This window comes from Mustela putorius, unplaced genomic scaffold, assembly GCF_011764305.1.
Source record: "Mustela putorius furo isolate JIRA1106 unplaced genomic scaffold, ASM1176430v1.1 tig00000992_pilon_pilon_pilon, whole genome shotgun sequence".
In the NCBI taxonomy this organism is placed as follows: Eukaryota; Metazoa; Chordata; class Mammalia; order Carnivora; family Mustelidae; genus Mustela; species Mustela putorius.
The window spans coordinates 1,340,773-1,916,875 of record NW_025421526.1 but is presented as its reverse complement, the minus strand read 5'-3'; the positions used below and the strand labels follow the sequence as shown (position 1 = coordinate 1,916,875).

General features: G+C 40.3%; 1 protein-coding gene and 1 non-coding gene across 17 annotated transcripts; one reads left to right on the top strand and one right to left on the bottom strand.

Moving 5' to 3' along the window:
* Window positions 1-29,838: 29,838 nt before the first annotated feature.
* LOC123393706 lies at window positions 29,839-29,945 on the top strand. Its single transcript, XR_006608520.1, has one exon. It is a non-coding gene; the product is annotated as a U6 spliceosomal RNA (small nuclear RNA).
* A 243,917-nt stretch (window positions 29,946-273,862) lies between these two features.
* GULP1 (GULP PTB domain containing engulfment adaptor 1) lies at window positions 273,863-518,652 on the bottom strand. 16 transcript variants are annotated; one of them, XM_045086465.1, is made up of 16 exons: window positions 518,444-518,652; window positions 445,794-445,945; window positions 436,644-436,743; window positions 365,468-365,539; window positions 359,162-359,223; window positions 321,478-321,549; window positions 314,758-314,856; window positions 310,553-310,690; window positions 298,864-298,980; window positions 298,588-298,611; window positions 298,091-298,183; window positions 286,914-287,138; window positions 285,172-285,310; window positions 281,818-281,912; window positions 280,029-280,039; window positions 273,863-275,810 (listed from the first exon to the last, which is right to left on the bottom strand). In XM_045086465.1, the coding sequence occupies exons 4-16, from the start codon at window positions 365,493-365,495 to the stop codon at window positions 275,789-275,791; spliced, it is 1,125 nt and encodes a 374-aa protein (XP_044942400.1). In that variant the 5' UTR covers window positions 365,496-365,539; window positions 436,644-436,743; window positions 445,794-445,945; window positions 518,444-518,652; the 3' UTR covers window positions 273,863-275,788. The 16 variants fall into 16 exon arrangements, with proteins under 16 accessions (XP_044942400.1, XP_044942396.1, XP_004763411.2 ...); XM_045086461.1 differs by lacking the exon at window positions 286,914-287,138 and having other exon boundaries at window positions 298,588-298,668; window positions 518,444-518,644; XM_004763354.3 differs by lacking the exons at window positions 280,029-280,039; window positions 286,914-287,138; window positions 518,444-518,652 and adding exons at window positions 453,276-453,380; window positions 455,404-455,694 and having other exon boundaries at window positions 298,588-298,668.
* Window positions 518,653-576,103: the final 57,451 nt, after the last annotated feature.

The window sequence follows — 576,103 nt, the reverse complement described above, 5'->3', positions numbered from 1 at the left end:
CGGCTCTCGGAAGTCACTGCTCTAAGACCCAGCCCCAGCTCAAAACTGTCTTCTTTCAACTTGCTTGCGCCTCTCTTTCTCTCAATTCATGTTGCTCAACTTTTACTTAGTTCCCCCATTAAGTGTGCCCTTCCAGCTCTAGGGATCTGTTCTGTTGGGGTGGAGAGTGGTGAGCTTGCCTCCCAGGCCCAGGTACAAAAAGCATCAAGATGTTCCAGTGTAGATGAGGTCATCTGATGGCGAGAAAAGAGAATCGGTTGTACCAATCTCTTGTGAGTCTTCTGATTCTTCACTGGAGAGCCACTACTTGATGGAAGAGAAGCAACCAGCTGTCTTACTGGATCCTAGTGGAGATGCAGGGGAATAGGACTATTACTTACATCTTTCTGTCTTCCAACCATCTTCAACCCATACTTCAAAAACAAAAACAAAACAAAACATCTTGCATTTAAACTAGTCCAGAAATATGATTCATTTTTCTCCCAGAGTCTCTGACACTGGCATAGAGAATTCAGATATCTCCATTTATTATCCTATTGCTTTAGATGCTCGATAGAATGAAGTTTGTTGAATTTCTTCATTTGAATCATTTTGCAGTGTAAAAAATTAGGTTATTTTTCAAATAATGCTTTCTGGGCTTTATCTTAGGCATTGCAAGTACCATTTCTGTTGTGTTCTGTTCTTCTTCTCTATACATGCCTGGCTGCCCTGACATGAACCAGCTCACACAAACGTGTCATTTTGCTGTCTGGATTGCGGTGGGAGTTTGAACGCAGATCTCAACACCTGCACCAGCAACGGCACTGATTAACGTGGCTCTGCTTTCACAAAGAGAGTCACTGGAAAGATGAGGCAAAGCGAGGGTGTGGCCAATCACCAACCAAAATCCAATCTTTTCCAGTTCCGTGGAAAGCGAGGCTTGGGAGACACAGAAGCACAGCTGTGATGAGCTCAGGAGGCCAGGGAGTGTCAGCAGGGCTCTCCACAAGAGCCACAGGGAGCTCTCGCGTCCCTCCAGCGCTCCTTCCTGCTGCTTCAGCGTGTCCCTTTGTAAGGAAGGGGACGCAGTCTCTTTTACGGATGTTTTCTGTATGCCTCCAAATCACTGTACGTCCCTTTAAAATGTATCTGTGATGAGAGTCACTTAAAAATATGCTGAATCTATAGCAGAATTGCAGCCTAAAATAGGGTAATTTACAAAATACAATTGTAAAACACAAGGCAGCGGTTCTTTGCTGTTCATCTAGGAGTCGGTCACTTAGTTCACTTACATGTATAAAAGCACACTCGAAGAGTTGTGTTCCCTTAAAAGAATTTGGAAAAATACCACTATGTGTGCAGTCGAGCTAGAAATATGGTTGAGAAAAAAGTCATGTTGTAGTTAAACAACTTGGGCATCTCTAACTGTAGACAGATCCAAGAGTGAGACAATGACATTGGTAGTGGCCATGACAGACTGATATGTGAGTGATTTACTATGACCAATTCTTCAAGACCCCTTTCATTAATTTCCTCTTCGTCCACAAGGTAGAATTCACTGTCTTCTTCTTTTTGTGTCCATAAACCTGTATTGATATCCCCTTCGCTCTAGCCTAGAAATTTCACTCTCAGAGAAGACTTCCATTTCCTTGACATTCAGTGAAATGAAGCACGCTGCAGTGCTCCCGTTTTGGAAACACTTAATGTCTTTATTCTCATCTATTCTTTTTATATCCATTGCTGGTACTACTGAGGTTCTGCATTTCTATCCTTGTATTTTGCAGCTGAAAATTACCCCAAGTTCAAAGAGGTTACGTGATTCTCCAAATTACTCATTGGGATTGGAATTAAATAGCACGCTTTCCAATTTTTTTTTCAGCTGTTTTCCACTTGGATTAGTCACTGATTGTGGTAAAGATATTTTTACGCAATTTTAGAACTGGGTGAATGCAAACTTGGCACTTAATTTCGTATGTCTTCTAATGGGGGATTGTGAAATGGTGGAGAGAAGAGAAGGAGTAAAAGTTTAGAGTTAATGGTCAATTTTTAAAAAAACACCATTCTTCTGACTTTTGGCTTACCATTAATCTTCACGTAATTTCCAGTACTGTTGTAATTAAAATTTTTTAAGAATAAATACTCATTAATTTATATTGAAAGATGGCGTCCAATCTTGGGGCATATAGGAGAATTCACATCTGTTTGAGTGTGTTTATATGTGTGTCTCTGTCTATATTTATATACATACACATGTATGTATATATATATATACACACTTTTAAATATATGTATACTTTTCAATATATATACCTTAATATAATGTATTTTTATATATATACGTGTGTGTGTGTGTGTGTGTGTGTGTATACTTTTAAAGACTGACAAAAATTTGAGCAAGTACAATTTCCTGGAAACTGCCCTAATATACACATTTGAACTGTGAAAATTTCTGAAGTATTCTCACTATGTCCTTTTGAATGACATCTTTATGTACTTATGTTTCAGTGAGATTCATTTGCCATCATAATTCTTATTGTAATTATGTTTGAAAATTCATAGAAAACTGAAATTCACTCATTACCTAACACAATGACTCATTCCAGAACAGTGCGATTACTTTATAAATTTTGCCACAGAGGTGACACAGAGGCTTGGATGCAACATCTTGTAGGAGTTTAGGAGTTCCCTGTTGGGTCTTCAGTTAACTTAATCATTCTCAGGATTGAAGCTCTTCTCTGCAAATCCCACTAGACTCTATATCAAATATAATTTGTCATCTGAGTCATCCTTAGGAATTTTCAGCAATATCCAACACAGCTGCAACAGCTTTTCAAACAGAGCCAATTCTGTCTGCAGATAAAAAGAAGGCCCAAGTTACCATCTACAGATAGAAGCATTAGATAGACCAAGGCCAAACCCACTGGATTTGCACGTTTCAAACGGAGACGGACTTTAATGTCTATCAATATTTTCATATTCAGATATTCAACGTTGGGGGGTGTCCAGATTTAGGGTCTTTTAACCCAAATAACTCCTTAGGACAAGGACATTTAAAGCCATCTCCCTCCCTCTCCCAAAATAAATGAAAATGCAGCCTTTCCATGTTTGACTTACTGTGATTATGACTTTATGCAACTAACCTGTCTTAGGTTAGTATTATTATTCATGTAAAAAAAAAATTGTCCTCTTGTCCTAATTGTCCATACATTCAAACAAGTTTAAGAAAGCTCTGAATTTTGGTATTTATTGATCTAAGAAACACCAACATTGAATTCTTGGTGGGAACCTCTGGATGGCTCAGTTGGTCAAGCAGCTGATTTCTGCTTGGGTCACGATCTTGGGGTCCTGCGACTGAGCCTGGAGTCAGACCTCCTCAGGCTCTGCACTCAGTGGGGAGTCTGCCTCTCCCTCTGCCTCTGCCCATCCCCCCACTCATGCACCCACTCTCTCTCAAATAGATTAATAAATAAAATCTTAAAAAAAATTCTTGGTGGAGGGGGCTGTGGCGAAAGGGCTCCGTTTGTTTCCAGGATCCAACTGTCAGCACCCGGCTTCTTTGCCTTCACGTGTCAATGTCCATTTTAATAACTTTGCTTTACATTCATATTTATTTATAGATTTATTTTATTCTTTCTTATAGGTCATTCTTATTTTTTACCTCACCCTCTTCTTAAAGTCATGCACAACAGTCCCCTGAATGCAATAGATATTGGGAAGTATGGGAAAAAAATTATAGGATTGGAACAGAGTATTTAAAATATTAGACATTCTCTTTCTTGCCATCTTGGGGCCAATGGAGGCCTGCTGGGATTGGGATTTCTAAAATGCAGGTGTGTCTGGAAAAGTGTGATCTGACACCATTTTCGCTGGCTTCAGTAGAGGCTCCATATCCATAGCTCCTCTTAAAATTGAAGGTGCTTAGGCTTGAGATAAACCTGAATTCTATCTGGGCAGAAATGTTCTTAGGCATACAAAGGACACACAGTGACTTCTGGTGTCCAACCAAACAAAACCAAAGTAATGTGGGGAGAGGTGCCAGTGGAAACGGGGGCACAGTTCATGCCTAATTCTGAAGCAATCTTCCTGCTGAGGCCATTGGACACAGAATCTGTACGATGGTGCATTGCTTAAGGATTTAAACTTATTGAAAATAATAAATAAAAATATTGAAAAAATAGTAGGTATTTAATAATACAGACATTTCTTCAAATTTATAGGACCCACACCGAGAATTCACTTTTACCCTTCACCATTTTACAGATGTTAGATACATTTCATGATGTGATTAAGTCAAAACATCTGACTAATGAAAATAACCACTCCAAGTAGAAAGTTTCCACATAAAAATGATGCCATCTTGATTATGCGAAGTACTGATCTTCGGATGATGATATTGAATAGATTAATCTTACTTTATTCATGTTCCTTCACGCCCGTCTGCTCTTTCATTTCCCATCCGTCCCCAGTAAGAGGCTAAACACTCTTAGATAATGTCTGATGTGCAATTCATCTTGATTTAGGCACTACCTTCTTAAACTGAATAGCTCTCTTTTCTAATATCTAACCTATATTTATGTTTCCATGCTTTTCCTTGTCGTGCCTTTCTGTCTGAAATAATCTTTTCTTTACCTATAAATGCATCTCTATATGATCTTTCTCTACCACATTTTTAAGACTCAACCCACAGATCACCTAATGTGGGACATCTCCCTGATTTCCCTGTCAAAATAGCTTCCTCTTCCTCTAACTTTCCTTACCTTTCCCATGGCTCATACTTTCTTTTGACTTATAGCTTTTGGTCTCTTGTACAAAACAGAAAGCTTCTCTAGGATAAGATTCAGGTTTATTCATCTTTTTACACCCCATAGTAGTTTTAGGGCTTTGTATACAGTAGGTGATTAATAAATATCAGTGGCATGTGACTTAAGATCTACAAAATACATATGAGTAATCTACTTCCTTTGTATTCTTTTAGAATCGTGTAATTTTTAACAAGTTAATAAATCCCAGTATTTCTATCACTCCGAAAGAAGAAGGGTCACTCTTTCCAGCAAAGGAAGTCTTTGGATTTATAATGGATTTTTAAAACTTCCAGATGTTATGAATTTATTTCCAGAATAAGAAAAAATAAACAATAGAAGTGGTTAGCAAACAAATTGAAAGCAGCCAAACTCTGTGTTTACCACAAGTATCACAAGTAAGAGACAGAGCACTTAAAAAAAAAAAAAGGTAATTTATACAGTGAAAAGAAACAGGTAATTTACCAAGGACTATAAAAGCCAAAATTTCATCTCACAATGAATTTAAATAACTGAACTATAAATGTATCACAGTTCTAATGTGTTTTATTGGGGGGGGGGTTGTTAAAAACAAACCAAAAAAAATGGCATATGAATGAGTATCATGAGAACAAAATTCTTGAAAAAGAAGTTCACACACTTTTTTTTGTTGTTGTTTAAACTCTTTTACTTCTCTTCATTCAATTTTCTTGCACTTGCAATTTTAAGAAAGGGGGTAAAAGTGTAAAATATCAAATCAAAATACTGAAATTTTCCTTCTCTTCTACAAACACAAATGCTCCACACATAATGTAAGGCAACTGTTCAATGCTTTGTTTTATATTGTTTGCTCTATTGGATCAAATGCCATGGGACAGCGTGGAAGCCTGTCCAGTTAGCTGAGCTGGCCGAAGAACCTACAGAAGTCAGGGAATGGTATTCTCAAGAGGTCCTTTGTTTGTCGAAACTGGAATCCAGTTTTTGGTTGCGAGGGGCAAAGTGGGCGGCTTCTTTGACCTAGATACAGCATCAGGGTTGTATCACTCTTGATTGGTGTGAGCTCAAGCAGTCACTCCTAAAACTTCAGTTAGGGTGTGACGGGCAATGGGAAGCCAACAGCTAAAGGTTAGGAGCTGGAGGCAGTATGTGATCAAACTGGGTAGGACTGTGTGAAAATTGCCTGATTCTCCCCATCTCCCAAGTTGAAGTAGTTTATTTTATGCTGGGGAAAGGAAGAAAAAAAAAGAAAGAAATATGTTTGGTAGTTATGATAACTAGCTAATTAAGAAGAAATCCATAGCTAAAGTAAGACTCTTAGATTATTTTTAAATGGCAAAGAGTTATTATTTCCTATTCAAAATGTAATCAAGAACGGATGGACTCTTTAAAATCATGTAGATTGGGGGGGAGGGAATGGGAGACGATGCATCTTGGGAGACTTCACTGAAATTAACATCATGTTGAAAAATGGTAATTTTGTATCTGTTCTTTTGCTATAGCAAACAACAGAGCAAAATATGGCCAGACAGTCAATTGGGACAGCATGACACACCACTGGAAAAAATGATGTCGAGTGCAAAATTACAAGAAAAGTAAAATCATTGTGGAAGCCACGTTAGCATACCCTGCTCAAAATTATATCTGATTCTCTAGACACTTCTTTTGGAAGATTCGCCAAACAAAAGCAGAGAAATTACATAAATGGTTTTCCAGGCCAACCTTTCTGAGTTTAGTGTGCTGTAAGATACTTGCAGTGTTTCTCCAAGTAGGGGATCCAGGAAAATTTCTAGGGGCTGTGGATTTTGGAACCTCACCAAATTGTTAATGATGCAGCCAATGCTAGTTAACAAAATCCTTCCTCGCTGTTCACAACTGAACTGGAAGAAACAATAGCAGCCGTGACAGGCACCTCAGGCACCTCCGTGAACCCATCATGGTGTCAGCTTTCCCGCTTGCTCTTCTTAGCACTACATTGGTGCCCTTAAATTTTCTTCCCCTTGGCTAAAAAAAGATAAAGACTACACTTTGCATTTTCTCTCTTTGACAGCTGATAATTGGGGGGAAATGGTCATCAAAGGTTTGGGGTAAAGAAATCCTAAGACACAGGGTTTTAAGGTACTGAGAAAAAATGCCCAAGTATGGGCCATCTTGAATGGCCACATTCCCAAAGGCTCAATTTCTTGTCTGGTATTTATGTGTTTATTTATTTTTTAGTATATGTGCTGCCGAAGCGAGCACTTGTTTATTTATTTATTATGGTCATTTACTTGATCACTCATAGTCCTCATTTTACCTTCCTGCAAGACTAAGCTTCATGCACAAAGGGTGGTGCCCATTCTGGTGATCGCCTTCTCTCTACTAACTAGCACCCAACCTCAAAGAGCGAGCGCTCACTGGAGGCCTGTCAGCTGATGAGACGCCGAGAATCCAGGCCACTAAGAATCCAGATACTAAGCTCTTGGGTGATTTCATGGTTTTCCAGTCTAATTCATGTCACTTAAATTTAAATCGAAGACCTCCTTGTTCTCGGTCTTGAAAAGTGGGTTTTATAAGAAAATCATCACGTTGGAATAAAAGTATCCATCAGGTGACATTTTTCTTCATTTCTTTTTTTTTTTTATCCCAAATACAATCCCTGCCAAATGAAAGAAATGCAAGGAAACTCCAATAATTTGCCTGCAGCAAGTTTATTAACATTTTCCCAAAGCCTATCTTATTTGAACTGTTTATTTTGGATCACTATCCAACAGATAACATTTTTTGAAAGTCTTGCAAGAAAAAGATTGGTCTGTTAATGCTAGTTTGTAAACATAAAGGCAAGGAATGGGGTTGAGTGAAGAGGAGGAAGAGTCTCCCTCAATTAAAATGTTCTCAGAAATTGTGATTATGCATTTAAGCACTCAGCCCTAAAAAGTGTTAGGCAGAGAGCTTCAGTCATATCATAGTAAAATCTGAAAAATATGAAATACTTTATACCTGGGGCAGCTCCTGGCAGGTACGGGGCTTAGTAAACACCCATTCAATGAGTGAATTATGAAGTGAGTTTACAGGTTTTCATTTTATTAGTAAGAAGATGGATATTGCCATGGAAAAATAATTGTGGTTGATCGTCCATAATTAAAACAATAAACAAAGCCTTTCTTAATAACAGCAACAACAATAAATAATAATTCTTATATATGTGTTTAATATAATATATTTAAAATATATAGGGGCTCCTGGGTGGCTCAGTGGGTTAAGCACCTGCCTTCAGCTCCAGTGATGATCTCAGAGTCCTGGGACCGAGCCCCACATCCAGCTCCCTGCTCAGTGGGAAGCCTGCTTCTCCCTCCTCCTCTGTCCCTCCCCCCCACCTGTTATCTCTCTCATATAAATAAATAATATCTTTTAAAATGTATAATATATAAAAAACTGTGTACATGTTTCACTTAATCCTCCCACTACCCTATGTGCATATACTTTTATAACTGTTTCACAAGCGAGGACTATGACCTGCTGGAGATCACATGGTCTATGAACGGCAGAGCCGGGAGTCAGCCCCAGGAAGGCGGTTTCTAGAATGTATTCTTTTAATCTCCATATGTTACGTTGAGTTTCACAGCATTAAATTCTTTTAAACAGATCAGAAACTTTATATTCAAATGATCATTTTCATCTTCAATGAAATATTTGGTGTAGCTCTATTTCAGGGTTTTTTCCTCAACTGCATACTTGTTCGAAATATATTGAGTGTTTCCATTGGCAGAATCATTAAGGGTAATCTTAAATATTTTAGACAACTGAAAACAATTTGCTTCAATTTCTTTTTCTTTCTTTTTAAAGATTTTATTGATTTGAGAGACAATGAGAGAGAGAGAGAGAGCACGAGAAGGGGAGGGTCAGAGGGAGAAGCAGACTCCCCGCTGAGCAGAGAGCCTGATGTGGGACTCGATCCCAGGACTCCAGGACCATGACCTGAGCTGAACCAGTCGCCCAACCAACTGAGCCACCCAGGCTCCCCAATTTGCTTCAATTTCTGATGAATAAATGGGGTAAACAAGTTAAGTGAAATTGAATAAAAAAACAAAATGTGAATGTAAGGTAATATTTCCAGTTTTCTTGCATGTCTCACAAAATGATTCCAAAGGTCATTCCATAAAATAGATCCAAAAGTGTGTTTTGGGTTTTTTTTTTTTTTTTTTTAATAATGGGAGGATATGGGTCAAAGATGTATCCTTTCTGTTGTATTAGTAAAAAGAAAAGAATAAAAAGGATTAAAAAAAATAACAGTACTCAGGGGAATTTAAAAGTCCATGTAAGAGTCCTTTAAATCTAGTGCCTCGAATTCAGATGGTGGGAATACACTTTGGAATGCGGAGGTCTGTCGGATGAGTAGTCTGTCTGTGAGCAGAACCTCAGTCCTCTACTAAATTATATATTTTTAATCCTATTTTTGTTTTTCTCAGAATCTGTTAGGACTGTCCAAGTTTTATTGTAGTCAGTATTAAGTTAGGATTAGCCAAGCAAAACCAGAAAGTGAAAAATCAGGCCTTCCCTCCCCTCAGGCCCTGTCCACGTTGTAAACTGTACAAGATGATCCCATTCTGACAGCGCAGAAAAGAACAGTTTCCAAAAAACTTACATATGTGGCAGGAGCTGTCCCGAAATGACACACTGAGACAAATATTTCCAAAGGATCATAGGTTTTTCTTTACAACAGTATTTGCTAGAGTTTTCCAACATTTCTCAACTTGACCTTCTCTTTATCATTTTCTCTCTTTGTCATTCTTTTCAAAACAGAGGTTGGTTAATTTTCAGTTTCTTCAAAGAAAATTCTTCCTTCAGAAAAATGCTCATTTTGATGTTCGTGGTTTTGTAGTGAGAAGAAGTGACTGGGAGACAGCCGTGGGTCAGCAGCTACCAAGCAGCTAACCGAAGTCCGACGCTTATTGTATCTCATTGTTAGACTTTAATCTTTTGGCAGATGTGCCATTTCCTCTCAGCCTATAGATATGGATTTTCAAGGGCATTGTTAACTTTCTACGTGTTTTCTACATTGTTAACCTTTCTACAGCTCATGCAAGTGTGTCTAGGTAGACAGTGGCTTCTAACTGGTGGCTCTGGCAGTTTCTGTTTCTTAATTAATTTTGACACTCAAATACCTATTGTGTGCAAGGAACTGTACGTTGGTAGGGTAAAAACAGAAATGTAATGCACAACCCAGTCTTAAAGAGGTGATAATCTAATATTGAAAAAAATCATTCAGCCACTCAGCCTAAATTCATCTATGAAATGATAAAGTTAAACACAATTTGACTGAAGTTTATTCTGGTTTAAACATTCAATGGTTTCCTTTAAAAAAAAAAAAAAAAAAAGAGTCATATGGTGTGCTTCCCCCCCCCAATTTAAAAGAATTTCAATTATTTATTCAAATTTGCTCCTTTCTCTTATAATATGTTTTATATTTATTGACAAGCTTTCCAAATAGCTCCCACAGAAACAGATCTGTTCTCTGGATTTAACACAACATGACCCTTTTTCCTACAGCACATTATTGTAAACTATATGTAAAGAGAACCAAACAGGTTTTGGAGCACCTGCTGGCTTGGTTGGAAGAGCACGTGAGTCCTGATCTTGAGGTTATGAGTTCAAGCCTCTCATTGGGTGTAGAGATTACTTTAAAAAACAAATAAGCTTTAAAAAGAGAGAGAGAACCAACGTGTGTGTGTGTGTGTGTGTGTGTGTGTGTGTTTTAAACAGCTCATGAAGTGTTTTCTCAGCTGTTAAGTTATTTCAACTCTCTCTGGAGCTGATATATGGATGTTTTTCACTTCAAGGTCATGCTAGAAATTTTTTTACTTTAGTGGAGAGAATCATACATAACTCTAGAATAATCCCTACTCTTATTATTTACATTTATTATCCTTCAGTTCACTTCCGTTTTGAGCAGCCTGACTGATGTTTTAGTTTCAAGTGGGCTGCTTCAGAATGAGACGGTAAAGCTTGGACTCTCCGGCTAACGGTAGGGGACATCTGCTTTTTTCCATTGTGTGCAGTTCAGTGAAATAAGCCTAGAAAAGAGAAGAAAGAAGCTTACTTTCTCATTCTATCCATACTGATTCCTATACTAAGAGATCAAAGAAATTCACATCAAAAGATGTAGGGTTTTTAAAAATAGTATCAGTGACTTAGTAAATATTGGCACTGCTACTGGGCATGATTTGGAGGTAGGCTTGCTAGTCTCTTCGTGACTGCTTGGCTGAGCTACGGCAGGCAGAGTCTTCATCTGGCTGTCACATGGGTTTATTTTTTCAATCCTAGCAATTGAGTCTGATTCATATTGTCCTATAGAAGGCTTACAGTTTTGCATGCATGCATTCTTCAAGCATTTCTAATCCAATGGTTACTCTGGCTTGAGAATGCACTGACAGCAATGTAACCCTTATTTTTGTAGACAAGAGTGAAAATGCTTAAAAATGACAGGACATAAATCTCTTAATGCCTTGGGATTAAATAGTTCTACCTGTTTAGGACTAATTTAGAGACACTGGTCCTCTTACTGACACTACCGAATTCATGTGGGTGAATTTTGGCAAAGTCTCTCACACTGTACTTTGTCATGGAAGTGAAGACATCTTCATGGGATGATACTGAAATGGGAGGTATGAACGTTTAATTAATACGCCTATAAAATCATGACTAATAGGCATAGCAGAAACTCTTATCAAATGTGTAGGCGGTACAAAGCTCCATATTGCAGGATAGATTTAGGATTAAAATAAAAATCTCAGAGGAGTGATGGGGGGCTGAAATCAACACGATCGAGTTGTGTCAGAGAGTAATGTAAGGGCATCTGTTAAAGACTGGTTGAATGAGAATATAGTGAAGATAAATATGGCTGTGGAGTAGGAGTTGATGTGGAGAAGGAAAAAGCTGGTAGGTTTTAGTTGATTCTACCACAGAGATGTGGCTGTTGAGCTGGCCCACGCCCTCTCTCGTGAGTGAGACATATATTTACTGAGTGCTGTTATGTGCTGTGCATTGTGCTGGGTGCAGGGCTTCGTGACGAATCAGACCTGATCCCTGTCCTTAGGAATAGTCCACAGTCTGGTCTAGACAGATGACAGGAAAAATTTCAACTTAGAGTGAAAAATGCTACGATAAAGGTGGTACCAAAACATCTGAAGGGCGCACGATTCCCTCTCTGGTTCTCAAGATGGGTTTCCCAGAAGGATTTAGCAAATGACACTTCATACTTTCCACCAGCCTCACACAACGGTGTTCATCCAGTTGGTCTAAATTCCAACCTGGCCTGTTCTATAATGATCTTGCTACTCTTCTCGCTCCCCTGCACTGTCGGGAGAAGATTGAACATGGCACCATTTCTAACTTCTTCAACCAGCCGTAGTTTTATAAACGTGACAATGGACCATGATAGATTCTAAGAATCAAAGAGCTTCCATAATACTTCTCTCTCCTTGATAATAAACAACGTTGCATTCAGGTTGTATACCCCAATAGCCTGTTTATGAGATACAGTAGAAAAGATAAGTAGATGGAAGAAATCTAAAAAGCAGGTCCATTTTTCTTTCTCGTTTTCCAGAGAGTAATCCGAATATCATGAAAGCATTCAGAGTTAGAGCAAACAAATCCCACGAAAGCCTCTGGCCCCTGAGCAAGGGCTATTCCATGGTACTGTCCGTATGTTCACCAGTATAAGAGGATGTTACATGTTATATTGTATTAAAGGAGTTAGGTAATTCTGCAGTACGTTTGAGAAATGATTTCTATCTAAAGTGTTCTAATTGTCTTTATTAGAGAGACCGGGATATCCTTCATCCTGAGATCTCCATTCTCCTCCACGTCCTGCTTCTTCTGTATTTGTTCTGTGGCTTTAACCGCCGGCATTCGGGGACGTACACAGGACATACTCCTATCTAAAGGTTTTTGCACGTGCTGGTCCCTCCACCTGGATCAGTCCTTCCAGCCTGGCCGTGGCTTTCTCTTTGTCTTCCTCAGACCTTCGCTCCAGTCCCCCCCCCCCCCAGTGAGCACCGCTTCGATGACATCATTTAGAATCTCACCACTTACCAGCTCTCTGCCTGCTTTTTCTGCATTGTTCTTTTCGTCACCCCTTATCATCCTCTGATCAAGTGGTGAGAAAATATATCCTCTGGTATATATTTTATTTATTTTTCTATTATCGTCTTTACAGCTAGATTTGAAGTTCTGCGAAGACAAGGACTTCTGTCTGTTTTGTTGTTTCTCGCAGTGCCAACACCTAATACTTAAATGCCAAGTCGTGGACATGATAGGTCCTCAAGAAATACTTGTAAAATCAGTGAATGAATAAATAAGCCTTACCCATTTATGTCACCTCTGACCTCTTTCCTGAGGGCCATGCATCTCTGCCCTAGAGTCAGTCCCGCAGTCCGTCTCCTGCCTGGATTTAGGTCACACCTCCTAGTTTCCAGTCCTACTTCCCTCCTTTCTTCTTTTTACATTTATTCTCACACCATCTCTTGAGAAATTATTCTAAAATCCAAGTTGAATCTCACCATTCCCTGGGGTAGAGTTTGCCGATGGCATTTCACCACTCTTAGAAGAGAAACCCACCTTTACAGAAGAATCACCGTAGCTTTCCTAGTCTCACCCCACTGTGTCTTCGCCTGCGGCACTGGCCTTTCCTGGCCACCTGCAGCCGAGTTCCTCACACGCCTTCTTCGCCTCGGACCTTCACAGCCTACCGTCGGCTTCACACACTCGCTCACAAGCCACATGATCGTACTAACCCATCCGTTCTTCTTTGTCTGAGGGTCCTACTCTGGGAAGCTTTCCCTGAAACACAGAAAGGTTCGCTTTTTCTGATAAGTGATGCTCACATTTTCTCCAAGCAGTCTTCCCTGCGTCCTCTGCTGGGATCTGAGAGTGCCAGGAAGGCAGTCCTCTCGCTTACTGGGCTCACACCCACGTCCCTGGAGCTTGGTCAGCATGGTGTCCGACTTAGAGCAGGCCTTTGATATTTGCTGAAAACAAAAGGGTTGAAGAGAGAGTAAGATTGAATGAATGGGTGGGGGAGGGGCAGTTAGACTTTATTCTGTATTTAAAAGAAGACAAGCTTAGATTACCCATGGTGATAAATTTTCTTGTCTTAAAGTTTCTTTAATTAGATAATAAAAACACATCTAAAATTCAGTGGGAAACATTTCAATAATTATCTTCAAGGTACTTGAATATAAGAGGTAACCTTTGTGAATATACACAGATGTTTGTTCCGTAAACTTACTACGCTTTAGTGAGAGCATTCGAGATGCCTCACGTTCCCGATGAGACCGAGAGTGACTCCATGGAGAGGAACGAGTGAACGAACATCAGAAATCATCTTGATATGATGAGTTTTTAATAAAGCAATTCTAAACTAGCTGTATTTGTTATTTATATTTTCTTCAAAATTGCTATTAAAACAGCTACATCTTCAGTAAGCATTAACCATCTAATAATAATTATTATTATTAGTGATTATTAGTCACTGTGTTAAATACATGTTCTCAGTCGTTGTAAAACTACCTATCCAGAGCTTTCTTGGATCCACAATACTTCTACTATTTCTGGATTTCCAAAACAACCCTAAACCACCAATGACCAGCTTCCCTCTTATTTCCCCCAACTTTGATCAACTTTTACCTGCTCTTATGTTTTAAGGATTTAGAGGCAAGTCTTTTCAAATTATCAACCTACCTAGACCTGGCAGCTGTGCTGAAGGTAAGGCTAGGTGAACCCTTACAGATTCATAGCCGGACTTGGAGGTTCCTTGTTTGTCGCTCCTCCCGGATCTGCAACAATAACCGATTCTGAAACAAAGGTGGAAATGTAAGTGAAGAAAAAGGATGGAATCAGTCTGACTTGGGACTGCTGCCAAGACCACGTGGATTGATTTTTCCTTGCCAAAATAATACTGCCATTTTTCAGAACTCTGTAAGGATTTGGAATCATCTCTTTGCTGAGTCTGCCACGTGTTACAGTTCTCCTCAGACCATGAGCTAATGTTGCAGAGCAGAGCATCTGGTGTCATCAGAGAACTCGACTTGATCCTGATGCTTACCAGGGTGCTGAAGAGGAACTTCCCTGTATTACTAAATAGAACTGTCACTTTCATACCAAAGTGGCAAAATTATATTCACATTAACAAAACAAAACATTAACTACAAAATTTTTTTTTTTTTTTACTTTTAATTAATTTTTTTATTTTTTTTATAAACATATATTTTTATCCCCAGGGGTACAGGTCTGTGAATCACCAGGTTTACACACTTCACAGCACTCACCAAAGCACATACCCTCCCCAATGTCCATAATCCCACCCCCTTCTCCCAAACCCTCTCCCCCCGGCAACCCTCAGTTTGTTTTGTGAGATTAAGAGTCACTTATGGTTTGTCTCCCTCCCAATCCCATCTTGTTTCATTTATTCTTCTTCTACCCACTTAAGCGTCCATGTTGCATCACCACTTCCTCATATCAGGGAGATCATATGATAGTTGTTTTTCTCTGCTTGACTTATTTCGCTAAGCATGATACGCTCTAGTTCCATCCATGTTGTTGCAAATGGCAAGATTTCATTTCTTTTGATGGCTGCATAGTATTCCATTGTGTATATATACCACATCTTCTTGATCCATTCATCTGTTGATGGACATCTAGGTTCTTTCCATAGTTTGGCTATTGTGGACATTGCTGCTATAAACATTCGGGTGCATGTGTCCCTTTGGATCACTACATTTGTATCTTTAGGGTAAATACCCAATAGTGCAATTGCTGGGTTATAGGGCAGTTCTATTTTCAACATTTTGAGGAACCTCCATGCTGTTTTCCAGAGTGGCTGCACCAGCTTGCATTCCCACCAACAGTGTAGGAGGGTTCCCCTTTCTCCGCATCCTCGCCAGCATCTGTCATTTCCTGACTTGTTGATTTTAGCCATTCTGACTGGTGTGAGGTGATATCTCATTGTGGTTTTGATTTGTATTTCCCTGATGCCGAGTGATATGGAGCACTTTTTCATGTGTCTGTTGGCCATCTGGATGTCTTCTTTGCAGAAATGTCTGTTCATGTCTTCTGCCCATTTCTTGATTGGATTATTTGTTCTTTGGGTGTTGAGTTTGCTAAGTTCTTTATAGATTCTGGACACTAGTCCTTTATCTGATATGTCGTTTGCAAATATCTTCTCCCATTCTGTCAGTTGTCTTTTGATTTTGTTAACTGTTTCCTTTGCTGTGCAAAAGCTTTTGATCTTGATGAAATCCCAGTAGTTCATTTTTTCCCTTGCTTCCCTTGCCTTTTGCGTTGTTCCTAGGAAGATGTTGCTGCGGCAGAGGTCGAAGAGGTTGCTGCCCGTGTTCTCCTCAAGGATTTTGATGGATTCCTTTCGTACATTGAGGTCCTTCATCCATTTTGAGTCTATTTTTGTGTGTGGTGTAAGGAAATGGTCCAATTTCATTTTTCTGCATGTGGCTGTCCAATTTTCCCAGCACCATTTATTGAAAAGGCTGTCTTTTTTCCATTGGACATTCTTTCCTGCTTTGTCGAAGATTAGTTGACCATAGATTTGAGGGTCTATTTCTGGGCTCTCTATTCTGTTCCATTGATCTATGTGTCTGTTTTTGTGCCAGTACCATGCTGTCTTGATGATGACAGCTTTGTAATAGAGCTTGAAGTCCGGAATTGTGATGCCACCAACGTTGGCTTTCTTTTTCAATATCCCTTTGGCTATTCGAGGTCTTTTCTGGTTCCATATAAATTTTAGAATTATTTGTTCCATTTCTTTGAAAAAGATGGATGGTACTTTGATAGGAATTGCATTAAATGTGTAGATTGCTTTAGGTAGCATAGACATTTTCACAATATTTATTCTTCCAATCCAGGAGCATGGAACATTTTTCCATTTCTTTGTGTCTTCCTCAATTTCTTTCATGAGTACTTTATAGTTTTCTGAGTATAGATTCTGTGTCTCTTTGGTTAGGTTTATTCCTAGGTATCTTATGGTTTTGGATGCAATTGTAAATGGGATTGACTCCTTAATATCTCTTTCTTCTGTCTTGCTGTTGGTGTAGAGAAATGCAACTGATTTCTGTGCATTGATTTTATATCCTGACACTTTACTGAATTCCTGTATAAGTTCTAGCAGTTTTGGAGTGGAGTCTTTTGGGTTTTCCACATATAGTATCATATCATCTGCGAAGAGTGATAATTTGACTTCTTCTTTGCCGATTTGGATGCCTTTAATTTCCTTTTGTTGTCTGATTGCTGAGGCTAGGACCTCTAGTACGATGTTATACAGTAACAGTCACCTTACAGGCAATACAATGGCACTAAATTCATATCTCTCAATAGTTACCCTGAATGTGAATGGGCTAAATGCCCCTGTCAAAAGACACAGGGTATCAGAATGGATAAAAAAACAAAACCCATCTATATGTTGCCTCCAAGAAACACATTTTAAGCCCGAAGACACCTCCAGATTTAAAGTGAGGGGGTGGAAAAGAATTTACCATGCTAATGGACATCAGAAGAAAGCAGGAGTGGCAATCCTTATATCAGATCAATTAGATTTTAAGCCAAAGACTATAATAAGAGATGAGGAAGGACACTATATCATACTCAAAGGGTCTGTCCAACAAGAAGATTTAACAATTTTAAATATCTATGCCCCCAATGTGGGAGCAGCCAACTATATAAACCAATTAATAACAAAATCAAAGAAACACATCAACAATAATACAATGATAGTAGGGGACTTTAACACTCCCCTCACTGAAATGGACAGGTCATCCAAGCAAAAGATCAGCAAGGAAATAAAGGCCTTAAATGACACACTGGACCAGATGGACATCACAGATATATTCAGAATATTTCATCCCAAAGCAACAGAATACACATTCTTCTCTAGTGCACATGGAACATTCTCCAGAATAGATCACATCCTCGGTCCTAAATCAGGACTCAACCGGTATCAAAAGATTGGGATCATTCCCTGCATATTTTCAGACCACAATGCTCTAAAGCTAGAACTCAACCACAAAAGGAAGTTTGGAAAGAACCCAAATACATGGAGACTAAACAGTATCCTTCTAAAGAATGAATGGGTCAACCGGGAAATTAAAGAAGAATTGAAAAAAATCATGGAAACAAATGATAATGAAAATACAACGGTTCAAAATCTGTGGGACACAACAAAGGCAGTCCTGAGAGGAAAATATATAGCGGTACAAGCCTTTCTCAAGAAACAAGAAAGGTCTCAGGTACACAACCTAACCCTACACCTAAAGGAGCTGGAGAAAGCACAAGAAAGAAACCCTAAGCCCAGCAGGAGAAGAGAAATCATAAAGATCAGAGCAGAAATCAATGAAATAGAAACCAAAAAAACAATAGAACAAATCAACGAAACTAGGAGCTGGTTCTTTGAAAGAATTAATAAAATTGATAAACCCCTGGCCCGACTTATCAAAAAGAAAAGAGAAAGGACCCAAATAAATAAAATCATGAATGAAAGAGGAAAGATCACAACTAACACCAAAGAAATACAAACTATTATAAGAACATACTATGAGCAACTCTACGGCAATAAATTTGACAATCTGGAAGAAATGGATGCATTCCTAGAAACATATAAACTACCGCAACTGAACCAGGAAGAAATAGAAAGCCTGAACAGACCCATAACCAGTAAGGAGATTGAAACAGTCATTAAAAATCTCCAAACAAACAAAAGCCCAGGGCCAGACGGCTTCCCGGGGGAATTCTACCAAACATTTAAAGAAGAACTAATTCCTATTCTCCTGAAACTGTTCCAAAAAATAGAAATGGAAGGAAAACTTCCAAACTCATTTTATGAGGCCAGCATCACCTTGATCCCAAAACCAGACAAGGATCCCACCAAAAAAGAGAGCTATAGACCGATATCCTTGATGAACACAGATGCGAAAATACTCAACAAAATACTAGCCAATAGGATTCAACAGTACATTAAAAAGATTATTCACCACGACCAAGTGGGATTTATTCCAGGGCTGCAAGGTTGGTTCAACATCCGCAAATCAGTCAATGTGATACAACACATCAATAAAAGAAAGAACAAGAACCATATGATACTCTCAATAGATGCTGAAAAAGCATTTGACAAAGTACAACATCCCTTCCTGATCAAAACTCTTCAAAGTGTAGGGATAGAGGGCACATACCTCAATATCATCAAAGCCATCTATGAAAAACCCACCGCAAATATCATTCTCAATGGAGAAAAACTGAAAGCTTTTCCGCTAAGGTCAGGAACACGGCAGGGATGTCCATTATCACCACTGCTATTCAACAAAATTTAAAAGAATTTACAAAGGTGGGACGCCTGGGTGGCTCAGTTGGTTAAGCGGCTGCTTCGGCTCAGGTCATGACCCCAGCGTCCTGGGATCGAGTCCCACATCGGGCTCCTTGCTAAGCGGGGAGCCTGCTTCTCCCTCTGCCTCTGCTGCCACTCGGCCTGCCTGTGCTCGCTCTCTCTCTCTCTCTCTCTCTGGCAAATAAATAAATAAAATCTAAAAAAAAAAACATTTAAAAAAAGAGAATTTACACAGGAATATCTTACTTATTTGTTTTATTGTGTCTTGAATTTTTTTGTCATAGACAAAATATTCCTAACTCACATTTTAGTGTAATGCTTTTTAAAGTGCTGCTTACATAAGATATCTATGACTATAGCAATTGTCTCCTATCTGAATAAAAGAGCAAAATGTGGAAGACAGGACTTATATTACGAAATGTTACTACAAGGAAATAAAATTTTATCAAATTTTATTGTTTAAAGCCAAATGTCTAATATTATATTGCTGCTGTTAGACTGTAATCCTTTAAATGATTTTCTATTGTTTTTGTAATTCTTAAGATAATCTGATGGGGTGCCTGGGTGGCTTATTCGTTAAGCCTCTGCCTTCTGCTCAGGTCATGATCTCAGAATCCTGGGATCAAGCCCCACATTGGGCTCCCTGCTCAGCAGGAAGCCTGCTTCTCTCTCTCCCACTCCCCCAGCTTGTGTTCCCTCTCTCACTGTCTCTCTCTCTGTGTCAAACAAACAAATTTAAAAAAAATGATCTGATAATATGTTAGATATTAATTCACCATATAATTACCAATTTACTGCAATGTAATTTCTAGACTTGCGTGATCAATAAGTCTTTTTTTTTTTTTAAAGATTTTATTTATTTATTTATTTGACAGAGAGAAATCACAAGTAGATGAAGAGGCAGGCAGAGAGAGAGACAGAGAGAAGCAGGCTCCCCGCTGAGCAGAGAGCCCGATGCTGGGACTCGATCCCAGGACCCTGAGATCATGACCTGAGCCGAAGGCAGCGGCTTAAACCACTGAGCCACCCAGGTGCCCCATCAATAAGTCTTGATATGTTAAAGTGAAATCTGAGAAGTGAGAGGAAAGAATGTGAAATTAATGTATGACATAACTTGGAAAAGGTACTGATTAGAGTGAGACTTTGAGATGGAAAAAGTATTTGAGCAAGTCTGTGAAGTAGGAGTCAGAGTGCTGGGTGGTTTAGGAGTGGAATTGAAGACTGGAAGAAGAGATGTAAGGAAACAGGTAGTTGGATATATTCAATTTTATCATACACCTGGAACTTGATTATGATCATTGAATCTCTATTCATTCTTTAGTTAATAAATAATCCTGTATAGTGAGTATACTTCCCACCAAAACTCAAATGAAGAACGTAAAAAAAAAAGTTGTCGGTTAAGTTCAGGTTTTTCTTTATATTTAGTCAAAGTCATACCACTGGGAAGAACATGGATGTATTGCATTTAATATAACATATACATTTACTTATTTTTTTCAAAATATAAGTTATTTATGTGCCTCATATGTTATTGTAGGGCAAAAAAAATAATGGCTTATACATAAACATTACAGGTGGCATCATTTACTTTCTTTCTTTTCTTTTTTCTTCTGAATTATGGTATGATTCCTGAGCAAGAAAATTGGAAAAGAACACATCCTGCTTGTACTTGGAATAGATGAATTTTCAGAGGCTAATGCATTACCTATGAGATTTTATATTTATTGTACTATAATTTTGTTGAGAAGGACATACTCACATGCATACATGTATACTTTGGATAACAGGAACACCAATTTTATAATCAAGTAGTGCCAAACAATAGTGCCTGTATTTATATTTATATTTACAGCTTTTTGTCGCCAAATAAAACTATTGTAATTGAGTTGAGAACACTGGAAAAGGCAGAGGTCAAATTATTAATTAATATATAAATGTTGAATTTTCTCCAAGTTCAAATGCTGTCATGGCTTGATTTGCAAATCACAGTGTCACAGTAGTTTGAAAAGAGAAACACGGTAGGAAAACTTAAGGGGAGAATTAAATAGAAGATTTAAGAAAGAGAGAGTAGCAATTTCTTGAGTATACCCTCTTACGTAACTTTGACATTTGCAAGCATGTAATATTCTATTTTTAGATATAAATTAAGATAAATGGTAACTCACAAACTGAAGGAACCTGTGCACGTAGCCAATCCCATTGGCTACCATAAAGGCACTATAGAGAAAGTAAGTGAAATAACAAACACATCAAAGTAACTTATGAACATAGCATTTACATATGCTTAATCTTGAGCAAAGCAGCACGTGAAGAGTCACAGACAAATCCCGAGGTGTTTGTAATAGGTTTGTTGATGGTACTAGTGTAGGTAAAACATTCTGGAAGTATTTTAGATGCATTAAAGAGTTGAGTGAATGGGTAAATGTTTTAATGTTGGCAACCAAAGGTTTCACTATGGAAAAACAATAGATACTGAATGGGGAAAGGCCAATATAAGCCCAATAAGGATAGCTCAGAATTCGATGTACTGGTGTGAACTTATGTTTTCTTAAATATGTTTATTAGTGTGCATGTGTATGTGTGTTTATGTATACACGTACATATGTATGTGGGTATCTATAGCTCAGATAAGCATATGCATATGTGTGTCTGTATATGCATATTTTTCTTAGCTCTGTCCAAGGAAAGATCAAGAAGAAATGAAACCCCATTAGCAATGAACCCACATAATGCTTACAATCTCTTCTCTGTTACCACTCTTCCAAAGATGAACAAAGGCATCTTAAAGAATCTGATGACAGGGCGGGCATGTTAACAGTCTGGACATAACGGCTGGTCATAATGGCCCTCATGCTTCCTGTTATGTCAGAAAATAAGGAACTACTAAAAAAAGAGTGACAGAAGCTTGTCATAAGGATACAACTGCTAGTTTGAAGGGGCATTTACTGGCCAAATCTGGGACAATTTTAGCTGCAAATTAATTATACACCTTAATGAACTATAATCCACTGAATGAATGGGAATTTGTGAGTCCTTATTGATAATAAATGGAAAAATGAATAATTAAAGAAAGGAGAGCTCTTCCTTATAGTAAATACAGATGACTAACTGATCAATGTGGAGGAAATGTTAAAGTTAGGAAATAATCACTTGATAAACAGTATGTTCTACTTAGAATTAGACAAAAGAACCTAACATATGACAAATTCAGAAAGAATTTTTTATTAGCAGTAGGATATTTTCATTGTCCTTCAGTGTCTCCCCACAGACTAATTATTAATTTCAAGGGAGGAAAAACTCACAATCATACAGTGGGGATTTCGGCACTATTCTAATGAGGTGATCAAAACTGACATCACCAGGGGCACCTGGGTGGCTCAGTGGGTTAAGCTGCTGCCTTCAGCTCAGGTCATGATCTCAGGGTCCTGGGATCAAGCCCCACATTCGGCTCTTTGCTCGGCGGGGAACCTGCTTCTCTTTCTCTCTCTGCCTACTTGTGATCTTTCTCTGTGAAATAAATAAAATCTTTAAAAAAAAATTGACATCACCACTGAAGGACAGATGAATATGATAAGTTTCCAGATGTGATAGCTTAGAAAGATACAGCACAGCTCTTCAGGATTCTAGCTGAGACTATGTAACAACTACTTACTCATGAGAAAACACTAGATAAACATGAGAGGAACATGTGACTTAAAAAGGGGGTCTTTATTCTTCAAAACATCGATGTTGTAAAAGATAAAGAAAGACTATTGAAGATGTTCAAGATCAAAGGAAACCAAGGAGAGGTGGCAGATAGCATAATAACCAGCCTTAGAGTGGATACTCTGAAAGAGGGGGAAATGGTGGAAAAGACATTATTAGAACAACTGGAGTATTGGAACAATTGGAGCAGTGATGTTAAAATAGATATAAGCACTAAATCAATGTAAACTATAAAGTTGATAATTGTACTGTGACTACATAAGAGAACATCTTTATTTCTCATATTCAGGGACAAAGGGCTAAGTAATTCATTCTTATACAGTTATATATATATATATAAATTTACCCCTAAGATCTGCAAGAAGGCAAAGATATTCACTCTCACCACTTCTATTCATCATGGTATGAGAGGTTCGAGATAGGACAGTAAGGCAAGAAAAATAAATGAAAGCCAACCAGAATGGAAAATAAAAAAGTGGACTATTAAGTGAAATTAACACATTGCAGAAAAGGTAAACATACCAAAATTAATTTTATTGTATATACTAGCAACATAAAATTGGGAATGTAAATTTAAAGAAATACCATTTATAATAGCATTAAAAGATAAGATACTTAACAAATTTGAAAAATATATTCAAGGCCTATATGCTGAAAATGTTAAAACTTTGATGAAAGATATTAAAGGAAATTTACATAAATGGAGAGATATACTTAATTTATGAAATGGAACACAAAATAAAGTTAAGATGTCAAATTGGACTATAAATTTTATGCAGTCTCAGTCAAAATCCTAGCAGGATTTTTTTTTCTTTTTTGGTAGAAATTGTCAGGCTCATTCTAAGGTTCATATAGAAATACAAATCACCCAAGGAGCACATTGGGTTGCTCAATCAGTTAAGTGACAAATTTTTGGTTTTCCCTCAGATCATGATCTCAGGGTCATGCTGTCAGGGCCATGAGATTGAGCCCCAAGTCAGGTTCTGTGCCTAACGTGGAATCTGATTGACATCCTCTCTCTTTCTCTGCTCCTCCTCCCGCTTGTACATGCATGTATGCTCTCTGTCTTTCTCTCTGAAATAAATAAATAAATCTTTTTTAAAAAGAAGAAATATAAATCCCCCAGAATAGACAAAAACAACTTGAAAAAGAAGAATAAAGTTGGATGACTAATATTATCTGACTTTAGGACTTGTAAATTACAGTAGTCTATATGGTGCTATCATAGTGTAAGGATAAAAAAACTGACAGATCATAATAGAAATTACAGAAGTGGACATATACACATATAGTCAACTGATTGAAAAAAGATGCAAAGTCAATTCCATGGAGAAAAAAATGGAATTCTTACACTGCGCTAGAATAATTGAGTATTCATTTATTTAACAAAAAATCTTGATAAAGGAAGTGTGTGCCATGGAAGCAGAGAGCAGACAGGGAAGCCAACCTGAGTCTTGAAGGAAAGGGACACAAATAAAGGAGTGATAAATTAGAAATCACGTTTTATTCATCTTTGGTTTCTGAATTCTTTTAGATAAATTTCTACCTCCTTTGAGAAGCTCTATATGTATCTACATATCACACACATAAACTCTGCCTGATCAATAGTAAAGATGTACTTTACTTTTTGAAAGCAACTGTATCGAGATGTATTGATATACAAAGCACTGTCCATATTCAAAGTACACAATTTGGGCAAAATAGTGGAGAAGGAGGGGACCCTATTTCAACTGTTCCCCTGAACTGAACTGGATATCTACCAGACCACTCTGAACACCCACAAAATCAGCCTGAGATGTGAGAATATATGTCTGGGTCACTACAAACAGAAAATCTCCGGCAGCTGGTTTTGAGGTACAAAGCAGGAAGCTGTGGATCTGTGGGCAGATATCAGAAGATAAACAGGAGGGGAATGGAGCCTCGGAGATCCTGCACTGCCAGAGTACAAAAGTCTCCCACACTGGGGACCAGGCACAGACTCGCAGACTGGTAGTGGTGGGGAAAGGACTTTAGGGCAGTCCCCAGACTGAAACCTGGAGTTGCAGGGGCAGGCATACCAACCAGGGACAGCTGGTGGTTTTAGGAGCACAAAGAGCAGAGACATGCTTGGACCTGGAAGTGAGAGCTGGGGATGCTGCTGTGGGCACACAACCTAGGATGTTGTGGTCTTTACCAGCACAGACAAAAATGGAGTCAGCAAGACCCGGCAGGCTCTCTGGAGAGCAGACTGTGATCTCTGTTCTGAGACAGAGGTTTGGATATGGTCACTTCTGCTCTGACTCTCAGAAGAGAAGCAAAAAGCTGCCTGAGAACAACCCCCCAAACCAGTTTTCACTGAGCCCATCCCCTCCCACTAAAGGGTTAGCACAACTCTGCCCAAATAGGGTTGCCTGAGTACAGTGCAGTAGACCCTGTCCCAGAAGATAGGCTGGAAGAACAAGAGGTCAACAAGTTTAAGGTCCCTATAAAACAGGTGCATCTTGCCTGGGTTGTGGTCAATAATTTGGAATCTATACATTCCCTCATCTACCCCTCAACAGAATGACTAGAAGGAGGAACCCCTGCCATAGCAAAGATTTAGAAACTGTGACCTCTGCCACAAAACTAATGGATATGGATACAAGCAAGATGTTGGAAATAGACTTCAAGGTAAGTTATGAGGGCAATAGCTAAGATGGAGAAAACCATCAATGGCAACATAGATTCTCTAAAAGCAGAAATGAGAGCTGATCTAGGAGAACTTAAAAATGCTATCCATGAGATCCAATCTAATCTAGATACTCTCACAGCCAGAGTAAACAAGGCAAAAGAAGGAATTAGTGATCTAGAAGACAAACTGATAGAAAAGAAGGAACAGGAGGAGGCCTGGAACAAACAGCTTAAAATCCAAGAAAACAGAATTAGAAAAATAAATGACAGGACACCTGGGTGGCTCAGTTTGTTAGGCTGCTGTCTTTGGCTCAGGTCGTGATCCCAGGGCCTGGAATAGAGTTCCACACCGGGCCCCTTGCTCAGCAGGGAGTTTGCTTCTCTCTCTGCCTCTGCCTGTCACTCTGTCTGCTTATGCTCTCTCTCACTGACAAATAAATAAATAAAATCTTAAAAAGAAAAAAAAAAAAGAAAGAAACAATGCCATGAAATGTTTCCATGCCAGAATTATTGGAATCTCTGAGGGAGTGGACAGAGAGAGAGAGAAAGAAAGAAAGAGAGGACTAGAAGACATATTTGAGCAAATCATAGCTGAGAACTTCCCTAATCTGGGGAAAGAAGCAAGCATTCTTGTCCTAGAGGCATAGAGCCCCTCCCAAGATCAAGGAGAACAGACCAATGCTCCAGCATGTAATAGTAAAACTCAAAACTCACAAAGCTTAGAACCAAGAAAACCATATTAAGGCAGTTAGGGAGACAAGATTCCTTAGGTACAGACGGAGGAGCATCAGAATAATATCAGACCTGTCCACGGAGACCTGGCAAGCCAGAAAGAGCTGGCAAGACATATTCAGTGTATGAAATGAGAAGTACATGAGGCCAAGGAAGAAAGATCCCAAACTGGAGAATCAACAGCAAATTAAGCCTAACCCATGCACAAGAAGGGACATAATTAAGATTAGAGCAGAGATCAATGAATTAAAAACCAGAAATACAGTAGAACGCATCAATAAAACTAGAAGCTGGTTCTCTGAGAGAATTAAAAATATCAAAAAATGAATGGCAAGACTTAACTAAAAGAAAAGAGAAAGGACCCAAATTAGTAAAATTATGAATGAAAGTGGATAAATCATGAGAAACACCAAGGAAATAGAAACAATTATCAGAAATTATTATCAACAACTGTATGCTAATAAGTTAAGCAAACTGGAAGAAATGGATGCATTTCTGGAAACCCATAAACTACCAAGCGTGAAACAGGAAGAAATTGATAATCTGAATAGACCAATAACCAGTAGTAAGATTGAAGCAGTGATCAAAAGCCCCCCAAAAAACAAGAGTCCAGGACCTGATGGATTTCCTGGGGAATTATGCCAAATATTCAAAGAAGAAATAACACTTACTTTACTGAAGCTGTTTTAAAAAATAGAATTAGAAGGAAAGCTTCCCAAATCATTCTATTAGGCCAGCATTACCTTGATCCCCAAACCAGGCAAAGAACCCATCAAAAAGGAGAATTTCAGACCAATATCCCTGATGAATGTGGATGCCAAAATTCTCAACAAGATCCTAGCTAGTAGGATCCAACAGTGAATTAAAAAGATTATACACCATGACCAAATGGGATTTATCTCTGGAATGCAAGGGTGGTTTGACATTTGTAAATCAATGTGATAAAACACATTAATAAGAGGAAAAGGTAGAGCAATTTGGTCCTCTCAAATGATGCAGAAAAGGCATTTGACAAAATACAGCATCCTTTCCTGATGCCCTGTACTCTGAAAAGTACGGGGTTAGAGGAGACATTCCTCAATTTAATAAAATCTATCTCAATGGGCAAAAGAGGAGAGCATTTCCCTTAAGGTCAGGAACATGACAAGGATGTCCACTCTCGTCGCTATTGTTTAACATAGTACTAGAATTCTTAGCCACAACAATCAGAAAACAAAAAGAAATAAAATGTATTCAAATTGACAAAGAAGAAGTTAAACTCTCTCTCTTCACAGATGACATGATACCTTATGTGGAAGACCCAAAAAGTCTCTACCTCCAAATTACTAGAACTTATACAGCAATTCAGTAATGTGGCAGGATACAAAATCAATGTAATCAGTTGCTTTCTTATATGCTAAGAATGTAACTGTAGAACAAGAAATAGAGAATCAATTCCATTTACAACAGCACCAAAAACTGTAAGATACCTTGGAATAAACCTACCCAAAGAGGTAAAAGATCAATACTCTAGAAACTACAGAACACTCATGAAAGAAATTGAAGAAGACACAAAAAGATGGAAAAACATTCCATGCTCATAGACTGGAAAAATAAACATTGTTAAAATGCCTATGCTGCCCAGAGAAGTCTATATTTTCAATGCCATTCTGATCAAAATACCAATGACATTTTTCAAATTGCTGGAACAATCAATCCTAAAATTTGTACGGAACCAGAAAAGACCCCGAAATGCAAAGAAATGTTGAAGAAGAAAAACAAAGCTGGGGCATCATGTTGCCTGATTTCAAGCTATATTACAAGGCTGTGATCACCAAGACAGCATGGTACTGGCACAAAAGTGGACACATAGACCAATGGAACAAAATAGCCCAGATATGGACCTTTAATTCTATCATCAACTAATCTTTGATAAAGCAGGAAAAAATATTCAATGAAAAAAAGACAGTCTCTTCAATAAATGATGCTGGGGAAATTGGACAGCTATGTGTAGAAGAATGAAACTCGGCCATTCTCTTACACCATAGACAAATATAAACTCAAAATGGATGAAAGACCTCAATGTGAGACAGAAATACATCAAAATCCTAGAGAAGAACATAGGCAGTAACCTCTTTAACATCAGCCACAGCAACTTCTTTCAAGAGACGCCTCCAAAGGCAAGGGAAACGAAAGTGAAAATGAACTTTTGGGACTTCATCGAGATAAAAAAGCTTCTGCACAGCAAAGGAAACAGTCAACAAAACAAAGGGGCAACCCACAGAATAGGAGAAGGTATTTGCAAATGACAATACAGACAAGGGCTGATATTCAAGATCTATAAAGAACTTCTCAAACTCAACACCCAAAAAACAATCAAGTCAAAAAACAGGCAGAACACATGAACAAACACTTCTCAAAAGAAGACATGTAAATGGCTAGCAGACAAATGAAAAAATGTTCATCATCATTAGCCATCAGGGAAATTCAAATCAAAACTATAGTGAGATACCACCTTACACCAGTTAGAATGGGAAAAAACTGACAAGGCAAGAAACAACAAATATTGGAGAGGCTGTGCAGAAAGGGGAACTCCCTTACAGTGTTGGTGGGAATGCAAGTTGGTACCACCACTTTGGAAAATAGTGTGGAGGCTTCTCAAAAAATTAAAGATAGAGCTACCCTATGACCCAGCAATTGCACTACTGTCATTTACCCCAAAGATACAGATGTAAAGAAAAGAAGGGCCATATGCACCCCAATGTTTATAGCAGCAATGGCCACAATAGTCAAAGTGTGGAAAGAACCAAGATGCCCTTCAACAGATGAATGGATAAGGAAGATGTGGTCCATATAAGCAATGGAGTATTATGCCTCCATCAGAAAGGATGAATACCCAACTTTTGCATCAACATGGACAGGACTGGAGGAGATTATGCTGAGTGAATAAGTCAAACAGAGAAAGTCAATTATATGGTTTCATTTATTTGTGGAACAAAAGGAATAGCATAGAGGGCATTAGGAGAAGGAAAGGAAAAATGAAGCTGGGGGAGTTGGAGGGGGAGTCGACTCATGAGAGACTATGAAATCTGAGAAACAAACTGAGGGTTTTAGAGGGGAGGGGGTTGGGGGGATAGTGAGCCTGATGATAGGTACTAAGGAGGGCACGTGTTGCATGGAGCACTGGGTGTTATATGCAAACATTGAATCATAGAACATTCCATTACAAATTAATCATGTACTGTACGGTGACTAACATAACATAATAAAAAAGAAATATTGATTCAGACTTTTCTTCATGTACAAAAATAAACTTGAGATAGCTCATAGACCTAAATGAAACACCAAAAACCATAAAACTACTAGAAGAAAATATGAGAAAAAATCTTTTTGATTTTGTGTACAGTTTTTGTAGATATAATGCCAAAATCACAATATATAATATATTGAAGAAATAGTGATATATATAATATCATCAAAGTTAAGCAATTTGGCTCTTTGAACAGCATTATTAAAGAAATGAGAAGAGAAACCAAGCATGGGGAGAAAATATTTGCAAACCACACATCTAGTAGAGAACTTGTATTCAGAATACAGAGAGAACTCTCAAAACTGAATAATGAAACAATGAACAACCAAATTAAAAAAAAAAGAGTCTTTGCTTTGGTGGGGCATATACTAAAATTGGAACAATACCAAGTAGATTAGCATGGTCCCTGCAGAAGGATGACACACAAATTTGTGAAGCATTCCACATTAAAAAAATATATATATCAAACAAAAGATTTGAATAGACACTTCATCAAAGAATGTGTGTGTGTGTATGTGTGTGTGTGTGTGTGGTAAGAAGTACATGAAAAATGGGATCATTAGTCGCTGGAAAAATATAAATTAGAACAAATAGGTAACACTGTACACCTTTTAGTAAGTCTAAAATTAGACTATTGATGAGGTATTAAAATGTTGATGAGGATATAGACAACTGAAACCTCTTACACTACTGGTACAAATGCAAAATGATACAACTGCTTTGAAAAACAGTTTTCGGTTCCTTAGGAAGTTCATATACGTCCACCACATGCCGCAGTGACTCCATTCCCAGTCATTCACTCATACAAAGAAAGCATAGATCTATATTTGCTCAGGAGTGTCATTTGCAATAACTGGAAACTGGAAACGATCCCCATCTCCAGCAATAGGCCAACGGATAAGTAATTACAGAATCTGGTGTACCATGGAATACTACTCAGTTATAAAAACAATGAACTCTGAAGGCAGTCACCAATATGAATACATATGAAAATATGCTGAGTGAAAGAAACCAAACTTTAAAAAAAAGTATGTAACATAACATTTTTAAAATATGGAAATTTCATGACTTTCTCTAAAAAGTTTTTAATTAATTTGTATGCCTTAGTCTATTCCTAGCAAGTAACTCATTTAAGGAAAATGAATTTTTTTGAAATGTTTTTTCTCCAAAGAAAGAAAATGTTACATATAATGAGAATATGGCCTTAGGAAAAGAGGCAGATGGTTTTAATTGCTGAAAAAGTCCATGGAAATATAATAGTAATCACATGTTTCATATTAAAAAAAAAATCATGTCCTTCAGATGCTCAATTTCTCAAACATGTAAAGAATAGCTAGGTAGCAAAATGAACTCACCAAACATGTGATAGTCCAAACCTAGGACCTGTGAATAAGTTAAATTTCAGTGCAAAAGAAATTAAAGAAGCAGAAGGAATTCAGGTGACTAATCAGTGGGCTTTAAAATAGAGTGGTTATCCCAGATTACCTGCATGGGCCCAAGGTAATCACAAGGTTTCTTAAATGTGGAAAAACAAGGCAGAAACATTAGAAAAGCCTCCAGAGTCTCCAGAAAAGAATACAGCCCAGCCAACACCCTGATTTTAGCTTGGAAAGACTCATTTTGGACTCCTGATCTCCAGAATTGCAAGATAATAAATGTGTGCTGTTTTAAGCCACCAGGTGTGTAGCATTTTGTTAAAGCAGCAATAGACAACTAATACAATCAGTATAAAAGACGGTGTCTCTGCATCCCAGGAAATTACTATCCCGGGCTTTACATCACACGGATGAAGGTATGGAAAGACAGTTTTCCTCAAGTTGCCTCATAAACTAAATATTCTCTGTGGTATCTGTTGAGATTAAACTAGTTTCCTCAAAGTAAGATTTATGAGCTAAGAAAAAGAGGGGACAACAGTGACAAGTAATCAATATTACTTCAAAAATCCTTTAATTTGTTTAACAGGAGATTTATACCTTGTGCTCTTCTTTAGTAGTTTTGATGGATTTTGTCAACAGGTGCTCTAGTGAAGGTGGAAAGAAGTCTTGGGTTTTAATGAAAATAAATCTTGCTGTCACCTCCCAAATGGACAGAGATCTGCTGCTATGGCAAGTGCAATTTGTTTAGAACTTCCATACATGATCCCTTGCCAAATATAACATCATTATTATTTTTTATTCTTATTATTACCACTACTTTACCACTAATATTTTAATGCCTCAATTACCTATAGATAGCTGTAAATTTTTTCCTTTGCAGATTTTGTATATCAAAATAAAGAGTGCCATTCAAATTTATAAAATTCTCTAATTATTTTATTAAAAACTATGTGGTTTATTTTGGCACAGTGTATGTATTTTTTAAACATTCTAAAAAACCACAGCAAGAGAAAGAAAACTATACAAGGCCCACCCCACCCACTCATCATCACCACCAAAGATGGAGTTTTTAACTGACACTCTGAATGGAAATATATTAACTTCTCATTCTTTTATCCAGAAGTCATGTCTAACACTGCCAACGTGTAATACGTGTTCTGACCACCCTATTCTTGACCTCATATGGCACCTGTCCTCAAATGAAATGGAAGCATTTATACAGGAACTAGAAATGGTGTGTGTCATTAGGATAGGACAGCCAAAGAGGTTTTTTTGAAAAATATTGTTTATTCCAAAAAAGCATGCCCTTCACTATTATAAAATTTTCTCTTGATGTTTTTCCACTAAAAATGTACCGACCACTAAAAAGAAAGGATAGTTAGTTATATACTATGATAGAGGTGCTAAATATTGCTACAGTGGCCATCATAGTATGGCAATATGTAAATGTATCAAATTAACATGTTGTACACCTCAAATTATATAATGTTACATAGAAAGCATACATATTCAATAATTCTTTTATGTAAAAGATAGGACAAGTTTATATTGTCTTAATACTCATTGAACAGTTTATGTATGGATCAATGTTTACACACGAGTCCAAAGAAATCAACCATTTACCAATTCCTCATGAGATTTGAGCCTCAAACAATGACTTTCCTAACGAAATATAGCTGAAAATTTGGAATTTACTTTGTATGTAGAAAATCAGTTGGTCTAGGCAAACTAGACCTGGTGATTAACTTTTATTACACTTTTTTGTTTTTTTAAAGATTTTATTTATTTATTCGTTTGTCAGAGAGAGCAAACAAGCAGGGGGAGCAGCAGACAGAGGGAGCAGGAGGCTCCCCACTGAGCAGGGAGCCCAATATGGGATCCAGTTCTAGGACCCTGGGACCATGACCTGAGGCTTGGGCAGAACCTTAATCAACTGAGCCACCCACACATCCCTATTTTTTTTTTCCACTTTTCAAAGGAGGTTTAGAATGCAAGAAAATTTATGTGTTTTCTCTTGATTTGGTAGTTATGGTTAATGTTTGAAGTCTCTCATTACCATTGGCTTATCCTTTATTATCATATCTAGTTGGTAGAAATATCAGTGTAACAAGATTTTAATGAGTTTGGTTAAACTTTCTCATTCTATTCTGAACAACATAACCATATTGAATTACAAACATAAAGTCACATTTAGTACCTTTTACATGTTGTAGACTCTATGAGCTATAATAAAGAATTTTAAGATAAAATTAGATTGGAGAAAAGCAGAAACTGTGTAACTATAGTAATGTATATGAGAATAAATTAAATGCAATTATCCAAAAAGTTTTTTAAAAAAAAAAGGTGTGGTATCAGAGATTGATGTCTATGTTGAAAAGAAATAATATATAATATCAAATATCAACCGCTTTCTCTACATTAATCAGTTTCTTTCCTGATATCTTCCCAAGATATTCATATATCTTGAATATATTGAAATACATTCAATTTTTTTTTCTTTTCTAACTCTCATTTCATTTTAGTGCTAGCTAGCTTCATATTTTTTAAGTTTTCTGTAAGTAAAGGGAAAGACTAAAAGAAAGAGTTAACTTTAATTGGGGGATATTTCTGAAAGATTTGCAACCAATGGAAGATAATTCAGTTCAAAGTTAGAAAGGAAAATATAACAATCAAGTAACTGGCCGTCGTCCACAGGAAAAGATTGTTCATGAGCCAGCAGAACTGGAACACTTAAGAGAGGTGGAAGCTGTGGGTGGAAAGTCACTGCCTACATTAAATAAAGTGGGTTTTGGCATTGCTTCCAACTTGAGGTCGAATCCTCTGTCTGAACACTTTTGTCTTCCCAGACAGTCAGTCTCACTGAGGGCAGCAGCGTGGAGGTGGGGGCAGGGAAACCAGTTGCAGCAATGTCCTTTGGCCTTGCCAGCTCCCTGGAGGGGATTGTTAGAGGCCAGCTGAGTCTCATCACAGTCATGGAAAGAAGCCCTCAGTCAATGGTCTGATCCTGGGAACATAGTCCTGAGAGACTCAAAATGGCTTCCACACTCACAGACTTGCTTTTTCATGTGTATTGTGTGTTAGGACACATTCTAGCTCTATAAATTCTTACTTTTTTGTCATATTTATAAAAATCAATATGTTCTCCACTTAATGTTGAAAAAAATACTGTTAACAAATAGGTATTTGTTGATTTCTTGTCACTGGAAATTATTGTATTAAACACTGAATTTCTTAAACCCAAAAGGAACTGGGAAATTTAGGCTTTATCTAGATGTTAAACAAATCCTGAGATAATAATTAGTAATTAATATTAATAATTAATAGTATCTTAATATTAATAATTAATAGGAAAACTAGGACATAGTTCATAAAACATCTGCCTTTATTTCCTTTAACATTTACTGAAAATTGTAAGTATAATGGGTATGACACCTGCTGCTTATATATATGAGATACTGCATTATTACCATTTCGTTACGTGTTTTCACTAACTAGAGCACCTGAATTTCCCTATTATCATGAATCTTCAGACCAATGAACTTCTCTGAATTTTAATTTTCAAGTTCCTAAATGCAATTTATTGTGATTCTTGTATGGTAAGTAAATAAGACATCTTAAAAAAAGGATTTGAAAGAACCTTAAATGAACACATCATCACATGTATTTTCCTGATATCATATCAAACTGTTGCATTTTACCTTAAAATTACTTTTTAAAGGCATAATAAGAGGAAAAAATAAAAAATGAATAGAAAAAAGGGAAAAGGGGAGGAGGGAGCAGAGGAAGATTATGACTGAACACTGCTTCTAGTGTAGACATGTACAAACTCGCTCATTATTTTTCACATCCCATATCATTTTCTCCAAGCATTCCAACCCAAATAATGGAGGTAATTTGCACTAACTCCAAATGGCACCACTTTTACATATTCTCCAAAACTACCATGCCCTGAGTTGTGTACAATTATGTATTTAGAGGTTGGGGTTAGTGAGTGGAGATTAAGGTTCTCTGGAGACTGAGTAGCCACAGAAAAAGGAAGTAGAAGAATTCAAAAAACAAACTTCACAAGGTTGTCTTTATCTGGTCTTTATCTGAATTCGTAATCTTATTCTTTTCATATGTTTATTATGACTACTGCATTTTAGAAGGCTATAGAAACGTGACTAAAATTATGAATATTTTTCCTAAGAATTTCTTGCAAAGCCTGAACATTTTTATTCATCTACAGAGTTGTTGAGTTTTAGTCCATCCAAGGGTCAAGAGTTGTTGAGTTTTAGTCCATCCAAGGGTCAAGGCTATTATGTAATTTACCTTGTGCAATAATCAGGATAGGTTACCTTATGCTGCAAAACAAAGAATCCTCACATCTTAGTGGCATAAAATAACAGAGATCTATTCTTCATGGTAAATGTGTAATCCAGGTTGGAAAGGGCAATGTGCTCATTAGAGTTGCTCAGGAGACCACCCTGAGCGAAACTCTGGTGCTATCTAAACATGGTTTGGTAGGATCGAAGAACATGGAGCATCGACTTTACATGCTTCAACTTGGCATGACGCTTTACATTCATTCACATTTCATTGGCCAAAGCGAGGACTATGACTATGTATAACTTGGAGAATGAATGTCCCTGGAAGGCAAGGAGAATCAGAAATCTCTGGGAGCAATATTAATATTGATCAGAGTCTGCTTTTCTGATTATCAAATACTCTATTCACTCTCCTTCCCACACGTAGAATCACCCATCACCACCTAAAAGTGACAACATAAAAGTCCATTCCAGTCATGGTGTGGAATTTAGAATCCAGTATCTCTGAGGAATGTGCATTCATCAGGTCTTAATGTGGCTTTCCTTGATCTGGAGAATAGGGAGCCAAATCCGTGAAAATGTGCTGCCTTCCCAACCAGATAGACACACAATATGCAATGGTGGGAAAGGAAAACAATAAGCACTCCCATTCAGAAAGAGGAAGAAAGGGGAACTGTCTATAAACTCTGGTTCACAGCAATTCTAAAATTCCAATGGGAAGATATTAGAAGGTTCCCTACCCTGGGGGTATGGAATGTTCCTTGGTTGTGCTCTGACTGTATCCACGGGGTGGAGCTCCTCTGTTCATTGTTTTTCAAGTCACTAGCTACAGCCTCTGGGTGGATTCCTTTTCCAATATATTTCTTGGCCACATCTTAAGTGGTCACTGGGGAATATGTACTTGCTTTCTTAAGTCATTTTCTGCCTATATAAGGTGGAGAACCCAAATATCTTTAAAGTCTGGAAGAGGAAAAGAACAGCCTCCTGAGATACTCAGTGAGATTCTGATCTATGTGCTTTTAGTTGGCTCCTTGGGCTAGTAACCAGATCAAACCTGTTTTTTTTTGTTTTTTTTTTTTTTGAGATATACTTCCCAGAACTGCTACATTTCTCTGCTTTCTCTTCCACATTCTCTCTCTCTCTCTCTCTCTCTCTCTCTCTCCCCCCTTAGTGTCAGGTACTTTGGTACCCTAGGATCTAATAATAATGAATTCTTCTCCTAGTTGAAAGGACTTAAGAGTTTTCACCCCTAATTTACTCCTTGTCCAACTGTAATTTAATCAGTTGAAAGGTTTTAGTAGATTTTGGTTCCACAAAGTATTTCTCAATCAAAGATAAGACTTTCATTGTTTGGGATGAAAAAGTAATATTTGGGTTCATTCTGTTTCCTTTCCCCTCTGCTTTGGAAACTGGCTAGTTCTTTCCAGAGTTCAATTGTTTCTTGCCAAACTATCCAGTGGTTACCAAAACACATAACCAACATTTTGCTTTCCAACGTATTCCTTTAGAGCTACAAGTGCATTGGGAACATGATCTGCCTTTCATGTTATTATAGGCTTTAGCAAATGTTTCAGCATGCTGTAACGCACAAATCTCTATCTTCTCAGTTTCCAGTATGACGCCCTACCACCAGCTATTAGATCCCAATGAAACACATGTTTTAGATTTTTATTAGGGAATCAGCATGCTTTAGGTACAGTTTCCATATTCAGTAAGACAGTTGAATGGTAACAAAAACCCCCAAATTTCAAATGTTTAAAGTAACAAAGACACAAGGCAGTTGCTTTCCTATTTACTAGCTATTAACAATTAGAATGTGAATTTTTTTTTAAAAGATAGCATTTACAGTAGCACCAAAAAGAAAGAGAAAATAATTTTAAATCTACAAAATACGTACTGAGTCTGTATGTGGAATATTATAAATTATTGATAAAAGAAATCAAATATCCTAATAAATAGGAAAGATATTTTCATGGATTAGAAAGTGGAATATAGTTAAGATGTCAGTTCTTCCTAGCCCAATCTATCGGTTAAACATAATCCCAGTCAAAATCCCCACAAGCATTTTTGGAGCTATGAAAAAATTATTCTAAAATTTATATGGAAAGGTAAAGGGCCTAGAATAGCAAACATAATTCTGAAAAACAGAATAAAGTCTGAGGATTCTCAATATAACATTTCAAGATTTATTATAAAACTACTGGAATCAAAACATTCTGGTATGAGAAAAAAATGGAACCCAGATAAATGATACAGAATAGAAAGCCAAAAAGTAGACCCACATGGATACAGTTAATTCATTTTTGACAAAAATACAAAGGTAATTCCATGAAGATAGGATAGTCTTTTCAATAAATGGTGTTGAAATGATTAGATATCCTTATGTAAAAACATGAACTCACACACAGATTTCACATCTTAACACCAAAATCAATTCAAAATGGACCAAAGATAAATGTAAAGTGCAAAGCTACAAAACTTCTAGGAGAAAATTCGGAGGAAATCTGTCTGAATGGCCTTGTGTTTGGTTATGACCTTTCAGACACAACACCAAAAGTACCATCCATCGAAGGAAAACAAATGTTCGTCACTAACACTAAGAACCTTTGCTCTGTGAGAGACACTAAGAGAATGAGCAGACAAGCCACAGACTGGAGAAAATATTTGCAATTCACATATTTGATAGAAGACTTGCGTTCATATACAAAACAACATAAGTTTACTTTGTCCTGATGCTATCCTTAGTTGTGGATCAGTAGGGGTTTTGCTCCTCATGGTTACCCTGGGACTCAAACTGATAGAAGATCTGTTGTTATTTTTTTTCTTTTTCTTTTTTAATTTTTTAAAGTTACTTTTCAGTGTATTAGAATTCATTGTTTATGCACCACACCCAGCACTCCATGCAATCCGTGCCCTCCACAATACCCACCACCAGGCTGGCCCAATTTCCCACCCACCGCTCCCCCTTCAAAACCCTCAGATTGTTTTTCAGAGTCCACAATCTCTCGTGTTTTGTCCCCCCCTCTAATTTCCCCCAACTCCCTTCTCCTCTCCATCTCCCCTTGTCCTCCATGCTATTTGTTATGCTCCACAAATAAGCAAACCCATATGATAATTGACTCTCTCTGCTTGACTGATTTCACTCAGCATAATCTCTTCTGGTCCCGTCCATGTTGCTACAAAAGTTGGGTATTCGTCCTTTCTAATGGAGGCATCATACTTCATAGTTATATGGACCACATCTTCCTTATCCATTCGTCCATTGAAGAGCATCTTGGTTCTTACCACAATTTGGCGACCATGGCCACTGCTGCTATGAACATTGGGGTCATCTTAATAGGATGCTTTAGGGTTACCTTTGTCAGCTGAAGAGATTATGGAGAATTGGGCAGCTATCACCTGTTCTCGCTAGTAATTGACATAGCACCTCTGATTACCTTTCATGAGCTAAATAAAATAGTAAGACCTAAGCTGCGCTCTCAGGAGAAAATATCTGGTATAAAAAAGTGAAAATTTTATTGAGCACTAATAAATATTCCATATCAGGTTACTCACATATATCCAGACAGATGAAAGACCGTTTAGATGATATTTATTAAACATTGCATATCTAGATCAAACTCCCCACCCTGACAAAAATGGTCATGTTGCAATAAAAATTGTGGCATATTAAAAAAATTGCATATATAAAATTAGGGATTTCATGGTATAGAAACCTAGTTATTTCCCATCCTTATGGGAGATTGAAAGTCAAAAGCAGTAAAATATTCAATTTTTATTTTAAGTGTTGGATTGTAGTTAATTATTAGGTATCCATCTTAGAAAATTGTGAGATTTTTGGGAAAACAGAGAAAAGATAAGATTTGTCTTTTAAAAGTAACTGTATACAGCCAAGATTATTAGAAACAAAATAACTTTAGAGGAATGTTTAATACATCTATGTAAATCCTGGTGACATCTTCTAAAGTTGCTGAATTCTTCCCTTCAGTTAGATCTCAAAAGTAAACTTAAAAACAGTGAAAACATGAGAAGGCTACATGAGGGGTTCTGAGTCAAAGGAAAACCGTCACATTCAGCAGGAGCTGTACAAGTGTTTATGTTGAAAGAACACCCATCTGAGAAATGCAAATGAATTATTCAAATTTTACTCACTTCCATAGATATTTTAACATTAAAAAAAAAAAAACTTACTGTCACAACCAACTATCATTCAAATAAGTCAAATCCCTAAAATTTTATGTAAGCTTTAGTGGTCTTACGTCTTTGGGATTTTTCCACCTTTCACTTAAATTCAGTATAGAAGTTTAATTAATTAATTAATTTCAGTTAATTAATTAACTAATTTTAATCAATTAAATTTTAAAACTTTTTTCTTTCAGCAAAGAGTATAAACCTATCATTGGAATAAGAAACATCAAAAAATAGAGTGATCAGGAAGTATGCTTCCCCAGCTCCATGAACTTGACTGATGAAAGAAATGTAAGCTTATGGTGCCACGGTGGCTCTGTATGTTAAGCGTCTGGAGTTTGACTTCAGCTCAGGTCTTGATCTCAGGGTCGTGAGTTCAAGCCCCATGTTGGGTTAGGCTCTACGTGGAGCCTTCTTAAAAGAAAAAAGAAAAGGGGCACCTGGGTGACTCAGTGGGTTAAAGCGTCTGCCTTCGGCTTGGGTCATGGTCCCGGGGTCCTGGGATCGAGCCCCGTGTTGGGCTCTCTGTTCCTCAGAGAGCCTGATTTCTCCTCTCTCTCTACCTGCTTCTGCCTTCTTGTGATCTCTGTCTGTCGAATAAATAAATAACACCTTTAAAAAAAAAAAAAGAGAGAGAGAGAAAGAAAGAAAGAAATGCAAGTTCAATGAATATTAGTAGCTAAGCATAAATTCAGGGGGGAAAATCACTAATTGTTAATCAATTTGACATTTCTTCTTCCACTTCAGTACATCAAGAATCATAGGCAAACACCACATTAAGTGCTGTTTTGGTTTTCTTGTTGTTACTGCCTTTTACAATAATCAGCTTTTAAATTTTGTTTTCCTAGTTAGTACTATCACAAATTGTTGGCCTAATAAGAACAAACTGACAAGAAGTTTCTATAGATCTCCATTTTAAAAAACAGATCAAAGTAACCCCAGCTAAATTCTGAAAAGAACATTCAAGTTTGTGGTCTCAGTGATGAATTGTGGGAAGTCGGAATAAATGATAACTCAGCGTCATAAACTATATGCTCTTTGAAATAAATGGCATATTGAATGTTGCCTGAAATATCTCAGGGTTTTTAAAGGCTCCCAAGCAAATTTACCCACAAAGAAATTGTTGTGAATTGAAATGAATTCTTAAAATAAATGAATATTCTTTTAGTTCACCAAGTTTGAGTTTGGCTCAATCCACATCTGATTGTTGCCATTTCCAACACTTTGCTAAAAGTGATGACACACAATGACCTAACCCACATCTCACAAACACATTTGCATATGTTTCTCTACACACTATATCCAATTTTCTAGACACTCACAAAAGAAAAGAAAGCACAGACTAGAAATTTAGGTAGGGTGATAAATAGATATTAGCATTTTTACTTTGAAATTCTTCTTTTAGCTACATGACCTTGGGCAAGTCATTTAACCACTTTTGCCTTAGATCCTTGAACTCTAAAATGAAGAAAACAATAGAATCTACCTCAAAGGATTTTAGTGAGAATTACACGAGTTAAAACATATAAAGAACAAATCCTGGCATACAGTTAAGTAGAAGCTGGGTAAGTGTTAGTCACTATTATCAAGTGCATTTGTCTGGTATCCATGAAATTGGGATGACCCGTTTCTTTTACATCTTTCTATCCAGATTCCTTCACACTGACCACTTAACCTGGGACAAGTCAACTTCTAAAACACTTCTGAATCCTTTTCTGCGGCCTGGCAATGATCTCAGCTGGTATCACTCATTTTCATCATCGTCATCCTTTTACTTAAACTATTATCCCGTCCGGCTGTGCGTTTCTCAACTCCTCTGCATATCCAGGAATTACTTGTCACCTGAAGGCAAGTTCAATTGTACAGGTTGGTGTCAGCTATTTTAGAAAGAGATAATATCCTCCTTTTTATGATATTTAATATGTTTTTAAAAATTGGAACTGTAAAGTATCTGTCATTGTTGGCTAATCAGCACCAGCATGGCCATTTTTATGTAAGCTATGTCAGAATCAAAATTCATGTCTGTGGGCAGATCGTTTTTGAAGGATTGAAGGACACGATTTAATAACTTAATTTTCCACTTAGTTCTGATTATCTGATGGTTTCAAATGAACTTTGCCTTTGTTTCTTTCTCGTTCGTTCCTATAGCTGTTCCGTTATATATAGCTATAGTGATGTTCAGCAACTTTTTTCTTTTTTTTTTTTGAGTAAACTCTTCTATGGGAAGACCAGTTGCAATGCCATTTCTCAATTGCAAAGACTGTTCTTTTGTACTTAGGCCTCCTGCGGATTGAGGACGGTTTCCTCTTGTCTCAATAGGAGGAGATGAGGGAAAATGTCACCTGTTTAGGTTGCGAGTCAGAAAGAGAGGAAGGAGGTCAGGAGGTTTCTACTAGAGGAGACGATGATTGGGCAAAGTCTGTTCTGGGGTTGCTGCGTCTCCTGCCTGCGCGGGCAGCCCCGTCAGAGGATTTGTGACCTCCTCCTTCTCCTGCTCCAGCAGCCCCGTGGCACATCCTTAGGCCGGTTTCTGGTCTTCCACATGAAAAGCTGGGATAAGTGAGCCCATCCAAGCAGACTCCTCCATGCAAAATCTGAGTCAGATGCACGAAAATAATTTGCCAACTAGGAAAAAGGTCAGAACTTGAAAAATTACAATACATAGTGAATATAGCAAATACAGAGCATTTATATACATCAAGCCAAAATTATGAGAAAGCAAAGAAGGTTTCATGTGAGAAATCCATCGAGAGAAGAGCCCTGTGGCTCACGAGAGGCAAAGAGGAGTGCCGAGACCTCCCGAGTGGGAGCCACCGCTCCGGCCCTCGCCACAGTCTTTCCCTGTCACCTCCAGCAACGTCAGGAAGGTTATTCATGTATTTTTATTTTATCTTGTTTTTTTAACTGCAACATATATGAATTTTTATATAATGACCAATGTGCTAGGTAGAAGCAATAGTATGCATGAAGGATGTTGATTTTCGTTATGTGGAGGAAATGGGGACTAAGAAATAATTTCCTAATGAAGAATCATTTGGCCCTGAAATGCCTCAGAAAAGGACTTTCTGGAATGGCTTAGAAATGGAAGAGTTTATCATTTGGTAGAATAAGTTATATTTATTCTGCCAGAAGAAACTTTGAATAAATGCTATACCAAAGCCCTCCCATGAAAAATATATTGGATTTATTTTTGAATGATTGTATTCTGTGTGTCTGCTTCTGTAACGATTCACTGTACATAAAGAAAATCGAGGCCAAGGTGGTATGTATTAGTTTTCTATTTCTTTTTTTAAAAGATTTTATCTATTTATTCACGAGGAGGGGAGGCAGAAAGAGCAGTGGGATCCTTGCAGAGCAGGGAGCCTGATGCAGGGCTCGATCCCAGGACCCTGGGATCATGACCTGAGCCGAAGGCAGATGCTTAACCAACTGAGCGACTCAGGGCCCTATTTTCTATTTCTGTGTAACAATGACCACAAACGTAATGACTTAGAACAGTGTCCAATGATTGGTTCAGTTTTATTGGAAAGATAGAAGTCTGGTGTGGTCTATCTGTATTCTCTGCTCAGGGAATCACAAGGCTGAGATCAAGACATTGTGTGGTTGAGCGCTTCTCTGCAAGCTCAAAGAAGGTATTACTTCCAAGTTTGTTCCCTGGTTCCTTGAAGATGCAGGCCTGAGGTCTTCATTTGCTAGCTATGAGTAGACAGCTGCTATCAGCTCCTGGGGATCACCAGTACATTCTGTGCCGACAGGCCTCTTCTATCTTCAAGCCGGCAGTGGTGTGTGAGTTCTTTCTTGTGTTTTGAATTTGACTTCCTCTTCTGAAATAAGACCCAGAAAACTCAGCTTTTAAAGAATTCATGATTAGAATAGTCACTGAATAATCTGTCTTTTTTAGATTTGATCATGTTGTATAACATAATTGAATCATGGGAGTAATTTCTACTTTGTTCACAGTTCCAGAGATTAGGACAACGTATTTTGGGAGCTATCTTAGAATTCTGTCTACCACAGTGATTTTTTTTATACATATGTTTAGGTACAGATAGACTTGTTAATACCTATAATATAAATTAGAATATTAAAATGTGTTTTCTACAATTTTTTTAAGTTGTTCAATATTTAATGTTACTAGATCAAGAGAAATGAAATATAATTTAGCCAATATAATACATAAAGAAATGAAATACAAGTGGAAAGAAATCAGGTCTGTGGTAGTCATTTCTAGCAACTTAATCAAAGCCTCAGAGAAAATATTTCAGTGCTTACTACTGAATTTGAAGAGCACAGGAAGACATGTAACTATTTCATCAAACACTTGCTGAGGAACGGTTGTCTGGTGGCCTATACGATAGTCAGTGAAGACAAAGACTATTAGCTGAAATCTGTACTAAACGAACAGAAAAAAAATTAAAGGTGACGGCCTGGTCAGCTTGAATACCATGGAGCGTGTGGGACTGCGGCGGTTACGCGGACACTGGAGGAGAGAGTGCGACAATCTCTCCGCATCCCTTCACTGCTGAGGACGCTGATTCAGAGAGACTGTGACTTGCTCAAGAAGATACGGATTTTGTTTTGCCTAATTTGAGACGTGATCTGGGTGGGATCTTCCCAAAACAAACATGCAAGCGAACCAACCGACCAACCCCAGATGATTCCACGGTGTGGCCAGCGTGCAGGACCTCTGCAACCCAGCAGCAGCTTGAGAACCGCCAAGTGAGCAGGGTTGGCAGCGAGAATCTAAGTGACGGATGGTGCGATTCTGGCGTCTTTCTTCTGTACTTTGCGAGCTCTTTTCTTAATTGATCAGAACATTAAATAGAGAATTGGTGCACTTTGTTCCTATGGTTACAAACATTTTCAAAGTGCCTCCTTGAAGGCCAAATACTTCCTGAAGGCTGGTAATAGAAGTGCAAGTAATCCCCAGTCCCTGTCCTTAAGCAAACTCCTGTGGTGGTTGGGTCAGAGTCAGAGGCCCTCATGTCATTGACAATTGTAAGGCACCGGAGGAGGGGTAAGACGAGGCCGATTTGCCCACTGATATCATCCACCCACAGCAGCTGTGCGTGAAACACTCCTATCTACATGCAGATACGGTTCGTCTGGATGAAGACACTTTGTGATGAAGAGATAAAGGAAACAGTCTGTGCAAGGAGACAGTTGGTTTTCCAAATCCACTGAAATAACACGGATGAGGAATAGACATCCTAATTCCTCCCAGCGCTGGAAGTGTGTGTGGTGCCGCATGAGTCAGCTGGAACTAAAGCGTCGTCCGTGCAGTCAGGAAAAGTACTTCTGCAGACCTGGGAGCACGCCCTGTCCATTCATGATCCTCCAGCAGCCTGAGTCGGTCTCTCCAGCAGCAAACCACTGCACATTCCTGCCAACCTGTGGGTGCGATCTAGAAGGTGTATAAATAGTTATGAGGAACAGATGACAACATTCACTTTTCTAAATGACTTAGAGTAGTTTAAAATAGGAAGTCTCTGCTACTGAAAGAAACTGAAAAACCAATTTCTCTCCGAAACATATCTATTTTATGTTTTATTTTCTTTTTAAAATATTTTATTTATTTATTTGACAGAGGGAGAGATCACAAGTAGGCAGAGAGAGGGGAAACAGGCTCCCCACTGAACAGAGAGCCTGATGCCAGGCTCGATCCGAGGACCCTGAGATCATGACCTGAGCCAAAGGCACAGGCTTAACCCACTGGGTCACTCAGGCACCCCTATTTTATGCTTTATTTTAGATACATATGAAATAAATTTTTAAAAATACTTGAAAAAAATGACAAAGCAACTATCAATAAATCAAATATTTATTTTGTTTATTTGGTGTGTATGCTATGAAATAACTAACATAAACCTCAAATATTATTGGCTATAACAATCATAATACAAGCTCAATGAATAAAGGTAAAAAATAAATCTCTATATGATTGGTTTTACCAAAATTAGGATTAATATTAGAGAGAGAACTAGATTAAGCTCTCTGAGGTTAGAATTTTTTTTCACTCTTAGAAACTTCTTTTTTTACAAGTGTCACTTTTTTCTTTTTATTGAGCTATAATTAAATGATATATAACATCGTATAAATTTCAGGGATGCAACACCTTGCTTTGATGCATTTATATTGCCTTATGACTGCCACTGTAGCATTCACTAACACCTCTGTGGTGCCACATAATTATTATTTCTTTTCTTAAAATGATATTATTTATTTGTTTATTTTCAAGAAACAGAGCATGAATAGGGGAACAGGCAGAGGGAGAAGGAGAGAAAATCAGATTTAAGCCTGACTCAGGGCTTGATTTCATGATCCTGAGATCATGACCTGAGCCAGATCAAGAGTCAGACACTTGACTGACTGAGCCACCAAGGTCCCCCAATTATTATTTCTTCTAGTGGCAGGAACAACTAAGGTCAGGTTTCTTAGCAAGTTTAATATGCAGCATTATTCACAAAAGCCTAGATAATGGGAACTACCTAGCGTCCGTCAATGGATGAATGTATAAAGGTATAGTATGTATGTATATGTACAATGGATTACTACTCAGCCATGAGATAAAAGGGAAATCCTACCATCTGCAACAGCGTAGTTGGACCTTGAGAACATTATGCTCAGTGAGATAAGTCAGACAGAGAAATAAAAATACTACATGATGTATCATATGTGGAAATGAACTCCAAATGAACTCCAAACTCCAAAAAACAGAGAGTAGAATGGTGGTTACTGGGAAATGAGAAGTAGGGGAATGAGAGAGATGTTTAAAATACATTCTTGGAACTAGTAGATAGATAAATCCTAGGATCTAATTCACGGGAACTATCTTAACTACCAAGGCAGTATCTGGCGGACTTATTTGTTGAATGACTGAAGAGAAGGCTTTAGTTCATAAGCTAAATGTGCATTTGTCATTTTCTCATTTGAAAGTATTCAGAGTCTGGTCTTAGTGTTTCTTCCCATGTAATTGTTTTTATAGTTTTTTTTTAAAAATAGTGCCATATACATTTTGATTTGATGACACTGGCAGTAAAGTGACACATAATTTATTGTATTATAGGACACGTCCAGCTGAGAATTTTATGATTAACAATCTTAGAGTCAACAAACACCTAAGAAACATTTCAAAATAAAAATATAAAATTAGGTGCACTGGGTGGCTCAGTGAGAAGTCTCTGCCTTCAGCTCAAGTCATGATCTCAGGGTCCTGGGATCGAGCCCCGCATCGGGCTCTCTGCTCAGTGGGGAGCCTGCTTCCTCCTCTCTCTCTGCCTGCCTCTCTGCCTACTTGTGATCTCTGCCTGTCAAATAAATAAATAAAATATTTTAAAATATATCAAATTAATTTTACTATTTTGTTTGATAATTAAAATCAAATTTGTACCTTAATAGATATACATATACATTGAATTTATACATTGATTTCCAAAGAATTGATCATGGTAGTATATTGACTACATAGCCTTGAAGATAAAGATTCTTTATCAGTGACCTGTAATTTTTTTCAGGGCTTTCAAATAGCTGAAAGGTGGCAGTAACTACCATAAATTATATAAATCACTGAAAACGATGTGTCTCTTTTTTTTCAATGTGTCCCCAGCATGGTGGCTGGTAAATAACTGACAGTGGTCAAATTTTCCAACTGAAATTAAAATCAGATACTTTCGCAAAGGCACAGTCAAGCATTGCCCAGAGAATTCCCATTCCTCCTCTCTAGTCACATTAAGTCAAATATAAAGTATTATCACTCTGGAGCTTAGTAGTATTAAGATGTACCTCTTCCTAAATTTAGAAAAAAAATACTCTCAATCTAAATTTCACAGTGGGATATGGGGAAGGCCCAGCCCCTGAAATATTTTATCATTATATATTATGATAAAAAATATATATACATATATGCATATTATATATGTGTGTATGTATATTGTATATGCATGTGTGTGTGTGTATAGATATATACCAACTATATTTTCAAGTCACAGATACATAAGAGCCAGAATTTTGTATTATGAAAATAGGGAAGTGCAATAAAAAGTTCCATATCACTCTTGCGCTGTGGCTAACCAATCATTCAGAAACATTACTAAGATGCACATGGGTAAGAAAATCAGCATTTTGTGAGTCAGTTTTACTTGATACAATGTGTCCATGGAGATCAAAGGTATAAAATTTTTTAAAAGACATTTAATTATTACTTTAAATAAAATTAATTTTCATATTTACAGAATTGGTTAATTTGGTTTTTCACACCATGAAAATGGTTTAAGCATCAGTATTATGTGACAGGTCCTGTGCTAGACACTAGGTATGTAATTGTGACAAAAATAGTCATGGTGCCTACTATCACAGAGCGGGAGTGTTACACAAATTGCTGTTTGATACAGAACAATGCTTAGTGTGACAGAGCAGTGCTGACAAATTGTGTTATCAGAGTCCGTAACAGGGTTCCCTGACTGGTCTGCAGCGTTTGGGGATTATTCCCTGAGAAAATGATTTGACCTGAATGACAGGTATTCTTCAAAGTTGGAGAAATAACAGAGTATTTTAGGCTGAGGGAAGAGCTTTAGCAAAAGCCCTGTGATAAGAGAGAGCAAGAGAGTTTGAGGGAGTGAGAAAATGTCAGCAGAGCTGGAGTGAAAAACAAGGGTAGATGGTGTGAGGCAAAGTCAGAGCCGCAGGGAGGGACGAAGCCATGGAAGGCATCGCATGGCATATGAAGGTCCTATTTTTATTCTCAGTAGGCTGCAAGGCCATTACAAATTTCTAAACAAGGAAGAAAATGGTGATGAAATTTTAGCTTCCAAACCATTATTTTTATGGCAGTAGGAAGATAGGACTGGACATAAGAGTGGACATAAAGAGACCAATCATTAGGCAATTAAACAATCAAGCCTTGGGAAAATGGAGGTCAATATTAAAGTTGTGAGAGATGGTATGCAGAAAAGTATATGCACTTGAGAAGTATGAGGGATTGAAACCTAAAGAATTAATTAATATAGGAGTAAGGAAAACACCATGTTAAGTTTCTAGTTTGTCCTAGAATTTATGCTAATTTAAACTAGAATATGGGTGATCATTGTGTTGAGATATGAAACACTGGAAGAAAACCATGTAGATATTTTTGTGAAGAGGGATTTGCTGTATTCTTTCATTTGTGTGGTTTTGTTCTGAGGGGGAAAGCGGGAATTTGATTTGGGGCATGCTAACGTGGAGGGGCCACTGAGATTCGGAGTGGAACTATATAGGTCCCTGTGCCAGTTCCACATGCAGGCTTAGAACTCAGAGAAACTGAGGCACCTGGGGGCTCGGTTGGTTAAGAGTCTGCCTTTGACTTGGTCATGATCCCGGGGTCCTGGGATCGAGCCCTGCATTGGGCTCTCTGCTCAGCGGGGACCCTGCTTCTCCTCCCCCTGCTGCTCCTCCTCTTTGTGTTCTCTCTCTCTCTGCTAAATAAATAAAACCTTAAAAAAAAAGAAGAAGAAGGACTCAGAGAAATTATCTGGAGGCTAAAAATGTAAATTTGGAAGACAGAAGCATCTGGTCCCCAGTTGGCTAGATTGGTAACTGGAGTGGTCCCGTAACCTTGAAGGACTGTGGCAGTGGGGCTGGGGGCTGGGGGCTGGGGGCTGAGCAGAGTCAGGAATAGAGCCAAGAGGTTGTTACTCCATGAAAGAAAAGGGAATGTTTGAAGAAGGAAAAGCCGACCCATCTCTTGAGAACAGCTGAGCCATCCGATTGGCAGTGAATTTCTGTTGAGGTTTAGTCTTATACAAAATCAGGTCAATAACTACTAAGTTTGGGGGAAGACTTCTGAGTGGTCCATTTAGCAATGGAGTGGTCGCAGGTGGTGAGATTTTTTTGTTTTTATTTTTGTTTTTTGTCGATGTTCCTTTGGGACTTTAAAATTTTGATTTGAGGGACCCATGTGAGAGGTGCCATAGGCTGAGTACATGGGAATACACCTATGAGTGCCCTGGAGCATTGCTATGGATTTTGTGTTCTCTGTACTTTTCCATTTCCTTTTCTGAGGAGAGAGCTGGGCCTTGGCAAACCCTTGCTTCAGGAGGTAGATTCTGCCTCCCAGAAGCCTTTTTCCTGTGGTGTGTGCTCCTTGAGAGGATTATTTTAGAAGGGTAGGAAGCACTCTCGATGCTGTCCTCCAATAGAGCGTACGATGCCTTGATTTTGCAGTTGATGAATCTATGATAAGCTTATTTAACTTGGACCTTGAACTTCACTTTGGATCAATCCAACATTCAGAACCTGATCATGATATATATATATATATATATATTTGATTATTGTCCTTGATCGTTAACAGTACAAATGTAGTTAATTTTATAGATAATACATGAAATTTTTGTTTCTATTCCCTATTATATACTTGTGTAACTAGACTTCTTCATGACGGGCAATAATCTTGGAACTGTGTCTAATAGTTATATCCTCGGTGGTCTGCAACTGCACTGTGGTCCAGCGCGTCCTAGTGGGCACAGTATTCACGACGATTTGCAGTGTCTGGAAAATAGCAAACCTCAATCAATATTTATTGAACGAATGAGTGGATAGATAGATGAGATGTATTTCCTATTTAAAACACTTTTCCCAATTCTCTAAAGTGTTAAGATATTTTCCAAATAAGTAACTTCTTTTATTTTTAATTGAATTCTTTTTTTTAAATTTTATTTATTTATTTGACACAGAAAGAGAGATCACCAGTAGGCAGAGAGAGAGCAGAGAGAGAGGAGGAAGCAGGCTCCCGGCTGAGCAGAGAGCCCGATGCGGGGCTCGATCCCAGGACCCTGAGATCATGACCTGAGCAGAAGGCAGAGGCTTTATCCCACTGAGCCATCCAGGCACCCCTATTTTTAACTGAATTCTTATTCTTTTATTTATTCATTCATTTATTTAGTGTTTATTTAAAACCTGGTTTGTGCCAGGGATAGAGCTGGTAGCCGCTTTCACAATTCACAGCGTAATATGTACCCTCATCATACTCAGAAACCTACTACATTGCCTGCCAACAGGAAGCTCTGGACACGGAGGATGTTTGGCTTTGCAAACAGAGGCTTTCTCCTTTCCATGTGTCCTAGAAAGAAATTCTGAGAAGGAAATGGCATAACGATTCAATTGCAAATATGTTTTAGAGATTATATGTAAGGGGAGCTACACTGGCCATGGCGTAGTTAAAAATAAGGAGTCTGGGAAAGGTTGGACAAGAACACATTTTGGATCAAATAGCTGCATTATGCAGAAGACGGATTGCTGGAAAGGTACTCAGACACTAGAGGCTGCTGTTATTAGAGTAGTAATAGTCAAAGAATATTTTATTCTGTGTGATATTTATATCACCCTGGCTATTCATGGACACACAGTTGGACTTTTCCTGGCCTTTTCAGGAGAAGGGCCACCCCGATGCGCTCGCACGCATGTATACATGTTTTGCTGCTCTTAGCGATTAGCTCACAGAATAGGTAAATCAGAGGCCCCTGTAGGGTTTTATATATCTTCTCACATTTTAGCCTTTAAAAATTTCTACACAGCAACTTGTAATAGTTCTGCATAAAGATGAGAAAATTGAAACTCAGAGGTTCTAATTCGCATCAGTCACACAGCCGCTAAATCAGGAGGTCGGGATTTTATTCCGGGTCACTGGTAGTCAAAATTTTACATTTATCCCATTATGCACATTGGTCAGATAGGCACATGCCGTACCTGGTCTAGTCCTTAAAGAAAACTAGTGTATAACAATGTGAATCCATCAGTGTCTAAGATTCACCGCCTGAACAGACCTATTTCAGGAATGCAAGGTGCTTTGACATCAGCAAACCCATGGCCTACACTCATTCATTCACGAAGGGACGCGTATGCCACCATGTCACCTCTCGCTCCCTGAGGAGAATGCTAAAGCCTAGAAAGAAACCAGACTTTGCTTCTTATTTTGAGGTTAACAAACCAGAACAGAAAGAAAAAACACTTGAGGTGTTGATATATGGGACAGATACATTTCAGAAAAGCTTCCCTAAGACACATGGGCACAGTGGGGAAGAGCCGGAGGGGACTGGAGCAGCAGGGGTCAGCCACGGTCATGCGGTAGTAGCGAGAGTACTAACAAAAGTCACTGCAATCTTTGTCATAGTAGTTCCCCGTTTCTACTGGGTACTGGCTTGGGCAGTTTTGAGGTTATACCAGTATTTCTCATGTTGAACTTGCGAGGTAGTTCTCAGTCATATTAATGTTCAGATGTGAGACTGTGCCTAGGAAATTTTCAGAGTTAAGGGACGTGCTCACAGTTCCGTGACGTGATCCTAAATGTTTAACCAGCAGCTCTGTTGAAAAATAAATGTATGCATATATATTCACACATATGTAGTTACATCACATATGGACATAACATTATTATAATTTTTACTTATGTAAAAGATGTGTAGCACACAGTTTGTAAATAAGAAAGTATAAAATACTCTATTGTCCATTCCACATGGCAAATTACGCCTCACAGAATACTCCTTGGATGTTTGTTGAACTCTGTATCCACAGCCAATCTATCACTGGCACTGATAGATAAATGTAATTCTGATATCAACGCTGTTTTACATTTTCATTTATATTAGTAAGACAAAATGAGATAAAAAAGACACATATCCGAAATTCACTCGTTGGTCAATGCCTCCATTGACTCCTTTGCTGAATTCATGCCGCTTTTGAATACTGAAGAGTGTTTCTTTCACTGTTTCTGTTCTAGTCAAGGTAGAAAAGCTCCATGACTGACATACTTTGAAGTTTAATCTGCATTATTAACGTTTCTCGGTCGTTTCCTTCCGTCTACCCAATAACAGCAGTAAGTCAAACCCCAGTTCATGGATGGCGTTGCCGATTTCCGTAGTCTGAGTGCTCCCAACAGCCGGCGGGACCTGGGGTGAGCCAGCGTCAGCAGTAACGAGGGAGAAAAGTTCATCCTGGCCTATTCACATATTACTCTGATTCCAAGTAACATGCAGGGGCTTTTTGAATTATAAAATTTTTGATATGCTCTCAAATTTGCAAGAATGGTACAAAGAGCTCCCACACACCCCTCAGCAATTGTTTTATGTTTCTGCCAATTTGCTTCAATATTTCTGCCTGAATCTGTCACCTTCCTCGTCCTCTCTCTTTCTCTCTTTTCTTGATCAATCTTGCAATTACTTATCAAGTTCATTAATCTTTTCAAGGAACCAAACTTTGACTTTGGTAATTTTGTCTTTTCCTCACACTGTATTTCTGATGTTTGCCATTATTTTCTTTGTTCTATTTCATTTAAGTCTAAGTGACACTTTTTTTCCAGCCTCTTAAGGGAAAAAGTTGAGAATAGATTTTAGACTATTCTTCTTTAATATAAACATCTAAGGCTACAAATGTCCCCTTATCACAACTTTAAATTTATGCAACAATTTTTCTGGTGTATTTTCATTATCATTCTCTTTGAAATATTTTCTAACTTTCTTGCAATTTGTTTTTGAGCTGTAAGTTACCTAGTAGTGTGTCAAATTTCAAAATAATTGGGCAGTTCCTAGGGATCTCATAGTTACTCACTTCTAATTCAGTCTTCTATTACTTTTTCAGCTATTAACTATTTACATTATTTTTAGTGGTTGTCCTAAGGATTGCGATATGCATTCTTTATTTTAGAATTAACATTGAGCTTCATATAAATGTAATAGCTTTGTAATAGCAAAGTTCCTTTCATCTGGTCACTGATATTGTCATATATATTCCAGCTACTTATTCATATTATAAACCTTACAACATTGCTGTTATATTCATTCAATTACATGCCTTTCAAAGAAGTTGTGATAAAATAGCCTTTTGTATTCTCTTATATTTAGCATTTCTAGTTTTCTATATTCTTTCTTATAGAACAAAGGATTCATCTGGTTTCAATTCCCCTTAGCCAAAAGAATTTGTTTAGCTTTTCTTTTACTGCAAACTACTAGAAATACATTTTCTCCATTTTAATCTGAAAACTTCTTTATTTTTCCTTTTGTATCTTAAGGATATTTTTATTGGATACGATACCAGTGGTCATTGATATTTTTGTTATTATTGTTGTTTTTTTCAGAATTTAAGGATACGATCCCATGAGGACAAAACTTAAGTTTTATTTTGTTTGTTAAAAAGAAGCCAACTATTATTCACTGATTTTTCCCTGAATTTTTTTCTAGCTACTAATTATTCCCTGAATAATTTTTGTCTAGCTACTTTGAAGTTTTTCATTTTTGGTTTATCATCAGTTTGGTTATGATGGGCCTCAGTGCGGTTTTCTTTTGTATTTATATGGCATGTGGTTCATAGAGTTTCTTGGATTGGTGCGTTTGTGGGTTTTTGTATTTTACCACATTTGGTAATGTTTTGGCCATAGTTCTTTGTTATCCATATATGTATCATCTATATCTAAAGGCTGTCATAGAAGGGTAAGCAATATTGACATCTCGAGATAAAGCATTCCAGGCAGAAGGGAGATCCATTCAAAAGGCCCTATGATGAAGCATGCCTGCCATGTTTGTGGGACATGGAGGAAGCGTGGACAACGGAGCTGTGTGTAAAGGGGGAACGCAGTAGGAGAAGTTAAAGAACCCACATCATTAGGATTTTTCAGTCTTTTTAACATGACTTTGGCTCATAAAACTTTGGCTCTCAGTGGAGAACCACTGAGAGGGCTTGAATAGAGGAGTAATACCGCTTTAGTAAAGATATTACTCTGGCTTCCATACTGAGAATGTATTACGGTAATGGGGGGAGACAGGAAACAAAAAACAGAAGCTACTTCAGTACCTCAGGTAAGATACACAGTAGAATGCGGTGTTGAAGCTGGTGAGCAGCAGGAAGACTCAAGATATTTTGAGGTGAGGCCCAGCCCGGTTTCTGGACAGTTTGAATCTAGAGAGTAAGGCAAAGAAAGAAATCATAAATAATTTTAAAGTTCTTGTTTTGAAAACTCAAAGGAGAGCTTTGTTTTAGTTTAGAAAGCGTAGACTTCAGGTGGATCAGTTTTGGGTGGGAGGAGGTCAAGAGCAGATTTTTGGACTTAACTTTGAGATAGATATCTATCCAATCGCTAAGACAACGTACCAGGTAGACGTCTATCCGGTCGCTAAGACAACGTACCAGGTCGATACTTGCACACGCCATAATGTGTTTCAGAGTCCAGAGAGAGGTCTGGGTTGGAAACATCCATATGAAAGACCTCTACATATCAATTTATAACCATGATTGGATGAAAATCGCCAAAGTAGTAAATTTAAGCAGAGAAAAAGAACAGAAACAAGAGCGGAGAACAGGGCTGAGAACTGAAGTCAGTAAGAACCCAGTAAAATAAGCTGAGGTTGGCCGTGAGGTAGGAAGTCAAGCGAAGAAAATATATTAAGGAGGAGAGTGTGATTGGCATTGCTTGAGGCTCCTGATCAGTGATTTAAAGTGAGGGATGGGAACTAACAACTGGATATAGCAAGGTAAATGTCATTACCAATCTTGACAAAGGCAGCCCTGGTGGAGAAGCAGGAGTGAAAGCTTGATTGTGGTGACATTCAGAGTACGTTGGCGGGGAGTTGCATAACGTTTTTGACAGGTTGCTGTAAAGGACAGTAGATGAATGGATCTGTTGCTGGCAGGTCATAAAAAGGTTATTTTAGAAATTTAAAGTTTATGATGGTTAATTTTGTGTCAGTTTGACGGGCCATGAAGTGCCCAGAGATCTGGCTAAATCTTATTGTGGGTGTGTCCATAAGGGGATTTCTCCAGAAGATTAACATTGCCTTTAGAAAACTGAGTAAAACAGATTGCCAGTGTAGGCAGACCTCATGCCATATATTGAAGGCTCGAATAGACCAAAAAAGCTAAGCAAGGGAGAATGTGATTTCTCTTCCTGTCTTTGAACTGGAATGTTGGTCTTATCCTGCCTTTGAATTCAGACTGGAACTTACATCATTGGTACATCATTGATCGTTAGCTTGCCAATTACCAATCTTGGGACTTCTTAGCCTCCATAACTGCATTCATCAATTCCTTATAATACATTGATAGATACAGATATATAGATGGTACAGATACAGATATCCTATCGGCTCTACTTCTCTGGAGAACCCAGACTAATATAAAGTGGGAGAAATTATAGCATGCTTGCCTGCTGATTGGAATGACAAAGGAAAGAGAGGGAGAGAATTTGTGGGATTATGAGTTGTACTAGGAGAAAAGGAGTGAGATTTATTGTACAAGTGAAGAGATTGGAATGATTCATTTATAATAACAGTGACAAGGTACAGTGTATGGAAACAGATGACGGTAAATAGATTTGGATGTGGAATTTAAGTAGATTTCATCTGCTTTCTTTTATTTTCTCCGTGTGGTAGGAAGCAATGCAACGGACTAACAGTGAATATGGTAAGCAGATGGTGTGAGGAGAATGAACGTGTAGTCATTTGGAGGAGTGGGAGAGCAAGTGTACCACACGAATATATTAGGTTTGCTGCTGAAATAAATACACACAAATACAATAGAATGGGGGGGATAACATTAGTCTAAAATTCTTTCCAATAGAGTATACCTGTCTTGTGCTTTGGCCCTTTTCTTGTCTTCTTTTCAACAGTATACTTTGATACTTCTTTCCCCAAGTTAATAACCATTATGTGCCTAATACCCCATATTCCTCACTTTGTCTCACAAGCCTTTGCTTTTTTTTAATCACTTTTTTAATAATTCTTAATTTTTTAATTAACATATAATGTACTACTAGGCCCAGGGGTACAGGTTTGTGAATCACCAGGTTTACACACTTCACAGCACTCACCATCACACATACCCTCCCCAATGTCCATAACCCCACCTCCCTTCTCCCAACCCTCCTCCCCCAGCAACCCTCAGTTTGTTTTGTGAGATTAAGAGTCTCTTATGGTTTGTCTCCCTCCCAATCCCATCTTGTTTCATTGATTCTTCTCCTACCCACTTAAGCCCCCATGTTGCATCACCACTTCCTCATATCAGGGAGATCATATGATAGTTGTCTTTCTCAGCTTGACTTATTTCGCTAAGCATGATACGCTCTAGTTCCATCCATGTTGTCGCAAATGGCAAGATTTCATTTCTTTTGATGACTGCATAGTATTCCATTGTGTATATATACCATATCTTCTTTATCCATTCATTTGTTGATGGACATCTAGGTTCTTTCCATAGTTTGGCTATTGTACACATTGCTGCTATAAACATTCGGGTTCACGTGCCCCTTCAGATCACTACATTTGTATCTTTAGGGTAAATACCCAGTAATGTGATTGCTGGGTCATAGGGCAGTTCTATTTTCAACATTTTGAGGAAACTCCATGCTGTTTTCTAGAGTGGTTGCACCAGCTTGCATTCCCACCAACAGTGTAGGAGGGTTCCCCTTTCTCTGCATCCTCGCCAGCATCTGTCATTTCCTGACTTGTTAATTTTAGCCCCAAGGGGACACTTGACAATATCTAGAACAGTTTTGATTTTCACAACTGGAAGTTTTCTACTAGTACTTAGGTTGTAGAGGCCAGGAATGCTGCTAAAAATCCTATAGTATGTCATAATAAAGAATAATCTGGTCAGAGTAACCTGCTATTTCATCAAATAATTGTTTCCATAGCAATAAGGGATATATATCTCTTTATTTTTATCCATTAGGGGAAAAAGAAAGGAAACTTTTTTCTGTCACTTGTTTTTGAGAGTGAAGAAACTTGAATAATTTCTCTCACACCCCATCAGACCAAGTTGATTAAGGGATTCTTTAAGCCAATCACTGGCAAAAGGGATGAGATAATCATGAGTATCTTACAAATATCAGGGTTCAAACTTGGTCACAAAACACAAAACAAACTTGTTGGGGCTAGGTGAACTAGATGTTGGGGAACCAATCACAGTCATTATTAACAGTTATATTTATAATTAACCTATACCATAAATACATGGATAAACATGGTCTTAAGGAGATAAAATGTGATTCTGTTTATATGAATATTACTAGATATTCAATTTTCTAATTTTTTTTTTAAAATATCTAAGAACTGCTAAGTGGGTATGACAGCCAAGAGATGACGGAGTATGCTTCTCTCTATAAACTTAGTCAACACTCTCAGGTTTGGGTAAGGGGATACATCACTTTAAGATAAAAAAGTTTAAGATGAAAAATAAAAATACTACAGAAGAACAAATTCCAGATGTCTGCTGAGATCATTTTCCAGATACATGAAGTGTTGCTTACCAATGAGACTGCAGAAAACATTAAATTAGCAGTTTCCTGGCAACTAAAAAACCAACAGCAGGACCAACTCATGAAAAGTGTAAGGAGTCAGGCCATTGTTTTTCTCTCTTTCTTTTAAAATCTTGGTGCTACAGCTGACTTAGTTTATTTAAACAGTTAAAAATAATATCCACATTAGTCAGAATTTTCCAGTTAAACAGAATCAATAGGTTATGAGAGGAGATTTACTAAGGAATTAGTTCATATGATCAGAGAGGCTGAGAAGTCCCACCCTCTGTCCCTTGCAAGGCAGGAACCTAGGGTAGTTAGTGGGATAATTGAGTCTGAGTACAAAGGTCTAAGAACCAGGGGAGCCAATAATGTATATCCCAGTCTGAGGACAGGAGAAGATGGAATGAGATGACTCACACTCAGCAGAAGGAAGGCAGAAAAATAGCCCTAAATTCCTCTTACATCTGCCTTTTGTTCTATTCAGACCCTCAATGGATTAAAGGATGCCCAACAACCTTGGAGAGGGTAATCTACTTTATTTGGCCCACTGACTGAAATACTAATCTCATCCAGAAATACTGTCATAGACACACCTGGAAATAATGCTTTATCTGCACACCTGGTAGCCCACTCAAGCTGGCACATAAAATTAACCATCACAAGTTCACCCCTCATCAACTTGGCACCCACATGGATAATGCATATCTTTAAACCATACTTATCTCAAAGAAAGACAATAACAAGATTATAATTCCACTTAACATGATAAACTAGCCACATACAACCCAGAACACACTAACTCTACCCCAAAGAGGAAATAAAGTCCCTGAGAAATGTTAACTCTTCCTGATATACTGTAACATAAATACTATGGGGTAAAATTAGCAATACTTCAATAGTATGATATAAAATCAGTATACCTTGTGTTACACGATAAGAGGATAAGAGAGGGATGAAAACGTGCAAGCACATACACAGATGTATTCATAACAACACAAGAAAATATTCATGACAAATTGTGTCCTCATTTCTGTAACTGGTCACATGATCATAGATGTCATTTAGCCAATTTATTCCATTACCCATTCCATATTGCCTTCACTTTCAGCAAGCACCAAGGCTGGTCATGGTTCTTTATCTGGTTGGGTGACCTAAATCTTCATTCCTAAGGGGTCTGGGTTATTAATATTTCTCCCTAGACTGGGTTGATGCATTTTTTTATTGACCTTAGTTGCAGGATGTGTTAATACTAAGAGACACTTGAAGGACTCCCCTATATTCCAGACATATGCTTTCGTACCTCCACTGTGGAATAGTCATCCAATCTCCCCTTGGCAGTCAAAAGCAATCACCCAGGCAATACCATAAATCTTTTCTTTGCCTATCAATTCGGAGGAGCCCAGAATGTGTGCATGTAGGTCTCAGTTTCCAGCTCACTGGGTCATTGCTGTGTTCCATGGTGGAAGCGTCCCTCTCTCTGAAACTACCATCATTAATCAGCAAGGCATAAAGTCATGAGAACAGGAAAACAAAATTTTGCTAAAGGGTCACTAAAGGTAATAGTGAAGGATGCCACTCTCATCCTGGCACAGGAGAAACAGCACCATATATTGGACACTGACTGAAAGCATGTACAGCCTTCTGGAGAACCTTTCACCAGCTCTGCAAGGTATTTCCATTTAACTGGTGCTATGACTGTCTTCAAAAACCCATTCCACAATTCTGTCAAGCCAGCTGCTTCAGGATGATTAGAAACATGGTAAAACCACTAAATTCCATGAGCATGGGGTGGTTGCAACATTTCTTCTGCTGTAAACTGACTTCCGGATTAGAAGCAATGCTGTGTGGAGTACCATGACGGTGGATACGGTGTTCTATAAATCCATGGATGGTAGTTTTGGCAGAAGCATGGAAAACAGATGTGTGTAATCATATCCTTTAAAGCTAGGACTTCAGAATGGTGGCATACTGATCAGAAGACAGTTCAGAGCAGATGGAATCTGTGCGTGTTTGTGTTCATTCCCATGTGCACGTCTCAAGTCAACCAGGCATCAAGAGACTTGGGTTTTAGTCACTTTGTCATTTACCAGATGATTAGTGAAGCAGCAACTCTGTGAACCATTCTTGGCCCCTATCGTATATGAGAGGATTAGACTGGAAAATCTCTAATGACTCTGCTTTAATATTCTCACAGCCTGTGAACAAACCACTTACCTGCTTGTATGTTGCTGAAGGCTTCTGAAAAAAGATTACTGCCAAATTTTTAAATCCAGAAGAAGTAAATTCAACTTAATTCAAAGAAGGAACCCAAATACTTTATCCCTCTTATTAGTGCTACCGATTAAAGTTCATCCAATTCAACAAACATTTTTTGTGCAAAGATACTTGGTATAATAGGCACTAGGAAAATCATAATTATGTGACATAGACAGGCATAGCTTCAATTCTAATCATGTTGTATTTTGTATACTTATCTGTCATTTCACAGTAGCTCTGGGGAAGGTATATAAATGTAACATAGGCATAGCATAATTTTACTACAGAAAGGATCAGGGCTATTTATTTTAACCTGTTTTGAAAAAATTTTCCAGCACAAAACTACACTATTATTAAAATGTTCAACACCATCATTGGTGCTTTATATTTTTATTTTCCATTAAATATTCTTTCAAGGACTATTAGCACTATTCTTCTATATCTTGAGGCATTAAGGCTTGTTGATTAAGAACATGAATTTAGGCATCACAATTCCGGACTTCAAGCTCTATTACAAAGCTGTCATCATCAAGACAGCATGGTACTGGCACAAAAACAGACACATAGATCAATGGAACAGAATAGTGAGCCCAGAAATAGATCCTCAACTCTATGGTTAACTAATCTTTGACAAAGCAGGAAAGAATGTCCAATGGAAAAAAGACAGCCTCTTCAATAAATGGTGTTGGGAAAATTGGACAGCCATATGCAGAAGAATGAAACTGGACCATTTCCTTACACCACACACAAAAATAGACTCAAAATGGATGAAGGACCCCAATGTGATAAAGGACTCCATCAAAATCCTTGAGGAGAACACAGGCAGCAACCTCTTCGACCTCAACCGCAGCAACATCTTCCTAGGAACATCGCCAAAGGCAAGGGAAGCAAGGGCAAAAATGAACTATTGGGATTTTATCAAGATCAAAAGCTTTTTCACAGCAAAGGAAACAGTTAACAAAACCAAAATACAACTGACAGAATGGGAGAAAATATTTGCAAATGACATATCAGATAAAGGGCTAGTGTCCAAAATCTATAAGGAATTTAGCAAACTCGACACCCAAAGAACAAATAATACAATCAAGAAATGGGCAGAGTACATGAACTGATATTTCTGCAAAGAAGACATCCAGATGGCCAACAGACACATGAAAAAGTGCTCCATATCACTCGGCATCAGGGAAATACAAATCAAAACCACAATGAGATATCACCACACACCAGTCAGAAGGGCTAAAATCAACAAGTCAGGAAATGACAGATGCTGGCAAGGATGAGGAGAAAGGGGAACCCTCCTACACTGTTGGTGGGAATGCAAGCTGGTGCTACCACTCTGGAAAACAGCATGGAGGTTCCTCAAAATGTTGAAAATAGAACTGCCTATGACCCAGCAATCGCACTACTGGGTATTTACCCTAAAGATACAAATGTAGTGATCTGAAGGGGCACGTGCACCTGAATGTTTATAGCAGCAATGTCCACAATAGCCAAACTATGGAAAGAACCTAGATGTCCATCAACAGATGAATGGATAAAGAAGATGTGGTATATATACACAATGGAATACTATGCAGCCATCAAAAGAAATGAAATCTTGCCATTTGCGACAACGTGGATGGAACTAGAGCGTATCATGCTTAGCGAAATAAGTCAAGCAGAGAAAGACAACTATCATATGATCTCCCTGATATGAGGAAGTGGTGATGCAACATGGGGGCTTAAGTGGGTAGGAGAAGAATAAATGAAACAAGATGAGATAGGGAGGGAGACAAACCATAAGAGACTCTTAATCTCTGGGGCGCCTGGGTGGCTCAGTGGGTTAAGCCATTGCCTTCAGCTCAGGTCATGATCTCAGGGTCCTGGGATCAAGTCCCACATCGGGCTCTCTGCTCGGCAGAGAGCCTGCTTCCTCCTCTCTCTCTCTGCCTGCCTCTCTGCCTACTTGTGATCTCTCTCTGTCAAATAAATAAATAAAATCTTTAAAAAAAAAAAGAGACTCTTAATCTCACAAAACAAACTGAGGATTGCTGGGGGGAGGGGGGTTGGGAGAAGGGGGTGGGGTTATGGACATTGGGGAGGGTATGTGCTTTGGTGAGTGCTGTGAAGTGTGTAAACCTGGCAATTCACAGACCTGTACCCCTGGGGATAAAAATATATTATATGTTTATAAAAAATTAAAAATTAAAATTTAAAAAAAAAAGAACATGAATTTAGGTTATGGGTGTGAGTCCTGACTTTGCTACTTGGTAGCAGTAATCTTGGGTGGGATATATAAAATTTCTGTATCTCATTTCCTTATGCACACAATCTGGATAGAAATACACCCACTTTTGGGGGGATGTTGTGAGATTTAAATGGATTATTCTATTTGGACTGTTGAGAACAATGTTAAGAGTTCAGGAACATTAACTATTATTATTTCCATCTTTTCTTCCTCTTATTTTGTAATGAAAGACAGTGGAGAGATAGAATTCATCAACCTACTTGACTTTCAACTAATTTTGTTGAATATACTAATTTCATCTAGAAATTTTTATAATAATGTATATTGTACTATATATCAGATATACATCAAAAATGCATTATATTGAGATTGATAAATAATTCTGCTCAATGACAGATCATTGTATGCTGATGTGAGCACCTGTTTCCCTACCAAGGTCAAAGCTTTTAATTATCTTATTTGTGTAAAAACTTGGCTCTTTGAAAGCAGAAAGGAATTTTCCAGAGATGCAGTGATTTACTTCACATCAGAACAGGAAGGAGAACATGTAAACTATGATGTAATGATTCTCTTTGCAGCTGGGCAGCCTGATGTGGAAGGGAAATGAGGGACTCGTTGATGATCTAGAAGAGCAAACAGGTGTGTGTACTTAAGCATGCCGTGGTGTAGGGAAAGAAAGGGGGAGCGGGTGTGAAAGGTGGAATTGGAACATTCTGGTAAGACCATAGCCAGAAGGGTGGGGTTTTTTTGGGGGGGTGGAGGAAGTGAGTGGTATTGAGATAAAACGTGGTGAGCAGCTATTTCCAAATTCACCCTTGCTGTTGAGACATGGCAGTACCAGAAAGTGCTGATGTGTGCATTTGGGAAATTGTTTAGAAATAATTCATTTTGTTTAGACCCAGACACAGGATCAGAGTTGGAAGGGACCTAGAAATTCTGTCTCCAAAATCATCCAAAACAGATGATGATTGTCTATGCTAATTATAAAGCCTCCAAAGGCGACTTTCCACCATCTAATGAAACTTCAAATTATAAGCAACAGCCATCATCAACATATGTACATTTCAGTAGTTATTAAGGAAAATATGAAAACAATGGTATTTAAATTAACATTTGCATCACACTAGATAGTCCTAGCATATCCTACTTTCTCCTGCTATAATTTATTTCAGCCATCAATTTAAAATGAGAAGGATTTTCATTGCTTTGTTTCAAATTAGAGAATGTAGGAGGTTTGTGCCTGCCTCATTTGCCCTACTGGCTTTGAAGTCTTGACTTTTGTTCTCAAAAAGCTCAGTTTTAGTATTAGGCTCCTGGGCCAATTGCATCTGTCATTCTCTAGCCATGATAATTGTTAAGGGATGGAAAACCATAATGAAGTTAAGATGTTGCCTTGTCTATTGCCTTGAATTATTCTCTTACAAGATTTTGCAGAGGAGGTAGAGATGGAAAGAATAAATAACAAATCAAAGGGACAAATCAAAAAAATCAACAAAGACAGAAGAATCGGAACAAGGATATGTTGAAGTGTGTTTGAGGGAAGTTTTGTCCATGGAAATTTGGAGACCATTTCTATAAAATTATTGTCACATTCAAATAACTTTTTAGAAGCTGAGCTATTCTTTTCTCTAGTGAAATTTATTGCTACTTTTGCTATGAAACTTAAGACTTAAAAAAACTTAGCCTGGCCTTCTGGCTAATTTCCGTGTTTACTCTTCCCGAAATCCCTATACATAGACTACAAAAATAGGTGGGCTATTGTATTACAGTTCGTGAGAAGCCTTGGGAAGTAAGGAGAACTAAGTCATAAGGATATAAAAACACAGTGAAGTTCCTTTTCCTAGTGGTTAAAAACTGAGTAAGAGGCCTGGTGGTTTCTCTTAGGAAAACCCCTAATTTGCATTCTTACTCCTATTACTCTAATTTTTTCATCTGAAATGGGTTTCTTGCCACTGTACAGTTAACCCTTCACTTTGTTTTTCAGTCTGGACTGGTCAACCGGGTATGTATTTGCTTCTCTACTCCACCCATAGATCCTGTTGAATGGCTCCGAAAATATAAAACATGAATCTCTGGGAAACTGTAAACAAGAGCGGATTCCTCTAGCAAACTAGAGATTTTACAAACTTTTGGAACTCTGAAATTGGAAGGAGTTATACTAATAGATAAAGCAGATGGGTGAAAAAAAGTCACAGTTTGGAACAGATGCAGGAGTAAGAAGCTGCAGATGAGGGGGAAGCTCTTCCTAGCTGAGCTCCAGAGAAATTCCAGGCTTAGAGCTGGCAGAGAAGATAAGTGCAGGATTGTGTAGACTTGCCAAAATCCATATGGTCTAAGTTGGCTCCTTATCTTCTGGGGCTGTTTTGGAGCAGCATTCTAGGACATTTGTTCACAGATGGAAATGCAAGATTTGCCTTCCAGACAGAGTGAGTGATAGATTTGGGGAGGGTTCAGTCATAGTCTGTGTAGTAAGGTGAAGGAATTAAGGAAGAACCTGAAAGGGCACCATATTACCCTGATAAGTATAAGAAGAGACAGTGTCTGTAAGAGTATATTGGGGAAGAGTCTACTTCCAGAGCAACACTTACTTTAGTTTGGCATTTGTGGAGTTCTTGAACTAAGTCTAGTTCTACTCCCAAGTACTAACCATAAAGAGAAGCTTAGTTTTTCAACAGGATCCATAACTTACTTGAGGATCCCAGCCAGCCATTACTGTTAAGGTTGACAGATACACACTACTGAAAAGGAAAAGCCTATAGCAATTTATGCTGAGTCAGATCAAATTCTGTTTCATTAAATAAGGACTCTTAGACCTCTGAGGAATACTTAGCCTGCAGAAGAAAGACCGAGATGGACGATCGGAAAACCAGATTCTAGATAGGGAAATAATGCAAGAAATAGTAGAGAATTAAAAAATTTAAGTATGTGTCCTTAGAAATATTTGAGGGACTATATCATTCATAAACCACAAACAAGATACTAGGGAATTAGGATTAGTCAGACCAAGAAAAACTCTTAAAGATTTTAAAAATATGCAGAAAACATTAAAATACCATTAATCTAATTTAAAAAATTAGGAAATTGGAAACAAAGTAAAGAAAAATGATCAGACCTCAGCAGAAAGAGAAAAAATATGGAAAGAGTTTATAGATATGGAAGGGGCAGAGAAACCATATTCTATTACATACTACAGATGGCACGGGTAGAGGAAAGGCAACGACGATAAGGATAATCAAATAAACAACTGGTCAGAACCACAAGGAGAAGGGATATTTGAGCAAGAAGATGAGAGGATCCTGCAGATAACTGTGGGATAAGCATCCCAGGCAGAGAGGGCTGTCTCAGAGAAGACCTAAGAAGAAAATGCCTGGCTTATTTGAGAACAGCAAAGCAGTTACTGCAAGTAGAGTTAAGTAACCAGCAGTGAGGGTAATTGGCCATGAGGTAAGAGAAGTAACAGGGCCAGAGTCTGTTGGTCTTTTTTACTCTCGCCAACTCCCCCTAAGGTGAATAGGGAGCAACTGGATGGTTTAAAAAAAAAATGACATAATCTGACCTACTTTTTAAAAGAATGAAATTGGCTATTCTTCTTGATTAAAGGACATTTTGAATAACTTTTTTCTTTTCCACAAAGACTATGTGGGTTACACTCTGAGTTCTTGAGGATTTGAAACTTTCTATTGCTTGTATTGTATGAGTAATAACATCTTGTGTCCTAAACTTTTTACTTGAAAACTTACGAGATAAGCTAGTGTCTTCTAGCATTTACTGTGGTAGAGGGGAAAAATGAGATGATTCTCATTGTGTGTGTGTGTGTGTGTGTGTAGATAACATTTTTTTTATCGTTCTTTTTTTCTGTCTTTTTATAGTAGCCTCTGTTATTACTAACCTTTGGACCTCCACAATTTCACCGGTGAGAGCTAAGCAGTCACCATTTACCATTAACTTCATATGTAAACCCACATCACTCATAGTAGTACTGCCACATTGTTCGGCTCTTTAAAAAAAAAAAAAAAAAAAAAAGATGTTATTTATTTGAGAGACCAAGAGAAGGAGTAGGAGCAGAAGCAGGAGTACAGGGACAAGCAGACTCCCCAGTGAGCAGGGAGCCAGACAGGACACTGTGCTGCAGCCCAGGACCCCAAGATCATGACCTGAACCAAAGTCAGACAAGTATTCCACGGAGCCAACCACCCAGGCACCCCTTGGTTTGGCTCTTATCACGTGTAACTGTCTTACTTTATCCTCCCAACAACCCAGTGAAGCAGCCGCTGTCATTATCTCCATTTTACAGGTGCGGCAAGGGAAGCACAGAGACCCGCGTTTCCTTAAGCTCTCGACACAACGCACTGTGTGCTGGACGCCATCCCCTTCTGGTGGAGTCTTCCTGAGCCTGGCACGTGTTGAATCTTGTATGTGTGAAACGTGTTACACGGGGGAGGGGGTGTTCCAGAGGGACGAAGCCAGCCTGACTGAGGGAAAGCATGATCACTGTGGGCAAAGGAATGTTAGGAATGCCAGGGGCTTTCCTAGCATCAGCCCAGCTCCCCAGAGGACACAGCAGCCCTCTGCTCTGGTGAAACATTGAGATGGGGACAAAGACAGAGTGAACCCTTTTGATCTCTACATTCCAGCCTTTCTTTAGCTCAGAACAGTTTTGTTTCTTAAAAATACCTGTGTACTTTTACATGAGACTATCTGATGTTATTTCTTGAAACGTATCTTATCCAAGACATATTTGGTTGTGAGTGGTAATGGCTTACGTACATATTGGATCGGGGGATGGCTACTGTGGTGGACAGTTCTGGCTGCCCACAGCCACTCCCAACCTTACTTTTCTGCTAACAGAAATCAAGTTTGTTTAAGCGGTGGACGGAGAGGTCTTGATCTCCAGGAAACAAGGCAGTCTCCCCAAACTAGGAAATGAATTGTGATGAGTTTGCACCAGTCACTTAACTTTATTCTCATTTGACAGAAACTCATTTCTCTAAACTTCTTGCAGATGGCAGTGACCAAATGATTAGAGAGAAATTCTCCTGAAGGAGGTTATTCTGGAAAAAAAAAATAATAATTCCCTGATAAAAGAGACAAACATAGCACTACTGTTACATGAAACTCCTCTTCCCTTTTCTTCCTGCTCTGACGATGAACATGACAATGTCTTGAGCTATGGTAAGAACCTATCAGAAGACAAACAGGAAATGTAAAAATATGGCAGAGAAGAAAGCGAGAAGGAGCCTGGAACCCTGAGCTGCTGGACCAATATTGAGAGAAACTTTGTTAAGTAAAAAACATTTTTATGGTTAAACAGTCAAGTGCTCTGTTGTCTATAGTCAAAGATTTCCTAACCAACATAACCATTTAGAGAATAGTATTTGATGAGAATATTCTCAGAGAATGTAAGATATTTTGAACAAAAAAAAAATCAATTTCCTTATTAATGGGTATATCTTAGGCACTCCGTTTTCAGCTATTAGACACAGAGACCATATAAAAGAATAAACATGGAAATCTATCTATTTATTATGTTTTGGACTACTATGCTTTTGAATTTGACATTAATGACAGAAGTCAACTTTGGACACCCACCTTGAAGTGTTGCTTCTTGTTGCTTGTGTTTGTTATAGATAATTACATAGCAGAGTCCACTGAAAAATCTAATTCCAGTTAGATTTGGACAATAGTTACAGGAGCAATAGTTATAGAGTGATTCATCTTGCATATTTGGTTCTGGAATATGCTTTCTCTACTGAATTTTTTTTCTTCTATTTAATTATTGAAGTGAATTTAGATGCTTTTAGAATCGTTGTTAAGGGTTGTGGCAATATTTTAAACCTCCTCATACGTAGAAGGCACATAGACATCAGATTGGTTATTAGTCAAAATCAAATGTAAATATTTAGCTTCTTTGTTGGGTCTGGGGCTGAACGTCACACACATGGAGAGGGAACTATGTTCCACCAACACATGCACAGAACGTTGCTAGAAATGGGTGAATAATAAACTCAGGGTGATCACATTTATCAGCTGTGTGTCATGCCTGTTATAGAAAGTAAGGTAATATGCAAAAGCTTTAAGAACCATAAAGAAATTCTTTAAACACATGTTCTTCAGGGTTGGCTAAATCCTTTCAAGACTACTCTCCCTGCTTCTAATTCTACAACTTAAGAGGGGAAAAATGAGAAAAATTTCAGGGGTCATCCACATGACTATTAATGAACTGGAAATAAAAGTGATGAGTAAAGCCTAAAGGATCTTTACTGTTTAGTCTTGATTAAACACTGAGAGATGAGCCTGACTCGAGTACATGAAGGAAGAGTACACACAGGAAAGGAGCCAGCTGTTCTCCTTCACTGGGGGCTGGGGAGCAAAAATGGGCTTCCTTTGTGTTTATCTTGGGGACCTAGGCCTAGGCAAAATGTAATGTTTGCATAACTTGGGGATAATGTGCCACTCCTTTTTTCCAAAGGCTATTCTATGATGTTTTGACCTTCGAAGAGAGCTTTCAACTCTATTTCATGATTCTAAAAGAGAACCAAGTATATGTTAAAATAAGATAAAAGAATAAGTATGAGGGGAAAAAGCTATCAGAATGTCAACAATAAAACACAGCCTCAGATTAGTCACTACTTTTTGTTCCTCTTTGAAAAGTTTTGTAAATCTAAAAGTAAAAAATAATGTTTGGCGGAGGAGATCAGTTTGAAGGTTTGCGGGGACTTACGCACTCTAAAATCCTGCCGTCTCAAATATCCTCTTACTAGTATATGAGCTTGCTATGCGAAGACTAGGTTGGAGATCGAACTACTGGCACACCTTCGTCCCCCACTGAAGGTGGATGAGAGCCCGTCACGCACATATCTCAGAAAACTCTTCGAGGCAGTTCTCTCTGGCGTGGCGTTGGTCACATTCTAGGTGGGAAGCTGCTCTCAGGTCACCTCACCTGCATGGGACAAAATCTGCACTGACCTATGTTTTGACAACTCGTTTCCTTCACTTATCTAATGCTTCTGACGTGGCAGTTCCAGCCCCCCCCCCCCCCCCCCCCCCGCTCAAGCTCCATCCCCAGGGGTTGGGTTTGATGTTTCTATCCTTGTCAAAAAGGTTTCATGGTCTAGTTATAGTTGATATTAAGGGCTGGGTCTAACATAACTTGATTTGTCAAACAGTCAAAGCTGGACAGAAAGAAAAAAAAAAAGGCATGCTCACAGGAATTCTGGCAGATTTATTTTCAGCTCTAGCCAAAAAACAGTCTTTCTCACATAATTTCAGTGTGTCCAGTTCAACCCAGGTCAGAAACCAGAAATATAAAACATTCACCAATGTTTCTGGGCTTCCAGAAATCAGCCAAGGCTTGGGTGGCTGAGAATGTATTTACTTAAGCATGATCCTACTTTGAAACCATTCACCCTGCCTGCCTGTTAGAGACCGTGGAAAGTCGAGTGCCCACAGACAATGACTCTGCAATGCAGTAATGCAAGTTCTTTTGTTTTCTATATATTTCCACGTCTCGTTTTGTTATCTGGAGAATTCCATTATATCATTAGATTGAACATTTATATCTTACCAATTATTAGTAAAAAAATTAATATTTAGTTTCTCGATTCAACAAGTATATTGGAGAGAAAGGCGCATACATGTGCTTTGAACAACAATGAAGAACTTTTTTGTGGTGCTATATATTTGACTCTCAGAAATAATGAATACACAGTAAAAGATGTTGCAAATGTTGTGTTTTTAATTGGTACTTAGTGCTTACCTGTCTTGTGAGATTTGGGCAATATTTATATAGACTAAACATTCAAAAATTCTTACAAAAAATATAGTGGTTTTTCCTCTTTCCACCAATGTATACAATGAATGACAATTAGCTCTGTTCTAAATACATAGCCAAACCCAGATTATAATATGAAGCCCAGAAAATGTGAAGCTCTCTATGGCAGAGTTTCTGAGAGTCTCTCCTGTTTCAGATATGCCTTTTCCAGTCTCCCTCATGTTTGTGTAAGTTTCCTCTTTCAAATCAAGAAAAGTAGTTTTTAGGAATTATGTACTGTATGTAGATTAGTATATTCACATTCACACAAGCTACTTGCTATAATTTTCCTCAAATGTTCAAGTAACAGAAACCCACCTCGTCTAGTTTGAGTATAAAATGGAATTTATTGGAAGTGTACTTGGACATTTTCAGAAATTGAGCAAAGGTAGTATAGAAAATACATTGAGGCATTTTACCGAGTTTGAGCAAGAGTGGAATAGCCAGGAGGAAAGCCGGGGAGTGTGAGGACATGGGTGCCATGTGCTGAGACAGCAACGGAACTTGAAGGGTCGAGGGACACAAGCAGCAGTGACATCAGCAAGGAGACATGAGCAGTGGTGTTTAAATGACATCCTTCTAATGTTCCACCATCATTGTGACTCAGAGACTGCTTTCTCTGACTCTTAGTTCAAAATCTTGAACAAAAGTTGATGCTGACTCAACAGATATGGACTTGGTACTCACTTTATAATTTACTACACGTATGAACTTTGCTCTTGTGTCATGAAGTAGATGTTTGATATTAAAGAAAGGGACAAGAACACAGCAAGATATGATATCAGCAAAAGTGGCAATGTTCAGCGGAGACCCACATACTAAGAATTACAAAATGTTTATTATTTAAATTAATATCTCGTCAATTTTGGTTCTGCACCCATGAGAAGGAAAACAAACCAGTTTATGGGGTCCCTTATTGTTAGCTGGGGGATTGGAAGTAATAATGAGAGGTGAGAATTATTAAGTTAATTCATTAGTTCAATAACATTGTGAAATCACTGGACCAAGAAAATTACTTCATTTTCTATTAAATTTCTGTATCATATATGTACTTTACAGAGATATCATTATTTAGAGGTGGAAACACATTGAGTATGTAGTGAAAGGTTACATCTCGGTTGAAAAATTACAAGGATTTGAAATTCCTTTTTTTCTTCCTATATTTCCTCTTTTAAAAATAACTCTTTATAACTTGTAAGGAAATAAAACATTTTTAGCTAGGCTTTTGAGTTAAAGGAAACTCAACGATTATATAGAATATGCTATATACAACAATCATTTAGTAAATATCCACTCATTCTCAAACATTTTTCTTGTAGGAACAAACTCTACAGCCCATGTAATATTTGGTAGAGAAACTGTGGAGAATTTCTACTAATACAGCTTTTTGTTATTGCTGTTTGTTTGTTTAGTTTTTTTTACTAGTTAAAATGACTTACTGCTTTGTAAAGAACTCATATTTTCTTTTTAATATGCAAACATTGAAAATAATTGTCTTCTTTTTCTTTTTCTTTTTATATTTTTGACATGACAAGGCACTTTATTTTTTTATTTAATTTAATTTTTCCAGTGTTCCAAGATTCATTGTTTATGCACCACACCAGTGCTCCATGCAAGACGTGCCCTCCATAATGCCCACCACCAGGCCCTCCTAAACTCCAGCCCCCTCAGTTTGTTTCTGAGAGTCCACAGTCTCTCAAGGCTCATGGTTTGTCTTCCCCTCCGATTCCCCCCAACGCATTTCTCCTCTCTTTCCTATCAAAATCTTAGAGGAGAACATGGGAGAACTGCTTCGACATAGGCCACAGCTACTTCTTTCAAGACATGTCTCCCAAAGGCAAAGGAAACAAAATCAAACATAATTGTCTTCCTACTTAAAAATTATTGGGGCACCTGGGTGGCTCAGTGGGTTAATGCCTCTGTCTTCGGCTTAGGTCATGGTGTCAGGGTCCTGGGATCAAGCCCCGAGTCGGGCTCTCTGCTCAGCAGGGAGCCTGTTTCCTCCTCTCTCTCTGCCTGCCTCTCTGCCTGCTTGTGATTTGTCTGTCAAATAAATAAATAAAATCTTAAAAAAATTATTTGTCATATGAAGATGAATTAAAGAATGGTTTCAAGTCTGTTTTAAGTATTAGTATCTCTAGTCTTCTCCTTTACAAAACATTAGGTTTTCCTTTATTGGACAGCTTAATTCTGAAATAAACCAATGTAGAAGAAAATCAGCCATGTCCGCATTAGTTTACAAATATAAAAACAAATTTCATAGATTCTCAAGTATCTCAGAAATTTTAGTATGTACTACATTTTCTTTTAAACAGTAATGTTAATGACTTAAAATTAATCGAGAAATGTTTTGTGATAATAACACTAACAAAATAATATATATATATTAGCAGAGGAATCTGATTAAATTTGATATTTTTAATTTTTTTTAAAGATTTTATTTATTTATTTGACAGACAGAGATCACAAGGCAGAGGCTTTATCCCGCTGAGCCACCCAGGTGCCCAAAATATGGGTTTTGCATTTAGATAAGCTTTCCATTTGATCAGTTTTACCAGACTGTTGATACGTTTCAGGAAGAATGAAATTTGAAATACAAGGTTGTGTGAATTTTTTACTCAATTTTTAAACAGTTGATCTAAATTAAATCTACCCAGATTAAACCACCATCAACAAACGGGTGGGTTTTAAGGGGAAGAAGAAGTTCAGTTCATTAAGTTCATTTGCTCTCATTCTAGAGCCCAGTTTGTGCTGGTCAGTGAACGCACACGCATAGATCACTTGGCTGTTATTTACCTTGATAGGATCGAAGGACCACTGGAGTAGCAGTTAGAGCAATGCATTTCTAGGGCCGTCACGAACCAGCTGGGTAACTCCAAGTAAAGAGCAAAACCTCCCTTTTCATGTCAAAGTTCTTTGAAAGCACTAAAAATATAATAGCACAATTAATAGGTCATGGAGAGGGCAGTCCAAATTTTTCCATAAATCCAAGTATTTTCCAGAGTTAATTAACAAGTATATACTGCGCTACAGACTTACAGGACATGACCTTGCCTCAGGTAGTTCTTCATCTTCCAGAGACAACACTGATAGACAAGCAGCAGTCTAGGATAGATAATGTGTCAGGTCATTTGCAGTTTATATTTTCTTTGACAGTTCAAGACCAACCTGGATGCTTCTCTGCAGACACATTAGGACTTCAGAATCAGGAACATTAGCAGAAGGGCCCAGTGCACACAGAGTTAATTGAAAGAAAATGAGCTAATAAACTCTAGGGAGGCAACCATACTGCAGTATAAAACGTTTTCTTGGCTTCCAAAGTAAGAATTGATTTACTATTGCAATAAATGAAGTAATATAAAAACAGACAGCCAGTATCAATCAAAACCTGTTAGCACACTGATGAACATGACTTGTTTTTTTAAAAAGCCATTTATGGGGGTGCCTAGGTGGCTGAGTCTTTAAAGCAGCTGACTCTTGGTTTGGTTCCTGTTGTGATCTCAGGGTTGTGCAATGGGCCCCTATATGGGGCTCTGCAGTCAGCAGGGAATCCGCTTGGAGATTCTCTTTTTCTTCCTCCGCCCCTCCCCCACTTGCATGCGCGTGCTCTCTTTCTCTTTCTCTCCCAAATAAATAAATAATTAAAAAATAAAAAATAAAAAAAAAATTTTAAACGCCAAAAGCCATTTATGTGGGCAATTAAGTACCCCCACTACAAAATAAATGCATATGGAGATATTTAAATTTAACGAGTAAATTTTAGGAACAAATTGCAATCTTTATTAAGAATGATTATGATTTTTAGATAACTTGAAAACAGTCAGAAGTCTTGGTTGGTCTGTTACATGAAAAGTCTTAGTGGTCACTTGTGACTCTTGCTGTGGGTTACACCCAGTATCATACTGCCAGTTATCAATGACGCTTCCTGATCAGGCTCAAAACCAGTTAAGTCCCTGAGAGGTGAGCTGAGGAAGCTCTGAAGCCCAAGCCCTTGGAAGAAAGGGGTAAGGCTGTGAGGAGCAGAGAAGGGAAAGGAAATAAAGTCTCTGATGATTCAACTGGAATGACTCGAATCCTTAGGGATTACCAACAAAAAGTCCTTCAGTCTTACTTAAATTAGATGCTTTTTGAATTCTGACATACGTGTATTAAATTAGAACAATGATGGAATCAGATAGTATTGATACTAAACTTGCCCACTGCCTTTCCTCACCCCCAGCTCTTCTAAGGAAAAATAAAATAATGCTCCAGAGTTGAAAAACAACTCTTTATTCAACTGTACCAGTATGGCAAATTGGCTAAGAAATTAGAAATACATATAAATACATTCTTCCTTTCTTTTACCTAAAGAAATAAGTTGAGTTTTATGATGTTAGATGTCAACAATATAATTGCTTTGCAACATTATAAATTCTTGGGGCGCCTGGGTGCCTCAATGGGTTGAGCTTCTACCTTCCATTCAGGTCATATTCCCAGGGTCCTGGGATCGAGCCCCACATGGGGCTCTCTGCTCAGCAGGGAGCCTGCTTCCCCCTCTCTCTCTGCCTGCCTCTCTGCCTGCTTGTGATCTCTGTCTGTCAAATTAATAAATAAAATCTTAAAAAAAATTTTCAGTAAAGAAAATTTTAACTATTATCTCATTAATGAATTAAGAGTTAGAAAATATAGCCTCAATTAATATGCATTTCGCCTAGGACAACACAATCTTATTACTTGCTTATGCTCTGGAAGCAATGCCTAGGGAACTCAGTTTTAGGCCTATTATCTCTTTTAGATAACATTCTGTGTTGAGCAACAAGAATGCTTTCACTGCCTTTTTCCAGGAAATCTTTCCTCATCGAATTTAAGAGCAGGGGTTTGTTTTAATGTTTTAAAAGTTCATAACTTTATTTTCTAAAACAAGGAAGAACAGATGAGAATTACTTGTAATCAGAGAATCTTTGGGATGCGACTGACACGGTTACAAAAGTTGCTTTTGCTTTTCTAGCCAACTTAGCAATTGCTTGCATTCCGGTGTTTCTCTGTCTAAAAGGGAGCCTGCGTAAGCTAGGCGGTCAGCTCTTCCAGAGCACTCACAAATATTTTCCTTTGCTGCAAACTAAACCCTTGACTCAGTGTCTCACCCAGTAGACATTATTCATTTTGAAACAACACAGCTGTAATTCATATTTTGTGTCTGATACCTTTCTCCATGAGTTAGATTGCAAAAATAAGCCAAAATATTGGGAAAAGTATGTTTAATAAATTTCACTGAAAGGGAATCTGTCAATGCAATTAACTTTCAAATACCAAGTAGGGATATTTCCATTTTAGTAGGAATTTTTTTTTTTTTTAAGATACTGGTGACTCAATTAGTTTTTTTTATCTTTTTACATCTTTGATAAGATGTATAAACAAATAATTAAATCAATGGATTGATTTTTCATCTGTTTTCTTCACTACTCAGAGGCAAATGGTGAAGTGTCATGTCTGGAGATATGGAAGTTGATGAAATAGTTCATGAAGCTGATAACATCTTCAAAGAGGGGTCAACATGCAGAATGGTATTTTGTCTGTGAGAGGGTGCAGTGAGTGAGTATACAACGTATCTGGTTGGAGATGAGGCAAAGTGGAGTCGAGGGGGAAAATTTGGCATCCAGAGAGTAGGTTGAAACAGTCCGTACCAAAGAGGTTCAGAAAATGGCATTGAGGTTTCAACCAAGCCAATAAAACACTGCAACAAGGATTTGTGTAGAAAATAACATGTAGAGATCAACATCTGCGTCAACATGTTCTTTCCTAAATAAACATGACATTAGCCACAAAGTTTGAAGTAGAGACAGAATTTCAGCCTGGAAATTTCAGATCTGGAAAAGTAAGACATTGATACTATGCTGGAAAAATTTCCAGACTTTCTAGACATGATCTCTTACACAAAAAGGGGGAAAAAATACTACCAAGTTGAAGCCCAAGCTGAGGGTTTGTTCCCAACTCCATAAAGTCAAAAAATGATAGACTAACAGCAATGCTGACTTGATGCTATTCTAGATTTTGCAAATGTACTTTTAATTTGGGACAGGATTGATTCCAGAGCAGACATGTAAGATAGTGGAAAGAACAGATGGAAGAAAAAGAAATTAAACAGAAAAACATAGCAGTAAAATGAAAAGTTCTGGAATAACTGTGAGACACTTCCTGTTTCTGATAACAATGGAATAGGTTGTTCAAATCATTCATCTTGCTGAAAGCAATCTAAAACTTATATAAAAGATTTTTTAAAAATCTCTTTAACAAATTAAGAAAATGACAAGGTGGTCAACAATTATCAAAGGCAAAATAAAAGGAATGTTAGAAATCAAGTCCACAAACAAGCACAGGTAGTACTTTAGGCATTTGTTGACCTAGAAAATTATTAATTTCCTTTGTTGAAGAAGACTGAATTTTAAGGCTGAAGGTGTACATAAGAGACTAACAGGAGACCCTCATGTTATCTCAGACTCTGGATGAATATAAACAAGAGGAAAACTAGTTCTTGGCCTGGAATTACAATCCAGGCATCTATCCCTTCAGTGCTCCAAGGAATTTGAACCTGGCATGGTTGAAAGTGGACATGGAAAGTTCCTCCATGGACATGGAGGAACCCACAGTCATCTGTCAGAAAAGAACATAAATCTTGCCACAAAAGGAGAACTTCCCATAAACTGAAATTCTAAAAACATACCTAGTCATAAAAGAGACTTGGTCACAAAGGAAATGACTGTAAACTAGAAATAACCTGTAAACTAGAAATAAGAGAAAAATAAATACTTTAGGTGATGAGATTATTAGATGCAGACTAAGAAGTCATTATCCTATCAAGAAAAAATTGGTAAGTGCAATTGATAAATACATTTTGATAAATATCAAATACAATTGATAAATGTAACTGATAAATACAAAATACAAGACTGAACATAACTACAGTATTAAAACAGAAATCCGTTAGAGTGCCATACCATGACTGAAAAAGAATCATATTGAAATTATAGGGAAAACCTCCATAGGTATTTTTAAAAGCAAGTTAAACAGTTATAGAAGGAACTAATGATCTGTAATATAGGTTAGAAAAGCTATCTGAACATCAGGGAATGATCAAAATATGGAAATTTTTATATGTGACTAAAAGGGAGGAAGCTTCAAAAGGGTTTAGCATATGTATAATTGGAAGATAGAGAGACAAAGACAAAGGCAAAAAGAAAAAAAAGGGAGAGAGAGAGCTAAAAGTTGGAATTTTTCAAAACCTGATAAACGATATTGCATTACCTAGAAATGTGCATCAATAATAGTGTAACAAGCGACCTCCACGTATCAGTGGCCTATAGTAGAACAATTTACTTTTGTTGTGCACAATTCCTCAAACTGGTTGAGCATCAAGTTTAATATTGTTCTATGTGACTCTCATTTGGGGACTAGCAGCTAATTTGAACATGCTTTCCTCAAGGAGGTTGCCAATAGCATAAGAAAGACAAATGGAGACACGAGGGATTGGTAAAGCCCTGGCTAGGTACTGAGGCACCCTCATCCCTCATACATTTTCCTGATCACAGGAAATGATATGGAAATGCTCACTCTCAGTGACATGCGGACATACATTCTGCTTTTGTAACCCAAGGTATATTCAAGCAGGGAAGGAAGAACTGTGAGTATATAATAAAATATGTAACAGACACACATCCAGTGCTTCAGGAAGTTTAATTAACCTCAGAAAAATGAATGAATGAATGAATGAATATATAAACAAATATCAAAAAAGGGGGAAATTTAAGTGTAACTAGAGAAGACATATTCTCTCCAAAATAGTAGAAATTAGACACTTGTCTTTTCAAAACTTTTAGCAATAGCAACAATAATATATATATTTTTTTAAATAAAGGTGGACTAAAAGTGTTCAAGTTAAAAGACGAAGATTGGGGGTGCCTGGGTGGCTCAGTGGGTTGGGCCTCTGCCTTCAGCTCAGCTCATGGTCCCCAGGTCGTGGGATCAAGCCCCACATCAAGCTCTCTGTTCTGTGGGGAGCCTGCTTCCCTCTCTCTCTCTGCCTGCTTGTGATCTCTGTCTGTCAAGTAAATAAATAAAATATATATTTAAAAAAAGACAAAGATCATCAGACTAGATGAAAAACAATCTAATTATAAACTAGTTAGAGGTACATCTATAACAAATCATAAAGAAAAATTGAAATGTGGAAGATAAAAAAAGTATTAAAAAAGCACTAGGCAAAAGCAATCTGTGTAACTTGACAACTCTCTTCTCAAGATAATTCGTCATAAATGGTGATGAACACATTAACTGGCCCTGTGAAGGTATCTTTCATATGCTACCTTCTTTCTTAATTCTGTGCAGCAAATACTCCATGTATTCAATAATTATCTGTGATTTTCAAAAAATGCATTTACCATTAAATGCTCATTTCATGGTTATACAAAGTCTTCTTTTCCTTGAACCATGAAGGCAAAATCATCTCATTTTGTAATTGGAAAAGTGTATCATCATTCTCAAGCATCTCTACTGTGTAATAGCTATTGCCACTAGAATATAACCATATATTGTGTATATTTACAGATTCAAACACACTTGAGCGCTTCTCACGACCCATCATCAATTGACATACTTTATTATAATTCATTTGTCTTTCTAATTCTGACAAGTCTAGAATACAAGAAACTCTCATATGCCATATCATCGCTTCACCTACATAGACAAATCATTTTTACTAAAAATATTTCAGACACTAATCCTAGATTTTAGGTACATGTTAGCAAGTCTAAATATTAATGAAAAACAGAGATGAGGAGATTCTATTGGATTGTAGGAGCTGAAATGTTTACACTCTTAGAAGTTGGAGGGACATTGTTTTTATTAGATTTTATTCATCCTTGTTCTTGATTGTTTAAAAACATAAAATTGAACATATAAAAAGTGATGAAGTTTGAAAAGTGGCTGCGTGTTAGTAATCAGAAAAGAAACGGACATGGAAGCAAGATACATGAGTTCCAACCCTGATTCGGCCATTCGGCCATTATTGTAATGTGACCTTTGACAAGTCACTTTACTACTTGGAATCCTGGGCTTTTCACTGACGAAAAAGAAAAAGAAAAAAAAAAAAAACAAGACTGAGCTGACTGAGCCACCCAGGTGCCCCACATTTGTGTACTTTAAATAAAAATAAATGTTAATCGTATTGCCCCTCAGTTCCCTTTGCCTATTTATTCATTTATCATCTATCTATCTATCTATCTATTTTAACTGGAGATTTTAAGTAATCCCTACACCCAACAATGGGTTTGAATTCACAACCCTGAGATCAAAAGTCACATGCTCTCCTGAGACAGCCAGGTGCCCCCACTTCCCTTAATTTAAATGTCTTCTCCTATGCTTTGAATCTGTTTCCCATCTGAATGGCCTAATATCCATGTGCTTCAACTGTAAGCTCATAGTTCTACGCTCCGTCTGTATTCACTTTTACTGGGGATACCCATACACCAGACTTCCTTCCTCTTTTCTCACATACTATATTTTCCAGGTTTGTCTAGAACTAATTACCGTATACCTAATAGTCATTATATACTAAATTACCAATACCTACCAACCTCATCTCTCTTGTTAAGAGTCTTGACAATGGGGTTCCCGGGTGGCTCAGTTGTTAAGCGTCTGCCTTCAGCTCAGATAATGATCCCAGGGTCCTGGGATCAAGCCCTGCATTGGGCTCCCTGCTCAGCAGGAAGCCTGCTTCTCCCTCTCCCACTCCCCCTGCTTGTATTCCCTTTCTCACGGTCTCTCTCTCTCTCTGTCAAATAAAAAAGTAAAATCTTAAAAAAACAAACAGAGAGTCTTTTGACAAAAGTCATCAACCATTAATCAAAGATTTTTAGAAGCATAGTAACCAAGAATTATATGTGTGCTTGAGGACAGAAAGTTCTGGGATAATGAAGAGATCTGAGCTCATTTTTTTTTTTTACCCAACTTGCATCTCTTCAATTTTGAAAAAAAAAAAAAAAAAAAATCTTTTGAGGGATGAGAAATGAAAACAAATGATGCATAATTTTTGGTTGAAAAAATTCTCACTTGATACTATTTGTGCGGAAAAAAAAATAAAACATACGATTTCCTTTTTTTCTAAAACTGATTTCATCTCCCTTATCACCTCATCCACTAAGTAGTTGCAGGGTGAGGGGTAGAGGAATTTAAATGCAGATAAATTTAGCTACACACTTAGAATACATGATAATTTGATAAATTGAACTGAATTCAATTGTTTAGCGTAGTAACTCAGAACTTCTGGATTCTGAGATATGAGGAAGAGACATTTACAGCCTTTGGGTGACAGGAGAAAAGAACCCTCTGGCTTTATGCAAGCGATTGGGTGTATAGTGGGGCTCTTTCTGGAAATACGAACGACCTGACTCGTCCAAGGTCATTCTGTTGGTGATTGTTGATTGGGTTATAGCCTATTCACTCTTGCTTGTTAAGACCCAGGGTTTTCTTCTTCCCTGGCTTGCCTTCTCTTGGATGCTTGCTAGTGCTGTACGCGTTCTGAGCCTGCCTCATTCTCCGGTGCTCCCTGGTTTCCGAATCTCTCACTTTGCCACAGCATGCCAGAGCTTCTGACAGATATGCTGGTTCTAAATTTGGCATCCATAATTTTTATAAAGTGAGTACTAGACTCTTTCCTGGATTGACTACCCCATGCCTCCCTCACAGATATCCTGGCAACGACTCTTTGTTGGCATGAAATCACCTTGTAGATGAATTGTTTCTCCAAAAACCTCATTTCTTTGGCATACTTCTCAATTTACCTAACACATTCATCACATCCCAGGCCAATTTCGGAGAGGGGAGGCTTGAATCTGCGTCTCCCACCCCCCAGCTTCTCTCCACCCTCATTTGTGTTGCCACAGCTCCTTGATGGGAAGCGTTTGGTTATCCCCATGGTTTCCTCTGATTCCCGAGTTGACATCTCTACCCACCTCCCTGAAACTGAAATACGAGCTGAGGTAAGGTGAGAGAAAAACTTTTAATAAAGGAATCTAAGCTTGGGATCATTTTTAAAATACAGTTCTTGTTACATAAAGAAAACAATAAAAGGCATCTTGGTGAGGTCTAGCCAATATCCTGCGTGCCCCTCTTTTCTGACATTGCTCTTTCCTATTCTCCTACGGCCACTCCTCAGACTTGTAGGGGGTAGTCTTCTCCTAGTCCATTAATGTTGGTGTTCCTTGTTTTTGTCATTAGCCACCTTTATATTTTCAATCTTTAATCTTCCCCTAGATGATCTCAACCACTTCCACGGCTTCAAATAGCACATGTTGAATTCTGGTTCCCTGAGAAGAAAGGTGTGCTTTAATTTCCTATTTTGTTAATAAAGTTACTAGCTGTTGATGGGCTGTCAGTGAATAATTGTAAGTGAAGTGACTGCATGTTCCACCATAACTAAAAAAATCCTTGAATGGAATCTAAATGCAAACAAAGTGGAACCCACACATATGTTCAGTGGTTAAAGGTAAAAATTTTTTTGACAACATAGAAAATTTCCATATGATAACAGGAGTTTTAGATGAAAAATTGAACTTCTCTTTATGGAAATTCGAACTTGACTCATTGTTCTTCAATTTGTAAAACTCTGTGATCCATAGTCATACAAAGATAGATCATATATTGTTCCAAGTCATTTGGGAAAAATGAATCCAGTCCTTCCACATTTTATCATCTTACCTGAAGAAAGAATAGCAAGCAACCCAATGCTAAAAGTTCTTATTTTTTTCATTTTCAGAGCTTCTTAAAGCTCAGAAATATTTAGATATTGAATTTAAAGGAGCAAAATAAAATAACCACCCCCAGCAATGAGATAGCACTAAAAATAAACAAATTATAGAAGATATTTTCAAAATAATTGTTAACTGGGTGTCAGAAACTCTTTTACATGAAGTGGGTATGTTGGGAATCTACTTCTTAGACTTTGCTTTGATAAGGCTGTGCTTTGATAAGAGAATGAATTGATTAGCCATTGATTTAGGAAACCTAAAGTTAAAACACCTTAATTTCAAAGAAATGTCTTTAAACGTAGGTAGATATCATGTTCTCCTTTTGCTTGGTAACCAAATAGAACATTATTACCAATTAGTTAAAAGATTGAAAGTTAATGGAATATTACCCCTATTCATAAATATTAATGTTTTTAAATAATTTAGGTTGTTAATTTTCTTAACCATGAAATAAAAGTTAAAAATTTTCAATGACATTTTCTCAGTACAGAAAAAAGTCTGTATATAGGCTAATAGTTATGATTTAAATATTGATATATTAGTTCCTATTTTAGCTTTAACCCTTATCAATGCACAATGTGATTATGGTTATATTATGTATATACAAAGAGCAAACAGCCAAGAAAAATGATTCAAATAAAATGTTTAAAATATTTGTGTATCTTCGTTTATGATTTCAACATTTTTTTTCAAAGAAAACATCTGATAATGAAAGAAGGTGTTTATTAAAGATATAGAAGCTCTCCTTATAATAAAAGTAATGCTTCCCACACTTTTAAGTGTTGGATTTGAAGCATGGTCCCAAATTGCACCGATGACTTCCACTCAACAGTTCCTTGGTATAATTTCAGAAACTATGAATAGTGAATTACCACACATCCAATCATAAGAAAAACACAGATCCTGTAAAGGAGACCATTTCCTTAGAGGTTTACTTTTTACTGATTGATTTTTCTTTGTCAGCAAAATAGCATTAAATTAGTGTTCATATTCAGAGACTCAATAAACAAATTTTACACCATTTTAAATGAAATCTATGTGGATTGCAATTCTTATATGAATCTTTTGTTGGTGTTTATTAAATATCCTATAATAATTGATTTAATGCATCAGAACATTTAGCTGATAGGAAAACCCCCACAATATATTTCCAAAATTTTTTATTATGTTTTCTTCAGACAAAGTCAACTTCATAAGGCTGTGACTCCTTTTGAAGAAAGTATATAGGTTCTAACTGGGGCTCTGCCAGTTTCTCTTACATACTGCCCTAGTAAGACTACATATATTTTAAATTTTTATTATGAAAATGGAACAAAGAAATCTTATAAAATTGAATTGTGGTTTACTTGAAGTTAACTTGCAGATTCCTAATGTTGCAAAGATTCTTTAAGAAGAGTTCTTTGTGTGTTGGTGTTTGTGTGGGAGTGGAAGAGAATAATAAAATGATTAAAGATGGACATCTCTAGCTTTCTCCATTTTAAGAAACAGTATTGTCTATGTGTTTTTAGCTGCATATAACAAAAATTTTTCTTTTTTCACTTGAATTGAGCATTTGTTTGTTTATCTTTTCTCAAGCAGCTTCTACAAACACAGAACTGCAGTGACCTAACTTATTACAGAACCAGTCTTTGTTTATTTTCCCCCTATTTGACCACCCACAAGTTGAGTCAGAGATATACTTTACATTTGCCTATAACCAAAACCACATGGAGGAAATACACTTCCAGGGGCCTCTTTAAAATCATGAAATTAAGCCCTTCTTGGATTCTATCTCCAGCAAACAGCAGATGATCTTCTGCTTGTGAATACATCTAAGTTATTAAGCACAATCCACGGAATGTTGTAGCTGATCTAGAAAATGGCAGCCCCAGAAGACCCCAGAAGTCACAGATCTTAGAGCTGAAGATAGTAACCAGAGATAAATTAAAATCAAGCACTACTTGCTGGTGAGGAACTAAGACTCAGACAGTTTGAGCCAATGGTTAACATAAGAACTGAAATGAGTCTTGGTGAGTTAGTTTTTCAGTTACAGCTCATTCCAATAAACCACCACATGCCTACTGAACATATCACTAAATATTTAACCCAGGAAGGGAAACATTTGTTGAATTATACTTCTTCCCACTCCATGTCCTTAGTTGAATGTGTCAAGTAATATTTTATAATGATCTTTTTGTCTCTGGTTACCATTTTTAGTATAAAGGCTATTCTGTTCCATACATGTATAGCTACCCTCTGTTCTTTTGGTTTATATTTGCACAGAATATCTTTTTTAATCTCTTCACGTTGAGCTCATGTGTGTCCTTTGAGTCTTTCAGAGACAGCATATATTCGATTTTTGTTTTAGTTTTTTTTTTTTTTAAGATTTTATTTATTTATTTGACAGAAAGAGATCCCAAGTAGACAGAGAGGCAGGCAGAGAGGGGGAAAACAGGCTCCCCATGGAGCAGAGAGTCCAATGCAGGACTCGATCCCAGGACCCTGAGATCATTACCTGAGCCAAAGGCAGAGGCTTTAACTCACTGAGTCACAGAGGCGTCCCCGATTTTTTTTTTTTTAATTCATTGGTCCACTCTACCTTTTAATATGTTTTTGAGGATTTAATCCATTTACATTTAGAGTAGTTATTGACAGGTAAGGACTTAATACTGCCATCTTGTTCATTGGTTTTTGGCTGTTTTGTTTCTCCCTTGTTCCTTTCTTCCTCTCTTGCTTCCTTTCCTTGTGGGTTGAGCATTTTCTGTACTGGCATTTTTTATAGAAACCTTTAAAGGTATTCTACCCTTTTATTCCTCTCTTTTTATGTTTTTGATGTCACAATTTACATCTTTTTATGTTTTGTATTCATTAACAAATTATCGTGAACTGTGGCTCTTTTAAATAGCCATAGTTTTCTTTTAACCTTTATACTAGAGGTAAGTGGCTAACATCATCATATTATAATGTTATTCCAAGTATGACTATATACTCACTTATAGCAGTGTGCTGGATATTTACACATACGTCATGTTACTAATTAAGATACTTTTGTTTTAGCTTGAAGAACCCCTTTCAGCATTTCTTGTAAGATAGATCTACTGGCGATGATATTCCTCAGCTTTTGTTTCTTAGGAAAAGTCTTTATCTTGTCTTCATTCCTGAAGGACAATTTTTTGGGTAAAATATTCTTGGTTGGCAGCATCTTTCTTTCAGCACTTTGACTATATAATCCCATTCTTTTCTAGTCTTCAAGGTCTCCCCTGAGAAATTCACTAATAGCCATAGGGGTCCCCTTGTATAAAAAAGTATTTTTTAAAATTCTCTTTGTCTTTGATTTTAGACAGTTTTATTATGTGTCTCAGGGAAGATTGTTTTAGATTGAAATTTGGGAGGGACCTATTAGCTTCATAAATTTGAATGTCCAAATCTCCCCAGATTTGGGAAGTTCTCACCCACTATTTTAAAAAATAATTTCTCTACCCTTTTCTCCTTCTCTTTTCCTTTAGGGATTCCAATAATGCATGCCTGGGTCTTTTCATGGTGTCTGTAAGTCCCATAAGATTTTTTTACACTTTTTTGTTCTTTTTCTTCTTTGTTTCTCTCCTCTGATTGGGTAATTTCAATTGACTTATTTTTTAGTTCATTGAGTCTCTTTTCCTTCACCAAGTGTTATTGATGTTTTCTATTGAATTCTTTAGTTCAATCATTGTATTCTTCAGCTCCAAAATTTGTTTGGTTCTTTCTATTGGTTGAACTTCTCATTTTTTCCTGGTATTGTTTTGTTGGTACTATTAAATTGTTTATCTGTATTCTCTTATAGGTATCTGAGCACCTATAGAACAATTATTTTGAATTCTTTGCTGGACAGTTCCTGGATTTACATTTCTTTGGGACCAGTTATGAGAGGTTTACTATATTCTTTTGGTAGAATAATATTTCTCTGATTGTTTGTGATCCCTGTAGCCTTGTGTAGCTGTCTGCATATGTGAAGTAGTCATTTATAGATTTCATGGAATGATTTTAATAAGTGAACACGTTCAGTGGGTGGTCGCATCCTGAAGTGTGCTGTGACCCTGGGTCTAGTGATGCTGAGCACCAAGAGCAAAGAAGTGTGGTGGTACTAGTTCCGAGGGAGTGTGATGTCTCTTTAGCTCAAGCCACTGTGGTCCTTGTGAGTGCTATGGGGAGTCTGCAGTGTCCATATAGGCTATTGATGCTTTAGTGGCATCTCCAGATCCAGTGGCTAGGGACCAGGGCAGGCAGTGACAGTGGCTGTAGCCAGTGGGTGTGCATATCGTTGGCTGCAGAGGCCAGCTGCAGATGCCTGTGTAGTGGGAGCCAATTGTAGACAGGAATATAATGGTGTGGCCAGGGTAGGCAGCAAGGGCTGGGGCCAACTGAGGTCTTACTAGAAGATACGGGGCTCTTGCTTCTGGTGTATAGGGCTTTGTTGGATTTCTTCAGAGCTGAGGGCATGCAGGATACAGCTGAAGATGCTAGCCCCAGCATGCACAGGTGTGTGTGTCCGTTGTAGGAGTGTAAGCAGGCAGCTTGCACTCACAGTCATAGAGGCCTTCGGGGGCAGTTCCAGGCTCCAGTGGGGGTGGGCAGAGGGAAGAAGCAGGGTGGGGACAACTGTCATCAGTGAATGCAAATATCTACGGGGCAAAAACTGGTAAAATCTGCAGAAGGCCTGTAGCGGCTCTTCTGACTATTCCTTTCTTTGGTGGAGATGCTGGGGTTGTTGCAGAGCAAGTTACCGGGGAACGGTGATCACAACTGCTACTGGCCGCTATCGGTAACCCCTGCTTTCCTTCCTCATTCCTAGCTGTCTCTATAGGTCTCAGCTTTGCTGGTCTGGGTAGGGTGAAACTGAGCAGGACCTCTGTGCAGGCCCCCAAAGACTGACACACTGATTGCTCACCCCACTCTTTTCTTCCTGGTAAAGGGAACTCTGTCTAGCTGGGAGTTCCGTCATGGCACTGACCAAGCCAGCTAGTCTAAAGGGATGATGCAGGCAAAATGAATCTGCCTTTCTTCTCTTTTTGTATGATTATTCTTGGGTTCTTTGTTTCAATGTGTTGCTTCTTAAAGGGACTCCAGAGCTCTCCCAGAGCTGCTTTTGTTGGTGGGCACTTGTCTGGTTATTGGTCTTTGTGAGGAGGCAGAGGCTAGGGTCTTCTGTGCCACCATTTTGGTGAGATCACCTCACACCCATACTGTTTGGATAGTGCTAAATCCTGTCTTAACAAAGTAAGTTTAAATCAGAGTCAAAAGATATTTATCTTGAAAGGCAAGAAGTTCCCTTGTTATCTGAGGCTCCTGCAGAAGAGACGTCTCTCCTTTCCCCAAGTCCAAAACGTGTCTCATCCCTTTACGTCTCTCTTCATCCAGCCTAATGTCCAGGAAGCACAGTTTTCTGCTGATAAACGGAAACTCCTGGGCCTGTTACCTCTTTGTCTTACCAGTCTGTTGGGCAAATCCAGTGTTGTTGTGTTCAAATAATTTTGTCCGCTGCTGCTGCTCCCAAATAGCTAAAAACTGCATAAAAGTTCACAGAACAGAGCAGCCTGAATCCATGACGAGTTCATATCCCAGCATTATAGGGCTGCCAGCACTGCCAGACAGCCCAGCTCCATCTCCTACTTCCCACGCTCAGCAGTGCCCCTTCCACTCTTTCTGTTGTCCCCAAAGCTCCCACCCTCGGCAGACTGGCTTAGGTCCAGTTTAGAGAGAGAATAATAGTAATAAACGCACGTCTAATGCTTACTCTATGCCAGGGACTAGTCTTTAAAACTTTGCATATATTGACTAATTTAGCAATTATAACAACTGGGGAAACAGGTATTTTCATCACCGTTTTATAGATGAGAAAACCGAGGCAAAGGGACTTTTAATTCATTGGCCCGTCGTCTCACAACTAGCACATGGCGGAGTCGGGTTCTCGTTGGGATGACCCGCCTTCCACCTTGAGCCTCTGTCTGCGACCAGCATCCACGTGGCCTCTCTCAGAACGAACTAACGACCACCTGCATCTCCAGGGAAGAAGCCAACCGTCTTCCTGTCTGGGGCGAGTCCCCCCATCACACACGTTGGGTCTCTGGCTCTTCCTCCAGGCTGCCGCACCGGATTTGCTAACCTCGGTGTGCGCAGGTTCACCGCCTTCTCTCCCCTGCCCACCCGCACACCCTGTTTCAGAAGAGGTGAGTGTCTTACCTCCATTCCCTCCGCTCTCACTTGCCCCTCTTCAGCACGGCCCCCGCGCCCGGCCAGCCTTCACCAGGTTTACGAAGGGCCTCTGTGGCACTGACTCTGGCGCGTGCTCTTCATCTCCCGTTCCAGGTGAGCTTTCGCCAGCATCCCGCTCGCTGACACGTCCTCCTCCCAGAAACACTCCTCCCTTGGTTTAATGTGAAACTGGTTTTTTTTTTTTTTTTCCCTGCTTTCCTCCTCTCCCCCTATTTACTGTGTAAGTTCATTCCTCTGCACCTAGCCTTCATTGTTAGCATGGACAAGATTTATTTCTAGGCTCCAGGTTTTGTTGTTGTTTGATGTTCCCCTCCCGGCCGTGTATCTCACGCTTACTTATGGCTTTAATTATCACCTTACTCAGATGATCCGTAAATGCCTGTTTCTCCCGCAGATCTCTTGAATTGTAGACCCACTGCATGGACCAGAAGCTTGGTGAAGGCGTTGACTTTTGCTTTGTCTCTGCTCTATTGTGGGTATATAGAATAGCACCCAGCATGTATTAGTTAAATAAATATTTGTTTCACCAAAAAAATAAAAAAAAAGAAGCTTCATAAACTTGGTCCTCTTTTAGGATTTCCTAATGGTGCAAAGCACCACCGTTCCTCCGGTTGAATAGCCTAGCAAAAGTTGTTGGCGATACCATTTCCTTCATCTTCCTGTGACAATTGTGTGAGTTTGCTAAGGCTGCCGTAACGAAGTTCGGACCTGGTAGCTTCAACGACATATTTTCACACAGTTCTGGAGGCTAAAAGTCCAACAAGATTGAGATGTCTGTAGGTTTATTTTGTCCTGAGACGGCGCTTCTGGCTACTTGACAAATGAACACACATTTGTCTGCGTGCTCAAATTTCCTTTTCTTCTAAGGACACCAGAGTACACTGGGGCCCACAGTAGTAGCTTCATGTTAACTTAATCACTCCCTTTAAAGGGTCTATCTCTGAATGTTATCGTGTTCTGAGGTGCTGGGGGTAAGGGCTCCAACACAGGAATTTTGGTAGGGACACAATTCAGCCCATAACAATATATCACCAAATTCATTCGATTTGTTTTCCCTAAATACACACTCCTTGAATACACACACATCTCTATCCCTTCATAATCCAAGCTACCACTGTCTCTTACTTAATATGATCACCACCACCTGAGATGGCTCCCAAGGACCTCTGCCTCTGGGTATGTACGTGCGTGTATCTTCTCCAGCCCTTGACCTGGGCTGAATCTACTGACCAATGACTAGAATATGACAGAAGTGGGATGGAATGTCTCCGCTGACATCAGGTTACAAAATAACTTGGGCTTCCATCTTGTTCCTGTTCTCTGACTCTCTCGCTTGCCTGTGCTGATGAGAGCCAGAGTCTGGATCGTGACTTGGCCTGCAGTGGTAGGGAGCTAGGGAAGACGGCTGGTCAAGAGCCAGCTGAGGCCCTTATTGAAGATCCTATGAGGAACTGAATTCCACCATCAACTACGTGAGTGGGCTTGGAAGTGGATCCCCCTTCAGTGGAGCCTTGAGATGGCTGTAGCTCTGGCACCTTGTCTGTCACATATGAGATCTGGGGCACGAAACCCAAGTGTTTGTGCCTTGGGGCATGGAATCTGTGATATCATAGGAGTTTATTATTTTAAGTCATGTTTGAGCAGCTTTGGGCACACAGCTGTAAATAATGATATATCCTCTAACCACAGTAGCTTGTCTACCCACATCTGGTGTGGCTTCCTTCAGATCACTTCTTCCCATGTGATAGGGTGATCTTTTCATAACATAAATCAGTTCGTTTATACTCCTCGAGCGCTTCCCGTTTATGTCAGCTAACTTGTTAACATGGTCAACGAAGCGATGCGCAGTCCGGCTCCTCTCCAGGTCCCCCTTCTCATTTCACACTCTGCTCTGCTCTCTGCCCGACCGTAAGGGGACTCTTTCAGTCTCTTTATATTCACCGTGTTGGGTCCCACTACAGGCCATTTCTATATGCAATCTCCTCTGCCTCACACGTTTATCCATCTTTTGGTCACATAGTTAACTCCTACTTGCCCTTCATATTTCAGTGCAAAACCTACTTTCCACAGGGAGGCTAACTCTCTCCAGATTAAATCTCTTTTTAAGTAGCATTTTCCAGAAAACATTTTTACATGTAATGACATGGTTAGTGCTTTGCCCTTCCAAGAGTTCAAGCTGCTTGAAAGCAAGAGCCATGTCTACATTTTTTAAACAATGAGTCTATCGTGCCTGGGCCAGTGTCTAGGACATAGTAGGTACAGAGTAAAACATGTTAAACAAACAGACAAATAAATAAAGTGTCAAATACCACTTTTTATCCCTTTTGCTTTTGTGTGGGTTCTTCAGCCAACAGTTTTGCTTCTTGGAACTCTGCAAGTTCAAAGTTATATAGTGCTACTACCTTCTACAACTAGACTATTCTGCCAAGTGTTTAGGAGACTAAGTTATCTTTTTATAAGGCCTGTTAAGGGAAAGGCTGCTTGTTTTATGATACTATGAACCCTCTGCATTCATGGCAAAATCATAATGGATTGAAAGGATATGGTTTGGCATCTGATATGGAATTTATTTGGCTCAAAACATTTATCCAAAAAATTAATGTTGTTACGACTTCTTTACTTGAACATAGCACCTCTTATTTTTAGCAAATCTGGGTTGCACAGCTGGGTGACAGATGTATATGTGTCACAGCCTTATAGGGGAAGAACAGCATGTTGGCTGTGTGATCAGATTGTTCTGAGTGGAAAATTTTCACATGTCAGCATCATGTGTTCCATCTGGATATTACAGCAAACCAGCACCGCCTCTGTGTCACATTTCGTGTGTGCCACTCATGCGATGTCTTTTAACTAGCAGGGCATTAATTTGGTAATCTAATGACACAGTATCTCGTGTTTTCATACAATAGCTATTCACACACTGAGGGGCTGGTGCGAGGGTACGGTGCAGATTGAGATAAACCGGATAGTACATAACTATCTTAAAGGGAGGCAGAAACTATTTTTAACTCACTAATTATTGGGTGAATGTTGTTAGTGGGGTAAATGTTCTCTTAGAGAAATCAGAAAATCTAGATCTTATGTGAAATATTCTAATTTTAAAATAATCTGTTAAAACATTACAAAATCATTCAAATAAATCTGTTGGTTTTATATGAGATAATATCCCTTTTAGCTTTTTGGAATAGTGACAATATTGTATTGGAAAATCCATGCATTTTTTACAGAAACAGAACAGAATTTGAATTCTGGTGTAGACAGTTCCTTTTTTGGTTGGGCAGTTCCTTTAGCCCTTTTGAAATTCTGTGTCCTAATTATTTAAATGTTTTTAATGTGTGCAATATAAACACATAATCAATGAGTAGCAGTTTCATTACCAAGCTCACTGTAACTATACTAAACCTTCTCCCATTTCCTGCCTCCAATGTTTAATTATTTGCATGCAAGCTTCCTCCAATAACCCTAAAACAAAGTGACTACACAACCATAATTATTCGTCTTGTCCTATGCATCCAGGCAAACATATTTCACATTTTGATAATGGCAGAATAAGTTTTAAGTTGAAAATTAACACATATTCTCCACACAATGCATCTAGAAGATGATATCCTGGAAGAGATCATCTGCAAGTACTTCGGTTATTTTTATAGGGGGATGGTGACCAAATGTGCTTTATCCTCATTAAGGAATAATCAAGAGGAATGGACAAGCTGTGGTTCTAACAAATAAGATGTATGAGGAAGATCATCTTATGAATCATTAAACTATTGGTGTAATTATTGGTAGTATTGGAATTGATGATTCCAAGCAATTCAAAACCAAAACCCAGACTTCTGTAGCAAGCCAGGTTGGCCATTTCATCATCAAGTTCAATGAGGACATTCATAGGACCACTCAGTGAAATAAATCTTTCTGTAAACTAGATTCACCAAGCTTCTGGTGTTTTATTCAAACATCAACCAGCTCTTCAGAAGTTCCAAAATAGTTAAATAGTAGACAGAACAATCTTATTTGCATATATAAATATTTTTTATAATTTTTAATTTTTTAATAAACATGTAATGTATTATTAGCCCCAGGGGTGCAGGTCTGTGAATCACCAGGTTTACACACTTCACAGCAATCACTATAGCACATGCCCTCCCCAATGTCCGTTACATATATAAATATTAATCGGGAACTAGATACAAACTATCAGTTCAGATAATATATTGATTGGCCAGGCTTATGCCACAACACTTCAAGTGTCTGGTCACATCAGTCCAAATGCAGCTCTCCCAGGTGTTTGATGTCGTGAAGACAAAGGATCGGACTGGATAAATATTTTTATTAACTTGATTTAAAGTTTGACATTGTACAGACACATCCTAAAGGAATCATGTTGTATGTAACATGTAAATCGCAAACTCAACAACCCCAGTGAAGAATTCTTGAACTAGAGTAAATTCTAGGACCTTTCTAGTAATCCTTTTATTTTACAGGTGAGGGAATTGAGACCTAGAAAGATTAATGATATTGGTAGAGGAGGAGAGAGGATTTATGACGAAAAATTGTTCTCTCCGAAAGAGCTGACTAAAGATATGGAACGAAAAAATGAGGTAAACATGAGGAAAATAGAGAAGAGCAAAATGAATGAGTTGAAGGAGGGAGGAAAACGCAGAAACAATTATCTAGAGTAAAGGAATGATAAAAAGACAGGTTACCTGAAGTCATTCATTATGGTAGAGTCTCCAGCTCTACCATAAGATGACTTGAATGCATCTTCTTTCTCAAAATACGGAACTATAAACAGGCAAACAGAGGCACTGATGTCCCAAGAGAGTATTTTTCTGAACTCACAGTTTAAGCAAGTACAATATTTCTTTACGGTCATTAGAAACAACCAAACTGCATTTGCCATGTTAAAATGTAGACATTTCAACTCAGGAAAAAATTCTTTTATTCATCCAGACATTTTTCCTACTTGGTGTCAAGCACCTATTTGACAAAGTTTCAGATCAAAGTGACCAGGGTTATAAAATCAGAATCTCATAGTTAGTGACTTAAAAAGGAAGCTTTGTAGTCAGAATGCTTCAGTTGGAATCTTGGCTCAACATCTTTGGCAAATGATTTAGACGTTCTCTGGTTTTGTTGTTGTTGTTGTTGTTTATTATTTTTTTTTTAAATGGGACTAATAAGAGGACCCTCACCAGACTCGTGTGAGGAATAAATGAGATAGCTCATGTAAAGAATGTGGGACCACACCTAGCGGCAAGCAGTGTTAGCTATTTGCTGTTTTTTTTTTTTTTTTTTAAGATTTCTATTTATTTATTTGAGAGAAGAGAGCGAGCAAGTAGGGGGGGAGCTGTAGAGGGACAAACGCACTCCGAGCTGAGCACAGACCCCGAAGCAGGGCTCGAACTCAAGACCCTCGCTCCGATCACGGCCTGGGCAAAAATCAAGAGTCAACCACTTAACCGACTGAACCACTCAGACACATCTAATTGCTGTTATTATTATTATAAATTTTATGTAAGGACAAAGAACTAACAAATAATATACCATTAGACCAGAATTTAAAGATGTATAATTCATATCACCAAATTAATATACTGAGAACATAATTAATGCACAATAATATTTAGACATACAGAAAAGGTTTTATTATCTTTATTTGACCTATAATAGCTATGGTCTTCCTTATGGTCTACGCACGCGTTGGTAGACAAGAGGCAAACAAAACTGACTTTCTAATTTTTAGTCCCATTGGCAAACTGGGTCCCAGTTATTTTAGATTGTTTCCTTCACCCTTCTATCCCCAACACAGCTCTTCTTTCAGGCAGAACTTTGTCACGGGCACAGGAGACTTGTGGATGATGGGGCAGGGTCCTCAGATCTGCAGTGTCCTCTGGTTCTTCTGGTTCTGATGGCACTGGGCGGGGTGACATTTGCATGACCAAGGGACTATCTGGAGTAAACTGTATTTTGGTCTCTTTGCCTGAGACACAAAGACCTTCCTGATGCAGACCTTCAGCTCCGCTGCAGAATTTGTCAGGCTGGGCTGTGACACTCGCCTGACCTCTTTCCCGTGATACGCCTCATGCCTTCTGTCCACTTCCTTGCTGAAGGCTTCCTCTGGCAATCTGCCCTTCCAGGGAGTCCGCCGCCGCTTGCTCCCACCAACTCCATTCCAGAAGACTAGCTATCAAGGTCTTCCCTGTCCAACCACACACACCCCACACCCATGTTGGTCTTGACTGGCTGTCCAGTTGCACAGGAAGCAATTTTACCCCAGAGTCCTTTGCATGGAACACAGCAAAAGCATTCTTTCCTCAGGTTCCTCTGATTTATCTTGATATTTCTTCACACCCTTCAATGCTGGGGTCAACTCCAGAGAAGGTGAGATGAAATGTGACCTTTGCTTCTGCTCTCTCTGTTGCTGCCCTCATTCTTACTCCCATGATTCCTTGGAGCAGGGATTTCTTTTCCTGTGTGAGCCTTCCTTGTGCACAGATCTGATTTCCTCAGCCAAACTGTACACTCGAGATTCCAGAGTGGGCGTAAGGCAGAAGGAGCATAGGTGGAGAAGGGATGCAGAAAATCCTTCCTCTGTCAATGATGTTTCGCTGCAAAATTACTACTTTGGAAATAAAAACATAGTAACACTATCTCTGCATTCTTGCTCTAAGAAATCTTAAACGTTTCAAAGGATAAAATCAGGCACACAAAAGTGAGAAGAGAAAGAAACATTAATGTCTTTAACTATATCATCCCTTGCATTGAAAAGCTCACAAGTACAAGTATGTCAGTTTACCAATGCCCAAGTGCCACACAGCAGCTCGGTCATTTCTAAGAACGTAGAATTCTGGAAAACAGCTGCCTCTATTTAGGGGTAGTTCCTTTTCCAAGATGAATCCTATTCTTTGTACCTGAGAAAAGCAAGTGTCTGTATATAACAATACTCCCCTTGAGGCCAGATGCACTGAGAGTGCCAGGAAAAAACTAATATGAATTATATATAATCATTTATTGTATAATTTTTTAATGGCATGAAAAGCAAAAGGGGAAAAAAAAGTGTCATTCAATGAAGAGTCAGTGAAAAAACTGGCTTGCAGAGTATCCCCACGGAGTTAAGCTTCATGAATTTATGCTAGTTGAAGGAATGGTTAGGCCATGGCTTTGCACTATGTGGTCTTTCTTTATATAACAGAATGCTTTATGAGAGACTGACCAAGTTTATGATCAGATATACTTTGTGTAAAATGATTTATCATGGACTCAATTTTTAAATGAAAAAAATAAAAACAATTTTTTAGATCATGAGTTTATTTAACACGAATACATATCAGTATGAGTCACGCATAAGTACTCCATTTTTATGGAGGGACTGAGAAGTACAAACTAATCCACGGAGAGATCTAATGGAGGCTGGATGGAGAATTTCTACGCCACTTCCATGTAGTAAGCAACAGGGTAAAATTGAGGAGCTCAACAACAAAAAAAGGGGGGGGGTGGCAGTAAAATATGGGAGGAGAAAGGAGTTAGTAAGAAAATACCTAAGTTGGAACGATTTTGATACGATACATAATAATTTACTATGTATTAACTTTCTTAAAAGTTTCTGGTAATCAGTGTAAAATTGATTAGAGAAGGGAGCATGAATTAGGGACTTAGAAACCACCATATAGCATTCATCTAAAGATGATAAAGGATTCTCAGTTGTTAGTTAAGTAACTTTGTTTTACTGTTATGGTACCTCAAATATAAATTAGTTCTCATTTTACCCCTCTACTCTAATTGCTGGTTAAATATCTTAATGTCAATTGAAAATTATTTTGAACTCTATAATGTAAAAATACATTTACATATATAATTATTTTAGAATTCTGTATTATTCTAATTTATACAATGACTATATATAAGAAATATAGATTTAAAATATCATGCTACTTTTAGACTTGGATTTTATTAAACAATATAGAAATGTAAGACAGTAGTGGAAATTTTGGAAAAATGAACCTCCTACAATCTCTTAGACTAATGCCTTATAATCCAATTATCCCCATAGTTCATCGTGTCATATAATCATGTGAATGTGTTGCTAAATATTTTTGATAAAGACACACTTCAGTGTTGGGGAGGAGGTGTGTTTTATTGTTGTTTGTGTTTGTGTATTTAGTTTTTGTTAGTGAATACATGTTTGACCCAGTACTTGCCTTAGAATAAATATTCTTTGCAGCATGGAATCAAATCTGTTTTCCAAATAGGTTTGATGGATATTAAAGCAATTGGCAAATGCTCTGTATTAAGAAGAAGGTACATGTTCAGACACTGAAATTATCAGTCAGAGGCTTTAAGATAACAATGAATTTAGAAGCAAAGATTAGGGAGACAAAATTTAAGGACTAAAAGAGAGATTTTGTAGTATACTAAGAGCCAGAATATGATTCACAATGTATGTTAATAAAACTTTACTGTTTTTATTCTTTGGAAAGTAACTTTAAATTTTTTCTAAATGCAATGGTTTGTACAAAGCTTGTATTAGATAGTCTGATATTATTTAAGTGGAATTTTAGATTTGTGAAACTTTCTTACATTATCTAACTCCTGCTCTTATGTGTTTAATTTTTGTCAGAATGCACTGATAAACTTTACTCACAGATGCCGTTCCTTGCTGAGTGCAAGGCTTGGAAGCATCCTTGAGGTTAAACGGAACCGAGAGGCAGTGATTCAGGACCAGACCTCTCGTCATCCTGCTATGCTGCTCTGATGCCTACATAGTCCCGTGCCAATCCCTCTCGTTGATGTGACTAATTTAACAGGTGTATAAGGGAACTCCACTGAACACAGAGTTACAAAGGATTAGCTGAAACAGGTAACTTTATTCATACACGCAAAGTCACCGTAAGTCACATGTTTAGTGGCTAATAATTTCTATTTTAGATCTCTGGTGCAAGCCTATGCTCTTCAGTACAGCTGGGGCTCCATACTGGGAGGAAGTAAGTCAGTCATTGTGAGATTAAGACGGATCAGGTGAGACAAGAACACTTAAGGCTGGAAGACCGCTGTAGAGTAGGAACAAAACACAGATGTAGAAGGACAGGCTCTCCCAGGAAAGGAGAGTAGGGGAACAAAAGTGACGTGGGCAATCGAGGGCCAGATACGCGACCACCAAATCTGCACTCAGAATCGGAATCCCGGAAAGGTACTTATTTTCCCTAGAAAAATAGCAGAAGGAGCACAAGGGAAGCGGTTTCTGACCCGGCACTGAAAGTGTGCCTCTCCGTGCCCTCCTTGCCAGGGTCAGGGACAGCAGGGGGTGGGTGGATTGGACTGAACAGTGAGGACAGTCATGGCTGGATACAATCACTCACTGCTGGTGAATTAGATAGAATCTCTTACCTCCGGATTCTGGTGGGAGACAGCGCATTTGTTTTCCATGTATTTGGAGACTCTGACATCTGCCAAGTCAGGTCACCTGCCTCTGGTCTATGTTGGGGAAGAGGTCAGCATAATACTTGCTCTCATTTCTATGCTGCCCTTTCTGGTCTGTGTCTGTGCCCCACCTCAAGTCTCTCCTTTCTTTGCTGGTACCACCGGGATGTCCCCTACACCATCAGCTCAGAGGTGTTTGCAGAACCTGGCAGTTTGGAGGTAATGAAAGCACAACACTGCAAACTAATGTAGGAGTCCCCAAACCTACCTGGTTCTGAGTCCTTGGGCAGAGCAGGCTACTTCCTGTGACCTCAGTGACTTCCTGTGAGAGGAGAGATTCAGTGGTGCCCAGTTTTCTCCATCACTGACCCTCCATCTGGTTATCTGCCACATATTTCTGTTTAAAAGGTGCTCGAGAGGAGACCACAATAGAAACACCTACGATGGCCCCGGGCTTGAGAGAGTCAACTTTAAAAAGAATTTTGCCTGTGAAAGCAAGGTTTAAAAAAAAATGCTAGCCTTATCCTGATGTTTAGGAACTAAATTTGAGAAGTCAATGAGTTGACAGGTTTAAAGAAAAATTGCAAACAATGAGGCTATTAAATGGTTCTCTGTCATCAAAAATCACAGTCCATAATCCAGAGTTCTCTGACTACTTCTCTGAGAAGAATGGTGTCACTTTAAAAATGTCAGAAATATTTCATTTAGAAGTACAGCAAAAAGCAGTGCTGAAAATTATAAAATATTCAGTGCCCGGCTGAAAGGCACATGATGATTTTTCTGGTACATCTCCGTGTGGCCTGCTGACCTAGGGAGAGAATCATGCCTCCACTTAAAAAAAATTCAGAAAACAACAGAATTTCTGTTCAATGCAAGGTCTACCAAGTCCTTTCTCTTTCTGAAAAGAGTCTTTTTCACTACTTCCAGATATGCCCTTTGCCATTTTCTATCCTGAGGTTTGCACACTCAAAGGCCCAGCGTGGTCAGAGGAGCAGCCAGCGGAGGTCAGCAGGCCGGGTGCAGATTGTGTTGGAAAGTGGACATGTGCCCTTGATAAAGGGAAAGAGACTGTTTACCTCCAACCAGCTGTCATGCAGTAGAAATGGGCTGATTGCGCATAAGCCATTTTCTTTGCCTCCTGAGCACAGAGCTAACATATTTTCCAGGCTTTATTGCCATCACAGGAGGCGTATGGCTGACTTCTGGCTCACGGATCACAAATGAGACGGACAAACACCACATCTAGACATGGACCATGAAACCCACCCACGCCTGATGCTCTACTCTCTTTCTGCTGCTGAAAAGAGAGAACCCCAAAGATCGAGAGGAGGGAGAATCCTAATGTAGAACCAGTTCATGTCTTTGACTTATCACTTGGCAGAGAGCCACCCAGAAAAAGCACCAGATCAGGAACCCCTTTGTGGAGTCATTGCTTTGGGAATGAGTAAATATTTACCGCCCTAAGTTCCGGGACACTTGCAGTCGTTTGCTGCGAAATTCAGCCGGGCCGAGTAAGTCATCCTGCCGGGCTGAGGAACTCACCCTGAGTCTCCACCACAGTGTCTCAGGACCAACCAGGACCCTGCAGTGTCGTATGAAATCTCCCCATTGTTAAATACTGACAAATAACTCAAACCTTTTAAAAACTTACTCTCTGAGTAAGCAGGCATGTTCCAAACTAGATCTGCTCTTCCAGCTGTAGGGTGAAGCCTTCTTGAGTTATCCAGGATCACTCACTGCTTCCTGAACCATCCAACGGTTTTCTGACTCACACCCGCCGCCACACTGTCCTTCAGTGACGCCCTCACTCATCTCCTTCTTCGGGGAGGACATGCTGGATCCTTCAGTCCATTTGAGCAGTTAAGGCTTTATTCGGTACAGACATTGAATTTATTTGTCATAATATTAAATTTACTTGGCCTATAAAGTGTCCTGTACATAGGAAGCAAGAAACAACAGAGGAGCAAATTCTCAGCAAAAAAAGATGTTTATACCTGAGGGCGTGTGTGAACAGTAGAAAGACTCAGAGGGAGGTTGATAAGGGAAGTTAGGATTGAGGATAATGTATCAATTCTCTTCCTATGCAAAACAGATAACCATGTCAAAAAATAGGCAGAAGATATGAACAGACACTTCTCCAATGAAGACATACAAATGGCTAACAGGCACATGAAAAAATGTTCATCATCACTAGCCATTAGGGAGATTCAAATTAAAACCACATTGAGATACCATCTTACACCAGTGAGAATGGCCAGAATTAACAAGACAGGAAACAGCATGTGTTAGAGAGGATGTGGACAAAGGGGAACCCTCTTCCACTGTTGGTGGGAATGCAAGTTGGTGCAGCCTCTTTGGAGAACAGTGTGGAGATTCCTCAAGAAATTAAAAATAGAGCTTCCCTATGACCCTGCAATTGCACTCCTGGGTATTTATCCCAAAGATACAGATGTCGTGAAAAGAAGGGCCATCTGTGCCCCAATGTTTACAGCAGCAATGGCCACGGTCACCAAACTGTGGAAAGAACCAAAGTGCCCTTCAACGGACGAATGGCTAAGGAAGATGTGGTCCATAGACACTATGGAGTATGATGCCTCCATCAGAAAGGATGAATACCCAACTTTTGTAGCAACATGGACGGGACTGGAGGAGAGAGATTATGCTGAGTGACATAAGTCAAGCAGAGAGAGTCAATTATCATATGGTTTCACTTACTTGTGGAGCATAACAAATAGCATGGAGGACATGGGGAGATGGAGAGGAGAAGGGAGTTGGGGGAAATTGGAAGGGGGGGTGAACCATGAGAGACTATGGACGCTGAAAAACAATCTGAGGGGTTTGGAAGAGAGGGGCGTGGGCGGTTGGGTGACCCTGGTGGTGGGTATTGAGGACACGTATTGCATGGAGCACTGGGTGTGGTGCATAATCCATGAATTCTGTTACACTGAAAAAAATTAAATTTAAACAAACTGCTTAAAATTTAGTCCTTACTGCACAAAATGTATCTGCTGGGGTTTTTTTGTTTGTTTGTTTGTTTGTTTGTTTAGGTTTTTTTTTTTTATTTATTTGACAGAGAGTGAGCACATGCAGGGGGCGTGGCAGGCAGAGGCAGAGGGAGAAGTAAACTCCCCGCTGAGCAGGAGCCTGATGCAGGGCTGGATCCCAGGACCCTGGAATCATGACCTGAGTCAAACGCTGTTGCTTAACCCATTGAGCCACCCAGATACCCCATATGTGCTGTTTTTTAAGGACTTTTTTTTTTACAGTAGTTTTTATGTTCCTAGTAAGATTGAGAGGAAGACACAGAGAGTTCCCGTATTCTCCTTGTCCTACGCATGCACGGCCCCCATCACCAGCATTCCCACCAGAGCCGTCCGTTTGTCTTAATCGACACGTAACAAGCACCCACAGGCCACAGTTTACCTTTGAGTTCACTCTTGGTCTTGTACGTGCTATGGGTTTGGACAAATGCATAGCGATTCCGTCATTATAACGTACAGAGTATTTTCTCTGCACAAAACAAGTCTCTGAGCTCCGGTCACATAGCTTCTGTGAGTCACAATTCCCTCACGCACCCAACAAATGACACCTTGAAACTGGGACCTCTGGTGTCTTCTGAGCTGAAAAGTTCTGATTTCGGACTGGTGCTAAAATAAATGCATTATTAGGTAGACATCAGAGGCATGCTGCTGTGGCAGCTGTTCCCACGGAATCGTCACGTATTGAGTTCCAGGGAGACGACTGTGTTCTTCATTCAGTTGCCCTCGTGAAGAGGGACTCAGAAGTCACTCCAGAGGTGTACAGTTTTGGGAAAGATGCTAGATGGGTTTAATAAGGTATGAAAATTATATCTTACCTCATTTAAAAAATACACAAAACTGTTAAAATCCTGCGTGTAATCACGATCTTTCTCACAACATTAAAATCTGTCTGTTCTACATGACAAAGATATTTCAGGCCTTAGAGAACTCAGTCGATTGGGAAATCCTCAACTGGCCATATGTGTGCTATTAAGCATTTTCATCTGGCTCTTCTCTGCTATTAGCATTCCAAAGGTTATGCTGACTGGTTGTGGATACCATATGTTTGGCATCAGTCCTTAAAGTCCTGCCACGGGTTCATCTCGACAGCACAAGCACCGCAGTGAAGGGAACCAGCACAGCACCCGAGGTTTCCGATCGAGGCCCAAGGCCCGCAGTTTTAAATCAAGTGAGTGTAGAGAGTAGGACGATTACAATTACTCGTCGGTTCTCATTTGTTGAGTGTCCGTCCTGTGCCCAACACCACCTTCCGAACCGTGTCCAAGTCAAATAACGACACTTGGAATAAGCATACTGCGCTTGTGTTGTTTAATTTGTTTAGAAAAACAGTTAAGCCTAAGTTTTAATTTTACCTCAAATTGAAAGCCGGCAAGATAATCCTTGCGACCTTTAAGCTTCTTGTGTCACATCTTTGTGGAAGCGGACGTGTCGGGATACACTGGGGGTATAGAGCCGCCAGTAAGTTCTTCACTGCGAAATCAAGAGAACTGGGCTTTACTCTGTTTCCACTAAAGCAAAGGAACATTGTCCTCAAAATGGCTTCGTGTCATAAAACAGCTCAAAGGATTTGCTGTCTTTTTTTTTTTTAATCTAATTTATGGTCCTGCCCTCACATCCGTGAGCAAGGAGGCTCGCCACCACGGAAGCCTGCCCCGGAAAGATGACACGTCCTCTCGGTGCGGGACTGGACCTCCAAGAAGCGTGGTTGTTGGTAATCTTAAACAATCTTCCATCATTTTTATTTTCAGCCACTAAATGGCAGACTCTACGAGCAGGAGGCACGGCCGCAGTTCTGCACTCGCAGACGGGAACAGGGCCCCCGACGGCCCGGGCCCGGCGGGAGGGGCGCCCGGGACCGCACCGTGTTGTAGGCCTCGAGTTCCCAGGAACCGACGTGCGGCGGCAGGTGGCCTGCCCGGCATCAGAAGAACGAGCCGCAGACTGTCGCACAGCCGCGGAGTCTGCAACGACTTGGGAAAGACAAGAGAATTAATACCTCACGAAACCGTTGTGACCTGAAGCGGAGCTGGAGAGCGGACGTCCCCATGCCCTTGCTTCTCTACTTGGTCGAGCGGCGGCCACAAAGGCTCCTGACCCAGTTCCACGTTCCATCGGGATTACTGTTTCAGGTTCACCAGGAATTAGGTGCCAGACATGTTGTTTTCTTTGATTTTTTACTCATACAAAAATATTTTTTAGCTACTTGCTAAGTCCCAGGCCCTCTATTAGACAAAGGAGACGCCAGTGTTCAAGACGGTGATGATACCTGCCTTCTTGGAGCTTCAAGTCCAGAAATAGACCATTTACATGTCAACAGACAATTATATCACTTTGTATTTATTAAGAAAAATGTAATTTGAGATGAAGTTATAGTATTGGAAGCTATACGTATTACTGGAGGACTTAACCTACACCGAAGATTTGTATGGCAAGTTTCCCTAAAAAAGGGACATTTATTTCACCTAAGGTCTGAAAGGTGAATAAAAATCAGCCAGAGGAACGTGCTTGGCTCAGCACTGACTCTGGGAGGAGGAGAAATTACTTTCTCAGACTATCATATCTAAACAAAAGACACTGGATGCCAAAGTACTATTTAGAAAAACATGCATTTTGGAAATCCTTACCACTTTTAGTAACATGGACATAAACAAAGGGAAGATATTATAATTAGAAAATATTAAACTTGGAATAAATATATATATATAATATTTTGAGGGACTATAAAATGAAATTACAAATCATACCATAAAACTTTCAGGGGCCAAATAAAACTACTAATATGAGCAACCTGACAGAGTTTTGTTTCTCCACCAGTAAATAGTGTAAACTAATGGAAATTGATGCTAATTGAGAAATGTTGCTGCTAAGAGCCATGTGGAGAATTGAGAGCATTTCTCAGAGGTCCCTGGCCGCGGTCCTGTTCGGCCGGTCCTCTGTTGGCTGCGGAGGTCATCACACCCTCTCGAGGAGGAGACAGAAATCGTGCCCAACGTGTTGCTGGTGATGTTCCAGGCAACCTTCCCACCCCTCCTTCCTCCTCATTGCCAATGTTCCAAACGCAGTTTTCAGCACTTTTCTCTGAAACACAGTTGGGAATCACCTGATGATAGCATTGAGAATATAATGTAGAAGAAGAGGAAATGTAGCATAACCCTAAGTGCGTGATGCATAAATAATTGAGAGAAGACTACAGTGTATTTTATTCCACGACATAAATCTTCGTGACCAATGCAGGAAATCCTTACGCAGAGCGACTGCACCAAAGCATCGTCCTGCCGCACAAAGCCACGTGTGGTTCAGGGTGCTCCTGCCGTCCTTCAAGTCCTAGTCCCGCCAGAACAGCGGCGACACCAGTCTCCCAGAAAGTGTGGATCCCTGCTTCTCCGCTGATTCTGCCCACCACTCGTCGGAGAGATCTGAGGGTACATCAAGAGAGTGTCGGGGACTCCAAAAGGTCAGCGTGACCTAGGGCACATGAGTCAGCCACTGTAAGGCTCCAGGAGCCCTGCCATCAGCTCGCTTTATCCCTGTGTCTCCAAGTCCAGCAAACGGAACACACGGTTTGAGCCATGAAGAGCAGCCATGTGTTTGCCTTCTGGAAACCTCCAGGCTTTGGCATTTAGAAGCCAGCAAAGAAGGGTGGGGAGCACCGGCACAGTCTGGAAGAGGGAGAGCCTGGAGAGCGGGGCTGACTAGGAAGGGGAGCCAAATTGTAAGGTCATGGGGAGAAAGAGCTGGAAGGTACTTAGAAGCAACGGAACGAGATCCAGTCCTCCTCAGCAGATGGCCTTGGGTGCCCCCGGGTGCAGACGGCAGGGGATGGCCCCTCGGGTCAGTCGGATACACTTAAACACACAGAGATCGCCAGTGATGCAGACGTCACAGGATGAGTCTCCCCCTGCCTTGTTCCTTTTTGTTCCTCTCTTTAATTCCACAACTACCCCAAACAGGAGATTGGGTCGCTTTCACAAACCACTTTCACCCAAATAGGGCAGATGCTTTCCTTAGTTTCTAAAGTTTTAAGTATTCTCTACAGATTACAATATTGGATTGATTCCAGAAGCTTCCAGGTCCAACAAAAAATAAATTCAGTCTAAGTCAAGTGACTGAGTCCAGCACAGGGACATTACCTTAGAAATCCAGTCCCCACAGGCTTGTACAAACAGTAGTAGTAATAATAACACCTTACATTTATGTAAGAGCTTTCCTCAGGGCCGTCACCTTTACCTCAGTGGCTCACAATCACCATGAGGGAAGCGGAACAGAAGTTACGATCCACATTTACAAATGAGGAAACTGAGACTCACAAGGACTGATGTGCCCGAAGAAATGCTGAGGGGTGATGCCAGGGCTGGGAGCCAAGCTTCCAAATTCTGAGTTTATTCACGTTTCCATGACTCAACTGCCTCTTTCCCAATCTTACAGGAGTCATGCAGGCTTATTTTTAATTTGAAAGGAAAAGGGGAAAATAAATATTTGAGAAATGGCTTTAGCATCCCAAGAAGAAAAAAATAAATGCAAAAGCTAGAGAGGACCATTATATAGGCAAGTCGTGCTTGGCTCACCAATATGTAAATTATCTCAGCTTCGGGCTGATTGAAATGGAGGAAACCCGGCGCAGACTGACAGAGTCAGTACTTCAGTATACAGTTTGCAACCTGAAAGAATGCATCTTCTGCTGAAAATTGCCATATTCATTCTGATGCCCCAAAACTATATTGTGTGAGGCATTTCTTATAGTCAGACTTCCACATCCCCTAATCATAAATCACAGCTCACTCTTCTCATTTTAGTTTCAAAATATAAGATATAAGACTGATGTTTTTCAGATTATTTATTTTTATTAACTTTTTTCTAGAAGAATAAAATATCTTGATAAATTAATCCATTCAATGCATATAAATAGTAATTCCTTTTAATATTTCAAAGAGAACTCAGGACGTGAACCCTCATGTTTTGTCTGATAATAGTTAATTTTTGAATTAATAGTTAATAGTTAATGAAAAATAAGACAAAATAATTTGACAAGACTAGATTACTCTGTCCCCAAAGTAATGAAAGATATTCTTGTTAAAATTCATATTTTGGGGGCACCTGAGTGGCTTGGTCCCTTAAGCAGCTGACTGCTGATTTCCACGCAGGTCCTGATCTCCGGGTCCTGGGACTGAGTCCTGCGTCTGGCACTGAGCTCGGCAGGGAGTCTGCTTCAGGATTTTCTCTCTCTCCCTCTTCCCTCCGCCCTACTCTCTTTCTCTCTAAAATAAAAAAAAAAAAAAAAAAAAAAAAAAACTTAAAAAAATGAATTCACAATTTGAATTAGAACTCAAGTGATTATGTATTAATAAAAGAATGCATTTTTTGTATGAATACCTAAAAAAAGCCTTTAATTAAAATAAATTAGTACAGTTGTCTCTGTAATAGCCCACCAAAGAACCACTACATTTATTACATTGTAATTTGATTTCTATACTTTCTTATTGCTTTGTGGACAAAAAAGAATGTCATCTCAGGGACAAAGAAGAATCAAGCTCTATTAGTGCATTAAGGTGCGGAACACTTATGAGTGGAAACCTAAATCAGTTAAGCCAGCAACGTGAGGGTTCGGGTCCTGAGTTCACGATCATACGTGGAACCCAAGAACAAAAATCCCAGCCTCCTCCTCTGACACTGAGTGGAACATCAGTAACCCTGAAAAGAAAGTGAAAACCTAAAAAGAATTTTACAGAAGGATGCTTTCCTAACACTGTAGAAGACAGAGTGGTCATTCATATTGAAACAGGAAACTTCCTCTATCACACAGGAAAGGACATCACTTCTTGGAATGTAAGTAGAACTTTCAAAATGAACAACTGATTTTTTCCTCCTACAAAGTAGGAGACGCTAAAGCAGCTCTTCAAATATTTTAAGACCACATGAATGTCTTAGATGCAGAGAATAAGAGTACTTAGGTGGGAGGGAGCCTGAAGTCCTTGAACAAAGGACTGTATTCTACACCATGAAATTTGGTACTTTATCTTCAATTCTTTTAAATAAACTTTTTATTGATATGAAGGATGACATGGAAAACATTTAAAATCAAAGTGTAGAGGTTGGTGAATGGTCACAAAAAGAACATATCCACGGGACCACCAACAAAGTTTGGGACAGAACATCGCCGGCATCTCAGAAATACCCTTCGAGCTTTGCCCCTCATTGCTTGTTACCCACGGGCGACTACTCTTCTGCCTTCTAACACCAGAAACTACATTTGCCTTGTTTTGAACTTTATAGGAAAGGAATCACACCCTTTGGATTATTTTGAGGTTGAGTCTTCTGTTCCGATTTTTGTGAGATTCATTCACTTTGTTGCATATTGTGTTTCTTCATTTTCACCGCTAGTTGCGTTACCGCACCATCACTCAGTTAAGCTTTTACTGCTGAGGAATATTTAGACCATGTCCCTGTTTGGGCTACTAAGAATAATTCTGTGAGGATTTTTGTACTTAAAACAATTTTTTGGTACGTTACTGCTCGGCATATGTCATTTTAAAAATTTTACCTTTTAATTTGCATTTCCCTGGTAACTTTGTTGAGCAATTTATCACGTATTTATCAGCTGTTTGGAAATCCTTCCTTGTGTACCAATTACCGTTTCGAGGCTTCCCCACCCCCTTTATAAAATTCAAATTGACTTGACTTTCTTTCTTTCTTTCTTTCTTTCTTTCTTTCTTTTTTTTTAAGTGAGAGAGAGAGAGAGAGAGAAAACGGGCATGCTCATGCATAGGGGTGTGGGCAGAGGGAGAGAATCTCAAACAGGAGCTGCACCCAGCACAGAGCCTGAGGTGGGGCTCACTCTCAGGAGCCTGAGATCGTGACCTGAGCTGAACTCAAGAGTAGGTCACTGAGCCGACTGAACCACCAGGCACCCTGCTTCTTATTTTCTTATGAACATTCTTTAATTTCTCTTGTGACTCTTTTGACCCATGTGTCTTTAAAAGTGTGCTGTTCAATTTTCAAATATTTAGGACTTTTTCAACTATTTTTTGTTATTGATTTTTAGTTTAATTCGGTTGTGGTCAGAGAACATTATTTGTATGAATTCTAGTCTTTTAAATGTGTTAAGGTGTGTTTTATATAAGCGGGTGTCCTACAGGAGCTTGAGAAGAGCATTACTCCGCTATTGCTGGGTGGAGTGTCATATAAATGTGTTGGAGAAGCCTATACACGGCGAGGTGTGAGTGAGCGGAACATCCTATACGCTTCCAATTAAATCCTCATTCTTTCTGTGGGTTTGTGTCTCAGCGCTGTGACTTTCCCAGTGATCTATTTCTTTTCCTTTCTATTCCTTACTCCTTTCTCTGGTTGTAGGATTCTCAATCTATTTCCTAGAATCCCTAATACCTGTGACTGTGCTCTGTTCTCTCACACCTGCTCGTGGAGGCACGAAAACTAGACAAGAGTCGTGGACTGGGAGGAATTCCCTTCCCCCAGCTAGGATGAGGCTGAGAAAGTTACTTTTCTCAAGGAGAAAGCACCTTTTGTTGTAGAGAAGGCTTTGAAAGAATTTCATCATGATTCCTTTCCCCTCTCTTCCAGAACCATGAAGGGACTTTTCTCAGATGTTCCCAGTGAGAACCTGGTAGACTTCCTAGAGGTACATCTACCCAAGGGTGGGGGCACACGGGATTCTCTTGCTCTCATGCTAGTCAACTCAGTGTCCAGCAACTCGCCACATTTATCGTTTAAGTGTTCTTTCCTTCTGGCTCCTGGGGCTTCTACTCCAGGTAATCAAATCTTGACCTAGAACTTCTGGGTTTACCTATCTCTCTGGATTGTGAGGTGATGGTTTTTCCTGAAGCCTTGGTTCTCTGATGGGTCCAGGAAAAGTTGTGGATCGCCAGATTGTCCAGCTTTTTCTTTTAAGGCTAAGAGTGATCATTCCAAGTTCTTTACATGTGCATCTGGGCATTCTTTATATATTCTAATTTTTTTGTTTATTTTATACATTAAAACATTTTTAGCTTTTCCAGATCCCCATTTGATGCCCCAAATGCTTGATACTTGATAATATTCAGAGATAAAGTCAAGTCACTCTGTGTAATTTTTAATACCATTTTGAGACTTTCATTGAAAGATTTGTACAGATGGGATTTCCATCACCACCTGACTTTATTGATTTCTCATAAAAACAAATAAGCCTCAAGGCTGATATGGTCTACTAACACTAGACTTACTGAAATATGTTCAACGGGTCAAATGCAGAAGAAATTGATTCCATGACCGCTCTACGGAGAAGGAAAATATACTTTGGCTTTCATACAAAGCATGTAGTGAACACAGCCAATCTCTTTCTTGCCACCAAATGGATCCTCTCTAGAGGTAATGACTCAGCTTGGGCAGTTGAGGAAAGCCGGAGTGCCTTACGCATAAACATTGGCTGTCATTTTTTTGCTGATACAGATGTAAGACCTAAAAGCATTTCATTCAAGCAATCACAAACATCACATTCTAACTTTCTTTGTAGCTTTAACCGTAAAACTTGTTTTGCCAACTGATCCTTAGAGATAAAATGCCAATCGCAACCAGTTTCATTTGTGTTAATGATTTATACTATGAACTCGCCCGTGTTCTTAGAAAGGCAGAACGTAAGATTTATACTGTAATTGAAAATTCATTACTGTAATGCCATTTCTCCGTGTGCTTTCTTGAGTTGAGTATGATATGATACAATATCAATCATATACACGATATCTGACAAATCATATCATATACATGGCAAGTATATGATATCAAATATGATATATGTTATTATATGATATGGTATCAAATCATATACATGGCAACAAAAAAATAAATGCAAGTAGCCATATAACAGACTAAGATAAACTTATTTTGTTCGATATTTGTTATCTAAACTAAGACTGAGGGCGCCTGGGTGGCTCAGTGGGTTAAGCCACTGCCTTCGGCTCAGGTCATGATCTCAGGGTCCTGGGATCGAGCCCCACATTGGGCTCTCTGCTCAGCAGGGAGCCTGCTTCCTCCTCTCTCTCTCTCTGCTGCCTCTCTGCCTGCTTGTGATCTCTGTCTGTCAAATAAATAAATAAAATCTTTAAAAAAAAAAAAAAAACTAAGACTGAGTTTTGTCCATTCTATTTGGTCAATTTAATATATGGCCAGTAGTCTTAATTTTGGGGTGGGGAAAATGATATATGTCTACTTCCTTATTACAAACACTTCAATAAATTATTATGTACAACCCTTTTAGAAAGGGATACTATATATAAGAACATCTTACACAGAAATTTCAGTGTATACTTTTGTACCAGTTCTGTGTTTCGATCAATATTCCTCCACTTTTGAGTGAAAGACTTTGTTTTTTAAGACTCAGAAAATCTAGAAATGCTACACCTTTTCTTTCCTTGTGTGTGCATCTTATGACCACCTGGACACTCACAACCTTCACTAATAATTTCGGCACTGAGCTCACTTTCTTCTTTTTCCTTCAAGTGCCTCCAAAGTCTTGGTGACTTGGACATCCTCACATCTACTGTTTTAGCTTTGGAACATTTCTAACTCCAATATGCCTCCCCTTCAGCGACCTGTTCTCATAACTGTGTGCTGGATTTTGTCATTCCTTAAAACCACCTGATTCTGAAATAGTAAAATCAACTGAAATCTTACATATACAGGGAAGCCTGGGTGGCTCAGTCAGTTAAGTGTCTGCCTTCAGCTCAGGTGATGATCCCAGCGTCCGAGATGGAGTCATGCGTCCAGCTCCTTGCTCAGTGGGGAGCCTGCTTCTCCTTCTGCCTGCCGCTCCCCCTGCTTGTGCTCTCTCTCTTTCTGACAAATAAATAAGATCTTTAAAAATTTAAAAACATAAGATGGATATATGCCAGAATAGGATAGAAATATGGATAGATCCGAGATTAATAACATCATATAATCATGGAATCTAGGTAGTGGGGATATGGGGGTTCATTATACAATTCTTGTAGCCTTCCTGAATAGTCGAATATATTTTTGTCACTGCAGATTGTTTACTAAAACACAAAGCAATGGACAGTGTAAAACATCCTGATTTTTTTTTCCTTTTTGGTGGGAGTATGCTGGGGCATGTGAAGGGTAGAGACAGTTGGAGACAGCCCAGAAAGAAAGACAGCTCTATCCACGCCTACTGCTTTCCCAGGACAGGGTTTACTTATTTGCCGGGTGCAAAGCCCCTCCACCACATCTCACTGTGCTGCTGAGAATGCATGTTGTGGCTCTAGACAGAGTTGGTTGGACCTCCAAGGGGAGAGGATGGGAATCCAGGAGCTACCAGGGCTACTGAGAACTTGACACTTTTCTGCAGTACTTGGTACAGAAGAGAGCAGTCAGGCCCCATCTGGAGTGAATAGTTGAATATTTTTATAATAAAACTTCGAAAAAACAAAAGATACACAGTTAAATTGCTTTTCACATTATCTTACTTTCATCCAAGTTTATTCCTTCCTTTTGTGATCTGTATCAGACACCTCCCTTCGTTTGGGCGGGCCCTAGACTAGCAATTCCTCTCGGTTCACTTGTATCTTCAACCTCTCTGTCTTTTTTATCACTATTTAAACATGTTCAAGCTTCTCCAATCTTAAAGACCATATTAAAAAGAAATTTCCCAGAGTTTGACCACTGTACATACTTAATTTTTCACTACCAAACTTTAGGAAAGACCCGCTGCCTCTCTTTTCTCCCCTTTCATGACGGATCTGCACTCTGCCCTCCACGTCCAGCAGTCCACGGAAAGCGATCTTCAAGTGAAAAGGAATCCCATCGCTAAATGCAGGTGGCCATGCTCCTTCCGTAATTCACCTTTTGGCATCCTTTTCATGGTTACTGCCTGTATCCCCTGCTGCTTTGTAAAATGTGTCAGTATCTGAATAATAAGTGCTCACCCCAGAGCCAATCACTCCATTCAGCTCACCCACCAACCCCCCTACTTATCCAAACCTACCCATCTCTCAAGATCGCTCTTAGGCTTTAGCCCACTCATAGCATTCTCCTTGAATTCGCCATGGGGACCATTATCTTCCAAATTCATTCAACAGTACTTTTAAAATAACGTTTGCTGAGCAGGTGTTTGGCTCTGACCCATGTGCATAGGACAGATCTGTGCACAAAAAAGTGAAGATCTTTATACTTAGAGCTTTCCAAGCAAGTAAAGCCAGAAAATATAGAACATTGTCTTTATCATCCATTTAAAAATTAGTCATAATACCTTTGCTTGTCTTTGTTAAAAAAGGATGGTATCATAAGCTGCCTTATATATTCTTGCAAGCCGGAGTTTTAAAATATTGAATTTTAATTCTTTCATATAATTTTCTTTTACTATTTTAAACTCATTTCTTTTTATGATGAAATACTTTGTATATTTTGTCTCTCCATTAGATTTCATAATTATTTCATGAAAGAATCCAATATCAAAAGTCATATAATTTCTCATACATACATAAAGTGCTACATAAATGACAGACACTGAAAACATAAATACAAATAATATTTAAGAGAACATACTTTGTATATTTAACTGGTTGGCAATACAGTTTGTGTGTGGCAGAATAGCAGCATTGGGGAGTAGCAAGTACTAAGAGTCTTCTGTGTATATCATGCTACTCTAATTTCATTTAATCTTTGCAATCATCCAATTTGCAAATGAGAATACTGAAGGTTAGTGGGATTAGGCTACCTGCCCAAGGTCAGGCAAACAGAAGGTATCAGAGTAAATCTTCAAAGACTGCTTATTTTTGCTCATGTTGGCTGCCTTGATGGATTCATACATGGTTATTGCAAATAAACAGGTAAGGTTCTCCCCTTCTTTCTCTAACCTCCTTTTCAACTTTAAGAAATAGGTGTACATAGCAAATAGGTACTTGTGATAATAATTTTGATAACAATGAATTACTATAATGGTCTTTAACAAATTATATAAAAAATGCCAGAATGTTGTAAGAGAAAAACACTGCCCTGAGAGTAAGAAGTAAGAAAACTTGATATAGATATAGATATCTTAGATCTTGTTAATTAGTAATTAATAACTAGTGAGTATAGTACCTACACTTTCTTTAATTTCATGTTTTGAAAGTCATTTTCAATATCATATTTGACATGATATTTTTAACTAATACTATTTATTAAGGCTAAATAACATCAAACCTCTTATGTCTGCCTTCTTTCTAATAGTAATGTTGAAAAACTTTGTGTTCATAAGTGAGCTCTGACCAAATATTCCTGTAATAGCTCCACTGACAAGCAACGTTGGAAAGCCCTAGATAGCTGCCAAGGTATTTTGTGGCAGATAAATGAAGCTTAAGTCAATATTAAATATTTTAAGTAATGTAAGAAAAAGAAACTAAAATAAATTTCCAGCATTTGTTTTTAGAGACATGAAATAAAAATTATTTGGGTTCTTGTTGAGTTAACATTGAACAGCTGTCAAATTATACATGTTTTAATTTTTCCATGTAACACAGTCTGAACGAATGTCGAGCCTTGGAGAAAGGGGCAGAGTTTCTATCTTCTTTATTTAGAAGGAAGTTAAGAAGGTGGTTGCCTGGGTGTTCACACTGGGCCACTCAGGCACTGGGAGCAGAGCGTGGGGTTCGTGGAGTCATGTAAGGGCAGCGCTGACGCAGTCCTCTGGGCTCGGCCCATCGGTGCTGTCTTCAGTATTGGCTCTCGCGTCCAATCCTTCCTTTTTCCTTGTTTTATAATTTGAATCACCCCACATGTCCCCTATAAGGATACACAGCTCACGCTCTCTACATGACTAGAAGACACCAGATTCCACAGACCTCAAATTCCGTGGAAGAGTAACATCGTCATCTTACAGAGGAAAAGTGATAGATAATGTCCAAAGCGTAAAAATGTTCTTTCAGAGTAGAAAGATAAAAGATCAATAACAAAATTCCAAAAACCTGCCACTGCCTACTGCTGCAAGTCTATAAATGCAAAACGAAGGGAAGAAAAAGAACCAAAAGGTACCAAGGGCTTAGGAGAAGAACGTACCAACATTTTCCCAGAGTAGAAAAATTCATCACTAAGTGCCAACATACTGAGTGCAGTTTGGGACTTGAGAGCTTGGGTAAAGGGGTTTAAAAATGAGCAGGACCATAGGTTTCAGGTTTGGAGAAACGTTACTTCTGGAAAATTCATGTATGAGAAGTGGTGATCCTCTTTGGTGATGTGGCAATACAGAGAAAGAAAGAGAAAACTAGTTCTCTGGGAAAAAAGAAATGAGAAACAAAACATGCAACCTCTCTGCCCCCAAAATCTTTTATGGAAATTGTATAAAAGAGGGAAAAACTGACCCAGGAAGGTCTTTTCAAGACAGGAGAATTCTCCTCCTCCCTCCCCCAAAATAAACATGAAACAGAAGAAACCCATCCCACTACGTCATCTCTATTTCACAGCCCAAAGGAGGCTTTGGGGAAAAAGAGAAAATACCTTGAATCAGAAGTCGCAGGTGCCATCGTGTGTGAGCTGTGTGTGCAGTTTTCCTTCCTTGATGGTTATAGGATGCCTTTTGGGTGGTACGTGGAATAACACAAAATTAGGCCCACAAGTCTACTTACTACTTGTGTCTCTGTTTTTAAGTTTTATGTATTATCTATAACCGTTCTACTCTGGAAGATGATTATTAAGTTTTAGACATTAGTTACTGCTTTTCCTTTGTGAGATATAACACCTTATTATAAAAGTTCTTCCTTGGGAGCCCTCAGGAAGGACGTGTGTGTACACCTGAATGCTCATGGTAGCTCCGACAAAACCTGATTCTTTGCTCCAGTTTTTAAATTCGTTGGAATGTTCTTTCTCCTCATGTTAACCTAGTCAGCCCTACTCATACTTCGAGACCGAGGTTTGATGACATTTTCTCCATAAAGAGTTCCTGAATCATCCCCTGAGCTAGAATTAAAAGGTTTAATTGGAAATTTTTAGCACATTGTGCATATATATATAACATATATAAAACTATGCATTATAATATATATTATATATATATAATTAGGCAATATATGTGTAATTATGCATTACTTACTATAATCTGCCTGTTGATTCCAAACCATCTAAGATTTAATTCGGGCGCCACTCTCTCCTTGAGAAAGGAGATACTTTTCTCAGTGTTCTTTCCTCTCTCGCTTCCACCCCAGCTTGAGCATGTCAGGGGCCCCGTCTGTGCTCCCACAGCAGCCAGAGCTTCCTGCATCATCTGATACATGGGGTCCTACGCGTTCGGCTTCCAGTCCCAGTCGTATTATGGAATACGAGAGTTATTGTTCTTAATATCTCTGTCTCTGGTGCTTAGTCCATGGCCTGGAATAAAGAAAGGGCTTAATAAATCACTAATAAAAAGAACAGATATTATTGTCATACAGTCATAACTACTGGTCTTGATTCTGCAAGTAAATGGTACTTGTCGTCAAGTGCTTAATGAGTCCTCGTTTATTTTAGTCCCAGAACCAAAGAGAAAGCCCATCGCCTACCTGACATTTGATAGTGATTTCTTTAAAAAAAAAAAACCTTACTTACCTTATTTATTTATTTATTTATTTATTTATTTGTCAGAGAGAGAGAGGGAGCACAAGCAGGGGGGCAGCAGGCAGAGGCAGAAGCAGGCTCCCCACTGAGCAAGGAGCCTGACGCAGGACTCGATTCCAGGACCCTGGGATGGCGATCCGAGCTAAGGCAGATGCTTAGTTGCGGGAGCCCCCCAGGCGCCCGACTGCGATTCTTATATGAAATGATGTGGACTTCCTCAGCACATTTGACAGTATCAAGCATCAAATGCTACCTCTCTAGACTTTAGACAGTGTTTTCCTTCCTCTATAATCTAGAATTTACTAGAATTAAAAAGTGAAGAAGGTAGGCATTCTATGGCTACAGAAATCAGAGTTAACTAGTACATTTACATCCAGCGGGACAACTTAGCTGCGCAAAGTTATACTGATGAAGTTGAAGACATACTACATGTGTCCTAACATTTTAATATTAGCATTTGGGTTAATTTTTCAGGATGCAGTTCTTCAGGATATAGTTCTTTGAGCAAATGGTTGTCTGATTGCCTATTTTTGTGGCTACCCACAAAAATATGACTTCTTCATGTAATCATCACATTTTTTCAGTGAATAATCTCTGGGAAAATAGAAATTTCGCAATTGCAAGCAGTAGATTCTTAATACACTTTCTGAATATCAGAAAAAGTATATATATAAGGTGTATATTCATTTATATATCTATACATTATATATGTATATCCTAAAATAAGAAATAAAATCCAGCAATTAAAAACTAGAATTTTTCTATACATGCAGAATTAAAACTTACAAGCAATTTCTATAACCACATAAAACAAAATAATCTAGAGTAGTATTGAGAAGATATTTGTGATTATATTTTGAATGTATGGAAGCCCGCTAATGATTGATAATTTGGCCATAATTAGAAGTTATTCTGTATGAAATATGAAAAGTAAGGGACTGTAGAGATTATTTGATATCATGGTTATTACTCAAAAAGTCAGAAAATGGGGATTTTTCAAAACACACTTGTCAAGACACTGCCTCCTCCCTTCCGATTCACAGGGTTTGGGCTAGAGGGTGTCCGTGAGCACTTCTGTTGTATACCCCTGGCTCACATTGACGGGCTATTCAACTTCCTCCCTGTATAGTGAGAGGAATTGAGTTCCAGAGAGACTAACTACCTGGCCATCTTGGAGATATTAATGTAAAAAAGTCACAACAGGCGCCTGGGTGGCTCAGTGGGTTAAGCCGCTGCCTTCGGCTCAGGTCATGATCTCAGGGTCCTGGGATCGAGCCCCGCATCAGGCTCTCTGCTCAGCAGGGAACCTGCTTCCTCCTCTCTCTCTCTGCCTGCCTCTCTGCCTACTTGTGATCTCTCTCTGTCAAATAAATAAATAAAATCTTTAAAAAAAAAAAAAAAAGTCGCAACATAGGGGAGTCATTGTATTAGGATGACATTTAATCACTTAATTGAGAATGTGAAATGTGTGCTGGTGGCTTAACGCCCCTGAATCCTATTGACAATACCTTTCTTGAAGATGTAACTTCTGGAGAGAAGAGAATTAGTAAGCTCATCAGAACATGTATTAAATGCTCTATCAATTTTCTAAATTTCATTATCATTTCTTCTTTTCTGTGAGTGGCAGTGTTTCTTTTCACTTTGAATAGTCAATTTATTTTGCATCTTACTGATTAGAAGGACTACCTTAAAAAATGCAAAAATCATTTTCATTCAGGTAAAATTCCTGTAATATAAAATCAACCATAGTGAAGTGAATAATCCAGTGATAAGTTCGTACACTGTCAAAGTGGCAAACACCACCTCTATCCATTTCCGACATATTTTAGTGACCTCAAAAGGGAAAGCCTGTGCCAAGGAAACAGTTGTTCCCTATTTCCCCCAACCTCTACCTCTGGCAATTTCCAGTCTGTATTTTGTCCCTATGGATTTACATACTTTGGTTATTTCCTATAGATGAAATCATACAATGTCACCTTTGGCATCTGGTTTCTTTCAGCATGGCGTTTTCGAAATATATATATTTGGGGGCACATATCAACAGTTCATTCCTCTTTATGGATGAATAATGTCCCATTGTACGTATACGTAGCAATTTGTTTACCCGTTTATCCCATGGTGGACACTGACTGTTTTCACCTTCTGGCTAGTGTGAACGGCGGTGCTATAAACGTGTGTATATGTGTTTGTTTGAGTACCAGTGTTCAGTGTTGGGGGGTTGATATAGAAGGACTACTTTTATGGTAAATTACATAAGAATTCCTGAATGAGTTTTCACAGATATAAAATGAAAAATGACAGAGTAAAAGAACTATTAAAGCAAAGATTTATCGTACCAGTCACGTGTAAGTGAGTAAACACAATGATGTTTCTTGCCTCCTTCCTCTGGGTTCCTGTCGCCGCGCGTGTCTTCATTCCTTTGGTCTCGCCTCCCTCACCCTCCACCCAGACCCATCACTGGGCGAGTCTGTATCTCATCTAAGGGAATGAATGGGGAGAACAGCCATGATTTATGTCATCAGTCATCGGAGTAAATTTCAAATTTCTTTCAGACATTCAAGACACAGCATCTGTGATTTTATGGGATGTGGTCTTGCTTCTTTTAGCTAGACTCCTCACAAAGCCTTAGTAGAGTACCTTGCTAAAGAAATGGAAATGCGGACAAGTGCTTTTTAAATATAGTAAGGGGTTTGTGTTCTATGGCCTCTCTGTAACAAGAATAAGTTTTATCTAAACGAGATACAAAACCATGGATCTCTTTTCCTTTAATGGGCTTATGTGATAGAAGTAATTGGAATATGACATGGCTGACTTTTTAAAATTATATCTTGGACTTGACTACTAAATTTGCAGAGTCAATTGAAAATATTGAATCTGGGTGCCTGGGTGGCCCAGTGGCTTAGGTGTCTGCCTCCCGCCAGGTAATGATCCCCGAGTCCTGGGATGGGGACCCGCATCCGCCTTCCTGCTCAGCAGGGAGTCTGCCTCTCCCTCTGCCCTTCACCCTGCTCATGTCCTCTCTCATGCTCTCTCTCAAATAAATACATAAAATCTTTTTAATAAAAAATAAAAATCTTTTAAATAAAAAAAGGAAAAGAAAATACTGAATCAACTTTGTCAGATCTAATTACAGTAATAATGATCTCTGCAAAACATTTTCAATGTTCATAGAAGTAATACTGCTTCATTGGTTTGGAAATCTGAACTTTGAAGGAAACCTGACCTGGAATGTTATTTTTTTTTCATAAACAAAGCTCTACGGAAAACAAACAAATACTTCCTATTTGAATGATTACCCCTTTTTATTAGAAGAATTCAATGGTTATGTCTGTGATCTAAGTTTTCGATTCACTTCACTCTTCTGACTTACACTCACAGACTCTCAACAGGTAAAGGATCTAATAATTATATAAAATTCATGACTAACTTTATACAGTCATGTTGCATCAAGCTTCTTATCTCATTCACAAAACATACTTTTCCTGATAAGTACATGTTCATAAGTAAAATTTTTTACTTCATTACGTCCTTAGTAAGTAATTCTCTTAGATTACAGAGACAACAAATCATCATGATTTGCATTAGGCTTTCTTTGGGAGAAAGTTGTCTGGGCTTTACCATCAAAGCACTTTTACTTTCAACTTTTATCAGTATCACTGCTTCTGTGTAATTTCTTTGATGTGGTCTCTCTTTCAATCTGCAACTCAGCAAAGTGGATAGGGTTGACTCTTTTAAAGATAGGATCCCTGATGGTAAATGGATTGTTAAAAACAGTGTTACTTAAAGTTAAAACAAACTACATTTCTCTAAACTTAATATTTTATTTATATTTTTCTTTAAATATATATGCTAAGTACTAACTTGCCATAAGTCATAAGAATATGGCAATTATGTTGTTTAAGTACCTATTTTATATGTGTCTGTTGTCAGATGTATGTACTTCCCATGTATATAATACATATGTACATAATTCAATGTAAAATAGCTCAGTTGACATATTTTCAAGTCTGAAAATATACTAGTTTCATTTTTTTCTTTCTTTTAGCATTTTCCCTTCACCATTTCAATTTGAGTCTGGATTTTATTATAGAAAAAAAGTTTCTTTTCCTGACTTTTCTAGCCTGCCCCGTGTGATTAATGGGGCTCCCTTTAGTTATGATATCATTGCAGTCTCAAATTCAGAGACATGGCACACGTTGTAGACTTCTGCTTTTCTAATTACGAAAAGCCAAAATACACTAGGTAGTATTTAAACACAACTAAGGGGAGCATTCCTATTAGGTCAGAGAGCAGGAAAGAGAGCCTTAAAGCTGAATTTACCAGTTGGAGCTATAAAGCCTCAAGTATGCTTTGTGATTTCTGCACGTCTTAGGCCCAAGTAGGTCTGACAAAACGCCATCGGAGGACACGTTTCCTGTTAAGTCAATGTTGGATCCGGCCCCAGAAGCTCACAGTGTTGCACAGACTCTTTTTCCAGACTCTGGTCAGGACTAAGCCTTCTCTCACCGACGCATTCCTAGCCCGACTCCCTCGCTTAGAAAGGCTGAAGGTGTCTGGTCTGTTCAATCCGTCTGAAATTTACTACCACGAGCGAGAACCAAGGTACCTGTCACCTCTGCCTGAATCACACAGAGACATAAGGTCTAAATGCTGGGAATACTCAGTTTCAGAAAAACTTTGTTTTATGTAGTTCTGCAGAAACATTCGTTAAATATGAAATGTTTCCCTGGGAAAAATGGCTTTTTCAAAATCTTGCTATAAACATCCAAGCCAAATTGGAACTTAGTCATTGGGAACCAGGGAGGGCATTTCAACATTTAGGAAAATCCTCCACAGAAAATTACAACTCCCCACAGAGTTTTGGAAAAACACATGTTAGCCCCTTACTTGCCATGGTAAGAGGATCTCAGAGTTAATTTAATATCTTTAAAGAAACTAGTTAGAAAGTGAATAAGGAGATGCTTAGTCAAGACAACCACAGTTAGTCATCGAAATATTTTCCTGCCTATGACAAATCAATGTGGCTTAAAATTGTCCACCAACAGTTATATTTCTTTATACATATGGTGTTCATGAAACCCAACATGAGAAGATTTTTATAACTTTCTTCATTCATCATGATATATAAGCTAGTATTAGAGATAACCAACATAGCACTCGTGAGAATCCGGTCCTCTCTTAGAATGCCTCAAAAAAAAAAAAAAAAAAAAAGATACACACCGTTCATTTCTTTGTTAAACAGCAACGTAAAGGCTCATCAATATAATTCTCTACTGTAAAGCAGAAGAGAGAAATGGTGCTGTATCTCACCTCCATTTGCTCCTGTGATCTCCCTCTGTGCTCAGCGAGGAGGAAACGTTGGGGTCACTGCATTTGGTTTATAAGAAAGGGAAGGTAGACCGCATCCTTTTCCACAGTCACAGACCCTCGACAGTCGAGCTGTTGGTCACAGAATATCTTCTGATTCAGGAGGTCTTCACTGCAGCTTGTTAGGAAAGAAACGGGGAAGCCGATAATTTCACCTTTGCTGTGGGTTAGCCCTGCTCTTCTCCTGTGGAAAGTTCTCTACAACCTCTCTGCCAAGGGGACTCTGCTTCAGTGTCGGTGGCGGAAACCAGGCCCCTGACCAAGGGGCTCTGTCAGGGTCGCAGTGAGCACACGTGTGCTTCAGAATTCGGGACGCAGGGACACAGCGACATGTCCAGTGAAGTGGGTGGAGGCAAAGCTTTTGCTTACTTGTTTTGTGTCTTTGAATGAAACCACCAGTTCATAGAACAATAGCACATTCGAGCTGCTTTGCCAGCTCAACGACACTCTGCCAACCTGCCAAGTGTAAGGCCGTACGGTGGTCGTGATGCGCTGCCCTTCGTCGGTGACCAGGCAAAGGCCAATAGCGTGGTGGGGGGGCGGTTGGAGCGGTGGTCTTCAGTGTCGATGCCCTGTCGCTTGTCCTTTCCTGTCACACTGTCTTCATTCTCAGCCTCTTTTCCCATCCACATGCTGGTTCTTTCTTAGGGTGGTCTGCGCCCTCACTCTAATGGCAGTGGATGTAAAACCAGTTATTTAGAGAAATTACAGACTGTCTCATGGATCACATTTCAATATGAATGGGAAAAATAAAAATAAGAAGAAAGAAAGGATGCATTATGTTTGATTAAAATAACATTAATGATTGGTCCAACTGGTTTTCATTATGTTTTAATACACCATAAATAAAATTTACCTTTTGATGTTCTAGAATTTATCCTTGTCTCTACTATAGTTTTTTTTCTTTTTTTGGTAGCAAGATTAATAACTCTTCCATAATTAGAATATACCTTTTTAAATTATCGAAGCTGAACTATAACCAATAGAAAGCTATCTGAAGCAAACTATAAATGTCTTTGAGATTTTTAAATACCTGGGAAGAGATGATGTAAACACATGAAAACTAGGATCGAGAAAATACATCTACCAGATTTTTTTGATAGCTTTTTACTTTCAATGTTAGATTCCCTTTTCTGGATAATTGGGAACCCATAGCGTGTATCTGTGCTGGATTAATATGTTTCGAGAGCTGACTAAATAAAAGGAACAAGACTCCCTCAGATGATAAAAAATGAAATTAAAGTGATTCAGGGACAAAACCATTGTAGACGTTCCTTCCAACCAGATCACCAATCAGAGAATGGCAGAACAAAAGAAATCAAGTATGAGGCAAGAAGAGCAAATGGGAGAAACAGAACAGGATTTGAGTGGCCTAAAAACTAACCACGACTATGATGAATACAGTATCTTACCTCAGCGGCATAAATGAGCTGTTAAGATTACAGTCAGTAAGGACATTATGCAACATAATCATGCATCAAAGTTCAGTTAATGTGCACACAAACCCATTCTGAATATATGGGACTTTGGGTGACCCTCAGACCCTCTACCACAGCTGATCAAAGGACTAATTCTGTCTGTTATTCATGGCCTCCTGTGATACGTTTCAGGCTTTGCGTAACTAGCTGAATTTGAAGTCTGAGGTGAGCCTGTCCTATTAGCTGACCTAGGTCTTGTGTTTGCCCTTACCTCTGAGCGGACTTGTAAAGCAAGCAGCATTCTCAGGTTTTACAATAGAAGAACATTCTACTTGCTAACAAGACTTGTAAGATGGGGAATTCCCACATAACTTGAAGGGGGGATTAGAATATTAAAAAAATTTTTAAAAGAAAAAGAAAAAAAGAATGGCAAATGTCTGGTTAAACTCATCTTGTTGAAGTAAACCTTCCTTGCCACCATGAGGCCATGGCTAACGCTGAAGTGAGGGAAAGGGTTAATATTCAGATAGCAGCTCTTCATTTCCGTTTGGTTGTTAAACACCTCATCCATAAAAGAAACGTTTCAAATTCTAAGCCTATTTTGAAAGTTCCATACATTTTCATTAATTGCTTCTTATTCATTCTTTAATGTTGTTCCTGACCATTGACACACAAAACATTAACAACTGTCAGTGAATTAATGCGGATCTTACCTTCAGCTCATTTCAGGCAAAATATAAAAGATATGGCACTCAAAATTTTGCCAGAAGTCATGTTTTGTGGTTCCATTATCCTTTATATCCGACCTTGGTAGAGTGTTCTACCACAAAACAGCATTTCCAAGGGCTAAACCCTGACGGCATGGGACCCTAAGGTAGACTGAAGTATTTCTCTCTTTAGTCAGTTGGGTGTGCGGGTCCCCCGGGAAGCCATTTGGGACATTGATTTAAATGGAGAGAGCGATGGACTCGAGAGAATAGGCCCCTCAGGAGTGGGAGTCAACAGCTCCTGCGAATTACGTGTGTTCGCACGACCTGCTGGACGGGTCCCGTCGGTCGGGCTTCCGTTAAGAGGCACAGCAGACATCACGGGTAGATGAATCGGGCACATACTTCATGAGCTCAAGGAGTTCAATCACCTAATAGTCTCAAAGTAAGGCATTCCGGTGTTTCTGACGTTTAGTTTTGGAAACTTTCAAGTATATATAAAAGTAAAAGATGGTATAACAAATCCCCAGAGACCTCCGTCTCAAGCTATTCAATAATTATCAACATGAAGGCATGTTCATGTATCTATGCTCACCACTCTCACCACTGACTAGAATTTTTTTTAAAAACAAGTACCAGATATGTTATCATTTTAGCCATAAATAATATCTCTAAGGGATAAGAATTACATTTAAAAAATATATAATGCTGCCATTAGTACACCTAAAAATTAACATTAATTCTTTATATCATTTAATATTCAGTTTCAAATTTCTCCTCTACTATATACATGTATTTTAAAAGCTAGTTTGTTGAAACAGAATCCAAATAAATGTACATATTTGGATATATATATATTTTTTTCTTAATCCATAATCTCTCTTTCTGTTCTGTTGTCATTTACTTGTGGAAGAAACCAGATCTTTTGTCTTATGGAATTTCTCATTTTCTGAATTGCTCCCTGCAGTGTTTTAAAACATGCTTTTCCAACTCCTGTATTTCCCATATAATGGAAGGGACTCGAATTCAGAGATAGTCTACAAAAACAATATACATCTCAACTGCGCTTTTCAAAAATGCTAATATCATAAAAGGCTGAAGAGCTGTCACGGGTTAAAGAATGCTAAAGAGGGTGCCTGGGTGGCTCAGTGGCTTAAGCCTCTGCCTTCGGCTCAGGTCATGATCTCAGCGTCCTGGGATCGAGCCCCGCATCTGGCTCTCTGCTTGGCAGGGAGCCTGCTCCCTCCCCTCTCTCTCTGCCTGCCTCTCTGCCTACTTGTGATCTCTCTGTCAAATAAATAAATAAAATCTTAAAAAAAAAAAAAAGAATGCTAAAGAACATGAAAACCAGAAGCTATGCATGCTGAGAGATTTTATTGTGCTATAAATGACATTATTTGGGATAAATGACAAAATTTGATTAGGTCCATAAAGAGTTCATACTTTAATGTTATCATTATCTCCTGATTTTCATCATTATAAGTAAAAGAATGTCCTTGTTTTTAGAGATAACTGAAGTGTTTAGGTGTAAAGTGTCATATATATAACTTATTTCTCAAATTGTTCAGAAAAATACATATACGTGTGAATAAATCCACATAAGATTCATACACACAGTCGTGTATCCAGAGAGAAGCCAGGAAGAGGAGAAGGAGGAAAAAAGAAGAAGTTAAACGAATGTGGCAAAGTGTTCGTATTTGTGGAAACCGGGTGAAAAGTTTATGGAAATTCTTTGTACTATTCTTGCAACTTTTCTGAAATTCTATCAGCTGTAACAAAATAAAAGTGAAAGCACACCTGAGAGATTGGGACTTGACTAAATTCATGTTCAGCAATTCAGCAAGAGCATCTCACAGGTAGTGCCTCGAGCTTCCGACGGCATCACACCAGCGACGACATCTGTCCGGCTGTCCGGCTGTCCAGCGGTTAAAGCGATGTTGACACTGGTGAGTGGGTTTAGATGATCAGCCTTGTTTTGTTGTTCAAAAGACGCCATTACCTTTTCACCTGTTTTTTAGCGGCGATTGATAAGGGTGGCCTACCTTCATTATTTCATTAGGGTTTACAAGATGTTTATATTTTAATTTCACCATTCTTTTTGCATTTCTAAGCTAGAATTCTCCTGAAAAGGGTTTTCACTTATCCACTATTTAGTTAGCTTGCAGTACATTTGGTAAAGAGAATATAGATGCTTTCTCTCTCTTTAATAGTTTTCAGGAAAATGCGATGTAGCCACAATAACCTGCAAAGACCAAGAAGGCCATTTTAGCTATCACGCTGAACTCCTAGAATATAATATATTCATTGTTACCATTATTTTTCTTTATATCAATTTTTTTCATATGTAGCCAGTGGGAGCTCCTTCGAATTGATTCTTATGTATTTTTTTTTTTTTTTACTGCTACTGCTACTACTGTTACTGTTATTATTATTATTATTTGTGTGGTTTTTTTTTTTAAATAATGGAGTCCATTTACTGGTTCTGCTACCATAAGTGGCCATGACCAGGGGAAAGGGGAGAGGAACCAGGTGGTGAAGGGCAGGGTCATCTCTGCAACATACTCCATTTACACACAGAACTAAACAGATGAGCACAGAGTCACTATTGTGGTTAGAAGCTGGCAGCATGGGAAAAGTGAGGGACAGGTGGGGAGTTGGGGTGTGGTTAAGCCCTCCAAACTGGGGTACCTGGAGGGAGCTTGGTCTGCTTGAAAGCCGCCATGGTCTTCGAGGACTCTCTTTTTCTTGATCTAGTGTATTTCTTGACCCAGAACCTAAACCAGTAATTCTTCAAGGATTCTTGGTTCTTCTTACTGAGAAGAGTCATTAGGGTCTGTACTAGTTTTCTATTTTTGTATAACAAATTACCGCACACTAGTGACGTAAAACACACACACACGCATATATATATATATACATATATACACACACCTTACATATATTATTTATCTATAAGCTGTATATGCACAAATAATGTATTCAAATACATAACATATAAATAAAATAACAACTTGTATTTTGTTACATACACATGTAATGCATATATACAAAATTCTACAGCAGGTCAGAACTCCGCGTGACCTGCTTGCCTCTCCTGCACCAGGCGTCACGGGTGCGCTCCGGGCTCTCGCAGAGCCGCTTGCTTACCTGGAGGCTTGAGGGAAGACTCTGCTTTCCAGCTCCCTCGGCTGCCCGCAGAGTCCGTCGTCTCATGACCACGCGACTAAGGGGCAGCTTCTTACTCCAGTGTCGGATGCCGCCTGTGCTCTCTGCCACACGGCCGGCCCCACAGGTCGTCACAGCACAGCAGCTTGCTTCTCCAAGGTCACAGGAGAATGTCTGTCACGAAGGTCTCCTGGCATGGAGTTTCATGTAATGTGGGGTGACCACGAGACTCGGATCCCGTCTGCAGTGTCTGCTCTGTCAGCGAGAAGCAAGGGCCAGCCTCTGTGTGCACTCAAGGTGATGTTACACAAGGGCGTGATTCAGGGAGGGACCTTCCAGGATTTGTCCACCGCCTGAGTGTTTGTGACATCCTTGCTCTGAGTTTGTCACTGATTTTAGGCCCTTTTAATGGACTTTGGTAGGAAATACATTTCTTTAAGAAGGAAAGACCCATCGTGAGTTTATTAATGCTGGTGTCTGTTTAGTCTGTTAGGAGTGCTACAACCAAATGACCCACAATGAGTGGCCTTAAACAACAGAAATTTGTTCTCACCGTTCTGGACACGGGAAGTCCAGATCAGGGTGCCCGCATGGTTGAGTTCTGGTGAAAATCCTCTTTTAGGCTACGAACTGCCAACTTCTCACGATGTCTTCATGTGGTGGAAGAGACAAATGAACTCTCTCAAATCTCTTTAATAAGGACATTCATCGGGCGCCTGGGTGGCTCAGTGGGTTAAGCCGCTGCCTTCGGCTCAGGTCATGATCTCAGGGTCCTGGGATCAAGCCCCACATCGGGCTCTCTGCTCAGCAGGGAGCCTGCTTCCCTTTCTCTCTCTCTGCCTGCCTCTCCGTCTACTTGTGGTCTCTCTCTGTCAAATAAATAAATAAAATCTTTAAAAAAAAAAAAAAAAGGACTTTCATCTCCTCCGTTACTCACTCTGCCCTCAGGAGCTAATCACCTCCCCAGTGGCTCCCTCCTCATACCGTCACACTGAGCTTTAAGACTTCAACGTATGAAGGCGGCGGCAGGGGGTGGCACGGCAAACATTCGGATCATTATCGTACTTAATTATGTTGATTTTAGTTACCATCTCTCTATTCTTATTATGAAAATCTCTATTCCTAAAGACTTCATCATAATCTACTTACTTGCTTTGTTATCGACATGTGTGTATGTATGTAGACACACACCTACCTGCGTGTGTATGTGGTGTAAAATAATACTCTCATTGCAAACATATTTGCAAGATAGAGTTCAGGTTTTCCCATCCTTAGACTAGGCACATTTGTTTTCTTTGATTTATGCCTTAGGTCTTTTTAATTTTGTAACAGCCTCTCTTAAATTTTTGTGTCCTCGATGTGTCAGAACTGTGGTATTGATGTCTAAAAGTGCCTCTGATTGCTAAATTGGATGATTATATCTCTATGGAGCCATTTAATAGGATCCTCTCTCCCAGAAGTTCTTGTAAACTGCTATCAGAGGCCTGATGATATTCAAGTACAAATTTTTAACAAGAATATTCACGTGGAACGCTTTTCATTTCCTGTTGTTTCACACTGGGAAGCACTAACTGTCTAGCTATTCCCTTTTAGTGATGCTAGGATTCCTCGGTGGTTTCAGGTGTAGTTAGCCTAACTCTTTATACAGTTTTCCATCAGCTCGTCCACTAATGGTTTTAGCAGCCACTGATTATTGATGTATAGATCCATCAGTTCCTTTGGTGTTTTAAAATTACTTTTTAATTCTGTGATTTTTTTTCTGCTTTCATTAATTATGACTGTTCTAGAATACTTTCTCCCATTAACTATTTGGTCCACCTAAAATAACAAACCAAGAAAAAAAGAATAGATACTTGAGTCTTTTCTTTTATAGATCATTATTCAAAACAATGAATTGGGGCCATAGCTGGGGCAAACTCTAGAAATTTCCAACATTCTTTAACATTAATAGATGTTTATGTATTTAATATGCCTCAATTATCTCAATCACTATTCTAATACTAAATTGTTCCATATTTGGACAGTAAGAGCCTCTTCAAGTTAGCATCCATTTAATCCAGATGTGACTCCACTAATATTTCACCATTTTCTTGCATTTAGTAAAGAGATATTCCAGGCTGAAATTGGCCTGAAACATTAGTCGATGTTTTCTGTCCCAGATTTGTAGTCAACATTTTCCCCAAAGAATCCTTATTTGTTTAACTAGAAAACAGTATTTAGAGAGCACAATCTGGAAGTATCCTTTAACATTTTTTTAGCATTAACCTTTAGTATATATTTTAGCAGTAAGTAGGTTAGGTATGGAGAAATAATAAAATAAGTAGAAATATACTGTGTGTATGTCAACTGTATGGTGAAATTACTGTGAATCTTATGAAAATGTACTTTAAATATACAACTTCGGAAAGGACTTTGTATTTATTTTAGATGGTTGATAACACAGATGCCCAAGGCTCCCATTTTCTAGCACATAGTTGCTCCAGCTGTTGTGTATATTGCACAGCTGCCCTCAGAATTTTCCACTTTCTATAGTATAACACAAAACCAGGTATTTCCAACAGCATCAGTGTTCATGGCTCCCCAATGAATATACAAATATCCTGCAAATGATGTGACCTAGCACAGTGCAAACACATGATGAAACAACTAACTGAGGAGCTGCTTATAACCTGACTCACTGCACATTAACAACTCATTGTCTGTGTTGAGTTTGAGGAGGTCTTTATAAATCTTGGTTATCAGCCCTTTGTCTATAGTGTCATTTGTGAGAATCTACTCCCATTCCATGGGTTGCTTCTTTGTTTTGTTGACTATTTCCTTTGCTGTGCAGAAGCTTTTGATCTTGATGAAGTCCCAAAAGTTCATTTTAGCTTTTGTTTCCTTTGCCTTTGGAGACATATCTAGAAAGAAGTTGCTGTGGCCAATGTTGAAGAGGTTACTGCCTATGTTCTCCTCTAGGATTTTGATAGATTCCTGCCTCATGTTGAGGTCTTTTATTCATTTCAAGTTTATCTTTGTATATGGTGTAAGAGAACGGTTGAGTTTCATGTTTCTACACATAGCTGTCCAATTTACCTAGCACAATTTATTGAAGAGACTGTCTTTTTTCCACTGTATATTTTTTCCTGCTTTGTTGAAGATTATTTGACCATAGTGTTGTGGGTCCATATCTGGGCTCTCTACTCAGTTTCACTGGTCTATGTGTCTGTTTTTGTGCCTGTATAAACTCAACACACAAAAGAGATAATCGTGTCAAAAAATGGTCAGAAAACACGAACAGACACTTCTCCAAAGAAGACATACAACTGGCTAACAGACACATGAAAAAATGTTCATCATCACTAGCCATCAGGAAAATTCAAATCAAAACCACATTGAGATACCACCTTACACCAGTTAGAATGGCCAAAATTAACAAGACCATAAACAACAAGTGTTGGAGAGTATGTGGAGAAAGGGGAACCCTCTTACACTGTTGGTGGGAATGCAAGTTGGTGCAGCCACTTTGGAAAACAGTGTGGAGATTTCTTAAGAAATTAAAAATAGAACTTCCCTATGACCCTGCCATTGCACTACTGGGTATTTACCCCAATGATACAGATGTAGTGAAAAGAAGGGCCACCTGTACCCCAATGACCACAGTCATCAAACTGTGGAAAGAATCAAGATACCTTTCAATGGACGAATGGATAAGGAAGATGTGGTCCATATACACTATGGAGTATTATGCCTCCATCAGAAAGGATGAATACCCAACTTTTGTAGCAACATGGATGGGACTGGAAGAGATTATGCTGAGTGAGATAAGTCAAGCAGAGAGAGTCAATTATCGTATGGTTTCACTTACTTGTGCAGCATAAGGAATACCATAGAGGACATTGGGAGATGGAGAGGAGAAGGAAGTTGGGGGAAATTGGAAGGAGAGACAAACCGTGAGAGACTGTGGACTCTGAGAAACAAAACTGGTTTTGGAGAGGAAGTTGAGGTAGGGGTTTGGGTGATCCTGGTGGTGGGTATTAAGGAGGGCACACATGCATGAAGCATTGGGTATGGTGCATAAAAATGAATTTTGGAACACTGAAAAAAATAAAATTAAATAAAATTTTTAAAAAATTCATTGTCAGTGCCTGATACGGATGAGCACATACATGAAGAGATATTTTAATTACAGAGAGAAACATCATTTAAATAAAATGTGTGGGAGAAGAAGAAATATTTCTAAGTATAATTAAAAGTGGTATGTGCTTTAGGCTGAAATAGTTGAAGAAAATTAGCAATGTTTTGGAAATTGCATATCAATATCTTCTTTCTTTATTCTTAATTATGAGTGAACATGGGAGTACTACAGGATTATACCTGCAGGTGTTAACTTTTAAAATGAAAATACCCTAAGACCAATCGCGTATTATTATTAGGTAATATGTTTGTCTTTTACCCACAGCTTGCAGGAATTACGTGTACAGTTGTCTATAGTGAGAAGCTGACGTTGGAGAGACACCTGGGAAGCTTCCTGGTTGCTGAGAAATGGGGAAATGGCATCAGGAGCTACTATGGTTGGGTTGTTAGAAAAGATAACAGTTGTATCTCATATTTATGGATTACTTCTACGTGTTGTACTAAGTGCTAAGTAATTCTTGTGTATAAACTCATTTATCACAGAAAATCCCCAAGGATAGGAGTGCCTTTACTCCAGTGTTATAGATAGGAGAACTGAGTTGCAGAGATTTGAGCATTTTGCCCAGTTACCAAAGGATAGAGCCAGGATTCAAATCCAGAAAGTGATTCCAGAACTAGTATCAGTAGTCATTATGCTACAACTATCTTGAAGGGTACGTTTGATAGGTTATTGAAATTGGAGGGTGATATTTCTTAGATTTACAGAACATAACCTGTTTTATGAGTTTGTTGGATAAACTTACTCCAAGGAAGAAATATGACCTAGCTGAAGTAGTGTTTGTCTTTTTCATCAAGGAACTGAGGCAACGTGTAGGAATCTCTTAGGGAAGCACAGGAAATGATTTAAAGAGTTAAAAATGATCTTTCTCAGGATCGATCTAGTAGGAAATGTCTTAACTCATTTATTCAACATACATTTATTTAGCATCTGCTATGTGCTGGGCATGGGGGATGGGGTGGTTAGATGTTAGGCTTGTCCTCTTGGAACTTATAACCTAGTAGACTTTTCCCAAAGAAGAAATCAACTGTAGGGATGTACCCTGGCCTTTTTGTTTGTTCAACAAATGTTAATTGGGCACCTGCTATATGCCTGACGTCCTTATAATTTTGTATTTATCATGCTTGACACCATTCTGAAGTTTCAGTATACTCATGGTTAGCTATTGTGAAAGAAGTATTTTATTGTTATTTTTGACAACCTGTAGTTTTATTACCAATTATGTGATGAGTAACAATTTTTCACTCATCTTGAAGCAGATTTTCCCATTATTTTTTCCCTCACTTTGATGTAAATATCTTTTCAAAGGCCTTTATTTTTTCATTTATTTCATGGGAATAGTATTTTATCAAGAAGTTGTAGAGTATCTAAACAGACAATATTACTTGGCTAATGTTTCTGCCATCATTAACATCCAATTACTCCAGAAATTCTTATATTTTATTTAATAACTTTTAACATCATCATACAGCATAGATGTTTCAGATCTAACACAGTATATGCAATTCTGAAAACTCTTGCATTGCATAATATGAAACATTATATATAAGTAAGCTTATGAGAAAAAGAGTTATGTACAACACTTGAAAGCTATTGAAATTTATATCTGTACTATTAACAAAACTTGGCTTTTCTATTTAAAATACTAGCAGTTTTGGGGTGCCTGGGTGGCTCAGTGGGTTACAGCCTCTGCCTTCAGCTCCAGTCGTAGTCCCAGGGTCCTGGGATCGAGCCCCGCATCACGCTTTCTTTTCTGCTCAGCGTGGAGCCTGCTTCCCCATCTCTGCCTGCCTCTCTGCCTACTTGTGATCTCTTTGTCTGTTAAATGAATAAATAAAATCTTTAAAAAAAAACCCAAAATGCTAGCAGTTTTAAAGATTTTAAGTTACTAATAAGGAAAGAAAAATTTTTGTAAACATAACGTTTTATCTTTTTAAAAAGAGGATGGGGGATGGATAAAAGATTGTATAAGAAGGGCTTAGCCTGCTGAGGTATGAAGAGAAGTGCAAAATATAAATAATCAGAAAGAGCTGCACAATACGCATGGCACAACCTGGTCACATGCCGGAACTGCACCAGGAGAAAGACTAAGGAATGCGTGGGCTTTCTGGACAGCCCTGGATCGCTCTGTGGTCTGGTGCGTTTAGCTGCACGAGTGCACGTTGTGCTCAGCTGTGACTCAGTGATGGCATAAAATTAATGCGCGAGGAAAAACTTCACAGAGACTTACATGAACTTGTGTTATACTGACATCACCCTCCACTTCCCGACAGCACATGTTCTCGTTCATCTACTGAAGCACGTGTGTGTCTGTGTGTTTTTTTATTAATGCACACTGGGTTTAAATGTCCATATGTATTAACCATATGGACAGATTAATGCTTAAGCTCACCCTTTCCTTTGGTGGAAATGCTGCAGATATTATATTCACTTGTCAAAAATAAACATACGTATAAGTTTCATCTATGAGGAAATAATTTCCAATTGAGTATGTTCTTATAACGAGGTGTGAGTATGATGTTATCCTTTGGGTAGTATATGTGGGACGACATTTTATGTGAAAGAGAGCTAGAATGTCTCTCTAGCCAGCCTAGCCAAGAAAATCCTCCAGCATTCCCCCACCATATAATGAACTGCCTATTCTGTATTGAATAAATTCTGTTGAGTGGATTAATTAAAGAGAACTCATTAATTAAAAACTCTGATATTATCAGCTCCCAGTTCATTCCTCCAGATAATTTCTTTTTAAATGATCATGTTTAAGGTGACATTTCAAGATCGTTTCTTATAAAACTGAGGGAATGACATTCTTGGTGATTTTTTATCAACAGAAATAAAAATCTTACATAAACCTTTATTAAAACATCAATATAATTATGTTACTTTCTTAATGGGAGAGTATAAACTGCTTATTATTAATTTGGTGAATTTAAAACCACAATAACTAAAAAGAAATTAAAAAATAAACCCACAGGAACTACCTGGTGAAAAACATTGCTTCAGAATGTTCAGGAACACTGCCGTAGTAAACAATGTGAATGGGTCAGACAAGAATTACATAGAAGGCAAGACAGAGATGAGAGTGTCAGAATGTAACAATGTTTCCTCCTAAGTTGTGAGTGACAGAGAGGAAATTGAAACAAAAAGTAGGCCAGTGGATGCCTTTTTAAGATCTTTATTTTTATTTTTATATTTTTCAAATTTATTTGACACACAGAGAGAGATTACAAGTAGGCAGAGGGGCAGGCAGAGGCAGAGGGGAGGCAGGCTCCGCGCTGAGCAGAGAGCAAGATGCAGGTCTTGATCCCAGGACCTTGGGATCATGACCTGAGCCAAAGGCAAAGGCTTAACCCACTGAGCCACCCAGGCGCCCCTTAATATCTTATTAACACTAAATTTTTGCCTATCTTTTGAAAGAAATTAATTGGGAATACCAGGGAGCTCTCACTTAGTACAAACAAGAGAGTTTAAAAAAAAAAAAAAAAAAAAGAATGTTGAAGCTAAGGAGAATATGGAAAGGAAATGCAAAATTTCTGTCTTAAAATATGACAGGTAGGGGCACCTGGGTGGTTCAGTGGGTTAAAGCCTCTGCCTTTGGCTCAGGTCATGATCCCAGGGTGCTGGGATTGAAGTGAGCCCCACATCCGGCTCCCTGCTCAGGGAACCTGCTTCCTCCTCTCTCTCTCTCTGCCTGCCTCTCTGTCTACTTGTGATCCCCATCTGTCAAATAAATAATAAAATCTTTAAAAAATATATGACAGGTAGATTTAAATAATGTGTTAGGTTATTTTGTTTTATTTTTGTCATTTTATATGATTAAAACTTAGTACCAACACCCCCAAAATGAAGAAGCATGACTATAAGCATTTATCAAATGACATATTTAAGATAATTACCATTAAACATGTGTATGATAACTTTACTTCCCCAGAGACACTAAAAAATTATTGAAATTATTGTAGAGAACTGTGAGGATGATGAAACAAACAAACTTTCTCCTCCCCAATTTTAGATATCCCGACTTATTTATTGGCTCCCCTCTCATTTCTCCTTAACAAGGGCTAGAAAGAAAAATTATGCAAAGATACAATATTCTTGAATTACATTAAGTCATAAATAATTAGAAGGTAGAACACATTAGATTAATTGTTAGTCTTTTTGTAAAGACGAGAATTATTCTGAACTTAGCCCCATCTCTCTATCATCCATGTATGTATGTATGTATCTATTGCTAGTCCACTGTGCTTTAGTCATTATCTAAGAACCTTTAGAGTTAGAAATACAGGGGGCTCTTGAGTGGCTCAGGGGGTTAAGCATCTGCCTTTGGCTCAAGTCATGATCTCAGGGTCCTGGGATCAAGCTCTAAGTCACTCTCTCTCTGCTTGGCGGGGAGCCTGATTCTCGCTTTCCCTCGGCTCCTCCTCCTGCTTGTGCTCTGCTGTTCACGTTCTCATTCTTTCTCTTTTAAAAAATAGGGGCACCTGGGTGGCTCAGTGCGTTAAGCTCTGACTTTGGCTCGGGTCATGATCTCAGGGTCCGAGGATTGAGCCCCACATCAGGCTCTCTGCTCAGCAGGGAGCCCGCTTCCTCCTCTCTCTCTGCCTGCCTCTCTGCCTACTTGTGATCTCTGTCTGTCAAATAAATAAAATCTTTTAAAAAATAAAATAAAATAAAAAATAGAAATATAGGGGCACCTAGGTGGCTGAGTTGGTTAAGCATCCAACTCTTGATATTGTCTGAGGTCATGATCACAGGGTTGTGAGATCGAGCCCCGTGTGAGGCTCCACACTCAGTAGGGAGTCTGCTTGAGAGTCTCTCTCTCCCTCTCCTTCTGTCCCTGTCCCTGCTTGCTCTCTCTCTCTCTCTTTCAAATAAATAAGTGAATAAAATCTTTTTGAAAAATAGAAATATGTAACATGCATAAAACAAATGATACATAAATTATACATATATTCTCATAACTAGTTTGATAAAGTCCAATCTAACTACCCTTTCAAATGAGAATATGTTTCAGGACAAATAAGTTGTGCCAAGTCATAAGTGAATGTGGTATACGTGTCCACGGTGGCTCAAAGCCTCCTGCTAGGATACAGAAAGACTATTAGTGTTCAGGTTATCCAGCTGACAGGAGATAAGGGTAGAGGTTAAGTTTCTAAAATACTGTGATAATCCACGAACAAATGCGGCATCCTCAGCAGACATCCAGTGTGCACCCTCAGGAGTACGATTCCGCCTCCCGCGATAGGAACGAACGGATTGCAGACCAACTGCATGAATCCCTTCGGTCCAGTGATGGAGTCAGGGAGACAGAAAGGACCATTTCACACTTTATCTCTGGTCATGGCCAACGTTCTCCTGCCCTCAACTTGCTCTCACTTTCCACTTCTAAATACCTTCCTCCAGCAAGCACGGTACCATAATCAATAGAAATCCTGCAGCAGTTGTTAAGATCATATGTCTTACCCCTCACTCCGCAGGCACCCTTATTTACTGAATTTCCGAGCCGAAGATGCATGTGGCTGGGCCGGCCGCTCTGGCACAGCTTCTCATTGCAGGAATGAGCAGCGCACCCAAGACCTGTCGAGACGGTGGGCTGGCTAAGGCACCTATTTGTTAATCCTAAATCAGTCCAGAGAAGCCTTTTCTGTGAGCACAGTCTGAAGAAGTGCTATTTCCTCTTACAGTGGTGATATCTATCACCAGTGGTAATAGACCCATTGTAAACTCGCTTAACAACTTTACTTTTAGTTTAACTATCCAGCCAACAATTGATTTTATTTCTTTAATCATTTTTAAATTGTTTACATCCAGCCAACAATTTAATTCAACTTTCTACGCAGCGTAGGCAGAGGACACAATGAGAGCCAATAGCATTTATACTTCCTTGCACAGGGAGGGAAGTGTTACCCGTGGACAGTTCTGGGAAAATTTGCCCTTTGACATCGTTCCGTATCAACCAACTAACCTTCTCAAAGCTAGAGTGCAGATATTTCTGAGTTCACTTATCAGACCGTGGGAGAGTTCGTGCAATGCCATTCTTTTTTTGCCTGCATAGAAACCTCCCTATTCCTATTTTTCTCTCAAAAGAACTCCAAGATTATCACGGAGTACTTTTCTTTTATTGTTCATGCCTCGTCATTGCCACCAGACCTTCACTCCCGATATGCATGCGCTGTTGCTTCTTCTCAGTGAGAGTGAGGTTTCCAGGGGGAATAGCTCCCTTGAAGGAACTTATTACATAACAAAAATTATTCAAGCAATTTTTAATTGGTACAAAACAATTTGCATTTCCTTTAAGCCGTTTTCTTGGAAAAGCTTGCATCTTGCTTCTGCAGCAGTAAGCTATATAGATGTTTTAAATGAACAAACGTTTCTCCCTTTCTTTCTTTGTCCTTGTTATGAAATGCATTCTGTGCCTGTCCAGCTGTGCTGGTGATGTGCCAGTAACGTGAGCCATGGCCTGATGTTCTGTGCATGGACAGGAACTAGCACAAAGGAAAAAAACAGATACTGTTCTTCGATTTTGTTTATAGCCAAACATTAAGGAAAAAAGGCACTGGCATGATTTTCAGTGAGGTATGATTTACTGTTTAACTATTTTTTTTTTCTATTTGTCAACGGCATTACTATTTTTGATTACTTGTAGAAGATCAAACAGATGGAATTAAGACAAGAAAAGAAATAGTCTTCAGAGATATCCCTTGAATATATCTTAGCTAGGAAATCCCTTGACAATGTTAGCAAACATTTTGTTAAAAATGTCATGAAAACAAAACATTACTGATGAGGTGTTAAGTAAATAGGAGTTTTTTCAAAGCCATAAAATCTTGCAATAACCAACTTATTGGTAACATAACAGTGTATTTCTTGCAATGTGTTGATGGAATTACAGTATTTGAGAACTGGGAGAATCTTAGAAGTTACTCAGTGAAGTGTTGGAGAAACAGAACTTACAATCCAGTTCCTGCAACCTTAAAGGATATGTTCAGATTCATACAGATAGATTTTTGTCAGGATCAAGGTTAGTCATTCGACTTCATGAACAAATCACGGTGATTTCCAGTATAATCCCCACCATTACTTCCCCATTCTCTGCTCTGGTATCAACAAAGAAAACAACTCCGTGGTGTAAACCCAGCATTGTCTAATAATTTAAAAAAAATGGTGAGCTGACCTATGTCCTCAGCCGGCACTGGGCTTGAGATGGGTTAAACCATATGACGGGACTCAGAAGGTTCTAATTAAAGTGGAATCGTACTTCTCACTGCCAATCAGAAAAAAAGCAGATTTGCAAACATATTCTCATGCCTCATAGATGAGAAACCTTTAATAAAGCCAGTTGGCTGAAACAGTCCCCCCCCACCCCTCTCTCCCTAAGGAGGGAGACAGAGTCCAAGGGCAAAAGTGAATCTGTGGATGAAGATACGCCACGTAGCTTCCAGAGGCAGGGTGGGGGGTGGGGGGGTAGTGTCCGTTCATGACGTTCAGAAAAGTAAAAAGACTTAAATCCTACATTCTAAAAGGTCAAAAATTTGAGTCATCTCTGCAGTGATCTCCAAACTATAAGTCAGGCTTCTTCGGTTCACTTTTATTACTTTATTAGCTTTTTTCTTAAAAAAAAAAAAAAAAAGGGAAAGAAAAGAGCCTGTAATTCTGCCTTTTATAATGTGAGCGTATGAAGAATCGGGACATGCGTTCACTCTGAGGACTATGGAGTCGTGAAATCAAATATTTACATGATGCATACTTTGTGTGTCAATAAGTTTGATTCAATAAAGAGTTCTCCTCTGAGAACTCTGTGTTCCTGCAAGCGGCAAGGCCCAGAAAGCCTGCTCCAAGCCCAGTTTTCCTGGCCCTATTATGAGCGGTTAAACGTCTGTCCTTTATCTTGTGGACCCAGACGGTTCAGTATTGTATAAATACTGTTGACCGAACCGAGTAACTATGGCTATTTTTGTGTCTGACTCTTTGTAGGGCCCAAAGGCTAATGCCATTTACCAGAGCCTCCTTGGTCATGCGTTCTGGAAAGTTTCAAGAACATAAAATAAAAAAAACAGTGATAAATTGCCTTAGAAATGCGATTTTACCAAGTTGTCCTGGAAACCGTAAGCCGACTAGAGCCGGGAACGTGTCGCCAAGTACAGTAACAGCCTCGGTCTAGGGAGAAGACCGTGCGCACCGCAGCCCGCCTCGTGCCCTCCTCGACGCCCTGCGTCCTGCCCCGCGGCAGGGGAGGGTCGGCAAGCCGAGGCGGGGCCGTTTTCCTGGGGGAAAGGGGACGAGGCACGAAGGAGTGCTGCCCACCCTGGGAGAAGGTGCGCGCGGGCGGCACGGACTCCGGGCCTCGCGTCCCTTCCAGCGACTCCGGCCCTCTGAGCTGGGAGGGAGGCAGCGCCTTGGGGCTGGGGAGACTCTCGGCTTGGGGAGGCCGGGAAGCCAAGTTGGCGCACGAGGCTGCGGCACGTAGGTCGTCGCCAAAGACTTGTTTTCCACTGTTGGCTCGAAGGCAGAAGACTGACGAGCCCGTAGATACATTCATGGATTTGTTAGCTTCGTTTAAAAACTACAGGGGCTCAGTTCTCCCTCCCATATGGAGCCGGGGTTTCCCGTGCCTCGTGTTTCAGGACTTCCTCCCGGACAGGCCAGGCGGCCTCTTCCCCGCGACTCACCTCTGCCCCGGGCGCCGGGCCCGCCCCTGTTCCTTCCCGGGGACTCAGGCCTGCTATGCCTCAGACGCGACATTCAGAGGCGCTCCTCCCGGGGAAGTCAGACGGCGGTTTGGCGGACGGAGAAACCCAACGTCATGTGGAAGGAGAAGGGGACAAAAGTACGGTTAAGAAGCCCCCGAGCCCGCCCGGGATTCCTGACACCTTACCCAGGGACAGAATCCACTTCTTGGAAAGCTCTTAAGTCGGCTCTTCAGTGATAGGACGCGAAGAATCTGTAGGGAAAGGTTAAGAAAATACACACATTCCCCGTGTAGGGAAGTAACCGGCGTTAATCTAAGAGAGAAAATGGATGTTTTTGCTGGGTTCGTTGCACTTACTTCATAAGCCGTGGGTGAGTGGGTGGGAAGGAGAGAGCTGAGCTGGGCCCCCCCAACTCCGCAGCCCTGGGGACAGTACAGGTCCGTGTGAAGGAAACGGGCAAGCACAAAAGAGAGTTCTTCTCTAAGAATGGCTGGAAAAGGTAAGAAACACGATATCTCCATTGTTTTAAATGATTTTATGTTTTGTGATTCTCCTCCATCATCTCCTGAGTCTAATGCACACACCATCCATGTGTTCCTGGGACCTTACACAGTGACTCATGTCCACACTCGGGACCCACTCGTGCGGGGCAAGGTCAGCAGCCATCATCAGCCGGGAGCGGGGAGGCAGTGGTGACTCAGGGAGCTCAGAGCGGGAGACAAGAGTGACCAAGAAAACCATCTGTGCTCTGGTCATCTTCCAAATTACGGCAGAGGGCTCTGAACTACATACAGTTATACTAGGTGAAAGACTGAAGATTTGGAGACCTTTGGATTACATAAAAAACAAAAACAAAAACTTTTTTTTTTAATTTAAATTTGAAATTTTAATTTTAAAATTTTAAATTAGTTTAGGATGCTGAGAAAATAAAACTGGGATTCTAAATATCTATAAATTATGTCTATAAATAACATCCTTCCAGTGGCTTTAAAAGCAAATCCTTATAATCAGAGGATCTGGAGGGACAAGAAGAGAGCACGAGCTCCGGCCCATCTGAGGTCGACACGGTACCGACGAGCCTGCTGCCGCGGAGACGAGCGAGGCTGGTTTATGTCAGCCTCTGCTCCAGGCCTGTGCTTAGTCATCGAAGGGTGAACGGTCTGGACTGTCCTCAAGGGTATAATGAAAGGACTCCACATTTTTGAAATTCACTTCCATATCTTTCAACTGCTCATGGATAAACATACTTGGAGACAAGGGAAAGATTAGAAGTATGAATGTTTGGCCTTTAAGAAAGAGCCACAATCAGCAACTAAACTCTACAAAGCTTTAGCCATTAACAGCAAAAGATGAAATACTACGTTATCTCTCTAGATCTGGTTTAAATGAGTAATTATGTTAACACAATTCCATATAACGGGTTTGAATAGGCCGTACAAACATTGAGGGTGATCAGGTATCTATTTTCCTGGCAGCCTAGAATGCCTTATGTCTAATGGAAATAATTTGAGAAAAAAAATCTTAATATTTGAGTTATACAGAACATTTAAAGTATTGTTTTTTTTTTTTAAAGATTTTATTTTATTTATCAGAGAGAGAGAGAGGGGGAGAGAGCAAGCACAGGCAGACAGAATGGCAGGCAGAGGCAGAGGGAGAAGCAGGCTCCCCGCCGAGCAAGGAGCCTGATGTGGGACTCGATCCCAGGACGCTGGGATCATGACCTGAGCCGAAGGCAGCTGCTTAACCAACTGAGCCACCCAGGCGTCCCGAACATTTAAAGTATTGTAAAATATTCAAAAAGATCTTTGGATTGCTATAAGTTGATAATCAATGCAAAAATATAGATTCCTGGGTATATATTTACATTTAATATATTGACTAATCACAGATTTCAATAATATACACTTTTAAGAAATATCTTTAGAAGATTAGAAAAGAGATTTTTTTTTTTTTGCTTCTATTATTCTGCACTAAAACCTGTCATATAAAAAAAAAAAGTTCCAAATTCTGTGGGGGACGGAATTATAGCTCTTCTGGAGCACAGGCAACATTACTATCTTTAGTAAGCTCTAGGGTTCCTTTAAGGTGTCAAAGAATATTTTTACATCTGACTTTTATTCTCTGATGATTTTAATCCCAAGGGAAGTGAAGCTCCCCAGAATTAGAGTCTGAGTCATGAGGGCTCACTTTCATGTCAGCTTTTTTGGTCAGAACTTAAAGGAGAACACATCACCTCTCCTATGCAGAAATCTGTTTTGTTTTCCATAATAGTAAACACCTGAAGCCTATACCTAGAGACTCTGTGGTAGACTAAGACTCTATGTCTTCCTTCATTGGGGGTTAATGATCAGATTGCAGGTTTGACTGAAACTGATATTACATTGTTAGGAAAAAAGAATACTTTTTGTTTTCAGGTAGAGATTCCCTGAAAAACCAGAGTTTCTCTATTTAGCTCCAGTTGCTTCTGTGGATGATGTTTGGATGTTCTGAGCTAGAACTGCAGTCTCTGAAAACTAACACCATCACGTGAGATGCTGACTTTGGGACTGAGTTCAGAACCTTATTACGTGACACAAAGATCAAAGTATCAGTGAGATCAAATGGAAATCCTTTCTGTCAGTTGCTGAGTCTCATCCGTAGCTGCTAAAGCATAACTGTAATTTATATATATTTTTAATCTTTTTCTTTCTATAATATCATATATGTTATGAAAGTATATAAAATATATATTTTTTCAAATATTATGTTAATGAATAAGAAGGTGACTTTTATCGGAAGCTTGATCTGTGGAGGTGAAGTATCGTTTTGAGATACAATGGATAGAGAAAATATTTTAAGCGTGTCTGTAGTACTATATATATATGTAACTATAACTTAATTATATATGATGTGATTGTATATTTGTAGAAGATACATATTTATAAACACACATACGACCAAAAGCACTTTTTTTGAGGGGGGGGAGCGCCCTTGCAAGTGCACAGATGCTGGGGCAGAGACAGGAGAGCTCAGTCTCACCACCCTGAGGGTCATGACCTGACAGAGATCGAGAGTTGGGCACTTAAGCAACTGAACCACCCAGGTGCCCCACTACCAAAATAATTAAATAAGTAAACAACATTTCCGACATCAGGATCTCATGATGACAAAACATAAAGCAGAATTTTGTAGTTACTCTGTTATGAATGCTTTAAGAAAGCATTTATCTGATATTTGGTGAGTCACACTTTGTTAATCAAAGCATTCTTTGACAGAAAATAAAATATTTTCCATGATAAGATTTAGAAAATACTGGAGTGTCTGGGTGGCTCAGTGGGTTAAGCCTCTGCCTCCAACTCAGGTCATGATCTCAGGGTCCTGGGATCGAGCCCCGCATCGGGCTCTCTGCTCAGCAGGGAGCCTGCTTCCTCCTCTCTCTCTCTCTGCCTACTTGTGATCTCTGTCTGTCAAATAAATGAATAAAATCTTTGAAAAAAACAAAAACAAGAACAAAATACTGAAAAGTAGAAGACACACTTTCCTTTTCTCATTCACCTCAGAATGGGTCAGAATTTAGATTGAACGAAAGTCAATATAACTTGGAGAATAAAAAATGAAGTTTTTAAACACTGAGGAATGTACTAAGAACAAATTTATAATATAACCTTGTCTGGTGGGGGTGCCCGACCTGCTCAGTCAGTAAGGTATGCAACTCTTGATCTCAAGGGTGTGAGTTTGAGCCTTGTGTTGGGAATGGAGACTACTTAAAAATAAATCTTAAAAAAAAAAAAAAAAAAAAGCCCTGCTAGTAAATTAATTATGCAAATTTATTACGAGGGTAAGCATTGGTGTAATTTAAAGGCGAGATCATGGGGGAAGGGAAGAAAAGAACCCCTAGAGGGTTATGTAATCAAATCTAGGACTGAGTATTGCTGAATTATGCAGCCTTTCTCTGCAATACACCAGCCATATTGTTCCTTGCCACTGTTGGAGTGGCAGTAATGACATCTGGAATATTCATTTTCATTATCTAATGGTCTAAGAATGAGGATTGTAAGACTCTCCTTACAGTTTCCAAAGTTTGACCCCAGTTTATGCTCCGGACTAAAACTAGAGGTAGGAAAACAAATATATTATATACATACCCAGGAAATAATGAGGTGTAGTTTAACAATCATTTTACTTTCCACGAAAAAAAAAAGATATATTTTGGAAGTCACTCCGGGACCAAGGCATAACTCTCCAACTTTTATGTTATATAAACTGAAAAGCTTTATTGCTAGTCAAACATTTTTAGACAAGAGAGTTTATGTAGAATGAGCGGAGTTGGGTGTGGCACCAAAGGGACGAAAGAATCAAGTAACGCTCTTTGTTGCTGAAACTGTAGGAAAATAACTTCAGGTTTTATTGTTATTTTCATCGTTGTTTTCAAAGGGGGTGAAGAGAGATGGACCTCAGCTCCTGCCCCCCCTTCCCCAAGAACTTTGGGTTCTAGGAATCTAGCTTCCTTTCATGGTGCCCTTTTGATTTTCCCGTTCTCTTGATGCTCGCCCAGGTCTCAGCCCTTTGGTGTCTTGTGTCGCACAATCCTCAGGCAACATACTGTGGTCTCAGGGTCCTGACTGCCCCACCAATGCAGGAAGCAGACAAGAATATGAAAAAAAGTAGGTAGGAAAGCAAAAGCTTAGAACGCAGATAAACTAAGTTTGAATTTCTTTTTACTCATTTAATCATGTTAAAACAGGGGAGAATCAATTCATACATTTGGACTCTCTTTGATATTTTGGCTGATAAATGAGAAAAGCCATGTAAAATGCTTCGCAGAGTCTGGCACATAACAAGCACTCATCCATTGTTGTGGGAGGCAATAGATCAATAAAGTCATTACCACTTTTTTGTTATTCTTTCTAATCCTTCATCCAATGAAGCGATCTCTTCCACAATTTAACTTCCAGATGGTTATCCAATCTTTTTTGATTTTTAATTTTGAAAATTTACAGCACAATTGACTATGTCCAACTTACACTCTAGTTCTGCCCACTCTTGCTCTATAGGACATGCACACACACATGCACACACACATGCACACACATGCACACACGCACATGCACACACGCATGCGCACACACACACTCACATGTATCCATATATACCCATATCCATGTATATCATATATATTTTCATCATTTATCTTAAAACAAATACACACATTTATTTAGCACCATGAGTGTGCTTGGGAATGAGCTGGATTCTAGGGTTACGAGAAATGAGAAAGACATGACATCTATGAGGGCTTGTAAAATAGTAGCCGGAAAAAGATCTGTAAATATTATAAACAGACAAGGCATAACAGAAGGACATATAGGGTATGATTCACTATATGAGGTATCTACAATAGTCAGACTCACAGAAGCAGAAATACAATAGTGGTTGCCAGGGGTTGGAGGTGTGGGAAGTGAGGAGTTGCTGTTCAGTGGGTGTAAAGCATCAGTCATTCTAGATGAACCATATCTAGAGATCTACACTACAGTAGAATGCCTATACTTAGCAATATGGTATTGTGCACTTCAAAATTTGTTGAGAGTAAATCTTATGTTAAGTGTTCTTACCACAGAAAAATAAATACAAATAAAATATCATCTTAAAAAAAAAGATAAGAATTATCATTTAACCGAAAGTAGTTCTTAAAGCAGTTCTTAAATCCTCCTCTAGAATTCTGATGGATTCCTGTCTCACATTGAGGTCTTTTATCCATTTTGAGATTATCTTTGTGTACGGTGTAAGAGAATGGTCGAGTTTCATTCTTCTACATATAGCTGTCCAGTTTTCCCAGCACCATTTATTGAAGAGACTGTCTTTTTTCCACTGTATATTTTTTCCTGTTTTGTCGAAGATTAATTGACCATAGAGTTGAGGGTCCATATCTGGGCTCTCTACTCTGTTCCACGGGTCTATGTGTCTGTTTTTATGCCAGTACCATGCTGTCTTGATGATCACAGCTTTGTAGTAAAGCTTGAAATCAGGTAACGTGATGCCCCCAGCTTTATTTTTGTTTTTCAACATTTCCTTAGCAATTTGGGGTCTCTTCTGATTCCATACAAATTTTTGGATTATTTGCTCCAGCTCTTTGAAGAATACCGGTGGAATTTTGATTGGAATGGCATTAAAAGTATAGATTGCTCTAGGCAGTATAGACATTTTAACAATGTTTATTCTTCCGATCCAAGAGCATGGAATGGTCTTCCATCTTTTTGTGTCTTCTTCAATTTCTTTCATGAGTGCTCTGTAGTTCCTCAAGTACAGATCCTTTACCTCTTTTGTAAGGTTTATTCCCAGGTATCTTATGGTTCTTGGTGCTATAGTAAATGGAATCACACACACGAAACAAGCAAACATATCAAAAAATGGGCAGAAGATATGAACAGACACTTCTCCAATGAAGACATACAAATGGCTATCAGACACATGAAAAACTGTTCATCATCACTAGCCATCAGGGAGATTCAAATTAAAACTACATTGAGATACCACCTTACACCAGTTAGAATGGCCAAAATTAACAAAACAAGAAACAACATGTGTTGGAGGGGATGTGGAGAAAGGGGAACCCTCTTCCACTGTTAGTGGGAATGCAAGTCGGTGCAGCCACTTTGGAGAACAGTGTGGAGATTCCTCAAGAAATTAAAAATAGAACTTCCCTATGACCCTGCAATTACACTCCTGGGCATTTACCCCAAAGATCCAGATGTAGTGAAAAGAAGGGCCATCTATACCCCAATGTTTATAGCAGCAATGGCCACAGTTGCCAAACTATGGAAAGAACCAAGATGCCCTTCAACAGATGAATGGATAAGGAAGATGTGGTCCATATCCACTATGGAGTATGATGCCTCCATCAGAAAGGACGAATACCCAACTTTTGTAGCAACATGGACGGGACTGGAAGAGATGATGCTGAGTGAAATAAGTCAAGCAGAGAGAGTCAATTATCATATGGTTTCACTTATTTGTGGAGCATAACAAATATCATGGAGGACAAGGGGTGTTAGAGAGGAGAAGGGAGTTGGGGGAAATTGGAAGGGGAGGTGAACCATGAGAGACTATGGACTCTGAAAAACAATCTGAGGGGTTTGAAGTGGTGGGTGGGGGGTGGGGGGCTGGGGTACCAGGTGGTGGGTATTATAAAGGGCACGGATTGCATGGAGCACTGGGTGTGGTGAAAAAATAATGAATACTGTTTTTCTGAAAATAAGTAAATTAATTTAATAAAAAAAAAAAAAACCAATAATAATAAGGACTAACAAACTGAAGGTTGTCCGGGGAAGGGGGTTAGGGAGAGGGAGGTAGGATCATGGACATTGAGAAGGGTATGGGATATGGTGTGTAAGTGAAGTGTGTAAGACTGATGATTCACAGACCTGTACCCCTGAAGCAAATAATACATTATATGTTAATAAAATTTAAAAAATAACAATAAGGATTACCCCAAGGATACCGAATCAAGAGTAAGGATTAGACCAGGGTAAGGAGGGGCGCCTGAGTGGCTCAGTGGGTTAAGCCTCTGCCTTCGGCTCAGGTCATGATCCCAGGGTCCTGGGATCGAGCCCCGCATCGGGCTCTCTGCTCAGCGGGGAGCCTGCTTCCTCCTCTCTCTCTGCCTGCCTCTCTGCCTCTTGTGATCTCTTTCTGTCAAATAAATAAATAAAATCTTAAAGGAAAAAAAAAAAAAAAAAGAACAGGGTAAAGAGAAATCCCAGCAGAAGGTGCATTATGGGTAAAGATGTGAAGAACTGAGACAGTCTGGGCGACAGGACTTTGTCAAGACAGGCGTCTGCAAGGGAGGAGCAGAGGGATGGGTACAGACCGGGCCAGGGGATTAGCGGGAGTTCTACCCTGGGGGAATGGATGTTATGCCTATGAAGTTCACCTCGTTAAGCTAGAAAGTTTAGTGTTAAAATTTCAAAATATCCTTCTGTGCTTGTGTGAAGTAAATTGGAAGGCAGACACCAACCAAGGCAAGGAAACCTTTAACCGCTTGAAAGTTTGTTGCAGTGATTCTCACGACACCCAGTTCTTGAGATAACGGCCTCTGCGGTTTTCAGTATGACCACCAGTGCAACAGGAGCGTTCCTGACTTTTTTAAGGAACTAAATCACACTGTCCACTTATAGGAAAGCAGTGGTTAACGGAAACCCTGAATATTTTTCAGATGATCAGCTAATTGAAGACTTACTCTTCTCTAGTAAAGCAGCTGAGTCCAACATACAGCAATATTTTCTCTTAATTTTAGCCCATCATTCCCATTGTCAAGATCTATTTTTCCTTAACTCTCCCCCAGACTTTGGGATGCTCAAATTTTTCAGAGTGCCCTTTTAGATCATTATCATGCTACTGTTATTTTGGGACTTATTATCTTTTACCAAGAAAGAAATTGAGCAAAGAGGCTGTTACTATGCAAATAAATCCAGCTGAACGTGCCAGAAAAAGACTGGAATCCAGCTCTTCTCACCCAGGATCTGGATGCCATCAACTACATAACAGCTATCATTCCTGTATACATTCCTGCCCAGGCAAATTATGTAACAAAGACAGCTAATTTTCCCATTGTAAGCCAAAAGGAATTGTCCTTTTTAATTTTTTATTTTTTAATTAACATATAATGTATTATTAACCCCAGGGGTACAGGTGTGTAAATCATCAGGCTTACACACTTCACAGCACTCACCATAGCACACACCCTCCCCAATATCCATAACCCCACCCCCCTCTCCTTACCCCCCTTCCCCCTCTGGCAACCCTCAGTTTGTTTTGTGAGATTAAGAGTCTCTTATGGTTTCTTTCCCTCCCAATCCCATCATGTTGGGTTTTAAAAGTACATGAATATATACTATGGGGATTTACAATCTCATTCGTTTTCCCAAGGAAAATTATTTTCATTTTAAAATAAAATGAACTGGGGCACCTGGGTGGCTCAGTGGGTGAAGCCGCTGCCTTCGGCTCAGGTCATGATCTCAGGGTCCTGGGATCGAGCCCCTGCATCGGGCTCTCTGCTCAGCAGGGAGCCTGCTTCCTCCTCTCTCTCTGCCTGCCGCTCTGCCTACTTGTGATCTCTGTCTGTCAAATAAATAAATAAAATCTTTAAAAAGTGAACTAATCTGTCCAATTAATGGGAAAATATCAGGTTCATTAGTAAAACTTGAGTAGTGTCTAATTTGTCAGAAAAGAAGAAATTTATGACCAAAAACTCATAAGAGCATGAGATGTAATGTGATGCCAACCAAATTCACTCTACGATGGCTCTTACTGCCATCTTATCTGTTCACCATAAAATGTGTTCTAGACCTGATATATGTAGAGAACAAATCAATTTGGATTTTAAAATCCAATGGCCATAGCTTTAAAGTTATATACCCATGCTCAGTAACATATTCGAAAAAAATTTTGAAAGCAAAGAACTGACATCTTTCCAGATTTCTAGCATTTCACGTTGTAGAGAACTGTGAAAGGAGGTGTGTCTGCGTGACGCGTGACTAGACTGCTGCACGGTTAGTTTTCATTTGAACTTTGAACTAGAAACATCTAGCGCTTCTCGTTAGAAGTACAATAGTCGCAAAGGGAAGGTTAGAAGTTGTTTTCTCCCTGCTGCCCCATTGACACTAATCTCCTTCCCGCAGGTGTCCGTCCTCCCAGCAGAAGGAGAAGTAGGATGCTGGGACTTTAAAGATCATCAGACCCGATGGCAGACCATGTCCTGGCACGACCATGGGTCTTACCTACAGAGAGACTGACAGCAGGCCGCAATGGGGGAGGGGGGTATCAACCATGTTTTTTAAATGACTTGATTTTTGATATCTCAAAAATTGTGAAGTGGCTTTCATGGTCGAAATCAGAACATTTTGCAATTTCTTGCAATTGCTTTATAATTTAGATTTGTTTTCTTTTTTTGTTTTTAAACCAAAGCTAGAAACCATAATCTTTTCAGTGCTTAGGGTTGCAAAAAATCTGTTTCTTTTCACTGTGATGCTATTTAAGTGATTTAAGTGATTAAAAAATGGCTATTTTTGATTGCCATTTAAAATCACAAAGGGGCATATCAATTCCAAAATTATTTTCAGATTCTGGTAAGACCGATGCCCGTAATATGAACTGAATATTTTTTCTATTTTGTGATTTTATGGCCACCTATGAAGAAAATGTGTTTTAGACTTACCACTACTTTTTTCTTTTGTCTAATCCTGGGTGACCTAATTATAACTTAAGAGAGGTATCTTTTTTCTCTGACTTAACCCTCTATTCATTCTCATAGGTGGATTGATTATAATGGGCAGATTAACTTCTCTTGGAAATAGCAACACTTACTCTTCACAGACCTCTGTAAAGCCAAATTTCCTAGATACATATTATTCTACAGAGGTGCACACCACATAAACCTCCATTTCTCTCAGTGGGTTCTGTGTTTTGGTGGTGTTGATTATTGGGCTAAAATCAGAATTTGGGATAAAAATATATTTTACTTGCAAATAGTGGCATCATAGAGGCAAAGCTGTTATCAGCCTAGGAAATTCATAAATAGGTGTTTAAATGATGGTTACATATGTAAATGTATTCCTAGATCAATGTGATTTCCTAAAGGTTGAGAGAGATGACAAGAACAGAACCCAAGTCATAACAACTCTTACCTGCAAAGATGTGCCTGCTGTTATTATAATAACTCGGTCCTCAACTTCCTGCTAAAGAGGTTTGATGCCCAAGAAATAACATCAGAAATTGTATTTCAACTTTAAAATATTATTAAATAGATCTTCTAAATCTGAAATAAGTCCAGTGAGGTTTTTTTTTTAATACATTTTTAAAATATCCTTCCACTTTGATGCTTCTGGTTTTAAAAAAAAAAAAAAAAAAGTCATACTGTACTAGAAAATTTATTTGGAAATGATAACATATGGAGAAAGCATATAAATAAAGATTCTTGGGAAGATTAACTTTTTGGAACACCAATATTATTTCAGAACCTAGCTGTAAAACTATAATTTCACTTTATAGAAGAAATATAAAACTATTCAATATTAAAGATTAGTAACAAATACATAAACTGCATAATCTCTAGCAGCTTGAGTTCTGCTGCTATTTATAACATATATATCAAGCTAAATTCTCTATATTTCTATGCAACAATCTGATTTCTATGAGTCTGGGTTAAAGAAATCGGATGTTTTCTGTGAGATGTGTTCTCTTATGGAAGGAGCTGCCAAAGGGTAGGAGCCAGAGATGGAAACCAGCCGTGGACACTTTTCCAACACTGGTGAATTTAATTTAATTTTTAAGTCCATATATAAGAGATATGTTTTCTTTTAGGAACACTTACATTATGAATCTCACTACCATAGTCGGAATTGTTTTTCCGCTTTGGTGTCAAGAGTTTTTTATCCAGAATTAAGGAAATGAACATTTATTCTCCAGTTTAAAAACCACCCACTACTATTTTTAAAAAAGACTGTATTTATTTATTTGAGAGAGAGAGAGCATGACCTGGGGGGGGAGGTGGGGGGTAGAGTGAGAAGGAGAACCAGGCTCCCCACTGGGCTGGGAGCCAACCACATGGTTCTCCTTCTCAGACCCAGGACACCAGGATCATGACTCAAGCAGAAGGTAGATGCTTCACCAACTGAGCCACCCAGGTGTCCCCACCCACTACTTTTTTAAAACTTAGAAAAAAACATTTCTGTATTCTGTATTAGGTTTCCATATTAGATTTCCCTGCGGTCTATCTACAACTTATGTTCACAGTCACGTTGATCCTATAAAGAAGAGTCAAACGGCAACGTACACCTCACATAAGTGAGGCCCACAGTGAGCTTTTCACTTCTTTGCCTAATGATGTTCACTCTGATTTTTCCCTGGATTTAAAAAGCATTACATGGACCCAACAACAGAGATACAGACTCTTGTCAACTGTGCTTAGGGCATTTTCCATGATACACCATAGGATAGACCAGCTTCAATAAATACATTTAAAAGGACTGAAATCCTACAAAGCATGTTCTCTTATCATGATGGAATAAAACTAGAAATAGATAAGAGAAAGAAATTTTGGGAATTCACAAATATGTGAAAATTTTAAAAACTCCTTAAAAAATAATAGAGCAAAGGAGAAATAAGAGAGGAAATTAGAAAATACTTCAAGATGAATGAAAATGAAGACAAGACATACTAAAATATGGAATGGAGCTATACATTACTTAGAGGGGATTTTATAACTCTAAGGCCCTATAATAAAAATATATAGTTTTCTATTGCTGCTGTTTACAGGTTGGTGCAGACCGAGTGGATTAAGTCAACACAAATATAGTTCTGTAGTTGGACGTCTCACTCAGCTGAAATCAAGGTGTTAGTGAACACCTTGAATTCTCTGGAAGGACAGAATTTCTTTTTCTTTCCTTTTCCAGCCACTGAAGAAACCACATTCCATGGCTCATGACTCTGTTTCTTCAACTTCTAAACCAGCAACGATGGACCTAGTCATTTGATTAATGTTTGCCTGATAGACCCTTTTAGATTAAAAAATGGAACTGAGTGTTTATAACCACAAACCACCACAACGAAAATGTCAGGCAAAACATGTAGGACAAAAATTTGAATCTATAGAGTGGAAAGAAGAGCACTGGAAATGGTATAAATACATGAAATTAATTTTTTTTTATATTTTTAATTGCTTTACTGACTGACTAATGCAAATTGCATTATAATCAGCTTGTGGTTGAATCCTGCCTCAACCTGAAATGCAGATAGTTTGTGTGGTGTGTTATTATCCAAAGATTAATGCTGAAAATCAAATATTTATCATTTCCTTTAACATAGACTAATGTCTGAATGAACCCAATGAACAGGTGAATTGAATGATAATTCTCACCCCCGTCCCTCATGATCAATGTTGAATAAGTTGATTCACAATCATTAAAATAAAGTTATCAACTTTCTACTCCTTATCAAAAACATTATAAGGAAAATGTTGGGGTGGGGAATGGAGATATAAGATTATGTGTGTCTCCTTGAAGCATAAAATTTACCCTTCTTCAAACACAAAGATTTGCTTATTTATTTACTGAAAAACATTTACTGAGTATAGTTGACACAGTGTTACCTTAGTTTCAAGTGTACAACAGAGTGATTCCACTTGTCTCCACTCCACACGCAGCTTACAAGTGTAGCTACCACCGGCCACCACTGACTCTATGCCCTGGGCTCTGCCTTTTACACCTGTGACTTACGGACTCTGTGAGTGGAAGACCGTGTTTCCCGCTCCCCCCACCACCCATTTTACCCATTCCCCACCCCGTCTCTGGCAACCATCATTTTGTTCTCCGTATTTATAGGTCTGATTCTGCTTTTCAACACAGATAGATTTGATTAAATGTTTTTAATGAAATCACAGTGATGATTCTCTTGCCCCCTAAAAAGTCCAGTATGAAGTAAGGTATCCTTTTGGTGACATACAAGCCATCATTTAACAACTAAAAACCTTAATACTCAAAGTCCACAATGCAGAAACAAATACTGCTTTCCAACAGCTATCTGTCATTAAATTCAGGCACAGAACAGGGTTTGGTAAGCAAGCTGAAACCCTACTCAGTCCTCTCCCCAGAATTCTGCTAATGAAGAGCGAGGGAAAGAAGGTTAAAGGCCAATAAATGTGTGTCAGCAGCATGTTCCTGGAGTTGAATGACAGGCAGAATTCTGTCCCTTCTGGGTTATGAAAGGGCTCCACGATTCTGCGTCATTCGGAGGCCAGTGCATAACTCCGACATGCAACGTTATTGTAACCCTCAGAAAGAATGTTCTCAAGTGATAAAAATTTAACTTGTTGAACATTTAGTTATTTTGTTTCTCAGGCAAGTTATACTGGCAAGTTCACCTACAGGAGATGATATGTCCTTCTTGATCATTGTTGACAGTTTTCAATGAGAAACAAAATATAAAACATATCACAAAGTAGTATACTTTGCAAAAACATGGAAGGCATTGTATGGGATCCCTTAAGCAGAGCATCAGTAAATCATGGAGGAATATTGGACATATGCTTCTTTATACAAAATAAAGAAAACTAATGAATTCTTAAGTATCATCAGGATGAGAAACTTCTTCATCCAAAAAAGAGTCAACAGACTATGTTAGGGGAAAATTGGCATAGACAATAAAGTAGCAAATATAACACTGATTAGAAAAAAAAATTTAGCCAATTATGTGCTTTCATCTCTGCTTTCCAGAGGAGTAAAGCCTAATTTTTAAAGAAATGGAAAAGTTTTGTGAATGCCAAGAGTATTTTTTCATGCATTCTAGTTCTTTGGCGTAGAATCCACATGCATTTATCCAGATGTTACGGATGGAAATGATGGGATTTAATGGTGACTGGAAGTGCATCCGAAGTACAGAACAGTAATAAAATGAAAACGGATGAGTATGTTCGAAAAAAATTCTGTTTTATTCTTAAAGGAATTTAAGAATTTATGAGTGCCAAAACACATTGGAGATAAAGACACAAACACAAAATTGCCTTTTTCCTGAAATTCATACTTGAAATAAAGTTACAGCAGAGTGAAATTCCCTAAAAACAGTTTTGATGTGAACTATTTAATGGCCTCTGAAACGTACATTTTGATAACATATATAGAAGAACAACAAAACCCCCCACTTTCTGGCTGAGCCCGGTGAGTTTTCCTTCCGCGCAGGGCGATGGTGAAGAGCAGCCGTGGTGGGTGAGAGCAGGGACTCTGGGTCCGGCACACGGGGGTGCGACCCGGCCGGGTCACCGTGGTCCAAGGTGATTCCCGTGGCCAGTGACAAAGCGGCCTCATGTCTAGGAGGGTCGAGCCCCCACCTTCAAGGATTCCCGGGAGGATCCGAGTGCGGACCGCAGGCGCCAGGGCTTGCTCTTGCCGCGGTTCCGCGCAGCGCACGGCTGGGCCTGACCGTACTGACCAGCACTGACCAGCACTGACCAGCACTGACCACGTCTCTGTTCAGACCGGGGCCCCGGAGCGGCTCCGCGCTGCCTCCTGCTCGGGTCGGATGCCGGGTCCTCTGCCGGGGCCTGCGGAGGAGCCTCTGCCTCCGCCTGCACCGCCCCGGCTTCTGCTCTTCCTCTTTCTGACGAATAAACAAAAAACAAATTAAATAATAAGTAAAATCTTTAAAAAATGAAGACTTTATTCATTGGACAGTGAGCGAGAAAGAGAGCGTGCAGGGGCAGGAGGGCCCAGACGAGAGGGAGAGGCCGGCTGCGCCCTGAGCAGAGAGCCCGACCGGGGCTGCCCCCGGGACCTGCGGACGTGACCTGGGCCTGCCCCCGGGACCTGCGGACGTGACCTGGGCCTGCCCCCGGGTCCTGCGGACGTGACCTGGGCCTGCCCCCGGGTCCTGCGGACGTGACCTGGGCCTGCCCCCGGGACCTGCGGACGTGACCTGGGCCTGCCCCCGGGACCTGCGGACGTGACCTGGCCTGCCCCCGGGTCCTGCGGACGTGACCTGGGCCACAGGCCGACACTCCCCCAACCGAGCCGCCCGGCGCGGCCACTCCTGTCGCCCACGGGCCTGTTCTTGCCGTCTCGGAACAGGTCAGCTCAGATGCTGCCTCCGGCCGCGTGAACCCTGCAGGGACCCCGTGAAGCCATTGCCCGGCTGCGGGGAAGGGCGGACGCGGCCCGAAACTCACTCAGCACCTGTGCAGTGACGTAATGATGTGTATTCGGGTCAGAAACTTAAAAAAAATGGGGGGACATTTTGATCCTCTTTAAAATGCTATAGGAATCAAAATTTTAAAATATTCTATAAAGAAACTTAAAGTACAAATTACCTGATTAATTTTTGGAGATTTAAATTTTATTCAGGAAATATATTTGAGGAAGGATTCAGTTGAATGAACTAATAAAAATGTAATATTATTCAAATAACTTCCAAGTAATTCATGATTTAGAATGAGCATTTTATTTCTTTTGCTTGTTTATCCTTTTGTTTTATATAAAATTAGTATGAGGCAAAAAAGTCATTTAAGATTATGCAAGGATCACATTAATCCTTGATATTCTTTTAACAAGTATATCATTCTGGAGCCTGTTGTTCAGACGAAATGCACCAGTTCTCAGGAAGTAATCATAAAAATAAAGTTGCCATTTTGATCCTCATAGAAGGCTAAGTAATTTACCTAGAGCAAAACTCGCGGTCTCGTGGTCTCATTAACTCATCTAAGCACAGTTTCAGTTTGCAGTGATTAACAGCTGGAATCCAGAGCTTGATAATAATCCCTGGATATGAAGAGTGAAGGGGCATTTACAGATGATCTACTCTTTTCTTCACTGAAGAAGCAGGGAAAGGAAAAATGACTCCCAGTTAAGTAAAAAGAATTAGACTGAATGTGGAGTGACTTCGCTTCTGAGGCCCAGTTCTGTCATTATCTAATTTCAGGAAGGATGTGTGAAAACTATTTAGTTGAGAAAATTTTAAAAAATACTACCATTACTAAGTAAAATAAAAATGTATTCCTTTGAAGTTATTAAAGAATAAATGAGCACATGGGATATAAATCTAACTTTTGTTAAAAGGAAGTACAGTGGTGTTGTTAGCATTTCCAAAGAATCTTATCTCTTAGTTCTCATGGATCTCCCCAGTGGGCCCATCGTGGATTCACTTGTTTTGCATAATATGACTCCCAAGTGTAACGAGCGTGTCTGGTGGCCAAGGGAGCACTTCCTGAGGCCTCAGCCACAGAAAACAAAACAAAGAGGAACAAAAGTCTCCGTTCCACCCCAGGCCAAAGACTAGAGAGAAATCTCTACTTGGCTAGGCATGTCATAGGATAGTTGCAGTTAGAACAGCACAAGCAGAAATGAGAAAGAGAAAGCAATGGGAAAGAGAAAAACAGAGACAATAAGAGAAAACACCAGTGCCAGCATAGGACAAAGATCGAGTTGCTTAGTTCAGTGGCCGCTCTACCACAGCGGAATCTCCAGCTACACGTACGCAGCGCAGCATAATGATATAAGACAATAGTGAAACAGTACTTCTTTACAGACTAGTTCCACCCAGAAAGGCTTAAACAAACAAAAATAACATTAAGCTAACATCATTTATTTTTCAGTGTTTCTATACAGCTGAGGTTTTAACTTTCTCTTTCAGGGACCTAACAAAAAGTGTTGCACTTATTACTATGATTTGATTTTTACTCATTTATGAAATTTTGGTTTCTTAGAACCATTTTTAAAAGCTAGATTGTTTCCCTATTGGGATGTTATTAATCCTCAAAAAGTAGCAGGAAGTAAAAAAAAAAAAAATAGCATGAAGTAAGTCCTCAATAATCCCTTGCTGATTTTATCTTCCCTAATTCATAATCATGAAAGTTTATTTGCTTCTACTTCTACTTAACCTTTAATCCTTCAATATCCTAATTTCTTAAAATATTGATTTTAATGGCAATTTAAAATATATATTATTAAACATAAAATATGTTGCTAATGTCTATTGAATTGTTGAAAATGATTAGATCTGCGCCATTTTTGTAACATTATGCGTGGATGTATTTCACTTCTAAATATTATCACTAACTTAAGTAATGAAATTTACTGCTATATCCGCACCTTCAGTGAACCGGTATTAGACTGTATTGCTAGTGTGAAATTTTAGAAAGTTACTGTAGTTCCCGCTTTCCTCAGTCTTGCTTCTTTCCTTCCTTCTTTTCCATTCCTGCTGCCAGCCCCGTACTTCAGTTTCTAATGATTTTAAGACTGTGCAGTGGTTGAAGATTATGAAGTGACCTTCATGCCCACATTTTACCCACGTTAGCTGTTCTTGTGTGTTTCTGAAAAGTTAATGGTTCTACAGCATTTATTTGATGTGTCAGTATCCCATTAAGAAACCCCCTGCCTTTCCTGTGTAGTAAAATCCACACTTGCTATCCCAGCCTTTAAAGTGTCCCACAGTCCGGCCATGGTCTGGGGATAGCCCTGGCTGGATTTCAGCCATGCTGAACCGTGAACTTCTCTAAAACCACCCGTGACCTGTGAGTATTTGACCCCATTTTCTCCACCTAGCGTGCCTCTCCTGGCATCTGCATTTCTTCGTGCTTGAAATATTCAGCCTCCGCCATGAGCTAATTACGTTTCTTACTGAGAACTGGCCTTTGTGTCACACATTTTGCTGTAAGCACTCGAGCATGGCTCTGCAGACCTGTCTGTGTCTACTCCGGTTTTGTAAACGACTGTGTAATACGCGTCATTTTGTTTCCTTCGACATCCCCTCTGCCCGCACCGCGCCTTCCTCCTAGCAGACTCGTTCACTGTTAAACTAAAGTCTGCGCTGAAACATCCATGGCCTTATCTTCTCTGTCATGATTTTCAGGTCTCCGTGTTCAGAAGGGAATACTAGATGCTCTGAAATTAATATGATTTAAAAAATTATCTGAATTTATTTGACTGAGGTATAATTGTCATATAATATTATTTTCTGGCGTACAGCGTGATGATTTGGTATTTGTATACCCTGCAAAATAGATCAGCACTGTAAGTCTGGTTTCCCACGGTCACCATATGAACTTACAGGGGAAGCAAAGCGCTACTGTTGGCCAGCGTCACCAGGCCGTGCCTCACATCCCCAGGACTTACTTAATGGATGGAAGCTTGTATCTCTGGACCCCCTTCTCCCATCATCCGCTCCCAATCTCCCTCCTCCTGGCGACCGCCAATCTGTTCTCTGCATCTAGGAGTTTAATTTTTTGCATGTTTGTTGTTTAGATGCAACATATAAGTGGAAGTGTAAGGTTTGTCTTTCTCCGGCTTATTTCACCCAGCACAATACCGCCGAGTGCCATCCGTGTTGTCGCCGACCACAAGATTTCATTCTTTTTTAGGTCCCAGTAGCATCCCACTGAGTACCAGCATCCCACACCTTCTTCATGCATTCATTCACTCATTGAAGGACACTTCGAATGTTTCTGTATTTAGCTATTGTGACTAATGCTGCAATAAACATAGGGCCCCGTATACCTTTTCCAGCTAGTGTTTTGTTTTCTTTAGATAAATGCCCAAAGTGGCATTGCTGAATTATATGGCAGTTCTAGTTTTAGCTTTTTTTTAAACTGACCTTTAATTTTATTTTCTTTTCAGTGCTCCAGAATTCACTGTTTATGCACCACACCCAGTTCTCCATGCAGTCCGTGCCCTCCTTAATACCCACACCAGGGTCACCCCTTCCCCACCCCCCTCCCCTCCAAAACCCTCCGTTTGTTTCTCAGAGTCCACAGTCTCTCATGGTTTGTCTCCCCCTCCAGTTTCTCCCAACTCACTTCTCTCCATTTCCCAATGTCCTCCATGCTATTTGTTATGCTCCACAAGTAAGTGAGACCCTATGATCATTGACTCTCTCTGCTTGACTTATCTCACTCAGCATCATCTCCTCCAGTGCCCTCCATGTTGATACAAAAATTGCAGCTTTTTGAGGGAATCCCATACTGTTTTCCAGAATGGCTGCACCAATCTACATTCGCAGCAGCAGTGCAGAAGGGCTCTCTTTTCTCCACAGCCTTGACAACACTCGTTATTTCCTATCTTTTTGACAATAACCATTCAGACCGGTGTGAGGTGATAGCTCATGTTTTGATTTGCATTTCCCTAGTGATTAGTGAGACTGAGCATGATCTTTTCTTTTCTTTCTTTTTGTTTAAGATTTTATTTATTTATTTGACAGAGAGAGATCACAAGTAGGCAGAGAGAGAGAGGAGGAAGCAGGCTCCCCGCTGAGCAGAGAGCCCGATGTGGGACTCGATCCCAGGACCCTGAGATCATGACCGGACCCGAGTTGAAGGCAGTGGCTTTAACCCACTGAGCCAACCAGGTGCCCCGAGCATGATCTTTTCACATGTCTTCGGCCATGAAGTCAGGATCGCAGTGGCAGAAGAGTGCAGGGCTGGGGTTAGCTGTGTTAACAGAGTACAGGGAAAGTGCAGAAATGGTGCCTGACAGTGCCTCCATCCCTGGAGAGTTCTGACAGTCCTCTCTGGCAGGTGCTCTCAGTTTAGCCAGTGAAACTTATTTACATGTGGTGTAGGTGCCTTTCAACTGCTGATTTGGGGCTGGGTTTCCAGGTAGGTAAGTCTGAAGAGTCAAGCCAGAATAAAATATAAGACCAGGTATACTGTGAAAGGTGATCTTTGAAAAATGTTTGGTTTGATTTGTGTAATTCATTAAGTCACTATACATGACCTTTTATATATCCTATGAGCTACTAAACATTTGACATTTCTTATTTGCTAAGTTTAAATAATTCAGTGAATTTTCCATCCAATGGCAATTGTTTTTATCTAAATATCATTTTATTAGAACCAGAATTTATCCTGCATGTTGCTGTTTTACCCAGCGAACATTTGCATAATGCTAAACATTTGCTGCCCATGTGTTTTGTTCACACCCTTCAAGTTCTTTTGGTCCTCTTCCCTCTGACTCATCAGTTGGCCACGCTGAAAAGATTTAGTTCTTTTCGTCTGCTCGAGCAAATCAGTACCATATTTTTAACAGAACCTTTCGGTTCTTCGTGTGTTCATCTTTGCATTCCTATCAACTTTTAGAAGACTGACATAAATATACCCAGAACGATGCTCAAGGTGGTTTTAAAAGAGAAACATAGAAACAATAATTATCACAAAATTAATTACTCAAGGATAAACAATGGCTTCTAATAAGTGTTCCATCATCAAGCTACATAATTAAGACAAGCCTGTTCTCTATTACTTCACAGGATTTGGCAGAGTAGGACTTTGAACTGTGAACTGAGGAAGAGGAGAGAGAACCATGAGCAGATCGTGTACAGATGTGTTCACAGGGTTTTTGCTGGTGTGTGCTGAAGTCTGCAGAAAGGAACTTGCAACCTTTTCTGAATTTCACGCGCTGCTTCATGACAGCATGCAAAAGGCTCCACAGACATAATTAATTTAGCATTAACTCCCGCCTTGCCAGTCTTGTTTGTCAATGGAACAAGCACAGTGTATTGATCAGTGTCTAACCTCTTTGTAAATCACTGAGAGTAAGCACTAGGGGCACAGAATTTCATGGCAGCCGGTGGGACTTACGTGTTATTGTTGATTCAAACTTGACATGAAGGTTGCCTCCCAAATAAGTTCTACGTGTTTGCAAAAGAGAAAACGCCATATGCTAAAGTTGTGGAAGCTCGCTAGTGTAAAATTTATGAAGTTTAACATATAAGACAATCTTGAGGAATATTCACCATACGTTATGTGAAGAATATCCTCAACACAGTCATGTTAAGTGTTGTTTAACAGTATTTAAAAATTATTTAGAACAACAAAATATGGATTTTATTATTTATAAAGACATTTCTAGGCTAATTAGACCTAATTAGACACAAATAAGAAACTGGTCAATTGAAAATGAATCAAAATCCACCTGCGGGAGCATCTATGTCCTCACGGCTGCCAGACTGCTGGCTTCGCCTCCTGCTTTTAGGATCATTTTGCCAATACAATCAGTCCTCATGATTCTACAACGAAGACAGATCTTTTTATTTAGAATACTCCTGTTAAATTCTTAATAATCACTTTGGGAAAGACGTCAAAGAGAGATCTGTCTTATTCCTTGTTAAACTTCATCATGCCAGTGAATTAAGAGCTTTCCACCTTTACAGCCCAGAGAACATACTACTAAAATCTGAGACACAACTTCCATTATTTGCTTTATTCAACAATCATTTATTTCAAATCTTCTTTGTACTTGGCACTAAATTAAATGCTTAGAGTACAGGGGAAAATAAAAATATAAATACTCGAGCGCACACACACACAGTTTCTGTCCTATGAGACTCTCAGTTTAGTCAGGAATATGGACGTATAAACATATTATTCTAATACATGCAGGGCCTTGCACACACACACTGAAGATCTTGGACCATATTTTTAAGAAATGCAAAGTTACAGAATGGTTGTAAGTTGGGGAGTTAAGTGATTATGTGAAACGTGGGGAAGATAGCTTTGTAGCCCTGAGGAGGGCGGATTGCAGCTGGAAAAAGAAGAGGCATTACTTTAATCTCACTGTCTTTATTTCTCTCTTTATCTTTCATCTTAGAAGAGGAAAAAGAGAAAAAGGGGTAACACAGCAAAGAGAGCTTTAGGGGTGGCAAATCACGTGAGAGGACTGCGTGGAAGCGAGACAGGAAAGAAGTCACAGATAATGGCGAGGAGGAAGAGATGGGCATCGTGTTCTTGCTGCGGTGCATGTACCCGTGGCCGGGTTAAGGAGACAGCGAGCAGGGCACCCAGGCCACCTGTCCTTTAGGGATTGCTAAAACCTGACATGAACGGGGCAAAATTGTGGTGACTGCTAGTTAGCTAAGGTGTTTCTTTATAACTCTTAAAATCTAAATTGAAATGATTTTCTCCTAAAGAAGGCAGCATTTTGACAAGAAATTAAAATGAACTAAATAAAACCCTCTTTACATTCATCAATCCTGCCTTTAATACATAATTTAATTATGCCTTTAAACAATGGCAGTTTGCTGGGACAAAACACCATTAGTTTCCCTGTTGTACCAAATGACAAACGTGGCTGGGCAACCTTATGTCCCCGTCAATTCCTGAACATGTATTTCAACATTTTGTCCTTTCTACGGGAAGAAGACGGGAAAGTGGAGGCCAGAGAGGAGGGAGCTCTTTGGAGAAAGAGAAACATTGGCTTTAGTCTAAGCATATGCAAATACAAATGCATCCAATATCACTTTTAAAAAAGCTGGCAATCTTTATATATTTTGGAAACGAACCCTTTATCAGATATGTCATTTGCAAATGTCTTCTCCCATTCCATATTTTGTCTTTCAGTTTTGTTAGTTCCTCGCTGTGCAGAAGCTCTTCATTTTGATGCAGTCCCAATAGTTTATTTTTGCTTTTGTTGCCCTCGCCTCAGGAGACATGTCTAGAAAGATGTTGTTACGGCTGATGTCAGAGAAATTACTGCTTGTGCTCTTTTCTAGGATTTTTATGCTTTCAAGTTTCATATTTAGGTCCTTAATCCATTTTGAGTTTATTTTTGTGTGTGATGTAAGAAGTGGTCTACTGTCGCTGTTTCCAGGTACCTGAGCAGTTTTCCCAGCACCATTGTTGAAGAGACCGTCTTTGTCCCAATGCATGCTCTTGCCTCCTTTCTCGAAGATTAACTGACCATGTAATCATGGGCTCATTTCTGTTTCACTTCTGTTCTGTTTCACTGACCTATGTGGAGAGTTCTCAAAGAATTAAAAATAAAACTATCACATGATCCAGTAATCACACTACTGGGTATTTCCCCGGGTTGTATGAGAATGCTAATTTGAAAGGATATGTGCACCCGTATGCTACTGCAGCATTATTTACAGGAGTCAGATTATGGGAACAGCCCGTGTCCATCAACAGATGAACGGATAAAGAAGATGCATGTGTATATATACACAATAGAATATTATTCAGCCATTAAAAAGAATGAATCTTCCCATTTGTAACAACATGGGTGAATCTAGAGTATAATACTAAGTGAAATAAGTCAGTCAGAGAAAGACAAATATCATATGATTTAACTCATATGTGGAATTTAAGACAAAACAAAGGGGAAAAAAGAGACAAACCAAAAGTCAGATTCTTAACCATAGAGGACAAACAGATGGTTACCGAAGGAGAAGTGGATTGGCTTGGGGTAGGGGGTAGGGGATGGAGGAAATAGGTAAAGCAGATTAAGAGTACACGGATGGTAATGTGCACTGAGTAATAATGGAATTGTTGAATCACTATATTGCACACATGAAACTAATATAACACTTTGTTAACTGTACTAGAATTAAAATTAAAAACTTAATAATAAAAGAAGACAGAAGAAGCAGTGTTATAGCACAATTCCCTAGGATTCTGGAGTAAAACTACGCTTTCTCTAGCAAAGAATTACTTAATTTTTTTAAAAATAAACTATGGTTAAATACAACATATTTTCCTATTTCTCTTTAGTTTTCTAAATTATATTTGACAACAGAAACCAAAATTATAACATTACCTGATGTGGGTATAAATGTATGTAGAGGAAATATTTAAGATATATAAAGAGATAAGTAAAGGGACATAAGGTTTCTACACTGTATTCTAACTGCTAAAATGACATTACAGTGGACTGATTTTATGTATACATAATGTAATATCCAAAGTAATCACTAAAAAGCTCTACAAAAGACATACTCAAAAACAATATGAATCAAAATAGAATTCTAAAAAGTTTCAAGTAGAACATAAGAAAGCAAGGGGGAAAAAAGAAATAATATCAGAATAAGCAGAAGACAAAAAATAATATGGCAGGGTGCCTGGAGGTGACTCATTAGTTACGCATCTGACCTTGATTTAGCTCAGTTCATGATCTCAGGGCTGGGACTGAGCTCCATGCAGCTCTGTGGTCAGGGTGGAGTCTGCTCCAGAGCCTCTCCCCTCCTTCGACCTCTCCCCCCACCTCTCTCTCTCTCTCTCTCTCTCTCTCTCAAAAAATTAATAAATAAAATCTTTAATAAATAAACTCTTAAATATTAATTGTTACATTAACTATAAAGTGTCTCAAAGAACCAAGACAGAGATTAGGGGTGTCTGGGTGGCTCAGTCAGTTAAGTGACTGACTCTTGATTTCAGCTCAGGTCATGATGTCAGTGTGGTGAGATCAAGCCCCGTGTTGGGTTCCACACCAGGCGTGGAGCCTGCTTGAGATGGTCTCTCTCCCTCTTCCTCTGCCCCTCCTCATCTCTCTCTGTCTCTCTCAAAAACAAACCAAAAAAAAAAAATTAAAAAATGAAAGATAAGGATTGGCCGGGAAGATGAAAAGAAAACATGATCCAAATATATGCTTCTTACAAAAAACTAATTTCAAATAAAACAGTAAAATCAGGCTGAAGGAAAACTCTGGAAAAGGGTCTATCAGGCAAAGGACTTTCACATCCCGTCACTCTAACCTCCTCTTCAGATTGTCTCATGCTCCTGAAAGCTACAGGGTTTTCTGCCCTCTCTCAGTGGTCTAAGGCTCTTGTTCAAGAGTGGAGATAGACAAAAATGATCTAGATGGGACTGTGGCCTCCCCGTCATGACCACCTTCCTTCACCATCACCTGATCAAGCAGGAGGCAATATCTAATCTCCCCACCTGATCCAAATCTTTCTCACAAGCCCTTAGAGATGGGAACGAATTAAACCCAAGATTAAGTACAATCTTCCCTTCTGTGTATAGCTCCAAGGATTCTATACGGTTAAACTAGCCAACACTCAATAGTTAGAAATGTGTTATTTAACACGGTTTTAAACAGTGCTCATGTCTTGTTTCTCTGTAGAGACACCTGTATGTCCTTAGACTTGATACTCCTTGATTTTCCTGTACCTTGGTATTTTGTTGGGCCTGAGAAAATTGATTAATTGAATTGATAAATTTTCCAACTTGTCACTGTTGGGGTGGGAGCAATTGCTCTCTCATGCTTTCTATGTTTTACGACAAAAATGAAACCCTTTTCAATTGATTGTGAAGATAGGACTTTTAGGATTAAATATATGTTACACTGATAATTTATTAAATGTAACTAGTAAATTTAAAGTTTAAAATTGTTTTGACGCATTATTAATCAACATAAACTTTCCTTATCTTTATCTCTCTGAAAGTTCTTAATTTGAAAAAGGGAAAAATTAATGATTCAGAAAATATTGGATTGTTGAATAAATAATTAGCAAATAATTTCATATGTGGGATTCACTTTTTGTATCATCAACTTGTATATGAGTGATGAGATCATTGTTTGATATTTTAATGGAAAAATTTGAATTGAGATTGATGACACACATAAATGCCTTTTCAAAGTCCTAAATTTTTGAGATTATAATCTTAAATGGTGTGTTTAATACATGTTAATGATTTGAAATAATTATCTAATGGCAATAAACCTGATTTAACTCCATTTTAGCCATTAATACAGTGGGATGTTTTAAAATTCATGAATTGCCATAATACATTGCAAGTTAGTTCTTTAGGCAGATACTAAGGAACTTTTAACTATTTTTTGGTTGAACCATAAATAATTCAAATAACTGTGTTTACAAAATGTAGACATTATTATTTAAAATATAATTTAATTTTCATCATTTAACAATGTGAAATTTGTGCAAACTGTTTCATGGTTTTATTCTAATTTCAATCTAAATTGTACTGGAAAAATAGGAAATAAGACTTTGAAGAAATGATTCTCCCTTTAAAAAGTTTATAAGCTAATAGAAACTGAATATTAATACTTAGATTTTGAATTAAGAAAAATAAACATCTTGGGACACTCGGGTGGCTCACTGTGTTAAAGTCTCTGCCTTTGGCTCAGGTCATGATCTCAAGGTCCTGGGATCGAGCCCCACATTGGACACTCTGCTCAGCGGGGAGCCTGCTTCCCCCTCTGTCTCTGCCTGACTCTCTGTCTACTTGTGATCTCTCTCTCTCTGTCAAATAAATAAATAAAATCTTTAAAAAAAAATAAAAGAAAGAAATATAAATATCTTTACACTTTAATTTGACAATTATTTTCAACAAATATTCATATAATGTCCTCTATGGACAGGCAATGTGTTGGGTACAAGTAGAGGCAAATGTCGAGAGTCTTGAATGAAATAGTCCAAGAGATCATGACGTATAAATGCAAATCACAAGAGTTATAAAACGATTGGACAAAACACCAGAAATAAAGCCAAAAGTCAAACAGGCATATATGAAAGAAAAAAAGTTTATTTTATACATATTTAAAAACTCCTAAAAATCCACAAGAAATTCCAACAACCCAATGAAAATTGGGCAAAGTGATATGAAAATCACACATAAAAAGAATCATTTTTAAACTTGTGAAAACACATATAACCTCACCTGTAGTAAGAGAAATGGAAAACTAAGGTATAAATTGTTAATTTTCACTAATCACAGTCGTAGGATTAAAAAATTTGTTACGTGCTCAGTTAATAAGGAGAAAGAGAAACGAGCTCCCTCATACATTACTGGTGGGAGAGTAAAGTGATATAAAGTCTTTGGACATCATTTTGCCAATATCGCTCAAAGAATGAAATGCATGTAACTGCTTCCAACAATTTATTTACTACTCAAGCGTCCAAAGTTGTATGAATAAGAATATATGCTGAAGCATGTTTACTGATAATAACAGATAAGTGGAAATATATCCAACATCCCATGAGAAATATGAAGCATATTATGTATGTGCAAAATACAATAAGAATTTATTGTATAATGTACCAAATAAGTCATTGTACCTTCATAGAGGGCAATACTATGTGACCATTAAAGCAAATATTTTTATAGGAACTACCATGGAATTATCTCTAAGATATATTGTTAAGTGGAATATATAATTGCAGAACATTTTAGAGAATATGCTGCAACATTTATAACAATATAAATGTTATATTTATAACAATATAAATGTGTGTCGGTGTGCTTTTACATTTTTAAGTTACTTTATATTTGCATGAAATGAAATATTTTTAAGGATACAGAAGAAAATTAAATGAAAATCAAATGATTAAATTTCAAAAATGACATTTTTGTCTCCAGAAGGAAGCTGGGGACTTAAGGAAATACTCAGAAAAAACTTATTTTACTCTTTTCTTTGTCAAATTTATGTTATACATAAAATTATAACAAGGTATTTCAGTAACATGGGCAGAAGATAATGAGCACATTAGTTTTGGTAGTCAGTTACTCAAGATGCAATTAAGAAGTAATATCAATTGTGTCATTTGGAGATGAGTAGTTAGAAAAAAAATAGATAAGATGATACGTGATACATGTTTTTGGCTTATTATCTGCCTGGCCTAGAGATCAAATTCTATTAAGTTCTCTCACATTTGCACCTTTTTTTTTTTTTTAACTTTTTATCCATTACATATTTTTAAAGTTTCACTGGCAGAAATGACTTTATTTTTATTCTTTTTATCTTTATTTTCATTTAGGGAAATTCATGTGACTTACAATAACCAAGTATAAATGACAACTATACATGCCCATCTGACAACCAGCATTATCTATTGACCAATAGGGAAGCAGCAGGAGCAGGAGGTCCTCTGCATGTGCTTTAGTGGTAGATCTCAGTCTGGGCTGTGAATGAGTGCAGTGCTCCCCAAAGCAGGTTCCTGGCCATGTATTCATTTATATCTATTATAATTTCTCTTGTTCATGAATTAATTATTTTAAAAAATATTCCTCCTTATAAAAGTACTGGAAAATTTATTTATATTGTTCACATATTACAATCAGCAAAATATTATTTTCTTTAAATGTAAAATTTTGTTAAATACATATTTTATACTTCAGCATCTGTTGTTAATTATGACCTATATCCATCCTGACATATATCCTGCATGTAAAGTGACAGAATCAGTGATAGATGTTTCTATTCCTTAGTGCTTGGGCATGTGTGAATCCACTTCTTCCAACTTGGCAAAGATTTTTTTTTTTTTTTAGTTCCAACATTAACTGTTTTTAATTCATTAGTTTGGCACACCATGATAATAAGTAATATGGAACATATTCCATACCTTAAGGACTAGCCATAAAAATACAGACAGAGTACATTTCTAAAACAGTCCCTACAAACTCTAAGCCAAATGTGACTCACCTGAACAAAGCTCACTCTCAGAAAGCTGGCCTTTCAATTTCTTTTTCCTCTCCTTTCAGTATCTTATTTTATCAGCCAGTAATATATAAATAAAAGTAGGCCTATGTATTTTTTTCATTTAGCTAACATTTTTCTGAAAAAAGGTATTTACTAATACAATTTTTAATTCAGTTTCTAAACTAAAGTTTGAAAAAAGTTCATTCTTTAAGGAAATCCAAGATAAATCTTTCAATGTTTAAAATCAAAATGCCTGATTTCTTCTTTCTAAATTTTTAAGTTGGTATCTAATAGATTCTTTTTGAATATAGTTTAACAAAGTAACATGATGTGAATTTTTCATCCTATTCATGTTGACTGATGTTGCAAATCTATAACATTTTATCATATAGGTTACAGTGAGCAAAGATTTGATAGAATTTCCTAAACATAATTTAAAGGGAACATTAAGTGAGCGTTTACCTCAAAATGCTATAGATTTATTAAACTTTCTTCTTAAGAATTTAGTTAATTATAGGACATAATCTGGTAGTTCTTCAATAATTAAACATAAAATTACGGTATGATTCAGCAATTCCACTCCTAGATGTGTACCCAAGAGAGATGAAAACACACATCCACACAAAAAAATCCTATGCACAAATGTTTATAGTAGCATCTTTTATAAAAGTTAAAAGGTAGAAACAGCACAATTACTATTAACTGAAAAGAAAAAAAATATATATATAGTATATGCACACAATGGGATATTATTTGGCCATAAAAAAGGAAGAGACTACTAATACATGATAAAACATGGAGCAACTTTGAAAACGTGTTACTAACTGAAAGAAGCCAGTAACAAAAGACAAAATATCATATGATTCCATTTCTATGAAAGTCCAGAGTAGCAAAATATGCAGTGGTTTCCTAGGGCTGGGGGATGAGAGAGTAATAGGTAAGGAGTGCAGGGTTGCTTTTGAGTTCATTAAAATGTTCTGAAATCAACCAATACTGGTGGTAATGGTTACACGTATCTAATATACTAAAAACCATTGACTTATATACTTTAAATGAGTCAATTGCACGGCAGGTAAATTATATTTCAATAAAGCTATATTTTAAATTTAAAAAAGAAGAAAAAGAGAAAGAGAAACTGACACTAGACAGGTCAAGACTGGTTGTCATTAGGATCAGAACCTTCTGACCATCCACCCCTTACATGTAGTTTTGATCATTTGAGGTCTCGATATGACCCCTTCACTCCCATCTCATGACCACATTCCAGTACAGAAAAGAAGCAGATAATGTACAGCACCTATAACAGGAAAGCAAAACCTTTCTCAGACCTTCGTTGTTTTGTCACTGGGGCAAGAAATAAAGACATTTTTCCACGTCATATAAAATCTGCAGAAATGTATGTTAGGGAGGAATTTACAGAATATCATAAATCCATATGAATAAGAGATATTTGAATTTGCAAGTCTGTTACTTTTTACCAGAGACTAAGATTCCAAGGATTTTCTTTAAAAATCAAGATTAAGGCTATAGAAGAATAGGAGTTTTTTTTTTAATAGAAGAGACTTTATTTAACAACAGAATAATAAACAATGAATACTTCCTTTGTAATCATAAATCTTACCCTATTATTTTCCATCTTCACAGAGAATTTTTTTAAATTAGCAAAAACCACATAGGAGCAAAAAGCTGACATTTGTTTTGATATTTTTTAATAAATTCACAAAATTAATGGATTTATTAGCTTATTAATCATAGACTAAAGATATCCTACTGGGGGCACCTGGGTGGCTCAGTCGGTTGAACATCTGCCTTCAACTCAGGTCCTAATCCTAAGGTCCTGATTTATAAGAATTAATTTGCTCACAACTTTGAAGAACTTCATTTTGTATAAAATAAGGTACACCTGTATTTCACTTTAAAAGATACCACAAGACCTAAAAAACAAATAGTTCAGTCAAGAAATGGGCAGAAGGGGGATGCCTGGGTGGCTCAGTGGGTTAAGCCTCTGCCTTCAGCTCAGGTCATGATCTCAGGGTCCTGGGATCGAGCCCCACGTCGGGCTTTCTGCTCAGTGGGGAGCCTGCTTCCCTCTCTCTCTCTCTCTGCCTGCCTCTCTGCCTACTTGTGATCTCTGTCTGTCAAATAAATAAATAAAATCTTAGAAAAAAAAAAAGAAAGAAAGAAATGGGCAGAAGACATTTCTCCAAAGATGACAACCAAATGGCCAACAGAGGCAGGAAAAAATGCTCCACGTCACTTCATACCGGGGAAATTTTTAAAAAGTTTAAATTGAAGTTTCTATTTATTTCCAAGTGAAAAACCATATAATTAACACCATAGGAATATTCTGAGATCAAAAACAAATTTTATTAATATACATATTTTATTATCTCATGAGAGATAGAAGTGCACGACAGAGACCGGGGTTAAGCTCTAGCCAGGGCAGCGCGCAGGGTCCCGAACAGTGAATCCTGGAGCTAGAGGGTCGCCTGGGAATCCGCGTCGGACTTCGGAGCCACAGTCACCAGGGAGGAAACCCGCAGAGACGCAGATGATTCTGCCAAAGCGTCATCCGTGTGTCTGTGCGCGTGTGTGCGCGTGCAGACTTGTGACTGCGCTGTTCGTAAGAGAGACCATGCGCACAGCGGCCGAGGGTGTCCGCGGACCCGTCACTGCGGGAGCAGAAGGTGTCCACAGGACCGGTCACTGCGGGAGCAGAAGGTGTCCACGGGACCGGTCACTTCGGAGCAGAGGGTGTCCGCGGACCGGTCACTGCGGGGCAGAGCGTGTCCGCGGGACCGGTCACTGCGGAGCAGAAGGTGTCCATGGGACCGGTCACTTCGGAGCAGAGGGTATCCGGGGAACCGGTCACTGCAGAGCAGAGGGTGTCCGCGGGACCGGTCACTACGGAGCAGAGGGTGTCCGGGGGACCGGTTACTACGGAGCAGAGGGTGTCCACGGGACCGGTTACTACGGAGCAGAGGGTGTCCACGGGACCGGTCACTTCGGAGCAGAGGGTGTCCGGAGGACCGGTCACTGCGGAGCAGAGGGTGTCCGCGGGACCGGTCACTGCGGAGCAGAGGGTGTCCGCGGACGGGTCACTACGGAGCAGAGGGTGTCCGCGGGACCGGTCACTGCGGAGCAGAGGGTGTCCGGAGGACCGGTCACTTCGGAGCAGAGGGTGTCCGCGGGACCGGTCACTGCGGAGCAGAGGGTGTCCGCGGACGGGTCACTAAGGAGCAGAGGGTGTCCGCGGGACAGGTCACTGCGGGAGCAGAGGGTGTCCGCGGGACCGGTCACTACGGAGCAGACGGTGTCCGCGGGACCGGTCACTATGGAGCAGACGGTGTCCGCGGACCAGTCACTACGGAGCAGACGGTGTCCGCGGACCGGTCACTACGGAGCAGACGGTGTCCGCGGGACCGGTCACTACGGAGCAGACGGTGTCCGCGGGACCGGTCACTACGGAGCAGAGGGTGTCCGCGGACTGGACACTACGGAGCAGACGGTGTCTGCGGGACCGGTTACTACGGAGCAGAGCGTGTCCGCGGGACCGGACACTACGGAGCAGAGAGTGTCCGCGGGACCAGTCACTACGGAGCAGACGGTGTCCGCGGACCGGTCACTGCAGAGCAGAGGGTGTCCGCGGACCGGTCACTGCGGGAGCAGACGGTGTCCGCGGACCAGTCACTGCGGGAGCAGACGGTGTCCGCGGACCGGTCACTGCAGAGCAGAGGGTGTCCGCGGGACCGGTCACTGCGGGAGCAGACGGTGTCCGCGGACCAGTCACTACGGAGCAGACGGTGTCCGCGGACCGGTCACTGCAGAGCAGAGGGTGTCCGCGGGACCGGTCACTGCGGGAGCAGAGGGTGTCCGCGGGACCGGTCACTGCGGAGCAGAGACGACAGCGCGTGGACGCAGGCGTGAGGGCGGGAAACGGCTCACGGAGCGCGAGGCCCTGCGGTGCACCCGCTGAGCTCGGTGGCGGGGATCGTCGTGGACGGAGGCGCGCGCTGCTCCACGCGGTTCCATCTCCAAACCCGCGAGCTGGAACATAACAGCTCGTGACGCAAAAAGAATAAAACATTGAACCTAGGGTTCGCTGGGCTCCACAGAGCACGTGGGCAGCTCCGACACTGGAAGCAAAGAAAGAAAAGAAAAGAGGTGACGAACGTCGGTGAAGAGAGTATGATCTCAGATGAAAGCGTCTCCGAGTTCGACATTGTTTATCTTCACTAAATCCCTTAAAATAAACATTTGAAAGGACACACCGCCCCTCGAGTTAAGGCTACATAGAACAAGCGGCCGAGTTTTATACACTGACCCTTTGTCTAAACTTAGAAGAAAGTGTCGTTTGGCAAAATAAAGATGCTACTTATTCTGTAGAAACGGCCAGCGGAAGAGCAAACCCCAAACCGCAGGAAACACCCGCGTCGAGAGGGCTTCGGGTTCCGTGTGTCGGGCCCGTGGGAGTCCCCGCTCCTTCCCGACGGCAGGTGGGAAGCTGAACCGACTGAAACCCGACGTCCTTCCCGGACTCACGGTGGAGCAGCGGACGCAGGGCCCACCCCTGCCCTCGACCCCGCGGAGACAGGCGCGGACAGGGAGTCAGAGCTCCTCAGAGCAGACCCGACCCCGACCTGCCCCAGGACGCAGGGCAGGAAAACCAGAAGCGGAGCTGCTGGACTGCAGAAGGCGCGGTGCGCAGCGTCCCAGGGGTCAACCCTGCGGGGAGCCAGTCAGGGGACCCCACAGGGTTGTGAGATCTACCTCCAAAGGCTTGAGCAGGTCCCCACAATAGGATCTGAGGGAAGTCCCTCCATATTCTAGCAAAGTGAAGACAAAAAGAACAAGTGTGAAACACACCCTCTGCTTCACAAGGGCCACCATCAGGGGAAACGAATTAGCCAGTCCCTGACCTGTGGGGGTCACCCTCAGAGCGTGACTGACCTGCAGGAGGGAGTACCCGACTCTAGCCCACTCTACCCATCCTGGCCCATCTCAGGAGGAGGAAAGAAAAAAACCAAAAACAAAAACGAGAAACTCTTGTGAAGGGCACAGCCCAGAAGCAGAGGCTCCCCAGAAGTGTCAGGAAATGAAATAATCCGAGGCTCTGGAACTTTCCCCTCCCTCCACACATCACCACCACACCACTGGGACCGCCTCACAACAGCTCTTTTTACCCAGCACACCAGGTCCAGGTAGCAAGAAGTAACTATAAAGCATACCAAAAGGCAAAAACAGAACAATACAAAACAGAACACAATTTAAAGACCCAGGAGAAAGCATCAGAACCAGCCATGGCAGGGATGTTGGAATTTTCAGTTCAGAAATTTAAAACAACTTTAATCGGACAGATGCAGTAGACAACATTTAAGAACAGATGGGTCATATAAGCAGAAAGATGGAAATTTTAAGAAAGAACCAAAAACAAATCCTGGAGATAAAAAACAAAAACACTGTAATAGAAATGAAGAATGCCTTGACGGATCTATTGACAGGTTGAGATGGCTAAGAAAAGAGCCTCTAACCTAGAGAAGACATCAATAGAATCCCTGAAAATTAAGAGGTAAAGAGAGAAAAGACTGGGGGAAAAAATAGAACAGAATATCCAAGGACTATAGAAAAATTGCAAAAAATATAACATGTATGTGACGGGAATACCAAAGGAGAAGAAAAAGAGACAGAAAGGAAGAGAAGAATTATTTGAAACAATGACTGAGAATTTCCCCAAACTCATGTCAGAAACCAAACCCACTGTTCCAGAGAGCACTGAGAACACCAGGCAGGATAAATAACGCACCCACCTCCAAAAGATCCCTACATCCAGGCATATTATTTTCAAATTACAGAAGATCAAAGATAAAGAAAAAATTCTGAAAGGTGCCAGAAGAAAAACACCTATAGAAGAGCAAAGATAGCAATTATATTCAATTTCTAAGAGATCATGCAAGCAAGAAGTGAATGAGGTCAAATAATTAAAATTTTGAGAGGAAAAAAAAAAAAAACTTCCCTAGATGTCTGTAGCCTAAAAGTTATCCTCTAAAGTGAAAGAGAAATAAAGAATTTCTCAGACAAACAAAAATTGGGGAATTTATTGCCAATAGATATGTCTTGTAGAAAATGTTAAAAGAACTATTTAGAGAAAAAGAAAATAATATAGGTCAGAAACTTGGATCTATATAAACTAAGGATGAGCATCAAAGAAAGAATAAATGAAGGTAAAATAAAAATTTTTCTTGCTTTCATCTGACAGATAATATCTTGTTCAAAATAATAATACCAACAATGTACTTGATTATTTATCCTTATATGTATGTAGTGTGTGTTTATATATATATATATATATATATCCTTATATATAAATGAAATTAATTACAGAAATTAACCAACTGATGGAACAGAGGGATTAAGATCATCTTGTTATTACAAAGTATTCACATTACCCATGAAGTGATACAGTGTCATTTGAAAGTGGACTTGGATCCCCTATCGGCGAATGTTGCAAACCCTATGGCAGCCACTGAAAAAAAACATTAAAAAGGAATAAAATCAATATGCCAAGAAAGGAGAGAAAAATAGAATTATATAGGGCGCCTGGGTGGCTCAGTGGTTAAGCCGCTGCCTTTGGCTCGGGTCATGGTCTCAGGGTCCTGGGATCGAGCCCCGCATCGGGCTCTCTGCTCAGCGGGGAGCCTGCTTCCTCCTCTCTCTCTGCCTGTCTCTCTGCCTACTTGTGGTCTCTGTCTGTCAAATAAATAAATAAAATCTTAAAAAAAATAGAATTATATAAAATGTTCAGTTATAACCACAATAGTAGAAAAAAGCTTGGAAGACAAAGCTGAGAACAGAGAACAAGAGCAACAAATAGGAAACAGTAACAAATCTGGTGGCTCTACTCCAGCGACATCAACAATCACTTTGAAGGCTGATGGTCTAAGTGCATCTGCCAGAAGAAGAAATTGCGGAGTGGATCACAGAACATGACCCAGTTCCGTCTGGTCGATAGGAAACCCACCTGAAGTAAAGACACATAGAGACGGAGGACAGTTTACCGGGCTACCACTAATGGAAAGAGAAGCCAGTCTTCACAGAGACAGGAACGGTCATACCGTAGGAGACCGTATCAGACACAGGTGGGGTTAGCGCGTGAAGTAAAGAGGGCGGTGCCAAGTAGGGTTCATCAGAGCCTCATAATCATTAGGGGAGGAGAGTTACATGAGATGTGTGCCTCGTTCTGGTAAGGTCATCAATCGCTAACTCAGCTTTTATTGTTTAGATCGTTGTTACACCTTGAGCCCTTCCCTGAGTCACAGCACGGAGAACAAGTAAGCTTCTGCCAGGATCAGGATCTTCTCCCAACAGTGTGCGAGTCACTGCAGGTTCCTTTACTTTGCCGGGATGTCTCTGGCTGGATGATTCCTTAGCTTCATTCTAGAAGTTTAGAAATTCCTCTGGCTTAACCCTCCACACTCACTCCTGAATTTTGCTGGTATTTGTCCTCTGGCCGTAGGCATACCTGATTCCACAGTCCTGGCCCGCGCGAACCTGTAGGCTATAGCCAGTTACGTTCTCTCTGCCTCTCAAACGTGTATTGACATGTCGGAATCACAGTTTCCATGTTCATTATTGGAAAGGGCCTCTGAAATATGTCAGTGTTGAGGTCATTGACGCTCTTTCATTTTGCAGGTTAGTAACCTAACCAACTTCAATAAATTCTACATTCTTTTATAGACATGACACATAACCGCAGAGAGCTTTGTAAACACCAGCCCTAGCAAGATCCAGCAGGTATATTTTAGCACACACTGAAATTCGAACGAGGGCACTGGAAATAATTAGTTTTCCTCTCCGTGATGACACAATCCTCAGTCACTACATGTGCTCTGAGTAACACGGACCAGCTACGGCAACGGGTCATACTCTTGGTACACTTCTCTCAAAGGTATAATTAAGGCCAAAATATTACTAATTCGTACCACACCCTAAAACAACCAGTGATAAATTCCTTTGTACTTTGGGGGACTAGATTTATATTTTATAATAACAACGACTGGCATCAACAAACCACACTCCACATCCACAGCACGAGGTCTGAGTCCTTGATTGTTTTCAAGCCAGCTATGCAAACTCCCCATTGCCTGGAGTAAACACCTTCAAGAGACATGGGTGGGTTTATGCAGGACCGTGAGCATCGCTTTCTGCTTCATCTTCTTAAAAGACTTCAGCGCTATAGTCTTATGGTGCCAGTAAAGAATTCTCTGGTTTCCATTTTGATATTTTTGAAATGATATGTAAATCTTTTACCAGTCACCTGGAGTAAGGTGTGAGCTGAATAAGGACCGTCAGGAAGGTGTGTAAGACTCTCCAGTGGCCGCAGTGGTTTGTGACTAATAATGAATCCGATGAGCTAAACAAAATAGATGAGTAGATTTAAAAATAAACAGCTATGCATCCACACAGTCATGTCAAATCCTCAGAAAACAATCCTCATCACATAGCAGATTTCTTAGGGAGTGCTCTAGACAAATAGCTGGGGAAAGCGTTCGCTTCTCGTTCCTCTGACACCAGACGGTGTGTAGTTACTTTATTTGCAGAACTTGCTCTGAGCAACAGATTGCAGTCATTCATCTGGTAGATCAAATCTTCTGTGATGGGGCATTTTTTTTTCAATATATTGTAAATGGATGAGAACTGAATTCACAAATGCTGCGTTAGAGGGCCAGTTCTGTGGTATGAATTCGAGCATTTTTAACATTCCTGTAACTTCAATTTTATTATTTGCTGAAGAGGATATAAGTAATACTAGTTCTGACTGTTGAGAGCTTGAATAAAATAGCGTATATTGAACCCCTTATAATTTCCTAAGGATATGAAACTGTGGTTGTATGGTGTATTTCTACAATGCTCTTGCAGTGCGGGCTGTGGGTCGAAAAGCTCTCTTCATCTTTGTACATCTGGGCGTGTCTTATCAGAATTTTTTGCTATTTCACCGTATGTTCTGATACACCCTTCAAGCTCTCGTGAAGGTAGAGTAATGAAACTATGTATTTAGAAAGAGCTTATTAGATTTTTCTGGTCTATGGGATCAATAAACTCTACAGCAATCCGTGGGGGAACAAAGAAACCGTCTTCACTTGACCTACGTTTTTTAGGTCATAGATTAGTTGAGTATCCGATTCCAGGTGGGTGGGTCTTCCGTTGATAATATGTTTTTCATTGTTGATCTTTCTTCTCTCATCATCTCTGATGTTCTGTTTCATAAAGAATTGACTTACTGATATTTGTTTATCATCTATACCTTGCTTTGCTCTTTTCTTTTCTTTAAAGATTTTATTTATTTATTTGACAAACAGATAAAGAGAGCGAGAGAGCACAAGCAGGGGGAATGGGAGAGATGGGCTCCATGAGGGGCTCCATGCGGGGCTCGAATCCAGGACTCAGATCATCACCTGAGCCAAAGGCAGATGCTTAACCGACTGAGACCCTGGGTGCCCTTTGCTTTGCTCCTTCAATGACCACTTTCAGCCTGAAATTACAGGTCTTCAGTTCTGCAAAAATGTCTCAACCATTTTCTTTTCAAATGTTTATTTTCTGCCCTTTCCCTACTCTTTCCTTCTGGAAACCTCTCAGATCTATGTTGACAGCTCGAAACTCACCCCCCTTCTCTGCGTCTGTCGTCATATATTCATCTTCTTTCCGTCGTGCATGGGGGCGGGACTCTGCAGGACTACTCTGCAGCCACTCACTAGTCCTGTGGCTACTTTCAGTGGTTGTAGACTTCATTTTCAGGACTTCCAAGGGTTCCTGCATCAGTTCTTCCTGCTTCTGTAATTTTCACTCTCTGTACATTACTGTTATCTACCTTTTTAGGAATCACAAATATGGGGCACCTGGGTGGCTCAGTGGGTTAAAGCCTCTGCCTTCAGCTCAGGTCATGATCTCAGGGTCCTGGGATCGAGCCCCGCATCGGGCTCTCTGCTCAGCGGGGAGTCTGCTTCCTCCTCTCTCTCTGCCTGCCTCTCTGCCTACTTGTGATCTCTCTCTGTCAAATAAATAAATAAAATCTTAAAAAAAAAAAGAATCACAAATATATTTCTCAACAAATTGGTTTTAGGTTCTTTTATTATTACTGTATTTGGAGTAAATTTTTAAAAGACATGATTTTGTTTTTTTATTCACATATATTGGGATTTTGATTCATATAATAATACTTCCTAGGACAGTTTATTTAATTCATTCTTTGACATTATTTCCTTGCAATCCCCAGGTCTCACAAATGAGGACCAGTTCTTGTATTGGTAGTTCAAATGCCATGTTTTCTTAACAAGTGTCAAAATTATTATTATAATTATTGATATGAAAAATTTGCTTTTAGGTAGCAGCCTTACTTTACTTAAAGAAAATACCTTTTGGTTGTGACAGATTTTAATGACATTTTTATCAGGTATTTCATCAGGATTAAGCGTATAAAATGATTTAGAAAGTATCCAAATTTTTCATTTTTTATGTGGATGTTTCTATTTTTTCCTTTTTTTCCCTCTTGTTCAGTCTAGGTAGGTGTTTAAATTTTTATTAAACTTTCCAACAATTTGACGTTCGTCTTTATTATTTCTTCTTGTTATTTACTGTATTTCTATTTCTTATCTCTATAATTAACTTTCTTATCCTTACTTTAATTTTCTGCTCTGTTTCTACTGTCTTAATGTAAAAAATTTGATCCTTAACATTAGACTTCTCTCCTCCATGTATGATTTTAACACTGATATTTTTATATTATTCAATAAATCCATGATTATAACAACATTTCTTAATAACCTGGGAAGTATCTTTTTGAAGGAATGCCTTGTATTTTATAATTTAAAATTTGAAGTATTTTGCATAATTCATAATCCAACTTTCCTTAATACATTGTAGAATAAACATTACCACCTCAATAAATGATAACGTTAATGTTATTTATATTCAGGTTATATTTTAAACATCAAATACCACGTCCAAATTCATAGTCATGCCTTCAGTTCTCATTATTCCTAGGGTTTAGTACTGCAGATCCTATTCACAAAATCCTAACTTTTATATAGAAAGATGCTTTGGATACCCAGATATTACTGCTAAGTATTCATTGAAATATAGTAAAAACAAACCCAGAAGTGTGATAAGTAATCACAGCAATTCTTGAAGGATGTGTTGCTCCATATCCCATCTCCTTCCTGGCCTCAACTTCCTCGCGAGCCGCAGTCCTTCGAATCCGCTGTCTCGGAGTCAGAGAACATGCTGCTGGCTAAGAAGGGAAGTCTTTTCTCGGAATGTAATAGAGAAGTTTAGAAACTTTGATATGTCCTAAACTATTTCAAAGGACAAGATTCAGATGAGTTTTTGGTGTTAGTTCAACACATACCAAATTAACGAGTAATAAATAATTTTAAAAGTAATACTTATAATTGTTTTTCTCCCAAGGCAGCAGCTTTATACTGCTCTGCTTAAATTATAGAATAAATGATTTATTGCTTCAGATTAGCATGTTTTTTAGTTAATTCTTGAGCAAATTCACCATTGTCAAGCTTGGATTATAGTTTTAAAATCAGATTTTGAGCAGTCGTTATCATACAAGATGATATTTAGCATTTTTCACCCACTAGGGTTTCTGATCCATTGATGTTCTTTGTGAATAATGGGCTACATGTTGTTAACATAATGACATTCTATTTTGTGTCGTTGGCAAGAAGCCCTATCTGACTTCAACCTTACACAAATAGACAGAGAGCCTTTTTATTACTTACTGTAAGAGAATTCGGAAAATATTTTATAAAAGTAACAACCACATTTAAAAAAACAATAACTGCATTGACCATATTCTTAGAAACAAAAGAATATTTTGTAATTAGGAATATTAAGAATGTACGTTCAAAAGGTTACCATTTTTTTTTAATCGTGTGCTATCAAGCTGCTTATAATTTCCATAAATTTATGTCAATCATGAAAATGAAAAATGTGTCAAGAATGTATTATGTTTTTTGGGAGGCCTCTTAAAAGATTTTTTTTTCCTATTACACTGTCTTATTTACCAGGAATTAGAGAAGTATAGAAAAGGAGAAAAATTGAGATACAAAAATAAACATTATATTTTACATTAATGATAAACATCTATGTCAACATTCCACATGCATGAGATTATAATTAATGTTTAATGAGTGCCTACCATGTGCTAGATATTGTGCTAAGACTTTTGCACGCCTAACCATGTTTATGTAGGCCACACGGTCACACTGTGTGTACTCATACTACGTGGGTGTTGAGTGTTGACGAATTTAGGTAATTTTCACAGTTTCCCCAAAGAAATGGTGAGTAAGGATTCATTGCATCCGGATAGATCAGCCTGCGGAGCTCAGATCATTAACCCTGTCACCTCCCAGTGCTAACGACCTGCATCTCCTATGTAGAGAAACAAGAATTTTAAGCTAAGTCAAGTCGGCTCTACCAACTGGAAAAGTTAGAGTCAAAACCATTCTTCCCCATGCGGCACACTTCAAGCCCTCATCTCTAACGTGACACTTGCAAGACGTCATAGATGTAAGCCCTTCGAGAAGCTACTTTCCCCTTCCTTTTATCTCCAGCACCCACCACACACAGTACCCAGCGAGAAAGACATTTTTCTGAACCAAACTCTCAGATTATAAATTTTGGAAATATACTGAGATGTTCCCACAGTTGTAAAAGTGACTGGACACTATAAGAAAATCACAACTAATTTTAAAAATTAGGAAAATTTCAGTAAATTAAAGAAAATATGAAATCACATTTATGTTAAATCAAGGAATTCCAAAGACATGCCATTTATTTTATTTATGTAATCTGCTTCAGAAGCAGGGTGTAGCACACTTATGGCCTGTGATTTAATTTCTGGTCTAAATATATGCGAGTGACATCCTCTTTCACTGAAAGGAAAATTAGTAAGTATTCACCGAATGATTAAAGAGATTCAATGTGTCTTTCCCTAATGTGAATTTAAAATTCATGAATTTCTAATTAATGATTTAAATGAATTAAGTGAATTTAAATGATTCACGTGAATTTAAAAACCTGTACTAAAATGTAATTTTCAAAGAGAGATACCTGTACCCTTCCTGTGGACTCGTGTAAAAGCAATCGTCTGATTTGGGATGTATAGACTAATTTCTGCAGTGAGTCAGAATAGAAACTGGCCAGATTTTTAGTAAGGAAACTTGACTAAAAAGTGTATGTTGAAAACATGAATACCTAGAATGTAAATTGCTTGATTTGAGAGTCTAGATCTTGAATTTCTTGGCCATTATCTGCAGCTGATATTGTTTTACACACACATTCTGGATGGAATTATTAACTCATATATTCAATTATATGCCTGCATTTCTGGATTGAGGTATTACTCAAAAAAATTACTCAAAAATAATGTTCCCTTAGTCCATTTAGATGGCCATGAAAACATTATTCTGGATAATGTGACATTTGGGTAGTTATCCTTGTGATTTTCTTCCTACTAAAGAAGATAAAAACATTTGAAATCCATCTGCTGATTGACTTAGAAATCAACTCCAAAAAACAGAGATCTAGGTTTAATCATTCCCAAAATAACTGTTAAAACAGTGGCAATTATAACGTATTCTTTGTTCCGTATCTAGACTCCTTCGATTTGTATGTCTAAATTCCAGTATGTGTTTTATCAGTCCCGCGTTTGTACCAGCAAGGATTGATTATACATTTGGTACGTGCTATAGCCTCTACTACGGATTGTAGAGAAAGAAAAAATAAACATGACGGAGTTTATCCTCAAAACACGGCTGGAGAAAGAGACACATCCACGACAAACAAGGCTACTGGGACGGAAGTGGTAGACGCCGCAAGAGGTCAAACAAAGCTCCGTGGAGGGAAGGAAGAAGAAAGCCGATCCCAGCTCTGGAGGCGGAAAACCTGCCACCGAGCAGGGGCCGTCCTCTGCACATTACAAGAGACTGGCCCTGAAATATTTATTGTCAAAATCGCATGACTTCTTTTTTGAAAAATGTTTTCCTTAAGATGTTTCGAGTAACTAGAAATGTTGTAAGTCTCCAGAGGAGCTTATGATGTGATGGGATTCCTCAGTGACCCCATGACGCGGTGAATAATTGTTCCCTGGTCCTCTTTTCTGGAAGTCCGGATTCCCAGACACTAGAGAATGAAACCAAGGCGGACACACATACCTGTATAGAACTCAGTTTGACCTTGAGTGGTATTACCGAGGCTTTGATGAGAAACTTAAACATTCTCTTTTGAAATTAAAGAAAACTTGTAAAAATTATTATGACATTTAGTGTTTTGCATAGGTATTATATTATCATAGTAACTATGAAAAATTAAAACATAAAAGATGAATTACTATTATTTTTTCTGAAGATTTATTCCTTTATTTGTGAGCGAGACAGAGGCGGGGAGGGGCAGAGGGAGACAAGAGCGAGTCCCAGGCAGACTTTGCTTTGCACGCGGAGCCTCACCTGGGGCTCGATCTCACCACCCTGAGGTCATGACCCGAACCGAACCCAAGAGGCTGACGCTTAGCTGACTGAGCCTCCCGGGGCCCTGAATCACTATTATTATGATGTATCTTATTTTGTTATTTGCATTTGTTGACAACTTTCCCTTTTCGCTCCTAAATCTTCTTCATGCCTAAGCCCCTGACACCTAAAAAAGACAAAAATTTCATTTAACTGCGCGGGTGCTCTCTGTCTTTGTCTCGTCCGGAGCCTTCGCAGTGCCCCGACCCCCTTCCTTCCCCCCATGCTGCGTTCTCGTAAGTGCTCTCCTGCTGCTTTTCGAGATGTATGCGCACACCCCGCCCGCCACAGACATCCCCGGGCTCACTTGAGGAAAGGTTGGCTTTTGTCTCCTGTTTTCTCTTTTGAGTCAGGAAAAAAAATCTGGGCCAGGAGGCTGGCAGTTGCCTGTTTGAAAAGGGACGCCACAGTCCCCTAGCGGACGGAGGGCAGGAGGGCAGGAGAAGCAGGAGAGTCGAGTGGCACAACGTGGCACCAAGGAAGGAACAAAGCACAGTGACAAAAGGCTGGGTAGTTCTCCGGCGTCGGGGGAGAGCAAGAAAGGTGAGGACTGCAGACCTCGGCCCGCAGAGCCTCCCCCCGCCCTCCTGCTCCGTGAACCCCTGACTTGTCCCTTGAATCTCAGTGCAGGGGCTACCTCCTTGGCAAAGTCCCCCTGATTGTGCCGGGAGTGAGTCAGCACTATTTGTTCTACTTAGTTTGACACAGATTTCTGTACAAGCTAACACCTTGTTGTGTTACTACCATGAAAAGTACGATTCTCTTCCCAAGTGGATTCAGCCCTGTCCCTAAAGGAGAGCTTGCTTCCGTGTAAGTTGCTGGAGGTATAGCCTGAGATGTTCCTAAGTTGAAGAAATATTTCTCAAGACAGATAGCAGCCAGGCTACCCTTTAACCTTTGTTGAATGGAGTGTGCAAGTGGACGGCCGGCGCAGAGTTGCCAGAGACCATAAAAGCTGTTAGAGGGAGGAAGGGAGAGAACGGGGTAAGCGGGCGAAGAAAAGTGGAGAGACAATGAGCCTGGAGATCCAAACCGAGCTCTCCGAGTCTAAAGAAGTGATTCCAGATAGAGAAAAAGAACATGGATTATATACCAAAGCACTTCCAAAGTTGTCGCTGCTTTGGTGGCGATGGTGAAAGGGCCGGTACCTGATGGTGCGTTGGCTTCAGCCTCCAAGTAGCAGTGGGTGAGAGACCAGCTTCCACGCGGCTCTGCAGCTGTCCTGGTTTATTGACAAACCATCCCCCACCGAACGTAAGCCAACCGAGGCAAGTCCGTGTGCTTTTTCATCCTGCTATCGCCGGGAACAGGGTGCACGTACTGTTGGTGCAGTCGTGGTCGGATGGAGGAAAAGGAATGGTCCCAATTGTGCCTCAGCACAGAATGAGAGATTGAGTCGGGCTGAGTGCTGGTTCTCACGCGGCCGTGCGACCAGCCAGTTGATGCTGCTCTGACTCTAGCGCCTCTGCCCTATTCCCCCCGCCTGGTGCAAGGGGTAGCCTACAGCAACACGGTGTCCGTTTGGGTCGCTCAGGAATGGAAGGAGGGAAGGAAGGACCGGAAGGAAAGAAGAGAGTAAGAAGAGAGAGAGAGGAGGAGGAGGGAAGGGAGGAGGAAGAAAAGAGAACAGAGCAGGTGTATCGTTACCGCTTTCAGCTGTGCAGTGGCTCCCTGTTTTCTCTATTCCTTCCGCCGAATGTTTGTCAGCCAACACCAAATAGAAACAGCAGGCATTTTCCCCGCTATGCTCTGTCCCCTGGCATGTCCATTTAGGGAAAGGAAAGGCATAAATTCCTATCATGTGTGTGCATAGGGAAGGTCCGTATTCTCTAGAACAAAAGAGAAAAATAGGAAGCCTGGCCTCTGTGTGGTGACGATCATGTCAGGATCTGTGTTGTTGTGTTTCAGACTCTGGAGCTAATATGCAGAAGGCTTTTGGTGTCCTTGTCATTAGAAAACTCAGAATAACAGTTACATATTACAGTAACATTTTAAAAGTTGGAGTTCTAAATGTAGTAAGCCTTGGAGATCTTCAGTCTAAAATCACACTGATGTGTTAAAAAATGTGCATTCCATGTCTATGTTTCAAAGGACCACTCTGTTTAGATAAAACAGACGGAAAATATTTAAATATACCAATACAGAGATATTTAAAAATGAAACAATTCTAATTAATAGGTAAGATTCATTATAATATTTACTTCAGGTGTTGGGCTCTGAGAAGCTCGGTTTCCTTTTCATTTCTCAAGAATGGACCAACCATTAGCCTGTCTACAGAAGGGAAATGGAAAGACTATTGCTTAATTTTAATAGAAGAGAAAAGGAGTCAGTTTTCTAGACATTAGAAAATAAGAATGAATTTTGATGTGTATTGGTTAGATCGGTTGTAGTTATCTGCGGCATTTTATACTAGTCAGCCGGTTATCATGCTTGCATTTTTGAAATACCAGAGGAATGCACTTAACCACGGAATGCAGATCAAAGAAAAATATTGTTTAGATGGTGGGAGGTGAGACTGTGTCTGTAAGTGGAAAGCCTTAAGATAGCTTTCCACTAGCCCAGTCGTAGCAGATTCTGCAATGTTAATGTTTCCGGGCAGTACACACAAGCTTGGTCTCAAATTATTCACATTCAGCTGTGGCAGTGCTGATCATTCCTGGAGATAAGAGTTTCCTTCAGACTTACTGCCTGCATAGTCTGTTAAAGTTCATGTTTTAACACTTAAGAAATTAAGATATTTATTAGATTTTCAGCTTTTATCAAATAATTCAAGAAGGTTCTAGTAGGCAGTTAGAATGTGATTTCTGCAAAAATGGAATTCTTAAATGATTGCCTTTTTATCCTAGCCTCTACAATGGTCACTCTTACGTAGAATTTGTTCAGTAATATAAATGTACATCTTTCAACAATTGTAAGTTTTTTAATGATTCCTCCAATCTGTCTGGTAGCCTGCTCGTGGATGGAGCCCGTGAGGATCCGAAGTCGCTGAGTCAACACCATGTCTGTAGCTAAGCCATCAGCTCGAGCTATGGCCACAGTCATCCCTAACCCTGGGAAGTCTCCAGATGAGAAGCTTCTTCCTAGTTCCCACGGCCAGGAATTCGCCCAGACGGATGGTGTAGAATCCACACACCGTGGCTCTTTATCCCAGTTGAGCTTTGGAAAGATCGACGGCTCAAACTAGGGGATCCTTGCCTCTAGTAAACCACGTTAGCTTACTCTGGACTGCTTGAAATGTTCCAGAGCAGAGAACTGTTGACCTTGAGATGAGGGCATCGGTGCTGGCGACGTGTTCTGCCTGACCGGGTGTGCGCGCTCTCCGGGATTTATTTTGTTCCAGATGGTAGTTTATTTTGTATTTCAGGTACTTTATTAAAATGTTATGTTTTCCTTATCGTTTTGACCGCTGCATTAAACACTCTGCCTGGCACACACAGTAGGAAGAGAAATCGTGGTAAATAAATCCAATCGGACGTGCTTGGCATTGTTCTTTTTTGTGAAATCCTTGGGGAAAGACATGCCTCCTGGAAGCATCAGTGCCGGGACTTTGAAAGGTTGCAGCTGAAACCAGGTTTTGAAAGAAAACATCCCACCGTGCAGCTCGGGCCCGCGTCCTCTCGGCCAGGCCGGCCTCGCGCTCAGCTCTCTGCCCGGGCTCCGGGGCGGGCGACCCGCGAAGACGCAGTGGCCTGGCCTCAACGGGAAAGACAATACTCTCCGCTGCAGGCCAAGTCCTCGCGTTGACCTCCAGGACGAGGTCACCGCCTGCGTGAGGCCGGCAGACACCGAGCGCGGCCCGGAGAGCGACGGTGCGGGCGAAGGTCAGCCTCCACCGCAGACCCTGGCGCGGGAGCCCCCGAGCTGGTGGTCCCTCGGCCTCCGGCAAGGAAGCAAGTCCCCGAAGAACTCCCCCCGCCCCGTAAAGGCAGTGACCGTGTAAGTGGGCTTAGTACCTGCTCTGCAGAATTCGTGGCAGACGGATCGCATGCATAAAGCAGGAAAAACGTGACTTCTCTAGACTCCCTCGGTTTCCTCTATGAGCCAGACGGGGTGACGGCCGAGCAGGGATGCGTCCCGGCTCCTCTCGGCTCCCACCCCCCTCTCTGGCCTCGCTTCAGCTGGTTTTGTTCCTTGTCACAGATGTTACTGATGATGCAGAATGGCTGGAACCAAGGTGGAAAATATTTCACAAAAGAAACACTACCCTTTCAGCTTTCCTGCCACGTATAATCGATCCCATACAGTGGGGCCAGCATTCTTGTTGGTTCTGTTGCTCCCAGCGCAGAACTATCTACGCTTGCATTGACATTTGATGTTTTAGTCCTTCTCGTCAGTTAATAGGAAATCAAGTCTTTGGAGGAGGGGGAGAGAGAGAGAGAAAGTTTACCTACCTCTTTGGAAACATAAACATTTTTTTAAAAAAGATAATTTAAGTGCTTTATTTATTTTGCTTTATTTTTACATTTATTTATATCTGAAGTCATTTTACATTGATCAACCATGATTTGACCTTTAAACCACAGTTTAAAGTATATCTTAATAATTAACAGGCTATTAAATGTTCAGATGGTCTCTTAAAGAGGTATGTTTATAGGACATTTACCTCAAAGTCCCCTGGTAAGCTTTCCCTAAATATTTAACCTTTGGATTACAAAGTGTTTTATAACTGACTTGATACTTGAACAAGACCTTAGCAACTACTCCCTGAATGTTCTCATGCAATAGGGCTTTTTCTAGTGAGTATACATGTGGGAACCTTACCGAAAAGGAAATTAATCAAGCTTTCCAAATGGTTAATGTGACACTTTTATAGTGATGGGTGTTTCGATCAGGTTGAAACCAAGATAGAAACAGTAAGGGATAAGTTATCTGGTACACATCTGTGTTTATTTACTCCCTGTTCGATGTGTAGAGCAAGGCCCCTGCCCTTCCTACACATACTCGCAGGGTGACTGCAGTGATCAGATGGATTTTTTTCTTCTTTATAGTATTCTATTCACAAATGTCTCAGGTCATATTTGAAGAGATATTGATTGGAATCTGGAATGTGATGATGTTCAAAGCATCCCTTACTCTCCCTAATGATTCTTCATTTTTCTTCATACAGTTCCAAAATGCTTATTAAAAAGGAACTTGAAAACACATAGAAACATACACAGAAATGTCACATACCCAAACTAATAGGATACATCTTCTTAAATCAACAATTTTTAGACTGGTATGTTAAGATCTGCTTATCTTTCACTATTTCTGAGAAGTCAACACAAATGAGCATTTAATACAAACTGCATTTCTCTGGATGTGAGCAGGATAATTTTATCTTATTTCATCCTGCTTTCTCTCCAGCAGAGGAACACTTCAAGACGGTAGATGGGAGACCTAGCCAGCACCCCAGGACATACCTGACTTTGTCTATAAGTTAAGTACAATTAATTAGGTGATACTGCAAATTGATTTTAAAATCATGTTGGAATTTAGCAGAAACAAAAGGTATAAAATGTATAGTTTTATGTTTTAGAAGCACTTAGAAGATAGATGATGTTCGGAGACACTCAGTGTTTCCTACTATTAGTTAAAAGGAGCCGGACATCTAGCATATATTGAAAGGGATCATTGTGGTAACATCTTCACTTTGAATCCATTGATGTGATGACTTTAAATGCAAAGTAATGATAAACACTAGTAACTGAATGTTAGGAAAGTGTGTTGGTGCTCTTCCTAGTCGTTCGTAAGACATAATACAGTGACATCTCTGTTTGCCATAACAAAGTTCAGAGTAAAGGCAGTTAAGGTACCACATGCTCAGGTGATGGGAAGACAATTAACCTGTAAGAGCAGAAGAAAGTCGTATCGTACAGATAATTGTGTTTTAATTGTTTTATTTCCAAGTGAATTTACTTTCTCCCAGAGAGACAGTTGCTCTCAAAAGAGAAGAGCAATACCGTTATTTTCTCTTCTTGTTTTCATCGCGGACCAGAGGAAAGGGAAGCCCGTGTCTGTCAGCACAGGTGACTCAGGCCTTGGGCTTGCACTGGGTTCCAGACAGCTTCCTCGGAAGTGGATGTCAGTGACGGCGCCGGTGGTGTCCATGGTTCCGAACTGAAGACTGAAGGCCACTGTCTGTCGGCAGCCAGCAGCTTCCTCCAGGGCCCAGCTAAAGGCTATCCTTGCCAGACATTTGCCTTTAAACATTAAACTGGGGAAAATAGAATTAATCTTATTTTTATGTCAAAATTCATGGTGGAAGAAAACAGTGAGTTCAAGGAAATGTATTATTAAGTAAGGACCTTTCTTCCCACTCATGTAATTGAATTTTCACATGGAGTAAAAGGGCAGAAATAAATGTTCAAATTAGTTTTGCTGGGTGGGGAAAAATGTATCATTTTTCTCAGTTTCAGTTACAAATAGATAGATCTTTTTCCCTTAAATCTCCTTTTATGGAGACATTCACATTGTGTGTTTATCTCCAGTCTCCCCCAGCCAGACACACTGACCGCTGCGGTGGCTGTCGGTCCACTGGCTCTTCCCACGTTGACCCCCACATCTCTGGTGTCCCAAACGCTCCCGCAAGCGCTAGAAGTACATCTGATGGCACCTCTCGGACTATGTTAGGGACCACTCCGACTCATCCCCTCCAGAGCTGAACTCTAATCCTTACTTCTAAAAAGGCAAGTAAAAACGCTCTTGTCTCTTCTGCATTTTCAGAACCTGCTCCCCTAAGCTGGAACTCAGAACCTCTTGCGCAGCCCATCCCGTTAGTCACTAAAACATGTCGCTGCTGTCACTGCCTTTGTGCGCGTGGAATGATCACCGCCACCAGCATTTCATCTCCCAACCGGACCGCTGTCCCCGTGGGGACCTCTTTGTCCCGCACTGTACCCGTCTGTCTGCTCCTGTCGGAATGTTTCTTCCCGTCAGGAAGCCCGTGTTGTCTCCTTCCGAAAACGCTGCTGTCCGCCTCCCGCGACACCGGCGTCAAAGCTCTCGGCGGCCGCTGTCCCCTGCGCCCCGTCCGCGGGTTCTCGCGTCCGTCTGTCCTGCGCAAACACCACATACACCGGCATCGCGAATCCGACCGACGCGGCACGAAAAGTCCTTTACTCCTCTGCACCCGCGGCCGCGCGAGGGTCGGTTCGTCCCCCGCAGTGTGTGTCCCGCCTGCCCCCCGGGGAGACCGAGGGTCGCCTTCCCGACGTGCTCCCGCCGGCTCCCCGGAGGACGTGGCGGCCGGCCCTTCCCACGCTCGCGGCGTCTTCTGGGCTCGGGGCCGCAGCGCTCTGCGAGTCTCCGGTTAGAGGCGCGGTTCCCCGCGGGCCGGGGAGATGCGCGCAGCCCCAGGTCCACACGAGCTTCCTCCGCTCGGCCACCTGCGCAGACACGCGCGCACGAAGGTGACCCAGACACATGCACACGAAGGTGACCCGGGACACGCGTGCACGAAGCTGACCCGGGACACGCGCGCACGAAGGTGACCCGGGGACACGCTCATGAAGGTGACCCGGGGACACGCGCACGAAGGTGACCCGGGGACACGCGCGCTGCGTCCCAGAGGCCGGGAGGGAGCGGAGAACGCGTGGCTCGCGTCGGTGTCGGCGTTTCCGTTGGGACCAGACGCGCGCGTTCGAGCCCTTCCTTCTCCGAGGGCTCGAGGACCGTCCCCCGTGGAGGAGGAGGACAGTGCGACCCCGGGACGCAGAGTTCCCGTGGGACGGTCGCTGCTCCGAGGGGGAAGCGCGGGCGCCGGAGACGGTCTCCAGCCCCGTGGCGCGCGGTCGCATCTTCCGTCCGGCCGCCGTCGCAGCGCGGAGACCGGGCAGGTGTCCCCCGGCGGGGACACGGATCGCGGCACACGCGACGCGGCCGGTCGGACGCTGAGGACACGCGCAGCCGGAGGCTCCAAGTGCGGGGCGCGCCCCTCCCCATCACCGACCGCGCGGAGGCTCCGAGGCTCGGTTTCGGCTTCGGGCACGCGGGGCCCGTGACACCGTCGGACCCGGCGCGGACGCGCGGACCCTGGCGCCGTGACCCCGAGCTCCGAGCGCCACGGGCTGCGCGGCGGGGCTCCGCCGGTGGCTCGCGCTCTGACGGACGCGCCGCCCGCTCCAAGGGCTTCGGGAGCGGCACTGGTGGGTGGGCCGCAGGTCACCGCGGACACGGCAGGCCTTTCCCTTCCCGTGCTGGCCCGGCCAGGGCGGCTCTGAAGGCCTTGGCCTTGGCTCAAGAGTGGAGACGAGCCCGCAGGCTGCAGAGCGGGACCCCGTCCGCGCTGACCTCCGCGCCGCGCCGGGAAGGTTTTCCGCAGAGGCCGCGACTCCGTGGGTCCCACCGCCGTGACCCGCTCCGCGCAGCGGCCCCGGCTCTGGGCAATGACGGACAGCAGACAGTGTGACGGGAGCACAGTCTCTCAAGAAACACTGGCCATTTCAGGGGCGCCCGGGGGCTCCGTGGGTTAAGTCTCTGCCTTCGGCTCAGGTCATGATCTCGGGGTCCTGGGTTCGAGCCCCGCATCGGGCTCTCTGCTCAGCGGGGAGCCTGCTTCCTCCTCTCTCTCTGCCTGCCTCTCTGCCTGCTTGTGATCTCTGTCTGTCAAATAAATAAAATCTTTAAGAGAAAGAAAGAAAGAAACATTGGCCATTTTACATTGTAGGAAAGAAATTGATGCTGAAGCTTTCCGTGTTTTAAAGCCTTGTTTCTAGACGTGTGCTCCATCAAACCGTGCATGTGAGCTGGACAACTTCATGAATTTGTCTTCCTGGTCTAAGAAAATAGGTCGACCCTGTTTGATGATTTGTTCGAACCATCTTCAGAATCTGAAAAAACATTTCCTTATGAGTCACAGAATTCTATTTTAATGCCTTGTAAGCAAGTCTGTACATGAAACATGACAATGGAAAACAGCTGCACTCGAAACTTTATAAATGAGAATTTTCTTTGGTAATTTAGCAATTTATAGAATGTGCAAGATCGCTTAGAATTATTGTTTTCAAATAGGGCCAGATTCCTGAAAAGCAAATCTAATTTCAACAACAAAGGAACCTAAAACATAATACTACTGTGTACCCTTCCAAAGATTTCTAAATAAAAATAATTTGGAGTGCCGTATAATTAAGTATTGGATAAATCAAATAATAGGCTCATGACTAGAAGAAATTATGTCTAAAAACCATGTTCAAGAATTAGACATATTTTGAGCTATTACTCAGTTTCCAATCTGAATATGTTAGGGGATGATTATGCAGAGTCTGCTGTAGTGAAGCTGAGCAGCGCTCCTCACATCTGTGTCTGAACCCTGCCTCTCTACCTCCGTTGGGTTCCACTTCCTCACGTTGGTGTCTGTATCGTCCAGAAGCTCCTCGAGAATGGTTCTAAAGATGTAAATGTTTCGAGTACCCTCGTGTCTCTGGTTACATGGACTTCACTTTCTCACATGATCGGTCATTCTAGTTTCTAGCTAATTTTAGTTTCTACGTTGAAAAACTTCCTCTCCCCCATGATTTAGAAGACAAAATACATTGTCTTTCAGCTCCCAATGTATCATTTAATATTCTATTCCATAATCATTCACCCCTGAGACTTTTTCCATGAGACGAAGAGAATTTGGATGTCACCATAAAAACCTCTGTCGCTCCAGAAGTATCTCGGTCCTTTGGGGGCTTCTAAAATAAAATAGCAGAGAGTGGGTAGCTTATAAATATAGTAATTTATTTCTTACCATTCTGGAGGCTGAAGGTCTAGGCACGGTTGAGTGAGGACCCTCCTCTGGGTTGCAGACTTCTTGTATCCTCACACGGCAGAAGGCATGGGGGAACATTGTGGGACCTTTTTCGTAAGGCACAAATCCCAATTATGAGAGCTCCCCCTCATGACCTAATTACCTCCCAGAGGCCTCACCTCCTAACACTGTGACCACAGGCATTAGGTTTTCAATGTAGGAATTTCGGAAGGACACAGACAGGTAGACCATAGCAACAAGTTTGCAAGATCCTCTCTTTTTCCTGCTCTTCTGAAGTTGTATAATAATGTAGCTTACCTTGGACCAATTTTTAATTCATTGTGTATGGAATTACTCTGGCCTCTTCAAATTCATGTCTCTGTGACCAGAAATACTGAATGTGTTACTACTCTTTTCTGTTAGTAACACCCATGAACTTGTTTTGTTTCTCCCATGTTTAAGAGCATTTTGTTCTTGCTTTGTAGATATATCACTTTTATCTAAAAGTACAAAGATAAAATTTATATTTTTCAAACTTTTATCTAAAAGATAAAAAGGTCTTTTTTAAAAAGCTATCTTCTCTTTCCACGGGCCACCAGAAGTTTATTAAATAGCATGATCGCAGTTCAGCCCATTTACTGCTTCAGGTAAAAAGAGAGTGAAATGCCGGGATACGTGGGAGGAATTCTCTTCCCGGAGAGAAGCAGCAACTGAGTTTTTCATCACTACAAAGCCTTGTCTTGAGTCAGTGAGGAGAAAATTACACCGGCATCTTGTCTCTCCTTCTTAAGCTGCCTCTTTCATGTCTTTTTGAGGCTTACATTTGTCATGACATAAAGCCCGATCAGATAGGAAAACCATTCTGGTCGACTTCCCCTATATTTTAAATGGTGTCTCCCCCATAATCAGCATTAGTGTGTCTGTAAGTCCTTGTTTGGAAGGCATAACCTCATGATGGCATTTCAGCACAAAGTTCAAGGGCGACCTTTCCAGGGAGCAGTTGCTAGATGCCATTCGAAATAGATGTGCAGCTTTATGACTTGTGTAAAACGTGTGAACAGATTTGTATTTGTAACAGATTATCAGAGTTATAAAACAATAAGGAAATCACTTTAATAAAGCTTATGGCCTGGACTGTGGGTAGAAACTAAGGTAGACTGTTTATCCTCAATCTGTTCAAATCAAGCTGCTGTAACCTTGCTAAGTTTTTACAGATATGATACAAATTTAAAAAATCACAAGATATGGCACTTTATGATACTGGTTTAGCTATCATTTTTCTCATCTAAAAATTGTATTATCATACATGAAGTAAAATATTTTTTCTTTTTCCCTCTCTCAATGTTGTCTTGATGTATTATATTAGATATGTTTTCAACATGGAAGTAGGAACGGTTTCATTTCTCAATTAAAACTGATGACCCCTGCTGTTTCACACCTGACATAACGAACCAAGAGGAAACAGTTGACATTTCTTCTTAACTTTTGTTCGTGTTCTGGCCGCAGGTTGTGTACTGTTTCGATTCTCTCTCATGCTGGTTCTTGCCTCACAGGTATAGAATCAGAAAGTCTCTTTCAGTAGAATCTGTTTTGTTTTTTTTTTAATAAGTGTATTCAAAGCCTGGGGTAAAGAAGGTAACAAGACTGTAAGAAACCAGAGAGAGAGAATCTTGCCCGATAACCCTCTCAACCTTCCACATTCGTTCTGCTAGTAGATTTGCTCAGCACTTAAAAAGGAAAATAAATCCATTGCTCGGCCTAAATACCCCAGGATATATTTGTTACTTGATTAAATTCTAAAATCAAAGTGTAGCAAGAATTATTTCGTCATGAATCATTTAAATCCAGAAAAATACATTTTTAAAAGATTTTATTTATTTATTTGTCAGAGAGAGCACAAACAGGCAGAGAGGCAGGCATAGGCAGAGAGAGAAGCAGGCTCCTCACTGATCAAGGAGCCTGATGCGTTACTTGATCTCAGGACCCTGGGTTCATGACCCGAGCCAAAGGCAGCCACTCAACTGACTGAGCCACCCGGGCACCCCAGAAAAATACATTTGAGATTAGGAAGCAACTACTGTGTATTTCATGAGTGACTTAAGTTCTTTTTAATTACTAATTTTGGATTATCAAGTCAATACATGTCTAACATAAAATTTGATGCATGTATAAACTTGTAAAATGTGAGAATGAGAGAAATGAGAACATGATAGGCATAATTCATTAGATCCCCATAACATTTTTAAATAGTTACCTTAGGAATATTTGCCTAATTTTAGGACTAACTGAAGGCTTCCTTTTGGTAATTTTATAATCTGCCTTAATCCCTTAATGCTATCTATAAATGCACATTTACTCATGTCGAGAAAAGTCTTATAGTGGTTTCATAATTCTGTATATGGATAATGATTCATTTCATCATTCCGTTATTTTCAGACTTTTAAGTTTGTCATAGTGTTTGCTGTTACGAATACCACTATTATGGGATATTTGCATAAAATAACAGTCTAGCATAGCCATTCTGATCACATTTTTATATGGAGTCGTTTAATCCTTATAGCTTTAATCCTTATTTTGTTGATGAGCTACTGAGGCATGGAGAGGTTAAGGTCATCCGCTAGTCATCTGGCAGTTAGCTGGTGTCCTACAATACCATCAGCAGTTTCAGTACTATTACCAGAATATCTCTCTCCTTAGGATAAATTCCTAGAAGGCAAAATTTTAGAACACTTTTTATGAAAAAATATTTTTAAAAAGAATTGATTACACTGAAAACATTTTTTCCTAACATTGTTCCAATATTCAAATTTCTAGGAAAGCAGGGAATATTGTCTTTGTAAGCTCAGTCTTAAAACTTGTGAATTCTCACATTACAAGAGCCCAAATTTGGGACACCTGGGTGGCTCAGCCAGTTGAACATCTGACTCTGTTTCCATTCAGGTCATGACCTCAGGGTCCTGGGATCAAGCTCTGCTTTGGGCTCCCACTCAGCGTGGAGTCTGAGGACTGTCTTTCCCTCTCCCTCTGTCCTTCCCCCCACCCATGTGCTCTTGCTCTCTCTCTCTCTCTCTCTCCCTCAAATAAACCAATAAATGTTTCAAGATAAGTAGCCCAAATTTGAAAGTCAAAGGCATTGTGTCGATATTTTTATCTTCAATTTATTTAAGTACTTTAGAGTTTACAAAATATTTAATGGGTATTCTCTTATTTACCTAAAAATAATTATTTATTTATTTAAGACAGAGAGTGTGAGCCATGGTGGGGGTGGGTAGAGGGAGAGAGAGTCTCAAGAGGACTTGGGGCTGAGGGCAGAGCCTCCCCTGGGGCTCAGTCGCACAGCTCTGAGGTCAGGACCTGAGCGGAAACCAAGAGTCAACTGGCCCCTCCATATGATGAAACTTTTCAACATTAAGGAAACTTACTTCTTGCCATATTTGTGATGATTTTTCCTAAATTTTTGTGGTCATATTAAGTTTGATGTTTATAATTTTAATTTTAGTTATTGACAAAGATATTTTTTGCAAGTAACTCTTTGGCTAATTGAAAGAAGGTATATTCTATAGTGGTTGAGTATGTAACAATAAAACTACTTTCCAAATCACATACATGCTGCTCAAAGACTAAGAGATATAATTTCTCCCTACTAGTATGTTCTGAAAAAAATATATAGTCTTTTATTTACTAATGATTTAATGAAAAACTGACTTCTTCAAGAATGCAAGAAGGGTAGGGTTTTTTTTTTTAATCACATTATTTCAGATAACTTCCTAGCAAAAAAAAAAAAAAAATATATATATATATATATATAGATCTAATTTAGAGATGTGTTCTAAGGTTAATAAAATTAATTTTAAAATAATAGTAAAAATTCAATAAATTATAAAATTAGTTGAATTAATTTAATTAAAATTTAATTAATTTAAATTCATTAAATTAATTAAAAATAACCATTAATAAAATTTAATTTTAATAAAATTTTTAAAATGTACTACTTCCATGTTGAAAACATATCTAAAAATTATGTTAATAACTTAATTATTTAGATGACTATAACCCTTTAATTGCCATAAAATTGGTAGTATTGTTAAAATTCAAGAAATAGCTTCTTTACCAAAAGTGATATTATTTCTTAATATAATCCTCTAAAATTAAGATTTATAAAAAGATAATGAAAGCTTGAAGTTATTGGAGTTTTACTTAAACAACAAATGATTAATCATGTGGTTTTACAACCTGCTCTTTTGAAAATTTTGAAGCTCACAGATAGTATCCAAGATAGTATCCAAGAAGAGTGAAATGAAGACTCCCATGCGTCCTTTATAAATAGATTGTAGAGTGATTGTCCAGATTGTCCAGAGTTTTTTCACGTAATCGGTACAGTTACTATTTACTCCCTATTAGTAAAGATATGATGCACATTAATATCTCTTGTTTCTCTCACTCCCTTGATTTGTGTTAACGTAGTGACGCTCACACCTCCGTGCTAAAGGAACAGCGGTTCCAGCCGGCGCCAGTCGTGTGTTTGAAAGGACTCACGACTCCCTTCTCTTTTCAGCTCTTCAAGGTCCTTGCTAGAGTCTTCGGCTCTTTGTCCTGGTTGTCATGGAATTATTTTGTTTGTTTGTTTGATTGGTGTTGAACTTGCTCAGGTATTTAGACCCTTGTATCATCCCACTGCTGATGTTACACTGAATGAAAATTTACCTAAGAAAAAAATCTAGCATCATTTCTCTTTTCTCTCAAAATTTTCAGGCATCATTTATTAGTTAGACTGTCCTGGCTTCTGGTGGAAGAGTTTGCTCCTTTCCGTCTGGATGCCAATTAGGAGTGGCGTGACACCCTCAAGGGAATGTCGGATTCACTTGTTTATTGTTTAATGTTCTCTGTCCGTTTTTCCTGGTAAATAGCATGTTTTATAAATCGACACATTCCAGTCCTTTTGGGTCATAACTCTCCTCTTATACGTTTGAATAGATTTTGTATTTGATGCATTCTTTTCTCTTGAAAACCACTAGTGATGTGTGGCCCAGATGTCCTCTGTTACCATAATTTTAATTTTTTATAAACTTTTTAATTAGTTGTCATTTTCTTTTTGTTGTGAGTTTTGACTCAAATCTATCCACATATTTCTGACATTCTATTCAGTCATTGTATTCTCTCTTTTCTTTCTATATTACCTTTAGTATTTTTAATTCAGTTCCACTTCTTTCTAATGCTTTTTTCTCAAACTTTTCATTTGCAGTGATCTATGATCTTCTGATGTCTTACAACTTGTCTCTTTACTCCTTTAAAAAAAAAATCGTTACTGTTCATTATCTTGAGATTTTAAAAAAGATTTCTAGTATCTTCCTATATTTTGATGGAATGACTCTTCTTGAGGTCCATGATATTTATCTTTTTAATCGAATGCATTCCTTGATGATGGCAGTATTTATGTATAGGAACTTCACTTGCTTATTTCCAGTTAAAACTCACCTTTGAGTAGGCATTGGCTGCCAGCATAATAGAGTGTAAGGAGATGCAGTTGCATAAGGAACAGAGTGTGCTTATTTTCCAGAACATACTCCCTTCTATTTTCTTAGTCTCTGACCACATTCTTTATTCTAGGGACACGGCTCCCCTCGAGTTTCATCCAAGAGACTCACGGGCCTCACAGCAATTGCTGGTCGGGCTCAGGTCCTGGGTCTTGTGGTCTGGCACTTCTTCTCTTACTCTATTTCGTTCTCTACAGTTTCCTGGAGCTGGAAACCAAATCCTAAATAAAATAAATCACTTATCAGCTTGATTTTTCTTAGCCTCTCTACCCAGTCATTCGAACTGGGCTTCTTTCTGGCTCCACATAAAACCTGTGGCCATCACAGAGCAGCACCAAACCCTCTACTCAAACTCTGGTCCTGTGTACCTTTGGGAAGGTGATGCTTTTGGAGAGTGTGCTCTTTGCTAAAGTTGAAAGGCAACGGATGTCAACTCTCAGCACGTTCCTCCTCTCAGTCCTGGCTTTACAGTTTTGGCAAGTATGCCCCATGGTTTGTGGTTTGAGGTTATGGCTGTCTTTTTATATCACTGATGAGGTATTCTCCCACTCTCTTTTTTATTATTATTGGTTTTTGTTGTTTTCAATAAGCTTCAAAGGAGAAGTGAAGCAAGTGAGGTTTTCTTTTTCCTCTCAATTTTAGATGCTTTGTTCTATTGTGATGTACAAATAAGCAACCATGTTTTCAATCATGAACAGATTTTTAATCAGTATTCTGTTAGTGGTGTCCTATTGAATGAGGCTTGCTTTCATTTCTCTAATGACATTTCTTTTAATTTCAAGTTTTTGTTTAAATTCTAGTTAGCTAACAAATAGGGTAACATTCGTTTCAGGAGTAGAGTTTAGTGATTCATCACTTCCATACAATACCCAGTGCTCATCAGAAGAGCCTTCCTTAATCCCCATCCCCCATCTAGCTCAAACCTTACCCACCTCCCCCTGCAGCCCTGTTTGTTCTCTCTAGTTAAGAGTCTCTCACATCAAAAAACGGGCAGAAGACATGAACAGACACTTCTCCAAAGAAGACATACAAATGGCTAACAGACACATGAAAAAATGTTCATCGTCACTAACCATCAGGGAGATTCAAATTAAAACCACACTGAGATACCACCTTACACCAGTTAGAATGGCCAAAATTAACAAGACAGTAAACAAGTGTTGGAGAGGATGTGGAGAAAGGGGAACCCTCTTACACTGTTGGTGGGAATGCAAGTTGGTGCAGCCACTCAGGAAAACAGTGTGGAGATTCCTCAAGAAATTAAAAATAGAGCTTCCCTATGACCCTGCAATTACACTACTGGGTATTTACCCCAAAGATACAGATGTAGTGAAAAGAAGGGCCATCTGTACCCCAGTGTTCATAGCAGCAATGGCCACGGTCGCCAAACTGTGGAAAGAACCAAGATGCCCTTCAGCGGACGAATGGATAAGGAAGATGTGGTCCATATACACAATGGAGTATGATGCCTCCATCAGAAAGGATGAATACCCAACTTTTGTAGCAACATGGACGGGACTGGAAGAGATGATGCTGAGTGAAATGAGTCAAGCAGAGAGAGTCGATTATCATATGGTTTCACTTACTTGTGGAGCATAAGGAATAACACGGAGGACATGGGGAGATGGAGAGGAGAAGGGAGTTGGGGGAAATTGGAGGCGGAGACAAACCATGAGAGACTGTGGACTCTGAGAAACAAACTGAGGGTTTCAGAGGAGGGTGTGAGGGGTGGGGGGAGCCTGGTGGTGGTATTGTAGAGGGCATGTAGTGCATGGAGCACTGGGTGTGGTGCATAAACAATGAATTCTAGAACACTGAAAAGAAATTAAAATATATATAAAATTTAAAAAATTAAAAATTAAGAAAAAGAGTGTCTCATGGTTTGCCTCCTTCCTTTTTTTTCCGCTTCCTCTATGGTCATCTGTTTTATTTCTAAATTCCACATGTGAGAGATCATATGGTATTTGTCTTTCTCTGACTGACTTATCTACTGACATTTTAATGTTAAATCTCCTGTTTTTATAGGTCACTCATCTTTTTCATAATACATTTCTGTTCTACTTTGTTCCCTGATTTTATTAATTTTAGATTTCCAGCATTTTGGATACCTCCTCTTTAATATGGAGAGTGGAGCCAAGGGAGACTTTCTTTCTTCCTTCCCTTCCCAATTATCAGTATAAATGCTTGTTTAGTTAATTAAGTTAATTTAGTTACTTTAATTTGGTATTTTAAATCTAGATTATCACTGGCATTTTAAAAATAATATAAAAGTATTGAAGTTTTTGATGTGTTCATGCTTAAAGTATCTGCAATTATTATTATATTATAAATATGATATAAATATAAATTATTATAAATGGCTATAAATAATTCTTTATCTTGTTTGACTAGAACTAGTATTATCCTTTAGTTTTTCAAATTTTACTATTTTTCCTTTGTTATATTATTTAATTTTACCATGATCCTTATTTTTTGAATTTTACATTCAAATGATTTTTTGTCTTTCTGTTGCTTTCACTTATGAAAGAAAATCTGTCAAGATAGTTACATCTTCAGTGACAACTTTGCCTACGCACTGTTAAATGGTTCTCCATTCTTTTTCCTAATCTGTGTGACACAGTCTAAGTCCAGTCTCTTTGCAAGTAATCAGAGAAGTGTGTGTGTGTATGTGTGTGTTGTTTTGTTTTGATACTAAAAGAACATCCTCTTTGCCCTTTGCATTTTAAAAAATGTTTATACGTGTTGCTCCGAAGCCAGTTTCCTTTGCCATCATATTTTTGTGTGTTTTCCCACTACTATCTATTGCACAGTTTTCTGATATTTGAGGTTGGGAAAGTATGAAATATGTAACTTACAAGCACGCTTTGCCATCAGATTTTGCCTTGATGCCATCTTGTCCATAGTACTTTCCTCATGCAAACTATGCATCTCAAAAAGCATCATACTGTTGCCAGGTCAATCCTATTTCTTTTCTATTCATTTCAAGATTTAGACCTATTTCCAGAAAGGATTTCTCAGAGTTTATAGACTTATAAGCAAATAATCTATATTTTTATTTTCACTAGCCTCCAACTAAACTACAGCACTAACTTCAATTATAAACATAGCTTTAGACACAGCAGTAATAGAATAACCACAGTTATTCTTGCCACCAGAAGTTAGAGAAATATTTCTATGATATATCAGGTGTTGTACATATTTCAAAAGAGAATTTATTCTGAACACTATTTAGAAGTTATAGTAGACAATAAACTTTCTGTTAATAATTTTATTTATGGCATTAATAAAAAGCATATTGCTTTTGTATCACCCAACTTTTAAAATATTTTCATAAATACATTTCAGTGTAATTGGTTTCCCTTGAAATCCGAGGTACTATATTTTATTCTATGAATTTAAAATCAGTTATTCTGAAACATAGTGTATAGTTTTCCTTAGATTGCCAAAGGCATCAGTGGTGGCCCTTGTGAGCTACGGTAAGTAAGGTAAAGAGCTCCTGGCACGGAGAACGTAGGCAGAAGTAGTCAGAGATGCAAGTAGAAGAGAGTAATGGTTGTGAAGAGCTGGGTCTCTAGGAAGTATCTCAGTGTAGTACTTTTTAGAATTTGGTATCTTCGCAAAATACAGAATTGGGTAGACTATGAGTGGTTTTTCTTAATTCCTACAGATTTAGTTATTCATCTTTCTGTAAGACTCCTTTGTTCTTGTGGGTTTTAGTATTCCCATGTCTCTAATGCAATTGGGAATACTGATGGTGGCTCCACGTCTAAAGATGTTAATAAGATACTCACCATTTGAGTTAGGAATCATGGCCATGTTTCTGAAATTTTTATAGCTTAATAATGGTAATTTTTGTGATGAATTAAATTATTTCTTATGTCTGGGAAAACACCTTTCCCACATAAAGAACAGATTCATATGTGTGACTGTTTTCTTCTGTCCCTTCAGTACTTTCAGTTTTATTTTGGAGGGATTATTTTTATTCTTATATAACACACTGGCTAAGAAATTTAGTACTTATTTTGGATGAAAAAGATGTGGTATACAGATATATACATACACATATATATGTGTATATATATGTATACATACACATATATATATGTATATATATGTGTATGTATACATATATATACACACACACAGATATATACATATATATACATGCATACATACATGCATGGACTATTAGTCATCAAAGAGAGTGAAATCTTGTTATTTGCAATGACATGGATAGAGCTAGAGTGTATTATGCTATGCAAAACAAATCAGAGAAAGACAAATACCCTATGATTTCACTCATATGTGGAATTTAAGAAAGAAAACAGATGACCATAGCAGAAAGGGCAGGACGGAAAGACAAGGGAAGGAAACCACAAGTGACTCTTAACTCTGGAGACCAAACTGAGGATTGCTGGAGGGGAGGTGGGTAGGGAGTTGGTGTTGGGCTAAATGGGTGCTGAGCGTTAAGGAGGGCACTTGCGCGGAGCACGGGGAATGATATATAAGTGACGAATCACGAGATTCTACTCTTGAAGCCAATATTACACTGTATGTTAGCTAAAAAGAATTTAAATTCAAATTTGAAAAAAATAATGGAATGTAGTACTCATTTTGGAATATAGTGTGAACGGATTATCTAACAGTACTTTTTTGTTAAATAGCGCAAATGTGGACCCCTCCCTAAATATACATTTTCTCTGTTAATTTATGGTTAATTAGATCACTCGTGTTCACTGATATATTCCAAAAGTATAAGACACTGTGGAGCATAAGAAACTCGCAAATATATTTGAATTCATTAGTAATATCTTCTCTCAAAAAATGATTTTGCTTTGGTAGTAAAGCTACTCACTAGCAAGGATTTCCCCGGCATTTTGTGAGAATACCTGCACGAAGAGGATAGAAGGTAAAATAAAAGGGGCACCTGGGTAGCTCTGTCGCTTAGGTGTCTGCCTTCAGCTCAGGTCATGATCTCAGGGTTGTGGGATGAGCCCTGCATCAGGCTCCCTGCTCAGAAGACAGTCTGCTTCTCCTTCTCTCTTGTCTCCTCCCCACTTGTTCTCTCTCTGTCTAAAAAAAAAATATATATATATATATATATATATATATATATATAAGAATTTCACATTTTCTGTGTGTCAGTTGGATTCCTCAAGAAACAGATGGCAAGACAGGTTTTAAAATGCAAGTTCTGAGCACCTGAGTGGCTCAGTCGGTTAAGTGGCTGGTCATGACCCCAGGGTCCTGGGATCAAGTCTGACATCTGGCTCCCTGCTCAGAAGGGAGTCTGCTTCTCCCTCTCCTTCTGCCTCTCCCGATGCTTGTGGTCCTGTTCACTGTCAAATGAAGAAATAAAATCTTGAAAAAATCTGCAAGAACTTTACTGAGGGCATTGCCCTGTGAAAGGATCAGGAGTAGGCAGGAAGAGCTTCAGGTCATGATATGAGTCTGAAAGCTGTGAAACGGGAGGAGTAAGGGAAGGAGGTTGGGTAGGCGGAGGCTCAGATTTCAGTGTGGCTGCGAGAAAGCGTTGGCCGTTCAAATGAGGAACTTTAGGCCAAAGACTGCGGAAATGGCCAGGCCCTAGTACTCCCATCATATCTGTCATCTCTTGCCCTGTCTGCGTGCTTTCTGGAAAATGTGTGACTTTAGCTTGACATCTCAAGATCATGAGGATATTTACTTCACAGCTAGAGACCCTCACCTAACTGTATTTTTCATGATGGTTTCCATCTTGAAGGGAGATCTGAGTAGCAATGTCATTATAAATGTCATTATAAATGTCTGCCACTGCTACTACTGACAAGCCAAGAGAAAATGAAAGGGAAAGAGACTCTGCAAAGAATCCTTCTTTCTCAGACAGGAGGAACAGTTATGAAACAAAGGGGCTCAATAATCATTAACACTGGAGACCATTTTGATATACATGAAATCCTATTATTACATTAAAAAGTCAACTAGCCTTATTTACTTAAGTTTATGTCCTGTTTACATAGCTTCGCTTCCAGATGTGGAACCAACAGAGTCCTAGAGGGGAGAATGTTGCAATTTTACATTTGGAATACACTGACACATGTCAACAAATTTTTCATTTAAAGTAATAGTCGTTTAAAATAAAAATATAGGAAATGAATAGATTAAATTGTGTTTAGGGCCCAATTTAGTATTATGAAGAGGGATACCTTTTTTCCTAGTTAATAATAGACATAGACACATCCACACATTCAGGCACACACACAATATCTACAGGAAAGAGAGCACAACTTCAAAAGTGTATTTGTGGTATGTGTGTTTGTTTGGAGAAGGTGAGGTTTCACACAAATTTTGATATATGGCTGGATTGCATTTTTAGTCATCATAGAAGTAATTTTACCTTTCAATATTCTATTTTCTTCTCAAAACGACTATTTTACATGTTTTCATCATTAAATAATAAATACACTTTTGATCAAACCAAAGCTTTCTCATAGACATGTTGTCAGTATCACTACATGGTTATTCTGTACTTTCATATACTTTGAATATCTCGATATTTATTTCATATTTATTTTAAAATATACACCAGCCTCTTAATACTGCATAAAAATGGAAGTGAAATTCTCAAAATGAAGACATCTCCATCAGAGAGAAGCTCCAGAGTATTCTCTGTGGTGAATGATCTCCCCACAGGTGATCGTCAAGCCCTGACAGCTCTGTTCTCCAGATACAAAAACATGCCCCTGCTTTCTATGGGTTCTTCCAGCTGTGCTGGTACTGGGTCGGCATGTGTTGATTTCAAGCAAACGGATTTACAGTAAGTGATAAGGTCCAAGAATTAACTCTCATTCTGTCTGCCCCGCATCTTATCTTCCTTCTAATATGATGAGTTATAGAATGAAACATGGTCAGCAAAGCGTGGTCTTTGACGTTGGATGGGAATATGGGTATGTGTCATGACATTTGCAAACTGTGTGACCTGTTAAAATTATTTGATATTTCTTTATCTTGTTTTTCTCTTTTGTAAGATGGAGGCATAATATCTAAATTATAGGTTTTCTGTGAGGAATAAGTTACATCACAAATGTAAAGTCCTTACAATACCATCTGAAAATGCTACATATGCAATAAATATTAACTATTGTTGACTTTTAAAGTGAAGGTAGTTAAGAAAATCCTGTGAGTTTTTCGGTTTTTGCCTTGAGGTTTTACTCTGGTTTATAGTTCAAGCCAATCATGGCTCTCCACTCTCCTTGTCAAAAACTGGTTAAAGCTTAAGTAAATTACCATCCTCCAGGAGTTGAAACTACAATCCCATTCAGACTAATAAAACATAAATGGAAATTCACTGAGTGCTGCTAAGTAAAAACGTTTTCCTTCATTTGAAAGAAAAGCATTATTCCTACTCTGGGTATCATGGTATCTGAATGTAAGGTGTGGAACTCTGCCAGCCATATTACCACCAGCCTGAAGACAGGAACAACACACACAGAAAAGCAAACCCCAGAGAATCAGAGAGAAGTTGAGTTGATTCTCTAAATTAAGTCAATCCCATAGCACGCCATACCTCTGTATATTTCCAAGTGTATGATCTGACTGATATTTCTATTTTAAAAAGTTTCTTTTAGCTTCAGTTTTCTGTTATTTGCCATTGCATGAGATGTACCACAAATTTTCTTCTGAAACATAAATGTCCAGAATGTGTAAATGTGTGTGTACATTTGCTATGATACTTTTAGTTGCAACAAACAGGAAATAGAAAACAGGTTTGAACAAAACAATTGTTATATTACATCATATAACTAAATGAGTCTGGGGCTATGTTGGTAATCTGCTGTACTCTATAGAGGCTCTCTACTCTTGGCTCCTTCCTTCTCCATGTGTCACCTTCATCTTCACTATAGCAGCTAGAGGGCTGTGGAAAATTCAGCTTCTTATTCACACACAATCATGTCTGAAAAAACATGAAAAATCCTTCAACGACTCTGTCTTAATATCAAGCAAGTGCCCCTCAAAGAAGCCCATTTTAACTTCCCTAGGTGTTTTAATAGGCCCAAATGGAAAATTAAGGGAAGTACTATATGGTGGTTAAAAAACTTCAATGGCCAAATGCTTACACATGGCATGGAGGATGGAATCATGTTTTGTCCAAATCCAACCCACCAATAAGAAGATGGGATCACCAGCAATTAGACTAATGGGTAATTACCCTAAAGATGCAAATGTAGTGATCCAAAGGGGCACGTGCACCCGATGTTTATGGCAGCAATGTCCACAACAGCCGAACTATGGAAAGAGCCTAGATGTCCACCAACAGATGAATGGATAAAGAAGAAGTGGGGTGTGTGTGTGTGTGTGTGTGTGTGTGTGTATAGAGAGAAAGAGCCATAAAAAACACCCGAAATCTTTGCCATTTGCAAAAACACGGTGGAACTAGAGGGTATTATGCTATGCAAAATAAGTCAATCAGAGAAAGACAATTATCATATGATCTCACAGAGGAGTTTGAGAAACAAGACAGAGGACCATAGGGGAAGGGAGGGAAAAATGAAAATGATGAAACCAGAGAGGGCAACAAACTAGAAGAGACTCTTAATCTCAGGAAACAAACTGAGAGTTATTGGAGGGGAAGGGCGGGGGAGGGATAGGGTGGCTGGGTGATGGACACTGGGAAGGGTATGTGCTATGGTGAGTGCTGTGAATTGTGTAAGACTGATGAATCACAGGCCTGTACCTCTGAAACAAATAATACATTATATGTTTTTAAAAAAAAACTAAACTGAAAATATAAACCCCCCAAAAAGAAGAAGGGGTCACATTGGTTCCAAGTATAATGGATGCCCGCTTAGTTGAGGGTTGGATACCCAAAGAAAATAATGTCTTAATTAGAAAGGGGAAAATAAATTGGCAATCAACAGTGTTGACTAGGGTGTTTGTTTATATTATTGTTTTATCTATGCTTTTCTCAAAAAATTCAAGGAATTTCGAATATATATCAAGCAGAGTCCAACCAACCAAGATAGTCCTCTTGTCATGAAAAATAGTAGATAATTCCTACTTTTCAACTTTTGAGACATAAAACAGAACCCTGCCTATCACCACATCTTTATAAATATCATAATGCATTCCTTCAGATAGTAGTAAAAAAAGTAATTTCTAATACTGCTTCCTATGTGCTAATCATTCTTCTGAGTTACACATATTAACTCATTTAATCTTCACAGTCACCTATTATGTCGGTGTTATTTTTATTTCCATTAACATAGATGAGTTAACTAGGGCAAATAGAAGTTAAGTAAATTGCCCAATCGCACATTTAGGAGTAACTGAGCCAAAATTTAGACCCATGTTGTCTGGTTTCAGAGAGCAGTGAAGGATCTTTTGCATCATGTATTACCTATCTCCGTATCCCTAGGCCATAAAATTCAATCATCATCTTTTTCCCTTCTTTCTCTGGGCTATGCCCATCAGAGTTTTTGACTAGATCCAATACATTCCTGAACACATGTACTACATGTATTGGGGCATTTGAACAGATGAAAGAGGTAAATAAAGGAGAGATTTAATTATATATCAAGTTATGACTTAATAGAGACTTGAGTTTGAATTGCCACAGATTATGATTCAGGCAAAAAAACATAGTTGGAGATTTCTATTGTGAAATCATGGCATATTATTAGCTATAGCAATATACCTGTGTCTAACAAGTGGTTGCATATTTTTCTCTATGGGTGGGCTAATAAAGCAAATAACCAGAGAATTTTAGATTTTTATGTTTTTTTATAACCAAGAGAATCAGGAGTAATTTAAAGAGAAATTAAAAATAAAATGAAAATTAAAATATGCCTTTGTCTTAACTAGTCTAACTTTATTATTAATTTAACAAATGATATCCTTGCAAGTTAGGTAGGTAGCAAGGGCTTACAATTCATTTTAACTGTCAAATGCCCTGTAAATGAAAATTTTCACATAAAAATATTAATGTAATGAACATTCAAGGCACTAACCACCTTAAAATCACAATGCTAATTAAGATTTGGTTACTTGATAATTACAATGAGAGGGAATGTCTCAAATGTAAAATATTACAAAATATAACACATTCAAGATTTAAAAAAAAAAAAAATCCAGAAAGGTGTAATCCAATATCCACATTGTCAGCAAGACATGAATCTATCAAAATCTTGGCATCAAATTTCTAGGGCAGTTTGATCAGAATAATTATGATTAAAATGGCATGACAGAATAACTTCATCATCAAAGAGTTTGGCCCCTGATCTTGAGGTGGTTTTAATTACGATCTGACTCTTCTGGACCATGCACATTTAAGGAAATACTTATCACCAGATGTACAACTAGCTGCCTGATTTGTGAAGTTTTTATTCACTCAGTGAAATGCATTAAATACCTACTATGCTCCAGGCATATGAGTTCCCAGCACTGAAGAAAACAGAACACGGTCATAATATCACAGAAGAGGAGAACATTTCTGAAGAAACACTGAAACATAACCCAGCAGTGGGATGGAGCCAATGACTGCTGAAACAGATCCTTGGTAGAAAAAGTATCTGGCATGTAACAATAAAAACTGGGATAATTTCCTTTGAAAGGGATTTTAGGAGCACATGAGTCTGAGTCAGAGCTACAGAAATAATCCATCTAAGGCAAAACCATAGCCACACATCAAAGATATTTTTACATGTCTGAACATTAGTTTTTCACCATCCCAGTTGCTCTAAGAAGTTTCATTCTTACTTCCCCTCTCTACCCTTGCAAAACCCCCTTGCTGACAACTGTTTACTCACAAGGCCATTGATGTAAGTACAGGAATTTGATATTTAAATACCAAACCTAAAGAGAGAGATAAATACATAAATGATTCTGGGTCAACAAGAGTTAAGAAGCCATTATTTATTTACCACTATGCATCTAAATTACTGGGTTCAGGCCCTGGTGGAATTATCTATCCCAACAATGACAGAGTGATTCAGATTGTTCATGTATCCCCATAAATTAGCATGTTTTTTTTTTTTTCTGGAAGAATGACTAACAGTCTTTGTTTAGACATTTAATTGTATAGTATAAGCGAAGGGGCCAGGGAGTTTTAATATTATCATCCAAATATTGGTGGGTTGAGCTTTCCAAGCTAAAGCACAGAGACCTTCATTCATATCTCGGACTTATTTATTCCTCAAAAAGCTTTAATTTTTATATTCCTTTGTTAATTAGAGATTGGGAGAATCCACAAAACTTTGGGAAATGTCTTATCTGAAGATGCCAGGAATTTTTTTAAAAAGAAAATGCATGAGAGTGTTCCCTTCCTTGAGTAAATGCCTCCCTATTGTAACAATTGAGAGAGAGTAACCTGTATGCTTCTTCCTTGTTCCTAAAGTGAATCTTCTCCATTGATATGCCCCACACATATGCACGGATTTCTCAAATTCAGATTAGTGATCTTATCCAGAGATGGCCTGCAGAGAAAGCCTACATCATTTTCCTATATGATCAACATAGCTTTCATTAATAAAAATAAGTGAAAAACCCAATATCACCAAATATTTAAGATCAGAGCATGTCTTGAAAGACATTGCACTGGCTAGAGCAATGGAGCACAAAATCAGAACTTCTAAAAGTCTGCTCCACTGAGGGACATCACTCCAGAGGCTAAGCCAGGGTGAACCCCATGCAGGGACAGCATGGTCTTAGGTCCCACGGGGTCACAGAAAGATTGAAGGTGTTTGAGTGTTGCAGAGCTCACAGGTATTAGAGTGGGGAAGGCAGCTACAGAGACAGAGCCCAGGAGTGAGCTCTCAACTCAGGGTTACATTAAACTGTGGCACAGTCAGTGTCACAGTCAGACCACTGCTCTGTGAGCTGAGGCACCACAAGATCCAGGGAGACCCCCTGGAAAAGCTCAGGGGTCTACTGGGTTCCGAGACTCCAGACGGGGCTGTGTGCCAGAGACAGAGATGCTTGGTCACAGGCTAGATGAGCTCAGAGCATGGCCAGAGGCCAGGGAAATGGGAGTGATTGAGCGCTTGTTTCTGAGGGTGCACTGAGGAGTGGAGCCCCAGCTCTCGGCTCCTCCAGGCTAGAGATTAGGAGGCCACCATTTTCATTCCTGTCTTCCAAAGATCCACGGAAAGCATTCAGGGTACAAAAGTTCCAAAAGGGAACCCAAGCAGATTACTTAGCCTGGTCCCTGGTAAGGGCAGTGCCACCCTGCCTCAGGCAGACACTTGAGAATATATTTATTTATATATATATGTAATATATATTTATTTCATTCTTCCATTCTTTAAAATTCTTGGGAGGTAATTTCTTCTAAGAGACCAAAATACTCCAAAAATTAAGTGGGTGAACTCTGTTCTATTCACCAGTCTAATGTATATATTTTCTTTCTTATATTATTTCTTTATTTTTTTCTTTTTTTAATTTTTTTTCTGAACTTCTTTTTACCCTCTTTCTTCCCCCCATGATTTGGAGTCTCTTTTGATTTGGTTAACACACATTTTCCTGGGGTCTTTGCCACCCTTTTAGTATTTTATTTGCTCCTTCATATACTCTTATCTGGACAAAATGACAAGGCAGAAAAACTCACCACAAAAGAAAAAAAAAAAAAAAGAAGCAGTACCGAAGGCTAGGGACCTAATCAATATGGACATTGGTAATATGTCAGATCTAGAGTTCAGAATGACGATTCTCAAGGTGCTAGCTGGGCTGGAAGAAGGCATGGAAGATATTAGAGAAACCCTCTCTGGAGAAGTAAAAGCCCTTTCTGGAGAAATAGAAGAACTAAAATCTAACCAAGCTGAAATCAAAAAAGCTATTAATGAGGTGCAATCAAAAATAGAGGCTCTTACTGCTAAGACAAATGAGGCAGAAGAGAGAATTAGTGATATAGAAGACCAAATGACAGAGAATACAGAAGCTGAGCAAAAGAGAGACAAACAACTACTGGACCCCTACTGGAGGGGACAATTCGAGAGATAAGTGATACCATACGATGAAACAACATTAGAATAAATATGATACCAAAAGAAGAAGAAAGAGTGAGGGGAGAAGAAGGTACATTGGAGAGAATTATTATAGAGAATTTCCCTAATATGGCAAAAGTAATAAGCATCAAAATCCAGGAGGCACAGAGAACTGCCTCAAAATCAATAAGAACAGGTCTACACCCCATCATCTAATAGTAAAATTTACAAGTCTTAGTGACAAAGAGAAAATCCTGAAAGCAGCCCAGGACAAGAAGTCTGTAACATACAATGGTAAAAATATTAGATTGGCAGCAGACTTATCCACAGACACCAGGCAGGCCAGAAAGAACTGGCATGATATATTCAGAGCACTAAACAAGAAAAACATGCAGCCAAGAATACTATATCCAGCTAGGCTATCATTGAAAATAAAAGGAGATATCAAAAGTTTCCAGGACAAACAAAAATTAAAAAAATTTGTAAACACCAAACCAGTCCTACAAGAAATATTGAAAGGGGTCCTCTAAGCAAAGAGAGAACCTAAAAGTAGTAGACCAGAAAGGAACAGAGACAATATACAGTAATAGTCACCTTACAGGCAATGCAATGGCACTTAATTCATATCTTTCAATAGTTACCCTGAATGTAAATGGGCTAAATGCCCCAATCAAAAGACACAGGTTATCAGAATGGATAAAAAAAAAATAAAAATAAAAATAATAAAAAAACATCAATATGCTGTCTACAAGAAACTCATTTTAGGCCCAAAGACACCTCCAGATTTAAAGTGAGGTGGCGGAAAACAATTTACCATGCTAATGGACATCAAAAGAAAGCTGGGGAGGCAATCCTTAGATCAATTAGATTGAAGCCAAAGACTATAATAAGAGATGAGGAAGGACACTATATCATACTCAAAGGGGCTGTTCAACAAGAAGATCTAACAATTTTAAATGTCTATGGCCCTAACATGGGAGCAGCCAACTACATAAACCAATTAATAACAAAATCAAAGAAAGACATCAACAATAAAACGATAATAACAGGTGACTTTAACACCCCCACACTGAAATGGACAGATCATCCAAGCAAAAGATCAACAAGGAAATAAAGGCCTTAAATGACACACTGGACCAGATGGACATCACAAATAAATTCAGAACATTCCATCCCAAAGCAGCAGAATACACATTCTTCTCTAGTGCACATGGAACATTCTCCAGAATAGAACACATCCTGGGTCACAAATCAGGTCTCAACTGGTACCAAAATATTGAGATCATTCCCTGCATATTTTCAGACCACAATGCTCTAAATCTAGAACTCTATCACAAGAGGAAATTTGGAAAGAACCCAAATACATGGAGACTAAAGAGCATCCTTCTAAAGAATGAATGGGTCAACCAGGAAATTAAAGAAGAATTGAAAAAAATTATGGAAACAAATGATAATGAAAACACAACAGTTCAAAGTCTGCGGAACACAGCAAAGGCAGTCCTGAGAGGAAAATATATAGCGATATAAGCCTTTCTCAAGAAACAAGAAAGGTCTCAAATACACAACCTAACCCTACACCTAATGGAGCTGGAGAAAGAACAACAAAGAAACCCTAAACCCAGCAGGAGAAGAGAAATCATAAAGATCAGAGCAGAAATCAATGAAATCAACCCCCCCCCCAAAAAAAACCAATAGAACAAATCAACAAAACTAGGAGCTGGTTCTGTGAAAGAATTAATAAGATTGATAAACCCCTGGCCAGACTTATCAAAAAGAAAAGTGAAAAGACCCAAATAAATAAAATCATTAATGAAAGCGGAAAGATCACAACCAACACCAAAGAAATACAAACAATTATAAGAATATTATGAGCAACTATAGGCCAGAAATTTTGACAATCTGGAAGAAATGGATGCATTCCTAGAGAAATATGAACTACCACAACTGAACCAGGAAGAAACAGAAAATCTGAACAGACCCATAGCCAGTAAGGAGATTGAAACAGTCATCAAAAATCTCCCAACAAACAAGAATCCAGGTCCAGAAGGCTTTCCATGGAATTCTATCAAACATGTAAAGAAAAATTAATTCCTATTCTCCTGAAACTGTTCCAAAAAATAGAAATGGAAGGAAAACTTCCAACTCATTTTATGAGGCCAGCATTACCTTGATCCCCAAACCAGACAATGATCCCATCAAAAAAGAGAATTACAGACCAATATCCTTGATGAACACAGATGCAAAAATTCTCACCAAAATACTAGCCAACAGCATCCAACAGTCCATTAAAAGGATTATTCACCACAACCAAGTAGGATTTATTCCAGGACTGCAAGTTTGGCTCAACATCTGCAAATCAATCAATGTGATACAATACATTAATAAAAGAAAGAACAAGAACAGTATGATACTCTTAATAGATGCTGAAAAAGCATTTGACAATGTACACCATCCTTTCCTGATCAACACTGTTCAAAGTGTAGGGATAGAGGGTACATACCTGAATATCATCAAAGCCATCTATGAAAAACCCACCACGAATATCATTCTCAATAGAGAAAAACTGAGAGCTTTTCCACTAAGATCAGGAACATGTCAGGGCTGTCCACTATCACCACTATTATTCAACATAGTACTAGAAGTCCTAGCCTCAGCAATCAGACAACAAAAAGAAACTAAAGGCATTCAAATCAGCAAAGAGGAAGTCAAACTCACTCTTTGCTGATGATATGACACTATATGTGGAAAATCCAAGAGACTCCACTTCAAATCTGCTAGAACTTATACAGGAATTCAGTAAAGTGTCAGGATATAAAATCAATGAATGGAATCCAGTTGCATTTCTTTACACTAACAATAAGACAAAAGAAAGAGAAATTAAGGAGTCCATCCCATTTACAATTGCACCCAAAACCATAAGATACCTAGGAATAAACCTAACCAAAGAGGCAAAGAATCTATACTCAGAAAACTACAAAGTACTCATGAAATAAACTGAGGAAGACACAAAGAAATGGAAAAATGCTCCATGCTCATGGATTGGAAAAACAAATATTATGAAAATGTCTATGCTATCTAAAGCAATCTACACATTTAATGCAACCCCTATCAAAAATCCCATCCATTTTTTTTTCAAAGAAATGGAACAAATACTCCTAAAATTTATATGGAACCAGAAAAGACCTTGAATAACCAAAGAAATATTGAAAAAGAAAGCCAAAGATGGTGGCATCACAATTCCAAACTTCAAGCTGTATAACAAACCTGTCATCATCAAGAGAGTATGGTACTGGCACAGACACATAGATCAATGGAACAGATTAGAAAGCCCAGACATAGACCCTCAACTCTATGGTCAACTAATCTTCAACAAAGCAGGAAAGAATGTCCAATGGAGAAACATAGTCTCTTCAACAAATGGTATTAGGAAAATTGGACAGCCATATGCAGAAGAATGAAACTGGACCATTTCCCTACACCACACATGAAAATAGACTCAATGAGAGACAGGAATCCATCAAAATCCTTGAGGAGAACACAGGCAGCAACCTCTTTGATCTCAGCCACAGCAACATCTTCCTAGAAACTTCACCAAAGGCAGGGGAAGCAAGGGCAAAAATGAAAAAATGAATTGGGACTTCATCAAGATAAAAAGCTTTTGCACAGCAAAGGACAGAGTCAATAAAACCAAAAGACAGTTGACAGAATGGGAGAAGATATTTGAAAATGATACATCAGATAAAGGGCTAATATCCAAAATCTATAAAGAATTTATCAAACTCAACACCCAAAGAACAAATAATCCAATCAAGAAATAGGCAGAGGACATGAACAGACATTTCTGCAAAGAAGACATCCAGATGGCCAACAGACACATGAAAAATTGCTCCACATCACTCAGCATCAGGGAAATACAAATCAAAACCACAATGAGACACCACCTCACACCAGTCAGAATGGCTAAAATCAACAAGTCAGGAAATGACCGATGCTGGCGAGGATGAGGAGAAAGCGGAACCCTCCTACACTGTTGGTGGGAATGCAAGCTGGTGCAGCCACTCTGGAAAACAGCATGAAGGTTCCTCAAAAAGCTGAAAATAGAGCTACCCTACGACCCAGCAACTGCACTACTGTGTATTTACCCTAAAGATACAAACGTAGTGATCTGAAGGGGCCCATGCACCCGAATGTTTATAGCAGCAATGTCCATGATAGCAAAACTATGGAAAGAACCTAGATGTCCATCAACAGATGAATGGATAAAACAGATGTGGTATATATACACAATGGAATACTATGCAGCCAACAAAAGAAATGAAATCTTGCAATTTGTGACAACATGGATGGAACTAGAGGGTATTATGCTTAGCAAAATAAGTCAATCGGAGAAAGGAAATTATCATATGGTCTCTCTGATTTGAGGAAGTTGAGAGGCAATGTGGGGGCTTGGAGGTCAGGAAAACAACAAATGAAACAAGATGGAATCGGGAGGGAGACAAACCATAAGTGACTCTTAATCTCACAAAACAAACTGAGGGTTGCTCGGGGGAGGGGGGTAAGGAGAGGGGGATGGGGTTATGGACATTGGGGAAGGTACGTGCTATGGTGAGTGCTATGAAGTGTGTAAACCTGGTGATTCACAGACCTGTACCCTGGGGCTAATAATACAATATATGTTAATAAAAAATAAGAAATTTAAAAAAAATTTCTTTTTCTGTTCATAATCAACTTCAATTGAAAATTTTTAAGTAGTTGCAGTAGCTCATTCATATGCCATCTGGAATGTTGAAGTGACGGCTATATGGTCTTTCTTTCTAAAACGGATATCATAGATTGGCTGGTGATCAGATTCATAATAGAAATTAGTTTTCTTTTTACTTTCTCCTAGTATTTTTTGGTGGGAAAAAAATTTAACGGTATCCAAAGACTCTACTATTGGTTTGATCCCAATGATATATGTTTATTTTTAGATTTTATTTATTTATTTGACAGAGAGAGAAAGTGAGCAACCAGGGGGAAGCGGGAGGGAGAGTGGGAGCCTGATGCATGGGTTCCATCCCAGGACCCTGGGATCATGACCTGAGCTGAGGACAGATGCTTAACCAACTGAGCCATCCAAGCACTCCTGATGCCAATAGTATTTTAATAAGTAATACTGTTTTCCAAGAAGTTTTATATATATTCTATGCTTTGCAGAGCATTATATGCATGGAATCTTGATTATTACATTATTTTGCTTATAAATTTATTTTTATTCAGGAGAGCCTGAGGGGCTCAATTGATTTAGCATCTGCCTTCAGCTCAGGTCATGATGCTGGGGTCCTGGGGTCCAGCCTGGAATCAGGCTCCCTGCTCAGCAGGGAGTCTGCTTCTCCTGCCTCTGCCTCTGTCCCTCCCCCCTGCTAATGTTCTCTCTCCCTCTCTCTCTTTCAAATAAGCGAACACAGTCTCCAAGAAATATTTGGTTCAATTTACCCTAATTAGTACTCATAAAGTAAACATAAACAGATATTTTAAAATATTTTTAATATTATCAACAATGGTTAACAGTGCTTTGCTTTGAATGTTTCCTCCAATTAAGTTTTTTTTTTCTGTTGACACCTTAATTTAATTTTTTTTCAGTCTTCCAAGATTCATTGTTCATGTACCACACCCAGTGCTTGATGCAATCCGTGCCCTCCTTAATCTGCACAACCAGGCTCACCCCACCTCCCACCCCCAACCTCTTCAAAACCCTCAGATTGTTTCTCAGAGTCCACAGTCTCTCAAGCTTCTTCTCCCCCTCCGATCTCCCCTAACTCACTTTTCCTTTCCTTCTCCTAATGTCCTTTGTGTTATTACTTGTGCCTCACAGTTAAGTGAAACCATGATATTTGACTTCAAAGTCAATCATCTGATTAAGTTTTTAAGAGCTCAATGACATCAGTTCACGTAGAGTATGATATTATTTTGAAAATGCAGTTCTCTAAAATTATAGTTATCTTTTCTATGGGCTTGCTTTTAGGCTTAAATATGAATAGACAATTTATATTTGGTGAATTCATCTTATTCAAAATTATTTTATTCATGGCACTGCCGTAATTTTTTTATTTGGTATTATCTCCTGAATTACACGTATATTATTTCCTATTGATGTTTGCAATCTGCATGGGGTTTTTTTTTGTAACATTATTTGATTTTGCTATGGTTTCTAGCACGTGAAGAAATTGTGATTTTCTTAATTTCAAAGTATTTGGGGGTGATATTCTATAATCTAGGTATTGCCTTACCAAAATCTAAATAAATTATATTGTGCATAGAATGGCATAACATTTTTCTCAGAGTCTCTATTCCTTTCAACTATGAGTTTTGATCACTTATGAGTTTTTATCTTCAGAATCAAAAAATTATAGTAAACTACTGAACATTTTCAAATTTATCTACATACCTTCTTCCTTAGAGGTAGCACCCTGGGACAGTGCAGAACCTAAACAACCATATCTTATGACTTATTCTTTAAGTCTCAATATGGAAGGATCTTAAGGATATGTTATTAAATGATGATTACAGCTTTAAAATTTAATGTCTCATTTCAATTCTTGTCAAACCAAATAAGCAAATAGTCTGGAAGGATATAAAGAAATTATTAATTGTCAGAAAGTGATAAGAACCTGGTTCTTGGCTGTTTACCCTAAAGGCCTGTGAGAAAAGTGTATTTTTCTGATTCTATCCTATATACTTCTAAATAAAGCACAGTGCTGTTTTCCAACAGCTTAAAAGCTGGTTAATCCACGTGTTAGCTACAGATAAAATGGCATACACATACAAGGATACTGTCTTATTCCGAAGAGTTCACAGCCTAGAAACCTGAATGATATAGAAAGGCCCACAGGTAATTGAGAGAAACCACAATTACATGTCTGTCTCAGTTACTACATGAGTTCCTTAAAATAGGGTCTTCTTCATCGTTCTTTCTATAGTACAAACGTGTGCGGGGTCTCTGTAGATGTTCAGTTAATGCTGAGTGAATTACTGGATGAATTCTTAGGTCTAGTTGATAGTGCAGAAATGCTATCTGTCAGAAAGTGACTTATTAGAAATTTCAAAGCACAGAATTTCAGGAGTATTTTCATTATTTTGCCTAAAAATGCCATGGATCCCACAATTAAGACTATCAGATTAAAAAGCTAATTTTTTACATTATATTTAATTTTTATTTATTAAATTATTGTGACTAGTTATAAACTTCATTGTTTTAGTTGCTGACCTACAATTATGATTGTGTTCACTTTCCAACTGCAATTTTCCCCCAACCTTTACAATTACTAGTCATTGTTATATATGTGCAGCAACTTGTTCATTCCACAAGCCCTGAACTCCTTGTAAGCGGTGTGACTTATTACCGCACCGACTGGGACCCCTGAGTTTCCGATGGAAATCCTCACTCACCACATATTTACGTTGTTCACAGCTAATGAAGCCTTAATGCGGACATACTGCTTCTCGTGAAACTAAAATAGGATTTTTTTTTTTTTTACCAGAAACTAAGTCAAAAAGGGAGTTTAGATTCATCCGTAGCAACTCAGATGGAAACCTTAAACTTAACCATCACCTTTTAATCATTGATTTTTTTTTCAAATACTGAGGTCATCCTCATCGTCTAGGTCATGTCTGATGGCCAGCAGTAAATGCAGTCGGTCATCTGGATATGACCAGCTACACAATGGCACGGTCCGCTATTTGGAAATAACAGGATGACTGATGAGTCATATCTTTCTCCAAGATATTCAGCAAGTGTCCCAAAACACTGGAGCCCTTTCCACGAGGAAGAAAATGGAGTGCTGAAGACCCAGCTCTGCTTTCCAAATTTCCCATGTGTATTGTGGACAGAGCACAGCCTAAAACAGGACATGTCCTGTAAGAGTCCCTAATGTCAGATGTGTGCTGGAGTTTTTCACATTTTTTATGCTAAAACATTTGCATCTATTTCGCATATATTGTGATTGTGATTTTAATCTCTAGAAGTGTCGCTTTTACTGTGAGGTTTTAATTCATACCCTTCAAGAATTAACCATAAATGTGTAGATCTAAAAATAGTCACAAGTGATCAAGTTAATCCCTTGGATTTATGACATGAAAAGAATGTGGACGAATGATGTGGTGCCCACTGAAACGTGTCCAACATTTTCACCCACTTATTCCATAAAGGGCATTGCTAGCGCTGAGACACTAAACAAATCAAATACTTGAAATACTCCGCAGCCTTTTTTTTCCCCTAGAAATACATCTACCCACATATTCAATTTATTTCTAAACTGATCTTAAAAATTAAGACACATAAAGCTAATTTAAGATTATCTGCCAAATCTGTTCTGCAATAAGATGTATAAGGCTTATATAAAAAAAGTCATTGTTATGGTTTATTAAGGAAAATGTACATGTTCTTAGTTAATTATACCTATAATGATGCATAATTCTTAACATAGGCTTGACAGCAAATGCTGTTAACTAATAAATAATTCCCATTAGGACTCATATTAGGGTACAATGGACAATGTTTACAATGGACACTTGTGACAAGATATGTTAACTGCATTAATATCAATAATAATAATGTATTAATTTAATGGTGTGAATTGTGCTGAGAAGTTTTATGAATATAATGTGGTTAAAAACAGGACACATACAGGATTTGGTGTCTGATGGAACCTGAAATTAGATTGCACTAAAATGACATGCTAGTGGGATGCCTGGGTGGCTCAGTCTGTTAAGTATCTGTCTTTGGCTCAGGTTATGATCCCAGGGTCCTGGGATCAAGTTCCACATGGGGCTCCTTGCTCAGAGGGGAGCTGGCTTCTCCTGCTGCTGATCTCCCTGCTTGTGCTTGCTCTCTATTCCCCTCTCTCAATCTCTCTCTCTCTTTCTGAAAATAAATAAATAAAATCTTTTAAAAAAATAAATGACATGTTAGAGATTTTGGACTTGATTTTAAATGCAGAGAAGCCATTAAAATATTCTAGCTTTTAAAATTATCAGAGATTTGGAAACTTTTCCTGTAGTGGTTAGATTCCGAATTAGAAAATAATTGGCCACGTTGCTGAATTGCTGTATGAGTTCTAATAGTTTGGGGGTGAAGTTGTTTGGGTTTTCCCTATAAAGAATCATGTCATCTGCAAAGACAGAGAGTTTGACTTCTTCATTGCCAATTTGGATACCTTTTATTTCTCTTTGTTGTCTGATTGCTGTTGCTAGGACTTCCAATACTATGTTGAACAAGAGTGGTGAAAGTGGGCATCCTTGTCCTGTTCCTGATCTCAACGGGAATGCTTCAAGCTTTTTCCCATTGAGGATGATATTTGCTGTGGGTCTTTCATAGATAGATTTGATGAAGTTCAGGAATGTTCCCTCTATCCCTATACTTTGAAGCATTTTAATCAGGAACGGATGCTGGATTTTGTCAAATGCTATTTCTGCATCTATTGAGAGGACCAGGTGGTTCTTCTCTCTTCTCATATTAATTTGTTGTATCACATTGATTGATTTGCGAATGTTGAACCATCCTTGTGGCCCAGGGATTAATCCCACCTGGTCGTGGTGGATAAACTTTTTAATGTGCTGTTGGATCCTGTTTGCTAGGATGTTGTTGAGAATCTTTGCATCCATATTCATCAGTGATATTGGTCTGAAATTCACCTTTTTGGTAGGGTCTTTGCCTGGTTTGGGGATCAGGGTAATGTTGGCTTCATAGAAAGAGTCTGGAAGTTTTTCTTCTGCTTCAATTTTTTGAAACAGCTTCAGGAGAATAGGTGTTATTTCTTCTTTGAAAGTTTGGTAGAATTCCCCAGGGAATCCATCAGGTCCTGGGCTCTTGTTTTTTGGGAGGTTTTTGATCACTGCTTCAATCTTGTTACTAGATATTGGTCTATTCATTTTCTTCCTGGTTCAATTTTGGGAGTTTATAGTTTTCCAGGAATACATCCATTTCATCTAGATTGCTTAGCTTATTGGCATATAACTGTTGATAATAACTTCTGATGTTTGTTTCTACTTCCTTGGTATTAGTTGTGATCTATCCTTTTCATACATAATTTTATTAATTTGGGCTTTCTCTCTTTTCTTTTGGATTAGTGTGGCCAATGGTTTATCGATCTTATTGATTCTTTCAAAAAACCAGCTTTTAGTTTCATTGATACGTTCTGCTGTATCTCTGGTTTCTACCTCATTGATCTCAGCTTTAATCTTGATTAGAAATCAGTGGCTTTCTTATACGCTAACAATGAACATACAGAAAGGGAAATTAAAGAATCGATTCCATTTACTACAGCACCAAGAACCATAAGATACCTGGGAATAAACCTAACCAAAGAGGTAAATGATCTGTACTCAAGGAACTACAGAACACTCATGAAAGAAATTGAAGAAGACACAAAAAGATGGAAGACCATTCCATGCTCTTGGATTGGAAGAATAAACATTGTTAAAATGTTTATACTGCCTAGAGCAATCTATACTTTTAATGTAATTCTGATCAAAATTCCACCAGTATTCTTCAAAGAGCTAGAGCAAATAACCCAAAAATTTGTATGGAACCAGAAGAGACCCTGAATCGCTAAGGAAATGTTGAAAAACAAAAATAAAACTGGGGGCATCACACTACCTGATTTCAAGTTTTACTATAAAGCTGTGATCACCAAGACAGCATGGTACTGGCATAAAAACAGACAAATAGACCAGTGGAACAGAGTAGAGAGCCCAGATATGGACCCTCAACTCTATGGGAAAATAATCTTTGACAAAGCAGGAAAAAATATACAGTGGAAAAAAGACAGTCTCTTCAATAAATGGTGATGGGAAACTGGGTAGCTATATGTAGAAGAATGAAACTTGACCATTCTCTTTCACTGTACACAAAGATAAACTTGAAATGGATAAAAGACCTCAACGTGAGACAGGAATCCATCAGAATCCTAGAGGAGAACATAGGCAGTAACCTCTTCGACATCAGCCACAGCAACTTCTTTCAATATATGTCTCCAAAGGCAAAGGAAACAAAAGCGAAAATAAACTTTTGGGACTTCATCAAAATCAAAAGCTTCTGCACAGCAAAGGAAACAGTCAAAAAAACAAAGAGGCAACCCACAGAATGGGAGAAGATATTTGCAAGTGACAGTACAGACAAAAATTTGATATCCAGGATCTATAAAGAACTCCTGAAATTCAACACGCACAAAACAGATAATCATATTTAAAAAATGAGCAGAAGATATGAACAGATACTTCTCCAATGAAGACATACAAATGGCTATCGGACACATGAAAAAATGTTCATCATCACTAGCCATCAGGGAGATTCAAATTAAAACCACACTGAGATACCACCTTACACCAGTTAGAATGGCCAAAATTAGCAAGACAGGAAGCAACATGTGTTGGAGAGGATGTGGAGAAAGGGGAACCCTCTTCCACTGTTGGTGGGAATGCAAGTTGGTGCAGCCACTTTGGAGAACAGTGTGGAGATTCCTCAAGAATTTAAAAATAGAGCTTCCTTATGACCTTGCAATTGCACTACTGGGTATTTACCCCAAAGATAAAGATATAGAGAAAAGATGGGCCATCTGTACCCCAATGTTTATAGCAGCAATGGCCACAGTCGCCAAACTGTGGAAAGAACCAAGATGCCCTTCAACGGACGAATGGATAAGGAAGATGTGGTCCATATACACTATGGAGTATGATGCCTCCATCAGAAAGGATGAATACCCAACTTTTGTAGCAACATGGACGGGACTGGAAGAGATTCTGCTGAGTGAAATAAGTCAAGCAGAGAGAGTCAACTATCTTATGATTTCACTTATTTGTGGAGCATAACAAATATCATGGAGGACATGGGGAGATGGAGAGGAGAAGGGAGTTGGGGTAAATTGGAAGGGGAGGTGAACCATGAGAGACTATGGACTCTGAAAAACAATCTGAGGGTTTTGAAGGGGTGGAGGGTGGGAGATTGGGGTACCAGGTGGTGGGTGTTATAGAGGGCACGGATTGCATGGAGCACTGGGTGTGGTGAAAAAATAATGATACTGTTATGCTGGAAATAAATAAAAAATAAATTTAAAAAAAAGAAAATAATTGGCTTGACAATTACAATATTGAATGTACTAATCGATATTACAAGCTAGGGTTGGTGAAAAAAAATGGAAACCATTGGTTAAATTTATGACTTTCAAAAATGTGTTTTGGTTGGTAGCAAGGGAAAACCATGAATTATTATTCACCAAGCCATCATTTGCAGTATCTCACCATTTTTGTCCAGCGAGCCCCCAGCTAACCTGGCAACTCACCACAGACACGAGAAATCTTATCCAAGCTCAGCAACGCCTGACCCAGGTCAGCATAACTGGTCAGCACCACCCAAATCGGTGACCTACAGAACCGGAGCTAAATAACTGTTACTTTAAGTCACTGTGTTTTGGGATTGTTTTCTACATTGCGCAAATTAACTGACAATAGATTGTGTACTCATTATCATTGCGTTAAACAGATGATTTATCATTCCTATGTGATGGCAAAGCTTCTGTAAAACAGCATGAACACAAGAACAGTATTTACCGAGTCCTGACTGTTCATAGAGACCGTGCATGAGTTCTGGGATGCACCAGAAATCAAGAGAATTATGTCACCTGCCCTCAAATGTTTATGCTTGTCGTGTTCATGTCATCAGTCGCTAGAATAGTCCAGTCTATAGTCAAAGAATAACCTTCTCCAGTGACAAAAAACTAACAATCATACATATAAACTTCAAAAAATTGACTTAATATGGCTCTAACCGAGATGAGTGAGAATGTTGATGACATTTTAGATTTTTTTTAGGAAATAGAGCTTTTGGGGCTCCCCCTTTACTGCTTGCTTCTAAAATGCAGAATGATGCAGTGACCCACTCTTTGCTTCAGCTTTGTTCCTTGAGAGGCAGCTCATTTCTCCATGCAGTGTTCACTGGCCTCTTTTTCTTTTTTCCTGTGAGTGTGTTGCAAGTGGGAGCTGTAGGTATGTGGGACTCGAGCTTTTTCAAGAGAGCGTTGGCTGACCGCCAGTCCTTTGAAACTCAGTTCTGCTCACTATGCTGTAATAGTTTCCATTTTGAGTCTCAGCTTCAACATTTTGCATCTTACAACTCTTTGCTGTTGGGTTACTTAAACTTATTTAAAATTTCATTAACTTATAAATAATAACACAGATGTGTTCATAATAAAGGCCCCAAATCCATCTTACCTATATATTCTTTTAGGTTAAAAATGGAGAAAACCAAATGTTTTCAGATAATAACTAATAAGTATTTTATTAAAATGTATATGATAAAATATATTGAAAACACTCTCTTTTTCTCATTTCCCACATTCTCATTTTCATTCTTTTTCTCATTCCACCACATTTTTAACCAGAACTGAAATTTGCTGCATACTTCCTAAACCCTAAGACCCCTGCTGTTTCTGAAATGAAGAAAATAAGAAAAAGAAAACAGAGCATCTTGTCCATGATCATGAGTATGTTCAAAGTGACTAAAATTGTTTCCACAAAAATTGTTAAATTTGATATTAAACAAAAGATACAATTATTCCTAAGTACTTTTAATGCTTACTATCTCATGGCCTCTGTCTTACACATAATAAAAGCTCAAGAGCTTTTTTAGTTTGAGAGTAAAAATCAACAAAACATCAACTTATAACTAGTAAGTTCTAACTATAACTATGCTTCAAATGACATTAAAATGTGAGGGGCAGAATGTTTCTTTGTTATGTGAACTACAGAAATAGTAGAAAATAAATTGTAAAACCTCAATTAGCACTTTTATTTGTATTCATTCAGGATACTATTAACAGAAGTCATCCAAAGTATGAGGTGAACATTATTTTCTCAGTTATTCCCCATATGGAGTAGTGCGTGAATATAACAAATGTATAATTCTGCAGTTTTCTCGACTCCTCCAAACACCTGAAGTGTCAGGCAACCACGACTAGCGCTCAGACATTAGTCACAGCTGCACGCTAGAGAGAAACAGACTGGAATCAAATCACTTCCACTGCCCTGTCTATATGTCAGTCATCTTGAGAAACTATTCTAGAAAATCATCTCAGCATAAGAATTGATGAAGTATACACGAGTTCAAGCATTTCAATTTTACATCTTCCCTCTTTCTTTGTACCTTAAAAATTTTCATATCCGTATGTTTCACTTCAGTTTATCATAGACAAAAATGGTCTAGGCTCATAAGAGATGAATTCATTCTGTTAAATTTTCTGTGGTAACACAGCCAAAATTATTAATTCCCATGCCTAAAATCTGAATGTTCGTGTCATGTATATTGTTTCATATTCTCAACTTTTTGATTCAACATGTTTTGGTGTAAAGGCGCTGGGGGAGAGGGGGCTCAGTGGGTTGAGCTCCGACTCTTGGTTTTGGCTCAGGTCGTGATCTCAGGTCGTGGGATCAGGCCCCGTGTTCAGATTTCGGCTCCAAACTCAGTGGGGAGTCTGCCTGAGGTGCTCTCTCTCCCTCTCCCTCAGCCTCCCTCCCACACACACCTTCTCTCCCTCTCTCAAATAAATAAATCTTCTTAAAAATAAAATGTTTTGGTTTAAAAAAAGTTTTGGTTTTACATTCGCATCTTGTTTTTAAAATAGAAATTCTAAGACAGAGGTCCATGACTCCTGATACAATATCCTTAAGGTAGTTTTCCAAACCATGGCCAGAGAAAGGGGAGTCCTTTCTAGGAAGAAAAAACTGAGGAAAAATATGGGGATTTGGGGGTAGTCATAGAGAGGAAGAATGCATAGAAAAGGAGCCACAAATTCTGCATAAAAATTCCCTTCTGGTTTTTAGCTAACTCCTGAGCTGCAGATTCATAGGATGTGACTCTCAAAGACCAGGAACTGCTACGGGGAGGCTGAGGGCTGAGCAGAAAGTTCAGAGGTCGCATGACACCGGAAAGACCTTGGAAACTGGCCATGGCCAGAATGAAGAGACTCACCTGAACACTCTAGGCATTCAGTTGAGGCAAAAAAAAAAGTGCATTCTTACTCTAAGAATCATGCCCTAGTGGTAGGGGGCAGGCCTACAGGACAGGGAAGGCAAACCTGGAGCAGACCAACCTAACAAAATCTAAAAACAAGCTTGCACAGGGTCAAGGTCATCTTCCAGAAGGTCAAGTCAGCACTTGCTAGAAAAGAACTCAACACCTTGGCAATGTATAACTTTCTAAAAATGTATGTTTTACTAGTTGTGATTAAATCATTTCAAACTTACAATATGTGATTGGGATTTTATTTCCTGTTTTAGTTAAACAAGTTTGGATTAAAAGCCTTTTTTTCCCTATTTTTGACAATATGTCTTCAGTGGTTTGAGCTAACCGTGACTTCAACTTTCCCTCTTCCCCCGTAAACTGTTGATTGTGCACAATGTTGTTCTCTTTGTTTTCATGTATTCCTTTATTTTTTATGCATTCTTGCATGCCTATATTTACATTTTAACATTTATATAATCGGGATGTGTCTTAAAATCAACTGCAGGTCATTAGTTACTTGGTAGCTTTTTCTTTCTGGTTCCTAAAATGGCATCACTGTAGTCCTAGAGTCAATGGACTATGGTAAATATGTAGAAATGCAGTTGGTTCTCTGATATTACATGTATAACACAGAGACAAAGATGAAGAAATTGTTCTAGGGGACCCTAAGAGTTACCCATCAAAGAAAATACACCTGAAGTGCACCATAGGGTCATCTCAAACATCTAGATTTGAGTGAGGGGGGCCACTGCAGACCAGCTGGTACAGTCTGGATGGTTTATTTGCCATTTCACAGTGTGGTCTCCTGGTCAGTGAAACTGTACAAACAGTAGTGGACACGCCATCGAGCTGTGAGAACTAAACACGAAACCACAGAAACGGCTCACCGTGCTGCCTAGATTCAACTCAGTGCTCAGTGAAGAGTCACCATTTTTACTAGTGTAATGTCCTTACGAGTTTCTCATATAGATCGCCAAAAAACATACATTTTAATCTTTCATTTCTGTAAAAGCAAAAGATGAAAGAAGATAGGAAGACCACAAAAAGGCCACGCAGGAAGGCAGGCAAGAGAGAGGCGAGAGAAGGAAGCAGAACGGAGAAGCTACACCAGGCAGCCACTGGCAGACAGAAAGCCTCCACCACTCAGTCGTGCGTGAGTGTGACTCGAACTGTGGGGACCCTGGAGCTTCTGATCTATACAGACGTGCGGAACCACTAGTGCCTTCGTTCCCAGTCGACAAAAGTAAGCTCCACGAGGGTAGAGACAGGCCTTTGTTGTTCTCAACCTCGAGCTCATACAGAGACCAGAGCTACATGATGAGTAAAAATCGTGCATTGCTGAATCCCAGTGCACTTGAGGAAGAAAAAGAACTCCTCATAAAACCTCTGTGTTACATAATTTAGTAATGAAGAAATATCTCCGATATGATGATATTCAGCTTATTCAGTTTTGGCTTCTGAGTAGTTCTCTGAAAAAATATTGAAAAAATGAATATAATATCTAATGCCAAGAGAAGGTATCACAAGGACTAGCGACGTAAAGAGGCTGCACTGATGTCAGGCTCCAGACGACGCCCATAATAACCCTTTAGGGTCCTCGTTTGTCTGTCTGTGCTTTGGAAGCACTAACACCGAGAGAAAGGGGACGACGAACTTGCAGACACAGCATCTGAGAGAGACAACGGTAACTGCCAGGGAAGGAGAGAAAGGAGAACTACACAAGAGGAAAAAAATACATAAAGCCCATTAATCTTCAGCAGTCAGCCAGGTGGGCCCCGGGAGAGGCACAGCCGGGCTGTCCTGGGTTCACATCTGGGTCCTCCTCCAATAACTGACCCGTGATACTTTATCATTACTGCATTGTTAAACGTGGCTAAAAACACCACTTAGAAAACCATACCTCGTTGTCTTCAGTGTTTACTGTTTTATAAAACAAGGCACAACGATTTTAAAAAGATTTCAGGATCCAAGATGTTTAAAAGTGATGAAAACCTTTTGAGCTTGAAGGAGTCGAGTACATGCTTTGGTGACTTGGAAAGTCCTTTCGTTTGGAATAACACTTCTCCAAAGACACTAGAAAAACAAGGACAGACTCATTTCCAATAATGATAAGTTGCCGTGAAAGATGATCTTAGGCCTTTGTAGTTCGCGTTGTACTTGAAAGTGTTTCAATTTTACCAATTTGTATCAACAATATGGAAAAATATGGGGAGAAAAATATGGGGAGTCGCACCACTTCTTAAGAGCCTTGATTTTCTTTATCCCAATGCTTCATTCTGTGAAGTGGGGACCTGTGATGTGGCAAATTGGCTCAGAGAAGAATGAAACCCGACCAAGAATGTGAACATTTCTCTCTTCGGTCTTCAGAAGAAAGGCTCAGGCCCTTGTGTTCTCTCCCGTAAGCCGCCCAGTTACTTGCAGCCACTCCCCTTGGCTTCTAACAACAAGAACATGTCATAATTCCCAAAGACGCAGCTGCATTTAGTTACTGGGCTCTAGACGTGCACACATCTCAAGTCAACACCTAATTAAATACTAAAATCATAAAAAGAAATGTGCAACTCTGTGTGTTTGGAAAAAAAAACAAAAACAAAAGTAAAATGACTCCCATACATTCTACATTCTATAGGCATAAAATGAGGAATTCCGAGGAAGGGTTGATTGAAAGGGAACAGATGTGAACATCTGTATAATGACTTTCTCAGACTCCTTCTCCTGTAAGCCTCTGAAGGGTCATAGCTACACAGCAGTGCAACTTGTTCAATATTCTTCTCTGATATGTGGTGAAATCTTTAGTGTGTTTTGATTAAGACCCTCATGTCCCAAAGAGTTTAGATTTTGTATTGTCCTTTATTTTGAAAGTGACTTAATGTAAATACTTTTGTGTACTCTGGAAAGAAGAAACCAAAAAAGATACCTGACTTTTCTGCCTCACACTAGGTCATTGATAATTTGCTCAATGACAAAGGGGCGTGCCAATTCTCAGCTATATTCTTCCAGAAAGTAAAACTCAATAAGCATCAAAATACACAAACAAATATATTATATATTCAAGACATTGTAATCTCTGTGATATAACCAATGACCTATATTTGTATCTACTATCATTTTTGTGTGCTCCCCATTTTAATAAAGCCTCATTTGTTATTTGCCGTTTACTCTGAATTACTTATCTTTTGTGCAATCTATCACTAATACCCTTGTTCATTTTCATGCTCTTTTTTGAAGTATTTGTTTATAAAATTGAGGACAAGTCAAAATTTGTTTCTATTAGGTTTTCTATAATTCCACATGTGGTAATCGGGCAAAACCCCAAAAAGTTTAGAAAGGAGTGTGATTATAACTATCTCATGTTGAATAAGTAGGTTTGAGAGCATTGTTTAATGGTATCTTTTTCCCAGGGTATAAAGGCAAACTTATCTTTATGGGCTCCAGATGTGTTGTCAAATAAAAACATCTCTGAAGGCCATTTGATGCTTGTTTCCTCATTTCTCAGGCAGAGCAGAATTTGACCTCACATTATAGAAGATATCTTCTTTCTGAAACTGTTAAAACCGTCAGTGCAGCTGCTCATTCTTGACTCCGTTTACTGAAGAGGTTCCATGGACAGGAAATGTGCTGACAGTAAAGACCCAAAGACTCTCCACGGGCATCAATACAGACCTTTCAGGATACGCTCCTTCGGACATACTAGTGCTGTGGTGTGAAGTTTAAGCTACAGTTAAGTGGGGGGAGGTGTGCCCCTTCTAACTGTTCTTTTTCAATGTATCCAGAACCTGAATTGGAAGCATCCATCAGCTTAACACTCGTAACCCAATTATGTGACTGATGTATTTGTGTTGGTCCTTCTCTCTGATAGGTAAAAGCGTGTGTGCATACCCACTGAAGTAAGATAGATCTCTCAAGTAAAGAATGTAAACTATTTGCTAAGTTTTCCAAATACCAAAGTTTGGAAATTCAGATTTGTCTCATACATTTTTGGGTTTTTGTTTTTGGGTTTTTTTTTTCTGAGTTTTATTGAAATATTAATACACATACATCCACTGTATGAGTTTCCAGTTTCCAAAACTTAGCATAAAGGTTAGGCTTCCATATGTTGTGAAAAGATTACTATCCCTCGTACTTATTTATTTTATAACTGGAAGTTCGTATCTTTTGGCCGCTTTTCTTCAATTCCCCTTTCCCTACACCCCACCTCTGGTAACCACAAATCTTACCTGCTCTTCTATGACTTCGGTAGTCTGGATTTTTTGTTTGTTTGCTTATGTTTGTTTTAGATTAAACATATAAGTGAGATCACACAGTATTTGTCTTTCTCTAGCTGACTTATTTTACTTCACATAATGCCCTCGAGGTCCATTCATGTTGTCAGAAATTTCTCATTTTTTATGGTTGAGTAATGTTCTGCTGTGTATACATAACACATCCTTACCCACTGATCTATCTGTGGACATTTGGGTTTTTTCTACATCTTGACTGTTGTAAATAATGCTGCTTTGGACATGGTGTGTGGCTATCCTTTTGAGTTTTTGTTTTCTTTTCCTTTGGATGTATTCTAAGTATTGCTTCTGAAAATCGTACAGCACATTTATTTATACATCCAAAGTCTTCCATATGGTAGTAAAATATTATGCTGTCACCCTGTGTCTAAGTTACAGCAGTAAACCCAGAATCTGATTTGGAAACAACAGTAAAGGAACAAAAGTAAGGTTGACATAGGTCAACTTTAAATGAAATTTCCATTCCCGGAGAACATTAAAACACATGAAACACCAAGCAAGAGATTTTGGGAAAAGTAGAGGGATACTGGAATGTAAACAGTTTTGGTATTTCAAATACGCCTGTGTTTGAATTCTTCAAAGAGCAGAGCTTGTACTATCTTCGACATGTGTCTACCTAGTAAATTGGAATCGCATTCCCAGCTGTGGGTTTTTGGAGTTTATACGTGGCATACTATCCGTTTCTGAGCTTTCGAAGATGTTAAGTTCCAGTTTTCCCCAGTAGACAGGTACTTGGGTGTCAGGGTGTGGTGGGATGGGGGACACCAAACGTCAAAAAAATTTGACAGATTCAGAAAAGTCTGCTGAAGATGCAGCCCCAGGTGCGGTATCTCAGTATAAGAAAACTGCGGCACAGACAGGGTTAGAGTTCACATGGGTTGAAACTCCTTTCTTCATTTTCAAGTTTTTAATTAAATTTCAGTTAGCTACCATATATGGTAAAATTAGCAAAACTCCTTCAAACCCAGTCCCCCACTTCAGAGATGTCCGGCGACTCCTGTGAGACCGGCTGACCAGTGGGCAGCGGCGAACAGTGTGCCAGGGCCTGGGGTACCCATGTCTCCTGTTCCCTCCCAACCTAACAGTGTCCCCGTAAGCCTCTGGCCAGGATCTCGTCTCAGCTTCTTGATCTGATCTTACACGTCACACTCCTCGGGGTTAGCCCTTGTGAAGGATTTGGAACACAGGAGTTAAGGTTTTGGGTCACAAGGTCAAAATTATTCTCTGGACATAATGTCTCCGGGATGCCTGGGGGGCTCCGGGGGTGGGATGTCTGCCTGCTGTTCGGGTCCGGTGCTTGGCCCTCTGCCTGCTGCCCTGTCCGTGCTCTCTCTCCCCTCTCTCTCCGTGTCCGCGTCCCCGACGAATAAATAAAATCTTAAAACAGAAAAAAAGAAAGATAAAAATAAAACAAAATAGTCTTCCAACTTTAGTTCTCTGTGAGTGTAAAACGCCAGTGTCATATGGAAAAATAAGCAAAATGAAAAAGCAAGTTGTTTATGCTCTTGTGTTTTAGATTAGTAATTGCTTTCTTTGGTCTAAACAAAATATCTATAAAGATATTTAAATTTAGAGGAAACATAAACATTTAGATTACAGTATTTTGGCCTTACATGTTTGTTTGTTTGTTTTTAAGTTTACTCTCATTTTGAAACAAAAAAACCAAAAAAACAAACACCAAAAAACAAAACAAAGCAAAAAATCCTCTCAAGAAGCATTTGTCTATGGTTTTCTACTCCGGTGATATCTTTGGTTTTGAATTCAGCGTTTTGTAAGCTCGATAAAATGTGTTGGGAGGAACTCGGTCCTCCTCCATTTCCTGGGAGACTTTGTGTAGAATTGGGACTATTTCTCCTTAAGTCTCTGTTAGAATCAACCCCCTTAAAACCATCTGGGCTTAAAGTTTTCTTTCTTTTGGAAGATTTGCTTAGTAGAAATTAAATTTATTAAAAATATGATTATTCAGATCATCTCTTTGTTAATTCCAACGCGTTGGTCTGTTTCATCTAAGTTGTCAAAGTTATATACATACACTTGTCTGTAGTAGAATTGTCCTGTTCAGTGTCTGTGGGATCAGTAATATTTTCTCCTTCATATCTTATTACATAATTTATGTTTTCTCTTTCATTATCTGTATTAGTGATTGTGCAAATGTTTCCCTGTTCTCCTTTGCTCTTTTATAGCCTCGGCATAAACTCACTTTTAGCGGACTGAACAAGGCGCACATATGCCCTGATGTTAAGCAATCTGTAAAATGATAAAAATCTATAAACAACTTTGGAAGAAGAATTCTGAATGAATGAAGCACAACAAAACTAAATAACTTGCATAAAAGAAAAGAAAAATAATTTGTATCAAGTGACTCTGTCTCTCCTTGTCCTTTAAGCATAAAAAAATATTGAATTTTTCCGGAAATATTTTCCATAATAAAACAAAGTTAACAGTTGTTTTCTCACGGAATCCTGTGATCTCTAAGTGTGTACATATGAATCTTTTGAAGTGGTACTTAGGAAACATAATTCTGTTTTCCCAGGTATTAAAAAGTCTATAATATTCTAAAATATATATTTGCTTACTCTCTATTATTTTCAGTAGTATCATTTGCACTTACCTATTAAACTTAAAAAAATTATTGATCCTGAAATCACTTCAAGTTTGACTTCTTAACTATGCAAGTTTCAGGTCTTTGCCTATATTTTTGGGAGATTCTCTCTTTAGAATAAAGTCAGTCTGGTTAAAATACATTTATTAAAACAGATTAAACTAAACTTGTTTGGGGAATGCTAAATTTCTCTTGAAATATTTGAAAAAATTTAGCAAGTCACAAAAATAGAAGATAGAAATGCCTTAATTGATAAAGAAACTGTGTATCTGTAGTTCAATATAGCTAATGGCCCAACTTTGGAAAACAAACATTTATCCACTTAGTTTGGTAAATGGTTAAATTTTATACTGATAATTCATTCCCCATTCATATCAAATAACAAATGCAGTTTTTCAAAACCCCGTTCCATATAACCTCTATATGTTTATGACATCTAAAAACATTTTAATCAAGGGTATATTTTTGTTCCTATGGTACTGTCCCTCTCACATAAAAATATAACTTGACATGCATGGTGTCTGCTTTTAAAACATGTCCAAATCACTATGACTTCCATAAATCATATTAAAGATAACTGATTCCCAAATACCTTTAGTTACACATACACACACACACACATATACACACACACATATATAACTTTCAATCTTTGCATGTCAGCATTAGCATGCATGTGAATTTTAAGAACAGTTTTAAAAATATTTAACAATATCAAACAGAAAAAATACAAAATGAAATTACTCTTTTGTTATTTAAATAAAACAAATACAAAGTTAGGCTACTTGTTCAATTGTCTCTGAAATGCAGTGCAAATTGTACACTTTCACTAACATTTCCAAAAGCTATACGGAGTTATTTTCTAAAAACAATATGCATTTAAGTCTGGCATGAAACTATGAAGCGCCCATTTGCTCCTGACAATAAAATAAATGAGTCTTATCAAAACCACAAAATGAGTCCAGTCAGTTATTTTTCTAAAAAGCATAATTTCTGGGGCACCTGGGTGGCTCAGTGGGTTAAAGCCTCTGCCTTCAGCTCAGGTCATGATCTCAGGGTCCTGGGATCGAGTCCCACATCCGGCTCTCTGTTCAGCGGGGAGCCTGCTTCCTTCTCTCTCTCTCTGCCTGCCTCTCTGTCTACTTGTGATCTCTCTCTGTCAAATAAATAAATAAAATCTTTAAAAAAAGGCATTATTCCTTCTGTATATGGGGAAATTGATGACTTAGCAGGGAGGGTAAGGAAGCACCCAGACTGGATCACGCAGACCTAAGCTCCTTCCCACTTCTCACACAGCAGCTTTGTCATTCAAACGTATTCATAACCCTGTTTCTCTCCTCTCTCTCTGCCTGCCTCTCTGTCACAACCCTGTTTTCCCTTCTCGAAAATGGCAATTGCATATACAAAAAAGTTTAAAGGCTAAAAAAATAGTGATAGCTGAATTTAAAGCAGCATTGAAAAACTCCCCTAACATTTGCTTTTTCTGTCTTATTCATTCACTATTTCCCACCTTAATGAGATACACGTGCATACAATATTGTATACAACGTGTTGATGTAATACACTCACATACTGTCAAACAGGCAATCACCACAGTAGCATTATAGGGGTCAACACCTCTGTAATTTCACTTAATTACCATTCTTATTTTTGGTAAAAACAGTTAAGATCTATTCTCTTAGCAACTTTCAAGTGTATAATCCAGTATTGTTAGCCATAATGACCATGCCACACATCAGATCCCCAGAACTTATTTTCCTTATAACTGGAAGTGTGTACGCTTTGACCAGCATCTCCCCGTCTCCCCTACCTCCAGCCCTGGGAATGGTCACCCGATCCCGTTTCTAGGAGCTCAGCTCTCTGGACTGCTCGTGCAGGCAGGTGATCTACAACATTCGTGTTTTTCTGTCTGATTCATTTCTCTCAGCATAATGCCCTCAAGGTCCATCCATGTGGTAGCAAAAGACAGGATTTCCTTCTTTCTCATGCATAAATAATATTCCTTTGCACATATACAGCAGAATCACATTTTTATCCATACATCTATACATGCGCATTTCCGTTTTTTCCATAGTTTGGTTATTGTAAATAATGCGGCAGTGAACGAGGGAGTGCAGGTATCTCCAAGATTCCAACTTCATTTCCGTAGGAGACACACCCAGAAGTCAGATCGCTAGATCATAAGGTAGTTCTGTTGTGAATTTTTTGAGGAAACCCCATACTGTTTCCCATAGTGTTTGTACTAATGTACATTCCCACCCCGCAGGTCACAAAGGTTGCCATTTCTCCACATCTTTGCACACACTTGTTATCTCTTCAGGTTTTGGGGGGGGGTATTTTATTTTGTGTTGTTTTGTTTTGTTTTTTGTTGTTTGGTGAAAACCATTCTGAAAGATATTGTTGTTTGGTGAAAACCATTCTGAAAGATATAAGGTGATATATCATTGAAGTTTTGACTTGCATTTCCCAGATGGTTAATGATTTTGATAACATTTTCATAGCTGTTGACCATTTGGACGCCTTTGGGAAAATGTCTATTCAGTTCATCTGCCCATTTTTTATTCTGATTGTCTTTCTTACTGAATTGTACAAGTTCTTTATATATTTTGGGTGCTGCCTTTTATCAGGAATATGGCTTGTAAACATTTTCTCCCATTCCGTAGATTACCTTTTCATTTTGTCGATGGTTTCCTTTACCGTTCCAAAGCTTTAAGTTTGACATAGTCTCACTTGTTTATTTTTGCTTTTGTCACTTTTGTTGTGGTGTCAAATCCAAAAATCATCACCAAGACGTATGCCAGGGAGATTGCTGCCTACGCCTTCTTTCAGGTCTTACATTCAAGTCTTTAATTCATTTTTGAGTTAAATTTTGTGTATGGTAAGGAGAGTGGTCCAGTTTCATTCTTTTACATGTTGCTTTCCAGTTTTCTTTCCCAACACCATTTTTTGAAGAGACTGTCCTTTCTCCATTGTATATTCTTGCCGTACGGTTGGTTATTTTAAGATGACAGAGGCAAGAATATACAAAATTTGTGTTTTATTTCGGAGTGGTCTATGTTGTTTTATTGTGTTTGTTTTTATGCCAATACCGTTTTAGTTACTATTGCTTTGTAATATAATTTCAAATCAGGAAGCACGATGTCTCTAGGTTTGCTCTTCTTTCTCAGGATTGCTTTGATTTTCAGTGTCTCTTCTGGTTCAATACGAACTTCAGGTTTGTTTTTTCTATTTGTGTAAAGAATCTCATTGGAATTTTGATAGAGATTCCATTGACTCTACTGATGGCTTTGAGCAGTATGGACATTTTAACCATATTAACTTTTCCAATCCATTACCTCAGGATGTCTTTCCATTTATTTGCATCATTTTTTATTTCTTTCATTAAAGTCTTACAGTTTTCTGTGTACAGATCTTTCACTTCCTCGTTTAAAGTGATTTTTAAGTATTTTTTTACTTTATGCTATTGTGAATGGGATTTTTTTTTTCAGATATTTTGTTGTTAGTCTGCAGAAACACAGCTAATTTGTATATGTTGATTTTGTGTCCTGCTGCTTTACTGAATTTGTTGCTGATTTCTAACAGTTTTTTGGTAGAGTCTTTAGGATTTTCTATATAGAAAATCATATCACCTGTAAACAAAGACAGTTTTACTTCTTCCATTCCAATTTAGATGTCTTTTATTTCTTTTTTTGCTTAAGGGTTCTGACTAGGACTTCCTGTACTATGTTGAGTAAGACTGGAGACAACGGGTACCTTGTATTACACTGAATCTTAGAGGGAAAACTTTACAACTTTCACCATTTTAATGTTAGCTGTGGGCTTGTCATATATGGTCTTTATTGTGTTGAGGTATGTTCCTTCTATACTGAATATGTTGAAATTTTTTATCATGAAAAGATCTGGTTCATCACATTTTTTTTTTTGCATTTCTTAGGATGACCATATGGTTTTTATTTTTTATTCTACTAACGTGATGTATCACATTTATTGATCTGCATATACTGAACCGTACTTACGCCCCTGGAATCAGTCCCCCTCCATCATGCTGCATGACCCTCTCAATGTGCTGTTGGAATCAGTTGCTGATATTTTGTTGAGAAATTTTTGCATCTGTATTCACTAGGGATATTGGCCTATATTTCTCTTCTTTCTTATTAAGTCCTCCTCTTCAAAGACTTTATCTGGCTTTGGTATCAGATAATACTGGCCTCATAAAAAGAGTTTGGGAGTGTTCTCTTCTCTTCAAAATTTTTGAAGAGTTTGAGAAGGATTGGCCTTAATTCCTAAATGTGTAACAGAAGTCACCAGGGAAACCATCTGGTTCTGGGCTTTTCTTTGTTAGGAGATTTTGATGACTGATTTAAATGCCTTACTGATTATTGGTCTGTTAAGATTTTTCTACGTGGTTGTGAGCCAGTCTCGATAGGGTGTATGTTTCTAGGAATTTGTTCATTTCTTCTGGATTACCCCGTTTGTTGGCATATTGTTCACAGTAGCCACTTACAGTCCTTAGTACTTCCGTGCTAACAGTTACATTTCCTCTTCCATTTTGGTTTTATTTGCCTGAGTTTCCTCTTTTTTTTTTTTTTCTTTCTTGGTCTAACTAAGATTTGTCAGTTTTGTTTATCTTTTCTAAAAAAAAAAAAAAATTGTTTGGACCTATTGGTCCTTTAGGATTTGATTAATTTCCACTTATTGGTGAATTTTCCAGCCTCCTTTCTAGTACTGATTTCTAGTTTGATGCCATAGTGGTCATAAAAGATACCTGGTATGGTTTTAACCTGCCTGAATTTGCTAAGACTTGTTTTGTGACCTTCACATGACTGCTGCTGGAGATCAGATGTGCACATCCTCCATGTGAACTCGAGAAGGATGAGAACTCTTGCTGCTGAGTAGAAAGCTGTGTGTGTTAGGTACAGTTCAGTATTTTCCTATTGTTTTTTCATCTCTTATCTAGTTCTTGTTCTCCATCTGCCCTTGGCCTAACTGCCTTGGGCGGCTTCCCAGACTGCTTGCGTGGATGGAGCCTCCGTGACTCCATCTTGAGAGCAGCTCTCTCCCAGGGTCTTCAGGCCGAGTTGGAACAGGACCTTCATTTTTTCGGAAGGAGAGAGAGAAGGTTAATCAATATCATTTCCAAATCCAGGAGGGAAAAAAGAGAGTTCCAGAGGAGCCAAAGAATACTCAAACATATGGTGAAATTGCCAAATTGCTTTATCTCTGAAAGGCCCTTACGTATCCCCTCACTCTTCTCACTGTTCAGACTATAATTTGTTTTAGTCTTTTTTGCACCAGAAAAAAAAGATGCAGGGACTCCTGGGTGGCTCAGTTGGTTAACCGTCTGCCTTTGGCTCAGGTCATGATCCCAGTGTTCTTGGATCAAGTTCCGCATCGGGCTCCCTGCTCTGTGGGGAGCCTGCTTCTTCCTTTCCCTCTGCTGCCTCTCCCCCTGCTTACGCACTCCTGCTCGCTCTCTCTCCGTGTGTGTTAAATAAATAAGTAAAGTCTCCTTTAAAAAAGATGCAAAGAGAAAGAAAATATGATATTTTAACTAAATTAGGGATACTGATAGCTGAGTGAAATTTTATTTTTCCTTCTCTCTGATAGTTGGAATTATTACTTTAGCCAATGAGATGTTACTGACATGATGTGAACAGAGACTTCGGATGTGTTTTCTGTCCTTCACTTCTGCTTTTTCATTATGAGACCATGCCATGGGTAGTGACAGATCCAAAGTGGAGGAGATCCAAGACCAAATCTGCAACTTGGAGTCAAGCCCAACTGAACAGATCATTGATAAGTTAAGCCTCTGCCAATCCAGAATCACTTAAACATATTATTGTGGGGGGTGCCTGGTTGGCTCAGCCGGTGGAAAACGTGACTCTTGATCTCAGGGTTTTAAGTTCAAGCCCTTCATTGGGTGCAGAGATTACATTAAAAAAAAAAAAAACTTTATAAATAAATAAATATATCATTGTATCCTGCTGAGTTACAGTTGGTTCGTTACATGGGTGGTTCTGGCAGTAGCTAAGTGATCTCTAGCCTTGGAAGGATAAGAGCTGAAGGAAGGCTAGGAAATGTTGGAGAAATCACGTTGGGAAAAAAAGAATAAGGGTAGGATATAAATGGTCGTCTCCACCGTTCCATTGTCCTGCCCTAGGCTGATTCTCTGAAAAAGGGGTAGTAAGTGAGGGAACTCTCTTTAAACTTAGAGGTCAAAGATGAAAGGTGACCTGTGTATGTCCTGTTCAGCAGGGTCTAGGAAGATATCAAGCTTCACTCAGTCATCTCCTGCAACAGCACCGTGGGACTGCCGCAGGCAGAGATGGCAGCACTCTATTTCCAGCGTTAAAAGGACCAAACCAACACCCTCTCCTCACAGCAATAGTGCAGAAAAGCATTTAAATGTCTCCTGCTCTCCCTTTTCCCTGCAGAAGGAAGCGGTCGTCTCTGGAAAAGTGAGGTTGTAGAGTCTGCATGAGAAGATGTGAACTAGATATCTCACCAGGGAATTGATAAGGATTCCTGTGGGTGCCAAGAAGGGATAAAAATATACCAGAGGAGATGTCTTATGTGTCAAAGGATGCCGACGTGAAACTCAAGCCACCATAGCACTCGCCTATCCTGCTATAGCTGAGTACTATACTCCAGAAAAGGATCTGAACTGGAAAGCTCTTGGATCACAACACATTGAATTAATCATGGGATAGAAGATGGTACCGGGCCTTCAAGGCAACCTTAGCAAATATTCCTGACACTATAATTCCTGTCTCTTAGCCTGTTTCCGGTCATTAGTGATCAAGACCTCTCCTGATCTTCAGTCATTTCAGGGGAAACAAAGGGTTCATTCCCATTTTCTTCAGGCTCTATAATAAAATGCTAGCGCAGCATATTATATTTGGAGAAGAGCCAAAAATCTAATACTAACATCATGAGGAAACAAGAAACTGAAGACTGTGTTGTACTAAATATGATAGCTTCCCCTCCTGAAGAGGTCTTAAGAGATTCACAAACTATATTACACTTAAAAATGCCTAGGCACAGGATCACCCACGTAGCAAAGCTGGAAAAGATTAAACTATTTGAAATACACACACAGAATTCATTTTGAAACTATTTTTAAATAATATACTGTGGGCAGACGGGGACATTTTCAGACTGGGAGATATACCCAGGCTCCTCATATATATTGTCCTTTACACAGTGAGGAAGCCAAGTTACTAAGAGATCAGGAAAACTGTCAAGACGGTGTAGCTAACGAGAAGAGGAAAAATTCCGACTCTGAGTCACTGCCCTCGGCTGTCTATTCCTGCTATAGTTTTTGTGTTTGTTTCACGTTTTTGAAAAAACAGCATTTTTTTCTTTTTTCTTTTTTAATTTTTTCAACTTATTTATTTTCAGAAAAACAGTATTCGTTATTTTTGCACCACACCCAGTGCTCCATGCAATCCGTGCCCTCTATAATACCCACCACCTGGTTCCCCGACCTCCCACACCCCGCCCCTTCAAACCTCAATTGAAGTCATTTACAACCACGTCATAAGAGCAAGAAAACATAGCATCATTAAATAACAAGGTGAGCAACATTTCAAACGACACATCCTTTCATACTTGTAATAGATATGTTTACATACATCATTTTTTTAACTACTTGTTTTTTCTTTTCTGTCATACCAGAGTCATTTCAGACACGTCTTTCTTCACCGGATCACTCTTCACACAAGCCGGAACCTGCACTATTCCTTCCACTCTACCCTTCCTCCTTCATTCACTTTTAAACATTTTTGACTTCCTAAAATTAGTATGGCTTAATGCCTCAGAAGATTATCTTTCTACTGAAGTAGTTGAAATCACTGATGTAACTAAACTCATGACCACCCGAAGGAATATTTATTTAGAAACTTATTAATAATCACCACGTGACAACAGATAGAAAATTCACTCTGTGGTGAAACTCTGAATTTAGGTCTACTCGTGAAATCACTGGCGTGTGAAACAGGACTCGAAATGAGTACATTTGTTAGAAATGGTGGAGCAGTATTTCACACACTGGTGGTAGGGTCACTAAAAGTAGAAAAGTCCAAGCCTGTTTAGGAAAAGCACAGAAGCTTAGGATGACAGAGGTAGCGGCTCTGTGTCCACTTCAAGAGAAGACAAAGCAGCAGAGCCGGTATTTGTCGTCAGACCATAGAGCACGGTGAACGCCAGACTGAGGAATGTGACCTTAATTTAGTAGAGAGTGAGAGTCGCTGAGTGCTCCAGGAAAAGATGACAAAACAAAATATGATGAACCAAGGTTTAAATAAAATCAGTCTGGTCATGACCATCGCTGATGGATCATGGGACGCAGCTGGAAGCTGCAGGCAGCAGCTCAGGTAGGAGGTGACACGCTTGACCTAAGAGGTCTAAGACTTGACCATTACAGGCTAGAATAACCCAAGTGAATTCTGTAGTTCAGAGCAATATGAGAAATGTCTTCAATTTCTTTTCATATTTTCACAGTTTACCTTAATCATTAGTCCTTCATAATTAAATATACCTATTACCACTTCTATCAAGTACGTTTAATCAATACTCCTTTATGATGCCCTCACATTATCAAATGTTCTCTTCGCATAATCTCTAAAATGCCGCACCTCTCATAGATCAATTCCTCCTTCATAAAATTTCAGAAGGTCCCCTTGTTCTAATGTTGTTCAAACACACTGCCCCTATAATAAAGATTTATCATTGAGTCACATCCTTTTGCTTGAGTTTTCATAATGCTAACAGAGTTATTTTATTCATTTATTCACCGTTTCAACGCATGAGTTGTCATTTTTAGAAACTCTGCCCTAGAAGGTAGGGTATCTGCTGGAGCACCTGACAGGAAGAGATATTGCTAAAGGAGACTGAATTTTTGATTAACAAATGGGAAAGCAATACCTTGAGATCTGTTCAATTCATTCAGAATTTATGTCTTACTGATTGTTTTCGTGCCTATGTTAACAATGAATCACTTGGGTTAGATAATCATCCTCCCTAATGTTGTGTTCACGCCTGTTTTACAGTAGCTATTTGTTAGAGTTGATTAGAACATCCTCATAAATATGGCGACAATGATAATTGTGATTGACTGACCAAATTATTCTCTCTTTATTTTAAAATTTTACTTTATAACTAATTATGCTAAATTTTGTGTGATCATTTCCCCTGAAAACATGTTTATTTCCCTACAGACCCAGACTGATGATGCCTTGACCACTCCTTGTGTGCGTTCCCAGTAGGCCACTAGATGGTTTTCTTGGTTAGTTTGCTTTATTTTCTTGCATGCTAAAAGTTTTCTCTTGCAAATGGATTTCTAATGTAATATAGACCATTTCTCTGCCCCACCATTTCTCTAGCATATGAGATCTTTCAAATAGATTTATTTTTCTAAGTTGTTTGTTAAGCTTACTTACCTCATAAATTTGCTGGCAACAAATTCCTTCCGTTGCTTTTCTCAAACAAATCACACTGTGATAGCATTTTTACAAGTCCTAGTTTTAGAAAACAATCTCATAGTACTATCAGCTCTTCAAATTTCCTATTGATCACTCTTTCCAAAAACTCAATTACAGTCAATGAATACACACTTTGCTTCTCAACATATGTATGGTTTTCCAAACTCATTTTCCTTTGTCTCAATTTGTAATAATTTTTACAAATAATTTTAATAAACAATGAATTCTGGAACACTGAAAATAAATAAAATAAAATGAAAAAGAAAAAAATTTTTTTTTACAAAAGAGCATTTTATTATTTTTTTTAATTTTTAAATTTTTTAAATTGTTTTGTTTTTTATTTTTTCAGCGTAACAGTATTAATTATTGTTATACCACACCTAGTGCTCCATGCAAACTGTGCCCTCTCCAATACCCACCACCTGGTTCCTCCAACCTCCCACCCCCCATCCCTTCAAAACCCTCAGGTTGTTTTTTAGAGTCCATAGTCTCTCATGGTTCACGTCCCCTTCCAATTTCCCCCAACTCCCCTCTCCATCTCCCCTTGTCCTCCAGAATCCTAGAGGAGAACATGGGCAGTAATCTCTTCAATATCAGCCATAGCAACTTCTTTCAAGATATGTCTCCAAAGGCAAAGGAAACAAAAGCGAAGATGAACTTTGGGGCTTCATCAAGATCAAAAGTTTCTGCACAGCAAAGGAAACAGTCAACAAAACAAAGAGGCAACCCACAGAATGGGAGAAGATATTTGCAAGTGACAGTACAGACAAAAATTTGATATCCAGGATCTATAAAGAACTCCTGAAATTCAACACGCACAAAACAGATAATCATATTTAAAAAATGAGCAGAAGATATGAACAGATACTTCTCCAATGAAGACATACAAATGGCTATCGGACACATGAAAAAATGTTCATCATCACTAGCCATCAGGGAGATTCAAATTAAAACCACATTGAGATACCACCTTACACCAGTTAGAATGGCCAAAATTAGCAAGACAGGAAACAGCATGTGCTGGAGAGGATGTGGAGAAAGGGGAACCCTCTTCCACTGTTGGTGGGAATGCAAGTTGGTGCAGCCACTTTGGAGAACAGTGTGGAGATTCCTCAAGAATTTAAAAATAGAGCTTCCTTATGACCTTGCAATTGCACTACTGGGTATTTACCCCAAAGATAAAGATATAGAGAAAAGATGGGCCATCTGTACCCCAATGTTTATAGCAGCAATGGCCACAGTCGCCAAACTGTGGAAAGAACCAAGATGCCCTTCAACGGACGAATGGATAAGGAAGATGTGGTCCATATACACTATGGAGTATGATGCCTCCATCAGAAAGGATGAATACCCAACTTTTGTAGCAACATGGACGGGACTGGAAGAGATTATGCTGAGTGAAATAAGTCAAGCAGAGAGAGTCAATTATACGGTTTCACTTATTTGTGGAGCATAACAAATAGCCAAATAGCATGGAGGACAAGGGGAGTTAGAGAACTAACTAGAACTGGGGGCACCTGGGTGGCTCAGTGGGTTAAAGCTTCTGCCTTTGGCTCAGGTCATGATCCCAGGGTCCTGGGATTGAGTCCCACATCGGGCTCTCTGCTCAGCGGGAACCTGCTTCCTCCTCTCTCTCTGCCTGCCTCTCTGGCTACTTGTGATCTCTGTCTGTCAAATAAATAAATAAAATCTTAAAAAAAAAAAACAACACTAGAACTGAACTGTTTTCACTGTAACATTTATCAAGGTTTGTCAGTCATTTTCTTTAATTTTCTAAAATGTACTGTAATGAAATTTTTTTCATATTACTATATAACTGGACTATTTGAGAAATTCAGTACTAATAGCTTTATTGAAACTTAAAATCTTTAGTAATAGACTTCCTGGAAGCAATATTTTTTTGTCAACACAGTCCAAAATTATCTCAATGAACACAGCTGCGAAACTGCAAACTTACAGCTTGTACTATAACTCCCCAAGGTTAAACATCTTGAAATACATATATTAAATACATGCATTATATATTAAATATAAAACATAATATATAATATATTATATATATTTGTGTGCAGTGTATATATATATGTTTAGCCAATTTTTATTATCATGAATCCTTTCCACTTAACATATCATATCCCACAAAAGCAAAAATATACCATAAAATCTTGGATTTCCAATCAAATGAAGGCAGTACTAATATGTACTTGGTGTATTATAACATTCATTGTTTCTATAAAATCAACTCATTAATTTCATTCTTCGTCATTATCTCATTATTCGAACGAGGAAATAAAGGCTCAGAATCAAGGTGAGGTACCTTCTGAGACTACCCAACAAATAATTGTGAATAAAAGTAGGACCTTGTTTTCCTGAGTTCAGTCCTCTTTCTGCTCTTTGTACCAAGAATCCTATGAGAAACTGGAGAACAGATACTGGACAAGACCATGGGTTTCGGAGCACTGGACAATGTTGACTTACAAATCCTCCCTCAAAGCATCACTGAACGTGTCGTTATATACTATTTTGTACTCTAAGATGATGGTTAGAATGCTGAGCTGAATTTGCTCTCCAATGTGGCCAAAGAAAGGCAAACAGCAAGGTATTTCCACACAGTAAAGGCTAAAGGAATGAATAATCCAGAAAAGACCTTAAAATATATGTCCGTGATAAATGGTAGTACTGATGTCAGTGATAAAACAAGTTCCCTTGTCTAGAGCGTGGCTCTATCCAAAGATATTTTTAAAGGGTAGTGTGTGGACTTTTTAGGGTCTAGAAGACCCTGGGACCCCAGTTTCATTCCAAATGCAGAACACGGACAGGTAGACCTGTACAACAGATATAATTTCACGTCATCTGTTATCTCCAAAAATAACTTCTAATTCATTGCAGAGTCATATTTGATGTTTGTACTGGAAATTTTCTCAGATATGGGTTAACGTACAACAAGACTTGGTTCTGTCCCGACACAGTCTAGCAGAGTGGAAATCTCCTAGTATCAGTCCGATAACAAGCGGGTCTGCTCCCAATTAGGAGCCCCCACACAGTTTCCAAAACCTCCGAATACGCCTGTGAGTCACCTGGGGTTTCCTTGAAATGTGGGCTGTGAAGAAGGCAGCCTGGGGTGCGGCCCGAGACTGCATTTTTACCGAGTTTGTATGATGCTTGCTGCTGGTTTTCAGACCACCCTCGCAGCAGTAACACCATAGCAAGATCCTAAAAGTAAAGAATTTGGAAGGTCATTTTCAATAAACTTCTCAAAGCACTGTGAATAGAAAATACTTGGAAAGTTCATTGATACTGGGAATTGGGAAATGTTTGCCGAGGCAGCTGCTGTCCAGTGAATCCTCAGCACAGCGCATTCCGCACAGCTGAGGCTAAAGAAACGAGTGACCCGGAGATGATCCGAAAATATGGGACGATACATGTCCGCGTTGGCGTCGGTGATAAAGCACATCTTTGTCTAGAGGATAGCTCCCTCCAAAAACTCTTAAAAAAAAAAAATAGAGTCTGTTTCATTGTATGTTTGTCAGGCCCAAACCAATGTAAAACTATTCTGCTAAGTTTAATTTCAGGGAAAAGTCTTTGCATACAGTATGTTTTAATTTTTTAGATAATAAAACCTATATACTTTAACATAGTTTTCTTCTTGTAGTCACTCAGAAACCTGAGACATTTTTAAATGCTATCCTAGGCATCAATTCCGGAAGAAGTGACAAATACAATTCCACCTTGTTACTCCCTTTAATTTCTATTGTTTTATGTCCCTAATACTCTTATTTTGCATTATACTTAATCTTATAAGTGTCTCCAAAAGGTTGTGGAGGTAATCGGGAAAATAAGAAAGGAAAGAGGAGATCCGAAAACCAAGAGGGAGAGGGCGTTTAGGAGGAGGGGCAGAGGACGGAGAGAAGAGGGAGGCAGGAGGGATGGACGGAGTCCGCTTCTACCTTCGAAGAAGAGAAACGTTTCCTTTTTAAGACTTTATTGATCTAATCGACAGAGAGATGGAGACAGTGAGAGAGAAACACAAGCCAGGCGGAGGGAGAGGAGAAGCAGGTTCCCGCCAGGCAGGGAGCCCGGTGCGGGGCTGATCCCAGGACCCCGGGATCATGACCTGAGCCGCGCAGACACTCCAACGACGGAGCCCCCAGCTCCTTCCTTTCTTTCTGTTTCTTTTCGATTCGCTTTGCTTCGTTTTGATGTTTCTTTTTCTTTTCCTGCCTCTTTCCTTCTCTCCGTCTCTCCCCTTCCTCCCTCCCATCTTTCCTTCTTCTGCTTATGGACGCCTCCTTGCTCTAGTGCCACGTCACGAAAAGGCTCTTTTCTCCACGGAATCCTTTTGCAATGTGCATCCAAAATCTGTCGTGCCCGCTAGTGTGTTTCTCTTTCTTGGCTCTCCTGTACCGCACTGTTCTCTCCCTCTGCCGGTGCCCCGTGCTTTGGGACTGTGGTCAAGACTCTATTCTAAGTCGTAAAAGGAGCATTCCTCCTACTTTAGCCTTTCTTTTCAAAGCTGTTCTAGCAATTCAAATTCCTTTGCTTTTTCCAACACATTTTAGAATAATCTTGTTTATATCTATAAAAACATATTTCTGGAATTTTGCTTTATATTACGTGAAATCTGTATCTCATTTTTGGAAGAACTGATATCTTCACTATGTTGAGTCTTCCAATCAATAAACAAAGTATGTCTCTCCGTTCGTGCACATTTCCTTGGTTTTCTTTCATCAGAGGCTTCTAGTTTTCAGCATATACGATATATATGTTCTGTTAGATTTACACCTCAGTGTTGCATTTTGAGGGCAATTGCAAATAGTATTGGAATTTCTTTTCTTTTTTTTTTAAAGATTTGATTTATTTATTTGACAGACAGAGATCACAAGTAGGCAGAGAGGCAGGCAGAGAGAGAGGGGGAAGCAGGCTCCCCGCTGAGCAGAGAGCCCGATGCGGGACTCGATCCCAGGACCCCGAGATCATGACCTGAGCCGAAGGCAGAGGCTTAACCCACTGAACCACCCAGGTGCCCTAGTATTGGAATTTCAATTTGGATATCCGCTTGTTAATTGGAAGCACATAGAAATGCCATTGACGGTTGCAAGTTCACCTTCTATCTTGTGAATAGGCTAAACTTAAAACATTGAAGGTCTGTTTTTATGCATTTTATACATAGAGCTTCATGGCATATAAAAACATGGTCAGCTTTATTTATTCTTTTCTAATGTATATGGCTTTTTAAGTTTTACTTCTCTTATCTTTATCATTTTCTTCTTTCTGGCTGGATTGGGTTCATGTTGCTCTTTTCTGGGTTCTTGAGGTGGGACTGAGGTACTGATCTAAGACTTTTCTTCTTTCCTAAGACACATTGTTAGTGCTCTGCTGTGTCTCACAAATTGTGGTGTGTGGCGTTTTCCATGTATCTTGCTATTTCTCAATGTTTTTAGATTTTTCTCTAGCAAAAGGATTATTTGGAAGCGCATTACTCAGTTTCCAAGTGTTTGGAGATTTTTCTCGTGTCCGTCTATTACTGTTTTCCGGTTTCGTCCCATTGTAGTTGGTGAACAATTTGCACAATATTAATTCCTTTAAATTTGTTGAGGATTATTTCAGGGCCCTGGATGAGGTGTGTGTTGGAATATCTTCTGTGGCACTGGAAAAGGATGTGTTTTCTGCTGTTGCTGGAGGGAGTATCCTGTAAAAGTACATTGGTGTGCTGTAACTTTCTAATTTTGGGTTGTTTCAAGTGTGTTTGTCATAGTTCACTGAAGCACTCTTAGAGTGGCTTTTTAGAATGTTTGTCGGATAAGTGTACCCTCTGTCATCTCAGTTGTCTTTTTCTTTAGGTGAAGATCCTCCTGGTTCTTAGTACAACAAGTGATGGTTTTTTGAAAGCTGGAAAGTTTGGGTATGATGTTCTGAGCCTGCGGACCTTCTGTTCTAGCTTCTGACATTGCTCCAGCGGGAGGAAGTGTGGTGTGCCTTGTCGCGGCGTGTGAGAGTAGAAGTCTGGCTTCTCCACTCCAGCTCTGATGACACCTGAGTCAGATGCTCCTCATTACTGCTGGGCAGAGCGGGGAGCTTTGGTTCCAATGAGGTCTTCCCTGATACTCTATCGGCTGTAAGAAAGAAGGTTGCCCCATGATGGCTCTTCGCATGGCTTCTGCTGAAACCTGTGAGGAGTGTGACCTCATTACCAGTGGGCAGCGGTGAAAGTCCTGACTCTCTATTAGGCCTCATCTGACTTTACCTTAGGAGAAGTGCCGGGAGCCCTCATGACCATTAGGTGGAGGTCAAAGTCCAGGTTCCCACGTTGGTTCGTCTTCACTGACTCCATGGTGAGATCAGGGGACTCTTTATGTCCGGCAGTGACGAGCAACCTGTCTCTCTGCTAGGCCTCGGATACCATGCCAGCAGCAGGGTTGGAGTAATGTCACCACAGCAGGGGAAGGTGGAAGGTTCCAGCTCACTTGGGGAGGGGGGCAGTTGAGGCTCCCCTTTCAACGTTCGTTGTTTTGAAAAAGGCCTAGCCACAGGTTCTTCTGGGATGTGTGCTTGGAGGAGAGTGGCTCTTTGGCCAAACCACACCTTTCCTGGTCGTGTGGCTCTGGAGAGGAAGCTCTTGTTGGATTCCTCCTGCCTGCACATATGCGGTTTCCCCTGTTTCCCCGGAAAACCTCTTCAGCTTCAACTAAGAGCCTCTTCAGCTCTGAGTCTTGGACACATTCGTGGAAAAGAAAACCAGAGGAATTCACCACCGTGTCCTTCCTTGGGTCTGGACAACCGTCTTCTTTTACCCTTTCTGAGTCTTGTGTTTGCTTTATATATGTGACATCCAGAGTGTTTGTTGTACTTAGTGAGGCAAATTTGGTAAAATATGTCTATTCTAACTTCCCAGAAGCAAACACTTTTCTCTCAGTGTAGTTTTAATTTGACTTTCTCTTGTAATATTTAAGGGCCTTTATTATCTTTTTTGTGAGCTTTTTCACACTTTGATAACTGGAATTTTGTCTTGTTATCTTCTCGGTTCCTGTCTCTTGCCCACTTTTAGAATTGGGCTTTTGTATTTTCCTCAGCTTGTATGGATTCATTACATATAAAGAATCTTGACGTTTTGTGTCTGATATATATATTAAAATATTTTCTTCCAGTTTTTTATGTTTATTGAATTTGGTGGTTATGGGAGCTTACTTTTTAAAATTCTTATGTAGTAGATGTGTTAATTTTCCACTTCATCTGGATTGTGAGTTGTATATGTTTCCTATTGCTGCTGTAACAAGTTACCATGGTGCAAATTTACCATGTTAGAGTTCTCTAAGTCAGAGGTCAGACATAGATACTCTTATCTATGAGAAAAATCAAGGGGCTAACAGGACAGCATACCTTCTGGAGGCTTCATTCCATTCCCAGCTTCTATAGGTTGCTCATATTCTTTAGCAATGGTCCCTACTTTCATCTGTAAAGCCAGAAGGTCAGGTAAAATTCTTGACACACCTTCCTCTTCCCTTGTTATCTCTGTCTGATGTATTGGGCAAAGGTTTTCTGCTTTTAAGAATTTATGTGATTATATTGAGTTTACCCAGATAATCCGGGAAAATCTCTCCATCTCAAAGACCTCTTCCTAATCACATCTGCAAATTCCCTTTTGCAATGTGAGGTAACATACTTAAAAATTTCAGGACTTAAGGGTGGACATTCTTGGCAGTCATTCTTTGCCTAACATGTGACCCGTAGCTAAAAGCCCTTTCCTATAACGAAGTTATAGAGGAATTCACCCTTTTTCCCTCTAATTTTTGTATTAATTCCCTATTGTGACTATAACAAAATTAGTAACTTAAAACAATACACATTTATTCTCCTATCGTTTTCGAGGTTCAACACCCAGAATGAGTGCTATTGGGCTTGTCAAGTTAATTGCTAAGTTTATTCCTAAGGATGTTACTTTTTTTGCATTTGCCACTTGCATGGTTATCTCCTAGAATGAAAAAAGCTTACATTAGAGGAAGTTAGTTCCAGTGACATGAATGTTCAGAGAGGGCAATAATAAACCAAGATGCTTGATTTGAAAGTGAACTTTGTTTTTTAAAAATATTAGAAAGAATTTTTGTATCAATTTGCAAATTATCCTAAGCATGTTTTAAGCAAAATTAAGAAATACTTTGGCAAATTTAAACACTTGTAAAATAAACACAAAAAAGTATTACATGTCTAGAAATTTCAACTTGATGTAAAACAGTTTTTTGCTATGTACATACAAGATACAAATGTACATTTAATCACTTAACATTAAAAATTCATTGCTACTCATTAGCTACATTGCCCATTTAGTCTCTAAATTATTTAAATGTGTGTAATTTCATTAAAAATAATCCTCCAAAATAATAGGCATTACATTATCCCATTTTCTAAAAGCATATCATATATGGCTATGAAAACCTTCTGTAAGAAATTCTGCCTAGGACTGCAGTGTTTATACAAACTCTCAGATGGCTAAATTAAGCCAGGTATTATGAATTCAAACAATAGACATATGCAAGAGGCCAATTAGTTAATTAATTAAATCCTCCCTCTGGGCTTGTATCAGTTAGTATTGCTTCAGTGTTGTCAAGTTGGAAGGATAAAAAAATAATGCACTTAAAAGTTTGTTAACTTAATCTATAACTTTGAATATTTAGCCTCGTGGTATGTGGGCCTCCGTTTATACTGCTGTCCCTGGCTTTGCAAATAACAAATGATAAGATATAATGACAGCGGTGACTTCAGACAAAATTCTGCCATACATACATTTCTTTGCAAACAGCAAGAACAAGTCATGTAATCTGCTGTATAAACCCAGTGAGTTCTGAGGCTCAGGCATTCCAGAAAGTGCTTGCATGGAAAGTTCCCTGGGGAATTTTCAGCATCATTTCAGGGACCAGATTTTGCTAATCTTCTAATCAGAATCAGGGCAGAATCGCTGTATGTGGCTTTGCACAACACCAAGCAACATTCTTAGCAGAGGGTAGCACTGACCAGAGTCTTCTTTCTGCTCACACAGGGACAGAGCGCCCTGTCTGTTATTTCTAGCCCCAGCACGTGGGTTTCCTGCTTAATGAAAAAGAGAGTCCTCTCTCAAGGCAGATGAAAACAGATTATTTAAAACTCCTTTCTGTGAACTCCTGCTGGTGTGTGGATTCAAAATTAGAGTTTTTAAAATGTCAACTGTTCAATCCTGAATTCTATACTTTTTACCAAGCTGTTTGCCATCGTATCAATTACAACTTCCACGATTCTGTAAACCGGACACTGTCGTGGGGATTAAACGTAACGGACGGCACTGTTAGGACGGGCTCGCCCGACCTCCCCCAAAGTCCTCGCCCCGACCGGGGCCTGGAAGCCTGGAGCTCTCGGCCCGTCCTCTCCGTCCGCGCCCCTGCCCAGTCGGCCGGGCCTAGAGCAGCGCCCGGGAGACCGCGTCGGGGTCTGCGCCCAGGCCGTCTGGAAACGACCGGACGCGGCTGAAGTGTGAGGCGCTTGAGCTCCGTTTGCTCTGGGCGGAGCCCGACGGCGACCCCGACCCGGACCCGACCGCGCGGGCCCACGCCCCCTGCCCTCTGCCCGCCGAGGCGGCGCACGTTCGCACCGTCTGAAGGTCAGAGCAGAAACTTTCTCTCAATGTTCCTTCTTTTTTTTTTCTTTTTTCTCTTTCTCCTTTCTCTCCTTTGTTGAGTCCGATTCAGGAGAAACGGGGCTTTACGCGAACGTGTCTGTCTCTGCGCCTCCCGGGCCCGGCCCCCCGAAGGCCAGGGCAGGGCGGGGACAGCGGCGCGCGGGGTCTCTGCGAAGCGCCTCCCCGCCACGCCGCCGTCCTCTGGGGCTTTCCGGGCCGAGTCCCGGCGAGGACGGCGGAGAGGTCAGCACCCCCGTCCACGCCACGTCTACTCGGAGCAAATCCCTCCGGTCGGGGCCGCGGAGCCCGTGGGGGCGTCCGGAGGCCGCACCGCGTGGGAGACTCGGCTCCGTCCTCCGGCCCAGCGACCCGGCCTGGCTCCCGCTCCCCGACGGCATCTCCGGGACGCGACCTACCGCGAAGGACGGAGCGTCCCGTGTCCTCCCCAATGTGCCCGCACCTGCCACCCGGCGCCCAGACGCGACCGGCCGCGCAGAGCCGCACACACGGCGTCGCTCAGGCGCACCCGCGTCCCCCCCGTCCGGGCCAGGGGCCGCACCCGCCGTTGCTCCGGAGAAGGACTTCTTGGTTCCTCGGACCCGACCTCCCCGAGGCCCTCCCGGCCCCCACTTTGCCTTTGCCCGAGGGCAGCCCCGCGGGACGGAGTGTCCCGGTGCGGACCTGGAAGCCCTTGCGGGTTCTCTCCGGACACGGAGAGATCACGGGCTCCAGTGACAAGGATGACAGCCCGGAAACGGAGGACGAGACACGCTGAAGTCCTGAATTCCGTGAAGTCGGAGGACGGTCATGTCCCGAGCGTGGGGCTCTGCCGTGTCCTCACCATTGCCCGTGCGCCCGTCTCTTGGGCCTGCCCTGCGACGCCGACGGCCCGGGACCACGGCAGCCTCTGCCCTGCCGTCCGTCGTCCTCAGGCCCCCGGGCTCCCGCCTGGTCCTGCCCCGGGGGCTGGCGCCGCCGGCTTCCCGCGTCAGGAACGTTCTCCGCTCCTTAGCGCTGGAGCTCGAGGGTCGAAAATGCACGTCCCTGTCCCCGCGATAAGCGGCCTCACCCGCCCTTACCGTCTCTGGGACGGTCCTTCAGAGGCAGTGGGGGTTACACAGCTTAAATGAAGCAAAACAAAACCATCACCGATTCGACATTTATAACATGATAATGGGTCGTGTCTATGCGTCCGCGCGTCGGTGCACCGGTCCATGCAGCTCTGCGATCCGAACACGGCTTCCAGTTTGTTTGCAGTGACTGAGGAGTTTGAGTGACTAAGATTCTTTGTGTCCTCAGGGAACCGGGGGGTGCTTTTTTGGTCAATGACTCTGTCTCTGTGGCTGGGACCTCAAGTCCTACTATGAAAGAACATGGCAAGGTTATATGTACATATATTGGACGTGGATGTGGTCATTGGAGGGACAAAGAAGGTGGGCACAGGATGTCAGCAGGAATCGGAAAAGGAGGAAAGAGCAGCCCCTGTGCTCAGCACCAGTCACCGTATCTAAGTAGAGAAATTGCAGCCAAGACAAATGTCAGATGTAGGACCAAGTGAAGGATTCCTTCAAGGGACATGGTTGTAATCCTTGGTCTTCACTGAGTTTGAGTTTCCTTTTTCCGACTGTCCAGCCTCCATCCCAGCGGGGAGCACAGAGCAACGTTCCTCTGGAAGTCATCAGAGCAGATCATCTCACCTTCACTAATGGGGCCCTAACTCCCAATCAGTGGCTTAGCAGAAGTAACACCTGTCCTGCCGCAAAACTCTGTTCAGACTTGATACAGGTAATCCCACAAAGCCCCCTGACATCTTTATTCTTCAGCTATGTAACTAGGACGATGGTGCCTTGATGCTGGGTTTGGACAACGGAACTAAATAAGCTGGAGGTGATCGACCAGACGTGATTTGGGATGTTTCCACCACATGGGTACAACCCAGAGATGTGTCTCCCTCTTTCTGAACCTCAGCTCCACAATCCGGCAGTGAAACACCATCTGTGTCCTGATCACGTAATCCAAAAAGATGCTCATTTTTTTAAAACCAAATCCTTAAAAGGTCTTAAGAACTATGTTCCTAACAGGCTTCAAAAAAATTATGGACTCAGAGTCACCTTCAAAATGAACCATTAAAAATAATGTGATTTATTCTCCTAAGAGTCCAGCCTTCTGTTGAACAGGAGAGCAGGAGGAGACATGACTGAGAGGTTGGCTGGGCACTACGTTTCAGAAGGCGCCGAGAGCCAGACAGAGATTGTAGCTGAGGGGACAGGAGGCTTGAGCAAGGGGATAAATTCTGTGAAGGAGAAGAGAGCAAAGCTCCCAGACTCATTGAATCAGACAGATTCAAGTACAACCTCAAAGTAAAATTTAGAATATAAAAGGGTCAAACTTCAAAATCCTTTGTTTTATTGAGAAAAACCTGAGACACCTTATAGTTTATTTCAAAATAACAAAAGCCCACTGGGAGAGTTTTGGAACAAAGAATATAATGATTAAGAAGAGAAATCAGGACACATGACCTCTAAGTATTATTAAAATTGGGGCTAACCTGGAAAATTAACATGGTTAGAGTCAAAGTAGTTCCAATTTCTCTGAAGAAAAGAAACACCTGGGGGATAAATACATTCGTGACATTATGACTCCATTTTAATCCAAAATCCATTCCAGTTTTATCTAAGAGACTATAAACTGTTGTTAATAAGAAGATACGTAATATATAAAATTGCAAAATTTGTGCAAAGTAGCTAACTTCTTTTCCTCTAGGTTCATTCACTGCTTTTAAAGTTTTTAATCATTTAGCAATTACAAGATTTTTTTTTTTTTAAGTAGGTGTCCTGACTAGAAAGGAGCCCAACAAGGGCTCGAACTCACAACCCTGAGATCAAGACCTGAGCTGCTATCGAGAGTCTGACTCTTAACTGACTGAGCCACGCAGGACCCAAACGGGAAATTTCTTTTTTTAATCGAAGAGAAAAATATCTATATTTCAAATAAAAAGGAAAATTTTGCTTGATTCTTGGTTGGTCTCTAAATCCCAAGAAGCCCCTCATCAAAGTAAACCCACAGTGACGGTGCAGGTGCAAATGATGCTTAGTAAGCAGGCAACTCTTCACACGGGTCATTCAATTATTCCTATGCTTACTCTGTAAAAAGAAAGAAGCTTGGTTTATCATTTGCATTCTTAGACTCACTTAGCAGGAGCTCTGTTATCTGGAGGGAAAAAAAAAATGTTATTCTTTTCCTTCCAGGAAGGAAAATTCAAATAATGATACATGAAGAGACAGAAATGCCAGTTACAGCGCTGGCACTTCAAGACCTTACAGTTTAAATAATTTTTTAAGCTACACTTTTGTTCTTTAAACGTCAGTTTGGTTCTCTGCATCAGAAAGTTGAGTCTACTGTTTAATTATTTTTCCTTCTATTAACAAGAAATTCAAAGGTAAATGGCTCATGACCGGTATGAGGGGGACAGCATGTCGTAGGAGAGGTTCTCATAGGTTTTCTCTGTTTTCCTTAGTGTGTGTTTTAACTTGCGCAGTGCAGACCAGCCGTTGCGCATCGAGACGTCTTGTCTGTATCCCAAGATGGAGAAGAGGAAAGGCAAGAAGGTTAGCCAACTGACTCTTTCCTTTTATCTCAAGGAATAATATAGATTTGACCATAAATGTCATTTAATAGCTGTAAACGAGTGCGAGGAAGTAATTTCAGTCCGGCATCTTGTTTGAACAAAATCTTCTCATAAGGGAAAGAGGAGAAAATGAATAGGTCATGAGAAATGTTTTCTGTAACACGGAAATTTTAATTGGTTAGAACTTTTGTTCAACTTCAGTTTGTACTAAAAGCTTAGGGGGCTGCCGCGCGTACTGTTAACAAAAATCCCTTCATGTATCCGTTTATTCATCACTGAGATACAAGAATGAAAGGCAGGGCCTGTCCCAAATAGTACGTAGCCCTATGGGCATTTGTGTGCTTGCTGGGCTGAGTGAAGACAAGACAGGAAAATGCAAACACATTTCTATATAAATGACACACAAGAACTGGATACTAAGTATTACGAGGCCCAGAGCGGGAGGTCTGGGTGGGGACAAGGAGAGCGCACAGCGAGGGAAGGCCCGGAAGAGCGGACCGGTGGTCATCGTCTCCTCGTCGCGTCTCTGGGATTTGAGCGGATCTCCATAATGACACAAGAACTGCCCAGGAGCAGAAAGGAAGTGGAACAGTGGCCACTCGCAGTCACTCTTCCTTAACAGAAAATCTGTTCTTAGAAAACTGGACGTCCATTACCCGCACTTCGTTAAATCTGCTTTTTGAAATTAGTCTCAACCTACTCAACTTTCTTTTTAAGATTCATTTATGTATTGGGTGGGGAGGGGCTGAGGGGGAGGAAGACCAAACTTCAAGCAGAGCGGACGCCGAGTGAGGGGCGCAGGGCTCAACCCCCACACCCTGAGATCGTGACCTGAGCCAAAACCAAAGATCAGATGCTCGACTTACCCCGCCGCCCAGCTGCCTTGTTCGCCTATTCAACTTGAATATCAGATAAGGACAATATAAAATAAGTCATTTGATTAAATTTGAACCTGTGGGTATTTTTTCATTGTTTAATTTTTGACCAATTAGACTTAAAAATCAGGCTACTAAGGCATTTGAACAAGTGTCAGTGATGTTGAGATATAGGAAGAAACAAACAAAAATCATAAAGACTACAGGCCGTTACTTCCAGGAAAAAAAATCTTACATTGGAGGCTAGAAGGGAAAAATCTATTTCTTAAGGAAAGGCTTTTTCATTTTTATGTCAGGCAGCCTATATTCCTTTCATGTCAGGCATCTGGAAAAGCAGAGACTGACTGAGGCACAAAAATCACCGGATTCACTCCAATAAAACTTAACAGTTTTATAAGAAATAGACAGTTTGCAGATATTTTATGATAGCACTTTCTGAGGCTTATAAACCACAGACAGAGGCTTAGATCAAAGCCACAAAACATGTTGAGGTTTAGCTTGTGCGTGAGTTTATCCAGAAACAACGGAAACATGATATCATTTCACATCTGGGAATAAGCCAAAGTGGAAACAGCACGATTTCGGTGACAGGTTCAGTCTGTGATCATGTCACGCAAGAAAAGAGGAGAAAAAATAAATTGTCCTGATTTAAAAACAAAAACAAAAAACTGTACTTCTCCTTGTGAAAAATTACCATCAAATTGTGATCCACACGTTATCATCAAATGGCGATCTGTATGATCAGAGAGAAATGACCAGGATGAGAAAACCCACTGTTGAATATATTTTATGCTGTAAGTTGGAGGCCTGTTTTCCTTTTCTCTTTCTTCTCAAATTTCATCTTTTGATATGAGAGTCTCAGGTTTCACGTCAGGCCAGCAAGTATTGGTAATGATTAAATGTGTGAAGTCGGCTCTAGTGTCTCCAGAAAACCTAAAGGACTGTGTTTTTTTTTTTTTTTAAGATTTATTTATTTATTTGACAGACAGAGATCACAAGCAGGCAGAGAGGCAGGCAGAGAGAGAGGAGCAAGCAGGCTCCCTGATGATCAGAGAGCCCGATGCGGGGCTCGATCCCAGGACCCTGAGATCACGACCTGAGCCGAAGGCAGAGGCTTTAACCCACTGAGCCACCCAGGCGCCCCTAAAGGACTGTTTTGATAATCAGCACATTTTATCTCTCCCAACCAAAAAGGTAGAATCATTTCTCTTCTTCCAATGAATGACAAGTACGTTATTTTGTACACTGTTGAATTTTTCATACAGATTTTCATTTTACTCTCAACAAAATCCAGGTTCATAAAGACCAGGTCCACATTTATTACTGACACATTCTATTTAAATCTTCCTGATTTCTTTGGCATCCAAAGCCAGTTCTTCGTATCCTGTGTTCCTCACACTTTACCATCCGTTCCTCTACTCACTCTCCTCACCATCTTCTCTCTCAGCTAAATCAGCAGAGATGCACCGTCCTTCCGGTAGGAAAAAGAACGGCATGAAGAGGTTAAGTGATGTTCCCAAAATGTCACATCAAATTAGTGTTGGAGTTAGGACCAGGGGACTGTCTGCCTAACCAGACCCAGAAAAGAACCAAGGAGAATTTGTGAAGTAGTCACGTACATTCTTTCCCAGGTACATAGAGCTGATCTGGGGTCGCCTGATCTATTAAACTACCCAGAACATCCTAGAACATTTTTTATTGAATTGTACAGAGAACATCAACAGTTTCTACCCAAATCAAAATGGAAAATGCTTAAGAGCTTCAATGAGAAATTCTGTGCTCCTCTATGGTGCTTGGACACAATATACAAATCAAAGTCAATTCAAAGAGTTTGTGCTTGTTTTCTTCTCTGTGTTTACAGTAACACAGATATTTCAGTTAAGTATTTTTAGATATGCTGCACTTGACTTCTTTAAAACTGTAAACTTTCAGTACAGTGACTAATACATCACTGTTCAACATTTACAAAACTATATTAGATGAACTTGTCAACAAACCCCTTCTCTCTTCTTCATATGTCATATCTTTTTTCCAAATCTTTTCCCCCTTCTATCTCATTTAATAGTTTCTTCCACTGGGAGAGTGATAGGTAAATTCATTTGAATTAGGTGCTGAGAACTGCATTTTTATTTGTAGAAAAGAATTATTTTACTTTAAAAAAATGAATTCTAGAGAAAGAAATGAATTGCCAATGGTAGAACATCAAGGATCATGGGTTACAACTAAGGACTCTCAAGTTCTGTTTACTTGAAATTCACATAATTCGGTTTAAAAAAAAAAACACTCAGAGGTGGAAGCCTGGTTGAACAGGTAAAATCCAGAAGTAATTCTGAAGCACCATAAGGGACCATCAGGGAGCATCCGCTGAAGCACTGTGAGTGGGGACGAGGCGGTCAGCAGGACCTGCGCTCATGCCAGCGCGCTTACCAGTCCCCTGTCCTGTGCGCGTCAGGCTCTCTGTTCTACTGTTTCCCGCACTGGAGCACTGAAGTCTGAGTTGCATCACTTGGAATGAAGCCACTTCCTCCGATCTAAAAATGTGGCACACTTCCAGCATATTTGCAGGACGATTTTTAGTACAACAACACTATTTGGTTTTAAGGTAATAAAAATTAAAATAAAAGTAATTGAATCCATTTTTATCGTGACAGAGACCCTAGGAAGGAATACGTTTCATCCTGACTGTATTACATTTAAACTGAGGCACACAGAGTTTAAATAAATCCCCTGCAACATACAGCTCACCAGTGGCCGAGACGGGGTTTCAACTCAGGGTTTAGATTCCTAGAGATTACTGCTTGTGATACTGTCCTATAACTTCTACCCTATTGTCATCTAATATTATACCTTCGCCTCTGATGATCAAGTTAATAATTGTGAGTTAGAAAAGTGGAGATCGAGTATTTTTTCTTAAACTTTTTTTCTGGCGACAAATTTACTAAACTGGAAACTGGGAGACAGTTCTCTATTCTAATTCGGCTCTGAGACATTGTGCCCTTAAATTCCTTGTGCTTCACTTTCATTGTCTGCATAATGGAGTTTTAGAATAAATGATTTATAATTTATAATACTTCATAAAGCCCCTCCAGCCCTCAAAGCCAATTCCTCCTTTGAACCCCATTCTAGAGAGTGTGACCCTCCATTTTGGTAGTCACCTTGTCCTTACGGTGGAAAAGCTGAGCTGGGATCAATAGGGTAGTCGGGGAAAGGAAGACTCAGAGTCACCCTCTCTTCAAACTCTGGTCACGTTTTGAAATAGGCCAAGAAGGCAGACTGGGTTTACTCGGCGCTTGAACACATCTGCCGTGTAATGAATCAGAGCCTAGATGTACCTTAAAAGTTAAAATGCAGATGAAATGCCCACAGAAGATGCCGATCTTGGATCTTGAGGAATGTGCAGGGTGTAGATAAGCAGTGAACAGGGAGAGGATTCCACATGGAGGACAAGATCCTGGGAGCGAACACAGATGCAGAAATGAGAGCCATGTGTGTAGGGGCTGAAGGAGGGAAGCTGAACGATACCAGAACAATGTTTTCATTTTGGCTTATCTTGAGAAATACCACCGGATAGATAAGTCAAGGTCGAGTTGTAGAATTTATTAAATGTTGGTTATCAGTTATCAGGGGCTGCATAAGAAAGCACCACAAATCTTATGACTGGAAACCACACGTACATATCGTCTCTGAGTCCACACAGGTTAGCAGTCAGGCATGGCTTAGTGTCACACAGGCTGTTGGCAGGACCTGCTACCCCACTGCAGACTCAGGCTCCTTCCACACTTACTCGGGTGTTGGGAGAATGCATCGCCTTGTGCTTGTATGGCCACGGCCCCAGTTTCTTGCCAGCTGTCATCGGGCTTCTCTGTCACCAACCCGGAGTCCCTCCTTTCCCAGGCCCTCTGAACTGCAAGTTTGCTGCTTCTTAGCCGTCAGTTAGCAGAGTGTCTCTCATGCTTTGTCTTCTTTTATTGGGTTCACCTGACTATGCCAGGCCCACCTGAGATCTCTTCCTTTTGATGAACTCAGTCAGTGGATTAGTAGCATAATCATGGGAGCCATACCCCATTATGTTCACTGGCCCTGCCCACATCAAGAGTGGGGGAATGTATGGAGAATGTGCACTAGAGGATGGAAATATTGAGGGCCCTCTTAAACACCTGCCTACCAGACTGAACATTGGAAACATTGTTATAATAGAATATCGTCCGAAGTTTATTGCTCTGTGTGATAATTTTGTGATGCAAATCAGGCATAGAGGGGCATATCATCATAAAGTGCTCGAGATTAATGCCGGATGGTATGGCCCTCCTCTCAGATGCATTCATGGGGTTCGGGCATTCATTGTCACGCGTGTTGATAGTGTTGTCACAGCCTAGGAATCACTTTCTGCAAGGGCATGACCTCACCTAAGACGTCAGCTTATCCTCCGGGAAGGCTATTTCCAATGGTGAATCCAAACAGGAAGTACAGAGTTTCCCAGATTCATTCAGACATTTTGGAAAAGCTCTTCCAGCAACAGAGTTCCTCTGGGATTATTTGAGGTCTTTGTTGCGATTGCATCTCACTGTAATTCCGACCACTGCCTGGTCTTACTTCCGTCATTCGTTCACAGACACTGCTGTTGCAAATTTACAGCACACGCTGTTTCCTCATGACAGGGACCTGCGATAGTTGATAGAGTGATGGGCCTAGAAGGCAAACTCTAATGGGAACTTGGAGGAAGATGTCTTCCGGCAAACTAGTCAGGACCAGTCACTGCGAATGGGCAGAACGCAGATGCGGCTTCGAGGGCAGAGCAGAGCGGCGGCGAGGGTACCTGTGCCAGGGAAGGCGCGGCTGGATGCAACAGCACAGGTGTGTACGTGTTTAGAGAATGTAATATTTATAAGGACTATGGGATTAGATGTCTGTTGGTTGGGTACTGGGTAGATAAGGGGAAAAACCCAAAAACAAAACAAAACAAAAAAAACATGGTTGACTAAAGGTGATTAGTCAACCATTAAAGACAAACTCTGAAAGCCAGAATATGTGGGCACAGTGTGAAGCGACTCATCTCATTCTGGAGAGAAGAAAAAAAGAAAAAGAAAAAGAAACTGAGAATAAGATTCAGGATGCAAAGGGAGGCTGGCTCCAGAAACGGTTGGGTTCTCAACTCTGGGAGCCTGTTACCCAAAGTCAGGGCTCTGACTGGGAAGAAATGGGAATCGGAAACATGGAATTGGGTGCATGGATCAATGCACTCCCCAACATGAGTGGTTGGGTCATCTTGAACCTTTCAAGCCTACAGAAAAGCCATCTTCCCTGTTAAAGGTTTGTACGCTTCATTTGTTTTTAGAAGCCAGAGGAGTCTTAAACCAGCAAGACCAGCAATAGATATCCTTCTTGGGGTGTGTGCATCCATCTATCCCCTGGACCACCAGACCCAAAACTAGAGTAAAGTCACAACATAATTTGGCAAAGGAAGTTCTGAGCTTGTAAGGTAGGAAAGGAACTACATCCCCAAGATGCTTCAAAAACTTGACCATCTCGGAATCAAAGGAAAGAAATGACAAATTTGGATAAGTGGGGACTTACTGACATGAGAGCCTGCTGTCCTGTAGGCTTTCGCAGCCTGGAAGGACAGTGCTGACATGTGGTGAGGCGGTTTCTGAGATGAAAGTGACAAAACATCTTCTGTGGAAGATGCTGAAGTAAGTTTTTAAAAAAGACTCAGAGAAGTATCGCTAAACTAGACAATCTACATAAAGCTAGAAAACCCACCAGCTACACCCCTCAAATCACACAGAGTAGGCTCCATTTGCCAGGGTAATAGGGACCGTACTTGTTGGTGGAGAACAGCCCCGTGACAGGATCAGCAGTGGCTGAACTCTAGGTTGATGACAGATTGTGTTCGTATAGAACTCAGCTCAGAGACTGCAATGGGTTGGAAAGATTCCAGATAGAATTCAAGCTGAGGCACTTAACCATCAGGAGAAAGTATTTCAATTATTATAACAAGCAACAAGTTTGGTCGGACAAGCAGAGCTCCTTGGCCTAAAAGAAGCAATGGAGATGGTGGACAGAGTATGGCATCCTTACGGGCACTGTAGATGCTCAGATAAGAGTAATTCAGCCTATAGATATATGTCTGTGGTCAGCTAAGAAAAATATTCAGCCTGTATTTCTAGACATGTAATGCTCCTCAAATTATAATAATACCAATTGAGAATGGGTCATCAGAAAACCAAGGCCAGCTATCCCCATAAGATTCCATAATCCTTTGTCAAATATGGGAATTGAACAGGTTTTCAGAGCCAGATCCCATTCACATGGAAGGAGAGATCAGATCCGCAGGAATAAGCATCCTCCCTACAACACTACATCAAACGTATATGGTAATGATACTCCTAGAATTTCCTCCAAAAGATCTACAGCTAAATATTTGAGCCATTGTACACTGAGGAAGGGAAATATTTTGAAGACATTGAAGAGAGCTGGACACAAGATACCATCATAGACCCTCCATTAGGGTGAGAGTGTTTGCAGCTTGCTGATTAATGATTTCCTGGCCAAAGTTCAACTTGTAATGGGTCATTTGGGATTTTGGTCAGTTCTCTGTAACATAAATTTATAATCTGAATGAATGTACTTACTATTAGACGAAACACCATAATTTATTCTTTGGTCTCTAGGGTCAGAGATATTGCAGTGGACTAAATGAAGTGAAATCCATTTAAACTATACCCTCCTCTTCTCCAGGCAAAATAGTAAATCAGAAACAATGAATATTAAATTCCAAGAGAATGGAAGGTGGAATGGCATCAATTAGTTCCAACCTTAGTGACCCAAGAGATGCAGGACTGATGATCCCACAGAAGTTTGAATCAAAGGATAGTGTTTATTGGGAGTTGCTGTGCTAGAACAGAGTAACTGAATCCCAGGTAAATGGGGTATATTTCTATCTGGAGAATAGATGCTCTTTCATTCTACTGCCCAGCAAGATGGGCATGATAGATAATCCTCAAAATGGGCAGATCTTTGATGACACGCTTAGTCATCCACTTACAAAGGAAGGTTATCCTGTGACAATTTGTATAAACAAATTCACAGCCAGTGGTGAGTGGACTGGTTGGTTGGTCAGAGACACAGGGAAAGACTGGCGAATCGGGAACAAGGATATTTGGGTTTACGGGGCGTGGATAGTGCTGTGGGCTTGATCATGTGAGGATCTTGTACCGCATGTTAACACCGCCAGAGAGCAACCACATGCGGGTGGCAGTAAACATCCAGGTCGACGTAATGACTTGTCCATCGCCAGCTTTCGCCTTCAACACAATGAGAACCAGAAAGGAGTAGCTTGGTGACAGAGACAATGCATATGTCCCAAAGCCTCGGCTCTCATACACTAAGGCTGATCTAGCCACTGCCATTGACAAATGTCTCATCTTCCAACAACAGAAATCATCCCACATTCCCTGCACAGGCACCATTCTCTGAGCAGAAAAAGTGACATCTGGTGTCAGGTTGATTATATTGGAGCATCACCACAAAGGCCTGGCAATTCATCTTTTACTAAAATTGATCTGTGTTCTGTGTATGGTTTTCCTTTCCCTGCCTGTGAGACTTCAGAACTTAGAAAAGCGTTTGTTCTATTGACAAAGAATTCCTGAGTAACAGCAGATCAAACCAAGCACAGAGGACAGTGTAGTGAGCACATGGGCTCCACGGGTCGGAACACACACTGCATAATCTCAAAGCTTAGCTGCTAATGGGACCATGTCCTTTTGATCATGGGCGAAAGCCTCGATCTGGAGAAGATTCTCTGTGAGCAGGAGAGTCACCCTTCACCACAGAACACAGACCTTCGACCAGCGGTTGTTATCCGTGATGGTCACTCATAGGTCAACTAGATGGAGCGGTAGCCATGGACTGTGATCCCCCCTTACAGTTACTGCCAAGGACCCGCATGAGGGCTCTGGTTGGGTTTTAGCTCCATGACTTCAGAGGTCTTGGTTCCTGACACAGAAGTGCGTCGACAGGGAAGCAGCAGGAGCCCCAGACTGCGCCATCCGTGCCGCACGTATTACACAGCTGTGCATCTTCAAGCAAGGAAAGGGGTCACTATGTGGGCAGGGACAGGTGCCCTCCACTGTCGGGGGTGGGGGGCCACTACTTCCCCTCGGGGTCCGGTGATCTACTGTGACACTGCTTGGTAATTCCCTTGCTGTTTCGTTGTTGAATAAACAAGTGTAGAAGCCATAAACTAAAAAAAAAATACGTATCACTTCTATAAGGTACTCAGAGGCCCAGCCTCCTCAGGAACAAATGTTGCGCTTGCCCCTACCCCAAGCACCTACAGGAAAGGAGCTGTCCGCAGGCCAGAGCCCGACGTCAGCAGAAGGCTGGGCGTCCTTCGCTTTGTACCTGGCTGCCATGGGGGGGGACTCTAGGTTGGTTTTTTTTTGTTTTTGCTTTTGTTTCTTTCACTCATCTTTCTTTTGTCCATTTTTTCATGAAACAAAGACGAACCGAAATCATGGAGGAACTACTCCCAATGGGATAAACTGAGACGGCCACATCCCTCCATGAGGATGTTCCCAAGGCACTGTCGTTCCCAGTGGCCAGAATCGTCATGTTCTACCGGCTCGGAGCGGGGTACCTTCCCCAGGGGTTGCTTCTGGTTGCAGGGGGACGCCTCGCCCAAAGGACCAGCAGTGTCGGGAGGGAACCACATGCAATTGCTAATCCATGAGCGGGCGCAGCCCCGTCCTTCATCCAGAGAGTCTTCGAAGGGTCCTTAGTCCTCCCAGAGGTCCCGGCTGGACGGCGGCGGACACGGTGCATCCCAGGTCAACACGGCCTGCGGCCCGTCGGCGGCTCTCACTCCTGCGCGGGCGTCATCAGCAGGAGCAACCCCCGGTGACCCACCGGCCGACACCCCACTCTGGGCTTTCCCGGATATCCGTCTTACGACACGACCCCATCTTCTCTGCTTAGCGCGTGTGTCGAGCACGAAGCAAATTTCCTCGTCAGCCCGACTCACCTCCCTCTGTCTTACTTCCCGGAACCGAGGTCTGTCCCGACGGCTGATTCCTGGATTGGCCTACGCGCTGGACACTTTCTTCGGGGACCCCGGAGCAGGGGCACCTTTCCCGGTCGTGTCTCCCGCAGGGGACGAGCTACCGCACGGCTTCCCTTTCGTCCTGGTCTGGACGCGCCGGGGCCCTGCTAGGTTCCGGGTCACACGCCGCCAGTTCCGGACACCTCGCGTCCCGTCCCCTTGTGTCGCGCCGACCCGAAGCGCAGTTGGGAGTCGGTTACCCCAGATCTTTCATTCTGAGAATCCGTCCACGAACAGTTCTCCGGTTTCCTCCTCTACCCAAATTCCGCAGTTCTGCCTCAAGAGTCCGAACTTTCCTCGAACTTGGAACACAAGGTCAGCCACTCCGGGGTCTCGAGCCTGGGAATGTCTCAACCAGCAGTTCTCATCACACGTAATCCTAACACACACATACACCGCACATGATCGCGTGTACGTAACGTGCGCACGATACGATGATGATACAACAGTACAGAACACACACACGGGAGAGTCACGTGCGACAAGTAGGAACTTGAGTCGGGCCTTTCGTGGCAGGTCCGACACCGACCATTACTTCCCTGATTCAATGTGATCGAATACTTGTGAGTCAACTCTCAAATCGCCATACCCTTTGAGAAAGGGTCGTTCTTTTTTCTGTCTCAGGGTGTCATGAAAGGTATTTTGGTTGCTTCCAGTTCTCAGCAACAGTGAATGAAGTTGCCATAAACATACAGAAGTGGGTTTACGTGCAGACCTAAGTTTTCAAATCAGTTGGAGAAATTCCTATGAGAGTAGCTGCTGAATTCAATGATAAGACTTTATTTAGTTTTGCAGAAAATTGGAAAAGGTCTTGCAGAGGTGGTGCTCCATTTCATATTCTAACCGGCAACAGAGGAGCGTTTCTGTCGTGCTCCATCCTTGCCTGCAATCCGTGTTTCCAGTATTCTGGATTCTAGCCAACTAGTATTATTGAATACGGAAATTCTAGTTACAGAGATGCAAATATCATCACAAATAGCCAAATCTCTAGCTGTTTACACAGTTTTTTTTTCCTGCGAGTCATTAACCAAGTCAAAGTCCGCTTCAGAACCCTTCACCATCAGCTATTTTGGGACAATGAATGCACCATTAATGTTATCTTGATGCTTGAATGTAATTTTTACTATAAAAAGAAATTAGAACCCAAGTGGCAACTAATATTCTTTAAGACATGGTATTAATAAGTCAAAAAAATTAAAAATATATTACTACACAATCCAAAAGCGCATCACATGATTTGATATTTGAACTGTGTATTTCAATAGCAGAATATCTACAACTTGTGGCGTTTACAGCATTCAACCCACTTATTTTGTGACGCTTTCACATCTATCGGAATAGAATTATAACAAGAGGAGTCAGGAGTTTCTACAAATTGCTCCTAGCATCTCATGGGCACTGGGAGAACCTGAGGTTAGAGCAGTTGACAGTGATTGATCCTCTCATCACAGAACTGGAACGTGAATTCTGCTCTACAGAACTAACCCAGTGGAAGATACTGGATAAAGTTTCTCTCAACAGTGTCATGTAGAGAGCTAAATTATAGAGGATCAAGAGAGCATCCTTTTTATGGGCTAACTAATTTAGAAAATATTCTGTAGAACAAATTGGCATTATGCAGGATTAGGAAAGGTACGTAACAAGAAAGAGAAACTTATTTAGTTAATTTGTTTTACAAATTCTTGACCTAACAATGAGCATGTTTTATTAATGTATATGGCTTCATTGTATTCTTCCGTATTTGGTGTTTTGTTTTCTTTTGTTTTGTTTTTACCCGAAATTTGAAGTTCCTATGAAAGCTTAGCCATAGTGGGTCTGTCTGCCTCATCCTAAATCTGTCTGGAATAGCAGAATATTAATGAGAATCACATTGTTTTATATTTATAATTGCCTTGGCTCTAATTCCTGTTAATTCACAACTAGTATCAAGTGTCAGGTAGCCAAAAATAACTAAAAAAAAATCTGAATAATTATGTACTTTGAATGAGAAAAAAATGTTAACATGGTGGCCTGCATTCTATAGGAAAAAGACGTGTGTTGTGAGTCAAACTCATTTAGGCAGAATAGAGCTATTTAGATGCAAACCCCAGTTTGACTGCAGGTATAATAGACAGGGTTTGCGACTGTTCTTTGTTTAAGACACTGTATCTAAGAAAAATAAAAGTCATTATGAAGTTGCCATTCAACACTGCTTTAGAACCACACTTCTGCAGTTTGCTAATAACTTCTCCATATTATGCTGATCTGCAATTTTTGAAACTGTATTTATAACCCACATAGTTGGCATAATTTCTAAAGCAACTGCTTTATTCTGGGAAATCTGGCTGCCATGATTCATGGTTTGACTACAGTATTTCCATACAAGTAAGTTCCCACTGATGTACTTGTGGTTTCCCATATCCCAAAAAGTATTCTGTGATGAGTGTGGGATGGAGAAGACTGTGCATCTTATGATAATCTTTCTGGCCACATAGACCACAATTTGTATCAGTAATCTTGACATTTTGGCAGGCATAAGTATACATGATTCTTGCCAATATATATTTATTATTTATACCATTTTCTTTTGATGTTTTAGCCTTTAGGAAATGAAAGAAAAAGAAATATGTCTCTAAAACAGCTCCAAAATTTTCGTTGAATACCCCCAACTACTTTAACAATTGCCTTAAACCAAATTCAGGGTCACATTTCTAGAGACTTCAGTTCGGTATGTCTATGTGGATACGTATCTCTTGCTGGAAAGGAAGCAGAGAGGGGAGATCAAACCTGGTGCAGAGATTTCACTGGTTTCTTCAGAATCCGTGCAGTTACGGGCCATGAAAGGATCAGTGAAGGACAATGACTTTTTTTTTTTTCTTCCAGTCTGCATCCACCCCGGAGAACAGACTGCAGTCAGCACAGAAGGACCTCATCAGAGAGGCCTCTGAACATAAAGCAGCTGTCTTAAGTATTAAAAATGTGACTTCAGTTTTCCTCTTAAATACCATCCCAGCTGACCTTTTGAAACACAAGTTTCTCTCTGCTTGAAATTGCTCATTCTCCTGAAGAACAATAATCAATTAATGCGTTTATTTTAATCTTGCTTGGCCTTTCTTGAGAGCAAGCACATTCCAAAATAGTTCTGTGTCCTTTAAGTCCTAGATCCATTTTCTCATTTGACATCCAAAAACTGAACTAGCTGTCATGAATTTCCTCATAGTTGTTGGAGAGAAAGGTAAGTGGTGTTACATGCAATTTAATATTATATATTGTGTGAGAGGAGAAACACTTGAACGTGGAAAATTCACAATGATACAACATGTTTCCATGTATTTTGTTTTGTTAGTTGTCAGGCAATTTTCATGCATTGCTTTTGGGGACATTTTTGTCTAATTTTGCTTTGACCTTCTAATTTTTAGTTGGGGAACAGTGCGGGAAACAATCTGGTTTTGATGGAATCCCAAAGTTTTGTAAGTGTGTGTGTGTTCTGAATAAGCTCAACTAGGTCATATGACTCATGCACTTTCCATGGTCTCATTGACTTTGTTTTATGTCTACAAGCTTTCTAATTAATTTTATTTGGTCAGATAGACATTCTTGATTGCTTCTTTCTGAAAAAATAAAAATCAACTGTTTGCTAAGAAGGAGGTCCTGCTGTAGAGTTTTCAATAGAATATCTCCCAAAGGCTTGTACAGATTCGATCAATTTGCACAGCAGGAACAAATCCTCGAGCCCCCTGTGGTTTTGAAGGACAGCTGTTGTCTCTCATTTCAGCTCTGTGATTAAGGCTTACGGCAGGGTACAGAGAGATGAGAAATACAATGGCTACCTTTGGAAGATTTAATAGGCATGCTGGGGATTTTTACATTTTCTGCATATTCTTTTCTTTATAGGTACAGGAAAACAACAACAACAACGACTTCACCAAAAAGCTACATAAAAGAGTATAGCTCATATGTCAAAGGCAAGTTTTATTTGAATATATTTCAAGGAAGTATTCTAAAACTCACATTCTCACATACAAAGCTTCATTATAAAACCCAAGCGCATACAAGCAGGTTCCTATAAAATCCAGAGGAATAACAAATTCGCTGTGAATTTAAATGCTTCTCTTCATGTAAACATATTTAAGAATACTTGTGTTTTGATATTTCATTATTGTACTATCTTATACATTTCAGCATTTCTTTGCTGGCGTTTCAAAGTCTAGTGTTTACTTGGAAAGAGGAGAGTCCCCAAATTCCTTTGAGACATGCATCATCTATCTCGAAGTTATCCTGAAAATTTGGCAAGCCATTAATATTTTTGAAGAGAATCATAGGCCCATTTCTCCAGAGTAACTATACGCTGTGATCTGTGTTTCTAAGAGTAGGAAAGGTTGAGAAAGCAGAGTATCTGAGAATCACCCTTTTGCCTTGCATCCAACTTTATTAGAAGGACAGAATTTCGTATACAAATCTTGAGATTATAAACACATACAAAGGTTGGGACACTTTTGTGGTCTCTGCTGTCCCCTTCTATAAGACTGTTGCCAGCCAGATGCACTATTTACCTAGGAAACGTTGACTCAATATTTATTTCAACCGGTATGTAAATAAAAAATGAAATATGTGGTTTCTGTGACATTTTTTGGTTAGTTTGGAGGACTTTGTTCCTTTCTTATGCCAAGAATAGCTAATGTCCATGTACTTCATGAACCCCATTAGAGGACTCTCCCAAAGTCAAAGCTCAGATCAGAGCTATAACTGTGACCGCATCATCAAAGTAGGAAGTTTAAAATCCGAGTCCAGGGCTTCCCTCCGCGTCAGTCTGAGACACTCTAGAGCGGACGGTTTAAGTAATCTAATTGAAAACCAGTTAAACATCCAAATAAGCTATGGTTTAGGATCGAACTCAAGTGATTCCACGCAATACTTGTTAGTCTAACTGCCACACGATGAAACAATTGGCCAGCTTACTTTCAGGTATTTCCCTTTAGTTCCTTTTATGTCAAAAAGGTGAAAACTACAGGCATTACCAGAGAACTAAAGGAAATTAAAGAGGAATCATTGCAGAAACAGCCTGTTGCATAAATGCATCATACGAATTACTTTTGAGCCCAGAAAGGGTCCAAACTGTCTGAAGAATGAACAGGTCGGTCCAGTATCTGTGTGCAGCCCCTTGGCCAAGAGTGGGTTCGCTGACATCTCCGAGTGTTTACGACTCTCCCTTCATCACCTGTCTCCGCCTGTTCCCTGTACTGTCTGGCACAACCAAAGCTGCTTTTTCTTTTTTTCAAATTAAAGCAGATACCAAGAATAAAATCAATGAAGAACTGAATTGCTAAATGAAGCATGAGTGAGTCTTTGCGTTTGTCTGTAGCAGAACTCAGTTTTTGCTGAACCTTTGCCAAAATTTCCCAGCACACACTTCTTATATACACTTAGCTACCTAATACCAATTATTTAATGATTTTAATCGTAAACTGATTTTAAGAATTAGATAAAAAGGCAAAATCATACAAAGCATTGAAAAATAATAATTTTAACTCTGTCCCAGAGCTATATTAATTTTTTTCAGCTATTAGTAGATGAGTCATAAAATTCTTTTATTTTTTCCTTTCAAAATGTAGCCAAGAAACAAACATCTTTCTTTGCTTTCTTTGCAGGAAAGAACCAGTCTCTGGATTATTTCCAGGCCATCCAGACAGCTATTTCAACTGGAACAAGTGACCTTTGGAACTGACTAGAACACAGCAGCCTAGCCAGACAGAGAGGAGGGAGTAGTCAACTGGGAAGGGCCCCAACATGCCCTTGTGAAATGTCATTTGAAGTAAGAGGACAATAAAAATTAAGGACAAGTAAATGAGCTTAAAAATATTTAAAACTAATGAAAACTGTGTGACAACAACATGGGATTCCAGGAAAGGTACAGTAGGAGTTAACACACACACTCCGCAACTACAGTTCTCCATTCCCTTCAGTATAAGGAACGTCTCTCAGTTATAGAACGTTCATTGTTAAATCTTCACAGCCTCTTTGAAAACGCTGTAATCATTGGTTTTCCCTTACTCGGTTGGGCCAGATTTCCTTGGTCTATGATTCTATAGTGGTTGTAGATCATCTCAGAGAATGGCCAAGATCTTTATTCAGCAAATTATTGCTGCAGTGAGATAAAAGTTAAAATCATAGTGAAGTTTTCATCAGAGAGAACAAAGTATTATCTTCTAACATTTACTTGGAAGGCATATGGTTCTTTTCTCTCCTGGAGAGCTTAAGAAGTTTTAGCTCACATCATTAGCAAGAAGCATGTTGCTAAAGAAGTATTCAACCTTTACTGAATGATTATGGACAAAATGTTGTGCTTGGCACCGAAGGATATAAAAATGTCAAAGCAAACTTTTCTTCAAGACTTTTGGAGAATAAATAAAGAAGTTTTATAAAAAAACTTTATTAAAATATTTTTAAAAGATTTTCCAAGACAGTATTTTATATATTTTTGCAAAATCTATTAATAATTCAGTAAAGGACAAATTATCAAGAAAATGCTATGGGATATCAGAATGTCCTCTAATAAATTACTTAATTAGGTCCACTGGGTACTGAAGAATCCTTTTACGAAGGTAACTCCTACAGCTTCTAGCCAGGTTTCCTTTAATGAAAACAGCACTACTTAAAAGCCTTAATGCATAGTTCAAGGCGCCTATAGATAGACTTGCATGTAAACTGGAAAAGTCTGACTCAATGAATGTTGACTATGCATCTGAACGAATGCCAAAAATGAGGGTAAGGGAAATAAAGTAAATAAAGTAAATTTTTCCAAATTTTTTGTCATATAGTTATGGTGGTACTATTTTTTTTTTTAAAGATTTTTATTTATTTGACAGAAAGAGACACAGCAAGACAGGGAACACAAGCAGTGGGAGGGTGGGTGAGGGAGAAGCAGGCTTCCCCTAGGGCAGGGAGCCCGATGAGGGTTGGATCTCAAGACCCGGGGATCATGACCTGAGCGGAAGGCAGATGCTTAACCCACTGACAGAGCCACCCAGGCACCCCAATGGTGGTCCTATTAACTGACATGAAACCCAATGTTAATGATATAGAAATTCTACTATTTCCATTTATTATGTAATGTCAGAAAATTTTGAAATGAGACTTTAAACTCAACTTCTTAAGTATGCCATGTTTTTCATATTACTTAAGTGCGGTTCAGGAAGTACTGTGTCTTAGAACCCATGAACAGAAATGGAAGGAAATGAATCCAGAGAAGCGTAATGTCTTCTGCTATTTAAATAATATCCATATTTCATAAAAATTTATTTGAAAGGACTTAGAAGACCGTAAGTTATTTTAGGTGGTCTCCTTATTAGAGTAAGGAAATCCACTTTGGATGAATCCAGAGAAAATAAGTTTTATGAGGGGTTTCTAAAAGTGGGTCACATTTCGTCCTTAACAGCAGATGAAGACATGGACCAAGGAGGGCTCCAGGCTCAGCAGCAAGGCCGGCTTCTTCCTCTTCCACCCACCCCCACTTGTGCGCTCTTTCTGTCAAATAAATCAGTAAAATCTTAAAAAAAAAAAAAAAGACAAGGAACAAGTATTGAAGAGCTAAGATTTTGTCCCATTTATGAGATGGACACTGGAGGAGGAGGTTCTTGAAAAATTTATCTGAGCTCATCTAGGAAGGAGACGACACAAGTTAGGCTCTTCCTGCAGGAGATACGGGGATCTGAGCACAATACGAGGCACGCCCGTCTCAGCAGGGTGCTAGCCACTTAGAAAGGGTGTAGTTTAGGTGGAGTCTGAGATTTAGTTGTCAAAATTGAGTCCAAGATTCTCCAACTAGTTTAACAGAGGTTGAAATCCAAAATCATGAATAAATATTGAATTTGGAACTATATATATGGAAACACTGGAACAGAAAAATATCAGCAGCTAGTTTTTTTTCACGGTTAAGTAACATCAAAAAGAGTTTAAAAAAAAAGAAACATTCAGAAACACAACAATGCAAAATCTATCAGAAATTCTATCTGAAAAATAAATTCCCATAATGTGACCAAAATTTTTTTTAAAAATTCAGATCCCAAATAAAAGAAATAAGAAGAAAAAATTATTGCCATTGGACTGTCTTGATAGTTTCACAGTGGATATCCAACACTGTAGACACTAGCCAGTACTAGGTACCCACATTTAAACATAATTAAATATAAATGTCTTCTGGGAAGTTTTTGATTCACACGGTACTTTAGAACATATTGGTTTTCACCGATCAATTCATACAGTGCCTTACTTTTCCTTTATGACACTGAGCTAACTGAAGGCAGGAACCTGGTCATCTTCAGTTTAACTGTTAATTAAGTAAGCAAACTTAAATCTAGTCAGTTACTAGATGTTCTCTAACCCACATACGATATGTTATCACATAAAGTCAGTAATAAATGAGCTTTACTGAATGGGTTGATGAGTTGTTCCTTGATGTGCAAAGAATGTACATTTGAGTCCTGTGTATCTTTAATAATATTTTGTTTTCAAATTTTCAAGACTTCATGATATTCCAGTAAGCCACAGCTCAAATTTACGATCAAGTCCACCTCATAAAGACTATCTACCAAGAAACCCTATTATTACTAGGCTGAAAAGGCTCTCAGTTTTGAAAAGAGATGCTTACATAACAGTTATTGCACCAGACACTTCTAGTGAAAGGAACCAAGTTATGACGCGTCTCCCCAGCAGAACTGAGGTCACGGTTTCATAACCGAAGGGGACTTGCTTATAAAGCTGAAATGTGCGCGGGCTGTAAGGAACTTAAAAGGAAAGTTCATTCATTCTTTTCCTTCTCTTCCTGCCTTTCTCTTCCCCTCTCAGGCCTCACCAGATGACCTAGACACTTCGTCATGCGAATTAGCTTCAGAATGTTTCTAGCTGGCCGGCGGTGGCCCAGCTCCTGGGGAGGCTGCGGCAGGAGGGTCGCTGGAGCCCAGGAGTTCTGGGCCGGGGTGCGCGATGCCCATCGGTGTCCGCACTAAGTTCGGCATCGATATGGTGACCTCCCGGGAGCGGGGGACCACCAGGTTGCCTAAGGAGGGGTGAACCGGCCCAGGTCGGAAACAGAGCAGGTCAGAATGTTTCTAACTTAACCAGAGATTTTTTAAAAAAATTTTTTATTTATTTATTTGAGAGAGAGACAGTGAGAGAGAGCATGAGAGGCGAGAAGGTCAGTGGGAGAAGCCGACTCCCCGTGAGCTGGGAGCCCGATGCGGGACTCGATCCTGGGACTCCGGGATCATGACCTGAGCCAAAGGCAGTCGCTCAACCAACTGAGCCACCCAGGCGCCCCTAACCAGAGATGATTTAATAAGTAAATATACAATTATTTATTTAAAATCATTTATTCTCAGCAAAATCAAACATATCATTGAGTTTACATAGAAATACAATTTTCAACCAGATCTTCATAAAAATGGACTGGAGAAATGAACGTTCATAATTAATAACCAATTGTGTACTATTTAATCATGCCAGCAGCAGAACTGATTACCATTAAAAATGGTAAGGTAACGTATCTTAAGTGTGCAAATTCCATCTTAGTACTCTATGGTGTTACCATTGGTAATAAATGGCCACTAAATATATATCTATTACATAAAGCTTTTGAAGTACAATAAAAATACAAATTCTATCTGTTAAAAAAAGCCACTAATATGGCTTCTAAACATCCTCATTATACAAATTCCAAAATACTGTATGACAAACAAAATTATAAAGATTCTCCTTTATGAAATATATGGTAAGCTCTAACTAAGGTACAACTTAGCCAATACAGAAACAAGTAAGAAGGCTTATGTCTACCATAGAACATTATGAAGATACATACAAATATAACATTGCATAAGCATTTTATGATTTCTTTTCCTAGTGAATATGTACCCTTAGCACTTGACAAAATTTCCCAGGAGTAAAAGAAAAAAATCTATTTTTGAGATATATCCCTAATCTAAGCTCACATTTTTATTAATTTAATCTGTTTTTCTTATGATGCAATGAACCAAATTATAAATTTTAACCATAAATCCTTCTTGTACTGAATACCAATTAAAATCTGTTACATGATAGGCAAAGATATAGAAAATTAACATTTTAAAAGGTCGGAGTTCATCAGCATATTATGAAAAAAAATTTCATTGTTCATGTTAACCCAAACTGAGAAGCCACTTGATTTTTGTAAAAAATGAAATTCTGACTTCAACAGAAACAAATACGAATTAAAGTTGCTAAATAATACTGTTGATTCATAAAGAATAATTGTTAGAGATTTTAAAGTATCAAAACTAATGGGGCAAAACCAAATAAGATCTGGTGAGAAAATGTTTATCAAAGAAGAAAATATGAGAATAATATTCAGTAAGAAAAATACATTTGGTAAAGTAAATGTGGGCAATAGATTCTGTAACTGTAGACAACCGACATTCCATTTTTTTAAGAAAATATTAGATCAGATGATGTTTAGATGTTTAGCAATGTAACGTATCTCTTTAGAAATTAAATCTTAAGTGTATTTGTAATGAGCAAATTTTTGGCTTTTACCATTATCCTTACTTATGAAATAAATAAAAGATTTAGAGTATGACTGACTGTAGTAGCTAACATTATTACTTTACTTTTACTAATAAATAATTATTTGGCTTAACTATTATTGGAAATTATATTTTTGCTATTTTACCTGCTAAAAATGACCTGGCGGCATTATATTCAAAGTTTACATTTTGCTGATGATATGAACAACATCTAATACATAAAATAACACCTGTCTAATGCATGGTAACATGCTTACTGGTCTGAATACAGAATATACTAAGTTTAGCATTGGTATATCTCCTCAAGACTGAAAGGTATCATCAAGGTATGGCTTTGGGGAATGAATAATAAAGTAGCAGCCTGGAAAATGAACACAGATTTCAAGATGCTAATTATTTAGAACTCAGACACAAGGCAGATATTTGGATAATTTGTTCTTTGATTCTAAATTCATCTACAAGAGAAACAGAAAGGAACATGAAAGTATGATTTACTTTACAGTGACTTATTTTTAAAATAAACGTTATAGATCAATAGTGGAAGACATTTTACTAAAATAGTTTGCAAAAAGTGAAGATCTTCAAAAACATATTGGCACACAGACACTACCTGTCATATGATCTATATGCATATAAAACAAATTTAACACAAATTTGGATTTCTTGTTCTTGACATCAGCACCTGCTGTCTAATGGGTCGAGACAAAATACTGTGCCTTCAAGAGTTAGTCCCATTTTGAACCCCTCCTGTAAAACAGAGTAAAATCATTAAAATAAGAAATGCTCATGACAATAATAAAGACGATAATAATGACGGTATTCATAAAATAAGAAGACTGAACAGTAGTTAAAATCTCCACGTTCTCATCAGCTGAGGAATAATACGGCAAATCCTGGCTTGTCCAATTTTTCTCAGTGTGTGTCTCAGGCATTTTAAATACGAATGTATGAAGTTAGCATGCCCAAAAGACAAAAGAAAACAGAAATATAGGGAATTACGTGGTTTCAAGACCTAAAGGTTTCTTTTTCAGTGAAGTCTATTTTGTCATTCTATCTCCTCTCCTGGCTTTCAGGGCTAATATCCAGTTATGTGTAACTAAGACAGCGAGACCTCAGATGTGATGAAAAGTTCGAAAGCCTGGTCAACCCTGTCTAAGGCCTGGGTAAAACTCCCAACAGTGAACCCGATGCCACTTCCCATGGGAAACACAGAATTTCAGAGCACTTGGCCACAGAGAAGGCTTCCCCTACTGGCCCCGCTGTTGCTTGCAGCTGTAAGGTTGAGCCCCACTCCCCCTTGCAAGGTTTAGATGTTTCCGGAAGTTAAGTTGCCCTGGTTTATTGAGAGCAAGCTCACAAGCTTTTCCTCTTAAGATTTCTTTTCCCTCCAAGTTTTTGTTTCAGTTCCAGTGAGTTAATAAGGCCTCGTGCTGCATTTGTTTCCCCGGGGGGGACCTGGTTATTCAACACCCAGTGCTCATCACAAGCGCTGAAGACTTCAAGTTAAGAGCTGGTGGAAAAAAGTTTGTGCTCTACTCTGAACTGTCTTTCTTTTTGCGTCAGGTGAGGGGCTCTCTCCAGCCTTAGCACCTCCTCCCTCCCCTCCCCTGTCCCTAATGCAGGCATTAGGCTCACAGCCATGGGGGATCTGGGGGCCACATGCTGGGTCTCCTTGTAGAAGCACTGTGGCTCCTACATTCATCCTAAACGTCTCTCTCTCACTGATGGAACTGAAATTTTGTTCAGGGAGGTCGTGTATGGTGAGGGCCGGCCAGGGGACACATTACAGGTGAGCAAAGAGTGAACAGCCTACTCCCGCCGGAAGTAAAATGTCCCTCAGAGAGGAGGCTGTGATCCTCTGTCCTCTGCATTTTATTCCATCCAACTATACCTACTCGTGTGTTAGCCAGTTGTGAATCCCTTTGCCTTCCTCCAAATCACTTCCCTTTGCAACAGGTATCTAACGTCCTTATCACAAATCCAGTGTCAACATGATCCCAGAGAGGGAGAAAATATGACACTACAAGCCATGCCTGGTTCGCTGTCAAAGCGCTCCTCGCTCCACCTACAGCGGGAAGACCCTGGGGCCATGTCCCACCTCAAAGGCTCTTCAGAACTTCTTCCCAGAACTTAGAATACAAATTAGAGCCCGTTGAGTGAAAGTCAGAGTACTTACCTTTACTTTTTTAAAAGCCTGTTCTTATCACCAGAAGAAATATTTTGTCATATCTATGCATATTATTTTAAACAGCTGCCAAGTACTTAGAGAAGTCAATACTTAGAGCTGAAGATAGTGCAAATTAACTGTTTTGTATAAATATTTGATTTGGATATGTGAAGATCTGTGTATTATGTCATCTTCTGGCACAGTAGGTAGATAGATAGGCTATATATTGACTTGGAAAGCTTTGATACGGTGTTTAAAAATTTTCTCATCTCACTCTGAAATGAAACCACAATCATTTCAACTGAAAACACTATCAGTGTGGTTTGTGTTTCAATGGCAGAATAGCAATCATAGTGAAATAGGGATCGGTCACTATTTCAACAATAAAAAAAATTGTAAAATCATTTGCAAGAATATCTCCATAGTGATTTTTTTTTCCTCCATAGTGATTTTATAAGGATCCCTTTGGAGTCCCCTTTGATTAATTTAATTATCCCTATTAATAGACACATAATATTATCTCTCTCTTGTTTTCTTTACTCCTAAGATAAAATTTCCCACACAGTTTCTAACCTTTGTCCTTAGCTCTCCTTTAGTGAATCATGACTTAATGATCAGTGAGTCTTTCTTAGGTTTCCACAACTTGAATTTCAATACTCTGGATGAAAATGAAGCTTTCTTTAACTTACATAGTGAAAGAAATTATTGTAAACTAGTATCATGCGAAATATAACTTTATTGTTAACAAAGTACTAATAATATGCTTTTTTAATGAAGTATGTTGCCCCATTGCACTGCCATATTTTGAAATAGGGAAAAAAATGTGTTAAGGAAGGAAAAGTCAGTGTTCTGGAAGAATGTTCACATGTTGAGGATGTCCTTTGAGTCTCCTTTTTTTCTATCTCTAGGGTTTTTTCAACAATTCTAATATTAATATAACAACCATATATTATACATAAATTTCTTATGTATTTTAATGTATCACATATATAATTTTCTATATTCTTTTTAAAACTTAATGGAACAAATATTCCCTATTGGGTCCCCATAAAACTAATCTAATGATTACATAATCTATTAATTTTTTAAAAATTCAAGTATAGTTGATACACAATATTACATTAGTTTTGGGTGTATAACATAATGACTCAATATTTATATACATTATGGTATGTCCCCCCAGTAAGTGTAGTTACCACCTGTCACCATAAAAAGTTATCCTAATATCATTGACTATATTCCCTATACTTTTCATCCTTGTTATTTATTTACTTTGTAACTGGAAGTTTGTGCCTCTGAATATACTCTTTACTTCTCTTCCCTCTGGCAGTCACCAATCTATTATTTTTAATGTGATTTAACTGTTTGGGGTATTTTATAATTATGAATAAAGTTAACTAGAACCTTTTTCCCATAGAAAATTTCCCCATTTATAGCCATTTTCTTCTCTGAATAGATTGCATTGGAGTTTCTGATCTCAAAAAAAAAAGTAAGTTTTACTAATAATTACTCTCCATTGGGATGCTATGAACTGACCCAGGCCCAGCAATGAGTTAGCGGGCTTCTCTCATCACACTTTCACTTGCACTGGGGAAGAAAATAAAAAAAATTTAAATAAAATGTTTATTTTGCTTGATTAAAATAGCATTTCTAGTTCTTTTGTATTTAATTTGTAGATTTTCTTTGGTTAGATTGAACATGTCCACATGCATATTAGCAACTTGTGCTCTTTTGTGAGCTGCTGTTTTTTTAAAATTTATCTGATTGTTAAGTTTTCTAATTACTTGTCTACTTACTTTAATTATGTATATGTGATATATTTATATATTGTTAAAGAGAAAAGGAAAAAATGACAAAAAACTACAGATGCTATAAAACTACATATTTTTCTTTTCCTTATAGAAATTACTTCCCAATTCAAAAGTCTGATAAATATTCAATTGTATTTCAAACATTTTAAACTGACTACTCTTTCTGAAATTTTCTTGGATATTTAAGTTACAGCTGTGCACTGATCTTCTACCAAAGTATTAACCAGCTGACTTAACACCCCTTTATGCAAAATTCTTTCATCCTTCTTGCCATGCTCCTTTTTAAATGTATTAAATTATTATAACTCAGAAGGTATACTTCTGGGCTGTCAATACTACTCTGCTGACTTGCCTGTCAGTGACATGTACCAGGAAGTTTAAATTATGTCAAATTAAATAACCACATTATTGATTTCAGATAAATATTTAATTTTCGAACAGTTTATAATAAAATATGACTTTATATTTCTGCTTAAATCCTGACATGCACAAGATACTTTTATAACTTCCTCTAAGTGAAAGAGAAAACCCAAATATCTCATTAGGCTCATTAACTCAATATTATTCCTACAACCCACTGTACTATAACTGTTTTTACATTGTATACAAAGATAAACATAGTAGCCAAATATGTGCATTAGCTTAATTAGGCTAACAAGATTAATAACAAAAGTGGTCACGGACTTTAGATGAAGAAAATATTATTTTACTTTAGTTAAAGTGACCTTGCAAGTAAATCTTGAACTAAAAACAAAACAAAGAAAAACAAAATCAGACAAGCAATGAGGTGAACAATGCAATAGAGACTACACCACTGAAAAAACAACTTTAAAATACGGGTTATAAAACCTCTTTACACACAACAATCAGAAACATCCATATGAAACTGCTATTTGAATGTTTATTAAGTAAAGCATGCAAATATTAAGGTTTTAGCTTTACGAAGTTATAAGTTGTTTAAAATTATTATGAAAATAATATACCAACCATCTCTGGCGCTACCCACCATGAAAGCAAAAAGAATAAAAAAGACATTAAGAAAATATTAGAAGTGGCAAAAACAAAAACAGAAGCAAAAATACCACAGCTTAACATTATTAACACATCACTAAATCATTCCATAATAGCATCTCTCAAAGTTAATTCCTACAAAAATATGCAGATGTAGGTTTTTTTTAAAAAATCTATTGAAATGTTTTCAGTCTTGTGAAAACTAAAAAAAAACATTAATAGAAAAGTACTCTTTGTGATCTGCATAGTGCTTGAGGACAAACGGCACCAGATCTGTGCCCATGTTTCTGTTTGTTCTTATAAAAGCATTAGTCCCCAGTAGCACAAACCTAATTGGTAAAACTAATGAAAAAGGAAAGGGATTGATTTCATGTGAAATAAATAAAGTGTTCTTGCTAAATATTCATGCACTATCTGAGTGGAAGTTTTATAGTATCTAAATACGGAAAAGAGGGAGAAGAATTGTACCAAAAACCGGGTACCTGCTGAAATCAACAGAAGTGTGACATCACCCATCCTGCTAAAGTTCTTAATTTGAATTTTAGTAGGTGTTGTAATTTTGCTTTTATTTAGTTTATAATTTTTGAATTAATAGTTGACTAGAAGCTGTGAGGATAAATTACTTATAACTTTTCCGGTAAATATTTAAGAAATGTTACAATTTAAGTCAATGTAAAGGATTTAAAATAACTTTTTCATGTAAAAGAAAATTACCCGAAACCGAACTTGAGAAATGCTGCTTTAACATATTCTTTGAAATCTTAAGGCATATGTTATTCAACACTTAAGATGCACGCATTATAGTATCCAGAACAATGAGGAAATTCACATAATACCTAGAAAAAAAGACGACTGCATCATAGCCCTGGTCCAAAACGAATGGAAGGGGGTTTATATTATCTTTCTAGGAAGGGGTGTCTCACCAGTGTTAGAAAGTCAGAAATCACCATCACTCGTTTCGTCCAGGAAATGGAGCACAGAGAATGAACCACCTAATAAACAGGAATGACTCCTTCTCCCCACTGCTTCTTCTCAATCAGCTTCCTATAAAGGGTCTTTGCCTACATTCTACCATATAAATAGTCTTTTTAATAAAAATAGGATATAATTTCACAAACATGTAAAGGGCAAATATAAAGAGAAGGTTTTTTTCTGGTGCTTTCAAGATGACTTATTGATCAGGGCCCACTGTAAAAATCTTTTAAAACCAGTATCTTCAAACTCCCAGTACAAGTAAGACTGAAAAACAGAGGGAGAGCGAAGCGAGGACGCAAGCGGACGACACTGCTGAAGAAGGTGTCACCGGTGCCCGCTCCCCCGAACAGGGCCCATGGGTTGCGAACCACAGCTACGGCGCTTGTCTTCAAAGACACCGACCTCAGTGTCACCAAGATCGCCCTTCATCTACCCACTCCCGACTTGAACTCCATAACTGGGAAAACGGAGACGAAACCTTGTAAACCTAGGACAGCTGCCCTGTAATTTTTGGATTTCAAAGTAATGAACCATTAGAATCCACGTACGTCTGTGTAATAAAAGAACCACCTCACTGCCATTGTAAATCACACTACTAAAGACGAAACACAATAAAAAACCATCCTTAGCATGTGTAGGAATACTTTTAGGACTAAATGTATATTCCTATTTTCAAAGCAATTGTTTCCAGTAAGTTCAAGTAAGGAAAGGGCCGCGCTGGTGTCCAGCATTTCCTGCGGCCCAGATTCAGGGCCCAGAAAGCCCTCGCGGCCCCCGTGAGAATAGTCACCTGCATCTCCTCCAGCTTCGACTCAATGTCCGGAGGGAAATCCCCCGCTCCGCAGGTAAACGGGTCAAACGGCTCGGCTCCGAACAGGTCCCGCTCTGCAAGCAGAGGACAGCTCAGTGAGTGGCCGCGGGTGGCCCCGGAGGCGCAGCGGGGCCAGGGCGGTCCCGAGGCAGGACGCGCGACCCGCCGACCCCGCCCACGCCCCGCGGGCCTTTCCCGAGCTCGGACGAGTCGGGCACCAGCAAAGCAGCGAGATGCCTTTCGGGACCACATTCAGAACCGCCCGGGTTGGAGCAACCGTTACCGGGAAGGTTTCTGCGTCTCGGAGGCTTCTCCGGTTCAAACTCCCCGAATACCGGACATGACCGCATGACGACGCCTGCACTTTTTCTGGAGCGATTTAGATCGTCCCCAGTGAGCGCGTCACTCGCTGAGACGTCCCGGGTCCGCGGCCCGGAGCCTCGGGGCCGCGATGGCCGAGGCCGACCGGCGAGTCGTTGCGCTCAGCTCCTGGCCTTAACCCAGCCTCACTCAGGAAACTGAAGACACATTGTCTCCTGCGCTAGAAACTGTAGCACCTTCCGGAATAATCACAGTGGGCAGGTTCTTTAAAAACGTCTCCTATCCAGAAACAGGTTTCTTCTTAAAAATAGCGATAATGGAATATCAAAAACCTCTCTGCAACATATATTCTCAAGTATTCACTTTTTGGTTAAGATACTAAAGAAGTATCAAAGTTAAAATCAATGTTTGTAATTGATAAAACAATTTAAAAATTTAAAAATTATGAAATTCCTTTCTTCTGAGTCAATTCCAGCTCAGCCTTAATGGACACAAATTTTTTTTTTAATTATATCGGTGTGTGAGAATTTAGAATATATTAAGAAATATCATAACCTCAAAAGTCAATGCTATGTAAGAGGTAATATTTATGTTCCTTGAGTTTTACCATGTCCTCTAATTTCTGACCCTCATTATAAAAGACTCTTGCCTTTTTAGTCATAACTATTCTTTTTCCAAATTCGTGAATTAAATAAGTAAAAAATTTATATAAGTTCCTGGTGCTGGTAAGTATTGTATAAATAAGAGGGACATATACTTTATCATCCAAATAAAGACACTTTTAATTCTGAAAAGAACGCTACCAACAGTTACACCAGGACGAAAGGTATAAACCTCAACTGTCCTAAACAAGTGGGATTATTTATTGTCACCTTATATAAAAATATTATATATAAATACAAATAGGTATTGCATATGGGCATGGGTGTCGTTATCACTGTTGTTATTTTCCTCAGTCTCATGTGGCTTGGGCAATGAATCAGAACTGGGAGAACAAAGGAACTTTCCTTTGGAAGAGTGCCTGGGTGTCCACTGTACCACGAGCCCGACCAACAATGTTGTACACATGATAGATGTTTGTGAAAAGAAATGAAGTAATGAAATAAATAAGTAAATAAATAAACAAACAGAAAGAAAGGAAGTAATGAAAAGGATGTAGAGCTGATGGAGAGGAACAGAGATTTTCATTCCAGCGTGTCTCGGCTCATTGTGCTTTGCTTTACAGTGCTTCATAGAGAGCGTGGTTTTTTACAAACTAAAAGGGTCTGTGGCAATTCGGTATCAAATAAGTCTGTCTGTACCATTTTTCCTACAGCATTTGCTATGAAGATAGGTAGATACAGTATAGGGCATCTAGAATCCTATCCATCTACCTATCTGTCTATCCATATCTTTCATTATGTTTGTTAAATTTTGGCACTCAGGATCATTAGATATTTAAAAATGTAGCAAGGTGTTACTTCAGTTTCTCATTAAAAAATTCCTTAAAACCACTGGAGCAGCTTTGCCCAGATTTTCCAAAGGCGTGTCAGATTTATCAATTCTAAAAGAGAATGCATTTTTCATCTTTTCTACTTCCAGTTTTCCCTGTTAACAACATTCAGTCTAAAATCCTGAATCATCATTGATCATGAACTCTCAATCACCATCCTGATAATACTATTCCTTCTAAATATTTTCAAATCTACTCGCTCTTCTCAATTTGTATTTTGACTTTGATAAAAATCCTCTTTTGTAGTACATCTCTGTAATTTATATTTCAAATTCCAGATTGTAACCCAGGTCTAGCACACACGCTATACAAATGCCCTTTGGACTAAATAATGAATGAGTAAACTGATGGTCGTCCAAGGAATTAAAAAACAGTAAAGCAAGAGATGGGGGACACTCATAAAGACAAAGAAATGCCCCCATTACATCAGGATATTGTATCAGGATATTAGAAACATTTGCTAAAAATATACTATGGTATATATACTATAGATTATTTCCTGAAAAAATATTTGCATTGGCAGAAAATATATTCACAGGAATTTATATATTTCAATTTATGTAAAAGTACAGACATATTTTTGTAGACTGATTTTTAAAGTTACTAATGTTACTACTTTGCATTTACAAATTAATTCTGTAAAATTTACTGAAGATCTAACATGTGTAGTATATTTTGGTAAGTTCCACAGAGGGAAACAAATAAAGATCCTGACATATTTTAAGCCCAAGCTAAAACTTCAGAGTTATATCGAAAACCTCTTAATGTGAACCAGAGAGAATGCAATAAAGCACAGTATGTAAAACTCTCTTTTCTTCAGTTTCCCTTTGGACATAATGACTGAGCACAGCCATCGGGAGCTATTCTTCACGTTTCTGTGATGGGGCACAGATCAAAATACAATCACGACATTGAAAATGAGCATCTGTTGGATGTTTTCTAATTCACCAGGAAGGGAGTCTTATGTTCCTTCCAAATGTGCAGAAGGTAAAGCAGAGAAGCAATGGTGTGCATAGTATTACAGATATCCAGAGAGAACACTTCCATGGGATTAATAAACAAGTCATGGAATTCATATCTTTATACATTTAAGAATATTCATATACTCTATAACAAATAATTATTGTTTTTTTAAACGATAATGAAAAATTTAAACTGAGCTCTACTAAGCATGTCAAAACATTAAAATAATTACCACCAAGTTGTCTTTAACCATTAAAATATTTAAAAGTGTAACCCAAATAAAATAATATATGATTAAATGCTTTATATTGAAATAAATAACCCTATACTAAAATATCATTTTTCATAAAAGTTTCAAATGCTAAGTGATGCCATCAGTAGATACTCTGAATTATAAAGTTAAATATGATTAGCTGATCTGGCACAATGAAATATAATTCTTTGGTAATTAACACTTTGAGTGAACTTAAGATATGTAATTTTCCATAAAGTGTCAATGAAACATCTAAACTGTACACAAACATAGCTAAGAATATTGATTTGTTTAGAAAGCTTACTGATCTCAGTAGCTCTGCTGGGTACCGGCGGCGGCTGCGTGCCATTGCGAGCAGGGGTTGAAGTCACGTGTGATACCGGAGAAAACGGTACCATGTCAAAGATGTCGGTGGAGGGGGACTTGGGTGTCCCGGTGCCTGCCTGCAAATGAAAATAATGTGAATTACAGCAGTGATCCAGGTAGACACACTGTAATGCTAAATACTTCATACACATAGAGAACATGGATAAACAACAACAAATTCAGTTGAATCATATGAACTTGCCATTTTCTAGATCAAACGCTGGCAATTCCGTATGATTTAACCAGTCACACCAAACGTCCATTGCAAGAAAGCAACAGAAAATTTCTGCGACAATGACCTTAAAGATGACGGCAAAAATGGTGACAATGCTATTCCAGACAGATATAAAGATACTGGACTTTTTTGTCTATCTAGAAACAACTGCCATTTGTATCAGAGAATTGAAAATATTAGAAATTATATAAAAACATGATTTCAGTAATACATTTTCCATAAGTTGGAAACAGAAATGAAGTAATTACTTTTTAAACTATGACCATTCAAATGCAATTGATAGCAACTTAAAAATTTTGCACAGTATAAGTTAATTTGTATTTATAACTACAATGACAGCCAACTATTGTATTCACTGCAATGCCTTTTATTCCTGGATAAGAGTTCATTCAGTTTTCTATGACAAATATCTACCTTGTGAAATAAATTAATAATCACTAAATATACCACCAAAATCATTAAGTTATCTGGGTCAGTCTGGACCCAGATGTAGCGCAGGAATGAATCATCACTTTGATTGTCTTTTGGGGAAAAACACACACATGCACACACACAATCTAGAAAGGAAAGAGAATTCTCATTTTGGAGAGGAATAGTAAGAAAAAACTTGCTTGTTCTCAAAGAACATGAACACAGATGATCTCATGTGTTTCACAGTAAAATTAGACTTTTCAGGATACATTTATTTTTCTCATTCACAGATAATGGAAGTAATGGAAGAAAAATAATGCTGACTGTGTGTGATGAGTGACAGACAGACTTATTATTCAGCTAATAGGACTGTTGGTACACTTTTCATGCAGGAAAACTGGTGTCATCTCCCTTTCCTTAACAACATACTTACTTTATCAGTCACGAATACTGTCTAAAGACTGAGGGAACTTTATCCCTCAGCTACTTCCTCCAAGCTCGGGATATTGTTTTCCTGATCAACCCATCCCTCTATCTGCCTTGGCTTCCCTCTCTCTCTTCTTTCTCAGGATATTAAGATACTCAAATCTTGACTGTTCTTGAAAACAAAACCAACCAACCAAAAAATGTCTTACTCCTCTAACCTCGCATCTCTTACTCTTTCCCTCAAGGCTAACTTCCTTGGAAGAGGTACTAACTCATATAAATCGAAACTCTTTTTGTGCCAAATGCCACTAAAACCGCTTTTCCCAACATCACTGATGATCTAATTTCCCAGCTGCCATATCTGGGGTCCTCTGAAGTGACATGTCCTAATTCGCCTTTCTGTGGATTTGTACACCATCACCACTCTCTACTTGAAACTCTATCAGGTAACAAAGGAAGCAAACATGGCACACAAAGTCACCAAGGCCCATCACATTGATTCAAGACATACCTGATGTCTTTCATTATGATATAAATGGCACATTTTAGTAGAGTCTTTAAAAAATTATGTGGAATAATAAAAAAGAATTTTCTGCTTAGCAAATTACATGAGGTCTTGGGATGCTGTTCTCACTGATTGGCTTGGGAAGGCCACATTTAGAAGGTGGTGGTATTAACAGTCCCAGTGACAGTCTGGAATCAGGCGAGTTGACAGGAGTGACAGTAATGGAAGAACTATTTAGACAGGAAGATGAATCACCACTACTACGCCAGAAAGAAGGTGAGCATCTCTGAAACCCATGCTGCTCCTGATCAGACATTTTGTGCAGCAGCTGTAAAGGAATGACAGAGAAATACACTAAGGAGAAGAGAGAAGACATGGAGGAAAAAGGAAAAAATATGAAAATTTATTGGTGAAGTGATATTATGTGAAAAGAATAATTTCAGAATAATTTCACTAAAATTTAAAAAATCATTTGAGTATATTTTCCTATTGCAATGCTCCTTAGAATCTAGAATGTTTAATTTGACCATTTTTCACTGAAATATAACATTTTTAGATATTGAAATAAAATGTTGCATCATTAGGACTTGAGAGGAAGATGATAAAGAGTGAAGCTTGAGTTATTTCAATGAGAGATTCTGGGTAATGACATGGGAAAGGGAATCATAATAAGAAAAAACAGTCATTAAAGTAGGAGTAAAGTCTAATAAAAAGTAATGACTTTGTAGAATTTTCAAAAAGGGTTACAACAATCATTTTAGATTTAATCCTCAAAACATTTTTTTGAGATATTTGTATTAGTAATGTTACATCCTTATTATAATAAAATATAGGAATCAAAGCCCATAGATTCTTTGTGATTTATTCCTCTATGAGGTAAAAAGCAGAGCCTAAATTTAAAATAATCTGACTCCAATCATTACGATCTTTCTGTAGGTTGTGATTTCCAAATGGTAAGACTTCTCAGGGATGGGCAGAGGGGGTTGTCAAGCATCTCAAATAAATGAAATAATAAGTGACTCAAGAATCAGTAAGCAGTACACTATTCTGGGTCTGCACATCAGTTTCTGGATGACTCGCGGAAGTTATTACATTACAGTACGGAAAGCTGCTGTCAACAGCTGAGAGGGTAAGAGCTGAGCTGTCAGAGTGGTCAGTTATATCAAGTCAAAATGAAAGCAGTAGTTCAGCCTTTATTCACTTCCTGCTACGGTAAAAGCAAGGGGCCAGAAAGAAGGTACTGGCTTCATCAATGTCCTTTTCCCCCAGAAAGTGGCACTGGGTGAAGGTTAGAAGTATCAGGGCAGAAGCAAGGCATTGTGTCTGCTGAGGGGAGGGGACAAGCCGGGGGGAGAGAAAGGAGAAAGGGCCAGGGGCAGAAAAGCATTGAACACCGAATCAGAGTGGAGAAAGGAGTGAGTCTTCAAGGCCCTCCTAAGATGGCCTTGACAGAGGCATTTTAAAAAGGTCATGGCCATAGGCCCCCAAAAAGGAGGCCTCCAAATATAGGCACCAGGGCTAGGTATGCAGACACGTTATATGGAAGAGCACAGCTGGCCGAGGGTGCAGGGGCTGAGTCCTTGACCGCAACTCCTCCATGGCAGGCACTGTACCTGCATGGGGAGGGCATTTCCCCCGGGGAGGCTCTCCAGGAGAAGCTTCTGGAATTGGCCTGGAGCGGGACTCCTCAACCACAGGTCACACTTCAGAGATTTTTAACACTTATAGGATTTTGAGGCAGCCAACACAAATATGGCTTTTGATAACCTCACAGTGAAAGGTCATAACCAAAATGACAGGTAGGAGAACCCACAAATCTGAAGGAAGTTTCTAAGCTGAGTCACGTCTTCACACAGCTCTCAAAGCTGAAGGGAGAATCAGGCAATGCCAAGTGAGAGATTTAAGTTGAGGGAAGGGCTCAGTGTGGAAGCAGAATCTCTGAGGGTCTGAGTTCTGTCGCTGACCACTCTGTTAATATGCATATAATACTGTCTCCTCCATTGCCCTCCACGGGCGTCTGTATGCAGATACGTACTCATGTATGCATGTACACAGATAACTTCAAAATTTTGATATATACAGATAAGGAATGTATGTAATATGAAAATAATCAAGTTTTTAACTACTCCAGAATGGTGGAGCTCGGGTATCTACAGAGAGCTGCAGCTGATTTGGTCAATGGACACGTGTTGCTCGGGGCACACGGATCTTTGATACACTGAACTGGCTGCTTGTGGGTAATGTTAAGACATTGCGCATTAAAATCGGGAGCTCTACTTGAGAAGTTACAAAATCTAGAAAGTGGGTCCACAGACTTGCATGCGAATGACCGACAGTAACTGCTGTGCCTTTTCTGCTGGGTATGGGCTCTCCTGTCAGTCCCCGCCACCCCGCCCCCGCCAGTCCCCCCCCACCACACAAGATTACATACTTACGTCTCAGCCTGGGCTCTACTGATGTCTGAGTTCATGATTCCTAACTGAGAAATGATTCAAGTCAAGGAATTAAATATCACATCTATTAAGCATTTCGACTGGTGTTTCTAAATGTAGGGGGTCAGGAGCTAGTCTTTTTAAACTTTTTAAACTGCCATTTTTAACTGGTTGAGGAAATTAAATACATAGTGTAGATGAAGACAGCTTGATATTTTTGTGTCTTCTGTCAGTATTTTAACAGATGGCTAAAAACCAAAATTTTTGGACTCTCCTACAGAAATTCATGGCACCACTGTTTGGTCCTTTATGCTCATACTTCCAAGTCCTTTGGTCTTCATGATGGTGCACAAGACCTGATCCCATTCTCAGGGATGTTACATATTACTTACACAGACATGGTAAGGTTTTTTTTTTTTTTTTAAGATTTTATTTATTTATTTGACAGAGAGAGACATCACAAGCAGGCAGAGAGAGAGGGGGAAGCAGGCTCCGAGCTGAGCAGAGAGTTCGATGCGGAACTCGATCCCAGGACCCCGGGACCATGACCTGAGCTGAAGGCAGAGGCTTAACCCACTGAGCCACCCAGGTACCCCGACATGGTAAGGTTTTTAAGGCCTGTTAGTAATGAATGCCCAGGGGCACCTGGGGGGCTCAGTCGGTAAGCATCCAACTCTTAATTTCAGCTCAGGTCATGCTCTCAGGGTTGTGAGACTGAGCCCCGTTTCAGGCTCCGTGCTGGCCGTGGAGCCTGTTTGGGATTCTCTCTCTCCCTCTGCCCCTCCTCTCTCTCTCCTCTCTTTCTCTCTCTTAAAAAAAAAAAAAAAAAAAAAGTGAGCGCCCATATTTGCAGTTCATTGTCATTGTTGTAGTTTTGTAGCTGGATCTTTGAGGAAGTGGTGGCTTGAGACATTCAGGCCCAAGTGAATACTTCAACCTCATTCTTGTCTAAATAGAACAGTGATGATGAAGTGTGGTAAAAGGGTCTGAATTCTCAGGGAAGGTCAATTATGTCTAAACAACAATAAGAAATCTGCATTACACAGTTCTTTGGCAATACCTAAGAAATAGTAGAATGATAACAAAATTTTATTTTATGCTGTTAATTCTTTTGCTAATATAAATACCCAAATATGGTTTTAAAATGTAAAACAAACAACTTTAAGATTAAAATATGATTTATCATTATTAAAATAACTCTACTTAGAATTTAATTTAGAAAGTAAATTATTTAATTATTTAAATTTATATTTGAAATATGTCTATACTTTTCTAGTTGAACAACTGGTAGACTATAAAGATTATAAATGAAACTACAGATGACAAAATAAAACACTGATGCCAAATAGTTTGGCAAATTTTTTCTATGCTGCCATGCTGATTCACACTCTCAAAGTTCACTGTTACACCTCTGACATCACTTTTTTTTTTTTTAAAGATTTTATTTATTCATTTGACAGAGAGAAATCACAAGTAGATGGAGAGGCAGGCAGAGAGAGAGAGAGGGAAGCAGGCTCCCTGCTGAGCAGAGAGCCTGGTGCCGGACTCGATCCCAGGACTCTGAGATCACGACCTGAGCCGAAGGCAGCGGCTTAACCCACTGAGCCACCCAGGCGCCCCATGACATCACTTTTTAAGTAAGTTTTAAAAATAACAACTTCCAGAGTATAGGATTTAAAGCATCACGAATGTATTTTTTCAGATTTCTAGATTCACAGTTTGGTGATATTGGTCTCTTACTTGTAAGACCTATTATCTTATTTGCTCTTCCAAGAATGCCACAAGTTGAGTGGCTAGGATTGTCTGCAGATCCCAGAGAGGAAAACTGCAACACGAAATTAAAAGATTTAATCAGGTATGCATGGTCAGAATTGGAACGGAATGTATTTTTCTTCCCAATAGTTAGAGTTTACTTCTTTAGGATCATTTTTTTTGCAAGTAGCAATTATGAAAATGAAGCCGTGCACCAGTAATCATTTTTTTGTGCACAGCAAACGTTCTTGAATCAATGTCATGCTTAAAATTTATGCCTTTGTTTAAAGATTCACATTTGGCTCATTGTGTAACTGAGAGTTTTCACAATCTGCTCCTGCCCATCGTGACTTCAGTAACAGTCGAGCAAACACTAGAAGAAGATAAACAGGCACTTTTGTTTACCCACAAGGAAATACACATTTTAGGTTATAATTGTCCTATCAAGTCTAATCAGTGGCCACGCAGCTGATTATGTAAAGGTAGAATTTTATCCAGTAACAAACACTAGGTTTAATTGAAAGGGAGACATTTATTTTACTCAGCAATAGAAAGTCCAGTACTTCTAAGGACTACAATTTTATTCATTTAACTTTCTGGCAATCGTCTGATTTGGTTAAAAGCATCTATAGCCAGAAAAGTAAAATGTAAGCATCCAGACACAAGAATCATGAGGAACAATCTGACTTAACTTGCTATGCCCACATCTTATAATGGAACAATCTTCTGGGGGCATTCATGAGGCTAGGAGGGCAGAATAAACCCTTTTTCTTTCTGATATAAATACAGGCAGCACTGCCATGTGAATATAATAAATGGAAATCAGATTGTTCCTAGATAATTAGTACCAAATGGTGGAAACCCAACCTCTAATCTATTGCCAAACCACTAAAACACAGCAAAAAGCAAACAGCACAGTCAAGTAACGGAAATTTCTCAGTGTATCTAAATGACTGTAGAAAACCAGTGAAAAGATTTCCACAACTTCAGAGTGATACAGAGGTATGTAATACGGGTGCTATCAAAGGCTATTTCATTTGCCTTAGAAAAGGAACCTATGATTGAATAGAGTGGAATTTAGGAAACATGTAAGCATTCTGTTTTTTAAGAACAACTTAAAACACAGTCTGTCAATAATCCATGAGAAAATTGAAATGAGGTGTGGCCCTTCATGCGTCATGCATACGAGGAACTGGTTTTAAGTAAAAACGAGTTTGGGTATCTATTGAACGTATACATTGATTTGTAGTTAGAAATGTCTTTAATTTTAATACTGAGCAAGAAGTAAGTCTCTATTTTGTTTTCCTTAGCTAGAACTAAACTACTCTAGAACCTCAAGCTGGGCAAATTTATACTGGGTTTATTAACTAAATCAATGAGCAATCACCTAAACCAGGGGGTTGTGCATCAGGCAGAACTAAGGTGAGCCAAAGTGAAATATTACATCTTTGTCCTGCACCTTCCCTAAGTCATGTCTATTTTGAAAAATGGCATCACTAACCTGATGCTTAGGATAAAGCCCTAAGGGAGAATTCTGACCCCTCTTTCACTCTACAGCCCCAACCAATCCATCATAAATGCTGCAAGCTCCGCTTCCAGCACCTATCCAGTGAGGGGCATCTGGGTGCTCAGCGCGTTAAGCGTCTGCCTTCGGCTCAGGCCACGATCCCAGCACGCTGGATGGAGCCCCACACCTAGCTCGGTGCTCAGCCGGGAGTCTGCTTCTCCCTCTTCCTCTCGGTTTGCCCCTCCCCCACTCATGCTCCCCCCTCCCTCCCTCTCAGATAAATAAAGGTTTTTGTTTTTTTTTTTTAAACGGATAAAGTTACATGCACCACATGAAATGACAGAATTCTAGACCAATTTCCTCTTCTTCCTCTCCTAAGCTACTGAAATAGTCTCCTAGACAGGTTTCGGGCCTTGTTTTGAACACTTTACAGACCGTGGTGCAGACGTCAGCCAGACGACCCCCGAGTCCCCTGTTTAAAACGTACCAGTAATTCCTCAGTCAAGAAAAAAGAAAAAAAAATAACAAAAAAAAAACCTCTACAGGGCCCTATAAAATCTAGTCCCCAATTCTCTGTCTAATGTCATCTCCAACTCGTTTTGGCTATTGGTCACTATGCTCCAGGCACAAAGGTCTTGTCACTGTTTCCAGCTCTTTGCACTAGACAACTGCAGGCCTCCGCAGAAGGGGCTTCCGCGATCACCGTCTCCAGCTCCCCAGCTATTTGCTCCTATTCTGGTGTATTTTATTTTGTTCACACCATATATCAAATCTGAATTTTTGAACTTATTTATTCATTGACCTATGGGTTGATCACCCATCTCCCTCTCTGTTCCCTGTAACAGCTGAAACTCATAGGCTGCTCAAACCCAACCTCCTAGCCATGTGACTGCATTCGACATTCAATAAATATTTTATTCGCTGCCGTAACGGATCACAACTGTATTTAGTGTATGCAGCGGACAAATGGGAGAAAATAAAAATCAAAGTGATATGCATTGTAATACATAAGACATGTCACTAAGATACTATTCTAAAAAAGAAGTGACGACTTAGTAGGACTAGAAAAAATAAAAACAAAACTACAATTTACACAGTGAAACCTTGAAAGGACTTTTTAGAATTTCTGAAGAATTTCATTAGAAGTTTGAACCAAGTGTGCCTGGGTGGCTCAGTTGGTTAAGCCACTGCCTTCGCCTCAGATCATGATCCCAGGGTCCTGGGGCTTCCCTGGCTCTGCGGGGGGCCTGCTTCTCCCTTTCCCTCTGGCTGTCACTCCCCCTACTTGTGCCCTTTCTCTGTCAAATAATTACATAAAACTTAAAAAAAAAAAAAAAAGAAGAAGAAGCTTGAACCAAAATTACTTAGTTTGCATTCTCAAAACAAATCAGAATGACCAATTTACAGTGATGTATATAACACAAATGCGATGGCCGGCCGCCGTCTAAGAAATAGCACCTTTCCACAGGGTGCCTTTGGGGAGTGCAGAGAAATGTATGTATGTTCTCTCGTGGTGACTCAACCTCATTCAAAGATTCTCAGTCTGGAACATTCTACTCAACAGAGCCCCATATTTTTCATTTTTGACTTTATATAGAATAAAAGATCAACATCTCTAAAACTAATTTCTTATGAGAAGATCTGATTCCTCTGAACCATTGTTCGGTGGTACAGAAATCCAACTAGGACTTTGGATCTCTCGTTAGGAAAAATAGCTTGCAATCTTTTAGTTATCTAATCAAAAATGTTTCTTATTTTTCTGATGCTTCCCATAATTGACTTTATCTCCTATTTCATCACACACTGATAAGAACAGCATCCAAACCAGTGATTTTGAATTATTTTCATTTTCTACATTACTTTTTATTTCACAATCCTTCCACAATTCCATTCCTACTTTTGTTTTCTTCTCTCCCTCTTCCCAAAGAGACTATTTCAAAGCTAATCTTTAATTTAGGTTTTAAAGCTAAATCTTTTCTTTTACTTTGACTAAGGCTTGATGTGGACTATATTGTGTTTGACTACAAATCCTGACATTTTAGGAAACTTGTTTTATGTGCTTATTTTTATGTTAAGTCATTGTTAAGTCATAATTAGTGTTAAGTCATTTATAGAGAACCATTTCTGAGTTAGACTGTTTTATATGGCAAAAGAGTTACTTCTGTGTGACTTCGGAAAAATGTGGCTTCCAGTAGGATCCACACTCCTCTTGGGCTGGTCACTGGAGAAGAGTCATCTGTCTTGGGGCTTTCTCTCACCACAACACCCTAAAAGCTCGGGGAAAACCTGATGCCAAATCAATTTTCCATACCAAACCCACCTCTATCGTAACTTTGATCAGCATAATGGGATTCATAATTCACTGCAGCACTTCCGTAATTCATGCATTAGTTGCTGCCTCTGATCCCTTAAACAAAGGCTAAGAACTTCCGTGGCTTGGGAGCATTCTGTCCTTCAGTCCTCTGATAGTGAAGGAAATCAACAAGGAAGGAAAAGCGATAGAGTCTCATCATCGGAGTTACAGCCCAGTAGGCATCTACTGCGTAATAACCTCGCTACACATGGTGGCATTCTGGGAAATGCTTTGTGTCCTGGCTCTGTCCTATAACACTGGTGGCCAAATTTCCTAAGAAAGGTTCTAACTTAACAGAAATTTGTTTTACTATAGATCCACTGTAAGCTATTAAACAAGTTACCTATACTTTAAATTTATATTTTAATTATTTATAATTTTCACTGCTTTCTAAATTCAAGTTTAATAGTTTAAATCATTAACAAACCTTCAACAGAGTGGATATTTGTAAGCATGGCAATATTTCATACTAAATAGCTGTAGATAATTTAATTTGATTCAGTTCATTTTTAGTATCAGAAAATTGGGAGATAATTTTACGAAATGTGAAATAAATAGAGCACTTAATGTTATATTAATGTATTCCACATCTACATAACTGAAATCAAAAATGAAAGGCAAACACATTTGTTTATAATCTCTTCAAAAACTTTCTAAAACATCAGGTATCTTTTAGCAACCTAAAAATGTTGAGTCTCCTTCCTTTAAAAATCAAGTAATTTTTAAAAAATCAAGTACTTTCTAATTTTTTATCTTAAAGATGTACATCATCCAGTATACCATCAACTTCAGAAATCATATAAACCTTTAGAAACTGAAAAACTATAACACAAGTAATTTTTGAGTTAAAATAAAGAAGAAATACTAAGGTATTACTATGACAAAAGAATATAATTGAAAGTTATAATTTGAGCTATTTGCATAAGATTGATGAAGCAATAAATTTTCTACACACATATATTAGGTTCAAAAAAGTGGTTTAGAGAAAATTATTTCTCTTTTCTTAATTGAGCCTTTTAGTTACAGCCTCTGAAACATTTTACTGAGACATATTCAGTACCGAGACGAGCACAATGTTTATAATAATTATTAAATGACAACTTGTGGAGCTAATCCTTTTTAGTAACTGCCTATCTGAATAATTATTGTTTTTTTATGTAACAGACTCTACCAATGAGACTGCTGAATAATGGACATACAGAGAGACTTCGTTTCATTTACATGCCAAGCGTCATGCTCACTCCCAGTGACAGCTAGCTCAGCCAGAGGATCACGGGAACTGGGGCAAGTGTCATCTCTTCATTCCTCCTGACCCCTGCCATTTCTGAAGCTGACTTGGTGGCCATTTCAGATCGCCAGTGCACCTGCATAAGCCCCAACCTGACCCACCTTCTTCTGAGTTGCCCCAGTGCCAGTCCAGGGCAATGCTTGCTTCCAGGAGATAAAAGAGGGCAGGACTGTTTCATCACTCATCAACATGCCCCAGACCCTTCTGCTCTTCTAAGTCTACCTTGCCCCCCAACACGGTGTCTTACTTCTCCATCTAGAGACAGAGCTTTGGGTTTGCATCCAAAATGGTAATGGATCTTATTTCTTTGCAAACACAAAGACTAAAGTAAAGCTATTATTCACATACCATGAATTCCAGAAATAAACTTTATTAAGATTGCTTAAAAACACAACTTCCCTTCATGTATGTTTCTATTCCTAGTTTTTTCCCAGAGGATGGTTTATAGTAAGATCTTCAGCAAGACCCAGAAGGGTTTTACTCCATTTTGGGACCAAAGTTTAAAGAAGGAGTTTGAGCTGATGCTCTGTTCCTTGTGACCAGAGAGGAAAGAAAAATATCCTAATCTTGATGAGAAGCAAACAGTGATGGCAGTGAAGAGAAACAAACAAACAAACAAACAAACAGGAAAGACATTTTAATAAAGCCAGCCTCACTGTCCACAACAAAGGTACATGGGAACACAAGAACCTAACTCCCACCGTCTCTTACCTGGGCCGTCCGGACACAACTATCACACACCATATGCCAAGCAATGAAACGCGAAGTGCTTCAGCGAGAGAGATGGAAAGGGCGAGCTGAAACGGAAGTTCTTTGACCGTCTCCAGGGCCTACCGAATTTGAAACTCTAAACGCAATTTCTTATAGGCGCATTGTTTATCATGAACTGCTGAAATATTCTAGAACTAGACAGCCATATATATATATATATATAAATATATGACTAAGCCAAGCCACCCCTAGAGTACTGACCTGCACTGTAGATACTGGACTTTAATAAGACTGACTTTGGTTTCTTACACTGCATAGCAAACCAGCTATCTACCTATATATCTGTATCTATCTGTCTCTCTCTATATATAGATATATGATTTTCATTGAATTAGTCTAGAAATTGAACCAACATGAACTTGCAAATAAAAACTAGAAATAAAAACTCTTTTCAAACATTTGCAAATGCTATACTTGTGTTTCAGTTTATAGCATCACGGCATCATGCTGTAAGTTATATAGTAAGTATTTTTAAAATGCAAAATGAAATATATTGTTTACTGGAGAATATCAGTAGCAAAGATGATTCAAGAAGAAAAAAAGTTTTCTAAATATATTTTGCCAGAAAAAAAATATTGTTTTAAATCCCATCTTCCTCTCCCAAAAGATTCCCTTAGCTAAAATCATGAAAGAATGGTATCTTACATGGTATTGCCAAAAGGACTTTGAATCTATGATAAACCAAAAGCAAATAATGTAACTAAATATTTGAGAGCTGTCTGCAGAGACCACCACTCATTTTAGGGTCTGAAGCTCAACTGTGTCACTCCCAGTGGAAACCAACCAAAGTCGGTCCTATTAGCTGTCCAGTGTCTCTAATGAAGGTCAGTGCTCCAGGGGTGTTGGCTTAGGTCATGAATCTAAGCTCAGTAAATAGTAACCAGTAAGGATGTGAGAAAGACTATGTCACAAAGAGGAAAAGAACAAACTGGGGGATGGCTTCTTCTACAAAACACCAGGGCAAAGAGCAACATGGAAGAGCAACTCTTGTCTGAGCCACCGAGGTCATTTAAATTTTGTGATTAGCATCTTTCATCTCGACCCATGTTTCAAGTAACTGATCCCAGAGTATTATAGACATCACAGAGCTGATGGAACATCACAGATGACCCGGAGATGTTGTATCACCACAAAATCTCGTTTCTAAGAAGAACATGCCCAGAGTCCATAAACTTACTGGAGATGCTGATACTTGGGTTGTTCTTAACTGGCTTTCCAAATCTTGTACTTTGTTTTTAAGTTCCATATTTTCGGTTTCTAAGTCTTGAATCTAAAAAGCAATAATTTTTGAATAACCTTCAGAAATGTATTCTTAGAAAATACTGGCTACCACATTGGCTACATTAATGAATAGGATTTCATATTATTCAAAATTTTAATGTACTCTTGTGCACAGGGGAGAAAATTATTTGATAAAGGTTGGGAACTATCAGGAAATTCTAGATCACTGGAAAGACAGTTTATAAAGTTTAAGATATGTTCTTATACATGTGCAAATTCCATGTTTCTAATACCTCATCTCTGTGTTTTCTGGTTGCACTGTGCAGTCTGTTCCCCATAATCTTGGAGTATAACCGCAAGACAGTGAAACTTGCTTATGATGATTTTGAAGACAGTGGAGAAAGGGTGTAATTTAATTACAAAGGAATCTGATCTGCATGGGAAACCACTTACCCAGCATCTGCTGCTTCTGCTGCTCTGATCCCCATGAGAAGCATCAGGAAGTGAAGCAAAGTCACATGAGAACACTAAGTTCTTGTGGGAATTCAATATAAAATGGTTAAAACTGTGCAGGGGATCAGGAATGAAAAATTATAGGAACATAGTGAAAGCAGTTCCAGTCAGTGTGGGGGAAATTTAATGGCAGGCCTTCTAGATTTGTTTGATGATATGCAAGTTTCCCTGTACTTACATCACGTAAATGTGAAACAAAAAGTTTCGTTTACTCACTCTTTTCTGCAGTCCTGCAATCTGTTTTCTTGTTTCCACATCTTTTCCTCCAGATTCTAGAAATTTCCTGTATGCCAGGTCAAATGCTTGGCCGATTGTTAAAGTTATTTCTTCAGCCTTTGTAAAAATCAAAGATTTGATATGTTAGACTGCTCTTTGACTCAAGAAAAACATTCACACGAGGCACTTCAAAGGGGCAGTGACTTCAGGTAGAGACGTGGTCAAGGAGTCAGTTGTCTGTGCAAACCTAGTAACTCAATGCCTGTTCATGCACAAAATTAAAAAAAAAAAAAGTTTTGGTAATTAAATAAGTCGCTGTGGCAGCTGGAGGCCGGAGTTCCAGCCACCCTGTCACCTACGTTACCACAGCGTGTTTTCCTTCTGGCCTCACGTGTTTGGGGCCGTTAACAGAGAGCCCGGGGCCGGCCGCAGTTCTCCTGCCGCTGGGCGCCTTGTTTCCTCTTCCTGACAAGGAGGGCAGGTTAAACCCGGCAGGTAACTCGAAGGAGGCTGAGTGGGGGGTGTCGTGGGACACTGGAGGTATGCCCTCTTGAAGCGGAATACTGGGTTCCAGTTAATGGTGAAAATGAACAATTCCAACCCAGAGTTGTTAGATTTTAAATATGGGAGATGAGGTCAGAAATCTGGATTTTTATATAAAAGCTCCCAATTGTAAGTGATATTATTGTAAAACACAGTGCCTGCATTGAACAAAATACATCTGTCATCTGAATTTGGCCTCATAAACAACTCACAGTTTCCGGTTGATCAATCAGAAACTGCCACATACGTCCTAAGACCACCAGATTGTTCCTTCCTCATTACTATCTTACCTGGTATCAATTATGATACCTGCAAATAAGTAGTATTTCTTCCTTTACAATCTCCATGCTTTTGATTTTCTCGTTTTGCCTTATTGCAAAGTTTAGAACTTCCAAGACTGTGTTTAATGAGAGTGGTTAGAGTAGAAATCCTTGCCTAGTTCTCAGTCTTAGAAGGAAAGCATTCAGCTTTTACAACATTAAGTAAAATTATATCTGTAGTTTTAAATGTTTTGTCAAATTGAAAAGGTTTCTTTATATTCCAATTTTTCTCAGAGTTTCTAGCCCTGAATGGGTACTGATTTTTTTCAAATATTTTTTAAGCACTGACTGATATGATCATATATTTTTTCTTCTATAGCCTTTAATATGGTTGATTACATGGTTGGATTTTTGAATGTTGAACAAGATATGTATCCTAGGGGAAAATTCCACTTGGTCTTGATGTTTAATTGCTTTATATATGGCAGAATTATATTTGCTAATAATTTGTTAGAAATTTTTGCATCTATAGTTCTGGGGGCTATAGGTTGGTCTGTACTAATGTTTGATTGCTTTTCACTGTCTTTGGTTTGATATTAGGGGTATACTAATTTCATAAAATGAATTGAGGGGTGATTTTACCTCTTCTGTTTTTTTGGAATAAGTTGTGTAGAATAATGTTAATTCTTCTTTAAGCATTTTTAAAAAATTTATTTAACAGACAGAGATTACAAGTAGACAGAGAGGCAGGCAGAGAGAGAAGAAGGGAAGCAGGCTCCCTGCCGAGCAGAGAGCCTGATGCGGGGCTCGATCCCAGGACCCTGGGATCAATGACCTGAGCCAAAGGCAGAGAGACTTTAACCCACTGAGTCACCCAGGCGCCCTTCTTTAAGCATTTTATAGATTCCTCCAGTGAAACCATCTAGGCATTAAGAGTTCTCTTTTAGGGCGCCTGGGTGGCTCACTTGGTTAAGCCACTGCCTTCAGCTCAGGTCATGATCCTGGAGTCCTGGGATGGAGTCCTGCATTGGGCTTCCAGCTCCAAGGGGAGTCTGCTTCTCCTTCTGACCTCCTCCCCCTTCATGCTCTCTCTCACTGTCTCTGTCTCAAATAAATAAGTAAAATCATTTTTTTAAAAGTTCTCTTTTAATATATTTTGAATTATAAATTTGAGTTCCTTTATAGCTACAGGACTATTCAAAATTATGTATTTAATATAGGGTGTTTTATGGTAGTATTTCTCTCTTAAATTGATTAATCTGTATTGTCTTTTGTGTGTGTGTGTGTGTGTGTGTGTGTGTGTACCTTTATCTATAGTATCCTCTTATTCTTTTTATCTTGAGGGTCTGCAGTGAAATATCCTGTTTCATTCCTGACATGGGTAACTGGTGTCTTTCCTTTTTCTTTTTTACTTTGCCAATTTCACTAAAATTTTGATACTTTTATGATCTTTCAAAGAACCAGCTCTTTCTTTCATTAGTTTTCTCTAATTGTTTTTGCTTTCAATGTTGTTAATTTTTCCTTTATTAATTCTTATTTTCTTTGAGTTTATTTTGATGTTTTATTTTCTAGGTATTTGAGTTAGGAGCTTAGATCATTGATTTGAGACATTCCTTTAGTGTGTTAATTTAGTTGTCATAAATTTCTCATTCAGCACTGTTTTTGCTATATCACTCAAATGTTGATAATGTTCTTTTTCATTTACATACATTTCACTGTATTTTAAACTTGCCTTTGAGAAACATATGTAAGTACTGAGAAACATATGTAAGTAAGAAACACATATAAGTACTCCATATGTCTCTGACATATGGAATACTTATGTTTCATTTCCAGTTTTTGAAGAATTTTGTTATTAATTTTTAAATTATTTTCTGTTGTTTCAATTCTATAACATCTTTGAGATTTATTTATAGCCCAGGATATGGTTTATTTGGGTACCTGCTCCTTTGGCACTGGAAGACCATATGCATTCTGCTGTTGTTGACTGGAGATCCCTATAGAGTTTAATCAGATCCCACTGGTTGACGATGTAATTGAGTAATGAGTAACTATATATATTTTTTTGATATCTGATCTTTTTTAAAACATTTTTTCAGTGTTCCAAGATTCATTGTTTATGCACCACACCCAGTGCTCCATGCAATACATCCCCTCCTTAATACCCACCACCTGGCTCACCCAACTCCCAACCCCTCCCCTCCAAAATCTTCAGTTTGTTTTTCAGAGTCCACAGTCTCTCGTGTTTTGTCTCCCCCCTCCAATTTCCCCCACCTCACTTCTCCTTTTCAACTCCCAATGCCCTCCGTGTTATTCCTTATGCTCCACAAGTAACTGAAACCATATGATAATTGACTCTCTCTGCTTGACTTATTTCACCCAGCATAATCTCCTCTACTTTCGTCCATGTTGATACAAAAGTTGGGTATTCATCCTTTCTGATGGAGGCATAATATTCCATTGTATAAATGGACCACATCTTCTTTATCCATCCATCTATTGAAGGGCATTTTGGCTCTCTCCACACTTTGGTGACCATGGCCATTGCTGCTATGAATATTGGGGTACAGATGGCCCTTCTTTTCACTAAATCTGTATTTTGGGGGTAAATACCCAGTAGTGCAATTGCGGCATTATAGGAAAGTTCTATTTTTAATTTCTTAGGAATCTTCACACTGTTTTCCAAAGTGGCTGTACCAACGTACATTCCCAACAAGTGTAAGAGGGTTCTCCTTTCTCCATATCGTCTCCAACACTTCTTTCTTGCCTTTCTAATTTTCTTGCCTTTTCTAATTTCTAATTTTTGCCATTCTAACTGGTGTAAGGTGGTTTCTCAATGTGGTTCTGATTTGAATCTCCCTGATGGCTAATGATGATGAACATTTTTTCATGTGTCTGTTAGCCATTTGTATGTCTTTTCTGGAGAAGTGTCTGTTCATGTCTTCTGCCCATTTTTTGATGTGATTATCTGTTTTTTGTGTGTTGAGTCTGAGGAGTTCTTTATAGATCTTAGACATTAGCCCTTTGTCTATAGTGTCATTTGCAAATATCTTCTCCCATTCTGTGGCTTGCCTCTTGGTTTTGTTGACTATTCCCTTTGCTGTGCAGAAGCTTTTGATCTTGATGAAGTCCCAAAAGTTCATTTTCACTTTTGTTTCCTTTGCCTTTGGAGACATGTCTTGAAAGAACTTGCTGTGTGTGACCGATATCAAAGAGGCTACTTCCTATGTTCTCCTCTAGGATTTTGATAGATTCTTGCCTCATGTTGAGGTCTTTTATCCATTTTGAATTTATCTTTGTGTATGGTGTAAGAGAATGGTCGAGTTTCATTCTTATACACACAGTTGTCCAATTTTCCCAGCACCATTTATTGAAGAGACTGTCATTTTTCCACTGAATATCTTTTCCTGCTTGGTTGAAGATTAGTTGACCATAGATTTGCAGGTCCATATCTGGGCTCTCTGCTCTGTTCCACTGGTCTGTGTGTCTCCTTTTGGACAGTACCATGCTATCTTGGTGATCACAGCTTTGTAGTAAAGCTTGAAATCAGGCAACATGATGCCCCCAGTTTTTTTCTTTTTCAACATTTCCTTAGCAATCCAGGGTCTCTTCTCATTCCATACAAATTTTAGGATTGTTTGTTCCAACTCTTTGAAAAATGTTGGTGGAATTTTGATCGGGATGGTATTGAAAGTAGAGATGGCTCTAGGCAGTATAGACATTTTAACAATGTTTATTCTCCCAATCCATGAGCATGGAATGCTTTTCCATCTTTTTGTGTCTTCAATTTCTTTCTTGAGTGTTCTGTAGTTCCTTGAGCACAGATCTTTTACCTCTTTAGCTAGGTTTATTCCCAGGTGTCTTATGATTCTTGGTACTATAGTAAACGGAATTGATTCTCTAATTTCCCTTCCGATATTTTCATTATTATTATATAAGAAAGCAACTGATTTCTGTATATTGATTTTGTATCCTGACACATGACTGAATTGCTGTATGAGTTCTAGAAGTTTGGGGGGGTGGAATCTTTTGAATTCTATATTCTTGATCATTTCCTGTCTAGGTGCTCTCTCAATTTTGGTAAGAAATTCTTCAACTATTTTTGTATATTTTCTATTTTTCCTGTGTTTCTTTTCAGAACTATCAGTTTTTACTTTACTTACTTTATAGCTTTTTGCTTGGTTATACATGTTTAGATGGCTCTCTTGGCGGTATGATCCTTATTTCTTTATATAATGCCCTCTCTGTCCCTGGTAATTTTATTTTGAAGTCTATTTTATCTGGTGTTACTACACTTTTGCTTTAATTATGCCTGCATAATATATATTTACTAGTCTTTATTCTTTTCAATCTTCCTGTATCATCAGTATCACTATAGTTGCAAAATATTTCTTATAGAAAATGTAAGTCTGGATAAGTATTTTTTAACCCACTCTGACCATCTCTTTTATTTAGACCATTTATATTTAATGTAATTTTTGATACATTAAAGCTTAAATTTGCCATTTACATTTTTCTTTCCTGTCACCTGTTTTCTTTTTTATCTTATTTATTTATTTATTTATTTATTTATTTATTTGATGGAGAGACACACAGCGAGAGACGGAACACAAGCAGGGGGAGTGGGAGAAAGAGAAGCAGGCTTCCTGCTGAGCAAGGAGCCCGATGCAGGGCTCAATCCCAGGACCCTGGGATCATGACCTGAGCCAAAGGCAGATGCTTAACAACTGAGCTACCCAGGCTCCCCACCTGTTTTCTTTCTCTATTTTCTTTTTACTATACTGTTTCAAGTTTTTGAAGTATTTTTATAATAGAATTTTGATTTACCTATAGCATTTTAAATGTATTTAACTGTATAGTTTTTTTAAATGATTGCTCTATGATGCATATTATATTTATATAACTTACCACAGTCTACTAGTGTTGTCATTTCTCCAGTTCAAGTGAGATGTAGAAAGAAGTTTTATGTTCCTTCAACTGTCCTATTTATAATATGATCGCCTTACATATTTCATATATATATATATATATATATATGTATTTAGAATCACATCAGAAAGTTTTTTGGGGTTTTTTGTTTTGTTTTGTTTTGTTTTAACCTACTCCCCTCACCCTCTAGTAACTATCAATTAGTTGTCCTTAGTTAAGAGTCTGTTTTTGGTCTGCCTCTCTCTCTTCTCCCCTTTGCTCATTTATTTTGTTTCTTAAATTCCACATATGAGTGAAATCATGTGGTTTTTTCTTTTTTGCTGACACTTATTTTGCTTAGCATAATACTCTGTAGCTCCATCCATGTCATTGCCAATGGCAAGATTTCATTCTTTTTTATGGCTGTGTAATATTCATATATATTCACACACACACACACACACACCATTTCTTCTTTAACCATTCATCAGTCAGTGGACACTTGGGCAATTTCCATAATTTGGCTATTGTAGATAAGGCTGCTACAAACATGAGGGTGCATGTAACCCTCTGAACTAGTATTTTTGTATTCTTTGGGTAAATATCTAGTAGTACAATTGCTGGATCATAGGATAGTTCTATTTTTGATTTTTTTGAGGAATCTCCATACTGCTTTCCACAGTTGCTGCATCAGTTTGTATTCCCACCGACTGTGCAAGAAGGTTCCCCTTTCTCTTCAACCTTGACAACACTTGTTTTTTGTGTTGTTGATTTTAGTCATTCAGACAGGTGTGAGATGATATCTCATTGTAGTTTTGATTTGTATTCCCTCATTCATCCCTGGTGAAAAGATGCTGAGCATCTCTTCATATGTCTATTGGCGATCTGGATGTCTTTTTTCAAAAAACGTCTATTCATGCGTTCTGCCCATGTTTTATTTGCATTATTCATTTTTTGGATGTTGAGTTGTATAAGGTCTTTAAAATATTTTGGATACTAACCCTTTATCAGATATGTCATTTGCAAATGTCTTCTCCCATTCTGTAGGTTGCCTTTTAGTTTTGTAGACTGCTTCCTCTTTTTTTTTTTTTAAGATTTTATTTATTATTTTGACAGACAGAGATCAGAAGCAGGCAGAGAGAGAGGGAGGAAGCAGGCTCCCTGCTGAGCAGAGAGCCCGATGTGGGGCTCGATCCCAGGACCCTGAGATCATGACCTGAGCCAAAGGCAGAGGCTTAAGTAAGCCACCCAGGCACCCCGGTAGATTGCTTCCTTTGCTGTGCATTATTTTGATAAAGTCCCAATAGTTTATTTTTGCTTTGTTTTTGCTTTTGTTTCCCTTGCCTCAAGAGACATACCTAGAAACAAGCTGGTATAGTCCAAGTCAAAGGTTACAACCTGTGTTCTCCTCTAGGGTTTTGATGGTTTCATCACATTTAAGTCTTTCATGCATTCTGTACATTTCTGTATGGTCTAAGAAAGTGATCCAATTTCGTTTCTGCATGATGCTGTCCAGTTTCCCCATTCCATTTGCTGAAGAGTCTTTTTCTCACTAAATATTATTTCCTGCTTGTCAAAGATTAGTTGAAAACATAATTGCCACCTCAGTTCTAGGTTTTCTATTCTTTTCCATTAATCCATCTATTTTTGTGCCAGTTCTGTGCTGTTATGATCACTATAGCTTTGTGATATGACTTGAAGTTCAGAATCGTGATATCTCCAGTTTTGCTTTTCTTTTTCAAAGTTGCTTTGGCTATTCAGGGTCTCTTGTGATTCCAAACAAATTTTAAGACTGTTGGAAAATTCTAGTTCTGTGAAAAATGCTGTTGGTATTTTTTATTTTCAATAATAACTTAGAAAAGTAAAGATTTACTCACATGGTTGCTTAGCTTGTTCTTTCCTCATGTTCCAAGGTTCCTTTTTTTATTGTTTCCTTTCTGTTTAGAGAACTTCCTTTAGCCATCCATTTGGATAGGTCAAATTATCTTAGTTTTCTCTCATCTGATAATTTTTCAATTTCTCCTTAATTCCTGAAGTATGTATTTTTCCTGGATATAGGATTCTAGACAGTTCCCCCCCCCCCACCCAACAGTCAAAATTATTTTGCTATTTTCTTCTTGCCTTCATGGTTTTTAATGAGAAATAAACTGTATTTAAGATTAATTTTCTGCTATAGGACTTGATTATGTCCTGTGTCTTCAAGATTTTTCTTTGTCTTTAGTTTTCACAAGTTTAACTGTGATACATCTTGGCATGGAATTGTTTGGGTTTATCCTGTTTGGAGTCCACTCAATTTCTTTAATCTATAGGTTTATGCTTTTTATCAAAATCAGGAACTTTGTAGCTATTAATTCTTCAAGTGCTTCTTCAAGTCTGTCTTCTTTTTATTCTTTTTTTCCAAGACTCTGATGACACATAAATGTCACCCATATTGTTACAGATTAAGAGATCCCTGAAGTCCTGTTTTCTTTTTATATTATATGTGTGTGGGTGTGTGGGGGTGTGTGTGTGTGTGCATGCATATGCCTATTATCTCTGTGTTGTTTAAATTGGACATTTTATAATCTCTCCTTTTTCCAGGTCACTAATTCTTTCCTCTGTCCTCTCCATTCTGCCACTGAGCTCAGATACTGAGTTTTTCAGTTGGTTATTGTGGTTTTTCAGTTCTAATACTCCTATTGGTTTTTTTTTCTTTGCTTAGATTTTCTATTTCTTTGATAAAATTCTGTACTTTTTAATGTGTCTCAAGAGTGCTTGTAATTATTTATTTAAAACATTTTTATGATGGTTGCTTAAAAATCTTCAGTAATTCTAATATCTCTCTCATCTCAGTGTTGGAATCTACTGGTAATCTTTTTTTCATTTAGTTTAACATATTCCTATTTCTTGATATGATGAGTGACTTTTAACTAAGTTTGGGGTATTTTTGATATTATAAGACTCTAGAAATTATTTAAGCTTTGCATTTTAGTGGCTTACTCAGACACCATTCCAGTAGGAGAATGGGAATGGAGATCACTACCTCATTACCACATGGTGGGGTAGAGGTTCAGCTTCCACATTTGGCTTCTCTACATTACTTCTTGGCAGGACTGGATACTCTAGTTTCCCATGTGATCCTCACTGTCACCATGGACGGAGGAAGATCACAAATACAACATGAAACTATTTACAACGTAGTGAATTTCAGTCTTATGACATACTATGATTGGCTTTTATCTATCTTTCAAACATTCAACAACTTCACAGAAGTACTAAAAAAGATACAATGAGTAGATAAGATGAAGGCCCCAATAAGAGTGGATGGGCTCTGGAACCAGTCACAATTACAAAAATAATACAGCATGATGGAAACCAATGTTACAAAGGTAATCTAAGATCTTACATTTTAATCCTGACTCTGTTACTACCCAGCTTTGTAAACTGCTAAACTCACTCAACTTCTCTGGTTTTATAAAGCTTCTTCCTTGGTTTTATAAAGAGGAAAGAGTTTTGCCAATTGGGCCATTATTTATTTTCCTGTTTTAATCTTCCATGATTAGCCAGTTAACATGAGAATTAAAGAGGATGGCACGTCAAAAGTTCAACATACATATCAAATCAATTTTGTGAATATAGTCATTATTATAATTAGAGCAAATAAAACCTTGAGGTAAAATGATACAATGAAATTTTAAGGAAACATAGCCTCTTTGAGCTCACTAAAGTCATGCACACTTAGAGCTGAAGAAGTAACTTGGACCTCTTTTCAAAGCCCAGAATTCCATCTACCTGTAGCAGAATCACTTGGTGAACTTGCTAAATACAGATTTCCTGAGATCAAGTCTCAATCAATATGAACTTATTTTTTGAAGTGAAAACCAAAGAGCCCTCTTTATGAATATTATATACACTAATAGTTATGAGCCACTGCTTTAGGCTCCAAGAAATTATCTTCAACACTCAAGAAAAAATAGTATGTTATATCCAAAGAGAATAATGGGTCAAGGAATTTAAATTCTTGAAATAAAATATAAACAATTATGATTAGGGTGAAACAGAGTTTATACTTTTGAAATAATATAACTATGCAGTTACTCTGGCAAGCTTATGTTTTAAATAATCCAATAAATTTGGATGGAGATCAAATAAAAACACGTGACACACAACTGTAAGAAGACTAACATTTATAATAAATTCAAATTAAGAGTATTTCCAAGGACCCCAAGGCCATTTATTTCTAAGTGTAAAGCAAGAAAGAAGGACAACTGAGTTTACTGCCTGGTATAAGTGGTAAAAGGTTATTATATCTTACACATAGAAGATATTCAACAAATATCAACTTTCATCTTCTCAACCAGAGAGAGAAAAACATCTGCAAATGATCATGGTAAAGAAACACTTGGAATATCTAATATAACCCACTCATTCAATACAATAAATTTCAAAAACAACTTGAACTTTATAGAAAATGTCTTATGGGGGCACCTGGGTGGCACCTGGGTCAGTTAAGCCTCTGCCTTGGGCTCAGGTCATGATTCCAGGGTCCTGGGATCGAGCCCTGCATCCAGGCTTTCTGCTCAGTGGGGAGTCTGCTTCCCCTCCTCCTTCTGCCCCTCCCCCACTCTGGCTCTTGTTCACTCACTCTCTCTCAAATAAATAAAATCCTCAAAACAATAAGCAAGCAAACAAACAAATGCCTTACTGAACCTATAATATTGTCATATGGGTGAGCCTATTTTTCTGATGAGCTGTTTCATAATCATCAAAACCTCAAAAAAGTACTATGATGCCAAGAGCTTAGCACATAAGTTTGCATTTTTAGAGCATTATAGCTTAAAAGACACATATAATAACTTACTCTACGCTTTGTAACTTTTTCTATATGGTCCTTTTTCTATAAGGAAAAACTCATTGAGTATCTTTTGTCCACTGAATGCAGGAGCTGCATGGACAAATAAAAAGGTATTTGCTTTCAAGAAGCTCACATACTGGGGCGCCTGGCTGGCTCAGTCAGTGAAGTGCCCAACTCTTGGTTTGGGTTCAGGTCAGGATCTCCGAGTGGCGAGATCACGCCCCGTGTCAGTCTCCACGCTTCCTGCAGAGTCTCTTCTCTCCCTCTCCTTCTCTTTCTGCTCCCTCCTCCCACTCCCACCCCCAACTCATGCAGAAAAATAAGAAAATAAGTGAATGAAGTTCCTTCTCCAGTCTAAGCCGGTGATGTTGCCGAGGTTGGATGCTCTTCCTTCATTAAGTCATTAAGGGCTGCATGTGTGTTTGGAATTTGTATCTTATGTTTTATATAGGATGTCAAACTAGATTATGATTCACATTAGCTTATGCTTATTATAATCAAGATGTACGGTTTTCCGAAGATTCCAGATGATTAAAAGCACTATTACAGGACTTAACTTCAGAATTCCCTAAACGATCTTACTTGCTGAGAACCGGAGGTTACATCTGCTCACACACACGCATGCAGGCAACGTTCATGCACATACAATTCTGTTACCTTTCATCATATTAAGTTTTCTGAATAATGAAAATCAAGAACCAGCTTTTCAAAGTACTGGAGATTTTTTAAAGGAGCCATACAGATTTTACTTCCTGGAGTTTAAAATATTTATTTTTATCATATCCATCGCATTCTAGAAAAAAAGAAACACTCTGCTCACCATTACTCTTTGCATCACGTACCTATTGCTAACTCATAGTTGAGATTAAAATTATAAATACATGATGATAAAGGAAATAAATGCATAACATAAGCAGGCATGACGTTCTAGGGAAAGAAATTTGCATGCAAGCTTGCGCCCATGAACATGAGAATTCAGTTAGGGATGAAGCCCTGAAGCACTTTCTCAGGACAGGATGGATGTTAGTGTAGTTAAGTATTTGCAGACCTTATTCATTTCCAAATACTTCACTAATGCCGGAAACAAGACAATTCCTGGCTTGTAAAACAGAACAAACCACCCTAAAACATCTGGCATACTTACACACTTTTCGCTGTCAAATACATAGCACAAATGTTTATTTGACTCAGAATCTTTGCATATGAAAGTGAATATCCTCTTGTCAGTTTTGTCATCTGCACAAAACGATATTCTATGAAGCTGGCAATTGTGTTGGACTTCCTGCGAACACAAACGGAGATAAACAGTTGAGATTTTTGCCCACTTTCTGAAATACCAGCTTGTGTTCGTAACATACAGCTCATGACTTTAAAAGTGAAACAATCATCTGTCGAAGTTCGGTGTCACATACACCCAAACTTAAACAAATACGTGCAGGAGACGGCCTCCTAAGTCAGACTAAACTCCGGTGGATCTCAGCAGGACTTAGAGAAACACAAGCAGGATATGGAAGGGTCAGAGGTGCGTGCACTTTCTGATTGCAACCGTGAGAGACTAAACTCTGAAACTTCACTTAGAAGAACACCGAGGCCCCGAGAATTAAGATACTTCCACAAGATTACAGAATTAGCAGAACTTTTTTACTAGAACATTTTCATTTTACCTTACTTCTCCTCACTAACATTACAGTTTAAAAGACAAATTCTTCTGTACATGATTTCCTATGAAACACACCACCCCTTCAACCTTAGTCTTCACATCAAATAGCATTTTACATGTCCTCATGAGGAAGGTCTACATATCAAGCATCTTAATTACTGAATCAACCCTACTAATCAGAAATATATATACGGTTACAGTTTTATATTTTTCATATATGCACATACATATTTTATATATATACATATATATGACAGACATATAATATATACATTCTAACATTGTCCAAGTTCAGGGTCTGATATGTCCGTTTGATGAGATCTGATCTTTCACTCTGATTCCCATTACTGCTCATCAGACTGAACATGAGTAAATAAGATACAGAAATAGATGTTAAGAGAATTTGTTTATAGCACTGTATTTTTTCCCTGCTTAAAAACCAAATGGTAAGTCATCAAAGGCAAGCATGACAATTAGAATGAGGAAGTGCGCTGTACGAATGTGACATTTCTGTCCTCACTGGATAGCTTGATGCATCCATTGCAACAGCAGGAAGGAATGATCCCAAAAAGAGGGGCTCAGCTTACCGCGGCATCTGATGAGGACATCTTCCCTTCCTTGGGTTAGTGCTAAGATGGACAATGGCCATATCTGTCTGAGACTGTCCTTCTATACTTTTCTGATTGGCCAGTCCTTTTTTTGCTGACATATTTTTTTTTTATTTTAGTGTTAATACTGTCAATCGAACAACACTGAGCCACCCTGCAGCTTCCAAATACTGACAGCAGGCACACACCAGTTTGTAAACAGTATCATCATGTTAATGACAATATAGAGGAAGTATCATGACTATGTAACATAGAAAAAAGACGGATTTTTTTTTTTTCTACTTGTAGGAGAAACTACAAGTAACATGAAAACACACCATTCACATAGGCTGGTGGTAAAGCGTCCACAGGCCCTGTTCACTTACTGCCCAGTATGGTCACAGAAAGCCTTTGGTAACGCCAGTCGGGAATCATCTTAATTTTTGTTTAGATTGACAGAGCTATCTTCTGACAAAAGAAGACTAGGAAGCTAAAACTTGTAATTTTATTATTTTTGTGAATTTTTTGTTATTGTGATAAATCTTTATGAATTTTAAATGTAGCCCTAGTTTTTGATGAGACCGGACAGACTTGGAAACACAGTCAAGCACAGTGAAAGCACAACTACACTTGAACACTGACCATATTTTATTGGAGTCGGAACAAAGAATAAGGAAATCCCCGTTTCCCTTACACCACCTCTTTCCACCGCTGCATGATCTTCGTTGGAAGGATCAGCGAGAAAAGAAGAAAGGGAAAACACACAGAGAGAGAGAGAGAGAGAGAGACTGGAACCAACCAAGATGGCTTTTCTCTTCTCTCTTCATTCAACCACATGGCATAGAAAAGTAGTCTATTTTCTATGAAGCCCATGTTAGATTAATAATTTTTAACTCCTACCTCATACATGTACATTTTAATATAAATAAATTTATTTAACAAGCATAATATTTTTTTTCACTACAACTAAGTAAAATAATCCGAAGCAGAAAGAACGGCAGACCTTGTTCTGATTCACGTAGGTCTCCCCAAACAGCACTTCCTAAACTCGTGTCTGAGAACAGGCTGTATCAGAGTTACATGGGGTGGTTCTGGGTTTGTTTTTTATGATATAGATGCGAAGTCTTTTTAGCAGATTCTGAACCTGAAAGTCCTGAGTGGATTCTAGCAACCAGGACTCCCAGGAATCTCCTTGAGGTCCTGATGCTCAGTGGAGCTGGTAAAACCTTTTTCAGGTTCTTTTCTTTTAGTGGATCCAAAATATAGTATGTTCTATGTATGGATGAAAAGTTCAGATACTCTATGTTCATATGTAATATATGGGTAAAGAGTCAGTTGCTCTCTATTCAAATGCAATATTATTGAATTTATAAGACATTTCCAAGATTTTAAAACTCCAAGATTGCTTTGATTTGGTAGGGATGAAAAAATAGATATTTTTTTCCCTATTAAAAGCTTGGGAAAACATACATGTTTTTAGGGAAAAATTCAACTGGGTCTCTTACTAATTAGCTATTAAGTCTGGGAAACTGACACCTGGGGACAGGGAGGGAGAGCTTCTCTGTCAGTGATCTGAGTAAGGCAAAATCTAATGCTCAAAACTCAATCGGTTAATCATAGTGAGTTGAATCCCACTGCACTGATGTTTGATAAACGAGATTTAGGATGGGGGAGGAAGTTGCGTCTGACAGTCCAAGGTTGGAGAATAGAGTGATACGGCTGACAGCTGTCAATGCACAACTCACTCTTGCGGGGACTTGTTACGAGGACTTCAGATCACCAGCTGATGACACAGAGCTGCATTTGCATTCCCATGATCCACCTCTCTGTCTCTCTCTCACGCACGCACACGCGCGCGCACACACACACACACACACACACATTAGCATTGGTCATCTTGTAGAATTAAGTCTTTATAGTTTATTGTCTTCCAGGATCTGTCATTATTAACTGTCAAGTGTAAACACGAATGAAGTTCTTGATCTCTATCCTCCGCGTTTGGCCGTATTTCCGTGTTGCCAACGGTCGCCTCCCACTGCGTCCTCACGCGGCCTCTCTGTTTGCACATCCCTGATGTCTCTTTCTTTATCAGGACCCCACCGGTTCCAGTAGATGAAGGCCTCATTAAGACCGCATGTAACCATAATTACCTTAAAAGCTCTTCCTCCAAGGAGTCACATTGGGACTTAGGGCTTCAATATAGGTATTTGGGGTAAAAACAAATCCATAACAAATCCATATTAATAAATGTGAAGCCAGAATGAGTTATACTTAAATTTTTTTCATTGGATTTGTAGGGGAAAAGGCTCTTAAGTACAAGAACTTTAAGTTCACGATGTCTTATGGGGTGAATTATGTTCCCCCAAAATTCATACACGGAAGCCTTACAACCCATCCCATACCTCAGAATGTGACTGTATTTGAAGATAAGGTTTGAAAGGGGAGACTGCATTAAAGTGAGCTCATTAGGATGGTCCCTTGTCCAATGTGACTGGGGTCCTCTAAGAAAAGGAAACTGGACGGACACAGAGACACCAGCGGTGTGCGTGCACAGACGCCCGTGTGAAGAGGGGAGCAAGAGGGCAGCCGTCGCCGGCCAAGGAGAGAGGCCTCAGAGGAAGCTGACGACCACTGCCCTTGCTGTCTTAAGATCTCCTGCCTCCAGGACCGAGAAAATAAATTTCTGTTTCTTTGAGCGACCATGTCTGTGGTATTATTATGACAGCGGCCCTCGCAAACTAATATGCACCAATTACGTCTACAGGTAGTGAGAGGCGGTCCTGGAGACGTCAACAAACAACACAGCTCTGCCTCCTCTCATACTCAGGGAACCACCCTTCACCCATCTCTTCCACAGCACACGAAGAAAAACTCCTGAAAACAAGACCAAACACTATTAAATACACTTCTATCCCCAAACAGGCCACTTTGGAAGCACTCCCAAAAGTTGTTTTTCTCCTAAAAATTCTACAGGATCTTAAATTGTCATTAACTGAGAACTAGCCAGGTCCAGTTGGTAACCGATCTTACTTACTGAAATAGGAACATAACCTCAATTAGTGGAAGATTAGAGTGCTTCTGACACTCAAAAGGAAGACTCACCTTTGTTTTCGGTTCCAGAATTTTTACCCCGTATATTGATATTTGCAGCTCAACTTTAGGGATTTTCTGGCCTTCGGATTTCTTGATATGTCTTGCAAACTACAAATGAAAAGTTATTCAGAAAACTCTAAGTCTGTTTCCATGGAAAATGAACACAAAACATATATGCAGTATGTATCTGGAGACTGTAATCAGTGCTAGACTTCTATTAAATAAATTATTACCCATCATAAAGTATTTTATAAACCCAAATAGCTTCAAAATATGTAGTCATCATAGTAATCTACCATTATTAGCATTAACTTCAGATATTCAGTAGCCTTTAGAAAAATTTATAATCCTTCTCTCATTATATTTAAACAATTATATTCATACTAAGTAGTTAAGAAAATGAAAGCTGTGGGGAGATAAGCAAAGATCAATCATTTTTCTGTGGATCTTTTGTTTTTAATACCTTTAGAGAACTTACAGTTCTCCAGTGCTGGATAGACCATCTTTGCCATTTTTAGATGCTGACCTCATGTGGTATGTCATCCTGCCCATCAAGTCAATGAATGCGAAGAGAAAGGTTACCATATTTAAACCGAAGTTAAGAGCTGAAGTAATTATCCCAGCTAAAACAGCCAGACTCAGTCTAGCCTTGTATCTTAAAAACCTAAACATTTCCAATGCTTTCATAGTAATATTTATTGTAACTTCTTTTTTTTTACGTTTTTTGTTTCCATGTAATTAAGCTTATCAGCCTTTTGACTTTTTTTAAAGGTTTTGTTTATCTGTCAGAGAGACAGAGGGAGAGAGAGAGAGAGAGAGCAGGAGCGCGCCAGCAGGGAGGAGGGCAGCGGGAGAGGGAGACGCACACTCCCCACTGAGGAGGGAGCCTGACTCGGGACCTGATCCCAGAACCCGGAGATCATGACCGAGCTCAAGGCAGACGCTCAGCCAACTGAGCCACCCAGGTATCCCTTTATTGTAACTTCTTATTCAACTGGTAGGTGTATGCAAATGCTTGTTAGGTTTTGTTATAAAATAAAAAAAGAGAATCTCGACATCCGTGCACTTTGTAAATGGAGTTCCTGTCCCTCTCCCATCACTGCCAGATTCACTGGTGGAAAAAATATTCCAAGAGCCCAGTTAAATATGAATGTTAAATGGTGACTTAAAAAAAAAAACACATTTATTTTGGAATACACATCTACACTCCGTACATGTGTGCACATATGAGGCATACATGGTATTTAGTGTAAGTGTGTCCCATGCAATATCTGGGACACATACTCAGCACTATGAATATTACTCATTGTTCGTCTGAAGTCAACGTTGACCGAGCGTCCTGACCGGCGACGCTGCCGGCGATGCTGCTCTGTCCCCACTTTCCTTCTTTCTACCGTCCCCCACCTGTTTTCTTAAATGGGGGGAGGGGACTATGGAAAACAACAGGATTCTCTACCCCTCTTCTAGGGCCTCAAAATGTTATTCCCTGCTAATAAAACATTTTTTCAGCATATGGATCATCTCATTTGACTCAAAATAGACTATCTGTGAGGCAGGGTGGGGTTTCAGTCTTCTTCTGTGAGTTGTATTTATTTGCATTGTGCAGTTCTCTCTAACATAGGCCAGATGTGAGTACACATGGTAGAGTTTCCTTCTAAAGCACAGAGTGGTTAAAAGCCCTTTTGTCTTTTCAGGGCTCCGCACTGCCATGAGAGTGATGTAGTTACTGCACACACGGAGGCCTTCGCGTGTCTGCCGCGCTGGCCGGGGAGGAGGAGAACATTTGTTTCATGTCACCCGGGGAGGGATGACTTTTTAGCGATCTGTCCGTCCCGTTCTATGAAGGCAGGCAGTGCTCATTTCGCATCCAGAAGTTTTACGGTCCGCACATGAACTGGACGAAATCGTGCCAGATAATTGTTGCATGTCTTCAAGAAACGTGTTTTGTTTTCAGACCTTAAAAAATTATTCTAGTTCTCTCCCAAAGAAAGTAGACTCAGTTTGCTTATTTTCCCTTCTCCATCTCCTTCCTGTACCGGCATAATTAAAACAATTTGGGGGTTTTCACAGAGGAAGGCTCACAAAATAAACCCGTGGCTTCCCCCTCTGTGACGGCCTCCGAGTAGAGCCACTCCCATCTCAGGCTGCAGCCCCAGGCTGAGGGCCTCCTGGACGCAGCTCTTTTCCAGAAAGAAGACGCTGAGCAGTGGCTCTTGTGGCCTTTTCCACATCTGAACACAACCTCTCCTGCGACTTTTAAGTTTCCCAAAGTCTATCGCAGAACAACCACGGACATGAAACCTCACTTAGGGACTCCCTTCTGCCAGGAGAAGAGAAGAAATCATGGAAGAAATGAAAAAAAAAAAAGGAAAAAGTGGGGGCTACAGGTAGAAAAGAAAAAAAAAATCGGAGAGGAAGGAGGAAGGAAAAAGAAAACAAAAGCGTGAGGTAAAGAAAAAGGAATAAAATACCCAACGAAAGGGCTTCTGAGATCTTTTTCTTTGCTTCTTATCAAGATGAAGTAATTGTGCTCACAGAAGATTGACAGGTCCCCCAATCCAGCACCCTGGTCATAGAACGGGCTTGTAGCAGTCTGGCTGAGAATCTAGTTTCACAGCTACCCACTAAATAACTCTTTTCTTTTGCACAACACATTTTCTACATTAAAAAAAAAAAAAAACTTCCCAGTTTTACTTTCATGAGTATCAAGGCTTATGATGGTTATTGGCTTCAACTGCTGCCCATTGTTGAGAACAACGGTGCCTAAGGTTGTATTTGCTCGATCTGTAGGTTAAACAAAATATTTTCACTCCTGTCCATTTTTCTCCGAAATCGAAGATTACTGTATTAAGTTTGCATGCCCCCTCTATCTCAAAGCCTGACAGACCTCTTAACTGTGTTCCGCAATACTTCTAATTTACAGGCTGAAGACTGCTACTCATTCTTACTTACATTATCTTCTTCTGTCTCCCTATTTGCTACTTGAATGTTAATGCCTGAGGAGCCTTTTGTGAATTTCTTTCCATGTTTGCTTCAGTGGATTCATTCTTGGTAGTCTTGATAGAGATCTACCCACCAAAATTTGTATATAATAATCCAATAAAAAATATTCAAAGGGGGTAAAGCCTAAGCATCTGGAGAATATCTGGATACAACAAACAAATACACAGAAACAATCCTTGGCCACCATTAAAAGATGGGGAAAAATGAAGTATTTTCCTGGATATTCAGAGTTACTTAAGTATATGTCACTAGAAAGTAGAACAGCTACAGAAAATTTCTTACAGGGAGGAGGACCACTGTGTTTCAACAGCACAATCATGCAATTTCTATTTATTTCTCAAAGGACTTTAAAACAATGAAATCTAACTATACGGCTAAGGGAATATACATTATTAGGAAAGAAAACCAATGAATTTATTACTATGAGTCAAATATTCAGCGCTACTCTTCCTCTTTGTGTTCTTATAAATTATTAACTTAATTAAGGAAGTTCCTAATAATCCTACAGGGAATCAGCTGCGTATATATGTATGTATAAATTAAATTAAGCCCTAAACACTTTATTAATCGAATAACTGGTTATGAAGAAAAACAGTGCTATGATACACAGAGAGAGTGAGGTCGGAAAAAAGACCAAGATCAGCAGAACTCAGCAGCAATTCCCAAAGCCTCCTTTGCTGAGGGAGCATCATGTAATTTTAATCTAGCTGTATGGGGTGTGGGATCTCGCCTCTAACACTGGGGTGGAGGAATGCTGGCCCCCTGCTTATCTCCCAGAGAAACTAAGAAGCTTTGGACATATATCTCAATATTCATCCACATGTAAACATCACGAGCAGACTGTTTATAAAATATATTCTGTCCTCTGACATTTGTCCTAGTTGTATTGATAAAAATAAATAAAACATTACTAAAAATGAAATTCATTACAATAATAATACTATTAAATATACAGAAGTTTAGACGGTTATTAAATTACTACATTTTGGAAAATTTGTTATTTTCTTAAATCTTGGGTTAAAACAGGATTAAGAATTAGAAATGGCTGACCATGACTACGAAACAGAAAATATGTTGTTATGGCAAATATGAAATCTGAATGTAAAAATTTTAACACTTATATTGGGGCGCCTGGTGGCTCAGTGGGTTCAAGCCTGTCTTCAGCTCAGGTCATGATCCCAGGGTCCTGGGATCGAGTCTCGCGCTGGGCTCTCTGCTCAGCGGGGAGCCTGCTTCTCTCTCTCTCTCAGTCTGCCTCTCTGCCTACTTGTGATCTCTCTCTCCATCAAATAAATAAATAAATATCTTTTAAAAATATTTTAACACTTATAAAATTATTTAAGAAAAAAATTATAAAGTATAAATTCTCTATAAAATGATAGAAAAACTGTATGTAATAAAATCAAAATTTAAAATTTTTTCTCGAAAAATAATCAGGTGTCATCAAACATAGGAGCATAAAAAATACACTATTGAAAATATTCTAAGTATCCTGTCACCTTATATTAATCCTAAATATTAAAATTCTTATCAGAAACCAGTACCTAAAGGATCACAACGTTTTGAAAAACGAGCAAATACAAATAAAATATTAACTTATGTGACAAGTAAAATTAAATGTTGAACTGTAATGGATAAAAAGGCAATCAGAATACATGTATAAAATAAACAGAAAAATAAACAGGAAATTAAAATGGGAGATGTGTACACAAAACAGTTAATGAGCTTTTTGGTCTTTTTGTTGTTTTTTTTTTTTTTTTTGGTAGAACCACAGCACCACCTTCTGGTCATTCCCTCATGACAATAGAATTAAAGAGGACCCAGAGTCTACATTTCTAAAATAAATGCAAATATTCTTGAAGGCTTTGAATTGTAGCTCCAACCTCTGACACCAAGATATATATAAAATAAAATTAAATAAAAAACATTGTCTCATTTATTTTAGTTTGTTATGTATCATTACCCTTAAATACACTTTCCTGATCTATAAAATTTTTGCAATCAGCAGCATAAAGATTGCTTACTAGATAAATATTTATTCTGGAAGACAATGAAAAACAAAAATTATCAAGTGAACATGCATTTTTTAAAAATGATACTGCATACTAACTACAAATCACATTCTTTTATTAATGGGAATACATTCCCAAATATAAAATGACATAGAACTGCAAAAAGTCTCGAGAAAATGTATGAAAAATAGCCACTGTTTAAAAGCATTTCATTTCAAATACCTCTGCATGTCACCTGGTCATAATGTAATTTAATCCTTTTGGTTTGGGATCCGAATTGACTGAATAAAGAACCTCCTAAACATAAAGACACATTAAGTATAAATATCATTTTTCTTCGATAAAAAATTCTGATTGTAGTGAAGCTGGGCTCATTGCTGAGTTTTCAATATTTTGAATATTTGAATATTTTCTGATTTTTGAATTTCTGAACATTTGAATATTTTGAAGAGAATATTATTATTCTAAATGTTCACAGTTCATAAATGTTCACAGTTCATAAACTGTGAGGTCTTTCTAATCTTCTGTCAGTACTTAAAAGCAGTGATCAAACAAGGCCAAGTTGGAATTACTACCTAATGAGCAATGGAAAGAAATGACTGCCCAGTTCACTTTTTTCCCAAATGGGAAAGATATCATTTTGGAAACTTTCAGCATATTTACTTGGAAGCAGTAGTAAATGATTCACATGTAAAGTGCATAGATAAACTTATTATCCATTTTACTTTCTTCCCCCAGAATACGCACCAGCCCACCTCAACTGTTCTTCAGTTTAAACATCAGCCCATTCCAACTGATAATACATTCTCAAGGCAGAAAGGCATGTTTTTCATGTTGAGGACTTTGCCAGTCAAGACCAAAGGCCTCTCCCTCTTGTAAAATAACTGGATAATCTCTAAACTAAAGAAAGTTAGAGCAGGTTTATTTCTGGGAAAAACCATGAGAATACAGTAAAAAAACAGTGAATTGTGTAAAAAAAAAAAAAAACAACAAACAACAACAACAACAACAAAAAAAAGTCATTTGTGAGATTTTCTTAATGAGATAAAGATGAGAATTCTATTGAAGGAATTTTTCACGTCTTCATATCTCAGTGAGAACAGGGTCTTCTGGAATGGGGCACACTTAGAAAAATGTGCTAAGATATGTGGCATGTTACAAAGAATTTTCTCAGGAAATGTGTTAATGAGTATGGATTTGCTTATTCAATGTCTCTTCTGCTCTCTTGGTCTCACCAGTCCCCACGTCTGCGCAGGGACACAGCCCCATCCTCTGGGATTTGGCACTGGGACATCTTTAGCACATGGTGTCACAAAATTCTGCTTTGGAACCTACACTTCCCGCTAGTGGACGTGATCTCCTGTGAGAGCTGCTACGCCCTCACCAGCCTCTGAGTCAGGGCACGAGCCCCCCTTGTCCAAGCAAGTAAAGGCAAAGCTACTGAATGCCAACCCTGGGGAACACTGCCATTTTTTGCTGTTGTTGAACAGGAGAAATTATGGACAAATAGGAAGAATGTGCCACATTAAAAAAAATTGTGGATTCATATTTATTATTAAATGTGTTTCCCTGATCTGGTTGATATTTATTAACTTTTAATAGGACAAAGCTAGTATCTACCACAAAGCTATTCACACTTTGAATATGCATCAACCTACTGATGACTTAAGACAGGGTCAACACACGAGACCTCCATCTGGAGGCCCTCCCCTACCTTGAGTTTTCTGACAGCATCTCTCACAACTTCTGTTCCTTTAGGCTGCTCCACTTCTGTACTGCCAAGAAACTGAAAATGGACATTTGTCAGATGCAGGCTTCACCATGTCGTACATTGCTGGATCACTTTGAACGGTAACATGGCGTAACCGCACATGCATGGGGGGGCGCCTGGGTGGCTCAGTCAGTTCAGCGTCTGCCTTTGGCTCAGGTCATGATCCCAGGGTCCTGGGATGGAGCCCCACGTCGGGCTCCTTGCTTAGCAAGGAGTCTGCTTCTGCTCTGCCTCTGCCCCTAACCACCTCCTCGTGCTCTCTCTCTCCCTCAAAGAAATAAAATCTCTAAAACGAGAAAAACGACAACAGTATACACATGCAATAATGATCCAAACCCAAATCCTGTGTAAACAGGAGATTCATTAATTTGTTACTTTCTATTATAGGTAAATGTAAATATACTACTTAACCACATAAAATTCCTATTATCCAAAGACTTCTTAAAAACCTATTTTTCTTAAATATTTTATTTATTTATTTTTAAGGATTTTATTTACTCATCTGAGAGAGAGAGAGAGAGTGAGCATGAGTGGGTGGGAGGGGCAGAGGCAGAGGGAGAAGCAGGACCCACTGAGCAGGGAGCCCAGTGCCGGCTCAATCCCAGGACCCCAGGATCAGAACGTGAGCCAAAGGCAGATGCTTACCCAACGGAGCCACTGAGGCATCCCCTAAGAATTTTATTTGAAACGTTTTACAGGAAAGAAAACTAAAGCTACTTATGTTAGCAGGAAAGGAATAAAGGTGACCTCAAAATTTAAGATTTAAATCATTAATAATATATAAATTATTAATTTATCTGTAAACTCAAAGCATATAAATGATTTTTATTTGGTACTTGATTTAAATGTCACAGTATATTTTAAGATCTTAATACGCTTTAAAACGTTTCATAATTTCAAATAAGCATTTTCGTTATTTTCCAATTAGGACACTCGTAGAGTATGTAAGCTTTTAAAATACAAACTTTTTTAAAACTACTGCATCTAAGAGCTATAAGCTAAACAATATTAAAAAATAAAAGTTATATGGAACTACGATTTTCCTAAATTTTAAAATATCCCCGAAGGTTTTTAGCTTGGATCTACTCTTACCCCCTGCCCCACAAAAGAGACAGAGTTCCATAATAATTACCATGCTGTAATAGAATCTCCATCCTGGAGAGATATAAGACCTCCTAAACAGAAGTCCAATCTCTTGAAATATGCAAGACTAGTTAGTATGGATATTTTATTCTACAAAATATTTCTATATATATAACAGCAAATAATCATTAAATACAGTAAGTGTGTATAATTTCCCAGACTTTCTTGTCACACGGTACCAATTATAACACCAATATGAGCTATGTATTCGTCAATTCTTATATAAATATGTGCGAGTGTGTGTGTATACGCTTTACATCAAATAAGGAAGTAGAATCTTATGTTAACACAGAATGGAAAGAAGCAAAATTGTAATGTCAGAGTATCTTCTTACAACACACTTTTTTCCCCTCCTTCATTCCTGGAAAAATAACAACAAAAACAACTAAAGAAATGAGAGTTGTGGTTTTTCAGAATGGACTCTCTATATTACCCGTGTAAGAATTCCCTGGTGGTGAAAATAAAACAACGCAGATGCCCTGGTCTAAAAAATCAACATCTTTTAAGGTAGGGTTAAGGCAATTACATTTCTAAAAACATCACAGATGATTCCTCGCGTGGAAGTCTGAGAAACAGAGGGAGGAAACAGTACCAGGTCAGGGGCCAGCAGGGGCGGCGGGGTGGGGGGGCACACACAAAAGCTGATGTGGAAACACAGGCACTAACCGCTGGACCACGTTCTCGGGAGCTCACGGAGGAGAAAGGGAGGCTCAGAAGCGTTAGAGCAGAAATGTTTCAGTTCGGATTCTGTAAGCTGCAACAGCTCCTTTTCCTTAGGTGCTCAAACCATCCCTAACTGCTACGACCGCCTACCTACGGGATCATCAGGCACGTTGTCTGCCCAGGCGTGACCTCAAGTTGGCCAACCAGGCCTTTGAAAAAGACCAAAATAAGGGGAGAAATTCTCAGCTTAAAGGGAATTGACCCCACATCAGGCTCTCTGCTTAGCAGGAGCCTGCTTCCCTTCCTCTCTCTCTGCCTACCTCTCTGCCTACTTGTGATCTCTGTCTGTCAAATAAATAAAATCTTAAAAAAAAAAAAAAGGGAATTGAAAATCTGCTTCTGAGATGTGGGGCACAGTCAAGTCTATTCTTGACAGGAATGGACCCGTCACACCACTTCCGCTCCAGATCAGTGCATTCAGCCTCGGCTGCATGAGAAAAACCTCAAGGGGGCTTTCAGCAGACCAGTGCCCACGAGTCTGATTTAACTCGTCTGGGGCAGAGCCAGAGCATCTGTGCATTTTAAAGCTCCCCAGGTGACTTTAATGTGTCACCAGGTTTGAAAAGCACCGTTTTAGATCCTCAGAAGGGATAAAGGGTTCAAGTGACAGGAGGAAACTTAACATAATTGGGGCTTTCTGGTTCTGAGTTAATCCGCGGGGCAAACTCTTGCTCTCCCTGTCTCTGAACTCATCACACACGGAGAGATTCTCCATCAGTGAGTGGTCTGGGGTTGGCAAACACAGGGAAATAAAGGCAGACTCCTTGTTGGTAAGTGACTCTTGACCTAGAAGGAAGTGTGTAATGTGTCAAGAACAGACTGTAAGAGTTACTGGAAATATTTATGGAAGAATATTCATTCTTCGGCAGAAATGCCATGAGTCATAAGTATTATATGTGAACAGGCCCCCATGGGAAAATTACAGAAGAACTCCAAGTACATTCTAAATGAATTAACCTCTTGCAGGGCTCCAGGAATCTTTTAATACGTATATATTTTTTTCACACTGGCTTTAATTAAATCATCCAAAGAACGAAACACAGAGAGAAGCCTTGAATGATGGTAGGAATTAAACGGTGCAGAAATCTAATACAGAGGCTGCCACTCAACCCAGTTTTCCTATGCAGTGTTAGATAGCCTACATGGAAATGATTTTAAAAGCAAAAAGTACATCATTCTTTATAATATTTCCTGTACTTTTTAAATTATAAGAGTCATCGTGCTACTTACTCACGTTAAATAAATCATACTTACATGCCGTCTGTATGTCTATGAAAAATATTTATGTAACTCTTAAATACGACGCAGCCAGCATAAACTCTAGATTTACAATCTGAAGATGTTAGAAAAGGCACTTCCTCTCTGACGTACTGGACTTTGGGAAATCAGGATGGCGATCTCGCTCTTCTCGCCTTTTAAAATTGTTCTAAAGATCAGTTACCATGAGCTTCTAACACAACTCTGGAAAGTGCTGTATCATTATGAGGACCCCATTTCTTCATCTAATGGCTGCATGGACTAGGATGGACACTGTCAGCACCTGCTCCACAGTCCTCCGAGGCATCCCCTTTATCGCCGCGGGGCCCGTCTCTAGCTCCCACGCACTTTGCTGTAAGAGCTCACACTCCAGGGCGCCTGGGTGGCTCAGTCCTTAACCATCTGCCTTCAGCTCAGGTCATGATCCCAGCCAGGGTGCTGGGATCCAGCCCCACATTTGGCTCCCTGCTCAGCGGGGGGTCTGCCTGTCCCTCTTTGTCCCTTCCCTCACTCTCTCAAATCAGTAACTAAAATCTTAACAACAACCAAAACAAAACAAAACAAAAAAACCCCTCACACTCCAGACTTTCAGAGGATTCCCTTTGGGTAATGAGCCACCGGCCAATACTGAGCTAGAAATGCTTGAGAGGTTTTTGCTTCCCACCCCCTCCAATCACCCTATCTTTTTAGCCAATGACTAGTATGAAGTACAAAGGCCCAGCTCCTCTGCGTAGACACAGAGTAAAGTCTATGATGTATTAATACTATGCCCAGGTTCCCTCAGAATCAGACAGAGGCTGGGCCTTTACTTGATGCTGTTCTCATCCTGGAGTTCTCGTGGGTCCGGCCCTCCCACACTTGCTGGGTGCTCCCGGGAGCAGTCCCTTACTAAATCACCAGCCCCGGAATCTTTGTCTCAGGATCTTTCTCCCACAGTAGGAGAAACTGACCCAAGACACTATTAAACACTTGACTGCTTACATTTGGAAATATACAGTCCAGCATACAAAGTCAGAAGCAGCAAAGGCTCTTGCTGCAAGTGCTAACAGAAGGCTTGTATGCAAATCATCTTTTTCTACTCCACCTGGTGCCTGAAGGATAACAGAACAAAAGAAACTCAATCAAACCCCTGAATTGTTAACTAGCTGGAGAAAAAAAGGGCCATTGGAGCTCTGGAGGGCAAAATGCTCAGGTGGGCCTAGAACGGAGCTTCTCACGGAAACAAAGAGAAGTCCACACAGGGAATTTGCAGGCCTCAGGGCCCCTTTCCCATCCGGTCTCCCATCCTAGTCTTATAAGCTTCCAGGGGGAGAACTCCTCCCTAGGGAGTGTGGCCCCAGGGGAAAAAAGAGAAAATCTTGCTGATGGTTGGTGTCTCCGCAGGAAGCTGATGGCCCATCTGATCCATCCCCAGGAACACACGCCCTGCCCAGTACACGGAACTGCCCGTCAGCCTTCAGGGCCTGAGCCTTCAATATCAAAGCACCGAAGTCTGTGTCCATATCTGCGGAAAACCTTGGACGTGAAAGCCAGGAGAAAAACAAAGAAACGGAACAAATCTGGGAGGAAGCAGGGACAAAAAGAGAGGACTGAAACTCTGACGTCCGACAGACACATCGCTCCAGAGAGGACTGAAACTCTGACGTCCGACAGACACATCGCTCCAGAGAGGACTGAAACTCTGACGTCCGACAGACACATCGCTCCAGAGAGGACTGAAAATCTGACGTCCGACAAACACATCGCTCCAGCACGAAAACAGGACAGTGGGGTCAGCGGCAGAAGGGCCGAGTGTGAGTGTGAGGGTGCCATCGCACCGTGAGTCGTACCACTTTAAAGACATTGGGAGGAGACCTCACCGGTAAGTTGAAGTGCCAATGGATCAAAAACACAATGATCCAGCCAGATATCTGGGAGAAGGCAGGCCAGCCCAAGAGAACAGAAAGCGTAAAAGCCAGATATCTATTTTATTTTATTTTTTAAGAGATTTTATTTATTTGAGAGGAGAGAAGGAGCGGGCACACACGTGAGCAGGGAGAAAAGCAGAGGGAGAGAGAAGACTCTAGGCTGAGCACAGAGCCTGACTCAGGGCTCCACCCCGCCACCCTGAGACCATGACCTGAGCCGAAACCAACAGGTAGACGCCTAACTGACTGAGCCATCCACGTGCCCCAAAAGGCCAGATATTTTTAAAGAAGATTTTTAAAAATAGAACTATTAGCGAATTGGCCTAGGAATGTTTTTCCTTGGAAAAGTAGTATCAACATGACCTGAGAGGTTGTTATAAATGTAAGGGCCTATGCAGCCAGGGCAAACCCACCCCAGTTGAACTGCCACTTTGTTGTTTATACAGCAAAACTTAAATTGACCCTGCCTTACTTAAAAGCAGTCGGGAAACCAGTCCCAGGTAACAAAGCCCAAATACAAGGGTGGGTCAGGTCAAGTGCAGATAACTGCCCAAATACAAGGGTGGGTCAGGCCAGGTGGAGACATTCAATCAGTGGGGGTGCATACTGTCTCCTAGCTACCAAGGAGTATGGGCCCCACCCTTGGGGTGCCTTTTGGGCACCCATTCTGACTAAGGTGATAGGCTAGTTCAAATAGCTACTATGGGGTGAATTATAGTTCAACTGGCCACCCGTTTTCTGACCAGGCTCAACCACATGGCCTTTGCTCTAAAAGTTAGTCAGTGAGGCAGGGAGGGGTCAGGCTCTGTAAGAGGCGCGGCCCCGGCCTGTCCTTTGATCCTCCATGCTTGGCGCGAAATAAAGCTTTGCTTGACCTTCGCTTTGTATCAGTCTCGCTCCTTTAATCACGGACCCATTACTGGGGGACCCAACATTGAGGACCCAACAATAAATGCAAAATCTATGGAATTAGAAACTGAGGAGACGGGTCCAGCAATCCGCTATCTCCTCCTCCATTCTGATGCATGCTTCGATGTGAACACCACTATTCTAGGAGACCCAAAATCAAACCAGATGGTTTTATAAATAGAGAACAGGAAAACCTGAAGGAAAAAAAAAAATTGTCAAACACTTTCCCAGAAACAAAGGTACGAATTTCCAAATTAGGACTCAAGATTACATTTTAGTGAGTGAAAACACAAGCACAGTGCACTATGCTCACCATCGATACACTAGAAATAGAGAGAAGATCATAAAAGATCCCAGAGGGACACAACAGTAACAAAAAATCCTCCAGGATCTGGAATGTGAATGACGCTGAGACTTCACATCATCAATAATCGAAGAAAAATAACTTCAAATTCTGAGTAAAAATTGATTTAGAGCCAAATTTTCAGGTTCTGAGAGAGAGATAAATACAGTAAACTATGGAAGCCCCAGTTCTCAGTAAGAAAGGAGAAGTAAAATAAAACAAAGGAAGAAATGGAACCCAGGAAATGAGGGTGAGGGGACAGGAGGTGTTGATAAGTGCCACATGTATCACAAATCAAGGCACTGCCATGTAGCAGGTCACCAGAAGAAAATAATGAGAGGAACACAGAAGAATTCAAAGTGGCCGCTAGAGTGAGTGCAGCCTGGGAGAGCTGGGGAACATTTTACATAACTTTGGACAAACACTTGACTGTTTAAAGTGGACACAGATAACTTTGATGAAATAAAAATTAAATTAAGCACCTAAATGTTAATTTAATGTTCCACATACTCAATTTATTCCTCTAAAAAATACAGCTGAGTATTAACTCGATGCTGGGAATAAAAGAGGGGAAAAACCATGTCTGTTCTTGTCAAGTTTACATCCCAGTAAATGTGTGTGTGTGTGTGTGTGTGTGTGTGTGTGTGTGTTTGATTTGTGTCTATCTAATTTGTTTATGTCTAGATCACAGACAGATTTACAGTATGTTTTAGATGACATAAGTAAAGATAACACAAATAATGACAGACAGCCCCGATACAAAGAGACAGAAGTACTAAGACTGAGTGATCAGGAAAGTCCTCTCTAAAAAGGTGACATTTTAACAAAGACACGAACAAAGGATGAAATGAAGCATGCGCTCAAATATGCTGAATTCAAGTGTCTCTGATGTGTCAGCTAAAGAAGCCCACTTGGTAGGGGGTACGCACGGAGCTTGGGGAAGCAGGGCTCTGGGGAGAAGGTGTGAACCAGGTGGGCTCAGGCACTGAAACTGGGAAATTGGGCTGAGTTCCAGAATCACAAAGCCCCAGTGGTTCAGAGGGAGGTTAAAGAGAAAAATGCTGCCAATGGGAAGACGGTGAGCGTTCAGGGAAAATGCCAGAGGAAGTCAGGAAATTCTGAGCATTGGTATTGCTAATTAGGGTTGTCAGATTAGCAAATACAATTGTAGATACTGATGTTGTGAGAATATGGTATAGCCACTCTGGGCAATCATTTGGTAGTTTCTTTAGAATGAAGCATTCACATACCATAGGATAAAACAGCTGCACTTTGGGCTACTTATCCCAAAGACATGAAAATTTATGTTGATGTAAATACTTTGTGCATGGCTCTTCACAGTAGATCTGTTTGTGAAAGCAAACACTGCAACAACCCAAATGTCCTTCAGAAACGTAACAGTTAAATGGTGATACATTCATACCCTGGAGTACTGCTCTGCAGGAAAAACCAGGGAATTGTTGATACACAGAACAACTTGCTAGATCACAAGGGAATTATGCTAAATGGAAAAAAATCAATCTCAAAAAGCTTTTTGTTAGGTATTCACCTAAGTGAAAAACACAGGAATTTTTTTTAGCATTCTCTTAAAAAATGAGGCATTGACATGTTTAACATTTTAAACTGAGTAAAAATAATTGCTTTTATGATTTAGCAACTTTATGTCTTAGCTCCTCCATGTGGCAGAAAAAAACAAGGTCAAGAAGAGAATATAATGTATCAGACTGTTTCTGTAAGATTCCGAGTGTCATTTTTCAGTGTGGCAAAGAGCAAAGAGAAAGGTTATCTGTTCTGTGGCAAGTGGTAATGGTTAGTGGCATTTTTTTCTCAATTTAAATATTTAAAATCTCATCGATTATTTTTCTTCATAGTCACAAACAGGCAACATTCATTTCAGTATTTTTTTTTATGATCAGGAATTAGACCTTACCTAAGTACAGGTACCTGTCTTTCACAATTGTATGCTTGTGCTTCAAAATGCTACAACAAAAGGTTTCCATTTTATTATAAATAAACACTGATATTTTAATAGTAATGCACATCCACTATTGGGGATTTAGAAACTACAGAAAAAGGTATCAATGAAAATAAGCATCAGCTTTTATCTCATAACCAAGAGGTAGCTATTATTGAAAATACCTTTTAAATTCATGTTACAATAAAAATAATCAACTGATGACAATATTGGAAAAACTTATGAAAACAAAAACCTCTTAAATTACTATAAACAACTAGTTTATCGGGCATTATGGTATGTATGTGCATATTTAAATTTTTACTAAAATGAGTTGAGACTAAGACATTAAATATGACTCCCAAGCAGTATGGACAGATAAGAAAGACATAAAAAACAAAAGGGGCATTTAGAGTATGTTAGACTGTAGAGAGTCAGGCGGTCTAAGAATCTTCTGTGTATGCTTAGTCTATGTATTGAAAGGTATGCCAACACGGCATGTATCTTCCACAAACTTCCACAAACAAAAGATACCTTTAAAAAATCCTCTATAAATACTTTAACAAATACAGAGAAAATAGCAGAACGCTAATTACTGTATTGCCTTATAACTATGCCGCTCCCTGCTCAATGCCTTTGAGTACACAGCAGATGTACCCCAGAGGTGTTTTAGAGGCTACGGTCTGTTGAAATAAAAAACGAATATGTCGTCAAACTATATATAGACTTCTCAGATTAAAATGCTATTAAGACATTTCACATTTGGCTTAGTATTTTCCAAAACTTCCACCAACAATTTTTAATTAGTTAAAAGGATACAGACTTCTCTTTTCAAGTAATCTCAGGTAATGCCTGTATTCATTTCTTCTAGTTTACTCACTGGATGCCATCAGACCTCCAATAAACATATTGCAAAAATGTGTGAAAGTTTGAGGATTCCATCTCCATTTTCAAGTGTTACTTGGGACCGGCCTTTTTCACAGGAAAAGCTACAGTTTTACGACTTGCTTCTTTGCCAGTAGAGGGCGGTGTCGCACATCTCATGAATCCATTTAGAACACCCGCCACCCCGGGCCCCCCACCCTGCCCCCCAGCTCACTTGCTTCCTCTATGATTAACGCAGGGTTTTTTAAAAATGACAGATAAAAAACAATTAAAATAATTAACTAAACAGTTATAAGTCTAATTGCTATGAAATCTGACACTATTTAACATATGAAAAAGCTAATTTATGATGGAAATGTATGAAATACAAGCTTTACTGATATCATATTCAAAATATGCCAATTTTATGAAGATGTTCTTTATGCAATTATTTTAAAATATTAAAGGAAATAATTTCTACTTTTCACCACATAAAAGATTCATCTAATGTTCAGGTTAGTAAATATGGCAGATAATGACCAAGAGATATTCTAAATACAGGATAAAACAAATGGGGATGTCTCTGTCTTTATAACCAAGGTGGCAGAGCCTCAAATAGGATAAGGCTAATTTTCTTGGCATTAACTTCACTGCATATGTGTAAAAAAAAAAAAAAAAAAGTATTCAAACCTTCTAGCTACTCAACTGCACCCAGGAGATAAGCCATGGAGGAGTCAGCCAATTTAATTTTATAGTCTTCATTTGGCTGACTTGCCATGTCACTATGCCATGCAATGCAGGAAAAAAAGATTTTTTAAAGGCACATTATAACATCGAATTGCTAACAAAGGGTCAGAATCAATCAGATTTAAACCCATTACTTAATCACCAAAACCATAACCCTGAAAAAAAAATTAAAATAGATCCACCTAAAAGAAAGTTTATCCTTTAAACTAAATACTCTGAAGGTTATCCTTTAATGGAGGGCCAGGAAATTTTGATGGGGAATAAAACAAATATTGGTCTCAGTATTAAAAAAATCTACATTTTATACTTGTTTTGATATTAGGTTTCTCATTTTACGATGGCAACTTTCTTTCCAATTATTTGTTCTACTTTTACATAGCTACTGAGTACCATTTTCATAGGCTCTTGTTTTCAAAAAGGGAGTTCTGAGCTTAAGCCAGAACAAACCTACAGGCTACCACAAGAAAGTGTGGTGTTCAAGGTTCTCCCAAACTGAGTTCTCCATCCCATGGGCATGATACGCCCCACCAGGTGTTTGCCCTGTCCAAGACACCTCCTCAGACTTTCTTCACATCTGAGAAGTTGGACAGGGAAAGGGAAGGACAGGGCATTCACTCCTGTTGTTGTAATTAGTATTACAAAAAGAAACCAATCTATACAAAGAACCAAAACCATGGGCTCTGGAGCCAAATGGACTTCACCGTCCATTCTACTAGAGAACCGCTCCCATGAGGCCTGCGAAGACACTCTCACTCAACTCCCATTATTTTAGGGATGCAAAACTGAGCACCAGAAGTGTCTTCTCAAGGTCAGGAAGCTTGTGAGCAGCAGCTTTAGGACTAGGAGTCCAGCCCTCCTAATTCTCAGACACATGCTCTTACTGACCTTAAATAAAAGAGAAACACAGGGCGGTACCGCGCGCCGAGGCGGCGGCGGCGGCGGCCCGCGGGACCCGGGAGGAGGGGCCTTACGGGGTTGCCTCCCACCAAGCACCGAGGAAGGACGGGCCTGACGCCCATTTCTGATGCTTGCGTTTGCACATCTGGTTGGGATCACAAGCAGGCAGAGAGAGAAGAAGGGAAACAGGCCTCCCTGCTGAGCAGAGAGCCCAATGGGGCTCCATCGCAGGACCCTGGGATCATGACCTGAGCAGAAGGCAGAGGCTTTAGCCCACTGAGCCACTCAGGCGCCCCTAGTCCAATTTAATTTTTGCCACTTATATAATCACTTCAAAAGTCTGTATCTGTTATGAATGTGTACATATGTAAAAGCCGCTTGTATTTAATATTCTTAAAAAAAAAAAAAAAAAAGAGAAACACAATGAAAGATAATTGTACGCTGGCCATATATTACTCACTTATGCCACATCCATTTGGCTAATTAAAGTTTACGTTGTATCTTCTATTGTGAAATATGCTTAAAATCTAAAGGTGTCAGAAGAAGATGTGGTTGGCTGTACAGTGAGGTAACTCGAGTTTCCAAATACCGTTTATTTACTGAGACTCTGAGAGAGTCCTAAAGCTGCTGCTCACAAGTTTCATCTTTCACCAGATGGGGATAAAGTAACAGTGTTTGTGTGAAACTGAAATGAGAAAATGCAACCAGTGACCGACACAGTAAATATTCGCTGCACTGAGGCTCAGAAATTAAAATAAGTGACAAAATGGCCACAACAGGCAAATGAAAAGAGTCGATGCACCCACAGTGGCTGTGAAGGAAGGAAACTATTTTCCGGCACCGATATTTTGGATTTGGGCTCTTGAACCGGCCACACTTGTCACCAGCCCAGGAACAGGGGTGCTGGGTTTTCTCTAAATCTGCGGAGTCATTTTCAAACATTTCTTCTTCCTCGTTCTCACTGTAACTTCACCGCGACTAACGCACGCGGCGGACGCCGAGGCGGTGGGAGGCCAGGGCAGGGCACCCGCGGCGGCTGCGTCCGTCCGTGGGACCGAGACGCGGCGCAGCAGGAGCCGGCGCCGGCGCAGCTGGAGGAGCGGCCGCGGGCCTCCCGCCGGGCCGGGCCGACGCGGGCTGGTCCCGGCCCCGCAGGATCCGGAGCCAGGCCCGAGGCGGGCGCCCCACGACCGAGCGCCCGGCGCCCCGCGGCTGCTTCGACTGTTCCCGGGAAGGCATCTTCCCTGCTCGAGCCACTCCGACCTGCTCTGTCGCCGGGGCGTAAATAAGGTTGTTAAGACGCCACGGACCAGCGGTCATCGCGGCCGCGGGCAGCCCCGGGTCAGTCACCGCCCCGTCCTCTCGAGCAGCTCCAGGTACTGACTTCGAATCCGGGTCGCCGGACCATGACCGCCGGCAAGAGAAACCCGTTTCCTGCGCTTTCCCGCTGTGTCCGCGGCCCGAGGCCTCCCTGGTGACCCGGCGCCCTCGCGGCCGGCCTGGGGCGTGGGCGGGACGACACTCGCTGTGACTCTCCCGCGGCTTCTACCTGAGGAACGGCCGCAAACCTGTGGTCCCGGAAAGAGCGTGGTCTCCGGGGCGCCCGTGTCTCCCGGACCCGCGCCTCCTTCCTCCGCTAAACGACCTTTCGCTCCTTCTGGAAAAATCCTTCACAGCTCGCGTCGGCGTCCTGCCTCGGGGAAGGGCCCGGCCGCGCTCCGACAGACCGGGTGCTGCTGGCTGCAGTGGTTCCTCTGCGTCCCGACCCGCCTCACCAGTGTGCGTCGCGCGTCCTGTCGCGTCAGGCCGGGGCGCGGCCGGAGCGCAGCCGCACCACACAACCGACGTCCCTGACCTACGGAAGCCGCCGCGGGCTGTCCGTGGTCCGCGGTGACGGCGGCTCCCCGGGGCCGTGTCCCTCCGCCCTCTAGACCGTCGTCCTCTCGGCGCCACCAGAACAGACGCCCCCGGCAATGCTGCGGCGACAATCGCCGGACACGCGAGCGTGCTGTGAAGGGCTCCGTGGCGGGCCTGGCTTCGCTCCCGTGCAGAGCAGGACCGCGGCGCGACGGCACCTCCGGAGGGCGGGGAGGTCCAGAGCGGGCACGTGGAGACGAGACCGCGAGAGACGCGGCCCGAAAGCGCGCTGAGGGCTCCCGAGGGGCGCGGGCAGCGCGGACGGGGCGACGGCGTCGCGGAGGGCGCTCCGGGGCGCGCAGCGGCTGTTCTCCGAGGCCGACGAACCACCGGACACTACGTCAAAAACTCAAACATTTTTTAAAAGATCGTTGCCCGGTGAGTCCCTAATCAAACAACTTTGAGTGAGAAGCGGACACTGCGTCTTTAGTAGGTGACGGACACTCGGCACCGTTCGTTTCCTCTGACCGCTCCGCTCCGAATTCTGTCAGCCGCAGCCGGCTTCCGGCGCTCGGGACGGCCTGTTCCACCGCCGCGCGCGCGCGGACGCCCCCGTCGCCGGCCGTGAGGCGGCGAGTCCGAGAGGCGGCGTCGCCCTCACGCCGGAGCGCCGCGGGACGTGGCCACGTTCCGAGATTCTGAGACTCCAAGTGCTGCCCGGTTCCTGTGAGAAGAAAATCTACCTTCCGGGTCCGCACAGGCCGTGCACGCGGTTCCGCGCGAACCCGAGCCTCGGCGGACGACGCCCCTGACGCGCACATTCCCGCTTCCCGCCCACGGACGCACACGGCGCGGCGTCGGCCGTCCGCTGCCTCGAGTCCCGCCGGGACCCGCGCTGGTGCCGCGCGGGCCTGTCAGCGGGGTCGGGACTGTCCCTCAGTTCACAGGTTCACGGCCCCGCGGACCCCAGCCGAGAGCTGCGGCCTGGCTCGTCGCGTGCATGACGGGGACACGCGGGGCAGCGGGCGAGGCGGGGCCGGCGTGTCCCCCGGAGCCGGGGAGGACGCGCACGGCGGGACGGACGGGACAGACGGACAGGACGGACGGGACAGACGGACAGGACAGACGGACAGGACGGACGGGACAGACGTACAGGACGGACGGGACAGACGGACAGGACGGACGAGGCCCCGCGGCGCCCGCTCCCAGCAGCCCCATCTCCCCGCGGAGCGTGGACACGAGCGGCCGCTCTGCCCCCGCGACCGTGGGGCCGGCGCTGCGCCCTGACTTCGGTCCGGTAACTTTCCGTCCTAAAGACGACTTCGTGGAGGTGTTCGCTGACACCTGGAGCCCATTACCCCGTGGGCCCCGCGAGCCCTTGCCGGTCAGTGGCGCGGCCGGGGTCACCGCCCCCCCGCACTGGCTTCCGTGATCGCCCTCGGCCTTTCCTGAAGTCGGTCCCCGCGTCCCCCGCGGGTCGGACAGCGTTTCTGAGCGGCCCTTGGTCAGCGCTAACGGGGCACTAACACGGACCCTCACGTCGCCACAGGCTGATGAGCGACGATGATTCCAAATTACATGAAGAAACTTCCCTTTACTTACACAGGATTATGTTGCTATATATTACGTTTACCAAAAACAAGTTCACATTCCTATTCCCATGATATATTTCATTACTATGCCAAACCCTCAAATTTGCTGTTTTTAGACGGCAGAGCTGGTATTTCAGATGAACCTTTACTCCTTATGCATTTCATTATTAATGTGACCGAAGTTGAGTAACCTACTTATTTTTAACCTATTTTTAAGCATTTTGTGACATGCCACTTCAATTCCTTGCCCATCAGGCTTAATATAGAATACATACACTGCTCAGGCCTATGATTCATATGTTTACAGTTAAAAGCAATATATGCTATTAAAAGGCACAGATGACTGAAGCGTGGGCAAAGACAGGTAAGAATCATGACACTTACCGGCCTCAAGTATAAATTTCAATATTACCTACGTCCAGAGAAATTATGGATGCTGCTTCAAGTAGAAATTAGGACACAAACCCCATTCTCTCTTTGTTCCAAAATTTACTTTCTGTTACCAAATACTCAAGTTGGAACAGCTGTAAAAACCCAGGGCGGCTCACTCTATAAAGCCCCAGTAAACTCCATAATGAAACTACTGAAGACTGTGAGAACCACCACCATGCTCACTGGTTAATTCTTTCTCCAAAGGGAGATGGCACTTCACGAGGCTGAAGCTTAGGGAAGACCCTTCTCTACATCCTGGATGAGACCTCATTGGAGCAAGAGGGGCTTCAGCCACCAAAACACCATCTGTCAAGCTTTGCCCTCAGAATTCCTCTCGGCCACCTGCAGGAAGGAATGCAGAGCCGAGGGATGGTGCACAGAATGTCAGAAGAAGGGCAAGAGACTCTGACTCAACAGTCTTGCTAGCCACTTCGTGTGTGTGGTACAGTTGTTGGCTGCTCTAAGATCACTTCTGGAAGGAAACAGAAGTTGGGGAGTGGATGGTTCTCCACTCAGACTCAATGATCAATTTCTTATCAGGAGAGCTGACTTAGCAACTTGCCACACACCCGATTTGTAAAACACAGATCCTCATGTACACACTGAAGTCAAGAGGCTTTGTTTCCGCTAAGTCATTATGTCCCAAAGATCGGCAGCTTACTGAGTGATAAGGTCAAACTTTATTCTGTGGAGTGATAAAGTGCTCAGGAAGAGTGTGTGTGCTCACGGAGATGAAGATTGTATCTGGGCTCTGCTACTACTAAGTGCTAAGTACAATGTACTTTACATCCCCAAATCTGTTACTCTTTATAAAAACTGGTGAGGACATTTCTATATAAAGTCATTCTGAAGACTGCTTTAAGATAATGAGACAATACGGGTCAGCACAGTGATTGTTACTTAATAAACTAATATTCAATAGATTTGTCTCACTTAATGACATGGAGAGCTAAAACTATTTTGTAATTAAAGCCAAAGAGTCTCTTTGAAATTAAATTGTTCCATATGATCCAAGTATATTATATTATGGAAAATAGAAGTAATCCAATTCTGGCTTTTTCCTCTACTTTGAAATTATAGAAATACAAGTGAAAAGGAAGTGGTATTTGCCATGCTATTTCCTCCAATGATTTTAATGTTCCATTATAATTCTAGGCATTTAATAAGTGGGAATCAAAATAAAACGGGACTATGAAATGTAGATGTGTATTAGCAATATACCCATGATACTTTACTTAGGGACAAAAGGAAAGGTGTGGATAAAGAGGGTACTATCTATTAAATGTTAAAGATTAAAATTTGTAGGAAACATTGCATTAAAACTTCATTAGGTGCTAAGTATATTGTATATGGCCTTTTCCCAGAAACTTCTTTCCTAAATTTGATAAAGTAAAAAATTTTATGTTACTGTAATTTTATGTTATTAAATTAAGTACATTATGTACACATGTAGGTGTATGGTGAGCTCATTAATGAGGTTCTACAGCCAGTCAACCACATCGTACAACAAAAGTTAGTGTGAGGTCACCGCAGAAGCATACCGGCTCAGTGACTGTAAGTTGGTCGAAGTCTGAAACCTACCCCGGTAAAATGATCGAGTTCATCATGGTCAAGACACAGCATTCAGGACGTATTTCATACAAATGATCTCAATGTCTGTAATTTGTATGTTCTAAGTTCAATATATATATATAAATGTACTTATTTGGGGCCAAATAATTTCTGTGTGATCAGAATTATGATTTTCTGTGTGAATAGAATTGTGCATTGCTAATTGCTAGTCTAGAATCACCCTGCTTGCAATGAGCGGATCAGAGTTAGGCCACACCCAAAGATTTGGTGTGCCATGTCTATTTGTTTGAGAATATTTACTGACACAGAGATCACTACCTCCCAAGAGCATCTGCTCCTATGTGACCATTTTGTAAATGATAATATTCTTCCTCTTACAGAGTTATTTTGGGTCAATGACAATGAAGGAGGATCTAGAATCCGGAAGGAATGGAGGAGTGATCTGGGTATTGTAGATGACTTCAGCTAGGAGAAGATAACTGGCTCAGTTTGATGACACGAGACTCAAAGCTAGGAGATTACAGGGAGAACACAAAGAGAACGCCAGTCAATTCGCCTGCCAAGCCAGTGTTCTGGGGAGAGTTGTGTGGAGAAAACATCGACCATTTGCACAAAGTGTTCAAGGATGGGAAGGGCAACTAGATTCAGTGTCTTCAGAACAGCTGGTTTTCCTTGGAGAAAGAAACAGCAAGGTTCAGAAGAGAGGTGGAGGACCAAGAGAACTTTGGTGATGACTGATTTTGGGTTCCCAGGGACCCAGGCACAGTTCCTTCCTCAAAAACAAAAAGGAAAAAAATCCCAAAGCCCACATCATTTTTTCATCTCACTGATTTAAAAAAACATTCCACTATGTTCCCAAATGTATTTAAGGTGGCTTATGAAGAGTAACAAAATAGGGGAAGATAAATAAAATAGAAGAATGAAGCAAACAAAATAAAACAAGAATACAGAGTAGAAAGAGGTTTTTAGTCAAAAGCCATGTGGTCCTATAAATTTGCTAGAGGTAAATCATAAACGAGGCTACGAGTTCTTTAGTCACAGCACAAACACAACTTGTTAATGTATGAGTCACAGTTGACAAGATAAAATAGAAGTGTCTCCTATCCACGACAGGAATTTGATAATGCAACTGACTAATATGACTTCACTAGCTGAAATGTTGGACAGTTCATTAAATTTGAAAGAGCCCACTAGATATTTGTTTTATTTTTATAGAAACTATAAATATGAAAACCAGCTTCACAGTTATTATGGACTTTACTTCACTCATCATATACTTTGCTATTTTCAATTACTTTGGAGAAATACCTATCACTCTCAATCAAAATGGGATAAAACACAATGTTTGCCTTTACATTCTGTCCTACATGGCCGCCTGTCCCAATCACTTTCTTTGTAATTGTTATGTCAACATTTAACTTACTGAATCATGAAATAATTCTTGGTATGAAATGCACTTCAAGGCACGGCAGGGTCCATGTAACATACAGGCAGCTCAAACCCAGCTCTAAAAACGATTCTCTTTAGTATAGTTCCCACCTCCAACAGATCCACCAAGCTTTTAAAAGTCCCAATGACTTTCTACAGTCAAGTTTTTGAAATTGAGAATACACGAATCCGGACATCTTATCGGTTGTATTTTTCAGACAGTGCATTCTTTTGAGAGCTGTCCTTATCTCCACATTGTTAACTCTGGAAGTTAAAAGTCGTAACATTCTCTTCTATGGTCACTATAGGTCGCTTCTATAGTGACAGATGAATTATTTCCACTACTCAGCTCTCTTAAGATGTTGTCGGCATTACTTTTGATATATTCCATGGTACCAAATCAAGGGTGGTAATTACCAGGACAAAAAATGTGTTGAGCCAATTATGATAAACATCTTTAAAAAGACTTGCTAAGACTTTATTTTAATAAGTATATGTTAACATAAAATTAAATGCAGAGAATTAGGATACAGGTAAACACAGATTTCTAAGAATTACTGTAAATGTATATCTGTATTACTCAGACTTTATACAATATTGTCAAAAGAAACGTGACAATAGCATTACTAATCATCGCTCGTAGAAAGGACTCAGTGAATAGTTATATTCAAAGCCCACGGCAGTTGTATTCATGTCTAGTTATATTTACATGAAAAGGAGACTTTCTAGGAAAACTCCATTAGAGCACCCCATAAAAGCTTCTTTAAGTTACGCTCTACTGGCATTCTGAAATCCTCAGAGATTAAATTCTTGCAGATGGCTAAAAAGCAGAGCGAATGGAACATGTATTTCTAACATGAATCAGCCTTCTACTACACGTCACACACTATGGCAATGATCTCATTTAAGAGTTACAGAAATATCAGGAAACGTTTCGTAAGTTTGTAGATTGAAGGCAGATAATTTTTAACTTTGGTAAGACAGTTAATCTCCATTTCTATATAAATTAAAATTATAGACATTACTTTATGAACACAATTAGTAATTTCCTCTAGCATATTCATTTAGTACCAATAAAAAATATGCAATAGTATCTTCCTTAAAACTGAGTCTATGTTCAAGAATGCATTCTGACAAATGTTCCCAAATGTACCAATAATCCTTCCTTAAAAATTGCCTTGCCAGCCATAACAAACTAAATAGCTCATTAACCCCTCCTTCCATGGCCATCACATGCATCTCCCTCCCCCCTTTTCACTGGAACTGGCCTAGTGCAGCAATCCATTCCCCCTTCCTAGCATCCTTTCCAAACAAAGCCTCCCCCAACTGTTCCTTACCACCAAGGCTTTCCTAAGTACTGAATTCTAATAAAGCATGAGTAAGCTGTCCACGAAACCAGGGCAAATGAGTAACAAATGTACTTTCTGAACAAAAGGGAATTTATAAGTTGAGGGATAGAAAATAGAAAATATAACTCTGTGAAACCTGGTACACAAGAAGTGGGGACACAGAGAGCGTTTAAGGTTGCAAATGGCAGCCTGCGAGAGGAAAAGAAACAGCCTTCTGGCAGGAATGTTCTGGAAGAAGGCAGTGATGATGGGCACTTGCCCTTTTCTATTCTAGCAATTTCCCAGAAATAAATTGCTAGAAGGTACTTATCAGAAGAGTAGGAGACTATTAAGTGAAAAGGCGCAGGCCCATCCTTTTCCTAACAGAAACAAAATAAGACACAGAAAGGCCTTTACAGGAAACATTTTCTTACAGCAAGACAAAGAGCTTAAAGTTCTACTACCCGACGGCACATGCTGTGGTGATCAGAAGCTCATGCTCCAAAACCACGCTGTCTGAGCTCGGGAAGTCTCCTGACTGCGAGCCGTAACAGTGGGCAAGGTATTACATTTCTCTAAACCTTAATCTCCTTATATGTAAGATGGGGGCGACGATAATAACCAAAGCAGGTAAGTACACGAAAGGTTGTTCTCACTCCATTTCCCAGTTCAGAGGACTGCCATGAGGAAAAGACAGAATGTGTGCCCGACAAGCAGTGAACAGGCTGTCGGGTCACCATTACGCTGGTACAATGAGTGGAGCTCTGCTCACCAACACTTACCCGGCTTGACAGAAAGCAGCGGTTAAAGGGTATGAATTTAAGAAAAGGGAAGTTGGGAAAAACAGATGTCCCCCTGGAGGAAGTGTGGAACAGAAAATGGAGGAAAACAAGGAATTTCTAAGGCAAACTACTGTATAATTTTGACTCCATCAAATCCTGAAAATCAAGATGGACATTCAGAAAACCTGGATGCTAACAGGTCTGTACTAGGCAAATATCCAAGAACAGCTTCAGAAAAGTATCTCCCCATCGCACAGCGAAGTTACTCCTTAAGGTAGCATGATTTTATTTTAAGATCTTTCTTCCCCGGAGATTTATTTACCTAGGTATCACCGGTCTGATAGATTACTCAGATTCTGCAATTTTCTTTTTAGTCTCCTAAATCATCACCTTTGGATGATTCTGATGCTTATTAACACTGTCACAGCTGGTGTGCAAGGGCAGACGATGGAAAGGAAAGCCACTCAGTTTTCCCACTTGTTATCAGCTTGCTAGAGAGACTGGCAGGGAGCGCCGGGCACACGACTGATTAAAACAGACTTTATCTGCGTATTTCATTTGTTTTGCTGTTTGTCCCCTCCAGTACAAAGAAAAACCCTTATCTTTCCCATGTTTCTCAAGTACAAAGGCAGGTTTCTGGGCTCACTCTCAATTAACTAAAAAATAAAAAAAAAATTAGAATAAGCAGACAGGGCATCTGCATTTAAAAAAAAATGCACCAGTTAAAGACTGATCCATTCTAATTAAGCCCAAATAAGATTAATTTCTGCACACTCAGTGAAGATGTTTCTTTGTGCCACAAATCACGTGCCTGCTCTTAATCTGACCAACTACATGCATGCCTAATTTCCTAAAATGTCTATTTGCAACAGTGGAGCACGGAAAGGAAGTGCACAGTTTAGAAAAAGCAGAGAAAGAAAAGAAATGGGCAGTAAGGCAGGCAGCAAGGAGCGCATTTCCAAGGACCAAGAGCCCAGCACTCTCAGAAGCAGTTGGCTTTTCCATGGGCTTCTACGCAGAAGGTTGCTTAATGTAAAATCCAAACCGGAAGTGGTTTATGTAATAAAATATTATCTTTATCTGTTTAAAAATACACGAGTAATTGGACAATATATTCCCCTACTCTCACTTTTCTGAAAAGAGAGATAAGGCAGCTTAAGGAGGAAAAGAAATAGAATTCAAATAGGTTAGGACCTAAAAGAACATTATCTGCCCAAAAGCCCAGGTTTCATTCATTACATGGTGTGACCTTCAGCAAGTAATTTAAGCACTCTGAGGCTGTGCTTAGTCCTACTTGTAAACTATAGCACTAGCTCTGACTACCTCACTGGAATGTAAAGGCAAAACAGAAGGCAGTAACACTTGGCAGAGCCACGGCAGTCTGCACAGCACAGAAGCTACTATTCTAAATGACATGTGGAACTTCGCAGTTCACGGAAAATAGCTTTTTGTTTGTGGTCACTTTTTAGATATTTTATCATGAGGCAGGATGAGGTACACGTACAACATAATCCGGATGATCTGGGGGGCCTGGGGAGTCTGAGGGGTCACAGTCGGTTAAGCCTCCGACTCTTGGTTTCAGCTCAGGTCGTGCTCTCAGGGTCGTAAGATCGAGCCCCATGTCGGGTTCCGTGCTCAGCGTGGAGTCTGCTTGAGAGTCCCTCTCCCTCTGCCCCTCCTCCTGCTTGTTCTCTCTCAGATAAATAAATAAACCTTTAACAAATATTAATGATCCTCGCTATTTAGTACTTGAAAGAAATTGGCCCATCACTGAAAAGAAAAAAAATGCAGTTTTGTGTTTTTTCAGGCTTTAAGAACTTGCTTCTTTTGAAGGCACTATGCCAACATGAAAATAGCCAGATGGAGAAGCTGGTATCATTTGTCGTTTGATCTGCGAGATGCAATAAATTCAGAGCTCTTACGTGTGCGTGCACTTACGTGTCTCATACATGCATGTAAATGATGAGTATGTGTGTCCACACATGTCCACACACACACTTAACTTCAATTAATTGTGATTTTTAAAAGTCAATTAAAATCCTTGAATGAAAGAGAAAATGGAAGAGAAAGAAAGGAATGTCTCCTTTGAATCCATATGGTGGAAAGGAGCCATAATGGAACTGGTAAGGCAAACTTCTCCACGGGAAGCCAGCTTTCACTAGTTTTCTGCAAATACCTTTGTTAACTGAGAAACACTTTCCTCTGAAGGTGTTGTACCTTGAAAATAGTAGTCTGTTCCAACACAAGTTCACAGCATGAGACAGATTTCAAAACAATTTTTTGTTTGTTGTCCTGTTTATAACAGGTCTCTGACAGGATTTATGAGCAAGATCACAGCACTAGTCTTTTAGTTGCTCAGTGCTTACTGAGCGGTCTCAAAACACTGTGCTCTGTATTCTGGGCTTTTAATTATTTCTTGGATATCTCCAGATGAGGTGTTTCTAACTTGGTATCTCATTATCCCTATCTTAAATTCAAGTCCGTCACGACACGCTTGTCACTTAGGAATGCAAATGAGGAATTATCCTCATGATTCTTTTCCTAGTTTACTTATCTATACTCTACACTCGGGCCACATTGAACCCTTAGACTTCGTAAAATGTGCTATTTTCTGGAATGTCTCTGCGTCGTTGGGCATGTGTGACTGAAATCGCCCCATCACTGTAATCATGAAAATCATTTCCATTGATTTTTAATCTCTATTAGGAAATCTTTCCTCAGCCCTCCCACAGATGGTCTTCAGTGTAATTCAAGACGCCACAGTGTGTAAGCTACTGAGCCGGCTCTGTGGGCTTCTCTGGGGTATGTAGAAAAATGATAATTATTTTTGGCCAAGATAAGAATGAGCCAAAATTCCTTCCACATGTGTTGGTGGTTCATAATCTGGAAATAAGTCCTGTGTGGGTAATCATGGGTCCTAGAGAGCCGTGCTGGAAGCTTCTTGGACCCTGAGGCTGTCGTGTGTATTCTCTCTCTTGCTGTAACATCTTCACTGCCTTCATTAAAGTCTTACTTGTGTAAAGACATGCATGAGACCCAAGGGGTCTTGTGTGTCCTTCCAATCATCCCACACTGTGCAGTCCTTGGACACTCTTCTGTAAGACCAGGAGTCTGGCATCTCATACATTCTAAAAGGGAGGAGGCTGAACCAGTCCGTAAAGAACTACGAAGTCAGTACTCACATCTTTTGTTAATCAATTTTCTGAAATTATGAATTTGCCTCTTGGAACTAGATGAAAAATTTATGCCCTAAAATCAAACTCACTATGCATATAGTTCTACACATCATCGCATCATGAGGTGATTCATGCTGAAACTAGTAACAAAATCATTTAAATTTGTAATAGTCCCTTAATTGCTTTTTTAACTACGGAGATTCCCATTTTCTGTTCGTGGCCATTGAACAATCTACTGTACTCACTTGGTTAATTAATGCCCTATTATTTGGATCATTCACTACAATGTCATGGGTATTTCCATTCTTTGCAAGTTTTACTACATTGGAAAACATATTGAAGGGTGTGAAATTACTTGTGAAATTTACTAAATAAGTGTAAAAAGTAACATTCATTATTTCATGATAAAAGTCTGAGCTAAAGTTATGCAAGTATCATTTACACAATGCTCATAGGTCTGTGCTCTGTACCTAAGTTTTCTGTCTTACATACATTTCAAGAACAGATAATTCATTAATTATAGTACCCAATTTCCTTCTTTAACCTGTTATTGCCAGACTCACGTGCAAACATACAAAATCATCTGCAGAATTCTAGTTTCTTAAGTTTTTTAGCTGTGGTTTCCTCAGTCTCTCAACACACCTTGTAAAAACCGAATTTACTGACATGTTTCTCCTGACAATGCCTGAGCACATTCAGCCTCACTCACTTCCCCTCAGCAGTTCCTATAGCAAACTACGGGTCTGAATTCTTGCAGACGAAAATAGCTCTGTGCTCGCAAGACTTGCTTTGTTTTTGTTCCGTCACCGCGGCGAATGTCTGTGTGAGCAAGTCTAGAGCGATACCATTCTAATGAGCAATTAGAAAAGACATGGAATCAAGTAGGTGGTGCATGTGGTAATCCTCAGATATAAATGCAAAACCTGACAGAGCTGGAGATCTACCTCTCATTATTTAGGATTAGAACTGGGGATCAAGTGAAGGCGGATCAGTGCCTGCTAGATGCCCAGGATACCACCTCTTACGTGAACCCGCACAGAGTCTGGGATAGAGCGATGTAGGCTCTCTGACTCTGACTCTCCTAGGAAGTAATTAACCACTGCTGCCTTGTCTATCACCATTCCTGAGTTTTCTGTCGGAGATAAAATCTGCCTGAGAGACAGGGTCCAGGTGGAGAGAAAGATTGTGCAACTTGGTCCTACGATTTCCTCACACTCAGTCTTGGAACAGTGGTGTTAGCCAAATACGCAAAGAACTGACCTACTCAAGCACGCCCTGCATTCTGAAGACGGCAATCTGCGCCTGGTTGCTTGAAAGTGTGGACACTTCCCCCCATAGTTAACAGTGTCGTATCACGTCTGTATCAAGTCTCGGTATAACAGAGTGAGACATGGGGACATACCAGTTAGGGAGCACCCACCACGCACTAGGCAACGTACAGACGTTATCTTGTTTCACCGGCATAAAAGCTTGATAAGGGAAGTACTGTTTGCATCGCACAGATACGAAAGCAGTTACACACCAGCTTTCCATGCAGCTGTGGAGCCCGCCTTCCACTCGGTTCTGAGATGCCAAAGCGCAGGGCTCTTTCTGACGACCGCACACGGCTCTCCCAGATCCAAATTGTTGGTTCCGTTGTACGAGTAAGAGCCCTTAGTCACCCCTGTCTGTTTGTTAGAGTAAGTGAGTTTGCTGCTGTGTTGTGCCGAACAGTGGCCTCACCTTCTGCTCACTTCTCCTGGGCGGCCTTTGCAACAGAGCTGAAGGCCCCATTTCCTGGTTGCGAGGCATTAGGGATGCTTGCTGAGACTTCAGGTCAGCCCATTTGCTATGTTATTAAAATGCGATGATAAAGAATGAAGTCTCGGGCATCTATACAAAAACAGGAGGACAACTTCAAGGGGAAAGTGAGATGGATTCAGATATTTACTCATCAGGAGAAAGAGGGGAAACCACACCGGGGACTAGTGTCCTGAGGGAAGGAAGATTTAAGATGACAGGCAAATGGGAAATATCTCATGAAAAACTGAAGTTACTCTTTTTTGAAAAACTTTTAGAAAAGGAAAACCAAAATCACATCAAGAGCTCAGGAATAGAAAAGAAATGGCAAAAGGAGTGTTGGTGATCTGAATCCATTTCAGTATATAATTAGAACTAAACTACCAAGGGAATTATAGTTTCAGAACAAAATGTAAATGTTGCAAATCTTGGCAGTGGAATTGAAATGAGCAGCAAAATCCGGGGAGTGGAGCGTGCTGGGAGGAGGAAGCAAGGCTGCTGTCCGCCTCATCACTCATCCAAACGCACGGTCAGAAACTGCACTGTGCTGTTCAGGAAAAACAGGAGGAGGCCAGACAGTTAACGACTTTCATAAATGTCTTCCTTTAATGCCGGAGCAATCTTCTAGGAATTAATATCCCGTGTGGCAAAGGCACACATTTCTGATTTTCAGTAACTCCTTTAATTCACTTCAATTTCATCTTCTCTTTTTGTTAAATTCAAGTAAAGTTCAATGCTCTTTATTGAAAAACAGCTTGCATATTTTAATTTCCTTTTTATAAAGCTGATTCTTCCAAACTATCTCTTCATTCCCAGCCTCCTTCTCCTTAACCATTCACTATTTGCAGTTTAATGTTACAATTTTGCTGTTTAATGGGGGATATTAATAGCCTTCATCTCACTGGACATTTGTGAAGATTGAGTGAGATGACAGATGTGAAATGCACAGAAAGTTGGTTTATGCACTGCTGAACGCTCTCGTTTTCAATCTGTCTGTTCTCGTATTTGTATGTATCCTGAGTCCAGGTTACCTGGATTTCTGGTAACCAAAGGGTGACACTGGGTTAGTTCTGCCCGAGATGATTTTGAGCATTGTGTTGATTTCTATACTTCTGTTCTCTTCTACACGGCTTAATTTTTGATAATTAGGATTTATCATGTTTACAAAATAATATATTTTCAGCAAATACAGCGCAGAACTAAAAAGTGAACAACTGCTTCTTCCGTGTTTTATCTGTGCTCTCTCTACTTGGAGATGCATTTTTTCTCAGACTATGAGTTGCATAAATTACATCAGATCTCGAGCTCCCAGGGCCTTTCTTTTTACTGCTTTGCTATCACAACATGGAAGTTACAGGAAAGGAGATGTTCCAGTACTGTCTGATGCAAAGACGGAGACAGGACTCTACTTGTACTTTTCTGAACATGATTTTTAAAGGTTCAGAAAAAGGAACTGCTTATTCCGGCAGGAAGAAAAAAGAGAAGATAATAAACACTTTCTTGGAAACTGAAGAAACAGGCACACAACAGGAGACCATTCTTAAATGTAAAAATATGCATAATTGCTATGGAGATGAAATTTCCCATAGTTCATAAGATTAGAAAAAAGAGAAAAATGACTTTAGTTGATTTAAATATATGTATGCACATATTTCTTAAGAGACAAAAGATTACTTCTGCCAAACATCTCCTAAAATGTAAGAACACAGCGGGCTGGAATCCTGGTTTTGTCAGCAGCAGCTCCTTCTCAGAAGCGAACGGCTGATTCTCTTATTTCGCGATACTGGAATCCAGTGACAGAATTCTGGAGCAACTTGCTTCCACCTAGCATCTTTCCAGCAGTACTGGAAATGCAACCATGTAGCCTCTAACAATGCTGATTCAATGTTTAAATCTAAATAATCCCAGAGCCCTGGTATTTCCTGCCGTGTTTTATCTCCCATTACAATTCCTTCTTCATTCCCATTTCTCATTTTTCATAGGTCCTTTGTTCAAAAAGGTTCAGTTCTTTCCTAATTTTCTTATATTTAGCTTATGCTTATTTTAATTACTCACCAAAAAATCAATTTGATAAAAACTTTAATTTTATTTATTTATTTATTTTCACATTTTCAAATGCTCTTCCCCCCAAAACTACAACACTCCCTTAGCTGTGCTTCTGGCCCAGATCCCTAAATTTCATATTCCAGGCTTCAGAATGCCACTACCTGACCCCTCTGAGACCAAATCAGACTTCTCCTTTTTCACATTCTTCGGCTATGAACAAACTTTCTTGTTATTTCACATAGTGCCACACAAATCCACGCAGAAATAGGAACTAAATGGCAAATGTATCTAACATTCAGAGAATTCCCCATTTATGACTAAGTACTCTCCAGCTGAAGTACTTGAAGATAACACCGTAGGCATTTTTCATCGGCGGATTGTATTAATATTAATACCATTAAGCAAAGCAGAATAAGACAAATAAAATACTTTACAAAAGCTTAGACTTTGTGGCCTCCCTGGTGGGGAGGTAAATACACAGACTTCACTTACTCTCCTCCTGGTCGCATCTCTGCCAAAGCCCTGGCTCGTTGTAAAGGATATCCTAGGCACCAACGGACAGACAGGGCTACACGGAAAAACCAACTTCACAACTAACATATATAAAGGGAATACAAGTATACATACTCTGTTTTGTCTTTGGATTCATTCATCTGCTTGCTAAGTAGGTTTTCTCTTTAAAACTGGGAATAGTAGATTGCAATGGAAAGAAAAATGTGCTTAGACCAGATTTGATTTCTAGACTGAATTTTGCTACTATCTTGTGTAAGTTTGAGCCTCAATTTATTTTATCAAGAAAGAGATGTAACTGGAAGATTCCGGAAGTCCTTTTCAATACCAAAAGTCTATGAATCCTTAACACATAGAATGTTTTTTTTTCTTAAGAAAAAAAATGTAGTTTGTAGTGAAATGTTATAAGGAGTAATTAATATGGAATTTTTAGTTTCTATTCAATAATTTCTAACAGCTGTGATAATTTTTAAGAGAATTCTTATATGTAAAGTAAGTTTACAATGATAATCACCTTCAAAATTGTGTTAATTCGATTTACTGTGGTGACCACTTTACGATACACACAGATATCTAATCATTTTGTCGTATACCTGAAAGTAATATAATGTTGCATAAGTCAATATACTGCAATAAAAAAGAAATAATGAGTAAATAAAATTTTTAGAAATAACTATTTCAGTCACCTGAGGAAACTTGGGGAGGACAAAGGAAACACAATTGAGCATCTTTTAAAACAAGCGTATGCTTTTCAGTAATTAGATTTGTTTTATAAATTCATCTCCAGAATTGAGAAATTAGGCGATGTTGGGTGCTTATTGTCATTTCTCTTTCTCTATATATCTTAGTATTTCCTCATGATGAGGGAGCAGGAGGCCGGCTGAGGACAGAGCAGAAGCTGGCGCCCTGCACCCCCTCTGCACCCGCTCCCCTCCCTATGTGTGGCCTTCCTCAGGCGCCCCTGACCGCCATACAACGTTAACTAGTTGACTTGCAGGGATCGCCATCCTGCAGGACAGCAGTCTCCCTTGCTCTACAGATGTCCTAGAGACCTAAACAGGGAGGTTGCCTTATCAGTAGCACAAATTTCCAGAGGCAAATCACTCTCGGTTCCTGAAGCCCTCATGTCTCCCTCCCACCGTACACTGGAGGAGGCTCAGGTAGAAGGGAAGGTGAATGACCGCAGGATCCTAACACCCCACCAAGGATCTCCCAACTATCTTGATGTGAATGGCTGACCTAAAGACGACACTGATCAGGCCACAAGGGCAAGGCCTCCCCCGCACCTTGCAGGCGGTCCCTCGCATGTGAGAACGCCGTGGGAACCTCCCTTCCCTCCCCTTCCCCCACCGCGAGGCATAGAACAGGCCGACCCTCACAGCCCGGGGCAGCAGCTCTTCCTGCCCGCGGGTCCTGTCCCCGGGCTCTAATAAACCACCATTTTGCACCAAAGATGTCTCAAGAAATCTTTCTTGGTCATCGGCTCCGGACCTCAGCCCACCGAACCTCACCTAGGTTCTAGAACTTCATCACTAAGAACATACCAATTATAAAGTCATAATTCAACAAATTTCCCATTATTACTATATTCTTTTTCAGTTCAGCATGAAAGATTTATGGCTTTCCATTCTAAAGAAAACAATGGAAAAATAACATACTACCGCTTTCTATTTTTCTTTTATAGCATGTGTCATAAAGGGACATTTCCAAAGAGTACAAATGCAGAATTATTACCAATATATATGATATAGCATATATCCCTTTTTTAATTGGGAAGAATGATAATTAATGTTCAATTTTTATGCTTAAACTACAATTTTAAAATGTTTGGAATGATTATGTTATACACATATTAGCATTACTAAAAACCAGTTCTAATGTCTAAGAAAACTTTTTAAAAAAGACTCTATAAAAATTTTTTTTGAAATGGTCCCTATGCTTGGAGATTAACTAATTCCAGTTTTGAACAAATGAAATGAATCACGTGGAATGCAGCGGAGATTAACTAAATCCAGTTTTGAACCAATGAAATGAATCACGTGGAATGCAGCAGAGTGCTACGGTTTTTGCTTTTTTGTTCTGATTTGTTTACATCCCGCCCCCCACCATCCACAACCAGCAAATTGCAAATGCTTGTGTTTGTCACGACTCTAAAGCTGCTCTAGAGAATCTTAGGAATCTGTAATCCTAAATTCTTCCAGATGTATTAGCAATACATCTCGTCAACTATAAGGATGTATCTTTTGCCCAAGTTTAGGTGATTTCCACTGGGTTCCAGTTGAATGTTTTCTTTGCTAATTTCCTTTTGTTCGGACACTATACTAGACATTTATTTCTGGGACCCAAATTTTCTTCTGTTAAAAGTCATAAAGCAGTATTAACATTTCACTGAAGGGTAGTTTATCATATACTCACCAAAACTAATTTGAGAAATCATTAGTAAAATAATTTAGTTACATTAAAACTTTTCTTTAACATGACTCATTAGGCCACATAATGTTGCAATTTTTCTCTCTTCATTAACTTTTTACTTATAAAACTCCATAACAGTTTTATAAGGCTTACATGGACTTTCTCATCTTTCCGTATTTGACTTTAAGACCAAGACGATCTTTGGATTTACATCCTGCTCTGGAATGCAATTGTGCAAAACTCAAGGTAACAGGAAAGTCTGACTACGACAGCATTTTTCTTTAACAATCCAAACCTTATCTTGTATATAAACCTACAAGGTCGGCACTGTTGGGTCTCCTGTCCTCACAGGGAAACCCTTTAGTTCCAGGTTGAACTTCTCAAGCTGGCCACTGCAGGAGCACTGGCTGATCTCAGGATTTCTGATGTAAATGCAAAGGATACAACACCTGACATGTACACTAAGAACTTTGTTCTGTTTTTCAGAGAATAATGCAAATGCAACATTATTCTCAAGAGATAATAAGAAGTAGGGCAGCTCCAAAGTTGACAGAACACTGGCTATCGTAAACATATTAATAATAATAACAAGCCTTTGATATACAAGACATTGATTGAAGAGGTTTTTAATATATGAACTCATTTAAGCCTCCTCGCAGTACAATGAAGTAGGTACAATTACTAATCTAAATGAGAAAACTGAAGGATAGAAAAGTCACATAATTGAGATACTAACTAAGAGAGCTGAACTTTGAAGCCAGACACTTTGACTGAGAAGGGGCTGCTCCAACCCTTGAAAAAGGAAGCAGCAACTATGCAGCTGTTCTGATCAAATTCTAGAACCATCCATGGAATTGCTGGGATACAGCCTTGCCACTGTGGGGTACACCTGGGTTCTGATGTCTCTGTACCAATGACCACTGAGCAGGAAGCTCCGGATGGACGTGGTAACGTGTGCAAGGGCAGAATCCTCAAGTGCTACCCACTTACTGCGTATTTCCGATTAGATCTGGTTTTCATGAGGGGGGTGTTTTTGTTCCTTGCTGTTTTTTGTTTGTTTTTGGAAGCCAAATAAGAGCTTGGAGGCTATAAATGTTGAGGACGATCATGCTGTGATGCTGAGAAAGGCTGGCAGGAAACCACAGGACTCCCTCAGTCAGCGAGATACCGAGGGTCACAACTCAGTTAAGCCTTGTCTCGTCGAATGCACCTCCTAGCAAAGGGCATGCTTCACCTCTGATACCTCTAGATAGATATCCTTGAAATACATCATGATCTTTCTTTTTAAACTTGTCCTTGGCATTCATATTTTATCTTTTTGGTCACAATCTAATTAATTTTCTTCTGAAATTCTGTTTCCAGGGCCCCTATCTCCCCAAGGGAAGTTGTAAGTTTTTAAGGTCAAGGTCCATGTTCCCCTTTGTTTCTGATTCCCTCACTCTGAAAACCTGGAACGCAGCACACTGACAACCAAGGAACGCCGCCTCTCTTTACTGCAGAACAGTGCGAAGTTGTATGAACGGTCATCTCGCTAGAACCACATGCTTACATACTTTTAAAAAGCCAGGTATTTCATAAGATAAGTACACCAACCTTTTTTGGGATAATAATACATTTTAGAATAAGACACTTATAAGTAAGTGTTTTGGGGGGCGCCTGGGTGGCTCTGTAGGTTAAGCCTCTGCCTTCAGCTCAGGTCATGATCTCAGGGTCCTAGGATCAAGCCCCACATGGGGCTCTCTGCTCAGCGGGGACCTGCTTCTCCCTCTCTCTCTCTGCCTACTTGTGATGTCTCTCTCTCTGTCAAATAAATAAGTAAAATCTTAAAAAAAAATTTTTTTGTATGAAATATCCTAATGCTTCATTTGAAAAACCATCATTTTGCACCCACAGAATAGTAAGTTTGTTAAAGTAAAAGTTTTCTAGTATTTCACCTTTATAGAAAAGATGGTTCAGCAGGCTCATCAAATGCCTGAGGGGAAGGAAAATTCTATGTTCTTCCTTAAGGGTGATGAAAAAAAACAACCTTAAAATTTCCTTTTAATGTTCTGATCACGGCAGAAATAGAAAAGCTAAGACGCAATCCATCCACCATAGGCCCTACCAGCACCACCTTCAAACTCTACCTGGAGGCCCCCGGCCTTTCTCCTCCACTCCTCCTCAGACTCAAGCCACAGTCCCTTTCCGGGCCTGGGTGCCCGCACGGCACTCCTGAGTGAGTCCTCCTGCGTCTCCTTACAGTTAATTCAATCCTGTTAAAAACGCGTCTCAGATCCTATCTCTCTTAAAACTTCTGCAAACTGAAGGGTTTTCAAGTTTTAAGAGTGGTCTACGAGGCCCTAAAAGAACTACAGGACGCCAGGGGTCCCAGCTGCTCTGCTCCACCTGAGTCTTGGGAACTTCCCCGCATCCCCCCGCGTCCTACAGCGTTCCCACCGGCTGGCCCGGACTGCCCAGTCTCGGCTGGGCGGGGACGCCTGACGCCTGCTAGCCATGTCCCGGACCGCTGTCCCCTGCTGCCATCACATGCTCACTCCCGCATCTTTCAGGTTTTCTTCAGGCTTCTGCCCTCCTCAGAGATCTTCCCGACACTGTGTGTAATACGGTGGCACCCTCCTTCCCACTTCTCCCGATTCCTAGTATCCTGCTCTCTCTGCACTGCAAATTAGTGCAGCCTGGAATACTGTATTAACAGACACTATGTCAATATTATATATACAAACATGCGTATTCACCATATAATATATAAATATTAATGCTATATATCAGTAACAAATAATACAAATCAATATAATAATCCATGTATTAACAAATAAAACCAGCTTTCTTATCAGGTATTTCTGAGAAAGTAGTATTATTTTGTTTATTATATGTAAAGCCCAGGAAGGCAGGATTTTATCTATTTGGCTTACTGATCAATTCCTGTGTTTCTAGATCAGGACCTTGCATATATTAGGGGCTGCATTCCGATGGGTAGCACATGTGTGAAGGAATGAGAGCACAAGTGAACCTACACTTTACTTTGTTTCTCTGTCGTTCCTAACATGCTCACGTGCATATTCAATGCACGTGAGCATGTTATTCATACAACATGCTAGTCAATAAGACGCTACATTCAATGACATGTGGCTGAACGTCCATGTGGATCATCTCTTCTAGAATTTAATGGCTCTTTCAAGCAGCTCCCCTACTATTATTTCATGACTTAAATTGGTTAAATCTGGTGAAGTCTTTGTTTAAACGCAGTGGCTTTCATACTCAATGACTATGAACCACAATTTTATGGAACAATTTGACGTTTACCCATGCATTCTACAAACGTCTTTTCTTTTTCTCTTCTATTCCATTTCATCTTTACATACATGCCTCCCGTGACTCAATTTTTCTCATGAAGCATAACCTGCAGTTTGAAAACATCACTATAGAGTACAGGAGAGGCAGATTTCCCAATGAATGAGTATTAAAGCTGTCACTGCTCATTTAAAAAAAAAAAAAAAAAAGAATGAAGCCTGTACAAAAAAATGCTTCTGAAAGAAAACAATTATTTTATATCCATATAAGATCTGAAATGAGCATACTCTGAATATTAAATGTGAATTTCTGAAATTGAATTTTACAGAAAATGATAGAATGTGGAACTAAAGTATGTTCTTAAAGAAATAACATGAGCAGACAACTATTATTTTCAAAGTGAAAACACCTAAATGTACACATTATTACATGCTTCCCCAGGGAGAATTATAGTTCTTGAACATTTCTGGTAAATTTTTCAGGTTAATTTGTAACTAGTGGATCCCAAAAGTGAATGAAGTGGTAGGAATCTCGATAATAGTATGATCTTTCCCTCTTTTAGCCAGGATGAAAATAGCCATTTTTCTTCTGCATATAAACTATTCCTCTGTTGCACCAATTCCTCCCTTGCAGTGTTTAGCACATCTTTATTTTCCACTGCGTGTTTACCTGTTACCCTCTATAAACACAGGATCACACACTTGGGCCATTAACGTTAACTCCTTCTCTCCTGACCCAAATCAACTTTCAGATCACTAAACATTTATCTTCCTAAAATCCTTAGTTAGTTCCCTACTCAAACTGCTTCTATGGCCATGCAAAGCCTTTCCGGCTTGTCTCTTTAGCTTTGCCCATCATTAGTACCTGCGATGTCAGTGCTATGCGGCACCGTGGACAGCTTATACTCTGCAGCTATGCAATCAAATTCTAGACCTGTATCCCTGGGGATAAAAATATATGTTTATAAAAATTAAAAATTAAAAGAAAAATTCTAACCCAAGGGGCGCCTGGGTGGCTCAGTGGGTTAAAGCCTCTGCCTTCAGTTCAGGTCATGATCCCAGTTTCCAGGGATCGAGCCCCGCATCGGGCTCTCTGCTCAGTGGGGAGCCTGCTTCCCCCTCTCTCTGCCTGCCTCTTTGCCTACTTGTGATCTCTGTCAAATAAAAAAAAAGAAAAAAGAAATCTTTCAAAAAAAAAAATTCTAACCCAAGTGTTGCCACGAAGTTACTTTATAGATATGATTAACATCTATAATCAGTTGGCTTTATGTAAAAAATAGTACAGGAGGGTTTGATATCAATTTCAAGGTCTTGAGAATGGAACTGCTATGTCCCTAAAGAAGAAATTTTACCTGTGGTCAGCTCCTGCCCAAGAACATCCAACCTGCCCTTCCTGATGGCCTGCTGTATGCTTTTCAGACCTGCCTAGCCAGTGCCAAAATTGTGTAACCTGTTCCTTGAGATAAATGTGTGTGTGTGTGTGTGTGTGTGTACACATCCTCACACCTGTTTCTCTGACGCAACTCTGACTGATTAAATACTTCACCATCGTCAGCACTCGAGGCCCCCGCCCAACTCTCAGCACACTGTTGTGACTCAGACCTTGCGGACTCGACTCATCGTCCTTCAGATATCTCTGCATGAAATGGTCACTTCTCCCTTGTTTTGACCTGGAAATTCGAGCTCACTCCCACTTTCACGAAAGGAGAGTCTCACCATTCTCCGAATCTCCTTAGCTTTCTGTTCAGTGACATCGGAATGACCCAGAACATGATCTGACTTCTACACTGCTCACGTCTGTGTGATATTTCCTTAGGACGGAAGGTCCATGAGCCTGTAAGACACATGTCATACAGCTCTGAAGCTTCACCGATATTCAGTGAAGTTTCCGGAACAGCACCTCACGCTATCAGCAACGCAGCGGGTGACTGGTAAATCGAGTGTTACTCTGCACATGAACAACAGCCAATCTCTGAAGCCCCACAGACCTCAGTTTCCAACTTTGGCTCCGACTTACAGGGTCTGTGACAACAGGCAGGTTACTTAATCTTTCAGCCTTAATTTCTCCTACGTAAAACAAAGTTTTCTCTTATGTAAAGATCAATAATCACTATACTAAGTCCTGGCAAATAATAAGTGAGATCATGTACCTGGTATATATTAGAGCCCACTGAAATGTAACTACTTGTAATTACTTTGGAAATGTTATTATGCATTAATTCATCCAATATAGAGAGTCCATTTTTAACTATTTATTTGATTATAAGTGGAGGGTCTTTTTCATACATTTATTAATCTCTCATCTTTATCTTTCTTGTGTTTTTTTTTCTTTACCTTTTTTTTATTACTATTTTTTGTTGTGGATTTTTTAGGTACATTTTACATCCAACATGGGGCGTGAACTCATGACCCTGAGGATCAAGAGTCACACAATGTACAGGCTGAGCCAGTCAGAAACCCCAAGAGTCTATATTCTGTGTTGCTGTTGTTGTGCTAAGGTACATCCAGTGGATACTGGTTTGGTTTACAAGCAGCACGTACTCTAAAGAGATCTAGAAAATTTTCAAAAATAACTACTAATGAGGAGTTCAAAGTGTTCTGCAAAAAAAGGAATTCAGGAAAAAAAAAAAATGTTCTTCACACAGTTGCAACACTACTTGGTGTACCTGACATATTTACCGCTCAGGAGGACGTATCAGAACGGACAAAATCAACTTGCTCCTCCGTAATTTACCAACCCCAGTCTGCGAAGGTGTTTGCGCGCCCTCTCCTTCGTGCAGAATAACTTAGAGCAGCTCTGCAGCTGTGAAGTAACACAGATGACAATCTCTACTCTTCACCCTAACCCAAAAGTCAGGGACAGTTCTCATGAGAATCTTTCAATCCTTTACATCAGAAGGATTCAATCAGAATCTTTCAATCCAGTTTTTCAAAATGAGACATTTCAGTCATATATAAAAATAAGTAATATGTGGTGGTTTCAGTTAAAAGACACGATTCTGGTATGATACATAATATTATCAAAAACTGAGCATGCACTTTAAAATAATAGTGGTTTTCAAAATTAATTTTGTTCTAAAATGTTTTCATACAATTTCTCAACAGCTAACATGGAGAGTATCTGCGGAAGGGAGAGATGATAGTAACTCAATTTTTCTCATGCAGCTGACTAAACTTTTCACACTAAGTCATGGCAATCAAACCTCATGTCACATTAGAGGGAAAGCCCTAAGCACTGCAGTGATTTCAAGCACATTAGCTTTTTTTTTTTAAACGTTTTATTTTTTTATTAACATATAATGTATTATTAGCCCCAGGGGTACAGGTCTGTGAATCACCAGGTTTACACACTTCACAGCACTCACCATAGCACACACCTTCCCCAGTGTCCATAACCCCACCCCCTTCTCCCAACCCCCTCCCCCCAGCAACCCTCAGTTTGTTTTGTGAGATTAAGAGTCTCTGATGGTTTGTCTCCCTCCCAATCCCATCTTGTTTCATTGATTCTTCTCCTAACCCCCCACGTTGCCTCTCAGCTTCCTCATATCAGGGAGATCGTATGGTAGTTGTCTTTCTCCGATTGACTTATTTCGTCAAGCACGTTAGCTTTACACTGAAAATATTTTAGAGTATTTCTTTGCTACAAAGTCAGCAAGAAAAAACGGAGGTGCCACACTCTACCCATCGCACTGCTGAGCAACCATCTGGATGAATCTCCAGATGACCTTATAAACGCTTCTTCCTACTGATTCAGACTCAGACCAGCACTGAAAGAGGTTCTCTATCAAGGAGCACTGACTTTCTGTTCAATATATGTTTTTTAACATTTTTTCTCAAATCATTCCTTATACCTCATCTCATTATATACAGTATACCCAGTACAGAGTTTGTTAATTCATAAGCCCTTAAGTTTTCTTTATAAGAATAATTTTTATCATTTTCTCTTTTTCCCATCCTGTGTCTAAAGGTCAGTTACTTAAGTCTGGCGCACCTGCACGCTCCCCAACACAACTTTCTCTCCTGTGTCTTCCAAGTGTATTCCAATCTATTTCAGATTTCGTGCTCCCTAATTACACAGTAACACCTTTCTTTAAAGACCTTTTCTTTATGGAACATAGATGGCTTTCTTCCATTTACTAAAATGAAGAAAACTAAACACAAGAGTCAAAAAATGTGCTTTTTTCTGTTTTCCTAATAGCTTAAGTTTTGTCTCTTTTTTTGAATGAAAATCGCATTCATTAAAATTGTAGCTCATTTCTCTCCTGATCAGGTTAGTTTTTACATTCGTCTATGCAATGCAACATTAAAATGCTTTCAAAGGAAGCTTATCTGTTGGTGGTTTTATTTCCTACAGGCCATGATATTGCAAATAATTTTAAAGATAGCTAAATTATTTGAAGAGAATACATACATGACAGACTGCAATTATAAAGAATACTCTTTATAATTAAATAAAATAATTGCTTATTTGGAGTGACAGGGGAAAAAAAGAATTACTTATTTGGTGGAAAAAATCACTCCTCATACTATATATTACAAACTTTCTTATGCAAACTTTTTTTTAGGCACCATCTACTGGGAAATGCCAATACATAAACAATCTTTCTTAGATCAATCATGAATTTAATAAGAATAACATAACAAAATAAGTTAAATAAATATCATATAAGCCATTTTACCTTTGCATTATAGGGAATGTAATGTTTTGATAAAGCTTCAGGAGTATGCATCCATGTTTTGTCTGCAATGAAGAATACACAAGGTCAAATTAAATTACATGTTCTGAGGGGGTCATATTTATTCATTAGCATAAGGAGTCTGAAAGGGGTGGGAGCATTTCTAAATCGTGATTCTCTTACTAAACTGAGAAAGACTAACTAGTCAGATAGGAGAACAGTGTAGCTATAAAGTGCTTAGAAGATTCTTTCCTTGATATAAAAGTCACTAGCTTTTCCTTTAAAAAGTATTCAAATAATGAAGTGATACTAAGTTTCTAAAGAATATTAAAAAATAACAACTCAGTGGAAGAAAACGGTACCGATTACATGATTACGTGATGTCTTTCTTCTTTCTGTTTATACTCTTGTGATTTATAGGGTTTTTTAAATTCTCTAATCAATAAATCTTAAATCTTTATAATTTTCTTAGATTTGTGTAAGAGAATATTAAAAATAAATGTGACTAAAAGGATAGAAGATACTGAAAATAATTTGAACTGTATATTATTGCTAGAAATAGAAAAATATTTTTCATTCAACTTTGAATTTTATTTATATAGTGTACACATCTTCCAAAACATTTTGTGGACTGTGTAAGTGGGGAAAAAAGCAAAAAACATTAAACAAATAAAATTAGACCATTTTTTGGAAAGTGCATTTGTCTGTAGTAAACTATTGAAATCTTTAAAAATGACTGTCTCCTTTAGCAGAGTTTTGTGAATATTTTACTCCTCATGGAATTTAAAAATTTAAAATCAATACTATGAACAGAATATAATCAAAGACATATTTTACCATGAAAAGGAGCTAGTAAGTAAGTACTGAACAGAAATAGATTACTAACAAAGTATTTTCAACATTCAATTCAGAACATTTGAAAATGTTAACAGAAACCAGTTTGATATCATTAATATGTTCTCAGACCGGGGGAATAGGAAGACAAAAAGAAAAAGTCCTATGTCAGGAAGGTCAATTATTTTATACCACTTGAAAATAACACACTATATTTATTTTAAACACATTTATGGGGTACAATGCAATATTCATATGAATTTCTAAAACAGAACATAAGGGACTGATAAAAATCCCAAGCTAATGGTGAATTTTAGGGCTATTTCTGACTACTAAAGTGAATATGTGATGGTTGTACTTGTGTGCTGTACTCTGAGAGGTGACACATTCTGAGCTTCAAAAAGCCATATTGAGGGATGCCTGGGTGACTCAGTTGGTTGGACGACTGCCTTCGGCTCAGGTCATGATCCCGGAATCACAGGATCAAATCCCACATCAGGCTCCCAGCTCCATGGGGAGTCTGCTTCTCCCTCTGACCTTCTCCTAGCTCATGCTCTCTCTCACTGTCTCTCTCTCTCTCAAATAAATAAAATCTTAAAAAAAAAAAAAAAAGCCATATTGACATATTGTCGTTGCCATTAATGTGTGAATTTTTTACTTCCTATAAGGATTTTAAATTTAATTACAGTTTTTTCTTTATGACTGCTCCTGAATAGTGATATAATTAATTCAAGAAAAATTTGTACTTATATTTAAGATACAGTCTTGCCCTTGTATATTAAAAGAAATAAATCACAATGCTATACACCAGAACAATAAAAATATCAAAACAAAGACCTACCTTTAGGAAACCTAAAAAAAAAAATCCAATTTCTGTTTTTAACCCCTTAACTCAATTCTTCCCATGTCTCCTTTTCCAAGATACACAGCGCTGTTCAGAAGGACATAAAGTTTAAGTCTGAGTACACGGTTCACTCCAACCCTGAGGAAGAGGGATAACTGCTTTCTCCTGCAGCCAGTACTCTGGAAAGCTGATGACACGACAAGTGACAGTCTTGCATTAAGGTGACCTAGAGAGCGGGCAGTTCTATCCAGCGGGTACTGACGACAGATTAATCCCAGTATGAAATGACCAGTGGGTAAGCTGTAATCACTACAATCACAAGAACTCGGTGTCCACGTGATTGCTCACTGACAGTCTGGAGGACGTACCTCCAGCACAGGCCATACACTTATAAAACCCGAAAGATCTCTAAAATACATCCTTACTGTCCTCCTGGTGTATACTCTGGCAAAAGAAAAAACGGACAGAATAAAACTCTTTATATTAACTCCTATAGATGTGCTGACTTTGAAGAGTGAGTATAGATGATGGTCTCCGGTCATGACCTATGCCCACGAACGCCATCAGATATACAGACATGGTACAGACACAGGAACACAGACATGTGGAACGTGTCCCCTTCCTTGAAATTGAACTGTAATGACTAACTCAAGAGTGAACGGCCATATAAAGGGAAATGCCAACATGTCAAAATATTTGGCAAGTGTCAAACCACCCTGACTGTAACCAATCCAAGTGTTCAGATGCATGTAGATTAAGCGCTCATCAAGGATGATGCAGACCCAGCGCCTGGAGGGGCTCAGTGGGTTAAGCCTCTGCCTTCGGCTCAGGTCATGATCTCAGGATCCTGGGATCGAGTCCCGCATCGGGCTCTCTGCTCAACAGGGAGCCTGCTTCCCCCTCTCTCTCTGCCTGCCTCTCTGCCTACTTGTGATCTCTGTCAAATAAATAAATAAAATCTTAAAAAGAAAAAAAAGAATAATGCAGAAATTTCATTATTATTGTATCACCAGAGCTTAGCACACAGGAAGCACCTTCTCTGAATATATCAAATTTAAACCTAAATGTTGGGTGAATAGATGCATAATGAATGGGTTATAAAAAGGGAAATAATATTTAAATATTGAATCTTAAGCGCTATGCACTGTGATTGTATCTACTCATCAGTAGGTCAACTGGTAAGTTACAGTGTAATTAGTTGAATTATTTAATCACATTTACTCATGTTCAAATTTTATGCTTTTTTACTAAATTATTCAGTTTTGATGTAATGAATAGAATATAGGATTTTAAGAATTCAAAAGAGAAGGCTAACATAGGAAAAGGAGCCATACACTGGGTATTCTATAAGACTGATGACTCACTGAACTCTCCCTCTGAAACTAATAGACTATATGTTAATTAATTGAATTTATATTAAAAAATTAAAAAGTAATCCAAAAAAAGGAGCTACAGAACACATTCATTAAAATTTACTTGATGACTATGAAATTAGACTAATTTTTACAGATCTCTTCAAAATAGTCCAAATAATGCAATTCTAATACACTCAGTCTTTTTTAGACTCTGTACAGCATTAGAGCATTTGCAAAGAAGATCAGTGAAGTCACTAGCTAATTAAATCAAAGAATACCAGAACAAATACGGATAGAAGGGTTGCTAAAAAGAAAACTATATAGATATGTTTGAGTTTAAGAGAACAATGTCTTTGCCTTCAGCTTCTGAGGTCCACGATGGTTTAGTAAACGTGCACGTGATGACCACATGAGCTGGACACTTTTGAAAGAAAAGATAAACTTCTACTGACTGAAGACCATCTTCTCTGTTTAGAGTAGAATATACAATACTTGCTGATAGCAGCTACCAGAAACACGACTGAATTGTATATTCTCTAGGGGTACAATTACAGCTCCCAATTGTCAAACTATATGGGCATCTCTCACAAAATTCCATTTTTCTATTTCAAATTGAAATTCAATCGAATAGTGGTACTGGTTGAAGCCAGCAGCAGGGGCTCTGAGAGTTCTCCCGTTCCCGACCTCACTAAACGAGAGCCGTAACTGACTGGCGGGTAGAACTTCCAGGATCAAGTTCTAACTTGAAATCAGAGTAAAATATTGATCAATCCTCTAATACTCTAATCTTCATAAGGATATTTAATCATTAGACTCGGGGGTGGAGAATCACAAGAAATTTTTAAAGACAGTGGAGCAAAGCAGGAAAAGAACAAGTGCTTCCATGTCCTGCCTCTGTAAATCACTCCGGCCTTCCCCGCAGCTGGCCTCCCCCTGCCATCAAGTCACACAGACACACAGTGGCCGGTTACTTGGGATTTCTCAATGAAAAACTCCCGCATCGTCTTTAGCTAACGAGAAATTAGAAAATGGGAGTTTCAACTTTAAAACCTTGGGAAAAAAGGAACTGTAAGCAAATAAATAAAGGGTCTGGAAGTGTTTTTTTAAAAATAAGATAATGGGGCGCCTGGGTGGCTTAGTCAGTTATGCAACCGGCTGCTGATATCAGCTCAGGTCACGATCTCAAGGTCACCAGACTGAGCCCCGCGCTGGGCTCTGCGTTTAGCGTGGGGTCTGCTTGTCCCTCTCTCTGCTCCTTTGCTCTCTCTCTCAAATAAATAAATAAATACTATCTTTAAAAAAATAAAATATATGATTAAAGTGATGAGTTGTGATGTAAGAGTTTTATTACTTCATTAAAAATACTTCTATGTCTCATAGGATTATTTCTAGATTCTTTTTCTACCAGTAGAAGAAATTTAAAAAGAACATTGTATTACTTTCAGAATGTGTTTTAAATTGGAATCAAACTACAAATGACAACAAATGTTATTTTTGCCCTCCCCTTATTCAGAAAAATAAGTAAAATAATAAATGCCTAGTTTCTCAGGCTGGAAAACGCCAGAAAGCTCACATTACCTAAATCCCTTCTGAATACATCACTCCTCTGTACCACAGCCAAACGCTGAGGACTCCGCACTTCCATAGCAAAAAAAGTTTGTGCTTCAAGTAATTCCATTATGTTTGCACAACTTTGTTGGAATTTTTTCCTGCATTAAATCAATGGCCTTGTAATTTACACCTATTTGACTTTTATTAAACTTAGTCCCATGACCACATGACATCCTCCAAACACTGAAAGACCACACCAAAGGTTCTCGGGTTCTCAGCCAGCTTCCTGCTCCAGGTTGAAAGTCTTGACATCAACACCCCCCCCCACTCCGCCCCCCACTCCTCCCCCACCCGCCTCGCTCATCGGGTGTGTTACAATGTGTCGATCAATCCTTTAAAGTGAGAACACACCCTGCTGAACTCCATGGACTAGAAGAGAACAACCTAGTTTGTGGTTCTGGGCTATTCATTTCATATAGTAGAAAATTAACTAGAACCTTTGATAACCACACAGTTCAGACTTAATTCTTCGGCTATTTTTTACCCACATGGCACTTAAGGTGGCGCCTTCCAAATAATGAAAGTTTATAAATAAGAATGAAAGTGTTAGATTTTCTGGATCCACGTTCATCAATTTACAGTATCTTATTAAGTTTATGGTGCGGAAAATAAGCTAACTGGTCATTTCTCCCCCACGTATCTGTTAATTCCACCATATCGGTTTATCTCTTCTTGCTTACGATCACTTATAAAATTGAGTGGCATTGTTTAATTATCCTCTCCCACTTCAGTGACAGTGTATTAAACAGGACAGATCCCTGTGTACGTCACTGAATAACTTCTTACAGAAAGATAAGAACAGGGCACCTGGGTGGTTCAGGCAGTTAAGTATCTGCCTTCAGCTCCAGCTCCAGTCATAATCCAGAGGTCCTGGGATCGAGTCCCACAGCCAGCTCCCTGCTCATTGGGGAGCCTGCTCTTTCCTCTGCCTCTACACCTCCCCCAGCTCACTCTCTCTCAAATAAATAAAATATTTCCAAAAAAAAAAAAAAAAGCAAAAAAAGACAGACAAGGATACATTATTTTAACTTCACTGAGCTACATAAAACTATCAAACATTTCAATCGTTCCTATGAGTATATCATGAAATATTTGTCAGATGCCATGTTTTACTGCCCCTTAAAAAAATAACATTTAACTAGCTGTTTCTTTCATTCCTATGCTGATAATTATGATATATTACATTTATATTTATTTTACATCAAAATCCTAAAGTTATTTTGGCCTTGTTGCTATCAGCCTACTTATCATCAACCCTCACGTATTATGCAGTAAACAGGGAAGCATATGCACACATACAAACGTGATTTTAAATCATGGGACCCTCAGACACGCCCACAAGTCGAGTATTGTATGACTACACAATCCAGGAGGACTAGTTTCAGATCACGTTATTTTTTGCAGTTTCGCACCACAGAATAAAATTGCCAGGCAACATGCCGTTATAAACGTATGCTGAATTAAATGTACTAAACAACTCCACTCTCATTAGGGTGATAACCAAAGCTTAATCAGCAATGTGTGCACATTCGTGTTGCTCTGGTCTAACATCATTCCTGAACCATGTGGTTTGATAATAGGAAAAACTGAGTCCTTAGCATCTCTGTCCGATTTTCACAGTGATATTGAGTTGACCCCCAGGCCCTTTAAATGGGCACCACTTACCTTTCTTCCTGCTGAAAGCACGGTTCATGATGATCAGCCAAACAGATGTTCAGTTCAATCACACTTTATAGCCTATAAAAAATGACAAAATAGTAAAGCCTAAATAAAGATATGTTGACCAACCTCTTTTGCACATTGCATTGCATAAAATGCAGATGCATTTTCATCATAAAGCCTTTTAAAATGTGTCTTAAATATTTATAAAGAATATTCTGAAATGCCCCAAAAGACGCGGGGTAAGAATAAACTAGAGTACTCAATATTACAGATGGCCGAACAGATAAGAACAGTATCTCAAATAAATTTCCTCTGAAGTTCATTAATCTTCTTGTCTTTTTCTTGTTGTACATCTATCATTAATTACATTTATCTGCAAATTTTAGGAGAAAGAAGACTAATACTTTCAGCCAATAGTTAAGAGACGTGGCACAGTTCTGAGCAATGATTAACAGCAGTAAAGAAACAGAAGTTTTGATTATCAAGTGGCAGTCGTGTCCCTCTCCAGCCAGGCTCTGCCGGGCAGCCCTGTGCCCCACAATGCTCTGGGCAGCTGCTGCCCGAGCTGTTCAAACAGAGATCACGGTGTCCTACCCCAGGATGAAACCAAGGAGGCAGCCGTGATGAGCTCTGAATTTGCCTTTGGGATCATTTATCCCTAATCTTGAAGAATAATGCACGCTCACAGCAAAATAACTATGTTGCAGTCCTACAGGATCTACGAAGCCCAAAAACCTGCCTTCATTTCATGCCATCTCCATTCCCTTCAGCTGAAACTGGCCAAGGGTTGTTTCCCACAACCTTAGTATTCTCTGCTATGTGAACGGGCTGAGAATTTTCCAAATCTTCAAGTACTGTCTCTTTTTTATCTTTTTAAGACTTTATTTATTTATTTTTGGGACTGCGGGAAAGCACAAGCAAGGGGGAGGGGCAGAGAAGCAGACCCAGGTGCCTGTATCTCTCTCTCTCTCTCTCTCTCTCTTTTTAAAATAATTCCTTTTTCAGTTGTTCTTCTTCCACATGTTAGTATAATCAGTCAGAAGGCACCAAGCCACTCTTTCAACACCTTGCTTAGAAATTCTCTCTGCTGGGATGCCTGGGTGGCTCCGTCGGTGAAGCTTCTGCCTTCCTCTTGGGGTCCTGGGATCGAGCCCCACCTCGGGCTCCTTGCTCAGAGGGGAGCCTGCTTCTCTCTCTGCCAGTCCTCTCCCTGCTTGTGCCCTCAATCACGCAGGCCCTCTCTTGGACAAATAAATAAATAAAATCTTTTAAAAAAAATGTTCTCAGATAAATACCAATTTCATTAATTGCAAGTTCTACCCTCCATAAAATTACTAGAACACAAACACAACTCAGCCAACTTCTTTGCCCACTTCATAACAAGAAATACCTCTCCTCCAAGGTCCAGTAACACGTTTTATCTATGTTTCTATCTGGAAATCCATCAGATTCCCATCCACACATCTACCAACACTCTGCTTACAATTATTTATGCATTCTTTAAGAAGCTGGAGGCTTTTGAGCTCTTCTCATTTCTTTCTGAACTCTCACCAGAATTGCCTGGAGCAGTATCACAGTGATCACCTTCTTCTAGTAGCACCTCAACACTCTTCCAGCTTCTACCCATCATCTAGTCCCAAAGCCGTGTCCACATTTTTGGATATTTGTTACAGCAGCACCCCACAGTCAGCTTGGACTGCCATATAAAATACCGTAATGGCATGACATAAACTACAGAAATTTTTAACTTGCAGTGTTGGAGGCTGGAGGTTTGAGATCAGGTGCCAGCTAAGTGAGGTTCTAGTGAGGGCCCTCTTCATGGCTTGCGGGACACAGCTTCTGGCTGTGACCTCACATGACCGAGAGGGACAACCCTCTTGTGTTTCCTCTTTTCATAAAGATACTACCCATCACGGGGTCATCCCCTAATGACCTCATCTAAACCCAAGTACCTTCCGAAGGCCCCATCTCCAAATACCACTCTGGGGTTTAGGATTTCGACTTGTGAATTTTGGGGGTATACCAACATTTAGTGCATAGTATTTACAAATCTATATAGCAGTAAAACAAGGAGAGAAATTAATCTTGCTAATAAAATCATTTTTACAGTCTAATTACTGGTATTTCTGTTCAGGCATTTCTGCTCCCAATGAAGAATTAAAACAGTTAAGAATTAGAACTCGGGCTCTCTGTCTCTCTCTCTCAAATAAATAAATAAAATAAATACAAAAAAAATTATAAAATATTATTACCAGGCTTAGATAATGATACAATCATATCACATATCACTCTTCTATTAACCTCACACTTCATTTACCTTCTCATGATTATGCCATTAATACAAGAAAGGCAGAGAATATGTTTAAAAAACTAAAACACCAAAATGATTATGTCATTTATACTAATGATATAATATGGTTTCTTTTCTATAATGTAAAAGATATAGATGTAATGATTGAAATTACTGTATTTATTATAAATAATATATTCATTCAGAAATCATTTTTAATTACCAATGCCAACCAATCTGTAAGGAATGAAGGGAATACAATACAGACAAAATATATTTTGTCTCATCCCAAAAGTTACTTTTCATCTAGAACCCAACAGACATGGTTATTGATTGATCATATCCTGAGATGAATAAGTCAAGATAACAAACTAGCACAAAAGAAACATAATTATCCAAATGTAAGGTCTAATTTCTCCAGAAAAATAAAATTACCTGGAAGCCTATTAATCAGCAGATCAAATTCAGTATGTCTCAGGTAGACATTTTCAACAATAGTAGATTGTGAAATATAAAGATGGAGTTTAATACCACATAATTTTAAATTTCATGAAATTGTGTGTATTTTAAAATTGGGATTGGGAGGGAGACAAACCATAAGTGACTCTTAATCTTACAAAACAAACTGAGGGTTGCTGGGGGGAGGGGGTTTGGGAGAAGGAGGTGGGGTTACGGACATTGGGGAGGGTATGTGCTTTGGTGAGTGCTGTGAAGTGTGTAAACCTGGTGATTCACAGACCTGTACCCCTGGGGATAAAAATACATGTTTATAAAAAAAATAAATCAATTAAAAAAATAAGTTAATTAAAAAAAAAAGAAAGAGGGCAAAAAAAAAATAACAATATAATATAAACTCTTTGGGGCATAAAGACAGAAAGAAAAAAAAAAAAAAACCTTAACATAACTGTATAAAGTTCAGGAGGCCAAATAAATAAAGGATAGGAAATGACGCTCCAATTCTATGACTCTGAAATCCTAGAAGGATTTTTACCTGCTCATAAAGCACGTAGATATAAATGTCAGTGGGTACTGGACAAGCTGTTCTTATCTAGAAACAAAAGCCATAATTTCACTTTCCAAACACTAGTTTTTAGCAACGACACTCACTTTCCAAACACTAGTTTTTAGCAACGACACTCTACTCTTACTATTGATCCAATGACACTCTACTCTTCCTTGAGAAACAAGTCATAATTCCCCCCTAGAACATACGCAGACACTGGCTTTGCTCACTATATCCATGTGCAGAATACAGTGAGCAAACACAAGTCAGTATTCCATATACTGTTTGCAGGTGTAATGCATTCATAACATGCTTTAATGTACTTAAATCTGAGGTAATAAGATATATCAACTCACTTTATGTTAAGTTTAAGAAATGTTAAGTTCTGTATAAACTTAATTTCAATTTATAGTATTATATAAAATCTTTTTGGATAAACTTTTGATAAACATTGTCTCAATGGCTACTTATACGTGGACACATTATTTCCTTATCAGTAAAAAATTATTCCTAAATTCTCGCTAAATAATATATAGAGAGAATAACATAAACATCTTTTACTAATTTTCCATAAAATAGCATCCCAGAATAAAAATCATACAAGGTTTAAAGTATTGCAATTTAGCTTTTCTATTTTTTAAAATTAAACATAAAAAGAGTTGTTCAATTGGGGCGCCTGGGTGGTTCAGGGGGTTAAAGCCTCTGCCTTCGGCTCAGGTCATGATCTCAGGGTCCTGGGATCAAGCCCCACATCAGGCTCTCGGCTCAGCGGGGAGCCTGCTTCCTCCTCTCTCTCTCTCTGCCTCTCTGCCTACTTGTGATCTCTGTCTGTCAAACAAATAAATAAAATATTTTAAAAAAAAGAGTTGTTCAATTAAAACAAAAACAAAACCAAAGTCTGGAACAATATACACGGCCATCAGTGATGTGTGAGACTCGCATTTAACTTTACTCTCTGGGACTGATACTGACGAGTGTGTCCCTGCGTGGGTCTGCTCGTGCTGTACTTACTATAATCCTTTTTCACATATACATGAAATCCCTCGGGTTAATAGTCGTATACGGTGCGACAGGAGCCCTTCCACTGATTTCCCGAATGGTGTATACAAAGAGTCATATCACGCACTGCCTAAGCCAGCCTTCCCTTGGACATGTATGCTGCTACCTCTCACATTACATAAAGCTGCACAGACCTATTCAGCCGCTCCTACTTCTAATCATGGTGGAGTAACAGGCTATAGTTCTCCTACTCTCTGAAACACAAAAAATGAGTCGACATGATGGGCTGTGCATGGAGATGGAAGCGGACTCCAGCAACCTTCCTAAGCTGGGATATGCCTGAGATGTGGTGAAATGAAGGTGACTCGTGTTTACAGACCAGAGCACTGGAGAGGACAGAGCTCCACAGAAGTAACTGAAGATACCTGCAAAAAGCCTTACAATTTAACTCGGTAATGACCACTTCGTGAGACTGAGTAAAGGGACACCCACAAAGGTCAGAGAGACCAGTACCTGCAACTCACACTGGAGGCAGCAGCAAGGGAGAAAAGCCTGTAACTCACAGGACATCAGCCTAACCATGTACCTGGGGAAAAATTAAAGCTAGGATAAATGCTGCTTTGGCCCCACTTAAGTGATTTTAAAAACAAGACCCAAAAGAATTAACCCATTTCTGAGTAACTTCACTAAATTCTAAAGCTATGTTCAGAATATTGTAAGGAATATAAAAATACTCAACACCCAACATGGTGAAATGCACAGTTTTTGGCATCAATTAAAAAAAAAAAAATCAGGCATGCAAAGAAGTAAAAAAATATAACCCATAATGGGGAAAAATAAATCAATCAAAACTCATCCAGAAATGTAGATGTCATTAGATAAACTGTTTTAATCTCAAGTTTTATTTCAAAATCAGTAATACATTGCTAATACATTGTGGGGTCACTTGCTATTAATTTGCTCTGTAACTTTAACCTTTTGTAGACTTATTTAAAATAAGGGGAAAAAAAGTTGGAGCCAACAATCGTTTCTTTAAATACATCCAGCATACCCTACCAAAGTAAATTCACTGATATTTATAAACTAGCTCAGAAGGTTAGAGAGACGTTAATGAATGGCAGTTTCCTGCTTTTCAACCTACTGCTCAAGCTCTTATTTGATAAATAAATAGCATTGTTATGACTAAAGAAACTATATATGGCATAATATTAAAACCTATAAAACAGCTAGATCTGAATTTCATTTTACCCTTATGAGTATATTTAAAATCAAATATTCCTGGAATTCCTTCAAGGTTAAAATTTTAAAGAACCAAAACAACTGATTAAAACACAGTTCACATTAAATAAATCATAAGTCACTAAAATCCTGTTGTTCATCACGAGATCAGAAATGATGTAAAATGGGGCGCCTGGTGGCTCAATTGTTAAGCATCTGCCTGCTCAGGTCATAATCCCAGGGTCCTGGGATGGAGCCCCGCATCAGGCTCCCTGCTGAGGAAGCTTCCTCCCTCTCCCACTCCCCCTGCTTGTGTTCCTTCTCTCACTGTGTGTCTCTCTCTGTCAAATAAGTAAATAAAATCTTAAAAAAAAAAGAAATAATGTAAAATAATGAAATCCAATCATTCATTTTAGTTCTGGGAAGGGAAATGAGGTAAAGTTAAAAAACAAACAAAAACCAATAGTTGCTTTTCCTGTAAATGTATTTTTTACCTCTCTTTTACTGCTTTTTTTGAGTATGTAATTCAAGAAGGTAATCATGAGAGAATGTCAAGCACTTTTAGATCCCGCCTTCACTCTTCCAGGTTGCCGAATCTCTGTTGTGGCTAATTCTTGGAAGGTCATTGCTTACAACAGCTCATGTAGCTTCCAAAATCCCACTCAGAGAATTCAGCTCATTTTTTACTCTTCTTGATCTAATTAGTATCTATTGTAAAGATTCTCTGTTTAAATCTCAAATTTTAAGACACCTTACGGCATTTTTCTTTATTTTATGACTGTAATTTGCAAAAACTTTGCTTTTGAAGAGCAATAAATACTACCTAAGTGTAGCCAAGAAAACTAACCAGTAGACAAATTTGGGAATTTTACATTCACAATTTACATTACTAGGAGAAGCCACATGATGTGATACAGAGGATATATATTTTTTTTTTTTCCTAAAGATTTTATTTATTTATTTGAGAGAGAATCGAGACAGAGAGAGCGAGAGCGCACGCGTGCACAAGGTGGGGGGAGGGTCCAGGGAGAAGCAGACTCCCCGCTGAGCAGGGCCCACCCCCTGGCTCGATCCCAGGACTCCACGATCATGACCTGAGCCGAAAGCAGTGGCTTAACGAACTGAGCCACCAAGGGCACAAAGAAGATATATATCTACTATTTGCTAAGAAATAGCAACATTATTGTTTTCTGAAATTCCCTGACTTGGGATATAAGTGCTTATTGTTATTTTTCTTTACTTAATTTACTGTATTGACCTATATCTCACAACACTCATTAAAAATTCTTTATTCTTTTAATAGATAGATTTTGGAACTACTTTATGTGACATTACAGAAGTGGAGAAGGGAAAGTAAGTATGACATGGACCTGATTTCAAAGACCTTAGCGTCTTCGAGAGAGGGGAGAATGGGCACCAGCCCGACTAAAGAGAGAGATGCCAGGGAAAATTAAGAGGATGAAGCACAAACGACTGTCTCGGTCTTGTTCAAGGTCAAAGTTTCAGAGTGGAGGTGAACAGTCATCTCCTAAATGGGCAAAGGTCAAAGGTGAGACACGAGATAAGGTTCTGGGCAGAAAGGCAGAATGTGTGCAGTACGTGTCGATTAAGGGCTTGGGCTCCCTGCCACACCGCTAACAGCCTCGGGGAGCACCCACTGGCCCTCACTGGGGCTCTCATCCAGGCTATTCCACAACACCCTTGGTCTAAAGGGAACATCTGAGCACCTGGTAATGGCCAACTCTTGAGAACGGCTTTATGCAAGAAAACCTTGATTGACAAGGTCCAGAACACAGGGCTGGGGGGGAAAATAAAATCTGAACTTCCTCTAATGCCAAAAGTGAATTCAAAGTAAAGGCTACAATGAATCAACAAGAAAAACGGACACATAAAGCCTAAGTTTTCTGTCGGCTAAAGCCACCAGATTTGAACCACTTTATTCTAATAATAACACTTTCTCCTTTAAGAGGATTTTCCACATTTCCACAGCTCTGAGCCTCAAAGTACTGTCCAGTAATAAGAGTCTGGGCAGTACCTATGGCGATACGGTGACACCACAAGACTCCGTGCAGGAACGATGTCGTGCAGAGACACCTTTTGCACCCAGTTGTGGCGCCACCACTCAGCACCTCCGGAACCGGGAGGCCCGGCTGCTCTTGGGACCAAAGGAGCAAAAGCTCCAAGGAGGGGATGCGCTGGGACTGCCAACAGCCGAAGCCCCCGGCTGCCTGGGCATGGGCGTCCCGGGGAAGGGCCTGCGGGGTCTGAGCCGCGCTCCGCAGGCCTCTAGCCCTGTGCTTCAATAATTAGATTCTGAGAATTCTCCTTAAAACGTCCTTCAATGATCAATTAACCATTCTTCTCGCTGGGCTTTCGTCATTATCTTCTGTCCTTACTGGGGCTCAGCTACCTCACTCCGAAATGAAGTAATCACGCAGTAAATAAATGAGGCCAGGAGAAATATTTTTTAAGACAATTAAAACTCTGCAATATTGAAACAAACATTTCTATTTCTGAAACATGACTCCCCTTTGTGTAGACAAAAGTTTTCCTGGGTTTAGTTTCCCTCTGAATACCAGGTTTTGAAGCAAACTGCGGAAGTCTTACTCAGTTTTTTCTCCACTTTTTTTTATCATAACAATGGACTTTCTTTCCTTCTTATTTTGACTGTGCACTTAAAAACTCTATCCTCTTAGACCCGCTGTTTTGGTCATTTCTCCAAACACTTCGATATCCATATCCTAACTGTGAGAGGGAACTTGTGGGATCCAATTCCTGAAGTAACATTATCTTTGGCAAAACTACCCGAATTCCTTTGAAAGACCAAAATAAAACAGCTTGACTGCAGAATGAATGCTATCAGAGCCTAAGGCTCAAAACTTTCTGGACTTTTAAGAGTAGAATTTGTAAAACAGGTACTGTTTTAAGATTCAGTTGATCTCCACAAACAAAGCAACAATACAAACACTTTTAGTTCAGCTTCAAAATCTTCTGCTTTCTATTACAATATTTCACTTTGTTGAAAAGAGACAGACCCCAAATGGAGTCACTTTTGCTAAGCCCCACCAACACTTAATGCCTAAACTAATTGTGATTTCAGCCTCTCCCAGGAGTGGAATTTTAAACCAATCAGTCTGGAATTTCCTGGTCAGCATTAGTGAGGTCATCTGCATGATAAGACCCCATGCCCTTCCCCCTCAGGGAAGGTGACCCTGCCAGAAACAATGCTTTCTTTTCTTTTGCTAATAGCCTCCTGGTCCTGTCCCATAGGGTGGCTGCCTATAAATCCTTCTGTTCTGTGCAGCTCCTCAGAGCTCCCTCCTATCTGCTCCATGGGACGCTGCCTAATGTATGAATTGTTGAATAAATGCAATTCGATCTTTACATTTACCTCAGTAGAATGTTTTTTTAAGAATCCGAAAGGATTTTTTTCATTGAAGCCTTTTGCTTTAATGTCAGCTGTTTCTAGATCAGTATTTTTACAGTAAGCACAGTTTTTATGTTTATATTAAATTCTAACAAACAGTAATAATAAATGTGCATAGGCTTACCATTTTCATCCTTTTATAAAGTTTTAAAGAGAGTTTTAAGAAAGCCAAAGAGAGAGTGAGATGATTTCTTTTACCAGCTTTTAAAGCAGCCCTTGAAAGAAACCTTTCTTTGCACTTGGTGTCCGGAGCATTTCACAAGGTCAGTGGTTTCCCTGGGAGAGAACGGATGCACAGGAAAGCTCATCCCTGAAAACAGAGCTTCCAAATATTTACACGGGGAGATCCCGCTTTCCTTACTGTAAGAGCCCGCGGCAGTACCTCTGTCCGCACGCGGTACTGCTCGGCCACAACTAAAAATAACATCCTCCTTCTAACCTATAATCACACATGTCCTATTTATTTTATTTTGTTTTAAGATTTTATTTATTTATCAGAGAGAGAGAGGGGAGAGAGCGAGCACAGGCAGAGGCAGAGGAGAAGCAGGCTCCCCGCCCCGCAAGGAGCCCGATGTGGGACTCGATCCCAGGACGCTGGGATCATGACCTGAGCCGAAGGCAGCCGCTTAACCCACTGAGCCCCCCAGGCGTCCCACACATGTCCTATTTTTAACTTCAGGGGGACCACCGTATTCTTCAGTTCTCTGTCCTTCCTGCGGGTTTCCACCAGCCTGCTCACAGACGGCCGCCACAAACCTTATCCCCAGGAACCTATCTCCACCAGCAGCCGGACAAGGTTGAACTTTACTCCAGCCCTGTGATCCTAGAAAATAACAAAGGTTCAGGAAGTCCCCCACCCCTCTGTGTTTTGGAAATGGCTCACTGCAAAGAACCACCCTTCCCCCAAATGATTTAGATAAGATTCAGGGCACTCCCCATGTTTACTGAAGACGGAGCCAGACAAAGACCCTCCAAATGCCCATTCTCGGCTTCGTGAATGACTAGCTAAAGGATTCATGCGATTCATGCCACTGACCAATGTGGACAAAATACCTGCTGCGTGACCAGACCAGAGCTTCAGCTAAACTTCTCTTTCCTCCAGGATCTTTAACTTTGACCCACCCTCAGTTTAACAGACTCAACCCTTCCTTCATAATCCTTCCTAAAAGTAGGCTGACCTCGGGCAAGAACATGGTCTGGTCTGCTGCCCCTAATCTCCCGACTCCCCCTCATCCACCTCATCCACCGGCCCACATCGCAGTCTCTCTAGGCTTGTTCACTCTTCCTGACAAAAGAAAAGTGCTTTTCTGCCTCGCCTTGGAGACGCCTGCAGACACAGGGCTGGCGCGATCTCCTACCACAATCTCCCTCCCTCCTCTTCCTGCAGGGATCTGTTCACACAAGGTCTCCTTACATAAGCCCAGATTTGCTTTTGATTTGACGCTCCATTTGATCAGATTAGAAAGATTTCTGGCAACGAACCCCAACCTAGTTCACTGAACTAATTGAACTAATTTGAAAAATTTTCCCTTTCAATATATCTACTCAAATGGAGCTAGACCTCTCATTCTCTTTCAGTAATGAATGCTTTCATTTCAGCATAAAATGAATTACAAGAATGTCCTAGAAAAGTGAAAGAATCTGGGTTTTAAAAATTGTCACCCTTGCATCCCTAGCATCTAGCTCCTCTCACAGGAAGTAACTGCTGAATTACAAAGCAAGTTAACAAATTCAGTTTTCTAAAACAACAGCATCTTATTGAATAGAAACATACTTCTCAGCTCCCCAAATCTTTTCAATCTGTAACAATTAACATATCTTAATTTGAGATTCTTAATCTCGGGAAACAAACTGAGGGTTGCTGGGGGGTGGAGGGGTAGGGACAGGGTGGCTGAGTTATGGACATTGGGGAGGGTACGGGGTATGGTGAGTGCTGTGAAGTGTGTTAAGCCTGAGGCAAGTAAGACATTATGTGTGGATGATAAATAAATAAATAAAATATCTTAACGTGAAGGTATTTTCAGAATTAGGAAGCTTTCTAAAGTTGTTCAGTAATCCAATAATAAAACTATACTCATCTTGTTACACATACTGCACACAAATACAGTAAATTGTACACATAAAAGCAATGTAACTTTTTATCAAAGAAAACAGTATAAGCAAGCCAATAATGAAAAAGGCCATGATCATTTTCTGAATGAAATATTTCTCTTCTGTTGGACAGAAAAGATCTATTGAAACAGTATGTGTTGAAACAATAGAAGTTAATGAACAATTTGATAAAGCCATGGATATTTTTAGAAAAAAGTTCCACTAAGGTCAAGTAAACACAGTAACTCTGCCAGAAAAGAGGAAAACATTTACTCCAATAAAGAATAGGCAATATTCTTTATTCTTTATCTAGGTTAACTTTCCAAAGTCGATAAACTGGAAGAATAGAAGGAAATGAAGATAGTATTTAGCTAAGGACAAAGGAAGAAATATTTGTAAATGAGAAAAGAATAAGAACTAATTAACAGGTGAATACAAAGAAAAATAGTAGTATTATCCTCGATGCCTGTACTCAACTACAGACCCCAACAGTCACAACCAGAAATCGGAAGACCACCTGACTCGTGCTCTAAAACCCACGGGGCTCCTTTCTTTTTGCACTTTCTTGAGGCACTGACAAAGGTGTTTTGCCAAGACCGGCACATTCTAACCAACAAACCAGAAAAGACACAACAGCAAAGGGATGTCCCTCACATTAATACGTCAATACCACACCCCACGCATCCCCTTCCCCGCCTATGATCAGGGGCTGACCACAGACCAGCCCCCCAACCCGTGACCACACGCTCCTTGCATGGCCTCTCGCATGTGCACCTCGTGTACCCGCCTCTCTCTGAACAACACTCCGCATCCCTCTTTGCAGGGGGGAGGTCGGTTGTCAAGGCTTGAGCCAGCCGCCTCCCCGGGTCCTGCCTTCTGAAATAAATTCCTCCCTTTCTTTTTTCCAAACCCTCACTTCTTGAGATACTGGCTTCTCCAATGACAAGTTTATCCACGTTTGCTCAGCAACAGGGTTGGCAAACCCAGCCAGGAGCTAGGTTTTTGATTTGTCCAGACCCCTTGGGATTCCCTGGGATGGAGCAGGGGGCCACGGCAGCATGCCGGGGCTCACTGAGCATTGTTGAAGTTAGCAGCTGTGACAGACCAATACGTAATGACACAACACTATAATGGCTAAAACTGTAAAAAAACACTATAAATGGGACTAAATTACAGATCGGTGTAACTCACAGATGAATCACTGAGTTTGAAGATCAAATGGGGGAGAATCTCCTGGTGACTACAGAAAAAAAGATACATCAAAGAAATACCAAGAGGATAAAGGATAGAAATAAAAATGCCAAAATCTAGATCCTGGGAATACCATAAAGAGGGAAACAATCAAAGGAGAGAGCAGGGCAGAGCTTCAAAAAATGTGTTAGAGAATTTTCACAGAATTAAAACAAATTGTGAAAAATGTCAAACTGAAAGTTTCGGATCCGGGCATGTTAAAATGAAGAACAGTAAAGGCAGAACGAAAATATACACTTCCAGGCAGAAAAAAATGGCCTTGTAAGGGCCTATTTAGCCAGAGCTGCCCCACCTGGGTTGAACAGCCATTCTGTTGTTTATGCTGTAAAACTTAAACTGACCCTGCCCACCCACCGCCCAAGGGGAACTTACATAAAAGCAAGTCCGGGAAACCAGTCCCAGGTAAGGGAGCCCAAATACAAGGGTGGGTCAGGTCGGGCGGAGATAATGGCCCCAATGCAGGGATGAGTCCAGTCAGGTGGAGACACCCAATCAGTAAAGTGCATACTGTCTCCCTAGCTACCAAGGAGTGTGGGCCACCCCCCCACGCCTTTTGGGCGCCAATTCTGACCAAGGTGATAGGCTAGTGCAAATGTCTACTAGGGTAAATATAGTTCAATTGGCCACCCGTGTGAGACCTAGTGTGACTGTGCAGCTTTCTCTGTGTGTTACAATCTCATTTGCCACCTGTGTGTGGCCAGGCTCAACCACATGGCCTGTGCTCTATAAAAGTTAGTCTGTGAGGCTGGGAGGGGTCGCCATCTCTGTAAGGGGTGGCCCTGACAGGACTGTTTGACGGTCGGTTTGATTCTTGATGCTTGGAGTGAAATAAAGCTTTGCTTGACCTTTGCTTTGTATCAGTCGCGCTCCTTTGACCATGGACCCATTATTGGGGGACCCAACATTGGGGACCCAACAGCCTAAAGAGCAACAAGAACCAAATCCACAATAAAATTCACAGTAATGACACAGTATGCAGAGAAACAGGCAATGTCTCAAGGTCTTCTACACGAAAAGAACTTTGAACCATGACTGTTGTAGGGAGTAAACACAGTGATGTGAGGGAGTAAAAACGACCTACGAAGCTTGGGCCACTTGGCTGGTAAAGCACGAGACCCTCAGGTTTATAAGTTCAAGCCTCATGTTGACATAAAATGCCTCAGAATTTTTTTTTTTTAAAGATTATTTATTTATTTATTCGACAGAGAGAGAGATCACAAGTAGGCAGAGAGAGAGAGAGGAGGAAGCAGGCTCCCTGCTGAGCAGAGAGCCCGATGTGGGGCTCGATCCCAGGACCCTGAGATCACGACCCGAGCCGAAGGCAGCGGCTTAACCCACTGAGCCACCCAGGCACCCCCATGCTCAGAATTTTTAATCACGGAAAAAGTATAGTACTTTTACTTTTTCATACTGCAAAGGTAAAAAAAAAATACTGAAGATAATCTAGGTAGCATTAAAATAAGAGAAACAAGTCCAGCTTCTTTTGTAAATGATAGAAGCACTATAGCACTACCATAGATTTTACTAAGGTATTTTATCTTAAAAACAGTAATAGCTAATATAGGGCTAAAAAAGGAAGGAAAAATAAAGAAAACAGATGCATAGAAAAATACATGGATAGAAAGTGTAAAGAAAGACACACACACACGTGCACGCACACACGCACGCACACGCACACGCGCACATGCACAGCTATAACAATCCAGAACTGAAGATCTAAGTAAACACTTGCTACATAATGGAGCGCAGAAGAAAACAAACAAACAAACAAACAAACAAAACCGGACATGAAATGTAGTCTAGTACTGACGTATTGTGAGAAGCTACAGACGTTGAAATGTAAGGAATTAATGTAGGAGCATCAAGAATGGACATATGTATTAAGACCAATGACCATTAACCATAACATATACACTTTAAATCAGTCAAAAATAACTTTTATCTGACAATAGGAAATGAAAAAAGTTGAAAACAAAGCACAATAAACAGAAAATATGCAATAAGATGGAAAAATATGAGTCCACCCCATTTTACATTTGGCTTTGGGATCCAAATTAATGAATACCTTGCTGAATAAGAAACAAAAGCTATAAAATATAAGAAAATATAAGAAATAATATATACATAGTTTGAGTTACCCAAAGAAAGAATTTTTTGAAAAATATGCAAAAAATAAAAATCAATTTTATTATTAAAATTAATGATTTCATTTCAGAAAAGCTCACCATGGAAAAGGTAGTAGACAAATGAGAAATCTGAGAAAAAATAGTTTTTCTCTCTAAATCTGATAAGAAGTAATATCTAAAGTATACAAAGGGGCGCCTGGGTGGCTCAGTGGGTTAAGCCTCTGCCTTCGGCTCAGGTCATGATCTCAGGGTCCTGGGATCAAGTCCCGCATCGGGCTCTCTGCTCAGCGGGAAGCCTGCTTCCCCCCCCCTCTCTGCCTGCCTCTCTGCCTACTTGTGATCTCTGCCTCTCAAATAAATAAATATAATCTTTAAAAAATTTGATTTTTTTTTTAAAAAAGGTATACAAAGATTTTTCTAAAGAGCAGTAAGCAAAGTCAATAATCCCAAAGGATAGGAGACAGACGATAACTGCCAGTTCATAGGACAGACAGGCCAAAAGGCAATAAGTATATAAACATATCTGCAAAGTTATTAGGAATCATCCAAACAGAAATTTAAACCATATTACTTTATACTAATGTGACTGAAAAAGGCAGGAAATTGTATAATGCCAAATACTGGTGATTATGTGAAGTTAAGAATGGTTCTCATATTTATATACTCAACGAATCACCCTTAAGAAATTAGAAACTATCAAATGTCCAAGATTCCCTCAGTCTTTGACTCGGTCCTGACTTCAGTATTGCTTTCTTTTTCTTTAAGATTTTATTTATTTATTTGACAGACAGAGATCACAAGCAGGCAGAGAGGCAGGCAGAGAGAGGAGGAAGCAGGCTCCCCGCTGAGCAGAGAGCCCGATGTGGGGCTCGATCCCAGGACCCTGAGATCATGACCTGAGCTGAAGGCAGAGACTTTAATCCACTGAGCCACCCAGGTGCCCCGTCACGCCCAATTTTATAAATTACACAGAATAAGAAGATCAACTGTGAGACAGTTAAGGAATAGCCACTGAAGTCAAATGAACATGAAGAAAAGTGTGTACTTTTGGCATCCAAATGAAGAGTGTTTTCATTGAGAAGATTAAATAATACTAAAATGTCTACAAAGGGGAAGCCTGAGAAATGCCTATTAGTTTCACAACATGGAAATTATCAGCGACTTTTGCAGTGTAGTTTCAGGGGTAAAAGGGCTCAGACAGATTGGCTGGTATTGATTCACGAGAATATGGGTAAGGTAGTAGCGACAGGAAGTAGAGGCGCTCCGGAATTTTTCTATGAGTGGAAGCAAGCAACACAGCAGGACTGAAAGGTGACGGGGACTCCAGGAGGAAACATTCTGTGGTACTTCTGTGCATGCACTTATACAGATGGGAAATTTTTTTATTTATTTATTTGACAGAAAGAGATTACAAACAGGCAGAGAGAGGGAAGCAGGCCCCCCGCTGAGCAGAGAGCCTGATGCTTGAACCCAGGACCCTGAGATCATGACCTGAGGCGAAGGCAAAGGCTTTAACCCACGGAGCCACCCGGGAGCCCCCAGATGGGAAAATTAACAGGAAAAAAACAGTGATATAGAAAAGAGGATAAATGCAACAAGAAATTCCCTGAACAAGCACGAAGAGGTGTGGTCAAGTCCATAAGGGGGGTGACTGTCCTCAGACTGAAAAGAGGCACTGTGCTCCTCACAACAGAAGGGAAGGCTGAGCCACTGGAACACTTAAAAATTCTTAGTAGTTCTGCAGATTTGGTGATGAGGAAATATAGAATCTCTCCACATATTTTCTCTTTTAAAGAAGAAGTAGGTCATAAGCTCTGAATGAGGAAGGTGAAGACATTAAGATCAGAGAGAAGAGGAGGAGGAACAGGAGAGGAGACGGCGGACTGGAAACATCATCCTGAGTCCGCGCGAATGGAAGAGGCCAGGTGGCTGATTCTGGATAATTTTAATGACCTGATGAGGACTGCAATGTAAACATAAAGGAAGGCTAGTGAACACGCTCACATGAGTCCGTGGGTGTCTGCGTATCCAGCCATGTTGCCTACTTATCGTCAACAGGCTCACACGAGTCCGTGGGTGTCTGCGTATCCAGCCATGTTGCCTACTTATCGTCATCAACGGGAGTTAGGATTTTTCCAGGCAAGTAAGAAAAAAGAGGCAAAAGTGTCTTGGTAAATTACTGAAAACAAGATTTGTCTTTGACATTGGTCCAATCTTAGAAACTACATCAAACAACTATTTCCTTTTCTCATCATTTTCCTTTCTTGTAATCAACATGAATATTCAATTACAATTTACTACTTCAGAAATGTCTTACATTACCACAGTGTAAAACCCTGTTCACAATTTAGTAACCAGCGGGGAAAACATACACATACATATTCTCTCACACATTGTGCTTGTCGAATGAATACGGTCACACCCAAGAAATCTTTCTCAGAGATTTTCTTCCAAGGTGGCCCAGGGAAGAGGCAGAAAGGACAAATAAATTTTAGTATCTGAGCACTCAGTGTTGACTCAGCACAAAGGTGGGCAGGCCAGTGACGGACATTCCTGGTACCGTGATCAGGGCCACGACTTCCACGTTCTGGACTCCCCTGCCCTTTTCCCAGGTAAGTCCTGTTGCCCGGTTTCAGTTAGAACTTTCTGACTCTGACCTACCAGAAAGAGTGAGCAGGTCTGCACTTGCCTTCCCTTCCTTTCTGGGGATGCCGGGGTCTGCGGGATGCGTAGCTACTAAAGGCTAAGACAGAAAGGCCAAGGGCACCAGGGCATTTGTACCTATAACTAGCAAACCCCACATTTCTCATCGAGAACATCTTCTCCTATTGGAATTCTTTCAACACTGTCCTCTCTTCTCGTATTTCTGGCTTCCATCCCACTAATGGAGTAATTTCCTTTTTCCCCTTGGACTAGACATCAAATGGGGTGATACCAGATTAACTACGGGTGGTCTTTCCTTTGAGCAAGTTATTCAAAGAAAAAGACCACAATCCATACCACATAAGGCTCTTATCCTGTATCTTCAAATATGCTGATAATTGCTATCAATTAGCCTTTGTTTATTGCAAAACAAAAGGGACAATAAGAGCTTCCAGTACCCTCAGATTTGTGATGAGTATTTGTATCTTTACTCAGCTCTGGTTTTGTTTTCAAATTCTGAAAAGATCATGATTTTGAGTCATATCTACCAACCTCTATATATGCCAATTCCTCTAACAGCACAGATCTAAGAATATAAAAATATTTTTGTAAACATTTCCTAAAAGGGCAAAAGTTAGAAAGAAACTAAAATAAGTTTTTAGGGTAAAATAATTTTTAGAGCAATAATAATCTTAATATTTATTAAGAATTTACAGTTGCAAAGGTATCAATATTCTTTTTTTTTTTTTTTAAGATTTTTATTAGAAAGAGAGATAAAGTGAGAGAGGGAACATAAGCAGGGGGAGAAGGAGAGGGAGAAGCAGACTCCTCGTGGAGCAAGGAGCCCCATGCGGGGCTTGATCCCAGCACTGTGGGATCACGACCTGCGCCAAAGGCAGTAACGACTGAGCCACCCAGGCGCCCCAGCAAATGTATCAATATTCTTGAATCCCCCCCCAAGTTATTAGTGTCCTATATATGTATACTCACACACAGAATTTTAAAATAAAGTCAATATTTTGTGAGTTGTCTAATTTTACACATAAACAAACATTTATTACGATAAATAAATGCAAGATGGAAGTAGTAATTACATCTTGAAAATAAAAGCAAGCGCATCTTCGGATAAACGTGACCATTCAACTCTACCATTTTACAGGCAATCCTGCACAAAGGAATGTTTGGTGTTTCCACTGTGTCGCTTACCACTTACTTCCGCAACCTTTAATATTCTTAAAGATTCATTTACTAGTTTTGAAATAAACCGCACCATTCCATTAGTAAAACATTAACATTCTAACTCTAGAAGCAAAAGTAACACAAAAAATAACAACATGAATTACTTTGGACCGGAGAGGCTCAGGTGTACAAAGGAGGGCACAGGCCACAGTGTCAGCAGTGGGGGTGGGCAGGGCACCTAGCCTTTGTTGTTTTTGAAAAGCGTGTTAAAAGTACAGAACCTTCACAACAAAAAACCCAAGAAAGAAGCTCTAGGAAGTCTTGGTTGGCAAGAACTGCAGAAGAGAAAGTGAGAAAAATAATTGTACGTAAGTGGGTTTGAAAAGTTCCCCCAACAGGTTGGGGAAAAACACAGTCTCTGTATAATTTTTGGCCTTTTTAATATTTAACAAGGACACCTGCACCTTGTAGTGTGTGTCCGTCTCACTTTGTATTTTCGTATCTTAAAACTGCCATCGGGCGCAACCCTTGCAGACAGGCTCCGCTCTCCGGCCAGCGACCTGCCGGGGAAAAGGCCTCCTGGTTCTGGAATTTCTCTGCCGAAACACACTTGTTGGATCTGCTGCTTGCTTTCCTCTCATGACTCTTCACACATCAGAGAGAAGTCACAGATGCCTGAGCTTCACTCAGACTCAGGGACACCAGAGTAACAGGCAACAACAAGACTGGCTGGTCCCTCCCCTTCTTTCATTCAGAAACCAAACTGCGCATATTAGAAGATACTCACACTACAGACACACGCGAACTTGCAATGACCCCAACTATAAAAATACTCAAATGACAAACAACGCATCGTCATTCCACACACCCTTACTTTTAAAATTTTATCTCATGTATTAGAAAATATTGTATTTTTATTTTTTTCAAATGAGAAATATTATATTTTAAACACAATATTTACTATCATAAATTGAGATATATCTGTCTTGGCTTTTAGATTGAAACTCGATTGTGCGACCAATGCAATTCTGTGTGTGAAGAAACCAAGTGCTTCAGTGTATTTGCACTGATGCAATTTGAAATTTATTCCTCTTTCCTAGCACACCCTAGCAGGGATATCAAAGCAAAGACTAGACTGTGAAGAGATAGGATGGAAATTTCCCAGGGACCTTCTTTACAAAGCGCAGAGCTAAGAACACTCTATAATCATTGTGTTCAGTTATGGTATTGATACTGAAAATAATGACAAGAAGCGTAAGTGAAATCAAGAAAATAAGCATTTTTTAAAAAAATTATGGGAATATTGGCAAAGTGTAAATACATTTTAAGTGCTGGAAACTACCCACCTAACAACGGAGTCCCAAGCAGAGAGTCCTTACTCAGGGACCAGTCTGCAGTGTACCCACCATGACAAAGAAAGCCTGTCTTCTTGGAGGTGAAATCAAAACTTTCTTTTAAAGAGAAGCAAATTTGGAGTTTCCTCATGTTTCCCAGTGCTTTCTTTCCTATTAACATTCTGTTCTCATAATGCAAACCGTATGTGACAACAGGCAGCCTGGCTCATTCCTCTGACGTGACGCAAGTGTGCTCGCTCAGCACTCCGCAGAACACCCAGACCGTGTGCACGTCCAGGGTCATTCCTCTACCGGCGTCGGCCGGGTAAAGTAAAACAGCACTGCGTCTTTCCTATGAAATATATCATGCCTACAATATCATAAATTGTAGGAAAAAATCAATAGAGAACTAGCTCTTTAGAAAATTCAAATTGAGCCCATTAATCAAAATACAATGTTAACAGTTGAGACACCAGTGCTGCTTTAAGCTACAACTAGACACTAAAATTTGTGGTTAGATGAGTACATACGCTCCTTTACTAGCGGAACAATCTCCCACCAGGTAAAGGGAGAAAGGGCTCATTTGCTTCGGAAGAAGCAGGGACTGGAGGGGGAAAGGCTGCTGAGGCGCAACGGTTTCTAGCTGTGAGACAGATGGTGCCTCAGACCAACAGAAACCTTCTGCAGAGGAAAAGTCAGGCCCGAGACACGGGGGAATGCTGCCCTTGCTTCCGCTGGGTTCCTGCCTTTGGGCGACAAAAGAGTCGTTCCTTCCTGAAAATCAAGTAAGTCCAAACATCCCTACTAAGCAGAAAACATCTTTGGCAAACAAAAGAAATCTTATGCCCCAATACATCTTCTATTTCTTCTATATTAAGTAAAACATTTTAAATTAAAGAGAATGAAAGAAAAAAGGTGTAATTCATCTCGATCTACAGAATGTACTGATTTTAGCCCTTGAGGAAAGCCTGTAATTGCACACACACACGTAATATCACATGTTTATACAGTGATGGTAAGAGCCCTGCTGTTTCTACTAAAGCAGTCGCTGCTCAAGCAGCCAACTAGTTTCCTCCGTGGGGTTATCCATCAGGGCACATCATTCCTCTAACTCAACATACGGACTAGAAATGGTTCAAAAGTACAACTCTGTGTGTGTATAAATTTACTGTATCATACACATTTAGTGTTTCAATATTATTCATCAACCAATAAATTATTAAATATTTTAAATCTTAAGATAAAAAACAGTAATTAGACAAGAAACAAATGTGAATCTGAGAAAAAGTGGGGCTTTCTCTACTGAAACAGAATTATTTTTGTCCTATTCTATAAATCCTACATCACCTAGCATAACGTAGTGCAGAAACATAGTGCCCGATCACTAAAATGTTATTTGAAATGAAAAGTGTTGATGATTTTAATGTAATACATATTTTTGGCATTTTCTTGCATCATTACATTATTATATATTTATATCATATTTTGGATAATCATCAATTTACATCTATTGATATACAAGCCATACATATTGCAACACTATTTAGATTTACAGAAACTGAACTAGCTGAAATCTAAAGGTATATACCATTAGAAAGGGAGAAAGGCACAAAAGATAATCAGAATGAATAAAATGTGAATGAGTTAAAAAGAAATTAACAAACTCTAAAGAGGCCATTGAAACTACTCCTACCTTCTACCTTCTTTAAAGTTCAAGCAAAACCAATTTCTCACTGAATTTGCCAATAATGTGGCAGTAATTCATTTTTGGTCATCATTTCCTATAGCCCTTCCAATGCATTATTTCCAGGCATGGTTCCAAGACTCCGAATCCTAGAGAAGCAATGGGAATTGCTTTGCACTACTTGGCCTTAGCAGAAATGTATTCTCATTTGGAAAATCTATGGCAGGAATATCTGTTTCAATATTCGGGCTCCACCGTGGTGCGCACGGCCCTGCCCACGGCCGCCGGCCTGACGCGCAGAGCTGGAGCCGCCTGCACCTGACGCTGTCGTGGGGGGTCCCGTGGCCCCGTCACGAGCAGGACGTCTACCTCCAACTGTACTCGTTTTCCACAATTCCTTCGGGAAGAGACATACACAGACGTGTGAGGGAGGCAAGCCAAAGCCGAGGGTCAGAGATACCCACTGGGGGCGGAGAGGAACACAAAGAAGTTACAGAAGAAGGAAGGAAGACAGACCACGAAACGAATTTCCTCCCTCTGAGGTTCGCTTTACTACTGACGGAACAAACAGACCTACTACCGGACTCACAGATGTCGGCCCGTCAGACACCGGCTCTCTGCGAGGCCAGGGAACCTGGGGTGGGAGTAGGCAAACACCCAGCTGAAGGGTGACGTGTGACTCGCACGTCAACGTGGGCCACTCAGTGTCAGGCTCTTGCGTCCAAGTGCTCTCGCGCGTGTTCTTGCTGGACACGCTGCTCTCTGCAGCCGACCCTGCTACCTTCCTGCGAAATGAGCATCGGTGTGGTCCGGGTTACACTGTGGGTTACACATATTCCCGATGAAACAGTGGGTAAGAGACGCGGTAAGTCTCTAACCCCAGGTCTCCAGACGACAAGCTCAAGAGACCTTAATGCCATCAGACAAACACATCTCAGGATGAATCTGTCAAGTTCAACATTTGGGTTTTGTGTAACGTGCTGTGATGTGGGAAATTGTTTTCTGGATAGCATAGTGGAACTAAAACTGAAGCTGCAAAAAATGAAGAGAATATGGTCCTGATTGATCATAACAGTTAGAGCAGTTTAAATACCGGGGTGCCTGGGCAGTTTGTTGAGCCTCAGACTCTTGCTTTCAGCTCCGGTTGTGATCTCAGAGTCATGAGATAGAGCCCTGCATTGGGCAACGTACTCCACGCAGTCTGCTTAAGACGCCTTCTCCCTTTCCCTCTGCCCTTCCCCCACTAAAATAAATAAATCTTTTTTTTTTTAAACAAAGTTATTTAAATATTTCTTAAATTATGTAATGCTTTACCCACGCTGTCCTTTGTCTATATGAATTTTCTATCACAGATCCTCTGGGATGCTTGTTATTTTTTCTTTGACCACTCTAAGAGGCCAATACCCACTATCTCAGCATTCAAAACACATCATTCTGACTTTTCTTGTCATTACTGGACCTGACATAAACTACATGCTCTGATATGTCAAACTATGTGTTCAATCTAGGTAAACGATTTTGTTTTGACCAGCATGAACTCTATATTCCTACAGTCATGTCAATTAGTGATACTTTGTCTTACCCTGAAAAAAATGAATTTAAAATCCTTTCTCCCAAGGGCACCTGGGTGGCTCAAGCGTCTTGATAGGCTCAGGTCATGATCCCAGGGTCCTGGGATTAAGCTCTCTGCTCAGTGGGAAGCCTGCTTCCCCCTCCCTGCTTGTGATACCGCACGTTCTCTCTCTCTCTCTCTCTCTCTGTGTGCGTCAAATGAATATATAAAACCTTTAAAATATATAAATAAGTACTATAATATAATAAAATTCTTTCTCCCAGAGGATTTCTTATGATTAATGGTAAGGGAGCAAGAAACATTTAGAAGTTCATACAGTCTATAGGTGTGGAATAAAAAACCCAGCTGGTTAACACTAACTACGATTCCCTGCCTCAGCCTGATTTTTAGGGAGCTCTGAAGAGTTGATCTACCACATATGTGGCATCCGGTGTGTGCCTAGCAATAAAGCAATGCTTTGAACAGGGCACCTCATCTATTTCTCCAAATAAGGTTCTCAGAGTGGTAGAAATTCAACATGGCCACATCTGGGCTAATGTAGCAAAACGAGAGACCCAAATCTATGTATCAGTCAAGTGGCAGAGGCAGAATTTTACTGTGAGTTAATGTGACCCTACCGGACATTTAAGCTTCCTACTTTATTGGTCTGGCTCATCTTGGATTCATTATTAAAAAGTAAATTCCTTCTGTAACACCATTGGGTACAGTGAGCGCTCCGGAACAGCTCTTACCCTCAAATCTGTTAAACATCTAGCAAGAAATACCACCACATCATTAAGTACAATCGCACTTTGTGCATACAAGTTAAAAAAAAAAAAAAGACTTTCTTTGTATGTAAATTGAAATTTAATGTTTTACAGTCTTGTGTGGTTATCATGTAATGGGAGGACAGGATCCCAGGGGACCCAACACGCACAAAACTGAAGTGACTGAGACCAGACAAGTCGCTGTGGCAGAGGACAGACAAGTAACACACACACCCAGTCAGAAGTGCAGAATCCAAACACAAAAACCGGGTTAGTAGGACCGAACTCAAAATCTAGGAAGTTATTGGTGCTGTGTCCTAAGCACATGGAGGCCCCAGCGTCCAGGGACCAAACTCGGACTCAGCTTATCTTGCTGAGGATGCTTTGGGGCGGCTACAGACTGACTGAAAGTGGTTTGCAGAACAGAGACGCATCATCGCACAGTAAGGAATCCGAGGGCAAACAGTGTCCAGGCCGGCAAACACACACTGCCCTGTCGTCAGGAACCGCAGGACTTTCTTCTGCTCCCCCAACCGCAGCAGGCTGGCTGTGACCCTACGATGTTCCTCAGGCACAACTGGCTGTCCACATCTACCCAAACACTACGCGAGTCGCTAAGAGTATTTCATTTTACAAAAGAGGCAAACAACAGCAGCAACAACAAAACCTCACAGAACGTTCTAGAAGCTCTCGAGGAGAAATGGGACTTACAGGCCGACCACGAATGAAGCTGAGCACAGGAGAGTGACTATGAGACCTGTGAGCTTCATTAAGGGGCTCACTGATAAGGAGAGGCAGGGGAATGGCCGCAGGATATGCAGACTGACTACAGGAAATCTCGTCAGCATAATCAAGTGTGAAGATCCTAAATGACCATTCCTTGCAAGAGAGGCTGAGGTGAATCTTAAAATTGCCTGACGATTTCTCAGGCACCTTTACTGAGAATGTTTTACTGCCTTTCTCCGCCCGCCTATAAAATTCATCAGGAAGCTAAAAGACTCATTTCAACTTCTAGGATTACCAATGATGTAGAATGAGGGGGGAAATTAGTGAAAGAATAACAGCACAAATAAAATGAAAATGTCCTTGGTAATGTCAAACCACACCAACCCGACGGTCCTAACACCGAGCAATTTCTACTGAAAATGGTAGTTGTGCTGATATAGACCTGGAAAGAAGTCTGGGTAGGAAGTTAAAAGAATTACGCAGAGACCTAAAAGATGTCTTTTTAAATTGCTAATCCTGTCTTTCAAATATATAAGTTCTTTTTACCACAGCTAACGATGCCACAGCATTTGGTCCGCAGTCGTCCTTGTAGTGGAGAAACGCGGCCCTTGCTCCGGCCACTGGGCATTCAGCGTCTCGAGCTCCCTCCCGCTATCACCTCTGATTCGCTCCCTCAGTCATTGACAATGAAACACACGCTCTACACTTCTGTCTTCCTCGTCTGCTTTCAGTGTTGTTTTCAACAAGTTCTGAGTTCAGCGTTTCTGCTGTTGTTGTTAGTTGTTTTCCGTTTTTAATTTCTATCCATCAAGGGACCTGGGTAGACGTCATGACAGAGAAGCCTGAGGGAGGAACGTGAGACTGAAGGCAGAGCAGAAGGAAGGTCAAGGTTCGGGTAGCAGCCAAAGCAAGAAGCGAGGCAGAGGTGGGATCCATAAACTAGGACTACGAGAAGACTCAGAGCTACGGCTCTGCATGAGATGGAAACCCGATCCTCTCTGACAATTAGAAAGTTATCTTTTATTACAAATTTGACAAAACAATGAGACTGTTAAGTTAGAAAAATAGCAGGTGACTCAATCAGTCGGAGTCTGCTTTGAAATTCTTTATATTCTTACAATCCTATAATTCAAAATCCACTATTCATTAGACAAGATTCTTAAAAGAAATATTTTTTAAGATAATGTCAGTTTTAGGTAAAAAGTTATAGAATATTTTTGTAGAGTCTGTCTACATCCTAGCAAGCAACATGGGAAACATTAGCCAATCAGGAATGTATAATCTTAAAATTTCAACAGAAATGTACTGACTACTTTTGATTAAACAAGCCCTGCGTTTGGCATCTGCCAGCAAACCAGGGCTCAGTCGTGCGCCGACTGTGCTAATGGCGGAAAGGAATGCGGCGTCTACGCGAGTGACTGTGGTGCAGCTCCGGGTAACTGCCACGTGCCCATGAGACGGGAGTCATCCAGACGCTCAAGAAAGGCGGAAACCACTCTTGCTGTTAGCTTTCTGGAACAGCCGGCTTTCCCCGTTCGATTTAGGGCGGAAAAGTACTTTGACAGATACCGGTACTGGTTACTGATCCAGGAAAACGTGTCTTGCGACATTGATCTGGAGGCGGAGAACGGGGTCATCTGAACCAAGAGCGTTCACAAGGCAGGGAGACCGGCTAAGGGCATTCTGCAGTGGTCTGGGCCAGAGGTAGTAAAGGCCTGAGTAGAATTAGAAAATGGGGGAAGGTATCAGAAACTGCCTGTGGACACGAGGGGAGAAAATGAAACGCCACAGCTGACTTTTAAAAATCTTTCTAGAAGTATTTTCCAGAAAAAAAGAAAACACTCAATTGACTTTTCCTTTCTGAGAAAAAGTAAATATTAGAGTGATTACTAAGATACTTTGAATTTCATTTTCAGCTACAATTAGAAATTCTCATTGTTCTTAGTTTATGCTACTTTATACAATCATTGATTATATTTTATGGATTTATACAAACATTGATTCAAAAACCACTTAACTTCTACCAGGCGGCTGCCCTGTGTGGTTTCAGGTCAGACGGTGAGCGCTCCGCGGCCCTCAGGAATCAGGCAGTGAAACAAGCAGGTAAACCATGCCGGCTACCACGGGGGGCGGCGGGGCTTGGGAGAACCTGGGAGCACACATCCAGCATGAAGACATTTTGCCGTCCCTGTCCGAGCAGGACATCAGGACAGGACGGAATTCTTGCTGTAGCTAATTCTGTACTTCATTTCTCTGGATACTTGCTAATTCCTATGTCCCTGGTGTGTCTTCCCTCCAAGACCCCAGTCCACATCACAACGTGAGTAGTTCTAATCGTTAAAGCTCTGAATGGTGGATTTGTTATTGTTTTCTATGCAGGGCGCCTGGACTCTCGGTCCTCCAAGACTGTCTACTCATTTTGTTTCCCCAATGACTCCCCTGATATAAAACTGAAAACAGGCTGCTTTCCAGAGAGTGACAGGGGGAAAAAAAAAAAATCAAAATCTTATCTTTCAAATGAAATTCAGAACTTTAACAAATATAATGAATTGAACAGTCCCATTATTTAATGAGCAAAGCACATAAAAGCTACTTTGATTCACCTCATCATATGATAAGACTCGTTACCAGCTACTGGATTTCACTATAAGCCAAGCGCGTTCCAGGTACTGTATGAGTATGACCTTCAGTAACCCTCAGAATAACGCTCTCCTGCCGGTCCTGTCACCCTTGAGGAAACAGAGTGAGACTTGTCCACAGTCATTCAAACGGTGAAGTGGGAGACTCAGACTCAGGCTGTCTGCTTTGTGTTATTTTCCCAAAAGCATCTCAGCACCTACCTAGATATTAAACCAAAACAAAAAGCATTTCAGATATTTTATATACTTTCACTGAAAATGAAATTTTCTTTGAAGTGCTTTTTGCATGATTTTTGCAAATATAATTTTTATTTAGAAGGCAAATGGGTCATACACCATTTTAACTTTATTAATTCCTTCACTCTTCATTTTATGAAATGTCCAGAATGTAATGAATAATTAGTGACGTTCTGTAGGACCTAAGGACTCAAGTGCCTTACCGCCATTTGCCAATGTGACTCAAAGTTATAACCAAAGTCCAAAATAACAATGAAAAGTAATCATATTATTTTATGTATAGAAAACTACTTGTGTACAAAGTCTCTATATTTTATTCACAAACATCAAAGAAAATTAATTTTTACATCTACTTATAAATTTTAAATGCTACCAACCAGTTTTAATTCCAAATGCGTCCATTATTTTACTTTGCACACAGACTTTTTTTTTTTTTAAGATTTTATTTATTTATTTGTCAGAGAGAGAGAGGGGGAGAGCGCGAGCACAGGCAGACAGAATGGCAGGCAGAGGCAGAGGGAGAAGCAGGCTCCCTGCCGAGCAAGGAGCCCGATGTGCGACTCGATCCCAGGACAGTGGGATCATGACCTGAGCCGAAGCCAGCTGCTTAACCAACTGAGCCACCCAGGTGCCCCTGCACACAAAGACTTTAACCTCGGTAACTATTAAAAGAATCATTTTACTGGCATCCTAAAATTAAAAGAACAGTTTTATTGGTTGACATTTGACATTTTTACCTAGTTTTTTTAAAGGCTATTTTTCATGTTTTTTGGAAGCCAGTGATCTTAAACTGTCAACCCATCCTTGTAAAGTCTAATTCAAAATGTTTGCTTGTTCAGTGAACAGAAGCCATATTAGATCTGTCACATTATTTCAAACTTACAAAGCTCTACTGGTCAAAACTCTTTAAAATCTAAATAAAAGAGGAATCAATTCTAGCTTAAACAAGAAAAGGAGGAACTTAGTTGACTTCTTTAACCAAAACACAGTAGACGGAAACACAGTGGTGGACACCCTGGGCTCAAGGTGCCAGGAAACGTCAGGCCTGTCACTTCTCCATCACTTGGCTTAACTTTAACATAGGTCATCAGGCCTTCCGGGCTCTCCGTTTTACACACTCTTCTGGCAGATTCACTAAGGTGGGCCACTGAGCCTGACTGCCTGGACCTGCCGCAGAGGGTCCCAGATGCCAGGTAATGGGGCCCAAGTCTGCACAAGGGCACGGAGGATTCCACGCTATGGAACATCAGCAGAGCACTTCCCAGGTCTGGAGGGATGCAAAGACTGGGTTCATTCCCAGCAACACAATTTAGAGTACTTTAAGCTAAATATCAATCCTCCTCAGCCTCAGCTCCCCAAACTTTAAAGGTCATAACACCCACGTACTTTACAATGAGGCTCAATGAAAGAGCACGCTGCAGGCCTGTAGAGGTAAGACCCACAGCTACCAACCGTAGGAAACTTTAAATAAGGGAAATCCTGTGGCTTCTTCTAAAGACATGGATTCTGGGAAGATTGAACATTTAGGCAATTACTTGTAAACATTAACGTGCATGTAGATGCCAGTTACACTCTGTTCATGTCCAGACTCTGCTTTGTGGAATGCCAAGACGGTGTTCCACTTGTCCCAACAGGAGTTTCAGTGCTACCTGAATGCATCCGCTCTCCACGCAAGAAACCCGGATAAAGGGCACTTCTATCTCCCTTTCCCACCCCTCCTCCTCCAATTCCTCCAATGCCAAGTCCCAAGACACATCTGGGACAGATTAATAGGGATTATAATATCATCCTGCCATTACTAGAAATGAAAATTCCCAATGGTATAAATGGAATCTCATCTTTTTTCTCTACCAAAAATAATCCTTAAAGTACTGAGTAACAAAGTACAAGATTATTTATGGTTCCACTCTCAAGTTGATAGCAAACAATGGAGTCTGGATGTTTTGAATATCTCCTAGTTCTGGCAAAAATAATGCTAAAAGGTTAGTGAACACTACTGTTAAATAAAAATTTGTACACAGAACATACAATGTAAGTAATAAACTGCAGAGGAGTTATTACAAAGTTGAAATGCTGGAGCAACAGAAATTTTCTTTTGTGTGTGATTCTACACAGTGTACGTGAATGCCCCATTTATCCTGGGGGACTGAGGTGTTGCACATCAGTAATTTTTCAGATAATTTATGTTTACATTAGGACAACCTAGCTTTTATCTTAATTTCAGTTTTATCGTAACTTCAGTTAAGTCTGGTAACCGAGTGAGACTTAAATGAAGCTTCAGCAGTTACCACTCTGTCCTCAGCTCAATGCGAAATGATTTCTACAGCTTCTCAACAACAGATCTACTTCTGTGTTAACAGACACTGAATTATGTCTCTTTATCTGTTCTGTTCTGTTCGAAATCGTAGAACCCATGCACGCCATATAGCAGCTCACCTTAATTTTATTTATTTTGTTTAACTTGTTGACCTCTTCTATGTCATTTCTTCGTTTTTGAATTCTCTTAGATGTCATGGTTGCACCTTTCATTTTTGGAAAAATACAGGAAATGCATACATGATAAGGATATAAATCATTTCTCCTTCTTACCAGCTAAAACTGCTTGATACAAGGCAGTCTTTTATGATTCTCCTGTATCATCTTACTCATAAATATTGCTCAATATAGCCTGATGTTAGTATTTTACATTCTACTTTTTCTTTTTTGACTTTTTTCATAACAAAGGGCATATCTGTTGCAAATGTTTGAAATACAGAGATAGGAAAGAAACACAGAAGAACCCATCTCCCCTGTTAGGTATTATTCCCTTTGTCTCTTCCTCCAGTTGTCCCTCCCCGCCCGAACCACTCCCAAGAGATCACACTGACCCATGATGACAGTGATGCAGAATGTTACAGAACGCACAGGGACAGAGCGTCTGTGTGTGCACACACGTGTGTGTGCATATTTACATACTTTTTCACTTGTCACATCTTTAAATGTCATTTATTGCCCTGACATCAATAAGATGGCAAAATCACCCCCCTCACCAACAATAATTGGGGTGCCATGCATAGACAAAAGTGCTTTTGTGGGAACTTTGGGATCTCGTCACAGGCCAGGAGCAGTCCTCTTCTCCTAGGCAACTGCTAGGATTTACACCTGAGGCCCACCAACCTCAGTCCTACCACAGATCCTGTAAATGCCCTATAACTTGGGTCTTGCTCCTTGTAGCCATTGTCCAGAAATGGTCCTGCCACCCAGAAACTGGGCAGAAGACACACCCATTGTCCCCAAGGCAAGTCAGTCAATCTCAGTCTTACTGCAGAAGCTGAAATGGCCTTGTAATTCAGTCCCTCTCAGTTGTAAGCCAAAGGTAGTCCCAGCCACCCAGAGACCTGCCAAAATACACTCTGGGTGTGCCCCCAATGGGCCCATCCATTTAGGCCCACTACCCTCACTCTGTCTGTGGATCTTGAAGCCGCCCTTAAATTATTAAAGCTGTAGCTCCCTTTCAGTCACCTTACAGGAGTGGTTCTGCCTTCCTGGGGAACGAGAGGGAGACAAGCCCAGCTATGCTCCTGCAGGAAGGCCCAAGGACCTTGGTCCAAGTCAGATCTTGAAGTAGCCCTGTCACCTCACTCTAGCCCTGTTCCACCCCAATCTGTGGGAACTCCTGTCACCCAGGAACCTGATAGGAAGAATGTCCATCTGTGCCCCTAAAGCAGCCCTGTGACTTAGTTCCAGCCCCATCAACAAATCACAGGGACAGAGGGGAATAAAGGAACAAATGAACTTTTAAGGAGTCAGAAAACTATTCACAAAATGGCAATAGTAATTTACTACCTGTAAATAATTCCATTAAATGTAGAGGATTAAATCCTCCAAATGTTACACAACAACTTAATGGCTTAAAAAGCAAAACCCACCAACAGACTACCTACAAGAGAGACTCTTAGTTTTAAGGACACACATAAGATGAAAGTGAAAGGATAGAAAAAATATTCCATGGAACTGGCAACCAAAAGAGAGTGTTAGTGGCTATCCGTGTATCAGATAAACAGACTTTCCATCAAAATATGTCAAATGAGACAAGAAAGTCACCACGTAATCAGAGAGGTCAACTCATTAAGAAAACCTTAAGTAATACACTTATGTACCCAACATTGGAACACTTAAATTATAAATATTAACACACCTAAAGGGATAAATCGACAGTAATACAATAATGGCAGGAGACTTCGATAACCCATTTTCATAATGGATAGATCGCCCAGAGATCTATCAGTAGATCAGTAAGATCCAGAAAATCAGTAGGAACCAGAGTCTGAATAACACTGTAAACCAGCTGAATATAACAGACATATACTGAACATTTCATACAACAGCAGCAGGATACACTCTCTTCTCAAGCACACATAGAACATTCCCCAGGATAGATCATATGTTGAGCCATAAAATGAGCTTAAGAAATTTAAGACTGAAACCATATCAAGTATCTTTTCTGACCACAATTGTATGAAACTAGAATCAATAACAAACAAAATAAAAGGTATTAAAGAAAACACAAATAAATAAAAAGATAGCCCATGTTCATGGATTGGAACAATTACTGTTAAAATGTCCATATTGCCCAAAGCAATCTATAGATTCGATTCAATCCTTGTGAAAATTCCAATGGAACTCTTAACAGAAATAGAAAAAAAGACCCTAAAACCTGTATGAAACAAAAAAAGTTCACAAATAACCAAAGCAACCTTAAGAAAGAAGAACAAAGTTGGAGGCATCCCACTTCCTGAGTTCAAACTATATAATAAGGCTACATTAATCAAAACAGTGTGGTACTGACAAAAACAAACAAACAAACAAACAAAAAAAAAAAACAGACACATAGCAGAACAGAGCACCCAGAAATAAACCCACCCATACAGTATCATCTAATCTCTGTACACGGGTGCCAAATACAAAAATCTGGAAAGGATGGTGCCTGCAATCAGTGATGCAGGGAAAACTAGATATGCACATGAAAAAGCCTTGAAATTAGACACTTTCCTTACACTACTCACAAAATTAACTCAAAGACCTAAGACCATAAACCCCTAGGACACAGTGAAAAGGTGCCTGACATTGCTCAAGGATATATGCATATGACAGCAAAAGCAAAAGCATCAAGCACTGCTTATGAATAAACAGGTAGAACAAGATCAAACTAGAAAGCATATTCTTCTTCTTCTTTTTTTTTTTTTTTTAATACTTATTTGTTTCTTAGAGGTCGGGAGGGCCAAAGGGAGAAGCAGAGAAGATCAGGAAGACTCCATGCGGAGGGCAGAGTCCACATGAGGCTCAATCTCACAACCCTGAGATCAGGACCTGAAACCAAGAGTCGGACGTTTAACCTATTGCACCACCCAGACGTAAAAAGCTTCTTTTACAGCAAGAAAATAATGGAAAAAATGTAAGGGCATTATTTGGGTTGCCTTATTTGCCTATATTTGCAGACAAAATACATAAAGAACTTGTAAAACTCAATAGCAACCAATCAACCAATTAAAAAAAAAATGCTAAAGGACCCAAATAGCCTTTATTTTAAAGACATACAAATGGTCAACACGTATATGAGAAGGTGCACAACATCACTAATAATCAAGAAAATGTAAATCAAAACCATAATGAAATAACACTTCCTGCCTGTTAGGATGGCTATTATAAAAAAAGACAAGAGGTAAGTATCGAGGAAGAGTGTGAAAATAAGAGAACCTAACGCACACTGGTAGGAATGTAAATCCATATGAAATAAAGTATGATGGTGCCTCAAAAAAGTAAAAACAGAACTACCGTATTATCCAGCAAACCTACTGCTGAGTATAAATCTGAAAAAAATAACTTTTATTCAGGATCTCGATGAGTTATCTGTACTCTCAAAGTTCGTTGCTGCATCATTCATGATGGTCAAGTTGTAGAAACCACTAAAGGTCCAGAAGAATGGTAACATATGAATGGATAAAGAAAATGTGGTATGTATATACAATGGGATATTACTCAGCCATAAAAAAAGAAGGAAACCATGCCATTTGTAACAATGTGATGAAAATGGAGAATGTTATGGAAGTAAAATAAGCCAGACACAGAAAGACAAACACTACATGATCTCACTCACATGTGGAATATAAAAATGTCAAACTCATAGAAACAGAAAGTAGAACACTGGTTGCCAGGGCTGCGTGGTGACGGAAATGGAGATGCTGGTCACAGGATACAGACCTTCAGTTATAAGATGAGTAAGTTCTGAGAGTCTAATGCACAGTGTGGTGAGTAGTTATTAATACTGTATTGTAAACTTGAAATGTGCAAAAAGAGTAAGTCTTATTTGCTCTTGCCATGCAAAAAAAGTGGTGATGTGAGGTGATGGATGTGTTAATTTCACAATCATTTCAATGTATAAATGTATTAAATCATCAAGTTGTACACACCAGACACTTGTCAATTATACCTCAGTAAGATGGGGTGTCAATTACCATTCCATGATACAGATTTACTGACATTTATTTAACCAAACTCCAATTATATTAGATATTTTCTAGTTTGGGTTTATAGAAAGAACACTGAAGACTAGCGTATATGTATGTCTTTGTCGGCTAAGCATGTATCTTGAATAAACTCTTTTTCCCCTTCTAATCTTAATTTAATGACTCTAATTTGCTGGCAGACAGAACCTTAGAGAATCAAGCTACCCAGAAAGTCAGGTAAAATTATAAACATGCAGTGAATGAAGGGCTAAGGATTCGTCCACTAGTAAAATCCAGGAGATTTAGATCCTCAACCATGAAACCTAGCCCTTCCCAACCACGGAGGGTTTAACTTTTTCTGAATTTACTTATCCTCTGGAATACTGAGATTATCAGCTCTCTCTGACTTCCAAACATGTATTGAACACCAACAGTTGGTGGGACCTCTACTCCCCTGGGGAGGTGAAAAGGATTGGTATGTTTTTAAAGAATAGTGTAATTTTTTAAATGATAATTTAGTTATAGTCCTAATCTGAGGGGATAGTTTGGAGAGCTCCCCCAAAAAAGCATCTCCCCCAAACTTTTAAACAGTATATATATATATATATATATATATATATATATATATATATGTAACAAGACGTATTGTAGTAGCATAAAAACTTATATAACATTAGTTTATTTTGTGTTTATCTAATCCTTACTACACAGTTGGTTTTTTGTTTGTTTGTTTCCTCTCTGTTCTTTCCTACTTCTTACTGGAATCTCAAGATAGTTGGATGAATTACTGTCCCCAGTCTTTCACTCTCTCTTTACAGTATTATATATACACACCCTTGCCATGACCTCATCATGGCTGGCTTTGGGCTTGGGCATGTGACTCCCATTAGTCAATGAAATGTTTAAAAACGAAATGTCATCAGGCGCCTGAAATGTACTTGCACAGTTGTTTCCAAAATCTGGTTTGTCCTGGATAAGATTTTATGTTACCTTCAGATTGGATTTTGTGCACCACACTAGTGGTGCTGTTAGAAACCCCCTGACTGCATTTTTAAGCCTGTTATTTCATCTCCTGGACAATGATGTTTCTCCTATCAAAGACACCATACAGACAAAAGTGTCCATCCATACTGCTTGCCTGGGCACTGACAGAGTTTTTTGTTTGTTTGTTTTGTTTTTGTTTTTGTTTTAATCTCCTTGTCATACTGGGATCAACACTCAAGTTTTTAGTATACAGCCGGATGTCGGCTACCTTGTTCTAAGCAAGCCCAAGGCCATATCTTCTATCCCAGTTGACATTTCAATTTCTTTCTTTAGAATGTGGCTGTGCCCTTAGACACTTTTTTGATATCTACAAACATTTCTATCAATATGAAACAGAGGGAGGGTCAGTCCACATTAAATTAGCTTGACATTTACCCAGAGTCACTCAAACAGTTTGTGCCCGATCAGCTTACTTGAATGTAGTGCAAGTAAAAATCACCGGAAGAAACTGAGCAGAAGGCAGGAAGAAGGAGATTACAGTTCATTCTCACTTCTAGAATGCCCTCGCACCAACAACACACCTAGGCATGGCAGAGTCGTGTCACCTGCTCATTAAACAATTACTTTTTTTTTTTAAGATTTTATTTATTTGACAGAGAGTGATCACAAGTAGGCAGAGAGGCAGGCTGGGGGCGTGGGGGAGGCAGGCTCTCTGCTGAGCAGAGAGCCCAATGGGGTGCACGATCGGGGACCTGAGCCGAAGACAGATGCTTATCCCACTGAGCCACCCAGGAATCCCTAAACAATTATTTATAAGGTACTATGATACTCTGAACTTTTCAAGGAGAAAAGAAATATTGAAATTTTTATTCAAAATCAATTTTTAATCTCCTACCATTTGCTTTGTATTTTTAGGTATATTTAGTAATACCTATACTTCAGGAAGTTGTATCTATATGAATTTTAAACTAAATGTAATGTGTCACATACATGCATGTAATACTTTGTATGTGTGTTTGGTCACATGCTCAAACATTTTCATATATATCGTCTTAAGGAAGGAAACATCTGGGACCACACGTTTTACAATGAGGGACTGTGTATTTCTTTCTCTGGATCCTTACACTTGGCATATGGGTAAGAACAAAATTTCGCCTTTCTGCAATAAAACTTAACATGTCTTGTTAGGTCCTGGACCGCAGCATTGCTCAGTGGAGACGCACGTTCTTTCAGATTCGCCATACCAGTTCCGTTGGGATGACTTTTCTAAGATGCCCTGATTTCAGCACATGAAGACTGTCGAGTTGCATTTTTCATGGTATGCATCAGTGTGTGCTATTACTTTATATTAGTATCACGTTATTCCGGGTGTGTGTCGGCTGACAGGATGAGGATGATGAGGCAGTGTCCCTGAGTCTTTTGTAGAAACATGCTTTCCAGAAAGGTTCTGTTTTGTTCTCTCGGAACAAAGAGCATTAAGAATTAAGCTTACTGAGTCCTTCTGAGAACATTCTTCAGGCCTCTTTAAAATTCGGAGCCCACACAATCCCCTGGCCGCCACACGCCGAGTCGAAGCTCGCGCTGACCACACGTGCTGTCACCGGTCTGCTGTATTCAGAGGTGGAACCGCATTCGTGTTCCACTTTGGCTTCAGCCGGTGGCCGTCTGAGTGCTTGGGGCTGGAAGTCACATCAGCATAAAAGACCAAGGGGATTTTTTTTTTTTTAATTGAGTCTTCAAAATCATCCCAGCAGGTCTGAGATCGAACGAAAATCAGTTACTAGTACGTTGTAGCACGGCATCCAGACCCTGATGGGAATTCTCCAGAGGTCCACAGCCTGTGAGGAGATCAGGTTTGAAGTATACATACAGACTTTCTGGCTAGCAAGACATTTTTTGGTTGTGTTTTATTTCCACTGAGTGAAGGAGTTGAAATTCAACATCAATTTACATGGACATTTTGAACATTTTCCTTAGTATTATTTAGAGGCATTACATCTAATCCACCTTAAGTGAAAACATTTTACTAGTTAAGGAAAATAAAATAATTCTAATTAAAAGAAAAAGGTTACAAATCCTTGCTGGAAGATAAGATTAACACATTAACAATTTCTGTCAACTGAATGTAAAAAAACATGTACAGTAAGGAACAAAAATCTCAGTAGTTTAAACACTGAACACTACAGCAGGAAATGTTTGGCCATCTGTACATTAGGTCTTACTAACCCCACAATAGCTGAATGCCAGATAATTCAACCAATCACATAATCTTTCTGACTTTAATATTGGCTTAAATTTTTTTTTTGGCTTAAATATATATATATATATATATATATATATATATATATATATATATTTAAAGATTTTATTTATTTATTTGACAGAGAGAGATGACAAGCAGTCAGAGAGGCAGGCAGAGAGAGAGGAGGAAGCAGGCTCTCTGCTCAGCAGAGAGCCTGATGCGGGGCTTGATCCCAGGACTTTGAGATCATGACCTGAGCCAAAGGCAGCGGCTTAACCCACTGAGCCAACCAGGCGCCCCTTGGCTTAAATATTTTTAAACATTAAAATGATTGCACTGGGCGCCTGGGTGGCTCAGTGGGTTAAGCCGCTGCCTTAAGCTCAGGTCATGATCTCAGGGTCCTGGGATCCAGCCCCGCATCGGGCTCTCTGCTTGGTGGGGAGCCTGCTTCCTCCTCTCTCTCTCTGCCTACCTCTCTGACTACTTGTGATCTCTGTCAAATAAATAAATAAAACCTTAAAAAATTAATATTAGTACAAAACTACAGAATATAATTGCTTAGGAAGTGCAAATGAGGAACACCTGGGTGACTCTGGTCATGATCCCAGGGTCCTGGGATCGAGTCCCACAACAGGCTCCTTGCTAGGAGGGGAGCCCGCTTCTCCCTCTGCCTCTGCCTGCCTCTCTGCCTACCTGTGCACGCACGCTCTCGCTCTCTCTCTCTGACAAATAAATCTTCAAAAAAAAAAAAAAAGCGTGCAAATGAGAAACTTTGACTCACAGTTGATGCCCAAGTTGGCTTCTCATTCTGTTCCATTAAGGACCGACAGATAACTCATCTCTTACCTTCTCTCAGATCTCCTCAACCCCACAATCTCTGCATCAGCAAGAACTTTTAGACCCAGCCTCTGAATACATGCACGGTTTGGCTGATTTTCACTTCTTTGTAGCCAGCACCTTAGAACACTCTGCCTTGGTCTGCTGTTTCCACCAGGCCCCTATTCAGCCTTCCACTCTTAAACCCACATTCCCTCCCTACAGGGGTCTGTTTTTCATTTATTGCCAGGGTGATCCTTTTTAATAAGAAGATGGATTAAATCCCGTCAGCTCAGTATTTCTCACGTCTTCCTATTAAACTTCAAAATAGAATCTGTACCTTGTTACCGTGTTTATGAAGCCCTTCAGAATCTGGGCCCTTCTGACCTCTGCTTCTACACTTTGCTCCTTACTGGCAGTCCTGGAACACTGGATTCCTCCTTATTTTTTAAAGTGCCAGGCTTCCTCCCCGCTTGTCCAAGATCTTGACTTACAATTTCGCTGACTCAGTTCTCTACTTTAGAAGTACCTTCCCTATCCAAACCCCCATTCTAAAATTGTGCCTCATTATGTCATTTTCTACTTATTTACATTGCCTTATTTTTTTATGGTACTTTTCACAGTCCAAAATTTTTATATTATTTCTTTCCGACTTCCCCACCCTCCCCCATGAGGGCGGGGCCTCTGTCCTCTTAAGTTACCCCTTGCAGCTCTCAGATCAATGCTGTGGGACCAGGACTGTGCTCCGTAAGTACTGTGAAAGGGAAGGACGAGGAAAAGGAAGGAGGGAGAAAGGGAAGAAGGAGGCGTCATTACTTCAAGGCCGACTTTCAATATCCTCCTAAAAGAAAAAAGAAACACACACACACACACACAAATTTCCCTCTACTCAGAGTAGAAATTGTTATGTAAATCTTATCTTCCAGCAAGGATTTGTAACCTTTTTCTTTTAATTAGAATTATTTTATTTTCCTTAACTAGTAAAATGTTTTCACTTAAGGTGGATTAGATGTAATGCCTCTAAATAATACTAAGGAAAATGTTCAAAATGTCCATGTAAATTGATGTTGAATTTCAACTCCTTCACTCAGTGGAAATAAAACACAACCAAAAAATGTCTTGCTAGCCAGAAAGTCTGTATGTATACTTCACACCTGATCTCCTCACAGGCTGTGGACCTCTGGAGAATTCCCATCAGGGTCTGGATGCCGTGCTACAACGTACTAGTAACTGATTTTCGTTCGATCTCAGACCTGCTGGGATGATTTTGAAGACTCAATTAAAAAAAAAAAATCCCCTTGGTCTTTTATGCTGATGTGACTTCCAGCCCCAAGCACTCAGACGGCCACCGGCTGAAGCCAAAGTGGAACACGAATGCGGTTCCACCTCTGAATACAGCAGACGTGACAGCACGTGTGGTCAGCGCGAGCTTCGACTCGGCGTGTGGCGGCCAGGGGATTGTGTGGGCTCCGAATTTTAAAGAGGCCTGAAGAACGTTCTCAGAAGGACTCAGTAAGCTTAATTCTTAATGCTCTTCGTTCCGAGAGAACAACACAGAACCTTTCTGGAAAGCATGTTTCTACAAAAGACTCAGGGACGCGGCCGCATCATCCTCATCCTGTCAGCCGACACACACCCGGAATAACGTGATACTAATATAAAGTAATAGCACACACTGATGCATACCATGAAAAGTGCAACTCGACAGTCTTCACGTGCTGAAATCAGGGCATCTTAGAAAAGTCATCCCAACGGAACTGGTATGGCGAATCTGAAAGAACGTGCGTCTCCACTGAGCAAGGCTGCGGTCCAGGCCGTAACGAGACACGTTAAGTTTTATTGCAGAAAGGCGAAATTTTGTTCTTACCCATATGCCAAGTGTAAGGATCCAGAGAAAGAAATACAGTCCCTCACTGTAAAACGGGCGGTCCCAGATGTTTCTTCCTTAAGACGAAATATATGAAAATGTCTGAGCATGTGACCGAACACACACAGAGGATTACGTGCGTGTATGTGACACTTCGCGTTTAGGTTGAAATTCCTATAGATACAACCTCCTGCAGTATAGGTCTTACTAAACATACCTGACCATGCAAAGCCAATGGTAGGAGATTAAAAGCTGATTCCGAATGAAGACTTCGATATTTCTTTCCCCCTGAAATCTCCCCAGGGATTCCTGCGTCCTTCGGGAATGTCGGGCGGAGGGAAGCAGCGCACGTCCGAAGGGCTGCGGCGGGGCCAGGCACAGGCGGCGGCGGCGGGAGCGGCGGCGGCGGGAGCGGGGGCGGCATCCGGACCGGGAAGGGCGTCCCAGGAAGGGCGTCCCAGGCGGACGGCGGAGGGCTGCGGGCCTCCAGTCCATACCGGAGGAGATCGCACGAGGCGTCCCCGTGTGGTCGGTGTCCGCCGGTCTCCGTCGGCGCCGTCGGCGTCTCTGGAAGGTCCGCGGTCGCAGACTGATTCCTCCGGATCTGCGAGCAGGACCTGGCAGCGAAACCCGGGAGCCGGACGCATGTGGGGCTGTTTTCCGGCAGCGCCGGAGCGTGGCGGCCCCAGACGGTCGCTGTCCGAGTGCGTGGACTGGACGACGCGCTCAGGACGAGGAATTCTGCGACCCAACGGAGGTCCGCACGCACTGGAGCCCTGAGTGAAGCCGGAGGGCAGCGGCCCCGGTGGACCCGGCCGGATGCGGTTCGGACGCTCCGCCGAGGGCCCGGCCTCTCGGCGGCGCGAGACCCTGGCCGGGGCCTGACGAAGCGCCCCCTCGCGTCCTGCGCGGGGAGAACCCGGGCTTTCCCACAGCCAAGACTCGGCGACGGGCCGCCCGCGGCGAGACGGAGGAGGCGGCCTGAGGCGCCTGGACAGCCGGGGCCTTCGGAGCGCCGCGCACAGGGGAGCTGCCGGCGCGGCCGGGGCCACACCGGACCCCAGCGGGGAAGGACGGTCCCAAGGCGGAGCCCGAGTCCTCGAGGGGACAGCGCGACCGGAGCCGGACGCAGGGAGTCGCAGGGAGGGCGACAGCAGACTCCGCGGGCACAAGATGGCGGCGTGCGGCCTCCGCGGCCTGGGCGGGCCCCGAGCCGCCGGCCGATGACCGCTCCCGTCCTCCCTCACGGTGCCCGCGCGTCCGGGATCGGAAAGACCGCATCGTGACGAGTTCGAGAGACTCCAGAGATGAGGTGATGGGACTCAGGACATTTAGAAATAATTGCAAAAAGGAAAAATAAGCCCGAAAAAATGCAAACACAATGAGTAATGCTAGAAAGACATGAAAACTGAAAAGCAGCAGCATTCTTAAGGCAAAAATAAATAAAACCACGTCCTCTGGGGGTTAAAACAAACATATAAAGGAAAGTAAAGAGAAGAGGGCACCTGCGAGGACGGCAGGCGGGCCGGCCCCTGGGACCCCCAGAGCAAACCACCCGTCACCGGGTTTCAGGCCGCCAAGCAAGGAGCGCGCCACACCTCCCCACGTGACACAGAGCTGACCAAGCCCCGACGGGACGACAGGCGCGGGGCGGTGAGTCACACTGAACAGCCCACCAAGAGCCCAGAAAACTCTGCAGGCTTAGAAACTCCGGGAGACGCGGCGGCCCTCCCGGGTGCCCGCCCTGCTGGGGGGCTTCGTACTGTCGCTCTGCGGTCCCACAGGGAATCCTGCTCGCCCCCAGCACTGCGTCGGGCCACCTTCTTCACCTTCTGAAGGCCCGCGACCAAGAGCCCCACGCGCAGATGGAGGAAAAACCCTGTGACACCGGGGGCCTCGGGTGGACGGCGCCAGACGCCCAGGCTCAGGTCAGGAGATCCTGCTCCACAGGCTCCGCATTCCTCTCTCCCTCGGCCCGCCCCGCCCTCTCTAAATAGGTAAATAAACAAATAAGGATTGAGAGGAAGTCTCAAATGTAGAATGCAAAGAAATAACCCAACATATTATAGGAGCCCTTGAAGAAAAAAAAAGAGCAATGGGACACAATAAATTAAAAAGAAAAAAAAAACTTTACTAAAGTGGAAAAAAAAGATTTAAAAGTATGTATAAATGAATATTACATTGTATACTTGGGCAAAGTTTCCAATTTGATCAACAAAAACACATATTGCAGTCAAATTCTAGCAAAAGAAAATAAAAACACTTTGGGAATCTAGGTTAAAAACAATAAAGTATTGATATATGCTAATTATAACATGGTTGAACTTTGAAAACATTGTGCTAAGTGAAATAAATAAATCAGACACAAAAGCCGAGATACTATATTATTTCGTTTATAAAAAATATCTAGAAAGAGTAAATTTGCAAGGACATGAAACAAATGGGTGGTTGCCAGATATTAGGGAAGGTAGAAATGAGGACTGAATGGTTAATAGGTGTGGGGTTTCCTCCTAGGGTGATGAAAATATTTTGGAATGAGATACAGATGATGGTTGAAAAATGCTATGAATGCGCAGAATATCACTGTTTTGCAAACTTTAAAATGGTGAAGTTTATGTTGTAAATTTCACCTCAATTAAAAAATGAAACTTAACCAAGTTTAGAAAACTAAACTAGGATCTATTCACTGAGAACACGGCATGAGTTCTGTGGCATTCAAGGGGAGGAAAGGGGAAAAAAAAAAGCATAACCTGAGGCTAATCATGAGGAAACATCAGACAAACGCATACTGAGAGACAGTCTACACAGTAGCCATATTCTTTAAAAATGTCAAGGTCATGAGAGAAAAGGGAAAACTGGGAAACGTTCCAAACTGAGAGATTAAAGAGACAACCAAATGGAATATGCAATCCTTGATTGTATCCTGTACCCATGAAGCAAGCTATTGAACCAAAGAGCAAGACATTGTAGAGTGCGTGGCTGGAGGATGGAATTCAATGTTAACCTTGTGATGCTGATGGCCATACTGTGGACATTAAGAAGAATGTCCTTGTTTTTAGTAGAAAGTCACCGGTGTAACAATGGGTAATAGGACCATCACATCTGCTACTTAATCTCTAATGGTTCAAAAAAATTATATATGTATGTGTTATGTATTATATAGTGCATGCATAAATGTATGTATATATGTATGTATGCATATGTGTATAATATACACAAAAAATACACATATTATATATGTAAGGGGGGGTGGGAGAAGAAATGATTAGCCCAAGGAAGTAAAATGTCAACAAATGAAAACCCATTTGAAGATTCTATAGGTCTTCATACTACTCTTGAAACACTTCTGCACAACAGAAACTTAACTCCCCCCCCCCTTTTTTTTTAAAGGAAGATTATACCATAATTCCTGGACTCCACTCCTTAACCTATAACGAAAGGGGGATACAGGCAGGAGAGGACAAGGATAGAGGCCAGTCTTTTTAGGTATATATTGTTTTATAGAATCAATCTTGAAAACAGGGAAATTTTTACTAAATTATAAAGAAAAACTAAATTCAAAAAAGGCAATTTCTGAAAATCAAAAAAAAAAAGATCCTAAATAGGAATCCAGTTGGTACTATGCCACAAGGCATGAGCTTTTCCATGTGATTCTGAAAGAGTAATTTGACCTAATCTCTCTGAAGGGACACGTCAGAAGGACAAAAGGAAGTACAAGTGAGTTTCAGACTCATTTCAGTAATAGTACAGGTGGGTGGTCCCCCCCCCAGCAAGTACAGAGACGAGGACAGAATAGGGATTCTGACTCTTGCATGTTTGAAGGGGCATAACAAGGAATACAGTAGTGTTCTAATTCTGTTATCTTCAGTGCCGAGAGCTGGGATTCTTAATGCAGGTGAAGGGAGATTTATCTGTGAAACAAATCATTAAGTAAAAACCACAGTCTGACTCTGAACTGGAACAAGGAGTACAAACTGCTGACAGAGCTTTATCTTAACAAACAAAACAATTGTCTACTGAAACAACTAGCTCCGGCAGCAATGCGCATCCCCAAGTTGTGGGTGAAAACACTATTTCCCACTGAGGAAGTAAAGCTCTTTGGACAAAGGGCCGACTGAAGACCCAGGACAGGAAGGCTGAGGCACCCTAATGATTGAAATGAAAAATTCACCATTGACTGGAATAGTAACTGCCGCGGATTGAAACAATCTAATTCTATCAGCTAATAATAATAACTCATCACTCAACATTAAAAAAGGCTAGAAAACAAATTAATTACTTTGAGAACCAGCAAATAAAGGGTAAAAATCAACCATTTATCTTAACTTTCTTAAAAATGGTTTCACTAGTTAACCCAATAGTAGATGAAGGGCATTTTCCCTTAGAAGTACTATGCTAATAAACGTAAAAGTAATGACCGAATAGAAACATTCACTATCGATCCCGACAAGTTAACAGAGGCATTGAGCATCAATGGCTACTAATATCAAATGAGAAACAAGCGAGAGCAACCTTAAATCCTGATGTCAGAATACTACAGCACTACAAAATCATACCTGACTCTGATTAAAGCTCGATGGTTGATTAATACTTCCCAGGAAATTCGGAAAACTGAGGAACATGTCAAGCTACTCCTCAGGGATGCTATCATGAAAGTCCAGACTGTGGGAAACTATAGCACCAATGATCAGCTTTGTACAACACTGATTTGTTACACAGGAAAAAAGAGGGAAAGAATATTATAGGTTAATACAGATTGAAAAGACATGAAAAACTGCAAATTATGGCCCCATTGGGGAATACGGATTGTCTTTAACACAAGGAAATTGAAACATTGTGATGTTGATGAGACAACTGGAAATTTGAACTTGGCTACCTATTGAGGTTACTGAAGAATTATTATTAATTACTTGAATGTGATAATGGCATGGTAATTGTATTTAACATAGTTTTTTCTTTTAGAGATTCATGCAGAAATATTTATGGATGAAGTGATATGACGTTGGAGTCTGCATCAAAATAACAAGAGAGCTCAGGAATGAGCACATGGATGGACAGAACGGCTGTGAGTCACAGCACGGACGTAGTGATGGATACATGAGGACCCCTGACACTACTCTGGGAACCTCGGCACGTGCTGGAAATTTTGTATAGTAAAAATTACAAGCCATTTACAACTATTATAATGAACTCAATTTAACTGCTCTTAGTGACAGTTCTGTATGATAAAATTTTACACGCATGATGTGAAAATACTAAAAGACGAGGAGAGCTGCAGCGTTCGGAGAGGCACGTCCCATGTGCTACTGCTTCGTAGTTTCCTTCTCATCAGTCCGAGGCACGATCTCAGCTACTCAGCTTTGCATCGACATTCTAATTTAACTGTGAGATTGTTATCACGGGTCCAGGGAGAGATCCCTCTAATAGCCACACACTTAAGATTGTTATTTTTAATGCCTCCAGTAAATGAAACAGCGGTGTTCTGAAGTGAGGCAAAGGTACACTTGACATTAAAGAAGGTTTATTTTAGGGAGTGAAACTCAATCACACACACACACACACACATATATATATGTATATATATATATATATAAAAAAATACAAACATTTTTAAAAATAGAAATGGAAGTCTGAAAATAGGAGAGAAAGAAATAATTTTTTTTTTAAAAGAAGTATTTATTTATTTGTCAGAAAAAGCACTAGCAGGGGGAAACAGAAGAGGGAGCTACAGAGTGAAAGGGAGAAGCAGACACCACACTGAACAGGGAGCCGGGTGAGGGACTTGATCCTGGGACCCTGGAATCGTGACCTGAGCCAAAGGCAGATGCCCAACCAACTGAGTCATCCAGGCACTCCTTTATCTTTTTTTTAAAGAAATAAATTTTAAAAGTGCTATTTCAATCCAACCCTATCCATTTTGAAATGCTAATTATGAGCATTCCTATTTCTGTTAACTCATCAAAAAATAACTTTGATGTGTTAATTTTCAAAATAAAATCCTTAACTTTCAACTTATTAAAATTTTAAGAAGCTAGAAAATACTGATGAGCACAGAAATTTTGTTTTTACATCACATTTTTAAAATATAAAGCAATGCTTTCTTAAAATTGCTAAAGACTACGATTCAAAAGATACAGTATTCTTAAAATGCAATTAGGTCATATTAATAGAATCGTTGGGAGAATCTATTTTATTTAAAAGTGATGAAAAAGGCATAAATGTGTTAACAGTATTGTGTGACTTGAAAAATACTACTTTAGGAATAGATAAAAATTCTAATTCTAAATTTCATTATCTATGAGGCCTACAGAAGATCATGTATTGTCTGGAATACAATTTCTTTCATTAGTACCATAAATTGGGAATGAATTGTTTCTATAAACACTCTCAATCATTTCAATTATTTCAATGAATAATTTCAAATGAATAAAAGATATTTCCTCACCTTTACAATGGGATGAGGAACACTTCACTGGGCTCTTTGAGTCTAGTGCTATAGAAAAGCTGGGTACAATTATTAGCACACAGTTTCTCAAAAAGTCACCCTCTGCTGGTAGAACCTGACTCTTCTTTTATCCTCAGGAGCCGTAAATGAACTGGAAATAGCCAAGAACAAGGAGCTATCCTTGGTTGACTTCTGAAGAGCGGACTGTTTAGTTCTAAAGCTTAACCTCAATATCTACCCGACTTGGGAACAACTCAGATTCCAGGTAGTGTTTCTCGGAAAGGAGGTCAAAGAGATATTTGAGAAGTCCGGAAATCTGGAAACTGAAGCAGCAGAGAAATAAATTGTGCCATACAGGGTCAGTGCTCCTAATTAGTACAGGCACAGACTCTCTACACTCTCAAAGACGGCCACAAAGGGGGAAGAGAGTTTTATTATGTCCTGTAGCCTGTGTGTCCTAGAAAACACTTAAGGAAGATGGTGCTTTCAGTAATAGTTGACAACATTTCTTTTTTGTTTGCTACATGAATTTTTAAATCAAAATTCCTACTTTAAGTTTAATATTGATAAATATTTTATTGAAACTGTCTATTTAATCTGAATATTAATTTATATATTGACATTTCTTTTTCACTTTCCTTTTGAGCCACTTCACCCATTTCTCCCAAACCGCAACACCTGCCTTAGGCGACTACCAGCTGATTTCTCTATTAGCTTGGCTTTTTTAAAAATTTATTTAAGATTCCACATTTATAACAGAGATGATAGGGCATTTTTCTCTCTGACTTATCTCACTTAGCATAATGCTCTCAAGGTCCACTCTTGTTGCCACAAATGGCAAAATTTCATTCCTTTTTATGGTTGAGTAATATTCCATTGTGTGTGTATGTGTGTGTCTACACCTAACCCTATATATCATATCTTCTTTATCCGTTCATCCAACCAGGGACATTTAAGTTGTTTCTCTATCTTGGCTATTATAAATAAAGCTTCAGTGAACAAAGGCTGCACATATCTTTTCAAGTTAGTCTTTTTATTTCCTTTGGATAAATAACCAGAAGTTGAATTGCTGGATCATTTCATGGCTCTATTTTTAATTTTTTGAGGAAACGTCATACTATTTTCCACAGTGGTTATACCCATTTACAGTCCCATCAACACTGCACAGGGCTCCCTTTCCTCCACATCCTTGCCAACCTGTGTTATTTCTATCTTTTTGCTACCAGCTATTCTAATAGATACGAGGTGATAGTTCACTGTGATTTTGACTCGCATTTCCCTAAAGATGTGGACCATCTTTTCATGTACCTTTTGGGCATTTTTATGTCTTCCTTGGAAAAATGTCTGTTCAGAACTTCTGCCCAATTATTAAACAGATTGTTTTTTCATTATTGAGTTGTATCAAGTTCTTTATAAATTTTGGATATTAACAGATATAGGATTATATATCAGATATATGATTTGAAATGTTTTCTCCATTCTGTAGATTGACTTTTCATTTTGTTGATTTCCTTCAGTGTGCAGAAGCTTTTTGCTTTGCTATAGTCCCACTTGCTTATTTTTGCTTATGCTGCCTTAGAATTTGGTGTCAGAACCAAACATCATTACAAAAATCTATGTCAAGGAGCTTACTGCCTATATTTTCTTCTAAGAATTTTAAGGTTTCAGGTTTAATATTCAAGTCTTTAATTTTGAGTAAATTTTTGCATATGGTTCAGTTTCACGCTGTTGCGTGTGACTGTCCAGTTTTCCCATCACCATTTGTGGAAAAGACTGCCCGTTCCCCATTGCATGTTCTTGGCTCCTCTGTCATAAATTAATTGACCATATTTGTGTGAGTTTATTTCTGGGCTCTCTATTCTGTTTCATTGCTTTAAATGTCTCTTTTTTAGGCTAATATCATATTATTTTAATTACTATAGCTTGGTAATACAGCTTGAAATCAGGGACCGTGATGCTTCCAGCTTTGTTTTTATCCTCAAGACTGCTTTGGCTAACCAAAGTCTTTTTTTTTTTTTTTCCCTATAAATTTTAGAATAGTTTGTTATACTTCTGTGAAGAACACCACTGGAATTTTGATGGAACTGCGTTGGATCTATATTGCTTTGGGCAGAATGGGCATTTTGACAACATTAATTCTTCCAATCCAGGAGCATGGAATACCTTTCCATTAATTTGCCTTCGATTTCTTTCATTACTGTCTTGCAGTTTTCAGTGTTATGTCTTTCACCTCCTTCATTAAATTTATTCCTAAATATTTTATTTTTTATGCAACTGTAAATGCAACTGTTTCCTTGATTTCTCTCATAGTTCATTATTGCCATATTGAAATGCAGTAGATTTTTGTGTATGATTTTGCATCCTGCAACTTTACTGAGTTTAGTACTTTTAACAGTTTTTTGATAAAGCCTTTAGGGTTCTCTGTAATGTCGTGTAATCTGAAAATAATGGCAGCTTTACTTCTCCCTTTCCAATATGGATGCTTCCCCCCAGTTGCTCTGGTGAGGATTTCCAATGCTCTACTGAATACAAGAGGCAAGAGGGGGCATCTTTGTCTTTGGCTTTCAGCTTTTCAGCGCTGAGTACGTTCGTGGTGGACTTATCCTATACGACCTTCATTATATTCAGGCACGTTCCTGCTCTACCTGCTTTGTTCAGAGGTATTATTAGAAGTGGATGTTGAATTCTGTCAAAAGCTTTTTCTGCATCTATTGAGCTAATCATATGATTTGTATCCTTTGTTTTGTTAACATGGTGTAACACACTGACTAATTTATGAATGTTGAACCATCTTTGCAGTCCTGGAATAAGATCCACTTGCTCATGTGCACGATCATTTTAATGTATTAATGAATTTGGTTTGCTAATATATTGTGGAATATTTTTGCATCTATGTTCATCAGGGATATTGGCCTATAAATTTCTTTTCTTGTGATAAATCCCCTTCTGGTTTGGGAATCAGGGTCATACTGGCCTCATAAAATTATTTTCGAAGAGTTCCCTTTTCTGTTTTTTGGTAGAGGTTAAGAAGAATTGGTATTAATTCTCTGAATATTTGGTAGAATTCACCAGTGAAGCCATCTGGTCCTGGACTTCAGTTTATTGAGAGGTTTCTGATTACTCATTCAATGTCCTTACTAGAAATCAGTCTGTTCAGTCAATAAGCATCTACTTTCAGCTCAGGTCATGATCCCAGGGTCCTGTGATGGAGTCCCGCATGTGGCTCCTCGCTCAGCAGAAAGCCCGATTCTCCCCCTGCTTGTGCTCACTTGCTCTCTTTCTGTCTTTTGGACAAATAAATGAATAAAATCTTTTAAAAATGCATTTATCAGTCTGCTCACATTTCCTGTTTCTTCCTGATGCAGTTTTGGCTGGTCACATGTTTCTAGGAATGTAACCAACCATTTCTTCTAGGCTGTCCAATTTGTTGCATGTAACTGTTCATAGTAGCCTCTTATACTCCTTTGTGTTTCTGTAGTACCTATTTTAACAGCTCTCATTTTTTATTTTATTTATTTGAGCCCTCTCTGTTTCCTTCTTGGTAAGGCCAATTAAAGGTCTGTCAATTTTGTTTATTCTTTCTAAGGAACCAACTTAGTTTCAGTGATTTTTTTAAAATAGATGTACACATATTTCAATTAAATTTATAAAGATATCAGTTTCATAACATAGAATGAAAAACAATTTGAAAATAAATCTCTATTACTAAATTTCATGCTTCCCAATTAATGAATAAAACATTAACAAATAAAACATCAAATTGACTAAGACAATTTTAATATAAGAGGAGATTGACGGGAAGGCCTATCATTCAGTTCCAAGAATGAAATGAGATTATGAATATGTTATGTGTATGCGTGTGGTATGAGAAGTATTACATGCATGTGTCTGTGTACATATACATAGACACATGAATTTGTTCAAGTGTAACAACTGAATTTGTTCTTAGAAATTAATCAATCACAATATGTAAGTTTAAGTTTGAAAAGGCCACTGATAAGAACGAATTCCTAGTTATAATTATTGCTAATTAGCATTTTAAATAAAAACTGACAAATTCAATACTGAAGTGTAAAAGGAATTTGGAGAGATTTGAGAGGAAGAAATACAACATTTAAAGGATATAGCACACAGTAGATAAAAAAGGAAATTTATAAAGAAATGAAAAGGTCAAGAAAATAACAATATAGCCAGAGGTTATTCACTCTTTACCTACATTACGAACCAATTATTTAAAAGTTAATTTCTTGACATAGCCGAAATATAAAAAATATAAAGAAGTTCAACTTTTCTTTTGAATAAAAAGAAAGAAGAGCTACTTAGCTATACTTAAGGTGTTTTTCTATATGAAAGTAAAAGGACCTAGGATTATATTTCTAAAAGTGAAGATTTGATTTTCAATTCTTTTACTTTGAGTTCTTCATATTTCCATTCTTTGGCGCTGTTTGTCTCTCTGCCTTGAAAGCCTTCTCCCATATTAAGCATGTATTTGAGAGCTTCCCTCTCACAGAAATGGTCCCTGCCTGATGTATAAGTCTCTATATATTCTCCATCACACTATTTTATATTATTCACTTATACATGCTTTCGTCCACTAAACCAAAAGATCTCAAATGCAAAAAACTGCGCCTAACGTGATTTTTAACCCCAAATATGACACATACTGGGTACTCAGAAAACATTTAATTGACTAATGAATGATGGAATGGATGGAAGTACCAACAATAAGGGTTGGCAATGATAGCCCTTCATCTTTTTTTTAAGATTGATTGATTGACTGATTTGAGAGACAGCGAGAGTGAGAGAGAGCACAGGCAGGGTGAGCAGCAGAAGGAGAAGGAAGAGCAGCTCCCCAATGACCAAGGAGCCCGATGCAGGGCTCGATCCCAGGACCCCGAAATCATGACCTAAGCAGAAGGCAGACTATTAATCCATTGAGCCATGCAGGCGTCCCAACCCTTCATCTTTTTCACCTGAAATTTTAGTAAAAAATGTTTCAATGCAAAGAAATCTATCTTGGTATATTGACAGTGTATCATTGTATTAATTCCTACAACACTCCACAACACACAGTCATGCATGCGTTCTCTCGCTCGCTCTCTCTCTCTCTCTATCTCACATACACACACACACATATTCCAAGTTAAAATATAAACTCTATTAGTTCAGACTCCACATATTTAAAGTTTCATAGCTTTTACAGGAGTAGGACTGACTTAAATTTATTACTAATTCGAAATCTACAGATTGGGGAAATATGAATTCCTCTTTCAAGGAATAAATCTATTCTTTGTCAATAAAGAGGTAAAACTAGATAATCAAAAGGGATTTTTCTGAATTATTATTTTAAGCAACTGTTTCCATAAAGCCAAACTTCCATTAAACCAAACTTTCATTAAGATTGGATTCACTTTAAAAAAAAAAAAAAGGATTTATTTATCTTTTATAAGAGAATATGGTTTTTAAATGAGGCAAAAATAATTTTTTAAGAAAGATAGCAAAATTGAATATATAAACCAACTCCCTAGACATTATAATAGTGATGCATTTTTGTCTATTTTTAATTACTATATAGTTACCAGTAGGAAAAAACTTAAGATGTATCTCATCTTTCCTGCTAACAAAGGTCAGCTGGACTATTCCAATAATCTAGAGTGTGCAGGAAACTTATGGCATAGGAAGTAAGTGACAAACTATTTGGTAATTCCAACGTAACACAACAGTTCTCCATATTCCACTGATCCATGCTCTAAAATTTCCAGTGCTCCCTGGGAAACACTCACAGTCAATTAAAAGGCAACCCTTTCTGTTGTAAGAGATGGGGAAGGAACTCCCTGTCATAGAGAGCAAGAGGAGGCGGCAAAACCAAAACCCCTGCACTGCTTTGACAGAACAATAAAAAAACAGAACAACCTTGTAATCGGGGGGAAAAAGGAGAGAGAAGCAAACCACAAAACAGACTCTTAACTACAGAGAACAAAAGGATGGTTACTAGAGAGGGGGTGGGGGGGGCTAAGTAGGTGATGGGGACGAAGGGGGGCACTTGTGAGGAGCACAGGCGCTGTGTGAAGTGTTGGTCACTTTACTGCACATCTGAAACTAATATTACACGGTATGTTCACTGAAATTTATTTTTTTTAATTTTTTGTAATTAAAGAAAAAACCACAAATATGCATTTGTGTAACACTACATGTAATCAGATCGCATGGATCCCCACTGTTCTGGTTTTACAGTGGAGCTTAACTGTTAAGGATCTTGAGGTTTCCTGATGTAGACAAAGACCATTTTCCAAACACCCAAAACTTTCTCATAAACGGAAATTATAGTATTTTTTCAAAAACCCAATTTTTGCCATTGTGATCTGGCATTTACTTAAGATTGAATAAAGCCTACAAGACTTTAAAAAACCAACATTCAAATATATTTACGCAACTATATCTGATTAAATGCAGTAAGTGTTTTGTGTGCTTTTTATGCACTTTTCAATGGAACACCGAGTACCGTGTGTCCCAGTGCTCACTCTCCCGAGGCGTGTCTTCTTAAGGGCAAATCCTGTCTCTGAGTTATCACTGCCCGTCTCCCTTCTCAGCATGCAGGACACAAAGCCCACGAACTGATGCAGGTGAACTAACGCCGCGACGGATGTCAGTTTTCTGATCGTCCGTCTGTCTCCGTCACGAGACTAGAGCACTAGACTATTCAGAGCGGAAAGGTTACACCAGCTGCATCCTCGAGTGTCTGGCCTTGTGATTTGTCGTGATCAGTCTGAGATAAGACCCGGCTACTGTCCTTGTACTTCACTTACTCCAGTCACCTTAGTTAACCCAAGGCTGGCATTCCATTTTTTCTTAAAACAGCCTACTTGATCTACAATCTAAATACCACAGAGTTCACTCACTTTAAAATATTAAATTCGATGTTTTTTCAAATAGTTACAAAGTTGCACAACCATTATCATCACCTAATTGTAGAGCATTTTCATCACCCCAAAAGAGACCTCTTACTCCCATCCAAAGGAAAGAAAGAAGAAAGAAGGGTAAGAGAGGGAAAGAGGAAGGGGAACGACGGAGGGAAGAGTTCTGCACAGAACGAGTTCCATCGCAAAGAGGAAAACGACGCGAAACCAAACAAAAATGCTGGAAAGATACATGTAATGCAGATGTTATTTTTATTTATTTACTTACTTAGTTATTTGAGAGAGAGAGAGCATGGGGAAGGGCGAAGGGAGAGGGAAAGGATCCCAAGCAGAACCCACGCCGAACATGAAGCCCAAAGCAGGGCTGGATCTCACAATGCCGAGATCACAACCTGAGCTGAAATCAAGAGTCGGTTGCCTGCACAACGGAGCCACCCAGGCGCCCCTGTGATAAAAATTTTGAAGAGTGTTTCTCACACTATTCTAAATGATTATACTTCCCCTCCTTTTTTCATTCTTAATCACTATTAGTTATTAACTAGAATGATGATTCCTTAAAAAAGAGGGGGTGCTCTGTAAATCAGCAATGTTCCTGTAATATGGCTGGGGCACCTTGGTTTCCTTTTACCACTTTGCAAACCATGGAAATGACTTTTAACTGAGAGGGGCTGGACTTCTGTGCAACAAGAGCAGGCCCGGCAATCAGAAAACTGGCATCGGGGCTGCTTTAACTCACCTGTATGCGCCTACGTCTTCTCTAAGGGCACAGTCCATGTTCTTCCATGCTTGCCGTCTCCAAATGCGCACACCTTTTTCTCTGAGCTGTTCTACACTGACAACAGATTTGGACAGATGTCAACATTCCATCCAAACCTACTTCTCTTTGAAATCTGCTAGGACAGCAGAATAAGAGTCACATCCTATAAATGAGTACGGGACTCTCCATAAAGCCAACTCCCAGGAATTACCATGAAACTTCTCAGGATCTGGGCTACATCTCACAGGCAGATATAAATAGCCCTATAGTCTTCTGAGATAAAGTAGCTTTACTACTTAAATGAAACAGATTTTATGAAACATCATTCTAGCTAGCCATACAGAAACCTTCGTAACCTCCACGCTAGAGTCTTAAAAAGAAGGGGGAAAAAGTCCCCCAGATGTGCCCTTTACTCTTGATTTCCTCAGGGTTATTGTTTACTCTATCAGAGATGCCAGAGGACTACATGGAGAAAAGGATCTCAGGATCATATTACTCTATAACAAAGAATTTTAGTTATTTATAGAGTAATTTCTGGGAATGCAAAATGAAACAAGGAAACTTTGTCTAAGGTCTTAAGTACTGTTAAATGTCATCTTTAAAGACTGCAATCAGACATCTTAAGACTTACCTCACATGGTAACATAGTTACAATGTTATTTCATAAAACCAGAAATTATAGTTTGTTACAAAGGAGTTGAAGGAGGCCCTCAGACACCACCCATTCACTGTTAGAATCCTGTTCACAATTATAAAACAGTCATGCAAATTAATTCTACTTAAGAAATACTAAATTACACTAATTATATGAAGTTTTTTTTTTGAAAAGACCAGAACTATTTCTGTCATTGTGTGATTAAAAAATTTACATAGATTCAGTAACACAGAAACTGAAATCACCTTCCTGTCACAAATATTATTTTAGAACAGAACAAAATTAGAAGTCCCTGACATATTATAAAAACTCCTTTTAATGATTAATAGTGTTGAGTTCTCAGAGAAATCACCAAGCTACTGACACACGTAGCCTTTCAAGCTTCAGCATTCTTTTGAACGCTCTGGGAGGGCATCTTATCTTTCAAATCCTTCACATAGTTCTTGCTAAGTTGAGCTCTAAAAAACACACAAATTACTATTTTTCCAAGGAAGACTACTGAAGTGTCATAATTTAGAATAAGTGCCTACTGGCTAGAGTCATATTAGTAAGTCATAAAAATGATTTGTCTAATGGTGACATCACTGCAGTCAATATTTCAATTAAAAATCTATACTCATGCAGCTCGTTGCAAAGAAAATGACAAAGATTTCAGTAGACATAACAAAAACTGATTACCGACTAAGAACCATATAAAAATCAATCAACAGTTCAGTTTTCTTAGAAAACAACATTAACACACTGTTTATTTAATGTAGTAAAATAAATTTCATGTTTTGTAAGCGAACTGAAATAGGAACATCTCTCAACAAACACAATAGCCCGTTTATGTAATACCATTTATCCTTCCAGAGCTGATTTCAACTTTGTCATAATTAGTCCATATGGTGAAGGGAAGACTTCTGAATTATGCGTTTCTTTCATTTAGAGACAATGTCAGACAATTTGAAAGTCCGAAACATACATAAAAGGGATGAACTTGCTTCTCCCAAAAAATAACCCATCTTGTAAAGGAGCAACAAAGTTTCTTTCTTTCCTTCTTTTCTAAGTAGGCGTCTTGCCCAGCATGGAGCCCAACACAGAGCTTGAACTCATCACCCCGAGATCGAGATTCAGAAGCGTAACAGACTGAGTTACCCAGGTGCCCCAAGGTATCTTTCATTCAGTTCCTTATTTAACAATATTTATTTAGTAGGACACCTGAGAGGCTTAGTCAGATAAGTGTCTAACTCTTGATGTCGGCTCAGATCATGATCTTGGGGTCATAATCTCAGGGTTGTGAGATCAGGTCCAGAGTAGGGTTTCATGCTCAGCAGGGAGTCTGCTTCTCTCCCTCCCTCTCTCTGTCTTTCTCTCTCTCTCTTAAATAAATAAGTCTTAAAAAATTATATTTACTGAAATTTATACTGCAGATGATATTATAACATATGAGTGAACAAGACAGAATTAACTTGTGCCCTGATGTTGCTTACGCACTATCAGGAAAGAGAGATATTGGGGAAATATTTTCCTCAGGGGAAAATATAACTGTATATAATATATGAGTAATTTTTTTTAAGATTTTATTTACTGAGAGAGAAAGGGTAAGAGAGAGAATGAGCAGGGGGAGGAGAGGGAGAAGCAGACTCCCCACTGCTCAGGGAACCCAATGTGGGGCTCAATCCTAGGACACTGGGATCATGAACTGAGCTGAGGGCAGATGCTTAATCGACTGAGCCACCCAGGTGCCCCTATGATGAGAATTTTTTTTAGATTTTTATTTATTTATTTGACAGACAGAGATCACAAGCAGGCAGAGAGGCAGGCAGAGAGAGGAGGAAGCAGGTTCCCCACCGAGCAGAGAGCCCAATGCGGGGCTTGATCCCAGGACCCCGAGATCATGACCTGAGCTGAAGGCAGGTCATGATAACCCACTGAGCCACCCAAGCACCCTGAGAAATTTTTTTTAAAGATAAAGAAGAAGGGACAGCAGACACAACTGAAGAAGAAATGAGACCCTGAAGAATTGGGTTAGTCATCTGTAAAAACAGGGAACCCTAATAAAATATTTACTGAAGAGGAAAAGGAATGATAGAATATTTAATTAGATTTTGCCAGATCATCACTTTCTTATAAAATTGACGCAGCTCCTGTTCCAACAATACAGAATCGTGCAGAGGAAGAGGAGCAGCGGTGAGGAGCGTCCCCAAGACAACGCCCTGGAGAGCAGGTGTCTCCGCTCGGAGCGAGCACACCACCTGGACGCCGAGCTCGGCAACCGGCCGCGCCACACTCGGCAGGACAGGTCGGTGCGGCTCTGAGGCGCCGGGGGCCGCGATTCCGCATTTGAAGAAAGCGCCGGAGTGGGCCGCGGCCCAGAGGAGAGAGGGGCCTGGCGGGCCGTGTCTAGGGCAGACGTGAGGAGGGGCTGACCGCGGGGCCGTGGCACAGGTGCAGGCGGGCACGTCCGCACGCGTGCGAGGACCCCTGCGTGGGTCTCTCTTGTCCTGTCCTTCCCAGTCGCCACGTGACTGGGAATTTCAGGCGAAAAAACGTCAGCGCTACCTGAAAGCCAACAATTTCTACAGGTTGGTCAGATTTTCCTGAGAACAGTAATTGCCCAGTTACAGAATGATTTCATTTTCCATTATGATTTTATTTTTAAAATGTGCAAAAACCTAAGGTGCCAGTTAACGGTCCACCTCTTCATTTTAGCAAGGTTGTGATCTCCTGGGATGCGAGATGGAGCCCCACGCTGGGCTCCGTGCTCACTGTGGGGTCAGCTGGAGACATCCCTCTGCCTCAGCCCCCCTGCCCACGTGCACACACTCTCTCTCTTTCAAAACTGGAAAAACAGAATCTTAAAAAAAAAATTTGTAAAAGGCTGACATCAAAGGTTCTATTTTTAAAGAAGTTCCTGAATTCTAGTTCAGAGAAACTGAGAAGAAAGAGGCTATAAATAAATGCTCTCGCACTGGAAAGAAAGCCCCAGAAAGGCAGCGGGTTTTCTCTGTTTTGTTTCCTACCAAACTCACAGTCCCTGGAACACCGGCAGGCACAGGGTGTCTGCTCAGTGTTTGCAGAACGAACAAACGCACGCACAGGGGACACAGCCTCAGAGCGGGACGAGGAGCACGGTGCTCACGGAAACCTGCAGGTCCGGGCACTCGCAGCACTGCCCAGGGGTCGGGAAGGACGCCCTCAGGCGCCACCATCGATGGTCCACGCACGGGCTCGAGCCAGGAGAATCAAGGCCACGTGTAGGAAGGCAGATCAGCAACTGTCCTCTTAAGAATTCTGAAGCTATCGGCAGTATGTATTATTAATAATGTTTAAGAAGCATTGTGAGAAAATGAATGCGTGGCACAAATGACCAACATTCGGTCAGAAGGCCCGAGTCCTGAGCCCAGGGCTGCGTTCCCGAACGCCTGGGGGAAGCCCCTCAACTGTTCCGGCCTCCAGTTTCCTGATCCGCGCCCACCTGTCACGAAGAGGCTTGACTCTGCACCTCCAGAACGTGGACGAACTAACAATTCTGCCAACTGGAAAAAACAGAGGAATCCCAAAGATTCTAAGTCTCCTCATTATCACAAAGGGAAAAAAAAACTGCCCAACACCCCCTCTACACAGGCTCAAAGGGTCTGTCTGCATGAAACACTACGAAACCTGTCAGGCTTGTGGAGAGAGACTATGTTAAATAGCCACACAGCCCTGTGTCCTGGTTCAAAGAAACGAGCCAGCGTCACAGAACTAAGAATCTGTAATAGAACCGCGGAGTAGCAACAAAGCTACGATGTGGAAACTTCTAGAGCTGGGGAGACAGAACAAGTTATTTTCTCGTAAGTGTTAATACATCCTACTACAGAGCAACCCGGGCATCCGCTCTCTTTCCGTAATAAATACCCCATCGTTATAAATAAATATCCCGTCATTATAAACCTGGACGAACCAGGGTGCCACTGGCTACTTTTTAAATTGGATTCAATTTATTTCTGAAATGAGGAGCGGGGTATAAATAAAAAGGTGCATTCTTTACTACTTAGCCATTTTTAACCCATTTTTTCAATATACTTGACAAGTAACAAGTTTAAAGTATACACAAACACTTTATTTTTTATCAGGATTTATTATCTCAAAATTATTTATACTAACTTTCAGAAGTGAGAATAAATGGTGAAATACTTAAGTTCTATACAGTTTTGTCCCAACTATTAGCACTTTTGAGAAAATAACTTACTAAAACTTTGGTTTAATGCACCATTTGACACTTAAACCTTTCCTACAATTTTAGTGTTGAAATATTTGGATATGTTATAATATAAAAATTAAACATAGTAATTTTGGAAGGAATTACACAAAATAAAATTAAAAAGAGCATTCTCAAAACGTAACTCGTTTTGTTTTAGAACTATATGACCTTTTTGCTCCATCTTTATCCCTGCTTGTGAACACTACTTCTCACTTTTTTTTTTATTTTATTATTTATTTATTCATTTATTTGGCAGAGACAGACAGCGAGAGAGGGAGTGGGGGAGGCAGAAGCAGACTGAGCAGGGAGCCCGATGCGGGACTCGATCCCAGGACCTTGGGATCATGACCTGAGCCAAAGGCAGACGCTCAACAACTGAGCCACCCGGGCGCCCCTATTTCTCGTGTTTTAAATATACAGTGGAACTTTAGGTTGAAATAGTTCTCATTTTGCTTCAGCCTAGTTGAAATGTTAAAGGTCTATGATCAAGTTTTTCATTCACTCAATTTCTGCTCGATGCTCCTCTACTCCAGCAACCTGTCTCCCACCCCTCTGCTGTCCTACACGATCGCACTCGGGGTAGTGCCCTGTTGTGTCAGCGCCAGAGTCCCTTGTCAGTCGTGGGGCGGGGCGGGGAGCGGTGGCACACACTGAGGAACGGGCGGCTCCCCCACTCTGCTCACCTGATCACCACCCACCCGCTCCACGGGTCTTTCTCCGACCCACACCCACACCCTCAGGGTCGGGCCCGGGCAGACACACGCGGGTCTGCACGTGTGAGCTGTGCATACAGCTGTGCTGTTTGTCAGCGAAGCAGCCAACAGTGACCCCCGGACTCACGGCTCCCCACGGCTCCCGCAAGGACGTGGGACCTGCCCCTTCTGGTACGACACCGCCCCCGGTCAGCCACCTCCCCTGTGCACAGACTGAGCTGCGGTTTTCAAATCAGACCTGTCAAATCCGACACTATCCCTTTCTAAACTTCTCATACTCTTTGGCTTACACAGGGTTCCCTATTTTCCAACACAGTTCTGAACAGAATTATCTATGTTCATTCTCTGATCTACCCGGGAATTTGAGGTTATAAGTGGGATATGACTATGTGTGCTTGGTTTCTCCTAAGGAATACCAAACCTATAATTTTCTCCTCAAAATATAATTAAACGTCAAGTATAGGTTTAAATTATAAAAGGGGGTAAGACAAGCTCTTTAATAATCTCCCCACTCTGAAAACTTACTACTGCTGTTTGCATTAGGGTTAACCTAGGGCACAAAACTATCTCAAAATGTTATTTTCATACTTTCTAATTAAACAAAATAAGAGGTCTATTTGGGAAACTCTTTGTAAGGGCACAAACTAGAAAACATGTAAATAGAACCACACAACTGAACGTCAGGCAGAAGAGCAGAGTTAAGGGATTTGAAATGATGTGGAGGGCAGGGCCAAACACAGCGGACGGACTGAGAGTCGGCCTGTTCCGCGGGATGACAAGGGATGCTGCCTGGGGGCTCCATATTTTTGGATTAAAATACTCTCTTGTGTTAATACATGTCTTTTTCTTGCAAAAGAGTAGAGTGGACACAATAAGCACTGTACTTGGGTTCTAATCCCACCTCTGCCATTTGACCTTGGGCGAGTTTACTTTATCCCTCTGTGTCTAAGCTTTCCTGTTGGCACCCTGACTTCTTTACTAGAAATTTCTGCGTGAGGAGTCAATGTACTCAATGCGTACACAGCCTGCAACAGTGCCTGACACAGACTGTGCATTAACCACTGCCCTTTCCTAGGAGTGCTGCTGAGGACCCTGCAGCAGATTTTTGATAATTCAGGAGTTTAGAAAACTCCACTTAAGAATGAAAAAGGCCTCTAAATTCCAGCAGACTTATCGTGTAGTAGAATCCCAGGCCTACAGTATTAACCAAGTCAATTTTTCATAGGAGAAATCATCTAAAATATTCTTGAGATAATCTAACTAAATAATATAAAAGACACAAACATGCTTTGAAAAAGTCAAAATCCCACTGAAATGAAATATAAGTTTATATTCCCTTTCTATTATAATTATATATATTTTCTCATAAATAATCAACCAAGAAACTAATATCTAGTATATCTATTACAAAGTATATACAAACTATTTTTACTTTTTTATTTTTGTGAGTTTTTCTTTAATTTTTTTATTATTATCATATAATGTATTATTTGCTTCAGAGGTACAGGTCTACAATTCATCAGTCTTACACACCACCGCACAGGCCCTCCCCAGGGCCCCTCACTGGCCACCCCGTCCCTCCCCCGCCAGCAACCCTCAGTTTGTTTCCTGAGATTGAGTCTCCGGTTTATCCCGTTTTCCCCCTATGATCCTCTGCTTTGTTTCTCAAATTTCACCAATCATTGATCACACAATTGTCTTTCTCTGATTGACTTATTTCACTTCAAAATCATTTTTTAAAAAAGAAGGTCTGCTTAATTTATTGTCATCAGCAAGTCAAAGTATAATTGAATTCTGAACTGTCCTTAAACAGCAAAAATCTTTCTATTTCATCCCAGGTTAGAATTAGCAAGTAATTGTACTGATGAGTCAAGGCAAACAATGCTATTTAAGCAATTATCGAAATTTGAAAGAAAAGAATACTTCCCACCTAATGTCAAATGATTTTTCCTTTCTGCAGGTGGTAGCCAGCATTCGGCCTTTTATTAAAATTCTTATGCAACATTAATTACCCTGTGTTATCTCTTGGTAACTCCAACAAATGTAAATAGCCTAAAGATGGCTTGAGAGTTTTAATTGCTTCTTCGTATCATCCAGGATGTGTTAATGGAACAGTTAATATTCTGAAACTGGGTGGGGGAAAAAAGAAGATGCAAATATGTTCCGTTCTCACAGCACGAACTCCTGATTTAATAAAGCGGTTTCAATATTAAAGCTCTAACTTTGCATTCCAGAAACCTAAATACCACTTGGGTCTTACAAAAATTAGTAAAACCTGCACAGAAGTGTTGTCTGATCACCTTCCGTGGGTAGCGTGGGATTACTGATGACAACTTGCATACAAGGTTCTGTTCCTGTTTTACTGAACCACTCTTCACTCATATGGTTTTCCAAATCAGGTGAAAAATGCTCTCAATGTGCATTCTTTTCTACTTTTCATTCAAAAGTAGTAATTCTTCCCCTGATTTATCAAATAACTACTTAACCAAGCTGAGGACAGACAATCTATAGCCCCACATACATTTCAAGGTATCTTGTGGGTTACCTGGGCTCAGGTGGTGTAATACTTTACTCACTCACAACTCTTTTCCCCCAAAGTCAAAAGATCCTCAATCCTTGAACTCAATTACTTATTTTTAGAATCATTAATCTTATAAAATTTGTATTTCAGGTACATTTTATGTGCTATAATTTACCTAAAAAATATATTTTTCCCTGATTATAAAAGCAGTATATGCTCATTAGGTGCACTATACTTTAAAAATATGTTTAAAATTTTTAAAAAAATTAAAGTCACCGAGAAAGAGTGACCGCTGACCTGGAAAACCATTTACTTTGAGTATTTCCTATTAAAGGCTGCAGATGTAGCGATCTGATCATCAATACAGCTGTGTGTAACAGTTTTGTTCTTTTCACTTCTGTTCTGTTTGCATTTTATAATGGCTTTTTCCTGTGTCACTAAGTATTGTTTTTTTAACAGAAGTACAAGGCGATGCTATGTTACTTTCAGGTGTACAACCTAGTGATCTGACATTTATATACATAATGAGAGGCTCACCATGATAGAAAGTACAGTTATCATCGCTCACCATACGAAGTTATTACACTACGACTGACACTACTCCCTATTCTATCTTTACGTCTCTGTGATTTATTTCTTTATAACTGGAAGTTTGTATTTCTTAACCCCCTTCACTTATTTGCCCCACCTTCTAGGTGGGCCCTTGCTTCTAGCAACCGCCAGTTGCTCCCTGCGCTTACGCATCTGTTTCTGTTTTGTTTTGTTTGTTCATTTGTTTTGCTTTTTAGATTCCACATACAAAGGAAATCCTAAGGTATTTTGTCTTTCCCCGTCTTATTTCACTAAACGTAATACCTATCCAGGTCCATCTGTGTTGTCACAAATAGCAAATAAATATTATTTCTAAATGTCATTATTTCACTCTGCATAATATTCTTTTGTTGGATACACTAACAATAGAAAAATTCTTTTCCAAAATACAGGCAACAATTTCAGGTACCATTTATGTGCTCGTATTTCCCTACTCAACAGCACCGGCCCCATAGAAAAACTGCTTCTTGAACATACTCGTGGAGAAGCACCAGAGCAATCAAAACTGAAAATATACAAACTGAATCCACTATTTTGCTTCCAGGTCTCTCTCTGTGTCCATCTGTCTCTGTCTCTGTCTCCCTCTATCTGTCACTCTCATTTCCAATCTCAGCACCTACAACCGTCGTCCAGACTCAGAAACCAGCACCTGCGCCGTCGTGTTGATTCCTCTCGTCTGTAATTCACATGGAATCAGCTCCTCTTTGGGGCCTGCTGAGCTACGGCTGTTTCCCTTCGTTCCCACCAGCATCTCCCTCGCCAGGCCTCTGCTGTTTCACACCCGGGTTGCCCCACAGGTGCCTAGCGAGCTTTTCTTTCTCCAGCACTGCTCCCACATCTCTCAGCTCTACACCACACCCAAATCAATTTCCGTAACGCAGAAATGTGCTGTGGTCGTTCCCTCGCGTCATGCCTTCTGCTGGCCTCCACGGATACTCAGGACAAAGTCAGAGCCCTTACTCGCTCCCTCCCGCGTCTCACCGGCCTCCTCACCGTCATCTCTCCTCTCCACACCACAGCCAGCCCGGAGTAATTTCTGCTGCAGCTGGACCGGACTGCCGTCGGTTCTTCTAATGAACTCGCGTCTCCATAAATGCCGGCAGGGTCCACCGAACACTCACCCTTAATCCTTTAAGTAGCCCCCTCCAGCACACCCCAAGAGCAGGCTCAGGGACTCTGCCGGGAATAGAGTCCTGTGCCCTCCTAGAGTGGGTAATTCTGTGCCCACCTAGAGTGGGTAAAATAGCAAGTCCACAAAATTCTCATTCGCTCAGAACTTCAGCATTGAGCTTATTTGGAAATAGGATCTTTACAGATGTAATCAGAGATAAAATCATTCTGGATCTAGGACGGACCTAAATCCAATGACTGGTACATTCATAAGAAGAGGAGAACAAACCTAGGGACACATGGCGAGCAAGGTCGTATGAAGAAGACAGAGCTAGAACGTATTCATGCTGCCCCAAGGCCAGGGACACCAGCAGCCGTCAGAAGTTAGAAGAAACAAAGAAGGATCCTCCTCTAGATTCTATGACCCTAAGGACACCTTGACCTGAGACGTCTAGTCTCTAGAAGTTTTCTTGTTTCAAGCTGCCCAGTTTGTGGTTCTCTGTTATAGCAGCCCTAGAAACTCGTCCACCGTGTACCTTAAAATTACTGCAATATATGAGCCATTGTATTTCAGTTCTTGTTGACCCAAAACTCCATGCAAACCAAGGACTAGTTCTTCCAGTTCCGTGTTCACTGCTAAGCACAGCAACTGATGTATGACGGACAATTAATAAACATGCACAGGACGCCTGGGTGGCTTAGTCGGTTAAGCCACTGCCTTTGGCTCGGGTCATGCTCCCAGGGTCCTGAGATCGAGTCCCACGTCAGGCTCTCTGCTCAGGGAGGGCCTGCTTCTCCCTCTGCCTGCCGCTCCCCTGCTTGTGCTCACTCGCTCTCTCTCATGAATAAGTAAATAAAATCTTTTAAAAAATGCATAAAAGAAAGAATAAATTTCTCATAATAGCAGATATCTTCTGAAACTTGAGTAACACTATTACATAATCTATGTTAATTTTCCTTGCAAAACCTTTATCAAGGTATCATTGCCGTCGGAGTTTGGTGGCTTTCGAATGACAGCTCTGAAGAAGGGTTTTAAGAACTGTCCATTGTTTGTACTGCCCCGTACCTATTCCACATCCTGCTCTCAGAACTCTGAAGGTCCTTTTGGGAATCCAACCGCTCCGTGAGTACACAGTCTCCAGAGAATGGTTAACCAAGTGTCCCTGGTGCTGGCAGAGGGCAGTAATTCAAACCCAGCCGGGCAGACGCCCTCTGTGCACACTGTGGGAGGAACAGCGCTGCCAACGCGACTGGGCCAGAGTGAGCCGCATGGCGTCCCCTTCGGTCTCCCCCACATCCTGGAGAAGCTGGGACTCCTCTCTTCCCTGAAAGCTGTCGCGGCTGATGACCTTCCGATCCTCTGAACGAACTCCTGTCCTCTCAGCAGACTGCTCTTTCACTTCAACTACCGAGAACGAGTTTCTGTTACCTGCCATCTAAGAACAGTAACGGCCGGCGAGACTCTGCAAATGCAGACGCGACTACTAGGAAGCACAGACGGCTGGACAAACCGCGCTTCTTTCGCAGACGGTCTCCTGACCCAAACGCCCAGCCCGGACTGCCCGGCCCCTGACGGACGAACCACACGGTTTGTGACTTGGGCCGCCGGCTTCCCTCTCCGCCACAGCCATTCCCATCCCTGCACGAACTGCACGTGTGCGTGTAAAACCTCCTCCCTCACTGATTTCCGTCTCTACAGATAAAAATTATCCTTTGAAAAATTTTTATTTCCACTGAGCTAGAGTTTCTCAATGTAAATCACGCTCTAAAAAGCAAATTAAAATATTTTTTTAAAAAATGTTACCTCTAGGGGCACCTGGGTGGCTCAGTGGGTTAAAGCTTCTGCCTTCAGCTCAGGTCATGATCTCAGGGTCGGTCCTGGGATCGAGTCCCGCATCGGACTCTCTGCTCAGCGGGGAGCCTGCTTCCTCCTCTCTCTCTGCCTGTCTTTCTGCCTACTTGTGATCTCTCTCTTTCTCAAATAAATAAAATCTTTAAAAAAAAAAAAAAAGTTACCTCTAAACATATAAAGGCTTTGGTATAATATACAATACCCTTGACACAGGAATTATTAGTTTACATTAAAAGGCTCATAGTTCACCATTTTGCAACATAGAGACCAACGTATCTGATAACCACTTTGCTAAGTTTTACTATGTCATTCAAATAACAATTAATTTAAAGTCATTCACTATAATTATGTATTACATAAATGTACAGGATTCCTTTAAATCTTCTCATTAAATGAAAACTAATGTTACTATATGGATAGAGATTATTCTGAACATCATTAATTATTGGAGAAGCATCATTCATGTATATAGACAGAGCATAAACTTTAAATGTCCAGCCAAAGGTCAGTGATAATGGTTTTCTCCAATTTCTTGAATGGCTTAAAGGTTATTTTCTTTTGTATTTAAATTCCAGTAAAGCACAATACATCTCCTGAATGGGATGTGAGTTCGCTCTCCACTGAAGATCTCCCTAGAGACTCTTCAGACAAGACAGCTTTAGTCTTATCACAACAGAAAGGGGCAAAAGAAATTATACTTCTAGTTCTTTTCTGCTTTCTTAACATTGCAGTACATTTCTGTCATCTCTATTCTACACCTCACTGTCTTGAATGACTACATTCTATTCCTCAAACTCTCTGCCTAATAGATCATAATGTCCATGAAGATGTATCTTTTCATACTCCTAAAAGCTTAAAACCACATTATACTCAGAGTTGAATCTAAACTTCATTTATGATCTCAACCACTAAACTTTCCCTCTCTGTCACATATTCTTGACTTTCTACTTCTGCACATTTACACCGAACAGGCATTTGCCCTTAACTACCCCTAAATTTCCCAGTCTTGCCACATGGTGAGCCAATCATTTCCTTTTCTCTTTCATTTGTTTCCATCCTAGGCTAATCGGTAAGGTTAGCCATTTTATTGATGTCAGGCCTCTTCTGTCTTCAACTCTTTGCTCTGTAACATTAGTTTACACAGATGAAAACCTATTCTGTGCTGCTCACGATATCAGACACTCTGCTCAGTGCAAAAACAAACAAAACCTGTGTGATTACTGGATAAAGAGAACCCCAGACAAAGGTGAGCAAAATGAAAGAAAACCATTTTATATAATTTCATTGATCTACATTAAGGAATGATTAAAGATAAAACTTGAATTGTATGAAGTCAGGATCCAGATGGCAAGGGTCTTCTATTTCCTGAGAATGTTATGTAAAGGGAGTGGCATAATCCTATTCGGGTTTTCAAAAGCCTCTTTTTGGGGAAAGGTCTGACCGGGAACAGCTCAGAAATAGTCTGACAGCTTAGCAGCTATCTGGCTAGTTTTGAAGAAGCAACAGAAGCCAGTAGTCAGTAGAATAGAGACTGCAAAGAGACACAAGCGAGAAAGACTTAAGGAACAGAGTGAAAAAGACTGGTTAACTAATTGCAGGTTATGGGTATTAATAAAAAAAAAAAAAGGAATTCAGATTGACTCAGTTTCCCAAACTGACTCTCCAAATGGAAAGTAATTCTAATCAGAGAGGAAGGATACTTTGAAGAACGTGAGATGGTTGTGATCTCTGACCTGCAGGGTTGGGTCCATCTACAAGACACACCAGAGAAAGGGAGGCATCTAGACATCTGAGGGAACAGGCAGCCCCGAAGATGGCTTCCAGCAACCTCTGCCTCCTGGCACTGATGCCCTTTCGTGAGTACCCTGCCCTTGAACGTGGGCTGGAGCTGAAACTCACATCTACGGTATTGAAGATGGCAGAAGTGGCGGTACATTCGGTGATACGTCAGTTTCCTGTGGCTGCCCTAACGAAGAACCACCAACGGGGTGACTTAAAACAACAGAAATTTATTCTGTCATGGTTTTGGAGGCCAGAAGTGAAAGCAAGTTGTCAGGAAGCCCACACTCCCTGGACAGGCTTGTAAGGAGGTTTTGTTCTTGCCTCTTCCAGGTTCTGGCGGCTCTGGGTGGTCCCGGACTCAAGGTCACGCGAGTCCTTGCCTCTGTCTTCACAGGGTCTTCTCCTCTCTTAAGGACACAAACCACTGGACATTGGGCCTCATCCGGTTCATCCAGGATGTTGGCACTCAAGATCCGCAGTTGAGCTCAACCTTCAAAGACTCTTCCACGTGTGGCATCCACAAGTACCACAGGTTAGGACTTGAGCATATGTTTTCGGGGCCATCACAAAACTCACTGCACATGGAATGACACTTCCTATATTCGGCTGGAAAGCGGTGTTGTTTCCAGAGACGTGCTCACTTTCGCTCCCTCTTGGACTGCTTTTCCCAGGGAAAACTAACCCCCATATCGTCAGGCAGCCCTATGGAGAGAGCCCCCCACCCCCATGGCTGAGCCTGGACGAGGACGCTTGGGCACCAGATGAGCTCTGAGCTGTCATGGCGTGACAGCAACGTCATGGAAGACCTTGAGCCAGAGGCACCAGTTAAACTGTGTCTGGGAACTGTAAGATACTCCGTAAACACTGGTTCAGCCTGGTAAGTTTTGAAGCGATTTATCACACAGCAATAGAACACTAACATGAAGCTCACACAAACGTTAAGGCCGGGCCACCAATCATTAAGAAAAGCCACAGAAACAATTCAGTTCAGCATTTAAGAAATATTTACAGAGTATCCTCTATAAAACTAAAGTTTGTATCTGTAATGATGAATGATAAGCCAACCCTCAAGAATCTTAGAGCCTCGGAAAGTAATAGACAAGACCACAGCGCACGGTATGACGGAGGAATGTAAACCGGCTCACGGTACATCGCACACAGCAGGCGGATCTGGTCCACATTCCAAAAGTCAGAGAAGACTTGTTGGAGAAGTGGAATTCTTCCCTTCCTCAAACTGACCTACTTATAACTATATATTATCAAAGTTCCCTTCCTTCCAACAATGCAAAATTTTAGACTCCTCTAAGTGGTAATCTCACTTTTCCTGTCCGTTGCACTAAGACTCCTGTAATCGATTTATCTAAGCTTTTAGGTCGAGAACATATATCCACTTCGGCCACCAACAAGGCTGAAGCTAAGTTACATACATAGTGGTTACTAATCTCTACTTCGTATTTTATGTTTTATTTGGTGTAACTTTTGTTTTTACCCTTACTGTACTTCCACTTTCATTTTAAGGAAACTCAATCACTTTTAGTAGTAAATAAATGAATCCTCAATTACACAAGGAATTGCAACAAAAACCACAAACAGAACACAGTGAGAGAGGACACAGAAGTCCTCTGTTCAAAACCGAACCTATAATTTTACCAACAAAATAATCTCACTTTTGCCCTATTTTCCCCATTTTTGTTAATTCCATCGACTTGCCCCTCTTGCCTAATGTAAAAGACCTTCTCCTTGACCTCCCAGAACTTATACCACTGCCCAGCTTTTACTTACATTAATCTCACCCTAGATAAAATTCCATTGTTTCTTCTTTGAATTCTTCCAACGTTTAGAAACATTGCTTCCTTGGTAACCCTCATCAGACGCAATGTCTCTGAGAAAACCCCACCAGCTGATAATCTAGCACCTTCATCTCAACATAAGTAGTTACCAACTAGTTTGTTTAAAAATGTGATTCAACTGGGGGTACCTGGGAGGCTCAGTCAGTTAAGTGTCTGCCTTCAGCTCAGGTCATGATCTCAGGGTCCTGGAATCTCTGCTCAAGAGGAAGTCTGCGTCTCCCTCTCTCTCTGGCCCTCCCCCTCCTCAAATAAATAAATCATTTTTAACAATGAGATTCAATTCTTACGCTACCGCGGCGTATTACATTCATTTGTTGGTCTGCGAGCCTCATCCCCCACACTACAAGCTCCTCAGGAATGAAGATTACATCTTCTTCTTTTCTACAGTTTCTCAAGTTCTTCAAGTACGTGGCAAACAGCAAGAGTTTAACAAATGCTGATGCAAATGAAAGGGAAAGTCTGTAAATCATCTCCCTTCCTTTCGGTCTGCTCCTCCTTCCATAGTCTCACACACATGCGGCTTCTTAAAGGGCTGCACGACCACCTCACACCCCCGCAGCCGTTCCTTCACTGCATAATGATGAAATACAAATGCTAAGCACAGAAATCCAAATCCCCAACATATTTCCCATCCCCCCCCATCTACCTTATCCTTCCCATGTCCTGAACACCCCCTTACTTTCTCAGCTGCGTACTCTTGCTCCAAGTCGGCCCTCCATTTCCACATCCGCCCGTCAAAGTTCTAAAACTCTGAAAAAGTTTTACTCTGAAAAGCACAACTCGACCTGTCTCTTTCATTTTTGAAGTATTCTTGGCACCTAGCACATTCTACTTTTACCTAAGGAACTGAAATATATTTCTTAACTTGCCACATTTTATTGAAAATTAAAAGAGATAAGAAAATATTTCTAGGGGCACCTGGGTGGCTCAGTGGGTTAAGCCTCTGCCTTCGGCTCAGGTCATGATCTCAGGGTTCTGGGATCGAGTCCCACATCGGGCTCTCTGCTCATGGAGAGCCTGCTTCCTCCTCTCTCTCTCTCTCTGCCTGCCTCTCTGCCTACTTGTGATCTCTCTCTGTCAAATAAATAAATAAATAAATAAAAGAAAATACTTCTATACCTTCCTGTCCTTAATCTCTACCATCACCACTACCATCAATGATAATCAAATAATCATAGTGCTTACTTAGGCTTAGTACAAGAATAAATTTCCACTAAATACTAATTAAATAAATATATTTGTTATCATTTATAAATAATGTATTTTTAGACAGTGTAGAAATATTATGGATATATAATATTTGCTTTTCTTTTATATTTAGTTATGTGAGAGATACATTGGTTGAATATACATGAGTAGACGATGCTACTGCTTACAAGTAAAATTTAGAAGGTTAACTTAATTGTGAAATTTTTTCTTCAACACAAACTAGGTTTTGTTTGGGAATTTCTTTGAATGAAAATATTTTAAGTCATGGATCAACATTTTAAAAAATGGCTAACAAAAACTGTAAATGTAACTCATTACTACTTCCTGGAGATAAATCCAGAAATAATAAAAAGCCTTTGAAATTTTATGGCCATTGAGCCAGTGATGCTAATTTTAGTAACTTTACCAATGCAAAATGAGTGATGTACATACCAATCTATAAAGATATTATGAATAAGAAACACATCTCAAAAATATTTTTAAATCATTTATGTTTATCTTAACAGATACAAAGAAAAATATGAAACATTAATTTATACTGTCAGAGCAAAATAGATTTGTTACAAAAATAATAAAGAAATTCAACAAAGAAACATCCCAACTTTGTTTAAAGAGGAAAACCAATAAAACCTTAAATGATATAGAGCAAAATGGTAACAGAAGTTTTTTGGTTTTATTTATTTATGTTTTTAAGGAGGCTCCATGAACAGTGTGAAGCCCAACTCTGGGCTTGAACTCTCGACTCCTGAGATCAAGACCTGAAATCAAGAGTCAGACAATCGACTGAACCATACAGGCATCCCAGGAAGTTATTTTTTGAAGCACATGCTCATTTGTGATTTTAATTTTACTTTGTTTTTGCTTTTATGTATTTTAACATATCCTGCAATAAAACCATCTCTTTAAATATTTAGTACAAAAAAAATTGTTTATAGTTTCAAATCTTCTTTCAAAATGGTGTAAGTATGTAAACAACCACTTCTTCTTACCTGGGAGAGCTTGAATATGGTTGAAAGAATATGCAGACTCTTGACTTCGGATAGTTTCAATCATGCAGTTGCCACCTGAGTTCTTCAATCACTTTCTTTCCTGTGTATATCAGAAGGAATCACATATAACTAAAAATAAAATTAAAATTGGATGGAATAGAAGTAACCAATAATTACACTTATGTGTATTTTAATTCAGAACCTATGGTACATACTCTAAAATTCTAAGTATGTTTCTTGTGAAAGTTCAAGAATGCTGCTTAATAAAAAAAAAAAAAAAAAAAAAAAAAACGGGTAAAGCATGTAATTTTTTTTGAAAAGCTAGAGTCATAGATTGCTAGATAAGGTCAAATACCAAAATTGCTAGATAAGAAGTTAAGTGTTTTAACTCATGGATATGTAACTATGAAAGCACAGTGATGTGGCGGACAGTACCCCCTTTCCCCTGCGGGCTGCACAGCCAGCCCCAGCTATCTCCCTCAGTTATCAGCTAATTAAACCAACCAAGCGCATACTCTGTCCCTGATTAAGAAGATGAAACAGAATTTTAGAAAGCACTGATCTATTTTAACTTCCACTGCTGTGGAGAAGCACTCAGGTAACTTACCCTTCTATTCATTTTCATGCTATGAGAAGAGACGCAGAGGCTGATTAAGATTTTTACATTTTTTATCCCAACAGATGAAAGGAAAAAGTCTTCCCCGATGCAACACAAATTATACCTTCCCTTAATTTGGTCATTTAAAATGTAACTGTGATAAAATTTCAAATACGAGCAAAAATGTTCACAATACAGTATCTCTTCTTGCCAAAATTGCTGTTTTTTCTCTGTTTTGTTTTCGCAAAAATACAAAAATGTATCTCACTCTTTTGTTCTGCTTCCTTCCATAATTTTGATACAAACCATTGGTAAAGCCAAATCCAAGAGTTTGACTTTCTCCAATTATAGACCAGAGACACATTTCAAATATTTTATTTCTGCCTCTTTGTATCTAAGCCATCTGAATATTCTGAACACTACGTTTTTCCTTCTCACCCACAATTTTCTTTAGAAGTCTGTTTTTCTATTTGCTCACACTATTCTTGTACTTTTCCTAACAAAACTTGAGAAAGAAGAGAAAGGATCTTCATTTGGGGGGCTCCAGAGGCAAACTCTGAAGTAATAATTCAAGTAAGTTTGTTTGGAAGATGCTGAAGGAAAGGGTTTATAGAGATCATCCATAATATCTACCACAACAGACAAAGACCGTCAAATTTGAATTAAAATATGAGCATGGTTTATTTTTAAGGCCATATGTGGGTATTTTATAATTTTAGTGAAAAAAAGTTTATCTACCCAGTGATGCTATTATTTACTAAATCACCTAGTACTCTCTTAGTGTTTACTGAATCTTAGGGTATATACTTGATACAATTCATTTCCTCTTTCCTTCAAATATAAAGGCTCCATGACCACATACCTCCAGCTTTAGAATTCAAACATGACACAGCTAAAAGGTAACCATGAAACTATGTCATCATTTCCAAAGTGACTAGATAATTTTTCTTTTTTATCTTGGGGAGAAGGGAGAAAAGGGAACACAAAACTAGTTCTTTTTTAGCATAATGGTGATTTCTCCATTTTGTGCAAATACTGGTCTCATGAAAGTAAGTAAGAAAGAAATCACCTAAAAGATAACATAAGTAACCGGACTATTCCCAAAAATCCCATTCCAAAATATTATAGGAAAGTAAATATTTTCCTTTAAGTGGTTAATGCAATCTAAAATCCCCACAGTTTTTATTTCTATCTCAGATTGACTGAAACCCAGTCTTACTGAGGAAGTGTTTTCAGACGAGAATATTCTATGCAATGTGACAGAATGAAGACGAGCACTGAGACTCCCACATCAAAGAACAAGAGCGAACTTGTGCTTCCATCTTTTTCCTGCGAGTGACTTGCACTCTGAAGTGGGAGTGTGTTTCCATGTCTCATACGATTACATTTGTGCACAGGAAGAGCATTTTCAACTAGTCGTGCAAAAAAATAAGATGTTCATAGGTTGTTCTTTTGAATACATATCTTTAATTACAAAATCCTGTTCCCAATTTGAATGATTCTTAAAATTTGAGTATGACCCTATTACACTCAATTTCATCTTATTTTGCCAGCACTTATTACAGATTGACATGAAATTTGAAGGTGTGCACAAAATTAAGCAAAAAATCATGTCTTTACCAGAACCTTCATTTTTCCCAACATTACTAAAGAAAGTAACATTGTTAACACTGTGATATGACTAGATGCTTCAATCTGTTAGTGCAACACAGCACCTTTAAATACATCATACACAGTAAAACCAACTAAAACAGGTCAGGCTAAGACATATTTCTACTTGTCATCAAATGAAACAGAAACCAGCATTATCAGGATCTTAAAACTTTCTCAAAATCATTTTGCTACTTATTTTTCTCTTTGTGACTAGCCCCAAGAATTTAGCAATATCTCAAACTATTATACAAAATGTTGCAAAGAAAGTCTTTCTAGATACTCATATTTTATTCTCTATGGACATCAAAATTCACATATACAAAATCAGATCTTCAGCCTGTGATTTCCTTTTTCCTTTTTTTTCCTTGTCTTCTGATTTTAATTAACACTAAAATTTCTATTCTACTTATTCAAGCAGTAACCTGGCATTACCATAATCCTTCATTTCCTTTGCCTATCATCATAAAGTTAAATCAGAATAAATTAAATTCTACTTAATACAAAAGACGCCATTTTGTTTCTTCTCCCAGTTACATCCTCACCAACGCATCAGCAGTCAGCCACGAGGAGCGGTCTAACAAGAACCTGGTCACATCACCTTCTGGACAAAGTCCAAACGACTTAGCATGCATTAGCATCCTAGTCCAAATGCCTTAGAATCTCTTCCTAATCATGTCTTGTCAAAGATTTTCACTCTAATGCCCAAAAGGGTGTAAACTGTCATGGTGGCTTGGGGCAGTCATTTCCTGTTCGCGTTCGTCTTCTCACTGAGGCGGCGGCACACCTACAGTCATAACTACACCCCCCGCTCTAAGCAATGTGAAGCTGGAAAATTAATTCAGTTCATCGGACAAATATCCATTGGGCACATACCGAACACCCAACGGCACCGGTCGTCAGGGAGAAGAAAACAAGTCCAAGTCCTCCTCCACATTTGTCAGTGGATAAGGACTATGTCAACGGCAAGGTTGAGTGCTAAAGAAACATCGAGAATGTTTAGGAAAGTCCTACTAAAAAGGATGGAATCTGTGAACCTTCAGTTTAGAAGTCATCTAATGAAGAAACTGGGAAAGGCCACTGTCGGCAGAGGGAAGAGCAACAGCGAAGGCACATGACTGAGAAACAACGTGCCACCCTTGAGGACAAGCAAGCGGTTCGGTAGACACGATTTGAAACGAGAATGCTTCCAGAATTGTTTTATAAGAGATTTGAACACTAAGATAAGGCCATTATCAGAAAGACTCTTGAACACCACACTTTAAAATCTGGATTTTTACCCTAAAGATGATGGGAGTATGATAAAACAGGGAAGGGGTGCAGTAAGATATGTATTTCAGGAGGATCATAAGGCAAATGTGGCTCTCAGGAGACCATGGAAGAGAGAAGTTGAGAGAGGAAACTGCTCCTTAGAAAACTATGTATATTTGTTAGGTGGTAAAACAGAAATATAGACTCCGGGCATTCGTATTTGTAAGATGTGAAGCTGGAATGGTGCTTGGGATTTGATTCATGCAAGCACAGAGCAAGACCAGGACAGCTCTGGCCCGGCTTTCCTATTCTCAGAGATGTCAGTCTGGACCAAGAATTCGTATCATCTGTTGTCATTCCATGTGCATTTTAAGTTCCCTTTCCTCGGCTCTCATTATGGAAAGAAAAAAGTGACAGAGGATGACACATGACAAACTATTTCAGAATTAATAACAATTTTAAATTCGCCAATTTAAAAACAAATTCAACCTAGTTCTTTCCTCTGCATTTGACACGAAACTTTTAGAGGTGCTTTGAAGCTGTCACCAGCAGGAAATTTTCCTAATTAGAAGAAGTAGGAGAACAATTATCAAGTCATTCACCCTTTCTGGTAAAATCGGTGGAAAACACAAGTCACTTCCTGTGAAACTTTTGGTCACTATGTTTTTCAGCCCGACTGGGTTAAGGTAGAACCTTTGTTCTTTTTTTACCATTAAGTCTTTGCCAACTTCGGTTTCTCAAATAATAGAAACATTTAAGGCCAAGGCCATGAGATGGATCCGAAACACTGACAACAGGCCATAGGTTAAAAATTCATGACGGGGGATGCCTGGGTGCTCAGTCGTCAGGCGTCTGCTTTCGGCTCAGGTCCTGGGATCGAGCCCCACATGGGGCTCCCTGGTCAGTGGAGAGTCTGCTTCTCCCTCTCCCTGTGCCTGGTCCTCCCTCTGTGCACGCTCTCTCTCTCTCTCAAATAAATAAATAAAATCTTTAAAAACATTCATGATGGGTTAATGAATGACATAGGACAGAGTGAAAATCATACTAGGGTAGAAAAACTTTATTTAATGCAGTAGGAATTTGAAGAGTAAAATAAATTTGACTAGGAAAAGGGATGGAAATCCTAGCGATGTTTGGAGGAATGAGGAAGAAAGACCAAGAGAGCAACAGGAGAGCAAGCTATTCTCCCGCAATCCATCATCAAAAGTCTGAGATTCACTCCCTTTGAGCCGGGAAGGCGACACTGGGAACACAGAGGCACTGATCTGCCTCCGCCAAGGAGGGCGACTTCCTGGACATACAGGTACAGTCAGTTCTCCTCAGTCACTCGGCTACTGCACATGGTAAAGGGGCTTCGGCCAGAAGACCAGCGCATCATAAACACAGTGGCAGGGAAATCAAGAAATGAACACTATACATCATAAGAATTTAGAGAGAAATAATGAGATATTCCATCCAGAGCAGTCATCCTGTGCCCGGCACATAAAAACACGACTTCGTAATTCACATCGCTTCACTGTTCCCGCCATCGCCCCCTTCCACAGTACAGAGACGCAGAGCGCGTCTCAGCCCACAAATGTCTGTGTTCATCTCAAACGACTGCTTTATCGTGCTCTCCTGGAAGTGAAATTACTAGTTCCAAGTATTTGATCTTTCAGGCATTTTCATACACATCACCAACGTGCTTTCTAGAAAGTTCTAGCAACAAAGGCTTCCATCAACAGCAGGTGATAATGCAACCACCCTTACCAGCAATGATTTTTTTTTCTTAATCTTTTGACAATTTGATTGTTCAAAAACGTGTCTTTTTCTAAAGTGTGTATTTCTTTAACTGCAATTAAGGCACAGCTTTTATGTGTTAGATTTATTAAATATTTTATAATCTTTATTTTCCTTTTGGCATACTTTTTTTATATTTTAATGAGCTTTTTGGAGATTTTGATAAAAATATATGCCTCGGGACCTTTGACCCTTTTACTCTCTCTGCCTTCACTGCTCTTCCTCCAGGTAACCACACTCACCACTCAGCCCCGTCATTAGGTGAGGAAAGGTCGGTTTTCAGTTTCCCTTAATGTCTACAAGACAACATAAGCTGTTAGTCCTTACTTTAAGATCTTAGCTATGAGCTGATATAAAGGCATTTAAGCAGCTAAATCATTATCAAAGGTGTCAAAGAATTTCATTTAATGGTTATAACTAATATATTTTATACATTTAATTAGTTTTAATTTTTGACTAATCATCTTACTTAGTTCTACTACGCTAGGATTATTTTTAAAACACTGAAAATACGGATTCCAACACCACGTTCTTTAAAAACGGAATTTTGTTCAAATATTCTCAGTACTTTGAGCTCCTTCCTTCTTTCCTTCCTTCCTTTATCAGAAAACAAAACCACGAGTTACTATTCAGGAAACAAACAAACAAACAAAAATTTACAAAATACCTATGCTAAAAGCCACCCTTAATTTAAACAAAATAAACTTTATTATTTAAAAAGTTGTAAAACCATATAAATATATTTAGTGTTTGAGGAAAGGACCACCTACTCAATGAAGGCTCTTAGGAAGCATTTTTGTAAACAGCCACACAACAGAGACTGCTCAAATGAAGGAAATCAAGAAACTATGGTTGATTCCTTAATAAAAAATTGGGCAGAAAACATTCATAAACTTTGGTTACATATAAATTCTTTACTTGAATTTTTCCAGTCCTGTGGAGTTTAGTTCTCCTCAGTTATGTCTACGAAGTATGTAATGTGTTTAAGGCAATCTCCGGGAGTTGCAATTCCGTGTTCCAATGTCCCACAGTAAAGTTAGGGTGCGGAGGAGAGTTTTATTCTTCTTTGTTTCTATTCTAAAATAGTTGCAATAGCATCATAATTGGATAATATTAAATCATACAAACAATGCTTAATAAAACCTAGAAAACCTTGTGTATCAATGTAATTCAGCACATGAAAAATATATACACACAGCTACTATTAACCAGACAGTTACCATCTTATGGATGAAGAAACAGCCTTTTGGGATGCTATCATCACGAGTATGGTTATGTTCCAAGGCGTTTTTTGGGTGATCAAACACTCTCAGTATCAAGACTTTGCCACCATCCCGTGCTAATCCGCTATGAAATACTAGTGCGCCATTTTAACCGGCTGTTCTTTTGCTCAATGGTATTTTCACCTAACAGCACACATTTCACTCTTCATGTAATTTAGTATATACATACACTGGCCTTTCCTGCCACCACACCCCCATGGGGGAAAAAAAAAAAAAAAAGCAAGCAAAAAACAAAACAAAATAAAACAAAACCAAAGACCACATTCCCATAACTGCCCTGGATTTTCCTTGCAGACCTGTACTTCTTTCCTTCCTCTTCACGCGTTATGTTTGACTGAGGGGCCTCTGGTGTTAGTTCCAACACTGGCCAGTAAGAGTACGAGGACCCTAGCCCTTCGTTATTTCTCAGGAATCTGGAAATGTGCACTACGTTAAAGTAAAGAAAATCAAATCAGCACCTTTTTCTAAAACTATTTATAAAGAAACCATCCCTTTCATATGACTTGATTAAACTCATATTAAAAGGACTGAAAGACTGATGGTCATTTTGCCCTCAGGCCTGGATTCAGCCTTGCCTGAAGCATCATCTAAAACTTAAATTATAATAACCAACATGTATTTTTTTAACTGAATTTTAATTGGTTTTCTGTCAAGTTCAAGCAAATGATCACTCTGGAACATATGCTATTTACTAATGTATAATATATAATTTATTAAATTTTAATTTTACTTTCTCCAAATGGAGCTATATAAATATAGCTATAAAATAGGCCAAATAATTAAAAGATACATTGAAAAAAAACCAAAAATTTCTACAAAACTGTTATTCAGCTACTTTTTTCTAAAGACATCTGAAGAAAAGGACATGGTAGGTCACACAAGTCTTTAGCAGCCTTTTAAAAATTAAGATTGGAGAGGGGCACCTGGTGGCTCCATCCGTTAGGCTACCGAGTCTTGATTTCAGCTTGGACTGCAGTCTCAGGGTCCTGAGGTCAAACCCCGCCGGGGTCTGTGGTCAGCAGACTCTGCTTAAGAGTCTCTCTCCCTCTCCCCTGCCCCTTTGCCCCTTCCCTCTCAAATAAATAAATAAATATTTTCTTAGCTTTTTAGTTTTTTATTTGTTTTAAGATTCTATTTATTTATCTGAGAGAAAGAGACAGAGATAGCGAGAGAGTGTACGAGTGGAGAGGAAGGGCAGAGGCAGAGGGAGCAGTGGGCAGAGCCCGATGCAGGGCTGGATCCAACGACCTTGGGATCATGACCGGAGCCAAAGGCAAATGCCTAACCAACCGAGCCACCCAGGCGCCCCATAAATATCTTAAATAAATAAATAAATAAGAGGGCAGAACTTACATAGTTTAAAATGTTTCCTTTTCTTTTTGTTTTTGCTTTTGAAAAAGTTTGTGTTTTCTTAAGAAATGATACAATATAGGGGGCACGAGGTGTCTCAGTCCGTTAAGCCTCTGCCTTCAGTTCAGGTCATGACCCCAGGGTCCTGGGATCGAGCCCCGCATGGGGCTCCCTGATCAGCACAGAGCCTGCTTCTGCTTCTCCCCCTGCCTTTCCCACTGCTTGTGCTTAATTGCTTCTCTCTTTTTCTCAAATAAATAAATAAAATCTTAAAAAAAAAGATACAACATGGGCTTTCATGAACTCTGGACTGGAGCATTGCATTAATCCCATACTCTGTTGAAGATAGCGTAAATGTGATTGATTTATACAACTGGCAAACAAAGTCAGGACGGATATGAACACCTTTATAAATCCGATATGCAACAGGAGATGTGCATCATTTTATTAATTAAAAAAATTACACAAGATGAATAATATCCCTTCATTCCTTTTGTATAAAAGCAAATAAAGTACTGATTGGCAGCTAAACAGAATCATTCCTACTCGATTCTACTTTTGTTTTCTTTGGAGCTTCTCACAAAGACAACACCTAAGCGAACACTGTGCCTTACCAACTGGTCATAGAAGTTTCCGGGCAATTACTGATGTTGACACTTGAACCTTTCACAGCTCTTCCCTATCTGATAAGGGTTTGATATCTACTATGAAGTATCCCAATGGCCTATCAAAAATAAAGACTTGAACTATCAGTGTTTACAAAGCCGGAAAAATAAATCCAACTTTATTTTGTAAGAGACTTTAATAAGGCTGTATCAGATAACTGGGTGTACAATTTCACTATTTTTGGAGACTCAGTGCACAAAATATCATTAAGACCCCAAGAAGTTCTCCCCAAATAAATGTCAGCTATAAAGAAAGAAAAGTTTAGCTTCGCTTTTCTTCACTGTTCCCCTGTTTAAAAAAAAAATAATAATAATCATTTTCCTTTTTTAAGTAGGTTCAAATGTACTATGATATCTCAATAAGGCTTTTTCTCCAGGGTGCCTGATCCTTCCCCAAAATTCTCTTCTCCGCTTGTTAGCCCCATCTGAAACAGAACTCAATGAACTACCATCACTGAAGAAAGAGGCTTCGATTATAACCATATGTTGGAATCACTCCCTCCCCAACCCCACAGGACAGAGTCTAAGCTATAAATGAATATAGGAAATACTTATAATGAACACGCATATTTACCCAAGCTACGAAGTTCTTTCTCTGCAGCCTTCTCTGTTACACATTTTCTTCATCAGGAGGGAGTGATTTCTATCCTCACCAAACATCAACGAGATCTCTAGTTTCTCAGTTATTCTTCAATCACTTTGTGATAAATGAAGATAGTTTCCTATCTGTGAGCAAAGAAGATTACAATCATCTCATTTGAACCTAGTCTACCCAAGTTCCAGAACCCAATGATACAGTTTAACACAGAGCAGGCCTTTTCTTTGTTCACAGATTTATCAAAAAAAGTAAAAAGTGTGGAAATGTCATCATAATTGGGTCAAGTCTAATTCCATTGCACAAATATTTTGCATGTGAGTTAGGCCAAAGTCTGCCACAGAGCCCTCGCCACAGGACGCTAAGAACACCTGTGCTTCCTCTCCTGGGGCTCAGGCTCAAAGGAGCCGCCCATCCATAAAAGCGCTTTCAGGAGTGAAGTACCTTGCAAATAGGAGGTCTTGTTACTAGCGAAAAGGACACATTCCAGGAGAAGTTACAACCTGTGCTGAGAAAACAAACTGTGCAAGCAAAGTCCCCTTTCCCAGCAAGCGATGTCAGAGCCCGCACTCGCCGGGAAAGTCTCTGCGAGGGCGTCCTGCGGGAATCCAGTACTGAGCCGCGGAGAAAAGAAGGTCCTGCCGCACACCAAGCACACCTGATTTCCACGCTCTCGGTAGTTAAAAGAAGTCAATGACCAATAATCGGTCTTCCAAACGCTCTAGATCAATTTTGAGGTGGACAGTACGACTGTTAGCCATAGCAGGTCCCTGCTCTGGAAAACCCCCGACGAGGCAACGCGAGGCAGACCAGCTTTTCTCTCTTCGCTAGGCACGAAAACACTTAAAATCCACTCAGGACAGTGCATCTTTCAGACAACGAAAACTTCATTTCGCCCAGTTACTTAAGATCAACCAAGAGCACATCTTTGCTGTTAGTGGTTAGAGCAAAAAAGGCAAAAGGAAAGGAACAAAAAGCCTTCCCCCATCACAGACTAAAGCAGAGGGAAACAATGACCCCCCTCCAAAATGTAACCGAAACCTGGTGTGCTGGTTTGTAACGACCGGTGACACCAGGAATCTGCTCCTTCCTCGTGTCTGCCAGTTTTACTCACCCAGGGAACCTTCCTGAACACCTGCCCAGTGCTGTACACTGGGGACACGACGAAATCATGAAGCTTCTCATCTCGCAGAGGAGCGGGGCACGCATACGAACTAGACCGTGCTGTCATGAACGCTCAAACAGACGTCAGGCGATTTGCATCTAACTTCATTCTTAATGCCTGAACAATCCACTCAAACTAGTTCCGTGCTGACGGTGATGAATGTTCCAGAACGTTTTCACTGCTCTAATAACATCTTATTTTCAAAACAACCCTGTCTTCTAGGAAGGGTCCGTCTTTTACTGAGAAAGAAAATCAATACTTGAGTTACAAGCATCAGAGCCAAGACCACAACCGAGGACTTCCGACTCTTCGTTTCCTTTTCACAACTGGAGGACAGCCCTCTGGTTTGCGTGCTAAAATCCTCTGTACTATTTATCATCTTACTTCACTTTTTTTTTTTTTCAAACTATGACTGTTGATCATACAGTTAAAGAAAAATCTTTACCTATTATAGCTAAAGCAAGCTCATGTGACAAACTATCCTACGCTATGAATTTATTGCCATATGAAATAATGTTTATTTTTTTTCTATTAGTACCTGCCAGGAAAACCTACTACAGAAGAAATCGGACACAGCGGGAAGCCTGAAAAACATATCAGGTGCTCGTAGGCTGATGATGAAAAGTGCTGCCTCATCACGGCAACCATTCTGCTGAGCTGCTCCCGTCTTGCCGGCTGATTAGTAAGTGGAGCAATCACGGGCGCCGTCTCTCTGAATGGCATAGAAACCGCATCACTGTCTCGTGCCCAGCACATAGCAGACGCTCCAGACAGATCTGGGAAGGAGCTGGTGGGGCAGACGCAAAGGTGCACTAGAGGAGAGAGAACTCTTCGTAGGTCATCAAGAGCCACCTGGCCAAAAACCAAACAAACCAGAACAACAACAACACACACACACACACACACAACAGTAACCGGGAGCGGGACACACATTTAAACAACATGTCTCACTTTTCAAAATCATTAACTCTGCTTCTTGCCAGTGACACCTACGTAGTCGAGTCCCTGCTCAGGGACTTCATGGAGAAGCAACACCTTCAGGACAGCAATGCTCCGAGAGGACATCCTCACGCTTTCTAGAACGGAACAAGCCTCACGCACCTACGGATGTCACCGTGACCAAGTCAGCTGAAGTCCCCGCCCGAGTCACTGACGGCCCCTCATGTCCCGCCTAGAGACACACCCCACAAAGGAGTCAAGAAACGTTCAGCCAAAGGGAAATCGGTGCCGTCACCGAGGGAGGTGACAAGTGAGTACGCGACGACACCCGGAGACGGAGCGAGGAGCCGTCATTTCTCATTCGCTTATCGCCCGACGGAGGCGGAAACACAGGAGGCCAGGGGGAGCCGCGGGGCCGAGGCCGCAGTCCTGGCCGCCCTCCAGCTGCCACCCCAGGCCCCGCCGCACCCACAGACCCGGTCCGCAGGGCGCCGGCCCGTCCTCCTGCTGCGGGAATAGCCCGTCGAGGCGCTGGGCACAGCGCTTCCCCTCCGACAGCCCCAGGCTGGGCACCGACGAGGTCATCGAAGGCAGGAGCAGGGACCGGGGCCAAGACGACACCGGAGGAAGCAGCAGTGGCTCGTCCCCGCGGGAACCCGCTCTGCTCCCACCCTGCGGGGAAGACAAGCGGGCTAGCGGGACGGGGAGAAGGTGCTTCCCAGACGCCCCCAGACAGGAGCCATCAGGAAGAAGGACGCGGGTGACCAGGCACCGAGTCAGAAGAAGAGACATTACGTGGGACGGAAAGCACTGGTGGCAGGTGGAGCCGAGTCGGAGGCAGCGACCTCACCCCCGCGAGAGTCCGCTCCATCAGCCGGGGACAAGGCGGGCACCAGCTCGAGCGGCCCCGCGGATGTCCCGTTTCTGAGTCGCCGCCCTTCCTCCCTGGGTTCTCTGAAAGCCCGAGTGGCTGGGATTCGGGTCTTCTCCGCGCCGCACCCTTACTGAGACACAACTCAAAAGCGAGTTCCCCGCCTGCGTCACAGGAACCTGTGTCGTCTCCTCTGTCCGTCTCAACAGCCACCTACGGTACCAGTTTTCAAACTCCAAAGGAACAAAACAGCGCATACAACACTGTGAAAATAATATTTTTTTACTCTTTTTAATACACTCTTGAAGAATCAGACTAACCCAATGAGAAGGAAAGAAAGGCCACCCACATTCGTTAGGCATCTCAGGTCCCTGGAAAACGTGTGCTCTCCAAGAACGCTCTGCATTTGCAGATACCTGCTCCCCGCCAGCTAATTCCAAAGCAAAAACAAACAAACCTGTGCTATGATTTTTCTCTTTCTTCACAAGAACAATAAAGCACACATAATTTATGTACAGCTTCTGTATTTCCTTAATTGTGCTTAAAACACTTTGTGGAGTTTTTTTGTAACTTGAGGCTAAGTCAAATACATTCATAGACTCAATCCATAGAGCAGAAAAAATACACTTTTCCATTGTATGGAGTCCTCACCGCCAAGAGAGCCGAGCCCCCTTTCCTAGATGATGCGCAGTTACACATCACAACTCACCCTCCTGTACTAGAAAGTACTAGAACTTCCGCCGCACCTACAACCACTTACAAAGCCACATCCCACAGCCGGGAGGAAGAAGGTGAGGAAAGGGGAAGAGAAGCGTGGAAGAGAGAAGAGGAGGGGACAGGCTCCAGGAAGGATGACGGGGCAGGGCCGCACGGGGAAGGAGAAAGGGCGAGAGGCTAAGAGCTCGGGCGCACCCGCCGGCCGCCGCCGCAGCCCCAGTCCCGGGCTTCAGACGGATCCGCACCCGCCCCACGGCCGAAGCGCCCAGGCTCTTCCACTGTGCATGCAGCTGTCTAGGTCACTCTTCTGACTGGCCCCCTCCTGCCTCAAGCCACTCCTCCAGGAGAAGGATGTAGATGCCCGTTTCTAATTGTGCCTCCCTCCTGTGAGCTTCAGCGTGGACCCGTTCCTGTCTTGGCACCCGTTTCTGAGTTGCCAGGACAACACCGTACTTTCGTGTCACTTCCCTCCATAGCTGAAACTTGATGAAGAAATCCCGCCCGGGGCACGGGTAGGCCCCGACTGTGAAAGCCCCCGGTGTCTGCATATTAAGCACCATCTGCTTCTCCATGGCTAGGCACAAGCTAAAGCTCCCTGTTGCTCCATCCTGAACCCGGGAGCTACTACGTGTCCTCAGATTTGCCTGGAGGGAGTCGAAAGGAACCTGGGGCACGACGCGTCTGTCCATCCAGTGGAGCTCAACTGTGTGACCTACAGCTAAGGCAACTTCCCCGCACCTGCCGTCTCCTCCATCCGTCATAGCCCCTCCGCACAGACACGGACAAATGCTAACAGAAAAACCGGAAATACTGTTCCAGGAACCACAGTCCCTTCAGGCATCCAGGATGGACTGTGTACTACGGATGTGTCCAGACAGAGCTGACACAATGAGCAGGACAGATTCTCCACCTTCGAGGAATCTGTGTTCTATTTACCTGCACAAATAAACTAAAATTCATAATTACACAAAAGGTAAAATCATTGTCCATTTGTTACTACAACAAATACAAACATGTGATCTCATTTTATACTTCCTGGGGATAGAGATCCAGATCGGGTGGGCTTCATCAGAACATAAAAGCAATGCTGAAGGCATCGTACAATGAACCCAGGGCTCCGAACGTGCTGTTTGGAATGTAAAATCGTTAGTGTCTATTGTGAATTCTCTCCATAGATATTTCTGTCTTAGTAAGTAACCCAGGTAATCCCAGGGACCAGGAAGTGGTCTCAAGGGGCGCTTTTCAGTGGGTGCCGAGAAACCCAGCATTCTCAGTGTAACCATGGTTCCCTCCATGCAACAGAACACCGAACCCCCACATAGAAAACCAACAAGGCTCTCCCCGGACTTGCAAGCACTGAACTGCAAAAGGGTTTCCTATTACTTGAGCGCTGTGAGCAGGACGACGGCTTAGGAAACGGGTTTACTTTTCAACCATCGTAAATGATGCTGCTGAGCAGCGCAGAGGCAGTCGGCTGGTTCTAGAGACAGAGGATAAGGCAGCAACAGCACACATCAAGCCCACTGTATGCAAACTGAAGATTTTAGTAAAATCTACTAAAAAGAGTTTTAGTAAAAACTGCAGTGTTAGACTTGATATGCTTACTAGGACACAGTCTATAAATTCAACAGAGCACACGCATATGAAGTACGACAAGCACGTCACCGCCACTGGTCAGACCCACAAGTGTCCCAAATCAGCAGGTCTGAGGAAGCCCTCATCTTCATGACCGTCAAAGCTGCTCTGCCCCCAGTTTCTCACCTGGGAAAAGGCTGACCAGTCTTCAACCGACATCACCCTTCTTCCCTTTCCTCGACGCTACACCCTGTCGCCACATCTTGGGCACTTCCATTTTTCAAGAGCTCCAGAATCCACAGCATCTTCTCCATCCCACGGCCAGACACTGGTAACTTGGCCTTGACAAGCAAACGGACTATTCTTCCTTACACTGCCTCTGCCTCTCCTCCTCCCGGCTCTACCTTCTGCGGCCGTGGTTCAGAAATGCTAGTCCTGATTCGGCCACCCACCTGTTAACCATCTGTCAACGCTTCCTCGAAATTCTCAGGGTAAGTTTTATACTCCTCCATAATTCAGTCCTTGAAACACCCTAAACTCAACTCGAGGTCAACCGTTTCATGATGGGCATCCATTGCTTTAGACAGTTCCGGTCCACTGGACTCAACTCCCCAAGCGACCCCAGAGTGACTGCACAGCACCCACAAATCCACAGGTCACAACGCATCTTCTGTGACTAGAACCGTCACACGCAGGGATATACTATCATTGTTCAAAGGTATAATGATGGACATTGGAATGTACAATTAAATGTTTTATAATTCTGAATTCTTACAACAAAACGGACAAAAACAATGTTTTCTAGGGGAGAAAAGCAGGCAATTATATTAATAGAAGAAATGTAATGCTTCCATAGCTCCTGGGAAATTAAGAAAGGGAAGGGTTTTCTGATAACTTAAGTTCATCACCTGTCTTTAGAGGCCATGTTTTTAAAATTATTATTATTATTTTTATTATTATTATTATTATTAGAACCCTCCTCCTACCAAGTTTTGGTTTCCTTTTCTGAATTCTATTCCCTTTAACTGGATAGAAGTAACTGGTGATAGTTCTCCACAGGCTTCAAGTTTCATATATTTGGCGGGAAAAGCCACTGTGCAAACAATGATCATACTCTCTTTGCCAGTATTACTTACAGGCCTTCTAAATCAGAGAACAGAGGAAAAAACAGACAAAAAGGTCCATGCTCCCTAATGTTCAGGGGCTTATGAAAGAGACACAACCATTTACCATCTTGACACACGGAGAGAAGGCCTTAAGTTACTCTTCCTGTGAAGAGCCTGAAGCCATTGATGAATTAAATTTAAGACTCTACAAGAACAAGCAAAAAACGAGTAACAGGTTTATTTGAAAGTCCTGCAGGCAGTAATACGGGAATCAACTTCACATCTGTTCAGTGTCAGAAAGAATCGTGAAGTCTTCCACTGTTTGCTTTGTTTTTAAACATGCGGATAATTAGAGCAACATCAATAACGACATTTGCAAAAATAAAAGTCAGCTTCAGCTATCTATGCAGGAACCAGGATTCTCAAAATGAATTCTGAGAAACACTCTTCTATGAACTATGAAGTTTTACACACACACACACACACACACACACAAGGACTTTATACTCAAATATGTTTGGAAAACATTTACATAAATAGATTTAAACAATGTTTTTACTCTGGTATTTTCTTGTGTTTTAAATATATTATTATGTATTTTGAAGTTCCCAAAGTATATCATGATTCTTCATTTCATTTCATCAAGGAAACACTTTCCCATGGGGTATCTCCACAGTTTTATGCATAATACGCTCGAAAAATGAAGAGATAGAGATGGCTTCATGATTAACAATTTCATTTCCAGAAAATGAGTCAATTATTACAACTAAATTGTTAGCTGAAATGCAGAAGGATCTGACAACTAGGTGTGAGCTTATAAAATAAGGTTCAGAAAGAAGCTATAAATAATTTTTATTTTTTTTAATTGAGCTGACTGTATATCTCAGTATTCATATTGAACATTTTGTCATTAAGAAGGAAATAGAATTAAATTCGGAAAGGCAGGCAATCATGATGGGAACTAGGTTTTGTTCAAAGTCCCTTTGAATTAAGAAAAAAATTTATTGAACATAAATGACATGTACATTTTCCTAAAAGAAATGTGGCTCCCCCCCTTCAAAAGAGGATAATTATCACCATATACATACATCAAAGGCACGATAGGCACCGAGGTGCTTTCTAAACCAAGTCATTAAAAGCTGCATGGATTAGCGTCAATTTGCCCCAATAAGTTTTTCTTCTCATACAATTATCTGCAAAAAAACAATCACATTGATTTGCTTTAGGTGTGAATGTCTGACAATCATAATGAAGATCAAATGTGTAATGCCCAAGAATGTCCTCCATATTGTTTCTGTAAGAATATTAATGATAAAGTCATAATGATCTTCTCAAAATATGGGTAAGATCCAATCATTTGACGGCTTCTGCTCGCAGACTTACAGGCCCCGTGAGCTGGCCACGCTCTGTCTCCCTCTCTCTCCCCATCATCCGTCTCCTCCTCCTCCTCCTTCCTCCCTCCGACATTCCATCCACCTCAGGCTTCTTGCTCTGCTTCAAACCACCCATTACACTCCAATCTCAGGGTCTCACCTGAGCCTTTTCCTACACCTGCACGTAGCTCATGCACTTTTCCATCCTTTGACCTTCTACTCAACTGTCACAACACCCAGGAGGTGTCCATTCCTCGGTGATTCCGCACTGCTGTGCCCTCTTCCCTTACCCGGTTTTATTTTCCTGTCTAGCCTTTCTCGGTAGCTTCAACTTTCATCAGTTTATATTACTTATTTCCATCAATAAAATAAGAAATGAGGCCTTATATTTTTCCTTACTACTAAAAAACATGGTATTCAAACCTAGTTGTATATTAGAAACACGCTAAGAGCTTTGGAAATGCATAAATGCCTGGGTCCTCTGCATTTCTCATTTAAATGGCCTGAGATCAGACACAGGCTCAGTCTCTTGAAAACAACTTGACAGAAAGATGCCTGGGACATGACAGGCAAACAGATGAGTGACTGATTCACACAGATGAAGACACCTACTTCCTGTCAGATACACTTGCGGAGCACGACACACTCGGAGTTGTTGCGTACAGTGTTCAGCCATTTGTACTAACGACCACAGTATCTGTAAATGTCATCTGCTTAATATTTCACAGTGCAGTGACACTTGAAACTCTTTCAATTGCTAATTTTAGGGGGAAAATACTTAAGTGTTCAGGTTTATGCCACCACAGAAGAGGAGCAATATCCCAGACTGTGTTGAAGGGTAACAGTCTTCAGTTGTACAGTGAATTAAACTACTGTGATATATTAAACCCCAACTGTTACTTTAGCTACTTACCTTTCAACTTTTATAATCAGATAGTAAAATGAAATATCAGCATCCACAATCAAATCTCTAGAAGGTGGTTGTTGGTTTATTGCACCACATTCAAGTCTGTAGCCACGACTTCCTGTCCTGCCCCAAGCAGCCCCCGAACGGTTGCTTTCATCTCCTCCTCCAGCATCCTTCGGATAAGAGCACCGTCAAGGGCTCTGGGATCAAACGCTATGCACACCCTGACCTGACCAAAAACCAAAAGGCTCACCGCAGACTTAGTCAACATTAATAATTAAATCAGTCTTGCTCTTAAGAAATCAGAATAAAGCTTCACAGGTGGAAGCGCTCTTACTGCCAAAGGGCTTCCCACTCCTGGAGACATGCAAGATTTGGTGCCAGAAAAAAGCGATAAAAGCCTTGGAATGCTTCTAGTAGTTTTAGCTAGTAGTGGAAATTGTCACTGCTTGAAAATCAGTGCTCAAGGAAGGCATGCACTTGTCTATGATGCTCAATCAAGATTCTTTAAAAGCTATGCTAAGTAGACATGGGCTTTTTAGGCTGTGATTGAAGATCTTTCTGCTTGAAAATTAGTCTCGGTTCAGAGAACCCTGGCCAGGATACATTTTCTAGTCATGAGTCACACTGTTTATAAGATCCTAAGCAGAGAACCTGCAAATGAACTGGGTAAAACCATCAAAGGGCACCAGTGAGGCACTAACCACAGGACATCAGTCAAAGAGAATTGGAGATCAAGAGGGAGCCGAGCTCATGGCCAATGGGGAGACGCTCTCCAACACCGAGGAGTTCACAGTCTCATTACAAAATGTCAACAAGTCTGCATATTTACCATGTTTTAAAAGCAAGCTGGTCATAGAGTACAGAACAATCACAAAGTACACAGTGAAAACCTCTGTGGTTAGCTGGCCTCCAACTTTTTTCCTATTTACTTACTGGTTTTTTCCTCCCTGGGTTGAGTCTGGTATATCTCCTTGTACAATTCCTCAAGCTTACTCTTGTGTAAGCAACATCTCAAATTGACTTCACTTCTTTAAGTCCGTAGTATGGTTAAGGTCATGTGGAAAATCAAAATGGTTTCCTTTTAAGATTACAGAAAAAAGAACAGTTGACTCTTTCAGGTCTGTCACTTTCTTCTCTTCAGGAAAGTTAAAGTTAATGGTAAATGAACATCATTTTTTAATTCATCCTGCTCTTACATCTGATAGCGACTAAGTGACCACTTTTACTAAAAAAAAAAAAAAAAAAAAACCAAAAAACAATAACACGGCTTCTTCCATGAGATGAATTTGATCCCAACCCAATTAAAGGCTTTGATTTTGCAGGCTGTAGAAGCATGAAGCAAACATGACAAAAGGAAATGCATTTTTTATTCCACTAGCGGAAAAAAGCATTCCAAAAGTTTGGCTTAGTTCTATAGGTACTTTGAGTTATAGACAATAACTTATTGCAGTGTTGTGTCACCTTAAGGACTGTAAAACACACAATCATAGCACAATTCATTTCTCTTTCATGGCATGTATCACTCTAGAGCCTAATGAGTTACCATGACTCTATCTGCTTGGGTCACCGTTCTATCCCCAACATGGAGATATATATGGCACAGTGCCTGGTGTAAAATTGTAACTCAATACTATCTGTTAAAGGAATAAATTAATGTTAAAACTAGATAAGGAAGTGAGAACAGGATGGTAGTGTATCAGTTTATAGATACTTTGAAATACATATCTGATAATGTTATACATTTCTTTGTCATCCAAATCCAATTTAAAATACTAAATTTATCTATGAAGAAAATTATAATTGATAAACCTTTCAATATTCCTATATAATTGTCTTATAATTATCTTAGCATTTTTTTAAATCAGAAGGAATTTTTGGCTTTCTTCTCAAAATAAAAAGAATCTAGAAGTTAAAAGAATACAGTTGATGCTGTTACCCACTAATTAAGATGCTATACTGATTACATACACATTACATTTCCTAATGTGTCGATTACTTAATTTTTTCTGACTAGAAATGGCCAGTATTTGTGCTTTTTTTTTTTTTAAGATTTTATTTATTTATTTGACAGAGAGAAAGAGATCACAAGTAGGCAGAGAGGCAGGCAGAGAGTGGGGGAAGCAGTCTTCCCGCTGAGCTGAGAGCCCAGCCTTTGGCTCAGGTCAGGATCTCAGGGTCCTGGGATCCAGCCCTGCATTGGTCTCTCTGCTCAGCGGGGAGCCTGCTTCCCCTCCACCCCCCTGCCTGCCTCTCTGTCTACTAGTGATCTCTGTCTGTCAAATAAATAAATTAAATATTTAAAAAAAGAAAAGAAAAAAAGAGCACACACACACAAAACTAGCAACATGGGTCAAAAGACCTTAAAAACATTGCACTTCGTTTCTGATTTAACATAGATAAATAAATATCTGCAAATGAACTGTCAAGTACGTGATAAAAATGGCATAAAGAAAAAGAGCCCTACAAACAAACATTCCTTGGGAAATAGTCATTTGCATTGTTGGCCTGCCACAGTAAGGGCCACGTTGAAGCTCTCCTAATACGTCCGCCCCAAGTCCAAGTCTGTCTTTGTGCGACAGCAAAAATCTTCACTAGCAAGCCCTGGAGAACAAGCCAAAATCCAACACAGGGAATCTTCTGCAGATCCAGTTTGAGCAGGTGTGTTGACAAAGGAGGAAGGGGGGGGAGGGGAGAGAAGGAAGGAGAAGACGACGGAAAAGGGAAACAATACTTTCTATCCGTGTAAAGGATAGAAAAATAAAACTTACTTTTATCACTGATTCTTTTACAGGGAGAATGTGCGTGCCCAAGTGAGGGGCGAGGGAGGGACAGGAGGGGCTAGAGAGGGTCTTCATGGGGCTCCACACCCAGCAGGACTCCACGTGGAGCTCACGGGACCTGAGCCAAACCCAAGAGTCAGACCATGAACCCACGAGCTACCAGGCACCCCAGACTGAGATTTCTTAACACTCAAATAAATGTGCTTTTTTTCTTTTTTAAAGTTTTTTGTTGTAGTAAAATTATACTTAAAATTTACTATCTTAAAAAAATTGACCATCTTAAAGCATTTTTAAGTATTTAGTTCAATAATAAGTTCAGTCACATACACTGTCATGAAACCAATCTCCTGAATCCTTTCTTCTTATAAAACTGAAAGTGTATGTTCCGGAAGACATCCATTCCCCACTGCCAACCCCTCCCCAACTCTGCAGGCCCTCACAAAAATACTGTATTTTTAATAGAAGGGAAAGTTTGAACTCACTGAGGACATGGATTTTCTAAAACATATTTTGTATTTCTTCAAAGTGCAGAGTTCTTTCCTAAAATACATGTTGGTCACCAATAAAATCTCTTCAGAATTAGCCCAAGAACATCACCCGGTGTTCTGGACATCAATGACACTCGTGCACTGGGAGCAATTCCCAGTAATGAGAACGGCTTCATACGAGCTGCCCGTAGTGTCCAGCACGAGTCCGCGTTAACAACGTGAGCGAACAGAATGCCACACACTGCTTCAAGTGCTTTACAAGAGCATTCTTTATTTTATTTCTGTCAAGTCTACGAAGAAGTACTCATATTACTGCCGTTTCACAGATGGGAAATTAAAGTGAACTATCAGCCTACTTTCTTGGGCTCATTGTATCAGCACAGACGTTTAACGAACCACCCTAAGCATGGGAAAATATTTAAAGGTAAAAGGCTGATAAACGTGCTGTCTTCGGGGTGCCTGGGTGGCTCAGTGGGTTAAGCCGCTGCCTTCGGCTCAGGTCATGATCTCAGGGTCCTGGGATCGAGTCCCGCATCGGGCTCTCTGCTCAGTGGGGAGCCTGCTTCCTCCTCTCTCTCTGCCTGCCTCTCTGCCTGCTTGTGATCTCTGTCAGATAAATAAATAAAATCTTTAAAAACAAAACAAAACATGCTGGTTTCAAGTTTTATACTGCCGAGGAGGAGTCCTGTAGGGTCCAACGCAATGATGATTTCAGCACGTGCACTTGTGATCTCCGCGTTGCAGAACGAGGCGCTCACAGACTACAAGGAGCTAAGCTGGAGACAATCTCAGTCCCGCCACTTCCTAATGAGCAATTCTGGGCAAACCACATAATATATCCTAACTATGAAGTGAGGGCATCCTCGCGGGCTCTGCTTCACAGGGCCTGTGCGCGTGCGTGTGTGCGTGTGTTTGTGACGGAGCGAGACAGAAGGAAAACGTGACGGAATACGTGGACAGAGACTGTTAACCACAGTTTGTCCTGGAAACGTATCATAAATATTGTCTGTAAATGGGCACCTAAAAACACACAGTAAGAGCATCAGGCAGTCTAAAAACGTAGCACTAGGGGGCACCTGGGTGGCTCAGTCCGTGCAGAATCTGACTCTCGATTTCAGCTCAGGTCACGATCTCAGGGTCACGGGATCGAGCCCCATGTCAGGCTCTGTGCCCAGCAGGAAGTAGGCCTGAGATTCTCCCTCTCCCTCTGCCCACCCCCCCATATCTCTCTCTCTCTCTCTCAAATAAATAAATCTTTAAAAAATGTCACAGCACCAGGTAGCTACAGCGTTGGCTCTGCCAGTTGAGGGGCCTTGCAAGTTAACTGATCTCCGTATCTCATCTTCTTCATCTGTCAAGTTGAAACAAGAATGTCAGGGCAGCGAGGGTACATGAAGCACCTGTGAGCAGCCCCTGGCATGCGGTGAGTGCTTGGTGAACGAAACGTCAGCTTTCACTTTTTATTTAGTATGTGCTGTCACTGACCACGGCTCTTCTCATCCCCACCGAGCCTTTTCCCAAAGCAATTTATGTCAGAGACCGAATAAAGCATTTCCGCCCAGCGAGCGAGGATGCTCGACGCCGCGCTCCTACTCACTTATCACCCCGCAGATTCCGCCAGGCTAACAGCTTATTACAGGTCTTTGCACACAAAAGTAACTTGTCTCACGTTTCTACTAAAATCTCAGCAATCAGCTGAGGGGGAGAAAAGATCTTATTTAATTGGTTTTACTTAAGGCAGAAATACATGTCCTAAGCGCTACATCAGTGTTCTATGTTCCTATTCTGTGGATCACCAAATCTCTTCACCTCTATTTTAGATTGTTTTCTTGGAAATTCCAGTTATAATTACTGTAGAATTTTGGTACTCATAAACTTAACATTTTCCTATTTCAGTTCCTCAACAGTGAAGCTGAAGACGAAAGATACGCATTCAATCTGAAATTTTACTGCAACATGAATTTGAACGTACTACATGTACTGTGACCCTACACAGTACCTACTACATGTACTGTGACTGGGACACTTCGGAGAGTGAAAAGAGAGCTAACTAATGGAGGACCGGGACAACCGGTTCACACTCGGGCTGTCTGCGGCCAGCGGGGATGCAGCATTGGTCCAGCTGAAAGGGTGGCCGTAGAGAAAAAGTCAGTGAGCAGAAAAAGCAGGCTGCCTTCTTTACCCAAAGCCTTAATTTCTCCCGCAGCGCGAAATGCAGTCCACACGAAGCACTTGTTGAAAAACTGAATACACGATGTGCGCACAGGAGTTCTCACATCAGACACCAACGAGCACCACAAATTGGTCACACTTCGCTCCTGTGCTGAGATGACTCTTGGGAGTGAAAACCCGTGTGACAAGGTCACATGATGCTAACGGAAAAAGCGGTTGCTTACTATGAATTAGAACACATTCATGTAAATTGTTAATATAAATACTTGATCTTTTTTCCCGACTAATCATGAATACCTTCAGAATTAGCTTACACTCCTCTACTGTAAGGTACACTTCACCGGAAAACGTAAAACCTTCTACTTAGGGACATGGGTTGGATTATGCTACTGAAGATTTGGGGAATGTAATAAAGGCTACAACCCTCCATAGTTACCCCTAAAATGCGCGTGGTATAAAGAACACAAGGTTTGGGGGTCAAAAGGTTTGCATTTTAATTCTAGCTCTGCCCTTCGTGGCTCTGGGACCTTGAGCCGTTCACGGGCCTCCTCTCAGAGTGTAGCTGGAAACAGCCGTCACTTCTACCGTTCCTTCCCCATCCTCCTGCCATCCTCAGTCTTTTACTGAGCCTTATTTTTGGTCCCTCGGAAGTTCTCTCCTTGTCACCTTTCTCTCCTACTTTTATTAAAATCACCTTTTCACTTTCTATCTATCTCACTTCTATACATCTTATTAGTCTTGGTTATTAGTCTTCCTCAAACTATAGTCCAGCATTTTCATTATCTGTTTTTTAGACTTAACTGTAACTTTTCCGAAAATTATCTCCACACTCACTTAATTGACTTAACCACAGCAGTCTCTATGTAAAATAACTTCCCCTTGACGCACTGCCCGTTAAATGCCATCCATTCTTCCGCTGTTTGTGCTCCATCATCCGGAGTTTTGCGACTCACCTCCATGGGCAGTGCCAGTGCCATCTTCCCACTACCCATGCAATTTATAGTGAGTGTTACATTTTCTCTGGAGGATTTCAACCATACCGAAACTTGGCTTCTCTATGAAATTAAGCTCCTACACAGAGCTCATTTTTTTATGACCTCCACATCATTCCTGGGAATGATGTCACATTCAATAAATGTTTGCTGACAACCGTATCAACAAAATGAGGACAGTTTGCTTTCCAGGTTTGCTCACTGCTGAACTGAAAATATAGACTGAAGCAGATGTCCAAATATATATTACTGTGATTTTTAAAAGTCTGTTCCAATTAGATGTTATTAAATGTATTACATGTTAAAGATAACATTTTCAAAAGGAAAATTAAAGTAAAAGGCATCCAGATTGAGAAGTGTTAAGGACTGAATATTTGTTTCCCCCCCAAATTCCCATGTGGAAGCCCTTAGCCCCCACCGTGACGGCATTGTGAGGCAGCGCCTTCGGGAGATAACTGGGTTGAGAGGAGGTCCTGGGGTAAAGCCCATGAGGACATCCTGTCTCTATTAGAAGGGCCCAGATCTAGCTCCACCATGGGAAGACCTGGCAAAAAGGCAGCCGTATGCAAGACGGGAAGAGGGATTGCTTCAGAGACCGTATTTGCTAACATCTTGATCTTGGATTTTCTAGCTTCCATAACTGTGAAAAACTAATGTCTGTTGTTTAAGCCACCCAATCTGTGGTACTCTGATATAGTGGCTTGAGCAGACTAATACAGAAAGGAAGAAGTGTAACTATCTCTGTACAGATGACAAGATCTTGCAGATAGAAAATCCAATGGAAACAACCAAAAACCTTTGAGAACTAATAAGCAGTTTCATTAAAATAAATATACAAAAATCAGTTAGTCAGAAGATCTGCCTAGTGGAAAGATACGCCGTATTTCTCTACTGGAACTCCCAAAATGAACTACAAATTTAATGAAATTCCAGCTGTCTTTTTTGAAGAAATTCAGAAGCTGATACCAAAATTCATACAGAAATATAAGAATCCCAGAATAGCCAAAATAATTTTGCAAAAGAAGAAAAAAGTTAAGAAGACTTACATTTTCCAATTCCAAATTTTACTACAAAGCTACAGTAATTAAGACAGTGTGGTGACATGAGGCTAGACATACAGATCAATGGAGTAAATCAGAAAGTCCAGAAATAAACCCTATACTTATAGCCAACTGATGTTCTGCAAGGGTGCCAAGACAGATAAATGGGTAAAGAATAGTCTTCTCAACAAATAGGGCTGGTAAAACTGGCTATCTCTTCGCAAAAGAGTAGATTATAGACTTGAATATAGTACCTAAAACTATAAAACCATTAGAAGAAAACACAGAAGTAAATTTTTGTGACCTTAATTAAACAACAGTTTCTTAGATAAGACACCAAAAGTGAAAGCAATAAAACACACACACACACACACATTGGTTTTCATCAAAATTAAAAACTCTTAAGCTTCAAAGGACAACATCAAGAAAGTGAAAAGACATCCTACAAAATGGCAGAAAATATCTGCAAAAATTACATATGAGAAGAGAACTCAATTTAAAATCTGGGCGAGGATCTGAATAAATATTTCTCCAAAAAAGATACACAAATTATCAATAAACACTTAAAAAGATGCTCAACATCATTAGGCATCAGAGAAATGCCAATCAGAGCCACAAAGAGATGCCACTGCACACCCTCTAGAACGGCAAACATTATGAAGCATCTGCAAACAGAAAGAGAAACTGGGACCCCAGAAATGGCTGTAAATTGGTGCATTACCTTTGGGAAAAGTTTGTCAAGTCCTCAAAATATTAGACACAGATTTACCATATGACCCAGTAATTCCACTTTGAGCTCTGTGGCCCCCGAAATTCAAAACACAGGTCCACAAAAATTTGAACACAACTGTTGACAGGGGCATTCTTCAAAATAGACCAAAAAAGTGAAAATAACGTAAATGCTCATCGACAGACAAAAGCACAAACGGACTGTGTCGCGCCAGAACGATGCAGATGCAGAGTCTTCGCTTCTTTTGAATGTGGAAGTTTCCAAAAAAACCACAAAATTTGGAATGCATTCTGCATTAATTTACTTTTTAAGAAGAAATGTAAATAAGTTTTCTTTTTTAGCAGATTTTAAAACTTGTCTTTTTTGGTTTATCAGAAAGCTTTGGCAATTTTCATCTACTTTTGAGAAAAATGCATTAATTTTCAGCATTTGCACAACTGGTTCATACTTCGGCAACTGTTGCTTCAGATTATTTACTGCTACACGACTACGGAGGAGGTTGGGTGACAGGTACATGGCACTTCTCTCCATTTTTGCAATCTTATGACACTCTAAGTATTTTCAAAATAAAATTTTGAAGGAAAAAAAAAGTGACTCCTCTTTTTCGCTCTCAAGCATTCTGATGTTCTGCTCGCTTTGGATATGGCTGGAAAACAAATTTAAGACTAGGCTTTTATCTAAAACTTCCTCCTTTTACCCACCTTAATGGGATCAATGGTAAATGAATGTAGGTTAAACACTGTATGTTTGAAAACAACAGGCTACATCCAGTCAGGACGCAAGACTCCAGGCACACTCCGGCAATCACTGGGTGGATTCTGCATCTCCCGGGGGCTGTTCCTTAATAATTAGTGCCGGGGCAGGAGTTACACATTTAGGCCACCAGGCTGGCTCAGTCGGTGGAACGTCCGACTCCTGATCTCACGGTTGGGAATCTGAACCCCACAATGGGTCTAGAAGTTATTTAAAAATAAAATCTTAAAAAAACTAATTATATGTTTAATCAGACAACTTTGTGTTATTGTGGGTATAATTCATTAACTATTAAAAGCAGATGACTGCCTCATATTGCGGTTAGCACTTTTCTGAGACACACCTAAAAATAATGGAAAACAGTTAGAAGACATTGATTTCTCATATCGATGAATAGTTTCACTAAAATAAGCATCCTACAGAGTGTTTGTCAATTATTCTAGAAATTCATCATGCATTAGTCAAACATTTCATGACAAATCACTTCTATATTGAATTTTGCTTCCTTCGATACTTTCTGTATCTAGACTATTTCCAGAGGAAAAAACATGCCCTGGCTCCAGCTGATAGAAAGTTCTGAAATTCATCTCAACAGATAATGTCTGATAAACAGTAGATAATATCTGTTCTCGTTCACTCATAAGACGAACATAACCCTCTGAGAAGAACCAATCACTGAGCAGACACCGAAGCCACACGTGCGACGGCTCTAAACATGAACACACTACATCAGTCCACGAGCTCTTCGGAGGGCATCTGCGCAACCATATAATGTAATGCATTGTTTCTGACTGTGAAATTAATTAAAAAGAAGGCGATTCGACGACAGCATTCTAATCCTCCGGCCGCCTCCCTCAGCAGACCAAAGGCCAGGCCTGTACATGCCTCAACACAAGGAAATCAAAAGGCTAAGGACAAGGGGGCTTTAAGCCACAGCCAATCGCTATTAGTCATTCTCTACTTTGTTTTTGCCTTTTTTTTCTGTAAAAGTGTCTCCCTGGCTCCTGATGAGGAATCCTAATCGCTTTTTTAAAAGATTTATTTATTTATTTGCGGGGGTGGGTGAGGCAGAAGGCGGGAACAAAGCTGCACAGCATCACACAGGGGCTCAGACCATCCTTGGGTCAGTCCACCTGGGTTTGGGCTGTGACTCAAACCACTTACCAATCCTGTACACTTGGATAAGTTACTTAACCTCTTTTCAATTTTATCGACCATAAACTCTGAGTAAATGTAACCTTTACAGCATAGGATAATAGTGGAGATAAAATTTTTTAAAAAACCTAAATGTAAATTTCTTAACGCTGCATCTGGTTCATAAGAAGCTCTCAATATGTCAGCTGTTATTCCGAACTTGCCTGAGCCTCAGTTTCCGGTTTATATCCCACTAGCCCAGTAACAATACCTGCTCCGCCATGAATCAGCTACGCTGTGAGTCAAGAGCACTGACACCTACTGATTTTGGAACTGTGAGAAAGAGGCCCTCCAAAAATGTAAAACAGTCTTTAGTATCATGATTTATCAGATACTCACTATGGAATTTGAAGCTTACTGTTTAAAAAAAAAAAACAAAAAACCCTCCATAAACCTGTTCTTCTGCAGGGTTTTTTTTTTTTTTTTTAAGACTCTAATAATTGCCCTCATTAGAATTTTCTATCTACTTGAGTCTAACAGCCACTAAATGACGCTCTGATAAGCATTTGGAGGCATTAACTGACTCATCAGGAAGTCCCTTCCACCTGGAGATTTCTGCAATGACTTTGAAGGTTCTTTCTGGGCTCAAGCCAACCATTCCATTTTAACACCACCAATCATTACATGGACTTAACTCTACCCCAGATCGAGCCACCATCTTAAACGACAGAAGCCTGATAAAACACCACTAGCACAAGACCCTATAAAATAGGGGTTATTCCTGCTTTTGGTGTCAAGGTTAAAAAGAAGCTCCGCTCTATGTGATTCACACAGATCGCTGTATTAAATCATGGCCCTCGAAACAACAGGCCCCATTAAAACTCTGCTAAAGAATGCACTCAAAGTAGGAATGGATCCTTATTCATGTCACGTGCTATACGGTTTTAGACCATAAATTTCAAAGAGCAAGAGTAAGACTTCATCCCTTTCTTCATACAACATCCGACAAGTGACACAGTCAATACATTCAAGTAGTACTGGGGTGTTGCTATTACTAAGAGTTTGGGAGAATAAGGAGCAAGACCGTTTCAGGAAGAGGGAACAGGATGAAGATACATCAGTGTTTTTGTCTTCTTCCACAGCTTCTACCCTCCCTGACTGGCTTCTTCCTCTTTCACGGTAAGTAAAATCTTCTCTCCACCCAACTCCTTTCCATTCACAGCTCACCTTCTTTTCAACGTCTATCTACAATACTTGGATTTCCTCACTTCCCAAGACTGCTGAAACCACAGCAACTCATCCTACCTCCCTGAGGTCTACCCCGCTTCTTTTCCTCTTGAGATAGTTCAGCCTCTCACCCTCTCCTCTGACATCAAATAAACCCACTGCCAGGTGCTGTAGCTTCTTGGGGGAATCTGAGAACATCAGTGAAATAAAAAGGATCTCGAAAACCATTCTGCACCATTCTGCTGTGACGGCAGGGGCAACAGCAAATAGTGCGCACTGCCCCAGAGAGCGGTGTGATGCCAACGACTTGGGAAAATCGTCTTGCCTAACTGAACGGAAAGGAGGAGGTACATCTGCTTCACAGCCAGCGCTACGAACAGGCCATGGAAACAATAAAGAAGACAAATTTTCAAAACCCTACTCAGGAAGCCAAGAGTGTACTTTGGGCAGAGCCTCAAGTATAAAGTGAGGTTTTAAAGAAAGCAGGTATTTATATGCATTGCTCAGAGTTTTGGCATCAAGCTTATTATTCATGAAAATAAGATCCTCATTGTTTCTTATAATGACAAAGTTAGACTGTTTAAAAAAGTGTCTAACCTAATTTTGCAAGTTGTATCTATTCAAAGAAACTGACCTTAAACTAAGTGTGCGCATATATACAAATATAAATGATTTCATGCAGTAAGCTCTGCTTTACACCTTCCAAGAATGTCGCATCTCCATTTTGGCTCTGACTCACCAAGCTCAAGTGAGAGCGGACGGCCACCCAGGAACAGACCACCCAAGAACAGCGACACAAGGATGTGACCCAGTCACAGAAATGATCACTCGCAACCTGAAATCAAGGCTGGAAATTTCCCCACGCTTATCTCTCAGCCTGGGATACACGAATGCCAGGACCCCACCATTTCTCAACCCCACGAAACACACAGGCGCTCGCTGTATCACGAATCTTCCCCTACTCTGTCCTTCAAAGGTGACTCAAGTATGATTTTCTCTGTTGATCCTTTCCCCTCAAATCTTAGTGAGCCTTTGCAGCATTTTTAAAGTTCCACTCAACAAGTAGGGGTTTTCCAAAACAGAATCCTACCTAACCAGTTCCCCACTCACCAGACTGAGTGACAGTCCTGTTCGAGCGACAGGCGCCCAGAGCTAACTGCCCCACACATACTTTTAAGCGGTTCTGTTCCCACCAGTCCTCGTGTGCGCTCACTGGAATGAAAATGCTGGCTACCGAACAGGCAGCCGTTCCTCGTTCTCCCTCCATAACAAAACCACAGCTTAGTCAGGCAGTCACTCTCACACTGTCACATTATAGGCTGACGACAGGGCTATAAAAGATCGAAATGAAATTATTACAGTCTGGAAAAAAACTGCACCCCCGTGGCATCTAGGTGTCGCTACATTCTCCCTCCCACCTGACAAATACCGGGACAACCTGTAAGGTATTATTTACCAAAGAAAGTCTTTGGCAGACTCCTACTCAAAGGAAAGACTTTACATTAAAAAGTCTGACAAATCAATACATGTGCATGAGCTTTTTTTTTTTTTTAGAGATTTTATTTATTTATTTGAGAGTGAAAGCGAGAGATCACAGAAGCAGACTCCCCGCTGAGCAGAGAGCCTGACGTGGGACTCGATCCCAGGACCCTGGGACCATGACCTGAGCCGAAGGCAGAGGCTTCAACCCACTGAGCCACCCAGGTGCCCTCATTTGTATAAGCTTTCAGTGGGGACAGTCTCAGCACACAAGCATCTTTTTTGCGCGGGCATTACGCTAGCCGGCCTTCCCCACCGCTCACCGACAGGGCTGCCGGGGACCGTCCAGTCAGCTTCTCCTCCTCAGTAAGCCACTGAACTGCTTCAGAACAAATCTATTAGTCTAAGTTCCTGTCAAAAATACAATCTGATGGCTTTAAAAGTGTGCGCATCACCTCTCATCTTTATGCCCTCCTTTTTGATCTCTCAAAGTTCTCTCAAAATCTGATGTCCACGCATCTTCCTGAAGCACCTTGCCCCCACCCAGAGCCCCTAACCATCTGCATGCAGCGGTCATCTCCACTTCTCTAGAAGTTTTCTTTCTTTTCTGCTCTGCTCTGCAGAGATGCAGAACATAGAAAATGCAGAGAATAGAATCTAGATCTCTTAATGCCCGTTTTAGTGTATTTTTGGCTTTTCTTTCTCAGCTGCCCCCAATTCTGCTCAATCATCAAAGACCACTGCATCCATTGTTCAAACTCGGTATCTCCTCTTCGAGTCTAGTGCTAACATTCTGGTCTTGATGGTAAGTGCTCCGGGAGGAGAATCAGGAGATCTCACTGAAATATTAAATGTTTTCTTACCATTTAGAATCTCTTAAAGGTAATTTCAAATATCAAAGCTTTAAGTAATGAGTAACTAAATGCGCATATGCCAGAGTATATCCTGGGATAACTGAAAGACGATGATCAACACAGATTTTGACTAGTGAGCTAGCAAAGAGAAAATGAAATTTAAGTCTAAAATCTTCATGAAGATAGCTTTTATTTTAGGTGATATATACAAAATAACATTTATATATAAAATACACTTAAAATGAAGTAATCTGTGAACTAAAATGGACTGAAACCAAAGTCTGTACTGTTCTTGTACTATTTGAGCTGTTTCTTTAATAGGAAGTTCTAAATACATAGCGAGTCAAACAGTGGCCCCCAAAAAGATATGTCCAGATCCTAGCCTCTAGTACCTGTGAATGAGATTATTAACAGGGTCTTTGTAGATACAATTAGTTAAGTTAAAAATCTCAGAGGAGATCATCCTGGATATAGGGCGGGCCCTCAAGCCCATGACCAGCATCATCATACAAGAAAGGAGAGGAGACCCGGTAACAGACGGACATGGGGGAAAGCCATGTGAAGGGGAAGCACAGACTACAAGGCAAGGACCGCCAGCCACCACCAAAGCTCAGAAAGAAACATGAAATCATTTCCCCTCAGACCTTCTAGAAGGAATACACCCTGCCAACACGTTGATTTTGGACTTCGGGCCAAGAGAAGTATGAGAAAATAAATTTCTGTTGTTTAAGGCACCGAGTATGTGGTATTTGTTATGGCAGCCCCGGGAAACACAATATAGGACTATTTATATGCATTTATGCATTTTCATTTAAATCCTTTCCACTTCCAAAAGTGGACTTTTTTGGACTATTATAATAAAAGCCTCATGTATATCTGCTCATATAGCTGAATAAAACTGCATACAGAAAAAAGTATGAAAAAAAAAAAAGGTTTTAAAACAAAGCCTGACCTCAAATAATTGCTGAGGTCCTAGAGTTAGGCCATTTCTATTCTTAGTTCTTTTTTTTTCAGTCATATGAACCTGGCCAAGATATTCAGCCTCTGAGCCAAATGACCTATCTCATCTGTATAACAAAAGATAATGGCATTCTTTTATTATGTAGTTGTTAGCAAGAAGTTTATGATAAAAATTTTGCACACTTGTAGGCATATGGTAAACTCTGATTTTGCTCCACTTCCCAAGGGACTATCTTCTAAAGGCAACCCGTCTTCTCTCTTGGCTTCAATGACCCCACATTATCCTGATACCAGAAGCAATTATGCAAATCTGCCCAGTTCTTTCTAGGTTAAGCAATATTGAGTGACACTTGCAAAAAATCCTTCTATAATTAATACTCAACATGTGAACAGTATTTCAGAGTACCGTCCACACTACAACACTGGAGCATTCATTTCCGGATCAAATCCTAATCCTACAAATGAAGCATTTATTCTTTTTTTTTATTTTTCCTTTTACAGATAAGGACACTTGGGTTCAAAGAAGCCTAGTGAACTGTCTAAGTCATAACGCTGAATTAATCCAATATACAATGGTGTTTTTTTCAGATTTTCATTATGAAAAAAAATCAAACATGTATAAAGTAAACAGAATAATAAACCACCATGTACCCATTACATGGCTAAAATGTTTCTTTAGAAGATTTACTTTCAATTTCTCATAATGTCCCTAATGAGACAACAAAGAATATCTCCAGCCATAATATATTACTTAAAATGTGCATCATGTCTTAAGAAAGAAGAGGGAAAAATGACAATCAGAAAAGATATTCCATAACAAGAATCTTTCACCCAAAGCAGTGTTTAAACTATAAAGACAAAGATATATCCCTAGGTGGTAACATTCAAGTTACCAGAAACATGTCACCAAAAATGTATCGATGAACATGAACTAAATAGGGCGTCTCTGAAAATTCACTGGCAAAAGTGAAGCCTAATATGCACAAGCCTAATGGTTATAACTGACAGAAAGATGTTTTTGAGTCAAAAATCTACTTTTTAACTGATATTCAAAGTAAACTACTCTTACAAGTGTCTACTGGTATCACAGGAGGTAAGATCTTTAAGAAAAAAATGGGGTGCTTCATTCTCTCCTCTGCATAACAATGAACAATATCATTAAAGTAAACAAGTGGAATTATTTCCGAGAATCAATCACCATTTTTACCTACGAACATGCTGGAAGAGGGACTTTCTTTGCTAGCGGTCATCATGAAGAGCCTTGCATCCAACTGACTTGACAATACAAAAGGAAAACAAATTCAGTTATAAATACAAGAGTAACTTCGAACAAGTAAAACTGGCAGGAGTTAGCAAAGATGCAGAACTTCGTACAGAGCGGAGAGACGGCCAGACGCAGAAAACGGAAAGCCATTCTAGAGAAGTAGCTACATTTTTAACAACTCCTCCAAGACCAGCTTGGCAGGCGACAGGAACAGACGCGCGTGGTGATCATGGCAAGCCTATTTTCACCTTACTTTTGTACAGCAATCAAGAACCACTTAAAATTTAGAAGCCCTTTCTCAAATGTAGCACCACAGACCTCAAAAACGGCTAGCTACCTGCTTTATTGAATCAGTACTGAACAGACACTAGGATTGTTAATGTTATGTAAATGTTGTGTTAATCACTGAATACTCAGCTTTACTGACAAAGGGGCTCTTGTGGAGAGAAGCTGACCAGGGCAATGTAATCCTTATCAATGATGTATCTGGGAGTCTGGAGAGATCCAAAGTCTGGTCAAGAAGGTAGTATTTTGGGGAATGCCTGGGTGGCCCCGTGGGTTAAGCATCTGCCTTTGGCTTAGGTCATGATGCCAGGGTCCTGGGATCAGTCCCACATTAGGCTCCATGCTTCTTTTTCTGAGAAACCTGCTTCTCCCTCCCCCTGCCTGTACGTTCTAGCTCTGACAAATGAATAAATAAAATCTTTAAAAAAAAAAATAAATAAAAGTAGTATCTTTGTACTAGATCCTGCTCTTAAAGTTAAGGAGGGACCAATAAGAGGTTTCTAGAAGAAACCTCTTGGTTTCTAATGGAATAATTAGTCCAACTTCCCATAAGTGCACAGAATAAAATAGTAGGCTTCTCTAACAGAGACAAGTTGACAGATACTAATTTTACAAATAAAAATACTGAAAACAGGGTTATAAAATAAGCAGTGTTTATATCTCCAGGTCATTTCTGGCCACTAATTAGCCCAAGAATTGAGAGCTGGAATGAATCTCATTGATCTAGTGCTTCTCAGACATAGGTAGTAAATCTCCGTGACCCTTACTTTCAAGTTCAGGGCATCAGCAAAGGGTTCTTAACTGCAAACAGTGAAATGCGCTCTAGTGAATTTAAATAAAAAGAAATGTCTAGGAGGATATCAGAGTTTCACAGAAACTCCACGGTGGCCAGTGAACGAAGCTGTGCAGTCAGCAACGGCACGAAAGTAATAGCGCAGGGCTGGTCCGGGGTGCTCAAGGCTGCCACCAGCACCAGGCACTCGACGAATGCCCTTTGGCTACCTGGGATCTGGGCACCAGCTGCGATACTGGAAACTGTGCCGTGGCTGCCCTGAAGACAATAGGTATCAGCCACCATCACTGCAGGAGTGATTCCATGGTGCAGTTTCTTGTCACTAGGTTCCCAATGGGAAGTCTTACCTGCGTGGCTCTGACAGAGCCTGGCTCCTCTGCATGGGTCCTTGATGCAAGAGAATGAAGAAATGAGTGTCTGGCCTCTATTCTGGGACTTTACTAAGAAGGAACAATTTTCCCAAATACATGAAAAGTGGCAAAGATGTTAGAAGGAAACATCAAAGATGTCAAAGGTATCAAAGAGTTGAGACATCGTCATGGATTTCCCTGGAGTATCTGTACCCTGGAGTTTGAGAAACACTGTCTACCAGCCACACTGGTCTTAGCAGTCTTCCAACCTCAGAGCTTTCGCAGCTTTGGGATTTCTGGCCTGGAGCTTCCCTCTGCCTAGCACCCTCCACCCCCAAACTTATTCATGGGTGGTTCCTGCTTCTTTTCATGTAGATCAACTTAAATGCCACTTCCTGAGGAAAGACTTCGCAGACCACTCCACGGATGGCCTCACACCCACCCGGTCTTCCTCATCACCCTCTTCTGTTTGCTTCGGGGCACTGATCATGATTGGATTGTTTTACTTGTTTATTTTCTACCTCAGTCACCATAATGTGAGCTCTGTGGGGCTGTGGATCTTTTAAGATTTCATTTGTTTATTTATTTATTTGAGAGAGAGAAAAGCAAGCTGGGCAAGGGACACTACTCTGAGTGCACAGACCGACAAGGGGCTCGATCTCAGGACTCTGAGATCATAACCTGAGCTGAAACTGACTGAGGCAGATGCCCCAAACTGTGGATCTTGTCTGTTCTTTTTGCTCCTGTGTCTTTAGCACCTCCATTAGTCTTCCAAATCTGTCGCATGAGGGAACAAACCCCTGATGTAGTTTAATAGGTTTCTTTTATAAACGTGGAGACTGAAGAGAAGTTCAGTGTTTTATAAGTGATCACACAGCAAATCAGTGATCAAAGGCCCAATCTTTGTTTCCTTAGCCTTACAATTTCCACCAGGAGAAAGGTGGGAGCTGCTTCTTAAAGAAAGGGAGGCAGCACGGAAGGGCAGAAAGAACACCGTTCTGAGTCCACATCTGTTCTCCAAATCTAATACAGGCGCCATAAGTTTTTCAGAGAACGAAATGGACCACATATGTATCTTACACATATATGTTATTCTGTGACACCTGACATATAGAGGCATTTAACAACTAGAAGCTATAAGAATTAGAGTCCATTTATGAGCAATGATCCATGTCTGAGCTCACATTTTCTTAGTAATACGCTAAGACGTATCCTCAACGTAATCTAAATCAGTCTTCATGTACAAGATGAGAATGTTCCTTCTTTCAAGCGACTAAAACGCGTCGGCAATCTGCTATTTGCCAGACACCAGTTACGCACAGGTGAAGTCTCTAAATTTCTTCCTAGCTGTTAATTCAGAGAGTAACCCAAACTCTGATTGCCATCTCCAAATACCACCTTGTCACTGTAAACGAAGGGCAAAAACAGGCTATTGTTTCCATGTCTTTCATTTATTTCAAAGCGTTTAATGAATCAAACGTTACTGAAAAATAACCCTTACCTTCAAGGCACTGTTTCATGGGAGAAGCAAACAAAAAGAAAATTAACAGGAACATGAACACAGAATGCTCTAGGAATCCAGAAGAATGGTAACTAACCCAGACTGTAAATTAGAAAAGGCTTTTTAGAAGAAGTGATTCTGAGCAGAATCCTAGCTAAAGGATGGCAGGAATTCACCAGGAGTAGAAGAAAGGGTCAGACGTGCCCAGCAGAGAAAACAGCAGCCTCCAAGTCCCCAGGAGAAATGAAGCACGGCACCTCTAAGAACCTGAAACGTTAAGCTAGAGGAGGGTCTCAACAGTCCCCAGAACAGAGAATTTTAAGAAAAGGTCTATCACCCACACCTTCAAGAGTGCTAATGCTACAAGTGACGGTTTCCCTTAATTACTTTGCTTTTCTCAAAGAAGAGAAAGAAACTATCCATAATTGTTATCTCCTTAGTCTGGCACTGATCTTTAGCTTTGGATTAGGATTTATGATATTTAAATAAATACAGTCATAAGTACTTAAGAGTATATTTTCATCAAAGCTCGGCTTCATGTTTCTTTCTTTCTTTCTTTTTTAATTTTCCCTTTATCAGCCACCCTTCTTAAAGGTATTGTCCTTTAGAGCCTGGAATGCCTCCAAGTCACCTTCCTTTGGCAATTTCCACCTAATTCCTGCAAGCAGCATTTTTCATTTCCTCCCATAGTGGCAGCACTTTCTACCTTCCTTCCATTATAGCTCTTAGCAAATTGCCTTTTAATAAGTTTCTCTCTTGCAAGACTGAGCTTCTGGAGGGAAGGTTTTGATCTCTGTATCCCAAACATGATCCTTTTTTTTTTCCTAATAAGCGTTTTTAATTTTAGAAGAGCCTTAGCTCTATAGAGGAGTTGCAAAGGCAGTACAGATAGTTCCTAGGGATCTTTTTAAAATTCAGATTCTGTACAGTAGGTCTGGGAAAGTCCTGATATTCTGGATTTCTAACATGAAAATGCAGCTGGTGCAGGGACCACGATCTGATAAGGGATGAGTGTCAAACAAATTAGGACAAAGATTCTCAACCCTGGTTTCAAATGGGAATCACTCGGTAAAGGTTTCTGTTTTAAAATACCAATGCCAGGCGCCTGGGTGGCTCAGTTGGTCAAGTGACGGCCTTTGGCTCCGGTCATGGTCGCAGAGTCCCGGGATCCAGTCCTGATCCCAGCTCCGTGGGGAGTCCACTTCTCCCTCTGACCTTCTCAGCTCTCATGCTCTCTCTCACTCTCTCTCAAATAAATAAATAAAATCTAAAATGCCAATGCCAGACATGCCTGGGTGGCTCAGTCTTTAAGCTTCTGCCTAGGTCTCAGGTCATGAGGGGACCCAGCCCCACATTGGGCTCCCTGCTCGGCGGGGAGCCTGCTTCTCCCTCTCCCACTCTCCCTGCTTGTGTTACCTCTCTTGCTGTGTCTCTCTGTCAAATAAATAAACAAAATCGTTATAAATAAATAAATAAAACATGCCAATGCCAGAGCCCACCACCCAGCTATTCTAATCTAATCCATCTGCATAAACCCCGGAATCTATATATCAAAAAAAGCCTTCCAAGTGGTTCCAAGATGCTGCCAGAGTGGAAAACCACTAGCCCTCCCAGGGACTGTCACACACCCCTATCCCAGCAGGCTCTCCATTTCCTTCTCTGTGAAACAAGTAATTATGAGTATTTGATTTGGGGCAGAATCTAACAGTGAGAGTCAGCATCAAATTCAGCGCTTGCTAAATTTTAGGTACTTACAAAAAGTAGTTCCAATTCCGACTGGCAAAAGGAAATGTAAATCCACATTTCTCATCAGTAAACCTGGGAGAACATTCTTCCTAAACTGTCTTCCGAAGGTTAGACCACGCTCAGATCCCCAGCTGCCCGAAGAGCATTTAAAAGGGCAAGAGTTCACAGCGTTAAGGTAGAATCGCTATAGAAATCCGCTGGTCTTGGGGGAATGTGGTCTAAGTGTGCTTTAATCAATTCAGCAGACCCCACAGCTGAGCCTGGAGAATAGCAAGTCCTTGCCTGTGTGGGACAGAAACATCTCTGTGCGGGGAGCGTCCGCAGGGTGCCTCGTTGGGTGGAAGCTGCTCCAGCCAGGACAGTGCGTGGTCAAGTCAGAGCGCCGCTGGTCTTCAGGAGCGACCTCAGGGAATCATCTGGTTTCAAACTGAGCTCACAGGCTAAAGGGCCAAGTGCCTCAGAGAATTCAGAGTGACAGTGCGGTCATATAAATCCAACCCAGAGGACGCTGGTGGCTGTAAAGTGGGTGACACGGACACTGGCTTCCCCACTCCTACGGAGCACAAAAGTGACTCTACTTTAAACAGGAGGTTAAAGAGGCATCTCTTCATGCTCCTCAGCCAGTTGTTCTTATTGGACTTAACCAAGGCTAGTAGGTTCCTGGGATGATCAGAAAAGAATCTCTAGACAGAGTTTACAGATTAAGAGATGCCATACACAGTTCCTATTCCTTTTGAGTTAGATAAAAAATCACAAAGAGAATTAATCCCTGGCTTGACCTAAATCAGCTAATTATTTAGGAACAGATAAGCACTGTTGCCCCCAATATTGTCACCTGCTTGAAGAGCTAGACTAGTACTGATTATCACAATTTAAATTACATGGTACTTTCCACGGCTGTTCTCTCTATTATGGTATCTCAAAACCTCTGAGTGCTCCACTTGGAGAAATAATGAGCAGGCATTTATACAGACACATATAAACATGGACGGGTACTCATCAACCCGTAGTAAAGGAAAGTAAGCAGACTTTTACATTTTACTTCCATTTTCGTACCTTGGTTTTTTTTTTATAAGAGCATATGTTACTTTTAGAAATATACAATGCATCTACGTTAAAGATACAGGGCATCTGTCAGCAATCTGTTTCTTAGTCTAGGTACAAAAAAATGGCTTTTGCAAATCAACAGATACATTTCATTAACAGCTACCCCTAACACATGGGAAAATCGTTAAAGCTCATTTAGAGTCTATTCCTTTATGTAAAATTATCTAAATCAAATTCTGAATTGCTGAACGTCCCAGAGAGATCACAGGCATATCCCGCTCTTGTCTGGTACATACACACGGATTCTAGCCGTCCAGATACAACAGCTGACTAGACACTGCCACTTAATTTAAATTATCTGCTATCCTTGAATAGCCAACATCTCATGAAACTTATCCTGGCTCTCTGACATCCCTCCCCTTCCCAAACAGTTCATTCGTGGCTTGACTTTCTGATTTTTCTACAGGCATTATCTCCCTCACAGTTATCTCTCAATTTACACCGACAAAGGGGGAAGTAGCATCCAAATGAAAAATTACGAAACCACATATACTAAAGACTTTCCAGGGCACAGAAATCTTCTGAGACCTAGAAATGCTGAAATTAAATATAGAGATGGGCACACGGAAAACAAGTGACCAGATGGTGAATTCGGATATTTTATTGCCTACTCTACACGCCATGTACTTTTTGCTCCTTTCTTTTTTCTTTTTCTTTTCTTTTTTTTTTTTTGAAGATTTTACTTATTTATTTGTCAGAGAGAGCGAGAAAACAAGAGAGTGAGCACAAGCAGAGAGAACAGCAGGCAGAGGCAGAAGCAGGCTCCCTGCCAAGCACTGAGCCCGATGTGGGACTCGATCCCAGGACCCTGGGATTATGACCGTAGCCAAAGTCAGATGCTTAACCGGCTGAGCCACCCAGGCACCCCAACTTTTCGCTCCTTCTATACTATGAGACAGCAGGAATATTTTGTCCTGAAAACAACCTTTAGAAGCCTCTTCTCGGCTGTCGTGCCCATCACTCCTTTGCAGTGCATTCAATAAACTTCTATCTCCTTTTAAAAAAAGAAGAAGAAGGAGAAAATCAAGAAAACAACCTTCAGGTCTGATATCCCCCTATCTCTGGCCCTGCAAACACAGTGCTGGGGTCCAATCCACCCAGCAACGAACCATGAAATACTAGGAGTCAGGCCAGACCCCTCCCTCTTGCTCAGACCCCCCCCCCCGCAGTCAGTCAGATGTCCCGGTAATTCCAGCCCCTTTATAAATGGTCTCCAACACTGTTTCTCAGTACCAGAAAAGCTTTCAGCTGGTCTCTCCACCTCCAGCCAGCTCCTCCAATCAATCCGCCACACACACTATTACCACAAGAATAAAGCTAATCAAGTTATTTGCCGGAATTACCAAATTCCTTAAAATGGCAAGTCAGGCGCCACCAGACCGGACCCCCACTCACTACCCAAATGTCCACCTTGCAGTGCTCTCGGGGCGGCCAGGCTCTGGCCCTATCAGCTTCAGAGCGTCCCGTCTAGGAAACACTGGCTCACGTTTCTGTGGCTCTGCATATGCTGCTCAAGGGGGCATTTCCCCCCACCCCCAGGACTGCATGGGCTTGGATGGGACCGTCCCTCACTCTTCACGACTCTTTCCTGAGCGGCCTCGGCTCCCCAGGTAGCGCTGTGAGGCGGGAGCTTGGCTTTGCGGCCTTGGCGAGTGCCACGGAACCTAGAGCACAAGCGCTAGTTGAGAGAACAAATGAATGACTGATGAAGCCCGGACCGAGTGACGCTCTGCCTACCAGTGTCACCACCATCCTCCTGCTGGAGGTCACAGGAGTCTGTCTGCTCCACAAAGGACCTGCCCTGCGACGTGCCCTGAGCGAGCCGGAGCGGTCAGAATGTGGGCAGGCTGGCGGGGCTCTTTCATGCTTGCAAGTGCCCATGTTCTATAAAAACCCCCTTTACGGTAACAAGTGGGTCTGATAATTCCTCATTAATATTTATTATTTGGGGGGGTGCCCGGGTGGCACTCATGCACTCGCTCACTCTCGCTCAAGTTAATAAATAAAATCTTCACTGACTTGAGAGAGAGAGAGAGAACGAGAGAGAGAACGCGGGCAGGAAGAGGGGCAGGGTGGGGGCAGATCTCAAGCAGACTCGGAGCTGAGCGTGGAGCCCAACTCGGCGCTTGATCTCACGGCCCTGAAATCACAGACTGAGCCCAAACCAGGAGCTGGATGCTTAACTGGCTGTGCCACCCAGGTGCCCCTAAAATGTGCTGTTTTCAGTGATAAAAGTACTATACAGTCTTTGTGAAAATATGAGAACATAAAAAGAAGTAAAAGTATAAACTGTTGACAATCCCAATGACCACAAACAATCCACCATGGATACTGTTTTTGGGATATCCTCCTAAATTGATCTTTGCTTTAAGATTTATTCATTCACTTTTGGGGCACATGGGTGGCTCAGTGGCTTAAGCCTCTGCTTTCAGCTCAGGTCATGATCTCAGGGTCCTGGGATCGAGTCGAGCCCCGCATGAGGGTCTCTGCTCAGCAGGGAGCCTGCTTCCCCCTCTCTCTCTGCCTGCCTCTCTGCCTGCTTGTGATCTCTCTCTCTCTCTGTCAAATAAATAAAGAAAATCTTTAAAAAATAAAAATAAAAGATTTATTCATTCACTTTAGGGAGAGGGAGAGAGAATCCTGAAGAAGATACCCACCGAGCATGGAGCCCCTCACAGGCTCAAGCCCAGGAACCTGAGGTCATGACCTGAGACAAAGCCAAGAGTCAAAGCTTAACCAACTGAACCACCCAGGTGCCCCTCAACTGAATTTTTTCACACCAAGATTATACTGCATGCCAAAAGAGAATCATATTACACGAAGTATTTTATAACTGAATTTACCATTTCAAAATATTCTTTGTTGAATTATAACAATAATCTAGAATTATAATCACATGAAATGATTATCAAAAATGAGATTGCTGGGCTTCATCTCTTCATCTGTTGAAACAATCTTTGTACAGAGAATGCTGGGATATTCATCTTAACCCTCTAAGTGATTCTTGTGTACAGTAAACAACCACAGATAGCGTTTTCAAATCACTATGGTAAGATGACAGAAAAACGAAGGTTTCAAAGGTATTTATTTTGGCAGCACATAAGAAAGAACACAAGCTGCTACAGAATGGAATCTGAGTTGATGAGCCCACAGCAGTCTGCAAATAGATTTTGAATAACTAGTCTCGGGGAAGTCTGGTCATTCTGTATCAGGAAAGAGGTTGAAAGAGGCAATTTCTACGTTCTGTCTCAACTGTAAGATCCTAAGACTGTAATTAAAGAATGTTAAGGCTAAATTATACTTCAGAGGCAAAAAAGCACAGTTACCTGCGTTGACAGTTATGGAACGGGCTGGGTGTGTTGTTTGGGCCGTGGTTTAGTGTAGCTCTCAAAGCTAACGAAAACTCTGCACATCGTTATTTGAAATTTTTTTTTTCTAGAAAAGATGAAAAACTAACTGTTTTTAAAAGATTTTTAAACTGGGGCTCCTGTGGCTCAAAAATGTCTTCCTTGGAAACACCACCACGGAGCAAGTCAAAGCTAAAAGCCCCGGGTGGAACGGTGAAAGACCACGGCAGGCTCAGTCAGTAGAGCACGTGACTCCTGATCATGGTGTCGTGAGTTCATGTCCCATACTGGAGATTACATTAAAATAGTAGTAATAATAATAAAATCTTTTTTTAAAAAAAGAACAACAAACAGTGAAGGATCCAGGCATTTTTGGTGTACCTGGCCCATTGCTACCAGGCTGGAGGGGGCATCTAGAACGATGGTAATACCAGTAATCTGATTTAATCGTCTCATTTTCAAGCAAAAAACGTGCAGGAGTTAAGTCTATAGAAGTTAGACCTAGAAAGTGTAAGTATTGTAAACTGACATGGCTTGTTGGTGACAAAGTACCCTGGAAAACCACTCTTTCGACTCCCGCTCTAGGGTTCTGGATATCAAAGATTTTTTTGCCACTACAAATGCCTTGTATTCAAAATCCTAAAACGTTAGAGATAAACCACAGAGGGCCAAGTGTTTGAAATTTTTACATATAGAGTTGCCATATTGTAAACAAATGGCCTAAAATCATTGCATTTTAAAAGCTGACTGACATTTCAAGGGTAGTTGCAGTAAAGTTCCTTATGTTCACTTCTCAGAGTTACAATTTAATTCCCCTCTTGGCAGGAAAATCAGTGACTACTCTCACTTTCTGACATTTAAAAAAAAAAATGCCTTCCAAAAAGACAAATAGTATTTTCAAACATAGTCTTCGTGTTACACACACTTTATATGTCTACCTATGAATTTACATACACACATCAGTATTTCGTGGTTACGCATGTTTATAGGTGTTTATGTTGTATATACGTTAATTATAGAATATACATATTCTTATTTTTTATAAAATATCGTTTCTAATCTTAATACTATTGCTTTTACAGATGAACATATGGAATGGGGGAAAAAGAGAGGGAAACAAACCATAAGAGATCTTAAAGACAGAGCAAACTGAGGGGTGATGGGGGGAGGCGGGTGGGGGATGGGCTGGACGGGGGATGGGCGTTAAGGAGGGCGCTTGCTGTGATGAGCAGCGGGTGTTGTATGGAAGTGATGAATCATGAACTCTACTCCTGAAACCAATACTGCACTGTATGTTAACTAACCAGAATTTAAATAAGAATTAGAAAAAATACAGCGTTGTTTTTAAGAGGTCTGACCCAAGCACTATATATTTACAATGAAAACTGTTTTCACAAATACCCAACTAAAGAATTTGAGAGTCAACAGCCCAGGCAATTTCAGTAAGTCTCAACTTCAAATACCATCGATATATCAATGGCTCCTAAGTTTGTATCTCTAGCCTAGATATTTCCTACGATGTGCCCACTCAAACTTAACAGATCCAAAATCAAATTCCTAATCTTCCTCTCTAAACTCTTCCTCTAATGGACATCCTCATATCAGAAATGATAGGTCCATAAAAATAATTTTTAAAAAAAGGGTGGGGGGCACCTGGCTGGCTCAGTCGGTAGAGCATCCAACTCTTGATCTTAGGGTTGTGAGTTCAAGCCCCACCTTGGGGGTAGAGGCTACTTTAAAAAATAAATAAAAACTTAGGAAAAAAAATTTTTTTTAAATTAAAGAAATGATAGGTCCATCCATCCAGTTCTTAAACTTTGGCATCATTATGAACTGCTTTTTAACAACCTACATCCATCACCAAATCCTGTCCTTGTATCCCAAAACACATCTAGAATCCCAGCATTTTTCACGACCTTTGCCACTACCATCACCATTGCCTTTCTCAGTAGTCTCCTATCTGTCCTTCCTGCTTCTACATTTGACCCCATACAGTCAATTCTCCAAACAGTAGCCAGAGGGACACATTATAAGCCTTTCATCACCTCCAATAACTTCCAATCTCACAATGAAAATAGGCCCTAAAAAGAACTCTGTGGTCTTCCCACCTCATTCTACTATCCCTCTGACCTAGTCTCCTACTGTTCTCCTGCTTGCTTACTTCAGTCCAAGCCCCCAGTCCACCCTGCTGTCCACTCAACATTCCAAGAAGAGTTTTTCTATGCAGAAGGTTCTTTCCCTACCCATCTCCATGGCATTTTCCTCATGTCCTTCATAGGTCACTGAAAATGTCAAAGCAGCGTAGAGTGGATTTCTTGATGAGCATCGGTATCAGCTAGGATCCGAGAACGAAATGTGCACCACACTAAAAGAGCTAAAAGAATAAACAAGCTGAACTCACACTGCTTCCTCCCTCAGCATTCTTTCCAGGGGGCCCATTAATCTAGTCTATATTAATTTGTCTCCCAGGGCTGATGGGTAGAAAACAGACGTGGAGGAGACTCCAAACTACCACTTCATTCCATTTCTCTCCAGCCCTCAAATATTTGTTGAATGGATTAATATGATGCAGTGGGGGCTGACCACTGAATCGGCTGTAAACATGCTATACAAACTGTATTTCCTTAAAACAAAACAAAACAAAAAACTCCTCTGATTGTAAGTCAGAAGGAGTCAGGAGACACTAAGGTCATCCTGAAGCAGACTTGGGAGGCTTTCATGAACTTGATACGGTGTTTAAATCGTGAGGCCTCCTGCAGGCCTCAGATTCTGCCTAATGGAACTGAAGGTTATTTATCACACTCACCAAGACAGAGAAATATAAAGAGACAAAAGGTAAGATCGTAAGTGGGGACCTCACTGATGGTCCCCTCTCCTGACAGCCTAATGCCTTACAGCTGATTGATGATGAGCGGAATCATCAGGCTTGATGTGTATCACAGATGATCCTAATAAAAGAGACAATGAAACAAGAAGTCATATGCATGCTATATTCCGAAAGGTAAGAGAATATTAAATGTTTACTCTCCATCCTACATACTGGAATCCACCGTGAATAAATCAAGCAAGGCTGCTCATGAACAGTTCACTCTCGTGAGAGATGGGTTCCTTAAAGAAAAGGAACCCATCTTTTCTTTGAGGAACAAACATTAGTAGAACCTCTGACTCTGGTTTTCTGAATTATTTGTGACATCTGAGCACTTGTGTGGAACAATAAGAAAAGCATTACTTCTTTTGTTAGAGTTTTCCAGACTCCCCAAAGATGGTGCAATTAGAGGGTAGGATAAGGCAGTGGGAGAGAGCAGTATCAGTTTTACATCTAAAAACTGAAGAATTCATGTTGGTGGAGAACTTATTAACAAGTTATACATTTGCTGATTCTAGAAGCACCTCCCTGTCCACCCCCAAAGAAAAGAAAAGACAAACAATCAGGATAACATATCATTAAGAGAAACAGAGTGAAAAAATACGAGAGGATACCATTAAAAAAGATCTTTCATACCTGCTCCCAGTTCCATTAAGAAGAATCTCACTCACTCACTCACTCACTCACTGATGACCCGTATCTGTCTTCACTTCCCTGAAAGGAAAGACGGTGCTAAACAAGGTTGATGGAAGATAGAAATAGACTGGGTTGCTATGGTTTCTGAAATGTACTCTAATCGTAACCCCAGAAACATAATCTTATATACTTGAGTATCACTCTTACCATCTATTTTCATCCTATAATAACCCTTTTTCCCCTGAAAGAAAATCCGTTATGTTACTATAATAGATCTCTACTTTAAGAACTTATAAAAATAATCTCTGAAAAGGATCTTTGGGTTCCTGGGGAAAACCTGTTTGCTCTTGGGCCCCCCATTCCATATGCTTCCCATTCAGGGTCAGATCCAAGTAGTATAAATTTTGAAGCTTATATAATGGGGGTAGGGCAATCCTTTAAGAAAATAAAGTTTCAAGGGCATCTGGGTGGCTCAGCTGGTTAAGCATCTGACTCTTGATTTTGGCTCCGGTCATTATCTCAAGGTCACGGGATGGAACCTGGGACTCCTTGCAAAGTGTCGAAATGGCTTGAGATTCTCTCTCTCTCAAAAAGTAAGTAAATAGATACATAAATAAATAAATAAATTTCAAAGTGCTGCAAATATATAATTGGACAGTTATCACAAAAATGATAAAATCCAGAAAAACTGCCTATGTTTTCAAATAATTACTAGATATGGTTTGGCCTGCTTTTTATCGTATACTTTTTATACTTATTTTGTTTTGCTTTGACTCATACATTTTGTTTGCTTCTTCATATTTCACAGATCTTATCATATTTTCCACGGAGAGACTAGAAAGATAATCCAATGTTTCCTCTATCAGGGTCAACCAAAGTTTTGTCGCTGTTTCTGCCCTACCCACGTTTTCTGTGTCAGGTGCTCTAGGACTCATGCATATCATAAAATGACCTCTGGCCATGTACTTTCATCCACCACACTGTACACAGAGTCAGATAGCAGTGGGAAGATTCCTGGAAGACATTTCTTTACCAGGACAGTAGAAGTAACTTAATTATCTGCTGAGGAACTTCGAACCACATAGAACCATACGAAATGGCCAATGTTCAATCATCTTCCACCTCCGAAATGACAATTTCATAGTGGGATATATGCAAACATATCCCACTCTGCTCAAAATAAATGTATCTCCAGCTCAGCGTCCTGTTCGTCAGACTCCAAAATTGCCAGTAGCCCCTCTAACACACTGCACGAGGGAAAATATGACAGAGGGGCAGGGGAGGGCCAAAAGACCCCAATCTTAGCTGATTAGTTTAAATCAACTGCAAATTTCACATGCTATCATGAGAATAAGGCCCGGGATTTTGGACAGAGCCTGGGAACACAGGGGGGCCCTGAAGCATAAGGTCCATTAACTTCACAGGGTATCACCTCTGTAATCCCAATTCTACCCCTGAAAGTGTTGTCATCTGAGCACTGCCAGGAAAACCTACAAGGCACATCCGAAAATCAAACACACTTCTCTTTTCTCTCGAAGAGTTCCCACGTGTCACATAGAAGGGGTTCCCCATTCACAGGGACAAGCAGAGCAGGCCATCTACATCCATTACTGGAGTCAAACAATCCTGCCCAAAATGATAAAAATTTCTGTGAAACAAAGAGTCCTTTGTTGGCACAGGCCTCTCATCTCCCTATCGTGACTCCCTAGGGCATTCATCAAATGCATGTTCGGTACACCAGGCATCCTGCCCTCGTGTGAGCACCTGTAAAACACAGAACTCTCTGATGAAAACGGTCCGACACAAAATGTAAACTTGCGGTTTATCTGGAATCTGACTCCGGCTATCTGCTCTCCGGCTTCTGCTGAAACAGCGCTCAGGCCACCTGCTTTTCAAATCTGACGCAAATGCCACACAGAGACCCGAGCTCGGTCCAAGCCCTCCGCCCACTTTAACGAGAATCCCGCATGCGCGTGTCAGTGTCTCCGCCGCAGGCCAGTGCCGCGTGCAGGCCAAGTCGCCGGGATGGCGGCACAGCACAGTCCGGGGAGCTGAGCTCAATCTGCACAATCTGCACACCAGCCCCTTCTAGTGCGGAGCTTCGAGGAACAGGGTCGTCAGCCTGAAGCACAGCGTCCACCGTCATAATGAAAGCGCTGCTTGGGACGGAGAGCCAGGACGGAACCGCTCCAGGTCACGCACACCTGGCTTCCCTGCAATGACTGAGAGCACAGATACATCACGCAGGGTCACGTGTCACTCGTGTGTACGTCAGAAGGCAGCAAACACAGTCCATACCGTGTGCAGGTCCCGATCAGGCCCCCGGCCACGCCCCAAGCTGAGTCACTGGCAGCGATGAGTAATGAAACGGCCGTTTATTGAGGGGCTACTACGTGCCAGCGTCTGCGTGGGCTGCTGCAGACACGGTGCCTTAAATCTCACGTTTCCCCAAGAAGGGAGAGATCATGACCGAAATGGCAAATTATTTTAACTCTCTAAGCTTCATTTTTGTATTCGGTAAAACAGTGATAACTTCACTTATTTTGTAAGATTTTAGTAAGAATTGAAGATAATCGAGGTAAAGCATTGAGGATTCGAGAGTAGACATATAACATGTCATTAAATGTCATAAAGTCCTGTAGACTTTACAGATCATAAACATAGAAGTATCAGCTCTAAGCTCAAGATGTGTCACAGAGTTCAGAAAGCTTCAAGCTTCCCACCAGGTGACCCCGGGCCCCACCCTGCTGATTCGGCGGATCTGAAGCACAAGCGGACGGGAAGAGCGGCCGCTGTGGGGGCGCCTCATTGACACGGGTCAGCGTGGGCCCTACCGTGTCGCGTGCAGCGAGAACTGCCAGGCGAGTGTCCGCACCGTCGTCCCGGAACCGCATTTGCAGGACGCAGAGGCCAGCCCGGCATCCGGAGCGCAGGGGAAGAGCGGGGAGGTCCGGGAAGACACCGCGTCAGTCTCGGCGCTCAGCAGCCCAGGGCCTCCGAAGAGTGAGAGGGAGAACTTCGTTACTCCGTACGCGATTTTCTGACTAAACGTCCACCGTTACATGCAAGCAGGACCGCTTGCCAAGGGCCAAGGTCAGCCGGCGGTTCTGTCCCCGTTGGTGGACGTTCCTGCGGAGAGCCGTCGCCGCCGTCGCCGGGAGCCACCCCTGGCGTCACCCCTGCTCTGCCACCACAGGCCCGAGGGCCTCCAAGGGAGGGAGGAGGGAAGCGCTTCCGGCTCCGCTGTTCCACAGACCCCTCGGCCCATGAAAGATCTTGAGCAAGAATAAAATCACTCGTACTGGAAAAGCCAACTTCCGAGAACGCTGTGTGAGTAGCACGACGTCACTCAGACCCAAGGGTCTCACTGAACCCGCGAACGTGGACATTCGGAAATGGATAAAACGTTCAGTGAGAAACGACGGAAAAGCCTCAGGGTCAGGCGGCGGCGCGCGGTTAGAGGCGGGCGCACACTGCGCGTGCGCACAGATTAGAGGCGGGCGCACAGTGCGCGTGCGCACAGATTAGAGGCGGGCGCACACCGCGCGTGCGCACGGTTAGAGGCGGGCGCTGACCGCGAGCGGAGGACGCCCCAGGAGACGTGACATGAGCAGTAGGCCAGCACCGGTGGAACAAACCCGTCACTGTTCTTACAAGTTTACTTTAGCTTCGAGATTACTTCCGAGTCACGAGTCATAAAAAGAAGGCTGGAAACACAATTCAGCGTGACATGATGAAAGCGAAATTTCATCTACTTACTTCGTCCTCCTGAAGCTCGAGACAGGCCAGTCCGGCGGTACCGCCCCTCCCCCTGCCCCGAGGCGGCGCTCCGGGACGCGGGGCGCGGGGCCAACCTGAATACACTCGTGCAGGACAGAAGCCGTGGGTTTCGGACACGATTTAATATGAATCCCGGACGGAGACGACAAAGCCAACGCACTTCTCATCATCACATTGACGGACGGAGCGCGTACCCTGCGTGAAGGAACAACCCGCACACACGCACACGCGGCTTCTCGCGGGATCACCTCCCGCGCAGAGCGGCGACCGGGGCGAGCGCCGTCTCCACGAGCCCGCCCGCCGCCGCCCGGCCTCACGCGTCCCGCGCAGGGACCTCGGGGGGAAGGGCCGCGCGCCTGTCCGCACTGGCGCCTCAGCAAGTCCCGGCCGGCGGGCCACGCCCCGGCGCGCAGCCGCGTGTCTACACGCGCCGCCCACGGGGAGACACGCGCCGAAGCTTCCACAGGAAACCGGCTTGCAGCGCGGGAAGCCATGAGGCTGAGGAGAGCTCCAAGGCGCCCAAGCTGCTCCCTGGATGAGACTCAGCAGCCGCGCGAGGAGGGACATCCCGAAGGCGCGTCCCGAGTCGTCCGTGAGGAGCCGGTGCGGAAGTGCCCGTCGGGGCGTCGTGCCCGCGAGCCCCGAGCCGCGGCGGGCGGGCCTTGGCGGGTCCCGGGACGGAGCCGCGCTCGGGGTGACCGCGGGCGCCGCCGAGCATCCGCGGCACGAGGGTTGGGACCTATGTTTTGGAAGATTTTAGGGGCGCGAGAGCGAGCATGCGCGGGGACGAGCAGCGGACCGCGGCTGGGCGGGGAGCCCCGTGCGGGACTGGACCGCGGGGCCGCGGGGTCCCGACGTGAGCCCGAGGCAGACACCGACGCAGCCCCGCAGGCGCCCCGAGGGTTCAGACTTGTTCCGGGATTAGGATGTCTAACAATTACACCCCTTTCCTGGTTTTTGTCACTTGTCACCAGGAGCCTCGCGTCATGACCCAATCCTTAGGGTGTCCACAAGTCCGTCGGTCACCGGGTGTCCGCCGTCCAGCTCGGTTTCCCGGACGCCGCCTGCCGCACACCGGCCGATGAGCGGCCGCGAGGTCCCAGCATCCGCCGACGCCACGTGACGGCGGTGTCCCTCGTAAGACGGAAACTCGCGCTACGCATCTTCCGTGACCTCAGACGGCTCCAACGGCCCGGAACGTGCGCTGCATTCGTGGGCGCGGACGCACTGGACAGCAGGACAGCCAGGGCGGTAGGCGGCGTCGGCTCCGTCCCCGCCCGCGCGCACGCAGTCTACGGGGGTCACCGCCGTGGCGCCCGGTCCCCCGATGTCCGCCGACGCCGCCGCGCGCACGTGACCGGGCAAGCGTCCGTCGGGGGCCGAGGCGCGACTCCCGGCCGTCGTCTGAACTGAGAGCGCCGAGCCGCCGCCGCCTCGCGCTGCCAACATGCGTCGCGCAGCGGGCGGAGCCCCTGGACCGCGGGCGAGGAGCCCCCCGCGCGGTGTCCGCTCGCGGCAGCGACGCAGGGGACGGAGCCGCGTCCGGGACTAAAATTCCCGCTTCTCCGGAAACAGCGCAAAGTGAGACCGACGCAAGCCTCCTGCGCGGAGACGGCGGCGAGGGAAGCGGAGGGCGGGCGTCTGGTCGCGCGGTTCTGGGGCCCGGCGGTCGCGCGGGAGCTGAGCCCCGGAGGAGCGCGGGCCCGGACAGACGGACCGACACGCCAGCTCATCGGCTCGTCAGAAGCGGTCCGTGACCGAGAAGAGGACGGAAGCGCGGAGACCTCCAGGGCCCCGACGGCCGCCCGGTCGGCGCGAGCAGAAAGAAGACGCGACGGCCTCGGCGGAGGGAGAGTCGGCGGCTCCGGACGGGGCGGGCGGGGCGGGCGGGCCGCGAGAGGGGAGACGCCGGCCGCAGGACAGGCGGCCAGCGGGCGTCTCGGACCGCGCGGGGCAGCCGGACGCAGGCTCCGGACGGCGGCGCGAGCGGACGGACCCGCCGCCACGAGGCCCGCGGTTCACGGAGACGCCCGGAGCCGAGCGAGGACACGCAAGGGCTGCCGTCCGCGGCCCTGTGCGGGGCGAACCCGCGAGGCAGCTGCCGTCGCGGGGCCCGGGGACACGTGCGGGGCCGGGGGACACGTACGGGGCCGCGCGGACCCCAAACCCAGCTCCACTCCGGCCTTCGCTCTGAGGCGCTGCGGAAGTTCACGTCCTGCGAAGGCCACAGGGGCCACGCGGGAGCTTGTCACCACCCGGCCGCGGCCGCGCCCCCGGACACTCGAGGACACAAGCGCAGGAAGCGCCACTGGCTCTGCATCGGGCGTGTCCTGGGCAGGTCGCTGTGCAAAAGTCGTTCCATAATGATTAAGAAGCCGGAGGATTGTTGGTCACGTTCTGGAAAGTCCTACTTACAATCTGAAGACTCTGCAAATCAAAGCCCAACTTTTACAATTCACGAATTACTGCCGTCAGGTCAGCGTCTCCCAGAAGCTGGCCGGTGATGCGGAAGACGACTGTGTCTCCTGAGAACCCTCCTGTAGCCCTTTTTGTCTCACCACGTATTTTAGTACACACTGAAACCAGACACCACGACAGGATACTTCCCTTTTAAATACATTTAAGTTAAAAAAATCTTTTTTATTTGAATAAAAATATTAAAGGCTGCACAAATGATATTCAAATATTTCCAGTGATACAATAAACATGAAAAACTGTTTTAGCAGGAGATTGCACAGATTTTAATATCCAATAAACTGACATTTTTATCAGAATTGTTACTTTTTAACAACTTTTACTTGATCTCAATTTTATGGAGACTATTTAGGTCTATTTAGTCAGAAACAGTACTAAATAGAATGCTGATATCTAGAATGTGATTTATATTAGCTTGAAAATAAAGAAAATATGTCATCTTTCTATTGGATCTGTCATTTTCAGATCTTTATAACTGATTAAGAAAAATAGAAATTGTAAAAGCAGAATCAGAAACTACAGATTTCTATAACATATGTATTGAAAACAGCAAAATAAACTGGTACTTTAATACAATGCTTGGATTTCACATTCAAATTTTTACTTCAAAAAAAGTTAAGTACTGTTCTTGTAAAGGAAGTGAGTTAAACACATGTTTGGAAAAGCTAGAAATAAATAGTTCTTGTAAAACAGCCCATAGGGGCACCTGGGTGGTTCAGTGGGTTAAAGTGTCTGCTTTCCGCTCTGGTCATGATCTCAGGGTCCTGGGATCGAGCCCCGCATCGGGCTCTCTGCTCAGTGGGGAGCCTGCTTCCTCCTCTCTCTCTGCCTGCCTCTCTGCCTACTTGTGATCTCTCTCTGTCCAATAAATAAATAAAATCTTTTTTAAAAAATTGCCCAGAGTATGAATCCATTTTAAATTCAACAGGAAATTAATTAAGCAAGAATATATACCAAGGGCGGAAATTAGACCATTAGGTCTAAAGATATAGGAAAGATTGTTTGAAGTAGACTGAATTTCGCTGTGAAGGTCAGTGTTTTTGCTCTTGGCTCATTTTTGGGAGAGGTACCGAAATGTTAAGTTTCAAAGATAAATGGGTCTGAAAACAGGCCTAGATACTACATAGGAGTTTTATTATCAAAGCACTTTCACTAAGCTTTGCAAATTTTAGATAAAACGTTAAAATCTTAGTTTATGTTATCTCCATTTAAACTGAATATTACACACTTGAATATCACACATTTGAAGATGAATGTTCAGGGGTTTCTTGTGAGAAAAGTCTGTGTGTATCCAGATCTAATGAGGCAGCATCTATTCTGGAAGCTGGTTTTGTTTTGTTCAACACCTCCAAAAACACGTTCATATGTGGCACTGCACTAGCCCAAATGCATTTCTTTTTAAAGTACAAAGAAGTAAAGTGGTAAATAAACTTTCATCATGACATAGGAAAGGTCTGATTTCAGGTTTCTGATTTAATAGGTAAGGAGGGGCACTTCTTTCAAATTGGAGAGGCCTCTTCATCAGCAAATATTTCCACATTTTCTCCTAATACACAACATACATATCTACCATGAAGTGAGTTAAAGTCAATTCTACATACATGGAGTGAAGGCTTAATAGTGCTGTGTTTACCACAACTCTAATGACTTCAAAACACATTATAGACTGGTTTAGGGTTAGAAAGAGACCAGGGATGCTGCTAAACATGTTACAATGCACGGAGTACCCTCTTCCCCCACTGGATGACAAAAAATGATCTGGTCCTTAATGTCGAAACTGCCAAGGTTGAGAAATTCTGTCCTAAACAAATCACCATGAAACATGCTTTTCTAAAATGTTAGGGTCAAAAAAGGAGAAAAACACAGAAGGTCAAATAAGAGAGAAGATTAAAATATAAAAGATCGGAATCCATTAAAAATATAAGGTATTTTTAACATTTACATACGGCTAATATGAGAAATGCAAATATGGGGTCAAACTAGTAAAGAGCAGAAACATACAAAAAGGAGAACAAACCTGACAAGCATTTTTTTAAATTATTTATTTATTTGTTTGAGAAAGAGAGAAAAAGCAAGCAAGCACAAGGAGGGGAGGGGCAGGAGGAGGAGCAGACTCCCCACTGAGCATGGAGCCTGCCCCGTTCATCCCAGAGATGAGACAAGGCCCTGTGTTAAACCGACTGAGCCTCCCAGGAGCCCTTGACAAGCACTTATAAAAGGAAAAAGGATGCCCATTTCTTAAACCACATTTCTGGCTTGTTGATGAGTGAACTGAGTTTCATACAATGGTTTTACTCTCTCATGAGCACGTTTCCCATTCCTCATAGATGCCAGACCAAGAAAATGCTAGAATAATTGAGGGAGACTCATACGGGGCAGAGTCTACTCAGACAAACTGTCCAAAAAACAGAGACCCTGAACTCACAAACCAAATCTCTTTAATTCCAAAGATGTTAATCTCTCTCAACACAAGCTAAAAGAATATATATTATGATCCCATTTTTTACTTTTTAATGAGGTGCTTGTAAATAGAATTTGTGCTGTAATGATGTATATTAAACTAGTAACAGTTTTTGCCTTGGAGGGGCACAGATATAACGGGGGCAGGAATGTAAATAGTCATATTTTGCTCTCTAAATCTTGTCAGTATTTGAATCTTTACAATAGGAATATATTTATGTATAATTACATTTTTTAAAGAATGAATTTCCCCAAAAGCAAAATGCAAAAATTCTCCTACAGTCTGTAAATATTTAATATAAAACCTTATTTTACAGGAGATACAAACTATTTAAAAGTTGCAGCAACAGCTTTAATCATACTCTTATAAAGGAATTTGCTAAAGAAATCCTAGAGTTTATTTCATAGGTTTAAAAACTTTTTAGAAAACAAATATCACTTATAAATTATGTGATATATTGACTTAAATTTCCATATATGGAGTTTACTGAAAGAAAAGAAAAACTGAACACCATCAGCACACCATTTTTACTACTGAGAATTTAAACTGACACTTTTATGTTGATACCTATCTAGAAACTAACCAACAGATACCATCAGCACATTTTTAAGAACTTAAAGATTCTCCTAACAATTACTAAAATTTAAAAAAACAAAACAAGACAAAATTTATTGGGGCACGCAGGTGGCTTAGTTAAACATCCAACTTTGGATTTCTGATCTCATGAGATCGAGTCCCGCACTGGCGCTCAGTGGGGAGTTTGCTTGGGATTCTCTTTCCCTCTCCCTCTGCCCCCACCCAAAATAAGTAAATAAATATATATTAAAAAAAAAAAAAAAGTTTACCACCTCTGAAATGGATTCCAAACATGTTTCACAACTTTTCTGAGGGTTACTCAGCATCATTTTAATTGTATATAAAGCAACAGTCAATGAGCAGTTAAAGAAATAATTTGAATTTTCTCTATCCTGTTTTCTTTAATTATGAGCAAGAATGTACTTTCTATTTTATGACTGATTTTTCTCATTTATCAACATACCATTTTAGGGACAAAATACGAATTAGGAGAAAATCGTAATTACTTCACCCCCTAAAATTTGGCAGATATCATAAACTTTTCTCACTCACCAATTAGGGTAATTTACAATAGACAAGTGACATTTTGGCTGATGCTGAAGATTAGCTTGCCAAGGTATAAAAAAAGAACAATGAGAAAGTGGAAATGAAAACACTGTGATCATAAAATCAATCTCCTTATGGAACTATAATTTCATTTACAAAAAAACATTTCTTGTTCCATCCAGTATCATTTTCTAAGTGATATAACACCACAATACAAAAATAATACTTCTAATAGTCTATAGAATAAACTATTCTATTGTAAAATACATTATAAATAGGTTTTTATAAAAACACACTGCATGGTTTAGTCATATACTTATATAATTTGGTTTATTATTATAATTTCTAAATAAAATCCATATCCTCAACTATTCATAGAGTTATCCATTACTATGGCATCAACATACAACTTTTTGTATGTTTCTGCTCTTTACTAGTTTGGCCGCATATGTGCATTTCTCACATTACTATGGCAACAACTAATAAATCAAAAACAAATCCCTTTTTATCATTAAGCGGCACTTTTCAATATATAAACATTTTTACAGCTTGCACCCAAATATGCAGAAATAAACTTGAAATAATGCAAAAGATATAAAAATAAATCCATGTAATTATTTCAACAAACACATGCAAACCAAGTTACTATTAAATTCAGCTAAATACATTTCTTTTCAGTTATCATCGCTTCTTAGAATTTGTTTCCTAAATCGCCACCTGAAATACCAGTTGAATAGATAGTGTCATCTACATTTTGCTTTCAGAATAGCTTTTAAAAGTACAAACTCTATTTCATTTCAATCTCAGAATATTCCAGTTCAACCTGAGAAGAAACGTTTTCTTAAGGACTGAAGTCCTCATGTGGGCATAACCATGTTCAGAATCTTATATAACCAGAAAAAGTAGGCCACGAAAAATCTTGTTCCTTCACAAGCAGTGTGAGGAGGTATGAGATGGCCACGGCAAAATTTTACAGAGCGACACAGCTCATGGCACAGACTGGAATGTTTCTGCGAACGTCTCTCGCTACCGGCCCTCAAGTAACAGGCTAATGTGGATCAATGTGCAGCTGTGTCCCTGCCCCACTTCGTTAGCCAACATCTGCAGCTTTCTAACAGCTCTTCCCAAGGCCGCGCTTCAGTACACGCATGTTGGATGAGGCGTGCTTTCTCTTAAGGAAACCGGATCTTGAATTCCTTCTTTCTCCATTTATCATCAAGTATTTGAATGCCAACTGTGCCAGACACTGGGATAGGTTCTGGGTCCCGGGAATACGCAAGTGCACAGCAACTCCCGCTCCCGCAGGGCTTCTGTTGCAATGAGCAAGAAATAAAAGTAGCTTAACACCTAAAAACACTATGATTCCTCATTCCTCCCTTTCATTTGCAGAAAGAGACTAAGTAACTTGATCAGTTAGTACCAAGAATCTAGTAGAAAATCCAAGGGTCTACAAGTAAAAACACACAAAAAATGCCTCTACAGAAAGCACTACAAGACTTCATTTCAGTACTATACCCAAGAACAGTGTCTTACCATGTTAATTTATAAAGATCCTTTTATAATGAATTGTCTTCTTTATTTTCTTTTTTATGAAAAATTCTTTGAAAGAAAAAGAAAATGTCTTTGGGTATGTTTTACAGTTCTGATGAAATACTTGTGACATAAAGAGAGTAACAAGTACAGGTATGCTGTTTTTGAATGACACTGATGAAACTAAAAAGACCAAAACAAGTAGAGTCTGAAATCTCCTTCAATGATCTTTTCCTCAAATCTGTATTCTTCTGGCAGAATTAGTTTATAAAAATCAAGTCTGATTTATGAAAATAAAAGTGTTTAATAATATAACTATATTCAATATACAGATGCAGGTTTATAATGTTTGTCATGAAATGCCTAATATCAATATAACTGCCTAGTAACTAAGTTTTCATTAACGTAGAAAAATTCATTTTGTCAAAGTTGGTTCCATCTACTGACAGTTACTACTACGTACTCATACTTCAACCACTGGTTAAATTCAAGATGGGGTGAGACTCAGAAAAGCCCAAAATGGAGTCACAAACAACAAGGAACTCTACAATACAGCTGTGGTTGCGTTTAAGCATGGCTTTGTGAAAATGAATTGCAGAGATGCTCCTCGGAGAATTCCGGATAACCTAGTGAGGTCTGTAATATCTTGTCTTTGACCAAGGGTTGAAGTTTACTTTGCCCAGCCTACAAAATCCTTATTCTGCTTCTGGGATGGAGCCGTGTGAACACGGAAGCCCTGGTCAGCTAAACCAGCCCATTCTAGAAATGCCTTAGATTAGGTGCATTTTGGTCTTCTTGGTCCTTAGTAACACAAAATAGTTCTTCTGAAGTATCTGGCAAGTCAGTCCTTTTTTATTCTACCCCTGTACAGTGATTTAGATCTCGATTACCTATTCCTGGGAGGGAAGATTTAACTTTGGAATGGAAACTGTGGATTCATCTTTGGGTTCTCCTCAGTCAGTTCTGTTGCCTTTTCATTTTCGGATTCCTGTTTCCTACCATACCAATGCTCTCAAAGGTCAGACCCAATGGCACGAACGATCACTCATGCCACCAACTTTCAAGTATGCACCCACATCCCAGGACCCTTCTTTCCAAAAAGCATACCCAATTTACTGTAGTGCATTTCCCCCAAACGGTCCCCAATCACTTCAAACTCAGAAAATCCAAACTGGAATTCTCAGTCTTCTCCTCCAATCACATTCTTTGTCCCCTACATCCTTGTCTTGGTGGAAGGTAGCACCACCATCTAGTCAGTCAATCAAAGTCTACACATGATCCTCTTTATTCCTTCTTCTCAAAATGCTCACACCTGATCAGCCAACATTCTACAAATGAAACATCATGCCTGTACATCCTTCTCCAACCCCACCGTTACCTCCGACACGTGGGCCTTTATCATCTCTCATCTAGACCATTTAACATTTCCTAAGTTAGTTCCACACAGCTACTTCATTCCGTCTTGCCCAGAAGCTGTGAGGTTTCGTAAGTGCAAAGTTGACCAGGTTCCTTCCCTCCTTTATCCTTTACTCTCTTCTACCTGAAAACCTCGAAGGACTCCACACAGCTCGTGGTGACAGCACTTTGACTGAGGCACATGTGTACTCAGGGAAACATAGTATCCACCCAAGGGGTAAACAAAGTCACAGGATTAATAGCCCATAATCCTGGAGGACTGGTATTGCCTCATTTTAGTTCAAATCCATTAGTTTTACTTTAAAACAAAGTTTATGGAGTAGAAGGTCAGATTCAAAGGAATCTGAGACTTGTACTTGCCATCGGCATTCTACTTGAAACAGGCAGATTAAGCTTCAGTCAACGCTTCCTGGACATGGGAGTGCTTTGGAGGAATCTAACACAGTAGCGGGCACGGGAAAATGGTTTGAAAAGTGTTTTGAATAAATGAAGGTCTGTATGATTAAATGGAAAAACCTCTAGCTTTAAGCCACTTAGCACAAAATTACTGGCTCTCCCTTATTTTACAAATATTATTCCAGGAGACTGATTACCCCATTGAAACTTCAATTATTATCATGGTCGGACCTTATAAATCTTCTTATACAATGTCTCAAGCTACAAAATAATAATGTGCTGATAGGAACTTTAATTATTTATTGATTTTCAGAGTCCTGGTATTTTCTTAAAAAGGAGACTAAGGAAACCCAATGCTGACTGCTCTCCAAACCCAACACATGGGGTGAATTCAAAATCCTGGGGTCCCAGGAGGAGGTACATGAGAGAGAGATACATAAGAATCTGATGGTGTCACTAAAGATGTTGGCTTTTGGGGCGCCTGGGTGGTTCAGTGAGTTAAAGCCTCTGCCTTCAGCTCAGGTCATGATCCCAGGGTCCTGGGATCGAGCCCCGCATCGTGCTCTCTGCTTAGCAGGGAGCCTGCTTCCTCCTCTCTCTCCCTCTCTCTCTCTCTGCCTACTTGTGATCTCTGTCTGTCAAATAAATAAATAAAATCTTTAGGGGCGCCTGGGTAGCTCAGTGGGTTAAGCCGCTGCCTTCGGCTCAGGTCATGATCTCAGGGTCCTAGGATCGGGCCCCGCATCGTGCTCTCTGCTTAGCAGGGAGCCTGCTTCCTCCTCTCTCTCTGCCTATGTGTGATCTCTCTCTGTCAAATAAATAAATAAAATCTTTAAAAAAAAAAAAAGTGTAAAAAAAGATGTTGGCTTTTATACTCCTCTGTGATATATAGGAGATTCATATTATCATCTTCAATTTACATTCAAGAACATAATCTCCCAAGGATCCCTAAACCAGGAAATGATGGATCCACAGGCAGGGCTACACACGACAAGAAAACACATAGCGAGGGGCCAGGTTTACCTGTGTCTCAGGAAGTCACTAACTCATTGGGGTCTTCTCCCATAACGTCCCACAAACTTCACACTTCGCTTCATCTTTCCTTGCAAAAGTCCAATACTTTAGATGTACCGAGGCGGGGCAGAATACATAAGTAAAAGCCAAACAAAGCCTCAGTACATTTTTGTTTCGTGGGTTTGTTTGTTTGTTTCCTTATTTTTTTCTTTGTTTTCAAAATTTTAACAGGAGACATTTCTTTAAAAAGTATTAGGGGGAAAAATGTTCAAAAGCTGATTTTTGTAAGGTTTTAATTTTAATACCTTGAGGAAAATTTATATCTTAAAGACTTTTCCTGTGGTAACTGTTTTCACGTGCAAAGTCACAAAACAAAGCATAGCATGCTCTTAGCCCTTCATGGAAATGACGCATTTTAAATAGCAGACCTGAAAAATAGATTCTATCCTTGAGATCCAAGCAACTTTAATGCCTATGTAGACATCAAGAAGAGCCTCATAGACACAGCCTCTTCTCGGACCCAAAATCAGTTGAGTCCAGGCACGTGTGGGTGCTAATGTGTATCCAGAAAACAATGCAGAAAATAATGACCTAAATGATCCAACTTATAGCCCTCTAGTCACCGTTGACACAGTTACTTGTTCAAAACGAGCCAAATCTTGGAAGTGCTAAGAAAGATAAAGCAAAAGGGCCCAGATGGGTGCAAGTCCGTTTGTAATGCACTCATCCTTTCTCAGTCATCTGTCTCCTGCAGAAAAATTGTGACTCTGCCAGAAAACACTGCCACATGATTTATGTTTCTCTGATTACTTCTTTTCTGTTCAGACGGCAACAATCTGCAGTGTTCCACACTCACCTTTAATACTAACATGATCTGAAGCGATGAAATTTCACCTCAGGGTTCTCCTTCAAGTTCCTCCTGCCTCCGTCCTAGCACATTACCTAATCAGTTACTGTACATCTGCATATTATATGAAAAAAGTCAAATTACAAAGGTGTGTTTTAAGTGACCCCCAACTCTAACTTAAAAATTAAGAAAAATGTCATTAAAATGGCCAGATCATTTTTGTTCTTTTCTACTCTTCAGCACTCTTAAACTTGTTTTGATAGCATGTACTCATTGTGCAAGTGTTAATCTATATATGCCAAAAATGGTAACAAGAGTTTTCTCCTACGTAATTTTAGGATTAAGGATGTCTCACGTGGTTCACATTAATATTTTATATTATAAATTTTCTCCCATGATATTTCATTTGGGTATAAAAAAGAAAATTATTCTACAAAAGATGAGCTCAGTTCAAATTACAGAATGTTTTAAACTAGTGTGAGTTCTCTTTCTTTCTTTCTTTTTATGGAAAATACATAACTTTTTGACAGACAGGTAGTCAAACAGACACTCTGCACCTCTCCAGTCTTAATCTTTTCTAAGTCTCAAATAACACACCACATTGAAACTATTCCATTTGCACTTATAGTTTAGAATACATTCATTTAAATAAATTAGTGTATCTGTTAATCAGAGGTTTTTATATGTTATATATTTTACATATATGTTTTAATGTTATATTTTACCATTCAATTAAATGCAACAGCATGAAACTACAATCTGTCTGCATAATAATGCCAGCTGCCATTTACCGACCGCCTACTAAGTGACGGCCAGCACACTTCATGCAACAGCTGTGTTTCATTCTCTCGAGAAACCGTGTGAAATTGCTACACACAGCACCTTACAATTTAAGAAGAAGACCTGTGCGATTAGATTGTCTGCTGAAGAGCATCCAGACTGTAAATATCGAATCCTATCTCCAAAGAAGTCAAAGCTCGGGCTTTTTCTATAATATAGAAATTTCTGCAACATGTTATAATGATCATGCAAAACGATATGAGCTCCGGTGCCCATGTGTTTGAAGCATCGCATACTCTAAATGTGAAGTGCTAACTCAGTAGCATACAGTATACAAAAGCAGGCTTACAGCATATGATCAGAACAATATCTGCTATTGATCAACCTACTTTCGCAATAAAGTCTCATCATTCTCTCAAAGAAACTCAGTGTATTTGTGGGCGCTATTAACTGATTTGTATCCCCACCTCCAAGATCCCTAACTTGAAGACCTAACTCCCAATGCGATGTTATCTGAAAGTGAGACCTTTGGGGCATGATTAAGTTTAAGAGTCCTAAAGGGCAGAAAAATCATAAAGCTGTAATAAAGACAATGATAAGTCTCCAGTGGTCCTCGATATTCTCTGGGATCCTAACATGCTATCCTCGTCTGCACATCTTCTTATTCCCCACAACAACAGAAGCAACAAGGAAGTCTGCGTTCTCACTATCCACCCTTGCAAAGAGCTGAGGCAGGACTGCTCCGCCAGAGGCTGCTCACTCTCAGCTCAGCACAGCACCGACCACCCGGCATGACTTCATCATACAGATACTTGTTGGTCTCTCCAGACACTATCTGCCAAAACTGCTTTAAGTATAAGAAAATCTCTTTTGGAAGAAATAGTATCATTAAAATATCCATACTTCTCAAAGCAACTTATAGGTTCAGTGCAAATCCTATCAAAACACAAATGAGGGGTGCCGAGGCAGCTTAGTTGGTCGGATGTCTGCCTTCAGCTCATGTCATGGTCTCAGGATCATGGGATCAAGCGCCATGTTGGCTTTCCTGCTCAAAGGGGAGTCGGCTTCTCCTCCAACCCCTCCTTACTCTCTCTTTCTTTAAAAACAAAAACAAATACCCATGACATTTTCCACAGAAGAAAAAAACAGATAATCCCACAATTTGTATGGAACATTAAAAAATCCCAAACAGCCAAAGCAATATTAAGAAAGAACAAAGCTGGAGGTATCATCTTATTCCCTCATTTCAAACTGCGTTACAAATCTGTAGTAATTAAAACAGCATGGTATTGGTATAAAAACAGACATAGGGGCGCCTGGGTGGCTCAGTGGGTTAAAGCCTCTGCCTTCAGCTCAGGTCATGGTCTCAGGGTCCTGGGATCGAGCCCCGCATCGGGCTCTCTGCTCAGCGGGGAGCCTATTTTCCCTCTCTCTGCCTGCCTCTCTGCCCACTTGTGATCTGTCAAATAAATAAATAAAATATTTTTTAAAAATAAAATAAATAAAAACAGACATATACATCAACAGAACAGAACAGAGAGCCCAGAAATAAATCCACACATATATGGTCAATTAATTTACAATAAAGGTGCCAATAATACACAACTGGGAGAGCTTTGGCACAGCAAAAAAAACCATCAACAAAATGAAAAGGCCACCTAATTGAACAGATGAAAATATTTGCAAATTATGTATCTGTAAGGGGTTAGTGGCAAAAAGATATTTAAAAAAACTCATAAGATGCCATAGCAAAAAACAAAAAACAAACCTAAGAAAAATGTGCAGAAAATCTGAACAGACATTTTTTTCTTTAAGAAGACATACAGATAGCCAACAGGTACGGGACAAGACACCCTGCAGGACTGATCATCAAGCAAACACAAATCCAGACCACAGTGAGACACCGCCTCCCATCTGTCAGAACGCCTATTAGATAAGGTAAGAAATATCAAGTGTTGGTGGGGGTCTTGACGGAGGAAACCCTTATGGACTATTAGTGGGAATATATGGTGTAGCCACTGTGGAAAACAGTATGGAAGTTCCTCAGAAATATTAAAAACAGAAATACCACATGACCCAGGACTTCCACTTCTGGGTATTCACCAAAGAAAACAAAAAAACACTAATCTGAGAAGGCAGCAGGCACCCCATGTTCGCTGCAGCATTATTTATAATAGCTGAGCTATGGAGAAAAATCTACATGTCCACTGATACATAAATGTGGTATTTATATTTAATGGAATACTAGTTAGCCATTAAAAAAGAATGGAATCTTGCCATTGTAACAACAAAGAAGGACTTCGATGGCATTTTGCTAAGTAAATAAGTCAGAGAAGGACAAATGCCATATGATCTCTTTTACATGTAGAATCTAAAAATAAATCACAAAGCTCATAGGTACAGAGAACAGACTGGTGATTGCCAGAGGTGGTGGGGTGGGGGAGTGGAGAAACTGACAAACTGTTGTTTTTTTCTTAATTTAAATAAATTGAATTTTTTTTTTAAAGATTTTATTTATTTATTTGTCAGAGAGAGAGTGAGTGAGAGCGAGCACAGGCAGACAGAGTGGAAGGAAGAGTCAGAGGGAGAAGCAGGCTCCCCGCTGAGCAGAGAGCCCGATGTGGGACTCGATCCCAGGACGCTGGGATCATGACCTGAGCCGAAGGCAGCTGCTTAACCAACTGAGCCACCCAGGCGTCCCTAAATTGAATTTTTTTAAAAAAGTATAATGACATACCTCCCATCTTAAAGAAACGCTTTCTGTAGTAGAACTCAATTCCCTTTTCAGTTTCTGTACTCTCTCTGAGTCTACTGGGAGGGAACAAAATACATGACCCCCAAATATGCCACTTTGGCACTTGGATTATTCTCAGCTGAAAGCAATGAAGACCCAGCAGACTCAAGACAAACTTTTACTTCTCCCTTAACCACCTAAAAGAATTTTTAAGGGCGTTTGGCCCCAAAAGAGGGCTATTAACAGAGGTAACTTTTTATCTGAAAGACCTTTCTGTATGACAGAGTGTCTAATTGCCAAATCTCTGTTCCTCTTACTGTAATAACCCTCCCCCCCTGTGAAGCCCCAAGTTCCCCATCCCATTCGTTAGCTTAGCATAGCATATAAACCTCAACCAACTGACATGTCCTTAGGTCTCATATTTTTTTATGAGGCACCTATTAACTTACATAATTACCTTTTTCTCCTGTTAAATCATTTTATGTCAATTTAATTAACAGACTACCCAAAAGAACCAAAAAGGGTAGAGTAGAAAAATTTCCCTCTCCCACACCACACACAGATTTGTCTTCAGGTTCTATTTTAAATACTCTCCTTCACAATTAACTCACCAAACACGTGATTCTATCAACATGGTTCTCACCATAATCACCAATGACCTTTATGTCAAGTACATTAGACACTTTATCTGTGTATTTTTTTATTGATTTTCTATACCATTTAACACTATTGATCATCCCCTTCTCAAATCTTTTTTTTTTTTTAAAGATTTTATTTATTTATTTGTCAGAGAGAGAGCGAGCGAGAGCGAGCACAGGCAGACAGAATGGAAGGCAAAGTTAGAGGGAGAAGCAGGCTCCCTGCGGAGCAAGGAGCCTGATGTGGGACTCGATCCCAGGACGCTGGGATCATGACCTGAGCCGAAGGCAGCTGCTTAACCAACTGAGCCACCCAGGCGTCCTTTTTTTTTTGTTTTTAATCTTGGCTTTTATAACATCGTATCTCCTGGGTTTTCTTCCTTCTCCCTGTTGTTTGTAGGTTTTGCTTTTTCCACCCTGATTAAAATACTAGTGCTCCTTGGAGCCATGTCATAAACTTCCCTCCCACTATGTAAACTTTTCTGTTTATGACCCTTTCTAAGCTAAAAACTCATAATCTGAAATCTGGTAACTTGTGTGTGTGCATATATACACAGATATACAGACATATAATCAAAGAATTCCTGTCCCCTTCAAAGTTCCTTCTAGCTGGACTAAAAATCAAAATCAAATTGACATAAAACAGATTAATAGGAAAAAAATCAAATATAATAGCATATGTAGGGGGAATCCATACAGACATATAAATTCCAAAAATAACCAGGTAGAATGAAGTATCTAGATCACCCTGAACTAAGGAGAAGTGGGTGGGGAGCTGGGACTTCAAAGGAAGAGCAGATATTTGATAATTAGATGTTTATCCTTCTACACACATGGGTCATTCAGGCAAATTTACCTCTGGGTTGTTATCTCTCACTAACAACCCATATTCTAGAAAAGATCAGCAATTTAGATTCTTCTATATAATTAAGAGAGGGCAAAATTTCTCTCGAGCCCATAGAGTTCAGCTGTCTTCAGCTCAGAATAATCTTCATGCCAAAGTGGCCATCTTGAGGTGGCCCCAACAATACATACATATACACATATATCACGAGCCCACACCAAACTTCTTCGCTACAGGTGTGTGTGTGTGTGTGTGTGTGTATGATTGTAGGACTACTGGACATCTGTAACAAGATGATTCAGACACATCAAAATGTGTCCTAAACAGAAAATCATTATTTTTCTTCAATAATTCTATTTCTACCTGGAAGTTGAAGAAGTTAAGAAGAAGTTAAACACCCAGGCTGCCAAAACAAAAAATCTTAGAATTGAAGGGGAGCAGAATTTGCCACCCCAAAATATGCCTTTGGCATAAGGATTATCTTGAGTTGGCTATTTTTAAGAAACAGCAGATGTAGGAAAGCTCTGAAAACCGAACAGAAGGAACTCCTTTGTAAGGGACATTTATAAGGACATACTCCATTAGTAAAAAGGTGTCTCCCTCTCAAGCAGGAAGAGAAGGATGAACAAATCTCTAAAATTCATCAGTGGAGAAGACATTGACTTAAATCTGTATAACAGCCACACCCTTGTTAACTGTGTTTTCCTAGAAACCTCCTGCGACCAGATTCCCACCCTCCCAACACCTTCCTGTCTTTGGATGGAGATGGTATTTAAGGTGATGGCCTGGGTCATTTGGGGGAGTTACTCAGCTTTTCTGGGTATCTCCCATGTCTACAGGAAGTATACATGTTATTAAACATTTGTTTCTCTCTTGTTAATCTGTTTTTTTTTTCTCATTAATCAGTGTCCCCCAAGAACCTAGAAGGACAGAAATAAAATTTTACTCCTGTACAGAATCAGCACTTATACCATCCACTTGCCTACCTCCCACAATTGTTAACAAATCATCAAAATGTACACATTTTTTCTCTTGAATAAAAATAAACTTATTTCTCATCACCGTCTACCGTCCTCTCTTGCCTAGGCTTACTGGCAGACCATCTATTCAAACATAAAATGAAGATAACATCTTGTCACCACACTGTTAGAATCTTCCAGGATTTTTCGTTGTTCTTTGAATGAAGCACAAAGTTTGAATTAGAAAGCCCCCAAGATCTGATCTCTGACTCCCTTGCTTCAGCCCCAGCAATTCTAGTCTGTCTTTCCCTTCCACTCTGTTCTCTAGCTGTATTTCAAGGCTTCTAGTTCCATAGCTAAACTACCACTGACTCCTTGTCTACGATTTCCTACGTGCTTGAAACACTCTCTCCACTCTCACTGCCTCCTACACAGATGTCTTTCCCCTAACATGTATATGTCAAAGTTCCTGTGTGTGATTCCAAGCATTCAAGAGAACCTTGTAATAATACCCAAGTTATAAAATACCATGACAGGTCAAATATCTAACAGTTTATGTCAAAAAATTTGAAAAAAAAAATCAAATATTAAAATAGGAAAACTTTGAATATGGTATTTTGATTAAGAAATTTTGGGGGTGCTGGGTGGCTCAGTTAAGCATCCAATTCTTGGTTTCGGCTCAGGTCATGATCCCAGGGTCCTTAAATGGTGCCCCACATCAGGCTCCTCACTCAGTGGGGAGTCTGCTTAAGATTCTCTCTCTCTCTCTCTGCTCCTCCCCCTACTCGTGGGGCAGCATTCTCTCTCTAAAATAAATAAATAAAATCCTCAAAAAAATAAAAAAAATTTTTTAATTATTTAAAAATAAAACTTAGGGGTGCCGGGGGGGCTCAGTGGGTTAATAAGCCTCTGCCTTCGGCTCAGGTCATGATCCCAGGGTCCTGGGATCGAGCCCTATATCGGGCTCTCTGCTCAGCAGGGAGCAATCAGTCAATCAATAGATAGATAAATAAATAAATAAATAAAACTTAGACTACCTGAAGGACAGAAAAGTTCTTTGAGGTTGTCTAGTCCTTCCTCTCAGTGAAGGAAAATGTTGTCAAATACCTAAGTGAAAAGTATTTGTGGTGCTATTAGAAACTATTAATATTAATGATTTTACATCTTATGCTTTATTTACTCAAACCTTATCATTTTGACAAAACCAGAAGAAAAAGGGATTAAGAAAATGTCAGATTTTCTCACTCAATATGTTAACCCTCCAGACAAATCAAATCAAGCAAAAGCCAAAGCAATATGCAGACACAATTTAGTCAATGGGTTAATTTTTATGCTTTAGCTCAGTAGGATAAAATGAACAAATATCTTGTCACAGGAGTTCCAAGTTGCCACATCATAGAGTGGAGAGGAGCAGCTCATCAAGCCAGAAAAAACAGGGGAATCAAGCATCAACCAGGTGTGTAGACAGTCAGGTATTTAAAGGCATTCTACTCGTACTAGTAAAAAGATCTACCCAGGCTGACCTAATCCTCCAGGATGACTGCTGATGTCAACGGCACACTCCCTCAGCTAGTATAGTAACTAAAACATTTCCTCTCCAACTATCTTCCCTGGTCTAAGTTGTGGAACCTAAGACAAGTTTCATAAACATTTATAAATTATAAAAAAACAAAAACAAAAACAACATAGCACAATGTTTAATAGTAAGCACTCTATAAATGCTATTTGTAGAGAAGAACAAATATCTTTTTCCTTTACCTCTCTTAGCTCTTGACTGGGACTCCATAGCAAAAGAGAGATTTACAAGAGAAAAATATATATACTTAGCTAACATGACATGGGGCCTTCTTAAGGAAAGGAAGACCTGAAGAAATGGTTCAACTTGACCGTTTTCATGCTAGGTTTGAAGAAGGGTTACAGTCTTGGAAAAACACGATAGAAGAAAGATTACGAGCTTAGTATATACAGCGTAACCTGGGGAACTTAGCCAGATCAGTCAGATTCCGCCCCAGGTCCCTGTGCTTTCAGAGATCAGGATGTTCCTTCCTCCCAGGATACAGATACCTGCTTCAGAGGAAAGTCAGAAAGCACCCCCCCAATGCCACGATCTTCAAATTCCTTCCCCTCGAAATAGGAGATAGTTCAAGGTGCCGTACTGTGAGGCAGCACACCCAGAGCCCTGTGGTATTGTTATCATTTCTCTCGTATTCAAAAAATTCACTTTTGGTGTGGATTCATAGGTACAATGGGGTTAAGAAAAGAGTGCGGGTTCCACAAAGACCCAATTAGACAGAGACGGTTTAAGGGGTGGAAGCCTGTTTTCAGGTCTCTGGTTGACTCACAAACGGAAGTTAGAACATGAATTATCTGGATACTTACCCACTTCCTCAATTAATATCTGCTGTAAACCAAGCTGCATTTTCTACAAAAATTCCCAAAGGAAATAAGCAGAGTCCCTTTATATTCATTGCCATACCAAGAATAATTCATTCACATTCAAAGACCTAAGAATGTGGTTCCCTTTTAAGCCAGGAAAAAGTCAGAGGCCTCCTATTCCCTAAGGGCAAAGGGATGCCCCCAGGACAAGTCCTCAACAGCAGCTTCTGCAAGAACAAAAGTCCTCTAAGAATTGCAGCACTTTGTAGGATGGGGTCTCTCTGGCCTCGCTTTGAAAGAAGGCCATGATCTCATACAGGAAGCATCTCCGGCATGTTCACTGCATTTTTATGCAAAAAACTAATATGCACATCTGGATTACAGTAATGTTGACCTCTCCGTCAGCAACCACTCTTCTGAGGTCTATCTTGAGGTCTGTCTTCTATTCCTTCTGCATTCAAGTTACTGGCTACGTTCCTCCCTCCCCAACCCAACGCCTTCTCCAAGCTTCCAACATCCACACGGAGAGCATTCTAAGACAACAGCCTGTTCTTTCTTGAACCAATGACCCGGCTGCCACTGCTCTGATGCAGGCTCTCGACGAATGAAGGATTTCCACCTGCGGCTTCACCGGCTGCTCTGCTTCACCTGCTCTGCCCGCACAACCTTTAGCTTCCTCTTTCTCACACCCCCTCACCCCAACTAAGCTGCCCACTGTGACACTTACTTATTCTTTGACAGATTATTCCTGGTTTTGCTTGCTTAAACCACTGGTTAACAATCATTTTCGCTAAGGGCAGCATCAGTGCTCTAAAATATATTACACTACCGCTTTTATCAATTCTCAGCTTTGGAGAATTCCTACCATCTTTAAAGCAAAAGGGCAAAGACTCAGATCGCCATACCTTGATACAGCATATTACAAAAACCAACATGCATAATGTTAAATCATAAAAAAAAGAAAAGAAAACTAACTCAAGAAGAAGGTGGCAGAAAATAATTAAATTGCTAATGGTGTCAGTGAACTACAGTTTTACAAAACTAGGTCCTACTTAAAAGTGTATTGTATGTCTGCATTTTGTATAACCTCTGTGAATGGATCTGTGCTTCACAATTTCCTTTAATTCTACTCCTACCCGCTTTATTTTTTTATATTTAAATACTTATGTTAGTTCTAACAGGACTTCAAGGTTAAATTATTTAGATGAGGTGTGAGATTCTTTCATTGATTTTTAATGTACATTTAATGTTTCCAATACACTAAAGCCACCAATCAAAATGGTGTCATGTTATGACATGACTGGGTTTTAAGTTTCTATTTCAAATTTATTTTGTTGAATAACGTATTTCTGAGATATATGTATAATTTGCTTATCTCAGAATATGCTTAAGATGAATAATAACATTTTTGATTTAAGTAATAAAATATTTTTATACAGTAATAGCAATAATCATATCCAATGTTTACAAAATTCAAGTGGTCTGCACATTTTAATAACCTAAATTATTACTTCTAAATTATTTCATATTAAGATACCACTTAATAACTGTTCTAATTAAGATACTTTCTCATTTAAGTAACTGACAAGTTTAGTTCAAATTCATTTGAAAAAATAAGAACTTCATTATTTCACACAGTAGTAAGTCCAGAATTACGGAAGGTTGATTTACGGACCCAATAATGGCCTCAAACACCTACATTCTTTACATTTTTTTCTGCTATCATTAATGTATTTGTTTTGCCCTCAAGCTAGATTGCCTAGTGGATAAAGGATGACCTCCTGTAGCAATTTCAAAACGCCTATTCCCGAGAGAACCGAGATCAAGAGCTGGCACATGCCTTCTCATCCAAGTCCCTTTGCTAAGTGTAAAGACACAGCTCTCCTGTCCTATTACTTCATGTAACTGAGGATGACCGTGGGAAGGAATGGGTCCCCTCAATAATGAATCACTAAAAAAGAGAACAGAAGCACCATGATTATTAACTTAGGCTAACTGAAATTTCACTTTTTAGGAATGAACTTCCTTTCCCGGAGTCATGTGAGGTAGAGTGGACATGTGAATTAACACCAGAGTTCTATGAACAAAATGGAATAAGTAAATTATCTGAGTGACCAATCAATAGTGTCTGCCACAACATGGAAAGGGACAGGACTCTCTGAAGTGAAAATACGCTCATGAATCAATGTGCAGGAAATGGAAAGGAGAATTAATTTCAGATAAAGGATCACATCTGGCTTCAACTAATCATTGTCACTCCCAGGAAGCTGAAGATCCCAACATGGGAGCACCATAAAGAAGTGATAATTTCATGCTTACCATTAGAGAAGACACAAAGTGAAGCCAAAACCAAGAAACAGACTGAAAGACAGTCAACTCTCCTTGTGATCTGAAAGTTAGTCAGTTTTCAAATACAAAAAATTATATTGCATCCGCCCCTTGAAGTTTTAAGGTGCTCCAGACCTACCAAAATTGGACATATGAATGTAAGCTCTATACAGCAATTATCTAATTAATAAGTTTAAAAGTATTATTTTTGTCATTTATTTCCAAAAATTGAATCATCAGGTTCAAATAAATATCAATAAAGAGACTAATTTCATAAATGGAGGTATCTCAAGAGAAATGTCAAGCCAAGCAAGAAGAAAGGAAATATAGTGCAATAAATTTATCACATATGCTTCCACTATAGTTCCCTTTCATAATGCAGGAATTTGTTATACTTTTATGTAGTCTACACTTGTATCTTCAAAAAATCACTGGCATACATTTAAATTTTTCACCAAAAGTAGTCATGAATAATACACATCATATGACCAAATACTTAATGTTAAGTAACTCAGTGACCGATGCATAGAAAAAAAAAAAAATCACTTCTATATATACATAAAATTATTTTTTTCCTTAGTATTCAAAGGAAACTAGTAATACTGGCATAGTTCCTACCAAGTAGAAGATACAAATAACTGTTCAACATATCTGTTCTCTCTCCCTCTTTTTTTAAAGATTTTATTTATTTATTTGACAGAGAAATAGAAAGAGCCAGAGAGTACAAGCAGGCGGCATGTCAGAGGGGGCGGGAGAAGCCGACTCCCTGATGGCCAGGGAGCTTGACACTGGCCTAGATCTCAGGAACCCAGGGATCATGACTTGGGCCTAAGGCAGCTGCTTAACTGACTGAGCTACCCATGAGGCCCATATATTTATTCTCTCTTGTAAAACTAACCTATTCTCTCCTGGAACTTAACAGTGTAGTGGAGGAGACAAAACATTTATATGTGAAAAATAAACCAGCACCACAAGGCAAAATTCCCAGCTCAATCATAACCATTCCAAATATAGTTAATGCTATAAAGTGAAAAAGATAAATCTGCTTTTTAAATTTACATGTTCTGAAATGAAATATAAATCCTTTTAGGCTGAACTGTCACTAAACAAGATAACCAAAAACTGCACAAATTTCGTAAATAAAGCAAATAATCTACAAAATAAGCATTATTTATTAGATTTACTTTCAAAAATATTTGGGATATCTCTGTATAACATAAAATTGAGTTAAATAACTTTAATTTCTTTTAACCTCATTAAATGACAGCAAAACCGGGTGCCTGGGTAGCTCAGTGGGTTAAGCCTCTGCCTTCAGCTCAGGTCATGATCCCAGGGTCCTAGGATCAAGCCCCACATCGGGCTCTCTGCTCAGCAGGGAGCCTGCTTCCACCACCTCTCTCTGCTTACTTGTGATCTCTGTCAAATAAATAAATAAAATCTTAAAAAAAAAAAAAAAAAAAGACAGCAAAGCCGAATGGCACCTCTGAAAAAATCAGTATAAATGTCCAGGAGTTCTTAATCTGTTTTGTGCCATAAATCCACTTGGCGGTCTAGTAAAGTCTATGACCCCTTTCTCAAAAAGTGCTTTTAAATGCATAAAATAGAAATTATGTAAAAGAAACAGACTTAAAATTCCATTGAAACATCTGAAGACATAGCTACATGCCTATAAACACACCTACATATGAAAAAAGAGTCCCTAAAAGCAGATGTAATTACTATCGCAATTTCAAACTAGTCATAAGCATAAAAACATCCCAATATATGTGCAGCCACAGCAATCAGACATGATGATAAATGGCTGCAACTTCTGGAAAGCTACAGGTACTGTTAAGATGTGTGTCTGTGTGCACACGCGTGTGTGAGAGAAAGTTAGGTGTTCACGAGAGTAATGATGTCATTGTCTCCTATCCAAGTTCACAGACACCGCGGAATGGGAAAAGGAGAGCATGCTCAGTTCTCTGTGACTCCAATTACACATTAGTTAGATCTGGAGAGATGGGGAAAGAAATAAAAATAAGATAGCAGTTTTTTAAGATAAGTCATCCAGTTAAAGTGCTTAAACTTCTATATGTAGTTACTAATGATTAAGATTGTCAACATGAGGGCGCCTGGGTGGCTCAGTGGGTTAAGCCGCTGCCTTCGGCTCAGGTCATGATCTCAGGGTCCTGGGATTGAGTCCCTGCTCCCTGCTGAGCAGAGAGCCCGTTTCCTCCTCTCTCTCTCTGCCTGCCTCTCTGCCTAATTGTGATCTCTCTCTGTCAAATAAATAAATAAAATCTTTAAAAAAAAAAAAAAAAAAGATTGTTAACATGAAGCCAGAAAGGAGAAACATCTCTACAGTTCCAAACTCCCCAAGTTGGTCCTACATCTCCTGCCTCTGGCATCTGGTCTTTTTTTTTTTTTTTTTTTTTTTTTTTTTTTAGATTTTTATTTATTTATTTATTTGACAGAGATCACAAGTAGGCAGAGAGGCAGGCAGAGAGAGAGGAGGAAGCAGGCTCCCCACTGAGCAGAGAGCCCAATGTGGGGCTCGATCCCAGGACCCTAAGATCATGACCTGAGCTGAAGGCAGAGGCTTCACCCACTGAGCCACCCAGGCGCCCCAGCATCTGGTCTGTCTTGAACTGCCTGTCCCATCTGCATCCTCTGCCCAACAGTTATCACCACACTTTGTTACCAGACAGTGATGTGCCTAATGCTGATAAAGAACTCCACCCCTACTCCATCCTCTCCAGTGTAGCACAGAATTTAGGGAAATAACAAGTTCTATATAGACCTATTAAAGTTAGTTTGAGATACATCACTGTCATTTACCACTAAAAATTAGGAGAGAACTACAAAAAATTTTGAAAAGTGGTGTTCAATAAATATTTATTAAATTCAACTGGATTGGGTGCCTGGGTGGCTCAGTCAGTTAAGGTCTGCCTTCAACTCAGGTTATGATTCCACGGTCGTGGAGTCGAGTCCCACCCTGAGTCTCACATGTGGCTCCCTGCAGGAAGACTGCTTCTCCCTCTGCCTCTGCCCCTTCCACCACTCGCTCACTCTCTCTCTCTCTCTCAAATAAAATCTTTTAAAAATGCAAATGGGTCATATCAGAATCCCCTTACTTGTCAACTCATAATTTAAACAGTTACGTTTTCCAGAATGAGAAGAGGGGCTTATATAAAAAGGTTGCAAATTTTTATGAAAACCTAGAAGAAAATCAGTATCTCACTGAATAAGGAAGTCTCAAAGAAATATTCATTATATCATGTCACAAAACTGTTCTTTAAAGCCTTCTCTGCACCACTCTAGGAAATTTCCTTTTTCCAAGTCGATCATAAATTTCCTAGTCCACTTAATCTAAGCAATGACGCTTAAGACAATTCAGTTGTTTTAAACTTAGTGGTTTAAGCCATTCTCCTATCCATGAGCCGAAATGAGGCATTAAGACAGAAATAACAATTCACAAAATTTCTAAACAGTATCTACTCCCATAAAGAAGTGCTAGTTTATAGATCTGAAACAGACTTTTACCATTTCAGATGTAATTAGATAATTTCAAATACAACTCATTTATTCAAATATGACTCCTTAACAATTCTCCTCACTGTGTTTTGCTAGCCTTCACTTCAAAAGCAGTGTCCTCTGAGTAATTACAATCAATTACTAAATACAGCATAGAGTTAAATCTTAGGAATTAATTCAGTTATATAACTGTTCTTTACAATAAGCCAAATTTTGTATTTTCGTTACCAACAATGATCACTATTTATGTCGGAGGACACGTTTACGGTTATAATAGTGCACATCCTCGAGGAGGTACCTGGAGAGTTCCACCATCAACCAAATTTACTAGGGAGTATTTACCAGGGAGTTGCACAAAGACAAACAAAAATGAAATAGATTACAGAGAATAACATTCATGTTGACCTTTTAAAAAGATGTCACTAAGTTCTCTTCCTAAATAAAACTCTTTTCAGTACTTACCACACTATGTTTTAACTCACACAAGTGGAAATCTGAGTAAATTAACCTATTTGTTATTAAAATTTTTCTTTAAAATATAGGGCTCTCTTAATGGTTGTAAACAGTTATGAGAGAAATTGAGAGGCTAAGATCAAGTTCATTCTCTTGTAGCAAATCTTAATTACTTCAAACTTGGAGATTTGCTACCACAGCAGAGATGGTTCTGTTTGCTTTTCAGCTAAAGCGCTGTGTGAGATCAATATTACCTCATTTACAAACTGAGACACAGAGCTTAGTTATCGTCTCGTGAAATAATATATAACATGTGTCAATGTTAGCCAAATCCTTAATGATTCAGTTAGCAGGTTACTTATGCTCTGTAGTTTCTTCTATCAAAGCTCCCAACAAGCTGCTTCCAGCCAGTTAAAGAACGGTCATCATCTCCCGGGGGCAGTGGATTACGGACTGCACCAGTCATTCCACCTGCTCTCTGCTGGGAGCTCTGGCGCAGCTCACGAAGTTCCCTGAAATTCTTAGAGGACTTGGGGTCCAAGTTTCAGGAAACAAGTCAAATGTAATATCTGGTAATCCTGAAAGAAAAAGCTATAAAATCCCAGGAAAACACTACCTGTATACCCAATTCTCACTTCACCGTACCTTATAAACACACCAAGCAGAGGTACCTTCGGAGCAGTGAATTCACCTCAGCCACACATCTGCCTGTGTTCTCCTTCCGGAGAGCAGACAGGCCTCCACGATTCCGTCACCATCAGAGCCATTACCCAAGACCGAGGGACAGTGGGTAGCAGATCTTTGCCACTATTTTTCTCTACATTTACAGGCATAAATAAAAGCCTGAATGGTCCTTCGGGGGGGGGGGGCCTTAAGAATCTCTAGCAACAGTTATCTAAAAAGGATTTTAAATTGATGGTTAAAATTGGCGTAGAAATATCAATTAACTGAATACGTTTCCCATAAAAGTATACCTAACATAATAGAGAAACATCAAAGAACATACATGTCAAAATTATATGTACATATAAATACTTTATAGAGATATAAATACTATATAGACATAAATCTATATATACAGAGAGAAAGAGGCATTAGTCACCTAAGTCTTGGAAATTTCTAGGATATATTCTAAATTTCCTCTTCAGAAGGTACATGATAAAACCAATATGCAGATATATTTATATAATGTTAATAGCAAAAACAAATATGAAGTAAAAACAGCTATTATTATCTAGATATGCTTTCTTAGGTATACCCTCTAAAATACAGTGTTATTCAGAACTCCTTTAAAAAGTCATATTAAATCTTTGAAGCACAATTGTTATATTAACTCATTCATTCCTACTATGTGACCTGCCTTTCCAACACTATCCTTAAGTACCCAAATATCGAAAGATGAAATGAATTCCAAATTCACCATAACTATACCATTACAGTGAGAGCAGAAAATTGGCATTTATACTTTTGTGCAATATTGTGTCGATTAACTGTCTTCTGGTGAAAATAATCATGAACTGTAGGTATCACAGAGTGGCTGAAAATATTTTCTTAGCATAAACCATATACAAGACTAGCAAATAACAGAGTCTTTAAAAACAGTTTTACGCAATGACTTTTAGCCATTATCTTTAAATTAAAGGCCTGATTCCAATTTCATACCTCCATTGCTTGAAAGCAGAGATTTCTTTGCTCAAAATTTATACCATTTTTCCTCTTCCAATGTGAACATATTTAAGCTCCCATAGGAACAAGTTTAAGTTTCTTGATCTCTAAATGTGCTAAGTCAAGCGCTATTAGACCCACCAGCCTCTGACAGTTAGGACAGGGCTCAGGTAACCACACAGCTGACTGCTGAAGTAACTACTTCTGAATTCATTGTACTCAAATAAAATAACATGTTTTTGTCTTTTAGAGGTTTTAGAAAACTACGATTTTATAGAATGAATCACAAACTGCTCTGCTACATGAAATTTAAATAAAAACTATCTAATATTCAGCAATGGAGATTAAAGATTTTAAGATTTTTAACTTAAAATCAAAAGAAAAATTGAATATTTTACATTAAATTTACTATCCTAATATATCCTTGAAAGTTCACTTGTCCTTTTATTTTCAAAAAAAAAGGGCCCATTCTGTTACTATAACCATAAATTGTACTCTTATAACCCATATACTACTTTTTTTTTATACATTCACCATTAATAAGATAGTCTAACAGGTCACCCACATGATTCAGTCAGTTAAGCATTAAGACTCTTGGTCTGGCCTCAGGTCATGATCTCAGGGTTGTGAATGAGTTCCATGCTCAGCAGGGAGTCTGCTTAAGATTCTCTCCCTCGCTCTGCCCGCCCCCATGTATGCTCACCTGCCTGTGCTCTCTCTCAAACAAAATAAATAAGATCTTAAAGAATTTTTTTCAAATAGCAAAAAGCTATGATGAAGTATTTTGCCAAAGATTTTATTAAGCAATTTTTTTTTAAGATTTTATTTATTTGACAGAGAGAGAGATCACAAGTAGGCAGAGAGGCAGGCAGAGAGAGAAGAGGAAGCAGGCTCCTCGTGGAGCAGAGAGCCCAACGTGGGGCTCTATCCCAGGACCCTGGGATTATGACCTAAGCTGAAGGCAGAGGCTTTAACCCACTGAGCCACCCAGGCGCCCCTTTCTTAAACAATTTATCCATGCTTACTATTTTCTTTTTCTAGTATATTGACCTGTTCACCTGAAAAATAAACACCCATGCATACAATACAGTACATTAAGCTATAAAAATAGGCGGTTCGTTTTGCTAATTGACATGTCAAACTAAAAATGAAATATTCACAATTACCATGTGTGAAACAAGTTCATATGTTACAGACACCAAACAGACAATAAATTAAATGTTGGTAAAAAGTAAAATAACACAAACAAGATTCCAATGCTAAGAAGTTCAGAGCTAGGATTTGAATTCAAGCTTGCTGTTGCCTTGGACATAAAAGATATGCAACAAACAGTGTTTGAATCATTTCTTGAAAGGCTCCTAAATCTACCTTCTAAACTCTTAAAAGGAAACTGTTGTGGCCTTTGGGAAAAGAAAGTTTGTTTGTACACCGTAAATGTAATTTTAGTCCCTCAAGTGTTATTTCCGAGAAGGAAGCCAAATTCTGCAAATATATCTGGTAACTTCTCATAAAGGCAAAATTGAGCTGGACTTAAAATATAACTGGTCCTAACTATAAATATAAACCAAAAGAAAAACATATTAATTTGCTGATTGTATTTTTCTGAAAGAATGACTCAGCTTTAACCCGAGCAAAATCTCACCCAATACAATCAAAGATTAAAATTTGATGAAAGCTATGATTCAAATGCAAAGGTAGTCACTGTTTCACATTAAACAGATACATCACTGTAACACGTGTATACTAGATATAAATATTACTATTTTACCCGATAATCTCAATTGAATCAACCGAGTAATAAACTCTATGACCTTTCAATTTCTAAAAACCTATTAACCTAACTTCACCTCTCAATGCTCACAGTAAACTTGTAATTATGGAAAGAAAAGTTTCTTTGCAAGTGGAAAAACTGAAATCACCGGGAAAACACTTTGCCAAGGGTGACTCATGAAGTCAGTCTCAGAGGGCGGCCTGACACCTGATTCTCACGGTGTCCAACTCATCAACCCAGGGGAAAGAAGCCCGCATAGGCGCACTGGACCGTCCAGCCTCCGAACTCACGGGAGCAAACCGACCTCCCTGGAGAGGACGGAAGGAAGGACGGGGACACAGGAGCGTCCGAGTCGCAGATAAGGCTCCGAGTTCTGCCTCATCCGGAACCTGGACGCAGCAGCCCTTCAGAACTGGGCCAGCACTGTGGGAAACAGGGAGATCACCCCAAGTTCTCCTCTCGCAGCGGAAAGGGCAAGACCTACTCATGGGGGCCACTTCTGACGTTTTCCCGTCCGAGGGCACGACCCGAACCTGAGCCACCCAGAACGCCTCGCCGGAGCGCTCCATGCAGGTGGAGGAGCGTCCGCTCCACGCCCCAGTCCCGCAGTCCCAGCGCCGCCCAAACCGGGAAGGTCAAGGTCAGGGGACTGAAGCGCAGCAGGCCGAGCCCAGGCTGAGGGGACCGACCTCAGCAAAAGGCGAACCTGAACACGAGGGACCCGCACCGGCGGCGTCAGGCCGGGCCACCGCCCTGCACCGCGGGCAGGGGGTCAGACCCCAGCGCCCCTGGCACCCCCGGCCCCTGGGCTCGGTTTGTCCCCTGTGCCAGAGGGCTGAGCCGAGTCACCCGCACACGAAACCCCGGTTCAAACCCGCGTACCAGCAGCTCCTTCCCCGCCGCCCCGCACGCTCCCCGCCTCCCCCATGCCCGCTCCGGTGCCGGCCAGGCCGCTCTCCGGTCCGCGTCGGCCGTGAGGACCCGAACACGCTCCGGCACGGCTCTGGGAGGCCTTCGGTCCCGCGGCGGGGGCACCTCGGCCGCGCGCGCTAGCAGCTGGGCGGGGAGTCGCCGGCGCCGGCCCGACGCCGGGTTTTCCGGCCGGGCTGCGGGCTCGTGCGGGGGAAGGGGCACGGCCGGCGGGGAAGGGGCGACCCGCGAGTCCGGACCTCCCCACCCCGCACGAGCCCTGCCGTCCGCGCCTCCTTCAGCACCGGGGCGCGCGCTCGGTGTCCCCGCGCTCGCAAGGCAGCGGGACACCCACGCCCAGAACTTTCTCTCGCGCGCGGACGCGGCGTCTCCCCGCAGCAGCGGGCACGGAGGGGACGCACGCAGGGCTCCGGGGGACGGCGCCGCGGTCCAGCGACCTGCACACCGCGGGCGCACGCGGAGTGCCCGAAAGTAGAGCGAGTCCCGCCGGGAACACTGCGGGGACGCGGGAGGAGCACCAAGCCGGCGTCCCGCACACTAAGCGCGCCCGCAAGTCCCACAGCCGCGTCCGCGTCCCTGCTCCACCCGCACCGCGTCCGGCTTCCTGCTCGGGACGCGCCACCTCGTCCCGCTCGGGACCCGCCACGTCGTCCACGCGCTCCGGGACAGCCGGCCCTGAGCCCCCTCCCCGCACACGGGGAACCCGGGCGGGCCTCCGGGACCACAAGCACACCGGGCCGCCCCGGCTTCTGCTCCGGGCGCCGAGCCGGCCCGCGGGGAGTGGACCCGGCGGCGAGCCCGGCGGCTGACCCAGAGCCCGAGGACCCTCGCCCCGCCGCGCCGCGCCCCTGACTCGGGGTCCCCACGGGGCACCGCTGGACCCACGCAGCGGGGGCTCTGGGCGCCGGCGCGGCCCCGGACTGGGCCCCCGGCCCTGGCTTTGAGGACCCCCGAGGCGGCCCGGGACCGCCCTCCCCGCCCCCACCGCCCCCACGCCCACTCCGCCCGGCGCCAACAAAGCGGGGGTCGCGCCGCGCCAAGTTTCGCTCCGGGGTCGTGTCACTGGGACCCGGCGACGACTTGCGGGTCAGTCCCGTCGCGCCCGCGCCCCCCCGGCGGCGCCGGTCCCCCCGTCCCCCGCCCCGGCCCCCAGGCCGGACACGCGCCCCAAGTTACCACAAAGGGCCGGGGAGAGGGTCCGGAGCCGCGCGCCGGCCCGTCCCGCCCTCGCCGGGCTCCGCGTCCTCCCGGCAGCCGCGCCACCGCCGTCAACAGGTCTTCGCCGCCTCGGGGCGGGAGGACGACCCCGCGCCCGCGCCTCCCCCTGCAACCTGCCCGCCGGCGCCCCGCGCCCCCCTGCCCGGCGCCCTTCCCGCGCGCCCCGGCCGGACTGGGCTCCCGCCCGCCGAGGCCCGGCACCGCGCGGCCGCTCCTTACCTCCCGCGCCGCCGCAGTCGGCCGCGCTGCGCGTCCTCGGGGCCCGCCGGCTCCGCCCCCGCTCGGAAAGTTGCCGGACGTCGGCGCGGACTCCGCACCCCCGGCCGCGGCCCGCCCGCCTCCCGCGCTGCCCGCCCCGCCGCCTCCCGCGCGGCCGGAGCGCTCACTGGCGCGGCGGGGCTGCCTGCGCGGGCCTCGGGCGGGGCCGGCGGGACGCGGGGCGCCCCCTGTCGGCCGGCGGGAGCGCTTGTGGCGGCGCGGGACCCCCGCTAGCGGGACGGGCTGCGGGCGCTGACGGGCTTCCGGGCGCGGGCGGGCGCGGGCGGAGGGGCCTAGGAGCCGCGGGCAACGCGGGAGAACCGGCCGGGGCAGCGGAGGCCTTTCCCGACCCGCGCCGGGACGGAAGCGAAACCACGCCCCCCCCCGCGCCTCGCCCCCCCACCTTCCCTTGACTCCCCCCGACACCCCGCGGGCTGTGCCCTCCCGGTGCGCGCGGGTCCCGCCCCGCCTTCAGACACGCGACCCGCCGCCACGGGCACGTGCCCATCGGAGCCCAGAACTGCGCGTGGGGCGTGCGGGAGACACCGCCAGCGGCCTCCCCGCGCGGGCGGACCCTGGTGCGAGCACCGGGAAGGCGCGTCCCCAAAGCACGGGGTCCTCGACGTGTATCCGAGACGCCCGGGACGGAGGCTGCGAGGGTTCCGTCCGGGGCTGAACATAGACGGTCAAGGGACAGCGGCTTGTGAGGCCGGCGGAGGGGAAGGGCCGCGGTGCGCTGCGGGGCCTGCAGTCGGACAAGCAGACCCTCCCCGACCCGACGGCCCACTCCACGCCCGCGACGCCCCGCAGATCACAGCTGCCGAAGGCGCTCGTGCGGTCAGACGGACAGAGGCTCGGCCGCAGCGGCGGGAGCAGAGCAAGGTCAGCGCAGAGAAGGCGCCCGGCGTCCATGCAGTCGGCGTCCACGCGCCCGGCCCGTTCTTCCCACCGCACTTCACCGTCTGGAGAATGAGGCGGTACCGGGACCCCCCGCCCCCGCCTTGTTGACTGAGCAGTTTTCTTCCCGCTGGAGAAGACGCGGCCTGCGGTTTCCGGAGCGGACGCTAACCCACGGGACCGGACGCTAACCTGCGGGACCGGTCGCTAACCTGCGGGAGCGGACGCTAACTTGCGGGAGCGGACGCTAACCTGCGGGACCGGTCGCTAACCTGCGGGACCGGACGCTAACCTGCGGGACCGGACGCTAACCTGCGGGAGCGGAGCTAACCTGCGGGACCGGACGCTAACCTGCGGGACCGGACGCTAACCTGCGGGAGCGGAGCTAACCTGCAGGAGCGGACGCTAACCTGCGGGAGCGGGGCTAACCTGCGGGACCGGACGCTAACCTGCGGGACCGGACGCTAACCTGCGGGATCGGAGCTAACCTGCGGGACCGGACGCTAACCTGCGGGACCGGACGCTAACTTGCGGGAGCGGACGCTAACCTGCGGGACCGGACGCTAACCTGCGGGACCGGACGCTAACCTGCGGGAGCGGAGCTAACCTGCTGGAGCGGACGCTAACCTGCGGGACCGGACGCTAACCTGCGGGAGCGGAGCTAACCTGCGGGACCGGACGCTAACCTGCTGGAGCGGACGCTAACCTGCGGGACCGGACGCTAACCTGCGGGACCGGACGCTAACCTGCGGGACCGGACGCTAACCTGCGGGACCGGACGCTAACCTGCGGGAGCGGAGCTAACCTGCTGGAGCGGACGCTAACCTGCGGGACCGGACGCTAACCTGCGGGACCGGACGCTAACCTGCGGGAGCGGAGCTAACCTGCGGGACCGGACGCTAACCTGCTGGAGCGGACGCTAACCTGCGGGACCGGACGCTAACCTGCGGGACCGGACGCTAACCTGCGGGAGCGGAGCTAACTTGTGGGACCAGACGCTAACCTGCGGGAGCGGACGCTAACCCGCGGGAGCGGAGTTAACCTGCGGGAGTGGACGCCAACCTGCGGGAGCACGCGGCCCTCGTCGACTCTCACGGTAAATGCGACGTGACAGCAGTCCTGGACCCCAGCGGACCCACCTCCGAGCCGGTGAGTGGGGAGAGCCGGAACCACTACCGGACTGCGGCCTCTTCGGACGTGGTCAGGGCGGCCCGTCCGGCCTTCCCTGTTACCGCAGCGGCAGGGCGCGTGAGATCATTGAGTCACAACAGTCCGAGGACCGTGTTCACGCCTTTTTCTGTCATAACCTTAGATCGACTTCAGTTACTCCTCAGTAGCGGTCAGTGAGCCATGGGCGCTGTGGGCAGTGAAGACCGGGGCAGTCAGTCCGCGCCGGCCCGCAGCGGGCCGCGAGGCAGCGGCTTCCCTCGCGGGGTCACGCACCCCCGCGTCTGCTCGCGGCGCGGGGCTCTGCGCTCTGACCGACAGCCCCGGGTCCCCGAGAACGTCCGCAGACCCCAGGAGCGCGGCCCGCCTCGTGGGGAGTGGGAGACCCGCGTCGACCCGCCGCAGCTCGGCCGGACCGGTGCGGGCCGCGAGACGGACCGGGCTGCGGAGACCGCGCACCGCCCGCGCTCCCCGACCCCGTGCGGCAGAAATCCCGCCGCGGGCGCTGCTTGCTCGCCAGCTTGCGGCCTCGGAGGGCGGCTCCTCCGGGCGCTTCCTGCGCCGGCGCCGAGACCCGCGTGACCCCACGCGCCGCCGCTGGTCCGAGGTCGGGCCGGCTCCCTGGAGCGGGACGCGCGGGCCTCGCCTCCCCGGAAGCCGTCGGGCGGCCCCGTCTGTGCCCGTCTGTGCTTCGCCGCCGCCCGCGGGGAAACGGCGGGTGCTGTGAGGCGCGCCCGTCCCGGCCGACCGAGGGGAAGAGCCCGTCGCGCGCGGGGCGGACCGCGGCTCGCTCCGACCCGTTCTCCGGGCTGGGCTCCGACCCGTTGCCCCCGCTGGAGCCCCCGCTTCGAGCCGGCCACGCTGCGTCGTTTCCGGAACCGCCACGCGCTGCTGGTGAGGCGGCCCCGGCGCCGAGAAGCGGGTTTTCCGGCCGCGGCCCGGCCTGCCCCGGAGACAAGCCCCCGGCCGGGGGGACGCGTGTCTCGCGCGGAGCTTCGCGGCCGTCGGCGGGGCTGCACGTTCGGTAAAGTGTCCTCGGAACTAACCTGGCTCAAGCCACTTCCAAGTTCCTCTTGCTTGAACTGAAAGAACCTTGACAAGGAAAAAAACTACATTTTTTTAATGGTGAGAATAACAATTTCACTGTTACTATGAAAACCCACGAACAGGGTGCGGGGTGACACCGTCGGGGAAGCGCCCAAGTCTGCTTTCTGCGCAGGCCGTGCTCCCTCGGGTTCCCGGGGCGTCTGCTTCGGGCTCCGCTCGCCTCCCCGCATCGCCCCTTCGTGCACGTCTCTGAGATGAATAAGTAAATCCTTTTCATACACAGAGAAATGCTGGGGTTTTAGCTCTGTATTACCACAAACCCATACTTTAGAGCATTAGACAAAATTTTTTTAAAGAAAATAAAAACCAAGATGTAATTCAAAATTTCAGCTGTGAGAATTGAAATTGAAAAGGGAGCATAGTTCTTTTTATTATGGGAAGCAGCGGCCAGATCCTGTTCACTGAGTTCCTAGGGGATCTGGGTTCCAAAATTAATGTGTTACATTTACTCTTGCATCATCCTTTTATGTCGTATTCTGGTTTTGTCCTCCTCAATAAGAATATGAAACTCATTGCAAAAACAAACAAACAACAACAACAAAATTGTGAATAAGGCCAGTACAACAAAGAAAGAAATACGACCTGCATTTTCACCACCGGGACTGCCCATGGCTAACCTTTGCACTGTGTCCTCCAAGGATTATTGAGGACCCTGAGAGACTCTCCAATAAATAACAAACATCCCTTCTCAACGTCTGGGCTGGGAAGAAATGAGAAATAAAAAGTTCAAAACGGAAGCTAAAATATTGTCTGTATTATTGACAGAGACTTGGTTTGAGTTGGTAGATCTAAAAATGAACAATCAAAATAGTAGTTTCAGTCACATCATTCCTGGTCTCCCTACTTAGGAGATATTTTTTTTAAAAGGAGTTGTTCCTGAGATCTGTGAGATGGAGAGAAAAAAAGGAGAGATTAAAAGAGAGATATGGAGGCAAAGGCAGAGAGAGAGATAAGGGTGTATCTAAATCCAGCACACCCAGAAATTCCTTCCAAGTTTGTTCCTAAATGTATTTATCAAATACCTTGCAACACCATTCCAAGAGCAAATTAGTAAAGACCCAGAAAAAAATATTTTAGCAAAGAAATCAAGTGCTGAGCAAAGGCGTTACCCAATGTCTATAGCCACTTCTTTCTTTTTCTCACAGGAAAGTAAATGGTACGTATTTACTACTTAGTAATAATTTAATAATATATCATAGTCTTACCTCCCACCTGTGTTTATTAATATATCTTTTGCCATTATAAACAAACTGTGGCCAAATGGACATATATTTATGTTAGACTCGGGTTATGAATCTTTGGGTAAAACACAGAAATGTAATACTATATTCTCTCTTTATTCTGTCATATTGCATTTCATTTTGACGTGTCCCGTTAGGGATCGTCTTCTCTTAAGGTGATGGTCCCTGTCAGGCATCTCCTCTGTAACCTTCATCTCTTTCCCTTTGTAATTAGCAGGTGTTTTCTGAAGAGGTACTTTGAAACCATGTAAATATTTCATTCCTCAAGCTTTCAGTTCATTCATTTACTTATATTAGTATAGATCATAGTTTCATATTTTATTCATATGATTTTTATCTATTATTTTCATGATTTATTTTGAGATTCAGATTGTATCAGATTTGACTAAAGGGAGTCCTTTCAAGCAGACGTCTGTGTCCCATGGCCCTGTCTCCAGCATCCAGGAGCACTTCCTCACTATAGGACACAAAAAGGTATTAAGGTTTCACTTCGCCTGTTCCTGGCCCCAGCTCTGGAAGGAGTCTCTGCTCTGAAGAAGCCCGCCCCTTCCCCTGAGGATGGTATTTACAGTCTGACCTCCAGGCGCAGTGTCATTGCCATGGGGCTTTTTGCTTTCCTGAGTCCCTTTCAGTTGCCAAAACCAGGGAATACATGTGTGTATTTACAGATTTTATTCCCTATCCCTCTGTATTTTTCATTTTGAAAATCTTGAGCTCGTACATGTACTTCTAATTCCAAATTTCGTATTTGTAAGTCCCTTCTCCTCCAGTGAAAATCTAATTCTACTCCCATTATCCTAATATATTTTTTATCTAGCCAGTGTCTTTGTCTGTAATGGATTTCCTACAGCTGTCACCGTCCCTCCCCTGTGTGGCCAGGCCACGACACCACAGGAATATCTTTACCATCTTGCTCGGGGCACGATTCAGGACAGACTTTCGCATTGGCACACACCCAGGGCTGCAGCACACAGCCACGCTGCCCTCTGTGTGACTCCTTCTGCGTCTCTCTTGGGCTCCAACTTGTTGCACGAGGCTGCTCCTTCGCGAGGCCACCCTTTTCACCACACGTGGGTTTCCTGAGCCTGCTGGGGCCACTGTGATCCCCCCATCCCAGTCCCAGTACAGATGTTTACCCCACTTGGCCACTCCTAACAGATGAAATTCGCATTGCCCAACTAATTCTGGAAGGTTAATGGGCATGCACACTCTTAGGAGCGGTGTGTGAGAGAGTACCACTTCTCTGTAGAGCACTGGTGTTTTCTTTCTCCCCTGTGTTACCTGGTTAGTGAGGAAGTGAGTATAGGTAGCTGTGTGAGGCGTGCTTCTCTGTGTCCTGGACAACGTCCTGCGAGTGCCCATAGTCCCCTCTCGATTTTGTTACATGATGTCCTTTTATCTCCATTTTCTCCATTTGAATACCAGCATTCATTCTAACGTGTCTTAACGTGGACCTTTGAAAGATTTTATATGTATTCTTACAAAATTCTTACTGTTTATGCTTTTTAATGTATGTAAGTGATGCTGTGTAAACTACTCCATCTTAGTTGTTACTTTTTTCTCCAAACACCTTTAAGTTTTCAACTTAAGTTTCAACTTAAAGTTCACCTTTAAGTTTTCAACACCTTTAAGTGAAAATTTAGCTCAATTATTCTTCGAATTCTTGTTTTATTGTTTAACTTTCATATCAATACAGCTGAATATGTTTCCGTACAGTTAGTAAGAATCTGTATTTTCTTTTACAAAATGACTATTTAAATATTTTATTCATTTTTCTCTTTTCCCAATGGATTTATTTTCTTTTTCTTACAGGTTTTTAAGCATTCTATATTATATGTATTAATCCCTAGCAAAAAATAAGGTGTTTCCTTAAACTTAATTTAAATAATTAAATCAAGGACGCCTGGGTGGCTGAGTGGGCTGAGCCTCTGCCTTCAGCTCAGGTCATGATCTCAGGGTCCTGGGATCAAGTCCCACATCGGGCTCTCTGCTCAGCCGGAAGCCTGCTTCCCCCCCACCCCCTGCCTGCCTCTCTGCCTACTTGTGATCTGTCTCTCTGTCAAATAAAAATCTTTAAATCAACTGGTCAATCATTTTGTTGATTCATTTGGACTATATACAATTTCTTTAAATGTAGTCTTATGTGATTTCTGGGGTTATTTTGGTAATGCTTAAAAGACCTTCCACTCAAACTAATCAGCTGTATTTTCTTCTAGTGTTTTGCTTTATTTTTTCCTTTTTTTTTTTTTTTTTGCACCCAATTTAGTTTGGTGTGAAATCTAAGATAAGTCTTTTTGTTCTTCCCTGCCCCACCCCAGGATAATTACCTAGGTGTCTAACACTGTTTAATGAACGAGTCATTCTTTCTCCCATGATTTTAGGAGTAATCCTTATCATGTATTAATTAAAATATGAAACAGTGTCTGTTCGTGAAGAACTTCCAGGTGTCATCAAACAGTATGCAAATGCAATAAAAGCCCAAAAAAGGCGCAGTGCAGATGAGAGTCAGCCAAGTTCCTCTGCCAGCCAAGCCAGTGCAGCCCACAAGCCTAGAGAAAGGAGCATCTTCTTTAACTACAGAGACATCCTCAGGTTCTAACCAATCACATACAGAGCTTCCTCAGAAGCAGCAGAGGGTTTCTCTAATTGACACAAAGGCCCCATGTAGGCTAGCGGCAACCCTTTCCCTTTTATCTTTTGCTATATTTGTGCAATAAATGAGTATTAATTACCTCAGCCAGTAATTGTTCAAATGTCTGTTTCGGCAAGTTCTTCATTATTTTCCCTTTAAAAATTTTATCAGTATCTTCTCAAGTTAATTTTTCCATTTGAACTTTGGAAACATTCTGTTAAATTTCCTCATCACATCTTTTTCTTCCCTACTTTTGACCATGACACTTTTCTTTTTGAAGCACTTTAAATATATATATATATATATATATATATATATATATATCCATTTATTTTAATCACTTCTTTATTCATGTTTCTTCTTCTGATCCTGAAATAGAAGACGCACTTCCAACTTGAAAAGACTCCTGCACCCATTCATGTTATATCTTTACCCTCCAACCCATTACACTGCCCCTGTTAGTTTCCTAGTTACTGCTTGGAGTAAAAGAATCATTATTCCACAAAACCACAGAATACAAATAACACTTAGAATGCAACAGCCCTGCTTTCCAGTAGAAATGAGGGAAAACGCAGACTTCAATGCAGGTCAGGTTTCCACTTCCAGTTCCATTTCTAAGCACTGTAGACGGTAATGAGTGTTAGGTGAAAGCCCGTCGTGACCGAGAGAGCAAACCTTGGACGTGTTTCATGGAAAGGTCTAGCCTAATGACCAGGAGTGGTCTCCTGAGATGTGTTCTCCCGCCCCAATGTTTGCAGCCTGGAAAGTTGGCTCAAAGCAGTTTTATTGCACAAAAAACTGCTGAGTTCAGAAAATATTTTGCCCGCTTGAAGACTCACATACTTAAAATACAAAAATAGAACAAACAGAATTTTGTTACAAAAGAAGAATGTTTTTATTTTTCTCAATAAGACTGGAAACAAATGATACATTCTTGGTTGTCTAAAAAATATTTTCTGGCAAAAGAGATCTTTGTTTGAAAATTAAGATTTGCTATCTTTCACTAGAATATTATCGTAAGTTCCCCCTCAAAATCCTATATCAGAATTTGCTCAGACCTAATGACAGAGCCTGACAGAAAAGCAAAGCAAAGCAAGGCACCTATATGCTTGGGTCTGACATAACGTGATTTGGGAAAATGGTATCGTGCTTTAAAATGCAAGGGGGGGGGGCACATGGGTGTCTCAGTGGATTAAGCCTCTGCCTTCAGCTCAGGTCATGATCTCAGGGTCCTGGGATCAAGCCCCACAACAGTCTCTCTGCTCAGCGGGGAGCCTGCTTCCTCCTCTCTCTCTGCCTGCCTCTCTGCCTACTTGTGATCTCTGTCAAATAAATAAATAAAATAAAATGCAAAGGGACATTGGATCCTATCACAGTCTAACAACAAAAGACTTTCTCTCACTGACTCTCTTTTTCATTACACGGGTAAAATAATTCTAGCAGTGACTTTTCTGCAAAAGACAATCTATGGCAGGAATTGCTAGAAAAGAGACTTGTCATGTTGGCTCTGTGTCAACAGTCTATCCCAAGAACCTGAGAATACACACAGATGCATTACTATCAGTGCAACGGCTGGATCGTCAAGGGTATGATTGCACAAGCCCATTGTTCAATTAAAAAACGAAACCCTCTAGAAGCCATTTCAAAGTTACACAAATCTTTCGCGTGCACTGATAGTGCAGGTAAGGCTCGGCCATTTTCCACATAGAAATAAATTGTTAAAGACGTAAATGAACACCACTATCAATACAATGTTTGTTTGAAAATCTACACAGTGTACAAGTGAAGAATGTAACAAAGTAATTAGTAAAACTAAATTGTTTTCATTAAAAATTGTTCTGTGTCATGGGTTTGAGGGGAGAATTAATGAAGGGTAAGTGAATGATTGCATAGATCTTAACATTTAGAGAAAGCTGTCATGGCTTAAATTTTTATTACACACATTTATTACTGAATTAACTTTCAGATATTTTATAAATGTAAGTTTTGGGCTGCGGATTTTTTTGTTAAAGATTTTATTTATTTATTTGACAGAGAGAGAGATCACAAGTAGGCAGAGAGGCAGGCAGAGAGAGAGAGGAGGAAGCAGACTCCCCACTGAGCAGAGAGCCTGATGTGGGGCTCGATCCGAGGACCCTGAGATCATGACCTGAGCCGAAGGCAGTGGCTTAACCCACTGAGCACCCCCAGGCGCCCTGGGCTGTTGATTTTAGAAGACAGCATCATAGTTTAAAACTGCCCAGAGTTTTAAGACCTGCACTTGGAGTCATAAAATCGTGGGTTCAGATTTGTGCTCTGTCACTTATTGGTTGTGGAATCCTGGGCAAGTAACTTCTCCTCCTTTAATAAAAGTTTACTCATTTCTGAAACAGAGTTGTTGATATTACTAGTTAGTGAATTTGTTATTTAGCATAGTGTCGCAAATAACTTTAAAACAAATAATGCTTGTCCAAGTAAACAGGTAAAACTGTTCAAACTTTTGATATATTAATGAGGGCTTATCTTAAAACTGAATCAATGTGGGCCAAAAATAAAAGGAAAACAATAGTTTTGGCTAAAAATCAAACTAGAAGGGCGCCTGGGGGGCTCAGTGGTTGAAAGCCTCTGTCTTTGGCTCGGGTCATGATCCCAGGGTCCTGGGATCGAGTCCCATGTCGGGCTCTCTGCTCAGCGGGGAGCCTGCTTCCTCTTCTCTCTGCCTGCCTCTCTGCCTTCTTGTGATCTCTGTCTGTCAAATAAATAAATAAAATGTTTGAAAAAAAAAATCAAGAAGTGTGGATTTTTCTTTGGAGAAGTAAAATATATTTCTTGCATTTTTGGTGAAGAGAAGAAAGGATTTTATTCATGTATTTATAGATGTTTTTACTTATATATAATTGAGATACAACATTATATTAGTTTCAGGTGTATAATACAATGGTATGTACAAATATGACATACGATGTATGATAAATGATCACTGAAATAAGTCTCATTAACATCCACCACCACATGTAGTTATAAGTTCTCTTACTTGTGATGGCCCAACTTTCAAGTTCTATGCTCTTAGGAACTTTCACTTATATAACACAATGTTATTAACTATAGCCAATAATGCTGCACATCATATTCCAAGTACTTATGTATTTTATAACTGGAAGTTTCTATTTTTTTCCTCCTAAGGATTTTTTTAAGAATTTATTTGTGAGAGACGAGTGTGCGTGAGAAAGAGAACACAAGCAGGGTGGGGGGTAACGGGGAAAGGAGGAGAAGGGAAGAGGGAGAGGGAGAAGCAGACCCTTGAGCAAGGTCCCATCCCAGGACCCCAGGATCATGACACCAGCCAAAGGCAGACACCTAACTGACTGAGCCACCCAGGTGCCCTTATAACTGGAAGTTTAAACCAGAGGTTAAAAGGTACCAACTTCCAACAAATATTGTGAAAATGTCTATGCTACCTAAAGCAATCTACATGTTTCATACAATTGCTATCAAAATACCACCAATGTTTTACCAAGAAATGGAAGAAATAATCCTAAAATTTATAAGGAACCAGAAAAGACCCTGAATAGCCAGAGGAATGTTGGAAAAGAAAGCCAAAGTTGGTGGCATCACAATTCCGGACTTCATGCTCTATTACAAAGCTGTCATCATCAAGACAGCATGGTACTGGCACAAAAACAGACACACAGATCAATGGAACAGAATTGAAATCCCAGAAATAGACCCTCAACTCTATGGTCAACTAATCTTCAACAAAGCAGGAAAGAATGTCCAATGCAAAAAAGACAGCCTCTTCAATAAATGGTGTTGGGAAAACTGGACAGCCACATGCAGAAGAATGACACTGGACCATTTCCTTATACCTCACACAAAAATAGAACCACATTAAAGACCTCAATGTGATAAAGAAATCCACCAAAATCCTTGAGGAGAGCACAGCAGCAACCTCTTGGACCTCAGCGGCAAAACTTCTTCCTAGGAACAACACCAAAGGCAAGGGAAGCAAGGACAAAAATGAACTATTGGGATTTCATCAAGATTAAAAGCTTCTGCACAGCAAAGGAAACAGTTAACAAAACCAAAAGACAACTGACAGAATGGGAGAAGATATTTGCAAACGACATATCAGATAAAGGGCTAGTGTCCAAAATCTATAAAGAACTTAGCAAACTCAACACCCAAAGAACAAATAATCCAATCGAGAAATGGACAGAAGACATGAACAGACATTTCTGCAAAGAAGACATCCAGATGGCCAACAGACACATGAAAAAGTGCTCCTCATCACTCATGATCAGGGAAATACAAATCAAACCACAATGAGATACCACCTCACACCAGTCAGAATGGCTAAAATTAATAAGTCAGGAAACAACAGATGCTGGCGAGGATGCCAAGAAAAGGGAACCCTCTGACACTGTTGGTGGGAATGCAAGCTGGTGCAGCCACTCTGGAAAACAGCATGGAGATTCCTCAAAAAGTTAGAGCTACCCTACGGCCCAGCAACTGCCCTACTGTGTAGTTGACCCTAAAGATACAAACGTAGTGATCTAAAGGGGCCCATGCACCCGAATGTTTATAGCAGCAATGTCCATGATAGCGAAACTATGGAAAGAACCTAGATGTCCATCAACAGATGAATGGATCAAGAAGATGTGGTATATATACACAATGGAATACTATGCAGCCATTAAAAGAAATGAAATCTTGCCATTTGCAATGACATGGATGGAACTAGAGGGTATTATGCTGAGTGAAATAAGTCAATCAGAGAAAGACAATTACCATATGATCTCCCTGATATGAGGAATTTGAGAGGCAGCAGGGGGTTGTGGGGGGTTTAGGGGGAGGAAAAAAATGAAACAAGATGGGATCGGGAGGGAGACAAATTGTAAGAGATTCTTAATCTCACAAAACAAACTGAGGGTTGCTGGGGGGAGGGCAGTGTGGAGAGGGTGGTTGGGTGACGGGGCTATGGACACTGGGGAGGGAATGTGCTATGGTGAGTGCTGTGAAGTGTGTAAGCCTGAAAATTCACAGACTTGGACCCCTGGAACTAATAATACATTATATGTTAATTAAAAAAAAAAGTTAAAAAAGATACAAACTTCCAGTTATGTGTTTATCTTTATCTCTTAACTAATCTATGGAATTTATTCAGATATCGTCAGCTTTTTCGATCACCGCTGTCTTTTCTGCTCCAGAATTCCACATAATGTTTCTGTTTCCTTTGTCTCCTCCTATCTATGACGGTTCCTTGGTCTTTCCCTAGGCTTCATATCATTGACTATTTTGAAGAGTGAAGGTTGAATATTTTGTAAAATGTCCCTCAAATCAAGTTTGTCTGTTATTTACTCAGGATTAAACTGGGGTCCTGAATTACTGGAGAAGAGACCCAGAGGTGAGGTTTCCTCTTTGTATCATACTGGAGGTATGTGATCTCGACATGACTTCTTACTGGTGATATCAATTTGGTTAAGGTGTTGTCTGCCAGGTTTTCCCACTTTAAAGGTACCATTTTTCTCTTTGTAATTAAAAAATGTTTAGAAAGAGATACTTTGAGACTATATGCATATCCGGTTTCTCCCTAGACTTCTGCCTAATAATTTTAACACGCATTGATAGATACTGCATACAGCATTATACTGTAGTGTTCTAATGGTGATTTTTCTCTTGCCCTCATAATTTTTACAGTTATTAATTAGGATTCTTATGTAAGGCAGAACACTTCTTCTGCCTCACCTAACATCACCTTTTAACTGAGTTCAGTCCAAATCTGAACATACCATCTACTCAGAGAACCAGAATAAGGATACTGCTGGGCAGCAGGAATGATGGAGATCAGACCTGCTCTGGGAGCCCTTCGTCCTTCATATACCGTTCAGAGTGCGTCCGGTGCTGGTCACTGAGCTGGTGTGGGGGAAATCACAATGAGTAAGCACAGCCTTCGCCCTAAGGAATTCACAGTCCCACAGAGGATAATAAATAAATGCAGCCTAGACACTAAAATAAAAATATAGTCCTTAGTGTTGGGGGCAGGGTGTGCTAATAATTTAGAAACCAGGCATGTTGTCACATTTTGAGCTGAGTTTTGGAGGCTGACTGGGTGTGCAGCAGGCAGGCAAGGTGGAGAAAGGCATTTCTGGGAGAGAGAATGTCATGTTCAAAGGCTGAAAAACTTGGAATAGATAAATACAGAGCAATTTAAAGAGCTTAGTGTGTTGGTTGAGTATTCAGTGAGGGTCCTGAACTTACCTTTGTAACGGGAGTTATCAAAGTCTTAGAGACAATTTTGTTTTAGAAAATATACTCTGGTGACTATTTAGAGAAGATATTGAAGTTGTGTGAAATTGGAAGTAGGGAGACCAATTAAGGGACTTGGGTTCCCTTTATATCGAGCTTAATATTATTGGGCATCTGAGAAGCTAAACAAAGAGGGTATAGAAATGACAAATTTTAGAGTGATGTAATTCTTTATTGCATTGGGAAAAGGTACCTGTCATACGGTCTTACAGCTTTGATTTATCTGAGTAAATCTTTGATAGCATACAGGAAATTAAAATGATGTTGGTGCCTCCAGGGATGGACAGATCAATTTGTTTGTTTGTTTGTTTTAGAAAGGCAGTCTGCCACAGGCAGCACCTAATTTGAATGTGTCTGGAGTCTTGGGAGCTTGACTACCCTACGATCTCCTACAAATAGTCCTTGAGTGTTTCTTGGGAATTTCTACCAAGAAAGCACAGCTACTCCTATACCATTGACAGAAGAATGCTCTCCTCTTTCCCAGAAGGTCGTCCTCTTGAACACAGCCCTCGGTTTCAGGAGAGAGTGGTAAGTGAGGAAGGGGACTCGTGCCTACCTACCCAGACCAGCCAAATCAACCCTAGTGATCAATAAGGTGACAGATGTCACAGCCAGATCATCCTCACATCCTAGGAACCTCTTTAATCTGTATTCCTAAAGTGACTTTTAATTATTTTAGTTATTATTTTAGTGATTTAAGTTCATATTTGAACTCAGCTATTGAGAAATTTAAAGTCATGGAAATAAAGTCAAGTGAAGGAATTTCAGAAAACGTAAGAGTAAGGAGCTCATGAGGGAAGGTAAACAGTAAAAGAACATTCTAATTATTACTGAACACCGTGGAAGCCAGATAATACAATAGACGCTGATGCGGTATTAAAGAGAAATGCATAGTCAATGGCAATTCAGGCTACAGGCTGTCTGACAAACTAGCAATGGGTTGACCTTTGAGTTTACGTAAAGATTCCGTGAGTACCAAAAACATTAGCCTATATACCTATTCTACAAAGTTCTACGGGAAACTGTGTGTGTTAGTCAGTCCTGGAAGGAAACAAACAGCTCCTTCAAACCAGATAATTTGAGAAAAGTTTAATAAAGAGAGTCTAAAGGTGTGGGTAGGGTTTAAGAAATAGCACCTCTCAGGACACCTAGCCAGCTTAGTCGATGGACCATGCAGCTCTTAATCTTGGAGCTGGGAGGTTGAGCCCCACACTAGGTGTAGAGATGACTAGAAAGTAAGATCTTCAGGAAGGAGGGAAGGAAGAAAGGTCGGTGGGAAGCGAGGGAGAAAGGGAGAGAGCTGCCCTCACATACTGTGGGAGTCCTTCGGGAAGCCGTTACTACCCCTAGACCTAAAGAGCTAAGAGGAAGGAAAGGGGAAGTTACTAGAATGTAGAGAGGATAACTGTATGGAGAAGATATCTAATAGAAGTTGCGACCTTCCGTAAAAGGGAAGAGCCAAATGGAAACTGGGCAGGAAGAGAAAAAGAGGAAAAAATGTGCCCTGTCGCTTTCCTCCCACATTCCCATCTGCTGGTGCTTCCCAGTGCCCCACTGAGGACAACGGAGCAACTGCAGGAAGCCCCACATGGGGCAGAGAGGTGAAAAAGAAGACAGAGAGTAAATCTAGAGGGTTAGAATGAACACATTCAAGACATTTATTTATTTTTTATTATTGTAAAAGATTTTATTTATTTTTTGGCAGAAAGAGAGCACCAGCAGGGAGAGCAGCAGGCAGAGGGAGGGGGAAAAGCAGACTCCCCACCAAGCAGGAGCCTGATGCGGGGCCTGACCCCAGGACCATGACCTGGGCTGAAGGCAGACGCTTAACCAACTGTGCCACCCAGGCGCCCTTATTCAAAACTAAACTAATATTTTGCAAGATGCAAGAAAAGTTATCTTTATTTACACTGGACTTTATTTGAATGTAACTCTACTGATAGAGAAGGTCTAGTCTATATGAGTATTTTTGGTTTGGGATTTATAAAATTCAGGGCAGCCTAGAATTTAGCATGGGGGAGTATTCTTTATCATTTCCAAATACATTTTACAGTCACTGGAAACAGAAGGAACATGAGAAAATATAGAAAAATCACACATGTACTTGAGAACATGTTTGTATATGTCAGATTTGTGTGATGGAAGAATAAAATAAAATACAAAATGGGCATAGTTTATAAGCTTAAAAACTTCTGTTGCCTAGTAGGTATCATGAAATCCAATTTGATATTAAAATAAATATGAAAATCCACAAAAGATATTGAGAAAAATCATTTACATAATGCCCAAACATCAGAAACTACTCAAATGCCTTTAGGCAAAGCATAATATGTTTATGATACTAACACTTCAAATGTCTTCTGCAAGCAAAGTATATCATGATGGAGTCCAGTTTTTTGTGGGTATCTGTTTACCACAATGCTTGAATTTTCACATGAATAATTGAAACAATATTGTCTCATCATCTACTTCAAATAATGGTTAAAAGTGCAAGTAGGTTATGATTTTAGATAAGTCAAGAGTATTACAATTTATTATTTCAACTAGTAAGAAAAATTCTTTTTTTCACAGATCTTTAAAATAAGATTATATTTAAATACTTAAAAACAAAGTCTTAAAGTAAGTTATTTTTGGTAATTTGGTGTTGTTTTTTTTTTTAGAATACTTTATTTTGTATCATTTAAAATCTTAGTTTCTATTAGCCAGGTCCTGATCAAAAGTTTCTTACAGCTTTTGGAGCACCTGGGTGGCTCAGTTGGTTCAGCATCCAACTCTTGATTTCAGCTCCGGTCGTGATTCAAGGCCATGAGTTCAAGTCCTGCCTCAGGTTCTGTGTTCAGCAGAGTCTGCTTGAGATTCTCTTTTTCCGTCCCCTCTCTACCCCCACCCTCTCTGTCTCTCTGTCTCTCTCATAAACAAACAAATCTTTAAAAAAATCTTTGCATCTTTAAGGGAAACTCTCTTCTCATTGTTTACTCCTCTCTTTTCCTTTCTTGTTCTCTTTTTTCTTTACCTCTTAATTACTCTACTTCAAAAATATTTGCCCTGTCTGGATTAGAATAAGTTTGTCAATGCTTATTGACATGAAAAACCGTTTTATCATCCTGTTATCCTTTATCTTTCTTTTCTCTTTTTCCTGAACTCCTTTTTTAAAATTTTTGCTTGTATATTAGGCTTTTTCTACTTAAAAAGTTTCTTATATATTCAGCATTCTCTATCTTCTAATTAACTAATTATCTGTTATCTGTGTCTTAGCTTGCAATTTAACAATACATCTAATTTTAAGGAGCAATTTTGGTATTTTTCACTTCAGAGTTTTACTTTTTTTTCAAATCTACTCTTTTCTTTCTTTTCCTTCCTTCCTTCCTTCCTTTTAAAGATTTTATTTATTTGTTTGAGAGGGAGAGAATGAGAGAGATCACAAGAGGGGGAAAGTCAGAGTTGGGAGAAGCAGACTCCCCCCGAGCAGGGAGCCTGAGGCGGGGCTCCATCCCGGGACTCCAGGATCATGACCTGAGCCGAAGGCAGTCACTTAACCAACTGAGCCACTCAAGCATCCCAAATCGACTCTTTTCTGTTCACAGTTCTTGTTCTTCCATTGTGTTTTATATTTCCTGTTATTTCGCATTTTCACTTACTGGAATTAAAGGCCCCTTTCACGGAGAGATCCAGTCGTATTTTGCCGGCTTCCTCTGGACTAAGATACTCCTTATTCTTTATCAGTAACAAACCCAAAACTCACACTGGTTGGGGCTGATATCCAAGTCGTGTAGTTTTCTGATCCTGCTGGGATACCTGTCACTTCCCATACTGCATTTGATGTCTCTATTTCCAGTAACTGGACTAAGAACTTCCTAAGTAAAAGTATCACATTTCTGTTAATTCTCTCGTGATCCTTCGAATATAATTGTTTGAATTTCTGACTATACTCACAGTGGCTAGCAAAACATCTCATTTAACCTCTCCCATCTCAGCCTGGCTAAACCCTTCTCCTGACACTGTAGGCACTGTAGGGATGCACCGGAGTCAAGCGCAAGGCCTCCAGTGCTATGACACAGCACAGTGTTTTCAAAATACTCAGACAAGTCTGATTCGTTGCACTCTCATCAGAAATAGATAATTTATTTCAATTATACAATACAGTGTTGAAAATCAGTGTGAACTCTATTAACTTTAGAAAAATACCACTGAAGGTGCACCTCAGTGGCTCAGTCACTTAAGTGTCTGCCTTCAGCTCAGGTCATGATCCCAGAGTCCTGGGTTCAAGCTCCGTATGGGGCTCCCTGCTCAGTGGGGAGTCGGCTTCTCCCTGTCCCCCACCTCTACACCCTGCTCTTGCTCTCTCTCGCTTGCTCTCTCAAATAAATAAATAAAATCTTAAAACAAAGAAAAATACCACTTAAGATACAATTTTAATTGATAAAAGCTACATACTGTTTTCATAAATAATTTGACAAAGATTTTACTACTTCAATTGTCCTTGATACTTTAAATACCAAACATCTTGGTGTATATGCTAATTCTGCATGTATGATAAAACAAGTAAGTAAATATCAACATTAGAGACTGCTAATTACAATAATAATGTAAGATAATTTAGTCTTTTCCAAATGAAAATAAACATTGCAATTTTATAAGAAAACATATTTGTAATTATCAAAATATTTAAACTCATGTTTTCATTCCTCCTACTATATGTTTCCCTGTGGCTTCAATTTAACACATTTTTTTTAGACTTGACAATAAATTTTCCTGTTAGATTAATTAATCCCAAATTAAGAAATGTGAGACTAAACACATGAAAAATATATAAAATGTTTGGGGAAAATGATATTAGTACTTAGAGGATATCTGATCATTTTAAAATATTTTGGACTTAGGTTCATTTTTTTGTGTAGATATATTAGTGTAAAGCACATAGAGATTAGTAGTAAATTCTTTGTTAATTCAAATACTATTCTAATAACACTGGTTCATTTTCTTCTTGTTCTTAATATTTCCTGGGGCAAATAGTTCTTTACTAATATTACTTTATATACTTATACGTGTATATATAATATGTTCTTTATTATTATTATATAATGTTTCCGGGGCACCTGGATGGCTCAGAGGGTTAAGCATCTGCCTTCAACTCAGGTCCTGATCTCAGAGTCCTGGGATTAAGCCCCGCATTGGGCTGTCTGCTCAGCAGGGAGCCTGATTCTGCCTCCCTCTCTGCCTACTTGTGATCTCTCTGTTAAATAAATAAATAAATAATCTTTATATAATGTTTCCTACATTGTGGTATAAATAAAAATCTTGTTATACATTTAAAATCATTTTATTAAACAGTATATGGTAGAAAGCTTACTATAAATCTGAGTCTATTATCAATCTGAATCAAACCATGAGAACTAATGCTGTTAGAAATGCCCTCCTTAAGGGTTGTCTGGGTGGCTCAACCAGTTGGGCATCTGTCTTCGGCCCAGGTCATGATCCCAGGGCCTTGGAATGGAGCCCTGCTTCTCAATCTCCCTCTGCCTGCTGATTCCCTTGCTTGTGCTCTCTTTCTGTTAAATGAATAAGTAGAATCTTTTAAGAAATGCCCTCTTAGGAAATGGAAAATTGCCTATTAAAGGTGTCAGAAATAATGTAAAAACAACTTCAAAAACAATATGAAAATCTCCATATGTAAATGAAAAGATGCTAACATCAATGTCAGGAAACCACTGGACTGGTGGCTCAGTCAGTTAAGCAACCAAATCTTGATTTCTGCTCAGGTCATAATCAAGGCTGTGAGATCAAGCCCTGCATTGGTTCCTCACTGGGCATGAAGCCTGTTTAAGATTCTCTCTCCCTGGGTGCCTGGGTGGCTCAGTGGGTTAAAGCCTCTGCCTTCGGCTCAGGTCATGATCCCAGGGTGCTGGGATCGAGGCCCGCATCAGGCTCTCTGCTCAGTGGGGAGCCTGCTTCCCACTTCTCTCTCTGCCTGCCTCTCTGCCTACTTGTGATCTCTGTCTGTCAAATAAATAAATAAAATCTTTAAAAAAAAAAAAAAGATTCTCTCTCCCTGTCCCTCTGCCACTCCCCTCCTCCCCCAGCTCTGGCTTGTTCTCTCTCTCTCTCTACAAAAGAAAAATAAGTCAGCAAACTGTTCGAGTAGGAAACTCCAGATCTAAGAAATCTTCAGCAGTAGAGAAATTGAGAACACACACACACACACACGCATTGTGTTTTATGGTAGGTTAAATTGTGTTTCCAGGAAAAAAAAAATCTTTTTTTAAATATAATAAAATGGCAAGTCAGCAAATTAGACTGTGTCTTTGAAGTCCTTAGTTTGTTTGAACATACATTAAAATAACAAATTTATAGAAAATGCTATTTGACGGGTGCCTCGGTTGCTTAGTCAGTTAAGTGTCTGCCTTTGGCTTGGGTCATGATTCCAGGGTCCTGGGACTGAGTCCCACACTGTGCTCTCTCCCTGTGGAAAGTCTGCTTCTCCCTCTCTCTCTGCCTGCTGCTCCACCTGCTTGTGCTCTCTCTGTCAAATAAATACAAGCTTTTTTTAAAAAAGAAAAAGTGTTATTTGAGAAATTAATTATTTTCTTTCAAAATTGATTTTTTGAACAAGGCTGGACTCAGAAAAAGTCATCTTGGATATTTAGCTAAAGTACATGTTATAGTATAGATGTACAAAAACATAATTAAGAAAGTCATCTTTTCTTGGTGGTGATCAAATTCTACCTCTACTATTCACTAGCACTGGAGCTTTAGGAGAGGAGCGAGAAGTCAATGTTTGAGGCAATAATGGCTGATGCTTTTTTAAACTGATTTGAGAAGCTTACTGAACTAAATCAGAACAAATTCAAAGAAAGCACATTTAGATAATTTTTATTAACATTAAAAAACAAATACCAAGATAAATCTTAAAACGAGTTAGAAAATAAAGCACATAACCTTCCAAAGAGCAACAGAAAGACTTACAGATGACTTTGTAACAGAAATTATGAAAACCAACGTGAAATGGAATGACTTTTTTTATTTTACTTTTTTTCAGTGTTCCAAGATTCATTGTTTATATACCACACCCAGTGCCCCATGCAATGCATGCCCTCCTTAATACCCACCACCAGGTTCATCCATTGCCCCATCTCCCTCCCCTCCAAAACGCCAGTTTGTTTCTCAGAGGCCACAGTCTCTCATGGTTTGGCTCCCCCTCTGATTTCCCCCAACTCACTTCTCTCCATCTCCCCATGTCCTCCATTGTTATTCCTTATGCCCCACAAATTAAGTGAAGCTATATGATAATTGACTCTCTCTGCTTGACTTATTTCACTCAGCATAATCTCCTCCAGTCCAGTCCATGTTGCTACAAAAGTTAGGTATTCATCCTTTCTGATGGAGGCATAATACTCTGTTTTATATATGGACATATCTTCTTTATCCATTCGTCCATTGGAGGGCATCTTGGTTCTTTCCACAGTTTGGTGACTGTGGCCATTGCTGATATGAACATTGAGAGTACAGATGACCCTTCTTTTCACTACATCTGTATCTTTGGGGTAAATACCCAGGAGTGCAATGGCAGGGTCATAGGGAAGCTCTATTTTTCTATATTTCTTAAGGAATATCCACATTGTTTTCCAAAGTGGCTGCACCAACTTGCATTCCCACCAACAGTGTAAGAGGGTTCCCCTTTCTCCACATCCTCTCCGACACAGGTTATTTACTGTCTTGTTAATTTTGGTCATTCTAACTGGTGTAAGGTGGCATCTCAATGTGGTTTTTGATTTGAATTTCCCTGATGGTTAGAGATGATGAACATTTTTTTCATGTGTCTGTTAGCCAGTTGTATGTCTTCTTTGGAGAAGTGTCTTGTTCATGTCTTCTGCCCATTTTTTGACATGATTGTCTGTTTTGTGTGTGTTGAGTTTGAGAAGTTCTTTATAGATCGTGGATGTCAGCCCTTTGTCTGAAGTGTTATTTGTGAATATCTTCTCCTAGTCCCTGGGTTACCTCTTTGTTTTGTTGACTGTTTCCTTTCCTGTGCAGAAGCTTTTGATCTTGATTAAGTCACAAACATTCATTTTCACTTTTGTTTTCTTTGCCTTTGGAGATGTGTCTTGAAAGAAGTTTCTGTGGCTGATGTGGAAGAAGTTACTGCCTATGTTCTCCGCTAGGATTTTCATAGAGAAATTATGTAAACCAGCATGAAATAGAATAACATTTTAATAGCACAAAGGTGAGGGGGAAGCCCAACTTAGAATTCTATACCAGTAAAATGTCTTCCAAATTTTAAGAAGAAATCGTTTTTTTCCCTAGAAAAAGAGAATTCAGAGGAAATTTTCATCAGCAGATCCACAATACATACATACATACACACATACTGAAATAAATTGTTTTTCCTCCTTTTTTAAGTAAACCCAGTTTATATGACTTAGTCTAACAAACGTTGAATCTCTGAGTTTAGTCTAAACAATCTTCTCATTTGTGAGGTTGCCCTGAGAATTTCTTCATCTATCATAGGATAACATTTATTTAATTCTTTGTGATCTCATTTTTCATACACTAGTGAGTACTTATTTGTTTGCAGGGCATTAATTTGTTATAATCTGACTCCTCCTTTAGGATGAACTTATAGTAAACAATAGTATAAAACTGTCAATCTGAAATCTGTGGTAAGGGAATTGTCATATTCATCTTTGTATCTATAGCAGTTAACACATTGTCTAATGCACAGTATTATTCTTTATTTGATAAATATGTGAATGATTAAATTAATTAATGACTTTGTAGTAGAGGCTGGAGGTGGAAAAGAATAAAAAACATAGCCTATCTTCTGAGTGCTTAGCATATTTTTAGGCTCTAAATTTCAGTAGTAAAATGTGTAAAATAGAAAATAAGTCCTTTGGGACTCAGGGAAAAATACTGTACAAAAGGAAAAAACAAGTTAGTTGTTCGTAATAAAATATTACCAATTTTATGCATTATAATTCAGCTTTCTTCTGAGTGTTCTAGGAAATTAAGAAGTTTTTAGATATTTTTCTGTCCTTAAGGCATTTACAGTTTCCTATACACATCAGACAGTAAGCCTTTGAAAGACTTTGTGTTTTTGCTTCTGGGAATGACATCCCAAGTTTTCTTATGAAACACTCCCATAGAGCACTGGCTTTGACACATTGTGAAAATGAGCACTTCAGTTAATACTCCACCTTTTTCAGAAGTTAGATTTTATATCTATGGGCTCAAAGAATATAAACACAGCAATGGATAATGTAAGCTATCAGCCAAGTGGCTTTTCAGAGAGCATGGCTTCATAGGGCTCCCTGGTTTCCTCACCACTGACTGTGTTCTCACCAAGGCAATTGTATCTCCATTGTCTCTAAGTCCTACATGGTCATAGGAAGCCATAGAAGGGAGCTGGGCAATCCTCTTAAGTGTCTTAGCACATCACCTTGATCCCCAGCAATTTTTTAAAAGTGATTTTATTTATTTATTTGAGTGAGTGATTGAGAGACAGAGCACAAGTAGGGGAGTGGCAGGCAGAGGGAGAAAAAGTTTCCCCACTGAGCAGGGAGACCAACTTGGGGCTCGATCCCTGAACCCTGGGATCATGACCTGAGCTGAAGGCAGATGTTTAACTGACTGAACCACCCAGGCGCCCTGAATCTCCAACAGTTTTATGATTGTTAAATACTGCCTTTAATAAATGCCACCTGGATCTAGTATCCAGATTCTTTTTCTAATGCTAACCCCGGATATTTCCGAGACATAAAAAATAAATTTCCTTTTTATATTGAGCTTATGTGTTAAGAGTTTTTGTTGCTTAAAACCAGGAGAATGCTGATGCAAAAAGAAAGTAATGATGGTATAGGAGTTCAAGGACCTTCCTTCTTGAACTTATCTTATCTTCTCTTATCTTGAACTTGCCTTATCATCCTTCCCTCTGCTTTTGTCTAGCAACAGAAAATCACTTGCATTGCCCAGACATGTTGTTTGGGCGCTTCCCATATTTATACCCTTTCTAGTAAAATATGTCAAGATCAGCACAAATAGCACAGCTATGTTTTCTCTGGAGGTTTCAATGATGATATATATCTCTATGTCCTTACCTCCTCTATGCAAACACCATCGTTTCTTTCTGTACCAACACTTGGCCTCTTACACACCATCTTTCCACATAAAATGCTGTATTGCAATTATTTCTTAATATCTGCTTATTTCCAAGATTGAGGACTTCGTGAGGTTGTGATTCTTTCTAATTTACCTTTCTGTCTTCCAGTACCTAACATGGTAAAAGCAAAGTGAAAGTAAAACACATCCTGAATGCATAAAAATACCAGAAAAGAAGAAAAAAATAAACCGAACACAGCACGGCATTGGGCATGACGACTCCAACAGTATTTTCATAAGTAAATACCTACGTCTTGAGGGACCATTTCTTTTATTGTTTTAGGTTTTCCCTCATCAGATTGTATATAATGAAATCTGAAAATTTAGAGGCACTCTAAAGCATTCCCACATCAGAAGTTTTCTTTATTGCAATAGAGTATTAAAACAAAGTGCATGCTTTGTCAAATATCTATTCTAAGCTATCACATTGTTTTGGTTTTTGAAATTTACACAAGAGGATCAAAAAATGAAGTGAATATGCAGTGGGGAAAAATACACAATAACAGTGTCATAAACAAATAATCAAATAGACAATATTCAAAGCTGAAAACTGTGAACTTTGTTTAAAATCCAACTAAGTGAAGTAGTCCACATGCCTGGCCAGAGCAGTCAATACGCCACTGAATGTAAGAACAGCAACAAAACCCATCAACACTCAAACAAGCAAAAACAACGAATTACAAAACATAAACTTTTTTTGGATAAATAGATGTAATTATCTTTGGGCTCCTCTAACAGCTCTAAATCGACCTGTATCTGTCTTTGAGGTCCTATGCTACCCACTCAATGAACAGACTAGAAGTTATTCTAATAAAGGAATAAGAATGCTGTGGCACTTGGGTCAAGATAATCAGAAGGTTGGAATGCTTATGAGTAATCTGGAGCTCTCTCCTAAACCAACAAGTGTGGGAATTTAAGTGTCCTTTTAGTGATTCAATCTTTTGATCATTGACTGAAATATATTATGTTAAATGAGAATTTCTTAATGGAAAATGAAAAATTCTAGCTATTTTACTCCAATTAGGAAAGGGTAGGCCGAATTTGGAATCCTCATAACGTATACATATTTTTGCTAAACTTCAGTGGAGTAGCATATTAGTCTGTTTGGGCTACCATAATAAAATGCCATGGCATGGGTGGCTTAAACAGCAGACATTTATTTCTTCTAATTCTAATGGCTGGGAAGTCCAAGATCAAGATGCCACCCCACTCAGTTCCCAGGAAGAGCTCTTCCGGGTTTGCAGACCACCTTCTTGCTATTTGTTCACACACCTGTCCTGCTGATTGCATTAAAATAAAGAGGGAAGGGGGGAGAGTAGGAGTGGGGAGAGAGAGAGAGGTCTTTTTTTCTCCCTCTTGTTTTAAGGCTACTAATCCCATCATGAGACTATCATCCTGGAGGCCTAATCTAACCCTAATTACCTTGCAAAAGCCAATCTCCAAATACAATCCCGTGGGGAGTAGGTAGGGCTTCAACAGACGAGTTTTGAAGGGATATAACCACTTCATCTATAACAGGTGGCTACTGATAATCTTACTTCATTAATTTCACAACTGAACAAGAATGATCTTATCTCATTTTTTATAGTATCTCAGAAGATTTACACTGTAAGTTCCCGGGAAGTGGTAATTTTGTTCTGTTCACTGCTACCAGGATTTATGGACAAGGAAGATGCTCATTAAATATTTTGCTGAATGAACAGATAAGTGAAGAAAAAAATTACGTACAGTGATGTATGAGTGCGGATAAATCTGATGTATAAAGGCAGATAATGAACTGGGAACGTTCCTCCCTGCCTTGAATTGAGTAAAAACTCCCAAAGAAAGAGTTCTGTCTCACATTGTCCATATGTGCTATCCTCGTGGCTTGTAGCGGCTCTAGTAACAGCGGCGCACATCGGATTGTTCTTGTTTTTCTTGTTGACAACACTGATGTATCAGACAGAATCAAGTCAGGAAAACGGAAAGCCTTTCTGGCTATCAGAGACGACTTAACGGAGAATACTGATAAGGTGAAAACAGAGGTGCAAAGCAAATAAAAGATGGTGAGACAACCCAGGAAGCAGACAGAGCACAAGAAACTGCCGTCCTCAGCAGGCAGGAAGGACAACGCAGGAAAGCTGGATCGCAGAAGCCGGAGCCACATGCTAGAAGCTGGGGGCGCAGTGGGCCTGGCAGAAGCCGGATTGGAGTGAGACCCCAATCCATCCCCGGGGGACTGTTTGGTGGCTAATGGCCACAGCGAAAACTCAGCTCTGGCTGCAGATGCCAGGAAAGGTCAACCCTTGTGGAAAGGGAGTGGGGGTAAAGTAGCCTGAATTCTCACTTCGTCTTGTTTTCCATGCTCCTGCTGATCTAGCCCGCCAGCTAGAGTCAGGGGGTAAGGGTTTCCCACGAAGTGTGGTTTCCTTGGACACAGAACAGGAGGAGGAAGGAAAACAGTAACCGAGAACCTGCAAAAGGTATACATGGTGATTTTATTTATTTTTTATTTTTTAAAAGATTTTATTTATTTGACAGACAGAGATCCCAAGTAGGCAGAGAAGCAGGCAGAGAGAGGGGGGAAGCAGGCTCGCCACTGAGCAGAGACCCCGATGTGGGGCTCTATCCCAGGTCCCTGAGACCATGACCTGAGCCGAAGGCCGAGGCTTAACCCACTGAGCCACCAAGGTGCCCCATGCATGGTGATTTTAAAGAGAATAATGTTCATGTTTAATTCTTTATGTTGATATATTCCATTTAAAGACAGAGTCAGATATTGTATTTTGTCCAAGTTCATTTAAAAATATTTTCACAAAATGCAAAGACTAACTCTTTGGGGCATCATTAAACTTTTTATTAAAGATGAAATGACAAATCCAGTGTTTGAAAGACAAAAACAGTGTCAGGTACTACATTTTTTTCAAAATAATCTATTTTTGCTTTCTGCTTAGAGTAACTCAAAACAACATAAACAGTGTTTCATGGCACAAAGCCATATGGTTTAATATTTAAATATAGTGAGAATATTTTAATTAACCTGAAGTACCTATCTTCTAGATTTTAAACATGTTCATTTTTTGTCACATTTGTTTCAGATTCTGATGAAATAAAGAGAGAGAGAGAGAGAAAGGAAGGAAGGCAGGCAGGCCGGGCCCATTTCCCCAACCAATCCCTGCGTCTCTCTTACTGGAGGCACCTCTCCGTTTATGTATATTTATTTATACTATTATTTATCCTGATCTTAAATTTACATAGATAATACCAGGTGTGAATAAACCTTTAGAATTTGTTTTTTGCCTTTAACATGTTCAGATACATATCCATCATGATATGTTTAAAACTTGTTCATTTTTTCATTTAAAATGTGCATAATAAAGCAATTGCATATTGCTTTAGTAGAAGTTCATAGATCTAGGTTCTAATATTTGGTCAGTCATTTTGCAAATATCTTCCTCCACTATGTGTTATGGTTCTGGCTAAAAAGTTTTAGAGGAAAAAAAAACACCCTTCTTCTTACATATTATTTTATCTGTATTTAGGAAGAAAGAAAAAATCTGGAACAGTAGATAATGCTTCTAAAACTATTTTTTATAAACTCAATTGGTGATTTTGCATGTGTACATCTTCCCATTCACAGACATGGCACAATGAAAAATCTTAGAAAAATGCTTTAATTTGCATGTATTACACACTTTCTTTTTAAGTGCTTGATTAATGATTGTAAAAACACCTGAACTCATTTTATGTAGAGAACATTGGTAAAGAAAAAAGACAAAAGATATTCTGAAAAAGAAGTACCTTAAAATGGGATTCCCAGAATAAATTCTTTCAAAAAAGCTGTCGTTTCTTTCCTGTGGTATTTTTAGTTGGGAGTTCAATATGTGCATTTTATTATTCATCTGCTCATTCATTCAGTCTTTTTACCTGATTAATTATTTAGTAAAATTTATCAATGAGAGTTGAGATTCGAGGTGAAAACTTTTTTGATTTGAGTGGAGAGGAATAGAGTGGAGAGGAATACGTTTTGTAACTGAATGGGGAAAAAGCAATTTGTAGCTGTTTGTATCTTTTTTTTTTTTTTTTAAGTCTGCTAGATTTTTTTTCCCTTAGGCAGTTCTATTCTCTTTCTTATGGAATTGGCGATTATTATATTAAGTATTGACAAATGTCATATTAAAAGTCATTTATATTCTGGCAAACTGTGACTCCGATCCCACTTCTTATGACAAGTATAGATTTCAAGATCACCTAGTGAAGGCTCTTGTGCCTGGATTATTTTTGTGTCCATGTTACTTTCTTTTACATTATTCTATATTAGTTTTCTGCAAACACACATCACTCAGTGATGATTTCTCATTCACTCATTCATTCACTTGTATATATTTACTTAATATCTTGTCCCTTAATTAAAATCAGAGACACATGAGATAGAACCTTTGTGGTTTTTGTTCAGTGTTGTGTTCCCAAGATACAGAATAGTGTGTGACTTGTAAATTATATCCTGTTTATATTTACTGAATGAATATTTTCCGAGTAATTAGAGCCACCAATGCCAGATGGTTAAATAACTTCTCCAATAATACTGTCTATTAAAGGTAACGAGACTACCATGACTCTGGTTTCCAACAGACTAGCTACTACTGCTTCATGCTGTTGCACATAGGATTTTACTTAATTTCATATCAAATATATAATATTTTAGAAACTAAGAGTTGATCCTTTATTATAATAATAAATATAGTTATCTACTTGAGTTGATAATACAAGCAGAAATGTTAATAATCTTTGTGGTTTTAATTGATTCAAATATAAAATCTATCTTCAAAAGATAGATTTGTGTATTTATGCTCATTTTTAAAAAATATTTTATTTATTTAACAGAGAGAGAGAGATCACAAGTAGTCAGAGAGGCAGGCAGAGAGGGAGGGGGAAGCAGGCTCCCTGCTGAGCAGAGAGCCCGATGCGGGGCTCGATCCCAGGACCCCGAGATCATGACCTGAGCTGAAGGCAGAGGCGTTAACCCACTGAGCCACCAGGCACCCCTATTTATGCTCATTTTTGAGTAATTGGCTTTAACAGGAAACCATATAAAAATCAATAACTTTTCTTTGAGAGAGAGAAAGAGAGAGGAGCAAGCATGGGGGGAGGGACAAAAGAAGAGGGAGAGAGAGAATCTTAAGCAGGATGCATCCATATCCAGTGTGGAGCCTGATCTCATGACCCTGAGATCATGACCTGAGCCAAAATCAAGAGTCAGACAGTTAACTGGGCCACCCAGGTGCCCCTAAAATTCAATAATTAAGATTTTCTCTTTTTGCAGTTTGACAAAAAAGAAATGTTTCTTTTTCTTAGTAGCAATGTTTATCACTTCAGAGCAATGTGTTATTAAGTCACGATAGGTCCCTTCTAGAAAATATTAGACTATGCATGTCTATTAAGTTTAAACAGCCTAACTTTTTAAGAAAACCATTTGTGATATATTTCCACTTATAAAAGTATAACAAGTGTCTTTCACTTTGCAAAATATGCCATCATTTTATATATCTGTGAGTTAATATATTTTAGATATACGTGTGTGTGCATATATATATATATATATATATATATATATATATATAATTTTGTATATGAGTTCAACCAGAAAAACAGAATCAGGAGGATGTATATGGACTCGTTACAAGAAATCGCACACACAGCTGTAGGGGCTATGAAGCAAGTGCAAGGTCGGCAGGGAAGGCCTCCAGGAGGTCATGAGCAGCCTGGGACCCCAAAGGTACAGTGGAAGCTCTTGTTCCTGGGCAGGGATCTCTTCTCTCCCTGTGGAAAGTCTCAGCCTGTCTTTCATGGCCTTCTAAGGCAGGCCTACCTAGCATAACCTCCCTTACCTACAGCTGATTGATTAGAAACTTTAAGTGTGTCTATAAAGCATTTCACAGCAACAACCAGATTGTAGTTTGATGGAATAATGGGGGACCGCAGCCCAACCAAGCTGACAAATTATTATATTATATATTATATATATAATATAATTATATGTTATAGTACATATATTATGCTAAGTATTATATTTACTGTATTAGAGATCTCTGTATCCTGTCAAAAACACTCCATTTGTTATTTTGCTATTACTACTAGTACTACTATTCCTATTATGAATTCCACCAATAATTTGAATCGTTTCTAGGGGAGACACTTCATACTCCCACCATGTCTTTGTACAATTTTCTCCTTTCTTATATGTACATTTATATACATATGTGAAGTTATGGTTTATTGTTTGATTTTTAAAACTTCATTCCTTCTAATGTAATTTCATTTATTTATTTATCCCTGCTACTTCATTATTTTGGATTTCCATTTTCTTAGTGTCTCAAATTCCTTAACTCAATCTCATCGATAAGTAGCAATCTACATAATATGGAAAAAAAAAACAGATAGAAACTTAATTCTTCCATGACACCAGGTTTGCCCACTTCCCCTGTACTCTCCAGTCCAGTGACAGGCGTCCGGAACCTCTTCCATCCCATCCCCCGATTCTGCTCAGACATTCACCACCGCTTTGCCCTTTCCTTCTCTGCTTTTAATTCTACTCCTGCATTTTATTAAGGCAGTCAAATACTTCAGTTTTCACAAGCTGTATAGTTTCTATTGGAACATAGCGTTTCTGTTTTAATGTGGTTTTTGTTGTTGTTGTTGTTTTAAACAGAGATTGAAAGAGATCATACATGCTTGAACAGGGGAGAGGGGACAAGAGAGAGAAAGAATCTTTTTTTTAAAATTTTATTTTATTTAGGGGTGCTTGGGTGGCTCAGTCAGTTAAGCATCTGCTTTCAGCTCAGATCATGATCTCAGGGTCCTGGGATTGAGCCCCTCTTCAGGGTCCCTGCTCGGTGGGGAGCCTGCTTCTCCCTCTCCTTCTGCCTTCCCCCCTCCTGTTGTGCTCTCTCTCTGTCAAATAAAGAAATTTGAGAGAGAATGTGGTGGGGGAAGGGTAGAGAAGAGGGAGAGAGAGTTCTAAGTAGAGCCCACACTGAGCACAGAGCCTGACACAGGGCTCCATGTCACCACCCTGAGATCATGACCTGAGCTGAAATCAGGAGTCTTAGGCTTAACCAAAGGAGACAGCCAGGCACACCTCTGTTTTAAGATTTTTTTTTAATTAAAAACTTATATTTCATATTCCTAGATAGTCTATAATTATCCATAGGTTGGATTATTACTAACCCTTGCTTCCTTTTTATTTTTTATCTTGAATTTTGTGCCTTAACCATCATATTTTTCTTGACCATTTTTCTCAGATAATGGATGTGAATGATAAACTCCCTGAGTCCTTAGATACCCACATGTATCCTCTCTGCCAGGAGAAGGAGATCCGCCCTTTCCAGTATCACCCTTTCTCTCATAGTCTGAGTACTAACCCAAGGTTTTCGAGCAGATAAGAAGATGGGTATCTATGATTCTTTGAAAGTGAGTTGTTCTTTTTATCCAGAAGCTTATAGAACTTCCTCATAATTTTTTGAGTTCAACAATTTCTATTAGGATATACCATGATACACATCTTTTGTTATCAGTTCTACTTGGAATTTGATGAAGAATTTTAATCAACAAGCTTAAATGCTCAGTTAGCTAGGACAAAATTTCTTTTACTGTTGGTTTCATCATTACCTTTTCTTGGTATTTTTTTCTCTTCTGCAAATGTTATTTTTTAAATGTTATATAAGCTTCCTGCATTTGTCTTTCAAGTCTCTTATCCTCACTCACGTTTTCCATTTGTTAGTGTTTTTGTGTTGTGTTGTGTCTCTTCCCCTAGACAGTGCCTGTACTCCAATTTATTTGCAGATACTCTCAGCGCACGGTCGCACAGTGTCTCCAGAAGTTCTTTTGCACACGTGCATCCTCAGAGTAGAGTTTCTTCTTCCAAAGACTGCACTGCGGGAAAGGAGACTGCCCCAAGTGTTGTTGCTTTTCCTTACACTGTGCCCCACAGGTGAGCAGTTGCCTTTGGTCTTCTCACTTTATTTCAGGCACCGTTGCCAGGGGACGGTCATGGGTTGGGCCTCCCTGGAATAGGAATTGGTGTACAGGACCTTTACTATGGAGTGCTCTTCGGATCAGCAACCAACGAAGAAAGGGAAAAGAAACAGAATTGGGTAGAGGAAAAGGTTGAGCTACTATTACAGTCCCAGCAAAGGCTTCTGTTTCAGGCCAGACACTCTGGAGTAGAGATAGCCCATTCCGAGTGGAGGTCAGGGAGCTGAGTCTCTTGCATTGATTAGTACCTGGGGGAAAGCTGCCGCCAAGGGAAGGACGACTTGGTCTTTGGCAAACGCCAGTGCCTCCCCTTTCACCACTGATCTCCCTTAACTTGCTTCATTGGTTTATCGTAATTGTTTTAATCGTGAGCCTCCCGTAGTGTAAGTTCACAAGGTTAGGAAAATTTATTTTTTTCACTGATGCCACCCATGCATTGACAAGTGTCTAACATCTGATTTATAGTTTGGGTTAAAATAAACAGTGACCCCTATGAATACATGCATGAATCCATAAGTGAATATAGAGAAGCCTCGGTAATTTCAGGCTGCTATCTTCCCTAGAGCCTCTGATCTTTCATGTTTCATACAGATTTTCTCTCATCTTTACAATGATCCTGGTACACATAGTTTAAAAATCCAAGGGTCATCTGATGAGCAGAACATCCAAGGTTCAAATTCAAGTTTCTCTGGCTCCAAGCTTATACGCTGTTGGTCAGTTTCTGTTTTCCCATGAACAGCCCTTCTGAACAGAAAATCACTGTCTGGAAAATACTGAACCTGGGCAAGACAGTTCTAAGAAAGATAGTCTCTCCTATGAGCAGTTGAGTTCCTGTCCTACTGAAGATTAATCTCACAACTGGGGTAAGGAAGACAGGGAGTTTCCTTTTATTCGTAATATTTTAAAGCCCTTAATTCCTGCCCCTCCTCCTAGGCTGGGAAACATTCATTATCTTGCCCTTTAAAGGTGTGTGTGCAGTAGAATTACTGGAAGAAATCTTCTGAGTCCTTTGCTCTTTGAGAGTCTCTCTGCATCATTCTCTTTACATACACTGGAATCAGCACAGTAGAAACGCGATGCTGAGACAACATTTATCATCAATAGTACCAATTTCGCTCATGAAAGACTTTGCCAGCAGCCTGAAAGTAAAGTACTTTTACAAAATACTCTTCACAAGTGACAAATATTAACACATAACAATTAAAAATGTATTAATATTTGTTACTTGTGACAATACTATCCTTTATTTAAAAAAAAAAATTGTCTTCAATTCTTCCAGAAGAGAACTTTTTCACCATAAATCACATTTTTATATTATATATCACTATTGCTATAAAATACTATATATTAATAACATACATATTTATGTTATCTTTTATATTGCAGGAATTACATGTGATTTTGTTTGGGTACTTTAAAAAATAGCTTTCTGAAGCATAATTGAGATGAAATAAACTGCATCAAGTATACAAATTTCTAAGTTGATGACATGTATACAATTGCAAAATCGTCAACATCAAGATAATAAACATATCCATCATCCACAGAAGTCTGTATATGTCTTTTCAATCTTTCCATTTCTGTCTTCCCCCATCTTTAAGGAACCACTGAGTTATTTTCTGTCACTATAGATTAGTTTCATCTTCTAGAATGTAAAATAAATGAAATCATATGTTACCTTTTTCTTCTGGCTTCTTTCACTCAGCCTGCTCATTTTCAAATCTGTTTATGTTACTCTGAATAGCAATGGGCCATTCCTTTTAATTAATAGCAAGCTAGTGTCCCATTGTTTAGATATGCCACAAATTGATTATTCATTCAACTATTGGTGGAATATTGGTTTTTCAGCTTTAGGCTACTGAATAAAGCTGTTAGGAACCTCTACGCACTGGTTTTTGTATGGATACAAGCTTTCTTTTCTCATGGGTAAATACCTCGGGATGGGATGGCTGGGTCATAAGACATGTGGATATTTACCTTTTTAAGAACTTGCCATATGTTTTCTAAAGTGGTTGTAGCATTCTACCTTCTTATCAGCAGCGTATGAGGGTTCTCGTTGTTCTGCTTTCTTGTTAACACTTGGTATGCTCAGTCTCTGATTTTAGCTCCTGATTGGTTTGTAGTTGCATATCCCTGAGGTATTAATTTGCACTTTCCTAATGACTAATGATACTGAACGTTTCCATAGTCTTAATTTCCATCCATATATCTTCTTTGGCAAAGTGTTCAAATATTTTGCTTGTTATTTTTAAGAGATGGTTTGTTTTCTCATTATTAAATTTTGAATGTTCTTCATATGTTCTGATTTTTGTCTTTTTGATATTATTAGCACTACTTAACATGTTCACTCCTACCCTGGTTTCTTGGATGTATGGAATGCAGTAATAATAATTATTTTCAGGTACTTGACTGCTATCTCCATCATCCATTATTTCTGGATCAATTTTCATTGGTTGATTTGTTCATTATAGGTCAGCTTTTCAGTCTCTCTGCCTGCCAGATTGGATGACCAACACACATTTTACCTTTTTGGGTGGTAGGTATTTATTTGCTCCTTATAAGTATTCTTGAACCTTGTTCTGGGAAATGATTGCATTATTTAGGAACCATTTGGTCACTTGAGTCTTGTTTTTAAGTTTTGCTAGCCTTTGCAAAACGACGTATAGTCCAATGGATGGATTTTGCTCTGCCAAAGAAATAGAAACCTTTTGAGGGCTGTAGCCATTTTACCAGGGATTATGAGGTTTTTCTGTTGTGGCTTGAGAAAAGGAACTACTACTGGCTTTGTGAGAGCTCCCAGGGATTGTTCCTTCTAATTTTTTAGACTGTTGTTCCAGTGGCTTTAGATGGTTTTCTCACAGCAAGTGCTCCTCTGAAACTGAAGTGGGTGATTCTGCAAGGCTCTGAAGCTTTCTCTCTGGGAAGATTGCTTCTTCTGTCCCAGCCCTAAGATCTCCAGCCACCTTTGCCTCCCTGGACTTCCAACTCAGCTCTGCTCACACCAAGGAGATCACTAAGTCTTTCCAGAGTTTCCACTCCTGGAATCAAGGCCTAGCAAGTCTTTCCATGTAGGAAGGCAGGACCATTACAAGCCTCATCTTACTTGTGTCCTGTCATCAGAGATCACTGTCCTTAGTTGCTGAATTTCCAATGTTTTAAAAAACTAATTTTTTAAAAATGATTTTTAAAGCTTTCTTTTCAGTGAAGAGGGTACATTTTGTTCATGTCTCTTCATTTTAGATAAAAGCTGAAGTGTGGTTATTGCCTCTGATTTGTATTTACTGCTCCCAATTCCAAACATAAATTTCAAACAGTACTACCAAATTGTTCAAGAAAACACACAACAAAACATACATTCCCTCAGAAAGTTCAAAATTCTTGCTTCTGTTAAGAACATCTCCTTCCAAGGCGCCTGGGTGGCTCAGTGCATTAAGGCCTCTGCCTTTGGCTTGGGTCATGATTCCAGGGTCTTAGAATCAAGCCCTGCATCGGGCTCTCTGCTCAGCAGGGAGCCTGCTTCCTCCCTTCTCTCTGCCTACTTGTAATCTCCATCTGTCAAATAAATAAATTTTTAAAAAATCTTAAAAAAAAAAGAACATCTCCTTCCTTTTTAGAAGATCACTGTAGTTGATTTTGGTGATATAAAGCCCAAGAGTTCTTGTTTACCCTTTATAGTTGGTCAGGACTCATTTACAGATGGCACTGGATTTTGGACTTTTTGCTTTTACTTTGACACTTCTGTTAGAGATGTGAAGAAAAAAAAAGTGGAAAACATCTGTGCTGCAAAGCCTTGTGAGATCAGCAACAATTTAAAGTATCTAATCAGTCCAAGCTCACATTTACAATCAACGAAACTTGCAGATATTTTAATGATTATAGTTGGAAAGCACGATTTTTTTTTAAGATTTTATTTATAGGTAGTCTCTACACCTAGCGTGGGGCTCGAACTCAGAACCAGGAGAACAGGAGTGGCATGCTCCGCTGACTGAGACAGCCAGGCACCCCAGGAAACCACTATTCTTTATTTTTGTTATTGTTTCTGTTCACGTTCCTCTAAGATTTCATTTATTTTCCAACTTTTGATGATTAATAAGTAGTTTGCTAAATCATAGGCAGAGTTTTAAATGTCTCACATATACTGAGATGTTTAGTCTTCAAAACAATCCTCAGAGGTAAAATTTTACTTTATATTTTATAAATAATTTATACTGTATATTTTACTCTACATTAGATGAGTAACTAAAGCAAAGCAACATCTTCCTAGTCAGGAAGTAGCAGAGCTAGCATTCAAGCTGCTGTCCTACACCTGTCCATCCAAGATTACTTTGCTTTTGATAATTTATGATTTGGAATCAAACTTTTAGATCCACTTACCATTATTTGTTTTATGTTAATTCTGGGTAAAGGTATAAAAATTCTTGCACAGTTTCAGAATTTTGAGGCAATAACTAATTTTAATGAAGGTATTCATTCTACAGAAGGCTACGTGAAAATTTCACCATATTACTCCAAGCCAACTAGCCAGTTAGGACCACACTGACTTATTATTACATAAATTATTCTAGACATTTTAAATGAAAATTTTTTGTGATCTAATGAAGAACAAACTCTCATTTGGATCTAGGGCTGTTCGTTTTTTCTCTTTCTGCTTGCCTCATTTTTCTCAAGTGGTTATTTGTGAAAATATCTTTTTCCACTCCATTTCGTTTTCTAGCTTTCACTCCATTTACTGAAATGGTAGATTAAGTAACATAAATGAGGAGACTGATGTTATTGTCGTTTCCGTACGGACATTTCGCTAGGGCAGGAGCAGGCCCGGTGAGTGGCCGGTCAGCGCAGGTAAGAGGCGCTCACCGAGGAGCCGTCGTCACCGGGGAACCGTCTCGGCCAGGGCTGCGGGCCGGGGGTGCGGGCCGGGGGTGCGGGCCGGGGCTGCGGGCCGGGGGTGCGGGCCGGGGGTGCGGGCCGGGGCTGGGCCGCAGGTCGGGCCCCGCGGGCATCCGGGCGCTGGTCGAGCCGCAGACTCTGGGCCGAGCCGACCCCGACCCCGACCCCGACCCGGACGTGCATCTCCGCGGCCCCCGGGACGCAGAGCGGGAGCGGCGGGTCCCGGCCTCGCGGCGGGTCCCCTGGGCTCGTCCCCGGGAAGAGCCGCCTCCGCTCGTCACCCGGGACCGGCGCACCTCGGCAGCGTGGGGCAAGGCAGGCGGGAGCCTCGACGCCGCAGGACGGACTTGGACTGAGAAACCTCGCCCGCGCGCTTCCCCGACCCCTTCCCGCTCTCCGCCGGCTCTTGCGGGTCCTCTGAGCCCCTCAAGCCTCGGAGCCACCTGGATCAGCGTCGGCGCCTCCGCCCTGTCGGGTGACGCTCGGCCCGCGGTGTCCGCTCCTCGCCCGCCTCTTCCCAGCACGTCCACACGGCCCCGCAGGACCCGACGGTCTCCACCGCCCGGGTCCCGGCACCCGCACAGGCCCGGTCCGCGCGGCCCCCGCTCGCCGCAGCCGCATCTGTCCTAGGTTGACCTCATGATCCACGACACTGACCCCCCAAGCCCGCAGAAACAGCAACAGCCAGAGTGGCAGAAAGAGAGAGGACACGACAGGCTCCGCTGGTTTCCCGCGGCCCGTGTGCGACCTCGCGGCCCCGCCCAGCCGGGTCCTGCGCCCACGGGCCGCGCGAGTCGGTTGGGAGACTGTCCTTCTGTTCCCTACCTGGAAGGACGGCGGCTATTTGTGCGCCGTCGTACATTCGACCACGGAGCCCGACGGCAAAGTCTTGTCCACCTCATCAAACTATTCCATGTCATTTTTCATTTTTACGCTGGTTTCTTTACATTTGTTCCTTCAAGAAACCCAGATTCCTCTAGTCCGACTAATTTTATGGACACCTCATCAGTGCCCAACCTATCGCAGGCATTGGACAACTGTTTACTAAATGAATTAAAGATAAACATCATTAAATCACAGTTCTATCTAGAGCTTCCGAGCACTGATGTTCCTATAATAAAACCAGGTGCTTCGTAGGTGTGAACCCTGCGGAGATGAAGAGCCGTCACTCAGACTACATCCGCCGTCCTCCGCCAAACACGTGGTAGCACCTGCGGGATGTGCAGAGTCGAATCAGAATCCTTGAAGGAGCTCTCAAAGAGTTTGGAGAATGACACGGTTTTGACTTCTGCCCATATGTCTGTGTATGATTCTGAAGATCTGAAAGAAATGGATGGAGGGACTTTCTCTGCCTCAACTCTTTCACCAGTAAAATAAAAGGTGTCGTAGTCACGATGAGATTTGAAGTATTCGTGGAAAGAAACTATGCCATATAGGGCATATCATCTATATTCATCCTCAAAAGATGAGCATCGCTTTTGCATTCTCAAAAACAAATGTGCACACTTCATTTTCTTGTAGGATTAATTATTGTAGATTTAATTGTATACACTTACTAGTAAGCCTAAATCATTTAAGACAGATACACATCTGAACTGGCATTTGTTTTAAAAATATTAAATTTTAATTTATTATTTTTTTAATTTATTGTTATATTTGTTGTTTTTATTTAATTTTAAATTTTCCCAGCACCATTTATTGAAGAGACTGTCTTTTTTACACTATATATTTTTTCCTGTTTTGTGGAAGATTAATTGACCATAGAGTTGAGGGTCCACATCTGGGTACTCAACTCTGTTCTATTGGTCTACATGTCTGTTTTTGTGCCAGTACCATGCTGTCTTGGTGATCACAGCTTTGTACTAAAGCTTGAAATCAGGCAACGTGATGCCGCCAGTTTTATTTTTCTTTTTCAAGATTTCCTTAGCAATTCGGGGTCTCTTCTGATTCCATACAAATTTTAGGATTATTTGCTCCAGCTCTTTGAAAAATACTGGTGGAATTTTTATTGGAATGGCATTAAAAGTATAGATTGCTTGAGGAAGTATAGACATTTTAACAATGTTTATTCTTCTGATCCAAGAGCATGGAATAGTCTTCTATCTTTTTGTGTCTTCTTCAATTTCTTTCATGAGTTTTCTGTAGTTCCTTGAGTACAGATCCTTTACCTCTTTGGATAGGTTTACTCCAAAGTATCTTATGGTTCTTGGTGCTATAGTAAATGGAATCGATTCTCTAATTTCCCTTTCTATGTTTTCATTGTTGGTGTATAAGAAAGCAACTGATATGTGTACATTGATTTTTTATCCTGCCACATTACTGAATTGCTGTATGAGTTCTAGTAGTTTGGGGGTGGAGTCTTTTGAGTTTTATATATAAAGAATCATGTCATCTGCAAAGAGAGAGAGTTTGACTTCTTCATTGCCAATTTGGATATCTTTCATTTCTCTTTGTTTTCTGATTGCTGTTGCTAGGACTTCTAATACTGTGGTGAACAAGAGTGGCAAGAGTGGCCATCCTTGTCATGTTCCTGATCTCAATGGGAAGGCTGTCAGCTTTTTTCCATTGAGGATGATATTTGCTGTAGGTTATGTAGAAGAAAGAAACTTGACCATTCTCTCACACCGTAAACAAAGATGAACTCGAAATGGATAAAAGAGAACAACGTGAGTCAGGAATCCATCAGAATCCTAGAGGAGAACATAGGCAATAACCTCTTCGACATGGACCACAGCAACTTCTTTCAAAAGAAGTTTTGAAAGGAAACAAAGGCAAAGGAAACAAAAGGGAAAGGAAACAAAAGGGAAAATGAATTTTTGGGACTTCATCAAGATCAAAAGCTTCTACACAGCAATGGAAATAGTCAACAAAACTAAGAGGCAATCCACAGAATGGGAGAAGATATTTGCAAATGACACTACAGACAAAAGGCTGTTATCCAAGATCTATAAAGAGCTTCCCAAACTCAACACACATGAAACAGATAATCATGTCAAAAAATGGGCAGAAGACATGAACAGACACTTCTCCAATGAAGACATACAAATGGCTATCAGACATGAAAAAATGTTCATTATCACTAGCCATCAGGGAGATTCAAGTCAAAACAACATTGAGATACCACCTTACACCAGTTAGAATGGCCAAAATTAACACGACAGGAAACAACGTGTGTCGGAGAGGATGTGGAGAAAGGGGAACCCTCTTACACTGTTGGTGGGAATGCAAGTTGGTGCCGCCACTTTGGAAAACAGTGTGGAGATTCCTCAAGAAATTAAAAATAGAGCTTCCCTATGACCCTGCCATTACACTACTGGGTACTTACCCCAAAGATACAGATGTAGTGAAAAGAAGGGCCACCTGTACCCCCAATGTTCATATCAGCAATGGCCACAGTCACCAAACTGTGGAAAGAACCAAGATGCCCTCCAATGGACGAATGGGTAGGGAAGATGTGGTCCCTATACACTATGGAGTATTATGCCTCCATCAGAAAGGATGAATACCCAAATTTTGTATCAGCATGGACAGGACTGGCAGAGATTATGCTGAGTGCAATAAGTCAAGTAGAGAGAGTCAATTATCATATGGTTTCAGTTATTTGTAGAACATAAGGAATAACATGGAGGACCTGGGGAGATGGAGAGGAGAAGGGAGTTGAGGGAAATTGGAGTGGGGAGATGAACCATGAGAGATTATGGACTCTGAAAAAAATCTGAGGGTTTTGAAGGGGAGGGAGGTGGGAGGTTGGGGGAACCAGGTGGTAGGTGTTATGGAGGGCATGTATTGCATGGAGCACTGGGTGTGGTGCATAAACAATGAACTCTAGTACACTGAAAAGTAATTAAAAATTGTTTAAAAAATATTATATTAAATTACATTTCATAAAAACATGATAATAGGTAACAATATTATTTTATATCTTGACTTCCTATCTAAATACAGAAAGACAGGGAGAAAAAGAATAGTTTCTATGAGATTGTGTAAGTGCATATTAAATCATTACTATTTTGCACTTTAAAAAGTATTGTGAAAAGAGATGAAGAGATTTTTAAAAATTATTACAACAGACAAATATTGGATACTTACTTCCTATATAAAAATAAATATTTAGGTAGAAATGATATATGTTGAGGTGAAGAAATTTGAATTAATTATGTGAAAAGAAATAGACATTAGTAAAAGAATGTCTTTAGATTTAGACATAAGCAAAGTCGAGAAGAGAGTAAGGGGCAAATCTTCCACCTGCTCACTGATGCCTCAAATTGAGCTGCAGAAGCAGAATTCATTCCATTTAATGTTTTAAATTCCTGTTAAAATGTGTGCGTGTGTGTGTGTGTGTGTGTGTGTGTGCCACAATATAAAACACCTCTTTTAAATTGCAGATGCCTTGATAGGTTCAGACAGAATATCATCATATCCACACTCAGATTTTCCTAAAGAGAGAATTTAAACATGGATGAATCATATTGGTGGGAACGTGATTATCCAGAAACACGTGATTGACGCTGGTATTGCCACCAGCTTCTCAGTCAGTTTTGGGGTAGATGGGGTCATCTTGGAGCACATTGCATCATTTCAGTTCATTTAAATGACTCATCTTAATGATATGAATTTGATGAAAACTTTGTTGTTGCTACTGTTGCCACTGTGTCCTTATAAAGACTATTCCCTTCATATTTTTGGTAGGAAAAGTTCAATGTCTCCCGAGTAGGATAAGGAAAAACTTGTATAAGACCTGCAGAGGTTTTCAGGACAAAGGGTACAGGAACCATACTGTTTTCCAGAAGAGACTTATTATAACCACTCTTACAGGAGAAGTTGCTCCTTACATAGGTTTGGATGGCAAAAGATACGAGATGTTCGCTAAGGAAACTCACCAGGATAGATGAGGTAAAATCAGAGCCAAGAATGATGGGCAGTGAGGAGAGCTGGTTCAACACTGCATTTACCAAGACTGGTTCCACTTCTGATCTAGCAATTAGTGACAGTGGAGCTCACAATGGGATAAGTTACAACCTTAGGAGTACCACTTGTAAAGGATCCTTAAACCTGCTATAGGTTGGGGGTAGGTGGGTTTATCTTCCTGGGAGCACCATTTCAACATGTTTCACAAATCAAGAAGACAACAAAGATGAAAGTTGCACATACTATGGCAGGCTGAATTTCTTTCATAATTTTTGTGAAAAATTCACACATATAGAATATTTTATAAAATAATACAAGAAATATTTGAGTACCCATTCAGAATTTTAATGTAATGCCAGACTTGCTTTGGATTTATTTTTAATCTTAAGATAAATTTGAAATCTCCTGTGTAGTTCTCCCTGACCCCATTACCTCCTTAAACTATTATCTGGAACTTGATGTTTATTATTCTTTTTTTAACATCTTAATTTAATTTAATTTTTTTTTAGTGTTCCAAGATTCATTGTTTATGCATCACAACCAGTGATCCATGCAATACATGCCCTTCTTAATACCCAGCACCAGGCTCACCTAACCACCCACTCCCCACCCCTCCAAAGCCCTCAGTTTGTTTCTCAGAATCCACAGTGTCTCATGGTTCGGCTCCCCCTCTCATTTCCCCCAGCTCACTGTTCCTTTCCTTCTCCTAATGTCCTCTATGTTATTACTTATGCTTCATAAGTAAATGAGACCATATGATAATTGACTCTCTGCTTGACTTATTTCACTCAGCATAATCTCTTCCAGTCCTGTCCATGTTGATACAAAAGTTGAGTATTCATCCTTTCTGATGGCTGAGTAATACTCTATTGTATATATGAACCACATCTTCCTTATCCATTCATCTGTTGAAGGGCATCTTGGCTCTTTCCACAGTTTGGCGACCATGGCCATTGCTGCTATGCACATTGGGGTACAGATGGCCTTTCTTTTCACTACATCTGTATCTTTGGGGTAAATACCCAGTAGTGCAATTCCCAGGTCATAAGGAAGCTCTATTTTTAATTTCTTGAGGAATCTCCACACTGTTTTCCAAAGTGGCTGCACTAGCTTGTACTCCCACCAACAGTGTAAGAGGGTTCCCCATTCTCCACATCCTCTCCAACACATGTTTTTTATTGTCTTGTTAATTTTGGCCATTATGACTGCTGTAAGGTGGCATCTCAATGTGATTTTGATTTGAATTTCCCTGATGGTTAGTGATAATGAACATTTTTTTCATGTGTCTGTTAGCCATTTGTATGTCTTCATTGGAGGAGTGTCTGTTCATGTCTTCTGCCCATTTTTTGACATGATTATCAGTTTTGTGTGTGTTGAGTTTGAGGAGTTCTTTATAGATCTTGGATATCAGCTTTTTTTTTTTTTTTTTTTTTTTTTTTTTTTTTTTTGGTCTGTAGTGTCATTTGCGAATATCTTCTCCCATTCTGTGGATTGCCTCTTAGTTTTGTTGACTGTTTCCTTTGCTGTGCAGAAGATTTTGATCTTGATGAAGTCCTGAAAGTTTATTTTTGCTTTTGTTTCCTTTGCCTTTGGAGACATGTTTTGAAAGAAGTTGCTGTGGCCAATGTCGAAGAGGTAATTGCCTATGTTCTCGTCTAGGACTGATAGTTTCCTGCCTCACGTTGAGGTCTTTTATCCATTTTGAGTTTATCTTTGTTTATGGTGTGAGAGAATGGTCTAGTTTCATTCTTCTATACATAGCTGTCCAATTTTCCCAGCACCATTTATTGAAGATACTGTCTTTTTTTCACTGGATTTTTTCCCCTGTTTTGTCGAAGACTATTTGACCATAGAGTTGAGGGTCCATATCTGGGTCCTCTACTCTGTTCCATTGGTCTACATGTCTGTTTTTGTGCCAGTACCATGCTGTCTTGGTGATCACAGCTTTGTAGTAAAACCTGAAATCAGGCAACATGAAGCCCCTAGTTATGTTTTTCTTTTTGAACATTTCCTTAGTGATTCAGGGTCTTTTCTGGTTCAATACAAATTTTAGGATTGTTTGTTCTGGCACTTTGAAGAATGCCTGTGGAATTTTGATTGGAATGACATTAAAAGTAGAGATTGCTCTAGGCAATATAGACATTTTAACAATGTTTATTCTTCTGATCCAAGAGCATGGAATCGTCTTCCATTTATTTGTCTTCTTCAATTTCTTTCATGAGTGTTCTGTAGTTCCTTGAGTACAGATCCTTTACCTCTTTGGTTAGGTTTACTCCAAAGTATCTTATGGTTCTTGGTGCTATAGTAAATGGAATTGATTCTTTAATTTCCCTATCTATGTTTTCATTATTAATGTATAAGAAAGCAACTGGTATCTGTATATTGATTTTGTATCCTGCCACATTACTGAATTGCTGTATGAGTTCTAGTAGTTTGGGGGTGGAGTCTTTTGAGTTTTCCATATAAAGAATCATGTCATCTGCAAAGAGAGAGAGTTTGACTTCTTCATTGCCAATTTGAATACGTTTTATTTCTCTTTGTTTTCTGATTGCTGTTGCTAGGACTTCTAATACTATGTTGAATAGCAGTGGCAAGAGTGGGCATCCTTGTTGCGTTCCTGATCTCAATGGTAAGGCTGCTAGTTTTTCCCCATTGAGAATGATATTCCCTGTGGGTTTTTCATAGATAGATTTTATGAGTTTGAGGAATGTTCCCTCTATCCTTATATTTTGAAGAGTTTTAATCAGGAATGGATGCTGTATCTTGTCAAATGCTTTTTCTGCATCAATTGAGAGGACCATGTGGTTCTTCTCTCTTCTCTTTTTGATTTGTTCTATCACATTGGTTGATCTACAAATGTTGAACCACCTTACATCCCAGAGATAAATCCCACCTGGTCATGGTGGATAATCTTTTCAATGTACTGTTGGATCCTATTAGCTAGGATCTTTTTGAGAATCTCAGAATCCATATTTGTCAGGGACATTGGTCTGAAATTCTCCTTTTTGAGGAGGTCTTTGCCTGGTTTGGGGATCAAGGTAAAGTTAGCTTAATAGACAGAGTCTGGAAGTTTTCCCTCTGTTTCTATGTTTTGAAACAGATTCAGGGTAATAGGTATTATTTCTTTTTTGAATGCTTGGTAGAATTCTCCAGGGAATCCATCAGGTCCTTGACTCTTGTTTTTTGGGAGATTTTGATCACTGCTTTAATCTTGTTACTAGATACTAGTCTATTCAGGTTGTCAATTTCTTCCTGTTTCAGTCTCGAAAATTTATAGGTTTCCAGGAATGCATCCATTTCTTCTAGGTTGTTTAACTTATTGGCATATAACTGTTGATAATAATTTCTGATGATTGTTTCTATTTCCCTGGTGTTAGTCACGATCTCTCCCCTTTCATTCATAACTTTGTTAATCTGGGTCCTCTCTCTTTTCTTTTGGATCATTTTGGTCAGTGGTTTATTGATCTTATTCATTCTTTCAAAAAACCAGCTTCTAGTTTTGTTGATGTCTTCTACTGTATCTCCAGTTTGTAACTAATCGATCTATGCTCTAAACTTAATTATTTCCCTTCTTGTGCATAAGGTTGGCTTAATTTTTTGTTGATTTTCCAGTTCTTTAACTGGTGTAAAAGAGAGTTCGTGTATTAGGGATATTTCAGGGTTTTTTTTTTTTTTTTTTTTTTTTGGCTTGGATGGCTATGTATTTCCCCCTAAGGACTGCCTTTGTTGTATCCCATAGGTTTTGGACTAATATACCTCTATGAATTGTTTATGTTTTTCTTTGTTTTTCTGGCTGATCCAAACATTCTTGAGCAGAATGGTCTTTAGCTTCCAAGTGTTTAAATTCCCTCCCAACTTTTTCTTGTGGTTCAGTTCTAATTTTAAAGCATTCTGGTCTGAGAATTTGCAGGGAATAACCTTAGTCTTTTGGTATTGGTTGAGCCCTGATTTGTGACCCAGTATGTGGTCTATTCTAGAGAAAGTTCTATGTGTGCTCAACAGGACAGAGTATTCTGTTGTTTTAGGGTGGAATGTTCTGTATATATTTAAGAGGTCCATCTGGTCCAATGTTCATTCAAAGCTCTTGTTTCTTTGTTGATTTTTCTGCTTAGATGATCTGTCTGTTGGTCAGAGTAGTGTGTTCAGATCCCATACATTTAATGTATTCATATCAATATGACTCTTTACTTTGCTTAATTGTTGGCTTATGAAGTTGGCTGCTCCCATTCTGGGGGGATAAATATTTACAATTGTTAGGTCTTCTTGGTGGATAGACCCTTTAAGGATGATGTAGTGTTCTTCTGCATCTCTTACTGTAGTCTTTAGATTAAAATCTAATTTATCCGATATGAGACTCGCTACCCCAGCTTTCTTTTGAGGCCCATTTGCATGAAAAATGGTTCTCCATCCCTTCACTTTCAGTCTGGGTTTATCTTTAGGTTCAAAATATGTCACTTGTAGACAGCATATGGATGGGTCCTGTCATTTTATCCTGTTTGCAACCCTGTGCCTTTTTATGGGCATTTAGGCCAGTCACATTGAGAATGGTTATTGAAAGATAAGTTTTTACTGACATCATGTTGTCTGTGAAGTCCTTGTTTTTATACATTTTCTCTGTAACTTGCTGTTCTATATCACTCTTGGGATCTTTCTTCTTTTATAGAACCTCCCTTAGTGTTTCTTGTAGTGCCGGCTTGGTGGTTACATAATCTTTTAGACTTTGCTGGTCTTGGAAGCCTTTTATCTCTCCATCCATTTTGAATGTCAGCCTTGCTGGGTAAAGTATTCTTGGCTGCATGCTCTTCTCATTTAGTGCCCTGAATATGTCTTGTGAGCTCTTTCTGGCTTGTTAGCTTTCTGTGGACGGGTCTGATGTTATTTTGATGGTCCTTCCTCTGTACGTAGGAAATGTCTTCCCCCTAGTTGCCCTTAGGACCTCTTGTCCAAAATTATGATTTCTGAATTTCACCATCAAGTGTCTGGATGTCTCTCTAGACTCATCGATCTTGGGGGGTGTCCTTTCTGCCTCCAGGACACAAACATTTGTTTTATTCCCCAGATTAGGGCAATTTTCATCCAGTATTTGTTCAACTATATCTTCTAGTCTTCTTTATTTCTCCACCCCCCTCAGGATCCCAATAATTCTGACACTGGGACATTTCATCGTGTCACTTATTTTCCTAATTCTGTTTTAATGGCTTCTAAGCTGTTTTGTTCCAGGCCTGCTCTTTGTCCTGTTTTTCTATCAGTTTGTCTTCTAGATCACTAATTCGATCTTCTGCCTCAGTTACCCTAGGTGTTAGAGTTATTCAGATTAGACTGGATCTCATTAATAACATTTTTTACTTCTACCAGATTAGCTTTCACTTCCATCCTTAGAGATTCTCTTTTGCCACTAATGGTCTTCTCCAACCTAGCCAATGCCTGGACAATTTTACCCTGAATTCCATTTCTGACATATTGTTTATGTCCATATCCAATAGTTCTGTGGCAGAGGTTGCAGATTCTGAATTTTTCCTCTGTTGGGTGTTCCTTCTCCTAGTCATTTTGGTGAGAGATAGTTGAGCGGATGTATAGCTGAATATATTAACCTCAATCTTCTCAAAAGTGCCCCTCTCCACTGATGTCATCGGCTCCCATAGAGATCCAGACGGGTATAATCTTACATCTCAGGCTGATTTCATGGGTGTTCAGAATGTTCTGGTAGACATTTTAGCTCACTTCAGGGGACTGGTTGAAGCAAGGTCTCCTATTTCTCCACCATCTTGCACCTCCTCCTCATTTTTCCTCCAAAAGTACCAAAGGAGATTATTCAGTTCCTAGAGACTTTTGAAGGCTCTCCAAATCATGGTACAACAGAGAGAATTCACTGTAGTATGGGTAGAACCACTGTTCCTGAAGTATGAAAAAGTCCAAACCTCAGCATGCCAGGTCCCAAAGCTCGATGTTTATTATTCTTGTGTATATATTACCATTATTACACATATATATCCATAAAAATAAAATGTGTTTTATATATGTAAAATGGCATATAAATGATACTGAATTGACATATTCATTTGTAACTTTTTAGTTCATGATTATTATTTAACTTATATCTGTGTTAATAGATGAAGCTAATGCAAAATTTTCTATTTTATGGCTGTGCTTATTTTTCCTCTGTTGGGTGTTCCTTCTCCTAGTCATTTTGGACATTTTGGACATTAGGCTGTTTCTAAATATTTCCCTTTAGGCTTTTGAGAGTATAACATATAGGTCAGGATGATGGACTCAGGCTTGAGATGCTCTTGGATTTTTGGCTTTTTGGGTTTTTTTGTTTGTTTTTTGTTTTTTAAATTTTATTAATTCATTTGAGAGAGAGAGAGAAAGCACGAGTAGGCTTTGAGGCAGAGGGAGAAGCAGATCTCCTGCTGAGCTGGGAGACTGATGTGGGACTTGATCCTAGGACCTAGAGATCATGACCTGAGCCAAAGGCAGATGTTCAACCATCTGAACCAACCAGGTGTCCCTGGAGTAGCTCTTTGAAAATCCTTGTTCCACCATTTATCAGCTATAGGAACTTGATGAACTCCTTACTCTTTGTATGTAGATTCAATTGGCATCTACCTCAGAAGGTTTTTGTGAAACCTAAAAAGAGATAAAAAAAGATAAATTATTTAGTAGAGTAAGATGCTACATAATAATGTTACCTATTGTTATTATAAGATGATTTTTAAAATTTTTACTCTACAGGTTTCTTGTACATAAATGAGCAAGTTTCTCTAGGATCTATCCCTAGGAGTGAGCATGCTCTGTCTTAGGTCACATAAACCTCTCATTTTACAATGTATTGCTAACTTTTACAAGATCCTCCCTGAAAAATTACTTTCTAGAAGAAATTTTACAAATTTATATCTCTGCTTCCTCCCCAATACTAGGCATTTAGAAAATATTTCCCAATTGTTGACTGTGAAATGGCATCTTATTGGGGTCTTATTTTTTAATTCGTTAATTACTAGAGAGATGAACAGCTGTTTCTGTTTATTGACTATTTCAGTTTCTCCTTCTGTGGCTGGCCGGTTCCTAGCCATTGTTGTTGTTGCTTTAGTTTTAATTAGAGTGCTTTTCTTTATCTTTTTGATTTGTAGGTGACCTTAATATTTCTGAATATTAATAATGGCTAGACTTTTCACATTTTATGAAATTATCTATTGCATTAACATTTTAAATATCAGTGTAGTTCAAGTTATAAATTTTTCTAGAGATTATGCATTTCATGTCTGTTTAATAAATTCATTTTTATCTAGGTCATAAATACAGGGAATTACCCTTACTTCTAGACATGATACAAGTTGTTCTTTATCTTAAGGTATTTACTCACCTGATATGTGACTGTTTAGTAAGATACAGAAATAGAGGATTATTTTGTTCCATACAGATTACCAATTTTTCTAGCACAGTTTATAAAATTATCCATCTTTTTACTTTTACTGAAATTCTATTTACCAAGTATCTTTATCCTGTTTCATTATTTGTCTAACTCTGCAATAAAAACCACACAATCTCAAATACTAAGGTTTAAAATAACCTTATTTTTTGGTTGAGTTCATTCTTCCACTTTTTGCTCTTCTCAAACTTTGTCTTTGTTTTTCATGGTTTTTCTGCTGTTCAATATATTTTAGATCATTTCTTATTGAAAGCGCTGTTGAGATTTTGGTTAGATATACACTAAATCTATGGATTCATGAGTTGAATGGATTCCTATATGACACTGATTAGTATTGCTGAAAAACAAAATTGAACCAAGTACATTTGAAAATCTAATTGGCTTTATTAAATGACTCATAAATTGCAAAGCTCCACTCAGTTTCTTTTCTGAGCAAAATAAAGGCTTTGAAAGGCAGAGAGGAGGCAAAAAAAAAAAAAAAAAAGACAACAGGGATTTATTAGCAAGAAATGCATTCTTTAGCCAAGGTTGCCCTCCAAAGGGGAGCACAAGAGGTCTATCAGAAAACTTCTACTATTGACCAGAAACGCCGTGCTGATTGGTTAATGGCTACATTCCCAAGGGCTTGAAACTGCAGTTAGGTTAGGTATTCGGTCTTGGTTTAATGACTTGGGACTTTAACCTAATGGATACTTTTTTTTTCTCTCTTTTTTTGGCCTGTGGTTTTCTTGTTAACAGTCCCTAATTAACATATAAATAAAGAGATTTACTTAGATCTATTTTTTGTTTAACATGATTTTAAGTAGCTCATCGTGTTTGTTGCTAGCGTAAATGTATTTTCAAAAATTGCTCTCCTAAATGTTTGTCAGTGGCATATAGAACACAATTCATTTTTATAGTAGCCTTGTTGAATCATTCTATGAGTTCTTTCATTTATTTATTCATTCATTCATTCAACAAATCCACATGGAATACCTACTCTGTTCCAGGCAGTGTAACAGATACTGGGAGTACAGCATGAGGAAAATCAGAGAAAAACCATTGCTTTTATGGAGCTTAATATTCTAGTGGTTGTAACAAACAAAATATATGAATGAAACATACAGAACATTAAGTAGTGATACATGCTAAAGAGAAATGAAATACAGCAAGACAAAAAATGATGATGTGAAGTATGTCTGGAGGGGGTGCCTAGATTGGTCAAGGGAGGTTTTATTATTAAGAAGGTTACTATAGAGTGATTGTAATGCTTTTTATGTTTTCTTGAATTTTCTTTGTAATGAATCTCTGTTCTGGTTCTGCATGTAAGGAGCTTGGAAGTTACCACTCTGTCCTAACAAGTAGAAAGCTGAACAGATTGAAAAACCAACAACTCTTCCTCGATCTTTAATAGAGGGGAGGATCCAAGACAAACCCCAGGGCTGAAGATACAGACAGCCCATCTCGGCTTATCAGACCAGAGACTCACCAGCTGAATTTACCACAGAGACCAGTGACGGGAGAAGAAAACCTGGACTGTAATTAGTGAATCTTTGGTGGCTCTATGTGGACAGCTTCGAGAGAGAAAAGCTTCAGAGGGACCCAGTCATGGAGAAGGGTGGTCACAATATTGTGAGATTTACCACCAGGATCTCAGCCAGGTTTCTACAATAAATAGGAGACAGAAATCCCCTCCTGGGTACTGCAGGGGAAGGGGAAAGGAAGCATTTTGAAATAAACTGGAGTATTCTATTCTTAACAGTCTGTCCTAAGGGAAAACTGCTTAACCAGAGCTGAAACTGCTAGGCTATTTTTGGAATCTGACCTACAGGAAGGGGAACGCCCACTCCAGCCTAGTAAAGATATTTTGTTCCACCTAAGGAGATGGAGGTGAGGGGAGACTGAGAGACTTTTATGAAGTTCACAGTACAAGGGAATAGGATCATTAAAAGGCCAAGACCTGAGCATAGCAGGAGAGAATGCTTCTCCTCCCACACCTTACCATATTACTAAAGGCCTATTTACAGCAGTTCCCTTTATCTAGTACAACATGACCTGCCGTCAAGACAAAATTCAAGGTACATCAAAAGACAAAAAACACATCTGAAGAGACAGAGCAAGCATCAGACCCAGACATGGGAGGAATCTTGGAATTCTCAGACTGGGAATCTAAAACATTAAAGAAGAAATAATACCAGTTCTTTATAATTTCTACTGGAAATTAGAAGCAGAGAGTATACTTCTCAACTCATTCTATGAGGCCAACATTACCCTAATACCAAAACTATGTAGAAATTACAGGAAAATAAAACTATAGAGTATATCTCTCAGGAATATAGATGCAAAAATCCTCAAGAAAATATTAACAAATAAAATCCAATAATGTTTAAAAGAATTGTACACCATGACCAAATGCAATTCATCCCATTCATACAAGGCTGGTTTAATAGTCAAAGGTCAGTTAATGTAATCCATCACATGAATAGGCCAAAACCAAAGAATCATCTACTCGTATTAATAGATGCAGAAAAAGCATTTGACAAAGCCTAACATGCATTCATGACAATAAGTCTCACTAAATTAGAAATAGATGGAACTTTCTCAACTTGTAATGAATATCTACAAGAAACCTACAGCTAACATTATATTAACACTTAGACAACATCATACTTAACGTTCATAAGCAACAAAATCTTGAAGGAGAAGAACCGATATGGAAGACTTACATGATCCAGCTTTAAGACTTAATGTAATTCACAGTAATCAAGATAGTGTGGTCTTGGAAAACAGACCAACAGTACAAAGTAGAGAGGCCAGAAATGGCCCCCCACAAATACAGTTAATTGTTCTTTGACAAAGGAGCAAATGTAATACAATGAAGCAAAAATAGTCTTTTCAGCAAATGGTGCTAGAACAACTGGACATTTACCTGCAAAAAAAAAAAAAAAGAAAGGAAGAAAGAAAAAGGAAGAAGAAATGAACAGACATCACAGTTTTCACAAAACTCAGCCCCATATGGATCGTACGGGTCACAGACCGAAGAATAAAATGCACAAGTACAAGACTGGAAGGTAACACAGGAGTAAACCTTAGATGGCTTTAATATGGTGGTGACTTTTTAGAAAGACATGGTCTATGAAAAAATCATTGATAAGCAGAACTTCCACACAGTTAAATCTTCTGCTTTGTGAAGGTCAATGTCAAGAGAATGAGGTACCACAAAGTGGGAAAACATATTTGCTAAAGACACATCTGATAAAGGATTGTTGTCCAAAATATACAAAGACCTCTTAAAACCCTATAGCAAGAAAACAATCAAATTAAAATATGGTCCAAAGATCTTAACAGACCCATTGCCGAAGTAGATACACAGATTGTGAATAACAGGATAAAAAGATGCTTCACATCATGTGTCAGTGGGAAATGCAGATGAACAATAATGCGATGCCACTACGTACTGTTAGAATAGCCCAGCTCTGGAACACTTACAACATCACACACTAGTGAGGACGAGGGGCAACAGCAGCTCCCATACCCTGCCGTGGGAATGCAGAGACCGTTTGTTGGTTTCTTACAAAACTAAGCATTTCTTACTACGTAATCCAGAAACAATGCTTGTTGGCGTTTACCTAAAATGATTAAAACTTACCTTCACACCAAAACCTGCACACGGATGTTTATAGCAGCTTTACTCATAATGGCTAAAACTAAGAAGCAAATAACAGGTCCTCTGGTAGGAGAAAGGATGAATAGTCTGTGGTATGTCTACACCAAGGAGCATTTTCTAGCACTGAAAAACTGAGCCGTCAAACCAAGAAAAGACATGGAGGAAACTTGAATGTGTATCACTAAGTGATACGATCTAATCTGAAAAGGCTACATGCTGTGTAATTCTACATGACATTTGGGAAAAGGCAAAACTATAGGGAAAAACAAAGTTAGTGGCTTCCAAGGATTAAAGTCAGGGAAGGAAACATAGGTGAGAGCGAGCATTTTTCAGGCAATGAAACTGTTCTTCATGAGGCCATGATGAAGGATGCACACCGTTACACATCTGTCCAAACCCCTAGAATGTACAGAACCGGGAGTATATTGTGACTTAAACTATGGACTTTGGGTGCTTGTGATGTGTCAGTGTAGGTCCGTCAATTTTAACAAATGTGGAGCAGGGGGTGTGTGAGAAATCTCTGTAAGTTCTTTTCAATTTAACTGTGAACCTTAAACTTCTTAAAAAAATAAAGTCTTAAAAAAAGATAAAGTCTTGATAAAAGAAAAACTCTGTTAAGAGAATTAATTTACTTTCTCTGTGCCTAATCTTAATTCTTTCTTCACCTTGTCCCTCATGTAATTCCAAAACATAGTTGCTATAATGGAAACCCCTTTCTTGTTCTTGATTTAAAGAGAATTAAAAAAAAAAAATCTCCATTAAATTTCCATTTGCTCTAGCTTTTTGTAAAGTCCCTTTATAATATTAAAGAAGTCCTATTTCCTTTTTGATAGGAAATTTACTTGTTTCTTTTAGAAAAGAAACATGTTTTTTGAGTTTATTAAAATTTTAATCTAACTCTTTTATTCTGACTCAAAACATAATTTTTCCCTCTTAATTGTTAAGGAAAAAAAGTACATTTATGTATTTTCTGAAATTCATATATTTTTGCATCCTGGAGATGAAACAAAACTTGACCATTTGATTTTTTTCCATTGCATGATTCTGATCGCTAATATTTTATTCTTAAAAACATAAGCTATGTTTATAGATAAACTGGCTTTCTTGTTTTCTTAGTCAAATGTAGCATTAAGGTCATTGTCATGTCATAAAATGAGTTGAGGGCCATTCTCTTTTTTGTACTTTTTAACATTTAGCCACAGATTGGGATATGATTTGCCTGAAACCCTCACTATACCTGATATTTTTATTTATTTTTGGTACTAGGTATAATTTTAATTTCATTAATGGATAAATTTCTCTTTAGCTTTCATATTTCTTATTTTGTTTGTACCTTCTTTCCATTGTGTTGGCAATAATTCAAAAATGGCAACTAAAATGAAGGCTTCTCCTCCCCTGATTTATTTTTCCAATCCTTTTTCTCCAGGATGTTGGAAAAGAGAATATTCCTTTTAAAATGAAAGTGAGTAAACCCTTAAAGTTCTTGAATAATTCTGGGCAGAGGTAAAATAAAAACGAGTTTTGGAACTTCTTGTTCATTTTGGCATTTAGGAGAGAAGTTTTTATTACAGAAAATGATTTTCCTTGTACCCAAGGCGAGTGACTGGGGTCATGTGTGAGTTCCATACCTACCCTTATTTCTATCTCATTATTCGTTTTCACTGTCTTTCTATCTTTAGGGCCCTTTTTCTCACAGGGTGCGCTTCTCATCGTGCCCCACGAGGAACAGTGTGTAATCATAGTCTGTTTTTGTTTGCCTGGTGGGGTGGCCCAAGTAGCGGCCCCTGAAGGATCCCGGAACCTGTGAATATGTCCGTCTCCATGGCAATGGGAAATTAAGTCGCGGGGCGCCTGCGCGGCTCCGTCGGTCAGGCCAGGACCCCGGGGGGCTGGGATTCGGCCCTGCACCGGGCTCCCTGCTCAGCGGCGCCTGCTCCCCCGCCTCCCTCCCTCCTTCCTCCCTGACATTGAGGAAAGTGAAGTCGAAGCGGGGATCGCGTTCGCCACGCCGTTGGCTCGGACACTGGACAGGTCCTTTGGATCTCGGGGCCGGACAGTCCCGCGGCTCTGCCGGCGCACGAGCCTACCGAGGGCGGCGCGCGACCCCCGGCCCGGCGCGGCCGGCCGTGCGGACACACGAGCAGAGGCCCGAGCCACAGAGGGTCGTGACGCTCACGCGGTGAGGCGGGAAGGCCAACGGTCCCCGCGCGGCCGCCGGAACGGACGGAAGGGACGGAAGGACGCGGCCGCCGACCCCGACGCTCGCGAGGCCGTTTCCGCGCGGCGCCCACAGCCGTCAAGCGGCGAATCCGCCCTGTCGTGACGGCGCCTGTCGCGACGGCGGCCGCAGCCAACGGCTCCCCAGGCCGACTGCGGCGAGGAGGCCCCGCCCACGCTTCCGGCGGAGAAAGCCTCGTGCGGCCGCGGACGGCCCCAGGCCGCGCTTTCCGCCTGCGTCTCCTGCACGGGGGCAGGGTCCGAACGTCGCACCGGAGGCGCGCGGGCGTCCAGGTCAGGTCGACGCTGGAACGTCGGACGACGCCTCGCCTCGCGCGCTGCTGAGGAACACGAAGCAGCTCCTCGGCGGACGGCTGCGGGCGGGAGACGCAGTCGGCGCGTGAGCAACCGACCAGCGGGCACCACGCGAGAAGACGTGTTTGAAAGAGAGACGGAGCGACAGGAGCGAAGCCGGGGCGCGAGGGGGAGGAGCCGGCTTCCCGCGGAGCAGGGGCCGCCGCGGGCCGGACGCGGGCTCGGGCCCAGGGAAGCAGGCGCCCGCGGGATGTCTGTTACGCGACGCGTCGGGATGTGGCCTTCGCTACTGTGCGTCCGCCGGGACGGGACGCGGTCGCAGCGCCCGGGTCTGAGGAGCCGTTTCACCGTGGACCGAGGCCCCTCGCTTGCTCGGACTTTGCAGACGCTCCGTGACCGGGGAACTCGCCTCCGCGAAACGACGCCGAAAACAGCGGGTTTGGGTCCAGTGCGTGCAGGAAGGCCGATGGCAAGTTGCCGATTGTGCCGACCGGCTGCGGAAGGGCTGGACTCACCCGACAAGGTTCGGGCCGGAGTCTGCGTCGGGAGGAGGGCCCGGAGCGGTCGGTGGACGCCGCGGGCACCACCCTCGCGCGGAAGCGGCTTTCAACCCCGCGGCGGTGTACACGGAGCCCTGGGCCGGGCGGGCATGCGCACACGCGCACACGCGCACACATACATTCTTTACGGCTCTCGGCTGTGACGCGCTCTAAGCACTTCCGCTTCTCTCGGCTCTATTCCGATCAGGCGGCGGCACCGAGAGGCCGCTTCCGGCACGTTCCGGGACTTCCGGCCGCACGTACCGGGACTTCCGGCCGCGCGCATGCCGCAGCCCACACTGTCCGAGTTTCCGCACCGCAGAGCCTTCCTGCGGGGCACGTGGGGACTCGGAGGCCTTCGGCGCCCGCGGCGCTGTGCCCACAGCGATGTCCAGGGACGTGAGACACTCAGGGGCGCTGAGACTCGCCCCCAGGGACGCGACACTTACTGTCCGCGGTCCGGTGGCCGGTGAGGCGTCAGGACGGGAGACAGCGGAGCGGGAGCCGCAGGACGTGGGGACACAGGGCCGGAGAAGCAGGTTTGACTGACGCGCCATTGTGCTCGCCACACAACGGACTCCGCAGTCAGACACTGTATTTCTTTCTTCTTTAAAAGTGTTTTACTTTTTAAAATTTAAATTCAATAATGAACGTATAACGTATTATTAGTTCCAGACGCAGAGGTCCGTGACTCATCGGTCTTACACAGTACCCGGTGTTGGTCGCACCAGGTGCCCTCCTTCATGCCCGTCACGCGGTGACCGCGTCCCCTCCCCCACCCCTCCAGCAGCGCCAATTGTCTCCCGAGATTGAGTCTTTTATGGTCTGTCTCCCTCCCTGATTTCGCCTTGTTTTATTTTTTCTCACTTCTCCTGTGATCCTCTGTTCGTTTCTCAAATTCCACATATGGGCAGAGCGTATGGTGACTGTCTTCCTCCGATGGACTGACTTCGCTGAGCATGATACGCTCTAGTTCCATCCACGTCGTCGCAGATGGCAGGATTTCATTTCTTCTGATGGCTGCATAGTATTCCATTGTGTATATATACCACATCTTCTTGATCCATTCATCTGTTGATGGACATCTAGGTTCTTTCCATAGTTTGGCTATTGTGGACATTGCTGCTATAAACATTCGGGTGCACGTACCCCTTTGGATCACTACGTTTGTATCTTTAGGGTAAATACCCAGTAGTGCTATTGCTGGGTCATGGGGCAGTTCTATTTTCAACATTTTGAGGAACCTCCATGCTGTTTTCCAGAGTGGCTGCACCAGCTCGCATTCCCACCAACAGTGTAGGACGGTTCCCCTTTCTCCGCATCCTCGCCAGCATCGGTCATTTCCTGACTTGTTGATTTTAGCCATTCTGACTGGTGTGAGGTGGTGTCTCATTGTGGTTTTGATTTGTATTTCCCTGATGCCGACTGATGTGGAGCACGTTTTCATGGGTCTGTTGGCCATCTGGATGTCTTCTGTGAAGAAATGTCTGTTCACAGACATTGTATTTCAATGTTAGCTTTGCTACTTATACTTTTATAATTTTGTAGAGTCTACAATCTGCTATGCATCTTCTTACAATCTATGAAATAGTATGTATGATTTGTTGAGCACTTAGGTGCCAGGTACTAAGAAAATTGCTCTCAGATACTAACTCAACTGCCGTTTACAGCATGTTAGTGAAGTAGGCACGGATTTTATTCCTGTAATTCCTATATGCTAGAGTTGTTTTAAAGAGAATACAACCTCATGAAATAATTCCTGGCACATACTAAACTCTTATTAAATCAAAATGGTGAGATAAAAGGTTTTCTGGAATCCTGTTATAAGCAGCAGGCAAAGGAAACCATCCAGTCACTGTCATTACTCTCCGTCCATGTGGCATGGCAATTCCGGTAGTGAGCTTCTCTGTGCGGGGGATAAAATAAAGTTAAGTAAAGAGTAAGTGAGTCAATGGATATAAAATGTCTCTTGCTGGGAAATAATTCTCCATAAGTCTTCTGCATGTTTTGTATTGACTTTTGTTCTGGACTATTTTTAAGGATGTTTGTAGAGGAAACAGCTTTAAGAGATAGAGATGTCTCCCATCAGAGTAGGGCGTTATCTTTTAAAGTAACATCTCTCTCTAGGACAAAGTTTAGGCAGGTTTGCTACAACACTCTTTAAAAAGTTGGGGTGGGGAGTGCTGCGC

Excerpts from the sequence above, each read along its gene's own strand:
- GULP1 (XM_045086465.1), bottom strand. The coding sequence starts at position 365,495 with ATGAACCGTGCTTTCAGCAGGAAGAAAG. Across the intron at positions 298,981-310,552 it reads TATTTGACAGCGAAAAGTGT|GCTGAAGAAATAACTTTAAC; the intron begins GTAAGTATGCCA and ends ATTTTTACAAAG. Across the intron at positions 285,311-286,913 it reads ACAGCATCCCAAGACCTCAT|GCAGGCACCGGGACACCCAA; the intron begins GTAATTTGCTAA and ends TTTCATTTGCAG.